Below are 541,854 nucleotides of genomic sequence, written 5' to 3' on the forward strand. Positions count from 1 at the left end.
AATATGTTGTAGAAGAAAGAGTTGTTATCTATTCTTCTGTTTGTTATCCAAAAATAGAAGGAAAGGAGAAATTTGTGGAATCATCATAAAATGAAATAATGAAGGAAAAAAACACGAGAGACGTGGAAAATATAATGGATTTGAAAAATCATTTCAAATAAAGATGTCATATACATAATATGCATACCTTCAAGGAAGATATGACAATGGTTAATAGGCATATGGAAAGATCTACATTAATAGTCATCAGTGAATGGAAGTTAAAATGCAAATCAAATCAAAATAATGTAGTAAGACTCCACTATACACTAATTAGAGTGGATTTAATAAAAAAGAAGATAATAACAGTGTTGGTCAAGGTGTGGGAGAAAGTACAATATTTACACATTGTTGGTGGAAAATAGCATCATACAGACATTTTGGAAATATTTTGGCAGTTGGTCAAAAATTTAAATATGATGTTATAATGCCAGTTACAATCCTGTCTATTTTCAAAAGGCTTAAAGTCATATGTCCACATTATGACTTAAACATTGTCTTTATACATTAATGTTAATAGAAAGGTTCATAATAGACAAAAGAAAACAAGCCAATGTTTACCAATTGCTAAGTGGATTTTTAAATTGTGGTATATTTATATCATGGAATATTTTTGTCATAAAAAGAATGAGGTTCTGGGGCCGGTGAGATAGCATGGAAGTAAGGCGTTTGCCTTCCATGCAGAAGGACAGTGGTTCGAATCCCGGTATCCCATATGGTCCCCCGTGCCTGCCAGGGGCGATTTCTGAGCATAGAGCCAGGAGTAACCCCTGAGCATGCCAGGTGTGACCCAAACCAAAAAAAAAAGAAAAAAAAAGAAAAAAGAATGAGGTTCTGAACATGCTACAACCTCAGAAACATGAACCTCAGAAACCTAGTCAAGGAAGACAGATGCAAAGGCTGCATAGTGTAGGGGGAGTAACTGTAAATTATTTGTTTATAATTCTTTTCAAATATTCTAATTCAATATTGGTGATAATTGTACTATTTTGTAATTATTCTGAGCCAGAGAGATATTACAGTAGATAAGGCACTTGCCATGCATGTATGTGATCAATGAGGGTTTTATCCCTACCCCATATCGCATCCCCTGGAAGTGACCCTGGAACACTGAGCCAGGAGGAAGCTCTATGTGATCTAAATGTGACCAGATGTGACCTAAAAAACAAAAAACAAATATATATTAATTATGTTAAAACATATTGACTTAGGCACATTAAAATAGAATTTATAATGCAGCCATTATATCTCAGCACAACTTTTACTTGAAAAGAATTTTGCAGAGTGCCCTAGCCATGCCCACAAATGCAATTGCCATGTCTATACCAGGTCATTGCCATAGATTCACTCTGTTCTTGAAAAGAATATAAACCAGGGGCCGGAGAGGTGGCGCTAGAGGTAAGGTGTCTGCCTTGCTAGCGCCAGCCAAGGAAGGACTGCGGTTCGATCCCCAGCATCCCATATGGTCCCCCCAAGCCAGAGGCAATTCCTGAGTGCTTAGCCAGGAGTAACCCTGAGCATCAAATGGGTGTGGCCCCCCCCCAAAAAAAACAAAAAACAAAAAAAAAAGAAAGAAAAGAATATAAACCAACCTGTGAAAAATATATTTCAGCCACACAATTATAAGCTGGCAATTTCAGGAGAAGGTGGGTCAAACTCCTACTATACTGAAGCCATGCCTGCTGCATCTATCACTCATAAAAGCCATTTTACTTATGGCCCTGCATCAACACTCCTCTAGGATTCTCTAAAGAGATACCAATCTGACCAAACTCCAGGTATGCCAATATTTGAGCTGATAACACCAGGACTTTTTTGAGTGGGTACAGGCACCCAACACCCTTGCCTTCTTGTACTTCTGGAAAACCTGACAACTGAAGTCACTCCCACAAAATTTATAGTATCAGCAATGATGAATTGAATTCATGGCCAAACAACTTACTTTGTTTAATACTGTCATCCAAATAAGGACACACCAGTTTAGATATCAACGTGTAGGCAAAGTCACTTAATGTTCAGAAACAAATGAAATAATGGAATGGTCAGCTAGCAACAAGAGTTTCCTAAATGTTTTGTCAATGATTTAGTGACCTCATTGAAAGCAATAATTTTCACAAATTTATCACTGGATTTTTTTTCCTTTCCTCCCTTATCTTTCTTCCTTTTTCTCTCTCTTCTTTTTAATAATTTTGTTCTCACATATCTGGAAACAAAATAAATTAAAAAGATACCTTAGACTTATTAATCTTCAGAATGAAATTTCGTATCTTATTTAGGTCATTAAATACTAAATTTATACTCAATAAAAATTTTATAAATAGAATATATATAAGTACTGGGGCCGGTGAGGTGGTGCTAGAGGTAACGTGTCTGCCTTGCAAGCGCTAGCCAAGGAAGGACTGCAGTTCAACCCCCCAGTGTCCCATATGGTCCCCCCAAGCCAGGGGCAATTTCTGAGCGCTTAGCCAGGAGTAACCCCTGAGCATCAAATGGGTGTGGCCCGAAAAACCAAAAAATGTTTTTAAAAAGAATATATATAAGTATAAAAGCACACATGTATATGTGTTTATGTGCCTTTATGCAAGCTCTACAAAAGGAGTTTAAGAATGGACTGATAGAGCTTTTTGTTATTTCTTCTTGTGTAACTGTATAATTTAATTTTTCTAGTAAGAAACTACATTGCTTGCCCTAATAAGACTTTCATATTTTCATAAAAGAACTTCACATTTTCCTGCACTACCCCATAGTCTTGCTTGACATGTGTGTATCTATCTATCCAAGTAAATGGGAGAAGACTGAGAGGAAGTAAGAAATTTTACAAATTTTATAAATTGCTGTGGACACGCAATTATCTGAAGCATAAAATATAGTAAACAATTCTAAAATTCCTATGGAAATAAAAGACCACTAATATTCAAAACTAGTCTGAGACAAAGGAAGAAAAATGCCATACTCTCTGACTTCAAATTATATAACAAAGCAATAGTAATTAACACAGTACCATACTGGAACAAAACAAACACAGAGAGCAATGGCACAGAATAGAGTTCAGAAATAAATCCACATATATGTGATAACAAATGAGCCAACACCATATAATTGAAAAAATGGACACTTCTTTCATATATATGGTACTGGAAAAACTACATTTATAATATTAGGGCACTATTTAACACCAGACACTAAAATCAACTCTAGATAGATTAAAGAGTTAAAAATTAAACCCAACACCACAAAATACTGAGAATAAAACTAAGGTGGAACACTCAACCTGTGTGTGTGTGGAGAGAGAGAGAGAGAGAGAGAGAGAGAGAGAGAGAGAGAGAGAGAGAGAGAGAGAGAGAACTCAACTCCATTGGCAAGGAAAAGGCAAAAATAAATAAGACAATATTAAATTTTCTAAACTTTTTTAGTGAGACAACAATAAGCATAAGCATAAATATATATGTTGTGGGGTTACAGTGTTAGCATTAACTTAAATATCTTGAGCACAACAAAAGAAACTACTACATAAAACAAAAAGGTAATCTAACAATAGGAATGTTTTATACAACCTATACTACCCAAGGGCTGATGTTCCATAAAGAACTCACAACAAAAATAAAGAAACCTAAAAATAAATAGGCCAAAGAGTTTATTGGATATTTTTCTTTCCAAAATAGACATAAAAATAATGCAAGGACTTAAAAAATTTTTCACTATTACATATCACAAACATGAGATATATAAGAGATTGAAGAAATTGCAAGTGCTGGTGAAGACATTAAGAAAATTGTTGTTAAGAGTGTAAATTGGAGGGCCGGGCGGTGGCGCTGGAGGTAAGGTGCCTGCCTTGCCTGCGCTAGCCTAGGACGGACCTCGGTTCGATCCCCCGGCGTCCCATATGGTCCCCCAAGAAGCCAGGAGCAACTTCTGAGCGCATAGCCAGGAGTAACCCCTGAGCGTCACAGGGTGTGGCCCAAAAACCAAAAAAAAAAAAAAAAAAAAAAGAGTGTAAATTGGTGTAGTCTCTATGAAAACTGTACAAACTGTACAAAATTCTCTTTAAACACTAAAATGGGCATATCACATGATCCAATAGTTCCTAAATAAATATTAAAATACTGATTTGATAAGTTATATGGACTTCTGTGTTCATAGCAGCATCACTCACAATAGCCAAAACATGGAGGACTGGATAAAGAAGCGGTGGGGTACCATTCTATCATTTTTTAAAAGATGACATTGTAAGGGCCTGAGCAGTGGTGCAAGGGATAAGGCGTGTGCCTTGCTCGTGCTAGCCTAGGACGGACCAGAGTTTGATACCCTGGTTTCCCATATGGTCCCCCAATCCAGGAGTGATTTCTGAGCTCATAGCCAGGAGTAACCCCTTAGCGTCACTTGGTGTGGCACAACCCCCCCCCCCCAAATGATGAATTGTACCTTTTGGGACAAGCTGGATGGAACTTGAGGTATTAAGGTGAAATAAATAAGGAAGTGAGAAAAATTGATTTGATTCATATACAAAAATATAAATAAAGCAAACAAACTGGGATTAACAGCTAGCACTTAGATGCTTAGATAAGGTGAAAACCTGGTACCAGAAAAAGGAAAAGGGTGTAGGTAGAAGAAAGGTCATTTTGATATAGATGACACTAGAACTCTGGCATTAGTTGTAATAAATTTTATACAGAAGTGTGAATTTGTTCTGCTGAAAACCTATAGTGTAGCTAATAAATGCTAAATAAGAAATCAGAAAAGGGAAATAAGTGTTTTAGAGAACAAAATATAATTTGAAGAATATTTAACTGTAACTTAGGAGTTCCAAAACTGATTTATTAACAGGCAAATGTTTAAGTAAAGTCTAAGTTAAAGAAGCTGTTCTCTTCCCAGTCACCCCAATGACAGGCTCTATCACCAAAGTATACTGATGACACAGCAGTGATCATCTATGGATTCAAATCAAGGTTGCTTGCTCATAAAACTTTCTATTTTATTATAAAAGGCAACAATTAAAAGAATTCCATGCACATGTACTGCATTGAGTATATATTGCTTCTGAGCTAAGATTTGCTACATACCCATTGTATGTCATTGGAGTGTAAAAATAATTCTGTAGAGAATCGGCCTCACCAAAGGTTGGGGACGGGCAGGAAGGTGGAAGGAACCCAGAGACAATGATGGAGGGAAACACTGGTGGAGGGTATAGTGTCAGAATGCTGAATTCGGGCCCAGAGAGATAGCACAGTGGCGTTTGTCTTGCAAGCAGCCGATCCAGGACCAAAGGTGGTTGGTTCGAATCCCGGTGTCCCATATGGTCCTTCGTGCCTGCCAGGAGCTATTTCTGAGCAGACAGCCAGGAGTAACCCCTGAGCACCGCTGGGTGTGGCCCAAAAACCAAAACCAAACCAAACAAACAAATAAAAACAGAATGCTGAATTCGTGAAACCCTATTGCTAGCAATAAGTGCTGCAAATGAAAGTATTAAAAAGTAAATAATAAACAACTTTAACAGGGAGACATGGGGTGGCCTACATTAATACTACTACAATATAAATATATATTTAAAAATTTTTAATTTTAATAACTTTTGTGATGTCAATGTCTAATATATATGTTTTCCCACAGCTTGAAAGAGAATTAAATACAACTACATAGCCAAAGCTAATGTTTGCTAGTAAAGTTATATCTCTAGAGCAGGGGTCTCAAACTCAATTTACCTGGGGGCCGCAGGAGGCAAAGTTGGGGTGAGGCAGGGCCGCATAAGGGATTTCACAAAAAAAAAAAAAAAAAGGGGGACATCGGGCAGGAGCAGCGGAAATGACGTCTGCACTAGGCGCAAAGTATTCACGATTATTCGCTTACCGAATATTCGCAATAAAAAATCGCATTAGTAAGAAAAAAAATCACAAAAAATCGCATTAAACATTTGCATACCCCGAACGCAACTGCTCGGGGTATGCGAATGTTTAATGCGATTTTTTTCTTACTAATGCGATTTTTTATTGTGAATATTCGGTAAGCGAATAATCGTGAATACTGCGATATTTGAAGGCCGGCCATGGGCCACAAAATGTTGTACGGAGGGCCGCAAATGGCCCGCAGGCCGCGAGTTTGAGACCCCTGCTCTAGAGAGTATGTTTCTGGGGACAGAATTAGTTCAATAGGCTGAGCACATGCTTTGCATACTGGAGCCCAAGTTCCACCCTGGCCTCTCAGTGTCCAGAGCACTGTCAGGAGTGATCCCCAAATACAGACCCCTGAGCACTGCCAGATGTGGCCCCAAAATAAAACAAACAAAACGGATTATGTATACAAAGCAAATACCTAGACAGCCCTTCTCCTAGAGTTCTAGATTTCAGAGATAACATGAGAATGAAGATGAGATGATATGAGAATGCAGGCACATGGGCCAGCATGAGGGATGAAAAGCTGCCCTGGAGTCTAACTGAAGGAATATATGAGCAAGTGCCTCTTTTAAAAAATAATTATTTTACTTAAAAGATGTTGGTTGCAAGGTTGTTCATAATACAGTTGTTTTTGAGGTGCTGGAGCGATAGCACAGCAGTAGGGTGTTTGTCTTGCACATGGCCAACCAGGGATGGACCTGGGTTTGGTCCCCAGCATCCCATATGGACCCCGAGCCTACCATTTATTTTTTATTAATATCTTTATTTAAATACCTTGATTACAAATAAGATTGTAGTTGGGTTTTAGTCATGTAAAGAACAGCCCCGTCACCAGTGCAACATTCCCATCACCAATGTCCCAAATCTCCCTCCTCCCCAACCCACCCCCTGCCTGTACTTGAGACAGGCTTTCTACTTCCCTCATTCATTCATATTGTTATTATAGTTGTCAGTGTAGTTATTTCTCTTTTGTGTGAGATTCATATAGTGAGCTGGATCTTCCAGCCCTCATCTCTTTTGTCTCTGAAAATTATTGCAAAAATGTCTTTTATTTTCTTAAAACCTAAGATGAGTGAGACTATTCTATGTCTATCTCTCTCCCTCTGACTTATTTCACTCAGCATAATAGATTCCACGTACATCCATGTATAGGAAAATTTCATGACTTCATCTCTCCTGATGGCTGCATAATATTCCATTGTATATATATACCACAGTTTCTTTAGCCATTCATCTGTTGAAGGGCATGTTGGTTGTTTCCAGAGTCTGGATATTGTAAGAATGAATAAGGGATTTTTGTATTATATTTTTGTGTTCCTAGGATATATTCCTAGGAGTGGTATAGCTGGATTATATGGGAGCTCAATTTCCAGTTTTGGAGGAATCTCCATATAATTTTCCATAAAGGTTGGACTAGACAGCATTCCCACCAGCAATGAATAAGAGTTCCTTTCTCTCCACATCCCCACCAGCACTGCTTGTTCTCATTCTTTGTGATGCACACCAATCTCTGTGGTGTGAGATGGTAACTCATAGTTGTTTAGAGTTGCATATCCCTGATGATTAGTGATGTGGAGCAATTTTTCATGCGTCTTTCCTTTCCTCTAAATTCTGGTACAAGACAAGGCTGTCTTCTCTCACCATTCCTATTCAACATAGTACTGGAAGTACTTGCTATAGTGATTAGGCAAGAAAAAGACATCAAAGGAATCAAGGGAAGAAGTCAAGCTCTCACTGTTTGCAAATGACATGATATTATACTTAGAAAACCCTAAAGACTCTACCAGAAAGTTTCTAGAAATAATAGATTCATATAGCAATGTGGCAGGCTACAAAACTAACACACAAAAATCACCAATAATGATAGGGAAGAAATGGACAATAAGAAAGCAACCTCATTCACATTAGTGTCACACAAACTCAAATACTTTGGAGTCAATTTGACTAAAGACTTGAATAATTTATACAAAGAAAACTATAAAACCCTGCTCTAAGATATGAGAGGACACGAGGAAATGGAAACACATACCCTGCTCATGGGTTGGCAGGATTAACATAATTAAAATGGCAATGCTCACCAAAACATTGTACAGATTTAATGTGATCCCTATAAAGATCCCCATGACATTCTTCAAAGAAGTGGATCAAATACTTCTGAAATTCATTTGGAACAATAAACACCCACTAATAGCTAAAGCAATCCTTGGGAAAAGGAATATGGGAGGCATTACTTTCCCCAACTTTAAACTGTATTACAAAGCAATAGTTATCAAAACAGCATGGTATTGGAATAAAAACAGATCCTCAGATCAGTGGAATAGACTTGAGTACTCAGAGAATGTTCCCCAGACATACAATCACCTAATTTTTGATAAAGGGGTAAAAATCCTAAATAGAGCAAGGAAAGCCTCTTCACCAAGTGGTGTTGGCACAACTTATTAGCCACTTACAAAAAAGCAAATTCAGACACCCAGCTAACACCATGTATGAAGGTAAAATTCAAATGGATTAAAAGCCTTGATATCAGACCTAAAACCATAAGGTATGTAGAACAACACATAGGTAAAACATTCTAGGACATTGAGACTAAAAGCATTTTTAAGGAGGAAACAGCACTTTCCAAGTGGAAGCAGAGATAAACAGATGGGAATACATTAAACTGAGAAGCTTCTGCACCTCAAAGGAAATAGTGCCCAGGATACAAGAGTCACCCACTCAGTGGGAGAAACTATTCACCCAAAACCCATCAGATAAGAGGCTAATACCCAAAATATACAAGGCACTGACAGAACTTTACAAGAAAAAAATCTAATCCCATCAAAAAATAGGGAGAAGAAATTAACAGACACTTTGTCAAAGAAGAAATATAAATGGCCAAGAGCAAGTGCTTTTAAACACTGAAGCACCAGGGGCTACGAAAGGGCATTTGCCTTGTATGCAGCTGACCCAGGATGAAACTGGGTTCAATTCCCAGCATTCCATATGGTCCCCCAAACCCAGAAGCGATTTCTGAGCCCATATACAGGAGTAACCCTGAGTATCACCAGATGTGGCCCAAAAACCAAAAATAATAAAAAGAAGAAACACTGATGCACCAAATATAAATAACATTTGTGTTTTTAAGGCAAAACAGGGCCATTTTAAAATAATAAAAATAATGCTGGAAGAAATTTAATAATTTATCTATATTATTTATCTAGAAACAATGACCCAGTAGTTATGATTCTCAGTTAATGCATGTTAAATGAAAGGACAGAGGAAAAAAGGCCACCCAGGTGAAGTCCATTCAAGGTGTGAAGCCTGCAGAACTATCCTGAGCATAAGTGGAGTTGTTGGTTAACTCAAATGGTTAACTGTGTGGCATGGAGGTGGGGTGTAATAGACATGCAGAATTGAAAATAAACAAACCCACTGAACACAAGTGAATTTGGTGTTTGGGGGGGGACTTCCAAAAACTTCAAAAGTGATGTATGTATAGCTATGCTCTTCAGATCTTAAGATGGAAATACAATGTATAGTATTGTTGAAAATAATTTTGCGAAAGTTAAGTGCTATGGTGTTAAACTCATTGGGTCTTCTTGCAAGGGCACAATCAGAAGCCATAAGATCCCCTTAGTACTGGGACTGGTAAGCTGTAAGCACAAGACTAATGATCCTTTAAATCTAAGTACAGCTTTGCTCATCCTGATTTTTTCGTTCCCTCCCTTATAAGGCAGCTTTTTCCCCCCTTGGGTTCTTCCCAATCCTAAGAATATGAGTTAGGATCATAAATCCTGGAACTTGCTTATTCTTCTTTAAAGTATACTGTTAAATTACAACCTGATAGTAGTGTCTTTTCACTTAAGGACCAGTTATAGTTTTCCCCTTCCATCATCATTTCACAGAGAAAACAATTATGCCAATCTATGCCAAAAAGCATTATGTGGGTCACCAGAAGCAAAGAATAAAAACAGAGCAGGGGGAAAAACAGAGAGGGAAAATTTCCATTCTCACCATCTGGTAAGTTCACTCCTTTAAAATCAAAATGAATCAGACAATGTATAAAGAGATATTGACCAACTAGTTAATTTCATTGTAAATCTAAAGCTAGAGCCATCTTTTAGAACCTTACCATATAATCATTAAACTTCACAAGCCATATAATCATTAAAAATGTTAATTAAAATTATATATATTCTACTACTCTTCTCCTTTGACTTTCTGCCTTAAAAGAATTTACTAACAATATTTACTAACGGGGCCGGAGAGATAGCATGGAGGTAAAGCGTTTGCCTTTCATGCAGGAGGTCATCGGTTCAAATCCCGGCGTCCCATATGGTCTCCCGTGCCTGCCAGGAGCAATTTCTGAGCCTGGAGCCAGGAATAACCCCTGAGCACTGCCGGGTGTGACCCAAAAACCAAAAAAAAAAAAAAAAAAAAAAAACAATATTTACTAACAATATTTTTTTTTTTTTTTGGTTTTTGGGCCACACTCGGTGGTGCTCAGGGGTTACTCCTGGCTGTCTGCTCAGAAAGAGCTCCTGGCAGGCACGGGGGACCATGTGGGACACCGGGATTCGAACCAACCACCTTTGGTCCTGGATCGGCTGCTTGCAAGGCAAACGCTGCTGTGCTATCTCTCCGGGCCCTTTCTAACAATATTTTTAATATTTCCATATTGATATGGAAGATATATAGATAACTAGCTAGTTATTTATATAAGGTTTTGATAAACATAAAATGATTAGCGAGACCACACTGAGTTCACATAAATTCAAAGAAAAGCAGTGTACTTCCATGAGCACAAGGGTCACACTCTAAATCAATGCAATGTTTCTAACTAAGAAATAATAAGTAGCCAAAAGCAACACGATATGAGAACTGGTCTCCAGAACCAAACTTATCACAAAAGAGGGATGGGAGGTGGAGGGTCACACACTAAAATAATGATGGAGAGAAGTGGATACTCTTCTGAAAGGTGAAATATCACATGCATGAAATAACACTGTGAATATTGTAAATCATGATGTTTCAAATAAAATTTTAAAATATTTTAACACAATGTTTCTGTGGTTTTTGGTTTGGGGCTTTTTTTGGACCACACCCAGCAGCTCAGAAATTACTCCTGGCTCTGTGCTCAGAAATTACTCCTGGAATGCCAGGGGTCTATATTGGAAGTCAGGTATTGAACCTGGGTCTGTCTCGTGCAAGGTAAATATCCTACCTGCTGGGCTATTGCTCCAGCACATTTATATTATTTTTAAAACTTAGACTTGCTCCTGGACTTCTGAGCATTGGAAAACATGAGTTTAATATCAACTACTTTTATTTCATGCCACAAGAATTACAACACACATCATCTTCACTGCCAGGGGTTTTGTGCCACCTTGGCCTGGCCCCTAGAGCCAAGAGCTCTTTGTAAAGAAAAATGATGCTCCTTTGGTACATATATCATATCTGATTCATCTTCTAGGTTCTCAATTGCCAGTGTTCACCAAACCAGAGTAAAATATTCTGAAATATTGTATTTGTTCACTGGAAGCAGATTTCAGCTTTGGTTGGAATCTGGACACTAGTACCTCCCATTTGGACACTCCCTGGCCATTCTGCCAAAGATCATAGAAAGAATTCACATTCCAATGGCATGAATTTCCCATCCAGCTCATGCTTCACACACTCCAGTTTGGCCTTTGTGTGAAATATGCAGTAAGGTAGAGCAGGTAATTTTATCCATTTGCTATTAAAAAGGAATCCTTTTTTACCACAGGTATGTGTATTACCACAAGCACTAGGAGAAAAGAAAATCTACACCTACATAATAGCACCTTCCTCAGAACAAAACATTGTCCTATCAACCTCGAGCTTCCCTAAGAGGTAAGTGGGTAGAAGTCATTATTCGAATGTCATTGATGAATAAAACAAAAATAAAGTCATGAGTAATTGAGTCACCATACTTAAGCATACTGGTGATGAAATGGAAACATTTATCTCTTGACATGAGGATGTCAGTGATGTAACGGGTTTTTTGTTTGTTTTGGTTTGGTTTTGGTTTTTTGGTTTTGGGCCACACCTGGAGGCGCTCGGGGGTTACTCCTGGCTCTGCACTCAGAAATCGCTCCTGGCAGGTTCAGGAGACCATATGGGATGCCTGGAATCAAACCTGGGTCAATCCCAGGTCGGCTGTGTGCCAGGAAAATGCTCTACAGCTGTGCTATCTCTCCAGCTCCTGAATGAATATTTTAAAGCAGCCGCTAAAATATCCTCTTTTCACACTAGCTTTTCACACTTTCCCCTTTTGGCCTTTCTGTTTAGGAATTTGAATCCTGCCTTACGGGTTCTAAAACTGTAAGAAGCATTATTAATGACTGGTTTAAAAATATGTCACCAGGAGGGGCTGGAGATATAGTACAGTGGATGGGGTACTTGCTTTGCATGTAGCCAACCCAGGTTTGATCTCTAACATGTCATATATCTCTCCTCACAGCCTTGCCAGAAGTGATCCTTGAGTGTAAGACCAGGAGTAAGCTCTGAACTCTGACAGATGTGGTGCCAAAACAACAAGAACAACAAATATGTCATCAGCTAATGTTCAATCACACTGAACTTTGTTTCCAGGTCCAAAGACATTATTTCAGAGACATCATTTAGCTAAGAATTGATCAATCAGTTCTGATAATGGCTTGTTTGTTTGTTTGTTTGTTTTGGGCCACATCTGGTGATACTCCTAGCTTTGTGCTCAGAAATCACTCCTGGCTTGGGGGACCATATGGGGTGCCAGATCCATACTTGGCTAGCGCGGGCAAGGCACCTTACTGCTTGTGCAATCGCTCTGGCCCTGATAATGGCTTCTTAATCATTGAAAACTGTATATTATTTGAGGTCAAAAGCTAAGGAAAAATCCTTTTATTCTTTTTATAATTTAAGATTTCTATAAAAGTGCCTATACACAGAATATTTTAAAAATGTTAAAATTCGGGCCGGGCAGTGGCGCTAAAGGTAAGGTGCCTGCCTTGCCTGCGCTAGCCTTGGACGGACCTCGGTTCGATCCCCCGGTGTCCCATATGGTCCCCCAAGCCAGGAGCAACTTCTGAGCACATAGCCAGGAGTAACCCCTGAGCGTTACCGGGTGTGGCCCAAAAACCAAAAAAAAAAAAAAAAGTTAAAATTCAGGTTGAATTATCTTCACTTGAGTTTTAAAAGATAGGGTCAATTGAAAAGTTTTCAAACATTAGAATCACTGAAACCTTTCATCACATTATGATCTTTAATTGTTATCTTAATGTTGAACAGTTCACAGAATTAAATAGGGCACTAAATCAATACTTACTTTTTAAGAAGTCAATGCTCAGTTCTATCTAGATGTAGAATGCCTGTTTGTTCCTATGGGTAGTTATCAGTATGCTTTTCATAGATGTAAATTCCAAAAAAATTTAGAGTCACTGCTTAGAGTCAGATTTATTAAACAACTGCAAAATATGATTAAACTATATGCAGAGCCCTGAGGAGGTGGGAGAATATGGAAGAAAGATGGAGTCAATGGTATGTGAAAAATATGAAGGATAAGAAAAAGAAATACCAAAGTCATCAGCAGAGCATGATAGAAATGGCTGGCTATCTGTCAAGGACTTCAGGACTCTGCTTCCAGAATGTAGAGTAGTTTTTAGATGTGGCAGCTTGTCCTGGGAAAATATTTCCTACTCTGCATGCCTCCTAGTGGGTCATAGGGCTGATTCTGAGTCCATAACTAATAAGAAGCGGTCTGAAAAAATTCTCTTGTATGGATCTTCTTTTCTCTTTATTGCCTAGAAGCGAAGGACTCCAAGGTCCTAGTGGATGATGATCCATAGGTGGAAAAAGTTCAGGTTCCATGTGAAGATTACCCCATGAGAATAGTACTGTACTGTTATGTAATGAGACATAGATTTACATTGAATTAAGTCACAGAGGCTTGGAGATTATTAGTTAGTGCCACCTTAACTCACGCATTGTAGCATTCTGACATATATGAGAGCAGAAAGAAGTACCTCATAATGAAATACTCAATATAAACAAGAAGTTAAATTTTAAGCATGGTCCCAAAACTAAGCTAGCATTGAGTCATCTTTAGTCCTGACAGACATCCAGTTTCTCATCTCAGAACCTAAGTAAGCTTATAGTTTTATTTTTAGATTATGTTGTAATATTGATTTGGGTTTACTTGGGTTGGGCTGAACCAATAACATGAAACACTTGTTTGGTTAAACTGGGGTCAACAGTTCGTACTCTTTTAAGCTTAGCGGTCTTTAAGTATTTTTCCATGGCTTTTGAGGGACAAAGTTCTTTGACCATTTATATGGATCACCAAAAAAAAAGTAGTAATAATACCAAACCTTGAAACTGTCCCTAATAAAAGAAATTTCTTAAAGTTTTCATTAACAGTCAAATGAACTATGTAAGAAGGTAAGCAAATTTTTATACAACTGCCTGTGCATCCTTAATTTGCTTTTCTGACTTCCTCAAACAGAAAAAAATCTTTCACTTGACATATAATTTGTATTCAAAATTGATGGTGGAACTCTCACTAACCAGTCCTATTTCTTAGCCAATTTATATACATTTTCAGCAACACCAATTGGTTCAATATTCTCAAGATAATATTTTTGTGCAAATACCTACCATGACACTTAATTCATAAATGCTTTACAATCATTAATTTACTTTCCCCTTTCCTTCCCTCTGTTTTTTATTTTTGGGGAGGGGGTCACACCCGGCAGCTCTCAGGGGTTCCTCCTGGCTCTACACTCAGAAATCGCTCCTGGCAGGCTCGGGCGACCAAATGGGATGCTGGGATTCCAACCACCATCCTTCTGCATGCAAGACAAATGCTTACCTCCATGCTATTTCTCCGGCCCCTCCTTCCCTCTGTTACAGTAGAACAGATGAACTTCAGAAAGCATTATCTTCCCACATTCTCCTCCATTTAAATATTAATGATTTGTCCATTTATCTACCCTATTGGTATTTCAACCCAAGTACTGATCACCCACCACCATGTCAAGAGCAGCTTCCCCACTGCTCTATGCCTTTCTTACAATATTTCTCATGAATATTATCTCATTATCATGAATAGATAAGCAGTATGAATAGACAAGCATGTGCCACACCAAGTATTAAAAAATATCCCCACTGCCTCTTAAATCAATTTCAACTTGACTGTCCCAGTCTCTGGATTTGTGTTCATTCTTCTACGTGTATCACTTGTCCCTACTTGTGAGTTCCTATCTGCTTCTCATGTTCAGGACATCCTTCTTATATCAAAGAAGAAGCCAAATCCTGTGCATTTCATTTTCTAAGTAGCTCTTATGTTTATCCTCAACTACATTCCCACAGACCAGGCTTAATCTGAAACCACATATTTCTACTTAAATTGTTACAAGTCTTCTAAGAACCCTTCAGTCTTGTGCTTCTCCAATCCGTCTTCCACATTGCTGCCAGAGGAATTTTTCTAGAGCTTAGCCATAAAATACAGTAGCCAAGAAGCTCCTGGCTCTCAAAAACTAAATTTAAAAATAAAAATCTAGTTCCTCAGCCACACTGGCTGCTTTTCAACTACTCAACATGCAGAAATGAATAGCAGTTGGGAATCCTAATGTGAACAAAGAACCAAAAGCTTAATTGGGTGTTAATAAAACATATAAATACCATATCTATTTATTTTATTATTATTTTACACCATTTATTATTCTTTATTACTTAGAACAAGCCTAAATTCCTTAATAGAGAAGTTCATAAGTTGACTCTAGCCTCCTATCTCTCCTATTCCCTTCCCTTGCCTAGATCCATCCTTAGCTAATTATTCCCTTTTCTCAGTGTGACTCCATGATATTGTATCAGGATCTTTCCTATGCCTTAGCTACCAGTCTAACTCCAATTTGCTTTTCTAAATGTTCCTTGGCATCAACTTTCTTGTCAGGCTTTCTCTTGCCTTGCTCTCATCTTCCTCAGAGTTGGTCCCTACCACTGTTCTGGCCCAGCATACTAGTCTTGGTCCTTTTGCAGCATCCAAGTCTGTAAGTTCTTTTTGGATAATCATAATTTTAATTGTTTTTACCCACAGAGTTTATAAAAGTAATGAACATACATGAATGCTACCACATAATCAATTTTTTTTCATTGCTCTTTGGGATCTATATCAGGGGAATTCTAGCTCCCAATGCCATCATATCTTCCAATATTAGAACAAGTATTCAGTTGGAATCTTTTTCAAAGTCAGCTTAATATAGCCTGATGACCCTATTTTAGTAATCTAGATATGGAGAATAGACATATGCTGGCAAACTGACTTCTAAGTAACCTGCTTTTCAAAAACAAAGACTCAGGTTTGAGAAATCCCCTTTCTCTAACTGACTGATCTCCTGGCTTCTCTTTATTCACAAAGCCAGTGTTCACTACCAAAGAAAATTAGTACAACTATTCAGGAGCATTTAAATCTACCTGCAGAGACTTGGATTACTCCTGGATTTTTTTAAATCTTCTACCAGATGAGCCTTTAAGATATATGATGAAAATTTCTTCAGAACAAGGCAAAACTAAAAGGTTGTGGGCTATACATGGGTATGCTCAGGGGTTTCTACAAGTACTGCTGGGGATTGAGGTGGGGAATGACCAAGCAATGCTGGGGATTAAACCTGGGACTGTCACATTTATAATATTTATTTCAGCCCTTTTATCTATCTCCCCAACCCCACTATTTTATGTGCTATATATTACCATTTGTCACAATTATACAGCATTAAAAGAAGTCCATCACATTCATTGAGAAAAAAATGCATTACTGTTGTCAACATTATTTTTACTAACAATATTTTCCAACCCCATTGTAGGTACCTAAATACCAGAAAATATGGCTTCTACATGAGTACAGAGTGCTGTTTCCTCTATTTAAAGAATTTTTACCTGAGCACTGCTAGAATTATTATCCTGGCAGTCCTAGCACTGCTGGTTTAGATGAGCAGCACATCTTAAGGCGCTTGCACAAAATCTTTTAACCACATTGGCAAAGAATTGTCAGGAAGGGTCCTGGATCATTTGGAAATATCCCCAAAAAGACCACAAATTTTTTTATTAATGTAGATAGTTATACTGGAGGTCTTAAGCCTTGTTCTTCTTAAATGCCTTGCCCTTGTATAACTCCTTTCCATGTAAGTTAAATTTGATCATGTGATTTTCTGTAGCATACATGACTTTAGCAAGCAGGATATAAGCAGAGATTTGTGAACTTGTTTGAGAAGAACTTAGAATTCTCTCTAGGCATTCAGATTCCATGCTATAAGAAACTCCTCTGAAGAAATCAGACATATACATACACAATAAACAAAATATTTAAAATATACATTTTATATATAGATAGCTTATATATGTATGGATATCTTGCATATATATACATATATATACCTAGAGAGAAAGAGATTATATAGGATGCAGTGCTGGTCAAACCCATAGATGCAGAAGCTACTGAAAAACCTCCAGGACTATACCCAGTAGTGCTGGAGTGACAGGAGTCAGGATATGTTGTATTAGGGATCAAACTGAGGTTATGAACATGCAAAGCAGACCTCTGTGCCATCTTTCTAGTCTCAAGAAAGAAGTTATCAAGAGTCTAACAGGCCTCCAACTACAAAACATACACAGTAGCCCTTTGAGCTGTCTCTCTGGCCCCAATCAGTTTGATCTTTACAGGTTAATAAAGGCTTGGATAAAGATAACTGCATGAGAGACCTCAGGCTAGACCAGCAAAATTGCCTCACTGATCCTAGTTCAGTTTACTCCATTACAAATAAATGGTGGCACTTTAAGTCACTGACTTTGGAGTAACCACTATGTAACTCTAGACAGCTATAGCACTCGATCTTCTCTCTTCTTATTTATCTGTATGAGCTGAGAAATGTCAAACTGCCTCTGTTTCTTTTTTTTTTTTTTTTGGTTTTTGGGCCACACCCAGTAACGCTCAGGGGTTACTCCTGGCTATGTGCTCAGAAGTTGCTCCTGGCTTGGGGGACCATATGGGACACCGGGGGATCGAACCGCGGTCCGTCCAAGGTTAGCGCAGGCAAGGCAGGCACCTTACCTTTAGCGCCACCGCCCGGCCCAAACTGCCTCTGTTTCTAAATGCCTTGAGTTATTAGCATTAAAAGTAAAATATACATATGATTTCCAAGGAAGATTAAACCATAATTACTTCTAGACACTTCTCAAATTGAGATTTTAGAATTTGACTTTAGAACTTTTTGCTGTGTACTAATGTCATTAACATAAATTAAAGTTATCTTCTTTATGTTTTCTATTTCTTTTCTGGCTTTTGCTCCTGGGTATCTAGGGAATAGAAAAAGTTCATCGCATAAGGTTTATGCCCATCCCTTTTTTTGGCTCTTGTAAATGCTCTAGTAACTTTATTTCAAGTCAAAAAAAAAAAAAAAAGAAAGGAAGAAAAGAAAATTCTTATGAACATGTTTTCTGCCAAGAGCAGTGTCAAAGGACAATTTTATAAATATAGATGTTTTTATTCTGTCTATGTGAATACCACAGTTAGAGACTTGTCTGCAGCTTTCTTGAAAGTCATAATTTTTCTATGAAAGCAGGTTTTTGACCATTTGTATTCCAACCTCTTGGCCCTGTTTTCCCCTCAGCTTGGGGTTATATTTCTTTCTTCTCTTTTTTACGAACATTTTAAGCATTGGTCTTCTAATAAAACATTCCTCTCTCATCTCTCACTTGGGAAAAGCGTGGCTTATCATGGGGTCAGGAGATAATTCAAAAGCTGAAGTTCACATCTTGCCTGAACTAGGCCCCTGAATTTGACCCCCAGCATCTCATCCTGCTCCCCAGAACCACCAGGTGTGCCTCAGGTGGCTCTCAGAACCACTGAGCTCAGGTGGTAAAATAAGATAGAATGTTGCACTACTTCATCTGGCTCAGACAGCTAGTCAAGTACTGTCAGGATGGTCCCTAGGACTCCTGAGCACTTCTTGAGAGACCTCCGCACCCCCAAAATCAAAAATCATTGGAAATTCTATCAAAATAATAAGTATAAACAAAGGGGGGAAGGAAGGGCCACACCACACCATGGTCAGGGCTTATTCTGGGATCCACACTCAAGGATCACTGCTTGTGGACCTCAGAAAAATAAAATGCCCAGGATTGAACCAAATCAGTCATACACAAAGCAAAGGTCTTAATTGCTTCTCCAGTCCAATAAATATAATTTTAAATATAACAAAAAACATTGAGTGTGGGATGGTAACTCAAAGGCTTTGAGTGCTTGCTTTACATGGGGATACCCCAGTATTGATCCCTTGCACTGTATGGTTCCCTGAGCATCACTAAGAATGACTCTCAATTCTGAACACCACCAGGCATAGACGAAAGTAAATTTATAAAATGAAAACATAAAAGAAAACTCATCATGTTGCCAGGGATTTGACTCCAAGGTAAATCACATGCCTTATACTAGTGTGGGTCAACTCCTGGCACCTCTAAACAAACAGGAAGCACACATTAGCTGCTCACTTTATTCTTTCCCACTAAATGAAAAGGAGGAGAGGAAGGAAGGAAGTAAAGAAGAAAGGAAGGGAGAAAAGAAAGAAGTAAGGGAGGGATGAAGGAAGGAAGGAAGGAAGGAAGGAAGGAAGGAAGGAAGGAAGGAAGGAAGGAAGGAAGGAAGGAAGGGAGGAAGGAAGGAAGGAAGGGAGGAAGGAGAGAAGGACGAAGGAAGGGAGAAAAGAAAGGATGGGAGGGATGAAGGAAAGTAATAAGGAAAGAAAGTAGAAAGGAGAGAAGGAAGGGAGTAAGGAAAGAAGGAGGGGAGAGATGAAGGAAGGAAGAGAGGATGGAAAGAAGTAAGAAAGAAGAGAAGGAAGGAAAAGAGGAAGGAAGGTTGGAAAGGAGGAAGGAAGGACAGATGAAGGAAGGAAAGAAGGAAGGAGAAAGGGAATGAGAGAGGGAGAAAGAAAAGGAATCAGAAAAGAAAACTGACCAGAAGCTACTTTTTCAGTTGATGAGATGGTTTTTGGTTGTTCTTTTAAATTTGAATCAGTGCTACCAAACTGTTCTGTGGCCCAGTCCATGAGCTTTTGCTCCAGTAAGAAAACAATAAAAATTCAGAGTGCTTATAAACTTTCTTAGCAACTTGATATTCCTAAGACATTTATTACATACCCCTTTAATTCATAACCTAGTTTTATTGCATATTGTACAGTATTTGTCATTAACAAGTTAGAAGGGTTTTTTTTGGTTTTTCTTCACAGTTAAAGAAGCACTGGTCTGGTCTAAATGACTTTCAGCCTCTAGACTGAGACCCAGAGTGGGCATTTGTTGATTGACTGATGCTTGATAATTTTTAATCCTACAATGCTCTAATATTACACTAATCTACACCATTCACCCAATTCTACATACAACAAATAGAATGTAAATTTGTATAACCCTTTTTTAAAAGGACATGATAGAACCTGCCTAATTCTCTTGGCTGGTATGAGTAATTATTTCCAAGTTTGGTGCATTCAAAAGAAATGACACAGATGCTGAAGTTAAAATTAGCTTTCACTCTCTCTAGAATAGCACCTATTGACTCAGCTGCCTCTGAGTAGAAATATGGGGGTAAGGTATTGAACTCAATGCAAGGACTAAATCCATGACTCACACATGCTTCCTTGGGTTGTTTCAGGTGAAAACCACTCCTTATACTTAGGGTAGGAAGTCAGACTCCTTGAAGTTGAATGTCTTCAAAGCTGCTCTCTATCCTTGAGGACCATTACTAACTCAAGTTTCAAATTATGAAGATTGAATATATATCAGGGGCCAGAGAGATAATACAGTGGGCAGGGCTTTTGACTTGCACACAACCAACCTAGGTTCAATTCCCAGCATCCCATACAGCACCCCGTAAGAGGATTCTGGGAAAAACTCCTAAACACTATTGATTGTGACCCAACTCCCTGCCCCGCAAAAATACATCCTTTTTCAGGCAGCATTGCTGATTATTTTGCTTTGATCAGCTCCAGTATTAGGTTTGTTGTCTCCTTCCTTTATGATTGTAAGAAAATCACTTAATCTCTATAAGTTTCAGATTCCTTAACTGAGGGAAAAAAAAACAGAGGTTAGAGCTTGATAGACCTTGGTGCTATCAGAATTTCCCCTGCACTTTGTCCCTACAATTAAATCAAGTTTCTTTCATACAGCATTGTATCTTGTATCTCAATGCATGTAACGTGTATAAGCCCAAAGAGAAGCTAAAGAGTTACAAATGTGAAATCAAGTACCATTCTCCCATCTTGTTAACAAGATAGCATAAACTTACTACTTCAGACAATTCCTTTAAGTCTCAGTCCCTTCACCTAAAAAACATTACCTTTGGCATTGGATTCATGATTATCAAAAAAAAAATAATAATAATCATAAAATACCTAATAAAGTGCCAGCACAGAAAATACTTCAAATTGAGAGAGAACTTTTTATTTTTATACACATATTGATAATCAGATCTTTAACCCATTACATATCTGAATCTCTTTTAAGAGGCCTACCTAGGACCTGAGTTTTTAGATTCTAGGTGCTTCCTTTCTTCCCTGTTACCAAATGTCAATTATTAGTGTCTGGATAGAAGTTACAGTACTTGCCTTGCCCATGACCAACCTATTTTAATCACCAGCACCACATATAGCCCCCCAGGTACCACCAGGAGTATTTACTGGATACAGAGTCAAGTTTAATCCCTAAGCACTCTCTGTTCATTATTATTTTTAAAAATAAAATAAAAATAAATGAAAGAATTCTGACAAAAAATAAAAATAAAATAAAAACTAACCAAATATCAGTTCTTACTGACATTTATTGACTATAGCCTACCTTTAATTTTGTCAGAACCCAGTGTTTTAGAGGAGAAGCTCTCAGTGCTCTCTGATCCTTTAGTATATGGGTCTGCTCTGTCCATTACTCACTGTTTAAAACAGGCCCTGGGATATGGCACCTTTCAGGCCTCCTCATTTATTCTGTACTGGAAACTCCATAGATTTGTCTCCCCTTCCCCACATTATAACCAGGACTGAGCTAGAGTGAATGGTCCTCAGGTATCTGCCGAACCCCAGTTCTGACCAGACTTGCCTATGGAAAAACTCTGGAACTGGTACTTCACTGTGCATCATGTTATCATAATACAGATGCCAGACTTGAAATTAGGTGTTATAAAACCCACTATATCTAGAAGCCATGATTGATGGTGGCTTTTTCTGGAAGCTCCTGTTGACATTTCTCTTTCCAACCAAATTACTTCACTTTCTCCCTCTTCTTTCATTTAGCTCCTTTCAACTTTCAGGGGAAACTAGTATCTTATCCCTACATTAATATCAATAAAGGTGAAATTCGTGGTAAAAGAACATTGGTGAAGGGATAGGTATTGGAACATTGTGTAACTGAAACTCAACCATGAACAACTAATTTTTTTCTTTTGGGGACCACACCCGGTAATGCTCAGGGATTACTCCTGGCTATGAACTCAGAAATTGCTCCTGGCTTGGGGGACCATATGGGACACCAGGGGATAGGTCCATCCTAGGTTAGCTGTGTGCAAGGCAAATGCCCTACCGCTTGCGCCACCACTCCGGCCTCACAACTTTTTTTCTGTAGCTCAAGGTGACTTAATAAAAATGTAAGTCATTCAAAAAAATTATTAATATAAAAATTTTAAGTCAATAAGGTTAGTAGTGCAAGGTGAGATGGCCAATATTTTGTTTGGGTTCCCCACCTGGGGAAGGGGGGAATCTAAGGGGTACCTCTTATAAGCAAATTTCTAGAAACCTGCCTTCCCAGTACACATGCATTCACACAAATACCAGTAGACTCAAACACACACTAAAACACAGAGAGATGGACTCACAGTCACTCAACAATAACATCCAGCCTCATCCAGGTACCAGCCAGTCTAGTCAGGACTGATATGAGAGACCTTTGGGGGATTAGGAAATGGAAAGTGTTAGTTTTTTGGTGAAACCATGATGATTTTTCTATTGGTCCTCATGGAAAGTAGGACCTCATGTTTTTCATTATTGTCTGCCCTCTAGCCACCCTTCCAAACTAATTGTCACATGAATAAGATTCCTGAATAAGATATTAGATTGCTGAATAACTCCAAATCTCTAACATCATATATTAGGTGCTCATAGATCCTCAGATAATCTGTGCACATTTATTCAAAAATATTTAGTGAGTACCTATTATGCACTAAGGGTTGGGCTTAGCATTGGATCTGGAAAAAGAATGAGGGTGGCATGATTTCTAATTCCATGGGGTTCATTGTCAAACATGGTCTCTTCTCTCTGCCTAATTTTATGCTGCTGTATAACCCATCAGCTATCAAAAACGCTACCAGGAAACCCTAAGTATTCACGCAGACCCACAGTAATGAGTTCCTTAGCTAGGAAAGTAGGGCTAACTCGGGTTTAATTCCCAATACCACATACAGTCCCCTGAACCCCACCAGCAGTTGTCCTTTAGTGCAGAGCCAAATACCACTATGTGGGGCTTCAACCCTTCCCCAGCAAAAATAGGGGGAAGGGGATGAGGCTTCTGCAATATGTAGTCTTGACAGTTTTTAAGTTATGATTTAAGTTATTTTAAGTTATGATTTACTACAACATTTCAAGCAGAACCTGAAAGCCAAACTTAACATTTTTTCAATGTTATTCTGCATTTCCAACGAAGGGAGGTGGGGTCTGTTTTCTCCACAGGACAATTAAATTTATAATCTATTCTTATTCCTTTGTAAGGCTGTGAGAGAAATGCCTTGAAAAAGCGGTCTCCTAGTTAAAAGTTCCCTAAGGACTGCACTCATTTTTTTTGCTGTTGTTTTGACTTCTCTTAAATGGTTTTGGTTCAAGTAAAGATTAAATGAAACAAGTTCCAACTTTACAAATAGTTTGGCACTGGGAAGGCCACCTAAGTCTGTGTGTATGTGTTGGCTACATTTTTGCTTCTTATGGATTTAGCAACTGGCTAATAAAATGTTGGGGCTGAGATTTTCACGTTTAGGGGCATCAGAATTTCATAAAAGCCCTTGTCTGGGTTTCCCAAAGTCTGTATTATGCTGCAGGCAGCTTCTGTCAGGATGCATCTTCTCAGGAACTATCTAGAATAGATGCCTTTATTCCCAAAGGGCACATCAGTGATAGGGTACTTTCCAATTGCTAACCCAGACTCTCCTTAAACAAATGTTGGAAGCTGAGGAAGCCAAGAGAGTTATAAAAGAATGCCAACCATGAATTAAAAATCAGATATTGTAGACAAAATCTAAGATTCTGACTAGGGGATGATGGTTCCTCAGACTGAAATTTTTACTCAGATCCTGTCCACTTTGTTACAATCTATTTTAAGGGAAGAATCCTGACCCCCAGTCTCCTTGATTGAACTCCACATGTAAGTTACCTGTGCTCCAAGTACAGTAAGACAATTATAAAACCAAAATCACATTAAGCCTACACTGTTCTAGTTGCTTCAAGCTATCTTGACATTGGCTTTTGTTTTCTAATGGTTTCCAAATTACTGTATATTTAGATTTTAGAACTACTTATAAGCTGAGTATTCTTACTTTAGGAGACAGTTATTTTGTTTTGGGTCCACACATAGCTATGCTCTATGTTCAGAGGTCACTTCTGGTAGTGCTTAGGGGATCATTTGTAGCCCTGCAATTTTTTTTTTTTTTTTGGTTTTTGGTTTTTGGGCCACACCCGGCGGTGCTCAGGGATTACTCCTGGCTGTCTCCTCAGAAATAGCTCCTGGCAGGCACGGGGGACCATATGGGACACCGGGATTCGAACCAACCACCTCTGGTCCTGGATCAGCTGCTTGCAAGGCAAACACCGCTGTGCTATCTCTCCGGGCCCGTAGCCCTGTAATTTTAACCAGAGTCAGCTGCATGTAAGGAAAGCAGTACCTTACCTTACCCACTACAGTCTGAATACATTGTTTGTGACTTACAATATTAAAAAGTTCTAAATGAAGGTCCAGAAAGGCTAGTGTCTTTCTTGACATTAGTCTTTAGTTTCTTGAACATCACCAGGATTAAGCCCTGAGCAAACCAATTGTTCCTCCCTCAAAAAAAAGTTCCTTAATGAAGGTAATTGTCCATTTTTAAAGAAGTATTGCTTTGTGGCTACCACTTAGTATAAAATAAGATCAAAGAACATATATACATGAAAGCATTCATTTTACAAGTTATTCTGAATACATAGTACATCCTCCAGATGTTCAACTTTTGGAAAACAACCTGAAACTAAACCCTGAACTGATGTAAGATAAGCCATATTTAAGAGCACCAATGGGCAAGCACTGCCCCATTCTCTTGGAAGCCAGACCAACACATGCTATCCCTAAACTGTGCTATTTTAAGTTTCCTTGAATTTTATAGATGTTAGGTTGTCCATATACATGAAGAAATGTTCTGAGGCCTGTGAAATTCACTGGTGTAGTTACATTAAGATTAGTCTAGAAATGAGAAGATGTCTGATGTGAAAGAATACATGTTTTGCATGCTTTTCATGGTCCTGCATTTGATTCATGCAACATGGCCATTATACATGAGTGTAGCCCCTACGGTGGATAAAAAGGATGTTATAGAGAAATTTTTGCATTGTTTTATACGTCAATTTTCCCTGAAATCACTGAACTTCCTTTCTTTGTTTTGTTTTGTTTCATTTTGGAGTCACATCAGGCAATGTTCAGGAGTTACTACTAGCTCTGCATTCAGCAATTACTCCTGAAAATGCTCAGGGGATCATGTAGGATACAAGGGGTTGAACCAACGTCAGCTGCATGCTAGGCAAGTGTCCTTATTTGATACTACTTGCTCTGGCCTCTCTTGTTTTTGATTTTGGACAATATCAGGCCCGCTCGGGACTTACTCCTAGCAGTGCTCAGGGAACCATACACAATTTTAGTTGTTGCTGTTGCTGTTGTTGTTATTTTATTTTGGAAGGGGGCTCCCAAGCAGTGCTTAGGAAATACTTGCTGTGATATTTGACCAAGTGAACTGGCCAACTCCTGGCCACTGAGCTATCTACTTAACCCTCCCCAAAACTTTAATACCAGAGGAGCTTTTCACATTAACTAAATGATTAGTTAATATTATTAATTATTATTATTATTAGAATAAATTAAAATCAAAATATATTCTTTTTATTCTCATCTCTATTCTGGATATATAATATGAAAAAAATTAATTAGACTAGGCTAAAATGTCCACCTTCAGAACTTTTATTAAGATGCCACTTGTACAGTACTAGAGAACTCACATGCAGTGCACAAAGCTAAACTGGGTATGATTCCTGGCACCCTATATGGTCCCTGGAGTATGCCAGAAGTAGTCCCTGAGACAGGAGTAAGCACTGAGCACTTTCAGATGTAGACCAAATAAAAGAATTTTTACTGAATCAGGCAGAGAGTCCAAAGGGGGTAGAGTACCTACTGTGCTTGTGGGAGCCAAAGGTCTGATCCTGCCTTTTGAGTCTCCTTAGAGTGACTGCCCAATCACTCAGCAGAGAGAGTTCCTCAGCACTGCCAAGTATGACTTGATTTACTAAGATTTACTAAGCAGACAGCAATGGTAGATAAATTACCTATCAAAGGTAATACAGATCCAATGGAAATATGTTCCAAGGTGCCCCAGTGAATGCCTAAAATCATGGACAGTACCAAACTATTTATACTGTTTTTTCCTATGCATACATATGATAACTTCTAACTTCTCAATCAGCCATAGTAAAAGACTGGAAATAATAACTAAGGTGTGTGTGTGTGAAAGAGAGAGAGAAAGAGAGAGAGAAAGTATAAAGATTAAATTGCATGTCTTGCATGTAGCCAACCCCAGTTAAATTCCCAGCAACACATAGTCCCTATACATGCAAAGTACCACTGGTGTAACCTGAAGGCATCGTTTCACCTCAAGGGCCAAGCAGCATTGAATCCTTGAATCACAGGGAGGTGAGGGGCCTCATGACCTCCTATTACTTGGCAGGTCAAATAATTATATTAATAATAAAATAATCATAATGATCTCAAAATAGCCTATTGTTAGAGTAGGCTATTGACTCTATACATGATTGACCTGGATTTGATTCCTGCCACCCTGTGTGGTTTCCCAAGCCCACTGGGATTGATCCCTGAGCCAAGAATAAGACGTGATTACTGCTGGATGTGTCCCCCCAATAAATAAATAAATAATAAATAAAAATGTATAAGCAAACACACACATACAAGCTTGGTCAGATGGGAATGGAGAGGGAAGTTTTAATCTCACATTTGCCTGAGTTCAAAGCTCACTCTCCTTTCAGTTCTTATGATTATAAGTCGCTTTCCCATCCATGGGAGTCTCATTCAGTTCTGTTGTCAAGAATAGCTTCCCTGAGAATATAATTTAGTCACACATTTAATTGCTAGTGCAGCATGAATATTCATTGAATGGGGTAAGTCGTCCCCCCCATTGTCTCTATCAAATAGGTTCAAATAAAACTAAAAGAAAGAACATGAAGAATGACCCTCAAGAGAGTCCAAGGATAGAATGGCACCATTTGATAGCATCTGTTTGTACTGCTGTCATTCAGGTACAGCTTTCTTCATGGTCACAAAATAATTGCAACAGTTCCAGGCAGCACATCTTTACAGGACAGTACCCAAGGAGAAAAGAGCATCTTCTCCTGTGGAAAGCAGAATGCAGAGAGTACCTGTCTTAAAAGCAAGGAAACTTTCTTCTTCTTGTGACTCACAGGTCGTAATTTGTCAAGTGCCCGCAATTGACACAGACACCAGCTTAGATCAGAGAGCCTAGAAGATACTGGACTCTCCTGAAGCACAGTCCAAAAAGGGTCATGGTAGAAGTCCCAGTCATGCTGTCTCTCTGCTAGAGGAAGAGAGAAAATGATGGGTCTTGGACCATGTCATTTGACTCTGTTCTTCTAGTCTCTGCTATATGAAGTCACATCTTGCATAAACTTTTAAAGGGATATCATGCAACCATCTCGGAGGTGTGGGCTGGGAACTAGATAGAGAATAAGCACAGCAACTTGTCAACTATTAATTGGGGCAAAGAGATCTACTGACAAATAAGAGTAGAGAGAAGGCTCAATAGACAGAATAACCTACTTTACAGTTCTGTTTAGAGCAATTTCTGTTGGAGCATAAACTGGGCCAATGCAGAACACATTAAAGTTTGTGCTTGGTGGGAAGAGAAGGTGAGGCTGAGTGAACACCTTGTCTGAGACAGTGTCTGTGGAGAAGACTAGGGAGTTAGTTGGAACCAGGTGGCCAGGAAGAACACAGTCGACTGACTCCCTGATTCATCTACTAAATCAATGGTTACATTCCATTGATCACTGACTAGGTCTCAATCCCTAAAATTTCTCCTGAAGAAAATAAAAAGCATATGTGATGATGCAGGTCTGGTTTGGGAGAACGTAAGCATTGCTGAAAAAGTGAAAAATCACAGAAGTCAAGAGCAATGCCAAACATCATGGAATGGAAGCCTGAGGAGGGGCAGAGTATAACTAAAGCCAAGTCTCAGCAAACCGGGTACTGAAGTGACTGAGGGCAGGGTACAGGCAGGGTTTGAACTGGAAGTAATTTCAAGAGGTTAGGATTTAGGTAAGGGCAGAGGGAAGCTGAGAATGAGAAGAAAGTTGGGGGGGGGGGTGCTGGGAGGGAGGCTGACATGCTCTGCTGGGCAAATGAGAACTTATTTGGACAGGGAGTCCAGTACCACAGGGATTTCACTTTATATGTGAGGTCTGGGGGTTCATTGTCACTTTATGAGTGGCCTAGACTTAATTATTACCTTTTCTTTTTTTCCTGTTTGAAGGCCTTTTTATAAAGTTAACCAAGTATAGGGTGCCACATTCTTTCTTGATACTTTAATAAGAATCCCATTAGCAGACCACTGAGAGACACAGCCAAAGACAATTTTGAAGGCAAGGATGGTATGTAGAGAAGATGCAGAAGACAGAAACTTAATGATCTAGCATGGCCATTCATTAGCATATCTCAGAAGTTTAATTGTTTCATCTAAGAAATGGGCATAAAACCTACCCTAGAGGATTTTTTGTTTTTGTTTTTGCTTTTGCTTTTGGGCCACACTCAGTAATGCTCAGGGTTTACTCCTGGCTATGCGCTCAGAAGTCACTCCTGGCTTGTGGGACCATATGGGGCGCCAGGAGATCGAACCTCGGTCTGTCCTAGGCTAGCGCTGGCAAGGCAGGCACCTTACCTCTAGCGCCACCACGCCAGCCCCTCCCTAGAGGATTTTTATAAAGAAAGCTCCTTCCTGGTTTTTGGACAAAATGTCCCAGATATCCCTTTTTTCCTTCCTTTTGCTTAGCAAAATGACTAAGGTAAATTTTCTGCTTGATCTTACATTGTAATGCAATGTGGCAACTTCAAAATGTTCGCTAACCAAAACAAGGGTTGGGTTTTTCTTGATTAAAAACTGAAATAAATAAAACAGCAACAAACTGAAATTTCTCAATCAAATTTTACAATGTTAAGTTTGTTTTGAATTTTAAAAAATTCCATTTTTTCCATGAAGTAAACTTTGGATTTTCCTCATGAGCTTTCTCTTGCTGTACCTTTTTATTTCTAAATTAAATTCGCTACTAACTCAATTAAGGCGAGGAAATGAGGCACAAACAGAGGCGGGGCACAGTGAGTACAAAGGAGTCAGAAGACCACTTGTACAAGTCAACATTTGAATTTTCTAGAAAGGCTATTTTTTTCATTCTCCTCTAAGAATGAAAAATCCTTTGTATAAAGAATGCAAACAATTTTTGTGTACTGATGTTGTAGTTGGCCACTTTGCTGTTTTAGCTTATTATTTCTAGGAGCTGTTTTGTGGACTATTTAGGGCCTCTGGTGTATATTATTATGCCATCTGCAAAAAAAGAGATAGTTTGGCTTCATCTTTCCCACTCTGGTTCCTTTGATTGCCTAATTGTTGTTGCTAGGACTTCTAATACTATGCTGAATCAGAGTGGAGACAACGGACATCCATGCCTGTGCCTAACCTCAATGGGAATACTTTCAGTTTTTCATCATTAAGAATAATAAATAGATAGTAGTTTCTATCTTGAGAAAGTTTCCTTCTACCTCTATTTTGCTGAGCATTTTAATCATGAATGGGTGTTGAATCTTGTCAAATGCTCTCTCTACATTGATTAATATGATCATATGACTTTTATCTTTCATTTACTGATTTGGTGTATATATACATGTATATGGTATGTGTATATATATACATGCATATATATGTATATATAGTTTGTGGGGTTTTGTTTTTGTTTGGGTTTTTGGGCCACACCCAGTGATACTCAGGGGTTACACTCTTGGCTATGTTCTCAGAAATCACTCCTGTTTAATGTATATATTTTTTAAACGTACTGTTGGATTCAGTTTCTTAAGATTTTGTTGAGGATTTTTGCAACAATATTCAATAGTGAGGTTGGTCTGTTATTTTCTCTTTTGGTAATATCTCTGGTGGCCTTGAGTATTATTAGCATAATGGTAGTTTTATATAAGATGTTGGAGAGAGTTCTGGCGTCTTTACTATTTTGGAAGCTATTATTACTTTCCTTAAACCAGGGGTCTCAAACTCGCGGACCTCGGGCCGTTTGCGACCCTCCGTACAACATTCTGCCTGCCCTAGAGGAATCTTTTTTTGTTTTGTTTTGTTTTAGCTGTTTGGGTAACCCTCCCCAATGTTCAAGGCTCACTACTGACTTTGCACTCAAGGATCACCCCGGCTATGCCTCCTGCGACCCTGAGCAAACAGCAGCAATGGACAGCTCCTTCAGTATCCTACATCAGAGGTGTGTAGCCAAAGCCCAGAGGTCTCCCACTTTATGTTCAACTAACGGGTGGTACCTCAGATGTTTATAGGTCAGAAGTTTGAGATGGAAAAGATGCCTACCTCGATTTGGGGGAAAGAAAAGAAAACCTAGGAAGCCAGAAAAAAACAAAAACAAATACAAACCGCCCTTTGAAGAAAGCAGAGGCTGGAGCCAGTCTTTGCTTCTTTCTCACACTGGCTCACCTGGGACGCTGGGAGGACAGAGAAGGACAAGTGTGCGGGTGCAGGCGTGGGTGTGTGCGGGGTTTGGCGTGCAAGTGTGTGTGTGTGTGTGTGTGTGTGTGTGTGTGTGTGTGTGTGTGTGTGTGTGTGTGTGTGTGTGTGTGTGTGTGTGTGTGGAGTGCAGAGAGTGGACGGGGGATGCTCCTTGGCGCGTGCGGGCGGAGCTGGGTGGATGCGCGGCGGCCTGGGTGGATGCGGGAGCCCGGCCCCGCGGTGCGGGAACCCCCAGCGGGCGGCCGCGGGCCCCGCCCCGCAGCAGCCCTCCCCCAGCAGTCTGCAGCGGCCCAGGCCCGCGCTCTGCGGCAAGCGGCGGGAGAGGCGCGGGGAGGGCCCGCAGGGAGTCCGGGCAGGAGCCCGGCCGAAGGCGCCGCTGTGCGGGGCGGCCGCGGCCATGTGCAAGATGTCCTTCAAGGTGAGCGCCTGGGTGGGCGCCGCGGCGGGGCTGGTGGAAGCGGGGGAAGCCCACGCGGTCATGGGGCTGTGGTTTGTGGCTGCTGTGGCCTTGGCTTCCAGGCGGTGCGTCAGGCGAGGCTGGCCGTCGCCGGGCAACCACGGGCGGGGACCTGGGAAGCAGGGAGCAGCGCCCGGCCACCAGCTGGGAGTCCGAGGCCCGGGGTCGCAGCTGGTCTCCCCCCTTCTGCCCCTCTGCGTCCTCCTATGGGGAATTCCTGCTGCACCTCTGTAGAGGCCGCCTCCCCGGAGCACTTTATGAACTGTGGAGTTTGAGTGTCCAAAAGGGAATGGATGACAGTGTCCAAAAGAGGATATTCAAGTCGTTATTGTCCTTGAGTGGCTAGAATTATAGTACAAGCGGTTCGGGCCTTTGCCTTGCACGTGGCCGGCCCGAGTTCGAGCCCCAATATTCTATACATTCTTTCCCCCCAGCCCTCCTGGAATGATCCCTTAGTGTTGAGCCAGGAGTGGACCACCTCTGGGTGTGGCCTGCCCCCCAAAATCAGTCCACTTGAGTCTAATGTTTTAGGAGGAAAATGAAGTTAGCCAACTTGCTCCAATTGAAAACGTTAAGAACGTCATAGTGACAATGTATTGAGCACTTCGAGGGAGCCCAACTAAGAACTGAAAGCATCATGTTTGTGGTCTGACTCATCAGCAAGACCCTGGAGTTGGCACTTACTTGATGCCTTCTTTTCCTTTTCCTCTCTAGCCTTTTTCTTTTTAGCAAGAAAACGGACACTTGCAGTGCCGCACAATGTCTTGCTAAGCTACTTTGTGAATGGTGTTGGAATAGAATGTCTCTGTGTGTGATCCCTGTCAAACGCCAGCTGATGAAGGCAGAAGTGTTGGGTGGTGTGCTTTGTGTTCTGAAGGTCCCTGGCTACCGTTTTGAGAAGGGAATAGAGTGGGAGAACTCTGAGGACGGTGCCAGGATCATCCTTTTGAGTGGGACATCTAGTGCCACAGCCTCCATGTGGCAGATGGAGGGAAGAAAGCTGACAGATCCAGTGGCTTCAAATGTTTCAAATCAGTCTCAGAACCCAGAGACTGATGTTGTCCCCTGAGTTAAGGATTACCTAGAGAGGAAATATTTTGGCCTGGGACAAGTTGAAAGATATCTGAGTCCAAATATATGTTATTAAGTGCACAGATGGGGGTCTGGTAGGGCTGTCCAGGCAGAAGAAAAAAATGAAATTCAGGGTGAGCAGTGTTACATGTCATTGAATCTCTAGGAATGGGTATGATTGCCTAGTGTGGTCACGCACAGGTGGAAAATAAGAGGATTTAAGAACAAAATCTTTTTTTTTTTTTTTGGTGTGGGTTTTTTTGGGTCACACCCGGCAATGCTGAGGAGTTATTCCTGGCTCCAGGCTCAGAAATTGCTCCTGGCAGGCACGGGGGACCATATGGGACGCTGGGATTCGACCTCCTGCATGAAAGGCAAATGCCTTACCTCCATGCTATCTCTCCGGCCCCAAGAACAAAATCTTGATCAAGACTTTGGAGTGAGCAGACTAGGAATAGCTGATGCCGCGGGACCTGGGAGAGCACCTGTCCCACCTGTCAATGTTAGTGTGAGTGAACACTGTAAAGAGCACCAAATGTTGTGTCCCTCACTGCTGCTGTGTCCCATCCCCGTATGGCTCTAAATCCACTAGATCAGAGCAACATTGCACTGCTGGCCAGAGCACTGAACTTTGAAGTCCACATCACAGCTCCTATGAAAAAGAAAAGTCTTGAGAAAGCCAGAATTGTATTTCAGAATTCAGAAGTATATGCTGCCACTCAATCCAAGACAATAAAGGGAGTAGGGCTGGAGAGTCAACTTGGGTTTCCATGGTAAAAGTAAACTGACCAAGCAGCTTGAACCAGTGGTTCTCAACCTTTTCTTGACCATGGCCTCCTCTAACCGTGTTTCCATCCTGTGGCCTCCTGTATTGATCGGCACCCCCAATCTCATGCTGTGCCACTCCCATTTGTGCAGTTTTCACCTATGGCTCCTGTTTGGGAAACACTGGCTTAATGTGTATTTCTCACAACTATGGAGTCTGGAAGTCCAAGATCAGGTGCCAGTGGATTTGGTGTCTGGTGAGGACCTTCCTGATATGCAGCCACCTCCATTTTGTACCTGGTATGGGTGAAAAGCTCTAATGTGTCTTTCTTAAAATATTTTATTTAGTAAGCATGAAGTCACAATTATTCATGATTTAGTATCAAATATATGTGCATCAAGTATCAAGTGTTTCAAAACCAGTCCCTTCACCAGTGTCCACTTTCCTCCACCAATCCTCCTAAGGGTCTCTCAAGCCCCCTATTTGCCTTCCCATTTGCTAGTCTGCCTCTATGAGAGGTGCTTTTGCACTGTGGTTTACTGTTGCTGATAGGGTTTCATGCATATCACTTTACCACCTTTCAGCACACCCTTCCAGTTGACCACTTTGTTCCATCATAAATGTAGTCCCCTCCTTGTCCTTTACCTCACCCCCCAAGTGGCATGCTTCCTATTGAAGGCCAGTTCTCTTTGGGCATTCATTATATTTTTTATACCTTGCATATGAGAGTTCATTCTGTGTCAGTCTCTCACTCTCTCTGACTAATTTCATTGAGTATGATACTGTAACACCATCCACTTAGCGACAGATTGCATGGTTTTATCTTTTCTTATGGCCAAGTAATATTCCATTGTGTCATCTATTCTTGACCTAGTGTCTCTTGCTTATCATAGCCTTAATTCCATCATAGGGGTTTTTGACCTCATTCCCACAAAGGGCCTCACCCCTGAGTCCCATTATGTTAAGAGTTAGAGCTCGAATAAAGTAGGGTGAAAGGGGGAATCTTTGGAACTGACAACATTTTCTACACCAGCACCAGGAATCAAACATCTATTGGAGAAGGCCCTAATGCTGCCCTGGCACCAACTTGCTTCAGGTGGGTTTATATGACACCCTGACCACTGGGAAATAGCAACAACTTGCTTTCCAGTGGGTTTCCCTACCTCACCACCTAATAGTAAAATGAAATCAGGAGACACTTTATGACATTCTGAGATTGACATAATATCTGTGCAAAAACCAAGATCTCTAATTACTGAAACCTGACTGCGACAACTGATTGAGGAGAACTTTTCCTGGGACCATGAAGAAAGGCTTTGGGGTTAGACTACTTAGTATGCCTGGAGTCTATAGTTGGTCTTATGGCAAGATGCTTCATGGGTAGGGATACCCTGTTTTCAGGCCAAAGGTTTTTATTTTCCCAAATTTTGCTGTGCCTATGCAAAAAACTGCCACCCCTTTTTATCTTTTAGATTGGGGATCCCATCTTTTTCATTGAACCTTGTGACATGAATTATTTTATTTTGCCTAATATTTCTGCATTTTTCCTTAAAATTAAGAAGGAAGAAAAATAAAAGAAAGGATTGGGCTAAGGGCCAAGTGGTCTGAAGTGGATGGAGATAAAAAAAAAAAAAAGGACTAAATATCCAAGCCAAAGTCAACAACAATAGAATCAAGAGACCTGAACTATAACTATCTAAACTTAAAATGGGCCTGTTACACTGGCAGGCCAGAGGTTAAAGGGATAGGTGTTGGAACATTGTGTGACTGAAACTCAACCATAAACAAGAGGTTAAAGGGTGAAAGTATAGAATATACTCTGAGAACATTGATGGAGAGATCAACACTAGTGGTGAGATTGGCCCTGATTCCTTGTATGTCTGAAATCTACCTTTGAAGGACTTTGTAAATCAAATGAGTTAAATAAAATAAAATTTAAAATTAAATATTAGAAAGCAGATAATGAGGGCCAAAGAGATAGCATGGAGGTAGAGCGTTTGCCTTGCATGCATGCATGCAGAAGGACGGTAGTTCAAATCCCGGCATCCCATATGGTCCCCTGAGCCTGCCAGGAGCGATTTCTGAGTGTAGAGACAGGAGTAACCCCTGAGTACTGCTGGGTGTGACCCAAAAACCAAAAAAAAAAAGGGCAGATAATGAAAGAGTTTTATTATATACTTTGGAAAGATATTTTTATATTGCTAAGCATTATTTTGCTTAGCCATGAATAATATTTAATTTCCATTTACTCATGATTTTTCTGCAACTGTCATCTACCATAATTCTTGTGTAGTATAAAAATCAGACTTTCAAATTATTTCTGTGTCATCAATATTTTGTGAATATAAGTTTAGCGATTAATAATGTTTACAGGATAGTATACTTAGCAGTTATTAAATATTCATTATCTGGAGCTATTAACTTGTTTATTTTCTTTGGCCCCTGAAAGGTTCCCAAGTCCTGGGCCTCCACAGCCTTGTTTTAAAGCCCATTTGTGGACTGAGTCTGTAGGAGAATAAACAGTCCAATTTCTTCTTAAGTGACTCAGGGGCTACATACAGCATGTTTGCTTTTGAGCTTCCCACACCCTGGCATGTACTTTTTTTTGCCCTTTCCTCCCTTCATTGTCAGCAATTATTTCTCACTGGTACTAATTTGTCTTCAGTAAACTTCCTCTGTCAAAATTGGCAGTTCCTAATTCATTCTCCTGGGAAAATGAAGAGCATGTACAAGTTGTTTTCAAATTAAAGCAAAATCAAGAATACGTATCTGAGCCTCTATGTAGAATAAAGTTCATGGCTTTCTCACAGCTGTTTTAGCTACTCAGGACTTGATTCCTGCAGTCATAGGGTCTCCATAATTGAAGAAGCATCTGCCCAAGGATATGGCTTAAGTGGTAAATCATATGCCTCGATTATGTGACTCCCTGAATTCAGTCCCCTGTTCCACATATTCACCCCAGTTCTGCCAGAAGTAACCCTGGTGGCCCCTAGCACTCTATTCTCTATGTGGCCCTAAAAGAATAAAGAAAACATCACTAGGTAATGCACGTGGATTTCTTGCACATGTTTTCCCTAAAAAATAAAACCTCTCCATTCCAGTTCCATTTTAGTGATAGTGATCTTGGTCAGATATAGGAAAAAATATGAGTTCTTCTTGTTTTCAAAATATGTAAATAATCACATCATTGACTCCATTTGCCAGATTATTTGGATGAGTCCCAGGAAATGAAACCAGCAGTCATCTCTATTTTAAGCAACTTTACTGAGAGGCATAATTCATGCATTTAAAGTGCTTGTTTTAATAGCGTTTAGTCTTTGTACAAGGTTATGCTACCATAGGCACAAACAGCTGCAGAAGAGAATCAATTCCAGAAAAAATCAAGCACTCGCTAGGATCCACTGTAACTTTTCATCTTTTGAGAACTAATCATTTTCTTTCTGTCTCTGTATCTGGACATAGCATTTTCAGCATTTTGAAAACAGTGCTGAGCTCTAAATTTGAAAATGCTAATACTACATGGGCCTCCTCCAAGTTACGATGATTTAGGCAAAAGTCTTGCTTTTTGTCTTCCGTTCCCTAATACTTGGGAAATGTAACAAGATTAACAATATAAGGGCTAGGCTTTGTTTAATGTGAGGGCCACTCCCAGTGGAACACAGGGCCATCAGAGCAGCTCTAGGCAGTGCTGGGGCAAGGGGCATGGGTGCTGGGAGCAAACCTCAGGCTTCACATGCTCTAGATCTTGAGCAACATGCCCTGCCCAGAGTTGCTTTAATGTTCTTTGAATGCTGTGAAAACTTCAGCTTAGCAACTTCAGGAGGGATAATGAATTTGACATAGTTATATGACCAACATTGTCTAATTAGGCCAGCAACACACCAAAAGCATCCTCTCCACAAGGCTTTGCAATATTTCAGCTCTTTATTTTAATGTGACTTTTAACATTAGAAAAATGGATTACTGAATTTTACTCAACATTCTCTTAATTAAATTGTATTGCTCCTACAATAGTAAGTTGAAGTCTGCATTTTTCTAAATCTATTTTATTTTATTTCTATTTTGGAGGGTTTGTGGTCATACTGCTGATAATCAGGAAGCTATTTCTGGCAGTGTTCAGGTACTATACAGTGCCTAGGACTAATCTGAGTCAGCTACCTTAAAGGCAAGCATCTTAGCCCCTGTACTGTCTCTCCAGACTCAATCCATTTTGAAACCACTGATTTAATTCTCTCTCTCTCTCTCTCTCTCTCTCTCTCTCTCTCTCTCTCTCTCTCTCTCTCTCTCTCTCTCTCTCTCTCTCTCTCTCTCTCTCTCTCTCTCTCTCTCTCTCTCTCTCTCTCTCTCTCTCTCTCCCCACTCATACATAATCTCTTAGGATTTCTGTGTTAGGGACTAGAGATCAATGATAGAACATGAGCTTTGCATGTCTTAAACCCTAGATTTGATTTAAAATTTTTTTTAAAAATTTCGTTTTCAAAATAACATGAATCTCGGGCCCGGAGAGATAGCACAGCGGCGTTTGCCTTGCAAGCAGCCGATCCAGGACCAAAGGTGGTTGGTTCGAATCCCGGTGTCCCATATGGTCCCCCGTGCCTGCCAGGAGCTATTTCTGAGCAGACAGCCAGGAGTAACCCCTGAGCAATGCCGGGTGTGACCAAAAAAAAAAAAAAAAACATGAATCTCAGTTCCATGCAAGTAACAGTTCTCCATTTGTGTTTCTGTTCTTGTTGCTTCCTAAACTTAAATCCTGGTGTTACATTTGAACCAAAAATTTGGCAATCAACAAAAGAAAATATGGCCTAGGCATAAATGTATAATAAGGCTCAGTCACAGGATATAATATACCTCTCACTCTGAACGTAGATATCAACTTCGGCTCTGTGACAACCCAGCACCATGACCTTGAGCCATTGACTTCTGGACCTCAGTTTTCTTGCCTTAAAAATAGAACTAAGGGGCCAGAGTGATAGCACACTGAGTAGGGTATTTGTTTTGCAAAAAGGCCGAGCCAAATTCAATCTCTGGCATCTCATATGGTCTCCTGAGCCCAACAGAGCTAACCCCTGAGCTTCTCTAGGTATAACTAAGGAGCCAGATGGTTAGTACAGGAATTAAGGCACCTTCCTTGAATGCACCTGACTTGTACCAAGACCCACCAAAAGCTGCAGATCTCTCCCTCCCTCCCTCCCTCCCTCCCTCCCTCCCTCCCTCCCTCCCTCCCTCCCTCCCTCCCTCTGTCCCTCCCTCTGTCCCTCTCTCTCTCTCTCTCTCTCTCTCTCTCTCTCTCTCTCTCTCTCTCTCTCTCTCTCTCTCTCTCTCTCAGAGCAATTGATTTGGGCCACACACAGAAGTGGCTATTTCTGACTCAGGGATCCCTTCTAGTGGTGCTTCTAGGAACTTTGTGTAGTGTTGGGGGGTGAAAAATCGAGTTGGCAGCAAGTTCCTTACCTCTTGTACTACCTCTCCAGCCATTCTTAAAGGCTTACCTGGGTGGATTTCATTCCATAATTGTGTGCATATTGTACTCAGAGGGGATCCAGGCAGTGGAACATGCTGAAACCTCAGAGTAAAGGAAGGTCATGATGGTCGCAGAGTCAGAGCTTTCAGAACAGAAGCCAACAGTCACTGTATTCTCCTCCCTCCCCTCAATACATGTATCTTCACATCACGACTGATCACTTCAGTGTCTAAAATGCTCTGTTCTATTAAATTCTTCATTCTGATATTGTTACCATAGCCCAAAAGACCTGTGTATGCAGTAGTTTCCTTGTAGATACCTACTCTAAGGGCTCCCGGGCCTCCAGATCTCAATCTTTTCTGAATTGGACCTTTCTGAAATGCAAAATGGATGTGAGGTCGCTTTCCACTTCAAGCCCCGATTCACCATCCACTCCCTCTACAATCAAGCCCAGATTCTAGAGCCCAGTACCTGCCTACCTCCCTGAAGTCTTCTCCACTGCCCCCTCCTTTCCTTCTCTCCTGATCTCAAGGTAGTAGGAGGTCCCCCTGTTTCACACACCACATCTGCCAGGAGTGCTCTTGACCTCAGACCCCACTTATCTTTTATAATCTGTCTGGGGAATACCTTCCTGGGGCTGGAGAGATAGCATGGAGGTAAGGCATTTGCCTTGCATGTAGAAGAACAGTGGTTCGAATCCCGGCATCCCTGAGCCTGCCAGGAGCGATTTCTAAGAGTAGAGCCAGGAGTAACCCCTGAGCGCTGCTGGGTATGACCCCCAAAAAACAAACAAACAAACAAACAATAAAAGAATACCATCCTGAAGTCAAAGAGAGTACAGAGGGTAAGTAAGCACATGTCCAGTTCAGATCCCTCCCTAGCACTGCATGGTTCCCCAAGCATCACTGAAGACAGCACTGGAGGTTCACTGAGCACTTCTAGTTTAGTCAGGTTATCTCCCACACTGCAGGGCTCAGGCAGCACTGCATCCTCTGGCCTTTGCATTGAACCTCCATTCCATTTGGCTAAGAATCAGCCTGGACCAACCTGCCCCACCTGACACATACCTCCTGAGCACTGCTCATGAGATTCACTTACACATACATAAACAGAGTTGTTCCTGGACTTCTTCTTGATCAAATTGGCTGCTCGCTGCTCTCATCACAAGTTTTGGGTTCCTCTAAGCAGGTGTTGCCTTTAAGGCACATAGACATGAGTGATTTTCCTTCTGGCTCATAGAGCCATTTTACAGCAAAGATCAAGGTTGATTTGTCCTTATAATCCTAGACCCTGGACATCACCACTCTCCCCAGATCATGTTAATGATCTGTGTAATGTTAATGTCTTGTGTAATTTTTTTTTTGGTTTGGGGGTAGGTGAGTGGGAAAGTTGAGGCTTACCCAGTGATGCTTGAATTTATTATTTATTCTGTGTTCAGCAGTGACTCTAGTAATGCTCAGGATCAAACAGGGATCAAATAGGGTTAGCTCAGATGAGGCAGGAGACTTAATTCCTGTACTATCTCTTTGGCCCACAGGTATTTTTTAAGACCCATACATTTACAGCCAGTAGTTCTTGAATGTTCATTCAATCCTCCCATAACTTCAGAATGAGGCACTACTGTTTTTCTACTTGTATATCTCTTGGGACAAAGAAAAGTCAAATAACCTGCTGAGGTCTGAGAATAGGATAATAAGTATTAGTTCTTGGACTCAGCCCTCTCAGTTTACACCAATCTCCTCATGCCTCCACTACCCAGTAAATCAAACTCTTGAAAAAAAATATTAAATCTTTACTTGTTCTCAGAAAAGTCCTTTTCTGGATCCTTATGGGAAGCCCGAATGTCTAACATGAGCAAGAGAGGAACTCCTGAGGCCATTTAATGGCTCTAGCAGCTCCTGTCTGAAAGCTTGTTGTGTCAATAGAAGAATATGTACTCTGCAAGTGGGTTTTGAAAGGTCTTGGGGTTAAAGCAAAACAACAAAATTACTGAAAATGAAAGATAATTTATTACACACAAGTTTTCCTCTTCCAGGAAAAACCAATAGAGCTATTCCATGGTTCCTATTAGACTCACTCTAATTTTATCCTTATATATTTATTTTTAGCCTTGTGCAATCTCTTTATTCAAAGGGCATTGTTTTGTGATTTATTGTGCATGTCAAACCTGACTGCCTTACCACTACTTTATCCAGTTATTAACAACAGAAACCGTAGGCCTAGCCTGGTAGTAAAGTCCCAGCCAAGCAGAAATCGAAATTGCCTTGTGGCCCTGAGGTGTGAAACTCCAGATACAACTGTTCCTTCATAGAGAGCAGTTGCACACTGGCATTTGAGGGGATTTTTTTTTCCTCGTCTATCTGAGCCAAAAGCTATTTAAAATATGCTTGTAATCTACTTCTCCTCAACCTCTTCGCCATCTTCTCCTCCTGGAATGCACTAGAACACTAAGACATCATTGACATAGGGAGTCCTGAAATGAAATTGTCTCAGTTTCATCAGCAAATGCAGCTACCTCTGTACTTTTATTCAGATAACTCCATGGAGAAGCAAAAGTGGTCAGCATTTTCAGTTTTGTTTGGCAGGCATCAACTTATATCTTAATTTCTTATCCATGTATTTATAAAACATACTGATAATACAACAGGCCTTTCGAGTAAGCTAGGTGTTTGGGGTGGAGTTTAAGCCCTTCTCAAAAAATTGTTTTTATTTAACAGTTGAATTCTTAGGAATTTTCTGAAGCCAGCAAAAAAATTTTATTAGGGAAAAAAAGCCTCTCTCCTCTTCTCACTTCTCTTCCCCTCTTTTCTCTCCCCTCTTCTCCCTTTTTCTCCTCTCCCCTCCTCTCCTCTTCTCCTCCCTCTGTCCTCTTTCTTCTCCCTCTCCCTTCCTCCTCCCCTCCCTCTCCACATCTCTCTCTATCTCTTTCTCTTTCTCTTTCTCTCTCTCTCTCTCTCTCTCTCTCTCTCTCTCTCTCTCTCTCTCTCTCTCTCTCTCTCTCCACCTGCCCTGGGCTCTGGCTCTGCATTCTTATAGGAGAAGAAGAAAAAAAATTTTATTAGGGCCAAATGCTTTGAACTTAATATTGCTATTGATTTTATGCTGTAAATGGTAAATAGAGGGAAGAAAAAATTGGCATATATATATATATATGTATATATATATATATATGCTGGGTATTACCAACTAACTCATGTTTGTTGCTCAACCTTAAGTTTCAAGGCAGGTAATACAATCTCCATCTAAGCAAATGGTAACTAAGAGGAGTCTAAGATAATACAGGGTTCAGATGCTTAAAAGATTTGCATGCATTCCCTGACACCAAATGGTACCCTAAGCATCACCAGAGTGGCCCAGAAAATTTCTGGCACTTCAGGGTTTACATACTCAGCATCACATCATTGAGCCCTGTTGCAAGTCAGCCCCTGAAGAGGTTGACTGATGGAGGGATGGAGGATGAGGTCTTTCCCCTCCAGCTCGGAGCACGCGTCTGCCACCCTGTTCAGCCGGTGGTTCTGAGGTGAAGTGGCGGATAAACAGCTTGCAGACAGTCAGGCTTGTGGAAATATTAGCTTTATTCAGTGGACAAGACTGAAGTCCAAAGCCTCAGCATCAGTTCCAGCCAAAAAGCCCCTCGCCTTCCACAGACCTTTGTTTTTATCCCCCAGAATCAGGTACCACCCAATGGTGGGATCAGATACCACCCAATGGTGGAAGCAAAATCAGGTACCACCATAGGGTGGGGGCAGAATGCCAGGTCACACCCTAGGGTAGGGCACAATCACCGATCAGGGTAGGGTCAGTAACATAATAATCTCATAAAATGTTTACATACACAACAGGGCCCTTGCAGTGAGCTTAATGCAACAATCACCTTTAGAGAATTGCTGCTTGGGGGTGCCCCCTCAATAAGAGTAAACAGAGACTCATGGTCTAGGACAGAGCTGAAACTGATTTCAAAGTTTGCCTCCCCTATCTCCATTCCACTCCTATCATAGGCTCTCCAAATTCAAATTTATTTATTTTAGGTGACACACATAGTATAGGAAGTAAAACACTTCCCTTGCATGCAGCTGACCCAAGTTCAATTCCCGACACTACATACAATTCTTTGACCATTGCCAGGAGTGACCCCTAATCACAGAGCCAGGTGTGAACCCTGTACACTGCTGAGTGTGACTCATACCCATCCTTCAAAATCTCTAATTGATTTCTCTTAGAACAAAAAGTTGGACTGAAATCAACTTTGCCCCTCTCAATTTGGAGACTTCCTCCAGCACTACTTTTTCCACAGTCAGGTGAGGGGGTTGTGGGGGAATACCACATTAACTTAAAGCATTAAAATAGCTCTGCAGGGGAGTGATGATGGCTAGTAGTAGATTTTCAGCAGAGTTTTGGCCTTGCCTGTAGGAGGTCCTGGATTCTATATCTGGCACCACCAAAAAAATCATCTCAGCAGTAAGAGATCAATATGGAGTTACATAGCAGCTTTCTCTCCCCCACTCCCCACCACCTCAATGATTCCTTATTGGAACCTCAGAAGCCCAGAAAATTGGGTGGCGGGAAAGGGAAGTTTTCTTTCCCAGTCTACTGGACTGGGGTAGAAAGTATTGAAGGTGTCAGATTCATGGGGGAACCTCCTTGAAGAGATCAAGAAAAAGCACTCCCTACTTAGGAGGGAAAAAAGATTGGGAATGGTTCCGAGAGGAAATAGCATTTCAGCAGCGCCTTGGCCTTGAAGGCTACGGAGAAAACTCATTTCAAGCAAAAAGGAAATGGTGAACAAAGACCCAGGCAGGCCAGTGGAACATTGGTAGGAAGTCATGTATGAATAGCACCGTGTTAGCAGCACCCTGGCTTCGCGAACAGTGCTGAGCTCGGCTCTGTCAGAACAGAAAGCACAGCCACACCAAAATTCTCATTCCTGTTTACCTCCCCACACCACTTTGCAGGTACAGCAATACCTTGGAGGTCTCCCTTTCCTGTGATTCCATAAACCTACATAGGTATGTGGGATGAACCCAGGCCCATTATAAGATACTGTTCCTTTTGCTTCTGCAGAAGGAAACGCCGCTTGCCAATGCCGCCTTCTGGGCAGCCCGGAGAGGAAACCTGGCGCTGCTCAGGCTGTTGCTGAACAGTGGCCGTGTGGACGTGGACTGCAGGGACAGTGTATGGCCCGATCTGCCCTGGTATATGCATGCCAAGAGCACGCCATGCCCCGCCCCCACAACCTTGGCCTGAGAATTCCTTCCTGAATGCACTTTTCCTTGACGCTGCATTTTGGCTTTTACATGTGTTGGCTTGCTTCATTTAAACAAAAACAAAAACTCCCAGCTCTTAAGGCAAACTTCAAAATATCTTGGCATTGGGATGGATCCAGCAAGAGGGCAGAGCAATCTGGAACCCTTTGCTCCCTTCCCCTCTGCTACCAAACCCCACTGATAGAGAGACCCTTAGTTCTCTCCTCCCCAATCCTACCTAGTACTTCATCACTTCATCGTTCCTCTGCAGCCAGGGCCCAGCTTCATCTGTATTCTCTTTATCAGCTTTCTTCTGTGCTCCTGGTCTGAGTGAATAATATGTCCCCAACAGGACCCACACCCTACAGTGATATAGAGTGTTAGGCAATTGGCAACTTGGAACTTCCTTGGATGATGGTGGAAGCAGAGCCTCACTGGTCTACGCTTGAATAGGAGTGCCAGTTTTCAAGGTGACCTTTCCTTTAACCCATGAGTCACCGTTTCTGCCCTGTTATCTTAAGTCATCCCCTTTTAAGTTTCTTTGACCTCCTGACTTCCACCTTCGCAAGGTCAACTCACACTCTATACCCTGTAGTACTTCTCTCTGTGAGTCTTTCAGCATTCCTTCCCCACCAGAAATCATCTAGCCTACACCCCTCCAAGCCTTGCAGAATTCGCATCTTCCTCTCTCTGTTTGACACATGATAAATAACTACTTGTTTTAAAATTTTCTCCAGAGATCAGGAAAAAAGCTCAAAACACCAGAATGAACTTTTTCCATATGGGAATGATTCCCACAGGTTCAATCCCCAGCATCACATGTTCCCTAAGCTCTGCTGGGAGCAATATAAAATCATGAAGTTTCAGGAGTAGCCCCTGAATGGTAGAATGAACCCCTTTAAGTACCCCTAGTTTTTGTTTTAAGAACAAAAACTTTATTTCCTTTAGGCCATGAAGATAGCTTGAGTAGTAGAGACATACACCTACCATGTTCATTGCCCTCAGCCCAACAGGCATGAAACCTTCATGCCCTCTCTATTCCATCCCTAGTACCACTGAGTCTGAACACTGAACCTTAGCCCTAGACCTAAGACAAAGCATTGCCAGGAACTACTCCCAGCCCCCTGGACATTGGATTTGGGCCTTATACAATAGTTTTTGGCTTCTATGATCAGGGTATTTGCTATTGTTTCTAAATCATGTTTATATATCAGTCCTCTTGATGAAAACAAAAAGTTATTTACATAACCTTTCTGAAGAAGATTCTGAAAGAAACAAGAGTGCATTGCATGCATCTTGTTGGTTTTAAAAAGACCTAAAAGACTTTGTGGTAAGCATAAGTTTTAGGGAGATGTCTGGGGATAACCAATGCCTCTGTTGTCCTTGCAATTTCCCTGGCTGGGTTTCTGCCTCATTCATGTGCCATCTGAACATAGAGCCTACATCCAGAAGAGTCACTTCTAATGGTGAATGACTTAAGGCTTCTGATCCTGTGAGAGCTGATGGAGGTGTCAAGGAAGATTTTCCTGAGAACTGCTTCAGTTCCGAAGCCAACTTCACATGTGACCAGCTTCAAGCTTTTCTAACAAAAATGTGGAAAAGAACAAATGCATATTCTCTCTACCACTGGCGATAGAGCAAAGCTTTGATTCACTCATATTTCTTCTCTCTCTCCTTAGTCTGATACTGTCTTTTTCCCATGTTGTGAAGCTTTTTTGCTTGCTCCTCTCTCTAACTCATATTTGTCATAGGTGTAAAATAGCAAGATTTCTTTAGCCTCTTTAGAAGCATTAATGTGTGCATTTCACTGTTTGGTTTGCTGTGGTCTACATTATATACATAATCATAATCCTCTGTTCCAAGTCAGCTAGTTCTAAAAATTATGTTTTAACATCAGGCAATAGAATGAAGTAAGCTTAATCTTTAGAGACTTAGAACTAGCAAATTAATAGGTTTTGAATGTAAAGGAACTATTGTTGCATAAGTCAACAGAAACCACTTCTTTATGCTCTTGTTTTCTTTATTCCCAACCTCTTTTTTATTTCACATGATCATTTTATGAAAAATGACTCTAAAATGAAAGCATAGCCATAAAGTATTTAAAATAAAAATAGAGGCAATAAAGAATCATTTCTGTTATGGAAGTTATAATTTTAGAAATTATAAAATGTATAATCTTTGTATATTTTACCAAAATAATTTATTTTGTTGATTTTTTTTACTTGAAAACAGATGAGCCATTTGGCTGAGTGGCAAAGTGCATGCCTTGAATGCATAGAACCATGGTTTGATCCCTGGGACTGCAAAAACAAAAACAAAAGAGCCAAAGGAGCCTAACTTATGTTCTTTTTCAAATATCTATACTAAATGTTCTGAAGTCAATGTGGCCTTGTGCAAAAATAAATTAATAATTTGCATCTAGGCCAGTGTGGTAATGATTTTTGAAAAGTTTCACCTTTTCTGTATGTTATATACATTCATAACTTGTTCATGTTGACTTTAAATAAAGAATTTTTCCATTTTCAATCTAAATGAAAATTGCTCACATTCCAGAGGAAGTAATTCTAAACTCAAAGCCATTCCTGGAAATTAAGAAGCAAGTTGACTAATGAACTTATTATAACCAGCTACGTAAGGACCTTATATTAAAATACCAAGTAAAGTCACATGAAGTGGAAGAGCTAAGGGCACTGCTATAAGGACTAGCTTTCTTAACTCTACTTGCACCTTTTATATAGAGCAAAAAAGACTTTCTCCAAGCATGCATTCACAGATAACATCTGAGGGTAGGTGCAGGGCCAGAAAATTAAAATAAAAACAAGTATGATGTTAACATTTATTAAAATTTCATGATTTCCCTTGTTACAGCCTTTGAAAAGTCAGATATACTATTCTAGACCCGATCATACTATCAGTGACCCTCAACTTTACTGTCTTCCTGAAGAATCCCACAGCTGTCCCCACAAATCACTTCCCACTCTTTTAAGAGAACCTTCCTCCTATCAGAACGATCTTTCTCCTTTGTCATCTAGACACTTCAAAGACAGGTTGCTGAATATGCAGGTTTAGGAAGTTAGCATTACAATTCAATCCTCTGCAAACACTGTACCATTTCTGTGAGGAGAGACCACTTCTGTGGCTATGCCTCAAATCCTATGTGACCTGGCAGATGATGATCACTTCATCCAGCTTTCTCCTAAAGATGAGATTAGAGAGTCCTCATGCTTGTAGGCAGTTCACCCCAGTTACACTGTTAGCAGATGACAGAGACAGACTGGAACCCCTGGCCCTTACTCCTGTAGACTCGAATTTATTCAAGGTGCCCTTAATCTTTACCTGGCTTGAAGACAGATGCTCAAACTCAGAAAAACAGCAGGGACCACTTGGCCTTTTATTTATTTTTTTTTATTATAAATAGTATTTTGGCTTAGGAATCATTTACTTTGAATCACAAGATGATGACACCCCCACAACAGCCCTAAGATGCAGTCATCCTGGTTTACTGGTTTACTTGGATTACATGTTTGAAGGCCAGTTTTTAATAATTCTATTGGCAGCATTTTGTTATTTTGCTTTTTCCTGTCTAGTCTGCATTATATGATTACTAATGAGGCACTTTAGTTACTGCTGGAAACTTGGCTATGTCATGAGCAGAGATAAAAAGCTCAGGCTGTTCTCTAGGGCCCCTGTTTGTCTGACTGTCCATCTGTGTCTCTTCCACCAGAATGGTACCACACTCCTCATGGTCGCCTCCTACGCAGGGCACTTTGGCTGTGTGAGGGAACTCGTGCTACAGGGTGCAGACATCAATCTCCAGAGGGAGGTAGGTCAGTTTGATGTTGAATCAGAATGAATGGGATATCAGGAGCACTCCAGTTTTCATGAGAGTTGGTAAGAAAGATGAGTGTCAAAAACCTAGACATTGAGCTCCTATATGACAGAGTAATACCACTTCTAGGAATATAGCCTAGGAGCCCAAAAACACAGTGCAAGAAAAGCCCTCTACATAGCTTATGTTCGTTGCAGCACTATTCATAATAGCCAGAATCTGGAAACAATCCAAGTGCCAGAGAACAGATCAGTGGATAAAGAAACTGTAGTAGATCTATACAATAGGATATTACACAGCTGTTAGGAAAAATAAAGTCATGAAATTTGCTTATATGTGGACTGATATTGAGAGTATTATGAGCAAAATGAGTCAGAGGGAGAGGGATAGAAACAGAATAATCAGACTTATTTGTGGGATATAAAATAACATAGAATGGTATTAATATTCAAAGACAATACAGAGGACCAGTAGGACTAGTCTATTTGCTACAAATAAAGAGGGAGTCAGTTAGGGCAGAGAAGGGACCACTACTTCAATGATAGTTGAAAATGATCACTCTCGACAAGAACTGGGTTCTGAAAGGAGATAAAGTGATATGCATGGTATCCTTTCAGAAACATTGTAAAGCAAAGTGTCTTAAAGGAAAAGAAGAAATAGAGAATAAAAATATCGGCCACAGGGCGGGCAGGGAAGAAGGAAGAGAGTGTAGGAGGAAAACTGGGAACATTGGTAGCAGGAATGTGTACTGGAGAAGGGTATTCTACAGTGTATGACTGAAACTCAATCATGAACAATTCAGTACTATCTGGTGTAGCTGTATCTGTAACTGGTGATTCAATTAAAGAATTTATTTACAAATGCTTAAAGGTAAGAAAGAAAGACAAAACAAAAGATAAGTGATCCTTTTCCTCTACTAACTTTTCCTCTACATAACTTTAAAGCCCTGTTGCTTTATTTTATTGCATATTTTGACTTAATTGTGTCCTAGGATCAGAACATTGGTTGCATTACAGTTGAATAAATCTGATCTGAGGTATGCAATTTTCTCTGTAACTTTATTATTAATAATAATAATAATTAATCAATTAACTTAGGGCTTGGTGTACCTTATTCCATAGTGCTTAGGGCTTACTCCTGACTCTACTCAGGAATCACTCCTGGCAGTGATCAGGGGGATCATCTGTGGTGCTGGAGCTTGAAGTGAGATCTGCCACATGCAAAGCAAGTGTCTTAACCTCTATACTGTCTCCTGGTGCCAGCCCTCAAATTATAAACTCATTCCTTAAACCAGGGGTCTCAAACTCAATTTACCTGCAGGCCGCAGGAGGCAAAGTTGGGTGATCCTTAAGTACAAAGTCAGTAGTAAGCCTTGAACATTGGGGGGTGTGACCCAAACAACTAAAACAAAACAAAACAAAAAAAGATTCCTCTAGGGCAGGGCCACAAAATGTTGTACAGAGGGCCGTTTGTGGCCCGTGGGCTGCGAGTTTGAGACCCCTGCCTTAAACACTTTACACATTTTTTTTTTGTTTTTTTTTGTTTTTTTTTGGTTTTTGGTTTTTGGGCCACACCCGTTTGACTTCAGGGGTTACTCCTGGCTATGTGCTCAGAAATCGCCCCTGGCTTGGGGGGACCATATGGGACGCCGGGGGATCGAACCACGGTCCTTCCTTGGCTAGCGCTTGTAAGGCAGACACCTTACCTCCAGCGCCACCTACCCGGCCCCGACACATTTTGTCTCACACTTAATTTTGTTCTTCCCTCTTCCCTTGGCCTGAGGCTATACGTTTTACAGGATTTTCGTGGAGATCAGAGTTTCAGAAGCCTGAAGTCAGGTCACCCACTTGCTCTGTATGTGTGTGGCTCACATGTTAGGCTGTCTGGACCATGTTCTAAAAGTCTTCTCTGACCATGTTCATCTAAGTGATTTTCTTAAGAGTAATATGTGGGCCTGGAGAGATAGCACAGTGGTGTTTGCCTTGCAAGCAGCCGATCCAGGACCAAAGGTGGTTGGTTCGAATCCCGGTGTCCCATATGGTCCCCCGTGCCTGCCAGGAGCTATTTCTGAGCAGACAGCCAGGAGTAACCCCTGAGCAACGCCGGGTATGGCCCAAAAAAACAAAAAAACAAAAATAAAGAGTCATATGTGAACTCAGGGCAGAAATGAATCTGATCCACACTTCACTTAATTGAGGACAATCTTAGCAGTCCACTGACCAGAGACTCCAAGGAGAGGAAGAGTGGGAGACAGAGACCTTTTGACACACTCAAGGTCAGATGAGGAAGGTTTTTCTATTTCTAAGCCTATCCAGGGAGTGGTAAATTAACCTGTATGGAGTCACATCCTCAGCTCATTCTGGACTGACTCACTTCCCAATCCAGCCCAAAGATGGTCATGCTGGGGCCGGGCGGTGGCGCTGGAGCTAAGGTGCCTGCCTTGCCTGCGCACGGACCGCGGTTCGATCCCCCGGCGTCCCATATGGTCCCCCAAGAAGCCAGGAGCAACTTCTGAGCGCATAGCCAGGAGTAACCCCTGAGCGTCACAGGGTGTGGCCCAAAAACCAAAAAAAAAAAAAAAAAAAAAAAAAAAAGATGGTCATGCTGGGGCAAGCTCTGAGATTAGGGCTCTTGGTTTACTGAAATCTTTTTCTGTTCCTTTCTCATCTTCTTTCTCCCTCACTCTCTTTCCCTCTTCCGTTCTCCTCTCCTTCTCTCTCTTTTCCCTCTCTCCCCTCTTTCTCTCCTCTCTTTTTGCCTCTCCCTCTCCCCTTCTCTCCCTCCCTCTCACTTCTCTCCCTTTCTCTCTATCCTACTCTCTGGCTTCCTCTTGCCCCTCCTTTCATCTTTTCCCCCCTCTTTTCCTCCTTCTCTTTCTCCCTCTCTCCCCCATCTCCCTCTCTTTGCCCCTTTCTCCCCCTCTCTTCCTATCTTTCCCCCTTTCTCTCTCCCTCTCCCTTTTTTCCCCCTCAATTTCCCCTAACTCCTCAGGGACTACTCCCACCTTTGTGTTCAGGGTTTGTCTCATGGGTTACCCACTTGCAGTGCTGGAGATCAAACTTGGACCTCACACCTACACAATATAAACCCACCCACAAATATATCTCTCCATCCCATTATTGGATTTCTCCTAAATAAAGATAGACCTTGTCATGGTGGTTTCAGAAAGAGTTGTTGATCTACCAGGCTTCCCCCAAGCGATATACCCCACTTTCCAGGCTAGCCCTCCTATCCCTGAGTGGAGCAAATGAAGCCTCATCAGGCAGGAGCTGGCCCCTGAGTTGCATGGAGTATCTCAAAGGCCCTCCCATTGCATTGCCCCTTCAGGATTTCACCTGGGCTGTGGACCATGGGGGAGTGACTTTGCACTGATAAAATCTGGAGTCTGGCTCTCTGTCACTTGAATTAGCAAACCTGATCTATTAAGAGAAGCATTGCAGAGACTATAACAAATCCAATATGTTTTCTCTTAGATCCTTCCATTTTGGATAACCTCAGATGGTTGTTTTTTATTTTCAGCACAGCAGGAAATTTTCTTCTGGGAGTAAAGTGGGCTCATTTAGAATTACAGTTCAAAATTCTCCAATCTTCACATTTTGCCCTAATCTTTTTTCTCAATGTTTGTTTAATCTACTACTTAAAGAAAAGACCTTTTTTCTAATAAAAACAATATTATCATTTACTCAAAGAAATGATCCTGAAAAGTAAAATCAACAGGCACAAATATCTCTTCGGTGCAACAGAGAATAATAGCTGGAAAAAAAAACATTTGTTTGATTTCCATCCAGTTCATGTTTTTTTATTGTTCTTTATCCATTTGAGTCCAAATTGCTCAACTAATATTCTTGGAGATGAAAGTTATTATGCATCAAATATTAGGACCCTTGAAAACTTGCCAAAGCACACCCAGTTTACAATAGTGTGGTTCAACTGAGTTTTTGGTGGGCCCTCATTTCCTGAGGTGATAGAGCTACTAAGTCAAAGAGAGACCCCAGACTCGACTCATCTCTTTTGGAAGTTGAGGGTGCTTTGCATGCTCCTATCACAGAAAAGCATTTTTTTTCTTTCTTTTTTTTTTTCTTTTTTTTGGTTTTTGGGTCACACCCGGCAGTGCTCAGGGGTTACTCCTGGCTCCATGCTCAGAAATTGCTCCTGGCAGGCTCGGGGGACCATATGGGACACCGGGATTCGAACCAATGACCTTCTGCATGAAAGGCAAACCTCTTATCTTCATGCTATCTCTCTGGCCCCAAAAGCTTTTTTTTTTCTATATGAGAATACAAATCTTCCTTAAGATCTGTATGAGAACCAACTTACCAACCATCATAGCTTAGCTTAGCCTACCTTATTCCTTTTTTAAAAATAATATTTTATTTAAACACCTTGATTACAAACATGATTGTGGTTGGGTTTCAGTCATGTAAAGAACACCCTCCCCCCCATCACCAGTGCAACATTCCCATCACCAATGTCCCAAATCTCACTCCTCCCCACCAGACCCCCGCCTGTACTCTAGACAGGCTTTCTATTTCCCTCATACATTCTCATTGTTAGGATAGTTCTCAATGTAGTTATTTCTCTAACTAAACTCATCACTCTTTGTCTGAGCTTCCTGAAGTGAGCTGTAACTTCCAGCCCTCCTCTCTTTTGTCTCTGAAAATTATTGCAAGAATGTCTTTCACTTTTCTTAAAACCCATAGATGAGTGAGACCATTCTGCATCTTTCTCTCTCTCTTTCTCTCTCTTTCTCTCTCTCTCTTATTTCACTCAGCACAATAGATTCCATGTACATCCATGTATAGGAAAATTTTATGACTTCATCTCTCCTGATGGCTGCATAATATTCTATTGTGTATATGTACCACAGTTCTTTAGCCATTCATCTGTTGAAGGGCATCTTGGTTGTTTCCAGAGCCTTGCTATGGTAAATAGTGCTGCAATTAATATAGGTGTAAGGAAGGAATTTTTGTATTGTATTTTTGTGTTCCAAGGGTATATTCCTAGGAGTGGTATAGCTGGATCATATGGAAGCTCAATTTCCAGTTTTTAGAGGAATCTCCATATCACTTTCCATAAGGGTTGTACTAGACAGCATTCCCACTAGCAGCGGATAAGAGTTCCTTTCTGTCCACATCCCCGCCAACACTGCTTGTTCTCATTCTTTGTGATGTGTGCCAATCTCTGTGGTGTGAGATGGTACCTCATAGTTGTTTTGATTTGCATCTCCCTGATAATTAGTGATGTGGAGTATTTTTATGTGCCTTTTGACCATTTATACTTCTTTGTCAAAGTGTCTGTCCATTTTTTCTCCCCATGATTATTTTTCAAATAATCGGGTTTCTATTTTCAGTAAAGAATTTGAGTCATTGGGAGCTGTGGCATTCACACAGAGATTACAGTTGACCCTGGTTTGACCCACATGCCCCCCCAAGTGTCTCTGAATATAGCAGGGGGCTGCTGAGCATCCTGGGGTGTGGGCCTGGTGGCCCCAATCACAAAGGCCTGAGAAGTATTTTCTGGGTCCTCATATGCTGGTCCAGGAACCATTGGTGTTGCCTGCAGGACTTCTGAGTACTGCTTGGGCGCATCCCATTCCCCCTAAAAGAGATTGAGCCTTTCAAAAGGAATTCCAGAGTTACAAGCAACTGGGTTTCTGAGGAACACTACACTTGTACAAAAAATAATCTAAAGCCTTACTTACTCCTAAGTGTGTTTAGAATACTTAATATATATTAGCATACAATTGGACAAAACCACAAATACATAGCCTATTTTATTCTTTGGGTTTTTGGGGGTGATATAATTTGGGCCACACAGCGGTTTTTAGGGGCTACCTGGCTCTGTGCTCAGGGGTGACCCCTGTGGGGCTCAGATATATATGGTGCTGAGCATTTGAACCAGGGTTGACCACATGCAGAGCACTAATACTCCCTTTAAAATTCTGGAGTTACTTACATATTTTGTTGTATAAAGTTATATTCATGGTTTATGGAAGTTAGGGTGTTAGAATTCATAATCCATCCCATGATAACAAGATTGAATTTTTGCATTAACTGTTTAATTTCTTTTTTGTTTTATTTTGTTTTGCTTTATGTTTTGTTTTTTGGCCATACCCAGTGATACTCAAGGTTACTCCTGGCTATGCACTCAGAAATCACTCCTGGCTTGAGGGACCTTATGGGATGTTGGGGATCAAACCACAGTTCGTCCTAGGCTAGCGTAGATGCCTTATGCCCTGTGCCACCACTCTGGCCCAATTGTTTCATTTCTAACACAATATAATCAGTTCAGATGTCAGTTGTTATCCTGGGCTAATGGCTTAAGTGAAAGAAAACTAAATTGCTTTGTTTTGTATTTGCAAATGTCAAGTGTAATATTACTAATGTATTTTAAAACCAGCCTCCTTTTTTCTCCCAGTCAGGGACAACAGCGCTGTTTTTTGCTGCCCAGCAAGGCCACAATGATGTCGTACGATTTCTCTTTGAATTTGGAGCATCTACTGAGTTTAGAACAAAAGTAAGGCAACTTTCTTGACTTCATACCTTGTTGAAAAATTTCAGGAGTCATGAGAATCCATTTATCTTCCTATGTAATATGCATTCATACTTATGTGTGTATAAGATATCAGAACTTCAAAGGTGAGTTTTATGAGACTGCTTGTCCTACCTGATTCAGAAGTTATCCTAGGGATTCCATTCAGAACAAGGCCCTTTGTTGCTGGGATTGTAGCTCAGCAGGAGAGCACTTGCCTTGCACGTATTAGGGCCCGAGTTTTATCCTGGCATTACAAAACATGATACTTTTACTCTATGCTCACACTTGGGAATTTTATGGGTAATAATAACTCAGATTCTTTCTTACTCTAGTAGTTTTCTACTCTGAGACATTACATTTTGTTCTTGGGAGGAATAGAGTAGCCGCTGCTTTTTAACTTTCCTCATTTTCATGTGATTTTTTTCTTCTGCTTTAAGCTTAATGCTAGTAGGGTGATAGGAATATAGGAAGTATTAAACTAATCCAGATGAACTGAAGAGTTTCGAAGAGAGTTGATTTAGCAGATATTTACTTTCTGAGCTCTCCTCACTGAAAAATATAATATATTATATATATATATATATATATAATCATGGGTTTTCCTTTTATGATTTTTATGCTGGAAATTAAACCCAGAATATTTTACCTATTTTTTTTTTTTACTTTACATATGCAAAGCATGAAATCTACCTACAGCCCAACCTATGATTCTTCCTTAAAGGAAATTCTAATTCTTCATTATGGCTAAGAAAACTGGAACTTAAAACAGAACGATTTTATTTTCACAATATGATTTTACATGACAGTGTGTGGTAATAGCAGAAATTGAATGGCCATAACGCTTTCTTTTTGGAGAAAAGAAAACCCTTCAATGTTTAGGGGCTACTCCTGGCTCTGCACTAAATAATTATTCCTGGCAGTGCTTGGGGAACCATATGGGACAAAGAGGTTAAACTTGGGTCAGGTGCATGCGATGCAAGCACACTGCTCTCTATACTATTGCTCCAAACCATGCCATCGCACTTTTTAGATGTCTACTTATTCCTGGCATAATAAAAAATTCCTGAAAATTTGCATCAGTTGGAAATTTTTTGCTTTTCTTAATTCATTTAGGTGATTTTTTGATAGCAAGGGAATTTCCATGTTTTTTTGTTTTTCAGTTTAAATAGTAGTAAGTAAATCTGAATTTCAGATAGGATTTTTATCTTTTCTGAAATCTGCCATTGGGCAGTATATATGTCCCTAACATGATAAATATAATTTGCAGTAATCCAAAACATATGTGTACACATACTACTCTCTTTTTATATTATATATGAAAGTTATTTAGCTACAGTAAAAAGTATAAAGTTCGACACATTAAGCTTTGAGTCAAGTCAAAATGATTGTGACCATGTGACTGCCTAAGTTTTCTCAGGTAACGTGTTAGTGCTGGTTTAAGTACTTTGTACATGAGCCAGTTAGGGCTGTTCCAGGAATCCATGGAACATGGGCCTCCAAGGGAGCAACTCCACACATTTCCATTAGGTCAGCTGCAGGTGTCCCAGAGTTTTCCATAGAAAGAAGTAGGTCTCAAGAGGCTTTGGGTTTTAGTGTGAACCTACCTTCAAGTGACTTTGTAATCAACAGTTGTTCTCCTTGTTATTATATCTCTATCTCCCCCAAACCAAATACATTTTTTAATAGGACAAGTTTTTTTCTATGACAGTTTTCATGTTTTATCTGTTCTCTTACTTCATTAGATTAAGGGTTGGATAAAATGAGAGAAAAAACTTGGCCATTTTGGTGCTCATTACCACTTTTAAACAACTTCCTGATTCCTCCCTCATCAGCTTGGACCTCTTATTCTCTTTTATTTCCCACTCTTCAGGAGGAGTTTAAGTGCCAGCCCCACCACACAGCAGGTCTCTGCTTTACTTAGCAAGGTGCTACATCCCTGCATCTTACTTGCTGTGGTCTAAGAGCTTTCATTGCAGGGGGCATCCTTTTATTTGAAATGAGGTTCAGAAAATTGCCACTGTCACCTAAGCTAATGTCACCTAAGTCAACAGGTCCATTTCTAGACTTCAGCTCTCAGACTCTGAAGAGAGGACTCCTAGGGGAGGCATTTTGAATCATTTCTATGTTCAGGCTCAAAATCACCTTAACTTATATTTATGACTTGTATTTTAGGATGAGATTACATGCCCTTCTATACAATAAACTCAGATAGCCATACACCGATTCACAGTGCCAGCCACATCACAATCTTCTGTGGGGAAAGATGCAGCACCTGAGAAAAATCATTAAAGGTTTCAGTGGACCACAAACTCAATGAGTCACAAGTATAATGTGGTTGGCACAAGGCTCATTCTAATTTAGACCGTGGAGATAAAAGCATAGTTGATGGAACAAAGGGGTGTCCTGTTCCATACCAGCCCACATCTATTTTAGAGTCCTCTGTATAGTTCCAGGATTTGCACCTTAAAAGGGATCTAGACTGGCTGGCACATGTTCAAAGGAAGTTTCAAAGTAGTTTCAAAGGAAACTACTAAGTAGTAATAGTAGTAAATAAGAGGCACGTGAATATGTTGTAGTTATCTTTTCTGTTTTGGGACCACAACTCACAGTGCTTGGTAGCTGCTCATTACTCTAGAATCACTCCTGGCAGTGCCAGAAATCAACTTAGGGCTCCCATATGCAGAGCATATACCTTTTGAGCTATCGTTTCTGCTCAGAAATCTGCTCTCTTAACGCAAGTCTTACCCCATGAAGGCAGCTTTAGAGTTACCCCATGAAAGCTCCTTCCTCTCTCTATGTGGGTGGGGCCCTGTGGAGAATGTAACCTTTGTCAAGAGGATTTCTGATTAGAAGTTACATGGGACCATTGTAGTCAATCTGAGGTAGAATTGATTAGTCCAGACTTTCTGTTTTGGACTAAAGGGAAAAGAACTGATTCTGCATTTGGGATGGTAGATGTCTAAAGGAATCATATTAACTTTAATCATTTAGCATATATATCAAGCACAAATATTACTGTTTTCAAGAATATAACAACAATGTTGGTAAAATGAACTCTATCTTGATTGAATGGAACACATAGAAAGGGGAACACAAGAGAGACATGAAACGAGTTAGTTGTTTTCTGTTATTTCTCAGAGCGCTTGCTTATGTGCTTGGTAAAGTTTGTTTGTGGCTGTGCTCTTCCTGACACATTTCCTGTTGCCTGTGTCTAGGATGGGGGCACTGCTCTGCTGGCTGCCAGTCAGTATGGGCACATGCAGGTGGTGGAGACCTTGCTGAAACATGGGGCCAACATCCACGACCAACTATATGTGAGTTCATTTCCACGGATGGTAGAGGGCCTGAAGAGGTTGTATGAGGTCAAGACCTTATCTTCCACATGGCATATGGTTCCCCCAAGCACGTCCAAGAGTGAATTCTGAACACCGAGCCAGGAGTAAGTCTGAGCACTACTGGGTATGACCCAAAATCAACAAGCAATCAGATAATGTTAGAGGAATGCTTAATCATTCCTTTCTCACACATAGTATTAGTGTCTAAATTCAGGTGCCAGAATGCCAGAAATATTCAGTCCAAACATACTTTAATCTGAGACATCAGGGGGAAAAAAATCATAGATTTCAACAAAATTTACCTATGTAGGGGCTGGAACAGCAGCAGATAGGGCCTTGTACATGACCAGACCAGGTTGGTTCTCCAGCATCTCATATGGCCCCGTGGGCCATGCCAGAAGTAATACCTAGTGCAGAGCCTGGAATAAACTCTAGGCACAGCTGGTATGACCCCCCAAAAAACCAAGCAAACTTATTTTCTTTGCAGAAATCACATAATATAATGTGTCCATCTTTATTTTATTCTTTTAAATCTTTTGCACATTAGATATCTTGTATGCCTAGGCAATTAGAATTTTCAGAAATTCAGAAATTATTTAATACATACTTGGGGTGGAGAGTGTTATGGCTCATACTGGTAATGCTCAAAGCTTATACTTGTTCTGTGCTTGGGAATCCTTTCTGACGGGACTCAGGGGATCAAGTGGGATGCCATAGATCAAACCAGGTTTAGTCTTCAGGGCAAATCTCTTTACTTCTATAATACCTTCCTGGCTCCACTTATTCAAAATATAACAATTCATAATATAACAAGTTAATAGACTTTCTAGAAACCAAAATAATTTTTATACTGGAGTTCATCTGAAAAGGGCATAAAAATGAAAAATTGGGTCTTTTGAATGTGCTGGGGCATATGCAGATCAGTAAAAATTTGTGCATGCCATTGATCTTTGCAAAACACCCACTGCTATTGTGGGTCTGTTTACAGCTAATTAGCAATTAGCTTTTTTCCCAAGGCCTCTTTTAATTGACCGTCACTATAATTCTGTATGATTTATGGCAAATATCATTCCATTTTAATAGGAAAATATAAAATCTAGAGATGAAGTGACTTGACAGAGTCACCTGATGAATAGAATTTCTACCTCCAATTATCTAGAAACCACTGTCTCAGGCAGTCCTACCGCTAGACATGAGCCCTTATGCCTCAGGCACTAGGCTCTCATAGACAGTAATGAGAGTGCAGGTGTGAACTTTTCCATTTGAATATCCTTTCTTGACTTTATAGAGTTTGACAAATCACAGAACTCTTTGAAGTACATAGCAACTAGCCTTACCCTTTGCACTACAAAATCTGGAATAACTTTGAGCCTACAGTATTATCAGTTGAATATCCAAATTACTAGGTAATGGATGGTCAAGGAGTAATGCTTGACTCTGCCCAACCATTAGAACTGATTAGGGGCTTAAAAAAAATACTGGACTTGGGCAGGAGCAGTGGCGAAAGTGGGTAAGGCAGATACCTGCCTTGCCCTCGATAACCCCTGAGCGTCACTGACTGCGGCCCAAAAACCAAATAAATAAATAAATAAATAAATAAATACAGGACTAGAGATAGTACAAGGGTAAGGTGTTGCACAACACAGCTCAGCCTTACACAATGTATGGTGCCTGAGCATCACCAGGAGCAACCTCTGAGCACAAAGCCAGGAGTAGGCTTTGACATGCCCACAAACAACCTACCCCCTCCCAAAACAAAACAAAAATGACACTTTGGGTTTGATAGATAGCTCAGCTAGAAAGGAGCCAGAGGCCCAGAGTTTTATTCCCCCAAAATTCTTCCAACTGGAGTTGGCTGGACCAAGTGGATAAATCTAAGAAACATAGGTATAAAGATCTTAGCTATGTTTTGGCTTCATATGGAGAGAAGTATACCTGAGATTACATATTAGTCTATGTCTTTATAGGTGAAACAGAAAAAGCCCAAATTTTTGAGACATTTTTAATTAAATTTTTTCTTGAGGCAATGTTGGCTTACAAGTCTATGTTTAGGAGTATGGTTTCTGAGTTGTGATTTCTTTTTTTGGGGGGGGGGTTTGGGGGGGTTTTGGGTCACACCTGGCAGTGCTCAGGGGTTATGCCTGGCTCCAGGCTCAGAAATTGCTCCTGGCAGGCACGGGGGACCATATGGGACGCGGGATTCGAACCGATGACCTCCTGCATGAAAGGCAAACACCTTACCTCCATTCTATCTCTCCGGCCCCCTGAGTTGTGATTTCAACAACCTTACTGTTAACAACCAGATGTCTGGATTCCTTGTGGAGTAGACTATGCCCTGATAGGAACACTTTTTCCTAAGGCCTGTCTGGGTAGCACATAGAAAATTAGTTTAGAGACTATGCTCTCTTCCTTTATTTCTGTTACAAAGTGTCTCAAGAAATGCCATGCACTAGGACTTCTATTTTACATTATTACATTACAAAATTACATTATTTTTCATTAAAAAAAAAGAGTTGAGATGTGGGAGATCCTGCTTAGTGATCCTAAAAACTTCCTAAAACAGAAATTTCTAATGCACAGTAAAGTAAATCCAATGCTTGAGCATCCATTTTAGAAAATCCCTGAGTTATCAGAAACTAAAACCTGGTAGACTTTCTGTGGCAATGTAGGAAGGAGTAACTAAAAGAACACATTGTCCCGATCTCAAACATCTGCTGAAAAAGCTGTATAGACTGATTAACGTTTTAATAATTGCTCTCTGGGGAGTACGACGAGCCCACACCAAATGGAAATCCAGCCTCCTCTGCCTGGTTGGACATGCAGGAACTCTACTTTGTATGTTAGGGTTAGTGTTTCTTGGTGATTAGGGTTTCTGGTGACAAGGGAGGTAATTAGCTGGGTTAGCTAAGTGTTTTCCACTATGATGTGCTCTGTGTTTTCCACTGGGAGCTAAAAGTAATGAAGCTCATGTTCTGTGAGTGCTCTCTGTGTGAAATGAGGGACTCCAACTCTTCACCAGCCAACAAGTTACCAATGATTTGTAGTTACCAATGATGTGTCTTCAAGAAAAATGAGAGACCCAGTAGACATTGCCTGATAAAAATAAGAAAAACAGGGACTAAAGCAATAGTACAGTGAGTAAGGCATTTGCTTTGTGTGCAGCTGACCTAGTTTTAATCCCTGGCATCCCATTAGTCTCCCAAGACTATCAGGAATGATCCCTGAGTACAAAACAAGTAGTATCCCCGAGCACCAACCCTTACCTAAGCAGTAACCCCTACACACCCTTCTCAAGAAAAAGAAAATAGATAATACTTGCCTTGGGCTTTTCTGTATAATTGCTTAGTTATATTTACATGTTTTTTTTTTGGTTTCTTTGGGGTTGGCAGAAGGAAATGGTGAGATAATATTACTCAGGCATTTATTCTGAAAACATCTTAGATCTTAAAACTTGAAAAAATTACTTTCTGAGAGATGTGGTTAAGGAGGCAAGAAAAAGAAAGAATGAAAGTAGATCTAATAAGTGGATAATTTTCCTCCCCTTTATAAGGATTCACAAATTAGATTTAGTTGCATTTGTTCTTTTTCATTAGTACTTATTCCTTTAACACTTAATTTTTTACTTAATAAAGGATTAAAATGGAAAAATTCTATTAAACATATATTTTTAATTCAATTGAAAGTGGGAGGGTTCAGATTATGCAACAGAAGCAGAAGGCAGCTAATGAGAAAAAAAATTGATGTGGACAGAAGAGAAAGGATGACTAGTTATATAGAAAAACTGGAGATCCTTCCAGCCAGCTGAATCCTAAATTCTGTGATGAAGATTTTGCAGCATGAACAGCCTGACTCAATCTGGTGCTTTAGAGCCATTCTTCAATGAGTAAAATATGGGCCGTTCTTGAGGTTGGGGGATAGAAAGTTATGTTAAATGCCCATGTATTTTTGGGTTTTTTGTTTGTTTGTATTTTTGGGCTACATCCAGCAGTAGTCAAGGCTTTCTCCTGGCTTTGCACTCAGAAATCACTCCTGGCAGGCTTGAAGGATGAGATGGGATACCAGGAATCAAATCCAGGTTGGCTGTATGCAAGGAAAACACCCTCTCTGCTGTGCTAGTTCTCTGTTCCTAGCCCACATATTTTTAGATTAAAAAAAGACATTAGATTAATGTCTTTGTGGAGGAGGGATGTATGGTTTGACCTACACAAGTGGTGTCCGGGACTGCTTCTGGCAATGCAGGGGTGGACTTCCTGGTTAATTAGAAGGTCTCCTTTCTTTTAGGCTCAGAGGCCTATTGCTTAAAAACCTGAATGCTTAAAAGCCTGAATTGTCATGGTTGAACTCTTGCTAACATAGATTTAAAGCAGTTTTCCAACACCACATGCCAAGTGAGCATCTTAACCCCTATACTTACTCTCAGGCCCAATCTACTATCTTTGACATCAAATATGAAATATCATTTTTAAGACTTCCAATTTATTCTCTCTCAGGATGGAGCAACTGCACTCTTTCTGGCCGCCCAAGGGGGTTACTTGGATGTTATTCGATTATTGTTGTCTTCAGGAGCTAAAGTCAATCAGCCAAGGCAGGTAATGCCCACATTTGGAGAACATGGGCGGTGGGGGTGTCCTATAGTAGCCTCTACAAAGAAGCTAAACAGCCAGCTGAGTGTTCTTTAAGCCCTGCAATGAAACGTTAATCAGTGACCAGGCTTTCTTTTATTCTTGGGGGGTAGTGGGACTCACCAGAAAGCCCTTGAAATTCAACTGACATCACCTTTCACTGCTTTTAAAAGTACATGGCGATTGAAGTCAAGTACATACTCTGCCACCTCCTGTTCAAATAGATTCTGGCTGCACTGCACCAGTAGGAGTGAGTGAGTTGGAGCCTAGGTAAATAGTGGAGTGTCAGGTTACCAGCCCTGTCTGTCCCTCCAGCCACAGGCTGCCAGATCTCTTTGCTCACTCTTCTTCCTACAAGCCAAAAAGGAGCCACTGGGATTGGGATCATTTGTAGGTCTTGCACCTTCATCTCTCACTTGTACAACAAGATCATCATTCACCAACAGCAAGAGAATCTGTCCACTGATATTTAACGGTCAGAGCTTTAGGCTAATACAGGCAACATTTACAGGTGTGGCAAGAAGCATTTTAATTCATTAGAATTTCCTTCTCTTTCTGTTTACATGCTAATTTGTTTTAAAAAAGACCTTTCAAATTAAGATAGTATAATGGGCCGGAGAGATAGCATGGAGGTAGGGCATTTGCCTTGCGAATCCCAGCATCCCATATGGTCTCCCAAGCTTGCCAGGAGTGATTTCTGAGCATAGAGCCAGAAATAACCCCCCTGAGCACTGCCGGGTGTAACCCAAAAACCAAAAAAAAAAAAAAAGATAGTATAATCGTTGGGGTTGGAGCTGCCTTGTGGGTGTCTGACCCTAATTCAGATGGGCTCACTTCTGAGCACAGTCAGAAATAGTCCCTGAGTACAGCCAGGTGTACCCAAAATAAAAAAAAAAAATTATTGCAAAGGTAGTTTTCTTTTTCTTTTTCTTTTTTTATTTTTTTTTTTTTCTTTTTAATTTTTTTTTTTTTTTTTTTTTTTTTTTTTGGTTTTTGGGCCACATCTGGCGGTGCTCAGGGGTTACTCCTGGCTGTCTGCTCAGAAATAGCTCCTGGCAGGCACGGGGAACCATATGAGACACCGGGATTCGAATCAACCACCTTAGGTCCTGAATCGGCTGCTTGCAAGGCAAACACCACTGTGCTATCTCTCCGGGCCGGCAAAGGTAGTTTTCTTAAGTCAGACTTATTTTTTTAAGTAAATGACACTTCTCACTGTGTCACACTCTGCCCTGTGAGTGCTTTTATGTTTACAAGGTGCAGAATTCTAGGAATATCAGAGTTGAAAAAAGTGTTATATTTGCGGGGGCACATTTGACAGTGTTTGTGGCCTGCTCCTAGCATCAGATTCACTCTATAATGTGCTCAGGGAGCCATGCAGTGTCAGATATGGCCTGGATTGACACCTGAATTGACAAACACATATGCAAAGCAGAAACTCCAGCAACATGCTGGAGTTGTCTCCCCAGCCAAAGGAATGGGAAAATACTTACTCTAAAAACACCATTGAGGGTGCTGGAGTGATATAGTACAGCAGGTAGAGCTCTTGTCTTGCACAAAACTGAATCTAGTTTGATCTCTGGCATCCCATATGGCCCTCAAGCATCACCAGAAGTAATTCCTGAGTGTATATCCAGGAGTAACTCCTGAGCACCACCGGGTATGGCCCAAAAGCCAAACAGTACAAAATAAAAATTAAAGTCTAGTTGCTTAAGGAACCTAAGTAAAGAAAGAATTTAGACAAAATGCCCTGGAGGTTAAGAATCCTGAGTTTTAGGCACAGCTCTGCCATCTAGCTGTACTTCTCCCTGATGACTTATTTTTCCAAAATAGTTGTGGGCACTGAGACAAATCTAGAAAAATAGGGCTTATTGTACCCATACCTAAGGTACTATCTGCCTGGAAAATAAGTTGACATAAGAAATATATTATATTTCCATTGTGGTTTGGAGTCAGAGAGATGATTTAAGGGCTATAATATAGACCCAGCATGTTTGAGGCTTGAATGTGATTCCCAAAACTGTTTGTCTCACAACCACTCCTGGGGGTGGCCTCATTATTTTAAGAAATAGGGAGACCAGAGATATAGTACAAGGGTTAAGCCACTTGCTTTCTATGCATCCAAGCCCAAGTGTATCCCCTGAGCACAAACTCAGGAATAAGCACTGAGAATGCCAGGTGTGACCCAAAAATAAAGCAAATAAATAAAATAAAACTTGCAAGAAAGGAGGAAGGAAGGAAGGGAGGGAGGGAGGAAGGGAGAGAGGAAGGAAAGGGAAGGAAGGAAGGAGGGAGGGAGGAAGGAAGAAGGAAGTAAGGAAGGGAGGGAGAGTGGAAGGAAAGAAGGAAGGAAGGAAGGACGGAAGGAAGGAAGGAAGGAAGGAAGGAAGGAAGGAAGGAAGGAAGGAAGGAAGGAAGGAAGGAAGGAAGGAAGGAAGGAAGGAAGGAAGGAGGGAGGGAGAAAAGATAGGAAGAAATGAAGAAAAGAAGGAGGGAGGGAGGGAGGAAGGAAGGAAGGAAGGAAGGAAGGAAGGAAGGAAGGAAGGAAGGAAGGAAGGAAGGAAGGAAGGAAGGAAGGAAGGAACAAAGGAAGGAAGGAACGAAGGAACGAACGAAGGAAGGAACGAAGGAAGGAACGAAGGAAGGAAGGAGGGAGAAAAGATAGGAAGAAATGAAGAAAAGAAGGAGGGAGGGAGGGAGGGAGGAAGGAAGGAAGGAAGGAAGGAAGGAAGGAAGGAAGGAAGGAAGGAAGGAAGGAAGGAAGGAAGGAAGGAAGGAAGGAAGGAAGGAAGGGAGGGAGGGAGGGAGGAAGGGAGGGAGGAAGGGAGGGAAGGAAAGAGGGAGACAAACAAATGAACAGACTAAAGAAGGAAATCAGTCAAATGACATAGGGTCTCATTTGGTGATGATGGAGCCAGGTCTTGCAGTGTAGATCAGTGTTACCATGGTAGCCGCAGCACTGCACAGTGTTTTCTCATTCTTTGGGAGTGAGAAGAATCTGGTCAAAGTGGGCAACCTTGTCTGGGGATGGGAGGGCTCAGCCTCAGGCCAGGAGCAAGTGACACTCCCTCCCAAAGACTATCTACTGTGACTGTTTGGACTGGGAAGAGGCCAGCTCAGAAGAATTTGTTGCTTGGGAAGAAAATGTGTTATAAACTAAGAATTCCTTTGGGGGCAAAAGGGCACCCATGCAATTTTCTCTTTTTTTTTCTTGTCTTGTGTTTTCATTGGCCATACCTGGCTCTGTTCTAGATGATCTCTCTCGGCAGTGCTGAGAGACCAAGTGGCCCCAGGAATGAAACCTAGATTACTCATGTGCAAAGCTTGCTGCTGAGCCCTCTCTCCCAGCCCTGATTTTTTTAATTATATTATTATTAATTATTATTATTATATTTAACCTTACTATACCCTCAAGCCACAATTATTTTTCTCCCTGATAAATAAAAGGTTATCTAGCCTGGTCAAACTACTTCACATTCTGTGTTCTCCAAGTAAACAAGACACATGGCAAACATGGCAGCTGTCATCAGTCTCTGCTGCCTTAGACACTTAGTCACAAGCATGAGGAGACTGTAAAAACCTGCTGGAAAGTTTCCATTAAAATGGAAATAGTCCAAGATTTAAGCCTCCTATTATGCATATACCAGACCCTACCTTTATCCCTGGGAACCACATGTCACCTGAGCACTGCCAGGAGGACTGAGGAATCTCTGAGCAGTACCACATCCCAAGACCTTCACATTGAACTGCTGACTGGTAAAGAATTGGACCAGTCAGTCCAATAGTCCTGGACATATGAACACCACTTGGTCCACTCCCACCTGCCTCCCAGAAAAAGATAGCCAGGACCTGGTAAAATATTACTCAGGTAGAATATTCGAAAACAAAAAAATGTGGTTCCTAAGGTATTCTTGGGGGGCAGGCCAGCTAGACATGACAGTGCAATGTTTGGGCCCAAGGGTGCTGGTGTGAGTAGCCACCTACTGGCTGGTTTGGGGGTGGGGAGGAGGTACCACTCAAGGACTACCCACAGAGGTGCTAGACTGCAGTGGATTTCAAGCTCAGGTTTCTTTGTATGCAAGGTTTACTATACCTTTGACTGCAGAGAAATCTCCCCAACCCCTGGAAACCAATGCTTCCTTCTGCAGTCTCAGCAGACACTCTTAAGTCACTGAGTTTGACACCCTGATTCAATCCCATAAGTTTCTCTGAGCATTACCAGAGTAGTCCCTGAGAACAGAGCCAAGAATAGGTCCTGAATATTACCTGATCTGACTCAAAATGGAAAATAAATTTTTCTTAGTTATTCTATATAAAAGAGGACAAAAATATGAGCTCATTTAATTCAATAGTCAATCTCAAAACTCATTTTTAAAATTTCTCCTATGTACTCATTAAGTACAGAGTGATTTTCATATCTTTTTTTTTTTTTTTTTTTTTTTTTAGCTTTTGGGCCATACCCGGCAGCGCTCAGGGTTTACTCCTGGCTCTATGCTCAGAAATCACTCCTGGCAGGCTCAGGGGACCATATGGGATGCCACGATTCGAACCACCGTCCTTCTACATGCAAGGCAAATAAATGTCTTACTTCCATGCTATCTCTCCGACTCCTCATATCTTTCTATCTTATCTTAATTTTTCGACCACACCCTGTGGTGCTTGGAAGCTACTCCTGGATGTGGATTTCTCCTGACAGTACTTGGGGGACCATGTGCAATGCCAGGGATCAAAACATGAAAGATGACAATTTAGCCCTTATGCTATCTCTGCAGCCCCTTTATTTGTTTTTCCATCCACAAAGTGCATGACTTATATTTTCTACCATGCTAAGGTTAAAACAGTGGTTTTAGAGAGTAGTTATCTAAAGTTTTCCAAAGTTCTCCAAACTTGAAGCTTCCTCTCTTCTAGTTTCCTTAGTGGTCTCATCCATAGCTTCTCTGAAGCTTGACAAAAAAAAACTGTTTCATAAAAAAACTTAATAAAAAAAAAAAAAAAACTGCTTCATGCCTGCTGTTATGGTAGCCTGGCTTCAGTTTGGTCTGCAGAGAGTAACAGTTTTCCCAGGGTGCAGACTTGGAGTGGTGCATCCAGTGGTGAGCAGTGGGAGAAAGGAGAGGCATAGGATGGTTGCAGTTTCTTGTTACCTACCATGAGGGGAACTACCAGTCCATATTCCTGTTAGAACTATGCTTTTCCTTTGCATTTTATGTGAGGCACTGTGCTTGAAATTCTGTTAATGACAGGGTTTATGCATACAGCATACCAACACCACTTTCTCCATCAGTTTTCCCTCTCACCCACTCTTACCCCTATCCTGGATGCCTAGTAAAGCTTCAACCAAGTCTCATGCTGCTGCCTTTGGCCATTTATCTCCTTACTGCCTTTTCTTGCCTGCCCTCTGCTGGAGATAATGACAAGAAACAGTCAGTCCTGAGGGGGCTCAGGAGTGGCTGGTGAGAAACTGGAGCCAGACTCCCTATCCTGCCCCACCCCTGGTCTCCTCTGCATATGCTGCCAACCGCAGGTGGCTTTCCCACCAGTGTGCCTCCTCAAGTTGAAACAACTGTAACACTCACTCACCCTTTCTCTTCCATGGTGCATTATCCTCCTCCTTTTTTTAAGACTGCTCAGATGACCACCCCTAACTGACCCCTAACCCAACAGGATAAAAGATCTCCTTTCCCCATTGGTGTTTTGCATTTCGGGGGGGGGGTCACACCCGGCAGTGCTCAGGGGTCACTCCTGGCTCTACACTCAGAAATTGCTCCTGGCAAGCTTGGGGGACCATATGGGATGCCGGGATTAGAACCACCGTCCTTCTGCATGTTAGGCAAACAAACGCCTTACCTCCGTGCTATCTCTCCAGCCCCAGTGTTTTGCATTTTCTCTGTGCAATATGCACACCGAAATGTCTGTCTCTTCTCCCCTAGACCAAGTTGCTTTGAGGTCAACCTTGTCATATTATCAGCATTCTGTTTGAGATGCACTAAAGAAATACTTTAGAAGACACTTAATAATTAACTAAAGAAATGACTAAATCCTAAAAGGGAAGACTAAAATTAAATTTAAAAAAAGTTAAAAAAAATAGAACCGGGGGCCAGAGAGATAGCATGGAGGTAAGGCGTTTGCCTTGCATGCAGAAGGACGGTGGTTCAAATCCCGGCATCCCATATGTTCCCCCGAGCCTGCCAGGAGCGATTTCTGAGCGTAGAGCCAGAAGAAACCCCTGAGCACTGCCAGGTGTGACCCCAAAACAAAAACAAACAAAAATAGAACCAACATTTACATTATTTTATTCATTTCATTCTAGTCTCCCCAGATAGAATTTTTGTTTGAGGGTCACATCCAGTGGTATTTAGAGACTACAGCTGAGGATATTTGCTACTGATGTTGCTTGGGCCACTCATGGTGGTGGGGATCAACCCTAAGCTTCCTGCATGCAAAGCATCCAGTTTATAAGTTTAATAATCTATTCCGTCAGCTAACAATTAGTAAGTACCTTCAAAGCCTGCCTAGAAAAGAATCTGCACTTAATAAACAGAGCAGCCGTGCTGATGGACGATGTTCTTTCCAGTGTGCCCTCAGCAGGATGAAGAAAAGTTGCTATAGTAATACCAATACATGGGCACCTTGCCTCTGACAGACAGGCAGGGAGAGAGCCCAGTGTTCAGGAAAATGCCCATGAGCTTAATCAGGAGATGATTAATCAGGAGATTATTGCCCTTAATCAGGAGATAAGCCAGGCCTAGTCAGAACCTGTTTATTCTTTTTTTTTTTTTTTTTTTTTTTGGTTTTTCGGCCACACCCGTTGATGCTCAGGGTTACTCCTGGCTAAGCGCTCAGAAGTTGCCCCTGGCTTGGGGGGACCATATGGGACTCCGGAGGATCCAACCGTGGTCGCGATCTTTCCTTGGCTAGCGCTTGCAAGGCAGACACCTTACCTCTAGCGCCACCTCGCCGGCCCTGTAAGAACCTGTTTATTCTTAGTCTTCCCTCCAAGGCATACTCCTGACTGGCTCTTCACTCAGGGATCTGTCCTAAACACATAGTACTAGGGATCAAACTTGGGTTGGCCATGTCCAAGGCAGGCACTCTACTCACTACTACTATCTCTCTGACTCATTCTTGACCCCATTTTTATAAAGATGGTTGCCTGTTTTTCTAGTATTCTGAAGATTCATTTTCTAAAATGCTCTGAATACCTTTTGTGTGCCAAGAAAAAAGAACAGTAACAGTACCTAGTTTAGAAATATCAAATGAATATGAAAGGCTTTGGAAATTAAAAGTGCAAGTACTCTTGCTGTACTCTTGGTATTGGTAATGACACATCGTGGCAATTAAAACATTCTCAGAGTTGAGAACATTCCTCAGAGGCTCTTGTAAAAATGTAAAGTTAAGCAAAATGACCTCAGCCTTCCTCTTTCCTGTTTCCCCAAGTTTCTTCCAAAACATGAGGTGGTCACATTTTCACAGGCCCTGATATTCTTCACCCATCACATGCTCAGACCACTTGATTGTTGTAGGGACAGCCATGGGCAGGGTCCCTGATTAGAGGATGCTGGCAAGGAAGTAAGAGTTGTTTTGTTAGAAAGTGGCAGCAGCAGCAGGTGAAACTTTACCCTCCAGAATGAAATCTCTTGCTCTTCAACCCCACTCCCCAATGAGTCATCAGTCTTATCTGACACAAACGTTCCTGTGGCTCTTATTACCTGGATCCCTGCAGAGATATGGCTTAATCTGTCCTGGATTCTTCCACTTCTCCTTCCTCATATTCATCTCTCCAAAGTGTCTTACATTTCTGGAGACCAAATGGCACCCTGGCACTGGCTTAGGGGAGGGGTATTCATGACTAGTCTTTGTTCCCAGGAGTCTGCACTGATATTCTGAGAGATGTAGCTGTCCCCAATACAGTTCCCTGCCACAAAGCCATAACTATCTGTGGCTTTACAGTCCCACTCGAAACTTGGCCACTGTTCACCCAATACTGCCAGTGTCTCAGTTATGTCGGGGGTGGGGGGGATGTGTTGGAACCATTGGCCCAGATTATTCCCATGCATCTTTTTGGACCCTGACTGATCTTGCTCAGGGACTACTCTTATTTCGGTATTTTGGGGTCATTTCCGGCAGTACTCTGGAGACCATGCAGCATCAGGATGAAAAAGGCCTATGTGCATCCACCCTTTGAGCTATCTTCTTATTCACCCCCCAATCTCTTCTCCTGTCCTAGTCCAGAGTAAAGCTTCTTTAAGGGTCTTGTAGTTCTCCCAGGAATTACTCCAGCCATGAGAAAAAAATTCTTTCCCCTCAGAATGCAATACCTTGGATTTTGTAATTATCTTTCACTTTTATTCTCAGTATTAGTAATCCTAGTGTTTTATTCTGTAGGTTACCCTAGGCTTCAAAGTGCAGAGGTTTTTATTTTCCTTGTCATCCAAAGGAAGGTGATAGTGACTTGAAGCTTCTCCTGTTTCTGGAAATTCTAGGCAGTCATTTTTCTTGGGGCTGACAGGACCTCAGTTACCATGTGAAATCTGAAGTGTCAGATTAGCTGAAGTGTTATATAACTGTCCCAGGCACCTTCTGAAACTTAGTCTAGAGGTATTTGCATGCCTAGATGGTGCCTGGGACAGGAGAAGCTTTAAGAGTCAACAGGAGATACCAAATTTCTTACAATGATGTTCTTTTTTCACAGTTTTTTATAAAAATTTCTTTATAAAAATTTAAGCACCATAGTTATATATATATATATATATGTTCATAATTGGGTTTCAGCCATAAAATGCACACTACCCTTCACCAGTGCAACTTTCCCACCACCATTGTTCCCCATTTTCTTCCTCCCCAATCTCTTTCCTGTCTTCAAAACAGACATTGTATTTCTCTGTATATCATTGTCATGGAAGTTGCTAGTGTAGTTATTTCTCTAACTGCACTTATCACTCTTTGAAATAAGCTTTTTTTTATCATGAGTTGCTCCTTCTATCCTCATCTCTATTGTCTCTGGTATTATATATTGTATTTAGTGTCACATGAGTGACACTATTCTGTGTTTATCTCTCTCCCTCTGACTTATTTCACTCAGCATAATGGTCTGCATATCCATCCATGTATAAGCAAATTTCGTGACTTCATTTTTTTCTAACAGCTGCATAGTATTCCATTTATAGATGTACTACAGTTTCTTTAGCCACTCATCTGTTGTCAATCTGGGTTGTTTCCAGATTCTAGCTATTGTAAATAGTGCTACTATGAACATAGGCATGCAGATGGCATTATTGTATTGTGTTTTTGTGGTCCTAGGGTATATCCCTATAAGTGGTATTGCTGGATTATTTGGGAGCTCAATGTTCACTACCACCCTCAACATTGCAGTCCTCCATTTCGGGGTGGGATTTACCCTTGGGGAATTTCATGGGTTTTTGACTTGGGGTTCAAGCATGTGCTATTGTGCAGGACGGGACAGCGCCACTGTGGATCGCATCGCAGATGGGCCACAGCGAGGTGGTGAGGGTGATGCTGCTACGTGGAGCTGAGCGCGATGCCACCCGGAACGTGAGTGTACAAAAGTCAGGATATGGCAGGGGCTATGCAGGCATAGTGAGAGAGTGTCATGTCTTGGGTCCCCCAACTTGCCTGGGCTCCCCACTCATCCCATCCTCGACGCTTGCAGCAAGAGAACTAGTGTCTGATGCAATGGGAACTTAGCACATGCACTCAGTTACTATAGAGGAAAAAAGAGATGAATTCTTCCATATCTTCCTCTATCAGAGCTAACCTCTAATGAACCGAGGAAGCCTAGGGGTTGGGGATAGCAGCTAGGCCTGCCCAGCCCTGGGATGTAACCCCAACTTCTTCTTGCCAGCTTGAATTGTGCTTTCTGTTGGATTAAGAACAGAAGGTGGAAGGGTTACTGTGATTTGGAAGTGATGTCCCCTAATTAACTTCCACTTAGCTTCTGCCTTTATACCCTCATTCTGCTTTAGTGACCCCACAATAGACCCTGTGCCCTGCCAGAACTAAGGGCAGCTTGGGATGATGTGCTGGATTTGTTGACTTGTTTTTGTGTCTATGCCATGCTGAGAGTGGAAGCCAGGGCCTTATCACTCTTATCACTGGTCCCTGGCTTTACTTATGTTGCTCCTACTATTACTCTGATCTTACTGTTAGTTTTGGACTTGGAAGCCCTGTTCAAGTTTGAGCCAGAAGCAGGAATGAGTGCAGTACTCCTGTCCTTGACTCTACCCCTCTAACATTCATTCTTTTCAACCCACAAAGGAAAAATCTCCTCAGTTCACTTTCTTCCTGATTGAAGCTAAGTCTATAAAGCAAAGGGTATTCCTTTACCTTGAGAGAAGTCAGAACTATATACTCCAGGGCTGGTGAGGTGGCGCTAGAGGTAAGGTGTCAGCGCTAGCCAAGGAAGGACCGAGGTTCAATCCCCCGGCGTCCCACATGGTTCCCCCGAAGCCAGGGGCAATTTTCGAGCACTTAGCCAGGAGTAACCCTTGAGTGTCAAACGGTTGTGGCCCAAAAAGAACAAAAACAAATAAAAAGAGAACTATATACTCCAAAAACATCAATTGAAATGTTAAAGCAGGAGCAAAAGAAATTTGGGAAAAAAAATCTCCTCAAGCCAAAGAAAAAAGTTCCAAAGAAGCTGAAATTCAGAATGTGAGGCTGTCTTTGCTGAGTTCACTGTCTCTGCCCTGTCCCTGCTCCTCCAGCCACAAACAGATAGAGATCAAGGCAAGCTTATATGTAAGAGAAGGCAAAGAAAAAGTATGTTCATATTTTTAAAACAGGAAATACAAGTCAACAACTTCTGCTTAATTGTGAACTGCAAAGAATTGTTCTTTGGTTCACCTTTGTCCCAAAGTTATGCTCTAGAAATTTCCTTTGTCACTTACCCAGTGCTCTCAGATACTAGAATATAAGAACATATAACAAGTCATGTGTTGTCTTATTGTTTATGAAGAATTGTTTGATATTTTTAAACTGCTTTGACATTAAAAACATTGCAAGTCTGTGCTTGAGTTTTCACATTTTGCCTGTTTCTGAGAAACATATTCTTAGTTTTCAATTAAAAACTAAAGCAAACATAAAAAATTTTTGATGTTAGTGATTGTCTTTTCTTCTTTCTCTGTTAAGGATGGTACAACAGCATTACTGAAAGCAGCCAACAAAGGGTATAATGATGTTATAGAAGAATTGTTGAAATTCTCACCGACCCTCGGTATTTTGAAGGTAAGACCAGAAGAGAATAGAGATGTTAGAAATTAAGGAATCTGGGCTGGAGAGATAGCGTGGAGGTGGGGCATTTGCATGCAGAAGGACGGTGGTTCGAATCCCGGCATCCCATATGGTCCTCCGAGCCTGCCAGGAGCCATTTCTGAGTGTAAAGCCAGGAGTAACCTCTGAATGCTGCTGGGTGTGATCCCCTTCCCAAAAAAAAGAAGTTAAGGAATCTATACTGCCACAGAATCTGTGGACACTGAGAGAGATAGGCAAGTGGTTATAAAATGCGAACCAGGGTCCAGAGCAGTAGTAACGGGCAGGGTGCTTACCTTACATGTAGCTGACTCGAGTTTGATTCCTGGCATACCATATGGGACCCTGGGAACTTGTCAGGAGTAATTCTTGAGTATAGAGCCAATAGTAATCCCTGAACAACACTGGATGTGGCTCAAAAAGAAAAAGTGTGCACTAGGAGAGACAGTATAGGGGGTAAAGCACTTGCCCTGCATATGGCAGATTCAGGTTTGGATCCTAAGTACTCACCTGTGGTTCTCTGAGTCCAGTCAGGAGTGATCAGTGAGCAATTTCTCCAGGTATAAAAAACAAAAACAAGAAAAAAAAGATAGCCAGAGTCTGTTTACTAACAGTTTAATATTCTAGTTCTCCAGAAAGTTTATTAGACAGTGGTCATCAAATCAATACATTGAAAGTCCGTGTATTGATATATCTTTGGAGAATTTGTGAAAGACACATGTAACAACAACAACAACAACAAAAACTTGAGACACTCATCTTGCTCCTTTGTTATATGTAACAAAGAGCAGATGTGTTACCTTAGTGAAATAAAAATCTTCAAGCATCTGAACGCCTCAGGGAAAAGATCATTCTGAAGAGCCAGTCTGGCAGAAAACAATCCCAAACTTTATATTTTGAGATCCTCAAAAACCCTTGAGGCCTTTCTTGTGACTCACAACTTGATGTGAAGGGCCTGAGGGTTCTTTGCTCAGTCCTCCCAGTGCTCAGGACCTGTGGATTTGGGAAGAGGTTACACTCAGCCATCCTGGAGGAGGTAAAGATCCTGCAGGTTTCAAACTCAGGGCCAAGCACATGTCAGGCTTTGTGCTACAACTTTGGGTCTTCTCAGCACCCACACCCCCACTTCCACTCCTGTTAATGTTTTCATCATTTCAGATTAAAATGACTCAAGAGTATACACCAGGACTTGACCATCTTTTTCCATAAAGGATGAAGTGGTAACCATTTTAGACTGCTGGCCATGAACCCTCTGTTGTCTGTGCTGAACTCTGCCTTTGAAACACAAAAAACAAGATACACTGTGGCTGTGTTCCAGTAAATATTTTATGGACATACATTTTCTGAACTTTGCATTTTCATGTCACAGAGTCATCTTTTTAATGTTGTAAATTTCGGCTTTCTAGAACACAGGAAAGCAGGTGCCAGGCTAGAGCTGGCCTGAAGGTTAGAGTTTGTGGCCTCCTGGCAAATAAAGGCTCTAATCTGTAATGAGATGTTCTCTGGGAGTTGGGTTGAGGTTTGGTTATCCCACAGTTCCCGAAAGGAAAAGGGATATCCCGTACCCCCTATCCAGGGAGGATAGGAGAAGCTGGTTCGTTAACAATTCTCTGCGATAAGTCATCCACATAGATATGGAGGATATAGCATGCAAGAAAACTCACACTGCAAGGTGTTCGTTCACCCACAAGACAGTTGCTCCAATACACGGAACCACAAGCCTAGATGACAGCCCCAGCTAAGCTCTCCTGCCTTCCATTTATTGAAATCCAATGGTGCTCAGGGCTTACTTCTAATTCTGCATACAGGAACCATTCCTGGCATTGCTCAGGGTACCTAGTATTACAAGATACCTAGCATTAAACACAAATTTGGTTCATGCAAGGTTAATGTCCTAAATATAGCTTATTTTTACAAAATCAAAAGTAATTTTGTTTTGTTTTGTTTTTGAGCCACACCCAGTGATGCTCAGGGGTTACTCCTGGCTATGTGCTCAGAAGTCGCTCCTGGCTTGGGGGACCATATGGGATGCCGGGGAATCGAACCGCGGTCCATCCAAGCTAGCACAGGCAAGGTGGGCACCTTACCTCTAGCGCCACCGCCCGGCCCCAAAAGTGATTATTTTTATTGTAAATTAATTTTAGAGGAAGTTTATGCTTAGGTTCTTAACAGGCTTATGTGTAGTTTCTGGAACAGTGTCATTGAATGCCCACTATTGTTACATTAAGTCTGATTTATCTCCTCCTCTTCCCTACAGAAGACAGCATACTCTCCACACATAACCTTTGTTCAGTACATATTAACTATACATTTCATTCACTGGCAGCACCAATACTCTAGAATCCTCTGTGTTTAGGAATGTTTTGGCTCAGGTCTTGCAGTGTTTCCTCACCCCCACCTGCTCTGACCTTTGTTCTTACCTGACTTTGTTCTGACCCTCTTATTTACCTGTTGCCAAAGGCCCCATGTTTTCTGATGAAACTTCTGTAGACTTCCTAGAAGTGGCTCATCCTGAGTACAGAGTACTGTTGACCTCACTGGGAAAAGGCAGTTTTAACCCTGCAACCCGTCATTTGGCTTGACTTGCCAAAGAACAGTGGCCTAAAGGCAGTGTTGGTTGCTGTGGGGACTTCGACAAAGGAACTCAAGGACGTGTCAGGCTCATGTGTCAGGACATGTCAGTCTCACTTCTTAGGTTGGTCTATGGGGAAAGATCAGCCAAGTATGCTGGCAGGAAGCCCCATTTTCTTTGTTTTTTTTGTTTGCTTTGTTTTGTTTTGAGCTACGCCCGGTGATGCTCAGGGGTTACTCCTGGCTATATGCTCAGAAGTTGCTCTTGGCTTTGGGGATCATCTGGGAAGCTGGGGTAGAACCCAGGTTGGTCCTGGGTCAGCCATGTGCAAGGTAAACAATTTACCACTGTGCTATCGCTTCAGCTCCTGGGAGCCCCCTTTTTCTTAGTGACACACACTGTCCTTCTCTCCTAGAATGGGACATCGGCACTCCACGCCGCAGTGCTCAGTGGGAACATTAAAACAGTTGCTCTTCTCCTGGAAGCTGGGGCAGACCCAGCCCTGAAAAACAAGGTACAGTTTCACTCATCACTATGCAGAGAGATGAGATCGGGGCTCCTTTTATGGATACAACATCTCTCTGGCTCTGGGCATTGTCTTTCCATACCTGGATAGTGAGGCTCTTCATCAGTTAGGAATGAGCACTACATTCAGATCCTGGAATTCTGTTGAAAACATTGTGTCAGGACAGGGAGTACTTCACTGGTCAGGAACCTCTATTCTAATCTCAGAACCACAGAAAACACTGACCACTGCCAACGGGCAACCCTTGAGGCCCCCAGCATTAACCTAAGAAGAAACTTATTGCTTGGCCCAAGCACTGAACTATCCTGCCAGGAGGCTGAGTGTTACAGGGAATAACACGTCAGCATTTCTTGGGTGCTCCCAGCTCCAACCAAAACCAAGACTACTGTTATCAGAGGTCTTATCAGAGGTTTTTCAACTGACAGTAGTGCATTTCCCAGGCATAGCAGACACAGGATAGTTGTTGGGGAGCAAGGTTTTAAGTGTTCTAATGTGAATAAAGTGTCCTATAAGTAATCAAGATGGGGTCTTTCCTGACCTCCTCCTGATATGAGATGCTTATAATTAACATGTGCTCTCCTTGGTGCTTAACGAGAAATTGTTGCTTCAACAACAGCATTAATAGGATTCATCCCACCTGTATTTTTACAAAGCCAGCCTGTGATGTTTTAGTTCAGAATTCTTTATTTGAAGTCAGAGACATAGTGTAGCAGGTAGGGCACTTGCTTGCAGAAGGCAAGCCAGATTTGATCCCTGGCACTCCATATGGTCCCCTGAGTCCTGTCAGGAGTAATGCCTCAGTACTACCAGGTGTTTTAGGTATCAAAAAAAAAAATCTCCATTTGCAACAAGGGCAGAATTAGAGGTAGAACAATGTTTATAATAATAGTCAAAATGATTGTCATTGTATTTCTCCTGTTCAATATCTGCATAAATGGACAGATTTGGAAATTAGAGATAGGAGAATAGTGGAGAATGGCCTTGAGAAAACATAAGCACTCTGTTTTGCATGAGGGAGAGGGAAAAGAATGTCATAATAGGGAGAAGTATGAGAAGACATTTTTATTTTACACATATATATCATTTGAATTCTTTGTTTGATTGATTCCCGAATATGTCCCCAACACTATTGGGAGCAATATTCTCCTTCTTTACTAAGCCAGGAATAGTCTCTAAGCACTACTGTTTGTGCCCCCCCCCACCAAAAAAAATGTTCTTTGAATAGGAAAGGAAAAGAAGGGGACATTCACGAAGCTGGTCACATGGGAAGGTGTGTCTCAGCAAGCTCAGTAACAGGTGTGTGCTTGGACCCTTTTCCTTCCTGACTTAGAGAATCCTCCAGCTGCTCACAAGCCTGTCCCCAATGATCAGTAACTGAGACAGAACATGGTTTATACACATACATAGTTAGTAGCTGCACAGCCCAAATTTTTGAGTGTTGTAAACTAATGGTAAATCAAAATAATTTTTGAAAGTTTCAGAAGATTCTGACAACAGAAAATTTTAAGACCCATATCTCATAACAACTATTGAATGAATTAGGCATATGCACATCAAATAAAGGTAAAAGAATGTCTCTTAGTCACACTAGAAAAGGAAGACTAGGACCTGGATGAAGGAAAGTGGTGACCCCCAAAGCTAGTCTTACCACAAATCTCTTATGATGTGGATGTACCTGCCCTGGGATCGGAGCAGTGGTGCAAGCAGTAGAGCGTTTGTCTTGCACGCACTAACCTAGAATGGACTCCGTTTTGATCCCCCATCGTCCCATATGGTCCCCCAAGCCAGGAATGATTTCTGAGCGCATAGCCAGGAGTAACCCCTGCATGTCACCTAGTATGGCCCAAACACCAAAAAACCAAAACAAAAAAGTACCTATACTGAATTTCAAGTGCATATGAAATAGATGATGGCCTGATACTATCAATGTAAATTATCAAAGATAATGTCAATATTTATTGAACACCTATAAGTATGGTAGGCATTATGCTGGAAATTAGCATAGACATTGGTCCATAAAACATGACAGTACAACAAGTCTGGTTGGATAAGAAAATAGTTGACAGATAAAAGCAGGTGGTCATTATAGATCTAAGAATCTCTTATTGCCTTAGTTATAAAAGATGTAGTTCAGGGGCCAAAGCAATAAATAGTACAGTAAGTAAGGCATTGAACCTTGCATGTGGCCATCCTGGGTTTAATTCCCATATTAATGAGCCCGCCAGGATTAATCCATGAGCACCCCTAGGTATGGCTCAAAACCCCCAAATAAATTTAAAAAGACAGTCTAATGAAGGTGATAGAAGGGGCTATGCATTGGAAGAAAAATAAAATTGATTTAGGGGCTCGTCTCTGTACCCACTGATGATACTTTGACTCAGGAAATCTCTAATGTTTCTCTCTTTTTCTTCCAGGCCAATGAGCTTCCAGCAGAATTAACCAAAAATGAACGCATATTGGGTCTCCTCCGAAGTAAAGAGGGTCCCAGGAAGATCTAATTGGATGTCTCACACTGGCCTGAAACCCCACCCAATTCCTGGATTCTATGGAAATGCATTTTAAACTGCATTAATACAGGCTCAGTCAAACTCTAAGATAAAGTTAAACACTCTTTTTTTTTGGGGGGGGGGTCACACCCAGCAGTGCTCAGGACTTACTCCTGACTCTGCTCTCAGAAGTCACTCCTGGCAGGCTCTGGGAACATTTTGGGATGCTGGGATTCAAACTGGAGTCAGTCTTGTGTTGGCTGTGTGCAAGGCAAATGCTTTACTGCTGTGCTATCGCTCCAGCCTCTAAGCACTCTTAAGGGTTTTCAGTACCAAGCAGGGTGACAAATAGTTTTGTTCCTTTTAGAAAAATGGAAACTTCCAGGAAACCAAAGTAATAGAACGGTAGGCATGGTGCTTGCCTTTGCAGGTAGCTAACCTGGTTTCATACTCAGCACCCCATATAGTTCCCTGAGACCTGCCAGGAGTGATTCCTGAATGCAGAGTCAGGAGTAAGCCCTGAGCACAGATATCTGTGGCTCAAAGAAAAAAGAAAAGGAAACTATGATCTTTAATGAATCATTGCACTTTAGCTTTGGTTTTCAAAATGTGTGCTAGAACATAGTTTTATTATATTTTGCATATGTATATAATTCTAGTGAAAAATGTTTTCTTTTTTTTTTTCTTTGGTTTTTGGGCCATGCCCAGTGAAGCTCGGGGGTTACTCTTGGCTCTGCACTCAGAAATTGCTCATCATATGGGATGCCAGGGGATCAAACCCAGGTTCTTCCTGGGTTAACTGCGTGCAAGGCAAACACCCTACCACTGCGCTATCATTCGGGCCCGAAAAATGTTTTCTTTTACCCAAGGAGCAAGCCATAATGTTTATGAATCAATGATGGATTAAGTTATTAAAGAATTGGGGAGATGGCTCCAAGACCTAGAGTATATGCTTTGCTTGTTAGATCCTCAGTTTGATCCCCAGTACCCTGTAGTTCCACCAGGCATGAAACAGGAGTAACCCCTGAGTACCACCAGGTGTAACTTAATAATTTAAAAGAAAAAAATAAAGGAAGCCACTACAGGTTCTCCTGAGCACCATTTGGAAGACCCCCAAATAAATTAATTAAATTATAATTTTTACGGGGCTGGAGAGATGGCACAGTGGTAGGGTGTTTGCCTTTCAAGCAGCCAACCCAGGACCTATGTTGGTTCAAATCCCAGCATCCTATATGGTCCCCTGTGCCTGCCAGGAGCGATTTCTGAACACAGAGCCAGGAATAAGCCCTGAGCACTACCAGGTGTGGTCCAACCCCCACCCCAAATTATAATTTTTATTAAGAAGCCACTGCTGACTTACTACCATATACTTTTCAAAGATGGTATATTGAACTAAAAAGAAAGACATATTATTCATTAGTTAGTCGACCTTCATTTTATTCCTTACCTGCCAAAATCTTTCCTACTTAGAGTGCATATTATAGGTGTGACAAGTTGAAAACTCAGAAAACTGCAAATTGCAAGTTTAGGTTTTCCACTTTGAGCATTTATTTTGGTTCTGTTAAGCAAGTAGATTTAAGATGCTGTAGAATCTTAAGCTTCCAATACTACATTGCTCCATGCTATGGCTTTAAGGTCACTATATAAAATGACAATATATGCAAGTCCAATGTGTTGCTATTACTAGTGGAGAAGTTTAAATAATGAAGACTGTTATTAGTATTTAATAAGTATGTATCTATTCATGTTCTTAAATTATGTCCAAGAAAGATAGGTAGATTTATGTAACTATGGCGGGGGATGGCTATCAAAAGCTATATTCAATGCACTTTATAATCAATGGTGTCTTAATGCCTTAGTCAGTGCCTAACTGCACATATAAAAATTCACTTTTATATAATCTACCATAATAAATTTCAATTGTATTTCTGTTATCTAAGCATATCTTTAATCTTACTCATGTTATGCTCTAATTTCTAGAGATATTGGGGGGGGACAATACCTGGCAGTGCTTAGGGCTTAGTCTTGACTCTTTGCTCAGGAATCAGTCTTAATGGTGTTCAGGGACCATATGTGGTGCTGAGAATCAAACCTAGGTTGGCCACATGCAAGGCAAATACCTTACCTGCAATACTATTTCTCCAACCTACCAGATAATACTTTATGTAAAAACAAGTTATAGAAATAATGGAATATTATAATCCCAAGATTTTTATCAACCTTCAGTGACATTTTAAATTATATTTAAGTCAGAAAACAATGGAATATAATTTTTGAAATTAGAAGAGGGTCACTTTAATACATAATCATTACAACAAAAAAATCAACCTATTTTGATTACAAGCCAGTAATGAGCAACTGACAGTCTCCCAGAAAGGCCTATAGCCTGCCTAGAAATTGAAAATAATCTGCAGCATTATTGCAGGATTAAAAAAACTTGGAAAGCTCTATCCTTATTGCTAAAACACTTCAATATAAACATGTTAGCAACTAAAAAGCAGTGCCAATGTTCTCATTAACTTTTCTCTCTTCAGCAAAGTTGTACAAATATACATTTACCCCAAAGGGAATTTCATAAAACTATATTCAGTTTGAAGAGGAAAATATGTAGCCTTAACTTCACTGTATTTTCCCTCTAAATAGCCATTATACCAAAAACAGTTGCTGTGACTGATGCAAATAAAACAGTATTATGTGAACTAATAATACGTTCTAGAAAATAGAATGAAGTTACAAACTTAATGTTTTTCACTAAAACATGTTTTTCTTGGTCTATTCCTTATACTGTGTTAAGTAAGTAATGTTCTTGATTATAATAAGACAAGAACAGTGAATCTAGGGCCAGAGAGACTGTACAAGAGCTCAGATGCTTGCCTTGCCTGCAGTTGGTCCCAGTTCAATTCCTGGCCCCATGTGGTCCCCCAAATAACATTAGGAGTGACTCAGAGCACTACCAGGAATGGTCAAAACACCACCCACAAAACAGTCTAGTAGCTGTAGTAATAATTAATGGAGTCCATCTTAATATAAGTAAGAGATCTCTGGCATAAGAGGATCACATCCAACCTAGGTGAGATTACAGTATTATCCCTAACATTATTATCTCTATATTTACCACTCACCAAAAACTAAAAGATCTGTTACTTGAAGTTAAATTGCAATTTTGTTATCCCACAGGTAGATGAATCTGATTTTCTATGCTCTAATTTACAGTTCAGGGAGCTCTGTATACTAAGGTTTAGAACTAGCAATTCATACAAATTGTCTCTTAACGGAACTACAAAAGTTTTTCATTACATCCATTTGTTCAAGAAAATATTCCATGTTATAGTTCAAAATAAAATCAATGCTCTACCTAATGCGTCTATGCTACCTTTCCTATTTGTTTTTGATATAAAGGTATTTGTGTGTGATTTCAAATAGCATGGGATTTTATATAATTCAGCAGGCTTGGTAAATATATTGATATGTGGGATTCTGAATAGAACTTTAATTAGCTTTAGATGACAAATGACCTAAGCTTTTATTATTTCTACATTTTTATAATGGTGCCAAATTTTTCATAATGCTACCAATTTTCATAATTGTACCAACACATTTTTATTCAGACAAAAATACCTGAAAATATGGGGTCAAGTGATAGTACAGTGAGCAAGGCACTTGCCTTGCATGTGGCTGACCTAGGTTCTATCTCCAGCATCCAATCTAGTCCCCCAAACTCAGTTATCACAGAGTCAGAAGTAACTATGAGCATTACCAGATGTGATACCCCAAAAAATAATCTCTTAAATGTCACTGGAAGACACTGAACATAGATAATGATTGCTTGCTATCTTTGTTTATTTTGGTTTTCAGGGACACACTCAGTAGTGCTCTGAGCATATTCCTGACTCTGCACTCAAGAATCACTACTGGCAGGCTCAGGTGACCATATAGAGTGCCAGGCATTGAACCCAGCTGTGTGCAAGGCAACCACTCTACCTGCTGTACTTTTGCCCTGGCCCTTATGACTATTTTTAAAGACTACTTAGAAGTGAACCATGGAGATAGCAAGGAGATTAGAACTCATGCTCAAGACCTCAGCCTGGCATTGCATTACATTGTGACACAGCTAAATGTAGCCCTGGAGGCCCTGAGTATGCTGGGCCGGTGGTAGTGTTCCTCTGCATCTTAGGGACCAGACAGCTTTGAATCTGGTCTCTAGCACTGAATTGTCAGACTTGGTTGATATTACTGGAAGCAGCTCCCAGGCTTCCTGAATACTGCTTGGATGACTTCCCCCAAATTTAGGAGTAAATCATTAGTGATTAATTTTAGTTAGAAAGTAATTAAAAGAGCTAGGGGTAGTTAGGGGTTATATAAGACTGTTCCAGGAGTCTCCAAAATCACCTGTCGATAATTTGCCAGAAAGACTTGGGACTCAACACAAAGTCATATTTGTGGCTAAGATAGCAGTGAAACAATAATCCAAATTTTCCAGCTAAAACATACAAATAAAAGAGAAATGGGCCGAAGTGATAGTTCAGTGGGTGTTGTATAGCCAACCTAGGTTCAATCCCAAGCATACCATATGGTCCCCCACCCTCCTCCGAGCCTGCCAGGAGTAAGTAAGCCCTGAGAGCTAGCTGCTGGGTATGCCCTAAAAACCAAAAGGGAAATAAAACGGGAAACGGAAAGGTTAGAGAAAAACAGGTTGTAGCTTTAAAGGATCATCTCCTGGTAGATTTTCATTGAACAAGCCTTAATTTCTTCAGTGACAGTTGTGATAAGATTACAAGGTATTTTCTACTGAGGGAGCTCATTAAGTACTCACCCAGGCCTTTTGTTTGGTTTGGTTTGGGGCCACAATTGTCAGTGCTCAAGAGCTACTTATGCCCTCTGTGCTAGGAAGACTAGAGGGTGCTGGAGACTGAGCCAGGACTCTCTCATGCAAAGTCTATATTCACTCTATTGAAAGATATCTTTTAGTCCTTGTCTAAGTTTTACATTAAGATCTACGTAGACATCAAATCTGCCTAATATTAACCAAAATTCTAAACCTTTAGAAGGAAGCAAATATTTGTTTGGACTTAACTATGACACAACCATTTGGAAATGAGTCCTTGTGATCCATAGAAATAGATTTGGGAAACCACTGATAAAATGTTCTAGAACTCTCTTATAGTTTCACAGTTATCAATATTTCTGTCTCTGCTTCATTGTCACATATTACAGGTACAAGATCTGCATGAAGCAGTGAAGTGTATCTGCATGAAAGTTTTACAACAACCACATAATAAAAGAAGAGAAAACATGTTTATCAGTGTTGAGTAACAATTGGTCTTAGATAATTATACATTTACAGATGTTAAAACATATGAGTGAACCATTTTGAGACCCAACTGTGTATAGGTCTGCTGTGGTAGAGTTTATTATCTGCTGTCCACATCAACTCACTTCTGAACTTACTTTTGCTTCCAAATATGGAGGAAAACTAAAATAAGACAAATATAAAGCAAGTTATATAGCCTCTAGGTCAGGGGTGGCGAACACCCGGCTCTCGAGCCGCATACGGCTCCCGGCCAAAATGAATGCGACTCTTTGCCTCTTATCATTATTTTGTATACTGTGGCTCTTTGCCAAGTTTGGATTTTGTTATGAGAAGAGATTTCTGAGCGCGTAGTCCCGCCCCCAGGCTGCGTCCTCCCGTCTCCCATCCCTCAGAAACAACTGCACGAGCCAGCCCGTGTGGCACATGTTGTGTTACATTTGGCCATTAGTTCTTAGTGTGGAGAACGCAGCACACCCTCACCATCACTGCAGGATGTTTACCCTCACTCAAAATGGCAAAGTGCAATATGTGTTTAATATATTATTGTTGAAATTATATGCTTCTGTGTGTGTCTGTTTTAGCAGGTCACTGCGTGGTGTGGTTCTCTGACTCTCACAGTTCAAAATTTTGGCTCTTTGTGTCGAACTTGTTCGCCACCCCTGCTCAAGGTATACAAAACTAAAACCATTCACTCTATATTCTTCTGGATGAAGTCCTGGCCTGCCTATTTACTCTACTTAACTGTGAGAGACATCAATAGGAAGTTTATATTCTTAGTCCTCTGCCAAATAATTCATGTGTTAGTGGGTCTGGAAAGCCTTGACATCTTTTCCAAGTGGCCTTACCCTTATTTTTAGTAAACTTCAAGATCATTTAAAGATATGAGTGGTCAATTTTTTTTTTGGGGGGGGGGGTTTGGGCCACACCCAGTGGCACTCAGGGGTTACTTCTAGCTTTGCATTTAGAAATTACTCCTAGCAGGCTCAGGGGACCATATGGGATGCCAGGGATTGAATCCAGGGTCAGCTGCATGCAAGGTGAATGTCCTATCGGCTGTACTATTGCTATAGCACCTGAGTGGTCATATTTTACTCATTGAAGAAGTTCATTGACGATCTTCAGTTCTTACATGCCTAAAAACTAAAGTCTTTGTAATCTATGACAATAGAAAGAAATTTCTCTCTATCTATGGCAACAGAAAGAATTACTTGTCTGGAGTGCCAGGGACAGAGCTCAATGGGTTGGAATGCATGCCTTACATTCAGGGTGTCATGGTTGAATCACCAGAACTACATGGTCCCCTGAGCACAATGAGGAGACACCCCCAAACCTTGAACTGGGAGTAGTCCCTGAATTCCAGCAGGGGGGCTTGTGGGAAGAATTCCTTCTCTAGGTCTGAGAGGAAGGGTGAGAGAGGCTAAGGGAGGTAAGTAGAAAGAGGAACTTACATAGATCCTACCAACTTGTATTCTCTGAGAAAAGAGGACCCTACCCTTCTCCAGAGCTGGGTTCCAACCAGATTTCTACCTTTGGAGAATCTGCAAGTGTCTGAGACAGCCTGGAGTGAAGCTATGTCAAACTGGTGGCATGTATAGGTAGTTGTAGAAGATTTTTAGGAATCAGTGCCTTAAAATGGAGGAACCAACAAAAATGTTTTTCTTTTATCTTTTGTAGCATGAAATAATTAACGATGGGGCTGGATGGCGATGGATGGAGGCCTTTGTGCTTAGGCCCCAGCCACGTGGCTTCATCCCCCATGCAGCCAGCGGGTCCCAGGCCCAGGTGATCGGCGTAATCAAGACTCACTCACAGGCAGGCATCAGGAACCATTAGCTTTATTCATGCCCTATCCACCACATGTGTGTGGCCTACTCATAACCTTTTAAGCGCTAGTTATTCTTGGCCCTGCATCTTAAACTCTTTTCAGCCATCTTCCCTTTGGGCTCCATGCTCGCCCAAGAACGCACAGACCCAAAAGCCCGAAAGATCAGCAGGGCCAAAAGGCAAAAACCATTAATCCCCTGGCCTCCGGGTTTATCTACCTATTCCAAGACCCCTCCCAGGAATGGGCCGGGTCTTGCAGGTAAAGTTACACCTATTATCCGGTTCCCAAGACCCCTCCCAGAAATGGGTGGGTCTCAGATAGGTACCCTACATCTTTGACTTCCTCACTTACTGGGGTTCTCCCCTTACCTGGTATTTACAAAAAAAAATGTTGTTTTTTTCTACTTCCTGCAGTTACACTTTAAGAATAACCTCAGAAAGGAAGTTTTCTAGGTTGGAGGGATAGTACAGCTTTTAGGGTATTTGCCTTACATATGACTGACCTGGGTTCAAACCCTGGCATCTCATATGATCTCCTGTGCCCACTAAGAGTAATTCCTGAGTGAAGAGCCAGAGTGTCACCGGGTGTGGCCCCAAAACAAAACAAAAAAGGCTTCTGAACCTCCAATCTCCAAATTTTGGGGACCAGAGAGCTAGCACCGTGGGTAGGGCATTTGCCTTGCATGCAGCCATCCTAGGTTCCATCTTTGGTATCTCATATGATCCCCAAGCCTGTCAGAAGTGATTTCTGAGCACAGATCCAGCAGCAACCCCTAAGCACTGCTGGGTGTGGCCCCAGAACAAAAACAAACAGAAAAAAATTTTTTTCAGGTTTAAAATGCTACTTTTATTTTTCGTTTTATTTATTTTTGCTAAGAGAAGTTTTCAACCTAACTTTCACTCTAAAAACTATTTTACACCAGAGAAATATTCTTTATTAATGATAAATTCTGGCTTGATTTAATTAAAATGTGTATGTATTTACTGCCATTGGATTTTTTTTTTATTGTAAGAATTTATTCAAGGCCCGGAGAGATAGCACAGCGGCATTTGCCTTGCAAGCAGCCGATCCAGGACCAAAGGTGGTTGGTTCGAATCCCGGTGTCCCATATGGTCCCCCGTGCCTGCCAGGAGCTATTTCTGAGCAGACAGCCAGGAGTAACCCCTGAGCACTGCCGGGTGTGGCCCAAAAAACCAAAAAAAAAAAAAAAAAAAAAGAATTTATTCAAGAGACAAAATTGATTAACATATTGAAGTGAACTAGCATAACATAATATAGTAATATAACATAACATATAATGTAATTAATATAATACATGTAAGTCAAAGAATATTTCTGATTAAAACACAATTTTTTTATTGTAATGGCTTACATATCTTCCACAGTAGTATTTTAGGTACATATTAACATTGAATCAGGGGAATACCCATCACTAAATATGTCCTCCCCCCATCCCATTTCCCTTTCTGCAACCCATATACCCCACCATCACCCCCAGGCTGCTAGAGTAGGTGGTCCCCTCTTTGTCTAACTTACTATTAGTGATCATATATCTAAACAGAAAAAGTTTTCTATTTACAAAAGTTGCAAGTTCTATTTTTAGGAAAGTAAGATAAAAACACAGCAACGGAAATGGTAACATGACTGAGTATTTCAAGAAAGAAAATGCCAGTGGAAATGCTGACTGCCACACTTCCAGTTATTTACACATCCCAGCTCAGCTCATTCCACTGCCCTTGGCTGGGCAGACACCAAATCATGTTAATTATGTTTTACCATAGTTCTACCAAGTATGCCCCTTTTCAGAGTTATCCTTAACCATTGAAACTAAAGTCATGAGATGGTTGCCTTGCACATGGCTAACTCAGGTTCAGTCTCTAGCACCCAGTGTGGTCTCTGAGTATTGCCAGGAGTGATTCCTGAGCACTTCTAGGTGTGGCCCAAAAAGAAAAATAAAACTTAATTAAAAAAATAAAATAAAGATGTCTATAACATTTTTAAAGCTTGGAGTTTTAAAATTAGAAGTCAGGGGCTGAAGTGATGGCGCAGTGATAGGGCTTCTGCCTTACACGCAGCTGAGCCAGGACGAACCTGGGTTCGATCCCCAGCATTCCATATGGTTCCCCAAGCCAAGAGCATCTTCTGAGCGCATAACTAGGAGTAATGCCTGAGCATCACTGGTTCGATCCCCTGGCATCCCATATAGTCCCCCAAGCCAGGAGCAATTTCTGAGCACATAGCCAGGAGTAACCCTTGAGTGTCATTGGGTGTGCCCCCCCAAAAAAAGTAGAAGCCAAAATAATTTAGTGTGGGGGCTGGAGAGATAGCACAGTGGTAGGGTGTTTGCCTTGCACACAGCCAACACAGGACGGACCCGGGTTTGATTCCTTGCATCCCATATGGTCTCCTAAGCCTGCCAGGGGAGATGTCTGAGCACAGAGCCAGGAGTAACCCCTGAGCGCTGCTGGGTATGACCCCAAGAAAGAAAAACAAACAAACAAAAATAATTTAATGCATAGAGGTTAGAAAGGATTTAGTGCACAGAGGTGAGAAAGGATCAATGGGCCTCACCTAGTGGTGTTTTGTGGCTAATCCCTGCTCTGTGCTCCAGGATCATACATGTTGGTCCTCAGGAATCCACTGGTGCTAGGCATCTAACCAAAGTTCACCACATGCAAGGCAAGCATCTTAACTCCTAATCTCTGAGATCAGATGAGATCAGGCGCGTTCAAGGTGGTATGGCCATAGACATTAACTCCTAATCTCTCCAGCCCTAATTTCAATTTTTAAATAAGAATATAGCTAAGACTATGGTAATAATATGTATAATAAAGAATTTGTCATATTGAAGTCAGCCTAGATAATTTTTGTCTTTATGTCAATGCAATTGTCAAATGTCATTCTACACAGCAGTTTTTTTTTTTTTGTTGTTTGTTTGTTTTTGGGCCACACCCGGCGGTGCTCAGGGGTTACTCCTGGCTGTCTGCTCAGAAATAGCTCCTGGCAGGCACGGGGGACCATATGGGACACCGGGATTCGAACCAACCACCTTTGGTCCTGGATCGGCTGCTTGCAAGGCAAACACCGTTGTGCTATCTCTCCGGGCCCTACACAGCAGTTTTTGTTTTTGTTTTAGAAAGAAGCCACTGAAGACAAAGGTGCATAGAATTCACTAAATTCAGAACACAGTCCTGAGAAAAAGAAGGGATACTACTGATGAATTAGCACCTCTCCTCTTTCTAAATTTATATGCTGAAACCCTAAATCCCATGTGACTAGAAATTGCTCCTGGTGGGCTCAGGGGATCATATGGGGTGCCAGGGATCAAACCCAGATCAGTCATGTGCAAAGCAAATGACCTACTCACTGTGCTATCACTTCAGCCCAGCTTTATTCATTTTCTACTTTTGCACTTTAACATTTAAGTTAGAAACTAGACAAGCTTGCAATAGATATACAGTGGATGGGTATTGCTTTTCCTTTGCCCAGCTGAACTACTACTGACTTTGAACTTTCCAAGACAGCAGAAAAAAGCAAGACCTTCTATATATTAAAAAAAAAAAAAAAAGTTAGGGCCTGGAGAGATAGCACAGCGGTGTTTGCCTTGCAAGCAGCCAATCCAGGACCTAAGGTGGTTGGTTCAAATCCCAGTGTCCCATATGGTCCCTCGTGCCTGCCAGGAGCTATTTCTGAGCAGACAGCCAGGAGTAACCCCTGAGCATCACCGGGTGTGGCCCAAAAACAAAAAAAAAAAAAAAAAAAAAGTTAGCTTTTTATTCTTTTTGAACTATGTATCTAATTTGTATTCAATAAAGTAAAATGCATATGTAAAAAAAATTAGCTCATTGCAGTAAAAATTTATGTGTGAATGCACTAGACAAATCACCTCTAGATCTTAATCTAATGGTTCTCAAAGCTGATTTCACAATGAAATCAACTGAACAGACTTAAAAATACTAAACCCGAGTCCCATCCTCAGAGATTATTCTGATTTACCTGTCAAAATGTGATGTAATTGTCTGACTCTCAATCAAGTAAGTAGAAATATTAGACATTAGGCATGTAAATGCTTTCCAGGTGATTCAAATGAGAAGGAAGTTGGGACTCAGAACTAGAGGGAATTTACTTAATGCTCAGCCAATGAGATAACCCAGTAGAATTTGATTTAAAGGGTATGTTTTATGGAAGAGTGTGGTCACATGACCACTGTGTTGAGTGCTTATTAAGTGGTCATGTGTGAGGAGACCAAAGAAGATGTCCTTGGATCTAGAATCACACAAATCAACTATGATCTCATAAAGATCTGGCATTTATGCGATTGCCCTAGGCTCTGGGAGGTAGAAGGAGCTGGGTCCTTTTATCATAATATACAATAAAATATTTTATATGCATCAATAGTTTCATAAAATTATTAAAAATATAGTTTTTTCAAATGGAAAGCTAGAAGAAAACTTGCAACACTTTAACTTGAAAAACTTTAAAACACTAAAAATTAGTAGTTAAATGCAATGCAAGGTAAAAGTATATGCAACATAACATACTTTTTTTAAATTGTTTTTGTTTTATTTTGGAACCACACCTGGTGGAGTTTAGATACTCTGGCTCTTTGCTTGGGATTACTCCTCATGGGGACCAGGGGACCTTATGGGGTATCAGGGATTGAATCCAACTGGGCCACAGGTAAGGCAAGTTTTGGGCCCACTGTACTATCTCTCTGATCCCTAATTTTCTTAAATAAATTTTATTTAAATTTATTTTATTTTATTTAAATTTATTTAAATAAATAATTTTCTAAATAAAATTCATTTTATTTATTTTATTTGAATTTATTTTTATTTAAATTTATTTTAAATAAATAATTTTCTAAATAAAAAGTTTTTAAAAATCAATTTGAGGGCCAGAGAGATAGCATGGAGATAAGGTGTTTGCCTTGCATGCAGAAGGATGGTGGTTTGAATCCCGGAATCCCATATGGTCCTCTGAGCCTGCCAGGAGCGATTTCTGAATGTAGAGCCAGGAGTAACCCCTAAGTGCTGCTGGGTGTGACCCAAAAACCAAAAACCAAAAAAAAAAAAAAATCAATTTATAACATCAAATGTAATAGAAAATGTAGTACACAGAAAAGGAAATAAAACAACTTAGAAGAGATAATATTTTAATCTCACTTATAATTTCAAGCATATATATATATATTAAATAAGAAATAAAATAACTGGGACTGGAGAGATAGCACAGTGGTAGTGTGTTTGCCTTGCAGGCAGCTGATACTGGACGGACTCGGGTTCAATTCCCAGCATTCCATATGGTCCCCCAGTCTTCCAGAAGCGATTTCTGAGTGCAGAGTCAGGAATAACCCCTGAGTGCAGTTGAGTGTATCCCCCCCAAAAAACAAACAAAAAATAGAATTAAAATAACATTGCAGGTTCAGTTGATCACTATCAGAATGGCAAAGATAAATGTAGACAGAAAATGGAATTAGGTACTTCCAATTGTTAGGCATTACTGCAATTTTTTTGAAGGGCAACTGAAAAGGAACAAAGTGCACATTTCCCTTTATTCAACAATATATTAATTTCCCGAACAATTCTAGGTACATATTATTGCAAAGACTTAGGCTAAGAATATTTATTGCACATTATTTCCTGCAACAAAAGATATAAACTAAATGTCTGGTAGAGAATTGATTAAATAAATTATGTAATAGATTCAGAATTATTTCTGTGGTTATTTCAAGCATTATCCATCCATCAACTAAGTAAAGAGAATTTTTGTCCTAAGTCAATGCTCTCTCTCCCTCAGGGAAATGAGGGAGATGAGAGAAGAAAAGGTCACAAAAATGCAAAGCCTCATAGAATACAGGCAAGCTCAGGAATATGAAGAAGTATATGGGAGAAGAAAGATGAACTGTGCAGAATTACTGGTGCCATGAAATGCAAACTGAAATCAATTACTCTGAAATAGTTGTTGGTTAGTGAGCTGTATTTTAGTGACTTGAGTACTGATCTGATGCAGGTGCCTTACCAGCATTTCTCAGCTGGGGGCAATGTGGCAGGAAGTCCAAAGAAGTCACAGGTGACAATCAAGTATATAGGAAGCTAGGTATAGATTGGAGGGGCCACAGGAAGTTTGCAAGATCAAAGAGGAACTAGGGACAGAAAATGGGTGAGAAGCACTAGTGAGAAACATTGCCTACAAGCCATAGACTTTTCACATATTATCATACAAAATGGAACCCCAGATTTAGTATAAGCAGCAAGGTAATTTTTTTTAATTTTTGCTAAATGAAAAATAGCATGTTACAAATAATATGCTATTTGTTCCCGAATGTATTTAAAAGGCCATTTATTCATAGGCATGTTTTCAAATGCATGAAACTTTTTCTGGAGGATGTTTCTGCACATTTATAAAGATGCACACATGAGGGTCGAAGAGATAGCACAGCAGTAGGGTGTTTGCCTTGCACGCAGCCGATCCAGGATGGATGGTAGTTCAAATCCCGGCATCCCATATGGTTCCCCCGTGAATGCCAGGAGCAATTCTTGAATACAGAGCCAGGAGTAACCCCTGAGCATTGCTGCATATGACCTCAAAACAAAAAACAAACTTACACATGTACAAACTTAATTTTCCCTTTGTTTTGTTAATATTATTCAATATTACATGGTATTTATAATATATAAAACAGATTAAAAAATATTGGGCTGGAGAGAAAATGCAGGAGTTAAAGCCCTTGCATTCCAGCTTTGCCCACCTGGTTTGAATCCTCAACACCTCATATGATACCTCAGGTACCACTAGAGCTCACACTTGAGCAATGAGTTAGATATAGGCACTGAACACTGCTAATGAGGGTTATACTATATATACATATATATACACATATGTACACACATATATACACAAATATATATATATTAGCATTGAATTTTTATTTTATTAATGTTTTGGCTTTTGTGCCACAATAGTGGTTGCTCAGGAGACTATGTCATGCTGGTTTTAATATTGAACCAAGGGCTTCAGTGTGCAAAACACATCAAGCTATCTCCCTGTTGTTTTAATATGGGCCACACTTCAGATCACTCATGTGTTAAGAGTGCCAGGACCTTACATATTTACTAGTACTTTTCTTGTTGAGCTATCTTCTCAGGTGAAAGTAGAAGTGTTGTTTTTTTTTTATTTTATAATCCAAAGCTGACTATGTCAGTAGTTTCACTGAGTCCTCAATGATCATCTTTAATTGTATGCATAGTAGAGGGGGCGTTATTCTGAGTTTTCTGAGGAAAGGGAGGGTTTTTTCCTAATAACTTTTTCCTAAAAAAAAAAAAAGGCTATATTTGTTTTTGTCTTTTGGGATTTGTTTGTTAGTTTGGTTTGGTTTTTGAGTCACACCCAGCGGTGTTCAAAGGTTACACCAGGCTCTGTGCTCAGAAATCATTTCTGGAAGGCTCTGGGGACCATATAAGATGCCAGGGTTTGAAATACCATTTGTCCTGGATAGGCTGCATGCAAGTCAAACGCCCTACTGCTGTGCTATCTCTCCGGTCCCATAAGAAAAAGTTTTATAAGACTTGCCAGGGCAATTGTGAACTGTCACAGTTCCTGTAGATGAGTCACTAAGATGCTGATACTATATTACAACTAGATTATAAGGAAATATGGGTTTTGCAGCTTGTGGTTGTCACGAAAGGCAATCTGGCATTGATGATTCTGCTGGCATTGATAGTTATGAAAATCTTATGCTGGGATTGTTGCACTGTCACCTACAGAGTGAAGAACAGATCGGAGACCACATTGTGGTTGGATCCCTGTCTCAAAACTACTTCCTCACCAGTGGAACCATCAGGACCTGGAGAGCTCACTTGGATAAAGGCCAGATCATCGTGAAAAATCTAGGATGGAAGGTACAAGGGAAATCTGTTTCAGAGTTTCAATCAATCAGGTAAACACCTCAGAATGATGGGTGTGGTGAGGTAAGGTGGTAAATGAGTCAGACACTGAACCTCAGCCAGGTTCTGCCTGGTCTGGGATTGATTATTCTACAGATAGATATTTCATCCTCTCATTGTAGAGGGGCTTCCACTCTCAGGAGATACTTACCTCCTGTAACTTCAAAATGGAAATGACTGATGCTTTTAAATTATCTTAATTTCTGAAATCTCAGGGGAAATGTAACCAGAAATGTGTATCAGTGCAAGACCAGAAAAAGATGCTTCTTCTTGATCTTTGTAGCATCACTTGACTTCAACTGTAAACTTGAAAATGGACTCAGCATTACTTGTTGTGGTTCTCCCACTCCTATTTTCTTTTTTTTCTAGTGACATAACATAATATAATTGATATAATAATAATAATACATGTAAGTCAAAGAAAGTTTCTGATTAAAAACACAATTTTTTCCATAATGGCTTACATATCTTTCACTGTAGTATTTTAGGTATATATTAACATTGAATCAGGGGAAAACCCATCACCAACTATGTCCTCCCCCCATTCCAGTTCCCTTTCTACAACCCATATACCCCACCATCACCCCCCTCCCCGGGCTGCTAGAGTAGGTGGACCCCTCTTTGACTGGCTTACTATTAGTGATCACATATCTGTTTGGTCCTGGAACCCTCCCTTGTTTCCCCCTCTATTTTAGAGGCAGAGCTAGAAAAATCGAGGTATGTGGTTTTGTTTGAAGGAAAGAAAAGCAATAGATTGGGGTACAAAATAAGAGGAAAAAGAAATCTAAAGTCAAATACTCTGAAAATGGGCAGAGTCCCTCTAGAGGCTTCCAACCTCAGTTTGAGAGAGGACGTGAAAAAGGTAATTGAGATACCACAACCATACAGAAAAAAATATCCAATTAAATAACCGGTGAGCACTACAGCAATAAAGACAGGCACCACACAATAGTCTCAGTTCTGATATCAAATCATGCTCGAGTGCAAAAAGAGAAAGACAAGACAAAATAAAATAAAAAAAATATTGGAGACATCTACCGTAGTCTCCACACCAAAACAGAGATGTCAAAAAAATCGATCAATCGATAAATAAACATGTGGAAAAATGATTGTTTTGTGCTTTTTTTTTTCTCCTTTTCTTTATCCCCCTGCATAGGCACAGTAACTACTGGGGATATTGTAGAGGGAATTCCCTTGACCTAGGAGATACAAGGTTTCTCCACCCCTGAAGTATACTGTCATGGGATTAACTCTAGACTCCTTGTATGATCATTTACTCTCCCCTTGCTGCTTTCGTGGTGTGTGGAAGACTTCTGCTTTGTCTTGGATGGTAAAATTAGACCTCTGTTTCTAGAGATCTTGGTGGCTGTGCAGCTCAGGGAATTTTCCAATCTTCTCTTTCTAACTCTTCTAATTAAGATGCGTCGGTTTGCCTTCCTAACATTGTCTTGCTTCACTTGGGCTCTACTTTTGACAATAAGAATAGCTGCAACCAGAATGTTCAGTTCGTTATTCCCGCTATTCACATAAGTTTTATACCTAATATGGTATCAATTTGGTCATGTTCTACTTAAGAATAAGACAAAAACCCGAAAAGGCCCAGGTTTCATCCGAGCTCATTTCCAAGAAGTGGGGTTGGTATTGAGGCGGATTCTCCGGCACGGGCCGTTGCCATACTGGGCTCCTCCAGCAGATGGAGCGATGCTAGCGCTTCTCCGAGGAAGCTGAGCCGATGGGCAGGAAGATCCGGCCGCCCAGGGCTCGCACAGCCCCACCCCGCGCTCCCGGATCACAACACTGTCAGGTCACTGGGCCGCACCGACTGCAAGCGTCGGTCCAAGGGCCTTCTTGAAGAGGAGGAGGAGGAGGAGGAGGAGGAGGAAAAGGAATAGGAGGAGGGAGAGGAGGAGAAAGAGGAGGAGGGAGGAGGAGGGAGAAGAGGAGGAGGAGGAAGAAGAAGAGGAGGAGAGGAGGAGGAGAAAAAGAAGAAAAGAGGAGGAAGAGGAGAGGAAGAGGAGAAGAGGAGGAGGGAAGGAGGAGGAGAGGAGGAAGAGGAGGAGGGAGGAGGAAGGAGGAGGGAGAAGAGGAGGAGGAAGAGGAAGAAGAAGAAGAAAAGGAGGAGGAGGAAAAAGAGGAGGAGAAGAGGAGGAGGAGGAGAGGAGGAGGAAGGAGAGGAGGAAGAGGAAGAGGAGGAGGTAGGAGGGAGGAGAGAAGAGGAGGAGGAGGAAGGAGAAGGAGAAAAAGAGGAGGAGGAGTAGAGGAGAAAAAGAGGAGGAGAGGAAGAGGAGGAGAAGAAAAAAGAAGAGGAGGAGAAAGGAGGGATGAGAGAAGAAGAGGAGGAGGAGGAAGAAGGAGAAAGAGGAGAAGAGTAGAGGAGGAGAAAAAGAAGAAAAGAAGAAGAGGAGGAGAGGAGAAGGAGGAGGAGGAGAAGAAAAAAGAAGAGGAGAGGAGGAGAAGAGGAGGAGGAGGAAGGAGGAGAGAAGAGGAGGAGAAGGAGGAAGAAGGAAGAAGAGAAGCAAAAAGAAGAAAATGGACTGAAGATTTATTTTTAATTTCTTTTCTTATAATAGTGTCTGTGTTGAAGCACCGTGGTTATAAACATGTTTGTTGTTGGGTTTCAGTTAAAAAATGTTTTAAAAATTAAAAAAACAAAAAGAATGCCTTTTTAGTGACTGGGTTTGGGAGAACTTACTCACACTACTAATCGGGGCTGCCATCAACACAGGCATTGGACCGTCTCCGTGTACTTACATTTGCTCACACCTATTTCTGCGACTCGCAGAGCTGAGACCAGAGGGCGTCACCCCAGGCGCTTGGCTCCTCCCGCTTCTGCCCCTTCAGTCCCGCAGGCCTCAAGAAGCCCCGTCCCTCTTCAAATAGACCCCGCCCATCACCGACAGACCACGCCCCATCTGGGGGCAGGCCCGCTCGCCTCTGGAAGTCCCCGCCCCTCCGTGTAAGCCACGCCCATCTCCCGACTACCTCCCTCCCGTGGCTCCACCCACTATCCCGACGTCAGCACCGCCCAGAAGCGGGCGGGGCTGAGACGTCAGCGGCCTCCGTAAGCTGCGCGCGCAGCCGTCTCCCAGGCTGGCGTTTGCTCCGGTCGGCTCCGGTACCTACCGATTTAGGGTGTTGCGGGAGCTGAAGCGCGGGAGCTGGGAGTCCGCGGAGGTTTGCAGCTCGGCGCCGGGACAGTATGAGTGCGTGCGGCCGGGCCGTCGGCCTGCTCCTGTTGCTGATCTCAGTGGTGCAAGTGAGTGGCCCCCCGAAACCCGGGAGGGTTGGGGGCTGCAGCAGAGCTGGATCTGGCCCCGGGGACGGGGTCCGGGGAAGTTGGCCCAGCGACGACGCCCCCAGCCCAGCCCAGCCAGCCCTGCCTCGGCGTCTTTCTCCTCCCCACGCACTCACTGGCCTGGGATCTGGGCGAGGGTGACAGCTACGGGCAGTGTGCGTGGGTGGCCGGGCTGGGTCTCAGACTCTACCAGATGTGGTCGCCTGATTGCTCGGTTTTGGATGTGAGATCAGGGTCGGAGGAAAATGGGGTGACAGGCGGATCATCCGGGGGCCCGGCTTTATCTATCTCGAGCTCGCTTACATATTAAATCTTAGCAAGGCCCGAGCACTCTGTGGCCCCCCAAGATGAAGGTGGGCGGGGAGGCGAGCAGGGAACCTGTGGGCCGCCCAAGCCTCTAATTGAGCAAGGGAGGCCTCGAGGTGACTGACCCCGCGCCCTTTGCACCTCTCAGCGGAACCCCCTGCCTACCCCGGATCGCTTTCCCGGGTCGCGTTACCTGCTCGGGTGGAACCTAGTTGGGCCTTCCCTGGGTGTGTCGAGACTGAGACCTACCAGGGGGTGTTGCTTGGGTGCGTTGGGGACCCAGTGCCTCCAATTAGACGCGATGTTTTGATAACTGTTGCTTTGTAATACAGTTTATAATTGGGGAAAGTGGGGCCGTAGAGATAGCATGGAGGCAAGGCGTTTGCATTGCATGCAGAAGGTCGGTGGTTCGGATCCCGGCATCCCATAGGGTCCCCTGAGCCTGTCAGGAGCAACTTCTGAGCATAGAGCCAGGAGGAACCCCTCAGCGCTGCCTGGTGTGACCCCAAAACCAAAAAACAAACGAACAAACAAAAATAAAATTGGGGAAAGTAATGCCTCCCATATTCCTTTTCCCAAGGATTGCTTTAGCTATTCTAGGGTGTTTATTGTTCCAAATGAATTTCAGGAGTGTTTAATCCACTTCTTTTTGAAGAATGTCATGGGTATCTTTAGAGGGATCGCATTAAATCTGTACAATGCTGGGGCCGGGCGGTGGCGCTGGAGGTAAGGTGCCTGCCTTGCCTGCGCTAGCCTAGGACGGACCGCGGTTCGATCCCCCGGCGTCCCATATGGTCCCCCAAGCCAGGAGCGACTTCTGAGCGCATAGCCAGGAGTAACCCCTGAGCGTCACCGGGTGTGGCCCAAAAACCAAAAAAAAAAAAAAATCTGTACAATGCTTTGGGGAGTATTGCCATTTTAATGATATTGATCCTGTCAATCCATGAGCAGGGTATGTGTCTCCATTTCCTTGTGTCCTCTCTTATTTCTTGAACAGGCTTTTGTAGTTTTCTTTCTATAGGTCCTTCACCTCTTTAGTTAGGTTGACCGCAAGATATTTGAGTTTGTGGGGCACTAATGTGAATGGGATTTTTTTTTTATAATGTCCATTTCTTCTCTATCATTATTGGTGTATAAGAAGGCCATTGACTTTTGCGATGTAATGAGTGGGAAGGGAGCAAGTAGGGAAGGCAGATGAAGGGGGTTTTCTGGACTGAAGTAAATTTCCCTTTCTCTGTGTGCCCCCCTCCCCGGGCACAGGGATGCCCGACAGTCAGCTTCAGGGTTGTTTGTGGCTTTCTCCTCTGGCACTTGGGGGTACGGAGTCACCCTGCTTGGAAGCGCACACACAAGAGCACCTGGTGGAAGTGTGGAAAGCAGGTTTCAGGGCGGTGCTGGCAAGTGGGCCTCTGGACTGCCTACTGCTGTGTGGTTTTGGGCATGTTTCCCTCTGGGGTCTTGAACAATGCTTTGTAGAATTATTGGGATTACCATTAAGGCACATCTTTAGTGAATTCTCAAGAATAAAAGTTAAAGAGAAGATGGTTGTTCAGTTTCTCTACTGTTAGGTTGGATCTAATAGTCTTCTGTGACTAGGTAGCTTTAACTTACTCTGTTGTCATTTTACTTCAAGGTAGTTTGTAAGGGGTGGTCAGCAAATGCCTCTCCTTGAACTTTTGGCATAGGTCAGAGGATAGATCTTCTTCGCCTCTTGCAAAACTACCAGGAAGCATTGAAGCCCATAAATTATAACTGCAAAGATTCCTATTACCTTTTCAGAAATTAACATAGCACCCTGTGCTTATGTTTTGCTGTCTGCAGACAGAGGCCTTCCTGTACCCTGGAATAGACTGAGGAGCAATTATTGGGGGCTGGGGGTGGGGAAGGAGGTACACCCAGCAATATTCAGTGCTTACTTCTCAGGGCTTATCACTCCTGGTACTGCTGGGGAACCATATACAGTGCCAGGAATAAACGTGGGTTGTGCACTGGACCAGTAGATGCTTTCATACATAATTACAGTCTTCTGTAATGGGGGTGTTGCTTTCTTCAGTTTTTCATTTTTGCAGGTGATGAAATAGCAGCATTGGTGTGCATGGATTTTACACCCTTTGGCCGTCCAAATCATGTGTGTCATTTGAAAAAGAAGATCTCTCCTGACTAACCTTTATAAGCCTTTCCATAGCTTATGTGGAACTGCCCTATAGGCCTGAATAGAAATTAAACCATTGGGGCTGGAGAGATAGCATGGAGGTAAGGTGTTTGCCTTGCATGCAGAAGGATGGTAGTTTGAATCTTGGCATCCTATATGGTCCCCTGAGCCTGCCAGTAGCGATTTCTGAGTGTAAAGCCAGGAGTAACCTCTAAGCGCTGCCATTTGTGACCCAAAAAACAAAACAACAACAAAAATGAAATTAAACCATTAAAATGCCTTTTCCTGGAGCTGGAGCAGTGGTGCAAGTGGTAAGGCGTCTGCCTTGTCCTCGCTAGCCTAGGATGGACCGCGGTTCAATCCTCCAGCATCCCATATGGTTCCCCAAGCCAGGAGCGATTTCTGAGTGCATAGCCAGGAGTAACCCCTGAGTGTCACTGGGTGTGGCTGAAAAACCAATCGATACCCAATCTACAACAGCTAGACACAGAGGGGGACCACTTATATTAGCAGTCCGAGGGGGAGGGCGCAGAAGGGGGATATGGGATGCATGCTGGGAACAGGGGTGGAGGGAGGACAACACTGGTGGTAGGAATTCCCCTGATTCAATGTCACTATGTACCTAAAATATTACCATGAAAGATTTGGGTTTTATTGTTTGTTTTGTTTTGTTTTGTTTTGTTTTTGTTTATTTGGGTCATACCCGGCAATGCTCAGGGATTGTTACTCCTGGCTCTATGCTCAGAAATCACTCCTGGCAGACTCAAGGGACCATATGGGATGCTGGGATTCGAACCACTGAGCTTCTGCATGAAAGGCAAATGCCTTACCTCCATGCTATCTCTCCAGCCCCAATTTGTTGTTTTTTTGTTTGTTTTGCTTTTGGGAACACAACCGGCAGCACTCAGGGGTTACTCCTGGCTCTATGCTCAGAAATCCGTCCTGGTAGGCAGGGGGATCATATGGGATGCCAGGATTCGAACCACTGTCCTTCTGCATGGAAGGCAAACGCCCTATCTCCATGCTATTTGTCAGGCCCCACTGTGAAAAATTTGTAATTCACTTTGGTCACAATAAAAAGTATTGAAAAAAATAATAAAAATAAATAAATAAAATGCCTTTTTCTGAGGAAATCAGGAATGTGCCATATTTCTGCTGGAGAGCATTGGGTACCTGAAATTAGAGCCTTGAATACCTGAACGTATGTAGCCTCTGCCTTTCCCACTCTTTGAAGCTATGATTAAAGGTTACTAACACAAGTCATCTTTTTTTTTTTATTCTAGTGAGTAGGCTGACAGAAAACTGCTTGCTGAATGGGTCTTTGTATTCCTTCAGTGTTTGTCATACACCCCAGAACAAAGAGACCTCTGGTCACACAGACAGTGCCATCTCTCTTTCCTGGGTTCCCCTTTCTCCTCTCCACTCTCCTGAAATGGATGCCGGAACGATGACATGTCACCTGGTGTGGAAGCCCAAGTTTGTAGGTCCTTTCTGCTTCCAGACACCCCTTCCTGCCCTTTCACTGACAGCTCAGAGACAGACACCAGCTCTTCCACCAAATTTAAACTCTTGCTATCAAAACTTCACCTTTCTCTCAAGATCCAGCTTCTGTGCTCCATCACCCACGATATCTATGGCATTATTACCCCAGCGAGAATACCTTCCTTCTGAAATGAAATCTTTTCTGATTCTGTGCTTACTGCCTGGCAGTATGTATCTTCATTTTTACTGTGACAAGAGTAATCTTGAGCAAGCCAGCTTTCCTGGAGCCTCAGTTTCTTCTTTAAAAAAAAAAAATCACTTAACTTTATTTCTCAAAGTACTTATGGAAATACAGAAATATTTGAATCATAGATTTGAATCAGGTTCCTTAAGGTTAAGAACTATCTTGCACTGTCTCCTGTATGACCAGACTCTCTTATTCTCCTAAATTCCCAAATTCCTGCTCTTTGAAATGATTTTGGGTGAGATGGGTGAGGGCTTGAGAGGCTAGTAGAGGTTGAGGTGAATGAATAGCTCAAGGGACAGGAGTATGTGTTGTACTTGTGAGAGGCCCAGGTTGGGACCCCATCACTGCCTGGTCCCTTCCCCCTAGCTTTGAGCTGGGAGTAGCCTGAGCATTTGTGGATACACTGTGCCCATCTCACCCCACAAAAGGCTGATTAAGTTCAGAATTGGATTCTCCACTAGATTCTGAGTGAAAGCAATGAGCAACCTTAGCCCGATGGGTTTTTCTTTGCTTGAACTATGCCTCTTCAGTCTTTGGAATATTTGCTTTGGCAAATATGGACTAAAATGGGGTGCAAAAGGAAGTGACTGGATAGGCAGTTTAAATTAGCCAGGGAGAAGAACACCCCTCCCTCTTTGGCTGGGGCCCCAGCCCATCTGTATTCTAGCCCTTGCTCATGAAACCATCAGAAACACAGGTCACCACAATAGTTTGCTAAGACCAGCCAAACAGCTGTTAGCTAGAATATCTTAGGGAGAGTTCTTGTCTCTTCATTTGCTTATTCTAGAACCTACAGTATCTTCCTTTTTCTGTTCAAAATGCGTTTCAGGGTTTAGGAACTGTTGAACACCCACCAAAGATAAATACTGTTACTTTAAAACTATCATTTTCAGATTTCTCTCTGTGCGTCTATAGACTGTCACAATATATATAAATCTATAAACTGGAGTTTGCAGCATGGAAACTGATAGAACTTTCTTAGCTTCTTCCTCAGGCATCCTTGAACTAAAAATCTGAAAACATCCCCATGCCCCCTTCATCCATGCAACATTTGTATTTTATTTTAGTTAGCATAAAATCTTTTTAAGTAAAATTATTCTTTTTGTTTATTTTGGGGTCATACCCAACTGTGTTCAGGGATTATTCCTGGCTCTACACTCAGGGATCACTCCTGGCTCAGAGGTCCATATGGGATTTCAGGGATCAAACCTGGCTTGGCCCTATACAAGGCAAACATCATACCTGCTGAACTGTTGCTTCAACCCAAAAATTCTCTTTGATGCAAATATACTATTGGGGGATTTGACAAAGAAGTTTTTATGTTTTTTCTCTTTTGTTTATTAGGCCATGGAGGAACTCAAACTGCTGTTATTCACTAATTTTATAAATATATGATGATTGCTTTAGGTACAATATGGGATATAGAGTAGATTAAAAGAACTAACAGAGGGGCCAGAGAGATAACATGGAGGTAAGGCATTTGCCTTGCATGCAGAAGGAAGGTGGTTCGAATCTCAGCATCCCGTATGGTTCTCTGAGTCTACCAGGAGTAATTTCTGAGCATAGAACCAGAAGTAAGCCCTGAGCGCTGTCGGGTGTGACCCAAAAATCAAAAACAAACAAACAAACAAACAAAAAAAGAACTAACAGAGGGACTGATGCAAAAGTTAAGGCATTTGTCTTGCACACAGCCAATCCCACTTTGATCCCAGCTCTGATAACAGCTTTGATAACAGCTCTGATAGCAGCCTTGAGCCACTATCTTCTGCTTTTTCTGTCCTGATTTATTTAAATGAAAAGTATTCTCTCGGGGCCGGGCGGTGGCGCAAAGAGGTAAGGTGCCTGCCTTGCCTGCGCTAGCCTTGGACGGACAGCGGTTCGATCCCCCGGCGTCCCATATGGTCCCCCAAGCCAGGAGCGACTTCTGAGCGCATAGCCAGGAGTAACCCCTGAGCGTCACCGGGTGTGGCCCAAAAACCAAAAAAAAAAAAAAAAAAAAAGAAAAGTATTCTCTCAAATTTATAGTTATCAAGTTAAAAGGAGTGGGGTTGTAGCAAATGCTTCACTTAGCCAATTAGGTCTGTTATTTAGAGCCTGTATTTGGCTCCAGTGTGGCTTTCCTAATAAACAATAATAAATCTGGGGTGATTTAGCCGACTGGCTTAAAACAGTTCACTTGCCATGCTGTGTGTTCATTCATAGGGAAAAAACCTAATGATCCATTCACTTCCATGGTTTTCAGTCTGTGGCTTTGGGGCTATTGTGGGTGCTGGGATTCAAATATTAACCAATAATAAAGCTATGATTGAATCACTTTGAAACTAGAGCTAGAGGAGTTAAATGTACAGTGTAGGCCATTTGACTAAAACTTCATGCAGAAACCCAAATATAGACAAGCCTGACACACATTCTCCTTTGCTGTATATATAAACTTGTTCGCCCCAGACTACCTGTAGAGCTGGGTCTGGAGAATTCTGTCTCAAGGAGTTAGGGTTGCCCAGTTCTGCTGTTTGGTCTACTTCATTGACTCCAAAGGAAACAGCAGTCACTATCCCACCCTGCAAGGCATTTTCTTGACTGCTAGGTTAGCCAGACCAGTGACAGGATAGGGACTGGACCTGTACCCCATGTGTGTGGGGGGTAGCTGAGTGAAAACCTAGACCTAAAGGCAGTCATTGAGATGTGACATGACCACTTCTAGACTGGAGATCACTGAAAAAGATATGAATGGTGATCATTAGTTTCACAAATGAACAGGTGTGTGTGTGTGTGTGTGTGTGTGTGTGTGTGTGTGTGTGTGTGTGTGTGTGTGTGTGTAGGGGGTGTTTGCATCATTACTTCCACAAATGAACAGCTATATTTTGATGTGGGTGTTGGAGGGGGTGTTTTGCATCATTGCAGGTGATACTGAGAAAGCTGCTCCAGGCTTTGTGCTCAAGGGTTTGCTCCTATTGGTGCGCTGGGGGCCTTTTTATGGAGATTGAACTGGGTCAGTCACATGCAAGGAAGACAAGTGCCTTAATTCCTATACTATCTCTAGAGTTCAGAAAGATGGACTTGGATAAGTTATAGTGGATACGATGTTAAAATCAGAGGATTCGCTTTCCATAGAGGTTGAATTAGACGGCATTCCCACCAGCAGTGGATAAGAGTTCCTTTCTCTTCACATCCCCACCAACAATGATTGTTCTCATTCTTTGTGATGTGCGCCAGTCTTTGTGGTGTGAGGTGGTATCTCATCATTGTTTTGATTTGCATCTCCCTGATGATTAGTGACGAGGAGCATTTTTTCATGTGCCTTTTGGCCATTTGTATTTATTTTTTATCAAAGTGTTTGTTCATTTCTTCTCCCCCCCTTTTTTTTTTAATGGGATTTGATGTTTTTTTTCTTGTAAAGTTCTGTCAGTGCCCTGTATATTTTGGATATTAGCCCCTTATCTCATGGGTGTTGGGTGAATAGTTTCTCCCACTCGGTGGGTGACTCTTGTGTCCTGGGCACTATTTCTTTTGAGGTGCAGAAGCTTCTCAGTTTAATGTATTCCCGTCTGTTGATCTCTGCTTCCACTTGTTTGGAAAGTGCAGTTTCCTTCTTGAAGATGCCTTTAGTCTCAATGTCATGGAGTGTTTTACCGACGTGTTGTTCTATATACCTTATGGTATCAGGTCTGATATCAAGGTCTTTAATCCATTTGGATTTTACCTTCGTACTTGATGTTAACTGGGGGTCTATGTTCGCTTTTTTGCAAGTGGCTAACCAGTTCTGCCAGCACCACTTGTTGAAGAGGTTTTCCCTGCTCCACTTAGGATTTCTTGCTCCTTTCTCAAAAATTAGGTAATTGTATGTCTGGGGGACAATGTCTGAGAACTCAAGCCTATTCCACTGATCTGAGGGTCTGTCTTTATTCCAATACCATGCTGTTTTAATAAGTATTGCTTTGTAGTACAATTTAAAGTTGGGGAAAGTAATGCCTTCTATTTTCCTTTTCCCTAGGAGTGTTTTAGCTATTCGAGGGTGTTTATTGTTCCAGATAAACTTCCTCCAAAATCTGGAAATTGAACTCCCATTTGACCCAGCTATTCCACTCCTAGGGATATATCCTAAGAACACAAGAATACAATACAAAAACCCCTTCCTCACACCTATATTTATTGCAGCACTATTCACAATAGCCAGGCTCTGGAAACAACCAAGATGCCCTTCAACAGACGAATGGCTAAAGAAACTGTGGCACACATACACAATGGAATATTATGCAGCCGTCAGGAGAGATGAAGTCATGAAATTTTCCTGTACATGGATGTACATGGATTTATTATGCTGAGTGAAATAAGTCAGAGGGAGAGAGAGAGATGCAGAATAGTCTCATTCATCTATGGGTTTTAAGAAAAATAAAAGTCATTTTTGCAATAATCCTCAGAGACAATGAGAAGAGGGCTGGAACTTCCAGCTCACTTCATGAAGTTCACCACAGAGAGTGGTGAGTGCAGTTATAGAAATAACTACACAGAGAACTACCATAATCATGTGAATGAATGAGGGAACTGGAAAGCCTGTCTGGAGTACAGGTGGGGGTGGGGTGAGATGGAGGGAGATTTGGGACATTGGTGGTGGAAATGTTGCACTAGTAATGGAGGTGTTCTTTACATGACCGAAACCTAATCACAATCATATATATAATCAAGATGTTTAAATAAAGAAAAAATATGTATTTGACAGAAAAAAAGAAATAAACAGACTTTAAATTATAAAAAATAATCAGAGGACTCATCCATCTGTGCATGTACTTAGTTGGAATTTTAACAGTCAATGGAGAATGCTTAATGTGGCCTTTAAAGTCTTGATGCTGTGATAGTAGTCCAGAGGGTATTTGAGGGAAAAAAAGGGAGCAGAGAAGAGAAAAAAAAATCACTTTATGTCAACCAGTCAACCAGTATAGTTGGAGTTTGGTGAGATTTGAAGGAATTCATACTTAGATGGGATTTTCTGAAGGCAGTCACGAGTGTTGAATTCTGTTGCTGATAGTTAGAGCTTTTCCATATAAGATGGGCTTGCAAGTGATCATGTCTTGGCTGCTCACATGCATAGAGCAGAAGGAGCATTGCTTCAATCTTTTCTGAACTGTTCCTGTTACTACTCAAAGAAGCTGTCATACGTTGTCAACCCAATAATTAAGCTTTGGAGCACATTGTGAAATAGTCTAATAACCTAACCTTTAAATGTAAGGCAATCTAGCCTTGTAATTTCTAAATTCTAGGTTGAAGCCAACAGTTTTCATCTTGGAATTTCCATAAAGTCCAATTAAACTTCTTCAACTCATCCTGAGTTTTGGTGGTTTCTAATTGGTGAACCAGGGATGAGGTACTTTGGAGAGAGAATTCAAAGGAAGTGTAACACAGGCTCTGTCCTAATTAAAGAACTTATGGTCTTAAAAGGGAATCCAGACAAAAGCAAGAAATACTCTTGCAATCTCCTCACTTACACAATTCAGCAGTTGTCATACATTTAAGTTCTGCTTGAGACAAGGCTAAGAACCAGAAGATTAAAGTCTGACCAGAGTATCTTTTATTAAATCCTTTCTTCATTAGGCACCCCCATTCTCCCTCCCACTTTTCTTTTGTCTGATAACATTGTTCTCCAGTAAGCAGAGTTGAGTTTTTTGCCACAGAAACCTTAAGGTCCACAAGTATATGTTATGTAATGGTGCTTCAAAGGAAGATTTCATCCACCTCAATCTGGTGGGTCCACCACTGTGAAGTGTAACTGGCAGAAGGTAGTACTCGTCTCATCCCTGGGCATAAGCACCTACGGGCTTGAGCAGTAAGGATGGCCCCTCTAAACCCATGGAACTGCTACCAGGAGAAAGGAGCTAGGTTGGATTTATTTTTGTTTATTGATTTATTTTGAGGCATCAGTTGACTTTAATGGTGGTAGCTGCAGGAGGCTTGTAAGAAAGATGGATGGTCAAAAGTGGGTTTCTCTGCAGCGGCACTCAACTGTTTCCACTCATAAGCCTTTTCCCCCAAAAATGCAACATGGCCAAACACTGCCAGAAACACCTCAGATTCGTTACAAATAGATTTTGGACTAATATTTGGTGGGTGTGCATCCAGAAACTTTTTCTTGGTACCGTATTTTTCGGTACCCTCTTCAGTTATTATTTGTTATTGTTTTTTTATTTATTTGTTACGGTTATTTGTTATTATATTAACTGAACCCTCTTCAGTTATTATGTGTTGTTTTATTTTTGTTTTTGTTTTTGTTTTGTTGGTTTTTGGGTCACACCTGGTGGCACACAGGGGGTTACTTCTTGCTCTGTGCTCAGAAATTGTTCCTGGTAGGCATGGGAAACCATATGGCATGCTAGGATTCGAACCATTGTCCGCCCTGGATAGGCTGCTTGCAAGGCAAACTCCCTACCGCTGTGCTATCTCTCCTGTCCCTTCAGTTATTATTTATGATCACAATTCAAGAAATTAAACAATAGAGCCTGGGGGAAAGTAGTAGGCCTGTTGCTTTCTCAAGGGCTGGAGACAAGGTTGAGACCAGCAGTACTTCTCAAAGTAGGTGACATTGCCCTGGCAAGACTGCCGAAAGAGGGAACAGTAGTGGCCTCAGATGTAGATTAGGGGGTGCTTTCTGTTTGTTAGCTTCAAAATAGCCTGGGGGGAGTAAATCAGTAAGTGATTTTTTTTTTCCTGGAAAGGGGGTAGTTGGGCAGTGATAGTAGGCCAGAGCCCAAAGTACACCTAATCAAAACCTGACCTTGGAGGTGAAGATTGCTCAGAAGCTCCTATATAGGATTGAAGGCAGTTTACCTTGTGCACAGCTCACCATGGTTCAATCTCCAGCATCTCATTTAGTTCCCTGAGTAGTGCCAGGAATGATTCTTGAGTGCAAGCCCAGGACTAACTAACCCCTGAGACAACTAGGTATGTGCCCCTGTCCCCAAAAAAAAGAAAGCTTCTGGACTTAACTGCCACTGAAATGCACGCTTATCAGTGAGTTCATTTTCTGAAATTCACACCACTAAACATAGGTGCAGAGGTTCTTCATTCCTTAAGGGGAAAGCTGAGGGGTGCCTGCTGCATAGAGCATGGTCTCATTGACTCTCAGGTCACAGGAAACAGAATCAAAGTTCAAACCGGATGAAAGATAGGAAGTCTGGGCCCTGGGTGACATACTGGCTGGCCGCAGCCTCAGTGGGTTTTAAGCAAGTTTTCTTGAAAGTGGCCAGTACATTTCTGCCTGGTGCTTTGCTTGTTGATGGGTTGTACGTCAGCAAGGAAAATATATGGCTGGCACTGAGAGTCCTAGAGCATCCAGTGCCCCCTTGGATTTGGCGTCATTTTGTGACTCTTTACAAAGCCAATGTCTCAGGTCCATCTGACCCCTTCCTTCATGAACTCCTAACTCCAGTCGATTCACTCTGGGGATTGGAGAAGCAGTCCAGATGAACCTGGCCTCGGTGCCATGAAAAGCAAGAAAGAGTTCCAATTTTTTAATTAGCTGGGCCACAGGTTGGGTCCAGCTTGGCCATTTCTCGGGAGTGGCTTCAGAAGAGTCCCTTTCCTGTAATGCCCTCCAGATCCTCATCTGTCCCTGGTAGGCACTGGCTGCTGGTCACACAGATCTGATAATTCAGGGACCTTACCAGGACACGCTTATCCTATGCCTTTTGGAGGGGCTGGGGGCTGATCCATTGAGGTGCAGAAGGAGGTAGAAGGTGAAGAATGGCCTTGGCAAGCTGCAAGTGATAGAGAAAGTATAGGAAAGGGAGCAACGCTGCATAGACAGTGCAGAGGCAGCCAGGTCCTCTGACGTAGGGAAGAGCATCATGGCAGCTGTGACCCGGAGACATTGCTGAGACCCACATGGAAGTCACCAGGTGGAGGATGGAATGTGGTTGGAAAGGTGGTTGTACAGGAGCAGAAAGACTTTGAACCCTGGTGAAGAGGAACTGACAATGGAGGTGTGAACAGGTGGATTCCCTCTTGAGTCCCTGGAGTTGTGGGAGAAGTAGTTGGAAGTCATTTGAGAGAAGGAGGTTTGAGCAGTTTGTGTGTGCATAGAATAGGAGAAACTAGAGAAAGGTAAGTTTGAGAAGGTAGATGAAAGGATGATTGGTAAAGTGCAGGAGGCCCCATCGGGATTCAGAGGAGAGCTGGTTCTCTTGCCAGGTGTAGATAAGAAGAGAGAGGTGAGAGAGGTCTGTGGTAGAGCAGAGACACCCCCCCCACACACACACACACATGCTTCTGCATATGATGAACATAGGTAATGGCGTTTGGACCTTGTCCAAGGTGAGAATCAGGCTAGAGTCAGAGTGAGGACCTTGGTTACACAGCTGATTAAGTCTAGAGAAACTAGGGAGACTGTGGAAGTTATAACAGTGCCCGGCATATCGTAGTGGACTTCTTAGTCTCTTTGTCCACCCTGAGTGGGACTACTGTTCAGGGCTAGGATGGCCAAAAATACCCCGAAGCATGTTGCATCAAGCCCAATTTTCCTTAAGTTAAAAATAACATCAGGTGGTTTATTTTCACTTCCACTTAACTCTTTTTTTTGGCCAATGGATAAGGGTTGGGGGTGCTTATGCCACACCTGGCTGTGCTCAGGGATCACCCTTAGAGGAACTCAGGGAACCATTTTTGGTGCTGGGAATGGAACCAGGGTCAGCCATATGCAAGGCAAGTCCCTTCCCTACTGTGCTATCACTCCATTCCTGCTCCTATATAGCTTTTCTCATTTCATTATCATCCCAAATCTGTGAGATAAGTTTTTAGCTGCAGGTCCCAAGAACAGTCCTGCTCAGCACAGCTAAGAGATCCAGATTTTATTGGCTCAACTACCCTGTGAATCCTTGTGAACCCTGGGGCTCAGAACAGTCTCTCTGCTGACTCTAAGCTTCATCTTTCTACCAAGTGGGTGGGAACAAATTTGCACCTTATGAGTATGTAGGTTGATCTTTGTAAATAGGAACAGACTGGGCTGTTTTTGTTTCCTTTTCTGTCCCCAAGAATAGAAGAAACTCAACTCCAGGTGTCCATCTTTTTAGTCTTGCCAGAGTTGTGGCTTGTGGGCTGACTTCTCCCATGTTTGTCAAGGGGGTTTCCCAAGGTCTTGAGACTGCTTGCCCTCTTGTTTGGAGAGAATTGTGTGAGGTTCATGTCACTGCCTTAAGTGACATATCAGCCTCAGCAATGATTAAAACCGCCTTTCTCAGCTTTGACTTTTTTAAACTTCAGTGGATAAACAATGAGCTTTTATTTGAGATATTGTCTCTAGAACTGCTTCGTTTGTGGACATAATTGTGATCATTCTTATATAAAAATTGTGGTAAAACTTTGTGACTTTGTGGTAGTGTAGTTCTTGTTGCTTCCTCAATTCTATGATTTCCTTCTTATATGTGACCAACACATATGCACTAGATGACTCAAGATGAAATTTACCATTTGTTTTAAAATAATATGAAGAATAAATGACCCAGCAATATCCCACTCCTGGGCATCTATTTCAAGAACACAAAAGAATTAATTCTCAAGATGATATGTACACCTATGTTCATACCAGCCTTATTATCAAGCTTAGAAAACAGGCTGGGTGACATCAAAAGGCAAATGGATAAAGAACTTGTAGCATATTTATATAATTGCAGAGGTATGTTATTCAGCGGTGAGAAAAGATGAAATAGTGTGTTCGCTCCAACTTGGAAAATGGAGGGTGTCATGTTAAGTGAATCAGAAAAAGAAAGACAAATAATGAGTGATCTCGCTTATGTGGAATCTATAGAAAGAAAGCAAAAGAATAGACAATGCTCAGTGGATAACAAGCCCTGTAGTGATGCCAGCAAAGTGGAGGTGGAGAGGAGGAGAGGAAGAAAGAGACCTTGGGACAGTGGTGGTAGATTGTAAGCATGAAACAGTAATGTCTTGTAAATCGCGATATTGCAGTAAGAAATACTGGAAGAATGAATTTAAAGAAAATAACACGACCCCCTGCAACTTCTCCACTCATATACTCCAACCTCTTACTTCTTTCCATTTAATGATTTTAGGGCTTCCTGAATTGTGGCCAGATTTGGATTTGACCCTGGGGACCACAGACTAGTTTAGCACCTTACACTTGTGTGGGTCACTGTGCCATTGTCATGGGGGAGAATTCAGGTTGTTGCTTCTTTTCCTAATGTGTGTAAGTTTTGCCACCAGGTATTGTAGGCAAATTTGTTGCCTCTGTGGATCCTGTTCCCCATGAGCAGGACAGCGCAGGCCCTCAAGTAGCACTCACTCGGTGCTGTGGTGTCACAGTGATTCACATTGCGCTCCACCCTTCTGAATCCTCTCTAGCCTTGTGACTCTCACATGGGGAATATGAGTGCCTCTTGAGAAATCTTTACTGGAGAAATTTAAACCTTTTAAGATTGCTGAGCCGATTTTCCTTACAGTCAGCACATCCCTCACTCACTGGTTCATGAAGTTGTTGTGTTTCCTTACCAAGGTCTGTTGATTGTCGTCTAGATGGAGTAATTTGGAAATTTTGCCTAAATATGTCCTTTCATTATTTGGAGCTTAAATAATTCCTCTGCAGAATGTCCTCCAATGGTGCTTTAGTAATCATAAACTCACATACTAATAGCTTGCTTGCTTTCCTCTACATCAAGTCTTACCTGGAACTAAAGCTTTCTGTTATCAACAGACTAACCAAAAGTAGAAATGATGAGTAATTTCAGTGACTGCTTCACTGACAATTTCTTTTTGGACATTTGGTCTTATTTTTTTGGTGGGGGGAGTACATACCCAGGGGTTCCTCAGGGGTTACTCCTGGCTCTGTGCTCAGAACTCGTTCCTGGCAGGCTCGGGGACCATAGGGGATGCCGGGAGTCAAACCCGAGTCTGCCGGGGTTGGCTACATGTAAGGCAAATGCCCTACCACTGTGCTAATGTTCCAGTCCCTGGTCTATTTTAATGTTAATATTTTCCCCATGTCGAACTGATTGGTGTCTTCAACTCTTCAGTTCCTTTTGCATATAACATTGGAAAGTTTTTTAAAGGGTATGCTTTGCTCTTGGAAATTGTTTTATGGCCTAGTAAACTGAGTATTTTAATGCTTTGCAGGTATATTCACAGTCCTGTGTGTGGTATGGAGAATGTGGAATTGCATCCGGAGACAAAAGATACAATTGTGAATATTCTGGACCACCAAAACCATTGCCAAAGGATGGATATGACTTGGTGCAGGCAAGTTTTGAGATTGAGTCTTTGGGAACACAAAATGCTGGTGTGAGAACCCCTATGATCATTACTTCCGAGTTCTTTGGTGGGATGGGAGTGGTGGTGAAATCTCTTTTTTTAATTTTTATTTAGTTAAGAGATATTTTTGTTTGTTTGTTTTGGGACCACACCCAGTGATGCTCAGGGTTTACTCCTGGCTATGTGCTCAGAAATCGCTTCTGGCTTGGGGGAACCATATGGGATGCCAGGGGATTGAATCAAGGTTTGTCCTAGCTTAGCGTGTATAGGCAAATGCCCTACTGCTTGCTCCACTGTTCCGGCCCCAGTTAAAAAATATTTTTAATTAAATTGCCATTACAAATTTATAAAAGTATTTATGCGTGAGTTTCAGGTATATAAAGCTACAACATTATATTTTATGTTGTACATTATACAGCCTTATACATTATAGAACATGATTTCTTTCTGAGTTGTTAAGCTTGCACATACTGAGCAGGTTTGGGGAGGCCCCCATTATGTGCAGCCAGGGGGCATATGTCAGCCTTCATGGCAAAACCCTGCTGCTCCCAAAAGTTCAAATTGATGGTGCCATGATTGTTCTTTCAATCCCTTTATCAGTGTCTGCTACTCTTGGCTAATGTCCCAGTTTTTCTACTGACCCCAAGACTGCCTCTAATAGGCCCGTTTCCCCCTCCCTCATTGTCATAGTGCTCTTTCCTAACTTACTGCTGCACCTAGACCTTTTCCCAGTGGCAAAGTTCCTGGTGAAGACCAGTTCTCCTGCTCTTTGATTGTATATCCCTTGGGCATTTGCTATTTCCCTACAAAGTTTCTTCAGATCACATATGTGAGGGAGATAATTCTGAGGGATGTAAATCCTATCTTGAAATATAAACACATAGAGAAGAAAATAGAACTCAAAGGCTTAGGTTTGTAAGAATTTTATTTCTTTCTCATAACAGATTATCTTCAGGAATTTAACTTGCTTCTGTAAATGTAGCCCTTTCAGCTTCTTCAAAATATATGGCTAAAAGTGTTCTTTTTTGGTCTAGATTTCAGAACCTGAGTAAATGAACTCAGCTACTCTTAAGTGGTTGTGTCTCCCTTGTCCTTTATTCATTTTAATAATTCCTTTGTTTTCTACTAAGAGCCTTTGAACTTCGCTACCAGGATTCTCCTTGTCATGTTTATCATCACTAATAAATAAGGTGATTAGAAAAGAACTTGTAGGGGCTGGAGCGATAGCACAGCAGTAGGGCGTTTGCCTTGCACACAGCCAACACAGGATGGACTTCGGTTTGATCCCCAGCATCCCATATCGTACCCTGAGCCTGCCAGGAATGATTTCTGAGTGCAGAGCGAGGAGTAACCCCTGAGTGCTGCCAGATGTAACACCCCCCCCCCAAAAAAAAAAACACCTAGTAAATTTTAGGTGAAAAAACTGGTTGTTAGAAGCTTATGCTGGTGTTATAGTACGTCTTCAAGACTGGCTTGCTACTTTCATCAAAATTATTAAAAATATTTGGCTTACCTTGAATTGTCTAATAAAAATTTAATAGTATTCTGCTTTAACTGAAACAGGAAAATCTAAGAAGAGGCCAGATATTTGTAAAAAAAAAAAAAAAAAAAAGAAAAAGAAAAAGAAAGATTTGAACTGTCTTTCTAAATGTACCTCCTTGCAGATTTCTATGATTTGCTTCAAAGCAAAACAAACACCAAAAAACCCCCCACAACTACAGGAACTTTACAAATAAATCTTACTCTGATGTACCTAGAAGGGGTTACATAAGTTAAGTTCTCTGAGAGATGTTTGTCCTTACTTAGACTTTCTACTTTGATATTTGTGCTTTCACACCCAATAGGAACTCTGTCCTGGATTCTTCTTTGACAATGTTAGTCTTTGTTGTGACGTTCAGCAGCTTCAGGCACTAAAAGATAACCTGCAGCTGCTTCTGCAGTTCCTGTCCAGGTAAGTTGACCACTATGCAAAGAAGAAAAAAATGGGTTTTAGGTGCCCTTTACCATTGGAACATTTTTATTTCCCTTAAAACATTGTTTTTAGTTTTTAAGAAAGCTATCTTTTAGCTGCTGCCAATAAAGAATATTATCTGATAAAGTAACAATAATCAGATTTTGCTTTCTTCTTGGAGACCTGCTTGATAGCCTATTTTGACTCTGAAATATTTGCATTGCAAAGGAGCCTACACTATGAACTAGGGTATTTCTGAGAGCCTTGGATGTCTGCCCTCTGGGAGAAAGTCTGGTGATCCTGCACTCATGAGCCTCTCTGCATTGCAGCTCTCATCATCTCTGGTTTCCTGGTTCCTCTCCTTCCACAATGTATGATGTGTTAAGAGTCCTCATCCTCAGCTGAGCTGGTCATGATTCACTGCTAATAAGCTTGTTGGCTCATTTTGTCAAAAACCTTTGTTTGCTGTTCATTCTATTCTCTGGGAGCAGGGCAGTGAGAGGAGTTGCATAATAGATGTTTTTCTTGAAGCTCCCCCAGCGATTCTCGAATTAGTGTGCTGAAGAAGTGAGTGGCCTTTGGAACAGTGCATTGTGATTTCTTTCTGAGTTGTTAAGCTTGCACATACTGAGCAGGTTTGGGGGAGGCCCCTATGATGAGCAGCCAGCAACAGGGCATATGTCAGCCTTCATAGTGAAAACTCTACTGCTCTCCAGAAGTTCAAATTGGTGGTGCCATGATTCTTCTTTCAGTACAACAGAAAGCAGAGTATAGGTTGAAAAGTTGAGATTTGACTTGAGTCAGTATATTCTATAGAAGGCCAGTGGAGTATTCATGGAGCCAGACCACAAAAGCCAGTCAACGATGCATTTTCCTTTTTTTTTTTTTTTTTTTTTTTTTGGTTTTTGGGTCTCACCCGGCAGTGCTCAGGAGTTACTCCTGGCTCCATGCTCAGAAGTCACTCCTGGCGAGCACGGGGGACCATATGGGACGTCGGGATTCGAACCGATGACCTTTTGCATGAGAGGCAAACGCCTTACCTCCATGCTATCTCTCCGGCCCCAACGATGCATTTTCTTTTTGTTGTTTGTTGGTGCAGAGCCTATTCCTGATGGTGCTCAGAGACTTTTCTCAGCTCTGTGCTCAGGACTCACTCTTGGTACTTGGGGACTCAAGTACCAGGGACTCAAACCTAGACCTCTTGCCTGAAAAATCTGCATTCTACCCATTGAACTTCCCTTTGGCCCCCAAATACAATTCTTGAGCTACTGTTCTGGGAAAGGCATTATGAACATACACATCAAAGGATCATCATGTTGTCAGAGAGACCAAAAAAACCCCCTTTATTGGCTTTTTTTTTTTTTTTTTTTTTTTTTTTTTTTTAGTTTTGTTTTGGGGCCATGCCAGGTGATGCTCAGGGATTCCTCTTTTCTCTACACTCAGGAATCACTCCTGGCTCAGGGACCATATGAGATACTGGGAATCAAACCCACATCAGCACTGTATAACACAAGTGCCTTCCTTATCCTCTATTCTGTTGCTCTAGCCCCAGCCACTGTCAAACTTTTTTTTTTTTTTTTTTTTTTGTGGTTTTCGGGTCACACCCGGCAGTGCTCAGGGTTTTTTTTCCTGGCTCCGTGCTCAGAAATTGCTCCTGGCAGGCACGGGGGACCATATGGGACGCCGGGATTCGAACCGATGACCTTCTGCATGAAAGGTAAACACCTTACCTCCATGCTATCTCTCCGGCCCGCCACTGTCAAACTTTGATGATTGAGTTGCTTGGACCTATTGCTCAAGGGCCTCCCTCATCTGCTTTTATTTCTGCAAAATTTTTGCACTTGGTCCCTGGCACTGTATAGTTACCTGAGTACCAGGAGTAACAACAAAGTACTATTAGGGGAGGGAGGGAGGGAGGAGAAGCAGGGAGGGTAGAGGGGGGACAGAGAGGAAAAAGGGAGAGAAAATACTGTGGGGATTTACAATTTATGAAAAGTGATATAAGCTGTGTTTAATCTTTTAAGAGTGTTTTTTGGTTCTGATGGTATGGTGGTTGTTCCTGTTTTTACTCAGTAAGTCATGGGACTCCTAAAAGTCCTTCTCCAGAGCAGAGGCTCTTGAAACCAAAGAAACTTCCTCCTTCCTGCTTTGTGTCCTGCAACAGAGCAGAACCCAGAGTTGTCTTGATTTGATTGTGTTGCAAGACTGTAATTCTAATGAAGGAAATTCTAATGAAATGAAGCAAATGAACAAATTTTTACAGATAACAGTGAACCAGAAAGAGGAGTTCTCTTACCCCTCAAGTATTGAATGATAACAGCTTAAACTCTGAACCCAGAAATTGGGCAATATAGTTTTGTTTGTTTGATTATTTTTGTTTGTTTATTTGTAATAAAAACTCATGTACTGCTGAAATGCACGTGGCACTACAGCTGATCTTCACAAATTATAGGGAATTCGTTTTTATATTCAGAAAAAACCTAAGGGTTATCTGGGGCTTGGAAGACCTCCCGTGAGTAGATTTTAAGACAAACTTCAGAGTATCTCTTCCTCATTTCTTTTTCTCACTATAATGCTGCTGCTCCTGAGCCATAGGCTTTAGTGCCAAGACAAAGGAAACCTCTCGGTGTTATAAAGTGCATCTTTATAGAGCACATGGTTTTCTTTTTGAAGTTAAATCTAAACACTTAGTAATGAGAGTTGTGTTTAAAGGGATGTCTCTATTTTAATATGACTTTAGATCTCAAATTGCTGGACTTATTACTATGTTCTCCTAATAAAATTCATTTATCACTTCCATAGATGTAAAAGTCTTAATTCTTTCAAGTCATTGTCTTGCTGGACCTCCCTTTCTGTGAACTCATGCAGAATATAATTAACCTTTTCTTAGATGTCCATCTTGCTTTTATAACGTCGTGAACCTGTTTTGTGAGCTGACATGTAGCCCTCGACAAAGTGAGTTTCTGAATGTGACTGAAACTGAAGATTATTTTGATCCTGTTACAAACCAAACGAAGAAGAACGTGGTAGGGCTACAATACTATATTGGAGAGAGTTTTGCCAATGGTAAGTAAACTTCAAAAGCTTCCTAAGTATGTTAATACCTCATATATGCTGCACTTGTAAATATGGGTAAGGGCTTGATGTGATAGGAATACTAATGTGCCAATCTCTGGTAACCATAACTTAGCACAGGGTTTAAAAATCATTTGAAAAATGACTTTGCAGTGCCTATTCAAAGTCATTTATACCTTTATCTTTTAAATTGCACTTAGAGATGCTTGCTTTGAAGAAATTTTTAATGTTTGTAAACAGGAAAAACCATATAAAAATTTATTGTGGAGTGGCCAGAGAGACAGCATGGAGGTAGGATGTTTGACTTGCATGTAGAAGGACGGTGATTCGAATCCCGGCATCCCATATGGTCCCCCAAGCCTGCCAGGAGCGATTTCTGAGTGTAGAGCCAGGAGTAACCCCTGAGCACTGCCGGGTCTGACCCAAAAATCAAAACCAAAAACAAAATTATTGTGATAATTTTGTGAAATATTGGAAGCCTCTGTATTATGAGAAGACAAGCACCAAATTTGAGAAAATATTGGTAAAAGACATAGCTCATAAAGGACTGTTATCCAATACATACTAAGAACACTTCAAACTAAAGAATAAGAAAATCAACAGTGCAATTTAAACAGAACAAGAAACTGAACATGACATCTTATTAAGAGAGATACACAGATGATACATTAAGTATGTGGAAAGATGCTCCACATCATAACATTTGGGATACCACCACTCCATTCTCATTAGAACGGCCAGCATTTATTTATTTGTCGCACCAGTGGTACTAGGGCTTACTCCTGGCTCTATGCTGAAGGATAACTCCTAGCAGTGCTCAGGAGATCATATAGGAAACTGGGGGTTAAACCAAGGTTGGTCACCTGCAAGGCAAATGTACTGTACTATTGCTCCTTCCCCCTAGAAAGGCCAGCATCACTGCTAACTGATAGGGATTTAGAGCTATAGCAAACCTCTGTCATAGCCAAAGGAAAATGAAATACTATGCCAATGTGTAGTAGTGAGTTTTAGGAAACTTTTATTACAGCCATAAATACTTGCTTGTTTATATACTGTAAAGAATCTAAAACCTTTGTTCAGACAAAACCTGCACACTGATGTGGATACTAGATTTACTTATAATTTCCAAAACTTGCAAGCAGCCATGTACCTTTAGTAAGTGACTAGACAAACTAGTACAAACAGACAATGGAATGCTATTCAGCATTATTGAATTATTAATTATTATTAATGAATTATCAAGCCATGGAAGTAAATGTTGCTGAATGAAAGAAGCTAATCTGAGAGAGTTCAATACGTTTGATGCCAACCATATTTCTGAAAAAGAATGATGGCAATAATCAAGAATGATAGTTGCCAGATTTGGGGGACAAGGATGGGAGCAATTAGGCAGAGCACAGATAGTTTCTCAGTCAGTGAAGTTTCTCTGGTATTAAAATGGTGAATACAGGCCATGATTTGTCAAATTTCTTAGAATATAAAAGCAAAAAGGGCAGGGGATAAGGAGCTTGCCTTGCAACCTCTCAACTATGGTTAGTTTCTGATGCCACCTATGGTTCCTTGAGCACTGTCAGGACTAGCTCCTGAGCACCACCAGGCATGGCCTGAATTTCCCCTCAATCACAGTGACAAACATTTAAATTTTAAAAAATTTTGAGACTGGAGCAGTGGTGCAAATGGTAGGGCGTTTGCCTTACACGCGCTAACCTAGGAGGGACTGCTGTTTGATCCCTCAGCATCCCATATGGTCCTCCAAGCCAGGAGCGATTTCTGAGCGCATAGCCAGGAATAATCCCTTAGTGTCACCAGGTGTGGCGCTACCCACCCCCCAAAATAAATAAAATTTAAAAAATTTTATGGAAGGGACTGAAGAGATAGCATGGAGGTAGAGCATTTGCCTTGCATGCAGAAGGACAGTTTCCCTCATTCCCTCCCTGATGCCTTTTTACCTCCCATGTACCCTCCCCAGCCTGCTTCTAGGGCAGGCATGCATATTCTCTCTCTCTCTCTCTCTCTCTCTCTCTCTCTCTCTCTCTCTCTCTCTCTCTCTCTCTCTCTTTCTCTCTCTCTCTTTCTCTCTCTCTCTTTCTCTCTCTCTCTCTTTCTCTCTCTCTCTTTCTCTCTCTCTCTGTCTCTGTCTCTGTCTCTCTCTCTCTCTCTCTCTCTTTTATTAAGTTAATGAAGGGATGCCATGCAGGTCACTTTATCCCCTTTCAGCACCCAACTCAGGAGTAAAGGTCAATAATAAATTTAGAAATTTCTCCTTAAAGTTTAGGAGAAAAATCCTGGGAAGCTTGTAGCAAGCAGAGACTAATAAATTAAAATTAATTAATACTATTGGACCAAAGTGGTGGCGCAAGTGGTAAGGTGGCTGCCTTGCCTACACTAGCTAGGATGAGCCTCGGTTTGATCTCCCGGTGTCCCATGTGGCCCCCCAAGCCAGGAGCGTTTTCTGAGCACATAGCCAGGAGTAATTCCTGAGCATCACTGGGTATGGCCCAAAAAACAAACAAAAATACTATTACTTCTGTATTTGTAAAACATTGACCACATATTTATTTAGTATGTTTTCTTTGTATTCACTAATCCACATAGGTTCCCTTCATGCATGGCTTCTGCCCTGAAACTTGCTTTCCTCTTAATTCTGTATTTTAAAGTGTTCTACCTTCTAGAACAGTTTTATTGACTAAAGAAAGGACACTGACTATCTTAGGTTCTTAGCTTTCTTTTTCTTTTCTTTTTTTTGGGGGGGGGGGCACACCGGTTTTATGCTCAGGGGTTACTCCTGGCTAAGCGCTCAGAAGTTGCCCCTGGCTTGGGGGGACCATATGGGATGCCGGGGGATCGAACCGCGGTCCTTCCTTCGTCTGCACTTCTGGACTAGGAATAATACTTCCAGGCTGTAGGAAGAAAGGCTGGGAAATGATGAAGTGTTAATTGTCGGTTTTACCTCTTCTAGTACTAGAAATCTGGTTTAGCTGTTAGTTGGAAAATGCCAGACTGGTTCAGAAGTCTCTCTTCTACTCTTGGTTATTCCGAGCCTCAGTTTCTGCCTCTCTGATAGGGTTTCTGACCCCTGTGCAGATGGATTTCAGAGTTCACCTTTCAGTGGATCTTACCCACTGAATGACAGTACTGTGGCATTTCCATCTTTCCCTGTGTTCCTTTGCTAGCCATGTACAATGCCTGCCGAGATGTGGAAGCCCCTTCAAGTAATGAGAAAGCCCTTGGACTTCTGTGTGGGAAGGAAGCTGACGCCTGCAATGCCACCAACTGGATTGAGTACATGTTCAACAAGGACAACGGGCAGGCTCCTTTCACCATCACACCCATCTTTTCAGGTAGAAATCCAGATTCTCACGTTTGATGTTTTAAAGTCCAGAAGCTTGAAACTGCAATATCAAGAACAATAAATTCAGAGAAAATGTTTCCTCTGGGACAGAGCAGCAAGCCTCTGACCAACTTAGGGTGCTGGGAGTGGGAATAGAAGGGGAGAAAGTGATTCCTCCTGGTATTATTGCCTAACTGAAAGAATGGACTTATTTCTTTCTAAAAGTCCAAAAACACTTAGGGCTGGAGAGATAGTATCGTGAGTAGTGTGCTTACCTTGCACATGGTCAGCCTGGGTTCTATCCCATATAGTCCCTCAGGCACTTCCTGGAGTGATTCCTAAGTACAGTGTCAAGAGTAATCTGAGAGCTAGCATGGAGGTAGGGCATTTAACTTGCATGCAGAAGGATGGTAGTTCGAATCTCGGCTTCCCATATGGTCCCCCGAGCCTGCCAGGAGCAATTTCTGAGCATAGAGCCAGGAGTAACCCCTGATCACAGCTAGGTGTGACCCCCCCCCAAAAAAAAAAAAGAAAAACCAAAAAAGAGTAATCTGAGCAACCCCATGTGTGGACAAAACAAATAAAAATTTAAAAAAGTTTTACTAAAAACAAAAAGCCTTTTTAGAAGTTCAATTGTAATACTGGATTAGTTTTTCAGTAGAGACTCGCTCTGATGGAAAATTTGCTTTGGAATGTGGTGTACTTGTATGTCAGTGGCAAAACCCCTGTGCCCAATTTCCTGAGGCAGCTCCAGCCTTTATAGAACCAAGCAGCAAAACATGTGAACAAACCAAAACATCTGAGTTCATCCCTCCCCACTCTCATTCCCTTTGTCTTTGGGGTCACACAAGGCTTGATAGTGGTGCTCAACTGGCAGCTTGGTACTTCACAGTGCTTATTCCCATGCTCCCCAGGGTTCATAGCCCTTTAGTTGTGTTCTTCACACACACAGGCAGTGACAGTTGCTTTCTGCTGTGGGATCACAGGTAGTAGAAGTGCTGGGATATCACCTGGCACATGTGAACAAGGACTTGAACTCATGGTCTTAATTTAAGCTTGCTTGCAAGGCAGGTGCTCTAAGCCTCAGAACTGTCCCCTGCAATTCTTTTTAATCTTCTGGTTATACCACATGTTTCATTGTGCTTATATCAGTGGGTTTAAGTATAATTTTATAAAAGCTTTTAATTAAGATACCACGATTTTCCCTGCAGACCTGCCAGTCTATGGTATGGAGCCCATGAACAATGACACCAAAGGTTGTGACCAGTCCGTGGATGAGGTCACGGCACCATGCAGCTGCCAGGACTGCTCCATAGTCTGTGGCCCTAAGCCACAGCCCCCACCCACTCCTCCTCCCTGGAGAATCCTGGGCCTGGACGCCATGTATGTCATTATGTGGATAACCTACATGGCATTTCTGCTGGTGTTTTTTGGAGCATTTTTTGCTTTATGGTGCTACAGGTGAGTCCTTTTCTTTATTCTTCAGAGCCAATTTACTCAAGTCGTACTTTCACTTTTAGTTTATTAAATAAAGTGGGGAACAAAGACAAACTTATATCCCTTGACTTTTGTGGGACAGACCTCATGTACCTACATATGATCTAGAGGTGTGGCAGGCAAAGACCTCTGGGTTTGTGCAAGTGTCCTCTGTCCGTCCCATTGATAAAAGTGCTATGTGATACGTTTCTCAAAACATACCTCTGTCTCTAAGGTAAGCATGACTATCTGTATTCATATGATTCCATGAGCTGCTTAAATCCTACACTGAGTAAGATATTTAACTATTTGAAATTGATTTAATCAATTTAGTTAAATTGATGTGTGATTTAAATTAATGTACATTAACCATTCTCTTAAGTCTCCTGAGCCAGATCTGAGATCTAGTTAAATTTATATGGATATTGAATAAAGCCTTTTAGATATTTGCCTCTTGAATTGAAATAGTACTTTGAACTCACCCTGTACCATTCTCTCCCATTCTTAGTTTTCTTTTTTTTTTTTTTTTTTTTGGTTTTTGGGTCACACCCGGCGGTGCTCAGGGGTTACTCCTGGCTGTGTGCTCAGAAACAGCTCCTGGCAGGCACGGGGGACCATATGGGATACTGGGATTCGAACCAACCACCTTTGGTCCTGGATCGGCTGCTTGCAAGGCAAACACCGCTGTGCTATCTCTCTGGGCCCCCATTCTTAGTTTTCTTTTCTGTCTTTCTTCTCTTTCTTTCTTTCTTTCTTTCTTTCTTTCTTTCTTTCTTTCTTTCTTTCTTTCTTTCTTTCTTTCTTTCTTTTTTCTTTCTTTCTTTCTTTCTTTTTTCTTTCTTTCTTTCTTTCTTTCTTTCTTTCTTTCTTTCTTTCTTTCTTTCTTTCTTTCTTTCTTTCTTTCTTTCTTTCTTTCTTTCTTTCTTTCTTTCTTTCTTTCTTTCTTTTCTTTCTTTTTCTTTCCTTAATGCTTTTTCTCTTATTTCTTTTCTTTTCTTTTCTTTTTTTTTTTTAGTTTTTGGGTCACACCCGGCGGTGCTCAGGGGTTACTCCTGGCTGTCTGCTCAGAAATAGCTCCTGGCAGGCACGGGGGACCATATGGGACACCGGGATTCGAACCAACCACCTTTGGTCCTGGATTGGCTGCTTGCAAGGCAAACGCCGCTGTGCTATCTCTCCGGGTCCTTATTTATTTTCTTTTTTGAAGGGAATCCATGGCAGGTGTCAAACTCACGTCCTCATTATACATTCTGAGCTATGTTCCTGGCTTGGCATTGATACTTCTGAACAAAGATTACATATGGGGTGTCTTTTTCCACATAGCATACCATGGAACATGGGCCCTTAATAGATCTCATTATTGATTATTAACCTAGATCATCAGGTTAAGAAGGTGCCTGCTATATCGCTCCACTATTTTTCCCCTTTGCGGAGTTGGAGTTGGTAAATATTTAAGGAAAGTTATTTTGGGACTTTTCAGAATTTTCCATTTCTCCTCAAATCATCAGCCACTAGACACACATCTCTCCATGGATCTTGTCTGCAACAACCGCTTACAGTGATGGTCTATTTGCTTGGTGATGGTTCTGTATTGTCTTTATTTCTTCCACACTTACTAATTTTACTGATTCTGCACAGAGAGTTATTTCTTCTTCCCTTCCTTCCTTCTATTTATGTCCATAGATTTTATTTTTCAGTTTCATAGGCCTCTTCTAATACCATCATTTACTTTATTGCTCATATTTTTCCAGTATTGGCTGATCTTGGGTGGGGGGCTTGAGCCACATCTGGCAGCATTTAGGATTACTCCTGGCTCTTCACTCAGAAATCACATCTGGCAGGCTTAAGGACCATATGGGATACTGGAGATTGAACCCGGGTCAGCTGCATGCAAGGCAAATGCACTACCCGCTGTGCTATTGCCCCAGCCCCTTGGCCAGTCTTTCTTTCTTAGTCTTTTTTTCTGGATTCACAAGATGTTCTAGGCTTATTATGGTTTTGCCCTATCTTGGCCTTTGAGCCAGCCCAGGAATGCAAGGGAAACATGAAGTGCTGGGATTGAACCATATATTATCTCCCTGTTCCCTGGTTTGTCATTGTTTTTAAAATTTCTTAGATGGATGAACAGAGTGACCTCAACAAAGGAATTTAGGAGAAAGCGACAGCAACTAGGGAGCCAGACATCAGGAGGAGGAAGTGAGCTATAATGAACTGATGGGGCTGTCCAGACAGCCTCCTTCCACTGAAGCATACTTAAACATCCTTTTATTTTTCAGAAAACGGTATTTTGTCTCCGAATACACCCCTATTGATAGCAATATAGCATTCTCCGTGAACGCCAGCGACAGAGGTAAGCATGCTTCCTCTACTTACTGGGCAAGGACTCTCTACTTAGAGGAATGAGCCCAAGCAGGTCCTTGTGTCTCTTGCCTTAGGCAGTGAGTCAGGCTGCAGTGAACCACGGGCAGTGAACTAGCAGTGGAGTAACTCAGGGCTGAGGGAACTACTGTGGCCCAAGGAACAGGCCAAGATAAGGCAGTGGGGAAGGTCTCTGTGGAAGCTGCTTTGGATGAGTGCAGAGATAGCATCTCTTTTGGGGGCTTCTGTGTGCGATCCTTCCACTAGGGGAGGGGATGGTGAGCACTGAGCTCTGTGGACTGGCAAGAAGTGAGCACGGAGACCTGGGTTCAGATGTGTGGTTTCTGGCCTACACTTCAGCAGCTAATGCTCTCCCTGTTCCGACTTTCAGGAATGGCTTGGCTCTTAACCTCCACCCTCCCTTCCTCTCCCATCCTTCCAGGGGAGGCATCCTGCTGTGATCCCCTGGGCGCGACCTTCGAGGGCTGGCTGAGGCGCCTCTTCACCCAGTGGGGCTCATTCTGTGTCCGCAACCCCGGTGTCGTCCTCTTCTTCTCTCTGGCCTTCATCGGGGCATGTTCTTCAGGCCTGGTGTTTGTGCGCATCACCACCAACCCAGTTGACCTCTGGTCTGCCCCCAACAGCCAGGCCCGCCTGGAGAAACAGTACTTCGACACCCATTTTGGTCCCTTCTTCCGCACGGAGCAGCTCATCATTCGAGCCCCCAACACCAGTGCACACATTTACGAGCCTTATCCATCAGGATCTGATGTGCCCTTTGGACCACCCCTGGACATAGAGATTTTGCACCAGGTAGACAATTCTTTGCAGAAATCATTCCCAGGGGACCCTGTGATTTGATACCATTGATGTTTCCCAGCTCTTTATCTACTTTTGGCTTTTGAGCCACACCCAGCAATACTCAGAGCTGACTCCTGACTCTGCACTCAGGCACCACTCCTGAGGCTCAGGGAACAATACAGGGCTCTCGGGATCAAACCCATGTCAGCCACATGAAAGAAAATGCTCTATCTGATGTACCATCTATCCAGCTTGCCCACCTTCTTTTTTTTTTTTTTCGGGTTTTTGGGCCACACCCGGCGATGCTCAGGGGTTACTCCTGGCTGTCTGCTCAGAAATAGCTCCTGGCAGGCACGGGGGACCATATGGGACACCAGGATTTGAACCAACCACCTTTGGTCCTGGATCGGCTGCTTGCAAGGCAAACACCGCTGTGCTATCTCTCTGGGCCCCAGCTTGCCCACCTTCTAACCTCTCAGGGCAACCAGAGCCAGCCAGAATCTGGCCTCCGCCTCACATGTTAATGTTTTTCTATCTTCCAGGTTCTTGAGTTACAAACAGCCATCGAGAACATTACTGCCTCTTACAATAATGAGACAGTGACTCTTCAAGATATTTGCCTGGCTCCTCTATCACCTTATAATCAGAACTGTACCATCCTGAGTGTGTTGAATTACTTCCAGAACAGTCATGCCATTCTGGACCACAAGATAGGGGATGAATTTTTTGTGTATGCGGACTACCACACTCACTTCCTGTATTGTATACGGTACGTGGCTGGTGCTAGGTTGTTTGTAGGACTCTGTGCTTCACCATTGGAGACCTAGCAGTAAGCAAACAGCAGGGCCTTGTCTGGAAAGCTGATGTCATGACAGAGGAGGTCAGACGTGAGCTGTAGATTGGGGCTTTGGCTATGAGTGCTGTAAAGGAGGCAGAGTGCATTGGGGTACAGCTGCAAATGGAGTAGGGCTTTACTCACAGGGGGAGATGTAGGGAGAGTTTGTGGAACTTGAGAGAAGTGTGTTCCAGGCACATGAGCCTGGGTGCTAAGCCAGGGAACTGCCTTTTACTCACCTGTAGTCAAGAATATTTCTTGGGGCTAGAGTGATAGCACTGTGATAGGGAGTTTGCCTTACACATGACTGACCCAAGACAGACCTGCATTCGATCCCCTGGCATCCCATATGGTCCCTCGAGCCAGGAGCAATTTCTGAGCACATAGCCAGGAAAACCCCTGAGTATTACCGGGGTGGCCCCCAAAAAACAAAAAACAAAAAGAAAAATATTACTTCCTGCTATCTACTGATTTCCAAGTCGAAAAAAAAAAAAAAAAAAAACCACTGCAGATAGAATTGTAAACTAGGATACTGAATTGCTGTCCAGCTGTGCCACCTGCCCCCCTGAGGAGTGGGGTAGAATTTCTGAGCAGTGTGGCCACAAAGCACTGAAGCTGTGTCCACTGTGCAGGGCATCCCATGTGTCATTGGGTGACCTGTGAGACATTCTGCACTATTTGTTTGTTTGTTTGATTTGGATCCTGCCCAGCTATGCTCAGAGTTCTATACTCAGGAATTACGCCTGGCAAAGCACAGATGGCCATATGGAATGCTAGCATTCGAACTTGAGTCGTTCATGTTCAGTGCAAATGCTCTAACCACTGTACTGTCACTTCAGCCCAGCAATCTGCACTATTGTCCCCTTAGCAGGAAGGGCTGTCCTTGAGTCCCTGAGCACCCTGATGTGTCTCTGGCAAGGCCAACTGAAGGTGGATAGCTGGTGTCCTGATAGAAAGCCACCAGTAGCAGCAGTAGAGAAATTGTTCCCTGTCACCTCTGAGCTTGCTGCCCAAATAGCCACATGGCAGGAGCCAGGGACTCTGCATACCAGTTTGTGCTGTGACCCTCAGCTGCTTGTTTTTATTACAGGACTATACTCTAGGTCAGGTTGTATGTATATTAGAAAGGTCACCTCTAAAATCATGAGCTCTGCCTATAAAGCAGTAAACAGGCCCATACATCCCATATCCATTTACAAAGTAGGGCACTTTGTAGTCATGGGCAATTAAGGAATCTGTATCAAATATTTTTAAAATATGATCCAGAGAGGTAGCACAGAGGGTAAAGACACTTGACTTGTATAAGGCTGACAAGGGTCCAAATATGGTCCATATGGGTCTCCTGAGCCCTACTAAGAGTGACGCCTTAGCCCAAAGCCAGGATTAAGCCCTGTGCACTGCCAGATGTGGCAAAAAATAATATAATGTTTTTATATTTAAGGGAAAAACAATTTACTTTCTTAGTTTTCCAATGTAGTTGACTAAACATTAGTAATGGGGAGATACCTGTTTTATGGTTGGCAAAAGCTACCCTCTTTCATGGTTAAATGGCTTACACACATATCTTGGCTCTCCTCTCCCTTCTCAGTCTTTCCTGATCTCTCCCCTCCACACCAGGGTGCACAGAGCTGCAGTCAGCCTCAGTTCACCCCCTTCCACTTGCCTGCTGGGTCCTATGTCTTTACCATCTACCATTCACTCAGGTTTAGTTCCCATGTTCTTCCTCGGGTGATTCTTCCACTCCCTGGTCAGCCCTCAGAGCCTGGTGTGATGGTGAATCTCGGCCCATGGCAGCAGCCCTGTGATCTGTCCACTCCTTAGATTTTAGGTTAGACCTCTGTTAGTGCCAAGCAGTGGCTTTTGATCTGTCTAGAAAGGATGGTTTCCTATTCAGTTGGTGTATCTGTCTACACTGAGTAGTCGGCTGTTCCTAGGCAGGCTTCAAACCCCAACACTCTCCCTGCTTCCCATTTCATTCCCATTTGGCACCTTCTTCCTCTTTGCCAGGTGTATTGTCTTAGTAATGGTCCCCAGTGTCTACAGGATGGACATCCAAACAGCATGGCAGGATACTAGATTCATTTTTTTCTTTGTCCTCCCTTCTCAGTCCCAGCCACTCCCATAGAAATTTCTCTGTCCATAGAAATTTCTCTGCTTTGGACATAGGACTCTTGTCCTACAAACCTACAATCATCGTCTGCTCTCCTTCCTGCCTGTTCTTTTAACTCACTCTCCCCAGTGCCCCATCATTTTTTTTCCTCCCTTAGAAACCCGGTTTTGTAGTGGTTGGCCACATTTGTTGTATTTCTTTCCTCTGACTTCAGCTGCCCAGGCAAGGGCTGGAGGACCCTAAGAATATCCATATTTCTTTTGAATCTAGTCAACCTCTTTAACTATCTGTCAGGTAGTTCAGGCCATTGCTATCCTTGGAAGCACACTCTGACTGGGAGTGTTTTCTAAACTTGGCAGGGCTCCTGCCTCTCTGAATGACACAAGTCTTCTCCACGATCCTTGTTTGGGGACATTCGGCGGACCTGTGTTCCCTTGGCTTGTCTTAGGAGGCTACGATGGTAAGTGAGATAAGCTTGCACTGGCTGTTCGATACAGCAGTCTTGCTTCTGTTGTTGACAGCCACGAGGTAATTATTGAGCTTTTAGGAATTAAGGAGTTTTCTGAATTCGCAGGTGCCAGTACACTTTCTCCTTTGGAGTTGGGCTTGATTCTGAATTTACGGGAAGTAGGAGGTGCCAGGCTTTTTAGGTTTTATTTTGGAAAACCATCGATAGCTAAGACATTTCCACAAAGTAATACCAATGGATTCGTCTGCACACAGTATTTAGTTTAAGGACATTTTAAGAAAATGCTGGAGCCCTACTGTAGAACCCCTATTGGCTCAAGGACCTGACTAAGGAATCTGTAATAGAGAAGAGATTATACGTGAGATAAGGGAGGAAAGAAACTAATAGGTGGTATTAAACTAAGTAGATAATATTTTTTCCCCAGTACCAGATGTTAAGAACTGGCACCTTTGTACCCTTCTGGACTCTCCCATGTTCCAGCCCTGAGATTGTCACAGTTCTTTCCAGCACTCTGTTCTGGGGTAGTGCTTCTCTAGTGCATGAATCCCCTCTCACCCTCCTCTTTCTCTCTCTGGAGAATCCCACATTTATCTCTGGAGAAGTTTTGACCCTGGACAATATTGTGAGTCATTGCAACATGAGTTCTTATTAATCTTGAATTGTGACCCACAGCAAACCTAGTAGAGGCAGTTCAACAGGTTTTTCTCCACCCCAGTAAAGAGGCCAAATAGATGCCCTTCCCCACGGATGGACAGGCGAAGTTGTGATCTGTATTTAAGTCATCCTCTGCCTCCTACATAAAATGGCATATGAAATTGGGGGTGGAGCAGATGATGTAACTACGAATAAGGTAACCAGAGCCAGAATTTGACTGCTTATTCTTCAACCTAAACAAGTTCCAGATGTATATAAACATCAAATTTAAGAAGTAGACTGTTATAGAACTAGAAGGAAATGCAAGAGGATTCTTGAAAAAATAGCTTTTTAAGTGGAGAATGCCTTTCTAGCAAAAACCTAGAAGCCTCAAAAGAAACCCTGATGAATTTCACTTCATGAAAATTTTAAATTCATGGGCAGGAATTAAGCATCATAAAATTAAGAGGAGGAGAAGGAGCAGGCAGCACATGAAAACACAGTGCTTCCTTAAAATATAAAGAGCCTTATGGGAAGAAGAAAAGAACAACCACACAGAAGGTGGTTGAAGTCAAGTAACAGTGGACAGAAGAATTTGAAGGACTTCATCATGTGGAGGAAATGCTTAACTCTCAGTCCTAATTAGTCAAAAAGGAAAGTCAGTCTTTCTACCAAACAGATTAGTGAAGCTCTGAGTGTTTGAGGAAACCCCATAGCAGGAATATGGTAAATCCAGGGGTTGATGTGAGTTACCAAAATGGAAGCTGTGGAAAAGCTTTGTTGTTTATTGTATCCATAATACCAGAATAATGACTGCAAACTTGGTCTCAGGAAATACTTGCCTGAATGAAGGAATAAAACTATAAATAAATATATATAAATATGTGTATATAAATGAAAATAGCATAGACTCCTTGGAGACAATTTAAAAGAACCCATCAGAATTAGAAATGTACCTTTTTTTAAAAGTCCAGTAATTCTCCTTTAAAGAATTCTATACACATGTATATATTGTACATTAAAAGTTTAGGGGCCAGAATGATCGTGTAGCAGGTAGGGTGTTTGCCTTGCTTGCAACTGACCAAGTTTCATCCCTCTCTTCCCATATGGTCTGGCCGAGCCCACTAGGAGTGGTTCTTGAATGCAGAGCCAGGAGTAACATCCCTCTCTTCCCCACACAGCTGGGTGTGGCTCAAAAACAAAACAAAAAAATCATGTTAATAATTTATTTTGTTTTTTATTTCTTTTGGGGGGCCATACCCTGCAGTGCTCAGGGGTTACTCCTGGCTTTGCACTCAGGAATCACTCCTGGCAGGCTTAGGAGACCATATGGAATGCCAGGGATTAAACCCAAACTGGCCGTATGCAAAGCAAATACTCTACTGGCTGTGCTATTGCTCTGGCCCCTTATGGGGGCAGTAATTTTGTTTATCATTGAAAGGTTGTAAATTAGTTACTTTGTATTAGAAAATATATAGAAGGGGACTAAAATGAAGATTTTTGTTTAAATGAATGCATTTTAAGATGTACATCTAAAAGCATAATATGTTATTCTTAATATAAGGAGTATAGTGGGAGATTTCATGTGTTTGGATTTTTTCAGCACAGCTGGTTACGGTTAGGGGAGAACTAAGAATAGAACAGAGACAGAGAAAGTATTTTCCATCAAAAACTTTCTGATGTTTTTACCATGCACCTGCTCTGAGTGAAGAGGAAAAAACCCTCTTCAAGAATGAAAACTGCTCTTGTCTCATTGGAGAATTTACACTCCAAACTACAGATACAGTTTCAGTGGACTGTTCTCAGAAGACAGGATAATAATTTCTTGTGGGAAATCAGTCACCTTGCAGTATTTTTAATTTCTTCTTGCCTAACTTTCTTCATGCTTATGATTTTTTTTATGTCCCACTTTTTTCTTTCTAGATCAAAACTACAATAATGCCACAGCCCTTGTGATCACTTTTCCTGTCAATAATTACTATAATGATACAAAGAAGCTCCAGAGAACACAGGCCTGGGAAAAAGAGTGAGTTACTCACAGGGTCTGACGCACCTATCCATGCTTTCTGGGATGTTAGCAGACAGCACATAAAACCTACGGAATTAACCAACATCATATCTAAATCGTGCTGGTCTTTTTCTTACCTGAAGTTAGTGGTGCAGGGGTGCGGGTGAATATTGTTTGGACAGATATCCCTGGAGGAGAACATAAAAATACATACATGGAAATGTTTCTTGCATTATTTTCTAACAGCAAAATGTATGGGACTAGTACAATGAAACATACAATCTTTAAAGATAGGTAAATATAAAGCTGTGTGAACCAACCAGGGACACCCAAATGACCAACACAAAGTAACAGAGGAATGGTACCAGCTATTAAAGTTCTTCAGGCCATTTGGAAAATAGGAGTTCCTTCTTTAGCTGCATGTGTTAGTACCTACGAGAAAAGTGATAGAAGATAGAAGATGTTCTCTAAAGAACCAAATAGCATCCTAAACCTGTGAAGTTACATGATAAGAAGGAAGGCAAGCAGAAAGTACTTAGGTTCAGCAGAGCTGCATAGTGAGAGTCTGTGGGGGAAAGGCTTGGACTGACCCCCACAGCTGCTCCCCATTCTCCAGGAATTCCTGGCATGATGGGGCTTGTTACAAACTCTCTCTGGAAAGTAACTCGCTGCAGCACTGCAGTCAGCATGTTCGAGTGATCCATGCTTCTTGAGTGCCTCTGGAAAAAGTCACGCAAATTTTCTGGGGAAATGGCCAATCCTCAAGTTTGTAACTCTAAAGAATAAGAGGAGAGACTTTTTAAAAGGAGACTTTTTAATGCTCCTCTATTGGAATGTAATTCATATTAATTCTCTCAATTGAAGTGGGCAGAACAGTCACCTTTAGCATATTCACAGATGTGTAGTTTTCCTCATAGCTAGTATGAAAACAATTTCTTGACCTCAGAAGAAGTCCAGGACCTTTAGCTAATGCCCCTCCTGGTTTTCAGCCCATCTAGTCATCACAGTCTATTTTCTATTTCCAAAGTTTTTCCTCTTCTGGGCTTCAGGAAAGAAATCATATGTGGCCTTTGTGTTTGGTTTCCTTCACTAAGCAGAATGCTTTCAAGGATTCCCCAAGTTAGAACATGTTGGCAGTACTTTATTTTATGACTGACTTGTGACTTCATATTTTCAATCATGCCACATTTAGTTTACTCATCAGTTGATGCAAATCTTGTGTTTTTTTTTTTTCCTTTGGGTTATTATGAATAATTCTGCTCTAAACATTCCCATACAAGTGTTTATGTGAACATGTGCTTTCACTTCCTGTGGGCCCATATCTGTGGAAGAGTTGCTGAGTCACATGATAAACTGTGGAACTGCCAGGCTGCCATTTTTCTAAGTGACCATCATTTTACATTCCTTCCAGAGTGTTGAAGGGCTTTAAGTTCTTCACATTTTCACCCACACTTGTTACTTAACTTTCTTATTCTAGCCTAAATGAAGTGACATTTCATTAGTTTTGATTTTCATTTCCTTGATAACTAATTTTAAGTTTTTTTTTTTTATGTATTTTGATCATCTGGTATAGTGTCATTGGAAAAATGTCTGTTCAGACCCATTGCCCATTTTTTTTGGGCGGGGGGTCACATCCAGCAGTGCTCAGGAGTTACTCCTGGCTCTACACTCAGAAATTGATCCTGGCAGACTCGGGACCATAGGGATTCGAACCACCGTCCTTCTGCATGCAAGGCAAACGCCTTACCTCCATACTATCTCTCTAGCCCCCATACTTTTATTATTAATAGTCATATAATTCAATAATAAAAAACAAATATGAGAATTTTCCAGTATTCCATTTGGGTTTTGTGTTTGTTGTGGGGTTTTGGGTTTTTTTGTTTTTTGTTTGTTTTGCCTTCTTTTGATGTATTACCCAAACATAAAATTTTCTATTTGGTTAAAGTTTAATTTATTGATATTTTTTCATTTCATTTCATTTATTTTTGCTTATATATATTTATATTATGTCTGAGAAATAATTGCATAATTCAGTAATAATTTTTATGCTATAAGATAATTTGAATAATTTTACAGTTTTTACTTTTACATATAAATATTTGATTCATTTGAGTTTTTGTTGTTATTGTTATTGTGTGGATTGTTTTGTTTTGTGTTTTTGGCTTTTGGACCATACCTGGCGGTGGCAGGGTTGGGGTCCCTATGTCGTACAACTCATGTTAGCCTCATGCAAGGCAAATACCCTACCTGTCCCACTCTCACTTTGACCCCTGTGAGTTAATTTTTTGAGTGGGATTTTGTTCTATTTTTTGGTAGTATGCTAGAATTATTCTCACTTGTGTGCTCAGGGGTCAGTTCCAGCAGTGCTTGGGGCCCTTGTAGTGCCAGGGATCATACCTGGAGCTTCTGTCTGCACGTCATGTGCTATCCCATTGGCCATCCCTTCAGTAATTCTTTATTGTTGCTGCTGCTACTGCTAGTATCCTAAATGCCAGTGCCATCAGGATTGCTCAGTATATGTGGGTGCTTTTGCCACTAAGCTGAATCCTCTGCTTTCATATGAAAGAAGGACCCAGATTCTATTTGTTGAATTTCGTTTTAGCAAGTGATTATCCAGTTGTTCCATACAGTTTGTTGAAAAGACTTTTTACTTTTTGATAGTTTTGCCACCCTAGTTGAAAATTGGGTGGTCGCAGAAACGTGATTTACTTTTGGACTCTTCTTTTTGTTTATGTTTCTGTATATCCATGGGCTGGGACCACACTGTCTTGATTTCTGTTGTTTTATCATAATTTCGAAATCAGGAAGTGTGAATTCTACTTTTCTTGCAAAAGAAAGTTCTGCAGGGGGGGTAGGGGGGGAAGTGGAGTGATAGCACAGCAGGCAGTTGCATGTGGCCAACCCGGGTTTGATTTGCTGCATCCCAGATAATCCTCTAAGTACTGCCAAGAGTAAGCCCTGAGCACTACCAGGTGTGGCCCCCCAAAAAAACAAACAAAAATAAAACAAAACAAATACATGCAACATTATAATCCCCAGTTATAGAAAATGTAGATTTAAAAGGAAAATTACTTGCGGGGGCTGGAGCTCTAGCACAGTGGGTAAGGCATTTGCTTTGCATACAGCCAACCCAGGTTTGATTTCCCGAATCCCATATAGTTCCCTGAGCACCACCAGGAATGACCCTTGAGCACAGCCAGGAGTAACCCCTGAGCACTACCAGGTATGACCCAAAAACAAAAAAGAAAGTTTTGTCTATTGCCTTTTAGTTCCATGAAATCAGTTTATCTTTCTATAAACAAGTTATCTCAAATCCTGTTAGGATTTCTTTTGAATCTGTAGAATAATGTTTAAAGTCTTATTCTGTGGGGCCGGAGAGATACCATGGCGGTACGTATTTGCCTTGCACACAGACAACCAGGACAGATGGTGGTTCAAATCCCAACATTCCATATGGTCCCCTGAGCTAGCTAGGTGCAATTTCTGAGTGCAGAGCCAGGAGTAACCCCTGAGCACTACCAGGTGTGACCCAAAAGCCAAAAGCCAAAAAATAAAAAAAAATCTTATTCTGTGATCTATCTATAATGGGATATAAAGGTGAGAAGAAGCTTATTGCTTGGTTGTCACCAGTTTCAAGTAAATAAACAAAATTTTGCATGTCTACCCTTTAGGTTTATTAATTTTGTGAAAAATTACAAGCATCCAAACCTGACCATTTCTTTCACTGCTGAACGGAGCATTGAAGATGAACTTGATCGTGAAAGCAACAGTGATATCTACACTGTTGTAATCAGCTATGCTGTCATGTTCCTGTATATATCTATAGCCCTGGGCCATATCAAAAGCTGTAGACGGCTTCTGGTGAGTGCATCTGTGCTGGGGTTGGCTGTGGCTGTATGAAGTTGAAATAGCATTACATAGTATGTTGCCATATATTTGCCTTCTATTAATTTTTTTCATTATGTTCAAAATGATTTAAATTTTTCTAATTATATACAATATGTTTCTTCTGAAATTTTTGTTCATCTTAAATTTTATTTACTTTTTATTATGTTTTACATTTTCCCATGTAAATGTAAAATGTTTTACATTTTCTATTTTGGGTGCCTCATCATCCAGAGTGTAAGTTTATAAGATACGCTGCTAGAGAACTTCTAGATAATTTTCTGTGTTTCTCTCAAACTGGGAATTATACTTTTAGAAATATAATTAACTTTGAGTTAGCTTTGCCCATGTAATGAGATCAAATGAATACCTGTAATGACAGATAAGACTAAAAGTACCCTAATTTATGGTTTTTTTTTCTTTATTACCTTCCAGGTGGATTCTAAAATCTCCCTCGGCATTGCGGGTATCCTTATCGTCCTAAGCTCCGTGGCATGTGCTCTGGGCATCTTCAGTTTCATCGGGATCCCCCTTACCCTCATTGTGATTGAAGTAATCCCCTTTCTGGTGCTGGCTGTTGGGGTGGACAACATCTTCATTCTGGTCCAGACCTACCAGGTACACTTTCATCATCTCAGAGCTTGGAGCAGGCCAAGAACTGAGCTCTGCTAATGGCATCTTGCCAAATAGTTGTGATGGTTATGAGGGCTTGGTTTTCTCTCTCCCCCATTGCTTGTGTCAGTAACTTGGTTCTGTACACTTTAGGAATAAGAACTCCATACCTGTCTTTACTTGGTAGGATAGATAGTAAGAAGTTGGTTTTTAAATATGTGTAATATGTATGCAAAAAAAAAAAAGACTAATATACCTGTGAAAAATATTTTTGCTTACTAACTAGATGTTACTAACTAGATGTTTTACTAAATGTTAAAGTGATTCTCCTCATAGCGTAGAAAATAAAAGATTTATTAAAGATGTCTCCACAAGGCCCTCTGGACAGAAAGAAATGCAGTTGGTTCTCACAAAGGTCTCATTGCCTTGTCCTTACCAACCTGGAAACTTGGTGGTAGAAAGTGTCATTTTAGTGTCCAGCTACCTCCAGCTTGTGTGTTCTATATTTTCCTTATAATCTGACTGTTTTTTTCTTGAACTTTCCACATGGTGTATTATGCTCTGAGGTTCAGAAATATGCTAAGTGACTTAATATGAGAAAGATTTATGGTCCCTTCCCAAGGTTATGTGCTGCTGATGTGTTGAGTCTCAGCAATTCTCGTGGGTCATAGTACTTCACAAGAGGAAAACGGACACAAGCGGATGAATCTGAAATAGGAAATAATCGAGACCACACAAAATGCATTGTATGGGGACCCATGTCTGCATCATAGGTGGTGCAGGCGAGAGACAAACTTTACTTTTCCAGCTGAACTTTTAAGCACATCTCTGGTATGCAAGGTATTTCCAGGGAAACAAAGGGCAGAGGATCTTTAGGAGGGACAACACAATGGTACTGGACCCTAGAATCTACATATCAAATAACTACGGGATGTAGGTGAGAAAGAGCCCTGCTAGAGTAAGGGGAAACATGAGACTGAGGTGTTCTGGTTTTGCAAGAAGCTTCTAATAACAAGAGAAGAAAAACTGGTAGCTGGGGACTGACTGGACTCAACCTTTGAGTTGCAAATATATTAGGCAGCAGGGAATTTAGCAGTCTTTGGTGCTGAAAATTTCTATAAGATTGCAGGATAACTAAGGCCGAATTTCTGTAGTTGCAAAGGAGACAAAGTCAAATAAAAGGAAAAGAGAAATATAATATCACAGCCGTGTCAGAAATATAGCCAGTAATCCACGCAGGGGTTATGACTGACTTCCACCGACGGGCCTTCTGGCTGAATTATTTCTTGAGGAAAATTAGGCACTTCACCAGGAAAGCCAAAAGACACATCTGGAGTGTGCTTTCCCTTTATAATGGAGACACGCATGCTGCATGCCTTGACAGTTACGTACAATAATTAGATGCTCCAAATTATATTTCTTTACTATGGACTTAACACCAGGCAGCGAATAAACAAAGTAGTGATATTGTTATTGAGATTTCTTAAAGAATATTGCTTGTTTGTTTGTTTTTAAGAGAGATGAACGCCTTCAAGGAGAGACCTTGGACCAGCAGCTGGGCAGGGTCCTCGGGGAGGTGGCTCCTAGCATGTTCCTGTCTTCCTTCTCAGAGACGGTTGCCTTTTTCTTAGGTAATTTATTCTCTGAATTCTACGAGTCTAGTGGTTTGCTGAGCCTGGGAATACAAAGCATTAAGATGTCTGAAAATATTTGGCAAGGGTCTTCTTACTCTCAGACTTTCAGTAATGAAGTTGGGGTCCAAGTTCCAAGGACTCCAATGACAAATTATGAGATGCTGAAACAGCATCCTGTAGAGTCGGCACAATCAACAGAGACCCGGTCTCTCACTCACTGGCCTTGCCTGCCTTACTCTTTTCTCTATTCATGCACCTTGCTGGGCAGCAGCCCCATTACAACACTAAAGTGCTCACATGTTGATGCCAGGAGCCCAAGTAAAGCAGAAACCACACAGCACTTCTCTGTTTCTTTCCTGCAGAGAAATGACTGAGGCTGAGCTTATACTGGCTGATAGAGGACACACAAGTGCATATGGCACTGATGCAGGCACCCACAGACAGATCCCCTCCATACAGCCACTGTTGGCTTCAGGAGTGCGTACAGCACAGACATAACAAACACACACAATCATCACATTGTTCACTACAACCCCACCACCTGCTGCTGGAGAACTGAAGGCCTTTAGAGTTCCTCATGGATGCAGGCACAGGAAGGTGCTTTCCTCTTTCACCTTTAAATAAGATTATGATGATAATGGCACTATACGCAAGGTTGAGGTGACTTGGGACTAGGGGAGCAGTGTGGCTGTGGGGGCTGTGGCCCATGGAGTGGGAAGGTCCCATCTTCAAAGAGGCTGTTATGTGCCCCTGTCCCATGCTACCAAGCCAACTTATCTTTTTAAGACTGGCTCTGAGTGTCAGATTTTATGTAGAATCTCATTATTAAGTGTCAGTCCTTGTTCTTTACATTTTTTTAGAATCATGGCCAAATTGTGTACTCTGGTCATAGATGCCAGTCCTCAGCCTCGTGCTTTTGATTCCAGGCCCTCATCAGGGATTGGGAATAGGCACATTGTGGAGACAGTTGCTCGTGAAGATCCTGACCCTTTAAAACACCTTTGCTCCTAAAACAGACAAGCAATAGAAGCCAGGGTGATGACTCAGAGTAGCAGCACGTAGTTTGGCACACACACCCCAACACCACTGATGGTGGCCAAAAATAACATTAACAACAACAAAATAGCTTATCATAGGGGTCTCAAGTTTACGCTTATATTTTGACTTGCCCTGTGAATGTGTTCAGTGTAGTTGAATGGGAGTCAACTTGTCTGTGGTGGTCTTTATTAAGCAGGATGTGGTTGGAGCAAAGGAATGAGCATCACTTTGGGAAACACCTGACTTAGATGCTTCTCATGATGCCCACAGGCTCGGACCACATTTGTTTGTGGTTTGCGAGGGGACAAGGGTCTTCTGTGTGTGGTCTGTTCCACGTGGGGTGCATGTGGGAGGGAGCCAGGCCGCAGTTTCCTCTCCTTGCAGGGGCTCTCTCCATGATGCCAGCTGTGCACACCTTCTCGCTGTTCGCCGGGATGGCGGTCTTCATCGACTTCCTTCTGCAGATGACCTGCTTTGTGAGTCTTCTGAGCTTGGACATTAAGCGGCAGGAGGTGAGTTATCCTCTGAGTTGGAGTCGATTTCATTTTAATTTAAAAATCTTAACTGCCACTGCGGGTGGGTGTGACCCCTGCCCCTATTTATCCACTCAGAAAAACCGACTGGACATCCTCTGTTGTGTCGATATTGCTGACGATGACAACACAAGCACCCAGGCCTCAGAGAACTACTTGTTTCAGTTCTTCAAAAAGTACTACTCACCGTTCCTGCTCAAGGACTGGATGCGGCCAATTGTGGTGAGTGCATTTCTGTTTCCCATGCCAGCTTTCTAAGAACTTGGATAGCCGGGAAGGGGAGTCTGACTGCTATTAGCCGAGTTCTAGAATGCAAATGCAGACATATCCAAGTAGAGGACATGTCTGTTTAGTCTCTTTCTAACTAGAGTTATGTAGAGTTCTGGGGCCAACCAGGCAGTGCTCAGGAGGCCCACTGGGGTGATTGTTGGCCATTGGGGCTTAGGCCTTGTGGTGGTAGGACACTCAGGCCACCTTAGCAGTGCTGGGGTCCTCCACGACTATCCTGCAATGATCATGGGTGCTGGAACTTGAAACTGGGTGGGACACATGCCAAACTGTTGTTGTCTATCTTCCTGTTCCTAGTAATCAGCCATCAAATAAGTAAGATTTTTAGTTTCTGTTCTGTAGTTTGAAATATTTTGGTGAATAGGAAGCAGCAATAGTAGTCCAAGTACTCTGTTCAACTTTCTCCTACAATCTCACACAGCTGAGTTTACCATCAGAACCTGGAGTCTGACATTGGCTCAATGCATGTGTCTGAGTTTGTGTCATATATCCCATGTTTGATTCCTGTAACAGCCACTGCAGTGGGGTTATAGAACTGTTCCCTCACCACCACACACCCCCATAGTCACCTGCTGCTTTCTCAGAGAAGCATTTTTTTTATAACTCACATTATCTATAATCAACACAGAGAATCTATTTCACTATGAAGAACAGAAATGATGTTCCAGTAGTGCCTTGCAGTTCTTGAATGCTTAACATTATTGTGAACTATTGGGTAGTATCTAAAATATGAATCATCCCTAGACACAAGAGAGAGAGTGCAGAGATTAAGGCATTTGTCTGGCATGTAGCCAATTCTGGTTTAATCGAAGAACCGTATATTGACCCTTCAGCTCCACCAGCAGTGATCCTTGAGTGCAGAGACAGAGGTAGGGCCTGAGCATAGCCAGGTGTGGCCCAAAAGCCCCCAAATAAAGTAAAATCTGATTATTCTTAGTCTTCTCAGTAAGTTCACAAAACTATCTGAAGTTAGCAATCTTTATTGTTTCCTGCTTGACTGTTACAGAAATAGACATTAAAGTTAAGTGCCGATTGGAGCAATAGTATGGTAAGTAGGACATTTGGCTTACTTGCAGCTCACCTGAGCATCACCAAGAATAATTCCTGACTATTCCAGAGCCAGGAGTAACCCCTGATCTTTGTTGGGTATAGCCCCAAAACCAAAAAAGGGAGAAAAAAGTGAAATGGCTTCCTCAAAGTTACTGAGCCGATAAAGTACCAACATCATTATTTGGATCCGGGTCCTTTGAATCTTGATACTAAAATCTTAGCCATTGCCACACACTCCCAGTTTTCTTAGCATATCACTTAAACCTGCGTTTCAGTTTAGGAAAGTACTGGGTTTTGTGCCTGTAAAGTTTTGTTAAGTTCACTGTTGAGAATGAGTAGCACTTGCTGACTGCCTCCTAAAGCAAGTTTTATTTTACTCCAGATCGCAGTATTTGTGGGCATTCTGTCATTCAGCATCGCTGTCCTGAACAAAGTAGAAATTGGACTGGATCAGTCTCTTTCAATGCCAGATGTAAGTGGCTTTCTTTTTTCTCTTTAACCATCTCGAGCCAGTGGTGAGTTGGTTCTTCTACATTTGTCTATGTAGAGGTGTCTTCTCTATGGCTCCTGGTAAATACAAGTGCTGATTGGGTTTCTGCCTGCTATGAATTGCCACAAAAAAGTTTCAAATTTTCAGGAAGATATCGTTTTTATTTTAAATTATGAAGTCAAAATGAATGCACATATCAGTAGGAGAATTATAGGAAAATAACAAGGCAGGCAGGAGAGAGCACAGTGGTAGGGCATTTGCCTTACACACAGCAGATCCAGGATGGACGGTGGTGGTTCGAATCCCGGCATCTCATCCAGTCCCCCAAGCCTGCCAGGAGTGACTTCTGAGTGCAGAGTCAGGAGTAACCACTGGTGCCACCGGGTGTGACCCAAATAATAATAATAATAATAACAATAATAACAACAACAATAAAAGGCAAATGAACAGTAGGGCAAAGTTTTAGACAAAATGTTCTAGGATGAATCGACATTAAAATAATTTTTTTGTGACTGTAACCCAACTATAATCATGTTACTTAAATATAAATATATTAAAAAGTGGGGAGGGGGGATAAAAAATATATATTAAAAAAATAAATTTGGAGTTTAAAAAAATAAAAAAATAATTTTATTGTGGGGCCGGAGTAATAGCACAGTGGTGGGGTGTTTGCTTTGCATGCGGCTGCCCAGGAAGGATCTGGGTTTGATTCCCAGTGTCCCATATGGTCCCGAGCCAGGAATGATTTCTGAGCACAGAGCCAGGAGTAACCCCTGAGTGTCACCAGGTATGGCCCCCAAACCAGAAATAAATAAATAATAATAAATGTATTATTTCCTATTAAGTGAAACCTTAATTTTAGTTTAACATGTTTAATGTTGAGATTATCACTAAACATTGAAAATTTAAAAAAAGTAAAGAATTGCCACAAAAAAGCACTGTCCTGTGGACTGAGGTGTTTTGAACTCTGCGGTAACCTCTGGGACACAGCTGTGGAATGCATACCCCTCTTTCCTTTTAGGGGACAACTCTACTATTAGTGGGAGCTGCCAGAGGAACATGCCAGGGCTGGGGCAATGGGGTGTCTGGAGCAGAGGGTATGGGACTAACTCAGCTGAGAATGGCAGGCCTGGGCTGGTGTCTTCTCCACACCTCGGTATTCAGCCTATCCTATTGTCAACTCTTTCAGGACTCCTACGTGGTGGATTATTTCAAGTCGCTCAGTCAGTACCTGCACGCAGGCCCTCCCGTCTACTTCGTTCTGCAGGAAGGGCACGACTACACCTCTCTGAAGGGGCAGAACATGGTGTGCGGGGGCATGGGCTGCAACAATGACTCCCTGGTGCAGCAGATATTCAATGCAGCGCAAATGGACAACTAGTCAGTACCCACCACACAGCAGAATTAGTGTCTTTGTCTTATAGATTTTCCTAAAAGATTGGCTTGCAAAATCTCAGATGGGGTGGGGAGCTAGCTTGGAGTACTGGGGCACATGCTTGGCCTGTGGAAGCCTCAACTTAGCTGCCTAGCGTCACTGAATCCTGCAAGCACCCCCCAGTGTGACCAATTCTGAGCAGGGAGAAGTTCCCCATCTTCATTGGGTATGGCCCTAAATCAAAAAGTCTGCCAACGGGGCCTGAGAGATAGCATGGAGGGTAAGGCATTTGCCTTTCATGCAGAAGGTCATCGGTTCGAATCCCGGCATCCCATATGGTCCCTCGAGCCTGCCAGGAGCGATTTCTGAGCATGAAGCCAGGAGTAACCCCTGGGCGCTGCCGGGTGTGACCCAAAAACCAAAAAAAAAAAAAAAAAAAGTCTGCCAAGAGGCCAGAGTGATTGTGCAGTGGGTTGTGTGTTTGTTTGCCTTGCGTGCAGACAACCCCATATAGTCCCTCAAACCTACCAGCAGTTATCCCTGAGTGCAGAGCCAGAAGTAAACCCTGAGTGCTGCCAAAAAAAAAAAGTGCCAAATAAATCCTTTTTGAGGTTTAATCTATCCTGTCCTACTTTGAAGCCTTTCTATTAATCTACTTTTGGCCAGGTAACAGTTTGAAATTTAAAAGACGAGGGGATGGCTCAGGTACATGCCTGGAACAAATAGGACCCCAGGATTGATCCCTTGCATCATGTGGTTCTCTAAGCATGGGCAGGTGCAGCCCTGGTGGTCTCCAGCTCTGCTAGGGAGGCCCCTAAAACCAAAATAGGAATCTTGAAAGGGAAGATTTTAAGAAAAAGAGCTGAAGCTAAGGATTTTGTGCAACAAGTCACCTGGTTTTCCTCCTGTCACCAGCACTCGCATAGGCTTTGCACCCTCGTCCTGGATCGATGATTATTTTGACTGGATTAAGCCACAGTCATCTTGCTGCCGGGTCTACAACAGCACGGACCAGTTCTGCAACGCCTCAGGTACTCGCATCTCCTACTGCAAGCCTTTCTCTTTTCTAGCCTTATGTTACCATGTAAAAACCCATTTAGATTTAGCTGCTAGTTCTCATCATAGCTGCTCTCCTAGGTCACTCCCTCTACACCAGAGTCAGAGCTGTGATCTGTAGCCCTCAGCTCTTATCCTCCAGAGCACCTGACTGGTACTGGACTGTAGGCTGACATAGATTTGTGTCCTTTTATTTTCTACCACATTATCCTTCATTTATCAGCCTCTGGTTATGTAAGAGTGTTGAGGTTGTCCTAGATTAAATACAAGGTATCCCCTTGATTAAATACAAGGTATCTGTAGGTGAGTTGGAGCTAGTCAGCAAACCATGGGCTTTAAAAAAATAATAAATGAATCCCAGGGGTCAGAGATAGGACAGTGGTAGGGCATTTGCCTTCCATGCGGCCGATCCAGGACAGTCGTGGGTTGGATTCCTGGCATCCCATGTGAACCTGCCAGGAACGATTTCTGAGCATAGACCCAGAAGTAACCCCTGTTCACCACCGAATGCACCCCCCCCCCCAAAAAAATGAAGTCCTGAATTCTGAACCTGACAGGATATCTGGGGCCAGAGAGATAACACAGCAGTATGGCGTTTGCCTTGCATGCAGAAGGACGGTGGTTCAAATCCCGGTATCCCATATGGTCCCCCTAGCCTACCAGGAGCAATTTCTGAGCGTAGAGCCAGGAGGAACCCCTGAGTGCTGCCAGGTGTGACTTAAAAACCAAAAAAAAAAAAAAACTAAACTAAACAAAAATCAATAGGATATCTGAGGCAAGAGTAATAGTATATAGCAGGTTGGGAATTTGCCTTGCACACAGCCAACCTAGATTTAGTTCCTGGCTTCCTATATGATTCTGTGCCCATGGGGAATAAACCCTGAGCACTGCCCTGTGTAGCCCCAAGCTAAAAATAAAACAGGACACCTGAGAGGGTGTTGAAGGGTGTGGTGTTGGAATTACGTGCTTGAGAAACCATCATTAACAATACTATAAATCACAGAACCTCAATTTTTGAGGATTTTTGGGGGGTTTATTTTGGCTTCTTTTTGTTTGTTTGTTTTATTGTTTTTGTGCCACATCCAGTGATGCTCAGAGGTTACTCCTGACTTTACACTCAGGAATCACTCTGGCAGTTTCCAGGGACCATATAGGATGCCAGGGATTGAACCTAGGTCTCCCATATGCAAGACAAGTACCCTACCTAATGTGCTTTCAGTTTTTCCCAGAATCTCAATTTTAAAGATTAAAATTAAAACAAGAAAGCTGGAGCTGGAGTGAGTTGCCTATGGAGAAGGTACTTGCCTTGCTTGTAGCTGACACAATCTCATCCCTCCAGCTATATATGGTTCCCCAATCACCATCACTCCTGTGCATAGACTGGCTTAAAATAAAATAAAAGTGGGGCCGGAGAGATAGCACAGCGGCGTTTGCCTTGCAAGTGGCCGATCCAGGACCAAAGGTGGTTGGTTCGAATCCCGGTGTCCCATATAGTCCCCTGTGCCTGCCAGGAGCTATTTCTGAGCAGGAATAACCCCTGAGCAATGCCAGGTTTGACCCAAAAACCAAAATAAATAAATAAATAAATAAATAAATAAAATAAAAGTAAAATAAAAACACTAGGCTTACTTCAGGAAAGAAAATAAATACAGATTACTAAGGCCCCCCAAAACGGTCTCTCCTGTTTAACTATGAGAAGCACATGAACATAACATTTCTTTCTTTTGTTGCTTATTTTGCTTTTTATTTTCTTTTCCTTTTTTTTGGGGGGGGTGGGGGGTTTGGGTCACACCTGGCAGTGCTCAGGGGTTATTCCTGGCTCTAGGCTCAGAAATCGCCCTTGGCAGGCACAGGGGACTATATGGGATGCCGGGATTCGAACCACCGTCCTTCTGCATGAAAGGCAAACGCCTTACCTCCATGCTATCTCTCTGGCCCCACTTTTTATTTTCTTAATTTGGGGCCATAACTGACAGTGCTTATGAGAGCGAGGCTATCCTTCTGGCTCCACACTCAGGAATCACTCGTGGCAGATGTCAGGGGACCATGTGGAATGCCAGAGCTCAAACCCAGGTCAGCTGCATTTAAGGCTATACTATCACTATAGACATGCTATCCAGACCCTGGATATAAGATTTCTTTTTTGTTGTTGGATATAAGATTTCTAATGAGGAAAAGAATTCAGGGAGATAACTCCCTCATTTCCCCATCAGTATTTTTAAATGTTGAAAACTAAAATCTCCTTTCACTGCACCCTCTGTCTCTCAGTGGTGGACCCTACCTGCCTGCGCTGCAGGCCTCTGACCACAGAAGGCAAACGACGGCCCCTAGGAGAAGACTTTATGAAGTTCCTGCCTATGTTCCTTTCTGACAACCCAAACCCCAAGTGTGGCAAAGGGTAAGTATCTCGTGCCTGCTTTAGGGGGAGATGGGGCAGTCCCTTATCTCTGCCCGGCCTGCCCCATTTTAGTAAACCTCAGATATTGGATTCTTGCTTTTCCCTCTCTGTGTCCTGAATCCACTTGCTCTTTAACAGGATTCAAGGTCCCTCTTATGGTAGGTAGCATCAGCTTTGGCTGGGGGTCGCATCTGTGAGCTCTGGCCTTCTTGTTTTCAGCCTCTCAGGCCCCACCAATCAACCCAGTCATTGCTGTTATCAATGTAAAGCCAGAGTGAAAATGGTTTTCACAGGGTAATAACCTCCACCTGCAGGAAACCACCTTACCAGCCTACACCCTCCTCAGCAGTTACTCCACTATTAGCAGAACCACCAGACCTGTCACACGTCTATGCTAACTGCCAAGGAGTCAAGACTGAGGAGGATTGCATGATTGTGATGCTGAGGCTGAGGCTTTCATTGTTTTCTTTCTTTCAGGGTGCCTTCCCTTTTACTATTTTTATGTCTGTACATACATTTTGGATAGTGTTAGAGAGATCAAGCTGCCCTGGTCTCAGTTCGTATGCACATGACCAGGCCCCCATCACTGAGATGTGTGGCTGGGTTTTGCTACTGAGTCCAAGCCCAAACAATTTCACTTAACTTTAAAGACTCAGATTCTATAGGTATTTTGCAAGAACTGGTCTTTCTGGGGTCAGAGAAATAGCTCAGAGAACTGGAGCACATGTTTTGCGTGCCAGAGACTGGCAACACATGGTTCCCTGAGCATGATGCAAGGAGTGATCCCTGGTCACTGCTGGGCATAATCCACCCAAAATAATCCCCCAAAATAATAATCTGACACTTGTGTATCTTCACTCAGGGGCCATGCGGCTTATGGTTCAGCAGTGAACATCCTTGGTAATGACACAGGTGTGGGAGCCACATACTTTATGACATACCACACTGTTCTCCAGACGTCTGCTGACTTTATCGATGCCATGACAAAGGCCCGCTTCATCGCTGATAACATCACCAAGACCATGGGCCTGCAAGAAAAGAGTTACCGTGTATTTCCATACAGGTAGGCAGGGATGAAAGGGTGAAGGGGTGACCCTGGGTGCTCCTGGGGCTCGCCTGGGTAGAAGGCAGAGTTGCAGCTTCACAGGAGACCCAGCTGACTTCTCTGGCTGGCAGTTGAGGAACATCTCAGCTGCTGGTATTTATTTGGTCATAGTATGTTCATCTGTTGTAGGTAGAAGGGATGGCCACACAAGAGCAGTGCTCATAGGAGCTAATGAGTTTAGAAGCATGGAGAAACAGGTGATAGCTTTCCCCACTTCAAAGGGGGCCCTCACCTGTTCTCTCAGGAGTTTTTTCCTATGGTGTAAATTCTCAGAGGAGGCATCCTGATTTCCTGGGAAGAGCATATTAAAAACAAAGACAAGGGTGGGAGCGGTGGCGCAAGCGGTAAGGCATCTGCCTTGTCCGCACTAGCCTAGGATGGACCACAGTTCGATCCCCCAGCATCCCATATGGTCCCCCAAGCCTAGAGCGATTTCTGAGAGCATAGCCAGGAGTAACCCCTGAGTGTCACCAGGTTTGGCCCAACCCCCCCCACCCCCCAAAAAAGACAAAAGAACAAATCAAGGTTATTTTCTCCTCAGGCCAGATCCAGACTTGGTTTTATTTATTTTTCCCAAAATATTCATGGGGTTTTCTTTATAAGTGCTTATAAAGTAGCCTAGAACAGGCTTGTGGACAAATACCACATCCCAGCCCTTCCCCTGGAGGTCAGCAGTGAAGGTGATTACAGCAAAGCTCATCTCTGAGACTCCCACAGCTTCCCTGTAGGGGAACAAGAGAGAGACAGCACCCAGAAGTAAAGAATCACTTTAACAGAGGCCTTCTTTCTTCTCCCAGCGTGTTCTATGTCTTCTACGAGCAGTACCTGACCATCGTAGACGACACCATCTTTAACCTCAGCGTGTCCCTAGGCGCCATCTTTTTGGTGACCGTGGTTCTCCTGGGCTGTGAACTGTGGGCCACAGTGATCATGTGTGGCACCATTGCCATGATCCTCATCAACATGTTTGGCGTCATGTGGCTTTGGGGTATCAGCCTGAATGCGGTGTCTTTGGTCAATCTGGTGATGGTAAGTTCTAGTCCACCCCGGGGTCCCACAAGAAAAGGTTGGGTAGAACATGGCAGACCAGGGGTGGGGGTGTTCTGAAGGGTTTGCTGCCTTTTGTGATCTAAGGGCAGCAGGATGTTTTTATTGTGGAAAAGTGTCCTTTCCCCCACATACCTGCTGACCCATGCCTGTGTCGTCCTACCCATCGATCAGGGGCTCTTTAATAGATTAAGATCTAGAATCTAGCTTCTTGTGGGTCACGACCCCACATTGAGTCATAGCTTTACGTAGCTTTAATACTTATTTCAGGGCTTGAGAGATAGTTCTGCAGTTTCGGCACGTGCTCTGCATGCAGAGGCCTGTGTTCAATCCCAGCAAATAAGCCAAGATGCTTGTTGGGTCTGACCTCACCACCACCAAAATACCGCTTTAAAATGAATGTGTGGCTTGTTATCACTGAGAATTTGGTCTCTGTACCTATTTGTACACTTAAAAATTTGACAGAAAGGTTGCAGACAGGTGAAGTTTAAGAAACTCAGGTTGAGAAAGTAGTACTAAAAGAAAACATCAATACAATACTGGGTGATGCCAGTGCATGTGGTGTGTAGTGGGAAGCATAGCATTTAGGAATAATCACGGGCCAGGTCGGGTGCAGTGAGTCAGGATCACTTTCAGAGTTCCAGTAACTTTGCCAATTCTGGGGCATCTGCTCTAGGTCCAACGGCATCAGTTACCCTGCTGAGAGGTCTCCCCAGTTTTCCCAGTGCATTGGTGTGTTACATAGAGAAGGTGCTTGGTGTCTCCATAGACACCCAAGGGACCCTGTGGCCCCGAGTCCCAGGCATATGGCACTCTCGAGCTCAACAGAGCATACTCTCTTTCAGAGCTGTGGCATTTCCGTGGAGTTCTGCAGCCACATCACGAGAGCATTCACCGTGAGTGCGAAAGGCAGCCGTGTGGCACGGGCGGAAGAGGCTCTGTCCCACATGGGCAGCTCCGTAAGTATCCCAGGCAGGAGTTCACCAACTCAAGGGCAGCCTTGCAGGAAGGGCAGCAGTCAGATGGCAAATGCCATCTTAGCAGCATTTCAAGTTACAGACAGAATCACTTTGTCTTCATGATCCCTTTGAGGACCTGGCCAAGGTGTTTGCTATCATAGGACTCAAGTAGGAAACGAAGAGAGAGGTTTGACTTGAGAGTTTTCCTACATAATTCAGAGTGGGATGGTTCATAAGGTAGAGCCTATGAGTTCAGTCCCTGGCACCTTGTAGTCTCAACAAGTACCACTGGGACTGGCCCCAAAATTTATATAAAAATAGAACAGTAGGGACCAGACCGATAGTGCAGTGGTAGAGCGTTTGCCTTGCACACGGCTGATCCAGGACGGACCTTGGTTCGAATCCCCGGCATCCCAATTGGTCCCCCAAGCCAGAAAATATTTCTGAGCTCATAGCTAGTAGTAACCCAAGTGTCATCGGGTGTGGCCCAAAAACCAAAAGCTCCAGAGTACAAGGGCAGTTTCCAGTTGAGGTTTGGAGTTTCCTTGTTTCAGCTCTTTGGTTCATCAGTTCCTTTACCACTATAGATTTTCACAACAGAATGTCTCTTTTTATGAATTTTAAGTACTTCTATTTTAGGTATTTTAAAGCTTTCATCTGAGAATGTTTATTTTCTCAGAATGTCTCACAAACACACTGCTTTTATTCTTATTCCACCTGGCTCATAAGCAGCAAATAATTTTAGGTAGAACATCATACTTCTCAGTAACCCTGAAAGCAGGGTTCATTTTGATTATTTTCATCCTAGACTATTAAAAATGCTGACATGAAGAGTGTTCTGTTTTATGATAAGAAAGTCCGTTTCTAACACCATCTCTCATTTTTTAGGTTTTCAGTGGAATCACACTAACAAAATTCGGAGGAATTGTGGTATTAGCCTTTGCCAAATCTCAAATTTTCCAGATATTTTACTTCAGGATGTATTTAGCAATGGTCTTGCTAGGAGCCACTCATGGACTAATATTCCTCCCTGTCTTACTCAGTTATATAGGTAAGTCAAGAAGGAACAATAGGATTCAGGGATACCTGTTACTAAGGAAAATTTTACCTTGAAATATTTGAATTAATGGTCATATAGTAAAATAATTGGAGGGGGAAAAGCCCTTTGTAGGGGCCTCAGGGTTGTTCACAGTAAACTGCTCACAATTTTTCTGGACTTATATACTGAGTCTCAGTGTCAGCAACCTGGGCCTCCCACCCTGCCAAGAAATGACCATGAGCTACTTTGCAGTCCAACAGAGCCCCAGATAGGCTCTTATTCCCCTTACTATTCTTGTAAAAAATGGTACTTCTGTTCAAACTTAGACTTTTCCCAATGTGGGAGATACAGCACCTCAGTTTGACCCTCGGGTGAGCTGGCAGGGGTATTTGTATATGTTCTGTGTTTAATGGCTGAAAGAAGGTAGACTTCCAGGGGCCAGGAAGATAGTACAGTGGGTAAGGCTCTTGCCTTAAAGGCCTCCCCCTTCTTTAAAAGAGGCAGTAAAGCCATAAATCTGGAAAGTTCTTACTGCTTCAGCCTCTGTAAACTACCTGTGGCTGAAGGAACAGAGATCAGTTCCTTAATGTACAATTTTGCAGCTAACTTAAAGCACTGAAAATAAATTTGGGGCAATTAGGACTTTTTTTCCTTTATCCTAGATACGTAGAAAAAGGGGAGGTTCTGACACAATACAAAATTTTTTTCTCCCTCATAGGACCATCAATAAATAAAGCCAAAAGTCTGGCCACTCAGGAGCGATACAAAGGGACAGAGCGAGAACATCTCCTGAATTTCTAGCCCTCTGAGGTTTGGGGACGTTGAACCGTGTCTGCAGGTTGGACAGAAAGTAGCTGCACTGTCAAGGTGAAGCTGAACCAACTCTGAATGTTAGTGGACAGCAGTTTTGGCTGCAGTGCTCTTTAAACTCAGGAATACAGACTTGACTTGTGAAGCAGTATTACTAGGTTTGGAAGCAACCCGGAACACTAAAGCGCCTTCCAGTTCTTCAGGACTGAAATGTGGCACAGAATGCAGTTGTGATCTGATGGCAGGCACCGTTGAAAGGCCAATCAATGCAATGTTTCTCCATTTTTAGGAGTAAGCCATCACAAGTTCAATACCATATTTTCAGTAACACTTGAGAACATTTGTAGATAAGCTTTATGATAACATTTTATAGTTTAAAGAGCTTTATTAATGCAATAAATTAACTTTGTACATTTTTTATATATCTCTATATAAACAAGCGATTTCAGAATGTTGTAGGCCTCATCAGAGCTTGATCTCCAAAAACCTGTTTGAAAAAAGCAACGTGCTCTTCACAGTGTTCGCCTATAGAGGAAAGCAAGAGAATAAATACTGTAGCTCATACAAGTGTATTCCATGATTTAACTGAATTTTCTTTGATTTCCCAAGGTTTTAAGTTATTTCTATTAATGCTACTACAGAATGGATCTGGTTACAGCCTTGAACAAACTGTCCCTCTGCAGAGAGACAGGCAGAGAATCTAATCTGGTGTGGTCATAAATGACAACTCGAACTAGATGGTGGTTAAGCAGAAAAGGTTGACAGCCCTACAATAAAAATTCTTATCATTTCTCTCCCTTACGTATGGTGCTAGACCCAGCTCATGTGTCTGTCCCTAAAGCACCTTCACTGCATGTTCTAAGCTAGGGTGTTGGTTCAACCCTGTCTGATCACTGAATTCACTATCACTAGGACCAGGCAGGCTATACTCTCACCTGGTGTAAAACTAGGGTTCCCTCGCAAACGCTGGTTTCGCTGTTCAAAAAACCGGAAGATAGTATAGAAAAGCATGTTGTCTTCAGTCTGCTTTGCAGCATCTAAAAATTTTCGTGCGGAGATATTGTCATGGCCTCCAATGCCCCGGATAAACCTTAAGGCTGCCAAGACTTGGTGTTTGGAGAGCAGAACTTCTACAATCTCATCGTTAGCCGTAGAAAGTCGCTAGGAGGAAAGAGAGAGGCTTCTGGGTAAATGCCATCAACAGGAACCACCTTCCATGTTCTTTAAGACATTAATGAATGTGTTACCTTCAACATATCCAGAGACAGCTGATGAGCAGGAGGATAAAAACTTTCAAGAGATAATAGCAGACAAGCCTGAAAAGAGAGGTTTTAGTCTAACTTCAACATAAGGTATCGGAAAGTCCAGGTTTTACATTCCTAGTCACAAGAGGAGGGGACACCTGGTGAACCTTACCAGCGGCTTTGAGTCGCTGAGGACATGGTACTGCAGAAATTGGTGCAGCATGTAGAAGAGGTTGTGCTGGACTAAGGTCTTGATCACAAGTTCGTGCAGGTAATGCTGAGGACAGAAATACAGCAGAGATGGTTTTCACATTGCTTGGGCACAGCATACAACACTCTGGAGGACTACAGCTAACAACTAAATAGGTCGTTTCCTTTTGGGGTGGGGTTGGGGGTAAAATAGAACAATGTACAGAAGAACCCAGGGCTTTCCTCACTTAGAATAATATGCCAGCATTAAGCAATCAATCACCCAGAAACCCAGTCAAGTATGTCCTTGGCGTAACAGATAAACATCTCTGACTGTTAGAATGTACCTGCACTGTGATCTGAAACTGGTTCAGAGAGCGAATATATTCCATCAGCACGGATATCACGAATTTATGAGGCATCTCCTACAGAGGGGGGAAAATGCCTAAGAATCAGCCAGAGTTGCCAAGGCAGCTCTGTGACCCCTCTACCTACCCCTCATGTTCTTTGCTCTACAGATCCACTATGATTGTGGCTCAGGCTACTCCAATTGCCTTGAGTTTGACTCACTCTCTTTGAATCTTTAGAGACAGCTTGGCCCACATTAGACCCCTGAGCAGCCACCTACCTTTTTCTCTGTGAACCCAGACAGGACATGTGTGTACATGTCAGACTGATCAATCACAGCCTGGGTCCGCACCGGCCTTCTAAGAAGTGGACTGCTCCGGCTCTGCCCTGCTTCTATTGCCTGAGCAATAAAGGACAAATGCCATCTGTCAGTGTTAAAGAATAGGGTGTTTTTGATGATTCCAAAAAAACATTGCTGGGTGCTTTGAACCTAAGGTAGGCTCAAAGAAGGACACTTCTTTCATTACTTTGACAACTGTGCCAGCTCTTCAGGAAAATTAAGGTCAGTAGTTATTTTTAAGTTATGTCAGTGTTTATGGATGGAACTAGAGCAGTATACCCAAATCACAGTTCTGTCTTTGAGATTTTTTTTTAATATTTTAAAAGGGAAAAAACTTTTCTTATGGACTTAGCCTGTGGTGTTTCCTTAACTAATAAAAATAAAAGGCTTATTTGCACCTTGGTTCTATGAAGCCCTTATTCTAAATCATGCAGATCTGGATTTTTAGGTGCATAGCAAGGTTCCCACGTGTTTGATAATAGGAAAATATGACTGTTTCTTGACTTTATAAAGCCATTCAGACAACAGCTTTCCACAGGAGCAGCCCCAGAAACTACATTTCCCAGAGGTGCACCAGGGTGGTTGGTGAGGAAACCTCACCTCTAACCAGCAGGTTCACTGAGCCTGACTCCAACATAGGAATAAGAAAAAATATTTCTTGCTGCGGAACACTGGAGCAGCAGGACTGAGGAAAGGCTCTGGAATAGAGAGGGTCCCCTTTGAGGTACAAAAGGCAAGTTCAAGAATCTGGAAACAACCCAAGTGCCCAAGAACAAGTGAGTGGATGAAGAAACTGGTACATCTACACAATGGAATACTATAGCCATTTGGTTGGGTGGGGTGGGGAGATGAGGAGCCAGAGTGATAGTACAATGGGTAGGGTGTTTGCCTTTCACACAGCTGACCCAGATTCCATCCCCACCATCCCATCTGGTCCCCCAAGTATACCAGGAGTAACCCCTGAGCACCACTGGGTGTGACCCTGAAATAAAAATGAAGTCATGGGTCGGAAAGATAGCATAGAAGTAGGGCATTTGCCTTGCATGCAGAAGGACGATGGTTTGAATCCCATATAGTCCCCCAAGCCTACCAGGGGCAATTTCTGAGCATAGAGCCAGGAGTAACCCCTGAGTGCTGCCGGGTGTGACCCAAAAACCAAAAAAAAAAAAAAAAAAAAAAAAATGAAGTCATAAAATTAGCTGACACATGGATGAACATGGAGAGCATTATCATGCTGAGTGAAATAAGTGAGAAGGACATAGAATGACTGCACACATTTGCAGGATATAAAAAACATAGTATGAAAATAATGCCCAGGGGCCGCAGAGATAGCATGGAGGTAAGGTGTTTGCCTTGCATGCGGAAGGTGGTTTGAATCCCAGCATCCCATATAGTCCCCTGAGCCTTCCAGGAGTAACCCCTGAGCGCTGCCGGGTGTGGCCCAAAAACCAAAACAAACAAAAACAAAAAGAGAAAAAAGAATGCCCAAAGAATCTAGAAATGAGGTCCAGGGGTTAGTTCACAGTAGGAAGCTTGCTACAAGGGGTAGAAGTGCACTCAGGACAGAGAAGGGACTACTATGACAATGACAGTGAGAAGTGGTCATTATACAAGAACTGGGCACTGGAAAGGAATAAAGTGATATGCATGATACCCCTTCAAAAACAATACTGAAAACTACCATGGGTCTAAAAGAAAAAAAGAAGTGTATGCCACTGAGGCAGGCGAAGGGGTAAGAGGGAAGCCACTGGTGGTACAAAGTAGACACTGACAAAGAGAGAAAGGGATGGATGCGCTCAAACATTGTACTACTAGACTTTGAACAACTTTTGTAACTATCTTGTAACTGTGATTCAGTTAAAAAAAAAAATTAACCTGGAACCAATAGCTTAAAGGGAGTACATGCTTCAAAAACATGCAATCTGGCTTCTCAGTTATGGTTTCCAGCTACTTCCACTTTCAACCTCAGAAATTCTCAGTTATTATTTCCAGTCACTTCCACTTTCAACCTCAGAAATTCGAAGATCTCTAAGTGAAATAATTTATTCACTTATCTAAACTCTTCCAGCTTCAGAAGACTGAAGGTGCTTAAAAACCATATTAATTTTTCTAGCCCTTCATAAAGGCAATCTCTGAGTAAGAAGAGTTCACTAACAGTTCACTAACCATCACTGACAGTGTTGGTCTTTGTAAACTTACTGCATCCTAAAAGGAAAGGAAGAGGACACAGCAAGATAATACATTTCTTATTTACCAAATCTAGGTCTGGCTTGGAGGAGAGATGTATAAAATAACACAGAGCTGAGGACCAAAGGAATAAGTCATGCAAGAAGCCTGGTTTGATTCCATGCATCACATGGTCCCCTAAGCATCACCAAATAAATGTAGCTCAGAAACAATAAAAAGTTTAAAGATGCATAGTTGAAACTTCCTTTTTTTTTTTTTTTTTGGTTTTTGGGCCACACCCGGTAACGCTCAGGGGTTACTCCTGGCTATGCGCTCAGAAGTTGCTCCTGGCTTGGGGGACCATATGGGACGCCGGGGGATCGAACCACGGTCCGTCCAAGTCTAGCGCAGGCAAGGCAGGCACCTTACCTGTAGCGCCACCGCCCGGCCCCGAAACTTCCTTCTTTTATCCATAAAGTAGAGGAGACCAAGGCTCAATATATGATAGATCAAATCACAAAGATGAAAGCAGTAAATAGCAGGTGGCCTTGGCACCAGTAAGATGCAAGGACTGACTGCATCCAGTTACTCTACTGTGGCCTGCACAAGTCTCTGGAAGACTTGTGTAAGACTCTGTAAGACTTTTCTGTACGACCCTGGCAGGGTAAGCATTATAGCCAAGACTGGCAGCCTTTCCACACCAGAGGGCAAGGCAGCCCCTCTCCACAGTTCCTGAACTTACCAAGGTATAGCTCTGCTCAGCATCCAAGTACTTTTTATACTCCTGGTTGAGTTTGTCAAAAACAGTGGCTATCACAGGCAATGTTGCTTTGTCTGACTCACTCAACACTGAAAAGAAAGTGCAAACAGGTCAGTGGCCTTTGATGACTTCAGAACTCAACGTGTGGCTATTACAGAGACCGCTGAGCTCATGGTTACCAATGCAGTCTGTACAGAGCTGGGGATGGTGCATGACTGTTGAGCTATATACTTGGTCCCTATGCAAATACAACTGGGAGAAAGGGGGTGTTCTGTGAAGGGACCACAAGACTTGGAATCAGGTCCAGGTTGCCTGTGTGTTCAGCAAACACAAATTGACAAGGCATTTAAAGGAATGTCAGAGATTAGAGACTTAAGGCTTAAAGTTTCCCTAGCCCTTTCTGGTCACAAGGGAGAAATAGCTCTTAGGGCTATTAGAAGATTCTTAAGATATATACAAGTCACTGTGTCCTGCAAAATGTTGGTTGTAAACTGGGAGGGGAACCCACTCTCATGTGTGCCCATGTTCAAGTTTGCTTTCCTTGAGAAACATCTATATAATGTCTGGGGCGGTGAACTATATAGTCAGAGCCTCACATACAAGGCAGTGATGTACCAATGAACCAAATCCCAGCCCATATTTAGTCTCTTCTACCCAAGTCTATGCCACCTTTTTATACCTAAAAGCCTTTGTAGTAGGTTAAACATCAATTACATGATGAGGTTAATAGGCATGAAAACCTCTCCCATAAAAACCCTCTCCCGGGGCCGGGAAGGTGGCGCTAGAGATAAGGTGTCTGCCTTGTAAGTGCTAGCCAAGGAACAGACCGCGGTTCGATCCCCCGGCGTCCCATATGGTCCCCCCAAGCCAGGGGCAATTTCTGAGCACTTAGCCAGGAGTAACCCCTGAGCATCAAACGGGTGTGGCCCAAAAACCAAAAAAAAAAAAAAAAAAAAAAAAAAAAAAAAAAAAACCCTCTCCCATAAAAAATGTGGACATTTAGGTCTGTGGCCAGAAATGGGCCCTTGACACCAACCACATACTCTGTGAGCAGACAGACAGAATGACCATCTTGCACTCCTTCCTCTGGAGGAGAAAGTCCATGAGTCTTCCTTTATCAGGCAAGAGGTTCACCACAGGCTGAAGTTTCACTTGGAGATTCCAAAGATACCCTGGATGTAGGAGGCAACACATTTAATAGTAAGATGCAAAACAAAGTGGTCCCACTAAATGCATGTGATGAAAGCCTATGAAGTGTAGTCATGATCTTTCCATAGGAAGCAAAGCATAGCCAGGATGTGGAGAACATGCCTGACAGTAGCCAGCACCCAAACACTTCTGCCTGCCTAGGGCTCACTCCACTAGTGGCAAACTCATTATCTGCACTGAAGCCTAGATTCTTACAGCAGATTTTCCTCTTTGAGAATCTCAGAAGATAAGACAGGAAAATAAACACATGGCCAGATTGATGAAGAGTGTTCTCTGCAATATGGGACCAAATGATAGTACAGGGGTATTCAGGCACTTGCCTTGCACATGGCCCAACCTAGTCTAATCTCCAACACTCACTCCTGAGTACTGAGCCAAGAGTAGTGCACAGCTAGAAATGGTCCAATATCAAAAAAGTTCTCAGAGAAAGATATAAACAGCAGATTCACTTGTGAGGTGCACTTCAAGCATGAACAACAAAATTGGGGTGGGGACTTGGGAGGCAGGCACAGGGAGATGAGTACAGAAAGGGGCTGAGCATCAGCTGTGGAACGCACATTTCTGCTTCTCAGAACAGAAATGTCAACAGGGAGAGCCAATCCCAGCAGTTTTCAACCCATGAGAAAAACCAAAGTTCAGGTTAAGGCACTTGGTAGAGTGAAGCAAAGTAGAGGAATCTTATTCTCCAGGCTGGAGGGAGATTTCTCAGATTTACCCCCAAAAACGTCATTGGCTGCTACCCATCACCACCACCTCCCAGCCCATTTTCTCTAATGCAGTGGCCTTCTGCTCACCCACCTTGGCTGGCACTGATGATAATGTCCGGCTGAAAGACAATCCAGGAGGAAGAGTCCGTGTGCTATAGGAAACTAAGCTGGGAGGAGACGAAAAACGCGGGCAAACCCCATCCAACCCGCACTCACCCCTGCCCCTGCTCCCTCTGGATGAAGCCACTTTTATGCAGGGGCCCTAGGAGGCCTCCCCCCACAGCCCAGAGCCTCCAGAGGATGAGGGTGGGGCTCAGGAACAGTGCAGGATCCAGGAAGAAGGGGGAACACTTCCCCTTCAAGCATAGCTCCAAGGTCTCTATCAAGGATACAGAGCTTACAAGGGACAGGAGACTGACTAGTCACAGGAGCAGGACCTGCAAGTGGAGAAAACACAAAGACAGTGATAGAGTGGGCAACATAGCCAATCCTCCTGCTAGGCCTCTTATACCATCAGTTCAAGCTCCTCCCATGGTGAATTGTAGCCTCTGTAATACCCACAGTCCACGCTCAAAGAGCAGGCCTTGCAAGTATGAGATTCTGAATTAAATCTCCAGCACTCCCCTCCAAAAATTAATAAAGTAAAAGAACTGAATACTACCTCAAAATCAATTATACTAGGAAGAGAGGAACCAAATGTTTCTCCCATCCCCTAAAACCCTGACTTCTATTTTCTTCTTTATGTATCTAAAAGTTGTTCATAATACAGTATTTCTGCTTTTCAATAATGTAGCACCAATCCTACCATGTAATATTCCCTCCATCCCTCTACTGTCTCCAGTTCTCATCTCCCACTCCACCCCCAGACTCCCCCCTTGGCAGGCACAAAATAATTTACTATATATTGCTTGCTAGAACTAAATGGTAATGGAATTATAAAAAAAAAAAAAAAAAAACCCTTCAATATCAGAAAATGTGTGAAAACTGTTATATCTCACAATAGTGTCATTAAAATTTTGTCAGAAGGTTTACTAAGTTTTTGATATTTGTGCATTCTGTGCTGTTGATTGTATTTATTGCACTTAGGTGGCTTCTATGCTACTTTCCTATCTAAATTACTGCATTCCTACTGAAGTGAAGAATCCTGACTTCTGACTTTCTGTACCCACATTATCAGGGAAAAAAACTGATGCAGACTAACCCAAGAACCAGACAGCCTGAAGCATGAAGTCTGCCCATCAGTCCCGAGAAAAAGCAGTCCTTTTTTTTTTTTTTTTTTTAAAGTTTTCGGGTCACACCAGCAGCACTTAGGGGTTACTCCTGGCTCTATGCTCAGAAATCGCTCCTGGCAAGCTTGGGGGGGACCATATGGGATGCCAAGATTCAAACCACCAACCTTCTGCATGCAAGGCAAACGTCTTACCTCTAGCCCCGGAAAAGCAGACTTTATCCTAACTGTGACCCCAGATGTGGCAAAGAGCAGGAAGAGTGATCCAAGGCTAAAATAACAGCCACAGGCAGTCAAATGTGCTCAAGTACAAAGAATGCTAAGGACCCATTTGAGATTACAAAATCTTCCTGCTCCGTTGGGTAATCACAATTCTCTAGTTTAAAGTTTAGCAAAGAAAAAGCATTCTCTTCTTTCCAAAAAAAGATGCATTAATCCTACAAAATGTCTATTTGCTCTATAAAACTGTTGCTTACAGAAGAAGTAGGAATTGCATTAAACACATACATACATACACACTCACAACCAACCCTCCCTTATGCACAAAGAACTGGAAAACTCTATGTACTCTCTGTTGTAACTTGGAATTTGGTTTTACCTGCCACAGGGATCTGATAGGGCTGAATCGATCGAGCTGGAAGCACTGGATGATGGAACGTCACGGTGCCATCAAACTCGCCCCTTAACTTGATATCAAATATCACAGAGGTCTAAAGCAGAGAAAGAGAGACTGAGAGGCCAAAATGACTCCAGGGTGACTGGGTCTTTATGACAAGTTTTAGTTTGAGGAGGAATGTTTTGTAACCTCGCAACTAGCTTTCACACACCTTTGCCTTCTCTCCCAAAGGTTCTTGGCTTTCATGACACATGTCTTCTGAAGAGCACAAAGTTAATGGAGTGGATCTTTTTCACTTTAACTTGCAGCATCTTCATTAGATACAGCTATTCCCACCCCGTAACAGGCATGAAAGAAAGTGGTTCATCAGATACCAGACATCTAGCCAACAGCAAAGAGAAGGCATAGCAAGTTCTATTTTTTCCCTGTCAGAGTCTTGAAACCATTATCCCCAGAGAGGGAAGTGCAGAGCTCAAGGCTCCTAGGACACAGCAGCAAACACCTGACTTAGTTGATTCTGAGAGATCCTTGCTCCAAAGTCAAATCTACTCATTATTTTTTGAAATAGTGTTGAACTATCCTTAATCAAGAGACACAGAAGCACTTTGAATGGTTTTCCTAAACTGTTTAAAATATCAAATACATTTCTATTTGGAAGATTAAAACTTTTAACATAAAAATACTTTCTAGGGGTTGGAGCGATAGCACAGTGGTAGGGCATTTGTCTCGCATGTAGCTGACCCAGGACAGACTTGGGTTCGATCCCCGGCATCCCATATGGTCCCCAAGCCAGGAGTAACCCCTGAGCGTCACTGGGTGTGGCCCAAAAACAAAAAAAAAAGAAAAAAGAAAAATGCTTTTATGTACTTCTCAAGTCAATTTCCACAGCTTATTTATCCAATGCTAACTTGGACTAGCCAAGCCAGATACCCATCCACAGCTCTTACCTCAGTATCCTGATGATGAACAACGACCAGGTTATCCACCACATTTAGGGCGAACTTTCCAGTCCGGTTCAACTTTAATATGTGTGTCTTTTTACAGGCACCTTCTCTGTAGGATCAGAGAAGGGTTAAAAAAATACAGACTGACAAGCTTTAGTCCCAATTTTTAAACCAGAGAAAAGGAAGAAGTATTAAACGTACCGTGGCAGATGGTAGAGGACGACCTCTGCTCCTGTGCTGTTAGATGTCCGAGAATGGTGCCTCAGGAAGAGAACATACAGCTGTCCGTATCTGTTCAGAGGACAGAAACACTGAGATCATACTTAGCCAGCAGTCCTCGACTCTATGTCTGAATTCTAAGGCCACACACAAGTTATGATAGTCACTGCAGTGCTTCACATCTAAAAAATACTAACAAAGGGGTAGGGCACTTGCCTTGCATGTGGGTGACCTGGATCCCATATGGTCTTCTCTGTGTGCCAGGAGTGATTCCTGAGTGCAAAGCCAGGAGTAACCCCTGAGCACTGCTAAGTATAGCCCCCAAACCAAAAAAATAAAATAGAATAGTAACAAAGAAAGCTCAGTAAGCTGATGCAAAGGATCAAAGGATGTAAGGAGGATGCAAAACTAAGTATCATCAGATCACAATATTTTATTTTTGTTTTTTGTTTTTTTTTTGTTTTTTTTTTTGGGGCCACACCCATTTGATGCTCAGGGGTTACTCCTGGCTATGCGCTCAGAAATCGGCCCTGGCTTGGGGGACCATATGGGATGCCAGGGGATCGAACCGCTGTCCGTCCTACACTAGCGCTTGCAAGGCAGACACCTTACCTCTAGTGCCACCTTCCGGCCCCTAGATCACAATATTTTAAAAGAAAAGCACAGACCTTGGAATGTCTCCAAACACTGGATACCTGATATTAATAGCTATCCTTAAGAGATTAAATTTTTCTCAGCTTTCTGTATTTTCTAAGCTTTGTATAATGCATATATTCTTTAAAATTCAGAAAAAGGGGGCCAGATTGATAGCACAGCAGCAAGCCTTGTAAGCTTCCAACCCCAACAGACCTCGGTTCCATTCCCGGCAATCCATATGGTCCCCTGAGCCTGCCAGGGGCAATTTCTGAGTGCAGAGCAAGGAATAACTCCGGAGCACTGCCAGGTATGACCAATAAATAAATAAATAAATAAATAAATTAATTAATTAATTAATTTCAGAAACAGAGGGGCTGGAGCAATAGCACAGCAGTAGGGCATTTCCCTTGCATGCAGCCAACCTAGGACGGACCCTTAGTTTGATTCCCGGCATCCCAGATGGTCCTTGAGCCTGTCAGGAGAGGTTTCTGAGAGCAGAGCCAGAAATAACCTCTGAGAGGTGCTACGTGTGACCCAAAACCCCCCCAAAAAATCAGAAACAGAATCACACTTCATTCCTAACTACTCTCATCTAACAACTGTTGCTAGGATTAGTTACTATACGCACAAGTGGAGGAGACCACTGAAGAAAGGAGGGGTCCCCACCAAGTGATTTGGTCTCATTCTATCTATTGTCAAAACCAGGATTCCACAGTGATTGATTTTGAGAAAGTGAGAATGAGAAGTGAAAAGAAAGATAGGAGATGAGAGAGAATGAGAATGGGGGTGGGAGAGTGAGAGAAAAATCAAGAGTGAGGGGGGTTTTAAGATTCTTGCCTTGCATGAAGTTGACCCTGGGATCAGATGATCCTAAGAACTACCAGATATGACTCAAAAACCCAAATAAATAAGGTTAACGGGGCCAGAGTGATAGCAAAGTTGGTATTATTATAGTACCTAGGTTTGATCCCCCAAATCCCATGTGGATTGCTGAGCACTGCCAGGAGTAATTCCTACGTACAGAGCCAAGAGTGTGACTCAAAAATCAAAATGAGATAAATAAATAATAAGATCATAATAAATAAATAAGATCTGGCAAATAGGGGCCAGAGTGATCAAGAGTTGATCCAAGAGACGTGAGTTTGATCCCCGGCATCCCATATGGTCTCCTAAGCCAGGAGTGATTTCTGAGCACATAGCCAGGAGTAACCCTTGAAAGTCACCGGCTGTGGCCCAAAAACAAAACAAACAAACAAAAAATCACTGCAAATAAGCTAGCGGAAGAAGGATGCTGAGAAGACAGAAGGGTCCTATTTTGCTAAGACCCAATTTCCAGATGGAAGGGTGGGAGTGGCGAGGGGTACACCCAGGTGTATATATTCCAGGGCATGCACAGAATGTACTGCAACTGCAAGAGCAAGCAGAGACCAACAGAGAGCCTACTCCACAGACACACATACATGGTCGCCATGGCTATGTCTCGCTCCGAAAGATTCTGTTTCGTCGACTTGGGTGCAGCTGGTAATTCAATCTCAAACTTTGGCAGTTTTGACATCGTGCCAGCCTGTTGGGGGAAAGAGAAGGTGATAGGGCAAAGCTAGATTTAATAAACCTATATAAATTTGATAAACCTATCAAAGCCCCTGATGGGTTTGCATTTCCTCTGTAATATAAAAGGTACAAACTCTGTCCAACCAACCCAATGACCCGCTCGGTCCCTATCACAGAGGGGCCTGTCAGTGCCCACGTGTTTTTTTTTTTTGGTTTTTGGGCCACACCCGGCAGTGCTCATGGGTTACTCCTGGCTGTCTAATCAGAAGTAGCTCCTGGCAGGCACGGGGGACCATATGGGATTCGAACCAACCACCTTTGGTCCTGGATTGGCTGCTTGCAAGGCATACGCTGCTGTGCTATCTCTCCGGGCCCCAGTGCCTACATGTGAACTGCACTAGAAAGGTAGGTAGAGAGCTGTGCAGGATGCTCTCTAATGGTCAGAAGTGGCCAGGTGTTTACTGGAGGCACTGGCCCTCTTAGAAGGATCTGGCACATTTACTATGTTGGGGGAGTGGAAGCCATTTAGGAAGACTTGTTCTTACTCGAAAATAAAAGGGCTGCAGCACATTCCCATGGACCGTGGTGGACAGCAGGATCACAGCACTCTCAGGGCAGTACATGTACCAGTTGACATTGATATTCTGGCTCTTCAGGAGTTTCAGATTACGCTTCTCCGGCGACACCTGAAGCCAAGGTCAAGAAACCAGACACTTTAGAGAAGAACAAAAAAAAAAACAAACAAAAAAAAAAACATTTATAAAAAGGAAAAAAAAATCCAGTGCCTAAAATCGGAAGTGGTTATTCCAGTTATCCCTTTATCAACAACTCTGGCTCCTCTGTCTGCCCAACCATGCCAAAGGGGAAGGGCATCCAGCAGGGCAGAGACAAAACAGGAGGGAGGGAGGGACCAGAGAGATAGCATGGAGGTAAGGCGTTTGCCTTGCATGCAGAAGGACAATGATTCGAATCCCGGTATCCCATATGGTCTCCAGCCTGCCAGGAGCGATTTCTGAGTGGAGAGCCAGGAGTAGCCCTTGAGCGCTGCCAGGTGTGACCCCAAAACCAAACCAAACCACACAAAACAAAACAGGAGGGAGGGAACAGGCAGAACTGGTTCTACAGTAAGAGCCAAGGCAGTCACTTCTGGCGGCTCTTTCTCTGTTTATCCAATACAGCAGACCAGCTGCCTTCTCACCCATCCTAAAAACAACCAAAACACTCCCATATGCATATGGGCCTACCCTAAGCCCCAGCCCTAGACACTCACCCAGCCACAGCCAGGCCTCTAACAACAGCAGCAGCCAGGCCTTCAGCTGTCTTTCCACATTGACTTCATTCATACTAAGTTGGGGAGAGGCTCCCTTTTAATTTGGGGCAGGATTGGAGCCATACTGATCGTGCTCGGTACCATTTAGCGCTGAGGATCAAACTAGGGCCTCTTGCTTGCAAAGCCTGTACTCAGCCCTTTGAGCTGCCGTCCCAGCACTAGGCTCCCTCTTTATAACATGAACTCTACATGCACACCAAGCCCTTTTATAATCAGGACACTTCAGTACACTCTAAAAATCCTGAGATATGTATAACTCATCTATAAAATTCAAGGTACATACACAGCAGTGGAGAACTGGAGTGAAAGTCAGACTGAGAGGGGACCAGTTTGTAGAAAATTCAAGTATAATAAAATTAATTCGAGCTCGTATTAGAATTATAACTATTTTGAAAAGAGGTGGGGCCACACCTGGCTGTGCTCAGGAACTATACCTGGCTCTGAGCTCAGGAGTCACTCATTATTAGCTTATCATCTAAAATAATAAAATTTAGAGCACTCTTTCTAACTCATTTCTCAAGGATTTCAAGACTACCTCTTCATCACGGTTTCTAATGACTCCAAAGTTGCAATAAATGTTACTTAAGCCTTAAAGCCATAGGGAATTGGCTAAATCAAGTAGTATATCATCATTTCAGACTAATGCTTAATTAGAACAGAATCAAATATGGAAATATGTGCAAGAGCTGGGGAGGCAGCTCGCAGAGCTGAAGCACTGCTTCACATGGGCTAGCCATAATTCCTAGAACTAAATATGAATAGTATAATACCTTTTCTTCAAGTTTTTGCAAAAACAGGAATATTTTCTGTAGCTTTTATTTTTCCATCAATAAAAGAGAGAGAGAGAAAGAGAGAGAGAGAGAGAGAGAGAGAGAGAGAGAGAGAGAGAGAGAGAGAGAGAGAGAGTTCATGCGTGCTGATCTCCTGATCAGTATTAAGAGGACATTTCTTTTTCTTTTTTTTTTTTTTTTTGGTTTTTGGGCCACACCCGGCATTGCTCAGGAGTTACTCCTGGCTGTCTGCTCAGAAATAGCTCCTGGCAGGCACGGGGGACCATATGGGACACCAGGATTCAAACCAACCACCTTTGGTCCTGGATCAGCTGCTTGCAAGGCAAACGCCGCTGTGCTATCTCTCCGGGCCCAAGAGGACATTTCTGATGCTCTTCTATCTTCTGGTTGTTCAGTGCAGCACGTAGCCATCCAAGCACACTCACAAATAACCCAAGCAGCCCTGACAGCACTGTTATGGCAAAAGTAAAAGCTACAGAATATATTTCTGTTTTTGCAAAAACTAAGTAGAAGAAGTATGTACACTATTCATATTTATTCCTAGGAATTATGGGTGACTTACACCTTCTATACAACTCGATGTTTTTTATGTTTAGAGACAAAAACAAGGGACTAGAGAGGTAATATATGGGTAGGATTCTTGTCTTGCACTTGGCTGACCTGAGTTCAATCCCCAGAACTCCATGTGGTCCCTTAAGACAGCCAAAGTGACCCTTGAGCGTCACTGAGTACATACAAACAAAACCCACACATTACTTATTATAAAAAAATAATTAAAGGTCTATAATTTCAATATATCTATTTATTACTAAATTCGAAAGGATGCCAACTTGCTATAATAGTGCAACAAAAAGGGATAAACGTACCTGGTAAAATTCTATTCCTTGATCTGTTATGAAGACAATTTCAGAAGAGCTGGTCCAGCAGAACCCGAGTATGTTGGCATTCTTGGTCTGAAGAGAATTATAGACTATTTCTTAAAAGAGGTTTTTGTAATTTTGAAATTCAAATAGATTTTTAAAAGAACAATTCTGCTCAAAAGCTTAACACAGTCTCTGGTTTGCGTCACTGTAATCCAAAGCTTTGGTTACAGGGGCCAAGAAGAGCCAGAACACAGGGTTTCCTGAGCATTATACTGGGAACATCTCTCAGGAACTTAGCCAGGACTATCCCCCCAGCACCAGAGAATGTGGCCAACACACATATACCCAGGCTTCCACAGAAGTAAATAAATTGGCTTTACTTGAAAAAAAGGTGCAATGTTGGGGCTGGGACATAGTAGCTTGTTAGGGAACAAGCCAGATCAAACATTGCCAAGTGCTGCCCTGAAGGCTCCTCAAACCTTGTATTCAACTACCAGCCCAATTGGTGAAGAATTGCTCTGGGACACACACACACACACACACACACACACACACACACACACACACACACACACACATACCACACACACACACACACACACACCACACACACCACACCACACACACACACACACACACACACACACACACACACACACTCCTCCAACACACAGGGAAGGTTCCAACCCTACCTTGCACTCTTGAGTATATTCCTGCTGAGAACTATCAGGGATGAAATTTGAAAAATCCTGTATGAAAAATACACAGAGAAAATACTGGATTAGGCAATATACCATCAACCTCCTTTGGTTTAAAAAAGGGGAGGGGGAGAGATAGCACAGCGGCGTTTGCCTTGCAAGCAGCCGACCCGGACCTAAGGTGGTTGGTTCGAATCCCGGTGTCCCATATGGTCCCCTGTGCCTGCCAGGAGCTATTTCTGAGTACATAGCCAGGAGTAACCCCTGAGCGCCGCTGGGTATGGCACCAAAACAAAAACAAAAACAAACAAACAAAAAAAAACCCAAACAGGTGGAAAGAAAACAGTAGATTCAAAAATCGATCAGAAAAAAAACTGACAAAGGCCCAAGACAAGCCCATACAACTTGTCTTTTTAATGCTAATTCTAATATTCAATTAGGCATTATAAATCAATTTTGAAAATTCAATCCTTAAATGAAGATTATCAAGCTTTTCAAACTCTTTAGTTAATACAATCTGATGAAAGGGGAGAGAGCTCTGCCTCTCTTCACCAAGATTTTCTCTACAATAGCATCATAAGTGATGCTGTGGAACTGCTCTAGCTGCAGATATCTGCTCCTGTTCTCTCGGGGATGAGAGAAATAACTGAAGTGCCCAGGTGAGACAAATTGACAAAGTAGCCCAAAGCATGCCTCGAATACTGCTAGGTCAGTGATCAACTAGCACAAAAGTATTCAAGAAAAGTGTCCAAAAAGTTCAAAAAGTGCCAAGTGCCCCCCCCCCTTTTTTAAGTTTAAGTCAAAGTTGAATTATGAAGATGTGGCTTAGCCCTAAAGCATTTGATGAGCCCTGGATTTGATTATCAGCAACACAAGAACAAATAAAAAAGGGAACTAGGGGGGCCGGGCGGTGGCGCTGGAGGTAAGGTGCCTGCGCTAGCCTAGGACGGACCACGGTTCGATCCCCCGGCGTCCCATATGGTCCCCCAAGAAGCCAGGTGCAACTTCTGAGCGCATAGCCAGGAGTAACCCCTGAGCATCACAGGGTGTGGCCCAAAAACCAAAAAAAAAAAAAAAAAAAGGGAACTAGGGTCATAAGACATTAGTCCTTCAATTGTTTGTCTCATCAAGAATTCCAAAAGACTAAATACAGTGAAACTACAGCTTTTGTGACATTTAAATAATAGACAGTAGGACTGGAGTGATAGTATGGCTAATAGGGTGCTTGCCTTGCCTTGCTTGCAGCAAACCAAGTTGGATCCTTGACATCCATTTGGTCCCCTACACATTTCCTAATTGCAGAGCCAGGAGTAAACCCTGAGCACCTCTGGGTGTGGCTCAAATACAAAAAATAAAATAATCATTTCTATTAAATATAGAACAGAAAATACTCCAGAATCTGTCAGTACAAGCATCAACCAGTATGAAGCAGAACACACAGCAGTGACACCATCAAAAAACAACAAATCGTCATTATCATTATTATACAGAGTTGCTTTAAATTTGAATTAGGCGGGCCCGGAGAGATAGCACAGCGGCATTTGCCTTGCAAGCAGCCGATCCAGGACCAAAGGTGGTTGGTTCGAATCCCGGTGTCCCATATGGTCCCCCGTGCCTGCCAGGAGCTATTTCTGAGCAGACAGCCAGGAGTAACCCCTGAGCACTGCCGGGTGTGGCCCAAAAACCAAAAAAAAAAAAAATTTTGAATTAGGCAATTCATCCCTCCACATTTACTTCACTGTCTTTTCTTTTTTATATAAATTGAAGATGTCTTACCACCGTCTTTGAAGTCCTCTGAACAGCCAATATTCTATTTTCTAAGGAAAACTTAATGCACTTCACTTCTCCTTTGTCTTCCATCCTTTAAGAAAGAATTAAAATTCATGCACAGGGACAAACACGTGTCTCCGTGGCTAGGACCTTGGTTCAATTCCCACTAAGAAGAACCAAAAAGTTCAATAACTGAAATTTTTTAATTTTGTGAGCAGGGGAAAGTGAAATATTCAGAAGGAGAAAATCTTAGTTAAAAATTATTTTCCTGGGCCAGAGTAGTAGCGCAGCAGTTGGGCGTTTGCCTTACACAGGGCTGATCCAGGGCAGGCCTCGGTTTGATCCCCGGTGTCCCATATGGTCCCCCAAGCCAGGAGAGATTTCTGAGCGTATAGCCAGGAGTAACCCCTGAGTATGACCAGGTGTGACCCAAAACCCGAAAAATTAAATTAGGGGTCGGGCGGTGGCACTAGAGGTAAGGTGCCTGCCTTGCCTGCGCTAGCCTAGGATGGACTGCGGTTCGATCCCCTGGCGTCCCATATGGTCCCCCAAGCCAGGAGCAACTTCTGAGCGCATAGCCAGGAGTAACCCCTGAGCATCACCAGGTGTGGCCCCAAAACCAAAAAAATATATAATAATAATTAAATTACAAAAATTATTTTCCAGGGCAAAGGAGGTGGTGCTAGAGGTAAGGTGTCTGCCTTGCAAGCGCTAGTCAAGGAAGGACCACGGTTTGATCCCCGGCGTCCCATATGGTCCCCCCAAGCCAGGGGCGATTTCTGAGCACTTAGCCAGGAGTAACCCCGAGCATCAAACGGTGTGGCCTGAAAAACCAAAAAAAAAAAAAGAATTATTTTCCTGAAGCTATCAGTTACAACTCCAGGGTCCAGAGCAATACTACAGCAGTTGGGTGCTTGCATTGCACATGGCCAATACAGTTTTTATCCCCAGCTCTATCCAGGAGTGATTTCTAGGTGCAGAGTCAGGAAGCCCTGGGCACTGCCAGGTGTGGACCAAAACAATAAACAAACAAAGATAAACTCTAAGTGGCAGCAGGTTCTGGGGAATTTGTAACCTTATGGAGAAGTGATGAGCTCTGAGACCTTCTGTACTTTTGTTCAGCCGAGCCTAGCTGTCACGGAGCAGAAACCTCCATGTTCAATTCACCCCACCTGGGTCTCACTCATCTGCCTCACAGGGCCACAAAGCCAAGAGATGGCTTACATAGGAGCATGAGGGGACTTCCAGTGTGTGAGGGGGAGCATTCTTAACGGCAACGGTTTCATGGCTGTAGGCACAGGTCCAAACTCCTCCATTGTATGTGCTGAATATGTGCTGCTACTAGTAAACATACCACAACAGCTGCACTGGGAGAGGGGGTGGGGTTGAACCACACTCAGCAACACTCTGGGAATACTCCTGACTCTGAGCTCAGGGACTTTCCTGGCAGTATTTTTTGAGGGGTCACGCCCAGCAGTGCTCAGGGGTTACTCCTAGCTCTATGCTCAGAAATCACTCCTGGCAGGCTCAGGGGACCATATGGGTTGTTGGGATTCAAACCACTGTCCTTCTGCATGCAAGGCAAATGCCCTACCTCCATGCTATCTCTCCGGCCCCCATTTCCTGGCAATATTTGGGAGACCCACACCAGGAATAGAACTGTGGTCATAAACCCACACCTATTTCCTACGTCCAATAGTCCACCAAATCTGTGTCAAGATCCCATGAAGAACCTCCTGAGTGCCTACACGAGTGCAGTCTACACTGCCATCTATCTCGTCCTCCCCAGACAGGTTCAGATTACAGTGATGGAACTACAGCTGGGATCTGAACTCTAATAGGCTCCTCACTAGTCCAGCTACAATGCTGTTAAGAGAGTAATCAGACCTGAGATCAGATCATGCCAAGTCCCAAATGTTCAATAACAAGATAAAAGCCCTGATTCTGCAAAAAGCATGTAAGGTTCAAGTTAACTTCTGCCACCGCACTTCCCCTTTCTTTGCTTGGATACTTGGCATTGGGTGACACAAATATAGAGTGCCTGTGACTTGCTTAATAGCAGCTCCATTTATGTATGTATGTATGTATGTATGTATGTATTTATTTATTTATTTATTTTGGTTTTGGGGCCACACCCGGCGGTACTCAGGGGTTACTCCTGGCTGTCTGCTCTGAAATAGCTCCTGGCAGGCACGGGGGACCATATAGGACACCGGGATTCGAACCAACCACCTTTGGTCCTGGATCGGCTGCTTGCAAAGCAAACACCGCTGTGCTATCTCTCCGGGCCTTAGCAGCTCCATTTATTGTTCTCTTCATTTTATTTGGTGGGGGGAGACATATTTGGTGGTGTTCAGAATTTCCTTCTGGCTCTATACTCAGGTGCCGAGATGTAGCTCAGGTCACTTACAAAGGCCCTGCCCGAATACAATCCATCTCTCTCACTTCCCAGTATTCTTCCCCGATTCATCTTACATTTTATAGAGGCCATAACAGACCTGACTCTGCTGGCAGTCTGTACTGGCCACTTACTACACCTCTGAGCTCTCTAAAGGACGCCAGACGACTCATTCAGAGCCTCCACAGGCTTGGTACTTAATGAAATGGAGAGGCCGCAGGGTTGGTTGAGCAAATGAGGATGAAAGGGAAGAAGTGACTCATTTTTTATTTCAGTTTCTTACTAATTCAAGCCAAACTGTGAAAAACCTTTCAGGCACTGCTGAATTGGGTTCACTGTACATTCCTCTTTAGCGATCATGGGAGTTAGTAAGGCGTCCACATCGAGATACTTCTAAAAGTGTACTAAACAAGTGAAAGCTATTCAGAAGAACACCAGTTGGAATAAATAGCATCTCTGAGGATGGCAAAAGCTGTGATTTGCTTAAAGTATATAATTACTGTATGGGAAATGTTCAACTACAAATCATCTCAATCAACCGCATACTAGCAAAATCCCTGGTCCAGCCAGAAATGGCCATCTGCATGCACTGACTTGCTCATCTCAAGTGCCAGTAAATAGGTACCCTATTTTGGAGCACTGGGTTTCTAAAATAAAGAGGAAGGGGCCATGCTGCATATTTCACACTGATAGTGCCACCAAGATTACACAACCGGTGTTTGCTTTCTCCTCCTGCACAGCTATTACATATACAATAGGCCTCCTGTAGTAGGCAAAGGACTAAATTTTAAAATAACTTCTGAGGGGCCAGAGCTATAGTACAGCATTTGCATTTCATGCAGCATACCAGGGTTTGATACCCAGCACCCGATCTGGCCCCCTGAGCAGGAGTGATCCCTGAGCACAGAGAGCCAGGAGTAAGCCACGAGCATCGCAAGGTGTGGTTCAAAACCCCCAAATAAATAAGTATTATCATCTCTGAGGGAAGAGTGAGCTCAGAGGGATGGAGCACATGTTTTGCATGCAGGAAACCAGGGAATCGTCCCATGTTATGTTAGTATGGAGTCAGACGGAGCCACTAGTATGATCCCAAAGCCAAGAATAATAATAAAAAAAATAACAAGAAATGAAAAACCTGGCTTCCTTTACATGTTGAAAGGTCGACAGTTACCTAAAGGAGATGGGATTTCTGTCATCTGGACCTTTGACTACCACCCCTGTAGCTCCACCTGATCGAACAGCAAAAACCTGAGTAGGAAGAGAAGCACAGTTAATGTCTTGACTTTGAAAGGCTCTAGATTCTGGACAAGTAAAAAAAAACAAACAAAAAAGAACCCAAGTAATCATCAACCAAAAAGGTTGCAATCTGCCATTTGTGGGTGCCCAGAGCTCGAGAGAATGAATTTGAAGCAACAAGAAGAACTGAGAACAGGAGCACTCAAAAGACTGCCCACCGTGCAAGCTTTAAAGGGGCTGCAGCTGAAACACACCCAGTTACAAACTGCACCTCCTTCCCCTTTGCAAAATGGCCAGAACTGCAAAGGCCCAAGTCTAAATCCTCCAGTGCAAGTGTGACAAGTGAGGTGGGGCTGAAAAAAAGGCTCCAAGGACAGGGAGAAGCGCTAAGAGCCAACCACACCGACCAAAGGGCATTGGGTGGGTGGCGCTGGCTTGGCACCCACATGGGCTGTCACTTTGGGGGAGGAAAACACCGGTGCAAGGGGTCCCAGAACACCCAAGAGGCAAGAGCTGGCGCTGGTCCAGGGGAGGCCGCAGGCCTGGGTGCCCCGGCCAGAGGAGAAGGATGACTCTGGGGTGCAGTGAACTGCTCCCGATCATGCAGGGGGGAGTCAAGCACCGCCGGCCCTGACCTGCTTGTTGGCTTCATCGAAGAAGACACAGTTGACCGGGTTCGCCTTCTCGAACTGCACCGGCCGCTCACACAGCTCCAGGTAGTAATCCTCCTCGCTCATGACGGCCGCCACCGGCGCACCGGCGGCGGGGAGCCCGGGGACGGCCGCCAGCGTGGAGCCCCACGAGCAGCGCCGGACAGCTCAGCGTGGGGAGACCAGAGGAGGCAGCAGCGGCGGCGGCGGCAGCGGTGGTGGTGGTGGCGACCCGGCCTGGCAGCCGGGCCACTTCCGGGTGCCACGCCCCCGGAGGGGTCACGTGATCCGACGCGCCAGGCTCTTAACTGGGCGACGGCAGGTTCGGGTGGAGCCTACTGCGGCTGCGCCGACAGCCCGGCGTTTTCCGCTTTCCCAGAGGATCCACTGTCGGAGCGGGGTGGGCGGGAATTAGCGACGTGACCCGGAAGTCCGTGAGGGGGCGGGGCCTGAGGCGGTCCCGCCCATTCCCTGAAGCTTATTAAGCCAAGGAGTGCTGCCCGGGCTGCGGATCTGCCTCTGCCTTCTTTTTGCAAGGCTTTTGCGAGGAGGAAAGAAAAAGGGTGGAGTGTTCTCAAATTGTGAGGAGTTCGTCCATTTGGAGAGTGGGGACCAGTGCAGGGATGCAGAAATGAGGCGCTAATTTTTCAGCATGAGCACTTTTTAAAGAACCGTGCCTGTGTGCAATGAAGTACAAGGGTCTGAAGGCCCAGGGTACCACGGAGGAGGAATAGGAGGAGGAAGGGGGACCAGGTTTAAGAAGAACTGGACGAGGCTTTTCTGGGTGGCGTGAGTAAAGTTTCCGGGAAAGTTGAGGTGAAAGCCGGAGGAGGCACTAATTCCAGAAGATGGGGCGGGGTCCATTATACTCGGAGCATCACTGGGTGTGGCCCTCCCAACCCTAAATATGTACCAACCAACCACAAATGCCAGCTTCTAGAAATAGCCTTTCAGTTTGCTTAACCCTTCTTTATTTATTATAATAATAATTTTTATTTTGACCAAAGTGGATTACATATCTTTCACAGTAATATTTTAGGTACTTACTAACATTAAATCAGGGGAATTCCCATCACCAAAGTTGTCCTCCCTCCACCCCAGTTCCCAGCTTGCATCCCATATCCCCCTCCCTTGCCCCTCGGGCTGCTAGTATAAGTGGTTCCCTCTGTGTCTAGCTTGTTGTAGATTGGGTATCAGATTCTGTTGTCGTTGGCTTTGAGTTTGGTGTTTAAGTCCGAACATTTTTATTACTACTTAGTGATCATACATCTGTTTGGTGGTTAGTACTCTGCGTTGTGCTTAACCCTTCTTTAAAATGGCACTGCTCAGGGGTTACTCCTGGCTATGAGCTCAGAAATCGTTCCTGACAGGGTTGGGAACCTTATGGGATGCTGGAATTCGAACCATCATCCTTCTGCATGTAAGGCAAATGCCCTACCTCCATCTATCTCTCCAGTCCCTAGAGTTAATATTTAAATTGCAAAACTTTCTGTTGTAGTGCCAGGAATTGAGCCAATGTCTCACATATGCAAAGCAAACTCTTGGTCATTGAGCTACACATCCTGACAACATTAAAATACCAGGCTGAAGTAATGGTTCACCAAGTCAGGTTCATGCTGGGCATGTTAGAGGCTTGGCTTTGACCCCCAGCACCAGAGCACCATCAGGAATGACCCCTGAGCTCAGATCTAAGCACCACCAGATGCTACCCACCAAACAGAAACAAACAAAAGTAAAATATTAGAACTAGGAGATGGCTCAGAGCTTGTCAGAGGCCTGTGTTCGATCTCCAGTACATCATGATTCCTTGAGCACTGCTGGGAGATACATCAGTCCATCAGCATCATCACACTCACTAGGTGTGACCAAAAAAAAAAAAACAAAACAGCAACACCCCAAATTAATTAGTAAAATACTGGGAGCAAGATGTGACTGAGAATTAAATTGTTTTTAACGTGTGGCAGATGGGGCTGGAGAGATAGTACAGTGTGTCAAGGGTGTTTGCCTTGAATGCGGATGATCAATGTTTGATCCTGGCATCCCATCTAGTCACCCGAGCACCACTTGGAGTAATTACTGAGAGATGAACCAGTAGTAATCTGTGAGCATTGCCAGGTGTGGCCTAAATAAAAAAATACATAAATTGCGTCAAAGCAAGATAACACCTTACCTACATGTTTATTGCTTCGAGTTAAGATGATATATTGTGTGAGGGCTGGTCCTATCCCTTCTCAATAGCAAACATAAAGATATTTGAAGAGACTTTCCTGATGATTTTTCCCATGACCTGAGTGAAAGAAATTGCTGCCCAGGGCTCTCAGAGACTGGCACACAAGCTGAGTCTCAGTCAGAAGAGGCAGAGGACAGGTAGTGCTAGGCAGAGATGCTATCCTGGGAGCAAGCACAAAGCTGGTCTGAATAGGAGTTCCCAGGTGCATAAACCACTCAAGGATTCGTCATCTGAGGGACATGGGACAAGAAGGAGTCTGTAAATGAGTATCTTGGTTTCATTCTTCTGTAAATGCAGAAGCTGGTGCTTGGCTGTAGGTGCTAGGTGCTGGGTGCTCCCGGGGCAACTGGAACCTTGGAGGCTGGCAGGAGGTGGATCTAGGTAGCCACAGAGGTCTGCTGTTTTGCAGATATGGCCTTAATGTAGGACACTGCATAGAAATGGGAAGAGAAAATGATGCTGGAAAACTGCACTATATACTTTTAGATGAGGTCAGGGCTGTGAGGAAGAGCTATGCTGTCATCTTCACTCCTAATTTGGGGGGTAAGGGGACAGAAGGGCAGCCATGATAAGAGCAGATCCAAAACAAGCTCCACCAGCTCCACCCAACACCCCTGCACTGCTTGTGATTTAGCAATCCCCTGCCCCAGTTGTTTTCTACTTGGTTTGTATCCATCATCTTTTGTTTTTGTTTGTTTTGGTCTTTGGGGCCACATCAGGCTATGCTTGGCACTTACCCCTGTTTCCTAGCTCTGTGTTCAGGGATCATTCTTGGTGAGCTCCAAGGACCATATGAGATTCCGGGGATTGAACCTTGTTTAGAGCCACGTGCAAGGCAAACATCTTACCCACTATACAATCTTTCTGGTCCCACCTTATTTTGTGGTTGCTGTAGGAATGGGGTTCAAACCCAGAACCTTGAATGCAAGGTGCTCTGCAGCCGAGCTGCATGCCTGTCAGTTTCTCATCTTTCTTATTGTTTTGTGGATGTAGTTCCCAGAGCAGCCATGCATAGCTCAGTCATGCCTGGTGAGTAAGATAAGCAGCTGGGCAAGTTTGTTTTGCTCCTGCCCATCTTAAACTCGTTCTGGAAATTTCTAAAACTGAAACAACACACAGCAATATCTAGAGTTTGTTGGGGTTTTTTGTCCTAATTTCTGGGTCTTGAGTTTCAATTTGTATTTTAAATTATATTTCAGATTATATGGCATATATCTGGCAGGAGAGCTACCAGCTTGTATTTTTAGTAGTTCTCATGATTTGGCAGGGTTCTGCCAGATTTTCTTTCTTTTTTTTTTTTTTTTTTTCAATTTCCTGAATTCATTTTTGTTTTAAAAAGGCCATGAATAATTTACAAAAGGAACTGGTTTTGTAAGTCTATATTTACAGGGAAATCTTGACTGTTTTGCAGACTGGTTAGCATAAATATTTTATGTGATTGCATATTTCCTAATATATCTGTATGTATATGGTATATTAAAAGTTAAATGAGAAAATATTTGTTATTATTGTCTTATATTGTGACTTTCTCTTTTGGCTTTGTTTTGAATTTTAAAAAAATGTGTATGTGTGTTTTTGTGTTTTGGGGGTGGGGGGTACTGGAGTACAGGAGGTAAGGTCACTGGCCTTGAACATGGCAAAGCACATTTAGTCCTCTGATCTGTCCACATCTGTCCTCAGATCCAGGAATAAGCTTTAAAATTATGTGTTTGGGTGCAAGAGATAATGCAGGGTTTTTTTTTTTTTTTTCAAGGCACTACCTTGCACCCAGTCAACCCTGGTTTAGTTCTGAAACAACTTATGGTCAGTCCCCCAAAGCCCTGCCAGGAGTGACCCCTGAACACTGCTGGGAATGGTCCCAAAAACAACAAGTGTGTGTTATCTTCAGAAATTAAAAAAAGTTTAGAGGTTAATGAAGTTATAGAAAGACCTACAAAAATATATCCGGCCAACCACCTCTGTGTAAGAAACTTCTCATGCAGTCCTCTCAACAAGTATGAACAGCTCACTCATAAACACCCACAAATACACTCTCAAATAACCTGCAACTTTCTGAGATAACTGGTAGACTTTAAATCTTACATAGTTATACATATTTGTAATAGCTTTATGGGAAGATGATACACATTCCCACTTCTGGAGCTTAAGTGATGGGCCAGAGACATAATACAATGGTAGGGTGCTTGCCTTGCACATGATAGATCCAGCTTCAATTTTGGGCATCCCATATGGTTCCCCAAACCACCAGGCGTGAACCCTGAGAGTCCTGAACACTGCCAAGTGTGATCAAAAACCAAAACAACAACAAAGTTCAACTGAATGAGTGGTTTTTAGTATATTCAAAAAGTTGTAGAGTCATAGAGTTTTTTTTAAATATATTTTTTATTTAAGTAACATGATCGTAGTTAGGTTACAGTCACAAACAGAACACCTCCCTTTACCAGTGTAACATTCCCACTTCCCCCCTTCCCATCCCCTGCCTGTATTCGAGACAGGCATTCTGCTACAGTTATTTGTTTTTAAGTTCAGTAAATTGGTTTTTTTTTCCTTAAAGGATATGAGTAAAAAAAATATAGTAAAGTTGTGATAGTGGCAATCGTTTGTTTGCATAGGTCCAGAAAAATGGGGAAAATGGAAAAAATCCTTGACTTGATTACAAAAGGGCCTCACCCCAGCAGTTTATTGGCATAAGACTGACTCTGGGTTCCAGGCATACCAGTCTGTCCAACCCAAGTCATTCTCCGTGGTCCTGGTGAAACGTTTTCACACTTTAGCTACTGTTGGTATCATATTCTTATATTTAAAGATTCTGGATTTTGTGCATTTCTTTCATCAATGTTAGGCTGATGTGGAGCATCCTCTAGTTTCAGCATACCATTAAATGCGGAGCGATCTGTCCTGCAAGCAGGCTGTTGCTGAGTCGTCTGGGTGTTGAACGCACTCTTTGGAGTAAGTCAATGCCAAAGCAGTAGTCGGTCTTCCCTGGTAGAAGCTTGGATCCTGGTAATGTCATAGACAAGTATGTGTGGGCGATGCCCATTCTTCTGAGGCCTAAGGCAAATCATTATGCCAATGTTCAGGGTATAGGGCCTAATTGCATTATCAGATTTGTGTTCCCATCTCTATTAGATAAGAACTTGTTTGCATATGTATTATTTTTCCATTTTAATGTGCCTATGCAAAAGAGAAGCAATGCCAAAAGATATTGTTGGTGCATCTGGGGGCCGACAAATAAAGTCCAACATTCCCTGTAACTTGGTTCAAACATGAAATCTATACAGAGATACTCTTCTTTTTTTTTTTTTTTTTGGTTTTTGGGTCACAACCGGCGGTGCTCAGGGGTTACTCCTGGCTGTCTGCTAAGAAATAGCTCCTGGCAGGCACAGGGGACCATATGGGACGCCGGGATTCGAACCAACCACCTTTGGTCCTGGATCGGCTGCTTGCAAGGCAAACATCGCTGTGCTATCTCTCCGGGCCCAGAGATACTCTTCTACCAGTATTGCTTATAAAACAGATCTCAAAGGGGGAAAATCAAACAATCAAATAACAAATCCAATGGGCAAAATTGTCACTATAGGAGGATGTTTGAAAAGAGTTATAGATGTTAAGGGAATACATCTGAGATATACAAAGGAGATACACGTGTCTCTTTTATGTTTTAGAAATAGTCCAGAGGGAGGGGAGTGTTTCCGAGACACCACTTTGGTCTGTGATTTGGACAACCGAAGAGCACATGGAGCCATTTCCTCCCCCATGTTGCCTGCTGAAGCTTCTGACTTCCCGAGAGGCATTTGCTTCCTAATTGCTCGAAGTTGGAAGTTCACCAGTCCCCTCAAAGCCCCTTGCAGGAACTAGGAAGCCTGGGGTCTCTTTTAAATTCTACCTCGCAGGTACCCACTTGCTGGGACCTTGAGCAGGTGTCCAGGAATAACCCTGGAGACCAGGAGGAAGGAGAGAGAAAGCTGTGGGGGGCAGCCGAGGCTGCGGCTTCCCCTTAGCTTGGCCAAAAAGCCCACAGCGTGGAGCCTTGCCATATGTGTTGCCTGCTGAAGCTTCAGACTCCACCGAAAAATTACTGTGAAAGATATATAATCCACCTTGGCCAAAACAAAAATAATTAGTACAGAAAAATGGTTAAATGTGGGGTGAGAAGAGATGGGAGTGAGGGAATAAAGGAATAAAACGAGCTTCTGGACGGCTTTCAAATTATGACTAATAGATGAAACACAATATCCCAATATTTGTCAATATGTTCCACATATTGGTTTCACATTGGACAGGTTTAATAAGGAAACTTCCCTGATAATTCCTGAAGCCAGAACCTATTGTGCTGCTATTCCCACCTCGTTGGCTTGCCCAGAGAAGCCCTGGAGTTCCGGAGGGAGGAGGTAGAGGGGTGCTGGGGTGACCCATGTCCCTCACCTCTTCCTAGGCCTGGTTAAAGAGGCCTTTGGCATGGCGGAGGGCTGCCAAACCCCATGCTGGCAGAACCTCCCGGCTCCCTGGAAGAAAAGAGATCCTCCCAGAGTTGGAAGGCCAGAAGATCAAAGCCCCCACCCCAGACCCTCCCTCTGGAGCTGGGAGGGAAATGGGGAAAGCCTAGGGAAACCAATAAGCTCCTCCAAGGGACCCACCTCACTTGCTTGCCAAGGCATGTGGCCAAGGGAAAACCTGGAGGTCATCACGTTTTTTAATGACATTAATTTTATATTTTGGGCCACACCGATGGTACTTGGAATTTGCTTCTGGTAGTATTTCTAACACCATGTGGTGCCAGGGGTTGACTCTGGCCCTCCCACATGCATAGCATGTGCTCAGCCTTTTTTTTTTCCCCTTTTCTTTTTTGCTTTTTGGGCCACACCTGGTAATACTCTGGGATTATTCCTGGCTCTGCGCTCAGAAATTACTCCTAAGGGGTTGAAGTGATAACCCGTCAGGAGTGATTTCTGAGCTCAGAACCAGGAGTAACCCCTGAGCACCACCAGGTGTGACCAGAAAAAAAAATTACTCCTGGAGGTGCTCAGGGGACTGACCACATAGGATGCCGAGGATCAAACCTGGGTTGGCTGCATACCCCCTTCTGTGCTATTTCTCTAGCCCCCCCCTTTTTTTAGCGTAGCGGGTTTTTATTTGGTGGGGGTCATGCTCTATGGTGCTCAGAGGGTTACTTCTGGCTGTGTGCTCAGAAATTGCTCCTGGCAGGCTCAGGTGATCATATGGGATGCTGGGATTGAACCTGGATCAAGTGTGTGCAAAGACCTGGCCCTGTGCTCAGCCTTTTGAGCTATCTCTTCCATCCTAGATTATACATCTTAAGCAAGTCCTCCTTGAAATACTTAGGCTTAAAGATGCATTTTCTTTACTTTGGAGGCCCCTTAGGATCAAATCTGGGCTTCCCCTTGCAAAGCTTGAGTCCTTGAGTTATGACTCCAGTCCCTGGGGTATTTTTTCCCCCTCATTTCTTTTTTCCCTGCCCTCCTGAGACTTCAATGTTCTTTAAATAATTCACCAAAATAGCAAGAATTATAAAGAAAGAGGTAGATATGGTAAAATGTAAACAAGCCAAATGTAAATAAACCACCCAGTAGTGCTCAGTCAGTGGCGGTTCTTGGCTTAATGCTTAGTGATCACTCCTGATGGTACTAGAGTGATGCATGTGTTGTCAGGGAGCAAACCTAGGCCTCTTGTAGGTGAAGCATGTATTCTGAGCTTCTCCCCAGAACTCTCAACATAAGGTTTTAAGAAAACAGTGCATTTATGCTCACTCATGCTCCTTCAGCCATCATTCAGGTGGCTATGATTTTTTTTTTAACAATTTAAATTGTAACAAATATTGGTGAGGATATAGAGGAATTAGATTAGAGGAACTGCATGTATTGCTGGAGATGTGAAATGATGTAAAATGAGCTGGTAATTCTTGTGTGTGTGTGTGTGTGTGTGTGTGTGTGTGTGTGTGTGTGTGTGTGTAATTCTACTTTGGACAGACACACAATAGGGCCTCAACACTCCACCCACTCATGGCCCTTCAAAACACACACACACAGTTTTACAATGCTGATAGTAACCATTATTCACAGTAGCCAAACTATGCATACACTGGAGTTCTCTTGTACGATATGCATATTTATTAAATAGATACACTTAAAAAGGCAGTTTAGATAGACTGAGGAGAGGAACTGGGTAGGTGACTTATGGATCCTTATTTTCTGGAACCTGGCACCACTAGGGAACACCCTCTTGATGTGCTTTCCTATAACCATTCATATCTTATACCAGAGAAGATTCCTGTGTCCAGGGACTTCTGCACCAGCTGCCAGAGCCCCCTTTGAAATGTAAAAACCTACCCTATTTAGATGTTTTTTCCTATGATTATTGTTTTATAAAATAAATATGGAATTTGTTAGAGAATGGGTTTTATAGGCGACATGACTTGAGCCTTTTCACCCCATGATTTTGTCTTGTTTTCTTATTTGGGGGCCACACCCAGCAATGTTTAGGGATTACTCCTGGCTTGGCAGGATTCATTCCTGGCAGTACTCAGGAATACTGGAATCCAACGCAGGTTGGTTACAAGCAAGGCAAGTGTCTTACCAGCTGTACTTTCTTTCCAGTTCCTAGTTTTATTTTCTTAATCCTTGGCACTGCTGCTTCGGGCCCATTCACCCAGCATCCTTTGACAGATTAACAAACAGAATGTGCTCTCTCCATGCAACAGAACCTAAAAGTGAAAACTTGACACACACTGGTCTTGAATTCTTATCTCTTATGCCTTAAAACCAAGCCCTTATTATTTAAGTTGTGCTAGTTGCGTGTATCCTATACAACTGCAGGTGTTAGGATGCTGGTTGGGACAGCTAATCTCTAAAGATTTCCACATTCCATGTGCAGGCCTTGATAGAAGGCCTGTTTCTCTGTAGAGCTGAGGCAAGAATGGAGCCCCTTGGTAAAGCACTTGCCTTGCATATGCAAGACCCTGGTTCCATTACTGGCATGGCTTCCATAGGTAATGTAGAGACAGTTCCTTTCTGGAAATAACCTCAGGAATCACACTTTCACTCACTTCTGTTTTAAATTACCAAACAAAATACCACCACAAACTGGGTGGCTTACAAAACACACCAGGCTGTGTTCAGGGGACACTCTGAGAATAATCAGGACTCTACCCTGAGGCCTCCCAAATACAAAGCAGGCTACCCACTGAGCTCTCTCAAGCCCATTTTTCTCGATTCTGTAATCTGGGCTGCACCTTGGGGTATAGTGATCTTCCCTCTTCTGTGTGAAGGGATTTCTGGTCTCTTCTTAATTCTTCTGTCCTATGGGATTTCAGAGGTACCGATGCTACCACTCAATGCCTAGTCCTAGTGCCTGCTTCGATACTCCATTTCTAAATGCTGTCTCACACCAAAGCTAGGCTTCACCACAGAGACAAAGGGCAGTTGACACTCAAGACATAGGCATTTTTTAACCATTTCCCAAGTTGATAAAACTTCAAAAGGATAAAACAGGAAGAGTACACATGTTTTTACATTTTAACATTTGATTAATCTTTCCAGAGTGCTTATTACATCTTTTTGGGTTTTTTTAGTTATCACTGTGTTGAGTATTTACTCTCACTATAAGATGGGAAAACCTACTGTATTATAAAATAGGTAAAAGTGAAATTGAAGTGATAAGAATTTGAGGGACTTCTTATTTTCATACATAAAGGGGTCACTTGGAACCAGACATAAATAGGAAGAAAACATGTGCGCACGCACGCACGCACACACACACACACACACACACACACACACACACACACACACACACACGCCAAATCTAAAATGATCTCTTCATTTTTTATGTCTTAAAAATACACAGCACATTCTAAGAATGCCACACAGCAAAGTTTTACTGTATTTTTAATCAGAGAATGCCAGAAAATGAAACAAATGTTTTAAATGGTTAATAGTTTTTAAGATATCAAATATCCATAAAGTTAAAAATCACCAGTCACCTACATATTTTTGAGTAGTAAACATTTCAGAAATGTAATAAGTCTCTAGTCAAAAGTCACACCTTTCTGAAATGCAGTTACACAACAAAAACAAAATTAAAAAATTATTAGAAAGAATTTGGTGCCTTAAAATAATGTTAAAGAGAAGTTTTCAAGTGCAAAAGATGTTTAGATTTTTATTTTATATTACCAGACAGAAAATTTGGGGTCTTTACTGGTTCCAAACTGACTACAGTTATAAGAGAATTATGTTGCCATTAATAACCTTCAGTCAGAACAGAACCAGTGCACTCTTGCAGTACAATCTAGCTTTAAAATGTGCCATACAATATTTAAAATGATTAAACTGAAGCCGCATAGTTCAAATCTGGTGGTAAATTTAGTTCCTGAGTTAGCTTTTACGTTTTTCATCACTTGACTACTTAATACCTTTAAATCGCTTGCTACATATCTCTGAATCAGTAACTATAATAATGTAAATAAAAGTAAACAACTTTTTTCACTGAATTCATTAAAATATATCAAACATGGTTAAATCTTATTTTCTGTCTATCTCGATAATTTATATTTTCATTGTAAAACAGAACAGCCTCACCACAAGTTACATTCCAATCATTTCACCTAAGTGAAGAAAAACTGAAAGTCAAAGTGTAAAAATTGGATAGTTAAGCAGCTCTTACATGTTTATCCCTTTTAGAGACCTATGATGCCCTTTCTTAATTATGAATCTGAAAGCAACACTTACAGTCCTTGTGAGCCAATAAAAAGCATTCTGCTGTCTACTCCAGGCAGTGGTTAGGGGACCTTGAGGTGCCAGGAATCAAACTAATGTCAGCCATATGCAAGGCAAGTACCGAAACCCTGTGTCATCTCTCCAGCTCACATAATTTAATTTACGGTATCTACTCAAAGAATAAGTTTTCTTTAGAATCATGGTCCATGGTCTGGAAAAAGAATTGAGATGTGTTAATTTTATTTAGACCAATAAAACATTTGGGGAAGCTGCAAGGCAAAACAGGGAGGAGAAATAGCAAAAAGGTTGTAATAAAAACCTCCCTTGTAAACATCTCTCTTTTCCTCCTAGATTTAAAAGCGTTGTCTAAGTTTTAAAAATTTCCAGCAGACTTTTTGGCCATATATCCTACAAAATCACCTCTATTTCAGCTAGAATGCTTGTTGTTAAAGAATATCCTGTTGGTCAGATGAGAGGTAGTGACATTTTATTCTCTCAGTGCTGAGCTAAAATTCCCACACATCTGGCTTATGAGTTACAAGGGGAAAAGCACAGAAGCACCATTGTACACTCTTCATGTTTGGTATTTCAAGTCACCCATAACTTCATTTGCCATTGGCAGCTGACAATCGTCGCTGTGTAAACACTGAAAGCAATGGGTATCGTTACTATTCTTTATCTAGACATGGTGGACCAACATCGTCTTTCAGAAATGAAGCAGCTTTCCTCCCGTTCTTCTGAACATGATCTTCATTCATTTTCTCCAAAGCTTCAATCTACAAAATATCACAAATTCATCTGTCAAAACCCTATTTCACAGAAACCATGCAGCCATGCTTTAGCTTGAGTCAGTACTTTTAACTCCTTTTTTTTTGGGGGGGGGGCGGGGGACAGGTGTGGGAAGGCAAACCAAGGGGCAGAATGAAGGACCAAACTCAGGATGTCACACAAGTAGGCATATACTTTATGCACATAGAAACACAAACCAAGCCTCTATATTTTTAGTTTTCCCTTTTTCTCTTTCTTTCTTTTTGAGGGGGTGGGGGTTGGGTCATAGATGGTAGTGCCGGTGGCACCTCCTTGATGCTCTGGGGATCAAACCTAAGACTACTGTATGCAAAACATTCATTCCAGCCATTTGAGTTATCTCCTTGGTTATATATATGTATGTATGTATGTATGTATATGTTTTGTGCTTAACTGTATCACCGGAACCAACTTTTAGTGCCTTTATCAAGTGGGAGATTATCAGGTATGTCTTTACTACCTGGCACAGGAAAGAGAGAAGCCCAACGTTTATTCAATACCAGTAATACATATTAATGAACAACTGCAGGTTAAATTTACCATTTTCCTATTAATTCTCTTCTGGCCTTAGGCTCTAGTATTGCTTGATCAAATCCAAGTCCTTCTGACGTCTTTAATCATTACTTAGGGGACCATGTGATATTGGGAATAGAAGCAGGGTTAGCCACATGCAACACAAGCACCTTAACTTCTCCCTGTACTCTCTCTCCAGTTTTGGTAGTTTCTTTTCTTTTTCTTTTGGTTTTTGGGTCACACCTGTCAGTGCTCAGGGTTTACTCCTGGCTCTATGCTCAGAAATCGCTCCTGGCAGGCCCGGGGGACCATATGGGATGCCAAGATTCGAACCACCATCCTTCTGCATCTAAGGCAAACGCCCTACTGCTGTGCTATCTCTCTGGCCCCCTTGGTAGTTTCTTTTAATGGTTCTATAAATTACAATTGTAAGGACTGAAATCTCTAAGAATGGCCACATCTAACTTTCTTGTTTACTTAAAAGCAGGAACTAGATATAGATGCTTTTTGTATCACTCAGTGTTTGTCAACTTCTGTATATAAGAGAAATCAGAGTATGCAACATATGTTTTACTTGTCCATGTTAAACCAAAGTGTGATCTCATTAGAAGCTGTTTTGCTACATGAATACTCAAGGATCTAAGCCTGGAAAGGACAAAAATATCTCCAGACAATCTCAAACTAATTTTTTTCTTGAGTGGATACCTACTCTCTCTAATGGTTCTCCATTAGCAGCAACGTGAAGATGGCCACAGCACACTCACCTCAGCCAAGAAATCAGCTTCATTATCTGCAGAGATGTTTAGGCCTGAAACTGCATTGAAGAGCTCTCGTTCATTCAGGGCTTCCTTTACTCCTCCTTTCTGGAAAAACTAGTCAAGAAACAACACCAATTCATGAGGTTCTCCTCAGAAACTGAAGGCAGAATAACATCCATTTAAGACACCACTAAATTGCTTCCACATTTTATTTTATGCTTTTTGGGTAACATCTCTCCTTTTCATGCCAATAACTATGTCAATGTATTCTCTCCCCTTTTAATGCCAATAACAAAGCTGAAGCATGCAGGCTTACCATATGCTAGCTTCTCTTGAAGCTCTTTGCAGGTTTTAAATATCAACTTGATTTTAGCAATAAATAAACTTATTTTAAATTGAATCACCTAAGTATGAGGCATGACATAAAAAACTAGATAAAAGCACAATCTGACCATTGAATCTCTGTATCTTTATGTTGACAGCAGCCAGTAGCCAAGTACTTCTTCAAATTTCTAAGAATATAATAATTTATCTTAGGAGAAATATAAAATTTTTTTTTTTCTTTTTTTTGGTTTTTGGGTGACACCCGGCAGCGCTCAGGAGTTCCTCCTGGCTCTATGTTCAGAGATCACTCCTGGCAGGCTCGGGACCATATGGGACACCAGGATTCAAACTACCAACCTTCTGCATGTGAGGCAAATGCCTTACCTCCATGCTATCTCTCCGGCCCTTAAAAATATTTTTTAATTTAATTTTGTTATTTGTATTTTTATTTATTTTTTGCCTTTGTTTTTTGGTCACGCCTGGTGGCACTCGGGTTACTCCTGATTCTGTGCTCAGAAATCATTCCTCAAAGGCTCAGGGGATCATATGGGATGCTGGAGATCAAACCCAGGTCAGCCACATGCAAGGCAAATGCCCTACCCCTGCTGTGCTATTGCTCTGGCCCCAACATTTCTTTTATTTATTTTTTGAAGTAAAAACAGGTTTTAATCAGCGATTTTAAGAAAGGGGAGGAAGAGAAAGAGAGTGTAACATGCTCAAAGGAGAGAAAAGGTTTCTCCAAAGGTAGAGAAAGCCCTGATAAATGTCCCAGAGTTAAAATAGAAAAGTATGAAGTACACATCTCAAGTGGGGAGCTATGGGACACATGTGCTCTGCAGCATGTGCATGGGCTAGAGGAATACATGTGCACTTAAAAATATTTCAATTTGTAATAGATAGAAAAAGAGGGCCTATTAATTCACATGCCTACCTGCGAGACATTTCTACAGTCACGAAACAAGAACTCCAGGCCATGAGGATGGGTTGGTTCTACAGACTGACTGACATCAATCAACCAAACCTGTATACAGACAGAACATACAGTCACTTCTTTACACCCAGTGATGGGCATCAAGTCATTTAATCCAAACAGTAACAAAAAAATGTTCCTCACCTTCCCTGCATGCCACAGCATGTTATACTCACTGAGGTCAGCATGTACTAGTGTGCACTCATTATATAACTGCTGCATCAACTGTAAAGAGACAAAGTATACACTTAGGAGAGAACAATTCTAATTGACCCACACAACTGAAATGTCAGTATCAATCAATCTTTTCCTGAAAAAGCAGAAGTAGGCTAAATACTTGCTTCCTCTGTGCACCTCGCATTGGGCTATTTTTTTTAAGGAGAGGGGAATAGTGAGAGAACAGAGGGTATGTAAATTCAAAGCACATTAGAAATTATTTTTATAGTTAGAAAAATTCATCTTGAAAATTTGCTTGCTGTCAAAAAAAATAAAGCATATATTTTCAAATATGTTGAGATTTTAAAAACATGTACAGTGAATAGAAAAGAATGAATTATTTAATGAACATCATAAAGCTCTTATTCATAATTATTTACATTTGGAAATTAGTTTTTCCATTTGGGGTAGTGGGGAATCATACCCAATTTACTCCTGGCTTTGCACTTAGAAGCAGGCTCAGGGACCATATGGGATGCTGAGGATTGAAGCAAGGTAAGCTGCATGAAAGTACTGCCCACTGTACTATCTCTCTAGCCCATGCATCCAATTTTATTTAATAAAGTTTTGTGATTAATGAACTCATGATTCAAAATCATGTGTTCCTTCAGCTAATGATTTTTCTAAAGTTACTCCAGGAACCCAGTTATGTACCTAAAACAATTTGTATTTGTAGTATTAACTTAAAATAGTACTTATTAAGTGTTTTTTTTTTTTTTTTGCGGTTTTTGGGTCACACCCGGCTGTGCTCAGGGGTTTTTCCTGGCTCTGTGCTCAGAAACTGCTCCTGGCAGGCACGGGGGACCATATGGGACGCCGGGATTCGAACAGATGACCTTCTGCATGAAAGGTAAATGCCTTACCTCCATGCCATCTCTCCGGCCCCAAGTGTTTTTTTTTTAAAGTTCAGAGAAAATGTCTATCAAATATTGACATCAGTGTGTGACTGCTTTGAAAGACAACTTACATGAACTGTTTGATAGTAGGCATCTGTCATTTCTTCACTACTGAGCTTTACTTCTTTTAATTTAGGGGCTGGAACTTGATCATGGCCAATAAAAGACATAACTAAAATGTGTTTCTTGAGCAATACCACTGTTGGACAAGGAATTCCAGCTCTCTGCATTCTATAATGAAATGATTAAGAATTTTAAGGTCAGAGTATTTAATTTACTCAACCAATATATCTATTAATGGCCTGCGATAAGCTAGCCTCTGTACTTCGGAGATGTGGGAACATAGAGCCAGTAAGAGAGTCTCCGTCTAATGGAGCCCACAGTCTGGCAAAGATCACAGTGAGGGAGGAGCTGATAAATGAGACTATAGAGACTCAGACTCCACATCATGAAGGACTTTAATGATCAATGTTATAATAAAGGCCTGGGAAGCATCTGAATAATTTTCAGAAAGGAGGGGGATGAGTTCTCAGTAAAGAAATGACTGAATGAAGGGTAGATACCTATATATTTATACATATATATAAGAAAATAATTTCACAATGCAGTCCTACTAAGATTTTTTCAACTAGTAAGTTTTCATAATAATTTTTTAAAATAAACGTCTCCAGAAAAAAAAATAACTTGCACCCTCGACTTTTTTTTTTAACAGAAAAGGCCCTCAGAAGTGCAAAGCTGGGTCTGAGAGGGCATTCAGCTCTAGACCTCAAACCTAGAGCTTTAAACAAGCAAGGCATAGTTTGTTTGTTTTTTTTTCAGCCACACCCATTTGATGCTCAGGAGTTACTCATGGCTAAGTGCTCAGAAATTGCCCCTGGCTTGGGGAGACCATAAGGGATGCCAGGGGATCGAACTGTGGTCTTTCCCTTGACTAGCGCTTACAAGGCAGACAACTTATCTCTAGCGCCACCTCACCAGCCCCAAGGCATAGGTTTTACTACTTGAGTCACGTCTTGGTCTTCAAATTAAGTTTTTAAAATATCAAGATAAAAATAACTCAATTATTAATAAAAAATTACAACTCTTGGATTAAAAAATAACATCTGCTTAGAGGATTAAAAAGCAAATCTAACAAATGAAAGCTAAATGCAGTTTGGTAAAACTCTCTACCCACCTCAACCAAATTAGCAAACATTGGATGTAACACTTTTTGAAACCAAAATAAAATTACTTATAAAAAACTCAACTGGAAACTGGAAGATAACACAAGCACAATGGCCCAGCAGGGCTGCATCCCTAGGCCTGAACATTGTCCTGCTGGGCTGAGATGGCCAGATGAGTGCCCAGTCCACTGAACTCTGGCGAATACATTTGCAACAAAAAAATGTGCAACCCGAATTACATTAGAGCAAAATATCTCAGGCATAAAATTAATTTACCAACTTGACTAAAATGAAAAATAAAATGGCCTTTTTATCTTAAAAGTGAGAATTCAAATTATATGCATTTTATCGGGAAGGAAGGCAGCAGTTCTCAGGGGTTTTCTGACACTGCACTCAAGATCCTGTGGGTGTGGGAGGACCATGTGGAATTAAAAATGGGCCAGCTGCCTGTAAGGCAGGCAAGCACCCTACCTGTTGTACTATCACTATATCCCAATATAAGTATGCTTTCTTATAGAAATCCTCATTAAATACAAGGCCTCATTAAATTAATTAAATTACTCATTAAATTATAAGGCCTTTTGTAATGACCATAAGTGAGTTTGAAGTAAAGCATGGATTTTCTTGCCTGGCTAAGAGAACTGATACATAAAGGTGATGACTCAACATGACTTCCACTATTAATGATTTTCTTTACCTTGTAAGATTGTGCATTTCTTTTTCTGCCCACATGCGGATGATCTTACGTGGATTTAGTTTACTGAAGCGATCTTTAAACCTGAAGTCATCTTTAATATATTTGTCACGATTCTTAAATTCATTAAGAGTTGTTTTAAAAACCTTGATGGCACATTCTGTAGGTATTACTTTATTATCTTCCTTGTCATCCTCCATGCTAAGAAGAAGGAAAAATAAGAGTCAAGAGAAGTCAGGGCACAAAAAATTCCAAAATAAAAATTCTATGACCCAAAAGTTGATCTATTTTCTCTGACAATATTAACACCATTATTTTATTATTTGTTTTTGTTTTGGGGCCATATGGGGTAGTGCTCAGGGGTTACTTTTGGCTCTGCACCCAGGAATCACTCCGGCATGTACCTGGGGGACAATATGGGATGCCAGGAATCAAACCTAGGTTGGTGTGTGAAAGGCAAATGCCCTACCTGATGTAATATCACTTCAGCCCAACACTTTTTGTTAAGGCTTCATAGGTTTGGATCTTAATAAAACTTTAGGTATGTTTTTTTATTTTCAGATTCAAAAGAAATTTTATGTAAGAAAACAGAAAGTAAGAAAAAAGGTAGTAAGTACTCCGTGGAATGAGAGGGCTGTTTCCTAAGCATGATTCCATTCTTTATTTTTTGCCTTTTTTTGTCAACCAGCTTTCAATAATCTAGAAAGCACTCTTCACTTAATGACCATGCAATCAGCTTGTGGAATAATGGCAAGATACACAACTTCAAGAAGTATACAGAGGCTAAAAATGATAGCTTAAGTGGAAGAGAGACATGCCTGGTATATGTGAGGCCTGAGAGTAATCGCTGGCACTGAGTGACTGCCATCGTCAAGAACTGCCAGGTGTGGCCCTGGTGGTTGTCAAAACCTGGTGGGCATATCCCTGGTAGCCCTCAAGCACCATGACCCAGCAGGGCTGCATCCCTAGGCCTGAGCATTGTCCTGCTGGGGTGAGATGGCCAGATGAGTGCCCAGTCCACTGAGCTCTGGTGAATACATTTGCAACAAAAAAATTGTGCAACCCGAATTGCAATTAAATAATTATCCATATATTAAAATGTTACTTTTAATCCTTCATATTTGATAATGCCAAGCATTGATGAGGATAATGGAAGCAGTCTCTTAAATAATGCTGATGGTAGTATAAATAGGTTAACCTGAGCCAGGCAGGTAGTGCAAAGGACTGGAGCACATGCTCTGCATAGAGGAACCCAGGGTTCTATACCCTGTCATGCACTGTCATACATGGTCACTAGAGCATCATAGGATAGAGTGCTGTGGGTGTGGTCTAAAACCTCCCTGTCTTCCCACTAGCCCGGGCAAAAAACAAACAAAAAAAGAGATAAACTTAGCACAGATAATTTGGTAACATTTACAGACATTTAGAATGTTCTGGGATTTCACTAGATGTAGAGAAAATTGTTTGGCTTACAATTAAAAATTAACATAAGTTTGTGCTTTGGGGTCTTTGGTGTGATATACATAGGAAAAATATTTTACACTTTCAATGAATAAAGGTTAGTGACATAGTTCAGTGGTATAAGCTTGTGTGAGGACTTGAATTTGGTTCCCTGTCTCCAACAAGAAAAAAATTAATTAAATTAAAAACTATAAAACTAAATTTTGGGCCAGAGCGATAGCACAGCAGTAGGCCGTTTGCCTTGCACGTGGCCAATCCAGGACGAACCTGGTTCAATCCCTGGTGTCCCATATGATCCACCTAACCGAGAGTGATTTCTGAGCACATAGCCAGGACTAACTCCTCAGCGTCACCTGGTGTGGCCCAAAAACCAAAACAACAACAACAACAAAAACCTATAAAATTAAATTTTGACAGAGTGTGATCCAAAAACTAAACAAAACAACAACAACAAAAATTAAATGTTGAGTAAATGAGAAATAAAGAAATATGGTTTGCCAGCAGAGGGATATAGTAACAAATTTTGGTACTCTAGTCACTGAGATCATCAACTCATTCACAAAAAGCAAGGGAAGGTGCAAATAGTCCTTGCCCCAGAAGTTCAATAAACTCAACTTAAATATATATTTGCAAAAGTAAAATAAGTACAAGAATACTCCTGCACTTCACATAATAAAACTGTACTGCTATAAAAATGGCATGGTAGAGACTAGTACTGTAGAAAGAAGTAGGGGTCAGAGTGTGTAGGCACTTGACCTACACAATCCTGCTTTAATTCCTGGTACCATATATAGTCTCCTGAGCAGGCAGGGCCAGGAAGAAGCTCTGAGCACTACCAGGAAAGGCCCCCCCAAACAAAAAAAAGCTAAGATGGATTATATAAGAAGCTAATATTCTGCATATAGTACAAATTCTTATAAAAACTAAAGCAATATTTGGGGTGGAGAAACAGCATGGAGGTAGGGCGTTTTTGTTTGCCTTGCATGTAGAAGGACAGTGGTTTGAATCCTGGCATCCCATATGGTCCCCCAAGTCTGCCAGGAGCAACTTCTGAGCATAGAGCCAGGAGGAATCCCTGAGCGCTGCCAGGTGTGACCGCCCCCCCAAAAGACATACAATCCCCCCCCCCCAAAAAAACTAAAGGAATATATGCATAAGAACTTTTGGACAACTAGACAAAAACTGTTACAAATGGCAATCTATGGTGTGACAAAATTCATAAGTGGGATAAGCTAGCAGTAATTAGTAATTAGTATCATTGAGTTATATTTGCCTGGTCTCAGGAAATCCCCAATGGAAATTGGGAAAAGGGGCAATAAAGCATAAATTAAGAAAAATATGGGGCCTGAGAAATAGCATGGAGGTAAGCGTTTGCCTTGAATGCAGAAGGTCAGTGGTTCGAATCCCCTGAGCCTGCCAGGAGTGATTTCTGAGTATAGAGCCAGGAGTAATCCCTGAGCGCGGCCGGATGTGATCCAAAAACCAAAAAAACAAAACAAAACAAATATTCTTTGGGGCCCGGAGAAATAGCACAGCAGCGTTTGCCTTGCAAGCAGCTGATTCAGGACCAAAGGTGGTTAGTTCGAATCCCGGTGTCCCATATGGTCCCCCGTGCCTGCCAGGAGCTATTTCTGAGCAGACAGCCAGGAGTAACCCCTGAGCACCGCTGGGTGTGGCCCAAACACCAAAAAAAAAAAAAAAAAAAAAAAAATTAAAAAAGAAAAATATGGGCCTGGAGAGATAGCACAGCAGTGTTTGCCTTGCAAGCAGCCGATCCAGGACCTAAGGTGGTTGGTTCGAATCCCAGTGTCCCATATGGTCCCCTGTGCCTGCCAGGAGCTATTTCTGAGCAGACAGCCAGGAGTAACCCCTGAGCACCGCTGGGTGTGGCCCAAAAACCAAAAAAAAAAAAAAAAAAAATTAAAAAAGAAAAATATGGGCCTGGAGAGATAGCACAGCAGTGTTTGCCTTGCAAGCAGCCGATCCAGGACCTAAGGTGGTTGGTTCGAATCCCGGTGTCCCATATGGTCCCCCGTGCCTGCCAGGAGCTATTTCTGAGCAGACAGCCAGGAGTAACCCCTGAGCACCGCTGGGTGTGGCCCAAAAACCAAAAAAAAAAAAAAAAAAAAAATTAAAAAAGAAAAATATGGGCCTGGAGAGATAGCACAGCAGTGTTTGCCTTGCAAGCAGCCGATCCAGGACCTAAGGTGGTTGGTTCGAATCCCGGTGTCCCATATGGTCCCCCGTGCCTGCCAGGAGCTATTTCTGAGCAGACAGCCAGGAGTAACCCCTGAGCACCGCTGGGTGTGGCCCAAAAACCAAAATTAAAAAAAATATATATATATATATAAAAGCAAAAATATAAAGGTTTATTATGATAGTTTATACCAGATTTTATCGAATATGATCACATTTATTCCTACAAAAGCCCTATGAAGATCAGTTTTAGAAACCGGTTTTGTAACTTGCTCTATTATCATGTAGCTTGAAAAATGTTGAATCCTTTTATCCTAACATTAATTTTAATCTCTTACATTTTGTCTTTATGTGTATGGTTCATTAAGAGAGACTCTGGGGCTGGAGAGATAGCATGGAGGTAGGGCATTTGCCTTGCATGTAGGATGGTAGTTCAAATCCCAGCATCCCATATGGTCCCCTGAGCCTGCCAGGAGTAATTTCTGAGCATAGAGCCAGGAGTAACCCCGGAGCGCTGCCGGGTGTGACCCCAAAAGCAAAAACCAAAACCAAAACCCTCCCCCCCCCAAAACCCCAAAAAACAACCCACAAAAATTAGAAACCCAAAGAACTAGAGTAACTGTTGCAATTAATTTAGTATTTTAACTTTTAAATGACATTAAGTGAAAAACAGATGAGGTGGCAATGACTTTGCAGGTTGTTATTTAAAAAAAAAACTTATTTATTTGTCACCTCTGGTGATTCTTGGGACCACTCCTGGCGAAGCTCAGGGGACCATATGGGATACTATGGACTGAATTTGAGTTAGATGTGTACAAGGCAAATAAATACTCTACCCGCTGTTCTATCTCTCCAGCCACTGCATTTAATAATATGCAACCAGAGTTCATATTCCAGGCTTAAACATGTTGTTTAAACAAATTCCACATTTCTTAAATGCTTCTCGGGTTGAGTAGACAGCTCATAGGTCAGGAACATATATCTGCCTAGGTCCTCCCCAGCACTATTTAGCCTGAGCACTGAACCATGAGGCCCAAACAGAGCAGCCCGGTATCACCAAGAGTCCCAGCTCCTCTGAGGACTGATTATATAGGCAAGTGTCCCCACAAAAGTCTCTTTTCTCCAGAAAAGTTTTTCTTCTTCTGTGTTTAGGAGGCAACTATCAATGCTCAGGGGTCACTGCCAGCAATGACTTTGGGGCCGTGTGGTGCCAAGAATTGCCTCCTTACAAAGTATGTCCTCCAGCCCACTGAGCTCTCTTCCAACCTGCCTCAGACACTACTCACCTAGTCCACTGGCAAAAATGCAGTGGGAAAGACCAAAATGGTTTAAGATCTTTATAAAATGCTTCCTTAAATAAGGTGAGCATAATGTAAAGCTGGTATTAAAATAATAAATCAACTGAACTGGGGGAATAGGATAGATGAGTGGCAAAGACAGTCTGAAGCCTTGCCAGATTAATCCTTGGTACTCCCCAAGCACAGGGGACTACCCCAGCAACATTGCACTGGGGCTCCCTGGCAAAGGAGTGAAATCTCTGGCTCACACAAGTGTGAGCAAGCACTGTGACTAAAATAAAGCAGGGAATACATTACATTTTTAAAAGAGAGAAAGATAAACATTTAAAAAAATTTGCCTCACGTTATTCCCATGGCAGTATACTACAAAGGTGGAGAAACTCTGTATCTCTTAGGCCAAGAGAAATAATTCCCTTTCTAATCTCCCCAGTATTTACTGTGCCTATGCAAAAAATAAATAAATAAATAAATAAATAAATAAATAAATAAATAAATAAATAAATAGGAAGAACAAATCAATTTAGGGGGTTTTGTTGTTGTTTTCTGTTTGTTTGGTTTGTTTTTCTTTTTTTTCTTTTCTTTCTTTTTTCTTTATGCTTTATTTTGTTTTTATTTCAGACTGTTTATTGTATGGTTGTTGTCTTTATTGCTGTAGTGCTTTTCAGGTTTTTTGTTTGATTTTCTTTTTTGTATTGTTATGTTTTTCTTCCTTTTTTCCTTTCTTCTCTTAAATTGATATTTATAGCCTCTAGAAGGACTCGTTTTTTGCTTGTTTTATTTTCCCCCTTTTATTTTTTTTCTTTCCTTCAAACAGAACCACATAATTTGAACCATCTTGTTCCACCTCACAAACTGAGGTGAAAATAATGGAGGGTATCAAAACCAAACAGTTGTATGAACATTAATTAGAAACAAAAAATGGTGAGACTTAAACACTAAATCCAAAGCCAATGGCAACAGAATCGATACCCAATCTACAACAAGCTAGACACAGAGGGGACCACTTATACTAGCAGCCCAGAGGGTAAAGGAGGGGGATATGGGATGCCTGCTGAGAACAGGGGTAAAGGGAGGACAACATTGGTGGTGAGAATGCCCCTGATTCAATGTCACTATGTACCTAAAATATTACTGTGAAGGATTTGTAATCCATTTTGGTCAAAAAAAATTATTATTAAAAAAATCTGCCTCATGCTTCATGTTTAGATGAAATATCTAAAAATGCCCCTTTAGTCTGACACCAAAAGGGTCATAGAGGAAATACCATGGATTTTGGAATAAAGCCCAGTTCACATTTTTCTATTTATAGCTGCCTGTAAGATATAATATAACTGCAAAGATGTGAAAAGAAATAGATGCAGAGGAACATTACACAAAATTATTAATGGTTACCCAGGTGACAGGATTATTATGGCTGTATATTTTTTATAAGTACTTACTTATCTCTTCTTTTTATAGCATGTTATTTATTTGGTGGAGGTGGGGATGGGGGTTAGGGTTATATATGATGGTGTTCAGGGCTACTCCTAGCTCCATCTTTGGGGACTGTGCAGTGACAGGAATGAACCCAGTTCTCTTGTGTACAGAGCTGGCACCTCACCCCACTGAGCTCTATTTCTTCAGTCCCTATACAATATTTTATTTATTTATTTATTTATTTATTTATTTGGTTTTTGGGCCACACCCTGTGACGCTCAGGGGTTACTCCTGGCTATGCGCTCAGAAGTCCCTCCTGGCTTGGGGGACTGTATGGGACACCGGGGGATCGAACCGCGGTCCGTCCAAGGCTAGCGCAGGCAAGGCAGGCACATTACCTCTAGCGCCACCGCCCGGTCCCCCTATACAATATTTTAAAATGATTCCACTGGAGTCAGGGCTGTAACTTAGCAGTAGAGTACTTGCCTTACAATGTGAGGCCCTGTATTTGCTCTCTCAACACACACACACACACACCATAAATAAAATTAATCTTTTTTTTTGGGGGGGGGTTCACACCCAGCACAGCTCAGGGGTTACTCCTGGCTCTATGCTCAGAAATCGCTCCTGCAGGCTCAGAGGACCATATGGGATGCCAGGATTCAAACCACTGACCTTCTGCATGCAAAACACCTTACCTCCATGCTATCTATCCAGCCCCAAAATTAATCTGTTTAACATGCAACATTAACTCTAATTTTGTATATGTTCACTAATTATGGAAAAAGAGGGTTAGACCTTTGTGGAACTTATGGTATATTTTATTTACCTCCCTCCATATGCATGAAAGACAACAGATTCCTTTCCTGTACTAATACAGCCGGTGATTGTTTCCAACATTCCAGAATTGATCATTTTATATAAAAGCAAACGTGTCTTAGGATCAACTGCTTTTTCCTGTAAAAGATAAAGTACTTTAACCATAAACCACTTTCTGAAGTATTTCTATTATATCTCAAAATCTATACCTTAAGCCTCTATTATTTACCTATATGTATGTGTACACATATAAAATAGGGTCTTCAAAAAAGAGTGCTCTCAGAATAATTAATACTTCTTTTTTTGGGGGGGGCACACCTGTTTGATGCTCAGGGGTTACTCCTGGCTAAGTGCTCAGAAATCGCCCCTGGCTTGGGGGGACCATATGGGATGCCGGGGGATCGAACCGCAGTCCTTCTTTGGCTAGCGCTTGCAAGGCAGACACCTTACCTCTAGCGCCACCTCGCCAGCCCCAATTAATCCTTCTAATGTCTCTGAACATGAATATCTAAAAGAATCATTCAAAGTCAAACACCAGCTTAGTCTGTGTTTTTCATCTCCAAAGTGTAAACAGTTCACCTGATGTAATACTGCTAAAAATGAATTTATTCTGAAGATATAAGACTTTTCATTAATATGAAACTCTCCTTCCCCAAGTGGGTGAGACCAACCTTGAGAATGTGGGTGCTTGAATAAAGCAGAGCATGGTAACAGTCTCTGGTGTAATTTGTTTGTTTCATTAAAGAAAACAGATTTGCAGTGGGATGGGGTGGGTACTAAGGGATTTTTTTCCCCTGAAAAGTGATGCTACCATCAAATTAGAAAAATTGAACTGTAAACACTGAGATTATACTATAATATGTAGATTATATTAAATTACAAATTCAGCAATAATTTATCAGCATTTATCACATTTAAAATCTTAGAAATAAGGGGCAAAATAGATGAAAAACAAAATAAGATAGTGAAACATTTACATTCAATTTAAATTATACAGTCTAAATTAACTATGACACTAATGCTGGCTTTGGATAAGTGACTAATAATGACTGCATTAAATCTAAGTCAAGCCAAATTACTTGCACTTAATTTATATCTTGACTTGAAAAGTCAATCTCTTGAGAAAGTATCAAACACAAAGTTCTATTTTTTTGTTTTGTTCTGTTTTGGAGCCACACCCGGTGACGCTCAGGGGTTACTCTTGGCTATGAGCTCAGAAATCACACCTGGCTTGGGGGACCATATGGGACGATGCCAGGGGATCGAACCGAGGTCCGTCCTAGGCTAGCACAAGCCAGGCAGGCACCTTACCTCTAGCGCCACCACACCAGCCCCACAAAGTTCTATTTTTATCTTTTTTTCCCCACATAAAGTTTTCCAATAGAAATCTTTCCATTAAAAAAAAAATTCAAGTATGCTTACAGCAGTAGAATGTTCTTTTTTCTCATGGAGGCGGGCACTTCGACGTTCTTCTGAGTAGGCATGTTGTTTTAAAGCATTGAAAACATGGTTTGACAACTTTAAATCCATTCCAATTCCATCTCCTACCTGAAACCCTGGTGCAAACTGGCAAAAGGAAAAACCAGCATGTGACTACTTTTATATGAGGCAAGTAAGAAGAAACCCAGGGCAGTGGGCCTTTACTTCTAACAGTTTCAGTAACAGATGTTGTGAAATTAGAACTCAAAGATTCTAGAGAGTCCTATGTAAGAAACTGCAACTTTGGTCTGGAGAAATAGCAGGTAGAGTGTTTGCCTTGCATGCAAATCAACTCAGCTTCAATCCCCAGCACCACATTAATTTTAGGACCACTGTATGTCAAATTAGTGTTCTACTGTATGTTTTTATTCTGTGATACTTTATATTCTCTATTATGAATCAAATTTTCATAGAATTGCTATTTTTCCATATAAAACAACTTGTTTCACTTTTTGGCCAAACCCAGGGGTACTCAGGAGGCTACTCCTGGTTCAGTGCTTGTGGGTGGAGGATCATCACCCTCATCAGTACTTGGGAGTATTTGGAGGACCATGTGCTGCCAGACATTTATCCCAAGTCTCTGGCATACAAACAAGCCTTTAAACTATCTCCCCAGTCCTTAACCCCTACACTACCTACCTGACCCAGTTTTTTGTTTGTTTGTTTGTTTGTTTGTTTTGTTTTTGGGCCTCACCCAGTAACACTCAGGGGTTACTCCTGGCTATGCGCTCAGAAGTTGCTCCTGGCTTGGGGGACTGTATGGGACGCCAGGGGATCGAACCTGAGTCCATCCTAGGTTACCATGTGCAAGGCAAATGCCCTACCACTTGTGCCACTGCTCCGGCCCCAAGCAATAATTTTAACTTAGTCCAATAAAATTCAATTCAGAGATAATACTTTCTGTAACTTACATTTTCCATTCTGGCTGTATTCTTTCTTCCACATACTACTTCATCATGTTTTGTGGTGATGTCTTTTCCTTTTCCAATAAAACCCTTTTTGGGTGTAGGAACTGGTTTTGCTAGAGGGGATTAAGACCAATCAAATGTGATATATATATGTGTGTATATGTATATGTATAAAAAAGCAAAGACTAAATTGTTACTAAATCAATGTTGTTGATGGGTTTTTTTCTTTTATTTTCCTGATTTTGGGGCCACACCCGGCAGCACTCAGGTGCTCCTGACTCTGTGCTCAGAAACTGCTCCTGGCAGGCTTGGGGACCTATGGAATCCTCTGGGATCCCAGTCCAAGGGTTGCTGTGTGTAAGGCAAATGCTCTACCACTGTGCTACCACTTCAGCCCCAACTAAATCAATGTTAATATTAAGAAGTAATTGGAGGGCCCGGAGAGATAGCACAGCTGCGTTTGCCTTGCAAGCAGCCGATCCAGGATCAAAAGGTGATTGGTTCGAATCCTGGTGTCCCATATGGTCCCCCGTGCCTGCCAGGAGCTATTTCTGAGCAGACAGCCAGGAGTAACCCCTGAGCACCACTGGGTGTGGCCCAAAAACCAAAAAAAAAAAAAAAAAAACAGTAATTGGATCTAACAATAAATTACCAAACAAGTTTCCTAAATGAAGTACAAAAATTCACCAAAAAACTCACACTTCCTGAAACCCCAACCTACCACTTCAGAAAGCAAAAGCATTAATACCTGCTCTGTAGGGATCATCGCGAGTATCCTGCCAGTCAACCTCATCTTCAGAGCTATCACTGTCTTCATAAGGATGCACTTTTCGATAATTTTCAAAGGAAATGGAGACTTAAAAGGCAAACATAATTGAAGATTTACCCAGGAGCACACTAAAAGCATTTTCTACCACCCAATGGAGTAGTCACAATAAGGTCATAGTACCTTTGCTATCTCCATTGAATTTTTTTTCTTCACGCCTAAGCTGTGCATCATATTCTCTGTCAAATTCCATCTGTAGCATCTGAGCCAGCATTAGGTCACTGGAAGTGTCATTGTTTTCTCCAGTAATAAATGGTCCTTCAGCAACACTATTCAAAATAAGGCAGTATAAACTAATATAACGGTCTTTTGTGAACAGATGCTACCAATTATGAAGGTAGGATGTTCCTATTCATTGTTCAAATTTAAAATTGTATTGAGGAAATAATGGAGAAGAACTTTACCAAACCATTCACCCTCACTTGTCTGGCTGTGTTTCTTTCTTTTTTTTTTTTTTTTTTTTTTAAGCAATGGCAGCCTTGTGAGAGCACCAACAGGAAGAGAGCAAGAGAAGAAAAGCTAATGAAAGCCACAAAAACTCAGAATGTGTGAACTGTCATCTGGCCAAAGGAGCAATGACAGATATAAAAAAAAAATCAACTACAAAGATTTGATCAAAACTATACTCTACTCAATTATCTATTAATTAGGAGATTAACCTCTTCAACGGTTGTATATTAAAACCCAAAGAAACAGGTAACACAGGAAATATTTAAAAACCAGTCACAGGACCAGGACCAAGACAAGTCTTAGTGGTCTTCAGCACAGCGCACTTTCTACCACAGTTTTCCTAAATGCATTTTCTGATCATTTATCATGATACTCACCAATCATACAGCAAAACTGTTAGAAGTAATTTGCTAGATGTAACATTATAAATTATACTTACTCCACTTCAGGGAAAGCAGCAGTTTCTTCTTCTAATTGCAATTCTTTGGCCAACTGTTCACTCATTACATCAGCTAAAGAACAAGATGTACTTTGAGAGGTAGCCCATGGACACTATTAAAAAAAAAAAAGAAGGGGAGCAGTTAAATTCAAATTTGTGATATTAAAGTATTATCCAAACTTGGAAATGAAGTTATATTTTAAATTCACCAAGCAATCTTCTACTCATAACTCTACTTCCCAAGTTGATTCTCTAATTGTGCTAGACTAAATCTAGCACAATGCAAAAGTTCACTTATAACTGAAACTTAATTCTAATTCATAAAGCAAGTCTTATAAGACCCCCTATGAAAAAGTGTGGCTCAAGATTCTTGAGACATCTTTGGATAAGCTAGAGTAAAAAGTGACAGATTCTCTGAACGTCATGAGTTGAGAAATAGATTTTTGAAACAATTTTTGAAACATTATTGCAAATAACGGAAAAACTTATTGAGTGGCCAGTGAGTTGACTTTCCTCAGTGATATCACTCTTGCAGTGCTTTTGAAACACAAAACTTAAGAATTTCTTTCACAATTTCCCTACCTGTAATTTCTTTTTTGTTGTTTGTTGTATGTTTGGGGGACACACCCAATAATGTTCAGGCTGGCTCTGTGCTCAGAAATTATTCCTGGCAGTGCTTGGGGAACCATCTGGGGTATCAGGGATAACACCTGGGTTTTTATTTCTTTTAAATTGTATTTATTTTGGTGGTGCTAGGAATTAACTTATTTATTTGGGTGGTGCAGGCTCAACTTAGCTAATTAAAAAGACAAAAACAATAATGACAGAATGGTGAAAGGAGTAAAAAAGAATAAAGTGCCTACCATTGAGGCAGGCTGGGGGTGGAAGGGAAACTGGAGACACTGGCAGGGGAAGAAGTGGTGACTATGAAGGGATTGGTGTTAGAACATTTTAAGCCTGAAACAATTATAAGTAATTTTGTAATTAAAGAAGATTCACTTAAAGCTCAGTGCTGTGGAACTCCGCTAATTTTTGGAGAGCTTTATCACTCGATAAAGCTTTACCAATAAAGCTTTATTAAAAAAAGAAAGAAAGAAAAGGAGATTCAGTTAAAAAAAAACAAACAACTTTACTTTGCCATGTTTGAAACAAACAAATGGATATGAATTCATACCAATGAGAATGTCCTATGTCACAGACAGGAAACTAACAGTATTGGTGGTGAGGCAGTGAAAATGGATGTCTCATTCACTACTGGTTGCTTGTTCAGCCTCAATGAAAAATGGTAAAATGTTGTAGAGACTCCTCAAAAAATTAATAATATAAAACTTTTAATGACCTAGAAATTATCCTCCTGGATATTTACCCCAAGAACACTAAAATATTAGTCCATAAGCCATAAATATACCATGCACACTGCAGTATTATTCACCATAGCCAAGGTCTGGAAACAACCCAAGAGCCAACATCAGATGAGAAGACAAAGAAACTGCTACAAATGCCCAAAAGAGTACTTCTTTCTCAGCTAAAAGAAATGATAAGATCCTATAGTTTACTGCAACCTGGTTGAGATTGGAGACTATTGTGCTAAGTAGTCAGCCAGAAAAAAAAAAGTGTGATAGGTAATATCACTCATATGTGGAGTATAAAGAAACAAATCAAGAGATCTGACAGTCCCCAGTGGAAACAAACCCTGAGACAGTGTCAACAGAACCACCTGGTACGGCTGCAAGGCAAGGGAGGAAGAAGACTCTCGGGACAGTGGTACAAAATCACTGACTCTCATGGAGGCATGCGAAGTAGCACTGCAAACACAGAATATCCATATTGGAATACTTTTGGAAACTTGGTTACCTCAGAAAATTTTTAAATAAACTTAAATTTTTTTTTAATTATTCCCCTCTTCCTTCCCTTGTTGGAAAGGCTGAAGATCATACACACTTGGCTATGGTGCTCACACTCAGTAGAGGGGTGCCAGGGCTCACACACTTTTTTGGGTACTGGTGACCACAAATGGCAATGCTGCTAAGACTGAGGTCTTAGTGTTGGAATTGGCAGTGCTGCAGATCAAATTCACAGCCTCATGCTTGAAAGGCAGTTTTGCCAATGAATTATCTGTAGTATCTCCTGCCTGCCCCAACACACTCACACATACACAATCCCTAATTTGGAAACAAGGGACAGCTTGATTTAGAAGCAGCAGATTATTATACTTTATAGCACAGTGATTAGAATCATTCATACTGAAGATGAGATTTCAAAACCTCCTGATCTTTCCCAGCTCTCTTTATCCTGAAATTCTGCTTCAAAGTATTATCCTCCTAACACTGGGTGAACTAAATGTTTTCCTTCCAGTTCTGCTTTTTTCCATTCTCCACAATACTACAGTTTTCCTAAAATGCAGATTTGACTGGTTCAGTTTCCAGATTTATTTGAGTTCTATTTCAGTTTACTTATAGATTTGTTTTTTGTTTTTGTTTTTGTTTTTTAGTTTTGTTAAAAAAAATGTTCTGACAAATCAGGAAAAAGAATATGGACCGCTTCACAAATTTGTGTGCCATCCTTGCGCAGGGATCACTTAAAAATGTCCCATGGGAGTGGAGTGATAGTACAGCTTGGCCAAAACTCCAGCATCCCGAGTCTCACCATGAATGATGCCTGAATATAGAACCAAGAGAAAGTCCTGAGCACTGCCAGGTGTGGTCCTCAAAACCAAACCAACTAATCAAACTAATTAATAAAAACTTCCCACTGTCATTAGAATAATCCAAGCTAATTTCTTACTGACCAGTGTCTAATTAGAACAGAACTTATAATGATACCTGTTTTGGATCCATTTAATCAAGTTTATTCAGAATAGGCCTCCAGTTGGCCTGTACTTATATGACTCAAAGTCAACTGGGTAACTGACCCTTAATCAAAGAATTGAAGTTCAAGAACCTACTTTGCTTGGTTATTAGATGGAACATCTAAGGGCAGTAAAAAGTTATTTATGCTAACATGAATCAGCATCAAGTCTTACTCAGTCAAACCCTGAGACTAATGAGATACTCAGACTCCAGCAATGCATACAAAAGTCTATTGCTGAATTACCCTGCTTAACACATCAAACCTGAAGAGAACAGAAGGCCTCTTCCTCGAGTTCCTCACTCAGATTTTATTAACACCTGAGCCCTATCCTGGGGAAAACTGTGAGGAAGGTAATTTTGTGATTTCCTGTAATCTGAAAAATATAGCTCATCTTTTGGTTACATGATTCTGATGACTTCCTTCTGGATTCTCTAAGTAGAATAATGCCTCTTGGTCCAGAATACTTGGTCTAATCAGTTTTCAAGTCCACATTCCACTTGTCCAAAAGAAAAGTGACTATATCCTCTAATTCATAAACGTCAATTTTATTTTATAATGACTAACAAACATAGTATGACACAACACTTGAATATTTGTTTTGAGTCACTTGGGGAAATAAACAAAACTTCCATAGATTAACTCACAATGTCACCCCTACTATTTATAGTTATAGACAAATTCGGTTTAATTCAGAGTAATACTGTAGATAAAAGTGCTGAGATTTGACCCCTCCCCCCAAAATAAGATTTAAGCAGCTACTTTCTAAGCTTTTTGTTAAACTCCATCCCTAATCCTGAGAGGGAAGTGAAGTAAACTGTTGTACTGCCTTTTACAATCCAAATTCTTTTTTTTTTTTTTTTTGGGTTTTTGGGCCACACCCGGTAACGCTCAGGGGTTACTCCTGGCTATGTGCTCAGAAGTTGCTCCTGGCTTGGGGGACCATATGGGACACTGGGGGATCGAACCTCGGTCCGTCCAAGGCTAGCGCAGGCAAGGCAGGCACCGCCAGAATGAATGATAGCACAGTGGATAAGGCATTTGCCTTGCACATGGCCAATCCAGTTCAATCCCTAGTATTCCATATGGTTTCTGGAGCCTGCCGGGAATGACCTGAGTACAATCAGGAGTAACCCCTGAATCCTGCCAGGTATGGCCCAAAGACAGACACACAAACAAACAAACAAAAACATCCAAATTCTTCTTGAGAAGTTGACCTAAACTATCTTCTCAATATCCCCTCTTACCTATATAAACTATCCTGTGCTTAAACTCCATTATATGTCAAAGATGGTACTCTTTAATGCCTCTACACATTCTTTCCTCTCAGTGTTGGCTTTCTCTAGATATCCTCAAATAAGTATCATCTCCTCCAAGAGGGGATACTTACTGATATTGATATTGACATTCATCAATATTAAAATTCGATCTTTTATTTTGTGCTTTATATCACTGTGCAAAAACTGTTAGTGCAAAATTTGTTCATGGTTTAGAGATACTGCATAAACACACACCATAAGAACCCCTTCAAGGGCAGGGCTTCATTATAGATGCAATCAGGTATTCACTTAGTTATAGATGCCAAAGAACTTCCAGAAAGCCTCCACTACAGTTCTAGAAAAAAACCTACAATCCTACTATTCTAAAGCACTTTTCTTCATCTTGAAATTGGCCCCTTAGCCCACCTCTGACACTATTAGCAGCAGATACATCTTTCTCACCAAGGTATTCAAGTATCAACTGACAATTCCTCAAAGAGGCAAAATGGACAGGCAGGCACTGTGCTTTACATGTCATTTGCCAGACCCATAAGCAGCTCCTTAATTTACTGAGAAATCTTTGAGGTCCATATTGTTTATCTGTCCTTTGAGAAACTGCCACTAATGAAATCTGCTCTGTAGAGGTCTTTATACTAACAGAGTCTCATCTCTACCTTTTATACTAATTCCTAAACATACTCCCAAACTTCCCATCCTACTTTTTTTTCACGAAAATATTTTACTGCAATTATGGAGCAAGAATCAAGTAAAGTTAGAAACTAATAAATATAAAAAGAGAACAATAGCAAAATTCCAGTTCTCTTTTTTTTTTTTTTTTTGTTTTTGTTTTTGGGCCATACCCAGTGATACTCAGGGGTTACTCCTGGCTGTCTGCTCAGAAATAGCTCCTGGCAGGCACGGGGGCCATATGGGACACCGGGATTCGAACCAATCACCTTTGGTCCTGGATCGGCTGCTTGCAAGGCAAACACTGCTGTGCTATCTCTCCGGGCCCAGTTCTTGGGATTTTTAATTAGTTTCACATTGAAGACAAGGGTGTATGAAAACCATGTACTGAGTTTGTATAACAATGAATCTTCTACTACTTTTTTGGTTTGTTTTTGGGTCACACCTGGCAATGCTCAACGATTACTCCTGACTCTGGACTCAGAAATCGCTCCTGGCTGGCTCGGAGGACCATAGGGGATGCCGGGATTCAAACCACCATCCATTCTGGGTCAGCTACATGCAAGGCAAATGCCCTACTATTGTGTTATCTCTCAGGTCCCAGAATCTTCTACTACTTTTAAGCTTTAAAGTTACTATACCAACTCTCAAACACTTCTAGGGTAGTTTTTATAAAAAGTAAGGCAAGTACAGTGTTCCTATACATCACATAACCAGTTTCCCATTAGTATTGCACATTAATCAAAATTACTGAATCAGGGCCGGAGTGGTGGAGCAAGCGGTAGAGTGTTTGCCTTGCACACACTAACCTAGGATGGACCACAATTCGATCCCCTGGTGTCCCATATGGTCTCCCAAGCCAGGAGCAATTTCTGAGTGCATAGCCAGGAGTAAGCCCCGAGCATCACCAGATGTGGCCCAAAAAGCAAAAGCAAAAAAAAAAAAAAAAAAATATATATATATATGTGTGTGTGTGTGTGTGTGTGTGTGTGTGTGTGTGTGTGTGTGTGTATGTATGTATGTATATATATTAATGAATCAACATTTATACATCATTGTTAACTAATGCCCACACTTACTCAGATTTTCTTGGAACCTTCCTGATGCCTCCATTCAACATATCATCATCTAATATTTTATCATGTCTCTGTAGTTTCTTCTTGGCTATGAGCATTTCAAACTTTCCTTGTATTTAACCCACTTAAGCTTCTTTCCCTTTTCCTCCCTCTCATTCTCACAAGGGTCTGGGATTTTCTAAAGTCTGTATTAGATATGATCACAGCAGTCAAATGATGTCTAGAATGTATGTTGTGTATTTTGTGGGTTTCCAAAAATCACTGAGATAGTACATTCAGAATATAAGTGTGTGTTTTAGTAACTCAGTTTGTTCTCAGTATGTTCATACATTCACTATACTTTTCTATCCATCTCTGCTATAAGCAAAAGTAGAGTAATGAGTATCAATCCCAGGGCCTAAAGTGCATGGCATGTGCTCTGTTATTTGAGTCACATTCTGTTAAGATTCTCAGAAGATTGGATTTTCTTCAGATAGTTCAACCAAAGTGCAATATATAGAAATAAAAAAAGACACAAAAGTCCAGTTGTCTTCTCTTAAGAAAATGAAAGAAATGATCAAAAATGCAATTTTCTGTTCGGGAATTTAAAAATATAAAATGCACTTGTATATGCATATGCTTAAATTACTTAATTTTAATTCCTGATGTAACAAATATCAATAGATATGAACAATATAAACAAGTTATTTGGGATCCTTAGTAATTTTGAGAATGCAAAGAGGTTTTGATAAACATTTTTGATATCACTAGTGTTTAATATACTTTCCTTTTTTTTTTTTTTTCAAAACCTTTTCAAAGCGCGTTATCTCTTCCAAATCATTCTCTTACAAAATCATTCCAGTCTTCCAAGGGGTTAGAGAAAGAATACAGGAACCAGAGAGACAGACTAGAGGTTAAGGAGCATCCTTTGCATGTGCTCAACTAGTGTTTAATACCTGGCACTCTGTGAGGTCCTGTCAGCTTCACTAGGAGTAATCCCTGAGCACAGAGCCATGAGTAAGCCCTGAGTTCATCCAGGTGTGGCTACCACTTCCACCCACACCCCACATAAAGAGGATTAAGTAACATTTGTAGCTTCTTTCTAATGCAGTTTATCTTATTTAGCAGTTTTTACAGAAGCTTAACTGAAAAAACATGGACTTGTTAGTATCTATCAACTGATTTTGTCCTTTTATTCCTTATCTTGGCCTTGTGAATAAAGCTTTTCTGGAAAAATGCACAACATGTGGATGCAACCACTTTTGTCAATGGAATATCCTGAATTCTCCCTTACAGGTACGTGAGAACTTTTATAAAATTATTATCCTTTTACTTTATCTATTTAACTTTTCTTTTTTTGTCCGTACCTACCGGGAAGAGCAAATAAAACAGACGGGTGCCTCTTCAAGTAAAACAAATGTTTTGTGTTACCTTGTAAAGAACAATTAAAAAGCTGTAAAAAAAATTGGATTCCTTCACCACCTTAATCGGAGACACACAGCCTCCCCAAAATAAACCCTCAACAAAGTGGGGAGGGGGGAAGTCTTTTTTCTTCTTCTTTCAATCGGAGAATCACGAAAAGGAGGAGAGAGGAGAGGAGAGAAGAAAGAAGAGAGAAGAGAGAAGAGAGAGAGAGAGAGAGAGAGAGCGCGAGAAAGAGCGAGGCGAGAGCGAGACAGAGAGACAGAGACAGAGAGAGAGACAGACAGAGAGAGAGACAGAGAGAGACAGAGAGAGAACATTTTGCACAGCGGGGGCCCAAACCTACGTAGGGAGCAGTAGTCTTCGGGAAGGGTGTTTGTTGTGCCTGGCTTTATCTGTCCATGCTTGGGGTAAAAACACAAGCAAATAAAAAACAAACAAAAACAGCCTTCATGGAGACAGGTTTTAAGAAATAGCACTACCAGGTTTTAAGAAATAGCTTCCAGAGCTGCCAGTCTTTCTAGCTTTCTGCTTACTCCAGGCTGACTCACTTGGGCCTGTGCAAAACAGACCTTGCCAACTTCTCCGCAAACGTCAGTCCTGCCCTGAGAGATGGACGATGCGGAGTTAAAGAGTAAGCAGGGGCGGAGTTGAAGCAAGACCCCCAAATCGCCCCCCCAAATGTCCTCCCAGAGCCCCTCAAATACCCCTGGCGTCCTTTAGATGCGTGTCAACCTCACCGGGACCCCCCGCCACGAGGCCCAAGCCCAGGAGGAGGAGTGTCAACCCATTGGCCGCCTCTCACCTTGCCGGGTCCCCAGGACGCTGCTGGCCCGGGCTCAGGCGATGACACTTCGACCAGATCCATGGGAGGAGACGGAAGCCGACGACAAAGAGGAGAGGGCAGAGGAATGGCAGTGCAGGGAAGTGGCCTCCGTCGAGGAGAGAGGTGGCAGGACGGGGCGGGGGACGAAGGCTTTGCTGGTGCCGGAGCTGGAGATGACAGATGGCGGCGGCGCCGGCCGCGTCCGGAACTAGGTCGCGTCTCTTCCGCCCTTAACTAGAGGATTGTCGTTTCCTATTGGCTGCCTGGCCCTGGCCCCGCCTTAAATCAATGTCCTAGCCCCGCCCCTAGGACCGTACTTCCGGTCTCTTGCCCTCCGTCTTGGGGCTTACTGTCAAGTGTTAGCAGGTCTGCGCCCGATCGAACGTGACTTTCTGGCCCAATTTTTGGTGGTTGTTTTGTTGTTTTGTTTTGGGATCTACGCTCAGAAATCACTCCTGGCAGGTTCGGGGACCATATGGATGCCGGGATTCGAACCACCGTCCTACCGCATGCAAGGCAAAAGCCTTACCTCCATGCTATCTCTATGGCCCTTTCTGGGCAATTTAAGCCCCGACTTTCACCCCCTGTGTCTCCTGCCTGGCTCTCTGGATCTAATAACACAGAATCACTGGGATCTGTGTGCTTTGGCTGTCAAAATAAATGAACGAGGCTCTCTCTATTCCTGGATCTATCCTGTGCTGCTTCTAAACTGGGAATAGCTTGCAAGACCCATAATATCAAGTGTAGGCCGAGGAGGGAGGCTGAAGGAAACTGCCCGGCTTTGTTATTATTGCCATGGTCTTAGGAGACGGTTGTGAGGTGAGAAATTTTGTAACGTGTGTTAGGAAACATTGAGCTTCTTAATAGGGTTACATAATTAGACTTTTAAGGTATTTTATGAGAGCCTCAAAGTGACCATATATACCTGAGGACCACTTTTTTTTTTTTTTTTTTTTTTTTGGTTTATAGATTTTGAATCACACACATAACCCACTGCTATTCTAGTCTGAGTCTGGAGGTTACTGGGGTGTCCAGAGGAGCCTGGTTCATCCTTTTTCACCTTAGCCTCTTAAGCTATCTTTCCCTGTCCTGAACATTATTTAATGTGCTGTAGCATCACAGTTAATGATGTGCTGGCACCTTATGCAGTGTCTGAAGGCCAGCAAGCATGTGGGTAGGCACCACCAAACAAATAAAGGAATGGGAAACCTCAATGAGTAATAAAGCAATCCCACTAAAAGTGTGCAAACCCCTTTCCCAGCAGACACCCCAATCATATGTGTGCAAGCAGCACAGTCAAGTAGATATGTGAACCCCGTCATCATAACAATAATAACAAAGGAAAGGGAGGAAACTAGTATTAGCTTTAACAGACGCCTAATTTCTCAGAATCTAAAAACACGCAGCCACTCCTACCCGAGGCTTTGAGGCCTGCGGTGGCAGGATTCCTTTAAGAGGCCGGCACCGGGGTGGGGACGAGAGGCGGCCCCTGCTCCCATTGGTCCAGTTCGGAGACACGTGTGTTCCCCCCCACCCCCCCGAGATTGCGGCCGTGGCACCCTGCCCTGGCTACCGCCCTGGAGCCCGCCGGCACCCCTAAGCCTGGGGAACCAGTTGACCCATGTTCTTGAGGAAGAGCCTGGTCGGCCTCACTTTTTGTACCTGCTATCTAGCTTCTTACATCACGAACAAGGTGATGGGGGGGGGGCGATCCTGGAAGGTCATGATTGCACGCAGGAGATCTGAGTCCCCTAATCCTGCGTGGAACAAATGTAGTTTCCAGATTTGGAACTGATTATTTTTTAACCGCTGATGACAGTGGAGTTGCAGCAGACTGTGTGGGCTGCACCTCCAGCAGTAGGAGTTGTAGGGTTTTACTATACCTTTGGCCCTAATAGAACTCGCGTGTACAAACAAGATTTGTAGAATTAGCATCCTTTCCTGACCTGGCAGCCTACTATTTCCTGGGAAGCTGGAGTTTCTGACTATCAAACTTCCTGAAATTATGGAATTTTGGATTATGTGTATCCTTTTTCAGGGAAAGAGAGCAATTGATTTCTGTTGTCTCCTTGACGGAAAAGTAAAATAAAGCACGATTTGCTTTCTTTTGTAAAACATCCCCTGTCCCAAAATCCTGCACGGTGCCAGAAAACTTTCAGTAGAAGAGATCATTCCATCTAATCACTGTTACACTATGAATAATCTGGTCTCAGTCATTGCCTTGTAGTCAAGGATCTTATTTCTTTTTTTTAACGGTATTTTAAAATGTATTATTATTTTTGGTTTTGGCTCCACACCTAGCAGGTGTGTGTGTGTGTGTGTGTGTGTGTGTGTGTGTGTGTGTGTGTGTGTGTGTGTGTGTGATCAATTGTTTCTAGTGATTCTTGGGGGACCATATGTGATGCCATGGTCTAATTCTGATTGGTCTCTCGCAAAGCAAGCACCTTGCACGAGGCGAACACTGTACTGTTTCTCTGGCCCTTCTGATCATATGTTATAATGACAGAATACTCTTTTATTAAAAGACCGTATTTTTGTTTTGTTCAAAGAATGAAATTTGGTTTCATACAGGGAAATATTGAACTTTTGGAGAGTACAGTAAGGCATAGCCTCCATACAGAACACTAGGACTGGACACAAAGCTGAAGTGGTGATACCAGCTGGGCTCAGGAACATCTTGCCCTCTCCTCCACTACTACTATTCCTCTTGCTTAATGGAAATAACCATAAATGCTTCTTACATTGGTTCTCTTAACTTCTCTTAACTGTTTTGAAAGGATGTGATTATCTCCTTCACTATTTTCTTTTATTTTCCAATAACTTTTATTGTGACCAAAGTGAATTACAAATCTTTCACAGTAATATTTTAGGTACATAGTGACATTGTTTTTTTTTTTTTTTTTTTTGGTTTTTGGTTTTTGGTTTTTGGTTTTTGGGTCACACCCAGCAGCATTCAGGGGCTACTCCTGGCTCTACACTCAGAAATCCCCCCCAGCAGGCTCAGGGGACCTTATGGGATGCCGGGATTCGAACCACCTTTCTTCTGCATGCAAGGCAAACGCCTTACCTCCATGCTATCTCTCCGGCCCCACATGGTGACATTAAATCAGGGGAAGTCCCACCAACAGTGTTGTCCTCCCTCCACCCCTGTTCCCAGGATGCATCTCATATTCCCCTTATTTGTCCCTCAGGCTGATAATATAAGTGGTCCCCTCTCTGTCTAGCTTGTTGTAGATTGGGTATCAATTCTGTTGTCATCGGCTTTAGATTTGGTGTTTAAGACTGATCATTTTTTTAATTTCTACTCAATGTTCATACAACTGTCTGGTCTTGATACCATCCATTTTTTCCCCCTCAATTTATGAGGCAGAGCAAGATGATTCAGGTTATGTGATTCTGTTTGAAAAGAAAAGAAAATAGAAAAAAAAAAAAAGGAAAAAGAAAAAGGAAAGGAAAAACAAAAACAAAAAAAGAAAACAAAAAGCAAATAAAAAACGGAAGGAGTCCATCTAAAGGTTATAAATATCATTGTAAAAGAAAAAAGGGATAAAAGAAGAAAAACATAACAAAAAGACAAAATAAAATAGAAACTGAAAAACAAAAAACAAAACTACGACAATAACAACAAAAACAACACAAATGGTGAAAGAAGTTGAATCTTTTTTTAGTTATTAAATAATTTATTTAAGCACTGTGTTTACAACATAATTGTTGTAAACATCACCATGAAAGAGGTTGAATCTTTAGGTGAACTGGATAATAGCAGACTTCATTCAGGAGTTTGTCCAGTAGAGTTACTATCATTAAAACATGGTACTTCCATGGGGCCGAAGCAGTGGCGCAAGTGGTAAGGCATTTGTCTGCCTTGACTGTGCTAGCCTAAAACAGACCGCAGTTCAATCTCCCAGAGTCCCATATTTCCCCTAAGCAAGGAGCGATTTCTGAGCGCATAGCCAGGAGTAACCCCTGAGCATCACCAGGTGTGGCCCAAAGACAAAACAAAACAAAAAACAAACAAACACAAACATGGTACTTCCAGTTCTGGGAAGACATTGAATTGCCAGAAGTTGACACCCGCAGACCCAGAGGCTGTGCATTCCCCTTCCTCCATGAAAATTATTTTACTCACCTTTGTCTGAGAGGTGGTGAAACTTCTGGGCTTCTAGGAGGAGCAAGAACTCTCCTTAGGATGACCTAGAAGATTATTTTCTTAGTGTGTGATTTAGGTTGGGGGGCGGGACAAATCACATTTTGAAAGCCAAGTATACTTATTTTTCTCTGATTATAGAATTAAAAATGTTCATTCATTTGTTATTTGTTTTTCAGTATGTCCTGTCAGTCTTGAAATTTACTTATCCTACAATATTCCAAGGGTGAGTATTCTTTATGCTCTTATGCTCTGTACTTACTTTTCCTACTAGCATCCTTAATTGTTTGATAAAACATAGATGGACTAAAAAAAAAAAAAAAAACAGTGGCTCTTTGTGTTTTTATACCAGACGAAAGACACAATGGAAAAACAGTTGAAATGACAGAGATTTTATGCATAGAGAAATAAGTTAGAGAGGGAGAGACAAATTTCACCCATATGTAGAAATAGAGAAGAAAACCATGAAGTAAATAAAATAAAAATAAATATTTGAGCTAAAAACTAGTTAGAAGGGAAAGGGAGTGGTGTGAGTAAATTGAGTAAATGGGAATAATATCAGGAATTTTAGCGATGAACTTAATGTAGGATATATTTGCATATTGATTTTCAGTGGTACATCCCTAAAACATAATGCTATAGCACAATGACTTCCATAAAATATGTATTATTGATTTTCATCAAAGTTACAATTTATTTAGCTTTTCCTTTTCTATTTTGTTTGTTTGTGGGTCACATATCTGGCCATGTCCAGGGGATGCTCTTAGCTCTTTGTTCTGGGGTCACTCCTAGCAAAGGTCAGGGGACCATCCAGTACTGGGGATCTAGCCTAGGTCTTCTACATAGAAACCATGGTTTAAGCCTAAAATGTTTATCTGACCCAAGTATATTTTTATTTATGGCCATGTAAGTAGTTTCCACTTAGTGTATAAAAATAATGTTAATAGCTGCCTCTCATCTTCCCCTTACCACACATGACTAGCAGCTCTCACTTCCTCTCCTCCTACTTGTGACATTCAGAAGTGCCCTCAGCCCTGCTCTTGACCAGGCTTTCTTTGCAGGCACAGCCTATATTGATTTGTTCTCTCCAGTTGGGTCAGGAAGGCTTCACAGAGGAGACATAGAAAATGAGTCTGGGGGCCGAAGAGATAGCATGGAGGTAAAGCGTTTGCCTTTTATGCAGGAGGTCATCGGTTCGAATCCCGGAGTCCCATATGGTCCCCCGTGCCTGCCAGGAGCAATTTCTGAGCCTGGAGCCAGGAATAACCCCTGAGCACTGCCGGGTGTGACCCAAAAAACAAAAAACAAAAACAAAAAAAAAGAAAATGAGTCTGGGAGGATGAGCAGATGTTTAGGACTCACAGGGAGAGGGAAGAACATTTAGGTCAAGGGGTCATCATGTTAAAACTCAGAGGAATGAAGGTCACATTCCTTAGACTGGGCCACTCAGGCTCCTCCTAAGGCTGGGTGTGACTGCAAGGACAGACTAAGCTGATCCTAGAGAGGAAAGGGTATAAGTTCCAGAGGCTTTTCTGTCACATATAGAAACTGTCATGGAGGGGCTGGGACAATAACACAGTAGGTAGGGCGCTTGCCTTGCATGCAGTGGACCAGAATTCAACCCCCACTATCTCATTACATACCCCAAGACTGCCAGGAGTGATTTCTCAGCTCAGAGCAGAAGTAGCACCACTTGAACATCACCAGGTGTGGCCTCAAAACAAAACAAATAAACAAACAAAAGAAACTGTCCTGGAGGTCAGGGTTTGTATAGGGTATATGGAATATGGGATATATTGGGGCCGGAGAGATAGCACAGCAGTGTTTGCCTTGCAAGCAGCCGATCCAGAACCCAAGGTGGTTGGTTCGAATCCCGGGGTCCCATATGGTCCCCCGTGCCTACCAGGAGCTATTTCTGAGCAGATAGCTAGGAGTAACCCCTGAGCACCACCAGGTGTGGCCCAAAAATAAAAAACAACAAACAAACAAACAAACAAACAAAAAAGGAATATGGGATATATGGTAAGCATTTCTGAGATGACATCTTAAGTCATAAAATTAAGGTTTGGGAACATATGAATGATTCACCTGAAAAATAGACTAATTAGTGCTGGAGAAATAGTGCAGGGATGTATGTAGCTGACTCAGATTTAATCCTTGATACCACAGAGGATCCCCTAAGAATCACCAGGAATGATCTGTGAGTAGAGCCAGGAAGTAGTAAGAACTGAGCATTGCTAGGTATGATCCCCAAACCAGCCAACTTAACAAGAGAGCAAAAAATAGAAAGAACAAAACGAAAAGACCAATTTGAGTCGCCTGTAGTACCCCCTATTACTCACTTGGTATTTTGCTGTGCTTCATGATGGGAAGAAGAAAGGGGTATTTTAGCTTGAACTCCTGTAATCTTGGCATCCTGAGTAAGTGGCACCAGGGACCAAATGGGTCAGCCATGTGCAAGGGCCTACCCACTGTGCTATCACTCTAGCCCTTGTGTGAATTTTATGACCCCTAACCCTAATGTTTGTGGAAGAAATTGAACATCTGTGGCACTAAGAAGAGTCAATTGTTGTTTTGTTAGTTTTGGGGAGACAGGGCTACTATACCATTGGTGGTACTCAGAGCCACCTCCAGTTCTATGCTTAGGGGTCTTGCCAATGGTACTGAGCTGACCATGCATTTTTTTTTACTTTATTTAAAGAAAATGCATCACATAATTGACATAATTGACCATAATACATTTGTTTCTAGATAAGTGAGAGAAAATTTATTAAAAAAAAAAAAGGAAAAGGAAGAGAAGAAAAAATTTTTAAAAGAAAAGGTACGATAGCAAGCACATATATGAAAATTATTGTATCTCCTATGAAGATTTAATAAGTTCTTGTTAGCTGCCCATTCTGTTAATGTGTTCCTATAGGGATGAAAGCATGAAACAAATGAAGTGGTCCAGCAATTCAAAGCACTGTCACTGATACTGCAGCTTTTCTTGGGCATATTTTCAGTTACCAAGCCTCCTGGAAAAGGAGGATGCTGGGTCAGATGCCTGTGCTTGCTTTAAAAAGTCCTGGTGATATCAGCCAAAAAATTGGTGTACCTAATGTTTGGTCATATTAGTAGGGGACCATGCAATTTTGGCCAAACCAGTCCTCATGCATACAAACCATGTGCTTAGCCCATACAACTATTTCTTTGGTTCCTCTTGTTTGTTTTAAACAATCTAGTAGAGAAGTTCTTTTCATTTAGAAGAGGACTCTGGCTGATAGGTGGAGATGGGTGGGTGGTGCAGGAAAACCTGGGGTGAGGTACATTTAGGGGACAAATGCTGTGGGCCAGGTATGAGAAGCTGTGAGCCTGGATGAGTTAGAGAGTGAAGATGAGGTTTAGGATTTTAGAGCTTCTATGGGATAGAAGAAATGAGATTTTGATAGGAGAAAAGGAGGTGAGGAAAAGGCAGGAATAGCTGTATTCAGTTTTCTAGCTTGGTTGGTTAGGAATAGGAGGATAAGTAAAGGGAAGGAAAAGTCAATTTATGCTTTAGATTTGTTGGCATTGAGGGGGGTATCAGGATAGCTTTTCAAATTGGGGTTTGAAACCATTAGTGCAGAGTAAGGGGAGACTTGTGGCATATGGGAGGTTGATGGGAAAAGTCTAGAAAATGAAGTGATTGCAGTGTCAGCACTGAGCGGGACAGCTTGACTCCAGAGGGGAAAAAGGGACTGAGAAATAGCTGAGAGTAGGAGAAAGTTATCAGGGTTGACCGTTTTCTGTCAGTGGACAGATTGTGTGGCTAGGCCATGTCTGAGATTGTTGCACTCTAATAAACTCATGTTGACCTTTAAAAAAAAATTTTTTTTTTTGTTTTTTGGGTCACACCTGGCAGCACTCAGGCATTATTCCTGGTTCTACACTCAGAAATCGCTCCTGGCAGGCTCGGGGGGACCATATGGGACACTGGGATTCAAACCACCTACCTTCTGCATGCAAGGCAAATGCCTTACCTCCATGCTATCTCTCCACCCCTGACCTTTAAATTTTTATTCATATTTTCAATTTTATTTATTCTTTTTTGATTATTTTTTTCTATTTTTCATTTTTTCACTTTTTAAAGTGTCATTTCTAAATTAAAATTTAAAAAATTTTGGCCAGAGTGATGATAGCTAAGCAGGTAGGCCCTTGCACACAGGTGACCCAGGTTCAATCCCCAGCATGCCATATGGTCACCTGAGCACTGCCAGGGGTAATTCCTGAGCTTAGAGCTAATAGTAATCCCTGAGCACCACTGGGTGGAGCCTCCAAACCAAAACCAAACAAAAAAAAGAACAATTTATTTTAATTTTAAAAATAGGTTAAATTTATGGCATTGATGTATATAGTTACTGCACATCACCACTACTAACATGTAAAATCCCTTCTATCACTGATCTGATCTTCATTCTAACCCTTCCTATAGAGCTTACTGATAAAATTCATAATCCAAGGCTTAAGCTTTGTCATTGTTCAATACTATTTACTTGCTTGACTTGTCTCTATTCCACAGCTGAATAGAGACATCTGAATAGGGATCATCTGCTATTTGTCTTTCTCCCTCTAACTTACATCATTTAACACAAAACCCTCCAGTTTTATCTGTATTGCAGTGAGCTTCAATATTTCATTGTTTCTTACAGCTGCATAGAATCCCATTGTGTGTGGGGGGGGGTATGTGGGTGAGAGTGTATGGGCGTGTGCCTCACAACTTTTTGGGGGTTAAGTGTTTGGGTCACACCTGGAGGCGCTCAGGAGATACTCCTGGCTCTGCGCTCATAAGTCACTCCTGGCAGGTTCTGGGGACCATATGGGATGCCAGGATTTGAACCAGGGTCCGTCCTGTGTTGGCCGCATGCAAGACAAACTCTTTACTGCTGTGCTATCTCTCTAGCCCTAATATCACAACTTCTTTATCCAGTTATCTGTCCATGGACATTTGGGTTGTTTGCTTATCCTGGCAATTGTACTCAGCTCAACAGTGAACAGAGGTGTCACCTACCCTTTTGAATGCTCACACTGACCTTTCTCCTTTTCCAGGTGGCAGACATTTCTAGGTGGCCTTTTGCTTCATGTGTCATGGAAGCTGGGCTGGGTGGAGATCAACAGTGCTTCATGGTAGGAAACATTCTATGCTGAATTCATGACTACTTTCAGATGACTATTTTGATGTTATATTGAGAGACATGGAAATTTGAGTTATTTGGTCTCTCAGCTCCTTCTAACCCTGAGATTCAATAATTCTATAATTAAATACTTTTGCATGTTAACAATAACTGCCACTAATAAAACATTTAAATTGAGAGATATAATTTGCAACAGCCTAGTTATTGGGCCTTGTTTTAAACCATAAGGCCATACAGAATGAGCTTTAACTCTGCGTTCACGTTGTTCCATGGGCTGGAGAGAACTGAGAGATCTGAGCACCTGCTTTGTATATGGGGTGCAAGGTTGGAGTCCTGGTACTGCCATAAGCACCAATGACAGTGACCACTGGGCACATAATCAGGTATAGTATACCCAAGTATCACCAGGTATGACCTAAAACAAAACAGTAAAATACAAATTAAGGTTTCCTTTTGGTTTGGAGATCATAACTGGTGGTATCCAGGGACATGGTGCTTGGGGGTCACTCCTGGTCATGCTAGGAGATGCATTTTTGTTAGTTTGTTTTTAAGCCATAGTCAGTGGTGCTCAGGTATTACTCCTGACTCTGCTCTAAGGAATTACTCCTGGCAGGCTTGAGGGATATGGGATACTGAGGATTGAATCCATTTGACTGCATGCTAGGCAAGTGGCAAGTGCCACTATCAATCTGGCTCCTGGAGAAGTATTTAGCCCTAGAGATCAAAGCTGCATCTCCAGCATGCAAAATAGTTGAAGGAGCCAGAGAGACAGGACATGGGTACAGTATTTATTTTTCCTACAAACCCTGGGACCTCTGTAAATTTGATAACACCAAGTTCTACTAGTCATTCCTACCCACATCAAAAAAAAAAAAAGGCAAGAAAACTATGAAGAATTCCATCAGTGATGAATGGTTAAGTACAATATGATGAGTACATACAATAAGTTTTATTCAGATTTCAAAAGAAAATTTGGGGACCAATAAGATGGCAGAGTTCTTCAGGACTCTTTCCCTGTGGGAAGTGGTCCTCTAGTAGTTGAAGTTTGAGACCCCCTAGACACCATTTTCCTTTTAGCTCTCAAAAGCTTTAAGTTCTAGATGCTAGAGATATAGTAAAACAGATAATGTGGTTGCTTTGAATGAGGCTGACCTGGGTTCAGTCTCCATATGGTCCTCTGAGCCCAGCAGGAGTGAGTGAATCCTGAGCTCACATCCAGGAATAAGTCCTGAGCACAGTTGAATGTGACCAAGATCAAGCAAATAAGCAAAACAAGAGTTATAGGTTCTAGAACTGGAGAGAAAGTACAGAGATTAAGATATGTCCAGTTTATGGGGCCCGAGCAGCAGTGCAGTGGTAGGGTGTTTGCCTTACACACAGCTGACCTAGGACAGACCACGGTTCAATTCCCGGGTGTTCCATATCGTCCTCTAAGCCAAGAGTGATTTCTGAGTGCATAGCCAGGAGTAACCCATGAGCATCATTGGGTATGGCCGAAAAAACAACAACAACAACAACAAAAAAGATATATCCAGTTTAGCCCTATGTCTAGTTGTAGCCACACAGTGGTTCAAATCCTAGTCCCCATGTACCTGTAGGTATGGCCCCTGAGTGAGCCAAATGTGGCCCTTGTACATGACTGAGTGTTCCCTCAAAAGAAGGAATTTTAGGGCCAGAGAGATAGCACATGAGGTAAGGCACTTTTCCTTGCTTATGACTGATCCTAGGAATCATATATGGTCCTCAGAGCACCAACGGGGGTCTCTCCTGATCACAGAAACAGAAGCAACCCCTGAACACTGGTGAGTGTGCCTCCCATAAAAGTTTAATAGTTTTTTTTGTTTGTTTGTTTGGGGTTTTGGGTCACACCTGGCAGTGCTCAGGGGTTATTCCTGACTCTACGATCCTGGCAGGCTTGGGAGACCATATGGGATACTAGGATTTGAACCACCATCCTGCAGGCAAGGCAAATGCCTTACCTCCATGCTATCTCACCGGCCCAAAAGTTTAATAGGTCCTATTACTCTCAGATTCTTAGTATCTCTCCTTTCACTCCTATCACTTTACTTCTTACAGATATGTCCTCCTCCCAGACCTTCTTAGGAGGCTTCACAGTCACTTGGTTGATATAAAGATCCACTGAACTTCCTATCAAAGATTCTAGTGTTTAATAATCACTGGTACAGCTCAGGATTTCCCGAATTCTGGTCATTGCAGAGGGCTGTTAATAGATGACTGGAGCAAGGATCCAGCCCAGTGTTCCTTTTTGAACTTGGACTGGCTGGCTCTTTGTTTTTTCTGGCTGCTCTTTCTTACTGGATTATATGTTCTGATGTTGCCATTAGGTATCTGAAGTAGAGCTCTGCAAAATGTGTCTTTGTGTGAAGATATCAAATCCTACACTCTACAGAATATGAGGGAGACAGTTTGGAATCTTGAGATCCTTGTGTAGTGGGCGTTTTAATGTTGGAACTGTATACAGTGAGCACAAATAGGCACTTAATAGCATATGCCACACCGAGCTCAGTTGTACTGTACTTATAACCTACAAGAGCCCCAGATTCCCTTTGAAACATATTATGTACTGGCACCACATCTCTAACTTGAATTATTCTTAAAATTTTATTGTGGGGAGGTGTTTGAATCACAACCCACAGTGTTCAGGAATGACTCCTGGCAGTACTTAGCAGACTGAGTACATAGGAAGTGCTAGAGATTGATCCAGGGTTGGCCTCACACAAGGGAGGCACTGCAACCCCTTTCCTATCTCTAGCCCCACTTTTCTTACTTTTAGCAAATTGATGTGAGTGGGTGCTACTTGTGGATTGCACTTGGCTGTGGCTTAATTAACTAAATAGCAGTGTAGCCAGATCGATCTATTGTTACAGGCAGTTTCTGGACTCACCCTTGTTGATGCCATCAAGTGACTGTGAAATCCTTCTCCTCCCATGATGTTTGCCCAGTAAGCAAAACTCAGGAGTTATTGCCCAGTGGTAGACACTTTTGGAGATCTTCTGAGAAGGATGGTGCTGTTTCTTGTGACATACCTGTCATGTATTGCAGCTACTATTGTGGCCAAATCTTTGCCAAACATGGAAGTGATTTTTCTAGCAGACATTGAGGTCCTATGCTAAATACTTTCTATAGTTCCATAATGTGCTCTAAAAAGAACTTTGACTGCTTGCAATGAGACTCTGATACTCCTCAGTAGATCTGGAACCATTGTTGAGCTTGGGATATAGCTTGGCAATAGAGCAGATGGCGCCTTTGTTTGAAACACTGCTAAGGACTGACTCAGATTGGAATTCATGGGAGAATGTAGACACTTTTCTCTGGCTCCTGTGTCACAAGGCTACTTGCTTCAATAAGTATATTTGAGAGTTGGCTCTATCTCTGACACTGAAGGGTACCCCACCACCACCACTGAACACTCCCAATGTGGATCCCGCAATTTTTTGTGTGGTTTTTGGGCCACACCCAGTGATGCTCAGGGGTTACTCCTGGCTCTGTGCTCAAACATTGCTCCTGGCTTAGGGGACCATATGAGATGCCAGGGCATCGAGCTGCAGTCTGTCCTAGGTCAGCCGCATGCAAGGCAAATGCCCTACCACTGTACCTCTCTGGCCCCTTGGCTCCCACAATTATAAAAATAAAATTTTAACACAAAGCATGCTGTTTATTTTTATTATATATTTATTCATTTAGATTTTTATCTTTAGTTTACTTATCTTTATAGGACTGACTTCCAATAATACACAGGACCTTCCTTGGCAAAATTAGCCCAGCAATGCTAGAGGGCCACTGGCAGTGCTAGGGACCATTCAGTACTGGAGATCAAGCTTAGAGCCTTGCACATGCTAGGCATGCACTATATCACTTGACCAAGTTCCTTGGCTTCTGTTTTTTATTCTCCATCTCTCTCCTCCTCTGTTTTGTGGTGGCTGCGATGAGGGAGCCATACTCACTTGACTGTGCTCACAGGAATCTTTGCCCTCAGCTGCAGTGCTGGCATACTCACACGGTTACAGTCAGAGATCACACTCATGGTGCTGGAGCTCCCAAGCAGTGGAGCAACTGAGCCCACGTTTAGATATTATGGGGTGGTGCTGAAAATTAAACCCAGCCTCACTGACCTCAGGCTTGCAAAATAGGCTCTGTTGTTACCAACTGTAGGCCATCTGAAAGTGATTTAACTTACCACTGTTTTTTCCACTGTATAAAAGAAAACATGGTTTTTTTTTTTTTGGTTTTTTTTTTTTTTAATTGTGGCTATACCTGGCAATGCTCAGGAGCAACTCCTGCCACTTTGCTTGGAGGTTACTCCTGGTGGTGCTTGTGTGACTATGCCAGAGATCAAACCTTGGCCTTCTGTATGCTTTGCCTGAGCACAGTACATTGAGTTGTCTCTCTGGTCCCAGAACAAATATTTAACTGTCAATTGTTCAAGTTTAAGAAGTTCTAAGCCAGAAATTCTGTGTGTAATAATTCTGTGACCATGGATTTCTAAAAGATGGAGAAGTCCCCGTTTCTTTTTTTTTTTTTTTTTTTTTTTTTTTTTTTTTTTTTTTTTTTTTGGGCCACACCCTGCATTGCTCAGGGGCTACTCCTGGCTGTCTGCTCAGAAATAGCTCCTGGCAGGCACGGGGGACCATATGGGACACCGGGATTCAAACCAACCACCTTTGGTTCTGGATCGGCTGCTTGCAAGGCAAATGCCGCTGTGCTATCTCTCCGGAAGTCCCTGTTTCTTCATCTTCTCTTTGAGAGTCTTTTCAAGGGAATCATAAGACTTTTTTTTTTTTTTCAACCACTAAATTAACTCAGCCCTGTCTCTAAATGAGCAAGGAGCTAGTCAGTTGGGTGCTTAGTTTTTTGTTGTTGTTCCTTGGGGCCACATTTCAATATCTGTGCTAACTTCTCTGTGCTCAGGGATCACTCCTGGTAGTGCTTCAGGGCCCACATGTGATGGGAATCAAACCTCCCAGCCAAGTGAAAATTAAGCAACTTAACATCTGTACTTAATTGTACTTTTAAAATGACCCTTTTGTTTGTTTGTTTTGGGCCCACGCTGGGGTTCTCAGAAGTTATTCCTGGCTCAAGGCACATAAATTAATCCCAGAAGGCTCGAGGGACCATATGGAATGCCTGGAATGGAACCTGTATCAGTCACATGCAAGGCAAACACCTCTCTGCTGTGCTGTTGCTCTAGTCCCCCGAAAATGATCATTTTCTAATGAGATATTCTACCTCCACTAAAGTTACTGGTGATTGTAATTTCTTAAATATATTTAAGTATTTACACTTCTTTTGATTGACTCCTATTTTGTTTGTTTGTTTTTTTTCTTTTTGGGACACACCCAGTAATGCTCAGGGGTTACTCCTGGCTATGCACTCAGAAATTGCTCCTCGCTTGGGGGACCATATAGGTTGCCAGGGGATCGAACCACGGTCCGTCCTAGGTTAGCGCATGCCTTAACTCTTGTGCCACTGCTCTGGCCCCTGACTCCTATTTTTTTTAATTTATTTTTTGTTTTTTGTTTGTTTGGGGGGCACACCCAGCAGTGCTCAGAAGTTACTATCGTCTCTGAGCTCAGGAATCCTCCTGGCAGGCTTGGGGAACCATAAGGGATTGAATCATGCTAGGGATTGAACCTGGGTCAGCCATGTGCAAAACAAACACCTCACCCATTATACTGTCACTCTATCCCTAACTCCTGTTGTTTTTTCTTTTTTCTTTTATAAATGCTATCTTTTGGGGGCTGGAGAGATAGCATGGAGGTAAGGCCTTGCATGCAGAAGGTCGGTGGTTTGAATCCCAGCATCTCATATTGTCTCCGGAACCTGCCAGGAGTGATTTCTGAGCGTAGAACCTGAGCGCTGCCAGGTATGACCCAAAAACCAAAAAAAAAAAAAAAAAAAAAATTCTATCTTTTGCTGAAAATAGAAAGCTCAATGGCTGAGCACTTACTTGCTTTGCATGCAAGTTTGAGTTTGGCCTCTGGTACCACATGGTCCCTTGAACACCACCAGAATAACCTCTGAGCTGGAAGGTTCAGCTACCCTAAAGCAGCTCCTTTAGGGCGTGGCTCCCAAGCAAACAAAAGAGCCATCTTTGCTCATGGAAGAAAGCAGGTGCTCAGATTTATGCACTTCTGTTAGTTTGCCCTGCTGTTCCCCCCCCCCCCCAGAAGAATGCTTTATGGTCATATGTAGCAGTTACTTCATTTTTTAATAATTGTTATTGATACCAATGTGAATTACAAGTCTTTCACAATTATATTTAAGGTACATAATGACAGTGAATTAGGGCAATTCCCACCATTAGTGTTGACCTCCCTCCGCCACTATTCCCAGCCTGCATTCTATACCTCCACCCCTAGCCCCCTGGACTGCTAGTGTAACAGGCCCCTTTGTATATAGCTTGCTGTTTTTTGGGTCTCTTGATTTTATTGTCAATGACTTTCAGTTGGGTATTTAGGTCTGAACATTTCTATTTCCACTCAATGCTCATGAGACTGCTTTGCCCCTGGTACCATCTACTTTTTTTTCTCAATTTGTAGGAAACCATAGAAATATGAGGCAGAACAAGATGATTCATGTTCTTTGGTTTTGTTAAAAAATAATAGAAAGAAAGCAGTAGGGGCCCCTGTCTAAAAGCTATAAATATAAATTTAAAAGAAGAAAATAGAAAAAGGACAAAAAGGAGGGCTGATGTGGCAATTTTATTTATTTATTTATTGCATATTCACAGTAAAAATTGGGGAAATTTGAAAGGAAAATCCCTTGGCCTAAGAGATAAAGGGTGTCTCCACCCTTGAAGCATACTGTCATGAGACTGACTACAGGCTCTGGACATGTTAGTTGTCAAACCCCAAGGTCTTTCTTTATGGTGCCAGGAAAAGTTCTTGTCTATCATGGTTGTCAAAGTCAGTCCTCTGTAATAAAAGATTTTGGGTTTTGTAGTAATTACTTTTAGGAGAAAAAAATCAAACTAACTTAAAACTTCCTCAGGAAAGATGCTGAGAACCATTAAAGAGGCACAATACCAAATAAAACCTAATTAGTTATGTTAGTGCTGATTATGACAGGTTCTGCTCACCCCACTTATTGAATATAATTGGCAAATACAATTATAAAATATTTGAAGTATGCATATGGCCACTTGTTATATGTACACAGTGTCAAATGGTCCTATCAGATACTTAATACATCCATTACCTCATATACTTTTGTTTTTGGGTCACACCTGGCAGCGCTGAGGGGTTACTCCTGGCTCTATGCTCAGAAATCGCTCCTGGCAAGCTCAGGGGACCATATGGGATGCTGGGATTTGAACCAACGACCTTTTGCATGAAACGCCTTACCTCCATGCTCTCTCTTCGGCCCCTCATATACTTACTGTTTTATTTTTCCAAGAGAACATTTAATTTCTATTCCCTTCTATATAGATAATAGTATGCTGTTATTCGCTATTGTCACTATGACATATTCAATGATCTCAGACCTCATCTGATCCCTGAAAGTTTATGCCCCTTCCTGACTTCTCCCTGGCTCCCCACTGTGATACTTGGCAGCTACTATCTCCTCTGTTTCTCCCAGTTTGACTTTTCTTTTATCAGATCCCACACCTAAGAGACATCCTCAGTGTTTGTCCTTCCAAAGCACAAGTAGATAGGCCACACCTCCCTCACCCAGCACATGAAGGACCTATTGATTCCCTCCTTTATAATAGAGTCTGTCTCACAGATTTCAGCCTTTTCCACCCATGGCCACTGTCTTATACATGGGTCCATGGGCCAGCACGATAACCAAGGTAAGAGGGCAGCGATTTTCAACCTTGCCTGTCTTTGGGCTGGCAGCTGAAGACCACTGTTATGACCACAGCTTCAGTCACTATCTTTTTACACTTTATGCAGCCCACTTCTGGCATCTTCTCAAGGTTCAGTCAAGAGGATTAAATGTCAAATCTGCAGACCTGAGATCAAACGAATGTGTTTAGCTTGGGCTTCCACTCTCTTGTTGGCTAGATACATGCATTGGGATTTCTCTCTCCTAAATCTTAGAAACAAGATCTTAAATTTCTTCTATCTTGCCTCACTATGATTTGAGGGGAAAGGGGCTAGGAAACCCATATTTCTATTTCTCTTCTTTAGGGTCTATTTTTGTTATTGAGGCAGTGGGAGCTCCCTAGCAGTGCTCAGAGAACCCACAGACCATAGGGTTCTATTCTTAAGCCATACTGTTTGGTGCTACTTTGTCTCAGCAGTGCTGGGGGTGACCAGGGCCACACCCCTAGGAGGAAAATGTGTTGCCTAGGATTAAGTCTGGGGCCACTTGATGATGCAGAGCATTACCCCCTGATCCCTGTGCCATTTTCCTGACCAGTGAGTATGCTTCTTACTCACATCTCCATTCTCAGTGCTTACCTATATGCAGAGCCCAGGTCTGCCTTAGGGAAAGTAAAGGAGAGGGCCAAACAGGCTGGGGGACCTGGAGATGCTTTTTGGGCAGGGTTTGGCCTGCAGGATCTTTCAGGGCCTCAGAAGAGACCTTGCTTCTGTTTCATCAGGAAAGGAAGAGCTTCATTATTGAGAATCTCTGGCCAGTAAATGAAATGGGAAGTAGTGAATGATTCCTTGTTGGAAGAGCCAGTTATGAAAGTGCCCTGAAAAATGGTACTTTGCAGTGTGCAACCTGGGCTCTGCCCTGTACAAAGCCTTGTGCTCTGTGGTGACATCCCAGCTCTACCTTTCTGTCTGGAAATCAGGGAGGGGCAAAGGAGAGAAAGATTTTGTTTTACTTATTGTTTTTAAGTAGAATAGTTGTAGGATTTTTTGTTTGTTTGTTTTGGGGGCCACACCCACTGGCACTCAGGGGTTACTCCTGGCTCTTCACTCAGAAATCGCTCCTGGCAGACTCTGGGGGCCTTATGGGATGCCGGGGATCAAACCTGGGGGGGGGGGGAAGAGAGAGAGAGAGGAGAGAGAGAGGAGAGGAGAGGAGAGGAGAGGAGAGGAGAGGAGAGGAGAGGAGAGGAGAGGAGAGGAGAGGAGAGGAGAGGAGGGAAGGGGAGGGGAGGGGAGGGGAGGGGAGGGGGGAGGGGAGAGGAGGGGAGGGGAGGGGAGGGGAAGGGAGGGGGGAGGGGAGGGGAGGGGAGGAGAAGGGAGGGGAGGAGAGGAGAGGAGAGGAGAGGGGAGGGGAGGGGAGGGGAGGGGAGGGGAGGGGAGGGGAGAGATTTGGCCTTTCTGGGAGTCATTTGCCAACTCTTACTTTAAATTATGCTCTGTGAGAGTCTTTTATCATGGGGTTCTCCTAATTGGAATGATAATACAGTGGATAAAATTGAGTTAGATCCCCAACACCCCTTATGGTCCCTTGAGCCCACTGAGAGTGATCCCTGAGTACAAAGCCAGGAGTTAGTCCTGAGCGCACCCATGTGTAAACCCACAATCAAATAAAATATCAATTAAAGAATACAGTTATGAGGTTCTTAGGCTTAGGTAACATGAGGCTGGACTTTGTCTATAGGGATGACCCTTAGAGAGTCAGCAGGAGAATAAAGAGGGAATGGGAAAGTCTGACAAAAGTAGGAAGGAGGAAGAAAAGAGTATATGGATATTTGAGTACCATATTGACCAGTTATGGATCAAAAAGAAAATATATATATTTCTCATTTCTATTTTATATAATTTACTTTTTGTCTATTTTGGGGGGTGGCCAACACCCAGAGATTCTCAGGGATTACTTCTGGCTCTGTACACAGGGTTCACTACTTATGGACTTGGGAAACCATGTGTTGCTGGGGATTGAACCAGAGATTGGCTGAGTTCAAGGAGAGCTCCTTACCCCTTCTGCTATTTCTCTGGCTCTACATATACATTTTTGTAAACTTTCAAGTATACATTGACTTTACAAAGGGATGGAATTGTTATATTAGGCAATACTGTTTTTGCCTTTGGAATATCTGTTGCTTATTTTCATGTTTGGAAACATAAGGTCCACTAGATGTCAGTATAACCTAGACAGAGTCCCAGAATTCAGCTCAAAAAGCCCATCACCAGCCCAGGAACAGATAAACTTGGTGTTTTCAGGGAGCAGATGTTCCCTCAATAATGTATGCTGTGTTTGAAAAGCAAGTGATTTAATTTAACTAGCCTTTATCTCAATAACAGCAGTTTTAGATGCATGTCAATGGTTTAGAATTAGCTTCATGTGAAATACTGTTCATCAGAGTTTATAAGGAGTGGGCACAATTAGCAAACAAACTCTCACCTCAAGTAACACATCACTTGTGCTTATAAATCATGAAAGAAAAATTATGCTTCATCACAGATTTGGAACTAAGTGTTAAGTACAAAGAGTCCTCTCTTTTATCATCTCTCTCTCTCTCTCTCTCTCTGACACACACACATACATTCTCTCTCTTTCTCTCTCTCTCTCTCATCATCAGCATGGAGATCATGCAGGGCCATCTCCGGATTGAAGTCTATCTTGTATCCTTTGTTGACATATCGAACAAGGAAAGAATAAATAACTGAGCATCGGAGGCCTAGTAGCTGTGCCTCAATGAATTTCAGGCAGGGAAAGGGTGCCTTAGAGACTTGTGTCCTCTTAGTTTCTAACATGTAGGCCATTCGCTATACTTTACATCATATGAGTAAGAGATGTCAGAGAGGGCATTGCCACCTGTTCTGATTGCTATAACTAAAATGAAATTGACTGAAATTGACTGAGTGACTTAAACACTAGATGTTTAATTATTTCTTAGTTTTTGAGACTGATGTCATGGATCAGGGGAAAGGATGATGGAGACTGAACTTCTCTGGTAATACAATTGAGAGAGAGAGATACAAAGACAGAGAGACAGAGGGAGATAAGGACAGGTAAAGATAGAGAAGTCAAAGCATTCCTGTATTACTTGAACTTTTTTGGGAGAGGAAGAGAGAGAGAGAGAGAGAGAGAGAGAGAGAGAGAGAGAGAGAGAGAGAGAGAGAGAGAGAGAGAGACAGAGAGAGAAGCACTACTGTTTTTCTTAAGCTTTTTGGGGGTGCGAGGAATCAAACCCTAATCTTCCATATTTGAGGCAGGCACTCTGCTACCGAGCCACATATTAGCTTCCCCACCCCCAGTCTCTTTATATGAAAATAAATTCTATCACAGAGTTCCCCCACCCCAAATTCATGACCTGCTTCCCTTCCGGCTACACCTTCAAATGCCTTCACGTTGAGGTTTCAATTGGAATCAATATCTAAATTTTGGGAGGAACACCAAGATGCTGTCCAGTATAGAGGGTGAATCTATATAACCTCTCCCAAGGGCAATTTTATGACAAGTTAGAGTCTGTAATGCATGTATCTTAATTATTTTTCTTTTGTCTTAGAATCATACTTGATGGTACTCAGAGGTCACTCTTGAACCCAGTGTATGTGCTGAAATCTAAATAGGAGAGATGACCAGGAAATTTTATTGGTCTTATTCATGGTGCAGTGAATGGGGTCAGGGCTCAAACCTTGATTAATGACTCGAAGACTGCAATCACATTTATCCCCTAGAACTGTGGTCCAGCATTTAGTTAAACAAAGCATTAATTAAATCATGCAAGATTAGCTGCAATTTGTAGTAAAACAGACCATTATTCATATTCCACAAGCTGTGAGGGGAACAAGATATAGTGACAGTCTTATGATCAAAAAGGGAGAAAATAGTTTCTTTAACACTGCTCCGGGGCAGGGCACACATTACTGTGACATGTCAGTGAGCCAGCCCAGATCAGCATCAGCAATTTCTAGGGTCTAGAAAGGAATTACAGTTAGCACAGAGTCACAAAGTTAACACAGATGGGAGCCCATAAATCACTGGGACAAACTTTTTTTTTAATATAATTTTTATTTTGATCATAGTGGCTTACATATTGTTGACAATAACATTTTAGGCACATATTTACATAAAATCCAGGGGGATTCCCATCACCAGATTGTCCTCCCTACACCTCCGTTTTTTGTCCTACCTCCCATTTCCTCTTCCCTCACCCCCAGGGCGGCTAGAATATGTGGTCCCCTCTGTATCCAACCCACTACTTAGTAGTCTTGCACCTGTTTGGTCTTGATGCCTCCCTTATCTCCCCCTCTAACTGTAGGCAGGACTAGCTAGTTCAAGTTGCGTGGTTTTGCCTGAAAAAGAGAAGATAAATAAACTGGGGTAAGAGTCTAATACCCCAAAAATGGGTGGAATCCTTCTAGAGGCTCTCATCATAAATTTGGGAGATGAAGGAGAAAAAGAAGGTGAAACACTCCACCAGTACCAAAAAAAGTACTGGGACAAACTTTTAATGCTCTCTTGGCCAAACCGTAAGTGAGTGAACTTTTCTTTACTAACTTAATATTATAACTGGTTTGTATATAACATTGTCAGTGCCTTTGAGGGAATCACGAGGTACCAAGAATCAAACTTGAGTCTCCAGCATACAAAGCATGCATTCAGCTGTGATAGAACTATCTTGATTTGTTTTGGCTTTGTTTTTTTGGGCCACATCCAGCGGCGTTCGGGGGTTACTCCTGTCTCTGCACTCAGAAATCACTTCTGGCAGGCTCAGGGGACCATATGGGATGCTGGAAATCAAACTACTGTTCATCTGGGGTTGGCCGCATGCAAGGCAAATGCCCTACCGCTGTGTTATCACTCCAGCCCCAAGATAGAACTATCTTTCCAGCCCCTAATGTGTGTTTCTCTTTGGGGTTTTGGGACACACCTTATAGGGCTGGTGAGGGAGCTACTCTTGGCTCTGTGCTCAGGGGTCACTCCCAGTGGTATTGGACCACTGAACCAAATTCTTCTGTACACATTTATGTATTCCAGTTAATTGAACTATGTATGTCTCTGGCCCCTGGTACTCCCTTTTAATAAGAAAAAGTGATAAATTATTATAAAATTCAAAAACACTGCCTTTATTATGGGGAGATAACTTAGCAGACTGAGTGCTCATATTGCATGCAAGAATCTTGTTCTTGATAGTCCAAATACCAAATACCAAGCATTGAGCTGGGAATAGCTACCAGCATCAACAGCATGTCTCAAGCCATTTTCCTTCCACCAAAATAAAAAAAATCTGCTTTTATTTCAGAATTTGAAGTTCATGGTATTGAAGAATAACAATACAGCAGGTTTTTTTTTTTTCATTACAGTTTTAGGTTAGAACCTGATTGTTCTAAATGTTTTTAGAATCTGGATGTTCTAATTCCTCATCAGGGGAAATCTTAGAGAGGCAGATGGCATGTATGTATGTGCACCTAAGGTGAGGATGGAATAAAAGAAAGGTAAGAAGGACTCCTGGATAAAGGTGACTTTTAAGCCTTGGAGTGTGGGCCCTGCAGGTACAGGTATGGGAGGGACATGTTCTAGGAAACAGTAGCAAGCCCAGCAGTGTCTGGCATATTTGATGATCATCAATCAGAATGAAATATAGCCTTATTCCACTTGGAATTATAGGTATCATTAGTTACCTCAAAGAGTACGTTTTAAAGGAATTTTTTTTTTTAGATTTTAGCCTTACACCTGGTGTGCTCAGGGACTATTCCTGGCTCTGTGTTTGGTAGTGGTCCTGGACACTTGTGAAGGGGGGACCACAGGTGGTACCAGAGATTAGAACCAGGTCAGGTCATGGCTGCCACAGCTGCATGCAAGGCGAGAACCTCCCTGTACTCTCAGACCCTGGCCATTTGTAATTTTTAAATACATTTCTTTGACAATTTTTTCCCCGCCACGCCGCCCCCCAACTCCGACAATTTTTTTAAGATAGCATTATTTACAACACTATTTAAAGTTTTAGATGGATAGCCCTATAGTTCTACACTCTGATCATTCCTAAATTTAGTCTCCATTAATACCTACATTTGGCCCCTTTACCAGTTCATCATTTTTATTTTTTTTTGTGTGTGGGAGAGACAGATGAGAGAGTTATTCATTTATGTCTAAAGACTTATGTCTATTTTCTTTTGAGTTGATTTTTACATACCAATATATAAACATTTAGAATGCACTAAGGATATTAAGAGCTAGCTTGATTTGTATGTGGCTTTTTCTTTTCTTTTTTTGAGAGGTGCACACCTGGTGATGCTCGGGGCATACTTCTGGCTGGAGTCAGTGGACCATATGTAGTACTGGGGATTAAACCTGGGATTGTTCTCATGCAGTGCAGTTGCTCTACCTGCTGTGATCACTTTGGCCCCTGGGTGGCTTTTCATCTTATTCATCTTTTTTCATCATTCATCTGGTTTTGGTTTTGGTTTTGGGACCACTCCCACTATGCTCATAGGTTATTCCTGACTCTTAGAAATTAGAAATTGGGCCCAGAGAGATAGCACAGTGGTGTTTGCCTTGCAAGCAGCCTATCCAGGACCTAAGGTGGTTGGTTCGAATCCCAGTGTCCCATATGGTCCCCGATGCCTGCCAGGAGCTATTTCTGAGCAGATAGCCAGGAGTAACCCCTGAGCACCGCCATGTGGCCCAAAAACCAAAAAAAAAAAAAAAAATTAGAAATTACTTAGAAATTACTCCTGCAGGCTTAGGGTACCACATGGGATGCCAGGAATCGAACCTGTGTACAAAGCAAATTGTTTCTCACCAGTCACCTTTGATTTTCTTTTTATGTAGCCAGATCAGGTTTTCCTAGTGGTGTCTACCTTTGGAATTATATATGGAAAAGCCAGCAGAACTTCATTTTTGCAGTACTGGAATTGAACTCAGTTCACTGAGAAAGCCCTCACTGTTGTGCTGTCTCCCTAGCCCCCAGAAGAACTCTTACTGAGTTCTTTATTCCATGTGCCATGCATGCACTTCCCAAGTACTGCATGTTCATTTTCTTAAACTTCTCAGTAGTCTTCCATACTTAGTAACTCCACTAAGGGTCCTATCCCAGCTCTGTGTTTGTGGGAAGGGGGTGTGTGTCATATCTAGCAGTGCTGGTACTACGGATTAAACCTGGGTTTCTTACATGGAAAGGATGTGCTGTGCTCCAGCCCATTTCTCTCTCTCTCTCTCTTTCTTTCTCTCTCTCTCTCTCTCTCTCTCTCTCTCTCTCTCTCTTTCTCTCTCTCTCTCTCTCCAATATACCATATATCCATATATCATTTTTTTTTGAGGATGGAAGGTCTTCCAGGCAATGCTTAAGAGTTCCCTAGCAATATTGAAATACTTAGCCAACTGGGCCAGGAAATTCAGTGCTAGGGTCAAGGACTCAGTTGCTCTCGCCTGTGGTGCTGGGAATCATAGAGAAGCCCAGATGGTGCTGGGAGCTCCCAGGTCACACCAGTCATGCTTAGGAATTAGCATATGACACCAGGATTTGAATTCAGATTCCTGGGCACATATACCTTTGACCACTGTGCTATCCCTCTGACTTTTCATATCCCCAATTTTTATTTAATTTTTTGTTTTGGGGGCATACCTTGTGGCACTCAGGGTTTACTCCTGGCTCTGTGCTCAGAAATGATTCTTGGCAGGCTCAGGGGGCCATATGTGATAATAGGGATCACACGTGGGTTGGTCATGTTCAAGGCAAACACCCTACCCACCGTGTTATTCTAGCCTTTTATACCCTCATTTTATAAGCAAAAAAAAAGTTTTCTTGCAGGCTAGATTTCAGGGTGGAGCACGAATCAACTAGTTTTAGTAATGAGCCATAATCTTTTAAATATGAAGGTGTGCCAACCCACAGAGGCATATTTTTTCCACTCCATGAAACCTTGTACTATGGCATATTTCTACTGTGGATACTGTGTATCCTTCCCATTTCACCCTTAGAGAACCCAAAGTTCTCCTAAATGACACCTATGCTCAATGACTATTGTCACAAAAGAAATAAGCCTGGAGTTGCACTGCTGACTTGAGATAGCACACTCTTCAGAATATCCCTTGGAAGTAAAGAAGTGAATTATAATTTCCAACAATTTGGGAAACCATTGAATGTTCTAAGGATTACACTCTCTGGTGCTCAGGACCAGATGTGATTTCTGCTTCTTTTTGCTTATATCACCCTAGGAAATAATCTTCCATTACTATGACAGATCTAAATGTGTTTTAAGATTAGTTTCATTTAGGGGCCAGAGAGCACAGCGGTAGGGTGTTTGCCTTGCAAGCAGCCAATACAGGACAGACTGTGGTTCGCATCCCAGCATCTCATATGGGCCCTGAGGAGCGATTTCTGAGAGTAGAGCCAGGAGTATAACTCCTGAGTGCCACCAAGGTGACCCAAAAAAAATTAAAAAAAATTTTTTTTAAATTTTTAAAAAAATTAAAAAAAAGAAAGATTAGTTTTGGGGGTGGAGGGATAGCACAGTGGTAGGGCATTTGCCTTGCATGCAGCTGACACAGGATAGACCTCAGTTCGATTCCCAGTGTTCCATATGGTCCTCCAAGCCAGGAACAATTTCTGAGCACATAGCCAGGAGTAATCAATATATTCAATATAACCTTAGAAGTCCTAGCAATAGCAATCCGACAAGAGAAGGGAATCAAAGGAATCCAAATTGGGAAAGAGGAACACAAACTATCTCTATTTGCAGACGATATGATGATTTACATTGAAAACCCTAAACAGTCCACAGTAAAACTCCTAGAAACAATTAACCAATACAGCAAAGTGGCTGGATACAAAGTCAACACACAAAAGACAGTAGCGTTTCTATATACAAATCACGAAGTCGAGGAGAGAGAGATTAAAAATACAATTCCATTTAAAATAGTATCAAAAAATATCAGGTACCTAGGAATCAACCTTACAAGGGAAGTGAAAGACCTATACCAGGAAAACTTCAAAACACTTCAGAAAGAAATTGAAGAAGATCTAAAGAAATGGAAGAACATCCCATGCTCATGGATAGGTAGAATTAACATAGTCAAAATGACTATCCTACCCAAACTTCTATATAGATTTAATGCAATCCCTATCCAAATCCAGACACCATTCTTTAAAGAAATAGAACAATCAATCACAAAATTCATCTGGAACCACAAAAGACCCAGGATAGCCAAACAAATACTGAAAAACAAGAAGCTGGGTGGCATCTCCTTACCTAACTTGAAACTATACTATAAAGCCATAGTAATCAAAACAGCATGGTACTGGAACAGAGACAGGACCTCAGACCAGTGGGTCAGAACAGAATTCCCTGACATAAACCCCCAGATATACAGCCAACTAATATTCGATAAAAGAGGCAAGAACCTGAAATGGAACAAAGAAAGTCTATTCAACAAATGGTGTTGGTACAACTGGAAAACCACATGTACAAAAGTGAAGATCAACCCATACCTCACCCCTTATACAAAAGTCAACTCAAAATGGATCAAAGACCTTGAAATCAGACCCGAATCTATAAAGTTTATTGAGAATAAAATAGGCAGAACACTCGAAGACCTATATATCAAAAAGGTCTTCGAGAATGGAGCACCATTGGCAAGAACTTTAGCAACAAACATAAACAAATGGGACTACATCAAACTAAAAAGCTTCTGCATGGCGAAAGAAACCCTACTTAATGCAAGAAGACAGTTAACAGAATGGGAAAAAATCTTTTCACTCGACATATCAGATAAAGGGCTGATATCTAGAACATACAAAGCACTCAGAAAGCTGAGCCCCCCAAAACCGAATAAAGCCATAAAAAAATGGGGAGATGAAATGAATAGACACTTCTCTGAGGAAGACAAAAGGATGGCCTACAAACACATGAAAACATGTTCACCTTCACTCATCATCAGAGAGATCCAAATCAAGACAACAATGAGATACCACCTGACACCAGTGAGGATGGCTCACATTAAAAATAATGGGAACAATCTCTGTTGGCGGGGATGCGGTATGAAAGGAACTCTCATACACTGCTGGTGGGAATGCCCCCTTGTCCAACACCTATGGAGAACAGTCTGGAGAGTACTCAAAGAACTCAGAATTGAGCTGCCATTTGACCCAGCAATTGCTCTCCTAGGTATATACCCCCAAGTGGGAAGGACATTCATTCCAAAATATATGTGCACCCCACTATTTATTGCAGCACTCAGTGTAATAGCCAAGTCTTGGAACCAACCTCGATGTCCAACAACAGATGAATGGATCATTAAGATGTGGTATATATACACAATGGAATATTACACGGCAGTCAGAAATGATACAATCACAGACTTTGCAGCAACATGGATGGACCTAGATCATATTATATTAAACAAAGTAAGTCAGAAGACAAAAGAGAAACACAGAATGGTAGCACTATTCTGAAGCACCCAGAACACACATCTTATACACAACTGATACTCAACAATCAAATAACACGGTTTAACAGGGTAGAAACTCTAAACACTGCAATAGTCAACATATACTCAGAAGCAGTCCCCAAAGTACTTGAAAAAGGAACAACGCAAACTCTTGACTACACATTATTCCACAAAGAAAGCAGCAACACCAAAAACTGCACCGTAGAGAGAATAGGTATGTAATCAACCTTCCACGACAAAGGCCCACAACAATCATTTAGAGAAAGTATTCAGGAACACAGGTAAAGAACACCACGGAAAATCACTGTCTGCAATGGAATCATCCCATAACACTACATTTTATTGTCTTTATCTTATAATATTTAAAATAACCTCTCAGCTTTTATATCCACAGGCATCCTTGAATACAAATGGCGGATAAACTAAGATGGCAGCGCGGAATACCACATGAGATACCATACCTAGCTTGCAATATGAGATGGCCCCGAGAAAACTCTTTAACATACATTTTATCTCTAGATTACACCTTCTTTTAGGAACTGAAGCACGTGACCAGTCAGACCACCAAAGCAGTAACCGAGACGTACAGACTTAAACTACACGCTCTATTCTGTGAACAAATTCAGGCAAACTAGCATTCCCCTGCTATTCTCTCCTCTCTTCTCACTACTTTCTTTTTTATTTTCTATCTTCTTTTTTTTTCTTCTCTTCTTTATTTTTCTTTTTCTCTTTTCTACTCTTCTCTTTACTTTTTACCATTTATCTTCTCTCTTTCCTTCTAAAGTATTTTCTCTTTTCTCCCTTCCTACCCCTTCCATATACCTTCCCCTTCTCCCCCTCTGGAAATCCAACTATCCCTTCACCCCTCAATCCCATACAGACCTCCCGCCATATTAAAACTCTCCACCCTCAGTCCTTAATCTATTAGGCATCAAGATTGACCTCCTACCCCAACGAACCATTACCCAGCACCCAGTCGAGAGGACACCCAGTCAAACCCACATCTCGTCTCCTGCATGAAAAGGCAGCCAACTCCCCTGCGGATCCATGCTGCGAGGCCCTCCCCACCAACTCCCCCTAACGTGGACTGTTACCTGAAACCGGACTTAGGTCTAAAAGTATCCTCAATGCAAGAACCCTTCCAGGACCTCCCTGCCACAAATCTTTTGCCACTCTGAAGAAGATCTGGGGATGGGATGGAAAGATGCCTGGGGACCCACACACCACAAGAAAAACCAAAAAGACAATGGGAAAACCTGTATTTCCAACATAAGCATAAGAACTGTATCACACCACCTCTTTACCCGCTTTTCCCCAAATGTAAGATAGTCATATGCATCACTTTGGCCCTTTAAATACTTTGCTACCTCATTTAAAAAAAAATCTGGCCTACATATACATATGTAAGCACATACATTTTTGATACCTATTTTTTTATTTATTATTTTTTTCATCTTTTTTTTTTTTTTTTTTGGGTATGTAACCTGTTTCTGTTTTCCCCTTTTGACCACCCCCAAATGCACCAACAATATAAGGTAGCACCATTTCCCCCTGCAAAGGCACACTAAAATAAAGGGAGATTCTTACATATATATATATATATATATATATATATATATATATATATATATATATATATATATATATATATCAAAAAAAAAAGAGAGCTCTTATCTATTAGAGATAGGAACTCATAGTTGTTTACAATAGAGGGATATCTCCTACCTTGAAAATATGTCATGTGGAATTAACCTAGACCTCAAGTGTTTAGATACCATCAATCCAGCCTTGAACCCTGGATCCCAGACACAGGAACGGCACAGTTCTCCACAACTCCTACAGGAAACAAATCCCACCCGGGACAGCCGCAATACTGCGAGGCCACCAACAAATGCCAGCACTAATATGACATCCTGACAACGAAGAAAATGGGAACAACTTGACCTAAGTGAAGGTTATCCAACCTTTCTAGCTAACAACAAGACAAAATCAGAAGACTTGTCACCCTTTGGAAGGCCCAAAAGCCAAGATTTCGAGTTACAGATGACTGCTGCTAGAACCATGACCAGACTGTATACAGCTTGGGACCAATAAAAAAGCCCTAACCTAGGGTTTCAACTACGATCTGCACAATGAACATGATCCCCAGATTCAAAGGTCTGGCAGAGACCATTGTAATGGAATGGGGCTTCTGGAAGCGCAAAGAAAGACACTGTCCTAGGTGCCATCCTAGCTTCAGTGCAAAGACCAAGATCACCAACCACAGAAGATGAATTAAAATGACAATGATGGAACAGAACTTCTAGAACCACAAAGACTGACTTCATCATAACTCCCACCGCAGGATCTGTGCAGATACTGAGATCCCTAGTCACAGAGGCCTGATGGTATCACCCAGGACAGAGCAGAGGTCTTACAAACACCACAAAAGCACCACCAGGAGAGTAAGTGATCCTGAACAGAGTCTATAGTTGATCCCATGACAATACACTCCAAGGGCGGAGAAACCCCATATCTCTTAGGCCAAGTGAATTCCTTTTCGAATGACCCCAATATTTACTGTGCCTGGGCAGGAGGGAAAAAAAAAAAAAAGCACAAATCATTATTTTTTTAATATATATATTATTTTATTTTCATTTATTATTATTATTTTTATTTACCCATCTATTTTTGGTCAATTTCTCTGTTTGGGTGTGATAATTGAAGTTGTCCCCAGTTACACTTATTCTTTCTCTTCCTTTCTGTTCTTCCTTTGTATGCTATGCCATGTTTCCTATATCAAGACCATGACATTTTTTTGTTTGTTTGTTTGATTGTTTTGTGTTTATTTTTGTGGGTTTTTATTTTTTTTTGTTTTTTTTTGTTTGTTTTGTTTTGTTTTGTTTTGTTTTTGGTGCTTGTGCTTATTGTTGGAGCCCTCACGGGATATTTGACACTTCTTTTTGTACTGGTGGAATGTTTCACCTTTTTTCTCTCCTTCATTTCTCAAACCGATGTTGAAAACCTCTGGAAGAATTCCACTTATTTTCGGCGTATTAGACTTTTACCCCAGTTTATTACTTTTCTCTCCTTTAAACAAAACCACGTAACCTGAACTAGCTAGTCCTGCCCCCCCAATTAGAGGGGGAAACAAGGGAGACACCAGGACCAAAGAGGTGCAAGACTACTGTGCAGTAGGCTAGATACAGAGGAAACCACACATCCTTGCTACCCTGGGGGGGAGGGAAGAGGATATGGGTGGTAGGACAAAAACGGAGGTGTAGGGAGGACAATTTGGTGATGGGAATTCCCCCTGATTTTATGTAAATATGTACCTAAAATATCATTGTCAACAATATGTAAGCCACTATGATCAAAAATAAATAAAAAAAAAAAATGTAAAAAAAAAAAAAAAAAAAAAAAAATTAAAAAAAAGAAAGATTAGTTTTGGGGGTGGAGGGATAGCACAGTGGTAGGGCATTTGCCTTGCATGCAGCTGACACAGGATAGACCTCAGTTCGATTCCCAGTGTTCCATATGGTCCTCCAAGCCAGGAACAATTTCTGAGCACATAGCCAGGAGTAATCTCTGAGTGTCACTGGGTATGGCCCAAAAACAACAACAACAAACAAAAAAAAAATCAGTTTAATTTCTTGTTGAGTAAGTGATGGAAACGTTTTTTGAGGTCCTGAAGAAATAGCTCAACAGGCTATTTCATGCTTTGCTTGCAGGAGGTCTGGGTTTGACCCTAGATACTGCGGGGTTACCTGAGCACCATTGGGAGTGACCTTCCCGGTACAAATCTGTGGTAGCCCTGGAGTGCTACCAGATGTGGCACAAAACAAAACTTGGGGGCTAGAGCAATAGTACAGCTAGTAGGGCACTTGTGCTGCGTGTGGCCAACCCAGGTTTGATCCCTGGCACCTCATATGGTCTCTTGAACACCTCTAGGAGTAATCCCTTAACTCAGAGACAAGAGTAAATGTGGAGTATCATTGGCTGTGGGACCTCCCAAAACAACAACATTTGAGGTGCGAGAAAGATAGTTCATTGGGTTGAGGCACAAGCTTTGTGTGCAGGAGTCTGATGGGCCCAATGAAGCCTGAGTTTGAACCCGATATGCAGGATCCTGAACACCACCAAGAGCATCTCCCAAGAATCATTGATGTGATCTAAAAACAAAAGCAAAAAAGGGGGAGACAGAATAGAAAAAGCATAAAGAAGTATCCCCTCTAGCAGCTTCTGTCTTCACCTTTATGTTTTTGGTTTTTTTTGTTTGTTTGTTTTGTTTTGTTTTGGGGCCACACCCAGTATGCTCAGGGGTTACTCCTGACTATGCGCTCAGAAATCGCTCCTGGCTTGGGTGACTATATGGGATGCCAGGGGATCGAAGTGCAGTCCGTCCTGCATCAGCCGCATGTAAGGCAAACACCTTAACCGCTGTGCTATAGCTCCGGCCCCTTGTCTTTACCTTTAACCACACTCGCTGGAAAAGTGAAAAAGCTCAGATGTCATGCAGCTAATCTGCTGCAGGAAACTGTGGTGAGGTCTGAGCTCTCCATATTGTGAAAACACCAACACTCAGGAAGACCTCAAGCCAGAGATCCAAATTCTGATTTCCAAAACGAGCCAGTGCAGGCAGCTCTTCAAATGTGTGACTGCTGCTGGCAGCCACGGCTTTCCCTGAAGCAACTTCTCTGGAAGGACCCCACTGTGCACACTCTGCTTGCTGCCCCTGAACCTGCCTGGCTCTTACTCAAGCTGACCTTGGTTACCATGGAGAAAAAGAGAAAGGAAGGAAAAATTATTTTTGCACAGTTCTCAGAACTGTGGGAGAAGGGCATGTGTTGCTGGAAACCATTTCGTGCCATTCAGTATGTAGCTTCTGTTTCTTGTTGAAGTTAAAAGCTCAGTAAGATAGACCCACATGCACAAGATGGAGTCAGTTCTACCAGATTGAACATTCCTCTTCACATGTTCAGAACTCAAGAGGGACCCAGGGAAACGGCTCAAAGGACTTTGCATATGGACTCTGTGGGTTCTGTTTCAACATTCTTGGTCCCCTGAGCAATGCTGGGGAAGCCTCTGAACAACACCAAGTGTGGCCACCCCATCTCCAGAAGAAAACTCAAGAGAGAAGATTGAGTTTGCTAAGTAGTCTTTCCAGATTCTTTTAAAAAATTTTTATTTTGTTTTATGTGCCATACCCAGGAAGGTTCAGGGATCACTCCTGAAGGACAGAGGGAGACCATATCGGGAACCAGGGAACAGACTTGGGTTGGCTACATTCAGAGCAAGTGCCCTATCCTCTATCACTCTGGTCCCAGGAACCAAATTCTTATCAAGTTCAGTATTCTGAACATACAAGTCATGTGGGCAGAGATAACAGCTCCTGTAAGAAGTCAGTTCATGATTTCCCTTACCCCTACATTCACCATCTTCCATTGGATGAGGAATTCTGGAGGAAAAAGTAGGAAATGGTAGTTAAAAATTAGTGCTTTGGGGACTACACAGATGGTACAGAAGACATGGTGCTTTCCTTATATGTGGCTGACCTGTGTTTAATTCTCAGCACCCCATATGGTGCTCTGAGCCTTGCCAAGAGTGACCTCATGAGCAGAGTCAGGAGTAAGCCCTGAACACAGCCAAGTGTGGCCCCCAAGCAAAAATAAACAAAAAGCTTGGGCTTTAGGGGCCAGGGAGATATCTCAGAGAGCTGGAGAGCACAGAATGCTGGAGCCTCAGGCTGACCCTTGGCTCCATATAGTCCCTTGAGTACCAGGATGAGCTCCTGGACAGAACTAGGTATAACCTCAAACTCCATGAAGAGAAAAATCAGGCTTTGTAGTCATAGAGATCAGTGTTCAAATTCTGGTTTTGGCATTACCAGCTCTTCTGACCACAGGCCAACTACTTAAACTTTTTGAGTTTCAGTTTTCTAACCTGCACAATGAGGACAACAACAATAACAATAAAGCCTTTCACAAGGACTTTTATGCAGCTTAAAAGTAATAATGCAAAAAAAAAAAAAAGGTAATATTGCAAACATTTGGTACAATGTCTGGTTTGTAACAAGAGCTCAATAAATGTGAGCTGTGAAGGTGATACCAATAAGAACTCTGGGCTCTAGCATGTTGTCCCAAGCAACAAGTTTTTGCTGAATGAATGTTTATAGGTCACATTGAAGACTTCACTACAACTGGAAACTTTCCAATGCCAGGTGTATAAAAGCAGGTCTGATCTGGTTTCAGTGTGTGCCCATACTAATTAAGTTAACAATACTCTTTTTGAAATGGCACTATCCTAAGAGATTATTTGGGATTATTATGTTGTCTGTGTAGATAGTCTCATTTATTTACATTTATTATTTGAATGATTCTGGGAGCTTGAGTTAGTAGCCAATAATTGGAAATGATACTTTACTGGTTGAGGAGGCAAGTGGCAACCACTGTATGAGTCTTGTATGGAGAGCTTATATTGAGCTTTTTTTTGAGCATAGCGAGACTTGACATTGATAAAAAGCAGTTCTTGGTGAGGCCACAATTAAATTGTAGAAATGTGCCTTTCAGCAGTTCTTTAAAAACTCTTGAACTGGCATCCCAGATTCCTGGATGAAGAAGTCAGCACATGATTTAAGAGATATTACATTTATTAAATACTTGCTTCGTTTGTAGCTGACTCCAATTTGATCCCTGAGCACAGAGCCAAGCATAATCCTTGTGCCCCTCCCCAAATCAGACCATAATACCCCACTTAAGTTCTAGCACTCTTTTGTTTTGATAACTCTGAGGCCATGCCTGGTTGTAGTTGTGGGGTTACTCCAGGCATTGTGCTTGGAGACCATGGCCTTTCTGGCATTCTTACTGTCCAATTCTATCTTTTGACACTAATAATCTACTTAATCTAGTTAAATAACCTTTTAAAATGCATACTAGTTTGGTGTAAAAGCCAAAGGTTCAAAACCATCGAGTGCGGGGCCGGAGAGATAGCATGAGGGTAAGGTGTTTGCCTTTCATGCAGGAGGTCATCGGTTCAAATCCCGGCGTCCCCATATGGTCCCCTGTGCCTGCCAGGAGCAATTTCTGAGCTTGGAGCCAGGTATAACCCCTGAGCACTGCCGGGTGTGACCCAAAAACCATACACACACACAAAAAAAACATCGAATGCTTCAAAGACTGTTCCCTTAAATTCCATCTTCCCTCTCTATCTGGCTGGAAGGATTTTCCAAGTTCAGCTCATTTGGGCACAAGTGTGGACCTTGTAATGCAAGGTGGTTGGCAGAGCTGGGGCTACAGTGAGAATGTTTTTTGTCAGTATCTGTCACAAGTGCCTAGAGATGTGGCCCACACCAGGGCTCATGCAGGGATAACCCGATAATTTCAGTTGCATTCAGTTTGGTGCATCTAAAGGGCAGTACCTTCCAGTGGGGTCTTGTGGGCCTAAAGCAACAGAAGTCTGTGTGTGTGTGTGTGTGTGTGTGTGTGTGTGTGTGTGTGTGTGTGTGTGTGTGTGTGTGTGTGTGTTTGAGCTATTCCCCAGTGGTGCTTGTGATTTATTCCTAATGGGGCTCATCGGATCATATTAGGTATTGAGGTCAAACATAGATTGGCTGCTTTTTGGACTATCCATCTCCAGCTCTGCAATAGGAATCTGAGGACCTCTTTCTCTTTTTTTCAGGTCTGCTGTTTCCACCTGGCTTCCTGCTTCACTACTGTTTGTGGGAATCATCTATGCTGGTTCCAGAGCCTTGTCCAGACTGGTATGTCTTAGAGGTTTGGGGTGAAGACTTATCCACTTGCCTCATCCTCCCTCTCCTGGCTTTTAACTTGTGTATCAGTAGAGGAATGCTTCATCTTAAATGTTGCTACCCCTATATTGGAGAGCAAATATTGGATTTGAGTCTCCACTTGGCTAAACTGAAGATGCATAGAGAGAAAGGAATTTATGATTTAGTTAATGAAAAGTCAGAGCACAGTGTCTGTTTCGGGTATGGCTTGATCCAGGGTTTCATTAATATAGTTAGAGTCCAGTTTCTGTTTCCTTATCTTTCACTTCTCCTATCTTGACTTCATTCCACAGTCTGAATTTCTTTTAGTGTGTACTGTTGGCACCAGGCTCATTCTTCAGTTTTAAACCTAATAGAAAAAGACTTCATTCCTCACTCTTTATGGGATTTACCATGATTATGCAAACTACATCATTTAGAGTAAATTATGTGGTTTCGCCAGCCTTGGGTCACTGCCTCCTTGAACTATTTGACTACCCTGGTCGTACAGGATCCCTGTCTAGATCCCATAACTGAGAGATGGAATATCAGATTCTCAGTATTGGTGTACTTTACCAAAAGAAGGATATTTATTCTAGGTCAGGTCAGAGGGTTAGCTCAATGAAGTGGAGCCCAGGTTTGCATGCAGGAAGCCTAGATTTGATTCTCGACACCCATGATCCTCTGAGCATTATCAGGAGTCACCCTCAAGCACAAAACTTGGAGTAGACCTGAGCAACACCAGGTATAGCTGCCCAAAACAGAGCAAACAGAAAGAATTCTAGGTGGCAAAAAACTCACCCAAACCCTAAAATTTTATTGAACTGTCAGTCCATCTTTAGCCAGTAAGTTCTATACCTGGGACATACAGTAGTGCTAGTCTGAGCACTCTGTGTAAGGCAATGGTGCCAGTAATGCTCCGAACACATGTTTAGACACCAACTCATGATTCATGGCAAGACATTTTGAAGAAGACAAATGGAAGAAGACTTTCATTCCAGCTCGAGCACCCATCTTCTGAGTTTCAACACTGAGCAGCAGAAAGAAATCACTATGAATTTGGCTCAGCAAAGGGGAAGTTGGCCCAGACCAAACATTCCTGCTCAGAGTGGGCATGGGCCAGAGCACAGACCCAAGACTCAGATGATGGCTTTTTGTAAACCCACTCAGCCCAGCAGCTTGTTTTCATTTTTTTTTTCAGTTTCAGTTTTTATATAGTTGTTTAAAAATGCTGGGAGGAATAAACATAAGGCATGTGTACAGCTTGTGTTAGACAGAAAACAGGCATCAATATGCTAGTGCCAAGCTGTCAGTTCACTGACTCCATAAGGAGTTGGTGGTGGTTGGGGAGGGGAGTGGGGAGTGCTCCGTTAAAATCCCAGGGTGTTTCATCATTCAGGCACTTTCCAGGTAGGTCTGCTTTGTAAAGGCTCCTTTATTATATGTCAAGCTTTGAGCCGTTGTTCACCTCATGGACCATTCCTGGAAGAAAGCTGGTTTCTTTCTGCAATAGTTGGACCAGAGGGAATTTGTTATTTATAGATTTTACCACCTCCAAGTCACACCTGAATGAAACTCAGAGTTTAGCCTTAACTGAATTGTGGTGCCTCATCAGAAAGTATTTACTGTGAGCTGGGGGCTTACAGACAAGCCAGCCATGTGCCTCCTGACATGGGGAATCTTTTAGGGCATCAGTGAAAGACTGGGGTGTGTGTGTGTGTGTGTGTGTGTGTGTGTGTGTGTGTGTGTGTGTGTGTGTGTGTCTCTGTGTGTGTGTCTCTGTGTGTGTATGTGTGCGTGTGTGTGTGTATACAGCCACCACAAACATTCAGTGTTAGGATCTGACAGATATTTTCTCTAAAAGCCCTTCAGGACCTAAGTCAGAGATCAGCTCTTCCTTGCTCTCAGGGTGTTGTGAAAATTCTCACTAAAAGCCAGAGAAAACCAAGCAGCCTGCCTTGAGAAGTGAGAAGACTTTTTTTTAATTATATTAGCAAACCCAGTTGATTTGTGCTCCAGAACTGGGCCCAGAACAAAGGCAAGAGCTCTGTTTTCCAAAATATCTGATGGGGGCATGGGGCATTTGCAGGCAGCTGGCAGGAGAAATTCCAAAGCATGTTATTTGGCAAATCAGGATCTGGACCACCCTCAAGGACACGAGCACCTTTGGTGTATGTTCCCAAAGCTCGCAAAGTGAGGCTCTGACCATCTCAAGGACATCATGCTTGCATGCCAGGGTTATGTTGTGTTTCCCAGACTCAGCTGCCCCTTGGCAGCTCCTGGCCTCTGGTGTTAGCCTGCATGCAGTGGGCCTGTTTGAAATGTGGGCAGGGGCTCTTTTCCTCTTCAAGGTCCTGAGTCCTCATAAAGGGCAAAGGCAGATGACTCGGTGGAACAGGTCTCTGTCATCATTTTTTTTTTTTTTTTTTTTTTTTGGTTTTTGGGCCACACCCGGTGACGCTCAGGGGTTACTCCTGGCTATGCGCTCAGAAGTCGCTCCTGGCTTGGGGGACCATATGGGACGCCGGGGGATCGAACCACGGTCCGTCTCCTAGGCTAGCGCAGGTATGGCAGGCACCTTACCTTGAGCGCCACCGCCCGGCCCCATCATCATTCTTATAATATTGTCTTTCCAGTATTCTCAGCACATTCTAGAGACTTCATGACAGCATGGTTCAGCAGACATGGTTCTCTGGGGCTAACTTACCCCTTCCAGGTGATTAGTCTCCACTTGTGACAGCGCTTGAGCAATACTTTCCACATGCAGTTTTGCTAAAAATTAGGTAACCAGGGGTCTGGGAGATGGCTCACAAGGCTGGAACACATACTTTGCATGTGTGAGCCAGGTTCCATCCCAGAACTGCTTGGCTCCCAGAGAATAGATAAGTGTGGAATCGCCCATTCTCAGTGCTGTGGCCACATATGCACACTCAATGAATGGTAACTACAACAAAAACAAAGTCGAGTGGGGAGAGAAATCCCACAAAGTTGCATTCTTATTTATTATTTATTTAGTTTATTGACTTACAACTACATGTGGAAGTCCTCAGGAGTGACTCCCAGCAGTGTTTGGAAAACTAGATATGGTACCAAGAATTAGAACCAGTTTACACTGGTGACCTTTCTATCAGGCTGCTGAACCTCTCCAGACTCTGTACATTCCTTTCACATTTATTTACTAGTGACACCTGGTAGGTTTTAGGTATCCTCAACTCTGCAACACAGAGAAGTAAATTGTGTCTTGGAGGACAGTGATCCCTGTTCCTAGAGCAGATGGTGCAACCTGGGTCCCAGAGCAGACGCGTTCATGAACCCCAGCTTGTCCTTTACCTCCTTCCACCCTTCAAGAAACTTCATCAGCATTAGTCATAGCAGGAATAATAACTGAATCCCCTGCCTCATCCTCCTTTCTCCCCTGATCTTGTGAAGACCATAGATAGGAGTAGACTCCCTTCCTCAGCAGACTTCAGTGGCAGTCATGGTGTGGGGTTTGTGGGTGGGGGATTCTGTGATCTTAGTGACCACTGGAGTGTTACAGTTTGTATCCTCTCTCCTGCACACACAATTTTGAAGTATATAATTCATCTCAGTTATTAGACTATTTACCTCTGAAATGTTTTTAGCTTCCTAAATATTTTTAAAATGTCTCCAGCTCCCTTTTCTGCCAGTAACTCCCAAGTCCAAGCCTTCCTCTCATGGTTCTGTGTTATTTCCTCTGGCTGCTGTAACACATTACTATATACTTAGGTAGCTTTAGATGACAAAAGATGGAGGTCAGAGGTCACAAATGAGCATCACTTGTCAGCATGTGGCTGCGTGGCTCAACTCTGCCTTCAAAGGGGGATTTGAGTACTTGTTAAATCTTTCATGCAGGAGCACATTCTTAGTTTCCTCTGAAAACCTTTTGTAGAGCAGAGAAACTCTTCACTGGAATATTCTCAGTCAAATCACATTTGCAAACACTTTTTTTGGTGGGGGAAGGGTACATAAAAGGCGTATTTATTAGTTTTAGGTATTAGAGAGTGGATATATTTGAACATTTTAAAAATTCTGTCCCACAGGTATATTCTTGCTGAAGTTCCTTGAAACATGCAGACTCTGCCCACTTTAACTTTAAAATTGACTTTAAAGTTGACCCCAGATGACCCTAAAGCAGCTGTTGTTATCCCCTGACCACCACCGGGAGTAAGGCCTGAGGACCATCAGGGACAGCCCCAAAAATCAAGGAAAAAAGGGAGGGGCTGGAGCAGTGTCGCAGAGCGGTAAGGCATCTGCCTTGCCAGTGCTAGCCTAGGATGGACCTTAGTTCGATCCCTGGTATCCCATATGGTCCCCAAGCCAGGAGCTATTTCTGAGAGCATAGCCAGGAATAACCCCTGAGCATCACCGGATGTGGCCCCCCAAAACCCAAAAAGTATAAAATAAAATAAAATAAAATAAAATTTATTAGTAGCTCCTGTGGCCCTGGAAGTCCTAATTCCTTAATTGGCCATGATCTCTTGCTGTCTTTCTCCCACCTCTGCCTCTTTTGTCCATCCCTTCCCAGAGGAGGACTTGCTTTCTCCTCTCGGCCTTTGCAAATTGGTCCATACACTCTCCCCCTTTTCCTTTTTGTGACTTACTCTAGTTTAGACTTCAGGTTTCTCTTCCTCCACAAAGCTATCAGGTGCCCTCCTGCTCATGGCATGGGTCTCCAATGCCTGGTGTGGTGCTGACACTCAGTAAATGCACAGTCTTCTATTTGGTGGGGCCCGGGGTGGGGGTAACTCAGGGCCTCTGAATACCTGCTTTGCAGGGTATGGTTGAGAGTTTACTTTATGCCTTTCACATGCACCAAGCATGGTCTTGCAGCTCTGTTTGAGTGAACTCTGGCAGTACCACAAGCAGCTTCTGACTGCACCCCAGGCCAGTGTGTGGGAGCCCTTCTCTAACAGGTTGTCTCCAGTGAGTTTCACTGAAAGGTGCGCCAGCCCCATGGCCACAGAGTGCAATCCATGGTCAGTGCCTGCATGAGTGACACAGGTGGAATGGGCCACCCTGCATCATCACCCAGTCGTCCAAAGGGAGGGGGCAAGTGAATGAATGAAAGAGACAAATGTTGAGAAGAGGGGGCACCTCTATTGCCACCCCAGCAAGGATGCTGCCACCACTGGGAGTGCTAAGCAGGAGGAAGTGCTCTTGCTGGTGAGGCTTATCTGTGTACATGCCAGAAGTTTCCACAGATCTTTCCTCTTTAGCAGAAATAGGGGATTATGTAATGATGAGGCCAAAGGAAACATCTTCATGCTTATTGTTTTGTTTTCTTTCAGGCCATTCCTGTATTTCTCATTTTGCATAATGTGGCTGAAGTGATCAACTACTGGCACCAGAAATGTTTTCGGAAAGAGGTAAAATAATGCCGCATGCTGGTTTCTCTCCCCTGGCTCTTCATCTCAGTGCCTCTCTTTTAAAGTGGCCCAAATTAGTATCTTTTCTGTTCTCTATCATCTCTTTGCAGTCTCAGGGATAATGGTTTGGATACCCTTTTGATTTACTAGAGCTAATTGGGAATGTGTTTTGATCCTTCTGTCCTGTAGCTCCTGCCCACCCAGGCCAGCTGAGTCAAGCCCCGGGTGCAGGAGGAGTGAGCTATGACTGCTTGAGCAGGGGACCATGCCCACAACAGCTCATGGCAGCACCAGGTGGAAACCCACTGCAGTGCCCAGCGAATGCCAGAAGGGTGCCTCCTCCACCTCCGAAACCCCTCAGTAGAAGCTCTGTCTCCCACTAGCAAACAGGTCACCACCCTGCTGTGCCTCCTGGAGAGGTTGGAGGAGACAACAGTTGGTCTCCTATAAGAAGTATATAAGTATATAAGAATATATATTTATCTATAAGAAGTTTTAGCACAGTTTGGCACATGTTAGGTGTTCTGGACTTGTGAGCCTAAATTATTCATGTTATTAGCCATAATTTTAATGTGGCTCCTCTTTGGGGAGTTACTTTTTATTTATCTTTTATCATTTTCTTTTCATTTTTGTTTTTGAGCCATATCCAGTGGCCCGTAGGGGTTACATGCAAGGTAAATGCTGTCCCCATGATTTTTGGACTATGCTTAGGGCTTACTTCTGGCAGTGCTCAAGGAGCAAAAAGCAGTGCTGGGGATTCAAACTGGGACAGTCTGGGACAGTCGCATGCAAGGATTTAACCCTGTACTATCTCTCCAGCTCAGGAGCTGCTTCTTGCCTAATACAGGCATGTTTGAAAAAAATATTTTTCAATCAATTTTGGAACTTTACTTTTTTGTGTAATGCCAGGAATGGAAAGTAGACCTCATCCGTGCTTGGAAAGTGCTCTCACTCTGAGTTGCATGCCTGGCCTGCTCTGTGGGAACTTTTTGGGGGGTAGGAAAGTCACACCTGGTGGTGCTCAGGGGTTACACCTGGTTCTGCACTCAGAAATCACTCCTGGTAGTCTCGGAGGTGGGAGGTGGGGGGGGGGGACTAAATGAGATGCCAGAGAACCAGTCCAGTTTGGCATGTGCAAGACAAATCCCCTATGTGCTATCACTCCGATCCCTAAGGGGACTTTTAAATTGCAGAGAGGCCAGTTGGAACTCATCACACTCTCCAGGGAAGATATCTAAACTAGAGGGGAAAAAAAGATTTTCTGAGAGATGTGTTTGGGCCACAACTGGCAGCGCAGGGCCTACTCCTGACACTGTGCTCCAGGGTCACTTCTGGCTATGCTCAGGGACCATGAATACTTCCACTTGTAAAGTCTGTACTCCAGCTCCTTGAGCCATCATCTGGATCACAGAAGTGATTCCAGGTGCTCAGGGATTGATCACACCTGGTTCTCCTGCATGCATAGCAAACACTCCAGCCCAGGCTGGGGAGGGTGGAGTGAGATCCTGGTGGACTTTTTCATATCAAAGGAATAGATTTAAAGGGAAGAGGAAATTGGGGTGAACTGCCTTTGTTTTGGGTTAATAGCTGGGGATTATTTTACAATGAGGTGTGGATTTCTAACTTCCACATCTTTTGGCTGCTTCTGTGCTTTCTTATCAAATGCTTCTTTGCACAATCCTAGAATTTGTAGTTCACAATCAGGAGACTTCAAGATTGCAAGGAGAGGTAGTACTGGAATTAGGCACTCTCCCTGTTGGCACATGGCCCAGCTGGATCCCCTCACCACAAGGTCGCTCCAGCACCACTTTCTATGACTCAGGTTATCCCAGCACTACTGTACAAGCCACACAACATCCTCAAGCCCTTTCATTGCCTTGCCAACGCAGTAACACAGTTGGCCAAAAATTGCCGGGAGTGGTTTCTGGATTCCCCTTGAATCATGTGGGAGATCCCCCACTCCCCTACTCCAAATAAAGAGAGGAAAAAATAATAAGAAGAGGGGAGGAAAAAACAGCTTCTCATGGTTATGAGTTTCTTCCTCAGGGCAAAAAACTAACTCCCCATAAGGACTAGTATAGAGGCAGAAAATACCTTGGTTAGAATTTCATTTCTTTATGTCAGGGAAGCTTTAAGCACCAACTTTAGATTTCTCAACCTGCTCTTTTTATATTCTTTCTAGGGGTGGAGGAATATATCTTCTCCTTTTTAGTGTTTCTTAATTTACACACCATGCCAGAGACATTTATAGCTCTGCTTAGTGTGACAGCAGGATTAATGAACAGATTTAAAGAGGCAGGCTGAAATGGTAGTTAAACACCAGCTAAATTTTGGGCCCAGGAGTAATTCAAGAGCCTTGAGTGCAGGTGTCCCTAACTGAATCCACTGTGGCCTCTGAACACCACTGGGGATGTCTTCAAAGCTCAAAAGCTCCAGTTCTTCATTCTCTTCCCCTACGCCAGTGAAGAAAGCCAAGGCCTAAAGTAGTAGAAAGTGCTCTGAACTACATCACTGGCTTTAAGAGGTTTTATTTTTCTTGCTTAAATGATTAGAGCACTGCTTTATAAGCTGGAATTCTGGTTTTGACACCAGCACCAGGCTTTGTGGCATACAGTGCAAAAATAAAGACAAATTAAAACCAAATTTCTTTCCTTATACGTGTGTTCCATGATTTCTGTCTCCTTTCATTGGTGGATGGGATTCTAAAATCTTCAGCAATCATCACTTTTCATTAGTAAACTCACCATTCTGGTGAGTGGCTAGCTAGATCATAGCCAGAGAACTTGGGCCAAGTGACTCAACTCTGGACACTGAGTCATTTTATCCCACCCAAACAGAAATGTCCCCAACAAATAACACTAAAGTGCAGCAAACTGGTAACCCTCCAGTAAATGTCTATGTAATAACATTTATCCTACTATCTAAATATTTTTGGTATAGAGGGGAAGAAAAAGTTTTAAATGTTTAACTATGTCTCTTTATTTCTTACAGAAAACTTCTCTGTCAAATATCTGTAGGTAAGTTTTAAAAGTGAGATTTTTAAAATCAATACTAATGCGAGACCATTTGGTGAGAGCAAACACAGGTTAGGCATATGCAGGATGGGTGTCCTAACCCGTGTACTATCTCCCTGGCCCTAGCCCAGTTCTTTAACTTTGATAGCGAGGTGTTTTTTTATGATTCAAACTTGAGTCTTAAAGAGGAAGTTATTACAAACATTCACATATTTTTTATTTTGTGTCTTATTCTAAAATGAGTTATTTCTCTCGCTCTTTCTTTTCTGAAATGTTTTATTTCTGCTAGGAAAAAAACCATGCTAGATTTCAGATATTGATGCCTAAAACTTCATCAAGAATTGTACAATACTGGTGGGGAATGAAAGTGGAAAACATGTACTCAACTTAAAAATTTTAAGATGCTGTTTGCAATATATAGAGTTTCTTTGGGAAGAGTCAGAGCAGGAATCTAAGAGTTGGCCACATGCAAGGCAATCACCTTAACATTCTCTCTCCTCTCTCCTCCTCTCTCTATCCCCCTCTCTTCTCTCTCTCCCCTCTCCTCTCTCCACCCCTCTCTCTCCCCCTCTTCTCTCTCCCCCTCTTCTCTCTCTCCCTCCCTCTTCTCTCTCTCTCTCCCCCCCTCTTCTCTCTCTCCCCCCTCTTCTCTCTCTCCCCCTCTCTTCTCTCTCTCCCCCTCTCTTCTCTCTCTCTCTCTCTCTCTCTCTCTCTCTCTCTCACTCTCATTCGGAACCATACCTAACAATATTCTAGGGCTATTCTCAGCTCTATGTTTGGGGATCAACCTGAGTGGTGATGGGAGTTCATGTAGTCTCTGGAACTGATTCAGAACTTCCACATGCAAACATGTACTTCTTACTTACATGTTTTTCTAAATCATTGGTGAATAAGTTGCAAAGATAATAGTCTTATCCCTAAGCATTTCAAAGTGTATCTCCTAGAAGTAGAGCTCTCAGGGGCTGGAGAGATAGTACTGGGGTGAAGGTACTTGCCTTACATGCAGCTGCCCCAGAGTTGATCCACTCCACTGTGTCCACTATGAGACAGCACAGAGCCAGGAGTAAGCCTTGAATACTACTATCTATGTATGATCTTTAAACAAAGCAAAAGTAAAAGAAAGAGGTAACTTGAAGGTTTGCACCTCTTGGTTCCCTTTACTCATTTTGCCTGCTCCAACCCTCACCCTTCTGGCAACTGCCAATGTTTTCTGTCTCTGTGATTTTTGTTTTGCTTTTTATGATGTTTTCTTTTCATAAGTGGCATAATCATTGTCTGATCATCCAGTTTTCCACTAGTGTATTTAGGGAATGTGTAGCTTAAAAGCATCTGTCTATTCTGAGCTTACATTGCTTTTGTCAAACGAACCAGCTGTGGTTTTGCCTGTCTCTGAGAAAATGATCGAGCCCCAGTGAGTTTCCAGTGGACCATAGGAACAAAAACTCTATAAGTAATGGGGTTCTCAGAGAATGAACATGGAAACTGGACTTGGTCACATGAGATTTTTTTTTTTTTTTGCCACACCCGGCAGTGCTCAGAGGTTATTCCTGACTCTCCACTAAGAAATAACTCCTGGCAAGTTGGAGAACCATATGGGATACTGGGGATTGAACCCTGCTTGGTTGCATGCAAGGCAGACACTCTCCTTGCTGTGCTCTCACTCTGACTCCATTATACAGGTTCTTTGTTTCATCAAATCTGCATCAACGTATTTCAGCTTGTTTGGGAAAATGGCTCTGTAGTAGAGCATGTATTTACCTTGCACATGTGGGGCCCTGGCTTTGGTTCCCAGTAATTCTTACCCCTCGAAAGTGTGTTTCAGCCTTTCTGTCTTTGCATTGAAAAGTGAACTTACATGTTTGATCTCTCTCTTTGCAGTGCCTTCTTTATTGTGGCTGCTGCAGGATTCCTTCCCTTCAATGATGTTCAGGTAAGTGGAGACAAAAGTCATTTTCAAGTAGCTTTTTTTCTCTGAAGCTTGGGTGTACAAAGCAGAATACTCGGACCCTTCTTTTTAGAAGCCAGCTAACTTTGGCCTCTGCAGAGGCATGTGGAAGCTTAAAGGCAGAGCACCATTCTTGTGGGCACGTGATCTTCAGAGCTCTGGGTGCTGGGGTCTGTGCATGCTGCCCTATCTGATCTGGAGAAACTTCAACACTCCTGTCTGATGCTTTGAGTTGTCACTTCTTGTCTCCCATCTTCAGGGACTTTCACTTTGTTACCTGAGTTTTTCTTTCTTAGGCATGGAGGACCCTATATACATCTCACTACTGGTCCCTTTTCTTTTCTCTACCTCAGCCAGACTCTTCCTATCAGGAAGAATTGTTCTTGTTTGGGCTGGGGTCAGAGGCTAATCAGAAACAGTCAACAGATAATTATGACCCTAGCAGGCTGGGGGGCTGTGTGAGGACTCTAGAGGATGTTGGGAGAACACCTGAGAACTCTGAGGCCTGAAGAAGTCAGAATAGCTAACCATTACAGGGTCCGAATGTGCTGGGTGCCCGGCCCTTTGCCAACACTTTCTGCTCCTTGTTTTGTTTAAAAACCCAACAGCTCCAAGGTAGCAACTATTGTTATCGCCATTTTGAGAAAAAGAGTAGAGCTGAGGAAAATCCAGTGATTCTTGGTGGTGGGAACAGCATGCCCTGAAAGTGGACTCTGGCTTTGCTTTTTGGCCCATTTCTTGGTGGGAGAAGATCAGTGAGAAGCCAGAGCAAATGAGAGCCACCAGAATCCACAATCTGCACTTGCCCATGTGTGCTGGGCTCACCACTGCTCTACAGTGTGTCTGTTTGTGGGGAACAGAAAATAGGTCACACAGTATGACAGAAGACATGCATATGGAAAGAGGAGGGAGTGCTCTTGGATAGAAAGATTTTCAAGGACTCTGGTGCCTGGAGATGCAGTTCTCTGGTTTCTGGAGAGGGGTTAGAGGAAAAGACAGGGGTTGGGGGAGTGAAGGTGGAAATCGAAGAGACCCTGGGGTTTGGATTTGATCCTGAAGTCATGGGGCTGTGTCTTGAATCCATAGAGGCCATGCATAAATTTGCCTTTGTAGAGATGGGAATGGGAAATGGGGTCTTAGAGGCAGAGTCCTGCAGGAAGGGGACAAGGCTATCAGATGAAATGTGAGGTGGGAAGGGTCTGCATCCAAGAGTCCTGCCTGGGCACCGTCAATGCCTTGTGAGTGACATTTAGGGGTCCTTGTTGGCCACTCTGGACCCATTCGTGGGGTAGTAACCCCGACCCTATTAACCTTACCTCCAAAACCCCAAAGCTTGAGACCATGAAAATTACTGAACCCTATATATACATATTATTTTTCTCTATACAGACATGCATCTGATAAAATATGACAAACTGTCCCGTAAGAGTTGAAAAACAATCTCTAAGCATCAAGTAGGAAATGGTATAATATCCTATATATTGTGAGTTTGTGAATAGGATCTCTGTCTGTTTCTGTCTCTGTCTTTCTCTCACTCATTTTAACTCCTCTCTCTTCCTTTTTCAAAAGATCTTACTGTGTGGCCAGAGAGGTAGCTCATCAGACTGTGTGTGTTTTGCATGTAGAAGGGCCGAATGCTTTGAATCCTCAACACCACATATTCTCCTGAGCACATTGGTGTGACCCCAAAACAAAATAGAAATGATTTGACTGTACCTGTGTTGTTCCCTGGTATAGCTGAAATCACTGCCCAGGAAACCATAGATCTAGGGGAATGACAGTACTTAGAGCCATTTTATTTTGGTCGGAGTATTTGGGTCACACCTGGCAGTGCTCAGGGGCTATTCCTGGCTTGGCCCTCTATGCTCAAGTGACCTCTGGTGGGGATTGAGCAGGGTGGGTTCAGGGTTCAGTGCAGACTTTCAGTGCACTATCTGGCCTTATTTTGATTTGTTTCTTTAGGGACAAAGGCTATAAACATTTAAAATATTGTTATTGAAATAACATTGTAATTATATAAGTTTAAACATTATATATATATGTTTTTAATATGCCTCATATATCATCATCTGTATATAGTAACAAAAGGAACAATTACTTTTTTTAGATTGAGAATATGTGCTCTATGGAGTCAGAGCGATAACACAGCAGTAGGGCATTTGCCTTGCACTCAGCCAACCCAGGACAGACCCAGGTTAGATCCCTGGCATCCTATACAGTCCCCTGAGCCTGCCAGGAGTGATTTCTGAGGACAGAACCAGGAGTAAACCCCTGAGTATAATCAAGTGTAGCCCAAAAAATAAAAAATAAAAGAGAGCAAGGATATCGGCTCTTGCATTAGAAGTCTCTTTTTCCCTATTTGTATTGTGATACTATGGTTTACAACATAATCAATTTTTTAAACCCTGTGTTACAGTTTGATCCAGATGGATATTTCTGGGCTATTATTCACTTATTCTGTGTAGGTAAGTTTCAAAAAAAAATGCTTGCTTCAATAGTTAAGGCTCATTATTCATCTCTTTGCATATTTACTTCTTAGTTACCTGGAATATGGACAGTTCAGTGCAGGGAGTTGTTTAAAAACCAAATGGCATTTAAAGACATTTTCTGATTTGATTATCCTATTGTGGAATTTGCCTCCATTGATTACTTTTTCAATCTTGTCTTTTTCAATCAAAATTCAATCCTAAATGTTTTCAATCTTCTTTTATTAGTGATGAAAATGAATTCATTCATTTATTATGGTTCAGGCTTTCCTCTCTCAGGTCCTAGTGAGAAATCCAGTTTTGTTTTCTCTGAAACTGATGGGACTAGATCTGGAAGTTGGTGTCCAGAACACACTCCTGCAGCAACACACACACACACACACACACACACACACACACACACACACACACTGAATGGAATCAAAGGACCACTTGCCTTTATTTTAATTCATGTGTCCACTGTCTGCTGCCTGTTGCCCTGGGCAAAGGTACACAGTGTTCTCACTTGGTCCTACATACAGACTTCAAAAATCCCGTGGCCTTCCTCTTTATCTATGTCCCTGACAGAGGAAATCAATGGCTTCCTGTTCATTGTCTCCTTCTGGTGGTCTAGAGCTTGTACTGAGCGCATATCACTGGGTATTGTTTAACAGGCTTCTGTGACCTTTCCTGAGTGTTGTTAGTCACCCTGTCAGCCATAGACAGAGTATCAGGGCAGCAGCTTCCCCTCTTTGAGCCCCTGCTTAGTCCCCTGTAGCTTCATGTGCTGTCTTTTTAGCAGGGAGCAATGACCTGTTCTTTCCTTTGCAGGGATTTATAAGATACTCCGGAAGTCCCAGAAACCGAGTGCATTAAGGTAAACTTGGAAAGTTCAGTGAGTTGGGGCTGGGGAAGTAGTTCAGAGGTCTAAAGCTCAGGTTTGACTGGAAGTTTTGGAGGTTGAAAACCACCAGAGGTTGTACACACCACACACACACACACACACACACACACACACACACACACACACACACACCACTACTGAGTATCTACCCCACCCCCTCTCCAAGGAAAAGAAGAAAATTTGTACTTTAGCACTTAGTTCAAGGAAGGGTGGAACATGTAATCTTATGAACTGCTCCCAGATCTGCAGAGGAAAGACTGGGTAGGCCAAAACTATCTGTTCTGCCATGGGGTCTCTCAGCTACATCACCACTGTGAAGAACACTAAAGTGTCTGGCCTCATTCTTCAGGGGCAGCTGTTTAGATGACATTTCTACCAAAATTATTGTGATCAGGGGCCCAGGATGTGTTTCAGTCAGTGGTAGAGCCTGTGTATCCTAGTTGTGAGGCCTGGGGTTTGATCCCTGGCAACACACACACACACACACACACACACACACACACACACGCATTTGTGTGTGCACATGTAAGTACAAAAGCAGAACTCCTTTGTCTTCCCCCCTTATTTCCGTAGTTCCTTCCTAACCTGATTTGGTTTAGACTAAATTGTTCCCAGCCATTAGCTTTCTTATTGGGTGAAATAAGGAATATGTGCCGCACAGTCAATGAACTGGCTACAGTGAATGTGGATGGAGAAGATGAGAACTACAGCTACAGAAGCTGTAGCTCAGTGAACCTAGTCTGGCCCACTGACCCCGTGACCTGCCAGGGATCCCAAGTCCTGCCTCCTGGGAGGAGGTTGTGCACTCAGGGTGTGAGACTGAGGGTTTCAGAGCATCTTTTGCCTTTTAATAAAAGGACTTTGCAGGGCTGAAAGGATGACTTAGAGTTGGAGTGTGTGCCTTACACATCAGAGGCTGGGATTCTATCTCAGGAGTGACCTGTGACCACCCATCCTTAGTCTGGCCCCAAACAAATGAAGAAGCCAGTGGAGTTGCCAGATAAAATACAGGAGCACTATGTTTTAAATTTGAATTTCAGCTTAGATGCAAATAATGTTTTAGTTTAAGTATATCCTGCCCATTATTTGGAATCTATTAATAACAGAGCTTGATTCTTTATCTGGAATTCAGATTTACTTGGACATCTTTTATTTTTATGTGGTGGCCCTAGAAGGCAGGCAAGTGGCTTGGAATAATATATATTCTTTCAAAAATAGAAATTGGACACAGAAGAAATAATTTATCACAAGTGAAAACATGTGTGATAGTATTAACCTATGAACTGTCTTTTAAAAAGCAACCAGAAAAAAAAAGCAATCAGGAGCTAATTTAGAAAATAAAGTCACCTGAAAATCCAGGGATGTAGCTCACTGGTCAAAAGATTCTCATAGAGGATGAGGCTGTGGGCTTATCCCCAGAGCTTGTATACACTCTGTATATAGAGATATGCATATATACTTACGGTGGTCTTCATACTAGTTATTGATAATTTAGAAATTATATATATACTTTACTAATGCAGATGATTATTTTGTATGTGTGTAAAGTATTTCTGTTATTTCATATGTTCTTTTTGATTTTGTCTTTTCATTTTCCAGTGACTTTGACCAGCAGTACTTCAACTATATATTCAGGTAAAGTATCCTTTATATTTTCCAAGAGTGTTCCATATCCCTGTAGGGCTAGCAGACCAGTATCATTTTCATCAGGGAGTCTCAGTTCATGTGCCTGCCAGGAAGACAAGTTAGGTTATTTAGGAGAGATCCCATTGAGGACTGCAGAGTTGTCTATAAGGGCTCCCTACCTCTGAAGACCATCCCATCCCATGAAATAGAGTCCTTGAGGCTCACATCTCTTTTCCCAGCTTTTGGTCTGAGCTCAGGATTTCCCAGCTCAAGTGGCTCTGACAATCCCCTCACCTTCTTTTTATTGTCTTCCTGACATTCTGATGTACTGTCCCACTCTAGTCCCAGTACCATTTCTTTTTAACATGAGCAGACACCAGTTCTTTTGTTTATTTAATAGAAAATTGGCAGTGTTTCCTACTCATGCACCACTTATTTTGCAGATAAAATTTTGTGTGTGTTTCAAAGGTTGATATTTTCTCTGGGGTACAAGGAACATACAAAGGAACAGAGGAACAAAATAAAATTTACCTCGAGAAGGTGTATATTCCTCACTTATCTCCATTTATTTTCCTTGGGTGTAGGATATTTTGGCTTCCTGCCATATCATCTGTTTGGAACACTAATGAGGCTTCCAGTAATGCCATAAATATTTATTTAACGAATGAGTTTTAAAATCTGTTATTTGGAAGACAGGAAGATAGTTCAAAGGGTTGGTGCGTCTATTTTGTACTCAGGAGGCCAATTTGATCCCCAGAATTGCATGGTCCTCCTGCTATAGTGAGGAGTGACCCCTGAGCATCCAACCAGGTGTGGCCTTTGAGTACCACTAGGTATGCCCCTGCCAAAAACAATAATCTGGTTGTGTTGTTTTTTTTTTTTTTTTCCTGCCTAACCCTTCTAACATCAATTAATTACAAATCAGTTGAGGCAGTTTTCAGGTAAGTGGAGGATGGGATTGTGGTGTAGGCTAGCTTGGAAATTTAACTCACCTGTAAATTTCATGACAAAAACAGATTTAACTCATAACTAGCAGCCAGCTCTTACTGTGAGACTATTTGTGACTTTTTTATTTATTGGTTTTTATGCCACATCAGTCGATGCTCATGGATTATTCTGGGCTTTGCACTTAGGGTTCACTCCTGCTTCAGCTTGGAGAACCATAGGGGGTGCTGGAGAGCCAACCTAGGAAGGCTGCATACAGGGCAAATGCTCTATGACTGTCTTCTGTACTATGTCTCCAGCCCCAGTATCTGCTCTGCTTAGCTAACAATAACCAAGATGAGGTGACTTTGCTCATTGAATGGGACCTGGATGCTCATTCTTTGCAGAGCCGATTCCACTCTTCTGCCCAAACCCAGGGGAGTGACAACATTTTCACTCTTCCACGGGAGACATGAACTGGACCAATTCTGTAACACTAGTGTATATGACTTAGTTGCTCTTAGGCTTGGTTCACTGTTTCTTGGCAGAGGGCAGAAGCCTCATTTCTCAGTGCAGGAAATCTGATGGCTTTGTGATTTCTTTGTCAGTACTGGGCTCCTGGCATTCGCTGCTCATCCTACAGGTAAGTGCTCTCTGTGTTCTATGGTGAGTTTGTTTGAATGGGAAGTGTAGCTCTTGAAAGCCAGTGCTCTGACCTCATCCTCTGAGGAACATTTTGTTAGAGAAGATAGTTACCCAATGGCCAGGATTGCCACGAAGTCGAAACTGTTGCTGATAACCAGGGTTTTGGTGGCAGAGGACTTGTTTTGCATGTGTGAAGCCTGGGGTTCCATCCTTAACACTCAAAGGGCAGGAGCATGTGCTGCCTGTAGGGACCCTTAGGATCAAACCCAGGCACAGTCTAGCCCTCCTGAGAACCACCAGGAGCCACTCCCAAGCTCAGAGCCAGGAGTAGCCTGAGAACATGGCCATGTATGGCCCCCAAACAAAACAAAACATAATTAATACCAGACTGAGCGGTGCTCAGGGCTTACTCCTGCTCTGCACACAGGTGGGGCTTGGGGGACCACATGAAGGGTCAGGGAAAGAACTTGTTCAAGGTAGGTACTTGTACTACCTGCTGTACTATCTTTCTGGCCCCTGTGGATGATTTCTTGGCCCATGAATTTTTCCTCATCCCAGCTTACGTTTTGTCACCTATCCTTTTATCTGGCATGATCCAGTCGTGTAGACTGGTTCTGAGCTGCTACATATACGAGTGGTTATATTGTCCTCTTCTAAAGTCCTTCAAGTGTGTACAATGGTTCTGCAATTCTTATGCTAAAGGCTTAGTGAAAAAAATTAAATTTATCCTATATCTGAGCAGCATTCTTTTATAAATGTCATGTTAAGTATAATTTTTGTAATTCCAGGTTAAATTAAGTTTGTGGGTTTTTTTTTTTTTGTTTTTGGGCCACACCTGGCGGTGCTCCGAAGTTACTCCTGGCTGTCTGCTCAGAAATAGCTCCTGGCAGGCACGGGGGACCATATGGGACACCAGGATTTGAACCAACCGCCTTTGGTCCTGGATTGGCTGCTTGCAAGGCAAACGCCACTGTGCTATCTCTCCGGGCCCTAAATTAAGTTTTAAAATGTATTTTTACCTTCTTGCTGCCTCCACTACTCTCTAGATACTTTGCGGGTTTAGGGATTGCCTGAAATAATCTTCTTTAGTGGTTTTATTATTTTGACAGGTTGTGAAGTTGATACCAAAGATAAAACAGTCTGACTAATAAGATGTCTGACTGAAAGATAGGTTTTATTGGCCTATCTCCTTAAATTTGTGTTTATTAACTGCTTGCTACAGATAGGCCTTAGCCAAGACCTTGCAAATCTCTGTGCGTCTGTTTTATGTAGATGAGAAAAGTGGAGCAGTCATTTCTTCAGTCCCTTTTAGTTCTCGTCTTTGTTTAAAACAGGGATCTGGGGAGATGGCTTGAAATGCTGTTGCACTTGTTCAACTGCTGTAGCCTTAGGTTTATCCCCAGTTGTATGTGGCAGGGAGGGTTTCACCAAGCCAAGACTAGACTCACTCCCTTAGCACTGTGCACCGCTAGCTGAGGCCTAAAAGCAAAAACAAAGATAGCAAAAACCAAAAAACTAAGACCCAAACATGACAACTGCTGCTTCATACTGTTTGAGCAGGTAACCTCAAGAATTAATAATGCTCTGCCTCTGCTAACATTTCTGATTACTTATATCTCATAAGCACAATCTAAATGACTGTCTTCTGTCAATGCATTTCTTGCCCACATGGAAGCATGTTCCCTGTTTCTGCCGACCCCCCCACAGCCTGGTGCTATTTCATATTCATAAAACAAATGTTTTATGTCCTCACCACTAGCATTTATTGAGGGCCTACCCCTGTCAGATACTAAATTATGGAACACCATGATACTACCCTAATAATTCTCTCTGAAGCCTACTTCTTATTGTCTCCTTTAGATCTCTTGCTTTACACAACAACATGGTTCAATCCCCAGCACTGTATATGATTCCTTAGCATGGGCAGGTACCTCTCCTAAAGCAGAGCCAGGTAGTATTAAACTATTAACCCTGTATTATTAAAGCTTCTGTGGTCCTGTTGTTGCCCCCCTTATCACACTTATCACTTATCATCTTTCCTAGTCAAGCCAGGAGGTTTCCAGCCAACAGAATATTGGTATTTTGAATCTACTAAATGCCCCACTCCCACCTTTGAAATGTTTTTTTTTTTTTGGCCAGGATTGCTGGAAAGTCACACTCACTGCTTCTTCTTGGCTCCCCATGCTTTCACTCCCTATGTGATTTCTAGTGGATTTGGATAAATAATTTTACCTAAATCAATCACTCCTGGCACTAGAGGGCATGTCTGACATGAGCAGGGCCCTGAGTGCATTCCCTGGCTCTGCATGGTCTTTGAAGCACCATCTGATATAGCTGTGGTTTCCCCCAGCACTGCTAGTGAAGCCCTCTATTCTCCAAAATAAAGAAAACTCACAATTATTTTACCTATTAAGAAAGAAGTTGTGGGGCTGGGCGGTGGCGCAAGAAGTAAGGTGCCTGCCTTGCCTGCGCTAGCCTTGGACGGACCACAGTTCGATCCCTGGCATCCCATATGGTCCCCCAAGCCAGGAGCAACTTCTGAGCTCATAGCCAGGAGTAACCCCTGAGCGTTACCGGGTGTGGCCCAAAAACCAAAAAAAAAAAAAAAAAAAAAAAAAGAAAGAAGTTGTGCTTGATTAGTCATTACACTTGTGATGGTCAGGGCAGGAAGGAATATCAGCAATAATCTAAGGTGCCACCACATTTTCCTTGGTGAAAGATGCAGAAAGCCCTTCACTCAAGTGAAGTGATGGCAATAATTCAGACAGTGGGTAGGAGGCTGGTAAGGAAGTCTGCTGTGTGCTTTCTGGATTTTTCTATTTTGTTTTTTAAAATCAAAAAATAAAAATTTTGGTTTGGGGCCACACATCAATGCACAGGTTACTTCTGGTTTCACACTGAGGAATTACTCCTAATGGTGCTCAAGGGGTTATTTGGGATTCCAGGGTTTGAACCCAGGTCAACTACAAGCAAAGCAAGTGTACTAACTTTTATTTTTATTTTTATTTTGATCATAGTGGCTTACATATCTTTCACATTAGTATTTTAGGTACATATTAACATTGAATCAGGGGAATACCCACCACCAAATTTGTCCTTCTTTCTTCCCCGTTTCCTTTCTGCAACCCATAGCCCCCACCTTCACCCCCCAGGCTGCTAGAGCAGGTGGTCCCCTCTTTGTCTAGCTTACTATCAGTGATCATACATCTGTTTGGTCCTGGTGCCCTCCCTTGTTTCTCCCTCTATTTGAGAGGCTAACCTAGATAAATCGAGTTACATGGTTTTGTTTGAGGGAAAGAAAGGCAATAGAATGGGGTAAAGATTAAGCAAAAAAAATTTTTTTAAATAAATAAAAATATGCTGAAAATGGGCGAAGTCCTTCTAGTGGCTATCAGCCTCAGTTCGAGAGAGGACATGAAAAGGTAATTGAAACACCATAACGATACAAAAATAAATGTCAAATTAAATATCCAGTGAGACCTACAGCAATAAAGATAAGCACCACACAATAGTCTCGGTTCTGAATTCAAATCATGCCGGAGTGCAAAAAGAAAGAGAAAGATAAGATAAAATAATATAAAATAAAAAAGGAGACATCAACTTCAATATCTACACCAAAATAAGGATGTCAAAAAAAAAAATCAATCAGGGCCCAGAGAGATAGCACAGCGGTGTTTGCCTTGCAATCAGCCGATCCAGGACCTAAGGTGGTTGGTTCGAATCCCGGTGTCCCATATGGTCCCCCGTGCCTGCCAGGAGCTATTTCTGAGTAGACAGCCAGGAGTAACCCCTGAGCACCGCCAGGTGTGGCCCAAAAACCAAAAAACAAAAATCAATCAATATATATGTGGAAAAATGATTATTTTGTGCTTTTTTTTTTCTTTTTTTTCTTTTTCCCCCTGCATAGGCACAGTAACTATTGGGGATATTATAGAGGGAATTCCCTTGGCCTAAGAGATACAGGGTTTCTCCATCCCTGAAGTATACTGTTATGGGATTAACTATAGACTACTTGCATGACCATTTACTCTCCCCTCAGAGCTTTTGTGGTGTATGGAAGACTTCTGCTTCGTCATGGATGGTAAAATCAGTCCTCTGTATCTAGAGATCTTGGTGACTGTGCAGCTCAAGGAATGGAGCTTATGATGAAGGCTTTTTTTGTGGTTCTAGCAATTCTGCTTCTTCAGTGTTGTTTTAATTCATCTTTTGTAGTTGGTGTTCTTGGTCATTATGTTGCTCCTGTGATGGAGCCTGGGATAGAGTCTTTCGTTATATTTCTGGAAGACCTAATATTTGTGCTATTACCCCAAGCCCTGATTTTTCTCTCTTCTATATGCTTTTGTAATAGGGCCCACATTTAGCACTGCTGTGGGACACTGTTGCTACAGATGGTGGTTCTTGGGGTCCATATGGCACCAGGGCTTGAACTCAGCACCTCATACATGCTAGGCATTTGCTACTTCCTGTTTTTAGTTTTAAAGGTTTGTGTGTTTTGTTTTGTTTCCTTTATTTTAATGAACATACACTTTTTTTTTTTAAAGTAAAGACTCCTAAGGAAGCAAATACTTCGATGTTTTACATTTCCTTCTGGAGTTTTTGTTGGTCTGATGTTTTTGTCCACCTGTTTCTGAGTACAGTCATTGCTGGTTTATGCATCTTGGCAAACATCCCCACATCCCCCACATTTCCAGCTTTTCCTGCCTATACACGAGGCCATAACTGCCGTATAAATTCTAAAAGATGTTTCCAACTTGATATAACCTCCTAAATCCTATCAAATGGAAACATTTGACTTTTGATTGCTAAATTTCAGTCAATGCATGAAGTCTGTGGGTGCTTAGTCTGGAAATACAGCATGGCCAGTAAGCATTAGGTTGCAGAATTACTTGGGTAATGAATAATTGAAATAGGCTTTATCCTTTTTGAAATGATAAAAAGCCATTAAGTACTGGTGATTATTGTGCAACCCTGAAAATATACTAAAAACCACTGAATTGTATATTTTAAAAGGGTATAATTTCACACTCAAAAGGTGTGTTTGTGGGGGCTGGAGAGATAGCATGGAGGTAAAGCGTTTGCCTTTCATGCAAGAGGTCATCGGTTCGAATCCCAGCGTCCCATATGGTCCCCTGTGCCTGCCAGGAGCAATTTCTGAGCATGGAGCCAGGAGTAACCCCTGAGCACTGCCGGGTGTGACCCAAAAACCACAAAAAAAAAAAAAAAAAAAGGTGTGTTTGTGTATGTGTGTGAGACAGAGAGAGACAGAGAGAGAGGGGGGGGGGAGAGGGAGAGAGAGTGAAATTCATAGTGAACTGTGTTGCAATTAAAAGTAGAGGAGGGGCCAAAGAGATAGCACAGTGGTAGGCCGTTTGCCTTGCATGCAGCCAACCCGGGAGGGACCCAGTTCAATTCCTGGCATCCCATGGTCCCCCAGCCTGCCGAGGGTGATTTCTGAGTGCATAGCCAAGAGCAACCCCTGAGTGCTGCCGGGTGTGATGCAAAAACCAATAAAGTTTAAAAATTTAATTAAAAAAGGAGTAGAGAGGATTATTTAAACAAAAATAAAGAAATTCTCTTTTATTCGAGAATTTGTTTGAAATTTGGTGATGTCAGAGAAGGATCTGTGCAAGGATTAATTTTCCTTGCCCTTTCCTAGAAGGCCCCTTGTTGTGACTCAGGTCTGAGGGGTTATCTTTGGACAACCTTAGAGCAGAGGCTTTCTTCAAGACTTTGCTGAGCTCCTGAGAATGGCTGCAGTCTCGCCACCCTTTCTGTGAGTAATGAAGGCCCCATAGGCCTCAATAGCCATCCTTTAAGGCTCAGGCAACATTCTTGGGAAAGGTGTTGTAATGGTTTCCATTCAGTTTGGTGGAGAGAGTGCTCAAAGGACTGAAGAACATATTTTGCTTGCAGAAGTCCTGGTTTTGATCCTAGGTACCCCCTATGGCACCTAGCACCTCCAGGAGTGATCCCTGAGCACTGCTGGGTCTGACCTAAATCTGACCCTATGAAAAGAAAAACAAAACAAATGACGTAAAGTGGGCTTTCTTTTTTATTTCTGGACCCTTTCAAGATATAGATGAGGTGAGGATTTTTATATGATTAATGCATTCCTTAGAGCTGTGATTTTTTTTTCCCTTGGTCTTCTTTCCAGTCTTCCTCATTAGGCCCCTCCCAGAGACTGGGCTGTTATAAAGCTTCCAGCATTGCTCTTGGGTCCAACTTGCCTCCCTGCAGTCTCTTTGATGCTCAGGCTTATTCCTGGCTCTGCATTCATTCCTGGTAGGACTGGATGTAGTGTTGGCGATTGAACTTGGGTCAGCGTGTGCAAGGCAAGTGCCTTATAGGCTGTACCATCTCTGTGGCCACTACCTGCAGTGTTGGAGATGATGGTTGCTGAGAAGAAGCAGAGTTTCAGAAATGTCCAGGCCCTGAATTTGTGTCTCTCCCTCTGCTACCCCTCATTATTACACCAGAGGTTCTTGCATTGAGAGGGAGGTTAAGAAAGGACCAAGCTCCAACAGCTGGCAAGAGACCAAGCAAATCCTTATGGGTGCTCCTTTGACACTCTCTGGGTCTAAGGTGTCCTCAGCTCTCACTTCTAGGTGGGGGGAAGGGACCTCACAATCAAAGGAGTCCCTAGGGCTAGGGATATCTACTTGGTGCTGTGCTTAAAATGGCAGAGAATGACAGCTTTTAATTTTCTCCAGGAAGCATCTCCTTTGAGTCATACACACACACACACACACACACACACACACACACACACACACACACACAATCATGCACACAGAATATTCTTTTCTAATTGAGGGGAGAGTTGGATAAGTTAAAATGGATTAGATCAGAGGTCCCTAACCTACACATGGGTGGTATAGAGCAGTACTCTATGTATGTGTCTAAACCACAGAGCCAACAACACTGTAAATATGAGGCCCAGACTATAATAACCAAAGTTTAAATGTGCCTGTAATGGCTGAAGAGTAGGAAGGAACTTGAGAAGAGAATACTGGAATTGGGATTTGTGGTGAATCATGGAGTACCGGAAATTCCATTATGAACAACGATATGTTAATGTGCTTCAATAAAAATAACAATAAGACAGCAGAGCCACTTTGGAAGCAAAACAACAACATTTATTTGACTTATGGCCACCTTTTCAGAAACAAAATTACTAGTGTTCCCGCTACTGTAGAAACTAACTTTTTTACTCAAACAGAAAGCACTTCCATGCCCAACCCCACGCCCAACCCCACCTGCAACCCAGGCTATACTGCCCAGTATTGTCCCAATGTCCCAATGTTGGGACTCTGTACACTTGTTGCTCCCGGCTGACTTCTTGACCTCCAGATTAAGGAGCAGACCTATGCAATGGTCCACAAGGCCCAGCCCTCCACACTCCCAGAAATTCCAGCTTTGAAAGAATTAAGCAATCTGCTGTAGATATGCTTAATTCTTTTTCTCTGGACATTTTTGGAAGGCTCTCTGCTTTTCTTAATCTCTTGACTTCTTGTTTGTGACCAATTTTGAATTCCAGAGAGGAAAGCAGCCAATATGTGTGATTATTTCCTCTCACCCCAAGTGGAACTAAAAGAATGAAACTTACTTCACTAGAAATAAATGTACCCTTTGGACCTTAAACTAAAATGAGTTATGTGTAGTCATTCTGGACAGTTATGTAATTAAAGACCAAAGAGAAAAAGGGAAAAAATGTCAGAGGTATGAGTTCACAATCTTTTTATAGACATGGGGCAGAGGAGAATAGAAAACTTTAAAAAGTCTTTGTGTCCTATCTGTAATTGGGCTGCCTAATGAGGAGGCAGATAGCTGTTTTGAAGTGCTCAAGGTCCATTCTGTCTCCATTATTAGGTTGTGTAATCTTAGCAGGAGCTCTTTGGTATCTCTGAGCCCCAGTTCAAACATCATGGTAGGCCAGGAGATGTCTCAGAGGACTGACCACAGGCTTTGCTTGAGAGAATCCTGGGTTTAAGCTCTGGAACCATGTACTACCAGCACCAAGTAGTCTCTGAGAACTGCTAGATGTAACATCTCTAAAACAAAACAGGACCAGTTGGTGAGAGAATGAAATTTCATAGAGTTGTCTTGAAAATTAAGAGAGAGTCTGTGGAGAAGGCCTGGGGGGCGGGGGAGCCCTCAGTGCAGTCATTCCAGGGCTCGGAAGAAAGCCTAGTAGAGCCAGTGGACTCAGCCTGGGAGCTCGGTGCTCAAAGGACAGCTGAGCTACTCTTGTTTTTTGTGTGTTGGAGCTGTTGGGGATGGGGATGGGGCATGGGGGCCCCATTTGACCTTTACTCTCCTTCTCAGGTGATCTCCCCAGTGTCTTGGACTTCCCGTTCTTGAATTTCTACAGATTCCATGGCAGCTGCTGTGCCAGGTAATCTTTCCCCCTTACCTTCACACCACTCCTGTCTATGATATCTCTCCTCGGTGATGTTCAGTTTGCTGCCCTTGCCCTGGATGGGGCTGCTAGGGAGGTACAGACAGCTCAGGCCTTCATAAGGTCTGGGGTTTTCCCCTCTGTCAAACAGCAGGCACCCCAGTTTCACTCTTTTGAACCTATACAATGTTGTTCGAATAACATTGAGGATGAGCCAGGATACCCCATTTAGGTTTTCTCCACCAGCAAATCTTGCATACAATTTCTATGTAGCAAGCTGATAGAGCTGATTCAATCCAAGGGAGAATTCAGTCAAGAATTCGACCTTGGCCTTCCACATGGTCCTGAAACTTCCTGAAGACCTTGAGAGAGCTCTAAAATTCCAAGAAACAGATTCTGGACAACAGAAATAAGGCACTTGCTGGTGAGAGAACTGATGATTTGTATTTGTTCTTAGGAAGCTCAGAGATGGAACTCAGCTAAATACATCTGTACAGAGACACAGACCTGCTCTCTGATCATTAATAGCCCCCACTTACACCCCGACTTTATTATGTATTACTTTATTATTCTGAGAAGTGGACACTCTGCTTTCTGCAAAGGCTCAAAGCAGACTCTACTATGATCAAAGCATCAGTTGGGTTGAGACTCCAGCTTGACTACTTACTTAATCTTTGAGCCAACTCTTTGTCAAGCCACAATTTAGTTTTCCTTATGCGTAGAAATGTAAATAAAGCCATAGGCGACTGTATTAAATAAGGTATATGAAGCCCTGAACATTTGACCTAGCCTCATTAAAGACAGCCTTCCTAACCATCTACTCTGACTGCAGCAGAGAGAGAAAACCCAGAGGGAAGTTGGATGGACTCTGCACAGGCTCGCCAGGTGCAGAGGTGTGAATGTCTAGAGCAGCCTCCTCTAGGTTCCAACCTTATATGGTGCCTCTCACTTACTCTCCCTGGCCCAAACCATGTTTCCAGGGTGATGTGTGAAGGGCCAGGGAGAACAAGGTCAAGGACCTGGTGTTCCAATTTGCTCATGAATGAAACAAGAGAGGCTTGGGTTGAGTGCCCTTTTGTTCTGGAAGTTTCTGCTTCCCATCTGTTAGGAAGAGGGTCACTCACTGTGCTTTTTCCTCCAGAGAAGGACAAAGGGATAAAGAGGTTCAGATTTGGTCCTGGTTGGCCAAATTTCAATGTCCAAGGCTTTTATGGATGAAACTGGGGTCATCCACGTGCAAGGCAAGTGCCTTACCTACTGTATGATCTTTCAGGCCCTTTGAGGTCCTTTTATTTATTATTATTATTATTATTATTATTATTATTATTATTATTTAACTGTGAAATTACAAAATTATTCATGATTGAGTTTTAGGTATACAGTGTTTCAGTACTGATCCTTTCACCAGTGTCCACTTTCTTCCATCAATGTCCTTTCCATACCCCCTATTTACCTCCTACGAGTCTGCTTCTACTAGAGGTACTCTTTTTGTTTGTTTGTTTGTTTGTTTGTTTGTTTTTTTGTTTTTGATTTTGGTTTTGGGGCTACACACAATGATATGCTCAGGAATATCTCCTGACTTGGGGGACCATATGGCACGCCAGGGATTGAACCGAGTTCTGTCCTGGGTCAGCTGCGTGTAAGGCAAAAGCCCTACCACTGTACCACCACTCCAGTCCCCCTGCTCTTCAGATTTTCACCCAAACCCTGATGCTTTGGCAATCTTGTCCCACCATTTTGTTCTATTAAAAAAAAATTGAGATTCTGCCTCAGTTAACACCAAGCCCTGAACTTTCTATAGGAGAGTATCAGAGTTCTCTCCTATGGGAATTTTTAAAAAGAAGAACAAGAGAACTTTCCTACACATTTTCCCCTCTCTCTCATGATTTTTCCAGAGGCCTCCCCAATTCCTTTTGCTGGAATGCTCTCCTCATCATTCCTGAGCTCTGCAAAACTAAATGAATTTTTAACTTGGTGGAGTTCTAGCTCAGAGATCACTAGATAGGTGAAGGCAGAGTGTTAATAAGGAACTAGTACTGTTGAACATATTAGCTCGTAGTGCCTTACTGGGACTGTTCTCTTCTTCCAGTGGAGTTCTGGGTTTCTTTGTTGTGATCAGCACTGTGAAGCTCCGAAGTCTTATGGCCCCTGTGCAATGCGCAGCCTGGATTTTCTTTGCAAAGGTGAGTGTGTGTGTGTGTGTGTGTGTGTGTGTGTGTGTGTGTGTGTGTGTGTGTGTGTGTGTGTAAGAGAGAGAGAGAGAATGAGAGAGAGAGAGAGAGAGAGAGAGAGAGAGAGAGAGAGAGAGAGAGAGAGAGAGAGAGAGAGATCTGCTTCCAGGCCTTATCCAATATTCTGTGTAGATGCTACTTTGAGCAACATGAGGTCTTTCTATTCACTGGTCCATTGAGCTGGCCCTTGACTTATCCAGGCAACAATTTCTGAGGCCTCTGCTGTTTTATCAGCACAGCTTCATCCTTCTTTCCTTACACACACACTTCTCCTATGAGGGCTCCAGCAGTGCTGTTCAGTCCCACAGTGTGGACTGTTAGTTGAGTGATATGGATTAGCATTGTGGGATTGCTAGGCCTGGATTGCTCAGCTACACCCACAGTACTGGAGGGCCATGAGATGCCAGGGATCGATCTCAGAGCCATGAACCTACTCCCCAGCATGATTACATAGCTATTCAAGTAGAATGTAAAGAGTGACTAAGACACTAGTTTTTAGTATGACTTAATGAGCTGGTTGGGAAGCTGGAAAAAGACTAGCAGAAATGTATTTTAAGGAATAGAGCTCATGGATACTCAATGGACTGGAGCTCATGGTTTGCACTCAGGAGTCTGGGGTTTAATCCCTGTCACTACTGGTCCCACCTGAGCACCACCTGACTCTGCCTTGTGTCAGGGCCCCCCAAATTCATTTAGTTTTCTAAGTATTAGCCATAACTACACAATAAGCAGAGAATTACATGTTTACAAAAAGCAACAAAACTTCATATAAGCAGAGCATGAGTTTGAGACCTTCTTGTCTAGAATTTTCCAGTTCTCTTTTCTACCTTCATCATTGAGATGTTTCAGGCAGAGCAGCTTGAAAGTCCTTTGCTGCTACTTCTAGAAGGGTCTCACACACCGTGGAGTGTAATTCTGAAAGCAGTCTTCTCAGTGACAAATGGACAGGGATTACCTTGGGTTTGTTTTCTTCCTTTGAGCAAGCAGTAAACAGATAATGCCTCAGCCCTTTGTGTAGTTCAGATTAACCCTGTCTGTGAGCATGAGCAGACAGATAGAATGTCCCCAAGATACCCACACAGACTAGGGGAACCCGGAGGCGAGTAAGCCAGCAGAAAGAAAAAGTTGAAGTTTGAATGTGCATCCCACGTGCTACACACGTCAGAAACAGAGAAAAGCAGCTTTTCTGGCTCAAAGGGTTTGGACAAAACTGTTAGCGGGTCTTTGCCAGAAAACTAAGCTTTGCAGACATGGGGTAACCCCAAGAAAACCAAATTTAAAAACAAAAATGAAGTGAAGACTAGCAACTATGTATGGGTGACAGATTTCATACTCTTAGCCCAGAAAAATTACCTCTGGGTGTGCCCCCCAATTTTTTTTAAAAAATGAAAACTTTTTGGTTTGGGGACCACACTCAGTGGTGCTGAGGGCTCCTCCCAGCAGTGGTTGGGGGAGGATGTGGTGCCAGAGATTGAATCCAGGATCCTGCATCTGAAATGTGCATTTCAGCCTTTGGAATAATCTCTCTGGCCCCACACAAGGAGATTTATACCTTTATACAGTATAATCAGACTGTCGAAAGACAAAGAAAATCTTGCAAGCAGCTAGAGAAAAGTGGCCCAGCATCTCTAGGACAAAGATATAATCGGTGACTGATTTCTCATAAAAAATAATGGAAGCCAGATGGTAGTGTAATAGTTCTTTCAACCAATTGTTCAGTGGATAGCAAAAATGTTCTTCAGATATGAATGGGAAATAAAGACATTTCCAGAGAGAGAGATTTGTTCCCAGCAGTCATGTCAATAATCAGATTAAAGGTCAAAATACTAAATGCCCTGCTCAAACAGATATAGTCAGACTAGTCACATGATGTGTATGACCCCTAATACCATGTGCGATGTTTGGTGCTGTTGCAGCAACAATAACAAAACAAGGTGCAACCAAAAACATACCTTCCCCTGTAAAACAAAATAGACTGAGAAAGGATAGAAAACTGAAATGATGCAAAAGTAGCCATAAAAGACCTAACTGGAATCACCATGTTAAAATTGACCCAAATAGATAATCACAAGAGATATAGCTAGGGAAAACTAAGAATTTAAGAAATTTAGGATTGATATGCTGAAAACTACAAAACCTTTCTGAAAGAAATTAATGAAATAGTAAGCAGAGAGACACAATTTACTTAAGGCGGGCATTTCTTCTAAAATTATTCATAGAAAAAAATTATTCATAGGACCAGAAAGGAAGCTCTGTAGATTGGTACATGTGTTTTTCACGCAGCAGATTCAGCTGATCCTCAGTTTGGTGTATTTCCCCCAACCACCACCAGGAGCCATCCCCTGAGTAAAACCTGAGCACTATTAGGTGTGTCGCCTAAAGTAGTCATAATCATAATACCAGTATTGTGAGTAGTCAGCTAGAGATGTGCTTCAGTGGTAGAGTGCATGCTTTGTATGTGTGGATTCCTAGGTTTGATGTCTGACACTGTAAGGAATAATATTTTAAAAAAATCAACAAATTGTCCATTTAGTAAAGTCCTTACCAAAATCCAAGCGGAGGAGAGAGAGAGAGAGAAAAAAATCATGAAATGATCCAAAAACTTACTTGTGACTAAAATAACCAATATTTTTTTGATAAATAAACAGTATTGAGAGACTTATACTCTGCTGTTTGAAAACTCATAAAGGTAGAATAATTTTGTCTAATGCATTATAAATAATATAGTATGCATATTTATTTATATATAGTATACATATAACATATGTAATATATAGTATCAGGATAGGCATTTGTGGTCTATTGATTTTCAGCTTAAAGGGGGGTGCTTTGTTGTATAGCTGGTATAACACTCGTCTTGCAGAAAGTAACCTATGTGGGATTATTTGGGCCAACCCAGCAGTGCTGTTCCTGACTCTGGCCTCAACAGTCATTCCTGGAGGTGTGCAGGGATTTGTTGTGATGGGGATTTAAAATGGGCCAGAAGTATGCAAGGCTAGCTCCTTAAATTCTTTTTTTTTTTGTTTGTTGTTGTTGTTTTTTGGGTCACACCCGGCAGTGCTCAGGGGTTACTCCTGGCTGTCTGCTCAGAAATAGCTCCTGGCAGGCACGAGGGACCATATGGGACACCGGGATTCGAACCAACCACCTTTGGTCCTGGATTGGCTGCTTGCAAGGCAAACGCCGCTATGCTATCTCTCCGGGCCCCTTAAATTCTGTACTATTTCTCAAATACAAAAATGTTACTAAAAAAGTGATGGCTGGTACATAAGTCCACAAGTATTAAGGAAATCAAATTAAAAGGACAATGAAATACTTATATACACTTAGCAAGATGACTCTACTAAGAAAAGATAAACAGAATCAAGTACTAGGGAGGCTGTGGAGAAGCTGAAGTATGCATAAGTTACTGGTAAGAATGTAAAATGGCATAGCCACTTTCAAAAAATGTCTGGTAGTTTCTCAAGAGATTAAACATGAATTTATATATACAGTCTGGCAATTCTATTCCAAGCGTTTGTGCCAGAGAAATGAAAACACATGTCCACAGAAAGACTTAGGGATGAATGCTCAGCAAAGCACTATTCATAATAATCCCACTGGAAATGATCCAAATGTCCATCAGTGTGAAGGTATAAATAAGACATAGTATATACATGCAATGGAATACTTCAGCAGTGAGAAGGAATGTACTGTTAATACAGTGCTGAGACACTGTAAATCTCAAAACCTGCTTAGTTGCTCAGAGCAACTGACTTGCAAGTCTGAGGCTGTGCATTTACTCTTTGGTACTGCTGCATACACTGAGCCTGGTCCTAGATAGTAGACTCTGCTCTTTGTGCCTGGTGCCTCAAGTGGGAGCACCTCAGCCAGGAAGTGTGACTCCTGTGAGCTCCACAGTCAGAAAGTACTTGAGACACCAGAATTAGCAGGAGTGAGCCATGGGATGAGTACACATAGTCAAGCATGTGGAAGTGAAGAGCACCATAGTCAGATGGAAAAGAAGTCACCAAAGAAAATACATGTGGTTCTGTTTATGTGAAAAAAAGTTCAAAAAGGTTAAATTATAGAGGTGGAAAGCATGCTAGTGATTTCTTAGAAAAGAGATTGACTACCAAAAGGCTTAAAGAGAGAGAGAGAGATGTTTTGGGTAATAAAAATATAAAACTGGATTGCAGTGATGGCTGCACCTTATTTACAGTAGTTTATTGAAATTGTTTCTATAAAAAGTTACTGAATTTTAGGTTTATAATGGGTACATTTTATGGCACTTTAAACATGTCTGAGAGCTCTGGTTATGCTGAAAATACAGTGCTTAAATCATATCCCTATGACTCATTTCTCTTGTGTATTTAGCTTTGGTTTTTAGCCACTAGTTTCACAAGTCTCCATTGTGTGTGTGTGTGTGTGTGTGTGTGTGTGTGTGTGTGTGTGTGTGTGTGTATTTCCTTCTTCTTCTTAAACTTTGAGGGAGATTGTGGTTTTCTCCTCCGTAGTTAATTCATAAGGTGGAAGGATTTTGATTTGCTATGGTCTTATTGAAAACAGATGCATATGAGTCATTAATGTCTCTTCTAGTTTTAGCACAAGGAGATCAAGGTCGGTCTATCTATCTGTCTGTCTGTCTATCTATCTACCTATCTATCTATCTCTCCCTCTTCTTCTCCCTAACCTGCCTCCCCTTTCCTATTTCACAATACTCTTATGAATAGTAAAATAGTTTCCATAATGTGTGCGGGGGCACTTACACATCAAAATGTTCTGACATTTGAAGTGCAGCATGATATTATTTAGTGACATAACATTTCTTTGAGATTATTGTGACTCTCCCAAGTGCCATCCATGTCAGGAAGTGACTCTAAAGAGTGTTCACTTGCCTCCAGAGAAAAATTTGGATTCTGTGAAATACACAAGCAGAAAGGTCATGTAGGGGACCAAGTGTACCTCCTTTGCTCCAATACTTCTCTGCCATTTTCCTAGAAGCTACATCAGTCTTCTAAGTTCTCAGAGAAGGCCCCTCGACACCTCATCTTTTCTTAGATTGAGCATTGGAGAAATAAACTTCCCTCTAAGTTACTTCATATTGTTACCACTATCATATTTTCTCTGTGGGAATTTGAGAAATATGCTAAGAAGTCAAAACTAACAGTAGCTTTTAGTTCCTTCCTTCATTTTTGTAAGTTTAGGCACACAACATCTAATTGCACCTTCATAAAAATTTCCCTCCAGGAGTTTTAAGGAAGTGGGGATCCTTTTCTACTTGTTATGGGAAAGTTACTTTAAGAGAAAATTGATGAAATATGTAGGCATAGAAATAAGAAGATGTTGTATGACATTTTTCCCTAGACGGTTTCATCAGCATAATTTAAAAAATAAAATTATTTAATTGAATCACTGTGAGATACATGTTACAAAGTTGTTCATGATTGAGTTTTAGTCATACAATGTTCAATACCCATCCCTTCATCAGTGCACATTTTCTGTCACCAATGGCTCTATTTCCTATCTGGCCTTCTCCCTTGCCCTTTTCCTACTTACCTTTATGGCAGATCTCTCTCTCTCTCTCTCTCTCTCTCTCTCTCTCTCTTCTCTCTTCGCTCTCTTCTCTTCTCTCTCTTCTCTCTCTCTCTCTCTCTCTCTCTCTCTCTCTCTCTCTCTCTCTCTCCCCACCCCGCTTTCCTCTCCCTCTGCACACCCTTTTTTCCTTTAGACACTTGGTTTGCAATATTGTTACTGAAGGGGTATCATGCATATACTATTACTTCCTTTTAGCACCTAATTCTTGTTCAGCGTGATCATTTCCAACTATCATTGTGACAGTGGTCCTTTCTCTGTCCTAACTGTACTCCCCACTATTTTTTTTGCCAAGCTTCCTACCATGGAGTAGTTCTCCTGGCCCTCATCTTTGTTGTCTTTGTGAATTATTACCATATTATCTTGTGTGTGTGTGTGGCATATATATATATTCTACAAATGAGTGATTATTCTATGTCTAACCCTCTAACTCATTTTTCTCAGCATAAAACTTTCCATATACATGTATAAGTGAATGCCATGGCTTCATTTTATTTTCTTTTTTTTTTTATTTTTTTAATTTTTATTGTGACCAAAGTGCATTACAAATCTTTCACTGCATCATTTATGGTACATAGTGACAATGAATGAGGGGCATTCCCACCACCAGTGCTGTCCTCCCTCTGCCCCTGTTCCCAGTATGCATCCCATATCTCCCTCCTCTACCCCCCCCCAGTATGCTAGTGCAACTGGTCTCCACTTTACACCTTGTTGTAAATTGAGCATCTATTCCACCGTCATTGGAGATAAAAAGGATAAGAAAAAGGGGAGAAAAAAATTTGGTGACAACTACCAAAAAAAGAAAAGAGAGAGAGAAAAAAAAAGAAAAATGGAAGAAAAAAGAAAAAATGGACCCGGCAAATAAAAATAAAAATAAATCTCTAAATAATAACCACAAGAGTGAAAAAGAATGAGAAAAGTGGAAGAAAAAAGAGAAGGAAAATAAAGTCAAAAACTAACAAATCAAAACAAAACAAGAATATGGGTGCTGGAGTGGTAGGGTTTGGCGTTCCCCCCACTTTTTTTTTTTTTTTTTTTTTTTTTGCATAGGCACAGTAAGCATTGGGGAAGAAAGGGAATTCCCATGGCCTAAGAGATTCAGGGTTTCTCCATCCTTGAAGCATACCATCATGGGATCAACCCTTGGCTCCATATATACTCATTACCCCATGCCAAAGGCTTTTTTATGATGCCAGGAAAGTTTCCTCTCGGTTGTGTGTGAGAAAATCAAGCCACTGTAGCTAGCGATCTTGGTATTTGCGCAGGTTATAGGTCAGGGTCTAGGATAGAGTCTCCAGGTTCTAGAGGTTCCTATCCTTCGTTGTTGTGGTGTTCAGTCTTCTGTAACACTTGCTCCCTGTTTTCCTTCAGTCCCTAAGCCGAAGCCTAGGATATTATGGATCCAAAGGTTCTGCTCAGTCTCTGTTGTCCAAGTTGGACCTCTGCAATAAGACATCTTGTTGTTGTTGTTGTTGTTGTTGTTTATGTGTCCTAAACTACAGCCTAGGGTAGGGTTTTCCTTATTAGTCCCAAGGTAGGCTCTGTTCAGTCATGGTTGTCAAAGTCAGTTTTGTGTTGTTGGTGCTCTTATTTTTTCACAGTTCAAATGAAGATATCTCTTATGATTTCCATTTAGTGTTAGGTGATGTGATAGGACAGCCTGGTCTTAGGTCAAGTTTTCCTTTCCTCGTTGTCATATCAAAACTGGCACAAGTTGGTGCCAGAGTAGTGTTATAAATCTAATGGAGCTTAGTTCCTGGTGGTGCTGCCCGGAGCTGTATCATTTCTACGTTGGGGATCTGGGGTTTCGGATTGGACTAACACTGTCCAATCTCCTGGGGACTGATTGTATCCACATGACACATGTTCAGGATGGGAGGCACCCTTCTACTATAAAAAGTAAGTTCTTATCCCTAGAAGATAAGATCTTGCTTCTGTGTCTATGGTTTCCCCTTTTTTTACTGTGCCCATACAAAAACGTATGGTGTAATACTGTGTTGCTGGTGCTATTCTGGGTAAGGATGATAGGCTGCATACACAGTCTCTGTTGTCTGGTTTTGATCTGAGCTTTTATCCCAGTCAAGGCTTTTTGTACCAAACAGCACCAAAAATGGTAAGGATAGAGAAAAAATGTATATATTAAAATAGAACAAATAAATAAAACTGAGTTAAAAAGAAAAGGTATTCTAATAAAACAAGTGGTGGAGGAGGCTACTTGTATATTTAGGAATACACATCTTAAGATGTATTGTTATACAGGTATTGAGCTTCCATAGGCAATATAAGACTCCCAATTGAGTCTATTGATATATTCTTGTGGGGAGTAAAAGCCAAGGTACTTTTCAATTTACAGGCCTTGGAATTGAGTTTGAGAGATGCTTTGCTGCATTACGAGACCATATAGTGTCTTTGATCTGGGAGTTTTGCTGAGGCCGATTCCTGTATCGCGCAACAGTCCACAATTTGGTGGGGGTGAGAGGGGCCATCAAGCATGAGTCAGCAGGTGTGCTAGTTGTAGTTCTTTGCCAATGCAGGCTTCATTTTATTTTCTAACAGCTGCCTAATATTCCATTGTGTAGATGTACCCACAGTTTCTTTATCTACTCACCTGTTCTCTGGCACAAGTTGTTTCCAGATTCTGACTATTGTGATTAGTGCTGCAATGAACATAGGAATACTGAGGGCTTTTCTGCACTGTGCTTTTGATCCCTGAGAGTATATTCCCAGGAGCAGAATTTCTGGGTCATATGGAAGTTCAATTTCTAGTTTTTTGAGGCATGTCTATATTGTTTTCCAAAAAAATTGGACGAGTCAGCATTCCACCAGTGATGAATGAGAGTCCTTTTCTTCCTGTATCCATACTTGTTTTTATTATTTTTCCATCAGCAGATTTAAGTTCTCATGTGAAAATTCTTCTGGAGTGAGCCGTGCCTTGTATTCTTCTGGACTGAGTTGTGTCTTGTCTCATTCTGTTAAGTTCAAAGTATCTGCGTGCTTGTTATCCATTGGGAAGGAACAACTGAGTTCAGAGTGAATATATGCTGACAATGAACCAGACACAAAGGCTTCCCCAGAGAGCAGCACTGACCCTTGAGGGTCCTGAGAATCAAGTGTTTACTCATATTTCAGTACCCTCTCTGTACAGATGCTTTCTCCTTTTAAGCTATGTCACAGTGTAGGCTGCAGTCCTTGAGATGTACCTACCAGAAAACCATAGCAATCTTTTTATGGTGAGAGAAAGCAGTTTGTTTGTTTCAGTTTACTGTCCTAAGATGTGTTTCTTGATTTAGGTTGTGATTTGAATATTAGAGCCCTACTATGATGTTTACTCAGGGCCTGTACTGTTGTGGTCAAGCAGGACCATGCAGTATGGGATAGTACCTGAGATTGAACGGGAATTTATCTCCCTAAGAGTCCCCTCCTGGGCATCTTGTTTCCCTTCCCCCGTCCCTTCCCTGACATTGTATCATAATTTACTACTGGCCTGAAATTGCTATTTGATGGGGTTTTAAAATGCTAGGTTCTTTCAGTGTGGAGAGTATTCAGAGTATCTTACATAGAAATAGCATCAACTCTCTTTTCTAATAACCTGATTTTGTTGTTATTTTTTGTTTTTGTTTTTGTTATTTGTTTTTGAGTCACAGCTAGTAGTTCTCAAGGGCTGACTCAGTGCTCAGGAGTTACTTCTGGCAAAATGGTATGTGTGTGGGGGGAAACATATGGGATGCTGGGGATCAAATCTGGGTCAGCTTCTGTAAAGCAGGTACCCTACCAATTATACCGTTGCGCTGGTCCCTTGAATGATCTGATTTTGGACTTGAATATCCCAGTCAGTGATAATGGTGATGGTGTGTGTGTATGTGTGTGTGAATCATTAATACTTGTTTATATTATGTGGATCCCTGACAAAGGCATCTTATAATTGAGAGAAGATTAGTAATCATTGTTGGGTCAAGTGGTACTGACCTCAGGAGATGGGAGAGAGAAGAGCTCTGCCTGATTAGACTCAGTCTGATTAGACTGAAGTAACAGCACTGAACTGTGCTCAAAGAGTGGTCTGCTGGGAAAGTAGAGGAATAGAATGAGAACTTTCTGGAAGGGTAGCAGGGGCCTGAATCAGGACGTGATGAGAGTGGCCCCATGAAGAATTAACTATGATGAAAGGAGGAGGAAAGAATTTGCAAAAGTAAGGGGAAAGCTGGACAGAACAGAGTGAGATTTTTAGTAATACCTAAAAGCCATGGCTGAGAGATCAATGTGAATGTTTGAATGAGACTAGCATCAAGGTATCAAGCAACTTTACGTGAAAAGAGTGCCTTAAATAAAGTATGAATAAACTGCAAACATTTTGACAAAAGTACTTCAAAATATTAATGGTAAGAATTAAAATGGAAGACCAAATATAGCAGACAAGGATGATAAAAAAAAAAAAGAAGTCAGTTATTTAATTGATGATCTGGTTGCTGTCTGCTTTGATAAGGATTTCAATAAAAGATTCAAATCTTTTGTTTCTTTGGGTCACACCCGGTGGTGATCAGGGATCCTTCCTGACAGTACTCAAGAGACTGTGGAGATAATGGGATATAACCCAGGTTCACTGTGTGCAAGGCAAGCACCCTACCCATTGTATTATTGTACCAGTCCCCATGCAGGTCACTGTAGACCAGAAAGAGATATATAACAGTAGTTGGGACCAAGGCATGATGAATAGGGAAGATGGCAAATGTCTTCAAGGTTTGTAGCTATAGAGACAGGAAATTCATGGCATCACAGCCAAAAGTGGTAAGGATTAGGAAAGAATGTCTTGAAGAAAAGGCAGTGGAAGATATTTCATACAAATGTATGTGTTGTTGTAAACAATTCAATTGAGCTGTTTTGTGTTCGAAATATAATGTGTGTGTAGGGGGGATGTTATTGAAAGCTCAAGGCTCTGGATTTCTACTTGAGTTTCACCCCTGGAGAGATGGAATTGAAATAAATTTAGTTAATAAATAGTTTTAGTTTACTCTCAAAGAGTGAAACACATTGAGGAGAGAAGAGGCCTTGGACTTAGCTAGGGAGATGATTCAATGGCAAGGACTGTTGTGAAGCAGAAGAGAAGCTTCATACGTAGGAGGACCAGGACAGTTCAAATAAGAGAAGTTTAAGGAAGAGTTCTCTAGAATTTGGATCCAGAGCATTAGTCAAGCAGGTTGTTCTCTTGTCTTCTATGCATTCAATCCCTAGCATTCCTAAGGTCTCCTGAGCCTATCAAAAGTGATCCCTGAGTGCAGAACCAGAAGCAACCCCTGAGCATCACTGGGTATGGCTCAAAAACTGGAGGGAAAAAACCCCAAATTCTCAATAAAGAGGCAAAATGCCAGTAAGGTTGAGAAAAGGGCTAGAGCACTGCTAACTTTTGAGGGCACAATTTTAAGAAACTGTTTAATAAAGGTAGGAATGAGACAGAAGAGGTTTGAGTGATAACATTGTGAGTAAGGCATTTGCCTTGCGGTCGCTTACTTGAGTCAATTCTAAGCTTGTGATTCCACAGGCACCACCAGGAAAATTACTCCTGAGTGTGAAGCCTGCAGTAACCTCTGAGCATTACTAGTTACAGCCCAAAAACCAAAACCAAAATAAAATAGGAATGAGGCAGAATGAATACTGAAGAATCCCTGAGAAATGCATAAAAGAGTGTGATTTGGTGGCAGGGGTGGATAACCACATCTAATATAACTTTTCCTCTTGGAAAAGAGGACTTGGCCTTGCTTGCAGCTGTAAAATAAGAAATCCATATACTGTAAATGAAAAGGGAAATGAAAAAGAAGTTATAGTTGGAAATGGTAGAAGGAATTGGAGATGGGAGGGGCCTAACTTTCCAGCAGAGGGCCAGTGGTAGGTGGGAGTCTTCCCTGAGGCCTTGGGTAGTGGGACTACGATTTGAGGGGGAAGGAAAAGAGCATTTGCTGTTTCCCCTTGTCACTGGAACCCTATATTCATTCCTCAAATGTTTGGTTTATACGAAGAGAAGTCTGAACTAGAGAATAGATAAAGATACAATCAACATATTTAAGATTAAATGTGGGCCACATAAATAATACAAGAGTAAGGTACTTGCCTTGCATATTCCATCCATGATTTGATTTCTGGTATTATATAAGGTTCCCTAATTTCTGCCAAAGTAATTTCTAAGCACAGTGCCAGAGCAATCCTTTAGTACAGGGCCCGGAGAGATAGCACAGTGGCGTTTGCCTTGCAAGCAGCCGATCCAGGACCTAAGGTGGTTGGTTCGAATCCCGGTGTCCCATATGGTCCCCCATGCCTGCCAGGAGCTATTTCTGAGCAGACAGCCAGGAGTAACCCCTGAGCACTGCCGGGTGTGACCCAAAAAACAAAACAAAACAAAACAAAACAAAATCCTTTAGTACAGTCAGGTGTGGCCTAGCCCCTCTCCCACAAAAAGATGAAATGTGGTAGGAGGCAGGGCAATAGCTCAAAATAGAGTTGGCTTTTTTTTTTTTTTTTTTGCTTTGGAGAGTGTTAGGTTTGATTTTGAGATTCCATAGTCCTCAGAGTATCAGTACTGCCAGGAGCAGTCCCCGAATACCTCTGGGTATGACCTCAAAGGAAAACCCAAAACAACAAAAAAATAAAACTAAATGCTGATGAAGTCCTTTATGATCATGGTGAGGCTTCACTGGGAACCTGCCATTAATTATCATTGCCTACTTAATAAAGCATTTGCCAGACTTAAAAGTCGTTAGGAGAGTTTATCAGAATAAGTCATACAACTACTCAGTACTATGACTTTTCTCCAGTCCTATTCCTCAATTCCATCTTATTTCTATAGTATATGGAAATGGCAAAATGGTGAATTGAGTATTTTCTGTTTTTACTTTGGATTTATAAAGTGGAAATTCATATTCCTAGAGGGGAATTCAAAAGGAATTGCTGCTCAGGGTAGTTCTGCTGCTCCTCCATCTGGGTAGAAAATGGGGAGGCCTTCTTAGTCCCCTGAGAGTCTCCAGACTGGAGTATGTAATTGTGCAGAAGATGGACAAGGACAAGGATCTAGGGAGAAATTCTGGCAGAATTTAAAAACCCTGCAAGTTTTTTACACTGCTCTCCACAGTGTTTTCGAAGACAAGCAGAATCAATGTATGTGAGTAGTGTATAAAGTGCTTTGCACACTCAGGGCATTGTGTGGAGTAAAAGGAACCTCAGCCAACTAGACTGTCAACCTAGCTTTGAATCTCAGATCTGCCACCTTCTCAGCATGTTCTTTCTCTTTTCACCTCTAAGTATGATGACAGTGAGAGCTTGAATAAGAGATAGCCCTGATTAGTGTATTCTTAGGCTCTGTTAACCACTAGTTTCAGTCTGTGATCAAATTAATCAGTTAGTTCCTGCGTCTGAATTTACCATTTGTATCTGCTACCTCTCGGAAATGAATGTGGTTGTGGATGTCTGTGACTCAATTCTGCAGCCCTGGACAAGACCTCATTTACACTCATATTTCATTAGATATTGTGTAACAAAAGAAGCATCAGCTATGCCCTTTATGGTGTTTTTAAACTGTATAAAGAGTCGCTAATTCTATACAGTCACCAGTGCCCGTGAAAATGCCTGTTTGATGGTTCCCATGGAGACCACCCTGCTGGCTGTTCCAGGTCCACTAGTCTTAATCATACACTCCTTCTGCCAGTGAGCTTTCAGAGGCATCTCCATAACAACACCTTTTTTGTCTGGTACCTTGATGCTGCCCCAACTGTTTGCTATGCAGAGACTTCTCATAAAAGAGGGAGAAAATTCTACTGCTAGGTTTCATCCTCCTTTCTTTTGGTTCTGATGAAGGAAGAACCCTTACCTGGTTTGAAGTTTTTCTGAATTTCAGTTTTTTAGAGGTAAAAATATCATTTTACAGTTGTTCTGCCTTTCTCTTGGTGGTTTTCCAAGGGCACTGGAGCAGGGACTAATGTCTTTCCATTTTCAGTAACTGTAAAGTCACCCAATGCGTCATAATTCCAAACCCCAGTGAATGGGTCCTAAGCAAGGTAATGCATGAAGTAATCCAAACCAGGTTGAGGTAATCTGGCAATCTTCTACCTCATATCAAGAGCAAGCTGCCTACCAGAACTGTCATTTTTATTAAATACAGAAACTACCCTTAGGTGAGGGAGTAAGGACAGATAAAGGACAGTGCCGAGGTCTTAGAATTCCAGTACCTGTTTGTCAAACTGACTCGGGTTGAGCCATCTTCAGATTCTGAGTCTGCAGAGGCAGTAGCCAGGTCATCATCTTTGGGAAATGGGGTCTCTCTGGTTTAATGCCAGTAAATGATACATTATCAACCCTAGGAAAGCCTTTAAATTGAGAATTTGTCACCACTGGGAAGGCATCCCTCCCCTATAGGGGCATGTGTAATCTCTAGGGAGCCTGGCACATACAGTTCAGAGTGAGAAATGCAGGTAGATGGACAAGAGCAACATGAAGCCACTCAGAACTGGGGCCATGTGCACCAATATTCCAGTGAAGGCATGACACATTCAGTCCATCTCTAAGGGGCTGCCTTGGTCATGATTATCCACCAGAGGGTTAAGTCACTTAACCATCATTGTTGGAGTCTTCTTGGGTCCTCCGGTCGCTGTGAAACACAAGTAGTCTGGCAGACTACTCTCTCATATTAAGAGTGAGCTGCCTCAGACGCCATTTTCAGGGAGGGACTACAGAGCATGAAAACCGGCAAAGCTTTGCAAAAGCCGGCTCCCTGTGTGTGACACCAGGCGGGGAAAATCCGGGAAAGTACACCGGCCCAGTGGGGCCCAACTGTGAAAAACTGTGAGTGTGACCTGTCTATGTCTGTCTACTGTCCTCTTGCGTGAAACTCTTGCGAGTGGGGCAAAAAGAGGCTCCAGAAACCTCGCTTGCCCAGACGCCATTTTCAGGGAGGGACTACAGAGCATGAAAACCGGCAAAGTTTTGCAAAAGCCGGCTCCCTGTGTGTGACACCAGGCGGGGAAAATCTGCGAAAGTACACCGGCCCAGTGGGGCCCAACTGTGAAAAACTGTGAGTGTGACCTGTCTATGTCTGTCTACTGTCCTCTTGCGTGAAACTCTTGCGAGTGGGGCAAAAAGAGGCTCCAGCGGAGCCCGGCCGCTCCGCTCCGCTTCGCTACGCGGCCGTGCACTCTTTCTAAGGAAAGAACTCCATTGCAACAAGAAGGAAAAATCACACTAAGAACGGCGCTATATCACAGAAGCAAACATTTCTCTCCGGACTGTCTTCTCTGTTGCATGCTTGGGCCTAAGATTTGACCCAGTGTGAGGCTTCATCCACGGAGGACTCCCCTTCCTTAGAGGCAAGTCAGCCCATCTAGAAAGGGAGGAGCCAGAGGAGTGTGCTGCCTGCATCATATAGACAATGAATACCACCACAACACGTAGAAAAACCCACAATACAAGTGTGACAATGGGGAAACAACGCAGGCCAGCATCAGACATAGAGAATGAAGATGACAATTCTGAGGACCAGATAATGACCAACCAAATAATCAACCTCTCAGATAAGGACTTTAGACTAGCAATATGGAAGATGCTCAACGGACTCCAAGAAACCATGGATCGAGTTGAACAGAACACTAATAAGAACCAAGAAAATATGAAGACAGAAATCACAAAACTCCAAACTGAAATAACATGTCAACTAACAGGACTGAAAAAGTCAGTAAACGAAGTGAATGACAAAATGGATAAGCTCTGGGACAGGGTATCAGAAGCTGAGAATAAATTTGGTGCTGTGGAAGATGAGATACATAACAATTCCATACAGCAGGAGAGATTGGACAAAAAACTTAAAGCAAATGAGCAGACAATGGAAAAATTAGTCAAAGAATGGGAACAGATGAAGATAGAAGTCTATGATAAGATCAACAGAAACAACTTAAGAATCATTGGAGTCCCAGAAACCCAGGAAGAAAATTTCCAGGAAGAATCAACGGTCAAGAACATCATTAAAGAGAAACTTCCAGAGCTAAAGAATATATGTGATCAAATCCTGCATGCCAGAAGAGTACCAACCAAAAGAGACCCCAGAAAAACCACCCCAAGACACATCCTAGTCACAATGACAAATCCCACAGATAGAGACAGAATTCTGAAAACAGCAAGATCAAAAGGGGAAATCACGTTCAAGCAAGCTTCCCTGAGATTTACAGAAGACCTGTCACCAGAAACACTCAATGCCAGAAAGCAGTGGTGAGATATTGTGACAAGACTGAATGAAATGAATGCTTCACCCAGAATACTATACCCAGCAAAACTCACTTTCCGGTTTGACGGAAGAATACATGGCTTCACAGACAAAAAACAGCTCAGAAACTTCACAGACACAAAACCAGTCTTAAGAGAAAAACTGAAAGACCTAATCTAAGACAAGACTCCCCAAAAGACACACCAAATTTTGAAATAAAGATGGCGTTAAATCCCAGGACAATTCTTTCTCTCAACGTCAATGGACTATATGCACCAGTTAAGAGACACAGAGTGGCTAAATGGATCAAAAAACTCAATCCAACCTTCTGCTGCCTACAAGAAACGCACCTGAATAGTCAGAACAAACATAGACTCAAAATAAAAGGCTGGAGAAAAATTATCCAAGCAAACAACACCCATAAAAAAGCTGGAGTGGCCATACTAATATCAGATAATGCAAACTTTATACTCAGGAAGGTTGTAAGGGACAAAGATGGACATTTTATATTAATCAAAGGGTACGTAGAGCAGGAAGAATTCACTCTCCTAAACATATATGCACCGAATGAGGGGCCAGCAAAATATTTAATACAACTGTTGACAAATCTGAAAAATAATATCAACAACAACACAATAATTGTGGGGGACCTTAACACGGCTTTGTCAACACTGGATAGGTCAACCAGACTGAAACCCAACAAGAATATACTAGACCTGAGGAGAGAAATGGAAGAAAGAGGCCTAGTGGATATATATAGGACACTCCATCCCCAGAAACCTGGATACACATTCTTCTCCAATGTACATGGGACATTCTCCAGGACAGACTACATGCTGGCACATAAAACATACCTCCATAAGATCAAGAGGATAGAAATTTTGCAGACTACCTTCGCTGACCACAAGGCTCTGAAATTATTTGTGAACTCCAAAGGGACTCAGAAGAAACACTTTAACACCTGGAAGTTAAACAGCCTCATGCTCAATAACCAGTGGGTCCGAGATGAAATCAAGGAGGAAATCAAAAGGTTCCTGGAAACAAATGACAATAAAGACACAAACTATCAGAACTTATGGGACACAGCAAAAGCAGTACTGAGAGGAAAATTATAGCTTTGCAAGCACACATCAGGAAGGAAGAAGGAGCTTACCTGAGTAGCTTAATGACACAGCTAATAGATCTAGAAAATGCTCAACAAAAGGACCCAAGAATAGGAAGACAGAAGGAAATAACAAAGCTGAGAGCAGAAATCAACGAAGTGGAAACTCAAAAAACAATCCGAAAGATCAACGAAAGCAGAAGTTGGTTCTTTGAAAAAATAAACAAGATTGATAGACCACTGGCAAACCTAACAAAGAAAGAGAGAGAGAGAAACTTGATAACTCGTATCAGGAATGAAAAAGGAGAGATCACTCCTGATATGACAGAGATTCAAAGAGTAATCAGAAACTACTTTGAAAAACTCTACGCCACTAAAAATGAGAACCTGGAAGAAGTGGATAAATTCTTGGACTCTTATAATCTTCCACGGTTGAAGGAAGAGGATGTAGCATATCTAAACACACCCATCACCATTGATGAAATTAAAACAGTAATCAAATGTCTGCCGAAAAACAAAAGCCCAGGTCCAGATGGATTCACTAATGAATTCTATCAAACTTTCCAAGAGGAACTACTGCCAATCTTGGCAAGACTCTTTCATGAAATTGAACAAACAGAAACACTTCCAAATAGCTTTTATGAAGCCAACATCACCTTGATACCTAAACCAGACAGAGACGCTACCAAAAAAGAAAATTACAGACCAATATCACTGATGAATGCAGATGCAAAGATCCTCAACAAAATCCTGGCAAATAGGATTCAATGCCTCATTAAAAAGATCATCCACTACTATCAAGTAGGTTTCATCCCAGGATGCAAGGCTGGTTTAACATCCGTAAATCTATCAACATAATACACAACATCAATAACAAGAAAAATAAAAACCACATGATCATATCAATAGATGCAGAGAAAGCATTTGATAAGGTCCAACACCCATTCTTGATCAAAACTCTCAGCAAGATTGGAATGGAGGGAACCTTTCTCAATATAGTGAAGGCCATCTACCACAAGCCAGTGGCAAATATTATCCTCAATGGAGAAAAACTGAAAGCCTTCCCTCTAAATTCTGGCACAAGACAAGGCTGTCCTCTCTCACCACTCCTATTCAACATAGCACTGGAAGTACTTGCTATAGCGATTAGGCAAGAAAAGGATATCAAGGGAATCCAGATAGGAAAGGAAGAAGTCAAGCTCTCGCTGTTTGCAGATGACATGATACTCTACTTAGAAAGCCCTAAAGACTCTATCAAAAAGCTTCTAGAAACAATAGACTCATATAGCAAGGTGGCAGGCTACAAAATTAACACACAAAAATCAATGGCCTTTCTATACACCAATATTATTACTTATTACTATAAGTAATATACTTATTATAATATAATAATAATATATATATTATTATACTTTATATATATTAATATATATATAATATATATATTAATATACTTATTACTATAAGGATGAAATGGACATTAAGAAAACAACCCCATTCACAATAGTGCCACACAAACTCAAATATTTTGGAATCAACTTGACTAAATATGTGAAGGACCTATACAAGGAAAACTATAAAACTCTGCTCCAAGAAATAAGAGAGGACACACGGAAATTGAAACGCATACCCTGCTCATGGATTGGCAGGATTAACATCATCAAAATGGCAATACTCCCCAAGGCATTATACAGATTTAATGCCATCCCTCTAAAGATACCCATGACATTCTTCAAAGAAGTGGATCAGACACTTTTGAAATTCATTTGGAACAATAAACACCCTCGAATAGCTAAAGCAATCATTGGGAAAAAGAATATGGGAGGAATTACTTTCCCCAACTTTAAACTGTACTACAAAGCAACAGTTATCAAAACAGCATGGTATTGGAATAAGGATAGGTCCTCAGATCAGTGGAATAGGCTTGAATACTCAGAAAATGTTCCCCAGACATACAACCACCTAATTTTTGATAAAGGAGCAGGAAATCTTAAATGGAGCAGGGAAAGCCTTTTCAACAAGTGGTGTTGGCACAATTGGATAGCCACTTGCAAAAAATTGAACTTAGACCCCCAGCTAACATCATGTACGAAGGTAAAATCCAAATGGATTAAAGACCTCGATATCAGCCCCAAAACCATAAGATATATAGAACAGCACATAGGCAAAACACTCCAGGACATTACAGGCATCTTCAAGGAGGAAACTGCACTCTCCAAGCAAGTGAAAGCAGAGATTAACAGATGGGAATTTATTAAGCTGAGAAGCTTCTGCACCTCAAAGGAAATAGTGCCCAGGATACAAGAGCCACCCACTGAGTGGGAGAAACTATTCACCCAATACCCATCAGATAAGGGGCTAATCTCCAAAATATACAAGGCACTGACAGAACTTTACAAGAAAAAAACATCTAACCCCATCAAAAAATGGGGAGAAGAAATGAACAGACACTTTGACAAAGAAGAAATACACATGGCCAAAAGACACATGAAAAAATGTTCCACATCACTAATCATCAGGGAGATGCAAATCAAAACAACTATGAGGTACCACCTCACACCCCAGAGAATGGCACACATCACAAAGAATGAGAATAAACAGTGTTGGCAGGGATGTGGAGAGAAAGAAACTCTTATCCACTGCTGGTGGGAATGCCGTCTAGTTCAACCTTTATGGAAAGCGATATGGAGATTCCTCCAAAAACTGGAAATCGCGCTCCCATACGATCCAGCTATACCACTCCTAGGAATATACCCTAGGAACACAAAAATACAATACAAAAACCCCTTCTTTACACCTATATTCATTGCAGCACTATTTACCATAGCAAGACTCTGGAAACAACCAAGATGCCCTTCAACAGACGAATGGCTAAAGAAACTGTGGTACATATACACAATGGAATATTATGCAGCTGTCAGGAGAGATGAAGTCATGAAATTTTCCTATACATGGATGTACATGGAATCTATTATGCTGAGTGAAATAAGTCAGAGAGAGAGAGAAAAACGCAGAATGGTCTCACTCATCTATGGGTTTTAAGAAAAATGAAAGACACCCTTGTAATAATAATTTTCAGACACAAAAGAGAAAAGAGCTGGAAGTTCCAGCTCACCTCAGGAAGCTCACCACAAAGAGTGATGAGTTTAGTTAGGGAAATAACTACATTTTGAAATGTCCTAATAATGAGAATGTATGAGGAAAATGGAGAGCCTGTCTAGAGTACAGGCGGGGGTCGGGTGGGGCGAAGGGAGACTTGGGACATTGGTGATGGGAATGTTGCACTGGTGAAGGGTGGTGTTCTTTACATGACTGAAACCCAAACACAATCATGTATGTAATTAAGGTGTTTAAATAAATTAAAAAAAAAGAGCGAGCTGCCTGCCAGAACTGTTTTTGTTTTGTTTTGTTTTTTGGGCCACACCCAGTGATACTCAAGGGTTATTCTTGGCTATGTGCTCAGAAATCGCTCCTGGTTTGGGGGACCATATGGAATGCCAGGGATCAAACCACCATCCTTCCTTGATTAGTGTCGGCAAGGCAGATGCCTTACCACTGTATGCCACTGCTCCGGCCCCAGAACTGTTATTTTTACTGAGTACAGAGACCACTTTGAGGTGGGGGAGTAAGGATAGATTAAGGACAGAGAGCTCAGGCTATCCTGAGCCAGTCCATCCCAGGTTTACATGTAAGACAATCTCTGTTTTGGGGTAAAACCAAGTTGTAAACAAATAGGAAAAAAAAAACAGGAAATATCTTTATTTTGGGTCAAATAAGGCATAATCTAACAAGTGACCTGCTGTGTTTTCTTGCCGAGATATTGAACTAAGACAAATTCTTGCTTATATCTCTTTACTGGGTAAGATTCACTCTGTCTTTGGTTTAGGATGAATATGTGCATATGTTGCCACAGATACTGTTAGAGTTCAAAGAATTCTAAGGTGTCTCTAAAACCATTAGTGAAACTCTTGCTATTTCTGGTATTATTTAAAAAAAGAAAAAGAAGAACCTTAGTATCTTTTAAAATATGGAATCATACAGATTATGTAACTTTTCTTTTTCTTTTTTCCTTTGGTTTTTGGGCCACACCCAGCAGTGCTCAGGGATTACTCCTGGCTATCTGCTCAGAAATCGCTCCTGGCAGGCACAGGAGACCATATGGGATGCCAGGATTTGAACCAACCACCTTAGGTCCTGCATCATCGGCTGCTTGCAAGGCAAACGCCGCTGTGCTATCTTTCCGGCCCCGATTTTGTAACTTCTTAATAACATAATATTTTTCCTCTTCACTCAAATTGTTTTCAGTTAGATTTAGGAAGTTTGAAGATAATGATGACCTTTCTTGGAGTGGGGGGCACATACAATTGTGCTTAAGGCTTAGTCCTGATGGAACTCAAAGGACCAAATGGAATGTTATGCTATAAACTCAGATTGGCTGCACCTCACTCACCTGCTGTACTATCCCTCTGAGCCTGAGTAGATAACTTTATGCATTGCAGGTGTATGCCTTTCTTTTTTCTTCTTTTAGCTATTAGTCAACTGTTCTTTACTAAGTTCTGGAATGACCTGGTAAAAATAAATCATCCCTTCAATGACTTGGTATTGCCAGCTAACTATAATGCTGTAAAGATTACACACACAAAATAAAAGCTCATATGGCTGCTTCCTAAATAAATCATCTCCCTTCCCTTTTAGCAGCTATGGCAGTGAGAATTGTTTTTGCTGGAAAACCAAAACCCAGGAGCAGTGGCCTCAGTTTCTCATCAGGCTCTCTCTGGGCAATGGTAACAGCATGTTACTGACTTTCCATGATATCCGAGGAGAAGCACCAGGAATATCGTAGGAAGCTGGGTGCTGCTCTGCTATGCAAACAAGTCTGTGTGTTATCTGGGAATTATTCACTTATAGACACGTTTTTCCCAGGGACACATGGGAGGAAATGCAATTTGGGGTTCAAGGGGGCAAAATTAAATTACATTTCTGATTGTCAAAATAATTCATAAGGGAGTGGATGAGACCACTGAACATTTTGCTATTTTGGCCAAGACTGTTGTTTTTCTTGTTTCTGATGATGAGCTCATCTTTTTCCTGGGCTATTTTTAGAGCCATTGATGATCACAATGTTCTGTGTTCCACAAGTATGATAACAATTCTGTTTTTCACAACTTTTGACCTGAATGGATTTGCTTTAGTTCATTGACTGAGGAAATGCCCCAAATTTCTGTAAATTTCCAGACTGTTAGGCTTTTTAGGGGTGCTTTTAGTATCCAAGATAATCTAAAAGAACACATTGTGATTTGGGCACCCTAAGACCAGGTCTTTGGGAGTCTTAACAAGGCTTCCACAAATGGATGTATTTGGTCACGGAGGAGAGAACTGAGTAAATGAGTGTGGGGAATACTTATGCGCAGCCACCTCATAGAACACACCTTTATAGGCATCACACACAATGCAGAGCTGGATGGGGACTGGGACTGGCTCAGTCAGGTTCCATTCCCAGCACCACAAAAAATTTAGAGGAAGGAGGAAGGGAGGGGAAGGGAGAGAGATGAGAGGGAAGGAGAGAAGGAAGGAGGGAAGGAAGGATGAGAAGATAGAAATCTCTGTCTCATAAAGTTCATTAAACTGCCCCCTTCCTGTGGTCTTGTGATATGTACATTCTTTGTATCATTCATTCAGTTTGAGTTTGCATTTTCTTCTGTCTCCAGAACAAAGCTCCCAAGTAGGTAGGTGATTGCACCTACCATTTTATGCCCATCAGTAACCAAATCAGAGGGCACCCCCTGAGCAGGAGGGTGTGTCCGTATCAAAAAAAGAACTTCAGCAGTCACATTAACAAAAGGGAGCCCTTCTGGGGAAACTCTGGAATTTTTTGTGTGGGTGGGATTTGGGCCACGCCTAGCTATGTGCAAGACTTGCTCCTGGATCTGTGCTCAGAGATCATTTTCTAGCTGTTCTACAGGGACCATATGTGGTTCCAGGGATCAAACCCAGGTTGGGTATGTGCAAGGCAAGCAGCTTACCAAGTGTACTGTTTCTCTGGCTCAGTCTTTCTGAAGGGTGCTGAATGAGCCAATTATTTTTTTATTTTTGAGGCCACACCCAGAAAGGTTACTCCTGGCTGTGCTCAGGGACTGAGCCTTGATCAACTGTATAAAGGGCAAGCGCTTTGCCTTCTGTATTATTGTTTTGATCCTTGAATAAGCCTATGTTGATGATGGGAGAACTAAGTTTTTAACTCATTTATTTGGGGGAAGGCTAGTTTGTCCCAAACTCAGCAGTATTCAGGGGCTTTTCCTGGCTCTAAACTGGTGATTGGGGATTGTATGTGGTGCTGGAATAAATTAGGAGCCAACGATTTGTAAAGCAGACACCTCATCTACTGTTCTCTCGTTCTCTCCCTTCCTCTCTCTCTTTACCCCTCTCTCTCTCCCTTCTTCCCTCTCTCTCTCTCTCCCCCCTCTCCCTCCCTCCCCAATCCCAAATCATAGAGATTTAAAGATTTGATCAATACTGACTTGGTGTGATTTTCTCTGAATACACTTCAGTTCCCACACGCCTTAGAATCATCTTGGCTATCATTCATTATCTGGGCTTCAGGTGGGGTTGCCAAGACCTGACTGGCTCCCTCGTCACACTGCTCTCCTATTTCATTCTCAAAGTGGCAAATAAATGCTTAAAGTAGCTATTTTTCCCCCATTGAAAATATTTCTCCTCTTGCAAAAAAAGAAAAAAGAAGTCCAAACCTGCATTTTCTCCACTTGACTCAATTGCTGCAGTTGGAACCGAACCAAGTGGTTCAAGTTTTGGTTTAAGTTGTTTTTTGTTAGTAGACTGCATCTGTCGTCTGGAGCTGACAGTTAAGTACAAGCAGGTTGTGCTTGTTTATAGGACTCCAGAAACACCCACCTCATTAGTCAGTTAGGCAAGCAAAGTGTTTACAGTCTCAGCAATAATTTGCTCTGTACTACTCGAACACAACTAACCAGTGTTGGACTACGCCTGCCACTTCACTTGATCATCTCCATGCTTTTAGCGGCCATTGCCAAAAGAGCTGTGTGGTGTATGCATGCTATATCTCCAGCTCTAGCTCCTTGTCCTGTCAAGTATAATTTTGTTTTAATTTATTATGTTGGGGACCTCAATGCCAGTCCCAGGAATGCTTGACCATCCATAGATATATATGGTTTTATATATGTATATATATATACATTATTTATGGTTTAAATATATATTCACCATATATATGTGTATATATATATACATATATATATATATACATATATATATATATGGTGAAGCAGTGTTGCTCAGGCCTAGCAATGCTGGGGACCACCAGGACCAAACCCAGTGGTACTCAGAGACCTCTAGAACTTCTCTTTTACTTCTGGGGTTAAGAGGCAAGTGCAAGGGCCAGAGCAATAGCACAGTGATAGGGCATTTGCCTTGCACACAGCCTACCTGGGATGGTTCCAGGTTCAATCCCCGACATCCCATTTGATCCCCCAAGCCTGCCAGGAGTGATTTCTGAACACAGAGCCAGGAGTAAACCCTGAGTGCTGACGGTGTGACTCCCCCCGCCTCCCCAAAAAAGAGCAAGTGCAGTGTCTGGGATTGAACTAGTTGCTTGACATCCTGTCAAGCTGTCATTGCTACCCTTTTACAATCTCTTCAACACTAAGCTATAACCTTAAAAATGTGTTGTGGGCTTAGTGTGTTAGTACAGCAGACAGGGTTCTTGCCTTGCACATACCAACTGAGATTTGATCCCCAATCCATGTGGTCTCCTGAGCACTATGATAATTCCTCAGTACAGAGCCAGGAGTAACCCTTAAATATTGATGGATATGGGATCCCAATGCCTAAATAAGAAAGTAAATAAATAAAAGGTGTTGTGGCCACTGGAATGGTGCCAGCCCATAGTACTACCTTCCACCTGTCCCCTACTTATACCCTGCCATTGTCACCCTATTTTCTGCTGAAGTTTCATTCATTGCCCAAAGGGACAGACACACAATCTATGTGTCTCTGTTCTAGGATGCAGCTCCTAATATTCTAATAGTTAACTCAATGCCAAGGTAAAGAACATGAGCTCAGGCTTCTTGGGGCTTGTAGATATTTTTTGTTCCACTGTGCGCTGCAGGTGAGGGCTTGTCCTGTCAGGTCCCATCTTCCTTTGGGTGCAGCTCATTCAGGAAGGCAGCCCTGCCAGCCATAATGAAAGGATCTGGGTTCCCAAACTTCTCCAGAGGCATTCCTAAACTTAACCTCCCAGTTCCTCTCTCTCTCTCAGTCTCCCCTGGGTTTTTGCACTATTGGTCTGGGTGGTGAGGACAGCTCACTCAAGCTAGTCAAGTGGGTGATGCTCTAGGCCCCAGCCTGATGAGTTGTACATGCATGCTAGTGGGGGAATGTATAGCAGGGGTGAGAAGAAGAGATATGGCTGTGTCAGCTCTGTATGAGTTGGGAGTTCTGAGAACCCAGGGGGTAGTGGTTAGTCAAGGATGCTGAAAACTAGCTAGTGTTTGGTGGTCTGGCAGCACTCAGGGTCTAGCAGTGAGTACCCCTTGCTTTGTGCCCTTCCATGGCATCTCATGTTCCTTGGAGTTCCCTGGTGAGAAAAGAGCTGTGTCCACTCTTGCACTACTGGCAAAAACATAATAGGCATCTGCTCCAGAGTAAGTCTGATCTTATACCAAGACCTCCTACCACACTGAGATCTCCTACCACTCCGAGTTCTGCATAAACCACGTGGTGGCAGCTCACAGCAATTGTGCCAGACCATGTGGTAAGGCCTTGGACATGCAGTTCTTGCTTAATGCTAGCCACGGTCTTGCATGCTGCAAACTCAGCACAGTCTTCCCTTTTAGATGGGAAAGCCAAAATAGTCTGTCCCCCGTCCATGGTGTAAATTAGTGCCAGGGACCCCCTCCCGGCCCTCTTTGGAAAGACTCATTCGTGGGAAACAAAGAGTGTGGGGGGTTATTGTCCTGAGCAGAAGCCCTCTGGAAGGGCTATCTTGACATTGGAGGCCCCCACAGTTTGTTGTGGCTGTCTTTCTTAATGGTGACTGTTGCAAGATAGACAAAAGACCTCCAAAGATTGGGGGGCTGATGCAGCCTAGTAGGGAGAAATGGAAAGAAGTTGATCTGGCACTCATAGAGCCAGGCTGTGGAGGTACATCTCAGATGCCTGCTGTCCCTGCCCGCCCCACCAGACATCCCCATGTGAGCTGGACATGCCACAGTCATATTGGGAGTTTCTGTTCTAGGGTACATTCTGTGTGATAAAGTAAATGATATTTTCCCTTAATTTCAGACTTTTGAACAAGATGACTCTAGAAAAATGTCCTTAGGAACCATTTAACCCAACTTCCTTCATTGAATAATTCAGAGGAATTGGTGAACATTTCAAACACTGACTTGAATGAAAAGAGTCTCTGAAGGAATTTTGGAGCATGCTTTTATAGCTTGTTGACTGGGCTATACTTCTTACAGATGTATGGTCTCTCACTACACACTGACATACTTGAACGATGCTGGGATTTTTTTTTTTCCTTTTGGGGTGGATGAGGACATTGAGGTTCAGAAAGGCAAATGATTGCTTCAAGCTGTTCTGTACCAGGTCAAGCCACAAGAAGCAACCCAGGCAGCTGCTTCATCCAGAATTTTCTGCTCCTGAAACCTGGGCATCCCAAACATCGGGATAATCAGATGCTCGGGCATTTTATATCTGACATGCTGCCAACACCTATAAAGAAGGAAAGGAAAAAAAACACAAGAGTCTGGAGAGATAGTACAGGAATTATGGCACTTGTTTTGCATGCAGCTGTCCTTTGATCCTTGGCGACAATTCACTGAGCAGTTTAGGGGTGACCTCTGAGCACAGAGTCAGGAGTGAACCCTGAGCAGAGCACTGCTGGGTGTGATCCCCCCAAAATAAAGATCTGACCTCTGTAGCTCAATCTTCTTTCCAGCCCCTCAGTCTTCATTCCCAAACTTTGACTTTAAGAATTTCAGTTCTGGGCCCGGAGAGATAGCACAGCGGCGTTTGCCTTGCAAGCAGCCGATCCAGGACCAAAGGTGGTTGGTTCGAATCCCGGTGTCCCATATGGTCCCCCGTGCCTGCCAGGAGCTATTTCTGAGCAGACAGCCAGGAGTCACCCCTGAGCACTGCCGGGTGTGGACCAAAAACCAAAAAAAAAAAAAAAAAAAAAAAAAAGAATTTCAGTTCTTTTCAAAAATCCCCCACCAAGTCTCTTTTCCTTCCCTTCGTTGTCGTAGTTATTGGAGTTCAAGTCATGGCGCCTTGGCTCTCTGTGGTCATGTACTTTGAGTTGTGGTGCTTGCACACATGCTCGCTGGGACCACAAACATTTTAGGTTCACTCAGTTCTGCACACTTTAGCGGTAATGCACACACCTAACTGGGGTCTAGAGATCATACTTTTGTTTGTTGTGCACCATGAAGAGCTTGTGGTTGGCACATGTCTAGGAACCAGGGATCTAAGTCACACCTCACACTTGCAGAGCAAGAAATTTATGCCACAAGGCCATCTGCCCACCCCAGTTTGTTGCCTTCCTACCAGCTGTACCCCAGAACTACAGGTAATGCTCAAAACCTTTGTGGTGAGGTCAGAAGTCCCAGGTTTGAGTCTGTAGAAAAGGGTGTATGTTTCCTCAGTGACTGTAAGATGACACAGTATGCAGTCTTGCCAGTGAAACTGCAGTCACATGTGATGATTTCAAAGGCCCAGGGAACTCTTACTGTCAGAGATGGGACTATGGGCTTCTCTCCTTGTCTTACATACCAATAGGAGTTCTTGGCTGAGCCAAATAGACTTACTCCATTGTGCTACTGGGGAGGGCAGGTGCTCAAAAGTCCTTTTCTTAAGAATATGGACTGTCACACCCACCTTAATATGCCAGTACCGGGGCCCGGAGAGATAGCACAGCAGTGTTTGCCTTGCAAGCAGCCGATCCAGGACCAAAGGTGGTTGGTTCGAATCCCCGTGTCCCATATGGTCCCCCGTGCCTGCCAGGAGCTATTTCTGAGCAGACAGCCAGGAGTAAGCCCTGAGCACTGCCGGGTGTGGCCCAAAAACCAAAAAAAAAAAAAAGCCAGTACCAGGGCACTAGGTTCCCACAGGTAACTCCCCCATTCTAAAGTCAGCACCTGGCACAGGTGGCCCCACCCCTTCTCAGGGATGCCCAAAGGAAGGTGCCTCTGGTATTCACATGGTATTGATATTTCTTGCTTGGAAGAAGACACAGTCAGCATCTGTGTTCAAGCACTGTTTTCAGTTTCTTCACAGAGCAGAGAAATGTGCATCCTCCTCTCTAGTCCCTCACCTCTGGCTCCACACAGGCACCAGAGAGCACTGACCTCAGGTCCTCTCATACTATCATCAACAAAACCTTCCCCCAGCATAGAGGCATCACCCTTTGGAAGGAGTCCCCTTTGGGTCTTCTACATTCTCTTTAAGGCTTCTCAAAAGCCTCCATCTGCTGGATCAGGAGATGTTGCCCTGGAGTCTGTAGAGAGGGTGTCCATTCAGTCTGCAGAGACTTTGTGAGCACTAGCTCTGCAGGGCTCTGAGGAATTGCTAGAGCAATGATAATCCTAACCTGGTGTTGCTTAGAGGAAAGAGAGAATGGGAGTAGGGGAAGGGATGGGATGGATGGATGGATGGATGGATGGATGGATGGATGGATGGATGGATGGATGGATGGATACATACATAGGGTTTGGGGCCACATCAGTGATTCTCATCGAGTACAACCACCATGAAGCCAAGTTGATGGTGGCTTAGAATCCTTTGTCGGGAAGCCAGGAGATGGAACAAAGATGAGGCAGCCTCACTAAGGAGTGAGGTCAGGGTACCAGCTTAGGTGACCACCTACTTGGAAGGTATGTGACAGATGAGACTACCTGGAAGGGGGCTATTCTCTCACATGCCTCATGGGAGCACTGGAAGGAGGTTTAAGTGTGACCTTTAGGTGATCTGGGGCATATACCTTCTCTCCCCTAAATAAGTCATGGCATCACATGGAAGATGTTTAAGGGAGGGCATGCTGAAGGGTGGTGGGAGACACATTACTGCCCCATTCCTGTATGGCAGGTAGTGACTCTTCCTGTAGCAATGAAGATGGGTCACCTAGAAATCGCGAGGTGTGCATTTGCCTTCAGAGTCTCTGCATGTACCTGAGCAATGGCTGAAGTACTTCTTCAGCAGAAAATTGTCACAGATGAGCAGTGTCTTTTTTCAAGGGGACCCTATAGGGGAAGCACTCAAAGGAAGGTGCCCTTGCCTACACCCACTATTGAGGCTTCTTGGTTCCTGTCATGGAACCTTGATTTCCACATCTCTATTGCTAATTTAGAATTTTTTGTGAAAAAAAAAAAACTTATCAACTAGAAAGTGACAAAGCATTTCTTTTCTTCTGGATTTTTTGTTTTTCCTTTATTTCACTTTTATTGAGAATGAGGAGGGAGACATGCCTAATGTTCAGGGAGCTAACTGCTCCTGGCTTTATATTTGAAAGTTGTTCCAGGCAGTGCTTAGGAAACCAGGAGGTGCCAGGAATCAAATCAGTTCAGTTGCATGCGAATGCAAGGCAACTGTACTGTCTTAGCTCCTACACTCTTTCTGACCACAGGATAAGATACTCTTTATTTTTATTTTGGGGGTGCTGCACACCCAGTGATACTCTGGTGTATTCCTGAGTCTGTTCAGGGATCACTCATGGTGGTGCTCAGAGTGATCATGTGAGGTGCTAGGAATCAAACCAGGTCTGCTGCATGCAAAGCAAGTGCCTGTACTAAGTGGCCCCAGGACAAGACATCTTTTTACTCTGATTCTTTATAATTGTTGTAATTTTATAATTTTGTGGTTCTTGGAGACCACACTTGGCAGTGCATAGGGTTACTCCTAGTTCTGTGCTCAGGAATCCCCCACAATTGACAAGTTTAATAGGTTAAATCCTTTCTGCTTTGGGGGAATATATACTTGAATAATACTTGAAACTTAGGAGTCAAGCTATAATTTATATTAAATAGCTTCTTCTAAGCAATGCTTGTCTATCTCAGAGATACCTATGTGTCACCATTCATGTTGCTTCTTGACTTTGAATCTCAGAAGGCCTGGAGCTAAGTTTATGAGTCCCCTTCCCACCTTGTATGTGACATTTGGTTTGGTTTGGGTCACAGTATCATCTCTGCCTCCCTATTGTTCCCTGTGCCTTCATCTTTCTCATCTCCTTCTAATTGTTAGGTTTTGTCTTTAATGAAAATCTGTTTAAGCTTCTTGAAAATCCTTACTTGGACAAGCCAGAGAATGAAAAAAACTTCATGTACTTTTAGAATATATACTAAGTGAGAGAACATTCAACCTCTGAAAACATGTTTATAGACAATTCCTTTGCTTTACAGAGGAGGAAGAGGAAAACCAAAGAGGAGAGTTTAAAGTCCCTCTTGAGCTTGTAACGGGAACACACAGTATAGCCAGACTCTGGCAGGGACATGGGCACAAGAACAGATGGACATGAAATTAGAAGAGGCTCCTTTGAAGTCCAAATTCACAAGTGCCTCTAGCGTGCTGATAAAATTGCATGGCCATTGTCAAGGACAAGCTGCTCATTGTTTTTAATTCTCCATGAAACATTTCAATACCTTGGTAGGAAAAGGGAGTTCCTAGCTGTTGGTTTTTGTTTTTCCTTATTTTCAGGTTTACTTCAGGGGGTGGCCACTCATATATCTTTTAATGGTTCTCATAGGGAGGGTTGTACCTCTTTATTGGATACTCATGAACACCTGGCTGCAGTGCAGCTGGAAAACCACTGGGAGTCACAGTGAACTGTCAGATGATAGTGTATGTGGAGGCATGAGTTTATGCTTGCAAGGCAGGTATTCCAACACACTGAGCTATTCCTAAAAGCCCTTCTGATTTCTTCTTATAAAGGTACTAATCCAGTCATGAGAACACTAACTTCATCACCTCTCTCCCCCCCTCAATTATCTTCCAAAATCCCTGCTCCCACACACTGTCCTAAAGCAGGGCAGGACATCAGACATACGACTTGCAAGAGGTATAGTATAGAAAGAACTCATAGCAAGAACTTCCTCCATAGAAGAGCTCAAGGAAGGTGATTCCTTACCTGTAAGAGGTGCAAGGTCTCAGATTTGTATGTCTTTCTCGGGTGGACTGAACTGGTAAAGTTTGTCTTGTGAAAGCTTGGTACTGTTGTTCTAAGGGAAGGTATACTTCTTGAGACTTCTCTAGGACTTCTTGGGATTAAGGAAAAGGCAGATCAAAAATAGCAAACTGTTTTTGCCAAATGGCACCATTTTTCTTCTCTATGAACACTGCAAGGTCTTGATATATATCTTTGGCATTCTATTTCACATACATTATTGCTAAGTATAACAATAGTGTGAATTGAAGTTATTATATGAAAAGGAGATGAAAATATCTTCACAGCCTTGGAGATAAGTATAATTATGGTGATTTTATATAAAGCTCTTGTGAACTTAAATTCATCATTTCTAAAAACAAACCTGCAGAGATTAGATCTATCCTCTGAGAGAAGCAAAACAACTTAGAAAATAAAACCACCTTTACCACATGCCCTTCCTTTTTAGAAGCACAGGCCTACTTAACTTGGGACCAGGAAAGAATTTTTTAATAAGCGGGGATGAAAGTTTTAAAAAAAAAAGCTTTGAAGGGTCTCAGCAGTGGCACAGCGGTAGGGCGTTTGCCTTGCACGCAGCTTATCTAGGACGAACCACGGTTCAATCCCCCGGCATCCCATATGGTGCCCCAAGCCAGGAGCTATTTCTGAGCAAAAAGCCAGGAGATAACCTGAGCATCATCAATGTGGTCCCAAAACAAAACAAAACTTTGAAGGTCCGAAGTGATAGTACCATGTTTAAGGTGTTTGCCTTGCACATGGTCAACCTGGGTTCAATTCACAGTACCCCATTTGATCTCCCAGGAATGATATCTGATATACAGGAATGATATCTGAGCACAGAGTCAGGATTAAGCTCAGATAATTGCTGGTTATGACCCAAAAATAAAACAATGACAACAACAAAACAAATTTTAACAGTAATCTATAATTAAGTAAGTTTGACAACAGGTACATATTTTACTGAATAAAAATGAAATCAAGAATGCTAAAAAAATAAAAAATAATTAACATAAGTATTCTATTAGTTCTATATTAGATTGTAACTGAATTGCACTTGAGGAAAAACTAGTATATATATATATACTATATATATATATATATATACTATATATATATACTCAAGGTCTGCATTTGTCTTCCACATCTAAAAGTTATATGCATGTCTCCATTATTAAACTCTCTATACTTTATACTCCTTCCCAGCAAAGAAACAATACTTGTTAAATTGATAGGCCCCTTCTTTTAAAAATTCATAGTAGAAAATAAAGGAAACCAAGCTAGTGTTTTGGAATGAGCTAAAATGGAGCACCTAAAGATAGCTGAGGGAAGAAATTCTCTATAGATTCAGGAAACACTATTTCTGCAGTATTAATATACCACTTGAGAAATCTGAGTACTAACAAGAGAAGTCTGGCATCCAGTCTGTGGAGGAGTGAATGTTTACTATACAACTTTGTCTGAAAGTTTGCAAGACCCAGAGGGAAAAGTTCACAGATTTCTGATGTTATAACCAAAGTAACCATGTCCAACAATACGAGAAGAGATAGATGTCTTTAGAAAATGCATTAAAATGATAATGAGTTTTGGTGCTTGAACTTAACTATCCCCATCTCTCCTTTCTAGTTACATACACTAAAAGAACATATGTACAGGAATAGTACAAAGTAAGAAACAATCTGAATTACAAAATTCAGCCATGTTTTGTTCGGGAGATAGAATATTTTGATGATTTTGACATAATTTTTTAAACAAAGCCTATGGAGTAATAATACAGCATATAGGGCATTTTCCTTGCACTCAGCCAACAGGGTTTAATCCCCAGCATCCCATATGGTCCTGTGAGCACTACTAAGAGTGATCCCTAAGTGCAGAGACAAGAGTAATACTTGAGCACCACCAGGTGTGACCCCAAAACAAAAAGCAAAAGTCTATATTGTAAAAGGAAAAAAGTTAACATTGTAAACCTGAGTTCCAAGGATAGCCCTGGAAGGTGATTACAGCAAAACATGCCTTGCCTCACCATGACATCCAAGATGACACTAAACGAATAGTGGTCAGCAGCTTGCTTTGAAAATCAGTGACTTGAACCATCTATTGGGACCTTAGTTTTCTCACCTGTTTAACATGGGAAAACCTTGCATCTCTGAGTAGACTAGATATATCATGACAGACTGACATTCAGCTTAAACAATTAGGACTAAAAGGATTTTCGAACATCTTATTTTTTTTTTGTGGAGGGGGCGGGTCACAACCGACAGTGCTCAGGGGTTACTCCAGGCTCTTTGCTCAGAAATCGCTCCTACAGGCTCAGGGGACCATATGGGATGCCAGGATTCGAACCACCATCCTTCTGCATGCAAGGATGCACCCTACCTCCATGCTATATCTGCAGCCCCTGAACATCTTATTTTTAAGGAAATGAAAGATCAGATATGATCTTTATCATCAGATATGATCCTAAAACAAAGCCCTTACTACTAAAAAGATGGTCTTGGCACTAAAAAAAAATATTAAATCAGTTGTGTTTCACCTAGATTTAACTTTTATACTGGAAAAAAAAATCTCAAAAATGGAAAGATAGCCCACAGTCAAAGTTTATTTGGTTTATAATTTATCTGTAGGTGATGCTAGAAAATGGTATGCTCTTCTCAAATGTTTAAATTTTTAAATTCTTTGAAATAGGTATTTATATCAGTCTGCCCCTTAAATGTTACTTTGTTTTGTTTAGGGGGTACATACCACGTTATGCTCACGGGTTACTCCCCCTCTTTTTCCTGAGAATTACTTCTGGTACTCAGGGGACCAAGAGCAGTGCAATTAATCAAAACCCAGGCCTCCCTTATGTGAAATCCACTCTCAATTCTAATCTGTCACTCTGGCCTAATGTGTTCTTTCTTATTCTCTAAAACGCAAGAAGAGTGATATTTTGTAAAATATAAGAAGAGATCAAATTGATTCCATGTTTCTCTAAGTCTGAGAGTTATCTTTGGGTTGGAGAAGTAGCTCAATGAACACATACTTGTCATGCAGGAGTTCCAGATTTGATCCCTGGCTTTGCACTTGGTTTCCCAAGCACCTCTAGTATGATCCCAGAGCTGTAAAATAGGCTTACTCCTTGAGTACCACCACTCCCCCGCAAAAAATTATTATTCTGCACATAACCTTAATCTGCTTTTTGTTTTATTTGGGAGTCACACTAGGCGATTGGGTGGTGCTGTGCTCAGTGATAAGGACTCACTCCCACCTTAATTAAGGGGACCATGAGGTGCTATGGGTCAAGCATAGAACTTGTACATGTAATGTATTTGCACCAGTCCTGTGAGCTACTTCCCTGGCCTGGCCCAGTTTTTTTTTATTTATCATCTAGCCTCTCATTTATATTATGCTTATGATATTTTTTAATAACTGACAAAACAATCAATTATATTTTTAATAAGATTATACCAATAGTCATGCCTGGATTATGAGTTCTAATTTATAATTATACTGATCTCCATACTAAATAATAAGATCAGTAATAGGAATAATTTGATTATTTTAGGCAGTGCCAAGAATTGAATCCAGGGCTTCACACAGGGATTGTGCTCTACTGCATCCCAGTCCTGAAAATGAAATGTTTTGTAAATGATCAGTTTAAACAACACAGCTGGTGTGTCTTTCCGGGCTGGAGTTGTGGATAAGACAGACTCTGCTGGGCCCCTTAAGCTCAGCAGACATTTTGGGGATTCCCCTGGCTTGCTTCAACCTGGGAACTTTGATCTTCTCTGGTATTCATCCTCTGACGGCTTGCCTCGGCTGAGGTGAGTATTTCCGGGCCGGAGTTGTGGATAAAGCTGACTCTGCTGGCCCCCTTAAGCCCACCTATAAAGGGTCGAAGCAGAGGAGCGGCCACGCACTCTACCTAGCAGCATGGGGAAACTACGCAGACATCTTCAGCCATAGAGAATGAAGATGCAAACTCTGATGACCCAACAATGGCCAACCACCTAAGCAGTCTTTCAGAAATGGAGTTTAGAGAAGAAATATGGAGGATGCTCATAGAACTCAAAGTATAGATCAGAACACTAATAAAAATCAAGAGAATATGAAAATAGAAATCAGAAAACTCCAAACTGAAGTATCAGGTCAAATAACAGGTCTGAAAAACTCAGTAGATGAATTGAAGAACATAATGGATGAGCTTTCCAACAGGTTAAAAGCAGCTGAGGATAGAATTAGTGCTCTGGAAGATGCGATGCATAACAACTTTACACAGCAGAAGAGATTGGAAAAAAGCTTTAAATCAAATGATCAGACAATGGAAAAATTACTTAAACAACACAGCTGTAGCTATGGCTTCTTTTTGAAAGACATGGAATCATTTATTTGATCCTAGGACAAAAGAGAATCTTCTTTCATATTAACTTTTTTTCCTTTTGGTTTTTGAGCCACATTCAGTAGCACTCAGGGCTTACTTCTGGCTCTGTGCTCAGAAATTACTCATGGCAGGCTCGGGGGACCATATGGGATTCTGAGGCCTGAACCTGGGTTAGCCATGTGCAAGGCAAATGCTCTACCAGCTGTGTTTTGGCCCCAGATGATTAACTTTTTAAATAAAAATTTATTATCTAACAGCTAATCTACCCATCCTTGGAGATGTGCCAGTGCCAGTGGTAACACACCAATAGGACTTCAGGTGGTGGTAGAGTAGGAGGCTATAGAGAGAACGTTTTCCCTTGTTATGTATACATACCACTTGGGGGTTTCTTCCAATGTGAATGTTGCTCAGCAGGTCTGGGCTGCAGACTGCTGTTCTTCATTTTCTTTAAGCTTTAAGGTAGGGATAAGGAAGGCATCTCTTGATCTGCCTGCCCAGAGAAGTGGGCAACCATAAAGAATATGAATTTTATATTCTTTCGTATTCAATCATATACTAAAGTATATATTCTCTCTATCTTATAGTAATATTCTGGCAAGTGACCACAGTCACTTGATCCAGGAGTCACCCATAATCTTCCCTGTCGCTTTTGGATTTGTAATCAGAGAGAGTTCATTCTCTGTGAGCAGCAGGACCAAGGACTGGAGAATGGTTCCATGATCCTCAAGTCTGCATTACAGCTTTCCTTTGTATATGTACCCTGTGGGGGATCTCTATTGCTACACCCCAAATCTACAAAGAGAAAGAGCTTGCACCCTAGCTGGGAAAGACACACATTTCAGTTGAGTTTATGTGCAATAGCAAGAATCATTTCAGTTGAATTTATGTGCAATAGCAAAAATCTCTTGGCATTGTATTGCACATGGTATTATATTGCACAGTAGCTCCAGCACTTCTTGGTAACAAATGTGGGGTTCAGGTTCAGGAAGAGTTTTCTAGAAATGGATTTTCAGAAGGTTAATAGGTCTTGTGTGGGGATGACTGTGGAAATATTCCAGGCAAAGAACAAAGGTAAGATGAAACCAGGTCAGAAGAACCACCACCAGTTTAAGTGGGAGATGATGAGGTCAATGAAGATGGTTACAGTAAAGGGTCTGGAATAGGAGCTACACTCATCACTCTCAACTTAGGAGTCTTTAAACAGAAACAACAAAACAATAATAAAATCACGACTCTCTGCTGCTTCTCCAGACTCATGACCTACTGGTTGATTTTTATGGTAACCACTCCCCTTTATTTTTCCTGAAACAGAAATTTTGTTTCAGGATGAAATGAATGTTTTGAAAACAAATCTGATCTACTTTAAATACTAAAATCTGTTTGAATAACACAAAAGTGATGACTTTGTTGACAAAGCCAGGAAGTTCAAAGCCAGGCCAGCTGCTGACACAATGGATTGAGTTGTGTTGTTGTTGGTCAGGCTCTGTAGGTGGCCCAGGCTGGCATTGACTCTCCAGGGCTGAGTGTGCAAAGGACGAACATCTTAGACCACAAGACTCTTCTTTGGAGGGTAAATCTGTATTTTCACCAAAAATGCTTCTGTAAACAAGAATGAGTGCCAAAAAAAAGTTGGGACAAATGACTACTACTACTTTAGGTCCCTTTAGCACCTTTCAAGCATAACTTGAAGTCTTTCTAATGAGTAGAGTTCTTTATCATTAAAATTTTTTTTCTGTTATGCTCATACTGACATCCATCTAGAAAATTTTTATGATGCCAAAGTGAAACTCAGTATCCATGAAATACTAACTCTATTTTTTTTTCTTTCCAATCTCTAGTAATCTCGACATGTCCTCTATTGCGAGGTTGACTATTCCAGATACCAAATAAGGGAATTGTACAATATTTGTCCTCTGAATCTGACTTACCTGTTATTGGATTGTCTTTTTTGCTGGGGACTGGGGGACTCCAAAATGGTACTCAAGTGGACCAGAATACACTCCCAGAAATGCTTTACCTACCAAGCTGATTCTAGGGCCCAACTATGTGAAGCCGATCAAGCTTTATGGTGCTGGGAACCACCAGGACCACCCTGTTCAGGGTTCATCCAGAAATACTCAGAGTCCATGTGAAGTCAGGGATCAAACCCAGATCAGGGTACCCTAACTCCTGGACAATTTCTCCAGCCCCACTCTGGCTTATTTCACTTAGAATCATGTCTTTAAGCTTCATTTCTTTTGTTTGTTTGTTTGTGTTTTTTGGGGGGGTCACACCTGGCAGCGCTCAGGGGTTATGCCTGACTCTATGCTCAGAAATCACCCTTGGCAGGCACAGGGGACCTTATGGGATGCCGGGATTCGAACCACTGTCCTTCTGCATGTAAGGCAAATGTTCTAACTCCATGCCATCTCTCTGGCCCCTTTAACTTTCATTTCTGGTGTTGAATGTAGCTGAAGTTCATTCTTTACATATTATACACAATTTAAGTCTGTACTACATTTTGCATATCCATTATCTGTCACTTACTTGCTTGGCATTCAAAACTTGGCTATTGTAAGTATAGGTTTTTAGGTATCTACAGGAGCCCTCTACTTTCAATGGATTCTCCCACCACCACCACCACCAACAACAACCACACACACATTAACAGTGTGGAATCCCTATAGCTTCTGGCTGAGAGGAAACCATCCTGTGACTCAGGGCCTGGCTCCACTCCTGGCTGCTAAAAGTTGTCAGAACATGTAACCTTGTGGGTTATAGTTTCTTCCCTCTGAACCTTTGGGGTGAGGGATGGGCCACACTCTGGAGTGCTTAGGGCTTACTCCTGGCTCTGTGTTTAGGAATCATTCCTGGTAGTGCCCAGGGGTCCTATATAGTGCCAGAGAACAAACCCAGGTTGGCTGCATACAAATCAAGTATTGCCTGCTGTACTACCTTTCTAGCCCCATAGACTTTGTTTTGAGATGGCAAATGAATGATGTTCAATAAATGAAAATGAGATTCACTATACATACTCTTTCCTCGGGTCATCTACTCCCTGCCTTGTTCCCAGCTTGAAGTCCTAGGAGGCCTCCCATTCTACGTATTGAGTTTCTTAGCATGATACTGCAGTGGACATCTCTGAGGGTCCCTTGTCTTCGTGACCCAGCCAAGACAGCATGCTTCTCTTGTCTTCTGGCCAGTCTCGGGGGGGGGGGGGGCTTCCAGATGGAATCTGTTTTGCTTATCAGAGTACATAATTTGGGAAACAATAACACATGCTTATCTGGTTGGGCCTCTGGTTCACACACACACTGTGCCAACTGGTTCGAAGCAGGTGCAAGGGTCTGGGGAAAGACTACTGTCATTTCAGCTGGGAGAGATGAGGAGGCAGCAACCTCTTTCCTCTACTTTACTGCTAGATAATTTATTAGTAAATAAATGAATACAGATTGTATTGTTCCCTTCCCCCAGAAAGCACCCAATTTCTTAAAATGTGTGACAAGAGACAGAAAGAGGGTTTAGGGCCAGTGCTAAGGGCAAGTCAGGCTGAAGACTATGTATGTATCTTGGAAAATTTGGGAACTGGTGATTGAGTACTGTAACTTTGAAGATGAACTTTGTGTAACTGAGGCAAGATGGGAATGAGTGTTCTTCCCCCAAGAAGGTAACATGAGGGAGATGTTGACTAAAGGCCTCTTCTTGTGAAGAACTCATGAGTTCAGTCCTCCTTGGAAAATTCATACCTCCAAAGCAGAAGACTTTTCACACAAAGCTCCTGGCTTGGAGGGAGGCAGCACCAAGATCCTGAGAGAGAAAGTGTGGGGGCAAAAGGGCACATGGCGAATGTTGAGGACCCTAGGACCCCAACAAAGCTTGACTAAATGTCTTGGGAGAAAACCTGCTGCTTAGGTGACCTTTTGTTGAAATTATTTCTGCAGATAATCACAGCAGCTGTATCAATATTGCTGTTTGATGTCATCCTGACCAGTGCAACCATGGGGTGGTAAGTCTTTTGCATCAAAAGATAAATGCAAATTTGTTTAAATTTCTTCCCATACTTATTTTTACTCTCAGATGTCAGGATGTGATTTTAGTGTATATTTCATTGATGTATAAGTATATACCTTCAGAAGATTGTGTCTCTCATGAGTACACAACTGGATGACTTCACATCTGAATTTATACCAGACCAGTATCCAACTCCAGAAACAGAACAATACCAATATCCCAGCCTGCTATACAGTCACACAAAAGTAAACATTTCCAGGGAACTACTATTTTAAAAATGTATGGCAGGTCACTTGCCGTCTACATGGCTGACCTGGATTTGATCCCTGTTACCACATAGGATCCCCTAAGTTTTGCAAGGAGTAATCCCTAAGCATAGAGCCAGGAGTAAGCCTTGAACAATTCCAGGTATGGCCCCAAAACAAATGAAACAATTAAATTATATATATTCTGATAGACATTTTAATTAAACTATATAACCAGATATAGCATATCTATGTGTTATATCTAGATGATATAGATATAAGTATATAGACCTACATAGATATAGGTATCCACTATATGTAATATAGATATTTTATAGCTTTATATATAGGTATATCTTCCCTATAACCTGCCACTTATCTCCTTAGAACTGATTGAGGAGATATGTATTTACTAGCAGTGTAGACATTATCTTGGTTGAAATGGCTCATAGGTAGATGTAAGAAGTGGCTTTAGTGTTCCACTTCCCACCACTGTCATCATCTATAAAGTCCACCAAAATGATCCAACAAAACAGGACAGCAGGAGCCTTACCCAGAATGAGAGCTCTATTTCTGTCAGTGACTGATGGAAGTGAATTAAGAATGTCCTGTGGTCATATTTAGGAAAAAGGTAATTGATTTTTCATGTTATAAGTTATAATTCTATCAATTCATTGGAGAAAAATATTGATAGATCTCCTAAGTAGTATTTAGAGGTCAGGAGCCTTTTCCAGTAGTATACTTGGTCAACCAGGGCAGACAGTTAAATGTTGGTGCCTGGCAAAAAGGTGCTACTTGTGCCCTTTGGGGCTACAGGCCATCAGGGCTACAATCTGCAATACTTAAGGGGCTGTGTAGTGCCTGGAGTGAAACACAGATCCTTGTACCTGCAAGGCATTGCTTTTGACCTCTGAGCAATATCCACCATCCTTAGTTGTAATATTTATTGAGTAACTACAGTATGCAGGGTTTGTAGAAACCATTAAGAAATCTAAAATGTGGGCTGGAGAGAGAGCGCAGCAGGTAGGATATTTGCCTTATATGTAGCATCTCAGGTTCAATGATATCTCATATGGTCCCCTGAGCACCACTAAAAGTGATCTGACCTCAGTGTGTGCCCTGAGCATTATCAAGTGGGACAAAAAATTTGAACAAGTAATAGCAACAAAAGAAATCTAAAATGGGAGGAGGTGGGCAGGAAAAGAACTCAGTGGGCTGAATTATGGCTTTGTGTGCAAGAGGCCTGGGTTTGATCCCCACCATAGAGCTATAAATACAGCAGAAGCAACACCTAAGCACCTCTGGGTGTATCTTTAAAAAATGCACACACACACACACACACACACACACACACACACACACACACACTAAACTATCCTCCAACTCTCAATTTTCAAGAGAATGAAAAATGAAAAAGTCTGTTTAAGGACTTGGGCCTTCTCATTCATACCCTGTGAATGACAAGACTGAGGAAAATGAGGAGGGAGTGTTTAGGGACCAAACTTGAAACTGGGCCTCACACAGAAGCGGGAGATTTAGCAATGATGAGGGTCAAAGAGTATTTGCTTTCTTGTTTCCCAAGAAGAGAAATTAGGATGAGTGGCAAGAGATGCCAAAGGTTAGATTTAACCATTGATCAATCAGAGCTGGGGCCAAGCTTATGGCCCTTTGTCCTCTGCTCCTCTTTCTAGGAAGGAAAAATACAAATTGTGAGTCAATGGACACCCCAAAATCCCAGTTGCCAAGAGAAACATCCCTGTCCTAGTAGATTCTGGAGCCCATTCCCCAGCTTTCTGTCAGCTAATGTATTTATTCATCTGGGTTTTTTTGGGAAGGAGGAAGGGTGCAGGTCAACTAGGGTTACTCCTGGCTCTGCATTTAGGAATTATTTCTGGTGGTGCGTACAGGATCATATGGGATGCTAAGTTTCGAATCTGGATTGGCTGTATCATATTATTGCTCTGAGTCAACGTATTATTTATGCTGTGTGTATGTATGTGTATGCATGTGCATGCCAGGGATGGGACCCAGACCATGCAAAGCCTGGTTTTTACCTGGAGTCTATCACAGAGCTACATCTTCTGCTCTATTTTCCCAATTTTATTAACATTCATGTCAGTAACAAACATTTCTGACAGCATATATTTTTCTCACAAATAAGCCTTCATTGACTATCTTTTGTATAGGATTTCAGAATGAACCAATCAAACAAAAGCTCTGGAATTGTGCCAAATAGAAGTTGTGTAGAAGTAGACGGAGGCAGCCCTCCTGGGGAGTGGAGAGGACTTTGGCTAGCTCTGGCTCCAGCTCTGGCTGTGGTCTGTCCAAGGCCCTGTCTGCAGGCTGTGTCACTTCCTGTGAACTCTGTGGTGTGCCCTGAACCAAGTGGGAAGAGGTGCTGTGTACTCAATTCAAGGAAACAGCATGTGTTATTACTGCAAAGGGAACCTTGGCTTTGGAATTTCCTGATGTTGGAGAACTCTTGACTTTGAGAATGGTGTGTTTCCAGACTTGAAGAATTTTCCAACCCCAAGTAAGCCAGCAGAGAAGTCATGCCAGACTGTCCTTGCAGGTTTTCTGTGTCTCGTCTAGAGCAGGTCTGTCTTGTCCTTATAGTTGAGAGGGGTGAGGAGACTGACTTTAGACTGCATGGGGTTGGCCTCTGCTATGAGAGACTGTAGTCCTATCAGAAGTCACAAAAAACAGGCCAGTTCTGTCTGGACTACTCATTTTGCCTCTATAGTTACTATTTCATAGAGTATTTGCTTCTCTGATTTTTGTTTGTTTGTTTGGGGGCCACACCTGGCAGTGTTCAGGATTACTTCTGGCTCTGCACTCAGAAATAGCTCCTGGTAGGCTAGGGGGATCATATGAGATGCTGGGGATTGAACCCATGTCCGTCCCACATTAGCTGCATGCAAGTCAAATGCCCTACCACTGTACTATTTCTCCAGTCCTTCTTCTCTTATTTTTATCTGTTTGTTTTGGGGCCATACACAGTGATATTCTAGGATTGTTCCTAGCTCTGTGCTTAGGAGTGACCCTGGTGGTGTTTGGGGGCCCATATGTGGTGTCTGGAATTTGAAATAGGGTTAGACACATGCAAGGCAAGTGCTTTCACTGCTGTATTTGCTCTCTCTGTCTCTTTCTTCTGTCTCTACTCTTCAGACTTTAAATTTATTGCCAACATTTAGAAGCTATGATTAGAATCCAGATTACTGGATTGTTATGAACGCATGGCCCCATTATTCATTAGGTTTGTGCCTTCACATAGTACAGTTGTAGAATAGTTCCAGACTGCCTTTGAAGAACACATGGGCTCCAGCACCTCAGGCTGGCAGAGTGAGATGAGCATTTTCACATCTGTGTGTGTGCACTTATGTTCATATCACAAAATGTGTTTGTTGAGCTCTGAGGCTACTATCACAGACAAGCAAGTCACTGCAGACAGTGAACACAAGAATCATCTGTTTTCTCAAGGAACAAGTCAGATATATAGAACAGGTCCTCATCCATAGAGAGGCTTACCAGAGCCCTGTTTACTTTTATCTTTTCTTTGGTGGGGTCAAATTTTGAACCACAATTCAGCAGTGTGACAGGCTATTCCTGATTCTGCTCATGAGTTCTCCCTGGCCACACACTATGGCCTATGTTTAGTGCTGGAGATCAACCAGGGTCAATCATTCACCTTTTGGGCCATAAAATCCTTCACTGTTCTTGCCTTGTACCCTGCAAGATGTTTAACAGCTATGTGACCATCCTCATTTGATTCCAGCAGCATCTCTTCATACCAGAGCCACACACTCTGGTATGCTCAGGGGTTACTCTTGATTCTGCTTGGGAATGCTGGGGGTAGATCTTGGGTTGGCGACATTTAAGATAAGCACCTTACCCACCCAGTAGCAATGCTTATTTGGAATATTCAGAAACACCCCAGATATGAATGAGTATTTCCTGGAGCAGAGTCACCACTGCTGGGAATGACTGGTCTGAAGGTTAGTGCTGGAAATGCTATTGGAAATCTCAGCACAACCTTAAGGAACTCTTTGACCTTTAAATAGAGGTTGGGATCAGCTCTTGGGCTCAGTAGTCTCCATTCTTCCTCCTGTAATACTGTCAGCATCACCAAGGGGCAGGTTTGGGGTTCAGAGCCCTGACCACTAGCCTGATCTCCCACACAGGGGCCAGAGGATAACTGAAAAAGCTTGATCCATGCCTTCTATGTGCTATGTCCATCCTTGTGTAAGAAACTCTGACCCTGAGACCAAAGGAGGGTACTAGGTTAGAGAAGGCCCTACCTGCCTGTTCCTTTAAGGGAGGGCATAGCCTCCTGTGCTCACAAGGGAGGGCACTTGGGCCACCATACCCACAAAAAAAGAGGGCATCTGGGATCTGAAAGACTTTGGTCGCCTGTCCATGAGCCACTCGGGAAGAGGGGACTTACCATAAATATTATTCAAGACATAACTTTACTAACATTCTAAGGACTTTCATTTCTGTGTGTCCCTTCCTCACAGGGAAAACGGTAAGGTAGATAGATAAAATACAAGGTTGGAAAGTTCCCTTGACTTCATCATCCTCCCGTGTTAAGATTTTTGTGCTTTTTGCCACATTATTAGCCAATCCTAAGCCTACCAAGAATGCAGATGTAGGATTAAAGGACCAAGAAGAGGGCCAGTCTTTTCCTGAAATGTAAGAAACGTCTGCTCCTGAATCCATAAGCCCCAGTATATCCTTTCCCTGAACTCTTATTGATATTAAAAGCTTTTTAGAGGCTTTATCCTCCAAATTTGTCTCTTCCAGGTCATCTATCAAATCATTATCATCAAAGAAAGTTTGTTTCCTAGAGCAGCTTTATCCAATTTTTCCCGTGTACCTTCTCATCATCTTAACTTGGTCTTCCTTTATTGAGGAGTCCCGGGCACCTTGAGGAGGTCCTGAAAAATAAAAATAAGAAGAAAAAGGGCAGAGAAAAATAGATTACCTTCCATAGTGGTGCCAGACGTGGGTCCCAATATGTTACAACTTGCTTGGCCCAGACACCAAGGGAATTCTCAGGGTCTCTGCTCAGAATGGTATCTGCATGAAGTCAGTGAAATGGGATCAGAGATTCAGACACTCAGAAGTGAAGTTTCATCTTGTCTCTTTATTCTTGTCTCTCCTCTCTGGGCTAAAACAAAATTTATTGGCAAGGTATCACAATTGCAGGCATAACCATTAGTTCTCTCACATACCTAGACAAAATGCCCAGGACAAGCTGCGTATTTATCTTTACTGACCCAGGGCAGGACACAGCCCCTAGTCTTTGTGTTCCTCCAGCAAGGTCAGTTCCCAGAGATTGGCTATTGTTTTGGCCTTGCTCCATCCAGTTCATGTATTCTAAGCTGAGGCCTGAAATATTAACCCTAATATAACTGTAAAGCTAGGTTTGAAGGTGGTTAATAATTCTTTAGGAATAAATAAAGAATACTTGAGTCTACACAACTGCTCATGACAAGGTGTATTTATAGAAATATGAGTGGTCTTTGGAGAGATAGCACAGCGGTGTTTGCCTTGCAAGCAGCCGATCCAGGACCAAAGGTGGTTGGTTTGAATCCCGGTGTCCCATAAGGTCCCCTGTGCCTGCCAGAAGCTATTTCTGAGCAGACAGCCAGGAGTAACCCCTGAGCACCGCCGGGTGTGACCCAAAAACCAAAAAAAAAAAAAAAAGAAAGAAAGAAAGAAAAAGAAATATGAGTGGTCTTTAAGAGAGGCTCAAAGAGACTGGCATGCATCACAAAAAAATAAGAACAGTCAGTGTTGGCAGGGATGTGGGGAGAAAGGAACTCTGTTCACTGCTGGTGGGGATGCTCTCTAGTCCAGTCTTTATGGAAAACAGTATGGAGATTCCTCAAAAAACTGGATATTGAGCTCCTATATGATCTAGCTATACCACTCCTAGGGATATACCCTAGGAACACAAAAACACAATACAAAAATGTCTTCTGCAACCTCTATTCATTGCAGCACTATTTACAATAGCCAGAATCTGGAAACAACCCAGATGCCTGACAACAGATGAGTGGCTAAAGAAACTGTAGTACATATACACAATGGAATACTATGCAGATATCAGGAAAAATTAAGTCATGAAATTTTTCTATACATGGATGAACAGTGAAACTATTATGCTGAGTGAAATAAGTCAGAGGAAGAGAGACACAAAACAGTATCACTCATCTGTGGAATATAAGAAAAATAAAAGACAGTTTATTAATAATACCCAGAGATAAGAGAGATGAGGGCTGGAAGGACTGGTCCATGAAAGAGTGATGAGTGCAGTTAGAGAAATAACTACACTAACAACTATCATGACAATGGTAGTGATTAAGAGAAATAGAATGCCTCTCAAATACAGGTAGGGGGGAGGGGAGGAGGGAGATGGGGGGGCATTCATTGGTGATGGAAAGGTTGCACTATGAAGGGGCTGTTCTTTTTTATAACTGAAACCCAACTACAAATATGTTTGTAATCATGGTGCTTAAATAAATATATTATAAAAAGAGAGAGGCCAAAGAAAAGTCCTTATGATGTTAGTGAAATTATGTCTCAAATAATATTTATACTATGTCCCCTCTTCCCTTAGTGCTTCATGAACAGGAGACCAAGGTCTTTTGGTTCCTTTGTGCCTTTTTTGGGCACTGGTGTTTCAAGTATGCCTTGTGGGCACAGGTGGCTATGCCCTCCCTTAAAGGTATTGGTATTCTAGGGCCTTCATAAACCTCCTTTGGTCTCAGGGTTAGAATTTCTTACACAGGGGTGGAAGTAGCAGATATAAACAGTTTGATCTGTAGCACCACATGGCTCACACAGCTGGGGAGGTCCCCAAAGCAGAACTACAAAGAAATTTGAGGGTCCTGGAGTTGGAATGTGCCTGACATATGTTCAGTCCCCAGCAACAGAGGCCCATGCATCACCATATCCTCAGACGCTTGCATTGATCTCTAGGCCCTGTTGGCTGAAAATTGATGGTGGGGCCTTGGGGCTTCCTGAGCTCCTCTAGGGAAGTTGCCCTCATCTCAGATTTCTTAAATCCATTTTTATAAGTTTATTTTTAATCAGTAGAGTTTTAGGGTCTATAGTAATTCCCTCTATTCCAAAATTTTGGTGAAGGGGATTCATTACATAGGAAAGACAGATTTTTGAATGATGAGTGGTATCTCCATTGAGTGGAATTTCTCCTATCTAGGTTATTTTATTTCTTTCTTTAAATTTTTGATCTTGGTCCAGAGATAATTAGGGCTGACTTCTGACTGTGCTCTAGGGATCATTTGGGGTGCTGAAAATTAAACCCAGGTTGGCTACTTGTAAGGCAAGCACCTTATCCACTGTCTCTCTGACTTTGAATCTTCATAAACTAGAAGAATCATTCTTTCCATGATTTAGATTCAGTGCTAAGAAAAAGTTAGATCATAATCTCTTTGTTCCGAGATGTCCTACATAGCTTCATTCATTTGCTAGTTACTTGTGGAATCTGCCATGGGTCTTTAGAAATGAACTTACATCATCCAACTATAGAGGTCTTAGTCTTTTAATTTTGTAGGACTTTATGAAGATTTCCCAAGCATAGATTTTTGGAGTAGGGTCTCCCAAAGGTGCTGTGAAGCCTGGAGTTTGCTTTCAGGGATTCTCAGACCCAGCAATGTGCTCCTTAGCCCTATTGTTGCTCAGGAGCACCAGGGTTATACCGAGTGTTATTGGGCTGGAGCACTTGGTGCCTTGAGCATGTCAGACCCACATTCTTTTTTGTTGTTTGTTTGTTTTTGGGCCACACCTGGCAGTGCTCAGGGGTTACTCCTGGCTATCTGCTCAGAAATGGCTCTTGGTGGGCACGGGGAACCATATGGGATGCTGGGATTTGACCCGACCCAACCACCTTAAGTCCTGGTTCGGCTGTTTGCAAGGCAAACATCGCTGTGCTATCTCTCTGGCCCCCAGACCCACATTCTAACTCTTTTTAGCTACTCTCCTTGGCTCTTGCCCAAGTCTATTTATTGGAGGGATGAAAAAATAATTTCCCCCAGCAGATCCCCCCCAAAGGCCTCTATGCTCATAAAGAGAAGTATCAGATTCCTATTTGAATTAAACATTTAAAACCTCAGGCCAGGAGAATAGGAGGCCAGGCATATAGGAGAGCACATGACTCGCATGCTGGTGGTTCATACTCCTCCTCTACCTTAGCATGAGTGTGGCCTTGGTGACCTCAAGCACCAAATCATAAAAAAAAAAAAATGCACTACCTGATATGGCTCTTAAAATTAAAAAAAATGCTAAGATGAGCCCCTTAAAGCACTATCTGTTGTTCATCACAACATAGAGTCATTATTTAGTGTGAATGGTCACTCAGCAATGCCCTCAAAGGCATGGCATGTGAGAACTGTATTTTGGTAAGAAAAAGAGAAAGCTACAGGGCTGGGCATATAGTACAGGGTTTAGAGCGCATGCCTTGCATTTGATTCCCAGCACCACTTGCTTCTCACCCCCCATCATTGCTGCATTGCCTGTGTAGCTGGGGAAATCCCCATCTCCAATGGGCCTGAGCAGCACTACATCCTCCTGTTCTCATATTAAACTGCCCACTCAGATGTCAGAGAATCATTGGAAGGGCCCCATGTCCCCACGCACCACTTTAGAAACCCAAAGTAAATTTAAAAAATATTTCTTAAGAGAAAACAACAAATGAGACGAGGGAAGCAAGTCTAAAAATTCTGTCCCTCATTAAATTAATATTTTGGTGGTTGTTGCATTAAGGGCTGGGCTGGTAACTGGGAGGATATAGTCTGGTTATGGGATGGTAAAATTCAAGAGGAAACCACTGACTAGCCACATCATAAATGTGAACAGAGCTGGGGTTTGTGGGAAGCGGTAAGAGGTGCTGAAGTTCCCTTGACAGAGAAGCTCAGACTGTTACCTTCTAGCTGGGTGTGTGCTGCTGCAATCGGATGTTTATGCCCTCACGATGTGCAGTGTATTCATTTCAGGAACGGGGATTATGAGATTTGCAAACTGTTCTTTACGCTCTGACTTAAAGAGTTGTAATGCTATTAAGATTCCAACTCCAGGCAGAGGCTCGGCTGGGACCAGAGCACTCCACATGCCAGGACTTCGTGGGCTTTTGACTGGTATGATGGGGGCTCTGGGCAGGACAGCTAGCCATAGGACCCTGGGCTGACCACTTTGTCCAGGAGAGCATGATTCCCCCCACACCGGGCGGGTCTTCAGGGCCACGCCTGGTTAATCCGGCCCTGGGAGGAGGGGGTGAGAGATTTCTTCCTAGGCATCCAAAAACTACAGAGGCTCAGCTGGGCCCAGAACACTCCGAATGCCAGGATTTCTTGGTGTTTGCCTGGTATGTTGGGGGCTCTGGGCAGGACAGCTAGCCATAGGACCCCTGGGCTGGCCACTTAGTCCAGGGGAACAAGATTCCCCCACATCAGGCGGGTCTTCAGGGCCACGCCTGGTTAATCGGGCCCTGGGGGGAGGGGGTGAGAAATTCCTCCCTGGGCAGCCAACAACTGCAGAGGCTCGGCTGGGACCAGAGCACTCCACATGCCAGGACTTCGTGGGCTTTTGACTGGTATGATGGGGGCTCTGGGCAGGACAGCTAGCCATAGGACCCTGGGCTGACCACTTTGTCCAGGAGAGCATGATTCCCCCCACACCGGGCGGGTCTTCAGGGCCACGCCTGGTTAATCCGGCCCTGGGAGGAGGGGGTGAGAGATTTCTTCCTAGGCATCCAAAAACTACAGAGGCTCAGCTGGGCCCAGAACACTCCGAATGCCAGGATTTCTTGGTGTGTTTGCCTGGTATGTTGGGGGCTCTGGGCAGGACAGCTAGCCATAGGACCCCTGGGCTGGCCACTTAGTCCAGGGGAACAAGATTCCCCCACATCAGGCGGGTCTTCAGGGCCACGCCTGGTTAATCGGGCCCTGGGGGGAGGGGGTGAGAAATTCGTCCCTGGGCAGCCAACAACTGCAGAGGCTCGGCTGGGACCAGAGCACTCCACATGCCAGGACTTCGTGGGCTTTTGACTGGTATGATGGGGGCTCTGGGCAGGACAGCTAGCCATAGGACCCTGGGCTGACCACTTTGTCCAGGAGAGCATGATTCCCCCCACACCGGGCGGGTCTTCAGGGCCACGCCTGGTTAATCCGGCCCTGGGAGGAGGGGGTGAGAGATTTCTTCCTAGGCATCCAAAAACTACAGAGGCTCAGCTGGGCCCAGAACACTCCGAATGCCAGGATTTCTTGGTGTGTTTGCCTGGTATGTTGGGGGCTCTGGGCAGGACAGCTAGCCATAGGACCCCTGGGCTGGCCACTTAGTCCAGGGGAACAAGATTCCCCCACATCAGGCGGGTCTTCAGGGCCACGCCTGGTTAATCGGGCCCTGGGGGGAGGGGGTGAGAAATTCCTCCCTGGGCAGCCAACAACTGCAGAGGCTCGGCTGGGACCAGAGCACTCCACATGCCAGGACTTCGTGGGCTTTTGACTGGTATGATGGGGGCTCTGGGCAGGACAGCTAGCCATAGGACCCTGGGCTGACCACTTTGTCCAGGAGAGCATGATTCCCCCCACACCGGGCGGGTCTTCAGGGCCACGCCTGGTTAATCCGGCCCTGGGAGGAGGGGGTGAGAGATTTCTTCCTAGGCATCCAAAAACTACAGAGGCTCAGCTGGGCCCAGAACACTCCGAATGCCAGGATTTCTTGGTGTGTTTGCCTGGTATGTTGGGGGCTCTGGGCAGGACAGCTAGCCATAGGACCCCTGGGCTGGCCACTTAGTCCAGGGGAACAAGATTCCCCCACATCAGGCGGGTCTTCAGGGCCACGCCTGGTTAATCGGGCCCTGGGGGGAGGGGGTGAGAAATTCCTCCCTGGGCAGCCAACAACTGCAGAGGCTCGGCTGGGACCAGAGCACTCCACATGCCAGGACTTCGTGGGCTTTTGACTGGTATGATGGGGGCTCTGGGCAGGACAGCTAGCCATAGGACCCTGGGCTGACCACTTTGTCCAGGAGAGCATGATTCCCCCCACACCGGGCGGGTCTTCAGGGCCACGCCTGGTTAATCCGGCCCTGGGAGGAGGGGGTGAGAGATTTCTTCCTAGGCATCCAAAAACTACAGAGGCTCAGCTGGGCCCAGAACACTCCGAATGCCAGGATTTCTTGGTGTGTTTGCCTGGTATGTTGGGGGCTCTGGGCAGGACAGCTAGCCATAGGACCCCTGGGCTGGCCACTTAGTCCAGGGGAACAAGATTCCCCCACATCAGGCGGGTCTTCAGGGCCACGCCTGGTTAATCGGGCCCTGGGGGGAGGGGGTGAGAAATTCCTCCCTGGGCAGCCAACAACTGCAGAGGCTCGGCTGGGACCAGAGCACTCCACATGCCAGGACTTCGTGGGCTTTTGACTGGTATGATGGGGGCTCTGGGCAGGACAGCTAGCCATAGGACCCTGGGCTGACCACTTTGTCCAGGAGAGCATGATTCCCCCCACACCGGGCGGGTCTTCAGGGCCACGCCTGGTTAATCCGGCCCTGGGAGGAGGGGGTGAGAGATTTCTTCCTAGGCATCCAAAAACTACAGAGGCTCAGCTGGGCCCAGAACACTCCGAATGCCAGGATTTCTTGGTGTGTTTGCCTGGTATGTTGGGGGCTCTGGGCAGGACAGCTAGCCATAGGACCCCTGGGCTGGCCACTTAGTCCAGGGGAACAAGATTCCCCCACATCAGGCGGGTCTTCAGGGCCACGCCTGGTTAATCGGGCCCTGGGGGGAGGGGGTGAGAAATTCCTCCCTGGGCAGCCAACAACTGCAGAGGCTCGGCTGGGACCAGAGCACTCCACATGCCAGGACTTCGTGGGCTTTTGACTGGTATGATGGGGGCTCTGGGCAGGACAGCTAGCCATAGGACCCTGGGCTGACCACTTTGTCCAGGAGAGCATGATTCCCCCCACACCGGGCGGGTCTTCAGGGCCACGCCTGGTTAATCCGGCCCTGGGAGGAGGGGGTGAGAGATTTCTTCCTAGGCATCCAAAAACTACAGAGGCTCAGCTGGGCCCAGAACACTCCGAATGCCAGGATTTCTTGGTGTGTTTGCCTGGTATGTTGGGGGCTCTGGGCAGGACAGCTAGCCATAGGACCCCTGGGCTGGCCACTTAGTCCAGGGGAACAAGATTCCCCCACATCAGGCGGGTCTTCAGGGCCACGCCTGGTTAATCCGGCCCTGGGAGGAGGGGGTGAGAGATTTCTTCCTAGGCATCCAAAAACTACAGAACCGCGCGGGGGCTTACGCCCCCGCGCGTACTTTATGTATTTCATATATTCAGAATATTCCTTATTCTTATGTTATGTTTTCCGTATACAGATTGTTTATTTTTTATTCTCCGCTTTCCCACACCCCTACAAAGCTCTTTTTTACTCCTTAACTCTCTAACCCCTTCTCAAACATCACTAACCTAGTTTACTCTTTTTAACTTCAGTAGTGTAGAATCGTAATCACAGTCCAAAGCTGTGCATTGTGTGTGACAACCCCAAACTGTTTCAAGATACATAAAATGGACACGTATTTCTTTAGAATATTTTGTGTTTTTTCTCTGACAGCTATAATTCTTACTAAATGTTGTCTTATACAGTGATGATTCTAACCACTTTTTATCTTCTCTTTTTGAGCTGTTTAACAAGGAATTTTGGTGGAAGAGTCCCCCAGTTTAATGCTTATGATTGAATCATGTTAATGGAATCATTGTAATTGTTCTTATGGCCCCCATATGCGCCAATAACACCATGTGGCATTGCTTCTTATTTGCATAGGCACATTAAAATGGGAAAATAGTATAAATACAAATAAGATCCTATCTAATAGAGATTGGAACACACAAACCTTGTAGTGCAAAGGGGCCTTACACCCTGAACATTGACATAACGACCTGGCACAGACCTCAGAAGAAAGGGCATATTCCATTCTCCCCTGAACCAGGAAAGCCATCCACGAAACATCCAGGCTGGTCTATAACATCACCTGGAAGCAATCCTCTACCACGGAAGACCTACACTGCTCAGACTTCGACCTGCTCAAAAGAGACTTCCCTTAACACTGAGAAGACTTAACAACAACAACGACCTGCTTACAGGACAGGGCTCCCTGTGTTGCCCTTTGATTGTGAGGTGAAAGGAGAGGATGCTCCACGTCCTGACTTCAATGTAAGATATGCAGATTCCAGGATCTTTAATACAGAAACATGATACCAACAACAGAGACTGTGTGAAAAATAAAAGTGTGCTGGCACTACAGACAATGTATTGGATTGGACGATCTAGCTTGCTTGGAGCCTAGACTTGGTCTTGTGCCAGGAAACTTCAGGGGTCTGGTCTCTTTGTACTTAGGCCAAGGTTATTTCTTTCCATGTCCCTCATATTTTGGTGGGCCTATGCAAACAACAATTGCCACTCTAACACCATTCTTACTGTGCTCCTTTGACTCTAATCCTTAAAAAAACTCACTTAAAATTTGAGGTTAACTTAAGCTAATATGCATGTATATGGAAATGTAAGAAAATACTATGCCTGTAATGTTTAAGGAGTTACGTAAGTTTTATGGCTTTAGATTGCCTTGTGTACTGTTAAGAAATATTATAATGTGTTACAATCTGGGGACTTGAGGGACAAAGTAATTGTACATGGATTCTGTCTTATTTATCTTAATGTTCTTTGGCTGAAATTTCAAAGTTAATATATCAGCAAGGGGACTTCTGAGAATTATGTTATGGGTGATTGTCCTTCCACTGTAACTTTACCTTGTCCTCTTACTTTGCACCCTTGTTCTCATAAATAAAAATAAAAATTAAAAAAAAAAAAAAAAAAAAAAGATTCCAACTCCACATATCAGCCCTTCCTGCTGTTTAAAAGCAGCCTGAAAATACTGGAGCCTTTCTCCCTATCCTGGGAAGTGCTGGGAGGCTTGGCAGGCCCCCAGCCATCCCCCTTTTTCTCCCTTGGACTTCAGGCCTTCCCTGGGCGCCGATCTAGGTGAACTCTATAGGGGTCAACAGGCTTTCCCCCTACTTCTCCCTACACTAATGGGAATGCACTTTGGGAGGAGGGTGGACCGTTCTAGCACTGGTTTATGTTGGGACAGTGACTGGAATTTTTTTCTCTTTGTTTTCCTATTGATAGTATTGTATGCATATATTTTATATATCCATAACATCCATCTTGTATTGTGACCTTGATACTGCCCTACAGATCTCATTTCTAATATTTTACTGCCTCAGTCCCAACCCTTATTTCCCCCCATCTTCCCATGTAGGTGCAGCTCATGACATGAAGCTCACCACATAGAGTGAGAAGTGCAGTTAGAGAAATAACTACACTGAAAACTATCATAACAATGTGAATGAATGAGGGAAAAAGAAAGCCTGTCTCAAGTACAGGTGTGGGTAGGGTGGGGAGGAGGGAGATCTGGGAAATTGGTGGTGGGAATCCTGTACTGGTGAAGGGGGATGTTCTTTACATGATTGTAATCATACAACTACAATTATATTTGTAATCACGGTGTTTAAATAAAGATAATTTATTAAAAAAATAGTATAGCAATAAAACAAATGTAGCAATTAAAAAAAAACAGCCTGAAAAAGGGGCTCTCTGAACAGTAAACTGAACTATGATTTGTTTTCATTTACCATTCTCTAAGCTTCTTTGGTCGTTCATAAACTAGCTAAATCAACTGGGATGAATTGCGAGGTTATTACACACAGGCATTGTTCTAAGGCATTGGGAGTGAAAGTGGCCCAGAGCCAGCCATAGCCCAGTTATTTTCTGGTGATTAAGGAGGATTAGTGGGAAAAGGTTAGAAATGGCTGAGTCCCCAGTGACACCCCACCTCTACACTGGCAGAAACAAAACCTGTCCAACCAAAGCTCCACAGGGCCCCTGCTTCTGCTTTTGCAACACTTTCCCTTGTGTTTAGAAGATGGTGCACTCATTTTTGGACAGCAGGCCTCTGAGAGTGGCACTTGTGTGAGAAAAGGCTCCAGAAGTAGTCAGAAGTAACCCCAGACTCTCTCGTGTTTGGGGTCTGGAACTCACCCAAGGCCCAGCACACTGGTTCATGTTAAAAATTAGGTGTTTTAGATCTTGGACAAAAGTCTTTCATAGGAACAGTAATATAAAAGATGATGAGAGAGCTTTGGACTTTATGGTTTCCCCATGCACTGAACTACAAGTAACCTAGAGAGAGAGCATAATAGGTAAGGTGCTTGCTTTGCTTGCAGCCCATTTGGGTTCAAGCTTGAGCACTGCAAGAGTGGTGAAGCACAAAGCCAGGAATAGCCCCTGAGTTAGAAGAGAATGTGAATGCTTATGTCACTGTTTGTGACAGTTCTGAAGGAAAGAACAGGGTACAACTTGGTGCTTCAGATCCAAGGCCTGCCTCACCCTCAGGCCCTCGGGTCTCTTTTCTATCCCATAAGTTTCCTGCAGGAGGAGGGGAAATGTCAGTCTCCCTGTTCACCCCAGTCTGCTTGACAAGCATCTGTCTCTGCCATATAGAAGTTGTTAGTCACCATCAACAGGGAATATCAGGTTTTGGCTGACATATTCAACTCTAAGGTGGCCTTTGGTGACTGATGCAAGAGCCTGGTCATGTTGCTCGATTTGGTGAGGTTGGAAGAAATAGTTGAACCAGTGTGATGGGGGCTGCCCTAGAAGAACAAGCCTGGGCTCCAGTGTCTCACATAGCTGGATGCCCACAGATGGTGAAAAATGCTCAGTGCCCACAGGTTTGCCTTCACAATAGCAGCTGCCCCTCATTGGAAGTGTCAACCAGACCCTGAGTTGCCCACCAGCCACGGGAGACAATGCAGAAGGGATTGCCATTCTGGTAGGATAGTCCCTGAAAAACAACATTCTGAGTGTAGTTTTAGGTCCTGCCCAGGATGGGCTACTTCAGGTGTATCCTGGTAAGCCTCCACTATGTGGGCCGTAACCGTCTCCCTTGACACTGATGAGGAACAGGCGCCAACTGTTAGGCCAGGAGAGGCATCTCTATCTGAGCTCTCAGTTTCACCTTCTCACACCTAGCTATAGCTTTGGTGACAGTCACTGGCATTGGCATCATCTTCCCCTGGGACTATAAAATATGTGGCCTGTGTGTACCCCAGAGTCACACTGCTTTTATTTCTATGAAAAATAAAAAAGCTCAGGATATTAGATGTGTCTGTGCATGAATTCAAGGATGCATGAGAAACCAAGTTAGAGACTACGAAGAAAAAGGTGTCATTGAAAGGGGAGATGGTACTTTTGAACAGAAACATTTTAGTTCCTTAATGATGGTCTACCCTGGTTCGCAGAGGTGATTTTGTGGAAGAATGACAGACACCAAATAGTCTACTGAGAAGTTGAAAATAGAAAGCGTGCAGACCTTGGCTGTATTAAGCTTAAGGAATGGTAAAATATTCAGCTCTTTCCCGCAGTCCCCATTTCTCCCTCTACTTCTCTGGTTTCCAATTCAAGGTCTTATTTATTTTCCTGCTCTGGGGGAACATTCATGATTCCCCCACTTGTGTTTTTTTCTCTGAATGCCCCATTTATCTAAATGAAATAAGAGGGTCCTTAGTAATGATAAGATTACAGGATGCCAGTGTGATTCTATGTCCATCATTCCCCTGTAGCAAATATACACCTGAAGGGCTAGAGAGATAACACATGCATTAAGATTCTTGCCTTGCATGCAGCCAGTTTGAGTTCAATTCCTGGCACCACATATGGTCCCCCCAAATTCTGCCAGAAGTGATCCCTGAGCACAGGGCCAGGAGTAAATGCTTAGAACTGCCAGGTGTGGCCCAAAGACAAGAACAGAAGAACCAGAAAGCTCTGCAAGTAGCTCCCCTCCTTTTCCTCATTAGCATTAACTAGTGTGGCACCTTCCTGCTCCGTGATCCATGTGTTCACTGACCTCTCCCTGTGTTTGCAGCCTCCTGCTTGGTGGACTTGGTGAGACCTTGCTGATCTTCTCGGAGCAGAAAATCTCCTGAAGGAACCCCCCAGGGCTGTTGGCCTGGGGTAACACAGCCCCAGGAGAAAACCAGATGTCAAGGAGTTCCTTCTGAGAATGAGCTTGTTCCTTCATACTGTGAGGGTCTCACTGTAGGGTTCTGCTGATCATCTGTGCCTCATGGTGAAGATGCAGAGATGGCTCCATACTCCTCAATCTCTGCAAATTCCTTATCCACACTATTGCCAAGCATTACTCCTGCATGGACTGGCAGACTCAGCAGGCTGGTTGATCCTTTTTTTTTTGGAGACATGTTTGGGTGAAGTATTCCTTGTTATCCTGCCATCTTGCCTAATTGCCCACTGAGGAACTCAGAGAGGGATTTCATGGGGTTTTCTACACAGAAATGAGGATTTGGGACCATATAAGAACCCACAAGGATGCAGTGCATCTGGCATGAGGGCAAAGCTTTCCTGGCAGCCTAGGCTCTGCCTCCTTCTTGCACCCTTGATTAATGTGCCTAAATGTCACCTGAAGGAATGGTGTTTCTATGCTCTCATGGTTTTATGTTCCTGGGGCTGTGTGACACAGACTTAGTGTCTGAACACATGTTTATATTGATATCTCTTAAAGCTTTTAATCCATTTAATTCTGAGATTTCTCAGGAAAGGTTCAAATTACTGAACTCTGAAGGACATTTTCAGACCAGATGAAACATCAGATGAATGCTGTAAACCTTGCCTTTATGAGAGTCAGAAAAATTGGTATAAAATGGTTATTTGGTTCTGAACTCATGAAGAAGGTTTAAGAAATTATGGGGTGGGAGATGCCAGAGAGATAGCATGAAGATAGGGCATTTGTCTTGCATGTGGAAGGACAGTGGTTCAAATCCTGGCATCCCATAAGAAATTATGGGCTGGAAGGGAGTCAGCTAGATAAGACAGGAACTATGGCTCTTGCCTTGCCTGTTGCTGACCCTGGTTTGCTCTCCAGAACACTCAAGGTCTCTCCCTTGAGTATGATTAAGGTACTCACCTGAGCACCACTGGGTATGGCCTGACCTCCTGCTCTCCTCAAAGGAATTGAGAACTGGGGTATAGGGAAGAGTGTTTAAAGATGTGGAGTGCTTATGTAGTGTGTGCAAGGCTCCAGATTCTATCCCTGAGACCACATGGTTCACTGTGGATCTGATGTTTTCTGTGTACCTCTGGGTTCAACCACTACAGACCCTCATCTCCATCCCTCACACTGCTACGGTGGCCCATAATTTTAAAAATGTCTAACTCCAGATATTGCCTCTCATCATAATTTTTTTTAGAATTTATTCCTTGTCAGGTGTTGGTTTGGCTCACTGTGAGGTGGTTAATGTAGTTCAGTAGGACTCCTCCAGCCCAGAAACCAGACTGCAGTTTTACTAAGGATGAACACTCATCCCTTCACTCTTTCCTTGCAGCCTTGTGAGGTAACTTGACCTCTGAGTCCTACTGAGAGTGAGTCGGCTCAGCCAGAGGTCATCCTTCATGTCTCCTCCCACTGTTGAACACAGACACAGAAAGTGAAATAAATGGAAATGGGCGGGAGAGATAGCATGGAGATAATGGCATTTACCTTGCATGAAGAAGCACCACGGTGATTTGAATCCCGGCATCCCATATGGTCCCCCGAGCCTGCCATGAGCGATTTCTGAGCATAGAGCCAGGAGTAATCCCTGAGCGCTGCTAGATGTGACCCAAAAACAAACAAACAAACAAACAAACAAATAAATAAATAAATGGGAATGGATCTGAGTACCTGAAAAATGAATGTTTTCATTTCTGTGACTTTTCTTGGTCTCTGCTCTTTTTTTTTGTTTGTTTTTGGGCCACACCTGGCGGTGCGCAGGGTTTACTCCTGGCTATCTGCTCAGAAATAGCTCCTCGCAGGCACGGGGGACCATATGGGATGCTGGGATTTGAACCAACCACCTTAGGTCCTGCATCGGCTGCTTGCAAGGCAAACACCGCTGTGCTATCTCTCCAGGCCCCTCTGCTCATTTTTTATGTAAAAGTGTTCAGCATGACCTTGCATCGAAATTCTTTCAGTTTGCTCATGTTCTTTATCTGAGGTGCTATAGATGGAAAAGAAAGTAACAAAAATCTGGGTTTAGAATTTTCTGTGTGCTGGTGCGCCCTCAAGACTTAGGAGGCCAGTTCCTCTCCAATTTCTGCAAGCCAGAAAGTGGCATTTATCCAAATGTCATCTCTACCCCCTTTCCAGCTTTTGGACAATACCCAGTAGTGCTCAGGGTTTATTTCTGGCTCAGTGCATGAAGGTTCATCAGTGCTGGAGATTGCATTGAGGATTCCTGCATGTTCCTTATCATATTAAGCTATCTTCCCAGCCCCAAAATGCCATCTTATGCCACTTCATAGGTATGATTTAAGCAGATGTTGTTTTCTGAAAGTGAAGAGAATGACACATAGTGAACAAGACCAGGCTCCTATTTCCTAAAGAATTCATATCCAGCTACTGCAGGAGCTGGAGTGACAGTACATCAGGTAGGGCACTTGCCTTGTTTGTTGCCAACCTGGATTTGATCCTAACCAGAAATGATCCCTAGACAGTGTAAGCTCAAAGTACTACTGTGTTGCATCATTAATAGGAATTTCTATATTTCTATGAGGGGGGTGGACAGAAGACCCTCTAGGATGTCATATTCTTAGTATAGATGACTATTCAAATTATCCCCAAAGGATTTTAAACAAAAGACCTGCTGGGAAGTTTTCACCCTTGTGCAGGGAGTTGGTGAAGTTCCATAGAGATATTTTTGAGATTCCTGTTATGGAACTGACATTATATTTCCTTCACCTTTATCTGGTCTGAAATTAATTATCCCTTCTGTTGTGAGTATTTATAGGCCAAAATTTACTTTACCAGGTTAATTTCAGCACCAAATTAAAGACAGTATTTCTCTCCCCCACCCTCAAAATTTGCATTTCTTTGGCCTGGCTCTTTCATTTACTACACAAAATCATCTATTACACAAAATCAGTCTCCCTGCAGAAATTGGGAAACCTGTCAGACAAACTTAGCTCCTTGCTACCCCCAAAAACCTTTACTTCTGAAACTAGTTGGGCAGAATCTTTGAGATGTTAAAATTAACCTTCTCCTTTATAACTCAGAACTCTTACAGCTTATTCCCTAGCCAAGTGAATTGTTATATAAATTAAACAGGACTGCTGTTAATGTTTCTGTGTACCAGAATATATTTGTTTTTTGTCAATCTAAACATTATTCTCATGCCTGTGACTGGCAATTTACCTCATATATACTTGCCACACAAATTAAAGTTTAGAACATGCTTGTTCTCTCATATATTGATTGTATGGTCTCATTTCATTTTTTTTTTTTGGTTTTGGGGCCACACCTGGTGTTGCTCAGGGGTAACTCCTGGCTGTCTGCTCAGAAATAGCTCCTGGCAGGCACGGGGGACCATATGAGACACCGGGATTCGAACAACCACCTTTGGCCCTGGATCGGCTGCTTGCAAGGCAAACACCGCTGTGCTATCTCTCCGATTTCTTCATATTTCAATGCCTATGCATTCACTCTTTTCAAGAGGACTCAAAAAAGTTCTCTAATTCAACTGGACCCCAAGAGCTAGACAGCAACATGACCGGGTATGACCCAAATTGACAAACAAACAAAAAATACAGCAACCAAAGAAACTGTTGCAGTTTCAAAAATTTGAACAAGGATTTTGTCTCTTAAAAAATTGCATTTTAGGGGCCGGGTGGTGGCGCTAGAGGTAAGGTGCCTGCCTTGCCTGCACTAGCCTTGGACGGACCACGGTTTGATCCCCCAGCGACCCATATGGTCCCCCAAGCCAGGAGCAACTTCTGAGCGCATAGCCAGGAGTGTGGCCCAAAAACAAAACAAAACAAAAAATTGCACTTTATAATCTCATTGTTTTTAAAATCTAGATTTCCCCATCTTGGATATTAGGAGAGGCAGAGGAGATAGTGTTGGGACCTGAATTCTAAACAAGGTTTTTTGTAAAAACCACATGGCAGGCTTCTTCTTAGTTTCTGAGCAGGGAGAAACACCATTTTGTAAGGACCACATGGTGTGAGCCACATGCTGGGCTTCACAAGCCTATTTCTATAGACCCCGCCCCAATCTACCTGGCCATACCAGGTAGCCTATCAGGGAACAACAAGGGAGCAGTAGGAAGATACCCCTAGACAAGAACCAATTATTTTAAGGATCATCAAAAAGCTGGAACCTCCCTATATCCCTTCCCTATATAATCTTCCTCATTACCTTGGGCAGGGCTCATCTCCTTTGAGGGATGGCCCTGGCTGGCCAGGCTGGGGAATCTTATTGGCAGATGGGTTAAATTATTAAACTTTATTTCAGTTGTGTGGTCTCGTCCTTCTACTCTGGAACCCTACAGATAGTATTTTTTCAATTTGCCATCCTGTTTCCTACAGTTTCCAGTTCTTGGGATTTTTTTTTGTTTTTGTTTTTTTGTTTTTTTTGGGCCACACCCGGTGTTGCTCAGGGGTTACTCCTGGCTGTCTGCTCAGAAATAGCTCCTGGCAGGCACGGGGGACCATATGGGACACCGGGATTCGAACCAACCACCTTTGGTCCTGGATCGGCTGCTTGCAAGGCAAACACCGCTGTGCTATCTCTCCGGGCCCAGTTCTTGGGATTTTTAATTAGTTTCAAACACACCATTTATACCCAAGTCCACATGCCCAGCTCTGCCTGCAGGCTGACCCTGGATCTCTGTGAATTGAGGAACTGTCCCCTAACTCATTTTCTATGGCTCTGGTATAGAAATAACTCATTTTCTATGGCTCTGTTATGGCTCCAGGTATTGCCTGTATTCCCTTCTACTTCAAACGATCCATTTGGTCATGTTCTATGGGAGAAAATGGTCATGTTCTTTTGGAAAGATTGGGGGTGATCTATATTCAGTGATGCTCAAAGTTTACTCTTGACTCTGTGCTCAGGAGACCATAGGTTGTGCCAGGGATTGAACCAGGGCAGCTTCCTGCAAGGATAAGTGCTTAACCCTTGTGCTATCTTTCCAGCCTGCTGTGTGGACCATGATTACCCAAACTGTTCATCCTGAGTCAAAAACCAGGGTGTTCGTTTTTCCTTTTCATGTAAATGAGGAATTTGCCTTCCTTCAAGTGAGCCAAGGTTTTGTGTATTATTACTAATCTATTATAGGTCTTAAGAAAAATAAACCATTTATTTTCCTGGTAGTTTGCCTTTTCCTTCCTTTAGCCTCTGCAGGAGAGGACAGACAACTTGGTTATCCCTATGGAAGGATTTCTTACATCTTAAACAAAGGCCTAGTCATCTGCCAACATTCCAGGCCATTTGACTTTAGACAGGGAGGGCCACTCAACTCCACTTTCTGGCCCTGCATTCCAGACCACTAGCCAACTGTAGCTATTGAACTTGGGTAAGTTCCAAATTCAAATGTGTGGTAAGTCTCAGAGGGTGTGCTGGCTTTTCTTCAAGATGCCCCATCCCAACCAAGTGGTATAAATCCCCTTTATGTCTCTTTCTTGAGTGTGGGCTGGCCCTTCTGACTTGACAGTTGCTGATGGGCTACGATGGAGGTGATGCTGCCAGGTCAGTAGCAGCCTTGAACAGTTTGGGAGCCAAACTACATTAGTAGCTCAAACGGTCATGAGTGGCACGGCTGAGGCTAGTAATATGGATCAAGTGAGGGAGAAGCTAGGCAGGTCCCTAGCAGGGCTTGGGTGTCACCAGGGTCACGCCTGATGGTGTTGGCAGGGTTGGGGGGAGATATGTGGTGTTGGCAGCAAACTCAAGACCTCATATCCATTATCTTGAGCTCAGCTCCTTGAGTTAGTTCCTATGTTTTTCCATGCATGTTCTTACAAAGGATCTGAGTACATGTTCTTTTCTCCTCCTGCCTACAACAGTCTCTTTTGAACAGGGTAATCAGAAAGGCACCCCTTTTTCCAGGCTGACCCACTTGCTGAGACTGAATGCCAGTCCACACCCAACACACTTATAGCGTGGCTGCACAGCTGAGTCATCCTAGAAATCCAAATGAGTTACTTTCCCAACACCAAGATCAGAAGGTTTTTTTGTTGTTTTTGCTGATGGGGACCAGAAAAATAGTACAGCAGTAGGGCCTTGAATGTGACTAATCCAGATATGTACCCAAAACAAAAATTTAAAAGTTTTCTTTGCTGACTCTCTTAGGTTCAGAAAAACAATACCTATTTTCATTTCTCAAGCACTGTGTTTACTGTGCCTCCTCACTGAGTTATCCACAACATCCCCATTAATTCTCATTGAAAAGTTGTCAGAGAACAGAGCATGTACATTGTATGCTGGGAGGTTTACTCCTAGCACCACATGGTGCCTGAGCAGAACCCTCTAAGGAGTGAGCCACTGACCATTGCAGGTGTGAATGCCCTCCCTCTATCCCCAGAATAAACACCCTAAAATACATTCCCTTGAGCAGGCAAGCCTCCATTAGGAGCTGGGTAAAATCCCCAGGTTGTTGGTTTAACCTCTCCTTTCTTCCTTGTCTCTGCTGCCTTTCCCACACCCCCTAGAGCCTCTTAGGTCCAATGTCAGCATTGTTCCCACTTCTGGTGACCTGCCATTCCCAAAAGAAGCTCTTTTACTAGATGCTCTCTGAAAACCACTTCTGTCACTCTCCACTATACAAGGAAGGAGAGGGGTTAAGACGTCTGTTCATATTTTCATTTAACAATTAAAAAGTTAAAACATTTTGTGAGAGAAGGCAGCTGTCTCAGGGAAAAATAAATAATAAAATTCTATTTCATTTTTAAAGGTGACAGTATTAGATTCCTTTTTATTGTACAGTAACAATAATAAATTATTTTTATTTCAATAGCTCTATTTTTCTTACTTATACTATCCCAATTTAAAGAAAATCTAAGTGTATTCCATGGTTCATCAATTCAGAGAATTTGAATACAAATAGAAGTGATTTTTAAAGCCATAAGGCTTGGGGCTAGAGAGATAGCACAGTGGCGTTTGCCTTACAAGCAGCCAATCCTGGACCTAAGGTGGTTGGTTCCAATCCTGGCGTATGGTCCCCTGTGCCTGCCAGGAGCTATTTCTGAGCAGATAGCCAGTAGTAACCCCTGAGCACTGCTGGGTGTAGCCCAAAAAACAAAAATAAATAAATAAATAAATAAAGCCATAAGGCTTTAAACAAAAGAAAAACAGTTAACAGGGGCCAAGGAATAGCACAGCGGTAGGGCGTTTGCCTTGCATGGGGCCAAACTGGGAGGAATTAGGTTCGATTCCTGGCATCCCATGTGGTCCCCTGAGCCAGCCAGGAGTGATTTCTGAGTGAAGAGCCAGGAATAACCCCTGAGTGCCACAGGTTTTGGCCCAAAAACCAATCAGTCAATCAATAAATACAGTTTAAATAAAAAGAAAAACAGTTAACAGAAATGTTCTTTTTTAAAAAAGAAATTATTTCATTGAGTCCGAGTGAGATACAGTTTTAAATGCAGCGTGAGGAGGGCAGTGGGGAAAATAAGGGAAGGACAGGAGGGAAACAGAGTGTATTGGTGACAGGAAATATGCACTGGGAAAGGGTACTAGACTGAAATATAATCAGGAGAACTTGTAAAAAAAATTTATTTGGTTTAGAATCTCCTTAAAGGAAACAGCACTCTCCAAACAAGTAGAAACCGAGATAAACTGATGGGACTATATTAAGCTGAGAAGCTTCTGCACCTCAAAGGAAATAGTGCCTAGGATACAAAAGCCACCCATAGAATGGGGGAGGGAAACTATTCACCCTATACCCATCAGATAATATCAAAAATATACAAGGTACTGACAGAACTTCACGAGAAAGAAACATCTAACCCCATCAAAAAAATGGGGAGAAGACATGAACAATTTTTCAAAGAAGAAATACAAATGGCCAAAAGGCACATGAAAAAATGCTCCACATCACTAATCATTGGGGAGATGCAAATCAAAACAACAATGAGGTACCATCTCACACCACAGATACTGGCACGCATCACAAAGAACAAGAACAATAAGTGCTGGTGGGGATGTGGAGAGAAAGGAACTCATTCACTGCTGGTGAGAATGCCATCTAGTCCAGCCTTTATGGAAAACAATATGGAGATTCCTCAAAAAACTGGAAATTGAGCTCCCATATGATCCAGCTCTACCACTCCTAGGAATAGACCCTAGGAACACAAAAACACAATTCAAAAATGCCTTCCTCACACCCATATTCATTGCTGCGCCATTTACAATAGCCAGACTCTGAAAACAACCAGATGTCCTTCAACAGATGAATGGCTAAAGAAACTGGCACATATCACATTGAATATTATGCAGCTGTCAGGAGAGATGAAGTTATGAAATTTTCTTATACATGGAATCTATTATACTGAGTGAAATAAGTCAGAGTGAGAGAGATAGACACAGAAAGTATCACTTATCTATGGATTTTAAGAAAAACAAAAGACATTATTGTAATAATTAGGGCTGAAAGGACTGGCTATTGAGTGGTGAGTTTAGTTAGAGAGATGTCTACACTATCATGACATTGTTAATAAGTGAGAGAAGTAGAATGCCTGTCTCGAATACAGGCAGGGGGTGGGGAAGGAGGGAGATGGGAGCATTGGTGGTGTGAAGGTTGGCAGGTGAAGGGGGGGTGTTCTTTTTTGAATGAAACCTAACTACAATCATGTATGTAATCATAAAGAAAAAAAATAGAATTTCCTTGAATCAGGGATTTACAGATATGCCTTAAGGGGATCTTCTACCATTTTCTTAAGCTGTAATTCAAAGTGGTTTTGGCAGGACATATGCTTCACTTTCCACCACCCCACAGAACTTTTTTTTCCTGGTATCTTATATAAGACTCTGAAGGTCCAGGGAATACCCAGAGGCTGGGAGGAAGCCTGGTATCAGGGCTAGGGTCATTGCTTATGAACTTCTTGAGCTTTCCCATTCATTCTAGATGCTTCTGTGGGGCAGTTCCTCTTGTCCTCCAGAAAGGTTAGATTTGGTTTGGTTTTGAAGCCTTCTCTGATAACATTTGGGAACTACTTCCAGCTTGGTGCTCAGGGGAACATGTAATGATGGGGATCAAATTCAGGCTTTCTGTCTGCAAAGCCTGTACCCCAGTCTTATGAGCTATTTCTCCAGTCTCATGATTTCTAGAAAGAACTTGATCATCCCGCTGTCTCATGCCAAAGAGGTGCTGCCAGACAGTCTTGACACATGCAAGATGGGGAGCTAAAAGGAACCTAGTGAAGCATGTATTTGTAGAGGTTAAGAGACCAAGGAAGGGCGGGAATTCCTCAGGACACATTACCATTAGTAGTCTGGGCTGCAGGACACATATCTGCGCCACCTGTTGCTCCCATTTCTCCTTGGCAGGAATGCCTCCCTCCTGGAGGCAGGGGATGAGGAACCTGTGCAGTGATCAGAAGGGGCAGCCCAGAGAGCTGAGTGGAGAACTGGTTCAGAGCTACAGAAAACAACCATCTGCAGGGGTTCACTGTTCGGTGATGGACAGTTTCTTAGTGATTTACTTAGTGTAAAACTTAGTGAGTTTACTTAGTGAGTTCCATGTTTTAGGCAGTAATGTCTAGGCAGCTGGTGGTGAATCCCATTCCTGTCTTTCTGATGCCAATGGTTCTCAGCATTGACTGCACAGTCACCTGTATAGACATAGACTTAAAACTAGACTTGGGGCCAGGAGTTGCTGGGGCCAGGATGAATGAACCTATGGGTTCATTCCTGGTGCCATATGGTTTCCCTGGTCTGAATACCTGGATATCTTCAGACCCACAGGACCTGAGCATCACTGAACCATCAGCCCAGTTATCTGAGAATCACTGGTGGGGTCTCCCTGGACCACCTGAGCTTTACTTGGCTGGGAGCGATGACCCAGAGTAACACATAACTGTGGTGCTTGCAGGACATAGCACAGTAAGTGGAGATGCTCAAAGAGCTTCACCCTTCTATATCTGTAAGGCCAGCAAATAGGTCTGCTCCTAGGTGCTCGATCCAGGGCCGTTGCTGTCCTGCTACAGCAGAGGATAGCCAAACAGCAGCCACTTGCAGGGCCTTGGCCACCATAACCGCCCCTCAAGTCCAGCCACCTTTTCTTTAACTTAGCCACACAATCTCAGAACTAGCCTGCATGTTTCCTGCTTTCTGCAGCTCTCCACACCCTCCCACCTGACCAGCATGATCCTTTTTCTACCCAACGCTCCTGACAGCCCCAGGAATGTGGTCACCTTCAGGAGGGTTCCCCACAGACCCCTTACTCAGGATTTTCCTCTTTGGTCAGCACAGTTGACAGGTTCACATGTAAGACCCATACCCCAGTCCTTTGAGCTCTGTCCATGGCCAGGAGATTTTGGTTGTAATTGGCTGGTAGGAAGTGAGGGCAGTGAGGAAGTCACTTCTTAGTATCACTGGACTGAGCTTAGCTGAGGTGACCAGATGCCTCACAAGCAGGCTGCACAGGGAACTTCCCATTTCCAGATTCACAAGTGCCACCAGTACATCTGCCCACTTGAACCCTGCCTCTCCTAACCACCTGCTCTTGCTAGGAGAGAGTCCAAGAACCAATATTGGAACTGCCAGCAACCTCCAGAGGACCAAGCCGCTGGGCAGTGTTTTTTCCTTACAGACTGCTACACATGGAGAGAGCAGAGAGTCTGCAGGGACAAGCCCACCTATCCCTAGTGGTGCTGATTAATAGGGCAGAGCCTTCTGGTCAACTGGAACATTCTGTTAAGTTTCTGCCTTCCTGATTCTCTGCTAAGCCCAAGGCTAGGATGGGTTTGGTGCATAGAATATGGGTGTCACTGGCCCTTCACCATCTGTCTCAGTCCTCCTGTTCTGAACAGAGCGAGAGAAACCATCTCACTCAGCCTCCTTCCCAACTTGGTGAAAACCAATAAACCAAAAGGCCAAGTTTGATTAAGATGAAATAATTCTAAAAATAAAAACCACCTGGGTCGGAGATAGCACAGCGGTAGGGTGTTTGCCTTGCTCACAGCAGATCCAGGATAGACGGTGGTTCAAATCCCAGCATCCCATATGGTTCTCCCCCCACCCCACCCCCCACCCCCCCCCCCGTGCCTGCTGGGAATAACCCAAGTGCCGCTGGTTATGATCCAACTCCCCCCAAATAAAAACCACCAGCTTCTTAATAAATCCATCTTAGGAAATTTTAATATTACCCAGAATCCAAGAATGAAGCTGATTTTAAGACCCAGGCTGCCCTCCCTTTTGGGCTGGTGATCTGAGTTTGTTCCATCAGTGGTGTCTGAACTTGGCAGACTTGAGCAGATGGAGGGAAGAGCTCTGTAGGCACCTTCTAGAAGGCAGTGGTACCATTTCTTAAGAGATATTTCTTAGAGATATTGCCCACCTGCCAGCAACTTATGGGCAGCGCAGATATGGGAGCGCCGTGTGTGGGATAGGAGGAAGGGCACAGACAATTGTCCATCAGGACATAGGACATTTTGACAGAGATATAATGGGGGTGGGCAAAGAGGTTGTGTTCAGCACATGCCCCACTTAGCACTGTTTTTTTGTTTGTTTGTTTGTTTGTTTGAGGTAACACCATTTGGTGCTCCTGGCTTCATGCTCAGGGATAACTCCTGGTGGGGGATCTATATTGGCCTCAAGAAAGGCAAGCGCCTTACCTATTGTACTGTTTCTCTGACTCCCATCTAACAATTAAATCTCACTGAGAAAATATGCCTGCATAATATTTAGGTCTTACATGTAATTATATCTAGTTAGGTCTTAAATGTAGTTAAATCTATGACTCTGGAGAAAGCTGTGGTCTGCCTAGTCTTCAACATCGAATTTCTCACACTTCCTGTGTGACTGTCACATTTAAATGTTTGTGTGGAGGCCAGAGTGATAGCACAGCTGTTGGCACAAGGCCAACACAGGACAGATTCCGGTTCAAATCCTGGCATCCCATAAGGTCCCCAGAGCCTGCTAGGAGTGACTTCTGAGCACAGAGCCAGAAGTAAGCACCGCCAGTTGTGACCTCTTCCCCCCCCAAAAAAAGTTTGTGTGGAGTGAATAAGGAGTGATGGTAGATGAATCAGCAATTCAGGGCAAGGACCAACTGAAAGGTGTCTACACATACACAGACGTGGAAATAGAAACAATAAAATATTTTAATTTATTTACACAACCACAGATTTTGTGTTTTCTTCCATCTGTTTCTGTTTTATTTTCCAGTCAGGTGAACCCCGGGGTACTGGGGCACTTCCCTGTTATGGCAAGGAGATGACAGTGTAGTGACAAGCCTCAGTTCCGGTTGGCTGGTCAGGCTATCTGGCATATTCGGAGACGTAATATGACTGAGCTTCTGTGCTCTGGGTAGAGATGAGAGCTGCACCTTGATCGACTCAGTGATCAGGTACAGTTTGTCCAAAGCCTCATTACACCCCTCCTGCGCTTGGTCCCCCACCTGGATTTGTAGAAAACACTTGGTAGAGGGATTGCACATAAATGTGCAACTGAGGCACTCTAACATAGAGCACATAGATTCACACCCTGGAACAGCCACCCGAAGTCTTCACAGCAGGAAAGGCCAAGGGTTCAGTAACACACGTACGTATGTAGGGAGGTGGCCCCACATGTCTGCCGCTCCAGCAGCCAGTTACACCCTCCACTTGGCCTTGTCCTGTTGGGGGAAAGGTCATCTTTTAAGGATGGAGGAGACAGCCAAGTGCCTTCCCTCCAGGAATAAATCAAGAAGCAATGGCTCAAGTTTGTCTAATTTGTGAGCTCAGGCTGAGGTCTGCTACACAGAGAAGATGGCCTGGCTTTGGGGCTGGTGTATTTCTCACATTCACACATATCCCATAGGAAGTGCACTTTCCAAGAGCAACTACAATATTTGATTGGCACGTTCTTTTGACATAAGGGAAGGTCTTCTGTAGAGCTGTCCTCCAACACCTGCCAATTTCCTGCTTGGCTCTGGAGAAAAGGCTCCAGACCACACTTGCAAGGTGGGTGGATGGGTGTGCACCTAGGAGGAAGGCCAGAGTGCGCCCCTGCAAAATTCTTGCTCATGGGACCAAAGGGTCCCCTTGTCCTAAATGGGTGTATTGCTTTCCCCTGCAGCTTTGTAAACAGCTTGGAACTCATCTTGATTAGTCAGATTGCAGATTCCCTGAAGTTTCCCCCAGCTGCCAGAGAGGGAGAAAGCTGGCACAGAGGGAAAAGCATGCTAGGCTGAGTACTGCTTCTGCATCATTTCCAGTAGTATGTGAGGTTCTGTCGAGAGATGCGGGATCCTGTGCTAGGAACTCTGGACCAGGCGTCTATAATGGGGCATGACTTCATGCTCGGGCAGATGAAGAGCAAATTCCAAGGCCACTAAAACTGGGAATTCAAAGGCAATGAGTTCTCGTCTGTTTAGCCGGAACTTCTCTTCCAGTTTCTGCAACAAAATGAAAGAAAAATAAAGTGTTTCAACTTTAAAAATCACAGGGGTATGAAGCCAACCATGGTTCAATCCCTGGCAACACATATGGTGCCCTCAGGGGCTGCAAAGGTAAGGTTTTTGCATTCAGCTGACTGAAGTTCCATTCCTGGCACCCGTATTGTACCCTGAGCACTGCCAGGAGTAATTCCTAAACAGAGCCAAGAGAAGCCCCCAAGCACTGCTGGGTATGGCCCCCAAACCAAAGAAAAAAATCACACAAACAAAAATGTATGGGACCCTCAACGGAGTCAGGAGAAAGTCCTGAGGTAGTGTCCCAGGACAATTTGACTACCAGTGAAAATTTCATATTATGTTTTAGCCTTTCTAGTGGTACTGAAGAGGTCTGGGGGTCCCTCCCAAGTAATTCTCTGCCAGCTGGGGCAAATGTAAAGTTTTAGGAGGGGATGTTGTGGGTGGAGCTTTCAGGCTGGGCCTGCTCACTCTGAGTCCCATGGTGAAGTGAGGCAAGGAAAGAAAATGGCCATCTGAGGGGTTGGTGAGGTGGCGCTAGAGGTAAGGTGTAGCCTTGCAAGCGCTAGCCAAGGAAGGACCGCGGTTCGATCCCCCGGCGTCCCATATGGTCCCCCCAAGCCAGGGGCAATTTCTGAGTGCTTAGCCAGGAGTAACCCCTGAGCATCAAACGGGTGTGAGCCCCCCCAAAAGAAATAAAAAGAAGAAGAAAGTGGCCATCTGCATGCTAGTGAGATAGTCCTCATTGGGCATGGGAGCAGCTGGTATCTAGCTCTGGGATAACCAGACACGGAGAACCGTAAGAAATAGAGGTCTCTTTAAGTCTCCCAGTCTTTACTGCGAAAGTCTAGGCAAGACATCATTCATCTTGGAAATGATAAAACTTACCTTTTCAGGCACCTATCTGATCTTATTTTTTTTTAATTCTTTAATTGAATCACCTTAAGATAGTTACAAACTTGTTCATGATTGAGATTCAGTCATCACATTTCTAACACCAGCCCTTCATCAGTGCACATTTCCCTCCACCAATGTCCCCCGTTTCCCCCCTACCCTCGTTCCTTTCCTCCTCTCTGTCTGCCTCTGTGACAGACATTTTTCTTCTCTTTCCCTTCCTTTAGATACTGAGGCTTGCAATATTGTTACTGAAGGGGAAGCATTCATAACACTTTATCTCCTTTCAGCACCCAGCTCTTGTCCAGAGTGACATTTCCAAATAACATTGTCACAATGGTACCTTCTTCGTCCTAATTGTACTCCTCTGCTACTTGTGGTGAGATTCTCGTCATGGGTTAGTCCTCCTGGCCCTCGTCTTTATTGTCTTTGGATATTACTACTATATTGTCTTTTTATAAAATACATATTCCACACATATGTGGGATCATACTATATCCCTCTCCATATCCATCCATGTATAAACAAATTTCATGGCATCATTTTCCCTAACAGTTGTGTAGTATTCTATTGCCATAGATTTTTTATTCTGATATTTTGACTTTATGTTATGTACTTCATATTCTGTGTGAAAACTATATTTTGAAAGAGATGCTTTATCTATATCTTTAAAAAAGAAAGGTCAGGAGTTCCTTACTTTGATAGAACTCACTGTAATACATTTTATAGTTATTATTTTGTTGTTTGGGGGCCACATGAAGCAGTATTCAGAAGTCACTCCTGGTGGTATTTAAAGGACCATGTATTGTTTTGGGAGAGTCAGAACTAGGGTTAATGAGATGCAAAACAGGCATCTTCACCCCTGTACTATCTCTTTGATCCTCAAAATTATCTCATGAGCCTAGTCATTTTGGTAGTTCCTGTCTAAGTAGCATTTAACCCTCCACAGTAACTGAAAATAGATTTTCTTGGTTCAACACAATGTGGGGATCTTTAGTCATATCAGAGGATATCATCCCTCCATTCTAAGTTAGCTTAAGAGGTGAACTGACATCAGGGCAAGAAGGTCACAATCTCACAGCCATGGGCAAAGTCTTTATCTCCGTATCCCAGGTGCAGCCCCTAGCCAAGCTCTTTGGAGAGTGCTGGGGTGGAGGCAGGTCAACTGCCTCCATCTACCAGGACTGGGACACTCACATCAATTAAATGCTTGACTTCATGCTTTTTGAGGTCACTTCCAATTTTAGCTGCCAGCAACACACAAGCTCCAGCACAAAGCTTCCGGTTCTGTTTGTTCAGCTTCCCTTTGAGAGCGAGCTTCTCAAAGTAGACAAAGGCCATGGCCACTGTGGGCTCCTCAAAGCCACAGTCTTCTTGGGCAAGTTTCCGCATGTCTCGCTTCAGGCTAGAGAAAGGCAGACAGGAAGGAAAAGTCTTGTGAGAACTTGGAGTTCAGGGGACCAGCCCCAAGGGAAAAGCCCATTCCACATTAAGGGCATTTCCCCTTTTACATTCCCATAACAGTGGTGTACAGAATGAGATTGAACTCCTGCATGTGAGAAAGTCATGCTCTTTGTGGGCAAAAGCAATCATAACTCCCTTCTGTGGGGGAAGAATGCAGACCAGACCAGGCCTACGAGGTACTCCAGACCACAGTGAAGCCATGTGGCTCTTTGAGGATGTTTGTGGGACCAGGGCAGAGTGAGAGGGGAACTGTGATGAGAAACAAGGTAATTCTGGACAGAGGAACACAGAGAACTGAAATACTTGGAGTCATCTCTCCTGATTTTTGTGATGCTTACTAGAAACAAGAAGGAAGCAAAATAAGAGCACAACCAGAAATGCTGCCCTGGCATGTGGATAGTAAGACAACTTTACACCCTGAGTCTCAGACACTATTTCCTGTGAAATTGACCTTTTCTGTTCTGTCTTCACTTAAGGAAACAGTGAACCCCATCCTTCCTATCCTGAAGTCCCCAAAACACTGAGTTGAGCACTTTACTGAAGATTGCTCCTCCCACAAGCACCTGCCTTGTTCATCGTGCTTACACTCGCGCTGTTAGCAGGATGTGCCCGAAGGCCAGTTCTCAGGACCACGGAACTGAGTGTCCTTCGGCATGTCTGTCACACATGTGCAGAGAAGGGTGTAGAGAGCAAGTCCCAGAGGGTGCTGCCCCCCACGTACCTCCTTATTTTGCTGAGAGTTAATTTAATGTGAGGAAACTTCTCCTTGAAGGTCTCGTTCATGTCCTTCTTGAGATCTGAGGGCTTCACATAATCAATGACTGTAGTCTAGAATAGAAGGGATGACATGTCACATTTTCTAATGGGAAATGACAGCTGCTCACTTTGAAGGCCATCCCCCCACAAGCACCTGCACCAGGTAGCCCTGTGGTCCAGTATTTTAGGAAGCTGGACATTAGGTCTTGTCAGAAACTCTTAGAAACCCACTTTGACAGCAGTTTTCAGTTGGTTTCTGCACTGCCCGCTCTGGACCACAAGGAGTCAGTCTGATGGGCAGTGCCTTCCTCTTGTATCCTAGTTTCTTCCAAAGTACAAGCAGGCTGGGACTGGGCTCTGTGTCCACATGGCACCATCTCCCCACTTTTGTTCTTGATTAGTTGGAAATGAGCAAAATTCAGGCCCTTGAGACAGCAGCTGACAGACACAAAGTGTCCTGGTTGGGCCTCAACCTCCACCAAGTCTTCAACTCAACCTCCCTTAAAGCCAGTACTTTAAGGATGTGATACTTTATGTATGGTGGTAGGATTGCCCAGTGTGCACCATCTCTGAGTCTCCTAGGACATGGGTCAGAGCTTGCCTCCATCATAACCTAGCCCTGACTGAGATCCACAAGTCCTGTTTCTAAAACACATGGCAGTTTGAGGCTATTGAATTTCAACCTATCTTATTTAATTTTTTTAACCACGCCAGGGATGAAACCAAGGGCTAGACAAGGCAAAGTGATTTCTTTTTTTTTTTTTTTTTTTGGTTTTTGGGCCACACACGACTGTGCTCAGGGGCTACTCCTGGCTGTCTGCTCAGAAATAGCTCCTGGCAGGCACAGGGAACCATATGGGACACAGGGATTCGAACCAACCACCTTAGGTCCTGGATCGGCTGTTTGCAAGGCAAACACCGCTGTGCTATCTCTCCGACAAAATGATTTCTTTACCACTGCTGAGTCACACTGACAGCACTTCTGTCTTTTGAAATTTTTATATATTTATGTATTTTTTTTCTTGTTGTTGTATTTTGGGCTATACTCAGTGATGTTCAAGAATACTTCTAGTGGTGTTTGGAGGACCGGATAAGATGTCCAGGACTGAACCTAGGTCAGTCACATATAATGCAAGTGCCCTACCCTCTTTACTATTATTTACAGTGGCTCTGGCCCCATTTCCACCTCTTTTGCAGGAGTCACAATTCAACCATGGGGACTGTGGCTTCTTTTAGCCCATATCCCACCATCTGTCCCTCCCAGGGGGCAGGGCCTTGTTCTATAAGAAAGTACTAAGAATGCTATTTCTTTTTTCATGTCTTTTTCTGGCTGAGACAGTTTGCTCCCCAGTCTTGCTTTTGTCTCTGCTTCTCTAGCTGCCACTGGAGAAGGAGAACTGATTTTTGAGCAAGACTCTCCCATCCCAGTGCTGTCTCTGTCTGTGCAAACCGAAAAACAGAAATGCCTAAGCCTCCAGTGACCCCCATCTCTTCCCCTAACTTTTCTGTCCAGCACATCAAGGGCCCCAGGAGATTTGGAAGGTGGGGGCTGCTGCAGGTCCTGTTTATGCTAGCAGCACAGAGTCCACAATCAGGGCCACCAAGTAGAAGCCCCAAATGAAAAGCTGCTCCCAGAAGCCACTCAGACAGAGCCTTGCGTACTCTAGATGCCCATGAACCCCTGCTCCCCACCAGCCTCAAGAGGGTTCTGCTCTGGGTATGGGATGAATTGCTCCTGGCCCAGGGTCTGACTGCCCTTAATTCTTCAGCTCAGACCCCTGAGAAACCTTGCAACACACTATCCACGAGTTCTGCTTTAGAGGGGGGATGATTTCAACTCCTCCAGAGGTGGACTCCTCTGCCCAGTGCTGGGTGAGTTGAAACCCAGAATCAGCAAACTGAGCTGCAAGAAGGGAAACACCCAGCCCTTAAGCCAGTCATTCCTTCAGACTTCAAAGAGAATGAATTAAAACTGAGGACAATGCTTTGTTCTCACCCCCTCATCAATCTAATTGTGGGTTGACATAGGCTGGTGACTTTAGAGTCTCCTGTGGGTGCTTTTATTCTTCTGAATATGAGTCCCAGTAAAGAGGGTCTGGTTCATTCCTGTGCTGGGACAAACTAAAGGGCCACTGTTCTCAGTGCCACCTAATTCCAGGTCCTGCCCTGCTGTGCTTAGGCTGGGCCTGCAATGGGTAACAGCTGGACCGGACTTGTGATAGATGAGCAGCTTGTATTGTTTTTGCAGAGCAAAGTGGTTCCTTGACAGTTCTTTTTGCAAGAAAGCTTTGTATGCATAAAGGGAAAAGGGGATGAAGGAAGGACCAGGGAGATCATCCTAAATGATGCAAAGTAGGGCTGGGCCCTTGAACCACAGTTCAATCCCCTTTGAGTCCTCACACTGATACTCAACTCCCAACAAAACAAAAAAATGTAGTTTGATCAGAGAGGCAGTTAAGAAAAAAGTCCTGCTCAGCCTGTACTGCAGAGATAGAGTGGTGGTGGTGGTGGTGGGGTGATGTGAATTAGGCCAGCATGGAGTGGACACCTGCTGTCCCCCCGACAATGGAAAGAGACAGTGAGAGCACAATGTGATCATCCGGGGAGGCAGCCATCATGTCTGCAGTAGAGACTCACATACTGTGATCATTTGGTTAAAAACAGATTCATCTGAAGGGTTAGAGAAATGGCTCAAAGGCCTAGAGCACAAGCTTTGCATGTGGGGATCTCAGATTCTGTCCCATCCCATAGCCACAAATGAAGAGACACACTCACAGAAACTGACAAAGACAATCATCTGGGAGTGGGGAGAGGCAACCCTGGTCCCCATCTCAGTTTGTACCTAGAGGATATGGAAGGAAAAGAATCCCTAAATATGCTAGAGAGCTGAGAGGCCTGTCTGATTCCAACAGAAATGATAAAGGGTACTTCCACCTGGGACCCAGAAATGTGCTCCTCCTTCCTCTACTCTCTTGTCCTGGCTGCAGTTCTGAAAAGGTTCTGAAAAGCTATTCTAAAAGGTAGTAGACACCTCTACCATAGCCCTGTGAAACAGGAACCCCTATGGCAAAAAGCAGATCTGACAACCGCAGGGCTCCCTGTGATTCAGGAGTCAACAGAACACCATGACAGACACCAGCATCTCCAAGTCTTGTTTCCTCTCCTAGCAAAGGCAGAAGGGAGATGAGTGATCTCGGCATCTCTTTACAGCACAGAAGCAACTGAATAACCAGGGCTCCAGCCTCCATGGCACCTGTATGACACCATTCTGCACTGAGGGCTCAGCAAGGTATTGGGAAAACAGATGCTCTGTGTGAGCAAAGTTAATTAAGCAGAATGTCCAACCTACAACTAACCTAACTGCCAACAGCTTGGTGTTTCTGCTGTTCTATGCATTTCATCCTTTTCCCTAAGAGTAAATCACAAGAAAACTATGGGATGTAGATGCTGATGCATTTGGCATATATCAAACAACTAGAAACTGCCAGTGCTGATGGAGATGTGGTAAAAAAAAAAAAAGAACCCTCATTTACTATATTGGTGGTAATATTTTTCGGTTCAGCATCTATGGAAAACAGTATAGAGACATCTCAAAAAATAAGAGCACAAAGGCTAGAGTAATAGTACAGCAGGTAGGGTGCTTGCCTTGTATGCCACTGACCTGCGTTTGATCCTCAGTATCCCATATGGTCCCTCCCAGCACCACCAGGAGTGATTCCTGAGTGCAAAGCCAGGAATAACTCCTAAGCATTGCTGGATGTGACTTCCAACACCTCAAAAATAAGAATAGATTTTCCATGACTGAGAAATTCCAATTCTTACCATTGATCCCCCACCAAATAAAAACAGTAATAGAACATATATGCACAGGTTTATAGGTTCACTGCAGTATTTAGTACAATAGTTGGGATATGGAAATGATCCAAATGTCCAGAGACAGATGAATGGATAAAGAAGTGTCACTGCCAGGGTCTAAGGAAGCATAAGAAGGCCCAATGAGGGGCCCACCCCCACACCCCCAGCTCAAATAGCTGACCAGAATTCAGTGAGGTGGTATTTCTCAAGCTTAGTTACAAACATTGATTTGGCCTAAATATCAATCTCCCTTCTGCTATACTAAGTATGTATATATCTGAGCATTTACTTCCAAATATAATAATACAGGTAAATATAACCTTGAATTAATTTCTCTTTACCTGGAAAACTCAGCACCAAGAGATACATAAAACAACTTTAATCCTCATAGTCTTTTAAAAAGCTCTGTAGCCTCAAGCAAACTGCTCTCTCAAATGAATGATTTGCTAGCTAAATTTTCACTTTGGATATAACATCCAAAGTTTGGCCTGGAAGTAGCAATGAGTTGTTAAGAAAATTTTTACCAGGTAAAGATTTATATCTCTTTCAAATAAGTTTGTCTTCTTTTACTACCCCTACTAATAAAAATTGTTTCTTAGTCAGATTTAGGAAGTTAGTTATCTGCAAAAGCCCTAAAATCATAAAACCAGTTCCCTCAGGTAAACCTGATAGGAAAACCTGGCTTCTTGCTAATCCTTTAATCTACATCAGAATTTATACCGAGGGCCTGGCCAGAGAGGAAAAAACTTTGAGATATTAAAATTTATATAGGGAAGCCTCTGGGCTCTTAATTGAAATGTATCTATTCATAAGGTCTGCAAACCACCTAGAAGCGTATGAATTGCTTGAAGATCTAACAGTGTATAGTGATAATGCTTTTGTTAACAAGAGATATGTTTTACTTTGTAAAGAAATAAATGTGAGCTCTTTTTTTTTTTACATGCCATAAAAAACTGCGACTGGCAAAAAATCCTGCATATATACATACCCCTGTTATAAATTGAATAAACCAGAACACTGTTCTCCCACACAACTGCATGTGGCTTTTGTCATTCATCATTCACTAACTCCTGTGTACTCATTTTCCTAAGGAAATTCCGAAAATTTTCCTGACATGTCTGGACCCAAGACAGCAGTGACAAAGGGAAGTTGTGGTATAAGTGCAGAACAGAATACTCTGTAGCCATAAAAATGAAAATCTATAGTTTTCTGAAACTTGGTTGGAACTGGAGGGCACCATGTTAAGTGAAGTGAATCAAGGAAAAAAGAAAAATAACATGATTTCACTCATCTGTGCAGTGAAACAAAACAATGGAATATTTAGTATAGAAGGACGAGATACCTTCAGTCTTGGGGTACAAAAACAATATTAGCAACCAAGAGGGTGAGGGAATGTATGGGAGGAATGAAGAAGTGGACTAGAAGCAATGAAGGACATTGCTGGGGGCCGGAGAGGTGGTGCTAGAGGTAAGGTGTCTGCCTTGCAAGCGCTAGCATAGGACGGATCGCGGTTCGATCCCTGGGTGTCCCATATGGTCCCCCCAAGCCAAGGGCGATTTCTGAGCATATAGCCAGGAGTAACCCCTGAGCGTCAAAAAACAAAAACAAAAAGAAAAAAAAAGAGAGAAGGACAATGGTGGAGGATTTGGGGGAAAATTGGTAGTAGTAAAGTTAGCTAAACATGATGTCATAAACATCAGTGCTGTGACCTAAAGAATAGCAAAACAATTGAAAAATAAAAAAAATTCTATACAGAATAATAAAAAGGAAAAATATTAAAATACATAGCTGACTGGGTAGGGTGGAGATCAGTGTTCCTCAACCAGAGGCAAGATGGCCCCCTATGATACTCCAAGATATTCTAAGGGACAAACTGGCAGAAGGGGGGTGGTATACTGTTGAAAAGAGACTGAGAAAGAGTTGTTGAGGTGATGAAAAAGTGTGGTGGTTAGGCTCATGACACATTAAGAACTTTTTAAAAAGAGGTTTAAACCAGGCCAGCTCCATAGACTCAATTATTTTCTCAAATAAAATGTAAACCGAGCCCTGAAAGATTATTGCTACAATGGCCCACCCAGCAGAAAGCTGGACATCTCAGTAGGAGAGGATGGCCAAGTCTCTACCCCGTTGTTGTCACGCTTGCTGCCTCCATCAACCATGATCATTGTTTTGCCAATGGCCTGCATCACTGACTCTCTATGATTCCCTGATCTGACCATACTCCAGGCACACCAGTTGTTGGGCTGATATCACCAGGCCTTTTTGGAGTGAGTTTGAGCATCCTCTCTCATATTTCCCTTCTTCAGGGAAATCCTGGCAGTTGTAACCACACCCACAAATGCAGTTTCCATGTTCAAACCCGGCCCTCTCCCAGAATGCTCTGCAGCTGAATATATGCTCTGAAAATTTGTAATTCGTAGCTTTGAATTTCTGGACAACTTCATTTGTTTGATGCTATCATCCCTAAAAAAACACCCCATATAACAGACTGATCATATAACAACAAGAGCTTACTTAGCCTTCTGCCATTGTATTAATGACTTCACTGATACACAGTAATTTTCAAAAAAGAGCTTGCTACTGTACTTTTTCTTTCTTTTTATTCCTTTTCTCTTCCATTTTATTTTTTTTATTTCCTTTTTTTTTCTTCAGTAACTTTGCTTTCACTTATCTGGAAACATGTATTATGATTAATTATGTCAACTATGTGATGAATTTTCTTTAAATAAAATAATTTTTTAAAAAGTACCTTGAAAATGGTCCTGAAATGTATTGTGGTGATAACTGTATAACATTATATTTAAAAAAAAAAAACATGGAACTGTATACTCAAAAGAGGTGACCTGTGTGTGAATTAGAGGGCCTTCAAATTTTGGGGGGGGGGGGTTCACACCTGGCAGTGCTCAGGGGTTGCTCCTGGCTCTACACTCAGAAATCATTCCCAGCAGGCTCGGGGGACCAAATGGGATGCAGGGATTCAAACCACAGACCTTCTGCACGCAAGACAAATGCCTTATCTCTATGCTATCTCTCTGGCCCCAGGGCCTTCAGATTTAATTAACTTTGGGCATCTCAGAAGTTGAAGGGTACCAGTCTCAAGCTGCTTTAGTTTCCCAACAATCCCTTTTTCCCTGAAAGTGAGGTAAAAGAATCGCACTGTGTTCCCCCACCTCTCCTAGGGAGATGCTGCTTCCTTGGGGGACAAGCAGCATGGCAGTGGTCTTGAGTGCAATTGGATTTCTACTTGTTTGTTTAAAGGAGATTTCTAGGAAGATGTTGAGTAATTTTTTTTTTCTGAAAAGAAGGTGGTAGGTCAATTAAGTTTGGGAGTTTCTGGCCTATGTCATAGAGACAGTTTTCAATGAAAACAAGGTTAACTCTCGAGGGTGGGGAGAAATTTAATGGGTGACTACTACAGGGGAAGGCTGAGTTAATCTTTCATTTTTTTGAGTGTTCATTTTTCCATTGCTCAACACCTTGTACTAAGATGCAGGGCAAGATGAATTTCTCTGGGGTCAGAGAGATAGTACAGTGTGTAGGGCATTTGCCTTGCGTACAACCAACCCACGTTGGATCCCTGGCACCCCATATAGTCCCCCAATCACTGACAGAAGTGATCTGTGATGTAAGCCCTGAGCACTGCCTAGTGTGACCCCTTCCCCCTAAAATGGGAGGGGAATGGGTTTCTTGATGGGCAATGATGAAGTAAATAAAAGAAGAGTCACTTTATTACAGAGATGGAGTCATTGTGATCTTTGGAGACTGTAAACCTACCATTACCACGAAGATCTGCTATCAGAGAGGGATTTCATCCCGAGAAAGGAAAAGGATCCCTAAACCCATTCAAACAACATTAATTTTGCTGGCATAATCACAGTCAGTTCTTCCACTTACTTTCTCCTCTACTTGTTCTCCACACCCATGAAGGGTGGCAAAGCAGGGAGCAAAACCACCACAGCTTTCAGCTGCCAGGTTGGAGTGATAAATAGCCACTCTCTATGAAACTTTAATTACAAGCCAGTCAACGCACAAAGCAGGCAACATTCGATTCTGACAAGAGACCTTCTACCCTCCCTTCCGGTCCCCAGAAACACCATCATTAGCTAAGGCCCCACAGAAGCCTGCAGGCACTGGGAGGAGGCTCAGCACCTCAAGGCCTGTGGTCACCTTCTGGAAACTTCAAGGCCCAAACCACAGGGACAGCTGCAATTTGTTTTCCATATCTACCCCAGAAGATTTTGTTTTTACTTCAAAATTTTGCCTTTGCAATTTCATAGCAGAAAAAAAAAAGGGTGTGTGTGTGTGTGTGTGACTTGTATGGGTCAAAGTTAAAAATAAAAGTGGAGGAGCCAGAGCTTTTAGCTCAAGAATGAAGTGTTTATCTTGCGTGTGTACAGACAAAAGCAATAGAACTAAGGATGCAAGACAATTTAAAAAGGCTATCATTTAGACTCTGTAAATAATAGGCTTCTTTCTGAGTGTCAGGGAAATGTTCACCTCTGGAATCCTCCCTATACAAGACACATCCTCACTGAAGCAGAGGATGGAGGTTTTATCTTACACTCTGAATAAACAGGAACAAAAAGATGCATCCAACTATATGTTAGCTGGTTAACAGAACCTACAATGTAATTCAGTAAATCTGTTCCTAGGTATTTACCAAATAAAAATAAAATAGACACCCACAATGAGACTTGCACAAGAATGTTTTAAGTAACAATATCCCTAAACTTAAAACAACCCAGTTGCTTCAATAAGAGCATGGATAAATAAAAGGAAGCCCACCTTTTTGTTTTTGTTTTTGTTTTTGGATCACATCCGGCAACACTCATGGGTTACTCCTGGCTCTACACTCAGAAATTGCTCCTGGCAGGCTTGGGGGACCACATGGGATGCTGAGATTTGAATCATGCCTTACCTCCATGCTATGTCTCTGGCCCCTAGCCCTGATTAATCAATTAAAAACAAACCAAATAACTGACATATGAAACATAGTGAATGTTCCTAAGTTGTTTAGAGGAATATGATAAAACCAACACCACTCTAGCACATTTTTATGATTACAATGGTGGGAAATTAGAAATCAGTGAAAACTGAAAAAAGCTCAAACATGTAGATCATATGTCATGTCTTTGACCGATGCTTGGATAAAAAAAATTTAAAGAAGTGGAAAAATTACCTGGAGAGCAGTAAAAATGAAGAGACAAACTATCAGATCCCACTGGATGCAGCAAAAATAGTATTAAAAAGAAAATTCATAGCATCAAAAAACATTGTCTTACACTAAGGAATTAGAAAAAGTACAAAAACAAAAGAATAGTAGGAAGGAAATAATATAAAATAGTGGCAAATAAAAGAGAAACTTTAAAGCTTACACTAAAGATCAAAGCCAATCAGGAGTTGGTTCTCTGAAAGAAAAAACTAAATGGATAAGCCTTTTGGTAGGTTCACTAAAGAAAAAAGCTAGCCCTAATGAAAATGAAGACTAAAAGACAAAATCACAACAGATACCACAGCAGTACAAACATGTTATAATATACCACTATGAAGAAATATATACAAGCAAATTGGACACCCTAGAAGAAATGAGCATGTTTTTAAAACCATGCAATTTTTAAAGAATAAAACAGGAAGAAAGAGCTTGAAGTTATAAAAACAGTGAACCTTCCCTACATACAAAGCATAGGATCAAATAGTTTCACTAATAAATTTTGCCAATTATTCAAAGATATGTTACTTAACTGTCTCAAAATCTTAAAATAAAGAAAAGCATACTACATATTTTACTAGGCCAATATTATACTGCTATTAAAACAAGACAGACAACACACACACAAGAACACTATCTCTGTGTTCTAAAATTCTAATTAAAGGTCAGTATCTCTGATGAGATATACATGCCAAAATACTCAATCCAATCCTCAGCAAATTGAATTCAACATTACATCAAAAGAATCATCATGACCAAATGGGATTTATTCCACAAATTCAAAGATGGTTCAATATACTCAAATCACGAAATGTAATACACATTAAAAAAAAAGGGCAAGCATCACTTGATCATATCAATAGAGGCCAAAAAGGCATTTGAGAAGATTCATCTATATATGATAAAAATTTGGGAATAAGGACTAGGGAGATAGCCTGGAGCACAAACTTTGCATGCAGGAAGTCTGGCTTCTATCCCTGGCATTGCATGGTCTCTGTGTACCATCTGGAGTGGCCCCTGGACAACAAGTGAGGAGCAGCTCCTAAGCACCCCTGGATATCTAAAGACCAAAACTCTAAGGAACTCTGGGAGCAGCCCCTAAGCACCCAGTCAAATGGTGGCCCCAGCACTGCTTGGTGTGGACCAACAAATTACAATCCAAAAAGACTTACTTCAGCATATATGCTCCCTAGTCCATGAACACAGCACCCACATGCACATATCGACCACACCTTCCCTCTCAAGATGTGGACTTTCCTACTTCCATGCTAGAGTTGGGCTCTCTTCAACATTGAAGAAGTCTGCTCTCTTTTTTGAGTGTGTTACTCTCTCCCTTTTTTATTGTCTCCCTCCCCTTCCTCAGAATTTCTAAATTAAATGTTTTTACTTCTCTCTCTCTCTCTCTCTCTCTCTCTCTCTCTCTCTCTCTCTCTCTCTCTCTCTCTCTCTCTCTCTCTCTCTCTCACACACACACACACACACACACACAAGCTTTACTTCATGTATCATGAGGGAAATTAAAAATCTAGACCACACCCTAGGTGGAAAAAGTTGGAAACAAAAATGTTGGCAAGAGGGGACCACAGAGATAACACAGCAGTAGGGTGTTTGCCTTGAACACAGCTGATCCAGGATGGACAATGGTTCTAATCCCAGCATCCCATATGGTCTCCTGAGCCTGCCAGGAGCGACTTCTGAGCGCAGAGACAGGAGGAACCCCTGAGCACCGCCGAATGTGGCCCCCAAACAAAAACAAACAAACAAAAATGTTGGCCAAAAAATGGAAAAAAGAAGCTCTTATACACTATTAGTAAAAAATATAAGTTGGTGTGATCGTAACAGAAAATGGTGTGAACATTTTTCAAAAATTTAAAATCTTGTAGCATAGTTCTCAGAGGTACTTATCTGAAAGATGTAAAAACCTAATTCAAAAGAATATAGGCACATCCATGTTCACTTCAGCATTATTAACAAGTAGACAAAACATGCACATGCACATATCGAGTCATGGAGTCAACCCAAACATCATCTCCTAATGATTAAATAAAGAAGTTGTAGTACAGGTAATTCAACTACCAATCTAAAAATAAAGAGGTTGTATCTTTTTCAACATGGATAGAACTTGAAGTAATTATGCTCAAAGAAATGTCAGGGGGGTTGAAGTGATAGCACAGTGGTAGGGCATTTGCCCTGCACACAGCCTACTCAGGATAGACCCAGTTTCTATCTCCGGCATCCCACATGGTCCCTTGAGCCTGCCAGGAGCAATTTATGAGCACAGAGGCAGGAGTAACCCCTGAGTACCACTTGATGTGTCCCAAAAACCACTAAAAAAAAAAAAAAGAGAAAGAAATGCCAGAAGTGAAAGAAAATTATTGGATGAAGCCATTCACAGGTGAATATATAAAAATGAAAACAAGCTGAAAAAAATACAGTAATATTTGAGAGTCTGGAAAAAATAGTTGTCACTAGAGAAAAGGCAGGGGGATGTAAGAAATGGACAGAGGATAACATCTGAATTGAAAGATAGCATATAACATATAAATGTGTGGGAACACAAATATAGTGAAATGAAGCTATCTCTGGCATTTTACTTATTGTAAATCAATCATAAATAATAAAATTTTATTTTAAAATTATGATTCCATATATATGAAATTCCCAAAGAGTTGGAACTCATCTATGCTGATAAAAGTGAAAAGGAAGGGGAAGCAGATTTATAGAGGTAGGAGGGAACGTTGTAAGAAGATAAAAATGTTCTAAATATGTTGGGGGGTTGGGGAAGCTATAGCCCACAGTGCTGTGGGGGCTAGTCCTGGCTCTGTGCTGGGGTTGACTCCTGGGGGGTGCTCAAGGGACTTTATAGGGGGTGGGATGGAAACTGGGTCTCCAGCATGCAAAGCAGATTGGGGCCTCTCTCTGGGCTGAAATGCTCTATACTTTGGTCAGAATAGAGGCACCCGAATCATGAAACTAGATAAGTGAACACATTTGATCTATGTGAAAGATGCCATATCATGAAGAGAGAAGGGAAAGGAGAAAGGACACTATAGGTTTTGATGGGGTAAAAGAACCAGTTCATTACTTTCAGGGTTGTTTTACTCTGTGGAAGTCACAGAGTAAATTTCAGACCCTGAAATTCCACAGGAATAGAATACCCTAAAATACAAAAACAGCCCCTAGTTCTCAGGATCTGGGCCTGTGCTGGTTTGGCCTAATTTAAGATCAGCCCAACTGTGTGGGTGTAAAGGAGGAGAGGTGTGAGATAGCACCATGTACATACATGCAGAAGGAAGAAAAATGAGTTTAGTGGCTAAAAGTACCGATTTTACACAAATCTGTTCTTCCATACATCAAGGGACAGGCCCCCTAATGAGGTCTGGCCTGGCTGCCCCTTCTCAGCCCTTTGAGTTCACTTCAATGCCATCTCCTCTGAAGTTTCCCTGATAAACACCTTCTACCTCCATCCTCATTTCTAAGATGGGTCCCTCCTCACCTCCTCAATAGAGATTTGCCCATTTGTTCATGGCCCGGCTACTCTCTCTGAGCTAAAGGAGAGCAGACTGTGATTAGTTTGTTCCTCTGTCGGAAGAAATATCATACTGGACCATAGTAACTCAGTCAATATTGCTGGAGCAGACGTATTAAAACTCTGACCCAACATATAAAATATAGCAAGCCAGCAAATAAATCCTTCACTCGTTCTTGATTCTGTAAGTCTGCTGCAAAGTTCAGAGTTCTATGACCCATGCTTGCTTCTACTGATGGTCTCCTGAGAGCTGATTTAAGCTTATTTTTAACACAATAACTCCAACTATCACTCAGAGCAGACAGGAGAAGTAGAAGTCCCACACTGGATCAAAGGTGCCAATATCCATGACTAGAATACTGGGAATATATTTCTTACGAAGCCACCTAGGCAAATATAGTTCAAAAGCATTTTTATCCTTTTAGGAAAAAATGAACTCCTATAGGAAGCACGATCAGCAGAGCCAATGTGCCAAATGAAAAATGACCCACTTGGGGATAGAAGACAAGGAGTACAGAGGCATTCTGCTGAACTGGCTCCTCATCCTGCATTCGGTCCTGGGAAGAAGAAAGACCTGTGTGCGCAGCCATCCTGAACGCACACAAGAGAAATCACTTGAGATGAAAAGGTGCTGAGTGGCTGGCTCCAGCTGTCAGCCAAGAAAGCAGAAAACACTGCTACCGCCTATGAAGGACTGCCTGTCAAACCTCACAGCAGTGAGACACAGTATACCCTCCCAGAGCAAAACTAGAGTTCTGATATTGACCCTAACAAGTATAGTGTCTCCCCTGTCTACTGAGGGGGAGGTTCAGAGGTTCTAGCCTCTGTGCCTGACCCCAGCTTCCTGTCTGTTAACTGTGACTGCTTACGCAGATTCACTCCCGGAGCCAGTTTCCTGCCCACATTACTTAGTAAAGTGAACTAAGGCAAGGAACAACCCAAAGAATCTGTACATAGGCCCCGACCTTCTGTTGTTCCTTCCTGAGCCATTACAGCCATTCATTAAAAAAAACCTATGACGAGTTAGCTGATAGGAATAAAGTCTTGTTTTATTATTATTCTTAGGCAGTGGAGGGTGTGTTTGGGTCACACCTACAATGGTTAGGGCTTACTTCTGGGTTTGTGCTCAGGGATTTCCCCTAGTAAGAAGTCAGGCAGCCACAAGCAGCATCATAGATCAAACAAGGGTCAGCTGCATACAAGCCAAAGCAACTTAACCCACTGTACTATCTCACTGCTCAAACTGATTTATTTTTTTATTTTTTTCTTGTTTGTTTATTTGGGTCCCACCCGGCAGCACTCAGGGGTTACTCCTGGCTCTGCACTCAGAAATCGCTCCTGGCAGGCTCAGGATACCATATGGGGTGCCAGGATTCGAACCACTGTCCTTCTGCATGCAAGGTAAATGCCCTAGCTCCATGCTATCTCTCCGGCCCTCAAACTGATTTTTAAAAAGAAGCAATTTATCTAAAGGGTAGGGAAGAAAAGACAATCATGCATGACTTCCCCGCCCCCGGTTAAGAATTGGGCAAGAGGATGAGAGAATTAGGGAGGAGTATGGGTTTTCCAAAAACTGCCTTTGCGAATTTACCTCGAACCTGGCAGATACAAAATATTTCTAAACAAAGGCTGGATGTAGCTGGCATCAGCCTGAGCTCTGCCCTCTGTCTCTGATGTCAGCTACTTGCCAAATGTTTAATGATGAGACAGGTGGTGCTTTAAGCATCACAGGAGTGTTCAGATTCCCTCTGGGTTCCTGGGGACTGAGCCCCCTCTGGCTAAGAACCTAAAATTAGAAAGAACCCTCTACTTGCACCAAGGACAGAAAGGCTGTCAAAGAGCCAGGGCACGAGAGGGTAGTAAATTTTGACCATGCAAGTCTTGTTAGGAGAAGGGAGTTGGGAATACTGGGGTCGGTATTCCACCTGGGAGGCTGACTCTGGAGGTTCCAGGGAGGTCCACCCTGCCCTAACCTCTCCTGCTATACCCTAATCCTTGCCTCATTAGGTCTTGAGAAGCACAGTACAGCCCACCCTTTCCACTGGGGCTACAGCAGTGGGAAATGGATTCAGCCAGAAGCAGAAGCTGAAACAACATTAAGGAGGAGATGGGAGCCCATGGAGCACATTGTTTGACCACATTGGCGTACTTTCCCTCTCAAGAAGAGAATCCTGTCCTCTATAGTCCTGTTCATGCTGCTTACAGAGCGGCCAGAGGCTAGTGCTGCCATGAATTCACAAGGGAGGGGCTAGAGATAGTATATTGGGCAGGGTGCTTGTCTGAATCCCGAATGCAGGGCTAGGAGAGACCCCCTGAGCATTGCAGGATGTCGCCCCACAAAAAGAAGTAATTCCTGAGTGCAGAGCAAGGAATTACTGCAGAATGTGGAACAAAATCAAAAACAGAAAAGAAAAAGAGGAAGGAAGGAAGGAAGGAAGGAAGGAAGGAAGGAAGGGAGGGAGGGAGGGAGGGAGGGAGGGAGGGAGGAGGGAGGGAGGGAGGAAGGAAGGAAGGGAGGGAGGGAGGGAGGGGGGAGGGAGGGAGGAAGGAAGGAAGGGAGGGAGGGAGGGAGGGAGAGGGAAAAATAAAGACAGAAAGACAAAAGAAAGAAGAAAAAGAAAGAGAAAGACAGAAAGACGAAAGAAAGAAGAAAAGAAAGAGAGAAAGAAAGAAAGAAAAAGAGAGAGAGAGAGAGAAAGAAAGAAAGAAAGAAAGAAAGAAAGAAAGAAAGAAAGAAAGAAGAAAAAAGAAGAAAGAAAGAAAGAAAGAAAGAAAGAAAGAAAGAAAGAAAGAAGAAAGAAAGAAGAAAGAAAGAAAGAAAGAAAAAGAAAAAAAAGAAAAGAAAGAAAAAAGAAAGAAAGAAGAAAAGAAAAAAAAAAAGAAAAGAAAGAAAAAGAAAGAAGAGTACTAAGTGGGAACTGGGCACTGCCAGCAGTGGGTCTGCAGATGGAGATGGAGGATAGTAGAGACCTCCTTGGAAAGGGTCCTCAAATCTGAGGCAGCAGAGACTGGGAGGGTGTCCCAATCACTACTCACCATGTATGAAGGGAAGATCAGAACTCGCTTGTGCTTGCCACAAGGCCACTGGGGGTCATCCAGGAGGTTGGGGTCGTAGTCCACGAAGTCTCCCAGCTCACTACCTGAGGGGTACACACAATGGTGATCAAAAGGGATCCCAGACCATCCTAAGCAGTTGCTGGGAGAACAAATGGCCCAGTGGTGGGTTTCAAGCCAGCCGGCATAGGCATTCACACCCTTGGATATTTAGGAGTGCTGCTGCATGTCCGTGCCCCTTGAACGGACATTCTGACACATGTGCCCTTTTACAAAATTCCACATCCTGCTTCTCACGCCTGGAAGAACACAGAGCCTCACAGAATATGCCCGAGGAGATGAAGATGACGAACATGGCACCACAAAGGCTCACAGTTCAAGACTGCAGGTCTCATTAGCCAGAAACAGAGGTGCGGTATAAAAACATTTGAGAAAAGTTTGGCATCTGTCTGGATGCAAATGTCAGCATCCAAAGGTTCAGGCTGTAAATGGCAGAGGAGGCCAGAATAGGGCAGGGTTTCCAAACTCAGTTCTTAGACAGGCCCACAGAATTTTCTGGAATTTCTTAGAAAGTAGCAGTAACACAGCACCTCTGTGTATCTCTCCTGACAAAGGCTAGGAGGCCATTTTGGAAGCTGGGTGAGCCTCTTTGAGTGGCAGCTGACCCCTAACTCCCACTATAGTCATATCTAAGGAGTTCTCCCACCAAAGTCTTGCCCATTTGGGGAAAAGGCCCACTAAAACACATTAAAAATAAAGGTCAGAAGTGAAGAGTTACTGAGATAGGAAGCTGAATGTGGAGAGAAGTCAGGAGCTCCACCAAGCTGGTGGATGTGGGGGGCAAGTAAATGTGACATTTCTCCTAGGGGAGGGGAGGAGCAGACCTAGGACACAGTCTGCACCTGAACTGACCTCACACTAAGCATGAGTTCCTGGGGCACCTGCTCCCCACTCTCAATGTACAGTCCAGCTTTTCCAACCCTGGGCTCCACCTCTACCACTCAAGTCCATGTTACCTGTATCAAGGCTCCCCTGGGTGCTGCTTGCACGACCGATGGAGAGACTACGGTGGCTGAGGTTTCTGAACTGGGAGAAGGAGGAGGTGGAGTCGATGGTATTTCTCCGGGCTCCAAAGGCATTTGTGGGTAACAGGAACTGAGTGTAGGAAACTGTCTGAAGGGTAGAGAGAAAAATGTGTGGGGACTATTCCTGAGCCAAGAAGGTTTGCATTCTGACCCACCTGATATCTATGTTCAGACCCTTAGACCCTAATTCTCAAATCCAGGGAGATGCAAAAATGCCAAATTTGATGTTTTGACACATGACCTTCATTCCCTGAATTGACTCCCTTTTCTGTTTAACTGAGCCCACTCAAAGCAGAGTCATGCGATGCAACAGGAACATTAGCAGGTCTGAGGAGCTTCTCTCTAAAGCTGCGGATGTTATGTGATACATCAGCACAGACTACTTTCATTTTTTTGTTTGTCTGTTTGGTTTTTGGGCCACACCTAGTGGTGCTCAGAGTTACTCCTGGCTTTGCACTCAGGAGTCATTCCTGGTGGATATGGGGGACCATCTGGGATCTAGAGATTGAACCCAGGTTGGCCAAGTGGAAGGCAAATGCCCTACCTTCTGTGCTATCACTCTGGCTCATTTTACTTTTTTATTTTATTTTGTTTTAGGAGCACACCAGACAGTCGGGCTCATACCTGCAAAGCACATACTCTTGTCCCCTGAACTATAACTGTGCCTCTTGCCTCTCCCAAGCTTGTAACATTTTTTTGTTAGTTTTGTTTTCTGTCACAGTGTTCTGTGTGGCAGTGTTCTGGCATTGTTGAAAAAACACTAGGTTCTGGAGATGGATCCTGGGTCTCCTGCATGCAAAGCACGTGTCCCAGCCTGTTGGATTATCTCTTCAGTTCCACCCTTTTATTTTTTATGATTCACTGAACGTAATATTCCAGAATCCCTCAGGACCTGGCAGTTTCTGGTAAAGGACAGTGGCCATTATGTCTCCATACAGATGGTCCCCAGGATATAATCCCCATGTGTATCCCCCCCCCCCCCCACCCAACCATGTGAACACTCAGCCTTTTGTAATGGAGGAAGCTTAAGTACTTTTTATTTTAACTGCTCAGGGGAAACTTGGTTTGTATACCCTAGCACCCTTTACTGCTCTGTTATTCAGGCAAACCCCAAGGAATGGCTTCCCCAATACCATGCTTGCATTTCCATACACTGGTGAAGGGGCCGTTTATGAAGACAGTCTGGACTCAGCGCCAAGAACTCAGACTCATCTTTCAGCAGCTTGGTGGTAACTAAGACTTATGGAACTAAGACTTATGGGCCCCTGGTGAGAGTCTCAGGTTCACAGCACAATGAAGCCTTCAAGTTGGGATGCTGATTGCCCAGGCCATTAGCTAACACATGTCCATGCCACCCACCCAACCCATTCCAGAACACAACGATGCTGAAGTGAGGCAGCATTGAGCAGCTCCTCTTCACCACCAGCATAACTGGAACAGTGAGGCGCAGCTCTATAATGGGGGTTCCATGCACATTTGGTTGGCCCTGGGGGATGTAGGTAGGCTGGTGTGTCTTAGGGAATGACACAGTGGTCCTACACCTCTGATCTTGGCTCTCCACACCTATAAGGGGTGAGATATATTTCATTGCCTATATTTCTGGCTCTTTTTTTTTTTTTTTTTTTTTTTTTTTTTTTTTTTTTTTCAACAAGATTACACAAATAATTTATTGTTTACATTTTAGTATACTTTATATTCTGAGAGTTATGGGTATTACTGAGGGTTAATTTTTGACAGATGGCACCGAAAGTAGCTCCCTCCTAACCTCCTCACCTATTGTGAAGAGATATTCTTGCCAAGATTTCGAAATATGAAAATTACTCCTGTTTCCTAAAGGGCAAAAATGAATCACTTTCTTTTTTTTTTTTTTTTTTTTTTTTTATCTTTATTTAAACACCGTGATTACAAACATGATTATAGTTGTATGATTACAGTCATGTAAAGAGCACCCCCCCTTCACCGGTGTAACATTCCCACCACCAATTTCCCAGATCTCCCTCCTCCCCACCCCCCACACCTGTACTCGAGACAGGCTTTCTACTTCCCTCATTCATTCACATTTTATGATAGTTTTCAGTGTAGTCATCTCTGCAACTGCACATCACTCTATGTGATGAGCTGCATGTCCTGAGCTGCACCTACCAGCCCTCATCTCTCTTGTCTCTGAGATATTGTTAAAAATGTCCTTCATTTTTCTTAAAGCCCATAGATGAGTGAAACCATTCTGCGTCTTTCTCTCTCCCTCTGACTTACTTCACTCAGCATAATAGATTCCATGTACATCCATGTATTGGAAAATTTCATGACTTCATCTCTCCTGATGGCTGCATAGTATTCCATTGTGTATATGTACCCCAGTTTCTTCAGCCACTCATCTGTTGAAGGGCATCTTGGTTGTTTCCAGAGTCTGGCTATTGTAAATAGCGCTGCAATGAATATAGGAGTAAGGAAGGGTTTTTTGTATTGTATTTTTGTGCTTCTTGGGTATATTCCTAGGAGTGGTATAGCTGGATCGTATGGAAGCTCAATTTCCAGTTTGTGAAGGAATCTCCATATCGCTTTCCATAAAGGTTGTACTAGACGGCATTCCCACCAGCAGTGAAAAAGAGTTCCTTTCTCTCCACATCCCCGCCAGCACTGCTTGTTTTCCTTTTTTGTGATGTGTGCCAATCTCAGTGGCGTGAGGTGGTACCTCATAGTAGTTTTGATTTGCATCTCCCTGACGATTAGTGATGTTGAACATCTTTTCATGTGCCTTTTGGCCATTTGCCTTTCTTCTTTTTCAAAGTGTCTGTTCATTTCTTCTCCCCATTTTTTGATGGGGTTAGTTGTTTTTTTCTTGTATAGTTCTGTCAGTACCTTGTAAATTTTGGATATTAGCCCTTTATCTGATGTGTATTGGGTGAATAATTTCTCCCACTCAGTGGGTGGCCTTTGTATTCTGGGCACTATTTCCTTTGAGATGCAGAAGCTTTTCAGCTTAATATAGTCCCATCTGTTTATCTCTGCTTCCACTTGCTTGGAAAGTGCTGTCTCCTCCTTAAAGATGCCTTTAGTCTCAATGTCCTGGAGTGTTTCACCTACATGTTGTTCTATATACCTTATAGTTTCAGTTCTGATATCAAGGTCTTTAATCCATTTGGATTTTACCTTTGTATATGGTGTTAGCTGGGGGTCTGAGTTCGCTTTTTTGCAAGTGGTTAACCAGTTGTGCCAACACCACTTGTTGAATAGGCTTTCCCTGCTCCATTTAGGATTTTTTGCTCCTTTATCAAAAACAAGGTGGTTATATGTCTGAGGAACCTTCTCTGAGTACTCAAGCCTATTCCACTGATCTGAGGGTCTGTTTTTATTCCAATACCATGCTGTTTTTATAACTGTTGCTTTGTAATACAACTTAAAATTGGGGAAAGTAATGCCTCCCATATTCCTTTTCCCAAGGAGTGCTTTAGCTATTCGAGGTTGTTTGTTGTTCCAGATGAATTTCAGAAGTATTTGATCCACTTCTTTGAAAAATGTCATGGGTATCTTTAGAGGAATCGCGTTAAATCTGTACAATGCTTTTGGAAGTATTGCCATTTTAATGATGTTGATCCTGCCAATCCATGAGCATGGTATGTGTTTCCATTTCCGCGTGTCCTCTCTTATTTCTTGGAGCAGTGTTTTGTAGTTTTCTTTGTATAGATCCTTCACATCTTTAGTCAGGTTGACTCCAAGATATTTGAGTTTGTGTGGAACTAATGTGAATGGGATTGTTCTCTTAATGTCCATTTCTTCCCTATCATTATTCGTGTATAAAAAGGCCATTGATTTTTGTGTGTTAATTTTGTATCCTGCCACTTTGCTATACCAATCTATTATTTCTAGAAGCTTTTTGGTAGAGTCTTTAGGGTTTTCTAAGTAGAGTATCATGTCATCTGCAAACAGTGAGAGCTTGACTTCTTCCTTTCCTATCTGAATTCCCTTGATATCTTTTTCTTGCCTAATCGCTATAGCAAGTACTTCCAGTGCTATGTTGAATAGGAGTGGTGAGAGAGGACAGCCTTGTCTTGTACCAGAATTTAGAGGAAAGGATTTTAGTTTTTCTCCATTGAGGATAATATTTGCCACTGGCTTCTGGTAGATGGCTTTGACTATATTGAGAAAGGTTCCTTTTATTCCTATCTTGCTGAGAGTTTTAATCAAGAATGGGTGTTGAACCTTATCAAATGCTTTTTCTGCATCTATTGATATGACCATGTGATTTTTATTTTTGTTGTTGTTTATGTTGTGTATTATATTAATAGATTTACGGATGTTAAACCATCCTTGCATTCCTGGGATGAAACCTACTTGATCAAAGTGAATGATCTTCTTGATGAGGCACTGGATCCTGTTCGCCAGGATTTTGTTGAGGATCTTTGCATCTGTGTTCATCAGGGATATTGGTCTGTAATTTTCTTTTTTGGCAGCATCTCTATCAGGTTTTGGTATTAAGGTGATGTTGGCTTCATAAAAGCTATTTGGAAGTATTCCTGTTTTTTCGATTTCATAAAAGAGCCTGGCCAGAATTGGTAGTAGTTCCTCTTGAAAGGTTTGAAAGAATTCATTCGTGAATCCATCAGGGCCTGGGCTTTTGTTTTTGGGTAAATTTTTGATTACAGTTTTAATTTCCTCAATAGTTATGGGGGTGTTTAGATATGCTACCTCTTCTTTATTCAACCGTGGAAGGTTATATGAGTTCAGAAATTTATCCATTTCTTCCAGGTTCTCATATTTAGTGGCATAGAGTTTCTCAAAGTATTCTCTGAATACCCTTTGAATCTCTGCAGTATCTGTAGTGATCTCCCCCTTCTCATTTCTAATACGCGTTATCAAGTTTCTCTCTTTCTTTTGCTTTGTGAGTTTTGCCAATGGTCTATCAATCTTGTTTATTTTTTCAAAGAACCAACTTCTGCTTTCGTTGATCTTTCGGATTGTTTTTTGGGTTTCCACTTCGTTGATTTCTGCTCTCAGCTTTGTTATTTCCTTCTGTCTCCCTATTTTTGGGTCCTTTTGTTGAGCACTTTCTAGTTCTATTAGCTGTGTCATTAAGCTACTCAGGTAAGCTCCTTCTTCCTTCCTGATGTGTGCTTGCAAAGCTATAAATTTTCCTCTCAGTACTGCTTTTGCTGTGTCCCATAAGTTCTGATAGTTTGTGTCTTTATTGTCATTTGTTTCCAGGAACCTTTTGATTTCCTCCTTGATTTCATCTCGGACCCACTGGTTATTGAGTATGAGGCTGTTTAACTTCCAGGTGTTAAATTTTTTCTTCTGTGTCCCTTTGCAGTTCACATCTAACTTCAGAGCCTTGTGGTCAGCAAAGGCAGCCTGCAAAATGTCTATCTTTTTTATTTTATGGAGGTATGTTTTATGTGCCAGCACATGATCTATCCTGGAGAATGATCCATGTACATTGGAAAAGAATGTGTATCCAGGTTTCTGAGGATAGAGTGCCCTATATATATCTACTAGGCCTCTTTCATCCATTTCTTTTTGCAGGTCTAGTATATTTTTGTTGGGTTTCCATTTGGTTGACCTATCAAGTGTTGACAAGCCTGTGTTGAGGTCTCCCACAATTATTGTGTTATTATTGATATCCTTCTTCAGATTTGTCAACAATTGTATTAAATACTTTGCTGGACCCTCATTCGGTGCGTATATGTTTAGGAGAGTGATTTCTTCTTGCTGTACAAATCCCTTGATTAGTACATAATATCCATCTTTGTCCCTTACAATTTTTCTGAGTATAAAGTTTGTGTCATCTGATATTAGTATGGCCACCCCCGCTTTTTTAAGGGTGTTGTTTGCTTGAATGATTTTCCTCCAGCCTTTGATTTTGAGTCTATGTTTATTCTGACTATTCAGGTGTGTTTCTTGTAGACAGCAGAAGGTTGGCTTCAGTTTTTTGATCCATTTCGCCACTCTGTGCCTCTTAAGTGGTGCATTTAGTCCATTGACATTGAGAGAAATAATTGTCATGGGATTTATTGCCATCTTTGTGTAGAAGTTTGGTGTGTTTTTTGTTCTGTCTTGTTTTTAGAGTAGATCTTTCAGTTTTTCTTTTAAGGCTGGTTTTGAGTCTGCAAAGATTTTGAGCTGTTGTTTATCTGTGAAGCCGTGTATACATCCGTCAAACCTGAAACTTAGTTTTGCTGGGTGCAATATTCTTGGCGAAGCATTTATTTCATTGAGTTTTGCCACTACGTCCCACCACTGCCTTCTGGCCTTGAGTGTTTCTGGTGACAGGTCTGCTGTAAATTTCAAGGATGCTCCGTGGAATGTAATTTCCCTTTTCGATCTTGCTGCTTGCAGTATTCTATCTCTATCGGTGGGTTTCATCATGGTGACTAGGATGTGTCTTGGGGTGTTTCTACTGGGGTCTTTTTTAGCTGGTACTCTTCGGGCATGCAGGATTTGGTCACATGTTTTCTTTAGCTCTGGTAGTTTCTCTGTGATGATGTTCTTAACCATTGATTCTTCCTGAAGATTTTCTTCTTGGGTCTCTGGAACTCCAATGATTCTGAAGTTGTTTCTGTTGAGCTTATCAAAGACTTCTATTTTCATCTTCTCATATTCTTTGAGTAAATTTTCCATTGTCTGATCATTTGATTTGAGGTTTTTTTCTAATCTCTTCTGCTGTGTAAAGTTGTTATGCATCTCATCTTCTAAAGCACTAATTCTATCCTCAGCTGCTGTTAACCTGTTGGAAAACTCATCCATTATGTTCTTCAATTCGTCTATTGAGTTTTTCAGACCTGTTATCTGATCTGATATTTCAGTTTGGAGTTTTCTGATTTCTGTCTTCATATTCTCTTGATTTTTATTAGTGCTCTGATTTATACTTTCTTTGATATCTGATAGCAACCTCCATATTTCGTCTCTAAACTCCATTTCTGAAAGACTGCTTAGGTAGTTGGTCGTTGTTGGGTCATCAGAGTTTCCATCTTCATTCTCTATGGTTGAAGTTGGTCTGCGTAGTCTCCCCATTGTCTCGCTTACGCTGTGGGTTTTTCTACGTGTTGTGGTGGTACTCATTGGCGAGGTGGAGTGCGCGGCCGCGAAGCGCAGCGGAGCGGCCGCGCTCCGGCCCCCAAACACTCACCTCAGCCGAGGCAAGCCGTCAGGGGATGCCTGGGGAGGCCCCCAAGTGTCTGCCAAGCAAAGAAACCAGCACAATCCACAACTCCAACAGAAAACTCACAGCCCCAGCGAGACACGCCTTGAAGAGATTAATGCTGAATCAGGTCAAAGTTCCCAGGTTGATGCAGGCTGGGGGAGGTCCCAAAATGTCTGCCGGGCCTAGGGGTCCAGCAGTCAGCCTGATCTGCAACTCCGGCCCCCAAACACTCACCTCAGCCGAGGCAAGCCGTCAGGGGATGCCTGGGGAGGCCCCCAAGTGTCTGCCAAGCAAAGAAACCAGCACAATCCACAACTCCAACAGAAAACTCACAGCCCCAGCGAGACACGCCTTGAAGAGATTAATGCTGAATCAGGTCAAAGTTCCCAGGTTGATGCAGGCTGGGGGAGGTCCCAAAATGTCTGCCGGGCCTAGGGGTCCAGCAGTCAGCCTGATCTGCAACTCCGGCCCCCAAACACTCACCTCAGCCGAGGCAAGCCGTCAGGGGATGCCTGGGGAGGCCCCCAAGTGTCTGCCAAGCAAAGAAACCAGCACAATCCACAACTCCAACAGAAAACTCACAGCCCCAGCGAGACACGCCTTGAAGAGATTAATGCTGAATCAGGTCAAAGTTCCCAGGTTGATGCAGGCTGGGGGAGGTCCCAAAATGTCTGCCGGGCCTAGGGGTCCAGCAGTCAGCCTGATCTGCAACTCCGGCCCCCAAACACTCACCTCAGCCGAGGCAAGCCGTCAGGGGATGCCTGGGGAGGCCCCCAAGTGTCTGCCAAGCAAAGAAACCAGCACAATCCACAACTCCAACAGAAAACTCACAGCCCCAGCGAGACACGCCTCAGCCGAGGCAAGCCGTCAGGGGATGCCTGGGGAGGCCCCCAAGTGTCTGCCAAGCAAAGAAACCAGCACAATCCACAACTCCAACAGAAAACTCACAGCCCCAGCGAGACACGCCTCAGCCGAGGCAAGCCGTCAGGGGATGCCTGGGGAGGCCCCCAAGTGTCTGCCAAGCAAAGAAACCAGCACAATCCACAACTCCAACAGAAAACTCACAGCCCCAGCGAGACACGCCTCAGCCGAGGCAAGCCGTCAGGGGATGCCTGGGGAGGCCCCCAAGTGTCTGCCAAGCAAAGAAACCAGCACAATCCACAACTCCAACAGAAAACTCACAGCCCCAGCGAGACACGCCTCAGCCGAGGCAAGCCGTCAGGGGATGCCTGGGGAGGCCCCCAAGTGTCTGCCAAGCAAAGAAACCAGCACAATCCACAACTCCAACAGAAAACTCACAGCCCCAGCGAGACACGCCTCAGCCGAGGCAAGCCGTCAGGGGATGCCTGGGGAGGCCCCCAAGTGTCTGCCAAGCAAAGAAACCAGCACAATCCACAACTCCAACAGAAAACTCACAGCCCCAGCGAGACACGCCTCAGCCGAGGCAAGCCGTCAGGGGATGCCTGGGGAGGCCCCCAAGTGTCTGCCAAGCAAAGAAACCAGCACAATCCACAACTCCAACAGAAAACTCACAGCCCCAGCGAGACACGCCTCAGCCGAGGCAAGCCGTCAGGGGATGCCTGGGGAGGCCCCCAAGTGTCTGCCAAGCAAAGAAACCAGCACAATCCACAACTCCAACAGAAAACTCACAGCCCCAGCGAGACACGCCTCAGCCGAGGCAAGCCGTCAGGGGATGCCTGGGGAGGCCCCCAAGTGTCTGCCAAGCAAAGAAAAGAATATTTCTGGCTCTTGTGGTATTAGCACCCACTTTTCAACAAGAAGCTAAGGATCTTACCTTCCCATCTGCACCCAGCTCCACGCCTTCCAGGCCAATGATCTCTTTCAAGCTTACAGCACCAGCTGATTGTCTCCCTCCATCCAACTTCAAATCCCTGCAGACACCAAGAACATAAATGTTTGCAGGCACCCAAAAGAGCCAGGATGAAGTTTAGTTGGCCGGGGACCCCACAGTAATACTGACAAAAAGAACCCAAAACCCTGGCTGATGGGACCACCTTGTCCCACCTTTAAACTGGTCTGCAAAGATTTGTAAATAATTCCATTCACTCTTCTATAAGATGCAGAGGGAAAGTCTCAAGGTACCCGTTGGACTTCAGAGCTCATGACCACTGCCTGTTCCTACTCATCAAGGCTACATAGAAAAAAACAGGGCTGATAAATGGTTCTTTTGGTTAATTTTATATTTTGGCAATGCTGGGGGGGGGGGGGAACCAGGGTCTTGCACATGCAAGGCAAGTGCTCTACCTTAATTCTATTTTATTATATTTATTTATTCTGGTTTGAGGTCCACACCTGGCTCTGTGTTCAGACTATATGGGATCAACTCACAACGCAAGAACACCCTATTGATCTATCTGTATGATTGCTCTAGCCCTCCCTGCTTCTATTTGAAAGCTGGAAACCCCATTCTCCTCACTGCTCCCCGTATTATGAGGGGGAAATTAATTCTTGTCCTAAGCAATTCCCTCTGATTCACTGCCAGTAATGAAGAGAACTCATACTCCAGGCACCCAACAATCTTGAAAATGAGTCTCTCCAATATTAAGCACAACAGCTTAATGGCGCTTCATGGACTTCGCCAAGTTCATCTTTCTTTCTTTAAGGTAACCCTATCACAGGTGTAATCCTAGTATACAGATGAGAAAAACAAGGCCATGGATTAGCATAGGCTACACATTGTCAAGGATTCTCCCCCACATATGTTAGTTCTCCAAACTGGCTGGATGTTAGAATAACTCAAGCATCCTTGATAAGCTGCTGCTTCCTGGCTCTCAGCCACAGATATCCAGTTCAGGTTATAACCAGGGTGGTGGAACTTTGTAAATGCTCCTCCGGTCATTCTCTTTTGCAGCCACATTGGGAAAAGCATGGTCCTCCAGCTTTCTCTCAATGCTGTGGTGCCTGCCACTATGGTTTTTCTATTTTGCTTTCTTTGTGGGCAGTTTCTGGGAATCTAACCCAGGGCCTCACACAAGTAAGACAAGTGCTCGAATGCTGAGCCACATCCCAAACCAGCCTCAGGGCAGCTCTGTTCTTACATGGAGCCGAGACAGAGGCCCCAAACCCTGGTCTACCTCCTAGAACCTAAGCAAGAATAAGTAAGTAGTAATCAAGAAGGGAGAAAGAGAGAGCAGAAGAACTCCAGGGGAAGGAGGCTGGGACTCCCCTTTCACTCCCTTTTAAGGAGAAAAAGAGAGGGAAGGAGATTTTCTGGGCCAGATAAAGGACAAGTGGGTGTACTCAAAAGAGGATCATTGGAGGCTTTGTCACACCTGACTTGAGAGGAGCTGCATTCTTGTGAATTTATTGTGGCCCCCACTCACTGCCTGCTGGCTCTTTGCCTGTGTCCTTCTATCTTCCAAATAAGCATGGCTGCTCCAGTAAGGAACTAAGATTGGAGAAGTGGGTCCACTTGAACCAGAGAAGCACTATGTGCATTAGGGGGACAGAGAGATAGCACTGTGGGTAGCTAAAGTGTTTGCCTTGCATGCAGCTGATCCAGGTTTGATCCCTGGCACACTTATGGTCCCCTGAGCACTTCCAGGAATAATCCCTGAGCACAAAGTCAGGAGCAAGCCTGAGCATAACCAGGTGTGACTCAAACGTTCATCTCCTGCCCAAACCAGAAAACAATCTGAATCATGGTGCAAGCTGAGGGCACACTTGGTCTTTTCTCTGCCAAGCCAATGACAGGTTATCATTGGATACATTATGAGATTGAACGCAGAGCATACACATACGTATGCTCAACGGTGTAGTCACAAATTGTGAGAAACGAACAGCACTCACCTCAGCTGTTTTAGTCCTGCTAATTTCTCTAAACTGTCTCTGCATTTTGACCTGTTGAGGCTTTGGGGGGGTGGGTCTTCTTATTCAGAGGCTGACATACTTCTCTAGGTCCCTTAGCTACGTTGTCTCCTTAATGATACTGAAACTGTATATTAACCTGAAACTGAAATAGCTATTACTTGTCCATTTTGATCCAAATAAGTGGTACTTTGCATTGTATCTCCTACCTCACACATGAGGTCAGTGCTCAGGCCAAACATCTGAGGGGGAAGAAAACAGAGGATGTGTCTCTGTTCTAGACCTAAGGCACTTGAATTTCCTATAGATAGGAACACTGGTGTGGTGGGTTCACCTAATTGAATCTTTATAAAACTCCAGTGAAACCAGGAAGAGAGCTTAAGGAGTAAGTCACATGCTTAGCATGTGTAAAGCTGTGAGCTTGACCCTTGGCCTGTATGGGCTCCCACCTGACACTGTTGGCTATACTCTGGGGTCCACCAGAGTGAGGATCAGGTATGTCCTCACAAACAGACCCCGTCCCTCCATTCACTGCACTCTCAGCACTGCTGAGACGTGAAACGTTCAGAGACACACACAATTGCACATTAGCAAGAGAGAGATAAGTAGAAGCTCCAGAAATCAGTGACAAAAAGCTCAATATTTTCTACAACCTGTTCCAAATACTCATGAAAATGGGGTATGAAAATAGAAGTATCTGGCTCAAATGCAGCAGTAACTCTCCACTAACAGGAGTGGGCGAACATGGGACCGCAGCTGAAAGTGATTAAAAAGCAAACTCTAGTTGGACTTTTCAATTTCTTTGAAAAATCTAGATTATTTTCCCCCAGATACATCTAGAGTTCAAATATTAATTTATGTATACCCAACCTCATTTTAAAAATGACACGGAGGCAAGCTCAAATACTAGGTGAAAGCCTGTCTGGGTCTGGAGTGATAGTACAGTAGGTAGGGTGCTTGCCTTACTGGATTAGATCCCTAGAGCCCCATATGGTCCCCAGAGCCTGCCAGGAGAATGTACTTCCAGAGTGCAGGGTTAGGAGTAAACTCTGAGCAGAGATGGGTGTGGACTCTCTACCTTCACCCAAAAAAACAAATTAGTGCACATTCAGGGTTAAATACTATAGTTCAGGCGAAGCATGTGACTCAAAGGACCAGAGAACATGCAGAACATGTGGGAGCCTCAGGTCTGATCCCCAGCTAGGCATCATAGGAGTGACCCATGCCCTCCACTCTGAAAACAAACAAACAAGAAGCAGAAGCTGTAGCTTGCATGTAGAGGCGAGCATGTTTGTTAAGTTAGAAAAATATATCTGATGTCAACAGAATCATTTGTAAAGAGCCATGGCAGAGCAGTCTAGCCTTCCTCTTGCCTCAGCTCTGACTTGGTGAGTGGTACAGCTCATTTCTCACTCAAGGTTGTTACTTCTGAAGAGGCTGGTAGCAACAGGCACACTTGGAGAACCCAGTACAGAGATATTTCAGAGTCAACGTGAATGGGGTACTTAAAGTGGGGACAGATTAGGGGCTGCCTGAAGCTGCTGGAGAAATATATTTGAGAAACCAGCAAAGCAGCATTGATACCCTTAGGCAAAGAGCAGGAATAGCTGTGGGTTCATCTGGGGTTGGGTGCAGTGTAACTCAGTCTTAAGAGAAGGCACCAGCGCTTCATGCAATGCTGAGGTTTGTGGATAGAATTCCCCAACGCCCCAGCTCTGGCTCCATTGGCACAGTGTCCATGATTTCACAGTATGGGGGATCTGGTCAGAGCAGATGGTCAATTGAGATATCCTGGGCCCAGAGAGTATTACCTAGACCACTAGAAGCCTGGTTAACTCCTGGTTTCATTTTGTGCAATAGGCAAGACCAGGCCTTTCTTTTGCAAGTCCTGATGACCCATAATGCTCAGACCTAGTCACACAAAATTCCCTATTTGATACCAAGAAGTTCAAGATCTGGCCCTTTTTCTGAGTGACTAGATGGCGAATAAGCTAATGTTCACTTTAATTAAAAAGAATCCAAGACTTGGGGGCCAGTGGGTAGGGCATTTGCCTTGCATATAACACACCTAGGTTTGATCCTTGGCATCCCATCTGGTCCTCTGAGCCCACCAGGAGTGATTCCTGAGCACAGAGCCAGAAATAAACCCTGAGCATTACTGGGTGTGCTACCCTAAAAAAAGATAAAAGAAAAATATATAATAGCATAGACTTAACACACTGGGAGTAGGTAGAAGACAAATGTAAGACCTAATTAATTCATTTCCAAACCTGAGACATCCTGACTACTGTCCTAGGTCATTCCTCTAATGGTGCTAGGAGCTAATGATTCAGGAGGCCCACGGGGAGCTCCACACACCACTTGCTCTTTAAAAGTCAATAAGTGGGACACTTTGATATGAAAATAATTTAAAAGCCAATTAAATATTAAGAGGATTTTCAGATCCTTCAAATAAAAAAATAATGGAGATCTATGGCACAGAAAGCAAATCTGGGAAGCTGGATTAGGACAGGAAATACCTCGTGTGAGCTCACTTTAATTAAGAGATTACACAGCCATTGCAATTCAACAACACAAGCCATAAACGCTAAAGACAGCCTGTGAATCCCTTTGCTGGACAGAGCACCTGCCACTGTGGATGGCACCAGTTTATTGGGACTGGAGAACCACCTCATCTCATAACAAGTCTTCTCAATCAGATGAGGCAGAGGCATGACAGGGGGAAAAGTGAAACAAAAGAAGCTTTCCCCTGTTGGAGCCCAGTCCCTCTCACATTTAGCATTTTTATGTGCAAGTCATCCCCATTCTAAGGGTAACTGCAGACTAGAAATAAAGGGCCCTTAACACAGCTAACACCAAAATCGTTCTCTCAAAGCATTTTCTATAAACAGCCAGATAACAGCATGATTCATCCATTAGAGCATGTGCAATTTCCCATAAGGCAAGGGGATGTTTAGGGGGGAAAGTGGGTGGAGAGAAAAGGGGTGGGTGGCTAGGAGCCAGGCATTTAGGCTTGTAGGCCCTAAGAATAGAAAAATCTGCTCTCTGAGTGACCAACACTTAGAAAATGGACCAAGAGACATGACCTCATCCAAATGCCCCAGTGCCAAAAACAAAGGACAGAAACACCACAGAGAAACTGCTGACAATGGGGGAGAGGGGTGTACACAGGGGGCTGGGCCACATCCTTTAATGCTCAAGGGCTATTTATCCCTGGCTCTGTGCTCAGGCATGATCCCAAGCTGTACTCCCGGTACCTGAAATGTAGTTCCGCCAGAAATCTCTTCCTGAACCTGTCTGTCCATTGCTCCCATATGTGGTGCGGAACATTTGAATCAAGGCCACAATTCAGCAGCTGCTTGCAAGGCAATTGCTTTACCTCCTCTATTATCTTTCTGACCCCAGCAATTTTTAAGTACACTTATCAGAAGGGAGAGATAGTATAGCAGGTAAGGCTAAATGGCCAACCTGAGTTCAATCTCCAACACCCTCTGTGGTACTCTGAGCACAACCAGTAATTTCCTTCTTTTTATTTTTTTATATTTTTTATTTTGTGGTTTTTGGGCCACACCCGGTGATGCTCAGGGGTTACTCCTGGCTATGCGCTCAGAAATCGCCCCTGGCTTGAGGGACCATATATAATGCTGGGGGATTGAACCGCAATCCATCCTTGCTAGCACGCACAAGGCAGGTGCCTTACACCCTGCGCCACCGCTTAGGCCCCAACCAGTGATTTCTGAGTACAGAGTCAGGAGTAACCCCTTAGCATTGCTGGATGTGGTCCCAAAACAAAACCAAAAAACTAATAATAAAAAATTATAATAATTTATTATATATATAATATATATAATATATATATAATTATATATAATTATAATAAAAACTAATAATAAAAAAATCAGAAATACCTTGGGCTTCCACTGGGAAGCCATTTTTTCCTTAAAATTTTTTTATTATAACGTTTTAATTTACCAAGTTGTTCATAATTCTTTCAGGCATTCACTGTTACAATGACAATCCCCTTCACTGGTGTATCTTTGACTCCCACCAATGTCACCAGTTTCCTACCTTGCCTGACCCCTTGCAGACACAAACAAATTTACTTTGTATATTTATTATAACACAATAGTAAATGGAATTATCACAGCATACACCAGTAAAAGCAAATTTGTGATAACTGTTCTCTCTCTCAATGGTGTTACTAAAGTCACTGACTCAGGATGTGGCTGGTGCTTATATTACTGCTCAGGTTCACTGAGCTTGTTTTTCTATGCAATTTTTTCATCATACCCTACTGGACTTGCCCTACTATGAAGTTTTGAATAGTCATTTTCTTTATTACACTGTTTCTCACATGTCTATAGTAAGATTACTAAATGAAAATTATTCAATGTATAGTCATGGGTATCTGAATCGGTTTGTCTTCCTTACACACAAACAACAGAAATTTTATTATTTTGAGGCCAAACCAATGGCTCAAGACTTCTGGTTCTGCACTCAGTGATCACTACTGGTGGGCTTCAGGGATCACTTGTAGTGTTGGGGATCAACCCAACATGCAAGGCAACTAACCTACTTGGTCTACTATCATTCTGGCCCAGAAACTTTTTTCTATTTTATAAAATTACCAGGTAGGTTAATTTTATTTGTTTTTAGCCACATGTGGCTATACTCAGGCCTATCCCGCCTCCATGCTCAGGGATCACTTCTGGCAGGGCTCAGTTCCATAAATGGTGCAAGTACCTTAAGCCTTATTCTAGTTCTGTGGCCCCTGGTTTATTTTACATAATCCATAAACACAAATTACTAGGCTCTCTCCTTCCTTTTGGTCAATCCATATTTATAGAAATATTTACTGATATCCTTGTTTCAGAAACCAGCTCAGAGCTTCACTCAGGTCCCTGAGCAAACAAGCTCAGAACTGACCTTGGGGACAATGTCTGCTGTTTCTCACTTCCCAGTATGTTGGGCTCCAAATGCTTTGAATTGGCTTTCTGGAACATGGAATGCATTTTTCCCACTGACATGATGTTAGAAATGGAGATTTAGCCCACACCATGCCCTTTTAGCCTATAATGTAACCAAACAAGCCCAATAGCATAGAAGAGAGCTTGGGTCACAGCAGCCAACTGGTCAGAGGCATAAGAGGGCAAAGACAGAATCTCATAGTTTCCTGATTTGGAAGTGGTCCTTTGAACATTTTAAAAGGCGGTCAAATTTGTATTATTTCCATCTCTCAACTGCTTCTTTCTCCCCAGGACTCCAAGATCTTTTCTTCTAAGTTGACTTGTTTTTTTGATTTTGGGGTCACACCCAGTGGTGCTCAGTAGTTACTCCTAGCTCTGTGCTCAGAAATCACTCCTGGCAGGGTCTGGGGACCATATGGAATGCTGAGGATTGAGCCCTGATCAGTTGCATGCAAGGCAAATGCACTGCCTGCTGTGCTATTGCTCCAGCCCCTCCTAAGATGTTTTGCTCTCCTGTTTTGCATAGTTTTGCATAATTTGTGAAATTAATCAAGTGGATCTGCCTACCAAGGAAACCAACTATCTCACGTGCAACCCATCTGCAGGCGGAAAGTTGCCAAGCCAAACCACTGCTCCACACTCGGAAAGAGGAGGCAGTGACTAATGGAATAAAAGGCAAAACGGCTCTGGTGGATCTTGGCAAACTGTCTGTTAAAAGAAGAGCTGGTTTAGCATTGGGACTCTTCCCAGAAAATGGTATAATTTACAAGCTTAATCTGAGAAGAGTGTTTACAGATTGGGGAAAATTTGATGTGAGTTATAGTGAAAAAGATGGACAACAGCTGTTCCTCCTCCTTATTAGCCTGTTTTCGAAAGGAGGGACTTGACAGAACTTTATCTCACCAACAAGAAAGATCAAAGCAATCGTCTGTTCATGTTCTACACCAATACAGAGCTGGGGGTGATGTGAAGGGAAAAACTGGAAGGAAACAAACCCAAACATCGATGAAGGTTCTACTGAAGAGGGGAAGAACAAGAATGTTTCTCTCCCTGTTAGTTTTGTGTACTGGGCATGCATTCTCGAATACACGTGGACCACTGAAGAAATTTAAGGACTCAAGAAATGCGAACTGGAAGATGCATCCCCTTGGTGTTTATAGAAATATACCACTGGCTAGGATCATCATGAATCAGACTGAACTTGCTATTGAAGGGATCTCTAAAAAGAGCCAGGGAAGAGTTTGATGGAACTAAAACAGAATGAAGGGCAATATTTAATATGCATTTATGCTGCCTGGCTGAGTGTTTGAATTTCCACAAACACAATTTCACTCTATACTCTCAAAACTCTCTGCAGTGGGTGTTAGAGCTCATTTTACAGCAGACTGAAGCTGGGCTGAGCAAGGTTGGTTAATGTGCTTGGATGGACAAATCTGTCTGACAGCTGGCTCTCCCTTCCTGGGCTCCCTGGCTTTAGTGCCCATTGGCACCATCCACCTACACAAGTCAGCTGCCAGAAATGAATGAGAACTGTGGCTTTCTTGATAGATCCAGAAGGGATAAGTGTAATTCTTCTACCTGCTCCCACTTTTCTGGAATATTCTCAAGTTAGCAATTCTATTTATTGAGTTCTGTGTTAAACTGGCCATAAAAGAATGTTTGGCTTAAAAAAAAGATATGAAAATACTCCATAACAGTGATGGGATGATGAAAATGGGAACACAGAGGGCCTCTGATCATAGGATCATTGGAAAGTCTATTTACCCCAACTCCTGGCTCTCCCCAATTCTACAGATCCCACTTATTATCAGAAGTCATGTTAAATGAACTGATGACGGGAGTATATTCTGTTTATGACTGAAATCCAATTATAAACATGCTTGTAATCATGGTGCTTAAATAAAGATCTATATGTATTAAAAACAGCATAATAAACCATTAAAAATGCTACATGTAAATCTCATTGTGTTGATTTGGATTTCCCTAATAATGAGGAACAATGCACTTTTTCTCATTTGCCTACTGGACATCTCCCTGGGTAGATGGGAACTTGGAAACACTGATAAAAGGAAGGTGACATACTGGTAACCAGAGATAACCAGATACACAAAAGCATGCAAACAAGAATGTATGAGGGGCTGGCATGATAGTACAGTGGGTAGGGCATTTGCTTTGCATGAGGCCAATATATGTCTAAAACTCGAATAATCTTTTTTTGAGGGAGCACATCCAGCATTGCTCAGGATTTCTTCTGGCTCTGTGCTCAGGGGTCATTCCTGCAGAATGACCAGGGGATCATATGGGGATGCCAGGGATCAAACCTGAGTTTGCTACATGCAAGGCAAATGTCCTACCTACTGTGCTATTGCTCCAGACCCTCAAATCATTCTTTAAATAAAAAATAAAAATAGATAGGTTGTACTTAACTGGAATACCACCCACTTTCCAAAGTCCTGTCCTAGTTTGTCTCCAAATTTTTCTCTGGGAGTGCCCATCCTTCAACTTGAATTCATAGCTCCCTCCAGGATACAGGAGTACAGGGGAGGAGTTTGTTTACAAGACTGTTTCTGGCTCCTGTCACTACAGGATCTACCACTGCAGTTCCACTGCCTTGAGAATAGCTGTATTCTACTGAGTTGGTGGGTGACTGAATTTCTGCCTGTATTTCTACATAGGAGGAGGACAGGGATGGCCGGATACTTATAGTGATGGCTGGGGAGAGAAACAGTAGCACACACACCCTGGTCTGTTGGAAATGTAGGAACAAAGATTTAGGCGCAACCCAAGTACTCTATTGGTTATATGTTGTCTGTTCGAATGCCTGGCTGCCTCACTTGGCACTAATCTGGCCAGCCATGTTCCTCACCCACTGCCCTTCAACAACCTCTGACAGGACCTTGTGTTCCCCGAGCAGAAGAGATAACCATATGCACAAATGTATGCAAACAAGAACCTATGAGGGGCTGGCATGATAGTACAGTGAGTAGTGCATTTGCCTTGCATTAGGCCAGCCCTGATTCAATCCTCATAACCTATATGGTAGCCTGAGTGCCCAAAGGAATGACTCCTGAGCACAGAGCAATAAAGAATCCCTGAGCATCGATGGGAGTGGCCCCAAAACATGAGAAAATATATTTGATAGTAAAACTTCAAAGATGGGCCTATCTGTTCTGATCAAGAGCTGTCAGAAGTGTAAGTTAGTGCTTATTTGCATTTCAGAATAAGAAGAAAGCTTTGGGTTCAGGTGAAGACAGGACTTGGGAAGCTCCAGGGCAGCTTGAGAAGCCAGGAAACACATCCAAGAAGAGATCAGCTGCTTGAGGGATGCTTTCCTGAGTAAAGGAGGTTCAAGTACTCAGGGACTTATACAATTTCCTGTTTTTAAAACTTTTTTGAGAGGACACTGGATGTGGATACTATTTAGTTCAGCAGAGGGCATGCCCTTGTCTGAAGTAATCTGGCTTCTGTGGTCTACATGGTCTAAGCACCACGAAAACACATGATCTAGAAACACTCAAACATGTAGTACATGGTTTAAGTACCACGAAAACACATGAGTTAGAAAGAGTCAGACATGCAGGTGGGGTGGTTGTGGTCCAGAGTTCTGGACAAGCTGATTCGTGTGTGTGTGTGTGTGTGTGTGTGTGTGTGTGTGTGTGTGTCCATCCTTTGAGCTGCAGGAAGGTTTCCAGGGTGTGTGTGTGTGTGTGTGTGTGTGTGTGTGTGTGTGTGTGTGTGTGTGTGTGTGTCCATCCTTTGAGCTGCAGGAAGGTTTCCAGGGCCTCTGAGGCCTTTCCACCCTAAGACACTGTGACCATGTTTTGGCCACTGAGAACTTTAGCATGGAAGTCAAGGAATGCTCAACAATGGAGAGATGAGAGTCAGCAAGCTGCTTAAAACAGATAACATGTATGAGATGTACTACTATATAGATTATTTTTATTTGTGACTAGTTGTTTCCTATTTAGTAAAAAATAACTGATGATGAATGGCAACTCTGCATAAACAGGATGTCCATTCATTTAAAATTAGAAAGAGCAGAACATTTCTTAATACCGCTGCTAAATAAATGACAATATTTTGAATTCTGCTCCTAATTACTTATGTGCACCTTCAGCAAAAAGTGCTGCAGAAACAGGCACACACTTTCCTTGCTTGGGTTTTTCCCAGAATCTGGTTAAGAGCTTCTGACAGCAAAGCGTGGAACTCCCTGGTCTAGAATCTCAGGAGGAGGATGAGCTGGGGGCTGATCCTATCTCAGGGAGAAGGACCCTTGCCATGATCCCCACCTATCCTCCTTTTGAGGGACCTCCTTATGAGGTCCTCCTTATGAGGGACCAATAGGTAGAATATAAGAAATTGAGAGCTTGGATGCTGGACCTCCCAACATGCACAACCCCTGTTCCCAAGTCGCTAGCTTCTATTAGTAGTTCCCCTGGGGGTTAAAAACATGGAGTTGGATATATTTCACTAGGAAGCCACACATGATTTGGGTGATACTTCCTGAAGGTGATGCTTCTATCAGCTTTTCGTATCAGGCCATGACCAATTAATGACATGGCAGCACAGTCGTGGGCTGTTTTATGCAGCTTTGTTGTCCCAAGGGCTCACTGTTATGAGGAGTCCTCACTACCTATATCATGAGGGGTGATGATGCACAGCTGGAGGGAACAGGGACCTGTCTGTGGTTGTCAGCCACTGTTGTCTGCCACTGGCTGGAGCATCAGTGATGTGTGACTATGGCCCTTGCTCCTGTGGAACAGAGTGGAAAACAAAGTTGCCAACTAAGGCTTGCAGGCTCTCTAGATGGGCTCTCACATTTCATTTGCTTCTGGAAACTTGGGGTTCCTGACTAGATGGTGCTACCTATTTCTCTGTACATCAGGGGCAGTATAGGACCTTACACCCATCTCCTGTCTGAATGAACTCAGCTAGCCTCTGGGAAGCAGCTATGAGCATCTATCAGTTAGCCCTGAGTACAATCTAGTGTGGCCCTGCATCCTCCTTCAATAAATAATAATAAATAAATGAAGAGCTTAGTAAGGGATAATTCATCACAAAAGCCAATGAGGGAAGCCAGGGAAGCCAGGCCAGTCGTGGGAGAGAGCCTCAGTGCAGGCACTTTCTGTGAGGATTCTGACCCCAATGTGTGCTTCTGGACTAGCCACTAGCACACCCCAAGGCTCTTACTTGTCTAAAATGAAGGAACAATCCTTCTGGGTTACACCAGGTCCAAGAACAAGTCAGTGTCCTTGTGGAATGGCCCTGGAGAGAATGAATCTTCAGCAGCTTTACCTGAGTTGCTCAGGAGCAACTTGTGGGCCACACCTGCACAATTTATTGTAACCTACTTTATTTCTTATTTGGGGCCTTATCTAGCAGTACTCAAGGACTATTCCTGTTTTTTTATTTTGGAGGAGGGTTTTTTTCCAGTGGCATACATGGGACCATGTGGTGCCAGCAATCCAATGGCTCTCCTCAGTTTACTATAACTTTGGGGGAGCCAATTCCACTGGTACTGAGGGGCCACCAGAGCTATACCCTCCAGTTCTTTTGTTTTGTTTTGTTTTGGGGCCACACCCAGTAATGTTCAGGGGCTACTCTAGGCTCTGCATGCAAAAATTACTCCTGTCAGTGCTTGGGAAACCATCTGAGATCTGGGGATCAAACCCAGGTTGGCCACATGCAAGACAAATACCCTCCCCACTGTGCAATAGCTCTAATCCAACCCTGCAGGTCTGGGAGGCCTGTGAACTATGATCAAACCCTAGGGTTTGCTATCCCTGCTTCACTCTTTTCTAAAATGCCTACTTTGCAAAGCAATTTTTTTTGTTGTTGTTGTTGTTGTTTTTGATGATGTTTGGTTGGTTTTAACCCACACCTGATGGGTCACTCCTGACTCGGGTAGCATGTGGTACTGGGGACTGAACTCAGGTCTCCAGCATGCTAAGTTTGTGCTACATTCCTTCAAGCCCCTTACGCTATCTCATCAGCCCTGGAAAAGCTATCTGAAGGAGCAGATAAGGAAGTTTAATCCACAAAAGATTCAACAATTAGTCAGAATAATGCTCTTTGAAATACTACACTAACAACTAACATGACAATGTTAAAGAATGAGAGAAGTAGAATGCCTGTCGCAAATACAGGTAGGGGTGGGGGAGGGAGGGCATTGGTGGTGGGAATGTTGCACTGGTGATTGGGGGTGTGTGTTCTGTTTATAACTGAGACCCAATTACAAACACGCTTATAATCATGATGCTGAAATAAAGATTTATATTTAAAAAAAGAAGAAGAATGCTCTTTAGGGCTCATGTTCAATAAATGCCCAATAAATGGATAAAGACAGAGCTAATAAGAATCACCATGAGTTAAACAGGCCATAGCTCGGCAAATTTAAAGAGAAGGGGAAGTTCATGGTGGGCATGGAGTGGGGTGAATAGAGAGGGATGACGCCAAGAATGGAGAATGAATCAGTACCAGGCATGGCCGTGCTTCAGTGTGGGAAGCAAGTCAATGCCGTGGCAGTGAGGGACATCCCAGCTTTCAGTCAGCTGAGACCACAGGCAATACCTCCCAGTGTTCCCAGCATCGATAGAATAGACCTGCCCTCGATACCAGTTCCCTTACACCAAACTCTGAATGCCGGCAAAGGAGTGAGGAGTCAGAAGGTAGCAGGGGGCAGGAAGGCCTCCCTTACCGACTCCATTCAGAGCTAAAGGAGGGGCATGTTGGTGGAAAGAGGTTGACATTTCTCAGGTCTGGAGCACATCACAGGGGTCTGGGCTGGTGCCCTGCACTTGCTTACCCGATTAGTTGGTTCCCAGCTGCCAATCTCCAAGGTTGGGAGCAGCAGGAAGATCCCTTAGTTATTCCTTGGTTTCTCACCTCCTTTTCTGACCTACCTTTCTCTGAAAGTTGCCAAGGAAAGCACAGCATTGCTCATGCCTTGCAAGCATCAGCAGAGGTGACCAAACGGCACAGTGAGCGATAGGAGGGACTGTGGGATGGATGGGAAGGCACACGCACAAACACAGAAGCTTCTGTCTGAGAAGAAAAGCTCTTCTTTTTTTTCTTTCAGACCCAAGACAGAGTCAGCAGCACCCAAGCCAGGCGAAGGGAGCCACACCAAGCACATGCGGGCAGAACTTTCCACCCGGAGAGCTACAAAGCAAGCATGCATATACATACCCAATCTGGGCACTGTCACGATACGGCAGCACTGAAAATATACTACAGAAGGATCTTCTGCCACTGATAAGGACTATTCTAAAAAATAAAAGAAAGAAAAGAAGAAAAAAAAAGAACAAACAAACTAAATGCAAAGGCTCTTAAATGAAAAAGAAGCAAACTTGATAGCAATTTAGCATTCATGGAATTCACAGTGCTTTCTGCTCATTCCCACCACCTCCTCCAAACAGATGATATTTTGCTCTCCGTGCAGAATGCAACCTTGGTGCAGAAGAAGAGAGCTGCGGCTCCACATCTGAACATGAGCACTTGTGACCCCACCAAGGGGCTGCAAGGAGCCAACAAGCCCTTTCCCCACAGGAGCCGCTGGCTTCGGGTGCACATGCAGGATGGGCAGGCAGAATCAGCAGTCAGGGTGCCCGGTGCTGAGCGAGTAGTCATGCCACACGAAAACCATCATTTCTAGTCTTCCATCAACACTGCACCAGCAGGAGTGGCCGCAACACCAGGCAGCAAAGGCACTCACATGCCGTTATGACCGTCAGGGGTTTGGGCTTGTTCTGATATGCTGGCAGGGTGTTAGGTTCTGAGAATTAATTCAGGGAACAATTATATAACCAGTCTTAGTCTCCATTCCTGCTATAAAGATATCACTGGAAACAGCACTACATGTTGCTCTTATGCAATCAAAGGCCACTTAACAATTAAAAAAATAAAGGAAAAAGAAAAGCAAACCAACCCTCAAAAGTACTTATCCGGACATCTGAGAATAACTTTTTACCAGTGAGAATTGCTGAAGAAAAAACACAATGGGGAAATGTGCAGGGATTAAAAACAACACACCAATTTTTAGCAGAATGATAATTCAAATCAGATATAGGGCCTCTGGTTTTTATAATTTTTACTTCAATGATCATGTTAAAAATTTGGGGGAAAGGGATCAAAGTGATAGTATAGTAAAGTGTTTGCCTTGCAGGCAGCCGATCCAGGTTCGATCCCCAACATCCCATATGGTCCCCTGAGCACCATCAGGAGTGATTCCTGAGTGTAGAGCCAGGAACAGTCCCCTCAGCACCACTAGGTGCAGATCCAACCAATAATACATTAAAAAAAATAGAACCTGTAGCATCCCCCACCTTAAAACAAACAACAAACAAATAGCTTTACTGTTTCATTCCTCAGTTCTCTGTGGCTATTTCTTTTGCCTGGTGCAAATTGTTTAGGCACTTGGTTAACTCATATATATTCCTCAAAATCTTAGCTCAGAAACCACCTCCCTGAGAGCCATCTTCTCCCTCTTCACTGTTACTTGTCCCATTTTTGGTGCCACCTCCACACCTTATTTCTACTTCCAGAGACTGGCACTTTATGGTGTCTGCACCGCCTACAGGGCATCAGGACTGCGCTGGCAGCTCAGTCTGCAGCCGTCCTGTCTAGGCTGCCATCCCTACTGCCACAGGCCAGCAATCCCGGCCCACAGCACAGTCCCACGCCCGACTCTTGGAGCTGAACTTCCCTCATCTACACCAGGGAATGAAATGACCTCACTGGCGTGTTCTAGAACAAAGGTGTCTGAGAGACTGCCAAGAGAACAAAATACAACCAGAGGGCACGTGTGTGTGTGTGTGTGTGTGTGTGTGTGTGTGTGTGTGTGTGAGAGAGAGAGAGAGAGAGAGAGAGAGAGAGAGAGAGAGAGAGAGAGAGAGAGAGAGAGGGAAAAAGAGAGAATTGTATACCTATTGTAAGCCTGAAACATTATTTAATACTATTCTAAATCTTCTTCCCTCGATAACATTTTCATTAAAAAATGAAGTTGGGGTTTGAGAGCTAGTACAGCAAGGAAGGAAACTTGCCTAGCATGTGACCAGGTTGAATTCAATCCCCCCACATTTCAAATGGTCCCAAGAACCTCCAGGAGTTATCCTTGAGAATTGCCAAATGTGTATGTCCAATCTTCCCCATACTACCCTGCCAAGAAAAGAGACAAGTTTGCTTGTGTGTTTGTACAAGCCTGTGTGCACTCCTTAAACACTAAGCCTGCCTTTCCCCAGGTTTCCTAGGAGCCTTCTGACTTGGCCTACAAGTCTCTAGGCTGGTCATGGAGGGTCAAAGGGGAACCAATCACAACAGCCAGAAATGAGAGCTTATGGTCTCACAAATACCGACCCCTACCCCTTCTGCAGCCTGGCTCCTTTCCAGATGGGAGGAAAAAAGGGCTTCAGGTACCCACCACCAACACCCTGCCTTCCACCCAGGAGAAAAGTCTGGAATTAGTTCTGTCACTTGGCACCCACGTTTTCTGAAACGCAGAGGGAGGAATGTATTAAACAAATGCCACTGGATTAGCACTGCACATTTTCTTCATTACTCAGTACTAACAGGGTCTTCCTTTTCCTGAACTTTATCTGTCTGACATTTGGACTGGAATGAGAAAACAAAAGCATATAATTTTATGTTAAATAAAAAGACTTTTCCAGAAGTTAAAGCCACAATGAGCCAACAGCAAAATGGGCAGCACTGTTCTGTGCTCACACTTTGGGGGGGCAGGTTTCACTATTCAGGCAGAAAGGAGGCTGACATTATGGGTCTCAGTGAGGAACACCTGCAAATCCAATGCTAAATTACGCTTACTGGCTGCAAGAATGGATTGTTGTCCACAATCCCAGTAGGGAAGGAGTATCTCTGATACTTGGTCATCCTAGTGCAGATGGAAAGGGGAGGAAGGAAGGTGCATTGCATCTTCTGGCATTTTCGGACCATTCTTGGGTCTGACCTTTTCTGAGACTCCCACTTTCCACAGGAATTTCAGGTAGAATTCCAAGCAAGACCACATGATATTCTCCAATATAGCTTACAGCTATTCATGCCCAAAGAAGCTGGGAAAATCCAAAACTATGCCAACAATCTATTCCACATGTCTCCTGAAGTTTTGCTGGAATCCATAAGGAACTTCTGGCCTTCGTCAGAGCTGGCAAATGCCAGCAGTGTGAGCAGTCAGAGCAAATCTCTGTTCCTTACATAAGCAACACTGATTGGTGAGGCCTCAAGACCAACTTCTGTGTCCAGAACTACAAAGATTCATATGGATTGGTAGCTTTGCTCTGTGTACGTGTGGGGCCACCTCCACCATGATGATGTTGCAGAAGAGTATCTGTTTGCCTTCTTTGAGTGTCTGTATTTGTGAAATAGTTCAGAGGCCCAGGACGAAGAAAAGACAGCCAAATAGCACTTCTAATGGGTGCTAGAAAAGGATCTTCTCCATCTGTTTTCTTCTCTGACCATTGCAACAAACTTCTTTCATGCCCCAAAGACCACATAATTTTTCCCATCTGTGATGGGTGACACGTGAGTTGGAGTCAAGAAGACCAGAAGCCATTCGACTAAAGATTATGGCTTCAAGAGAGGAATTAACTCCAGGGAGAAGGGTCCTTAAGGAACGAAGGATCACATTTCCATGCAAACATCTGCCAGAGAGGGACAAAGAGAAAAGTTGCCCAAAGCTGTGGTTTGCAAGGGACAAGCTCCCTCTGGAGCTTCCCAAATCCTTCTAGGAAGCACTGAGATACTCTGCCGACAGTATTGCCTGATTTTCTTCCCGTAGCTTGATTTCCATGGTCTTCTGTCCATGAGATTGTTGGGGTGCTCACAGCAGCCTGAAGATGTGAGCAGAGCATCAGGGGCCACTTTCATCCCATCTGCTTCAAACCTTTCCTCTCACTGGATAGAATATGATCAGGCAATGTCCAATGTCATTCTGGGATCCAGGTTTCTCTCCTATGCCAAAGACTGGCTGTTGGCCCTATTTTATTTGTTTATGTATATGTTTGGGGGCTATACTTGGTAGTGCTCCAGGCTACTGCTGACTCTGGATCTAGGGGACCACGTGGTACCAGGCTCTGAATCAGCCATAGGCAAGGCTTAGTGGCCTAACTCCCTGGCCTTAACCTCAGTACTGGTCTCTGGCCTGACTTCTGGCTCTATTTCCAGTACCCTGTGGTGTTGGCATAGTGGAGAAGGGGGATATTCTGAAATGACAGCATTCAATTTATTCCAGGTGGAATATTCCATTTCAGTGGAATTCTCTTAAGCAACTTGACCATAACATGAGAACAGTGACTCAGAGACAGAATAGAGAGGTATCCATAAAGCAGTGAGATCACATGTAAAATGCATTTCTAAATGCTTTAGCATTTCCTAAACACTCAGAAAACACACCTAAAAGTGCTGGTCGTGTGGCTTGAGTCACACTGGAGTCTTAGCACCTGATGCCTGTAATTGTGGCTTACTTGAAATTATGGTTTTTGCGGACACAATCAAGTTAGGATGAGGTCATACTAAATTAGAATGAGCCCTGGACCATAGAACTGATTTTTCCCCCTCTGGTGCTGGGGGCAGAATCCAGGCCTTAATCAGGTACAGCATGCACCTTGCCACTGAGCCACATTCCTGGCCCTCTAACAGATTTTTAAAGCAGGAGATTAGGACTTAAATAGACAAGCATAGAGGGAAGAAGTCATAGAAGACAAAAGCAGGGACTGGAGAGATGTGACCCAGCAGCCAAGGACTCTAAACATGACTGGTATCACCAGAAGCTAAAGGAGCACAGTACACTGTTCTCTACGGATTTCATTGGGCTCTGCTGACCCAGAACTGTGAGGAGAGACACTTGGATTGTTTTAAGCCTCCCATGGATGCTGGAGGGCAGCCCTGAAAATGGAGAGACAGGCCACTCTCTCCTGGGGTTATAAAATGGCCCTTTGGGTACTCCCTCACAAACACACACACACAGGGTACTCCCTCACAAACACACACACACACGCACACACGCACACACGCACACACGCGCGCGCTTTCTTGGTAGGAGGTAGGAGGAGTAAAGGGCCTGAGGATCAAAGGGAGCCTAAATGCCTGAGCAAAGGAGGTGAGGCCTGGCTGGGCCAGGTACTACTTTGTGGATTCCAAAGGTGAGAACTGGGACTCTAGAGCCCAGGACAAATGACAGAAAGACCAAAGCTGTGAAGAGGGAGGCAGCAAATGGTTCCTGAGGGAGGGGGGCTGGGCAACACAGAGCAAGCATGTGAAGATTTACACTGAAGAGTTGATAAATACAAGACAGTGACACAGAGGTGTCAGTCTCCTCATCATGACTGCTAGTACCATCATCTCCATGCCTCTTCCACCCTTCATCCTTAACAGTGCTACTGGCTACTGCCTGCCACGAGGTGCACCCTTTTCTATGTGGTGAAAAGTTGCTGAGTATTTCCAAGGAATAAATTATTTACATTCCTTCCATGAGTATATCCTGATTACTAGACTTTGCGAAGGTCTGGGCCAGTGATGAATGGCACATCCATTCAATGGGCATTTTACATCGAAGTCAGTTCCCTCATGGGGCTGTAGGGGTGCTATTGAGCACATCAACTGGAAAGTGACTAGCCTGAGATACAGTGGGTGTTCTGGAGGACTTGATGAGAAGTCTGAGGGAAAGTGACCAAAACTACTAGGTAGAAATAGGATGGTGGAGAAACTGGTATGTGTCATACTAGAAGGTTCAGAGAAACTGAACACACAATCATGCTTTTTCATGACTTCTACTTATAGTGAACGGATGCACTTATATCTCCATTGTCCTCTGAAAATCACTTTGACCAATAATCATGGCAAATTCAAAGCTCAGGCTGACAAGCTCCTCACTATGTAACTACCCTGAGTGATACAACCATTACCTATGATTTATAGGTACAAACAAATGCCTGTTTGTATTTGCTATTTGTCCTTGTTCAGTAGAGATGTTCAGTAGAGAATAAAATGTGAAAAAAAAGGAAATATGGTGCACCTATAAAAAACAAAAAACTAAAAAAAATTAAAAACAAATAAATAATGACAGTGTTTTTTATTATTCAAACATGGCAAGTTACTAAAAAGAAAAGTGTAGTTGAAATAGGTCTAGGCAAAACTAACAATTTAGGAAAGAAAAAATTAACTAAAAAATTGTTCAGGAGAATTTTGCATTTGGATTCTTGGGTTACTTTAAAGAAGTCCAGTGTGGGTAAAAATGCTGTAAGATAAGGTCGAGGCCAGAGAGATTCAACTGCTGGGCCCATGTTTGACTTTGCAGAGCCCAGTTCAATCTGAGCACCACTCTAAATCCTGGCAGGAGTGCTAGACAAACTGGGAGCAGGCCTGAGCAGGACCTCCAGGTATGGTCCCTCTCAAAGTAAGAAGATACATGAATAACAATAGGCAGGAGCTGCTGCAGTCACGACCAGACCCTGGGCAAGAATATTTCCAGCTCCCCAAGGCCAGTCTGTGAGTCCTGTCCCTTATTCCAAGAACTCAGCAAAGAGACTCTCTGGAGAGCAGCTGTGGGTAATTTTTTAGAAGAGAAGGTGGGCAAAGGGATTCAGCCAGATTTGGGGGCTTTTGAAGGCTTCAGCAGTCTACTTCTCACTGCTCTCCAGGAGGGAGGATTCTTTGACAACTAGCCGTGAACACTGCCCATTACAGGATGAAGGCATAGCTGTAGCAGACCTAGGGAGCATTCAACCCTTAACAGGAGAAACCGGCCTGGGTGGAGGGGCATTGCCTTCCAGAAGAGGCATCTACCAAATCACAAGTCCCTGTTAACAGTGTGAAAAGGCAACACATTCCTTCTTCCAGGCAGGCCAGAGCAGAGCTGGTAACTTGTTTTATTGCAATGTACCACTTCCACCAGCTCATTATTCCAGCAAACTCGGCAGACAGATTGGAAGTGATGAGATCATAAATAAGGTCTTAATTTAGTCATAACCCAGCCCCCACCCCTTTCCCTCTGAAATGTTCCATTATTCAAATGGAAGACTATAATTCCACTTTGGTTACTGCACTGCCACCACCTTTCTTATTTTTTTTATGTTCTCATAACCCAGATGTTTATGAATACATTTAGCATAATTTTGACATCGAAGAAACTCCTTTCTGCCATGAGCTTAGAGTTTGTTTTCTTACAGTTCCTTTTTTAAAAAATTCGTTTATTGTAGTTTTGGAAATGTGGTCACAAGTGTTGGATATACATAGTTCCTGCGTCTTCATCACCATCTGATTTTAAAAAGCAGATGAAGGGGGCTGGAGAGATAGCATGGAAGTAAGGCGTTTGCCTTGCATGCAGAAGGTTGGTGGTTCGAATCCTGGCATCCCATATGGTCCCCCGAGCCTGCCAAGAGCGACTTTTGAGCAGAGAGCCAGGAGGAACCCCTGAGCGCTGCTGGGTGTGACTCAAAAACCAAAAAAAAAAAAAAAAAAAAAAAAGCAGATGAAGGCTTTAAAGATTCTAAAATCATTTATATGTTTTGAATTTGTTTTCTTACTGGGTTCATACCTGAGACAACACATCAGCTCACTTCTCTGTTCAGCCCCTTTGCGAATCCTTTGAAATCTTGGAAATTTCCTACCCATGCACAGGAACAAGGCACAAGATGCAAAGTGCATGTTCCAACCTGTCCAGAATGAGATGATACCCAGCACAGACCCAGTAGTGGCCACTTGGGGGATGCTTGGTGGCCACCACTAGTGCAGACACCTAAGAACCAGATGATTTCATAAAGATGCCTAACCCTGCCTGCCAGATGCAGGCTTGAGGGAGAGGGATGCCCATTTCAGAGGGCAGCTCTTGCTTCCCATTACTCCTAGAGCAAAGGCTTTTTGTTGTTGTTGTTTTGGTTTGGTTTAGATTTTTGGGTCACATCCGGCAATGCTCAGGGGTTACTCCTGGCTCTTTGCTCAGAAATCTCTGGCAGACACAGGGTATGGGATGCTGGGATTCGAAACCACCATCTTTCTGCATGCAAGACAAACGCCTTACCTTCAGGCTATCTCTCCAGCCTTTTTAAGTCTCAGAAATTAGAAGCAGCAAGAAGGAAACTCTTTTCCAGTAGGCCCATGAGAGCCACCAGATAGAAATATATTGAAAAGCCACTGGCTGATCTGTGTCCAGCTCAGAATCGCTACTTTCCATCACAGGGGTCTCAAACTCAATGCACCTGGGGTAAGCAGGAGGCAAAGTCGGGGTGATCCTTGAGTGAAAAGTCAGTAGTAAGCCTTGAACGTTGGGAAGTGTGACCCAAACAACTAAAACAAAACAAAATGAAAAAAGATTCCTCTAGGGCAGGGCCACAAAATGTTGTACGGAAGGCCATAAACGGACCGCGGGCCGCAAGTTTGAGACCCCTGAAGCTTCCTTTCTACCAGGACACCAATTAGCTCTCAATTGGCACCAGCTGGCTTCATGATGTTCGTCATTCTCAAGGGTCCATTACAGGTCCCCAAAATTATTTCAGCTGCCTGCAGATCACCAGCCTCTTTTGGCCCACTCTTCCCTGTTCCATTCACTAGGGTATGCTAGAATGAGGAACATCCTACCATCTTTTCAAGTCCAGAAAGTCCACATCTGTAGCCAACCCTTAATGTGCTAACTGTCACCATTCCAGCTTAGAGATGCTGTGAGAAAAAAAAAAAAAAAAAAAAAGACGGGGAATGCAGGCTGACAGCTAGCCACAACTATGCTCTTCCATAGCACAAACAGTTGTTTAACAGTCTACTCCAGAAGCCAGAACAGTTCCAGGCTGACAGTCGGTGAGGATTAGAACTCAGCTACCACCTCTGTCTCCTTTTGGTATTTTTTTCTTTCCTCATTGAGGACTCCCAGAACATGGAGATAAAGATTAAATTCACTCTTCACACTTGCTCTGAGCACTTCCTAGGCCACAGAGACATATTCCAATCCCCAGGGACCTGAATTAACACCAGGAAGGTGTTTCATGTTAATGAGCCAAGTTCTGGGCTCCTGTTTTGGACTTTTTTTGAGGGGCGTGGGGAGTTTTTGTGCCAAGCTCAGCAAAGCTCAGGGCTTCTATTCCTGGCTCTGTGCTCATGGATTACTCCTGGTGATGCACGAGGGGTGATATGGGATGCCAAAGATTTATTCTAGGTCAGCTGCCTGCAAGGCAAATACCCTACCCATTGTATTATCTTTCCAGCCTCTCTTTTTGACTTTTGAAAAGGAAACATTTGCCTGGCATTTGACTTAAAACTTTTACATTTTTCAGGCATTTTAAAGTTCATCTGTATATCTAAATTCTTGCCATTCTCTGTTCTGTCCTGAAGCCAGGAAATGAAATAGGCATGAGCACCCAGGCCTAGTATGTGACTGACTTGTGTTTGATTCATGGAAACACAGAACTTCCTGAGCATCACAATGTACAGTCCTGGAGTCCCCCAAAGCACTTCTGGGAGGCCCTGTTGGTCCCTGAGTCTATAGAACCTGAGCAGCACCACATCCTCGACCCTTAGCATTCAACTGTGAGCCTGAATGGCTGAATATTACCTGGCATGGCCTCTAAGCCTATTGAGCATCTCTTAGAAGACCCAACCTTGCCGAAATGAATACAAACAAAAGGGCTTATCCTTTCATTTATTCCACAATCACTTCAAGTGCCTCCTACATATTGCTTTGTTTACAGCCAACATTTTGAAGTTTGACCTTTCCTGTGTTAGTTTCAGGATTAAACCTAGCTCTGTGCTTTGTGGCATTCTGGGCTGCACTCAATGATATTTGAAGGACCATGTGATATGGAGTCGGCCACATGTAGGGTATGTGCTCTAACCCCTGTACTGTCCCAACTAATGATTTTTAAAGACCATTTGACAGTGTCCTCTTCAAACCCACATCTGTGTACAGGTTCTTACCCCTGACCACCCCTTTAATTCTGGAGATGAGCTCTGGAGTCTACCCTGCCTTTTCTGCAGTGGGTTCCAGGAGATAGGAGTGTCCTAGTTTTCTATGGCAGTGTGACAAATTACCACAGAATGCCTTAATAAAAAACTCCCACAAACTTAGGGTTTTCCATTCACAGCCAGAAATCTGAAATACCCAGTTTTCAGGTGAGAATGAAATCAAAGTGCTAGAATGAATCTATCAAAGAATCTTTCTTTTTCCCCTTCTAGCTGCCAGGGCTGCCCTAGTTCTTGGCTCAGGGCCCTTTCCTCTCTTTCTCAAATCTAATCTCTTAAAAAACTGAGCCTCTGGTCTTCCTCAGCCACTTCTTGAGGACCCTTTCCAGCCCTGCCCAGGTGGGATAAACCTATTGAAGGACTGATCCACAACATTAACGCCATCTATAATATGACTCCCTTTTGCTCTCTGACTCATGACTTCCCAGGTCTGGGAAACAGAGAGTAGACATCTGGGGGTGGGGCAGGAAGGGAGGGCAATAAGCTTCTTAACCCAACTGGAGCGATACATGACTGATATCAATGTTTTGCATCTACAAATTCTTCCCAATCTTCAATTTACAGTTCTAAAGATTGAAACTCATTTAAAAGGCTTCGCCACTCATGAACTCAACAAATACCTACTGAGTTGAGCTATGCTGAGAATAGCAAAAAATCACACTTGTGAATACAAATGTATGCTGTATATATACATGTATCTACTAACCTATCAACTTCAATTACCTGCACTTGGGATAATCAAAACTAATAATAAACCATGCAGAGTCTGGCCCCTATAAAGTCACCTTATATGTGACCCATTATTACCTTAGGATACTTCTAGTTTTTAACTTCTTGTGGCAACAGCTGAGAGTCACAAGATTCCAGTTCTTTGTCTGATCTTTCTTGGATCTGTCTTCCTTAATCCCTGTAAACATTGCTCTGTGTCCAACCATCAGATTTAACATAGTTCCCCCAGAGGCTCCCTGTCTTTGAGGTAAGACAGTAGATCCACGGCATTCCCTTACCACTTGCCTCCCTGACCTGAGGAAGACCAGTCACTCTGCAGTGGTGGGAAGAACTTAACCTGTGTCCAGTTCTCAGAGAAGGTTCAAAGCTTCCACTTCCAGGTCTTGGTCCAACCTCTATCCTCCATGCTCACTCCTCCAGGTTCAATCTTTCATCCTCCTGACTCCCTCCTTCATCCTCCATCCTGTTGATTCTACCCTCCATCCTCCTGGCTTCATCCTCCATCATCTGTCCTCCTGGCTCTATCCATTCTTTAATCCTCTACCCTGGTTCCATTCTCCTTCGTTATAGCTCTATCCACACTTATTGCATTTAGGTGTGTAGCAAGATCTCTGAATGCTTTCATCATTGTCATCATCTATACTTTCTTCACTTGCCATAAGCCTTCTAGAGGTCTCCCAGCTAGCCTCATAAACTCACTGACTGTAGATGATGATGAGAGGGTTTTCTTACAGCAACCACCAACTCCCACTGCAACTCTCTCATATCTCATATGCCAAACTAATGTCACAGGTTGAAGCAGGATACATAGAACCTGTTGAGGTCCAACTATTTTCTGTGGTTCGAGGGACTAAAGCCAGGGCCTTACACAGGCGAGGCATGCACTCTACCACTGAACTATAATTCTAACCCCAACCTCTATTTCTGAGAAGTGACCCTGTTATTACAAATAATGACATCAACTTAGGTTTTTTGGTTTGGTTGATTACACAGGATTGTCTTTTTTAATTTTAGTTTTTGGACCATACCCAGTGATACTTAGGATTTACTATTAACTCTACACTCAGGAATTACTACTGGTGGGCTCAGGGACCACATGGAATACAAAGAACCGAACCCAGGTCAGCTGTGTGCAAGGCAAGAACCCTACTCTCTGGACTATAGCTGCATCCCTGAGTATTGTCTTTGCATTTGATTCTATTTTACCTCTCTCTATTTTTATTTTTATTTTTTTTTTGGTTTTTGGATCACACCCGGCACCACTTGGGGGTTACTCCTGGCTCTATGCTCAGAAATCACTCCTGGAAGGCTCAGGGGACCATCTAGGATGCCAGGATTCGAACAACTGAGCTTCTGCATGCAAGGCAAATGCCTTACCTCCATGCTATCTCTCTGGCCTCTTACCTCTCTATTTTAACTTGTGTTTAATATCTGAGTCTTCAGCTCATCACTAAGGCTCATGGAATCTAAGACTAGTTTCAATTCCCCAAATATCAAGGTAAAGGGGTGGAGTGAGAAAGGTTCTTCTGTTCCAGAAAAGCAAGTGGCTTGACCAGGCCTTGAGTCCTGGTGCTTGAGAAATCATTGGAGGGGCTGGAGCAGTGGTGCAAGCAGTAGGGAATTTGTCTTGCACACGCTAACCTAGGACAGACTGAGGTTCGAACCCCTCATGTCCCATATGGTCCCACTAGCCAGGGGCAATATTGGAGTGCATAGCCAGGAGTAACTCCCGAGTGTCACCAGGTGTGGCCCCAAAATCCCCCCGAAAAAAGAAATAACTAGAGACTAGGGAGTGGGGCCAGTTGGGACTGGGATGGGACCCAGTATTGCAGCTGAGAGGTTCCGGACCTGCTTGTTCACATCCCTGAAGGCTCCTCTGCAGATGGACAGACCCCAGGCCATCCCTGGCTCCATCTGCCAAGCTCTTGCTTGGACCTTCTCTGTAAAGCTCCATTCCTGCACTGCACTCAGGGTAGTCAGCCCTGGGCAGCGCATCCTCGCTCCAGAATTCCCCCCTTGTTGGGTGATTTATGTGTGTCTCAATGGCTCTAGGGTGGAGAAATCAGAGCCCCCAGTCATCTCACAAATCCTGCCCTCCTGAATACATGATGGGCATCTCCAGTACCTCTTGGTACTGTGCTCCCACATTCCTAATGACTCTACATGGGACACTGTTACTCCCCTCTGCCTAGAAGGGGGTGCAGTGAGCGGGACAAAGCTCCAACTCATCTGCTCCTTCAGGACTCTTAATCACAATTTCCTTCTCTCACTTAAAAAAGGAGATTTCGGGCCCGGAGAGATAGCACAGTGGCGTTTGCCTTGTAAGCAGCCGATCCAGGACCAAAGGTGGTTGGTTCGAATCCCGGTATCCCATATGGTCCCCCGTGCCTGCCAGGAGCTATTTCTGAGCAGACAGCCAGGAGTAACCCCTGAGCACTGCCGGGTGTGGCCCAAAAACAAAACAAAAACAAAACAAAAAAAAAAAAAGGAGATTTCTTTTTCCTGACAGGCCATTGGATTCTTTCAGATAGGATGGCCTATCTGAAAGTTGCAGAGAAGACCAACAAGCTCGGAAGAGTTCACAGAAAGCTCAAACAGAACCAGTAAATCCTTTGACAATGACTTGGGTAACATCATGGGGAGATATAACAATTATTTCAAATTGACCTTTTTTTAATCTAAGTTTTGATAATTTCATTTGCTTTTGTGTTGTAACAAACAATATAAAGTTGAAAGAAGGAAGGAAGGCCCGGAGAGATAGCACAGTGGCGTTTGCCTTGCAAGCAGCCGATCCAGGACCAAAGGTGGTTGGTTCGAATCCCGGTGTCCCATATGGTCCCCCGTGCCTGCCAGGAGCTATTTCTGAGCAGATAGCCAGGAATAACCCCTGAGCACCGCCGGGTGTGACCCAAAAACCAAAAACCAAAAAAAAAAAAAAAGAAGGAAGGAAGGAAGGAAGGAAGGAAGGAAGGAAGGAAGGAAGGAAGGAAGGAAGGAAGGAAGGAAGGAAGGAAGGAAGGAAGGAAGGAAGGAAGGAAGGAAGGAAGGAAGGAAGGAAGGAAGGAAGAAAGAAAGAAAGAAAGAAAGAAAGAAAGAAAGAAAGAAAGAAAGAAAGAAAGAAAGAAAGAAAGAAAGAAAGAAAGAAAGAAAGAAAGAAAGAAAGAAAGAGAAAAACATCCCATTCTGGCTAATAAGCCAGTGGGGTAGGGACATGGTTGAGCCCTTCCATCTGGCTCCAGTGCTAAAGAAGCATGTCTCACTTGGGTAGACAAAAGAGGCCTGCAACCTGGGGTTCCTGCCACAAGCTTCCAGCTTTCTTTCCAGTCCTAAATTCCATGTTCCTGATCTTCAGATAAGCTGAGGGCCTCAAGGCCTTGGAAAATTCCCCACACATACTGCCAGCAACTGCAAGCTCTTTAGACTGCTTCTGTGGCTTCTGGGTGGAGGGTGTGACTGCAATGCCCTTGGGGCCACTGTCTTTATTAGCTATAAACTCTCTCTGCAAACCATAGGACTATCTAATGCTATTACCTTGTCAGCTTCCAGAAAGAAGTGAATCCCAGAACTGGGTCCACTGCCTTGGCCTTAGCCTTCTTTTTTATTTATTCTTGTTTGTTTTTTAGGCCATACCTGGTGACACCCAGGGGTTACTTCTGGCTCTATGCTCAAAAATCACTCCTGGTAGACTTAGGGGACATATGGGATGCTGGAGATAGAACCCAGGTTGGCTGCATGCAAGGCAAATGCCTTACCTGCTGTGCTATTGCTCTAGCTCCGACATTCTTTTTTATTTGAGAACTAAAATTTCTGTTTATTAACAAACAACACAGATGCAAATGAATGAGTGATGCTAAGTGTCAAATTAATGAATGGTACCAATAGTGGCAGCACTTAGGTGCGGATTCAGGAGGAAAGGAAAGAAGGTGTGATGGAGAATGAGATGCCAGGGCAGGTGAGGGAGAGGTCCCATGTGATTCATCTAACAGACCACAGAACACTATGCTGCACGTGCCAAGGAAAGGAGTCCATGGTAACAAATAACTTGAAGAGAGAGCTCAGTTTTTCTGTTCTAAGACCAAGTCGCTCTCAGAAAGCTATTAAAAACAGCATTTTCCACTCAGGTTGTGCTGAACATGGGTCGCTCCATGAATCTAACTGAAGACTTTTGGATAGTTTTTGTTTGTTGCAGATCCTTGGGAGCATCTGTGGGGTTTATAGGGTGTTCTGGAAACCAGACAGTCATTTCCTACAACTCTTTGTGGCAGTACCAAACTGTGGGAAAGGGTATCCTGTTATTCACAGACACCTCTAACCAAGGCACAGATCAGTGTGTGGGGTGGGGGGACAGGAGCCACCCCAAAAAGTATAGAACCATCAGAGACCATAGGGGTCTCAGAATTCTGTTCCTAATACCCAAAAAGTTGCCTGCAGTTAATGTACTGAGGCACAAGCATGCTGGCAGCAAGAATTTGGTTTGTCACCAAACACTTGAACATCACAGCCACATAAAGTGCAGCCACAGTCGTTTTCATCAGTCAGTGTTTTCTGAAAGAGCAGTTTAAGATCTGAAGGGGCCCACACTCTAGCTGTGAGTAGAGCTCAGGAACTGCAATCAGGACTGGGGAAGAATGTGCTGGCAATGCTATTTTCTGCCTCCTGGAGGGGCTTGCTCAAGCCAAAGCCTAAACCAAGACAGGCAAAGACCTGGCATGAGCCGGGCTTGGTGAGAACAACAACAACAAAGAGCCAGCAAAGCCAAACACACACACACACACACACACACACACACACACACACACACACACACACACACACACCACACACACACATGGGGAAAAAAATCCCACAGAGCTCAACTTTTTCTTCTTCTTTTTTTTTGGGGGGGGGGGCCACACCCGTTTGATGCTCAGAGGTTACTCCTGGCTAAGCGCTCAGAAATTGCCCCTGGCTTGGGGGACCATATGGGATGCCAGGGGATCGAACCACGGTCCTTCCTTGGCTAGCGCTTGCCAGGCAGACACCTTACCTCTAGCGCCACCTCACCGGCCCCAGAGCTCAACTTTTATTTTCTTCAAAGTTTTCTATAAAAATATATGTGAGGGCCAGAGAGGTAGTATAGTGGTTAAAGCACTTGCCTTACACATAGCCAATCCTTGGTTCCAATCTCTGGCACCCCATCTGGCCCCCTGAACAAAGTCAGGAGTAAACTCTGATTACAGCTGGGTATGGCCCCAAAACAAACCAAAAAAATTTGAGTTATATTAAAAATTCAGCTTGATGGGGCCAGTGCGGTAGCACTAGACATAAGGTGTCTGCCTCTCCAGCGCTAGCCTAGGATGAACTGCGATTCAATCCCCCTGCGTCCCATATGGTCCCCCCACGCCAGGAGCGACTTCTGAGCACATAGCCAGGAGTAACCCCTGAGCGTTATCAGGTGTGGCCCAAAAACAAAAACAAAAACAAAACAAAACAAAAATTCAGCTTGAGTATGTTAGGGGGAAATAAGGTAGAAATGGCACAAAAGGCTGGATGGAGCTCAAGTCCAGCACAACCAGATCCTTAGGTCTGAATCCAAGCACTGTTGTAGGATATTCCAAGCATAGCACACTGTTCCTTCCATCTCCACTCCCACTGACAACAAACAAAAAGTTGAAAAAAAAAAAAAGAAATTCAGCTAGTTAGTCTAAGAACATCTCACCAAACTTCTTTGGTTATCAGAGAGCATTCTTTTCTTGACTCTTCTGGGAATTGGAGAACACTGAATATGAGAAGTGTGGGATGGTGACTTGGATCATTTCCAACTTGGCTAAGATCTGGTCACTGCCTCCCCTCTAGGGATCATGTCCCTTCTAAGCCACCCCTTGCCATACTTCCTTTCCTACAACATGGAAGTTTTGGGGACTGTGGTACCTGCCATTCCTGGTATCATGTTGTCGCATGTTCTTGATAAAATGAATCTTCTTAAAATTCTTTGGTCTGGGCGAACCTGAGAGAGTTCGGCATCTGAAAAAGTGTTGCCAAAAAAGAGTCAGATACACACATTAAACAGCTGAGACATTTCCACACAAAGACAGGAAGGAAAGACTGACAAATGGTTTGAGTCACTCCAAGGATAATGAGTGCAGTGCAATTGGAAGCAAGGAAGCTTGGGGAAAAAGCAAAGCCCCATTGATAGACAGCTTCCCTGATAACAATTTATATAGATTTCTGAAAACACTGTCCCTGTTATAATAACATGACCTAGACAGAGTCTGGCGACATTTTCATTGTGATCTTACAAAGAAGAATGCTCCTGTATCAACAAAAGTAATGGAAACAGAAAATTGCAAATTTAAAGGATGGGATGGGGAGTGGGTGGGAAGAATGGGTAGCAAGGAAACAACTCGGGAAAATTCGGTTTAAAAACAAACTCAAGGGGCCGGAGAGATAGCATGGAGGTAGGGTGTTTGCCTTGCATGCAGAAGGTCGGTGGTTCGAATCCCAGCATCCCATATGGTCCCCTGAGCCTGCCAGGGGCGATTTCTGAGCCTAGAGCCAGGAGTAACCCCTGAGCACTGTCGGGTGTGACCCAAGAAAACAAGACAAAACAAAAACCCCAAATCAATTTTTTCCATAGAAAGAAAAATGGCCTGATTTTTTTGACCAGATCCACCTGGACCTCTGCCTCAACTTTCAACTTGTCTGGGCCTGGAAGTTGTAGCTTTACTTTGAATAAGAATCAGAGACCTGATCTAAGACTGTTTATATTTAACAATTAAAAAAATAAATAATAGTTGAACAAAATGACTTGGAGTTAAACAATCCCTCCACCCCCTTAAAGCCCCAGATAATATGAACATTTGCTTGGAGGAAAAGACTAACAAAACAAAACAAAAGCTGAAGAGATTGTGTGTGTGTGTGTGTGTGTGTGTGTGTGTGTGTGTGTGTGTTCCTTCGTTAGTTCAAACTCTCCTTGACATTTTCTTTTTCTTTTTGGTATTTTGGGCCACACCCACTTGATGCTCAGGGGTTACTCCTGGTTATGCGCTCAGAAATTGCCCCTGGCTTAGGGGGACCATATGGGATGCTGGGGGATCCAACTGTGGTCCTTCTTTGGCTAGCGCTTGCAAGGCAGACACCTTACCTCTATCGCCACCTCACTGGCCCCATCTCCTTGACATTTTCAATGATGGTATCCACTACATTGCTTCCTGAAGAGGGGTGTGTGTGTGTGTGTGTGTGTGTGTGTGTGTGTGTGTGTGTGTGTGTGTGTGTGAGAGAGAGAGAGAGAGAGAGAGAGAGAGAGAGAGAGAGAGAGAGAGAGAGAGAGAGAGAGATTGTGTGTGTGTCTGTGTGTGCATTCAAACTCTTCCTGACATTTTCAATGATGGCATCCACTACATTGCTTCCCCACTCCAAGGTCCTAAATCCATAATCTGCTTGAGGTTTAACGGAACAAAAGCTCTCTGGATGCAAACCTAAGACCTGAAACTGGCCTCCAGTCTACAGGCTGCCCAAACCCCCTACCTCCCACTTTAATCAACAGAGAAGGTTCTAGAAACATGGCATCACTAAAAAGATGAGCATGCTGAGAAGCATAAAGGTATGTTTCCACTGGTCTCTCACAGGTCAAATGTTCACGAGTGTTCTCACACTTTCATCCCCTAAACAGAGCTTCCAAAGCCAGCCAAACTGAAGGCTGTGGGTACAGAATCAGCCCATGTGCATGGGGCATTGTGTCTCACTATCTACCTTGGTAAATAAACTCTGGTGCCATCCCTCTTGGGCACAAAGGTTGGAAGTGCCTTCAGATCCCACTGCAGAGAAGGAATAAGCCGAAGCTGCTCACTGCCTTTGGCTGCCTGGCTTAAGCACAAATTCCCTTGTCACCTTCTTGAATTGTACAAAGGGCCATAGGCACTGTCTACACCAGCAGAAGAGGCAGAGGCAGGTATTGCTTTAAGAGCTGATAAAGTCTGCTTATATATGGATGGACATGGAGATTATTATGCTGAGTGAAATGAGTCAACTCATTTGTGGGGTAATATAAGCATAAAAGACAATATGGTATGCCTTAAACTTATGAGTAAGGAAAATAACGACCCGGGGTGACGCCCGGGTCCTCACTGCGATGTGAGACGAACTTTTGCGCGGGTAAAGGTCGCCCGCCGGGTGACCCGCCTACTTTGCGGGATGCCTGCGGGGTGCGATCTGCCCGAGAAAAAAGAAAAAAGACAATATGGTAATAATATACAGAGACAACAGAAATGAGGGTCAGGAGGACCAATGCATGGTAGGAAGCTTGCCATAAAGAGCAGTGAGTGTAGTTAGAATAGGGAAGGGTCTACTATAACAATGATAGTTGGAACTGATCGCTCTGAATAAGAACTGGGTGCTGAAAGGGTATAAGGTGACAAGCATGGCACCCCTTCATCAACAATAGTGCAAACCACAATGTGTGTGAGAGAGAGAAAGAACGAGAGAGAGAGAGAGTGAGAGAGAGAGAGAGAGAGAGAGAGAGAGAGAAGGACAGAAGAGAGAGAGAAGGACAGAGAGAGAAAGAAAGAGTAGCAAGATGCCTGTCCCAGAAACAGGTAAGATGGAGGTTGGGAGGAAAATGGGGGACCCGGATAGCAGGAAAGTTCCATGCATCCTATGATGAAACCCAACTATAAACAATTCTGTAACCATGATGCTTAAATAAAGCAATTAAAAAATAAATAACTGCAGCATCCAGCACCACTCAGAAAGGCTGTAACCACTGCTGCATTAGCGGCAGGAATTAGCAGAAAAATTGACTTTTTTTCTGGACACCTTCTAGAAATGTCTTAATTCATTTCTTAGGATACTAAGAATACCCAGATAAATGGAAAGTTCCTCAGCTCTCTCATTGTTAATGCTCCATCCCTGGGAGTACTGGGTAAACACGAGAAACTAATCATGAAGAGCACAAGAAAAGCAGGAGTTTATAAAAAAAAAAAAAAAGAATTTATCAAGTCCTATATTTCAACATCAGCACCCAATTCTAACTGTGCAGCCACTAATCGAGTCTTTTTTTCAGTAAGCTGTTTGTTATATTGCATCTTTTAAACCATTCAACAAAACCTCCAGGGAAGCTCAGAAGAGCTTTAAGAGTACTGTGGCGTTAGCAACAATCGCCAAGGAAACTGGAAGAGTACACTCAGGTTGTGGCAGGTTAGACAAACAGCGACTTCATTTCCAGCAACAACGTGTAAATATGCACTTAGAAACATGCATTTTTAAGTGATGCGGAATTAAATTAGAATAGAATTAAATTAAAAACTAATTGAATGAAAGATTAGCTCTTTCTTGTTAGTGCTGATTATAGGATACACATAATTATGCAAAAGGTTTTTAATAGATGCCTTGGAGCCATTTGTTCAATGCTGAGTGCTAGAAGCAAGCTGGGCTACTAGCCTTCCCGCCCCCGCCCTCCCCTCAAACATCGTGCTGCTACTGGCACACTCATTTTAGAGAATCTAGGAGCTAGAGGAGCTTCAGAAATCAGCCTATCACTCCTCCTGCTTCACAGATGAGGAAACTGAGGCCCCAGAGAAGTTATGTGAATTTCCAAGATTAGGCACCCAATTCGAAGACCTTGGGCCTTGAAAGCCAATATCCCACCCACAAAGCCACTCTCCAGTCATTTCCCAGAAACAAGTTTCCACAGAGCTATCAAAACATTATTTTAATGAAAACATAGGGGCTAGAGAAACAGTAGAGTGTGCTGAGCTTAGCCTGCATGTGGCTGACCCTGGTTTGATCCTGGCATTGCATAATCTTCCCTTGAACAGGGTTAAGAGTAAGCACTGAGCATAAAAACCAAAAACAACAACAACAACAAAGCACATTTGAGAGAATAAAAATGCCTAAACCACCCACGCTCCCTTGGTTTCATGACCTATTTATAGGATCTTGTTGAAATCCTGCAGTTGAAATCCTGCAGATTCCTGTATAAGAGCCGTGGTGGATCAGCAGTCAGAACCCTATTCGCCTGCTCTATGCTGTGCTCTCTCAGCACTAAGGGGTGCAGGACAGCAGTCCCACTGGACTAAAGAGGAGGCCCCAGGGATGAGGGGATGAGGCACCAGGAAGCTCCTGCCCGCCACACTCCAGGGAGGGATCCTCATTTACACCCGTAGCTTTTCTTCACCTGCTCTCTTCCTTCAATTGCCCTGTGGCTCATGGGTTGAGATTTTTTCAGTGGGTACTGCAGGGCTATGGGCACTATTGAGTGACATCCATAGCACAGGGGACCTTAGAGGCTGAGTGCCAAGCCACCTTCAGTGCCCGCTTCTCTTCCTCTTTCCTTAATTACTTAGGACCTAAGCCAGCTTCCAAATTGACTACTCTGTCTCTGGGGATCTGACCTAGAGTCTAACAGGCAAAGTCTGTGCTCTTCCACCAGTGACTTCCCCAGTATCCAAATGTAAAAGATTTTTGCTTCATAGGGGGATTTCTCACGGAAAGTATAGGGTTGAGGGGCCACTTAAGTGTTTGGCCAGATAGTGCTGAGTGGGCAGATCAGGGCTACATCAGGCAGTGCTGAAAGGGACATGCAAGGCTGGGGTTAAACTTGGGGCCTCATGTATATCAGGCCTTCTGAGCCGCCCTCTGAGTTCTCTCCACAGGCCCTTGACTTCGAATGCAGTTTTGTGTACGGCTCTTTCAAGGAAACAGTCTTCTCCCAACATTGTCTGGAGAGCGATGATGAACTGTGTTTATGCAGCTCACATGCCCTCATCCTATGACAATTGTCACAAATGTCATTTAATCCCAGAAGGGAATTTTACATTCTGTAAGTTTTCAAAGACTTTAAAAAGTGAAAAAAAGGGCAGTCTGGTACTCTGGAGAGAGATCAGTAATGAAACACAGAGACTTGGCACTTCCGAACAGTACCCAGCCTGGCTAGGCAGTCTCCTTGGTACCAACTGTCTATGGGTGAAAGCTTCAACTGAGCATGGAGCTGGAGGCAGGGGCTCCCACATCACAGCCCCTAGGCTCAGAGAGAAGAGCTGAGCCCCTGCAAACTGAGTAGCACACAATGCACAAGGGCACAATGTGGTCTTTAAGAAGGCTGGTTTAAGTAGATGGAATCCTCCTCCAGGCCCAGCCTGATGCATTGGGCAGGCCACAGCGCATGGCCTCAGATCCTGAAGGAAGGAGCACCCCCATTCAGGTCCTCCCACACACAGGACCTTAGCTCAGCTGCCATAAGAACTAAAGAAGACTGGCGGACCTACTGCAGATGGCGCCGGTAGAGTGTGCAAGACTGGAGAAGGAGGAGAGAGCTGTAAGTGTGATAGTTTTGCCACCACTTCTCTGATTTCCAGGGGGTATAGGAGCACCCACAGCCATGCACAGACATCACGGACAGCTGGGTGTGCCTTCTCTCATAGCCAGGACAGCAGTTGCTGAGTGACTGGCCTAGGGAAAAGTGGGGGTGATAATGAGCTTTTCTTTCACCAGGCATTGGCTTTCAAGAAAAGCCGCAAACCTCCAGGGGCACTGTCCACTTTCTCACACCAACAATCTTGGGCTCAGTACTGGTATTAAGAACTTTCTAGAACTTTGAGGAGTGTGCTTTCTAACTATGAGTCTGAGAGTGGATGGTTGTTAAAAAACATTTCATTTTTACTCCAAAGGACTTTAAAGGACATTTTACTCCAAAGGTGGGGGAAGTGGGTCAAGGGTGATGGCTCAGAGGACAGTAGTTCATGTCTTACATGTGCAGGGCCCAGAGTGTGAACCCTGATGTCACATGGTCCCATGAACCACCAAATGTAGCTCTGACAGCCCCAATTCTTTCAGGTATAGTCCTGAACCATCCAGCATCACCACAAGTGACCAGGGGTTCCCTTGAGAACTATTAAACATACTCCTGCTAACTACTATTTAAAAAAAACTTTGGCTGCACTCTTACACTTTAGGCCTTCTACATGTCCTAAGTCAACAATGAACTCACCTCCGTAGAGGGGCATTTTCCTCAATATCCTCCAGGGTCTCCAAGGACGATCTTTGGGAAATCAGACGACGTCTGCAAAGAGAAGGGTAAAGATGAGCTAGAATTCCCCTAAATAAAATGGATCAGGGGCACAGAGATAGGTCAATGGGCAGAGCTCAAATTTTGGGTAATCCTAGTTAAATTCCTGGGCACTGTATGGTCCCCTGAGCACTGCCAGAAACAATCCTCAAACACAGCCCAAGAAGTCACCACTAACCACCACTGGCTGTGACTCCCAAACAAAACAGACCAACCAAATGGATCAGGTATATATGCAAATATAAAATTATCCTAAAACATGCAGCCCATTTTGAGGTTCGAGGGATAGCTCAGCATATTGGAGTATGTGATTTGCATGCAGGAAATGCAAGCACCCTGCCTGCTGTACTATTGCTCCAGACCTCCCTTTATTTTTACACCAGGGGATTTCAAACTTTTTCGGGGGGGTCACACCGAGCAGCGCTCGCTCAGGGGTTACTCCTGGCTCTACGCTCAGAAATTGCTCCTGGCAGCCTCGGGGGACCATATGGGATGCCGGGACTTGAACCACCATCCTTCTGCATGCAAGGCAAACACCCTATCTCCATGCTATCTCTCCGGCCCAAGGGATTTCAAACTTTTTACAATGGCAGACCAGTGGCTGAAAACCACAGTTCTGCATAGTGATAGGGCTGTTTTGTGTCAACCAGGCAAGTGACTGGGAAGTGACTCCTTTTAGTGTGGCAAGTGCCTCCCAAGACAAGAAAACAAAGAGCCGATTGTGATCTCTAACAGCATCATGTTTTTCCCTACAGCATTAAATAATATTGCCAAGTATTAGAATATCAGAGGTCTGAACCAGGCTGATACATATTAAATTTGAAAACCATATTACATAAAATCTCAAAGTCATTAAGACACTACAACAACAAAAAAAGTTCTGTTCTCTGAATGGCAGCAATTCTAAAAATTAACTAGAAACGAGAGAAATGATTGCTTCGGGAGACCTCAGAGAATGTAGACGGAAGCATGACCATGAGCCTTGGCAGGCTGTGGGGGAATCACAAACCACCTGCACAACTTCCTCAGGGCAGCTCCTTCTGCAGAACTGAACTGAGAACAGACCCCAGAATTCTCTGAGGGCCTGGATCAAGGCCAGGCAAGCCATTCAAACAAGGCCCTCATTTCACACTCAGTGATTTGGCAGAGCGGGGTGGAGAGATGAAATCTTGAGAAAAACGAGACAAAAATGAAAAGTATATGTCTCTTTTGCACTGCATTTGGTAAACTGTAGATTAAGAACATGCAATTATAATCAGGGGAACAGCAACTGAAATGCACGTGGTTGATTGTGTGAACCTTTCTTGATCAAAACTCCAAAACTATGTTGGACATTTCTCTCCCTTTCCTTGTTCATTTGTTCATATTTATTTATCTATTTATTTATTCCAACCTGGGTGGAGAAGTTCCCGTGCAGCATTCAGGAGGCCCAGGGTCCCCTCCTAACAATTCTCAGCCAACTGGGACAGTGGCTGAGCCAAGGGCCAAGCAATACTTGGGGGCTTCCAGGTCTATAATCTGGCAATTCTTGGGGGACTGTGGAGTTTGGGAAATAAACCTAGGTAAGCTGCCTTTGAGGCATACACCTGAACCTCTGTACCATCTCTCTATCCCCTCTTTTATTTTATTTTACAGTGATGCAGAGCAACTCAGGGCCTTCTGCATGCAAGAATACATTTACCACTGAGCTATATCTTTGGTTTGATTTCATTTTTTAATTTTAATTTTCTTTTTGGAGGGGGCACACCCTGTGGTGTTCAGGGCTTTCTGCTGGCCCTGTGCTCAGGAATTAATCCAGTATTGCTCAGAGGACCATTTAGAATGCTGGGGATGGAACTAGATCAGCTGCATGCAAGACAAGTGCTTTCCCTATTATACTAGCTTTCTAGTCTCAGAGGTTTTGTTTTGTTTTGTTTTTCCCCAAGTCTCCCAGCTGTGCTAGGGCCACCAGGACTATACCACTTCTCCCCACCAAAGTGCCTGGGAGCCATGTGGCACTGAGAACCTAACCTAGGCCCTGTCAAGCATGTGAACCAGCCCTTGGTGTCATATCTTCAGCACCAGAGAGGTGATTTTTGCAAAAATTCCAACAGCTCCATAAATTTTTGAAGCACCTTTTTCTTTCTCTTTCTCTTTATTTTTTTCTTATGGCAATACTGGATATAAAATCCAGGCTTTCCACACTCAAGGCCTGTGGTCTAATACTATGCCCATTCTCAGCCCTACAGTTTTACTAAATCTTTTGATATTCCAACATACCAATCACACATCTTTCTCTTTGATCCAATGTAAATTGGTCTCTCTTTCAGCCCTTCACTTCTCAGTGTGTGAGAACCCAAAGTTTTCTAACAGCTTCTGGAGCTGCTGGACTTTTTGCAAGAGCTGCCTGTACTGAGTGCATCTCCAGAATAGGGCCAGCCAGCTACTTGGGGAGCCTGCAGGAGGCAGAGGCTAGAGTGTGTGGCAAAGGGCCGAAGGCATAGGAGTCAGTTGTGCAGGGTTTGCATGTGCAAACAGGGTTTTCTTGTGCAGCCAGTAACTCCAGCTGGTGAGTATTAATCTGATTTTAAAGACTTTGCAGTCCTTAAAGCAGAGCCTCCATGTCTTCATCTGAGAAATGGGCAAATGACAACACTTACAAAGCATAGACCTGAATCTTTGGCACCAACATTTAAGCACCAGGAGCCAATGGTTGAGACGAACACTGCAATTTCCTGTACCCTAGAGTGCCCGTACCCCACTCCACAGACTAGGATCATTCAGACAAGCTCAAGGAGAGGCAGCATTCCTCAAACAACATGAGCCTGAGCCCACCTGAGTCCAGGGCTCTTTCAGCACTGGACCCCTGTTTGGAGAGTAACTCACTGCACATCACATTGGCTAATAAAGATTCATCAGGTCTCTATGCACATCTCTCCTTCTCATTCAGAAGTTAATGATGAAAATGCTATTTAGGGGCTGAGAGATAGCACAGCAGGTAGGGCGTTTGCCTTGCAGAGCTTTCAATCAGGTTTAAAATTTGTTAAATCAAAAGTGAAATATTAATGATCTAGAGAGATGGTACAGTGGCAAAGCACTTGTATTACATGTGGCTGACCTGAGTTTGATATCAGCACCATATATGGTCCCCTGAGCCTTGCCTAATAACAATATTGTGATCCTAATAACAAAGCCAGTAATAAACTCTGAGCATACCAGGCGTGCTCTCCCCTCAAAAGTGAAATAGTAATTAAGTATGCATATCTAAAATGTGATGAAGGAATATTTCTATCCACAGGCAGAAATCACAGAAAGGCTTCAGACCTGGAGATCTAGCCCATGCTTTCAATTACGTTTTCAAGGCACAACTAAATTGTCAATGTTTTGCACAATCTGCAACCAATGTATCTAAAGCCAACTCTGCAGAGGTCAGGGTTCCCCACTTTCAGCGATCCTGACAGGTCCACCAGACCCCTGAAAAAATACACCCCAGAGTCCCAGCAAAGGCCAAAGGCAGGAGTGTCATTTCAGTGTATTCTGGGCTCAGGCCATCCGCTCTACCACCTTCATCCCAAGCCAGGCATAAGACAGACCACAGGGAGACCCAGAGAACTGCCCCAAATACAGGAAGAGCTGGAGGGAATTCTCATGGCTCCAAAAAATTCCCATGGAACAACTGAAGAATTATCTAAAAATCCTTCCTGTGTATCCAGCGACTGGGTTTGCCTGATTCTCAGCATAAAAGCAGCTGGCCAGCACTCCAGTGGGAAGAGCTAAGTGAACCTCCTGTGAACACAGTAGGCCTCTGTCAAGACACCCTTGAGCCCCATGGCCCTAGTCTAATATTCAAACTAAGGTTCTCGCTTTAGAAAAATGGATTGAGTCACAACATCAGTCTGATTATTCTCATTGAAAAAGTTGCATCCGGGGCCGGATAGATAGCATGGAGGTAAGGCGTTTGCCTTGCATACACAAAGACAGTGGTTCCAATCCCAGCATCCCATATGGTCCCCGGCGCCTGCCAGGAGCGATTTCTGAGCGTAGAGCCAGGAGTAACCCCTGAGCACTGCCGGGTGTGACCCAAAAACAACAACAACAACAACAACAACAACAACAACAAAGTTGCATTCAGTTGTTGCCATGCTGGTAAAGAAAATTCTAATTTGGAAAAATAGCCAAATGATGTTGTGCCCTTCCACACATTTATAAAGATTTGTTTTTGAAAAGCACATTTCATACCCTTTATGATTTGAACAGATATACATATGCATATATTTAAAGGTGTGGATTCCTTAGCAGGGGTCTCAAACTGGCGCAAAAGGCCCTTAGTACAACATTTTGTGGCCCTGCCCTAGAGGAATCTTTTTTTTGTTTTGTTTTGTTTTGTTTTAGTTGTTTGGGTCACACACTCACCCCCCCCCAATGTTCAAGGCTTATTACTGACTTTGCACTCAAAGATCACCCGACTTTGCCTCCTGCAGCCCCCAGGTAAATTGAGTTTGAGATTCCTGCCTTAAAGGGATATAAATCCCAAAACCAAACACCTCCTATTCTTTTATTTATTGAATTTTGAAATGAGATTTGCTATTTTTCTTTTGTCTTGATTTGGGAGAAAGTATTTCTAGTCCTATCCAGCAGTGCTCAGGGCTTACTCCAGTCTGTATGCTCACTAATCACTCCTGGCAGACTGGGGGTGCGGGGGGGTGGGGGGTATATAAGGTACTGGGGACTAAATGGTTGTCAGTGATGTGCAAGGCAAGTGCACAATTCACTACACTATTTTCTTTTTTGTAAATTGGGGTTGGGAGCACAGAGTCATATCTAACAGTGCTCAGGGGAGCAGGGGATGCCAGGGTTCACATTGTGGGTTTTCCCATGCCAGTCTGTGCTCTGCCACCTGTGCCATCTGCCCAGCCTTTAAAAGCAGTTGTCAGCTTCCCTTCTTCATACATGGAACCAGTTGGAGTCTATTACTCCATGACATGGACAGGTAACGAGCAAAGGTTTCTGCAGGTTTTACAACAAAGAGAAACAGCCTTGCTACAAAAAGTGCGTGCACCTGAGCCATGTTGACAGGCAAGAAGAGCACAGCAGAGCTCAAAACAAAAACACCACACACTGCCTCTGTCCTTGCAGGATAAACCTCCTCTTCTGCTTTAAGGAGTTGGGGTTCCCTGCCTGGTGTCACAACCACATGCTGGACCATTACACTTGGGTCATGAACATTTTCAGGATAGCTGGGGCAGACACTTCACACCAACACCTTCTGTCGCCCTGACTCCCATAGGAACCTGAAATAGTATTCTGTGAACACTGCATTCTGACCTGACCTGGCACAGAGCCCTAATTCATGAGAGGAGCCCAGAAAGGATCAGCTCACCAGGGCCAAGTGAGTCGGCTCATCATTAGCGCTAATGGCCCTATGTACTGGCAGCAATGTGGCATGCCCTTGCATCAGAGAAAAGCCACGCAGGGAAGTGTAAGGATGGAGTGATGGGGGCCAGTCAAGGACAGACAGGGGCCAAAAAGTCTAAAGTCTAAAGTCAAAGGCTTGGAGGCCTTTGTGTGGTGGATTTTGGGGTGGAGTAACAGCAGAGGAGCACTGAGTTTGCTTTGCACACAGCCAACCCTGGCACTGCAAATGGTCCCCCAAACACTGCCAGAGTCACTCCTGAGAGCAGGACGAGAGTAGTCCCTGAGTACTTCGGAGTGTGGCTCAAAACTCCCTCTCCCCAGAAATGTGATGGATCTTATTTTCAGTTATTCACACTAACTGACCAGGAAAGTCCATAGCCAGCCAGAAAGATATCCAGACCTCTGCTGCCATTTGAGCTGTTGGAGATTCTAACAACCTCCTCAAGAGTGGGGCCAAGTTGAGCCCTGCACTCATGGTGCCTCTCTAAGCTGCTCCGTCTCTTCTTAGACTGGGGTGTGGGATCCTTGGACACAAAATAGACAGCAGGGAAAGGAGCATGTACCCCACATGTAAGGTCATATCCAAAGCCCTGCAGAGGTTAAAGGCAGTGAGAACCACTCCTAGTCTTCCAAGCACCAGCTCTGCTACATCAGCAAATAGGGAAGTGAAACAATGGCAGCCACCATCTGATAAGAAACAGTCTCCCTTCTATCCAAGTGAATCTCACCAGGCACTCTGCAGAAGCTGAGCGCTTGCTTTCCTAATGAACCCAGGCAAGAGGAAGGCGCAGAGATGCACACACAAAGAGATGGTGCTTAAGGTTCCTGTGGGCCTCCAGAAAGTGAAGAAGGGGACAGTCCCCAGCCCTGAATGGGAATAACTTGTTCCCTACATCCTCCTCAGAGAAGTGTCTGTTTACAAGAACTCCACTTTTTTTTTTTTTTTGGAGGGAAAGGGGCACAAAATCCAGTAATGTCCAAGAGTTACTCCAGGCTTTACACTCAGGGATCAATTTTGACGATCTCAGTTGACCATATGGGTTGCCATGGATTAAATCGGGCCAGCTGCAGGCAAGGCAAATGTCCTATTATTCATTATACTATTGCTCTGGCCCCATTTGCCCATTATTTTGGTGGAAACTAGAGGCGACTGTACAGCCCAGAATAAGGCAGAGGCAGAAGGACAAATACAGGATGATTTCACTGGTCTATAGAGAAACAAACCAAGGATATGGAAAATAGTGTTCGATAATAAACCTTGGATACCACCTGCAAGTGTGGGTTTGGGGGGTTGGGGTGAGGGGAATGAACAGGCTGCCTGGAAGTAACACAGAACATAGGATATGAAGCACATGGGTGGAGCTGAGGGAGGCAAGTAGGATGCACCAAAATCTTAAGTATCAACAAATAGTGGGAAGACGAGTAGGGAGGAGAGAATGAATGCCTGAAAGAGGAGTTACAGGGATGGGGAGACGGTGAGGATGGTGGGAGGATGGGCAGTTACTGTACTATAAACTTGAACACTGTGTATCATTGTTTTGCTTTTCAAAGAATGAATTCTGGGGGCTGGAGCAATAGCACAGTGGGAAGGACATTTACCTTGCACCTAGCAGACCTAGGTTCGATCCCTGGCACCCCACATGGTCTCCAGAACCTGCCAGGAGTAATCCTCAAGCTCCACTGGAATGACCCAAAACCAAAACAAAACAAAATAAATAATTTTGTTCTGTTTTTCTCCTGGGAGCAAAACAGAGGCTTTGAAAAGAACCATGTGTCCTCTGGTCAAAGCCATTCCCTTCCCTGTAATGTGAGAACCCCAGAGCCCCTTCCTAGCTGTGAGTCACAGGAGAGAAGTAGAGGTCCCAGAGCTATCTCTGTGACCAGATGAGGGGCTGGCTGAGGTTACGGCCATTTCAGACTTGTCCAGACAGCACTGACAGCTGATGGCACAAACCAGGCCAGCCCCACAGAAACTGGTTACAGGAGTCAGGCACCCATGCACGTATCATTTGTTTTGGTTATGTGGATTCTTCTCCCACTGATCATCAACATTCCCCAGACACAGCAGAAGCTTCCCAGAAGTGTATTGTGGGAGACAAAGGGATCCTCACCCAGAGGTGCCTAGCATGCTGCAGACTCCCAGTCAGCTGCCCCCCCCCTTACTGGACAGGGGTGTTCACAACTGTGCCTGGACCCTACCTGCCCACCAATGCTCTTCCAGACACCAGTTCCCAGTGGGTGTTGTCCCAACACTCAGTTGACCCAATTTGCTCAACGGAGAGTTGGGGCCTCCACTAATGCAGGAAGGGAGGTCAGAAGAGCCTCCAGAAGGGTGCAGATGGTGGGAGCTGAGACCAACACTCCAACAACAGAGCAGAGTGGTGACTGGTATGAGGCGCTGGCCAACATAGGCTTCTCTTCTATGACAAAGAAATATTCACAGCAACTGCTATGACTAGAGAAATTACAGGTCTGCAAAAAGATTTTAATCAGGCACATGTCATGTGGACAGTGTTGGTCCTTCTGGAGTTCCACATTCACGTGTATGTATATACATAGAAGTACCTGTCTGCGAGGTATCTCTTCCCCCAATGTCCTTACCTAAGATTCCTTATGAGATGTTAATCACAACCGGATGATGAGACCCACTCACACCTGGTTGTGGGGCTAGTTTGAATAAAGAACAAAGAATAAGAGAGTTCCTGGGAGAGGAACAGAGAGAGCTTCTGAAAGAAAGACATGAGTTAGGCAGACACAGCACAGAGACTCATGGCTGGGAAAAGCTGTGGGGGAATAAAGCAAGCTGACTATGATGAAATCCTTTTTTTAATTTCAATCAATTTGTTCACAGTAATATTTTAGATACATAGTGATATTGAATCAGGGGCGTTCCCACCACCAATATTGTCCTCCCTCCACCCCGACTATGATGAAACTTTAACTGACTGCTTGTGAATTTTTTCTCCGCTGTTATCCTGTGTCTTCAGACCTGGCCGAAGGGGCTAGAAGTGCTTTGTTGTGCTGAGGGGGGCCTCACATAACACATGAATTTAATACTTTATATTTTATAAATTAAATTGACACTGGTCTGTAGTGCAAACTGAGAAGATTAAGAACTTCATGATGGTGGTCAGTGAGAAAGCCTAGTCCAGTGATGAACCAAATGTAGGCAGGGTCTCAGAAACATACTAGGTCACACCCATGACCACAAACTCATCCTTCCCTTATCTTTTATCTGTGATTTTGGCATCATACCTGGTGGCATTCAGGTGCTGCTCTTGGCTGTGTGCTCCTGGTGGTACCCAGGGACCATATGGAGAGGAACAGACCTGAATTAGGTACATGCAAGCCTAGTGCAAGTGCTTCAATGCCTGTGCTATTTATTCTGCCCTGATTCATCCTTTTACTAATAAAAGTAGAATCTTGGGAGATAGCTCTATGGCTTGAAAACATACTTTGCCTGCCAGAAGCTTGGTTCAACCCCTAGTATGACATGTTCCCATTCTTCCTGTAACATTACCTACAAAAAAGACCCTCCCATTTCTGGGAAGGATCATGGGGAGGTTTCAAAAGGTTTGGCCTCAAGGTCGAAAGAGGAATTTGCATCCATGGAGGTTGGAGGAGAGATGGCTGAAAGAAGTTAGACGCAGGGCAAGCTGACAAGACCATGATTAAATAGGTTTAAGATTATAGGCCACACATGTTGGCCAGGGCAAATAAAGCTGATATTTCCTGAAGCCTGTCTGTGGATGAGTTTTCTACCCACCGCGATCACCTGAACTTGCAAACCTGCTGGCTGATGGAGAAGGTGGAGCCACGTGGTCCTGAGCTGAAGGAGAAAGGCCTCCATCACCATTCGCCACCATCCAAGCCCATCCAAAGGGCTTTCATGCAACATTCTCATAAATATACTAAAAACAGAACAGCCTGACACCAGGCTGGGAGAGCCCCAGAGCATGGCAGATGTGCTGAGCTAGCAAATAATAAAGTACTACAAAGCAAAATTATTGCTCAGTCACTCAGGAATAGCTCAGGACTTGAACTCCTGACTAGAAAGCTCAATTCTCAGAGTCACCACATGGGCTGAGTACAATTCTGACAGTTCTGCTGTTTGTTGTCACCAGTGCCCCAAAAAGATTTCTAGGTGCACTGTAGCCTGCTATGTAGCCACTCTGAGCAGTGAATTCCTCAGCAAGCATGACGGGCACAAGTATGACTTGATGAGTACCACTCACTGCAACAAAATCAACAACCACAACATTGAAGGGAAGTGGGGAATTAAAAAACAGCAACTATCAAACACTTGGTCTTACATGTTGCTGCATTGGCTTTGATCATGATTCAAATCCCTGGCACTACATATGGTCCCTGAGCACTGCCAAAGATCACTCCTGAGGACAGAACCAGGAAAAGCCTCAGAACACCTCTGGGTATGGCCCCAACCTCTCCTCCAAATAAATCTTTTTTATTTTTGTTCTATCTTGGCTTTTGGGCCACATATCCAGAGATACTCAGAGTTTACTAGTGGATCCCTCCTGGAGAAGTTGGAACACCAGGGATCAAACCCAGATTGACTGTGTCCAAGGCAAGCTTTTTACCAGCTGAATTATTATTCTGGCTCCCTAAAATAAAATCTTAAAAAAAAAAAAGCAGGCAGAAGATTGTTGCCTGGCACAAAGCTGGAACTAGCCTTTGAATCTTCAAAGCATCTATGCAGGACTTAAGAATGGGCCCAGACAGGACTCCCTTCTTCCCCACCCAGGCTCATCTTACATCAGACTAGCCCCCAACCAGAGAACAAAATGATCCCAGGTGGGACCAGAAGGCCAGTCTTTTCACCATCTTCATTTGGAAGCCCCAAATGAAGCTTTTTTCCCCACATGGACTCCTTTCTCTAGAGCAAAAGCACCTTAACTGGAGTTGGTAACCATCTTACAGCTGGAATACTGGCAAAGCATATTTGATTTTACACTTAATAACTAGGATTTTCAAATTACAGAATCTCATTTAAACCAGTTGTGAATGAAGATGCTACAACATGCTTCCTGTCTGGACAGGTTCCCACCTGAGGTGCCATATTATCTCCAGTTTCTGGTTGTGAAGGCAAGAGTCATGGTTCAGGCCAGCCTGGATTTGCAGGCAGCAGCCCAAGAGTCCTTTTCTAGACCTAAAAACTACCAGGACAGAGAGAGCCTAAAGATGGGTTCAAAGCATAGACTACCACCTCAGGGCAAGCAGGTACAGGGGCCTGGACTTGAAGCGGGACAGTCCCCCTTCAATCCAAAGACCTCATCTCAAGGCCTCCTCCTCTGACTTCCAGTGGAAGAGTTCTGCAGAGCACAATCAGGTTTCAGTTTGAAAGGTTTGGGGGGGTTGGGTCAGGGATGGGCTCACTTGGAAACAGAGTTGGCCCTTTGGGCAGTAAGAGAGACTTTGTAAAATTTCACCAAAAACTCCTCCCCTTATTTTTGTACCCTGCCTTGTTGTACCTTTTGTTCTGGGTACCCATGTGGAAAAAATGGTCTCAACAAGTGAGTGGTAGTGGCTGGGAGAGAACTTGAGTGGTAGAGCTCATGCCTTCCATGTGAGAAGCTAGAGTGCTAGGAGCTAGGTGCTCTAGGTGTTAGTGTGGAGGAGCTTATGCCTGCCTCTGGCTAGGTTCTTCAGCACTGTGTGTATGTAGCTACCTGAGCACCTGTAGAGTGGCAACAAAGGGTCTGAGCACCACTTGGGATGCCTCCCTTGCCTGCACCTAAGCACGCTGAGTGAAGACCCCACACAACAAAGAATAAAATAAACAAGATACTGGGCAAGTGATTTTAATTTTAATTTGACTATTTTCAAAATGTTCCAGAGAGAGCTCAACAGGCTGAGCATATGCTATGCATGTAGAGTCCTGGGTTCCATTCCACATAGTCACCATAGAGTCCCCCCAGTACGAGGGGAAACAACCTCTGAGCACAGAGCTGGGAGCAGGCCCCCAGCAATGCCAGGTGTGCCTCTCCCCATATGCAAACTAATAAAATCTCCAAGAGATGATTCAAATAAAAATTTCATTAAAATTTGAACAAGCTGACTGTTCAAAGATGTTTATACAACCTTATATACAGATCACAAAAGCTACTCCCAAGTTTTAAGAAATACACAAAAGGCATTTGGTACCTAAGTTGACTGTGGTTTCAAGGTTCTTATCAGACCTACCAAAAATTCTGCCAGACTAAGTGAGTGAGGTCATTGGAATTTTAGGGCTGCTCAGAGACAGGCTGTCAACAGGATTTAATAACAAGTCAGGCTTCCCACTATACCCTAATGATGCCACCCTGCAACATTACAAAACACCTTTCCATCATGTCATGCCCCAGGACAATCCACATGATTGCTCCCAAGAACAAGTTTAAAGACCTCTGATAGACAACAGACTAGACAGGTCAGGAACACCACTGACAACACCACCACCTCAAGGTACCTGCCCAGGCCTCTAGGGCAATCCAAGGGCAAAAGGAAACAGGGACTGGACTATGTCATGGAGAAACAGTGTTTCACTGTTGCATTGTACTCCCTTACCTCAGACAGAAACGAGGCTGTGTGTTTTACATTGGAATACCTTAGTTCAGCCAGATGGATTTTTAGTGTGTGCAAAACTATATATATTGATATTTTAAGGAGTACTATGTTACCATTGGACAGACTACTAAAACCAAGCCTACAGTTGGAGGTCACAAGTTGCCAAATGTCAGAACAGACATTCAAAGCAAAAAAATATATATATAATGGCAAAAAGGCAAAAAAAGAGGCTTCAGAACTGAAGAAAGAGTGCAGTGGGTAAGATACTGGCCTTGCAGACCTTTAATCCTGGTTCAATCCCTAGCACCACCAGGACTGGCCCCTAAACACAGAGTCAAGAGTAAGCCCTGGGCCCGGAGAGATAGCACAGCGGCGTTTGCCTTGCAAGCAGCCGATCCAGGACCTAAGGTGGTTGGTTCGAATCCCGGTGTCCCATATAGTCCCCCGTGCCTGCCAGGAGCTATTTCTGAGCAGACAGCCAGGAGTAACCCCTGAGCATCTCCGGGTGTGGCCCAAAAACCAAAAACAAACAAACAAACAAACAAACAAAAAAAGAGTAAGCCTTGAGCTCTGCAGGGTGAGGCCTGAAAATAAAGTTAGCTCCAGCGTGTGTGGGAAACAGGGGTGTGGGAGGGTCAAGGAGAAGTAACTTTTAACTGGGAGGAGGTGAGGAGGTGCCTCCTGCTGAAGAAACAACCAGACAGGGCAGTTAGTTCTTATTTCTACTGACCACATGAGACCCGGACCCTAGGTGCTCTGAAATGATGTGCAAGAGCCAGCCTTGTGCAAGGCACAGAGGAATCTCCTAGAACCCCACCCACAAGAACCAGCCAATGCCATCACAGCGTGAGGAGTGGTTCCAGGAGGAGCCAGGGAACATGCCTTGTTGGGTAGGGCTGGAGTTCGGATCACACAGCAATGGAATAAAACTATTATGCACCACACACATGCAAATACAGGTGTTTGTGGACACATGCTTCAACTCACAAAATTTTTTTCTGACGAAGGCACAAGGATATCTGAGAGCAGAGCATGCGGGTATGGGAGCTTGAGTGAACAAAATAAGTTGAATCGGCTGGAGTCACTTCCTTGGAGGCTGATTCAACCCATTCCTGGAACTCCTGAAGACTAGAGTACAAATGAACCCAGAGCTGCACTCACTTCTAGTTTCCTGGCCCCTTTGTTTTTGAGCCACAAAGCCTTCTTAAACTTTTCCCATTCATGACCCCTTTGCCCAAGAAACTTGGCTATATGAGGTAGGTATACAAATCAAACATTTATTAATAATAGGTCATATGTTCCTTTTAAAACAAGTTTTCAGGGGCTGGAGAGATAGCATAAAGGTAGGACGTTTGCCTTGCATGCAGAAGAATGGTGATTCGAATCCTGGCATCCCATATGGTCCCCTGAGCCTGCCAGGAGCGATTTCTGAGCTTAGAGCCAGGAGTAACCCAAGCACTGCTGGGTGTGACCTAAAACAACAACAACAACAACAAAAAAAAAACAACAAGTTTTCACAGTCCCCATATTCAGTTACAATATAAGAAAATAAAGCTTTAGAACAGGGGTGATGACAACTAGAGGGGGCAATAATGGAGGTACCAAGACCAAACAGTTATAAGCCCACTAAGTAATTAACTAGACACAGAGGGGACCATGCATTCTAGCAGCCCCTGGAGGGAAGAGTGGAAGATATGGGAGGCAGGATGGGAGCGGTTGTGGGAGGACAATTTGGTGGTGGGAATTCCCCTGATTCAATGTAAATATGTACCCGGAATATTACTGTGAACGATATGTAAGCCACTACAATTAAAATAAAAATTATGTAAAAAAAATAAAAACAACAGGGGTGGCGAATAAGTTCAACACAAAGAGCCAAAATTTTAAACTGTGAGAGTCAGAGAGCCACACCACGCAATGACCTGCCAAAACAGACAAACACTCACACAAAAGCATATAATTTTAACAATAATTTATTAAACACATATTGCATTTTGCCATTTCTAGTGAGGGTAAAAACCCTGCAGTGATGGTGAGGGTAGGTATGTTGCGTCCTCCACACTAAGAACTAAAGGCCAGATGTGACCCATGGGTGTCCCCCCAGCCCCCGCTCGCTGGCCTGTGCAGTTGTTTCCGAGGGATGGGAGACGTGAGGACACAGCCTGGGGGCGGGACTCCACACTCAGAGATCTCTCCTCAGAGGTCCCTCCCCTCCTCAGAAGCAGCAGAACAAAATCCAAACTTGGCAAAGAGCCACAGTATACAAAATAATGATAGCTCATAGACCAAGATCCTCAGAGCTCCTGACCATATAACCAGAAAACTCTATGGATCTGATTTCATTGCCTTTGGCTAGAGCAGAGGCCCCCAAATATATCTGACCTGAATCCCTTTTCAGAAAAAGAGTTACTTGGGGCCTTCTGAAAATCACCTTCTTTAAGTGAAAAAAACAGAAAACAGTTTCTCACTGTACCCAAAGCAACTCCTAAACCCCTCTTTCAAGCCCTTGGTGACACATCCCACTCTGGGACACTCCCAAGTCAGTGCCAGGTGGCAAGAGAGCCAGGATGAGGGCCCAGGTGATCTTGCCACAAAGAGTATCTGTTCTTCCTTCTCCTTCCTAATGTGCTTCAGTTGGCCTTGGTGGGTGGAGAAACACCAGAGGATTCAGCCCTCAGGCCAGCTCATCACATTCATGTGGAACTTCTATTCCCCATCATCTCCCAGGGCGACATCCCTACACCTGTCCATGGCTCTTCCTCAGTATGCAGAGCTGAAGACTGTGGACAGAGACTTCGTTTTTTTTTTGTCATGTCCCATTGCTGGGTGATGTACATTTGCCAAAGACACCCTACTTATAGCAGGCTGCTTCTATGCTCTCAGAAAGAACTCAGACACCTAGAGGCATCCATGCAGCAAAAAAAAGAAATAATATACCCTGGGTGATGCATTGTCAGCGTCTAGGGACATAGTTTAATTTTTTAACAGCTCATTTGCAGGCCTTTAAATATATATTATTGGCGTATCTGCCTCAGCAAATACATAATTAGCAATCACAATTCTAATTACACCGGTCTGTTCATGAAAGGCTTTCAGTGTGAATTTGCAGCATTAGAGCTGTGCCTAAAACTACACAAATATTCACTGAGTTGCAATGTGAATTCAACCATTTTTTGAATTCTTTGGAAAAAGCCTGTATCAGAGATATGAATGGGTTCAGTGCAATATGCAGCAATTTAGGGGGGGTTATTAATAAGGGTGGTCAAGGGAAACTGTATTCCAACCATTGTTTTCTCAAAGTCATTTATTTTCAGTGTATGGATGCAATTCATTACCATTTTAATTGTTCGCTAGTTAATTTATTGAGGGGTTCCCAAGTAGTAATCAAGGGGCCTGAAGATAAGGTGTTGCTCAGGTGCTGTGGGGCCAGCAAAGATCATCCCAATAATGTTCAGTGGACTCCTGAGCAAACCTCATGATACACAGGTGTCACATGGTCCTGTGACTCAAACTGGAGTAGCCAGGCATGCAGCATGCTTTGCATGCAGCAGACTTCCATTCTATTCCAGACACTGCATAGGATTGCCTGAGCTCTATTAGGAGTGATCCTTAAACACAGGACCAGCAGTGATCCCTGAGTACTGCTATGTGTGGACCAAGCCCCTGCCACCCCTCAAAAATTATGAACATGGAGAGTGCAATTTAGTGCTTTAGTGCACCCAAGTATTGTGGAATCATGGAGGGAAGATCCCAACCCAAGCAGGGTGGGGACCCAAGAGCAAATCCAAGAACTTTCCTAGAACCCAGGAGGAACTCTGAAGATCACCCCTCCAAGTGAGGACATGGTTAGCTCAACTAGATGGACTGCTCTCCCTCCAAAACAACAATACACACACAGTTCCTCACTACTTACCAATCTCTACACGGCAACATTTGTTGGCTAGTCGAGAGTTTAAAAGGCAACCTTGACACTGCCCAATGATGCTCATGACACTGACTCACAACTGCAGAAGGTGGAAACCAACCAAAGGTCCATCCAGGAGTGAAGGGAAGAGAGTTGGTTTGGGCACACAGTTATTGAGCCCCAAAAAGGAAGAAATCCTAGCTATGCACAGTAGGGATGAACCCCGATACATGTAGGCAAAACTGGCCGGTAATCAAAGGACAACACTGTCCAAAGAAACAGAGGCAGGGGCTTGCCTTGAATGTGACTGAACCAGGTTTGATCTGTAGCACCCCATAGGGTCCCTGAGCATCACCAAGAGTAATCCCTGAGTTCAGAACCAGGAGTAAGCCTTGAGTACATCCACCTCAAAGGCCTCAAACACAGAGGACATAAACCATGTGATTCCACATATAGGAGGGATGCAATCACTGAATTCAGACCAAAAGCGAAATGGTAGCTGGGGGGGGGGGGCGGAACTGGGGAGTTGGTTCCAGCTAGAACTGTCCTTCAGACATGTTCTCTCCATCTAGAGATGAAGAGGTGGCTGATAGTTACCATTATGTAGCATCACCATGTTATATAATCACGAACAGCAAAAGATACTTTTTGTATTATGTTTTCCACCGCCATGAAAACATCTAATAGAAAGAAATAGGAGAACCCAAATTTATGTGTCCCTGGCTAGTCTGAGTGAGGCCCAGAGAAGTTGGCACTGACTTAAATCTTCTCTGAGAGACCTCAAGCCTACTTGGCACCACAGCCCCCATGCTCCCCACAACCCATCTAGGGGCCATAGTACATGGACACCTAGGATTTGGTCTCTACAGTGTTCCTCACTGTCTGGAGTTGACAAGGAAGCACCCTGAGGGAACACATAGAGGGAGCACCTGGAGGGAGTACCCCGAGGAAGGCCCTGAGAGACTCCACTGAGGAAGGCCAATTCTGTGCCATATGTCTCACAGGGAGCCTCTCTCCCACTGTAGAGCAACACTCAAGTCCTGGGACCTGAGAGCACAGGCTGTGTTGTCTTTTTATGCCTGCCTTTCTTCCCCAATTGGGTGAAAGTTTCTTTGGCAAAATAGCTTCCACTGGGCAATACACTTTTTAGCTGTTTGAAGCCAAAAAGGCCTTCTTTCAAATGGAAAGCACTTCTCTTCTCAAAGAGTCTTGAAGAGAAAACACATCAGAATTTGAAAGGGCCTCTGGAGAGAAGTCCTGAAGCTCAGGACCAGTATGAAAGCCCTGTATGACCTTCACAGCTCCCTGAGAAGCTTTTGAAGACTCCTGGTTTCCACTAATTGGAGCCAGGGGCCTTCTGGGGGGCAGGCAACCTCGAGTAAGCTGACTCCTGCTTTGGCTTGTGGTGGCCCATGGGCAGTCCCCAGCCCTCCCTGCTCCCCACTAGTAAGAGATTCTCCACTAAGAGCGTGGTAGGTGTTTGGGGCTAGGGATACATACTCTGCATGGGAGTAGCCCCTAAGGACTACCAGGTATGGTCCCCACACAAAGATATATGGAAAGGAGGAAGGTCTGGGGACTGCCCATGGGGCCACCACAAGTGAAAGCAAGAGCCACCTCCTCGAGGTTTCCTGCACTTCAGAAGGCCCCTGTCTCCAGACACAGAGATATCTACCAAGCCCTTAGTGGGGAGTTCGGTGTATAATATCTGAGGAATGGAATAGCAAATCCTCATTGATCATCTTTGATATGTTCTGAGAAACAGTGACTTCAAGCAAAACCAGGTTCTTTTGAAACCAATATTACCCTAGGCTGATTGAGATTCACAATTCAGTTCTTTTCTATTTGATTTTGGTTTTCGAATCATACCCAGGGATGCCCAGAGCTTACTCCTGGCACTGTATTTAGGAATCTACTAAGGGGGCTCAGGACACCAAATTGGGGGGGGGGGGCGCTAGGGTTGAATGTTCACTATGTCAACTGTGTGCAAGGCAAGCACCCTACCCACTGCACTATCTTGCTAACCACCTCAATAGCTAATTCTAATAAATTCTAAAATCATTGGGGGACACACCTAGTCGTGCCAAGGGGTCACCCCTGCCTCTTTGCTCAGGAATCAATTCTGGCAGTCTCAGGGGACTATATGGGATGCTGGGGATAGAACCCAGGTCAGCTGTGTGCAAGGCAAACACCTACTCCAGGGGTCTCAAGCTCGTGGCCCACAGGCCGTTTGCGGCCCTCCATACAACATTTTGTGAAATCTATTTTTTTTTTAGTTGTTTGGGTCACACCCCCCAACGTTCAAGGCTTACTACTGACTTTGCACTCAAGGATCACCCCGACTTTGCCTCCTGCGGCCCCCAGGTAAATTGAGTTTGAGACCCCTGCCCTACTCTCTGTGCTATCACTCCAGCTAATTCTTTAAGCTGTGTTTGTTTTACCTGTAAATGGAAAACAATTTCAAGCCTTCTTTAGAATGCTGTGATTCAGCTAGCCCCTAGTATGGGTTGGTCACATGCAAGGCAAACAAACACACTACTCACTGTACTATAGCTTGGGCTCCAAAAATCCATTCATGTTGAAATCCATTTGTTATTTCAGTTTAGGGTCTTTGATAGCTGAAGCTCATCACTAAAGTCAGGGCGCAAAGAGCTTTCCAACTCTGGACAGGGCATCATTCAAGCAAGGTAACACACAAGTACAAGATACACACACATGTACAAACATAGGCATATGTACAAAGTGTATGTACCTGCACTTAATCCTATTAGGACAATTGAGATGTGTCAGTGACCTTCACAGACACATCTGTGGACTATGGGAGAAAACACCAATGTGAGAACATGGAAACTACAAAGACAGCAGCCCCAGCAGGGAAAAAGATTTTCCCACTTCATTATTGAATAAAACAATTTTATTCAAGGACCTGCTGTGTAGTTATGTGACTCAAACCTATCAGCTTTTTGGCCTGGTCCTGAAGCCTTGGTGTGGTTTGGTGTCTGATCAGAAGGAACACCGATTTCTTGCACACCTTCACTCTGACCTCAAAGCAGGCGGCAGGCAGGGAACTTCCCAATTCCACAGTATGTGTTTACAGTTCCTGAGATCACACTCCGAGACTTCTCAGGCAGTATGTGGGTGGGCCTTGCATCTTGTTTATGCCGCTCATGCTTTTTATTAGTCTTAAAGGCAGCTGCCAGACTGCTGGGCTTTTATGAACCTGGAAAAATGAGCTTTTGATGATTATGAGGCATTAAATTGTGGAACCAATTAATGGTGCCTACCATCTAGCTTCATGGGGAACCACACACATTGTGGCGCTTGGTGGGCTTCAGTTTCTAAAGACTAAGTCCCAACCAGGGACAGAAAACTCCCAGAGCTCAAGAACCAACTTTAGCTCCCTGGAGTGGTAGGTCCACTCCAGGGACCACAGGTTTGAGTCCACTTTCATCCCTCATGTTGGCTATTGTAATAGTTCTAGTAATCCTGATGATACTGAGACGGAGATATAACCTGTTATGACCCAAAGTCATAAGTCATAGAGGAAAAATAAAACAAAAAAAAATTCTAAGTGCAAACCCACTCCAGCCCCAAAAGGCATGTACAAGGGAGTTAAAGGTGGCAGAGGAGATCCCAGAAGTGCCCACTGCTGACACCCATAAGAGCTTCCACTTAACTCTCTGTGTTTTAGAGAAGTGGCCTGCAGCTCTCACTTATGGGAAGGGGCCTATGGCACAAACTCCCATAGGCTGCAGGTTCCCAGCACACCTCGATATGCCTTCTCTCCAATGAGGCAAAGGCACCCCAAAAGCCTCAAAGAATCCCCTTTTTCTCATCCCTTTCTCAGCACCAAGCCTTGGTCCCACAGTGTCTTGCCATCATTCTGGAAGAGGCGCATGCCTGGTTTCCTCAGGTCTGGACCACTGTTGCACACAGCAGGCATACAACAAACCCTCTGGAAGAAGGAAACTAACCAAATAGCTTTTCCAACCCAGCAATGATCACCAATGAACACATCAAATGACAACATTCCAATTCATGTGGTTTCCATCAAAATAGTGCCAGTACACCTTTAGTTAGGGTTGGGGCTATAGAGCCACACCCAGTGTTGCTTAGGGGCTATTCCCGCCTCTTCTCAGGGGTTGACCTCAGGAGTAAATCTTCGGGGACCATCTATGGTGCCATTGATGGGAACTGAATGGGAGTCAGAGCTGCAAGCAAGATATGCATCTTGCTCATGCACTAATTCTCCAGCCCCCTAAGAGTTTTACAAAGCACAGATTTTGAAAGATATGATGACTATTAAAAAAAAAGCATCTGGAAAAATCTGAATTTTCAACCAGCTTTTGAAAAAGTGGCTGGGCTACTCACTGCTGATGCTTTCCCAGCTGGTAATGAAAAGGGTGTGAGAAAGGCTACCTGGGCTCTGTCTCTCACAAGGCCACATGGGTTTCCAGCCATGTGAGAACAAAGATTGGAAATTTCCCAAAGAACCCTGCAAAGTTTCATTTTTTAAGTGGAGGAGGGGGAAATGATAGAATTAAATTAGCATTAAGCCAACATAAAAATATTAAATCACACTCCCATGAGATTAGGACAAATAATTTCCGCTGATAATAATCTTGAGATTAGTTTTATCAAGCAAATTCAGCACCAAGCAGGGAGTGAGTGATCTGGTTTCTATTTTCGGCTTCTCCCACGTCCTGGTTAAGTCATTCTGAGCTAACTTTGTCTCTTTGATTTCTTTTTTACTACATCAGGGGAAAGTCACACTCTCCCTCCAGGAAGACACTCAACAAGGAAATTAGATTCCATACTGACTGCCAGAAGCCAAGACTTTGGGTAAAATCTTGAATATAGGAATGAAGCCTGGGAAGCAGAGATTTACCTGTGGATCCTCTCCCTAGCCCTCTACAGGTAATAAATACGTATTACATGATCATATAATAAGTGATAGAACCTGACCCATGTTACCGTCCTCTATCCAAATGGTACTGGTCACCTCTTGGTGGCAGCTTATATGTAATTGCAAATTGTTTTCTTAAAATGTTTCACACAGGTAATTACTTTTTGTTACAGGGCTTGTTCCCCCCTCCCTTGTTTTTTTGGCTCATGCCCAGTATGCTTAGGGATCACTCCTGACAAGGGTTGAGGAAATCATACATGGTGCCAGGGATCAAACTCAAATTATTCACATGTAAGATAAGCACCCTATCCGCTGAACTATCTCTTGAGTCCCAGGAAATAGTTTTAAAAAATGATGGATCATGTGAACTAATTCACAGAACTGAGCTTGTCACAGAAAGGATCAGGGGGATGGTAGTATTAGAAGCGGGGCTAAGACTATGGTGGAGGGTGTAATGTTAGAACATTGTATGTAAGAAATACTGCAACAGTATGAATGGTACTATAAGTCACGAAGACTCAAAAAGAAAATGTTTTACTAGAAAAGAATGTTAATGATTAATTCTCATGACCCATAAAATGTATATGTATAAATGTGTATGGTATTCTCAAGAGTACTAAGGAATCAACTGGCACTGTTATTAAATAGGTAGAAGGTCAAGAAGCAGTGAGAAATGCTGATGGTTTATTACCAGCAAGTAATCTCTTTGCCAGCTGCTGCACATACATCAAAATAGCTCTAGAATTGCTTCTGTCCAAAAGACTAGGAAATCACTCATTTCCCTTGAAATACGACCTTTCAGGCATCAAGTCTGATGAGGAAGTACTGCATTCAAATCAACTTTTCCTTTATAAATCATTCCTGTAGGAAAGTTTGCTTCAAGATCACTGGAGTTGGGGTAGGGAGTTGGCACTAGAGCATGTGCAGGTCCTGCTCATAGTAGCTTGATTCACATGGGTCAGCATGGAAGCAACCAAATGTCCATCAATGAACAAGCAGAGAGACAAAATGTGGTGCATAGGAAATATAATTTAGTCCGAAGTGGGAAGGAGACTCTGACACATGGGGCTAAGGCATCCATGGACACCAGTGACTATCTGCTAAGTGGAATGAGTCAGTCACTGGACGGTAAATGCTCTTAGAGAAGATACTGAGAATGGTCACTTAAATTCAGAGGAAGTAAGCAGAGTGGCGGCTGCTAAGATCTGAGACAAAAGGAATAACTCTGTTCAGTAGTTACAGCCAGTTATTTTGCAAGATGAAAAGAATTTTTCTGGAGAACAATTGCAAGAACAGCATGAATGTGCTCACCACCACTGAACTTTGTACACTTCAATGGCTAAGACAGTGATTTCATGTTTTGTGAACTCAGGAAGAGGTCAGGGATACTCCAGGCTTGGTGCTGAGGTCTCTGCAGTGTCAGAGACCAGACCCAGGTTCCTGCATGCCAAGCTTGTCACCCAGCCTTCAACGTTTGTGCTTCTGAAGCTCTTGTTTCTTCTCGTGTAAGAAGGTCAATAATAACAAATGTTTCAGAGCCAATTGAGAGACATGCTCCTCATGCAGAGGCCCCAAGTCTTCCCATCTGCAGGATCACCTACAAAACTGTACTCTGTGTCCTGGTGCTCAGTCAGCACTGTTGAGCACCATGATGTCGTAGATGTCTCTGCCCTCCACCTTTACACAGGCTTGTTGCTTGTGTTTACTTCCCTTTTCACACTAACCCCCCCCCCCCATCTTGTGCTTTCAAGCCCTTCCTGCAGCCCCTTCTATGAGGCTTTTCCTCACCAAGCAGCCTGCAGTCAGCACCTGTGCTTGACTCTATCCTTCTATCCTGGCCAAGCAGGGTTAATGCCATATCCTCTTGGCTTCCTGCCTCCCTAGGGAAGATCCTTAAGAATGGGGCTTTTGTCACTCAGTCCCCTCCTCCCTCCTTGACTCTGAGAATACTGGACTTACTTCTCTACCTGCCTGCCCTGAGTGGTCCAAGTTTCTATATCCCCAAGAGCCCCCTTAAATCCCACACAACATCCACAAGGACAGCAGGAATCCAGCTACCATCTCGACCTCCTTCTTGTCCGTCCGCTACCACTGAAATAGACCCCACTAGTCACCCCACCTTGGTAGGTGGGTCCAATAATTTTCAGTCTAGTACCAAGTCTGTGCAGTCTATTTCTAGAGAAGACCTTTACTTTACACAGGCTTATCCTGGTTTGTTTCCATGAGTGAAGCATTTCCTCTCTCCTTCCTTCCTTCCTTCCTTCCTTCCTTCCTTCCTTCCTTCCTTCCTTCCTTCCTTCCTTCCTTCCTTCCATGAGTGAAGCATTTCCATTTCCTCCCTGCCCTCCTTCCCGCCCTCCCTCTCTCCTTCCTTCCTTCTTCCTTCCTTCCTTCCTTCCTGCCTGCCTGCCTTCCTGCCTGCCTGCCTTCCTGCCTGCCTTCCTTCTTCCTTGAATGGCATCCAGGACCTCTTATATGCAAGGCAAAGCTCTACCTCTCAGCTACATCCCCAACCTGCAAACTATCCTGCTGTTCTGAACTGCAAGCTGGGTAACCATCTCCCATTACAAGAGGAAAAAAATGCAAATCCTTCACCAAAACCCAGAGATATAATCAGCCCTGCCTACTCTGCACCATCACACTTCTTGCGTACAATGACCTTTCTTTCATTCCTTTCCAAAAATGGACTCTTCCTTGCTGTCATATGTGACCTTAGGATATGCCACTACCACTGCCAGAACTCTTTTCTACCTATGCTTGGTTTTTAAGTGGCTTCTCTTATGACAGCTGAGGACACCCATTTCTAGGAAGTGGAAACTGACTCAATCCAGTGGAAAGTCTCACAAACCATCCTCTTAACCCCACCAAGATTAACTGACAGACATACGTGCATTTATTGATTTACTTAACTGCCTTTCCACTGATAAGGCTGTAAATTTCACGATGACAAGAACTAACAGTAATTTGTTCATCCCCCATGCCCAGATTCCAGCAAATGGTTGTGAGAGGAATAAAAATCTCCTAAAATCACGCCTCCAGTATCTGCCAAATTGTACAGAAGGACATCAGGACATTAAGCAGCTGGCTGTCTAACTTAATAACGCTGGGCTTAAAAAAGAATATAACACACCCACAGTGATCATTAAAGGTGATTATCTAGATTATAGAAACTTTCTCACAAAGAATTATCAGTATTATCTCTTAAGAGTTTTCCTACATTTTACCAATGGGGTTTGCTTTTTTGCATATGTGATTAAAAAGGTAATTTAAAAGCATGTAAAGCAACATACTATTTAGAAATAAGTATTAAGTATGTGGAGCCAGAAATAGGACAGGATTTGCAGATGACTCTAGTTCAATCCCCTGGACCACATTGTCCCTTGAGTCCTGCCAGGAGTGACCCTGAAACACAGAGCTAGGAGCAGGCACTGGGCACAGCTAGATGTGGCTCCAAGACTAAACATTAAAAGTGTTCAGGGACAGGCAGGTAGCTCAGAGGTAGACCATCTGACTTGCATAGGTAAAGTCTTGTGTTTCATTCTCAGCATCACAAAATTCAAATAAAAGTGTGGAAACATGTAGATCAACTCACAAACTGTCTCCAGTGTCAGAAGCAGATTCAGAGCCCACCTCCTGTACCCCTATGTGGTGTCTGGGACCAGGAGGGGTGGAGGTGAGGAAGTGGCAGGGCCAAAGTGTAGAGTAGAGCCCCAAACAGTGAGCAGTCACAACACTGCAGATGGGCCTATTCTTTTTCTGGCTTGTCACATCTTTAACACACACATAATTTAGATACCACCTTTCTGAAAAGTAGAGTCCAATGAGGACTGGGTGAGACCTGCAGGGTATCATGGGAATGAATTGGGTTGTCTTTTCCAAGACACTCCTCAAGCCTAATTCTCAGCCCAGAACAAAAAGGGTGGCTAAAGCAATCATTGGGAAAAAGAATATGGGAGGAATTACTTTCCCCTGCTTTAAACATTACTACAAAGCAATAGTTATCAAAACAGCATGGTATTGGAATAAAGACAGGCCCTCAGACCAGTGGAATAGGCTTGAATACTCAGAGAATGTTCCCCAGACATACAATCACCTAATTTTTGACAAAGGAGCAAGAAATCCTAAATGGAGCAAAGAAAGCCTCTTCAACAAGTGGTGTTGGCACAACTGGCTAGCCACTTGCAAAAAATTGAACTTAGACCCCCAGCTAACATCATGTAAGAAGGTTAAATCCAAATGGATGAAAGACCTCAATATCAGACCCAAAACCATAAGATATATAGAACAACATGTAGGTAAAACACTCCAGGACATTGAGACTAAAGGCATCTTCAAAGAGGAAACTGCACTCTCCAAGCAAGTGAAAGCAGAGATTAACAGATGGGAATATATTAAGCTGAGAAGCTTCTGTACCTCAAAAGAAATAGTGCCCAGAATACAAGAACCCCCACTGAGTGGGAGAAACTATTCACCCAATACCCATCAGACAAGGGGCTAATCTCCAAAATATACAAGGCACTGACAGGACTTTAAAGAAAAAAACATCTAATCCCATCAAAAAATGGGGAGAAGAAATGGACAGCCACTTTGACAAAGAAGAAATACAAATGGCCAAAAGACACATGAAAAAAATACTCCACATCACTAGTCATCAGGGAGATGCAAATCAAAACAACTATGAGGTACCACCTCACACCCCAGAGATTGGCACACATCACAAAGAATGAGAACAAGCAGTGTTGGGGGGTATGTGGAGAGAAAGGAACTCTTATCCACTGCTGGTGGGAATGCCATCTAGTTCAACCTTTATGGAAAGCAATATGGAGATTCCTCCAAAAACTGGAGATCGAGCTCTCATACAACCCAGCTATACCACTCCTAGGAATATACCCTAGGAACACAAAAATACAATACAAAAATCCCTTCCTTGCACCTATATTCATTGCAGCACTATTTACCAGAGCAAGACTCTGAAAACAACCAAGAAACCCTTCAACAGATGAATGGCTAAAGAAACTGTGGTACATATACACAATGGAATATTATGCAGCCGTCAGAAGAGATGAAGTCATGAAATTTTCCTATACATGGGTGTCCATGGAATCTATTATGCTGAGTGAAATAAGTCAGAGAGAGAGAAAGATGCAGAATGGTCTCACTAATCTATGGTTTTAAGAAAAATGAAAGACATTCTTGCAATAATAACTTTCAGACACAAAAGAGAAAAGAGCTGGTAGTTACAGCTCACCTCATGAAGCTCACCACAAACAGGGATGAGTTTAGTTAGAGAAATAACTACGTTTTGAACTATCCTAATAATGAGAATGTACGAGGGAAATAGAAAGCCTGTCTAGAGTATAGGCAGGGGTGGGGTGGGGAGGAGGGAGATCTGGAACATTGGTGATGGGAATGTTGCACTGGTGATGGTGGTGTTCTTTACATGACTGAAATCCGAACACAATCATGTATGTAATAAAGTTGTTTAAATTAAAAAAAAAAAGGGTGGCTCAGGGTTAGGCCAGAAGAGAATGTGGCCCCAACTAACTGGACATGTCCACATGTCCACATGGTCCTTCTGTTAACTTCATGATTAGAAATGTCCCCAGATTCGCACCTAGAGGTTCCCTGGTCCCACGGATTGGCCCCAGCAGCCCCAGTACCTGAGGACTGCCCGCTCTGTCCATACAGCACCTGGACTGTGGTTCTCAAGAAAGAAAACTGGGATTAATCTCGTCAAGGCGTGTCTCGCTGAGGCGTGTGTTTTCTGTTGGAGTTGTGGATTGTGCTGGTTTCATTAGCTTGGCAGACATTTGGGGACTTCTCCTGGCATCCCCTGACGGCTTGCCTCGGCTGAGGTGAGTGTTTGGGGGCCGGAGTTGCGGATCAGGCTGACTGCTGGACCCCTAGGCCCGGCAGACATTTTGGGACCTCCCCCAGCCTGCATCAACCTGGGAACTTTGACCTCCTTCAGCATTAATCTCTTCAAGGCGTGTCTCGCTGAGGCGTGTGTTTTCTGTTGGAGTTGTGGATTGTGCTGGTTTCATTAGCTTGGCAGACATTTGGGGACTTCTCCTGGCATCCCCTGACGGCTTGCCTCGGCTGAGGTGAGTGTTTGGGGGCCGGAGCGCGGCCGTGAAGCGCACCTAGCCAATGAGTACCACCACAACACGTAGAAAAACCCACAGCGTAAGCGTGACAATGGGGAGACTACGCAGACCAACTTCAACCATAGAGAATGAAGATGGAAACTCTGATGACCCAACAACGACCAACTACCTAAGCAGTCTTTCAGAAATGGAGTTTAGAGACGAAATATGGAGGTTGCTAACAGATATCAAAGAAAGTATAAATCAGAACACTAATAAAAATCAAGAGAATATGAAGATAGAAATCAGAAAACTCCAAACTGAAATATCAGATCAGATAACAGGTCTGAAACACTCAGTAGACGAATTGAAGAACATAATGGATGAGCTTTCCAACAGGTTAACAGCAGCTGAGGATAGAATTAGTGCTTTAGAAGACGAGATGCATAACAACTTTACACAGCAGAAGAGATTGGAAAAAAGCCTCAAATCAAATGATCAGACAATGGAAAATTTACTCAAAGAATATGAGAAGTTGAAAATAGAAGTCTTTGATAAGCTCAACAGAAACAACTTTAGAATCATTGGAGTTCCAGAGACCCAAGAAGAAAATCTTCAGGAAGAATCAATGGTTAAGAACATCATCACAGAGAAACTACCAGAGCTAAAGAAAACATGTGACCAAATCCTGCATGCCCGAAGAGTACCAGCTAAAAAAGACCCCAGTAGAAACACCCCAAGACACATCCTAGTCACCATGATGAAACCCACCGATAGAGATAGAATACTGCAAGCAGCAAGATCGAAAAGGGAAATTACATTCCAGGGAGCATCCTTGAAATTTACAGCAGACCTGTCACCAGAAACACTCAAGGCCAGAAGGCAGTGGTGGGACGTAGTGGCAAAACTCAATGAAATAAATGCTTCGCCAAGAATATTGCACCCAGCAAAACTAAGTTTCAGGTTTGACGGATGTATACACGGCTTCACAGATAAACAACAGCTCAAAATCTTTGCAGACTCAAAACCAGCCTTAAAAGAAAAACTGAAAGATCTACTCTAAAAACAAGACAGAACAAAAAACACACCAAACTTCTACACAAAGATGGCAATAAATCCCATGACAATTATTTCTCTCAATGTCAATGGACTAAATGCACCAGTTAAGAGGCACAGAGTGGCGAAATGGATCAAAAAACTGAAGCCAACCTTCTGCTGTCTACAAGAAACACACCTGAATAGTCAGAATAAACATAGACTCAAAATCAAAGGCTGGAGGAAAATCATTCAAGCAAACAACACCCTTAAAAAAGCAGGGGTGGCCATACTAATATCAGATGACACAAACTTTATACTCAGAAAAGTTGTAAGGGACAAAGATGGATATTATGTACTAATCAAGGGATTTGTACAGCAAGAAGAAATCACTCTCCTAAACATATACGCACCGAATGAGGGTCCAGCAAAGTATTTAATACAATTGTTGACAAATCTGAAGAAGGATATCAATAATAACACAATAATTGTGGGAGACCTCAACACAGGCTTGTCAACACTTGATAGGTCAACCAAATGGAAACCCAACAAAAATATACTAGACCTGCAAAGAGAAATGGATGAAAGAGGCCTAGTAGATATATATAGGGCACTCTATCCTCAGAAACCTGGATACACATTCTTTTCCAATGTACATGGATCATTCTCCAGGATAGATCACGTGCTGGCACATAAAACATACCTCCATAAAATAAAAAAGATAGACATTTTGCAGGCTGCCTTTGCTGACCACAAGGCTCTGAAGTTAGATGTGAACTGCAAAGGGACACAGAAGAAAAAATTTAACACCTGGAAGTTAAACAGCCTCATACTCAATAACCAGTGGGTCCGAGATGAAATCAAGGAGGAAATAAAAAGGTTCCTGGAAACAAATGACAATAAAGACACAAACTATCAGAACTTATGGGACACAGCAAAAGCAGTACTGAGAGGAAAATTTATAGCTTTGCAAGCACACATCAGGAAGGAAGAAGGAGCTTACCTGAGTAGCTTAATGACACAGCTAATAGAACTAGAAAGTGCTCAACAAAAGGACCCAAAAATAGGGAGACAGAAGGAAATAACAAAGCTGAGAGCAGAAATCAACGAAGTGGAAACCCAAAAAACAATCCGAAAGATCAACGAAAGCAGAAGTTGGTTCTTTGAAAAAATAAACAAGATTGATAGACCATTGGCAAAACTCACAAAGCAAAAGAAAGAGAGAAACTTGATAACGCGTATTAGAAATGAAAAGGGGGAGATCACTACAGATACTGCAGAGATTCAAAGGGTATTCAGAGAATACTTTGAGAAACTCTATGCCACTAAATATGAGAACCTGGAAGAAATGGATAAATTTCTGAACTCATATAACCTTCCACGGTTGAATAAAGAAGAGGTAGCATATCTAAACACCCCCATCACTATTGAGGAAATTAAAACTGTAATCAAAAATTTACCCAAAAACAAAAGCCCAGGCCCTGATGGATTCACGAATGAATTCTTTCAAACCTTTCAAGAGGAACTACTACCAATTCTGGCCAGGCTCTTTTATGAAATTGAAAAAACAGGAATACTTCCAAATAGCTTTTATGAAGCCAACATCACCTTAATACCAAAACCTGATAGAGATGCTGCCAAAAAAGAAAATTACAGACCAATATCCCTGATGAACACAGATGCAAAGATCCTCAACAAAATCCTGGCGAACAGGATCCAGTGCCTCATCAAGAAGATCATTCACTTTGATCAAGTAGGTTTCATCCCAGGAATGCAAGGATGGTTTAACATCCGTAAATCTATCAATATAATACATAACATAAACAACAACAAAAATAAAAATCACATGGTCATATCAGTAGATGCAGAAAAAGCATTTGATAAGGTTCAACACCCATTCTTGATGAAAACTCTCAGCAAGATAGGAATAAAAGGAACCTTTCTCAATATAGTCAAAGCCATCTACCAGAAGCCAGTGGCAAATATTATCCTCAATGGAGAAAAACTAAAATCCTTTCCTCTAAATTCTGGTACAAGACAAGGCTGTCCTCTCTCACCACTCCTATTCAACATAGCACTGGAAGTACTTGCTATAGCGATTAGGCAAGAAAAAGATATCAAGGGAATCCAGATAGGAAAGGAAGAAGTCAAGCTCTCACTGTTTGCAGATGACATGATACTCTACTTAGAAAACCCTAAAGACTCTACCAAAAAGCTTCTAGAAATAATAGATTTGTATAGCAAAGTGGCAGGATACAAAATTAACACACAAAAATCAATGGCCTTTTTATACACTAATAATGATAGGGAAGAAATGGACATTAAGAGAACAATCCCATTCACATTAGTTCCACACAAACTCAAATATCTTGGAGTCAACCTGACTAAAGATGTGAAGGATCTATACAAAGAAAACTACAAAACACTGCTCCAAGAAATAAGAGAGGACACGCGGAAATGGAAACACATACCATGCTCATGGATTGGCAGGATCAACATCATTAAAATGGCAATACTTCCAAAAGCATTGTACAGATTTAACGCGATTCCTCTAAAGATACCCATGACATTTTTCAAAGAAGTGGATCAAATACTTCTGAAATTCATCTGGAACAACAAACAACCTCGAATAGCTAAAGCACTCCTTGGGAAAAGGAATATGGGAGGCATTACTTTCCCCAATTTTAAGTTGTATTACAAAGCAACAGTTATAAAAACAGCATGGTATTGGAATAAAAACAGACCCTCAGATCAGTGGACTAGGCTTGAGTACTCAGAGAAGGTTCCTCAGACATATAACCACCTTGTTTTTGATAAAGGAGCAAGAAATCCTAAATGGAGCAGGGAAAGCCTATTCAACAAGTGGTGTTGGCACAACTGGTTAGCCACTTGCAAAAAAGCGAACTCAGACCCACAGCTAACACCATGTACAAAGGTAAAATCCAAATGGATTAAAGACCTTGATATCAGAACTGAAACTATAAGGTATATAGAACAACATGTAGGTGAAACACTCCAAGACATTGAGACTAAAGGCATCTTTAAGGAGGAGACAGCACTTTCCAAGCAAGTGGAAGCAGAGATAAACAGATGGGACTATATTAAGCTGAGAAGCTTCTGCATCTCAAAGGAAATAGTGCCCAGAATACAAAGGCCACCCACTGAGTGGGAGAAATTATTCACCCAATACACATCAGATAAAGGGCTAATATCCAAAATTTACAAGGTACTGACAGAACTATACAAGAAAAAAACAACTAACCCCATCAAAAAATGGGGAGAAGAAATGAACAGACACTTTGAAAAAGAAGAAAGGCAAATGGCCAAAAGGCACATGAAAAGATGTTCAACATCACTAATCGTCAGGGAGATGCAAATCAAAACTACTATGAGGTACCACCTCATGCCACTGAGATTGACACACATCACAAAAAAGGAAAACAAGCAGTGCTGGTGGGGATGTGGAGAGAAAGGAACTCTTTTTCACTGCTGGTGGGAATGCCGTCTAGTACAACCTTTATGGAAAGCGATATGGAGATTCCTTCACAAACTGGAAATTGAGCTTCCATACGATCCAGCTATACCACTCCTAGGAATATACCCAAGAAACACAAAAATACAATACAAAAATCCCTTCCTTACTCCTATATTCATTGCAGCGCTATTTACAATAGCCAGACTCTGGAAACAACCAAGATGCCCTTCAACAGATGAGTGGCTGAAGAAACTGTGGTACATATACACAATGGAATACTATGCAGCCATCAGGAGAGATGAAGTCATGAAATTTTCCAATACATGGATGTACATGGAATCTATTATGCTGAGTGAAGTAAGTCAGAGGGAGAGAGAAAGACGCAGAATGGTTTCACTCATCTATGGGCTTTAAGAAAAATGAAGGACATTTTTAACAGTATCTCAGAGACAAGAGAGATGAGGGCTGGTAGGTGCAGCTCAGGACATGCAGCTCATCACATAGAGTGATGAGTGCAGTTGCAGAGATGACTACACTGAAAACTATCATAAAATGTGAATGAATGAGGGAAGTAGAAAGCCTGTCTCGAGTACAGGTGTAGGGGGGGTGGGGAGGAGGGAGATCTGGGAAATTGGTGGTGGGAATGTTGCACCGGTGAAGGGGGGTGCTCTTTACATGACTGTAATCATACAACTATAATCATGTTTGTAATCACGGTGTTTAAATAAAGATTAAAAAAAAAAAGAAAGAAAGAAAACTGGAAGATGACCTCATGCTGTTCCTTCTCCATTTCCCTATTCCATTCTCTGTGCTCCGTCATCTGACCAAAGAGCCCTTTGCTAGCAACACACTCTCTGGAAAGACTTTTAGGCAGTTTGGAGCCACCTTGAACAAAAATTTCTTCATCACTACCCAGGAATGTCTCAAAGCCCGTGGCCACAGAATAAGATGAACATGGTGCCATTTGATAGGATGCAAAGAAAAAGCAAAAAATACAAACCTTTCTCCCTTTATCTGGAGACCGAAGATAGGGGAGTCATAAACTTTTCCAAGGAATAACAGAATGAGGCTCTGTAACAGTGAGCTCATGCTAATCTTACTAGAAGCAATGGTCTTTTCTCTGTGTGTATTTTAATTATTCATCTTTAAACTTAAACAGATGTCTTTTATAAGCGTACAGAGCCAAGCATCATCTGACCAGAATCTATTTAGCAGTGTATCTTGCACTGTTGCCTTAGGCTGAATAAACACAGGCGCAGATGAAAGAATCCCTTGTTCACTGATAAAGTGCACACAGCAGAAAAAATAATCGTGGGTAAAGGGTCTACTTAAAACGTGTCACAAAGTACTTGCTCATGGGAGCGTTTCCGAAGGAAACAGGAATTTTCTAGCAAGAAATTCTTACAAACATCTATCATCCCCAGGAGCACATCGGGCAAGTTGAATACTGAACCAGGGACCCACAGTGCATGGAAGCTAGCAGTTTTCCTTCTTTCTTAGCAAGCGAGTAACAGAAAGCCTTCCCCAGGGCTGTAAAGTGCAGAATCTATCTACAGGACTTGCCTACGTGGCTCCATCAGCTGTTCTGTTTCCTTGTTCCTAAGGGAAGCAGCGCCTTCAAAAGATTAATTCTGTGTCACTCACGGTGAGACCAGGGTTGAGAAAGGTGGGGTAACTTCAGAGCCTAAGAGTGAGGCTCCTAGACTGAAAAATAATTGATTTCCCAACTGAGATCTTATCACTGTTCCTCAGCTCCCCAAATAACTTGGTCTTGCATCATCATCTTCTGCAGGGGACACAGTCAGCTGGGGTCTGCTCAGAAAGGCATATGATGACAGACCGAGAAGGGCTTCATTTGGGGAACTGAGAACACAGTGGGGTTCACAGATTCTGAATGGCAGGAGGCTGCTTTTAACGAACATCTCCAACCAGATGCTGATTTGCAGAAAAAGTAAAATTTATTCAATTTAAAAAATACTTGAAAAGATGTAAGGATGGACCATGGAGGGTGAGGGGACAACATGGCCATTTGCTTTTCATATGGATGAGTTAGGTTCTGCCTTAGATATTTTGTCGTCTTATCTTCTAATACTGCAATTTTCAGAGGCAGGGACTATGAAAACTCATGGGTAACCTCTAATACTTCTAATTGCTTCTCTGATTAGCTGTCCACTCATCAAAAATGCCACTGACATGACAAAAGTCTTTATGTAATCTGCTGACCATCCAACCGGAGCTTTGTCTAAAGCTCTAAAACATTTTGCAGGTCTGAATCGTGTAACCCAAACGGATCAAAGTGACTGGGAAATTGCAAAATCCTCTCTTGGCTCAGGGCAATGCAATTACAACCAAGCTTTTCCATTTGACTAATTTCTGGAGTCACCACGGACTGACTCAACACATGTTTTCTGAGTACCTATGATGCTACGTGAGAAGCACAGCTCCACACACCGCTGGACTGCAGTGTGCCAGACCCAGAACTAGCACTGAACAGGAATGGATCCCTTAATTGTCACATTAGCCCTACACATTGGGTGTTAATACTAAAATGCTAAACCAAGCATTATTTGATAAGCAGCACCTACACCGAGCAACCAACTCAGCATCCAGATCCTAAAATGCTAAACCAATAAATACTAAATGCAAAATACAAAATACTAAATACAAAAATACTAAAATGCTAAGCCAAGCATTGTTTTATAAGCAGCACCTACACCTAGCAACCAACCCAGCATCCATATCCAAAGTTTGACTTTGGAAATTATTCCCTTGCAGGACTATGCATTTTTTTTTTTTTTGTAATCTGAGGGTAACTTTTTTTTGGGGGGTTGGGCCATACCCAGCAGTTCTCACAGATTACTTTTAATTCTGTACTCAGAAATTATTTCTTGCAAATTTGGGGGACTATTCGATATGCTGGGTATTGAACCCAGGTTCGCTGTGTGCAAGGCAAAGCCCTACCCACCGTGCTATATAGCTACAGCCCCTACCTTAGGGTAACTTTTTAAAATCTAACACGAGGGGCTTGCACACTCTCTGTCAACCTAGATTCAATCCCCAGCACCACATTTGGTTTCCCAAGCCTTGCCAGAAGTTATTCCTGAACACTTAGCCAGGAATAAGAATCAGCACTGCTGGGTTTGTCTTCCCCAAATGAAGAACCAAAAGTAAGATCTTATTGTTGAGAGCACGCAGCCAACCTGCTACCTCTCCAGCCTGCACAGTGGGAAGGAAGAGGTTCATAATGTCAGAAGTGCGATCCACCTTCCCCCAGCCCGAGTTTCAGCACCCCTTTGATTCATGGACTGCCCATCACGAAGGGGAATATGATGAAGCAGGCTCTTTCCCACTCCAGGCGGCACCAGGGATACATCAGAGCAAAGGAGACCGAACTTTGCCAAAAGAAGGCCCCTCCCAGCCCTGAAAGCTCTAGCATGTGGCACGTTCATAATATAAATATGTGAAAGTGCAGATTTCATAACTGGGAAATTTTACCTGTCTCCTACATTTGCTTTGCACAACCTCATTCCTACTCCAGGACCTGCCTGCTCATTTGCAGATATAAGTGCTCCCAAAGCAGGGCAGGGGTGGTTGAGGCACCAATAACTAGCTATGGGGACAGGGCCAGCAACTGCCTTTCTGCTTCAGCTCACCTGAAGCAGACAAGGATCCTTTCTGGTAGTACCGAGAGTGCCGCTATTTTGCATTCTGTACTTTGGGGGAGGTGTATCTCTTTAAAAAAAAACAAAAACAAAAACAAACAAACAAAAAAAACAGACCCATGGCAAAGCACTAAAGTGCTGCACATGTAAGAAGGCAGCAGCAGAAAAACAGCCCAGTTCCTCCACCAAGCACCAAGCATGAAGCAAATAAAGGCCTCAGATACTTCCCAGGTATCCTGGTCCCGACAGTGGCATTCTCAGAATGTGTGGTTAGATTCCCCTTTCTTCGTGAACCATTGAAGTCTATCAACATCCCTTATACTCTCTGAAAAAATTGGCCCAGCTCCACAGTTTAACCTTATCAAACTTCCAAGCCACCAACTTTGTTTCATATCTATCGAACCTGGATACTTCAGTATTTTATAGTGATTTCAGCCCATTCATAGCACTTTGTTTCATATCTATCGAACCTGGATACTTCAGTATTTTATAGTGATTTCAGCCCATTCATAGCACAAGAAATCTGATGGACTGGGTCAGAGAGATATCACAGTGGTAGGGCGTTGGCCTTGCAAGCAGCAGGTCCAGGATGGACAGTGGTTTGAATCCTGGCATCCCATATGGTCCCTTGTGCCTGCCAGGAGCAGACAGCCAGGAGTAACTCTGAGCACGGCTGACCCAAACGCAAAAGCAAAAACAAAACAAAAAAGAAATCTGATGGGAAAGTTATGGAATAATTAACCAAGCTCAATGAGCCTAAACAGTAACACAGAAGGCTCACCTAAAACCAACCACAACCCAGTAATTCCTTAGGCACAAACTTTGGTAACATCATAGAGAGATATAGCAATCATTTAAAAATCTGTTGATTTCAAACTATGTTGATTTGGGTTTTGTTAGTTTCACTTGCCTTTACAATATGAAGTAAATTTGTACCTGCAAGGGGGCAGGCTATGGTGGTGAGTGGGAGACTGGGAACACTGGTGAAGGGAGGTCATACTGGTGGTTGGATTGGTGTTTGAATATTTCATGCCTGTAATGACTGTATTATGAGTAACTTGGTAAATCACTGTGTCATAATAAAAATTAGAAAAAGAAAAAAAGGCAGCATCCTGCAGAGCAGATATCTGTGAGCACCTCACTGTAAGTGCAAGAAACTACAGATCCTGAATTCAAAGTCACAGAAAAAGTGAAAATAAAATAAACTATTTTCATACAGGAGCACCTAGAACAAAGTTATAGATTGATGGGATGATGAGAATGTCACCATCGCCCTGCATGTCACACAACTTGGTCTGCAGCTAAGTCTGTTCTGGGACTTGATTTTACATACCACTGTGAAGGCTGAGAATTAAGATGTGTAACTACAGTCCTTCGATTGAAAATCAGAGTCCAGGCAGCTACCTTTGGAGGGCAAAGTCCAAATGTGGAATTTCAGGAGGAACCACTAAGTACTTGGCAAACAGTGTCTAAAAAATTTTAGGGGGAGGATGTTTTCACACCCGATAGTGGTTAGGGGTGGGTTACTCCTAGTTCTGCATTCAAAAAAATCTCTCCTGTAGGGACTGGAGAGAGAGCACAGCAGTAGGGCATTTACCTTGCATGCGGCTGACCCGGGAGGACTAGATTCAATTCCCGGCACCCATATGGTCCCTCAGCCTGCCAGGGATGATTTCTGAGTGCAGAGCCAGGAGTAATTCCTGAGCACTGCTGGATGTGGCCCAACAACCAATCAATCAATTAATCAATAAATAAAGTTTTAAAAAAATCACTTCTGGCGGTGTGGGGGGATCATATGGGATGCTGGGAATCGAACCCACGTCGGCCATGCAAGACAAACACCCTATTCGTTATGCTATTGCTTCAGTTTTTGAAAATTTCTTTAAAATATTTAAAAATTTTACCAGTTTTACCAGGTAGAGCTGGTGCTAGGGTCAACATGGCTAAACAAGCTTGAACAAGAGGACACATAGGCTGTGGGAGTTCAACTTAGGGTCTTGCACATGCCAGGCATGTATATATATATATATATATATATATATATATATATATATATATATATATATACACACACACACACATATATATAAAGTGCCTCTTGTAGAAGCAAACTGATGGGGGGCAAATGGGAATAGAGGAGACTTTGGTGGAGGAAAGTGGACCGAAGTGGTGAAAAGATTGGTGTTGAAGCTTTGTATGTCTAAATTACTTTGTGATTTTATGCGTTGGTTGCACGGAAGTTATCTCTTGTAAGTGGTTGCAAGTGCTATACTTGTACTATCCCTCTGGTTCTCCAAGCACTTTTTTAAACTACTAGAAGCAATGTGCCAGCCACCCCACAATCCTGAAGAGGAGCCACTTGGCAACACATATCAGAGATGCTCTTGTGTATCTCCCTTGAACTGAATTGAAAAGAAATATTATCCTGCTATTCCTACTTCTGAACAGGCCTGTGCTTGACAGAGGAATCACCTAATACAAGTAGGAGAGGCTGAGGATAGTAAAAATTCACCTAGATGATCTTCGCCAGAGTCAGAAAGAAAGCAGAGACTTCCTTCCATGGGCTGGGTCTCCTGTTAATTGCTATGTAAAAGACTGGGGCAATACAGTACAGCACATAGTACACTTGCATGTGGCCAACAAGGCTCCATCCCTGACATCCATATCATCATTTCTCAAGCACCACCAGATAGCTCTGATAGCTCTGAACACAGGGCTAGAAGCAATCCTTGAGTACTGCTGGGTGTGGCCCCACAAAAAAAATATTTCTACATACTAAAGTTCTGTAGGTTTCCAGGGTATTCCAAGGAAACTATAGTGAAAATTGGCATTGATGGGTACCAGAGAGATAGCACTGAGGGTAAGGCATTCATTTGTCTTACATACAGTTAACTCAGGTTCCATCCCCAACATTCCATAGGTTCCTTAGTTTGCCAGGAGTGATTTCTGAGTGCAGAGGCTGTAATTCCTGGGCACCATTGGGTGTGGTCCAAAAACAAACAGAAAAAGAATGGCATTGATGGGGGAAGAGCAGGGCCACAGAATGAGAATAGGGGTCCAATGAGTAGGACAGGACCACAGGAAGTTCTCAAAGTCAGAAGGGGTCCCTCGCTTTAAAAGGTGAGAAACCTCACTCTATCTGAAAGGCAGGTATCTAGTATCAATTTGTACTGTAAAAAAAATCAAAGGTCAAATCCCATGTAAATATATATATATTTTATATTTTAAATTTTGCCAATCAACACACATATCTTATCCATTTCCTTCCATATTAGCTTCGATTTTAATTTTCTTGGCTTCTGAAAAACTAAAGTTCTGAATAAATGTTGCACCTCTTAAGCTCTGTAGCTTAATTCCTCTCCAGCTCTTTCCTGCATACACACTGTATAGGGAGCAGGTATTTAGATAGGATGAAGAGACTGAAATATATTCCCATATCTTTCAGTCGGCTTGGCCTCAATTATTCACTAGCCCTGAGAACAAATAGGGTCAAAACATGGTCAGGGGTCCAGAGAGATGGCACGGAGGTGGAGCATTTGCCTTGCATGCAGAAGGACGGTGGTTCAAATCCCGGGATCCCATATGGTCCCCTGAGTCTGCCAGGAGCGATTTCTGAGCATAGAGCCAGGAGTGACCCCTGAGGTCTGCTGGGTGTGACCCAAAAAAAACAAAAACAAAAAACAAAAAAACAAAACATGGTCAAGTTTTGTTACACACACAGCCTTCCCCACTGACTGGAGCACTATTCACCATGGGCAGACAAGTAAGTAACACACCTAAGGATATGCTCAGTGAAGGCGCCGAAGATGCCATGGGTCAAGAAATAATGCCTGGATCTTACAAGAAAACCTACTTGGCTCAGGAAGGTCACAAAACTTGTTTGGATAAAACATTATACTTGATTAAAAGCAAAGGGGCAGAGGAAGCAGGATTACAGACTGCAGGGTTTGACAAGAACCCAGCTCTGTGAGTTCTATGTGACTTGGCGAGGAAAGTCAACTCCTAAGAGTTCAAGTCCCTGATTTACATGGCTGTCAGCTTCTGAAAAATATGCAGAACATCAACAGAGTACCTTGGATATACCATCACGTCAGACACTTACTGATAATAATAAGTGTACTGAAGTGTACTAAAGGTTTGGCAGACATTTTATCCTAGCAGAACTAGTAGGAGGTATCTGATTGTGAACTGTCCCCTCCCCACTTTGTAGATGAGAATTCCAGTGCACAGAAATTATAGAATTTGCCCAAAGTTACACTCAAGAAATGGCAGTTGTGGGACGCAAAGGGATTTTCTTTCCTTCCTTCCTTCCTTCCTTCCTTCCTTCCTTCCTTCCTTCCTTCCTTCCTTCCTTCCTTCCTTCCTTTTTTTTTTTTTTTTTTTGGTTTTTGGGTCAAACCCAGCAGCACTCAGGGGTTACTCCTGGCTCCAGTCTTAGAAATTGCTCCTGGCAGGCTCGGGGGACCCTATGAGATGCTGGGATTTGAACCCATGACCTTTTGCATGAAAGGCAAATGCCTTACTTCCATGCTATCTCTCCAGCCCCGCAAAGGGATTTTCAAAATGTACTATAACTTAGCTCATAGTAAGTGTTTAAGAAATACATCTTTGTTACAAAAAAAGGGGAAGAGTAGAGAGAGTATATATGGGTTGAAGTATTTGCCTCAAACACATTTTATTCTCTAGCACCCATCACGATCCCCTGAGCACTACCAGGAATGATCCCTAAGCAGAGAGTTAGGAATAAATATCAAGCGCAGTTGGGTATGCCTCCCCTCCAAACAAAACAAAGCAAAAACCCAAGGGGGAATAAAACAGTATCGTTATTGCACAACAAGTGGGGTCTCATCCTGGCCTTCTTTTGAATCACAAAGCAAGGAAACAGCAGTCTTCCAGAACTCTGTGTACAACATGAAGCCATGCAAAGGCATTTTTCCCTTTCTTGGAGAATCTATCTTTATTCTCCACACTGGAGAGCACATGGCTGCAGCACCTGGTAATTAGCTGCAAATCAGCGCAGGCTGAACTTGGAACTGTTTGAAAAATTCATGACTGCACGCAAGGATACTTTTCCTTAAATACAGTGAAATCAAGGGCAGGAGAGATAGTATGGTGCCTTGTGAATGGCCAACCAGGATTCAGACCCTGGCACTTCATATGATCCCCTGAGCCTTGCCAGAACCGACTCCTGAACCAAGAGCCAGAACTGAGCCCTGGTGAGTGTGGCACACTCCTCCCCTAACCACCCCCCTAACCAAAACAAAACAAAAAAAATCCTCCTACAAAAAAAGTAACAAAATCGAATGCCTTTGACTGCAATTAAAGAAATAAAACTGTTTTTGGCGTGCTCTCCAAAACCCAACATGCTCCCATTTGCTTTAAATACTTATATAAGAGACGCAGGAGAGCTAATACTACCTGGCACCAACTGATCCTCTGAGCACTGCCAGCGGAGTAGCCCAAGCACAGAGCCAGAAGTGTTACACAGTTGGTGAGATGGAGACAGCTCAAAGACTAGAGCTCAGGCTTTGCATGAAGTATATGGACACAAGCCCCAACACCATGTGTTTCCCCCTCACTCCCAACACTGCCAGCACTGCTAAGAGTGAGCCAAGAATACTGAGGTGGGAATATCCCTTAGGCATTGCTAGAATGTTCCCAGTACCACTGGGTGTGCCCAGCACCCCCCCCAAAAAAAAACCCTAATATTAGTATATTTTAGTCCACAAGAATTGGAAGTGAGCAAAGATCTCTCTTTAAGCATCCTCATCATTCTCCCCCTTGGGAGAAAATGGAAAATGTTAGTTTTTACCTTATAGCTAGAAACTTGGAGCTACTACTGCTGTTAAAGCACGGATGATGAGCAAAGGCCTATGAAGCCTTGGGGCTGGAGCGATAGCACAGTGGTAGAGTGTTTGCCTTGTATGTGGCTGATCCAGGATGGACATCGGTTTGATCTCCGGTGTCCCATATGGTCTCCCAAGCCAGGAGCGATTTCTGAATGCATAGCCAGGGGTAACCCCTAAATGTCACAGGGTGTGGCTCCAAAACAAAACAAAACAAAACAAAACAAAAAAAAGCCCATGAAGTCTTCTGAGCAGGACTTCCTCTTGCTCTTCAATGAGTGGACAAGAAATCAGGAAAATACATTTCCAAGCCAAAGACATGATGACAATGATGATGGAGAAATGTAGAGAGCAAAAAATACTCGTGCTTCCCTCGCACATTTAGTACAGTAAGTAATCTAACAAATTATAGGATCTATATAAAATTTATCAAAACAACATGTTCTCAGTCAAACTTCAAAATCAATCTATAAAAGTCAACATCATGGAAAACCAGATGCTGGCAGGCATTCTTCCACATGTGGACTGAATTTAAGTGAGAGCTAGGCTACTGGATTTCTGCATGTGGACAGGCATTCTCGCGCCTGTATGTACAAATGGGGTGTGGCGTGAGCTGGTTGAGGAGGCTTGGTGTTAAATAGAAGACATTCTTGTAAAGAAACTTGTCACGTAGTTCTCTGGTTTTGAGTATAAGCAAGTTTCTGTTCCATGATTAAAATCTGGCCATTAAGGGAGCCAGTGAGATATCAAAGGGTGAGGTGTTTGTCCTTTACAGTTCCCAACACCCCAAATAGTACCCCCCAAGCACTGCCAGGAGAAAGGCCTGAACAACACTGGTGTGGCCTCAAAACAAAGCAAAGCAAAACAAATGAAGGCTCCATAGAAGTAGGTGTGAAATGTGGCCCTATAGGGGGGTTGCTGTTTTCCTTACACTCTACTGTTTATACAATGAACACAGTAGCACCTCATCTGTTGTATATTCCATGGTGTGTGTTCCCCTGAAGCAAGCAGCTCTGTTCTCTCTCCAGCTCAATAGCCTGTCAACTGTCTCAACTACTTTCAACAGATGGTGAAAGGCACAGGGTGACTAAGAGCAAACTTGACAGCTGATTTTCCCCATTTTTGCAGTGCCAGGATCAATCCCATGGGCTCACAAGAGGTGCACCCTGAACCAAATCCCTGGCCCCAGCAATTACATTTATTTTTTCTAGTTTGGGGGCCACCCCCAGTAAAGCTCAGGGGCTATTTCTGATCTGTGCTCAGGGACCATATGTGGTATCTGGGAGAAAAATGAGATAGGCCGTATGCAAAGAAAGTGTCTTCCCCTATACTATCTCTCTGGTCTATACCACTACAGTTTTACTAGTCACCTTGCTAGAGGCTTCCTATTTCATCATTTTTGAGGGGGCTTTGAAGGTAGTGTTTAGAGTCCAGGGGTCACTCTAGTGATACCTGGCCTGGCTGTGTGCACCTGACAGTGCTTCTTTACGGCAATGTGTCCTATTTAGGTCTAGCAGTATCAGGTGCCACCAGGTCATTCTCAACAGTAGAGTGTACATGCGCATATGTGGTGCATTATTTTAATCTGAGCAACTCCCAAAGGTAGAATTCTTTTTTTATTGTTTTGTTTTGTTTTGTTTTGCTTTGGGCCACACCCTCAGCGCTCAGGGGTTACTCCTGGCTCTACACTCAGAAATCCCTCCTGGCAGGCATGGGGGACCATATGGGATGCTGGGACTCAAACCACCATCCTTCTGCATGCAAGGCAAATGCCCTACCTTCATGCTATTTGCCTGCCTGCCCCCAAGGTAGAATTCTTATCCCTAGTTGATAGATGAGAAACAAGGCTCAGTGGAGTCAAATGAGGTGCCGATAAGGTAATCCTAAATGGCTGACCTGCCAACTCCATAGCTGGTATTTTGGCTCATGAATCTGTACCCACAATGGCTGGGAAGGAGGCTCAGCAAAACACAGACTGACCTTTCATGTGTGAGGTCCTGGAGCCCATCCCTGACACCGTGAAACAAATAAATATAAAACAAAAACCCTTGAATCTGTGCACCCATTTTTTGAGAAGGAGGAGAGTGGCAAGTGTGCGGAAGAGAAGGAAACTATGATCTGGAAACATACTTGATTATTAGAAAAGTTTCCATAACACAGGCCCCAAACCAGAACTCCACTGGTCGGACTTTGAGGGGAGCACATGACTATCAGCATCCCCAGGGAGAAGCACAGGCCAGCCACCACACTAGCACAGTACTTCTTTGTGATTTAACACACTGACCTTGATCGACTCATAGGTTGGAAATAAATGAGACCCAATCTAGCATTTGTGCTCTTTTGAGGTTAATTGATACAGAAGCGGAAGCTCTGGGGCACAAAGAAGAATAGAATCCTAGAGCACTTAATAAGAGTTCTTTGTCTCAATTGATAAAGCTATGGTAGAGCTTTCCTTTGAAGGTTGCTTGCCTTTTAAAATAGCTTTTTGTTATCATGTAATTTATAGAACCTTCAAATGGTTCATTTAAATCCAAAGATTATTACACTATTAACTTATTTTTAATTTACTTATCTGATAAGGGAGCCCGCCTCACGATGCTGGGAGCCTATGAGGTGTTGGAAACCAAGCTTGAGTCCTCAGACATACAGTAGATTTAATTTGCTCTACCATTTGTGCTGCACCTCTAGCCCCCTTTTAAGTTTATATTCTTAGAGGACACAAATTTCAAAGGCGTAGCTCTGCTGGCCCTAGGACACCAGGAGTAGGGACCACACTGCCTTTTGGAACTGACCTTATAAAATCATATACTTTCCTGAGATCATTTTGTGAACTGTGATGCCCAATCAAATCAGCCCAAGAGATTTTAAAGCTTGATCATTTCCTGATAGAGAAACGGAATTCCCATAGCTGCATACACCTCTGCCTTAGATGTTTGTGTTTTCTTCTTCCTTCTCACTTTTGCCCCTCCAAAAGCAAATCTGCATCAAGTCAATAGAAATACTGCTTCAAAAGCTACTTTTCTACAAGACTTCAACCATGTCCCTAACAGCTAATTGGGGGGATGGGAGGGAAGTTCAGGGCTTACTCCTGTCTCTCTCTGAGTTTAGGGATCACAGTTGGCAATGCCTGAAGACCCAGTGTGGTGTTGGGGATTGAACTAGGGTAATTATCCCACTTCTGTGCTACCTCTTTGGCCATCCAATTTTAATACATAAGAGAGAATGAGATTTCTTGACTGTGTTCCTGTCCTGGGTATCTTCTCCTCTTCCTCTTTTTCTACATAACTAAAGTAAACATTTTGCCTTACAATTCACTAGATCAATTGGTTAAATATTTTAAAAGAAAATCTGATATGCACAGCACACAGACATTTCTATCATTCAAAATTGTTTTAATGTCTAGAATGGCTTGTCATCTATTTATTACAGAAATTTTAAAAATTGAAGCAATATTATATATTATGGAGTTTAACTCAGACTGAAATACTCCTGTCCTGGAAATGAGAAACAAATCTGGACTCCTATTATCATATTCCAAGTCTGAAACTGCTGGCATTTCCATGTTCTGCTTCACATGCTTTTGTCTTTATAACTAAATGTGCAGCAATAAACCTCAAACCACATTAATGATAACCCTGTTAAATATAACTAGTGTGCAATTATTCAAAATGCTAACACAAATTAAAAAAAAGGGGTGTGTGGGAGGGGAGAAGGAAACACTGACTGATTATATGTTCTTGGAGGCTTTTAAAAACCAAACAAAAAAAGAAAACAAAGTTCCACAGTCCATAAAAGAACCCTAGATAATGAGTTAATGGTTCCTGACCACCAAACTACATTTATATTTGTGTCCCATGGTGTCTGCAATGTCTGGATTTTCAACCACATGTTGACCCAAACTTGGGGGCAGATATTTCTCTCAAAATGATGACCACTGGTAAATTCACAAAACTATGACATGTAATTGACTCTTATAAAAGTTCTAGTTGGGGGTTGCGGCCAATCCTGGTTCAATCTGTAGCCTTGGATAAGTTCCCTGTAGCACTGCGAGACTGGACATGACCCCTGAGCATAGAGTCAGGAGTAGACCCTGAACACCACTGGGTGTGACCCAGAAACAAAACAAACTTTCCAGTTTGTGACCCTCTTCCCCTGGAGGTGACACCTTTCACAGTCCCTCAAAGTAGGAAAAGTGTGGGGATATGGAAGTATTTGTAAACTGCTGATAAATCCATATTTTGCAAAGAGAAAAAGTCCTGATTTTCAGAGCTTATGGTGTAAGTATTCCATACTCCTACCCAGATAGGATTCAGATCACAGATACCTCCCTCATTTCTTTTTTGTTTTGTTTTGTTTTTGTTTTGGGGCCATACCAGGCAGCACTAGAGGATTACTCCTGGCTCTGCACTCAGAAATCGCTCCTGGCAGGATCAGGGACCATATGGGATGCTGGGAAGGAACCCAGTCCCGAGCCAGCTGTAGGCAAGGCAAATACCCTATCTACCACAGCAAATGCTGTATTATCGCTCTGGGACGGCAAGATTCCCCCATCATTTCTACCAGGACCTGGGAGCCAGCCATGGCACTTGACTGGGTTGAACTGAACCATCTGACCAAAAGAATTCCTGGGAAGGGGATAGTAGGTCCAACAGAATCCCCCAGAGGGGCAGAAAATCAGGGTGTTGGGGACAGCAAAGAGCAGAGGGTAGACAGGGGTTCTATGTTTTTTTCTCCCAGGAGCTGAGGAATAAGCAGAGCAAGCTTGGTGGTCATCTGTTCTCTCTTGCAATCACTTCCTATCTTTTCAGTTGGAAGTTGCGAAGCTAATTCAGAAATGAACAGGCATGGCTGGTTCTCAGAAATGTTCTGGATAAACAGGCAGTGAGCACAGTCAGCAGAGCCCTGGGCCAGGGGAAAGGAGAATGCTGAGATGCTTGGAGCCTAGATCAGTCTTTCCCAATTTGGGTGATAAACCCACCCAGGGCACCCATCTGATCCACACAGTAGCTCTCAGCAACCTCAGGAACAATACAGCATGGAGGAAAGTTTTGTCTGTTGGACACCTTGACACTGGGACATGACTTAATTAACAGAAAGCACAATGACATCATCAGTGTGTTAAAGAAGGGTGATTTTGTGATTTTTCAGAGAGGAAATTTGTGTTTTTCTAAGTTTTTTTTTCCTGAAAAGGGAGCAAGGGATCAAAAATTTGGGAGATTCTAAATAAAGCAAGAGTCTATCTGTAGCTTCCTTCCATCATGGATGAGACAGACCTGTGGAGAGTTGGTTTCCAGCCCAAACCATCTTTGGCCCTGCCACCTCATGCTGTGGCCAGAAGTAGGACTCATAAAAGCTGGCAGACAGGGTGAAAAGTGCCTGGAGGACCTGGGCGGGGACTGCCCACTTGTGAATATCTCACTCAGGTAACTGAGGATTTAATGGACTCCAGCCCTCAACTCTTTAGTAAGTGGTTTCCCAAAGAGCCAGAGGCCCCTCCTGGAGACTCTTGGCTAAGCAGGTCAGACATGAGGAAACTGCTGTGAGGTGATATACAGTGCTGGAGTTCTCTGGGCTACTATAGTGGTACAGAGGACTCCAGGGATTGAACCACAGTCAGCCACATGCAAGTAAGTACCCAAATGTCATACTGTCTCTCAGGCCCCCGCAGCCATTTTTTATGCTCTGCCATCTCCCAGATAGCTGCACTCTCCTCTCGCTGCTGCCCTATTCTCAGGGCAAAGTGGAGTGAGAAAGAAGCAGTACCCTGAGACTGGAAGAGTGGCTAAATTCACCTGCCCAGCCCTTTAACTTCTAAAGGAAACAAAAGCCAGAAGTGGGAGTTGGCTTGTCCAGGTAACCCATCTTTGCAGGGGAGGCCCCAATTTCAGGATTCATAAGTTATACGTTGGCATTCCCCAGCCCACAGCAATCCCCATCGCCAGCTTCATGTACCTGTCCCTCTCATGGTGCTCTAAAGGCCACTGACTTTGCTCTCCCCTCACCCCACAACTCTCTTTGCACAGTGGCTTAGGGACAGCTGCTCCCTCCCATCCCCCCTGTCCCAGAAAGTCACTCTTGAAATCCTGCCTCCCAGAAACTCCTGCTAGACAGCCTTAAGTGTGTTTTGGGCTTACCCTCCAATTTCTTTTAGTGTTGGTCCCACACCCAAATAAAGATGCTCAGGGGTTACTCCTGACTCTGCATTAAGGAATTATTCCTGGAGAGTTTGGAGGACCATATGGGATGCCAAGGATCAAATCCAGGTCAGATGCATGCAAGGTAAACACCTTACCTGCTGTTCTATCAATCTGGCCCTGATTCCGCTTGCTAAATTGGCCACATTACAGGTTGAGAGGTCATGGTGCAACTACCAAGGGACACTCTCTCTGATCCCTGAAGGGCTGGCTTCACCAAGCTTTAGGGAACTACCCTGCGCAGGGCCTGGCCATGCAAATGCCTGCAGCCATGTCCTCTACACTTTCTGTGGATGGCAAGAACATGAGTTTATTCACTGGTCAGCAGATCCGAGGCCTTGGTGGGACTTCTGAAGCCAAGACCTGTGCTGAGAGCTGACTGCTGGAGCACACACCATGGGGACTTGCCTGGCCCAAACACAGGGGAAAAACAATACTCCATATTTCTCCCCCTCACTCCTGATATAGATCCAGGTCAGCCACACTGTCTGCTTCCAAATCCAGCACTAGCCCAGGCTTCAAAGCAGGACAAAGAAGTAAAGTGGATGGGAGGTTCCTAAAGGGGAAGGAGCCTGCACTTTGACTGGGAGACTGTGTGTCCTGGTCCAGGTGACAGTGCCTCTGAGCCTGGCTTCCTCACTCCAGAAACAATGGCAGGTGACAGGAAAGCCTCCTTCCTAAATGTTCCTGTCCTTCGCTCCAGGAAGCTGGTTAAAATGCAGAATGCAGGGTCTTTAGCAAGGTCCCCAGGAGACTCTGCACACATTTAAATTCAGTTCTTAGACTATTCAAGTCAGCTTATAGACTCATTTTATTCTCTTAAAGATGTACAAGCCAAGCTCTGAAAATTCATGGGCACACAGGTCTCAAATATGAAAACTCTGGGGTGCTGTGGGGGTGGGAAGCGAGACAAGTCCCTGCCTTGCCCAAGCCTCAGCAGCTACTTCCACAATCCACAATCATTGCCATACCAATGGACCAGCTTCACTGCTCTTCCACTGCAGACTCCTAACAGACAAAAACTCCAGGTATGTCAGCATGGGAACTGGGAACGCCAAGGACTTCTTAGAGTGAGGGTGAGTATCCTTCCCCAACCCCTCTGTACTTCTGGAAGTCTCAGCTGCCAGACAGGTCCTACAGACACTGCCTGCCAACTCATCAGCTCCACAGAACCTAAAATTCCTGGAGTACACAGTGCAGTTCAGTCACGTGAAATTTCCAAATTTTTTAATACTTAAACCCCAGAAGGAACGCACAAAATTCAATGTGAAATTATCACAGAAACCACCTAAGTTCTACAAATGCAAACCAACAACAGAAGGCTAAATAGCAACCTTTTAGTAAACTCTCAGACAATGACTTAATGACCCTGTTGTGAGATATAACAATTTGAACACATTTTCTTTCTTTCTTTATGTTGTTGTTGTTTTTGTGTCACACCCAGCAGTACACAGGGGTTACTCCTGGCTCTACACTCAAAAATCGCTCCTGGCAGGCTCAGGGGACCATATGGGATGCCGGGATTTGAACCAACATCCTTCTGCATGCAAATGCCCTACCTCCATGCTACCTCTCTGGCCCCATGCACACATTTTCTTTTACTGAAGTTTTTTTCAACAATTCCATTATCATTCAGTTGTAATATACAATATAAAGTAAATTTTTTTCTTGTTTTTTTTGGACCACACTCGTTTGATGCTCAGGGGTTACTCCTGGCTAAGCACTCAGAAATTGCCCCTGGCTTGGGGGGACCATGTGGGATGCCGGGGGATCGAACCGCGGTCCTTCCTTGACTAGCACTTGCAAGGCAGACACCTTACCTCTAGCGCCAACTCACTGGCCCCTATAAAGTAAATTATTTCATGCCTGCTAAGATGGTAGGCTTGGGTGTGGGTGGGAAACTGGGGTCAAACGAGGGTGGAGGGAATTTACACTGCTGGTGGGAGTGATGTAGAAGCATGGAATGTCAAAAGAAATTGTACTATAACAACTTTGTAAACCAGTGTTTACAAGTTTGTTTGTTTGTTTGTTTAAAGAAAAAAAAAGAAAGCAAAAAAAGCCTGGCAAGTTTTTCAAGAGAAAACAGACCCCAGAATTCAACCCTGGGCACTACTTACCCTCTCTCTTCAAGAGTTGTGCTAACAAAGGTGCTCTAAGAAGCAAAGCTCTCACCCACAGCATTCTAGAATGTAGGGCCTACCAGGCTCCTTGTGTGCACTGGGGTGGCTGCCTGCCTGCCATTCAGAAGCTCTAGGAAGTAGAAAGCTAGGACTGCTGCCAGCTGAGGCCTGAGACGAAATGTTAAGGAAGCCTTAAAACACACCTTATAAATTTACACTTCCTTTCACCTATTAACACCTTGCTTCAGCAGCACTCACAGCACTAGCACAGAAACACAACAGGTTTGCCAAGGCAGGAGACATCTCTGCCTCCCAACCAGAGAGCAAATTTCAGGGAGCTGCTTTCTCTTTAGTGAGCAGTCCTAACTCTGGATCTGGCTTCCCTAGAAACTAATGGAAATTGGGCTTTATTTTGTGTGGTTGGTTTTTTTTCAGGCCACACCCTGTGGTGCTCAGGAATTACTCATGGCTCTGCCTTCAGGAATCATTACTGGTGGATTTGGGGGGCTCTCGGAAATGCTAGGGAATAGGACCTGGGTTGCCATATGCAAGGGAAACACCCTAACCACTATACTATCATTCTGGCCCCTAAGAAACTAACTGGAAAAAGTCAGAAAAAAAATGGGCGCCTCATTGAGGCTAAATAAAGAGTGATAAGGGGAAAGGGTGTCTGGAACCATGCCAGTTTGATGGGCCTTCGGTACCTAGAATATTTACAGCCCACAGCTCTATCGTATGTTCCACTGCTATATGTAAGACAGAGTGACACAGGCAACTTTCCATTTTCCTGTCCTAGCAGCATAGATTTGTGAAAGCATCCACACAGTGAAAGGATAAAAGCTTAAATGTGAACACATCTGGTAACTTTATAAAAACAGATCTGTACCTGGGCAAAGAAATTCTCTTCCAGGGCTGGACTGATAACACAGTGGTAGGGCGTTTGCCTTGCAAGTGGCTGCCCAGTATGAACCTAGGTTCAATCCCTGGCGTCCCATATGGTTCCCTGAGCCAGGAGCAATTTCTGAGCACAAAGCCAGAAGTAACCTCTAAGTATTATCGGGTGTGGCCCGAAAAACAAAAAGCAAAAAAATGAAAAAGAAGTCTCTTCCTTGCCAGATCTCAAAGTTTGAAAGTACAAGTAACATTTGTAACTGCATTATAGGAGTCCAGATAGAGGTAACAATAAAGGTTTTAAAATTTTCCCATCAACAGGGGCTTGAGACAGCACAGTGAGTATGGCATTTGCTTTGCATTGGGTTGAACCGAGTTTGATTCCTAGCATCCCATATAGTCCCCTGATCTTGCCAGGAGTGATTTCTGAGTGCAGAGCCAGGAGTATTATCTGAGTGTTGCCGGACATGGCCTAAATAACAAACAAAATTTTCCATCAACAGATTCAGAGTTTTATCTCCCTCAGGAAGCTCTGAAATTGAAATCTTATTGTCAAAGGGCATATGTTTAGATTTGACTATAACTGTGCTTCCCGAATTTGCACCTGTAAACATGAATCATCTATGACACCCCTTACAAATCCAGGTTTAGAATGGTGTCATCTAGAATAGGAAGAAAGTTCATATCTCTCAGTCCCCTGGGCCAACAGGTTAGTGCTCCTAAGAGCATTTGCTTTTCTCAAAGTCACAGGGGAGCTGAAGAGGCCGTTTCCTTTCTTCTTTCCCTTCTTTATAATTTTTATTATAACACCCTTATTTATCAAGTTGTTCAAAATACTTTCAGGCATTAAATTTTCAAACACTAATCACATAATACTTTCAGGTATTAAATGTTCAACACCAGTACAAGAATCCCGTCAATAATATCCCCCAGTCTATCAGCCGACTACCATAGCTTGCCCCCTTGCAGACACAAATTTTTAATTTTGTTGTTGTTGTTGTTGTTGTTGTTTTGGGGTCATGCCCAGCAGTGTTCAGGGGTTACTCCTGGCTCTAGTCTCAGAAGTCGCTCTGGCAGGCTCAGGGGACCATATAGGATGCCAGGATTTGAACCAGAGTCCATCCTGTGTTGACCACATGCAAGGCAAACGCCCTACCACTGTGCTATCACTCCGGCCCCAAAACAAACAAATTTACTTCACAGTGCTTGTTACAACACAAAGGCTACTGAAATGATCAGATCTTTGATCAGCATAGGTCAATATGAAATCATTGTTCTATCTCTACATGGTAGTACTGAAATCATTGTCTAATGGTTTATTGGGCTATGGTTTGGTGCTAGTTGAGCCTTCTGTGTTACTGATTCAGCTAACTGAGGTGGGTATATTACTATGCAACTTTCCATAAATTTTCTGTGATACTGCAAGATATTGAGGTGTCACATAGCCACATAAATCTAAAGCAAACTAGAATGTTGGAAGGCCCTATTTTTTTGTTTTTGTTTTTGTTTTTGGGCCACACCTGGTGACGCTCAGGGGTTACACCTCGCTACGCGCTCAGAAATTGCTCCTAGCTTGGGGGACCATACGGGACTCCAGGGATCAAATCGAGATCAGTCCTAGGCTAGCGTGTGCAAGATGTTACCTACCGCTGTGCCATTGAACAACAATTTCTTATAGAATTTCTTGCATTAGAAACAAAGCCAAGGAAAACATTACCAATTTTAAACCAACAATGAATGCAATTCCTGGCAAGTTAAGCTTTCTGCAGGAGGGCACAGCAACAAAACAGTGGCACTGAAGAGCTGGCCTTACATTAGTCTGTAGCCTACTGCAATAATTATCAGCCACTGGCTTGCTGCTTGGTATAAAAAGATTGAAAAACACAATTTTGCATCACACTAGGCAAACAAAAATACCTGTTGATATTATTTTTATTGGGGGTGAGGGGACTCCCAAATGCTCAAGAGGAGAGAAGGTAAGGGGCTCACTCCTCATCTTCCCCTAAGTGGGCAGGTGGCTCAATGTAAGGACATGAGAATTACTACAACTCAAGCTGGGGGCTACCTCAGGCAGTGGTGCTCAGAAATCAACCTCGAGTAAGCACATGACAGGATGCACTTTAAGCTGAACTATTGAGAAATCTTATTATTTTTTGTTCGTTTTGAGGGACCACATCTAGCACTACTCAGGGGTTACTCCTGGCTCAACACTCTGGAATCACTCCTGGTAATGCTTGGGAACCATAAGGGATGCTGAGGATTGAAACCCCAGTAAACGGTGTGCAAAGCAAGTATCCTACCTGCTGAACTATCTCTCCAGCCTCTCTTTAGCAATTTTAAAAGTGGCACTTAGCAGTGCTCTGGAGACCATGTAGTGCTGAGGAGCAAACCTGGAGTGCCTGCATGTAGAACATGAACTCTGGTCCTTTTACCCCTCTCGGTCCCCTAATAAAACTCTTGAAAGTAACCGTGTAGGAAACACAGCATCCCAGGAGATTTCATGTACATCATTATCTTATTCATTTACCTCCTCTCTATACTTAACATTTGATGCCGTTTCTTTTGTTTATGGGCAGACATGCCCAGGGTTGCTTAGGGCTTTCTCCTGGCTGTGTCCAGCTCTCAGGTGGGCTATGTCCAAGGCAAGCACCTTAATCACTGTACTAGCTCTCTGGCCTTTTTATCTGATTTTGTTTCTGTAGCCAGCTCTGAGTTTGCTCTTAAGCTAAGTTTTTGGTGAAGGGGGGGTGTTCTGTTATTAAAATTATTAAAAGTAAAGAAAAAAAGAAAAGTCAAAAATAAAAGTTTTTTTCCTACCAAGTTGCTAAACACAGTCAATTCCCAAGTGAGTGGAATGAATATGACTGTCAGATTGGGTAACTTCTTACATGGTCCAATTCATTTTAATATGTGTTGGGGGCAGATCAACAAAGCACGTAAGAGGTTCACGGTGTTTGATCAGAGGTTGAATTCTAGTTTCTCTGGGGGTAGAAACACACAGAGCCAGATCCTTCCTATTTCTTGAATATAGATTTTCAGAGGAAGGCGGGAGAACCTAAGTGGGAAACACTTTCCTAAGAAGACAGCCTTCTTCGAAAAGAAGTGATCAAAAGCTGAACCAAACTACTTGTAGATTCAGCTCCTTAAACCGTACTTGGAGAGAGGCTTTACCACTTCTGTCCCCTATGACTATGAAACTTAGGTCACTTATTCCTAATACTAAATTCCATTGAAACTCTTACTGAAATTAGTAGGGAAACACAATTTCCTGTGAACGCATAGCACAGGCATTAGTCCAATCCTGCATACTGGCTTAGTGTATGTTTATGATAATCTCCGCTGTGATCCTTTGCTCTAACTGGGCTTCTGTTCAAACCATAGGACCTAATGTATCAAGTGGCAACACTGAGATGTCCAGAATCTGCTGAGTATGCACCACTCTCCCCAAAGGAAGGGGTTCCCCTCCCATGTACTTCCTGCAAAGGAGAGGTTAGTGGTCCAGCAAGATATGGCAGTGCCTGGCTATATCTGTCACCTGTGCTCAGCCATAGCAACTCCTTCACATCAGGGGGAGGAGGCTACTTCCTCTGTTCTGGGTGTCTGAAGCCTCAGGACACAAACACACCCTCAAATGTTATATCCCCACGGGGGTGGGGGTGGGGTGAGTCTCAGAACAAACTCCTGCATGAAGCCAACTAGTTCTTCCCTATTTACTCATGAGAAAGAAAGTTATGTTTTTCAATAAGCTACTTTCTTTCTTTCTTTGGTCAGAGTGAACCTACCTGTGTTTCCAGAGGAGCAGCACAGAAGAGGTTATAACTTTTCCAGGCTCAACTCCAGGCCTGCAAAATGTTGGCAAGGCCCATCCCAGAAGGCGAAACTGAGGCCTGGTAGGTGAAAGGACTGTACAGGTGGAGCCTAACTTTAGAGGGAGGCTGGTCCCAGATAAGAGCGGCAGTTCCCACTCACTCCAGTGCCTCGGCCTGGGTCTGCCAAGGGACTTTGAGCTGATTCCGAAAGATCCCTTGAACGTATGGCAGGCTCCAGTTTATCTCCTGCACGACCAGCAAATGTCTAACATCTCCTATTTCTGCTACCATGTGCAATTTCTGCAGATAAGCTAACAAGTGCCGCAAGCTTTGAACTAATTCTAGCAACTGTCCCGTCTTGGAATAGAAAACTAAAATCCTAAAGTCCTAGTTCCTCCTCACTGCCCCCGAACCCTCATCCCATAAACTCCCACTCCTGGAGCTGACTCTAGAAAACTGAAGTTGTTGTTGTTGCCTCCCACCCTCCAACCCCGAAATTCAGGAATACTTCAGGCGCTGGCAGAAACTTTGCTGATGGGATTCGGGGCGCGCTGGTGAGTGACGGCTCACACGTGCCGCCTGGACCCAGGGCTCGGCTCTGCACCCAGCTAAGTCTAAGCGCGCCCCGGGGTCTTGGGCACCTCGTGGAGACCAGAGGGTTGGCGTCTCTTTTTCAGGTTCTCTAAACTTCCAAGCGCGGCCCCACCGCAGGAGCGCGGTGCTTCCAGCTCTGCTATGCGGGGCTCGTGCGGACGCACGATGGATGGACACCCGTGTGGACACACACAGACGTACACTCCCCGATTCTCCGATGCGCACACGTGTGGACACACACACACACACACACACACACACACACACACATTGTCTGATTCTCCGTCTGCAGCCTGACCGCTTGCTTTGGGGAGAGCCAGAAGCTCGGGGACCACACCGGGCGCGGGTAGGGAAGGGAAGGGAAGGGAAGGGAAGGGAAGGGAAGGGAAGGGAAGGGAAGGGAAGGGAAGGGAAGGGGGCCGCCGGCCAGCGTGCTGGGCAGCGAGGAGCCGAGGGCTTCAGCGCGCGTACTCACCGCGACCTCTGCAGCTGCTCGAAGGCGCCGGCGCTGCCCCCGGGGCCGGGCTGCTCCAGGGCGCAGTAGTTCTGCGAGCCGGGCCTGGAGAAGCCCATGGGCAGGATTCCCTGAGTGAACGAGTTGAGGCGGCCCCGACTGCCGCCGGCGCTCCCGGGGGTCGCCGAGCCCGAGAAGGCGGCGGCGGGCACCTGCACGCTGGCGAAGGCGTCGTCCTCCTCCGACTCCTCCGGCCCGAAGACCCCGAGCCCGTCGGACAGCCGGGCGGGCTGCCAGGGCTCCCCCGGCGCCCGGCCCGCGCCCGGGGGGCCGGAGACGCCGCCGGGGAGCAGCGCGGGCAGCGGCGAGGGCTGCGGGAAGCCGGGGGCCGAGGCTGCCAGCGCCGCCGTGCCCACCGCGGAGAGCGCGCTGCAGCCGCCGCCCCGCTCGGCCGCCGCCAGCAGGCTGTGCCGAGTCCTGGAGCCGCAGGCGCAGCCCGCCGCGGGCTTGTCGTCGCCGCCGCCCCACTCGGCGCCCTGCGGCCGGGGCGGCCGTCCGTCCAGCGAGATGTTGGTGAGGAAGGACAGGGCAGCCTGGCGGCGCCGCGGGTCCACGCGCGGCTTCCTGGGGGGCTCCGGCGGGGCGGCCGCGGGCTGCGACTGCGGCGGCGGCGGCGGCGGCTGCGATCCGCCGGTGCCCGCGGCGTCGCTCCTGCCGCCGCCGCTGCTGCTGCTACTGCGGGCGGCGGTGCCCGCGGTGGCGGCCGCCGCCATTGTGTCCGTGTGCGGCGCGAGTTCCTGCTCGCGATGCCCCCGGCCCCGGCCAAGCGAGCCCCTGCCGGCCGAGCGCGAGCGGCGCCCCACGCGAGTGTGCAGCGCTCAGCGTTCGGCGCGCGCGAGTGCTGGCGACCCGGGCTGGGCAGGGCGCGGGACGCGGTTGGCGTGCGCAACGGCCCGGCCCCTCCGAAGGCGGGCCATGCTCGCCCCTGAGTGCTCGGGCCGGGGGGTCCCCCCGCGTGGCCGCCTCGGACCCGGACTCTCCCTCTCTTCCTCCCTCCCTCCCTGCCTGCCTGTCTACCCCCCGGCTCCCCGCCTGCGTGTCCGTCTTTCTTAGGTGCGCGCGCCCCGCGCTCGCGCTCCTTGCAATAATAACACGGCTGTCACGTGCGGGCCACGGAACCCCGGAGCAAAACAAAGCTGCTGCGGGCGAAGGCTGGGCGCGGGAGGAGGAAGAAGAGGAGGAAGGGAAGGATGCATGCATGCATGCATGGAGACCCGAGAGGTTGGGTCTCGGGTGAGATCAGCCCCGGCGATCTCTCGGACCCCGAGCTATCCTGCCCGGGGTTGGCGGAACCCCGCCGTTGCGGAGCCAGATGCAAGCGAGAAGCGCGCACGTTGCTAACCCAGTCGCGCGCTCTCTGGGAACTCGCTGTGGGAGCCCCGAGTCGCCACGTGAGGGGGTGAGGGGGTGAGGGGGTGGACCCAGAAGAGTTATGGATCGGATCGTAGAAGTAGGGGCTCCTAGCTTGTAAGATGCACCCCTCGCTGCCGTTGCAATTCCCCCTCTCCCCCAGAGAACTAGCCCTTCTGGAGAGTTAGCCACCTGGCCAGGTCCTTGCCCCATCATAATAAAGTCGTGATCGCTAAGACAAGTGATTTAAATCTCATTCATTCGCAGGCGAAGGAGGATCGTGACAAATGCACGCTCGCTTGCTGGGAACCGGAGGACGAAGACTAATTTACACACACACACACACACACACACACACACACACACACACACACACACACACACACACACACACGTTCACTTTGACTCTGAAATGTGCATGAAGGTAGAAGCAGGCTACGATGGCCTGACGCCCTTATCTCTTGATCCCCTTGCTTATTTTTGTGGATGGTGGTCTCTTTATCTCCATATAAAATGGAGCCAATACGGTCAGGAACTTGGTGCATGCAGAGGACCTAGGACCCTTCCAGAGCTGAGGCATTCAAGAATCTGGCATTCAAGAATGTTGGGGGTTGGGGGACGCCCTAGTCCAATCCCTTGTGAGAGCCTGTCCCAGTCCCGGAGGGCCAGTTAGTTCCTCTGAGAGCTGTGCGGCTTTCCCAAAGCTCTTTGGGTGACTTAAGAAATGCAATAAAGAACAGTAGTCACACTGAATTATGCTCTGCAACATCTACAAAAACCCCTGTGCACTTTTCAGAAGGAGAAGCAATGCGTTTTAAATCAACAGATTAATTTAATTAAAAGTTTAAATTTAGCTCTGAAGCTAATGGGTAATCTACATTGAAATTCCACTCCATTTCAAGTTCAGGAAAGTAAATTGAGTACTGGAGAGGCCTGACACCGGTTCGGAGATGAGCTGCCAATTTGGAGGACGAGATATGGGTGCGTTTCAGGTTACCTTTGCTCAGGATGAACGTGGCACATGGCCCTTTACGAGATCAATTGTTGTTCATATTTCGTTTTTTTTCCGGCTGTTTTTAGGCCTTTTGAAACAGTTGCCCGGATATCTGTTTATTTCAAAGCTAAGTCAATGCTGGGTAACCAGCTCTGAAATTTCATTAGGAGTTTAATTGCTTTACCGTGAGTCTTCCAAGTTTATTCATTTACCTGACCACTGGCCTGGTTGTGCTGTGGGCAGAATTAAATGAAAGGCTAACTCTGATATATATAGAAAAAATATTTTTAATAGAAAGACTATATATATAAAGAAAATTTATTTTTAATGTGAGTTATAAAATGTTAACTACTGGACATTTAGAGAAGTTAGAAGAAACAACTCAAAATTTTGATTTCTGTCCTTTATAGATATCTTTCCTTGTGTGCATTTTTAAATTAAGGTAACTCCAAACTCTTTGTGTCTTGTAATTTTTACTGGCTCTATTACAATTATCTCCACTCTTCTATAGCATCACCTTAATGACTGCATAGTATTCACTTTAATGGAGACAAAAATGCTTAAACTTGGAGCTACATTTTAATATTTTTTTTTACCATTTTCTGCCTTTGCTGTTATAAAAATGTTTATTGCATCATTTGTTTTCCTCAATTTTTCTACTATTCAATATTATTTTATCATGTCAAAAACATGCAGCAACTGGCATATTAATGTTTTAATTCTCTTCTGAAAAATTGTTCTATTCAACTTTCTTTTTTTTTTTTTTTTTTTGTGGTTTTTGGGTCACACCCGGCAGTGCTCAGGGGTTATTCCTGGCTCCAGGCTCAGAAATTGCTCCTGGCAGGCACGGGGGACCATATGGGGCGCCGGGATTCGAACCGATGACCTCCTGCATGAAAGGCAAATGCCTTACCTCCATGCTATCTCTCCGGCCCCTCTATTCAACTTTCTTACCATATTTCTAGTACTGGGTATTACCTTATGTTCATCACTATTCATTTCTTTACTTTTATAACTGTCTTAGATGTGATATATGCAAATTAATTTCCAATATTTGTGAAAGCATCTAACAAGAGTTATCCATTTAACCTCCAAACTTCCTATAATCCTGGAGATTGTGAGAGAATTTATTGTTTGTTTGCAGTTCAAGTCACATAGATATTTCTAATCCTTATAAACAAACCCTGGAATGAGAAGAGATGTGTTATATCAATATTTAACAGATAAAACTCAGAAAAAATAATTTGTCCAAGTTTATCTTGCTTTTAAAAGTGACTGGGCTAATAGGCAAACACGCCCTACTCCAAGACTCTCCTTGTGTTGCGCCCTCTGCTGGTAAGGATGCTTATGGGCGGACACAGTCCGGAGTTAATGTTATTTTGATTCTTGAAGAGTCAGTTAACAGGAAGGAAACCATTCAAGCTTTAGGAAAGGGACTCTGGGCTTCCAGACTAGTTCTCCAAGCCAGTTTTCCTGTAGCTAATTCCAAGGTACAAATGGAGCTTAATAAATATTTTATAAATTCATAAATGTTTAATAAATTTTTATAAATTTATTTTAAAATGTCAGTTGCTATTTATACCATCCTATTCTGACTTCCTCAATTTTTCCCAATTTATCTATTTATTCATTAGATAACCCTGAACAACCTGAACATGCACAGCATCATCTAGATACAGAGATTTTTTTCTTCTTAAAAAAGTGACCTTTGGTGGGCCCGGAGAGATAGCACAGCGGTTTTTGCCTTGCAAGCAGCCGATCCAGGACCAAAGGTGGTTGGTCCGAATCCCGGTGTCCCATATGGTCCCCGTGCCTGCCAGGAGCTATTTCTGAGCAGACAGCCAGGAGTAACTCCTGAGCACCTCCGGGTGTGGCCCAAAAAAAAAAAAAAAAAGTGACCTGTAGGGGCTGGAGCAGTGGCGGGAGCAGTAGCCTAGGATGGACCTCGATTCGATCCCCCCGGGTCCCATATGGTCTCCCAAGCCAGGAGCAATTTCTGAGCACATAGCCAGAAGTAACCCCTGAGCGCACCGGGTGTGGTTTCCCCCCCCCCAAAAAAAAGTGACCTATGGGCATATTATAAGGAAAATAGAGAAATACAAAAGCTCCACTTATTTTCCTGTTATCTCTTCCAAGCACCCATTCTGAATATTTTTTGCATATTCTATTTGTAGTGACACATACTGGGGCCAATTTTTAAAATGGAAGTAAAAAAGAGAACCTACAAGTGACCCCTTTTTTAAAAAATCATTCTGCAGACTCAGTAGTCTGAAAACCCACTTAGACATGACAATGGCCATTACTCAACAAGAGAAACAATTTGATTTCATGGAAAACATCCAGGTTTCCAAAGCCAGTTTAGGCTTTTACAAGCCTGTGATCTTTTGTAGCACCAGCCTGGGAAAATGATAAACTTTCTGCATTGCCTTTCTTATAAAGGTCGACTTGACAATATTTCATTTTCCAAATGGTAAGAACTGGTTATGATAGAATAATAAATAGAACATTGTTAGTAGTAATTATTAATATAAGCATACAAAATGAAGAAGGTACACATAGCAAAGAACCAAACATTTTCAGTTCTAAGTACTTGTAGTTTTCACTTGTACCAGTCAGGAAGAAGGACCTTAAGAAAGCAGTGTTTAGGGGCCAGAACAATAGCACAGTGGTAGGGTGTTTGCCTTGCACAGGGCTGACCCAGGATAAACTTCGGTTCTATCCCCAGTGTCCCATATGGTCCCCCAAGGCAGGTGTGATTTCTGAGCACATAGCCAGAAGTAACCCCTGAATGTCACCAGGTATGGCCCAAAAAAAAAAAAAAAAAAAAAAAAGGCAGTGTTCAAATCCAGTTCAGATCAGATCATTGAACAGCTGCTACCCGCTGTTCAGACACACATCACACTAGTTGATATCAAATTAAGGCCAGAGCTGGTGAGAAACATTTTGCTGTCTTTAACCCAATAAAAAATTGATAGTCCACATCGAGAGATGAACAGTAGCTAAGAGTTGGTCCTCAGTTCCCTGTAGGGTCCTCCAGAGACTAACTTTTCCTGTGGGATTCTAGATTGCTAAATTTACTAGGAGAAGGGAAGCTGGGTTAAGGGTAAGGGTAAGGAATGGGTCTTGGAAACACTTTATGTCTGAAACTCAACTTCCAACAACATTTTTTTTTAAGGTTTTATTCTTTTTTTTTTTCCATTAACACCGTGATTACAAACATGATTATAGTTGTATGATTACAGTCATGTAAAGAGCATCCCCCTTCACCGGTGCAACATTCCCACCACCAATTTCCCAGATCTCCCTCCTCCCCACCCCCCTACACCTGTACTCGAGACAGGCTTTCCACTTCCCTCATTCATTCACATTGTTATGATAGTTTTCAGTGTAGTCATCTCTGCAACTGCACTCATCACTCTATGTGATGAGCTGCATGTCCTGAGCTGCACCTACCAGCCCTCATCTCTCTTGTCTCTGAGATACTGTTAAAAATGTCCTTCATTTTTCTTAAAGCCCATAGATGAGTGAAACCATTCTGCGTCTTTCTCTCTCCCTCTGACTTACTTCACTCAGCATAATAGATTCCATGTACATCCATGTATAGGAAAATTTCATGACTTCATCTCTCCTGATGGCTGCATAGTATTTCATTGTGTATATGTACCACAGTTTCTTCAGCCACTCATCTGTCGAAGGGCATCTTGGTTGTTTCCAGAGTCTGGCTATTGTAAATAGCGCTGCAATGAATATAGGAGTAAGGAATGGATTTTTGTATTGTATTTTTGTGTTTCTTGGGTATATTCCTAGGAGTGGTATAGCTGGATCGTATGGAAGCTCAATTTCCAGTTTGTGAAGGAATCTCCATATCGCTATCCATAAAGGTTGTACTAGACGGCATTCCCACCAGCAGTGAAAAAGAGTTCCTGGGCCCGGAGAGATAGCACAGCGGCGTTTGCCTTGCAAGCAGCCGATCCAGGACCAAAGGTGGTTGGTTCGAATCCCGGTGTCCCATAAGGTCCCCCGTGCCTGCCAGGAGCTATTTCTGAGCAGACAGCCAGGAGTAACCCCTGAGCATCGCCGGGTGTGGCCCAAAAAAAAAAAAAAAAAAAAAAAGAGTTCCTTTCTCTCCACATCCCCGCCAGCACTGCTTGTTTTCCTTTTTTGTGATGTGTGCCAATCTCAGTGGCGTGAGGTGGTACCTCATAGTAGTTTTGATTTGCATCTCCCTGACGATTAGTGATGTTGAACATCTTTTCATGTGCCTTTTGGCCATTTGCCTTTCTTCTTTTTCAAAGTGTCTGTTCATTTCTTCTTCCCATTTTTTGATGGGGTTAGTTGTTTTTTTCTTGTATAGTTCTGTCAGTACCTTGTAAATTTTGGATATTAGCCCTTTATCTGATGAGTATTGGGTGAATAATTTCTCCCACTCAGTGGGTGGCCTTTGTATTCTGGGCACTATTTCCTTTGAGATGCAGAAGCTTCTCAGCTTAATATAGTCCCATCTGTTTATTTCTGCTTCCACTTGCAACTTCCAACAACATTTTAACTCTGCATCTCATGGTGATTTTTAAGTGTCCCTTTTGTAATTTGGCATAGATGCCTTTATTTCCCCAGAACCTCTGAAACCAGATACAGTTCAGTAAAACTTGACTAAACTATCAGGGATATTTAAGGAGAAGAAATAAACTCAGTGACTAATATAAGCCACAATCAGCAGTTTACTCATAGGGCTCGTCCTAGTAGTTCCAGTCTCATTCTGTTAGGTTCTCGGAGACCAGGGGAAAAAGTACAAAGTACTCCTTTCCTAGAGCAGAGAAAAATCTTATTAATAATACCGCTAAGTATTATTATGTATGTTTAAGAGCAAGAGAGAAGGCTCTAGACACAAAATTCTAACAAACTCAGTCCCCTTCCTAGTGTAGAGGTTCTTTCATCTGGCCCCAGGAGCAAGAGTTCCTCCTTTACCTATACAGAAAGTGTCAGGGGGCATGGTCACATTGCTGCTACTTCTTGCCATAATACCATCCTCTAAGTCTCCTCTTTCTACCTGATGAGCCATCTCTCCTTCTATGATTGACACCAATAGCTACTGACATTGTCCAGCCACAGTTTCAAAGAGAATCATCTCTGGCCCAGAGATAGCACAGGGGTAAAGCAGCTGTCTCATATGTTGCTGAGCCTAGTTCACTCCCTAGAACCTCATATAATTCCCTGAGCATCGCCACAAGTGACCCCTCAGCACAGAGCAAGGAGTAATCCCTGAATACAGCCAGTTTGGCCAAATCCCTTGCCCCTCTCAAAAATAAAATAAAGATAACCCCATATCCAGGCCCCTAACACTACGTGAAACAAAGATAAAAACAGATACTTCACTTGGTGGTCCTTAAGGGCTAATCCCAGATCTCTGCTTGGAATCACTCCCAGCCATAGTTAAGGACCCATTCCGTGCTGGGGATCCAGCCCAGGGTTTCCACATACAAGCATGCCCTCTGTCCCTGACACTATCTCTCCTTTCAGAGAATAAAGAATGATATTTTACTGCAATACTTACCTAGAATGCAATAGGACATGTCTATTGAATTGAACAAACTTCCACATAAGTGTGCATTACTAACTTAGTGAGGTTAATGGCACAAACCACTCATGGAAACTTTGGCTCTGGGAGATGGACTCCAGTAACCCCTACTCATCTTCCCACAATTTGACGAGTAAACAGTGCTATAGATAAAGACTTCAAATTTTCTTGGATCCACCAAAATGTGCCCTTGAATGCTTCACAGTCAACTGTGAAGGAGGAAGTCCAGTCCTTTAAGAGATGGTTTCTAAGAAGGTGACAAACTTGGGATTGCATACCACACTCTGCCAGACCAGGACTTCTGTACTAGACCCTAAATCCTTTGCATGGTTAATGTGTAGATGAGACCAGAGGTGTAAAATACCAGCTCAGTGGCTAGAATAGAGCATGAGCTTGTGACGGGAGGGTGTTATATTAGACAATGAGACCTAGAGAAGCCCACTGCCAGGCACTGAGCAGTTGGTATCCTATTTCTTTGACTGAAGGTATCACCACCATGGACACAAATTGGCATCGACTGGAATATGAAAACACATTTCTGATGCTTTCAGGGGATTTGCTCAGTCTTCCAAAGGAAGATTGTTAATGCTCTCATAATCCAACTGCAGAATTTGACATTTTAAAGAAAATCAATACATTGTCATTGTTGTGTTATTTTGGTGGTAGGCTGACTCCTGGATCTGGGCCCAGTCCTAGTGGAGTTCAGAGGTATATATATGGGGTGCCAGTGGTCAACTGCATGCAAGACAAGCCTCTTCCCTGTTGGACTGTCTCTTTGTCACCTCTTCTGCTCTTTTATACTTACAGGAAATTCTTATAGGGGCTCCCAGATGAAAGATCCTGAAGACTCCATAAATAAATTTTCTGCCTCCCAAAAAAATCCATGTTATTTTATAATGTTGAAGTGTGTCAGGTACTTCTCATCAGAGTGAGATGGATGTGACCAGATTCTGGGACCACAATTCATAAAGCATATTCATAAAGGCAATTCATAGAGCATAAACTGCATAGACCTTGCATCTCAGGAAAGGAGGATGACAAGGAACCCACACACTCATCTTCTAGAAGACTGAAAGGCATGTTATTGGCAATCAACTCTTTTTATTTATTTATTTTAGTGAGATGCACACCAATGGTGCTCAGGGCTTACTTCTGTCTCAGGGATCACTCCTGGCAGAGTTTAGGCAACCTGAGGTGCCATTGATCAACCAGGGTCATCAACATTGCAAGGTAAATTGAAAAAAGCTTCCCCACTGAGAAAAATGGGGAAAGATCTTAGAGTTGACTCCCTTTTATGTGCAAACCCTGACCTGGTCATTTCAATGACACAGTTTACAATCTTGCCACAGTCCTACTATTTATCTCCTCAGACAGTTCCAGGAACAATTCCTGGGTCTGGAGCAGATCCCTAAATTATTGCCTTCTGCAAGAGCTTAGAGAGAAGGTTGCTTCAGCAAGGAATGGCCAGATGCTGAGGTCAGAAGCCCCAATGAGGGTGATATTTGAAGGCGGAGAATGGTGGAAAACCTCCTCAGTAGTTCTACATCTGGTATACTTTTGATCTCTCTCCTTTATCTGAGAAAGTGAGGTTGAACCTGGGCTATTATTTCCATGGAATACAGGGCATTATACCATGGCTTTAAAGAAGGGTTGAGTGTGAGAGACATAAAGTAGAAACTGGTTTCCAGGTTTCCAACTTGGAGAGCAACTCAAAGTGCTTCTCAGAGGAAAGAACAAATGTCCTGGGGAAAGCTGACTGTCTGCTTATAAGTTCCTGCCTAGACCATCACATAAGTTCCTCATCTTTAACCCTTCTATGTCACAGCCTCACTCATCTTCATCTGAGTGAAGGAGACGATGACTGAGTTGAATCACTGCTATCATTGGGTGGGCAGATATCTCACCCCAGAGATGGCAGAGGATAAGGCCTCCAGCTCCCAAACTCTCTGTTCTCCCATTCAGACGTAACTCAGAGCATAACCAGCACCTGTCACTTTGGGAGATGGACCTGCAAAAGGTTATGTGGATTTCATGACCATAGTACACACTATCACTGCCACCCAAACGATAGACACAGTTCTTCTGGGAAGCCATGGCTTCAGAATAACAACCCTACTATCATTGGCAACACCCAGGGTACAGGCAAGGTCATCTCAGAGCTGAGCAGGGAGCTGCCCAGTATGGCCTTTTGACCCCACTCCTGAATTGTCAGCCATGGTGAATCTGTCCTGCTATGGGAGAAAGATGTTATGTATGATTCCATAAAGAAGGTTGGGACACAAGCTTCTTAGGGTCCCCTCTAGGGTGTCCTGAGTTGCATGAAGACAAGGTTATCTCCTGAAATATTAGCATTGAACCTCACCTTCAAGGCTGGGGCTGACATGACCCTCAATGATCTCTTTCTCCAGCTCATTTTCTGGTATGACAGTGAGTGTGGGGACAGTCACAGGGAGTGGATCTGTAGGGCCTCAGAACCCTGAGGACCAGCAGCCCTATCTGGAATCTTACAAGAAAATACCTCAACTGATGGGATCAATCATATACAGAGTTGCTTGACCAATATTTTCAGCCCAAACCCCCTAAAGAAAGGGAAGGGGTTTGGGGACCCACACTCAGTCGTGAGCCATCATAAAGTACACTGTACACCACCAAATATCTTGTTTAAAGAAAGGTGAGAGCAGAGATAATACAGTGGGTAAGGCACTTGCCTTGAATGCAGGCAACCTGGGTTTGATTCCTACACAGCATACGGTCCCCGGAGTCCCACTAGGAATAGCCACTAGGTACAGAGCCAGGAGTAAGCAACCCAAAACTACTGGGTGTGGCCCAAAATCAAATGAAATCAAATGAAACTAAACCAAGCATGAAACCAAACCAACATGGGAGGGGGAAAACACATGAAATCAAAACACATTTAATACAAATATACTGGGCCCGGAGAGATAGCACAGCGGTGTTTGCCTTGCAATCAGCCGATCCAGGACCTAAGGTGGTTGGTTCGAATCCCTGTGTCCCATATGGTCCCCCGTGCCTGCCAGGAGCTATTTCTGAGCAGACAGCCAGGAGTAACCCCTGAGCACTGCCGGGTGTGACCCCCCCCCAAAAAAAAAAACCAAAAAATAAATAAATAAATAAATAAATAAAAATAATACAAACATACTGTAGAGAAATAGTTACGATGCATATCACAGAGGCACTTTTCCTTAATATTTAAGAAGATCCTAAATATTAATAAGAAAAACGCCAACTGTTCAATAGAATACTATGGGCAAACGATAGGAAAAAAACAATTCCTGGAATAAGAATTCAAAGGGTTTTGAACATTAAAAATAGATATTCAACCTCTTTCATAATTAAGGGAAAGCAAATACAAATTCTAATAAGATACAACTCTGCACTTGTATTGCTCAAGGTCACCTAGTTTAAGTGTACACTATTATCTATTATGTATTGGCTCAGAGGTGAGGAAATAGATACTCTGAAGGGGGCAGCTTGGAAGAGCCCAGCAGGATGCAGTAGGTTCATGCCATATCGTGGCATGACCTATGGCATGACCTGTGGAATTAGTCTTGCAAAAATATATTTTACAAAGGAGCACATGAATAAATGAAAGATTATAGGGTTGTATTTATTCTAGTACTATTTGTAATACAAAAATATTAGAAATAACCATCATAGGTTTGATTAACAGATTCTTGCCACCCATATAATGAAATGTTCTGCAGCTGTTAAAGGAGTTAAATAACTCACTTTGAATATATTAAAAGGCTTTCCAGATACAATATCAGTAAAAAAAAAAAAAAAAAAAAAGCAAGAAGCAGAACAATGTGTATTGTGTGCTATAATGTATATCAAAAAATTAAACAGGGGCCGGGAAGGTGGCGCTAGAGGTAAGGTGTCTGCCTTACAAGCGCTAGCCAAGGAACGGACCACGGTTCGATCCCCCGGTGTCCCATATGGTCCCCCCAAGCCAGGAGCGATTTCTGAGCACATAGCCAGGAGTAACCCCTGAGCGTCAAATGGGTGTGGCCCAAAAAAAAAAATTAAACAGGAGCTAAAAATTAACCAGGAGGACAAAGAGAAGCTCACAAGGCCTGAGCATATGCCCTGTACCTCAGAGTCTCAGACTTGATCTATGAACAGCTAGAAGTAGCATTACTGGATGTGCCCCCTTTAAAGGCCCAAACACAAGGGTAATCTAAGATTATCAATTGGAAAATCACCTCTATGCTCCATCCACAAGCTGCTCCCCAAATATGAGCTCCTGTCTTCATGAATTGGGCTTTGCTCTAAGGCAGGCAGGGGTGTCTAGAAAGGAGCCCCTGTTCCATTGGCCAGGCCAGGAGCTGGCGGGGGTTTGGGAGTTTCTGTTGGAAGCAAAGATGGTTTAACTGACACCTCCCACATCCCCATCATGACACCAACAGCCCTTCGAGTACTTGACCCTGCTCCCTTCCTGGATTCGCCTCAAAGCCTGTAGACTACACTATTCTCTCCAGCTTATGTTTGTTCTCACGACCCTTGCAAGCATGGGGCTTCTTCATTTACTTTTGAGAGGGGGGCTTGGGGGTCACACCTAGCTCTATGCTCAGGGCTTACTCCTGGAGATGCACAGAGGCCTAAATACAATGTGGTACTATCTCTCTGGCCCCAAACTCAGTTTAAACATCGCTTCTTTAAACATCAGTTCCATGATTCAGTCCTCAAGGATCTTCCTCACAGTCACTGTGCTACATTCCTTAACAATCTTCTGTCTACCCTGAGGATTCCGGGAGGACACAGAAGGCCTTGAATTCTTATCTGGGCACATTTCAACACCCAAAAAACTTATTTCTAGGTCAGGAACATAGGTCAAATGGTGGAATATATATACATACATATAACAAATGCAAAGCCCCAAATTCATTTATGCCTTCTCGTGGCCCCCCTGGTATTCCTGAGTAGTCCTTGTCCCTCCCACACTGGCCCCACTCTCAGCACAGCTGAGTGTGACCCTTTATGTATTTGGGTTGATATGTGTATGTTATATATGGAAGCATTTCTTTCATTTATAGCATGTGTATATTATGGATTTTACCTCCCAGAGTAATAAGTGATACTTGCATGATTTGGGGAAGTCTCATAAATAAGTGACTTTTAATCTGGAGCTTAGGGCAAGAGAGATAGTATAAGATTTATGGTGCTCTCCTGGCCCATCAGTTTGATACTCTGTACTAAACAGAAAGAGCCTCTAAGCATCACTGTGTATGGCCTAACTCCCACCCCAACTGCCAGCTCCCAGTAATAACCCAACATTTAAAGAACTTTGGTGCTGCCCCAACCCAGTGCTCAGAGGCTATTCCTGACTCTTTGCTCAGGAGTGATCCCTCCCAAGTGTTGGAGACAATCATCTGTTGAAGGGAGAGAAAAAGAGGAATATGTGTTTAAGAGAGAACTTCTCTAGAATGGGGAAAAAGGTAGAGAGAATATGGGCTGGGAAAACAAACCCTGTTTTCTTTGCAAGGGAGAGTGTGGGGAGTCAGGGAAGGCAAAGGGGTCTGAGCCCAGCTAGGGGCTGTGAGTGACATGCTATCAGGCAGTTACTTTCCTGGCGAGGTTCATTTTTAAGGGTTCAGAAGGATCCTTTTAAGGTTGGGAGGCTTTGTGGAAGAGACAACCTTAGGTGTGAGGACAACCGGAGGGTGGGCGAAGCTGTGCTCTCAATTCAGACCCTTGAGTCAGGCCCCTCTTTGTCAGAGAGGGGACCTCAATCCCTTAATTTAAGTCTTAAAAACTTCACTAAAGTGGTTCTTTCAGTTTTGGTCGTTAGCAAAATTTGCCCTCAGTTGATTTGCAGCTACAAAGAGATGGTAAATATGTGCCTATTAGATCTGTAGCTATAGAAATACAAGTAATGGTGATTTATAGGATGCTGCTTAGACCCTCTGGGAGTTATATATCATACATTATGTGCAGATTACATTACATTTCTTAAAATCTGCAGAGCCCAGGATTTACTCCTGGCTCTGCTCTCAGGGATCATGCGGGTGTGTCTTGGGGGATAACATGTGGTGCTGCTGATTGGACCCAGGTCTCCTCCACAGCTGTGCTATCTCTCTGACACTTGTTTGATTTTGTAACAAATGAACTGGATGCTTGCCTTTCAACATCAGTTCTCCTGAATGCAGTCATTCACATGCATCTGATAAATTGTATATATTTTCTTTGCAACCCAAATACTGTGAATGACTGCAATATTTTTCCAAAATTAAGCAAATCTAGGTAAACTATTAGTTATTAAACAAACAATCAAACCAAACAATGTCCCACATGTTTCTTTGCATTTCTGGGAAATCTGATATATGTTAAAATTGCCAGAGCCAACTGCCAGAGAGAGATCCATGTTGCCAGGGTCCTGAGGGGGCGGGCCTGGCAAGCAAGATTGACAAGATATTCTTGTCAAGCCTTTTTGACAACCCCCTAGGCCAGGAGAGGGAGAGGAGAAAGGGGGTGGGGGTTGGGACTAGGGTAAGGTGAGGAAAAAGGAACAGGTATACAAATAAATAAATAGTGCAAAAAGATAAAGCTGAAGGTCTGTTGAAATCAGGGAGAAAAGCCATAACCAGGAGTAGAAACAATTCAGTCAGATTGCTGCTCCCATTGCCTCTTCACACTGTCAGATTCTACACATTGACTCTTCAATCTAAGCCTCCTTGAGGGAGTGGGGGGCTCTTATAGCCCCAGCCAGTCAATAATAGTTGAGTAAGGTCTTTTTTAAAGGGGCAGATCCCTTTTATGGCTCGTACTGGACTGCTGCTGAATAATACAGTAATGTAGGACAAGACCAACCATGCAAAATCACTTTGCATTCATAAATAAAATATGGGTGTTTTGAACATATTATTTTATTTAAATACCATGGTTTACAAAGTTGTTCAAATATAGTTGTTTCTGGCATTCAATGTTCCAGCTAATCCCATCACCTGTGTGACCTTCCCTTTACTATTGTACCCAGTTTTCCACTCATCCCCAAGCTTGCCTCCTTGACAGGAACAAAAAAAAATTACTTTATTTTGCTTGTCATAATTAAATGGCAGTGGAATTACTGAGAAACACTTCAGTAAAATTTTTTGCATAAATTATTATGTCTCACAATAGGGTCATTAAGTCATTATCTAAAGGCTTACTAAGCTGTTTGTTCCCAGTTGAGCCTCCCGTGCTACTAGTTTTGTTTGTTGAGCTTTGGTGGCTTCTTGCTTGCTACTTTCACATCTAATTTGGTGTGTACCTCCTGGGTTGTCAGTATTGTGGAATTTGAAGGTCAAACTATTGAATGAAGTCCTCGAGTTCCAATCCCGGGACACTGGTGACACATGGGTGTGGAATCAGAAGGCGGTCTGGAAAATAACTCACACACACACACACACACACACACACACACACACACACACACACACACGCGTAAAGAGAACAGACTTTTAAGAAATTCCCCACGTTACCCTTCATTCCAATCACGGCTCCAAGCCACTTCCAGGAGATCCAGAAAACAAAAGTTTTTTTTTCCTTTTCAAACAAGCATTTTATCTGAGGGAAAACATCACACTCGGAAGGTGAGACCATTCAGTTTCACCATCAATCAAAGAGGCTACATTCAAAGAATTCCATTTATGAGTAGCAATGTGTATACTGGTTGAGGTAGAAACAGAGGAATCCTGTAATCCCACATCAAACGACTGCATATAGTGCCACATGCTCCAAGCACTCCAGGGTCTATGGAGCTGGCTTATGAGCTAAAGTGGCAGGGGCTGGGAAATGAGGGTGTGGCTACTGGGGCTTCCAGAAGTATAGGGGGAGGTCGGAAGCTACCTGCCCCACTCTTAGAAGACCCTGAGTTTTCAGTTCCAAAACATGTGTTTTTGCCAGTTTATAATCTCTGCAAAGATTAGTCATGCAGCAGTGAAGTTGGGCCATTGTCACTGAGGTGATTGTGGGGTGTGGGTGCAGCTGCCCAGGTACTAGACAAAACAGGTACCAGGCCTATCAACCTCCACAAGGTGGCCCAGAGTTAAAGACTTGGGTTTTAAGCTCGGCTAGTTATTACAGGTGAATGCTTAGGAGATACATTTACATGAGATATAGGAAAGTGAGTTGGAACACAGAACATTGTTGGTGGCAGTTTCTCACATGCAGAGTCCCTGGTTCTACTTGTTAAATATCAGCAGTGCCCCCTAACCATTGTGGCAACCTAAGATGCAAGATGCCCTCTTTCCCCATTTCCACTAAGCTCTGTGCTGGCATTCTTAGGAGGCACACCCATATCTCTAACCCCACTGGAGCTAATGAGCTCATGGGTTCCCAGGGCAGGCTCCAGCCTACAGGAAGAATTCTGAAGTCAAGTTCAGACTCAGTAGTTTAGACTTGAAGAACGTTGTTTTCTCCAGAGCCTATTGCTCATGAAAATAGACTGGAATTGATGTACCATGGTGCAGTGCTCTGTCTGGCCAGTTTGCAGGACTTTTAATATCAGATAGCTCTGTCTCCTGCCAGCCTTCAGTGTGGCATCTTCTTGGGTGGATTGATGGTCGTAGGGTGCTCTGCTGAGGTTAGGGCATGTCAGGCAGCCTGGAGACAGGGTCCCCTCTTCTTTTCAAAGATACATGCCACCAGTGGTTAGGAATTAGACACAACAGCATTATTCACAATAGTCAAAGGGCTTTTTGTTCATCAGATAGATTTTATTGTTAGTTTTGGGAATGTGGGGGGGGGGACAGGGGACACATCCAGTGTTCCTTGAGGGCTACTCCAGGCTCTGTGCTCTGACCCCTAGGAGGTGCTCAGAGGATTATAAGTAATGGCAGGAATCAAATCAGGTTTGCTGATCTGCTTTCATATGCTAAGCAAGTGCCTTACCTCCTACACTATCTCCTGGCCCCAGAGACATTTACATGAGATGTTTGAAAACAATTGGGGCCACAGATCAATATCTGTTGTGATTGACAACTTCTCAAGGTAGAAATTGCACTATAGCCTGGGATAAGCCAGACTATATATGTTTACAGGTGTAGTGCCCATCTGGCATGCTTCTGGCACCTGAGAGCTAGGTCAGTATTGAAGCAGCAGGTTTCACTCAGGGCTGACCTGAAACCATCTTCACTTTAGATTAGCATGTAGTAGTGTTTGAGGTCATTGAGTCGACAGTAAACACAGAAGGACCCTAACAGGGGAAAATGACTGAGGGTCCTGCAGGGACACTTATATGCTTCCTGGGTCTCTTGTCTTGCAGCTGAATCCCCCACACTGCATAGAACAGTCCTTAGGGGCACACCAAAAGGGACCCCAAGACCCTGCTGTACCTAAAGAAGGCTGTTCTTGATGATCCCCATTGGGACACTTCCCCTTCAATGTCAGAGCCTCCATCCTTCCCATTTAGACTCACAGGGGGGCTTGATCACTGTTGACAGCAATAAGCGCTCATTTTCTTTTATTTTGATTAAACAATCATTTGATTGGAAAATGCTCCCCGGTGTAGTAATTAATGACTTGAAGGAGCTACTTATGATGGAAAGGAAATCTCCGGGCACTTAACCCAGTGAGGTACCTACACCCAGGAAATGTTCGCATGAGAGGTTAGTCACTGCTGGCACACTCTCTAAAACAGAGAGGAAGCAAGAGAAAGAAAAAAAAAAAAAGAAACCTAAGCAATTTCTTTGTAGGAGATGAAAAGTTTTTAAATGGAGTGCAACGTTGCCATAGAGACCGTCTCTGGCTCCCTGTGGCTTTGGCTGCCCTCCTGCCTGCAGCCAGCCACAGGGTGATTAGACATGGTTTTCAGCAGGGTGGCTGCGCCTCCCAACTGCCTCTAATGAATATCTGGCTCCCTGGGCAAATCTCAAGTCCTCACTTGTCACCATAATTTCCTTGGGAAGTACTTCTAATTACATATCTCTTGCTCCCAGCTCTAGGTCAAGGTTTCTTGTATACATACAATCTAGGAACGGCATAAAAACCACAGAATAGTGAGGGGGCCCAAGACAGAAACAAAGTGCTCTGTGGTGGTTTCTAAGATGGTAATTAAGCTTCACAGAAGTCATTTGCCTGAGCAAAAACAACACTTAAAAACTAGCACGTGCCTCCTTCTCTTGAAGAAGGTGGTGGAGCCTCTTCATCAAGGAAGCTAGAGAATAAGAGAAGGATAACCTTATTCTACAGCACTGAGTGTTTGCAATGGGAGGGTCTTCATGAAGAGGGATTTCATTTTCTTGTGTCATCCCCTGAGACCTGCCACTTAGGCACTTTCTGGACATTTTGTTTCTGGGAGGCAAAAACACTGTTATCTTGGGATTCTATTAGTTCAGGAGATTCTCTAAGATGGAAGTGTCCATTAACTAGTTTTTGTTTTGTCTCCAAGTAGGGCTTATAGGACCCAAACATGAGCACTAGCTCTTTGAGTTCTCTCCCTGCCCATTGACTATTCTCTAAGAAAACTGAAGTCAAGTTGAATCGAAGTCCAGGTGCTGCTTGGATGTCAAGAATTCTTTATGGTTGAGTAAATGAGAAGATTCTTTGCTATTGAAGGCAGGAGCAGACATTATTTTCTAGTAAGATGGTTTTGACTAGATTCATGGGAAGGGTCTGACTGGTTTTATGGGAAACTGAACGTCTGTGGGACAGAGGTCTCCAATTGCTCATCTAACATACCCTGGGGCTCATTGGAGCCTTCAAGCAGTGCTCACTTGCGTCTCTGATTCTCATCTTCACTTGTATTTAATGTGAATGAAAAAACTTATTCTGGGGGCCCGAGTGATAGCACAGTGGTAAGGCATTTGCCTTGCACATGGCCAATCTGGGACAGACCCGGATTTGACTCCCAGCATCCCATATGGTCCCCCGAGCCTGCCAGGAGCAATTTCTGAGTGCAGAACTAGGAGTAACCCCTGAGCGCCACTGGGTGTGGCCCAAAAAAACAAAACAAAACAAACAAAAAGCAACCAACCAACCAACCAACCATATTCTGCTCTCTCTCCCTTAGGGATTTCAAGGGGAAGTGGCAGCCCCTGCAGGAAACTATTTCCACCAGGCTTTCTTCTTTCACATTGGCTCCTCCTCCTCCAACTCTCAAAAGATTGAGGGCCTCAGACAGTTTGGGACCTCTTCTTTGTGTACATTCAATTCCTTAGTGATGTCCTCCAGTGACAAGCTCCTAATACATCCCTTCACCAGCAGATTGCATTTTCTAAAATTGGTCACAGCAGTTTCTCAAGCTTACATGTGTTTCTACATGCAATCATTACACTCCTTCCACCAAGAAAGGGTCTGTATCCACCACATTCCCTCTGCACTTTGAATCTAGACTCTGTAGCACAGAGAGTGAAGGAATGAGGGAATGAGGTACTGCTTGGCCCCAAGGCTCAATTTGGAAGAATTTCACTTTTGTTTTGTTTGGGGTGGAACTTACCAGGTTGTACTCAGAGCTTATTCCTGGCTTTGTTCAGGGATCACTCTAGTAGCACTTAGGGGACTGTATGTGGTATTGGGATCAAATCAGTGTCAGCTACATGCAAGAAAAGCACATTACCCAATGTACTATCTCTCTAGCCCAGAGCATCATTTTTGGAGTCTAAGCTTCCCTTAAGTCCTACTGCCCAAGAACACCATACTGTATAGAAGCCCAAGCCACTTGAGAAAGACTTAGTAAGTACCTTTTAAACAGTCTCTGCTGAGATCTCAGGGAATGGCCAGCTCTACCACCAGGTATTTGAAAGAATATGCTCCACATGTTTCTAGCCCTAGTTGCCATCTTGCCTTCAGTCCTTGAGATTTCTAAGAGAAGGCCCTAGGAATTGTGGGGTGGAAACAAAACATTCCTGTTGTATCCTGCCCTGAATTCCTAACTCATAGAATTGATGAGTAAAAGAAATAGCTACTGGGGTCGGAGAGATAGCACAGCGGCGTTAGCCTTGCAAAGCAGCCGACCCAGGACCTAAGGTGGTTGGTTCGAATCCCGGCATCCTTTATGGTTCCCTGTGCCTGCCAGGAGCTGTTTCTGAGCAGATAGCCAGGAGTAACCCCTGAGTGCCGCCAGGTGTGACCAAAAAAAACAAAACAAATAAACAAAAAAGAAATAGCTACTATAAGCTAGCTACACTAAGGGGATCATTTTTATACATATAGCATCTATAAACATGCTATATGCTATATATAATATATATTTTATATATTTTATATATATTTATATATTATATATTATATATATACATATAGTATCTAGAATATCATAAAGATGCCAGTGACTGTTCTACTCATTTATCTAGCCCAGATCTCTCCCTTAGCTCTAGTTTCACATTTTCTTTTTCTTATTTTTTTGGGGGGGTCACACCAGGCAGTGCTCAGGGGTTACTCCTGGCTCTATGCTCAGAAATTGCTCCTGGCAGGCTTGGGGGACCAAATGGGATGCCGGGATTCGAACCATCATCCTTCTGCGTGCGAGACAAACGCCTTACCTCCATGCTATCTCTCCGGCTCCTTTTCTAAAACATTTTTTATTTTAATTTTTAACTTTTTAATTTTTTGTTTTTTGGGTCACACCCGGCAGCGCTCAGGGGTTACTCTTGGCTCTATGCTCAGAAATCACTCCTGGCAAACTTGGGGGACCATATGGGATGCCGAGATTCGAACCACTGTCTTTCTGCGTCTAAGGCAATTGCCTTACCGTTGTGCTATCTCTCCAGCCCCTAGTTGCACATTTTCTTTGTAGATGTTGTTTTTCCACTTGTATATCCAATGGTTTTCTTATAGAAAATGCCCAAATCCAACTATTGGCCTGCTCTACACTAAAAAACTGTTCTTTCCCTAGGGGTTTTCACATCAATAAATGATATTTTAAGTCACTTATGTCAAATCCCTATCACTGCCTTCTTCCCCATTGAAGATTCCTTTCTTATTGAATCCTTTCCCTTACTTCAGCACATTTTCTGGACAGGACAGCTTTCTTAACTCAACAAGTTAACCCTAACCCAAACCAGGTTATCTCTCTCCTTGATCATAGAGTGATCCTCCAATCTGCTCGCCTGCTTTCATGGTTGATCTATATTCCTCTCCTCTCACCCCAGGTATTCTCTCAAGGTAGGGTGTTTGCCTTGCATGCAGTCAATCCGGGTTTGAAACCTGGCATTCCTGAGCCTGCCAGGAGCGATTTCTGAGCGTAGAGCCAGGAGTAAAACCCTGAGCACTGCAAGGTGTGACCCCCCCCCAAAAAAAAAAGAGTGGTTCTAAAAGACCATTGTTACTCCTTCCTCTTTCTTTAAAGGTGAAATAGAGTGAAGGTTCCCTTCTTTGTCTCTAATGCTACTTCCTCCACAGATCCTCCTTGATATCCCCCCAGATAAGGAAGTTTTTATCTGTATTGCAAAGTACCTGCCTTTTAATCTTTTATTTATTTATTTTTTGTTTTTGTTTTTGGGTCACACCCGGCAGCACTCAGGGGTTACTCCTGGCTCTACGCTCAGAAATCGCTCCTGGCAGGCTCGGAGGACCATATGGGATGCAGGGATTCGAACCACTGTCCCTTTGCATGCAAGGCAAACACACTACCCCCATGCTATCTCTCCAGCCCCTCTTTTAATTTATTTTTATTTGGAGAAGAGCCTTAGCTATACCCAACTGTTCTCAGGGCTTACTCATGGCTCTGTGCTCAGGGATCATTCTGGTGCTGTCCAGGTAACCAATGTGGAGCCAGGAATTGAACGACTAGGGTTGGCTTTGTATCTTAATCCTGTACTCTGGTTTCTTACCTGCCTCTTAAAAATCTCACCTTGTCTTTTTTTCTTTTTCTTTTTTTTTTTTTTTATTTTTGGCCCACATATGGCTGGTTTAAGATTTACTTTTGACTCTGTGCTCACTGATCACTCTTGGCAGTACTTGGGGGACCATATAGGATGCCAGGGATTGAACCTGGGTCAATTATAAACATGGCAAGTGCCCTATCTGCTGTACATATATCTTTATGGCCACCAAAAACCCTAACCTTAATTTAATGCCACCAGTGTATAGAACAGTATATTTCTTAAGGGGCAGAACCTTTTTTTTTTTTTTTTTTTTTTTGATTTTTGGGTCACACCCGGCGGTGCTCAGGGGTTACTCCTGGCTGTCTGCTCAGAAATCGCTCCTGGCAGGCACAGGGGACCATATGGGACACCGGGATTCGAACCAACCACCTTTGGTCCTGGATCGGCTGCTTGCAAGGCAAACACCGCTGTGCTATCTCTCCGGGCCCTTTTTTTTTTTTTTTTTTCTTTTTTGGACCATGCCCAACAATGCTTAGGGGTTACTTCGGACTCTGCACTCAGGAATCACACATGGCAGATTTAAGGGACCATATGGGATGCCAGGGATCAAACCCAGGTCAGCCACATGCAAAGCAAATGCCTTACCCACTGTTCTATCACTTCAACCCAGGACAGAGACTTTTTGATTCCTTACTCTACTCTGTCCACCTTGGTCTCTGTACTGTTGACATGTGTTCATTATTCAATGTATGCTAGTGGAATTCACAGAACCCAACTATTAGTAGAGTGTATGACTATCTTATCTATCTTATCTGTATGACTTATCTGTGTGGTTAATAATTCTGAAACAGTAGATGCCCAGTTAAAGTATGTCTTAATGGAGGCCAGAGGGATAGCACAGAAGTAGGGCATTTGCCTTGCACATGGCTGGCCCAGGACAGACTTGGGTTTGATTCCCGGCATCCCGTATGGTCTCCTGAGCCTGCTAGGAGTGATTTCTGAGTGCAGAGTCAGGAATAAGCCCTGAACGCCGCTGGGTACGCCGCAACCAAAACAGCATGTCTTTTTTTTTTTTTTTTTTTTTTTGGTTTTTGGGTCACACCTGGCAGTGCTCAGGGGTTATTCCTGGCTCCAGGCTCAGAAATTGCTCCTGGCAGGCACAGGGGACCATATGGGGCGCCGGGATTCGAACCGATGACCTCCTGCATGAAAGGCAAACGCCTTACCTCCATGCTATCTCTCCGGCCCCAAAACAGCATGTCTTAATGAACAAACTACCAAATACTAACAAACTACTAAATACAGAACATGTAGAAGAAAGTAAGAAACAGACCCTGAGTACCACTGAGTGTATGTAGATCAACAACCTACCCCATACCTCAATTAGCAAAGTATATAAACAAAATAAGAAATTTGATTTAATAAACAGATTTTAAAAATCAATCTCATTATTAATCACAGAAATTCAAAGTTTAAAACTATGAATTACACTGAAGTAGCATTTTTTGTTCTGCAAACTTAGAAAGCTATTTTTTTTGGGGGGGGCACACCAGTTTGATGCTCAGGGGTTACTCTTGGCTAAGCGCTCAGAAATTGCCCCTGGCTTGGGGGACCATATGGGATGCCGGGGGATCAAACTGCAGTCCTTCCTTGGCTAGCGCTTACCTTTAGCGCCACCTCACCGGCCCCTAGAAAGATATTTTTAAGTCAATATTCAAAACTGGTAGGACAAGGGAGGCTGACAATAGTTCAATACTACATGTCAAATGGTCATACTCCAAGACCCAGGATTTCAACAGCCCCAAACTTATGCCATATAGTGCTGAGGTATGCCAAAATCTGTACACAAAGACAACCACTATGAAATATATTTTAATAGCAGAAATTAAGAATCAATGTCAAACAATAATTTAATAAATTAAATTATATTTAATTTAGGTTAAATCATACACAATTATATAGCCACTTCAATGCTGGCATTAAATCATATTTAACAAAATGGTCATATATTCATGTTTGTTTGTTTGTTTTTTGGATTTTGGGTCACACCTGGCAGCATTCAGGGGTTACTCCTGGCTCTCCGCTCAGAAATCACTCCTGGCAGGCTCGGGGGAACATATGGGATGCCGGGATTCGAACTACCATCCTTCGGCATGCAAGACAAACACCTTACTTCCATTCTATCTCTCCGGCTCACATATTCATGTTTTTTTTTTTTTTTGTTTTTTTTGTTTTTTGTTTTTTGGGCCACACCCATTTGACACTCAGGGGTTACTCCTGGCTATGAGCTCAGAAATCGCCCCTGGCTTGGGGAGACCATATGGGACGCCGGGGGATCGAACCGCGGTCCGTCCTACGCTAGCGCTTGTAAGGCAGACACCTTACCTCTAGCTCCACCTTCCCGGCCCCAGCATATTCATGTTTTATAGTTAAGTTTAAAATCAATTTTTCAAGCAAATATGTTTCTTTTTATCATTTTTTGTCAGAAATGGAGTATAATACATAAATGTGCACAGAAGCCTGGAAATATTAGCCCTCAAATTTTAGGATATTATGATTCTATGATCTGACTTACCTTATTTCTTCTCTTGTGTGTGTGTGTGTGTGTGTGTGTGTGTGTTACAAAAATGTTCCATGCTACTATTCTTTATTGAGGAAGAATGTCCCATTTGTCTTTAGTGGGTCTAAAGTTTAGCCCCCCTAAACTATAGATAGGAACTCCACTTTTTACTTTTTCTTTTAAAAAGGCTTTAAATGTGTGCCCAAAGCCCTTTGAGCACACATTTACAACTGCCTACCCTTTGGAATATAGACTGGAAGATGGAAGAGGTCTGCTGTAAATGTGCCAGTTTATGGAACTAGGGGCTTTGTTTCTGTAGACCTGTCAAATGATGGTCTGTGTTCTTGTCCTGTCTGAGTGTGACCTGGTGTGCACTTGAATCCCAGTAACACTCTAACCCTGCTGAGAATATTTATTTCATGGGCACATGTTCAACTGAGTGACTTTATTTCACCCCAATGAAATAAAGGGGTGATACAAGTAGTTCTGGACATTGCTTATGGGAATAGAGATCAATATTCTGCAGTTAAGTAGAAATAGTGTGGGTAATAGGAGAGAAACAAAAGTGACTCATCTTCTTTAATTAGCTCTCTGTTTTATAGTAATACACAATAATCCGATGAGAATAGTTCCTAAAATTAAAAAAGAACATGAACTCATGGTTTGACTTTTCTGAATTCCGTGGACTCTCTTTCCCCAAATATCCTCCTTACACAAATATATTTCTCTTTCACTTTGGAGACAACTAGCACAAATAAATGTTAGGAAAAGGGGGAAACTTTTCAAAGAAGTTTTAAAAATAGGTTTTCCAGATACTTGTATCAAATATTGAAACCATTCACTTCTAACTGCAGGATATTCACTACCCAGGAGTATAAACATTTTCATGGATTCCAAGTCCTTTTTTTAAATTTTATTTTATTATTGTTAGTATCCAAAAATCAGGAAACTTGTTGAAATCCACCAGAGGGTTAGCTAACTTTTTTGTTTGTTTGTTCTTGGGTCACATCGGTGGTGCTTAGGGGTTACTCCTGGCTCTGTGCTCAGAAATCCCTCCTGGCAGGCACAGGTGACCATGTGGGATTCCAGGATTCGAACCACCATTTGTCCTGGATTGTCTGCGTGCAAGGCAAATGCCCTACCACTGTGCTGTCTCTTTGTTCCCTAACTAACTTTTTTTGTTTTGTTTTGTTTTTGGGCCACACCCAGCAGTGCTCAGGGGTTACACCTGGCTGTCTGCTCAGAAACAGCTCCTGGCAGGCACGGGGGACCCTATGGGACACCGGGATTCGAACCAACCACCTTTGGTCCTGGATCGGCTGCTTGCAAGGCAAACACCGCTGTGCTATCTCTCCAGGCCCTCCCCTAACTTTTTTTAATGAAGTTTTTTTCTCTTTGATTCCGTGAACTTTGAATGACATAACTGAGCTCCATACAGGAGCTTCTAGAATATGTAAGGCTTATCTTAGATGTTCCAATAGAACAGGGATGTCCTCATCACACCTCTGAGGACTCAGGATCCATGATGATGAAGTCTTAGGAGACTAGAATTCACCTGAAACGTCTTCAGGCTTGAAAGCTGGACGCGCCATCATAAACTATACATCCAGTAGCATATTTGGTGTTTTCCCTGCATCAACAGCAGTTACATCTGTGATGGGCTGAGCTTCTAGGCAGTCTTAGTATTGCACCCACTATCTAGGAATGAGAATGGAACCAATCAGACAATATTTGATGATTTAATAGTGCTCCTATTCATATGTATTAGGGTGTTCCTGCTCATATAAAAGAAATTATGTTAAACAACACATTTGAAAAGGACTCTGACTTGTTTAATCTATAATTCATAATCAGAGTTTCCCCCAATTCTCTTTCACTGTATTCATATGTTCCACATTGATTTTGTTCTTTCCCTCTACATTTTCCCAAAGTTTCTCCCATTTTAGCCCCTTTTCCATTCTTTCTCTCATTCTTGCTTCTCTGTAACTTTCTGTCCTCCAGTCGTATAAATCAAATCTGAGGCTAGAGAAATGGTACAGAAGATAAAAAGCATTTGTTTTGCATGTAGCTGTAACTGAACAAGATTCAATCTCTAACATTCATGGACTTCCTGAGTACCTACAAACATAGAGCCAGGAGTAGCCACTGCCCCAGCACTCACAAGAATGCCCCCCCCCAATAAATCAAATTATCCTTTCTTCATCCTTTTCATTTTCTCCCTTCCCATACCCTAGTGAAAGGATAAGAATTTGTAAGGAAAGAATTTTCCTTCATGGGTATAATAACTGACTATCAAATACAATTACCTCATTCTTCAAAGAAACTAGAGACTTCGAGAAGGCAAGTAATTTATTAAGGCCTCACCAACCAGAGGTAGTAGAACCAGTCTTCAAACTTCCTCATTCCAAAGCTTGAGTTGTTTCCAACACACAGGACGGCTCAGGGATGGATGAGAAACAGAATTTAAGTCACAGTAACCAAAAGCTGCAAAAAGCTCAAGTTCACGGATGGAAGCAGGATCTGCTTCAGGTTGCCAACAGGAAGCAGCTCTTCTCCTAGGAGCTTCCCGGGATGTGGGTCTCTGGAGAATCAGACACATAGTAGGAAAAAATAACTTCTGTTTCCTGGGCCCTATGTTTGCACAATACAGGGAGCCAACCTCACGATTTTCCTGTGAAAGGTGCCCCTGGAGTTGTTCAAGACAGTGGTGTTGACAATATTAGGGTGTTTTTCTGGGAGTCTCCAGGCAAGACCAGTGGCACCTGGTTCTGGCATATTTCTCAACCCTGCTATGGTTCAAAACCCACATGTGTTCTCTGGTCTTTAGTTTCTTTTGATTCCTCCTCCCACTTCTCACTGACACTTAAGGAAGAAACCAAGAAACTGAAGCTGAAAATGTAGCTTGTCTGTTACCAATTTCCAAGTGTCAAGTCTTCTCAGACTTGAAGGTATTTCAAAGACTTGGAGAAAGGGTATCCCAGTAAGTTAGCAGATGAGCCTACTTTTCAGGGGTTCTTTTAGATAAAAGTCAAAGGCAGCCACCTTTAAGAGGCCTTTTGGTGAGTGTGGGAGAGTAGGGGGAGGAGCAGGAAGCGGATACTGCAGAAACAATGGGAGAGGCTGGATAGTAAGTACATAAAGTGGGTAAAACGCTTGCCTTGCAGAACAGACATCCCGCCTCCACCCCCAGCATTCCTGAGTACAGAGCCAACCAAAAGTAGCCCCTGAGCACTGAAGAGTACAGACTAAAAACAAAAACAATTTGGGGGTGCATCTTTCTCTTTTCCTCTGGAGTAGGACTTTCTGATTTTGCTGGGTCCACCAGAGTCAGACCCAAAGCTCACACTAGTTTTCTAGTTTTACCTCCAGGGGTGCTGCTGATCAAAGTGAAGAGCACCTTGTATGTATGAGGAACTTAATCCTGGTCTGTGGATCAGGGGGGACTGTGAAGGAGAGAGACCCCAAGTGCTTGGGGTGTGAAGACATCTGAGTCTCAAAATTCAGTTTCAGCACTGTCTTTGCTGCCCTCCTTGCAGTGACCAATCAACAGGCAATCAATCGGTGCCAGCACTGAAGGTGGCTCCTTAGACCAAAATCATTTATCATGACTGCAAAAGCTATTGACTGCCAGCAAACTTCTCAAGTGAGATGGGGATTATGGAAACAAGAAGGAAGTTTATGTCCTTATGAAAGAACTTCGATAAAAGAAAAACAAACAAAAATAAAGCAATGACAAGCTTCAGCAAGCTGCTGGGCTAGGTAGATGTGGAGAGAACTGCACTGAGGGCTGGAAGTGCTTTTCATGCCTCTGGCTCTGCCTCTGAGAGCTTCAGAATAAACTGGCAAGGAAAAGTGAAGTGTTTCCTGCATTCTGTGAATGATCAACACAGGGGAGAGAAGTGGAGACCCCCTGAGTTGACCAGTGGGTCAAAGATTCCAGAGACAACAGGGACCAGTGCCTGGGTGGGGGGGGAATGAGGTGTCCTGTGGGTCAGAGCCCCTAGGCTGAGGACCCTCATTCACTCTCAGCAGTTTGCTAGGACTGAGGTGAATGGTGGGACCCCAGTGGTGGCTGAAGTGTGGGAGAATTAGTCAGTGTGGGGAAAGGATTGTCATTCGGTGCTGAGTGGGAACAATCTTGGGGCCATTGCTCTTTTGTGAAGATTTTGAAACAATAAAATGAGTGAAACTACTCTTGCAGGATAGGGTTGGGATTCCCAAGTGATAGTCAACCTTTACCAGTGACTCCCAAACTGTGGGGTAGGAGGATGTGGTGCTGCTGGGCCCTGTAGTACTGGGGATACCTGGGCCATCCTGATAGTGCTGGGGCCCTTCTTGGCTGCACCCAACAATGTTCAGAGGACCATGTGGTGCTGGGAATCTAAGCCAGGTCATGCGCCCTGACCACTATAGCATCTTCAGGCCCCACTTCTGTTTTTATTTCACTGATGGGCAAGCTGATAAAGGAAGATGGATTTTAATGGGTAAGGTTCCCTCTTTGTTTACAGGAAGTTTTTTTTTTCCTTTTTTTAAAGTTAAATGGAAGCTAATTGATGGCAGTATTGCTGGGAGCATTGCTGACAGCTTTGTGCCTGGCTCTGTCAGCCGCAGAGAATCAGCAGCTGGGCTCCAGAAGCCACCAGCTGGCTATGTGGACAAACAGCTGGGCTGTAGACAACACACTTAGGAATGCTTCCCACCAGCAGGTGGGGGGAGGGGGGCTGTGCATCTGTCCAGCTGTGGAACCTGTTTTCTGCAGCCAACACCAGGAACATGCCCTACCGGGGCTGATGGCACAAACCTATGTGTACATAACAGTGAATATTTATGCTCTATAAAATGAATGTACATTTATAATTTATACTTCTTAAAATTAAAGTGTGTTCACTATGCAAGGATGAGGTAACAACACATTCTCTTAACAGCCTGTAGAAATTTAGGATATCAAAATGTGCTCCTAGGCAAAATAAGATCCTTGTTTTCTGTTATTTGTTGATCTCTTTTTTTTGTTTCCTTCCCTTTTCTGAGATTGTTGTTACTGCTATGATAGCTGAGGTTGTGCATACTTGGTAGCAGTGCACAGAGGAGGGGTCTCCCTTTATCACAGCCCTAGGGCCCCAGATGTCTGTGCTACTAAAACAGAACAAGGTGCGTGGGGCTAGTACTGGGGGCTGAACTCTCAGCTGGTGCAGGCTCAACAGCTCTTTGTCACTGAGCTATCCCTGGATCAGTTATTTCAACAGGTATATTTCTGTGTGCTTAGGGCTACAACATGCCTGAACTTTATAATTCCTTCTTTTAAGGGGAGGGGTACTCCAAGCATTGTTCATAGGGCTAGAACCCCTCTCCCAGCAACACTCAGGACCCAATGATGTAAAGCTGCTTGGGTCCTGTGGTGACAGGGACCAACCAGAGCCACTCCTGCCGTGCTTGGGGTCACCAAATATGCATGGAGATCTCTTGTACTATATTTAGCAGTAGTCATGGGCCATGCAATGTTGTGGATCAAACCGGAATCCTGAGTGTACAAACATGTGCCATTAAGGCCTATGCTTCTTCCCTACCTCCTAGTTCCTTTGATTTTAAGTTTTGGCTCACATTCAGGGGTACTCGGGAGACTTTTGGGGGTACTTGGGAACTTGGTGGTTCCAGGGATTGAACAGGATCACTTGCATGCAAAGCCAGAGCTTTAACCTTTGTCTGGTCTCTCTGAACCCTGTGCACGCTGTTTCTAAGTGTGTAACTCATCCTTAGAATGGGAAATTCTATAAGCATGTCTCGATTTCCCAATTTTTCTAAGTATGTGACAACATACTTTTTCTAAGTATGTAATACACTGCAGTGAGGGCTGTGTACTGCCTAGAGACTCTCCGGTATTTCCTGCCCCAAATGAACAGCAGCATAAGGAGAGCATTCACTGCTTTGGGTCTTCAGTTGCTTTTCCCAGAAAACATGCTGCAATTCTGAGGGACATGTAGCTTGTGACCTTTTAATATTTTTTTTCAACAGTGGAAACATGCTCCTAGCAAGCACAGCAACGATAGTCTCACGTACACTCACTTCCAGAGACACACCCCCTTCGGAACACTCAAGCCTGTGTCAACACGATTTTAGATTAGCACAAATCTAAGAACCTTTGTGTTGGCAAAGCCAGTCAATGAAAGAAAACAGTACAGTGTTTGCTTGCCATCATCTCATCTACCTTTGTGGGCACAATATTTTAATACATCTATATATTTTATTGGTGCTGGAGAGACAGTACAGGTAAGGGGCTTGCCTGCTTTGCCTATCTTGCATGTGGCTCACCCTGGTTCTACTTTCAGTCCCATGTTTAATACCCTGACTACAAATAAGAGTGACCTTTGAGCACAGAGCCAGGAAACAGCACTACTGGTGTGACTCAAAAGGAAATATGCATTTGAAAAAAATGGAATAGAATTGCTTTATAACATACTATAGATTTCAGATTGCCTGTAGAGTAGGTCAAAATCATATATGATGTTACAGGCCACCCAAAGTCTAGTTTTCATCTTTTCATAAGCAATTGACTCTTTTCCTGGCTTACTTGCTTTCTTCTCCATCCCATCTGGTAACTTTTTGGGCTTTGTTTTGGAGTCTTACTCAGTGCTGGTCAAGGTTATTTCTGGCTCTTAGGAGTCATTCCTGGCAGTGCTCAGGAAACCATGCATGGTGCTGGGGATTGAACCAAGATTAACTGACTTGGCCCCATCAATTTTGCTTTTCTTTCTTTCTTTTTTTTTTTTTTTTTTTTTGTATTTTGATTGTTTTGGTTTTGACCACATCTTACCATCTTATCATGCTCAGAGTTTATCCTTGCTGGTTCTGTGTTCATGTTCAAGGAACCATTTGAAGTGCTAGGGCTTGAACTGGTGCCGACAGTATTCAAGGCCAGTGCCTGACCTTATCCTGTACTATCTCTTTACCCCACTGTTTTATTTTTAACATCTAAGAATTTCTGTTCTGTCCATCAATTTTTTTTGTTTCTTTACGAAGTCCTCTGGTGTTTATCTTTTTTTGTCTGATTTGTTTTAATAAGTATAACACTCTCTGAATCCGAGGCCGGAGAGATAGCTTGGAGGTAAAGCATTTGCCTTTCATGCAGAAGATCATCGGTTTGAATCCCGGCGTCCCATATGGTCCCCTGAGCCTGCCAGGAGCAATTTCTGAGTATGGAGCCAGGAGTAACCCCTGAACAATGCCGGGTGTGACCCCAAAACCAAAAAAAAAAGAAAGAAATAACAGTCTCTGAATCCATTTATATTGCACCAATGGCAGGATTGTATCTTTCCTATTGCTGAAAAGTATTAAATATCATATAAGAGGACATTATATACTCAGAGTATATATACCCTATATATAATATACAGAATATATTATATTATTAAATATATGTGCATATTTGTGTCACAACTTCTCTTTCCAATCACCCATGAATGAACACCCACCCAGCTTATCTCCAGGTCTTGGCTATTGTGACTATTTTGATGGATATGGGAGTGCATAGCTCTTAGAATTAGGGCTTTTGTTTTTTTTTATTTTTTTCCTTTGAAAATAGACACAATTTTCCTGCATGTAGTGTTAGCATACAGAAAATAAAAAAAATTAAAGCATGTTACTGAGGTTTAGTTGAGATGGATACAATCATGTTAACATTTATGATTTCTGTTACACAGTTGTTGTAACTTCACCAACAACCACATATTATGCTTTTGGTTTTTTTATTTAGAATACCCAGAAGCAGGAAAATTAGGTCTCACAGAATTTCTATTTAGTCCCCTCCATACTGCCTGCACTGATTTAATTTCTACCAACAGTTTTAGGAGTTTCCATTTACCTACTAACTGCTTTTTGATAATAATCATTTTGACAGGGGAAGGTAATATCTCACTGTTCTTGAAATTTATTTTTATTATATAAGTAGCCATTGTGTTGGTTTGTATTTACTTGGGCATTTTACTTGGGAATACAATTTCTTTTAAAAGGAAAAAAAATAACCTCATGGATTGTGATGGCCACACCTTAATTATGATTTAAATATTTTAACAAGTAATCCTTTTTTAAAAACCACATTTTGGGGGCCAGAGCAGTGGCACAAGCAGTAAGGTGTTTGCCTTGCTCGAGCTAACCTAGGACAGACCTCAGTTCGATCACCAGGTATTCCATATGGTCCCCCAAGCCAGGAGATGTTTCTGAGTACATAGTCAGAAGTAACCCTTGAGTGTCACCAGGTGTGGCCCAAAAACCAAAAGAAAAAAAATCACATTTTTAAGGAATATAATGAATAGAGAAGAACATAAGATACATTTTATGTTTCCTAACAGATGCATGAATTACACTGTAGGTTTATTTTGGTCACATTTTGTATCATAACTCATATTGATTTATCAACGCTTGTGGAGATGATAAATCAATGGTTTCATTTTATTTTATTTGGTCAGGGTTTGTGCTACACTTGGTGATTGAGAACTACTCCTAGCTGTGTGCTTGGGGCTACTCCCAATGTCTGAGGGACTTTATAAAGCTGGGGAGCAAAACAGGTTTGACCTTCTGCTAGTTAAGTGCCTTAATTCCTACTGGCTTAGAAGAATGGTTTTTGTGTGTTTGGTTTGGGGGAAGGTTGTCTGAGCCACACCTGGCAGTTCTCAGGGGCTACTTCTGGCTCTGTGCTCATGGGACATACTGATGATTCTTGAGGGACCAAAGTGGTTTAGGGATTGAGCCATGCTGCTTCTATTGTTTCCAAAATTTAAAGAAATATTTTTTCTCTCTTGATAAATTTCCTATTTTCTTTTATTTTTTAAAAATATTTATTTTACTTTATTTTATTTATTTATTTATTTATTTTACTTTTTGATTGATTGATTGATTGGTTTTTGGGCCAAGCTCTTGTTGCTAGTTGATCCTTCAGTTACTTGTTTTGTTGTTGAAATTAGGTGACTTCACATACACGTTGGCATTTAAATTGATGTCATCCTACTGGGGTGACAGTATTAAAAATTTTGTGGTTGATTATATGGCCATCTGTCATATATGACATCACAGAAAATAATAAGAAATCCAAGAAATAAGTAAGTTTAGAGAGTTGATAGTCTGAGGAGAGGGGCATAAAGATGTGATTTAAGGACTCTTAATTTAAATTATTGGACCTCCAGCACCTTAAAATGCTTTGCTGGTGGGGATCCTATATTCACTCTTTTGTTTGCCACCTCTCCCAGAGGAAGACATAAAAGACCTTGCATTAGTTTCATCTTCCCTTCATACACCCCTTTTTGAGATGTAAAGACCCACTTGGGCTTTATTAGCATTATATAGGTATTTTGTTTGTTAGCATCTGCCCTTCCTCCCATGTTGATGGACACTAGACAATAAATACTGTACAATAAATACTGTACATGGTGTGCTCAGTTCAAGAGGCTGGGAGTCCCTGACCTCATGCTTTTCTATATTATGTCTATCTTTTTTCTTTTTAAAAATTGTAATAATTTATTTATTTGGGGGGGTCACACTGGAGGTGTTCAGGATGTTCAACTCTGCGCTCAGAAATTGCTCCTGGCAGGAATCGGAGGACTATATGATGCTGGGGATCGAATCTGTGTCTATCCCTTTCGACCCTGTGCAAGGCAAACACCCTACCACTGTGCATCCCTGCGGCCCCCTATTTACTTTTCTTAATCTTTGTGGCACACCTGCTTCAGGCCTCTTTATCTGGGGTTGAACTCCTGCAAGTTGTGTGGTTCAGGAATTCCAAGCACTATGGCAAAATTTTGTGGGAGGTATTTTTGGCTGCCAATGTCTTCTGGAAGTACGAAAAGGTGGGAGAAGGGAACACTCACACAAAAAAGTCCTGGTGATGGCTGCCCAAATCTCGGCATACCCCAAGTATTGGTCGACTTGGTATCTCTGTAATTGTGTAGTGAAGCTGGGGCCTTGGTGAAGTGGCCAGAAAATATTTGAAAACATTTTGATCTTTTTCTTGTTTTTAATTTTTGGGCCACACTTAGAAATGTTCAGGGGTCACTCCTGGCTCTTCACTCAGGAATCACTCCTAGTTTGTTCAGGGGACAATATGAGATGCCAGAAATTGAACTACTATCTCTTCTAGCCTTTCATTTTCATCCTTCACTATCTGTCCTCATTCCTGGCTCTCAGGCTCTTCAAATCTGGCTAGAAGAGAGGCACTATCAGTACTTTGGTACTTTGGCTTCCTTTCCTCAGTGTTGTTGAGTGAAATGGCTGTTGGCCCTATGGGCTCAGCTCTGTGGTTCTTGAATTAGAGAACTGTTCACATTCATGATTCTTTACCTGTTCAGAACCAGTTTTCCACCAGAAGTTACTTGAAAAAGTGCCTCTCCCATTTCCCAATGACCCCTGACTGCTACCTCCCCATTCAAACTCTCAAAATTAGATTTTTTTATGCCTCTAGTTAGGCACTTTTCCTCAATTGAATTGTTTATGTCTCTATTGCTAGACTATTTTTTTTGAAAGTTATCAGATCTCCTCCCAAATACATACACAAACCACCTCTACCCCAGTGCTAGGGGACTGACCTCAGAGCTCTGTTTACAAACATTTACAAAGGTAAATGCTCTATTCCTGGGTTACACCCCATCCTAAAGGTTATCCTATCTTAAAATCAGTTATTTTACACATGGATGATAGTTTTTGCTTTGGATTCAGTTATATACTTACTTTGTTTTACTTATTATTATGCAAACCACCAAGCATATCCACAAATAGACCACAATAAAGACCAGTCCCTTAGATTCAGCAATTCTTTTTTTATTTGTTTGTTTGTTTTTTGGGTCACACCTGGCAGCGCTCAGGGGTCACTCCTGGCTCCACGCTCAGAAATCTCTTCTGGCATTCACGGGGACCATATGGGATGCCGGGATTCGAACCAATGACCTTCTGCATGAAAGGCCTCCATCCTATCTCTCTGGCCCCAGATTCAGCAATTCTTTTTTTTTTTTTTTTTTTTGTTTTTGGGCCACACCCGTTTGACGCTCAGGGATTACTCCTGGCTATGCGCTCAGAAATCGCCCCTGGCTTGGGGGACCATATGGGACACTGGGGGATCGAACCGCGGTCCGTCCTACGCTAGCGCTTGCAAGGTAGACACCTTACCTCTAGCGCCACCTTCCCAGCCCCTAGATTCAGCAATTCTTAACTTAGAAAAGCTGGTTTTCTACTAAACTCTACCCACCTCTTCTGTGGATCAATCATTTTAATTGCAGCTATCTTTAAGGTGCCTGTTAGATATCTTCCCACCCCCTTTTTATTAAGTCAACAAGGATGAAGGTGAAAAAGTATTTAATTAAAGTACTTAATTTTCCAGGGCCTCACCCTTGCATATCACCAACACATTTTTTTGCCTCACCAGACTGGAATCCAGTCTTAGAGCAACTTTCCTTACTCACTCTACTTTCTGGGACAAATATACCAAGCAAAGAATTTATCAACTGGGTTTTAGCTCAAAAAAACTGTAAGCAATTGTTTAGACCATGCAAGTTTTGTAGCTGTAGACTCCACAAATGCTGGTCTACTCTTCTATAAGAGTCAATAGGCTCCCTAGCATTTCTTGGGTGAAATAGATTAGCAGGCTTCACCAAAGCCTGGGAACAAATGAGGAAATAGCCTTGATAGAGTGTAACTGCCTGCCTGCCTGGCCCATTTCTGTTTCCAATGAAATTCTTGTCCTGAGGACTGGCTTAAGTGTGTCATGAGCACCTGCCTGTGGTCATTTAGAATATATGAGGAGGGAGAAAGAGAAGGGGTAACTCTTTTTTTTGTTTGTTTGTTTTTGTTTTTGGGCCACACCCGGTAATGCTCAGGGGTTACTCCTGGCTATGCGCTCAGAAGTTGCTCCTGGCTTGGGGGACCATATGGGACACGGGGGGAGGGGGGATTGAACGGTGGTCCTTCCTAGGCTAGCGCTGGCAAGGCAGACACCTTACCTCTAGTGCCACCACGCTGGCCCCAGAAGGGGTAACTCTTTCAATTAAAAATGAAAATGCATTCAAGTTTCCTCTAGCAAGGAGAGCGCCCTAAACAGTTTTGGGGTAGGAGAAATAATTTGCTTTGGTCTAAGCTCTATGAAGATGAACATTTTTACCAGGGTGTAGGGAAGAGCTTTGAAATTCTGGCCTTCTTTCATGTTATTTTTCGTTGTGGGTGGGGTGGGCACACCAGGCGGTGCTTAGGGACCACTCCTTGAAGTGCCTGGCAGGCCATACTAATGCCAGGGATCAAAGCAGAATGCAAGGAAAGTATCTACACTATCTCTTTGATCCCTACTTTCATGTTCTAATCATGGTTTTTTATTCCTGTTGAAGGATCTCTCCTGAAGGCTCCAGCCTTCTCTGTGTAGGACACTTGTGACAATCTTATCCTGGTCTCAGTTCCTGCATTTCTAATGGAGTTGGTCCACCCTTCATGCTTTGAGGGCTGCTTTTGGACAGGTTAGATCACATTTTGGGTTTATTCTTTCCTAAAACTTATTGCCAGAGGCCCCTATCTACACATCTGATTCAATAGCACCCAAACAAACATTACTTCCAATTCTGTCTCTTTCGAAAAAGGTCTTCCGTCTTCCATAAATTCATGGTTTAATCCACTTTCTTTTTTTGTTCTTGATACTTCAGAAGAGATACATCCTTCTGATGTTACAATTCCTATCCAGTATCAAATGAAACTAAATAGATTGCTTTTTAGTTGTGTCTCTTAAAAGTATTTTCACAATGAAGGTAACACATGATGAGTTGATTAGTGGTTGAACGCTAATATGTAACAAAAAATGAGAATGACTGCTTCTGTTAGGGATAGTTTTTTTAAATGATTGGGTCAGTGGCCTGGCAGTGTAGCTCAGTGGTAGACTGCCTTCCTTTGCAGGCATGAGATCTCTAGTTCAATCCCTAGTACATGCTGATCTCAAGTATCACAACACAAAATAGTGTAATTTCTAGCACTCTGCAACCAAGTGTGTGTGAGCACTCAAATGTGAGACCCCCCTCCACCATGAGTACTATAACTAAGTCTGTGCACCTCTGAGTAATAACAACAACAGCAGCAGCAAAGGAAGGAGTGGTGTGTCGTTGATGTGTGGCAGTTGGACTTGGACAAGCCCTTGGATAACCCCACTTTAATGACAGTTGAACCTGGACATGTTGCCTTGTCAAGTCAGGTATAAAAGAAAAAACTTGGGACAATTGCAGAGGGACCCAGGATAGTGACCTGAGCAGTGCCTACTGGTCTGCCTGGGGAGAGGGAAGGGAGGGGGGCAGAGATAAAGCATCAGAGAGATGCTGCCTGCTTTGTATCTATTCCTTTCTCTTTCTTTCTTGAACCCAGCCTTCTCCAATCCCCACCTCTGGCCTGTGCACTTCCATCTAATATCTCTCCCTCTTCTCAGAAACCTCAGGGAGGCAGCAGCAGGCCTTAGACTCCAGGAGGAATGAACAAGATACTTGGTTTCTCTATCTCTCCTCTCTCTCTCTCTCTCGATTGGGGGAAAGAAGGGGTCACTACATGTTGGGTCACTGGGTGGACATGGTGGGCATGAGACCCCATCAGGCAGCCAGGCTCCACCGACCCCTGTGGGCCTCTGCAGCCTTGCAGCAGAGAAGTAGAGGAATTTGCAGTAGACTGCAGTAATCTGCTGGATAATGACAAATTTCTATCCTGTGTCCTCCCTTTTTCTTTTCTTCTTTTCTTTTTTTTTGGGGGGGGGGCGTGGTTTGGGTGATGCTCAGGGGTTACTCCTGGCTTTGCACTCAGAAATTGCTCCTGGCTTGGAGGACCATATGGGATGCTGGGGATGGAACCGAGGTCCATCCTGGGTCAGCCGCATGCAAGGCAAACGCCCTACTGCTGCGCTATTACTCCTTCTTCCATCTCCTTGCAGGGAAGCCTTTGCCAGCTTTTTAATGGCTTGGGGGTCGTAATTGATTAAGCCTGCTGACTTGGGACAGCTCTTTGAAACAAATCAATGAACCACTTAAATACCATCCTTGACCTGCAGCCATCAGAGGTGCCAAGTCATTGAATCTGAGCCCCTGGGCTCTTCAGTTTATGCCGTGAGCCATGACCCTGACTGGGAATGCATCTTTGGAGCCAGTTTTTGTGCAATATCATGTTCACCAGATTCTTTTCTTCCTCAAGTAGAATGCTTCTTGAACTTCATGTTTTTAGGTTGGGGTGGGGGAAAATCTGACCCATATAAAAAGCCCATAAAATCATGTGGCTGGCCCTGTTTGTGAGGGGACCGACAAGGATGGCTGCCTGCGAGCCCTTCTTGTGCTGTGTGGCCTGAAAATCAAGTTATCACTAGGTGCTGAAAGGAGGCAAAGTGTCTTGCATAATCCTCATCAGTAACAGTAGGGTAAACCACAGTGCTTAATAAACGGGGCAGGGAAGAAAAAGAAAAGGAAACCAGTGCCTGGCCACAGAGGTAGGATTGGGGCAGGAGGGTAACTGAGGTCATTGGTGGAGGGAAGTGGACACTGGGGAAGGGATTGGTGTTGGAACATTGTGTGCCTGAAACTCAGTCCTGAATAACTTTCTAACTCTGTAATTCAAGCAAGTGCTTTGCCTGCTGAACTATTTATTGCTCTGGCCCCTAAACATTCTTACTACATGCTCCAAACAATTGCTCCAAGAGAATACCTTTTAATCTATATTCCACTTCACAAAAGAGGTATTTTATTGTCCTTTGTAATTGAACTGTAAATCCAGATTAGAGGGGACAGTAGTATTATGATGATAGTTGACATTGATTCAAGTAACATGTCTAAAATCAAACAGCTCACTAGCAGGCAGGCTGTAGCCTGTGTCTGCAAGAATCGGTTGTTTGCACAGTCTAGCCCACAACTTGGGTCTGCTTTTGCCAGCGGCATAGTTTCTAATAATTCAGCCCAGTATGATCACCAGAAAAGTGGCAGGTCACTGTTGGAACTTGGATTGTGCAAGCACCTTGAGGCCAACAAGCACCTCAAGCTTGTCTGCCTCTAGTTCTGGTGACTGAAAGTGCCAAATCTGTGGAATTTCTTTCCAAATCTGTGGACAGGGAGACAATCTCAGATTCTCAGAGCACATGATACCAGAGGTGTGTCTCAACTTAGCCAGCCAGTCACTGAGCTGAAGTTTTCATCACCTCATTTAATCCTCACCACAATCATGTTTTTGTTATAAGAACTATTCTTATAGACATAGGTGTGTATATGATATAATATAAAGAGCTATAGTATAAATGTGTCACAAAGAAGATAGTGTATATCTCCCACACCAAATCTCTGATGCCTCTAAGAAAATACATAAAAGGAGGGCTGGGCCTCCTTCCTTCCTTCCTTCCTTCCTTCCTTCCTTCCTTCCTTCCTTCCTTCCTTCCTTCCTTCCTTCCTTCCTTCCTTCCTTCCTTCCTTCCTTCCTTCCTTCCTTCCTTCCTTCCTTCCTTTCTTTCTTTTCTTTCTTTCTTTTTCTCTTTTCTTTCTTTCTTTTCTTTCTTTCTTTTTCTCTTTCTTTTGGTCTCATGGTTATTGTTTGGTTTTTGTATTTGTTGCTGTGGTGCTTTTTTGTAGTTGCTGGTTTTGGTCTTTTGTCTGATTTTTGCTTCTTTTTGTGTTTTATCAATTTGGTTGTTGTTATTGTTGATTTTGTGTTTTTTTTTTGGTTTATTTTATTTTATTTTTTGGGGGTTATGATTTTCTTCCTTTTTTTCCCCTCCTTTCTTCATTTTAAATCGATATTTATAACCCTCAAACCAACTCCTCCTAGTTTTTTGTCTGTTGGCTTTTTTTTTTATATTTTGGTTTTTTCTTTTTTTTTTAATCTTCTTTTACTTTTTGTTTTTCTTTTCACACAGAACCACATAATTTGAATCATCTTGTTCTACCTCATAAAATGAGGGGAAAAAATGGATGGTACCAGAATCAAATAGTTGCATGAACATTGAGTAGAAATAAAAAATGATCAGACTTAACACCAATCCCAAAGTCAACGACAATAGAATCTATACCCAATCTTCAACAAGCTATACACAGAGGGGACCAGTTATACTAACAGCTGGGAGGCCAAGGAGGGGGGACTGCTGTGAACAGGGTTGGAGGGAGAACAACACTGATGGTGGGAATACCCCTGATTTTGATGTCCTTATGTGTTGGTGTACCTAGCTGAGACCCTGGATCTGGGTGTAGCTACCTGAGACCCACCCATCTCTGGGAGGTGTCTTGGGAACTGAATATTAGGTGTTACCTTACCTGCAAGACCCCGCCCATTCCTGGGAGGGGTCTTGGAAAAATTAGATAAGCCTTGGACCGAGGGGATTCGGGCCCTTTCTGCGCTGCTGGGCGCTCTGGCTTTTGGGCCTCTGTGTTCTGGTCTTTGACCAGCATGGAGCCCAAAGGGAAGATGGCTAACAGGAGATAAGACGCAGGGCTAGCAAAGTATTGCTGTGCTTGAAAGGTTATGAGTAGACCACACACATGTGGTGGATAGGGCATGAATAAAGTTGTTGCTTCCTGATGCCTGCCTGTGAGTCTGATTCCGCCGTTCGCCTAACTTGGGACCCGCCGGCTGAATGGGGAATGCGAAGCCACGTGGCCTGGGGTGGCAGAGAGAAAAATCTCTCCATCCATTGCCATCCAGCACCATCGTTATTTATTTAATGCAAGACTTATGTACTTTAAATTTTACTGCGAAAGACTTGTAATTCAAGTTGATCACAATAAAAATTATTTTTAAAAAAAGGAGGGCTGGGGATGAGGCTCAGCAGTAGAATATGCTCTTGCATCCATGGGAGGCCCTGAGTTTGATCCCAGCTCTGAAACAAAACAAAATTAAAAAAAAAAAAGAAGAAAGAGAATTCAATGGAAAACCAAATAAATCAAATCAGACATCATAGTTATCTCTGACATTCACTTACTTCACAGGAGGAAATATCTGTATTTCTAAGAGATATATATATATATATATGTATATATGCACATATATGTATTTTAAAATTATGCTAATGACTTGGGATGATGTAGTTTCAGGGCCTTTTGCCAGGAATGGATGAGGCAGAAAGTTTGAGCCCAGTGCCTCTGACATGCACTGTCAGAGCCTTGATGTGAACTTAGTGAGCAAGTGTCTGAACAACACAAAAAGGCATATATGGTCCCAGAAGTCACAACATAGAAAAGAGAAAAAAAAACTATGTTAGCGATAACTTGAACAGTTGTGAAGAACTAAAATAAGCCTCAGCTTTTGAAAATCCTGATTTAATAACTACCCATTGCTACTCCTATGGTCTTTGCTCCAGGGGGTGGCCCCCTGTCTTCCTCCTTCTCTGTGGTAGAGAAGAAATAAGGCACTCATATTCCTTTTCCCAAAGGTTGCTCTAGCTATTCTTGGGTATTTATTGTTCCAGATGGATTTCAGGAGTGTTTGAATAGAGACAAGAGCATCTTAACATTATAATTTTCAAAAATGAATATGGGGCAGAGTGATAGAACATGCAGTGGGTAGGTCATTTGCCTCATACATGGTCAACCCAGGTTCGATTTCTGGCATCTCCCAATGGCCCTGTTAGCCTACCAAGAGTGATTTTTGAGCACAGAACCAGGAGTAAGCCCTGACCACTGCTATGTGCTCCTAAACAAAACAAATTAAAAAAAAAGGATGTGGCTTTCTTCTTTTAGTACTAATACTTAATTATAATAAAATATGCTCTTTATGTTACTTTGCTTTATTCTAGGTGCTTCTTAGCACAATCCTATAGCACTACATGATTTAAGACTTTCCAGCAATAGGAAGATTATTTGATATATATGAGGGTATATGTAAGAACATGATTATATGTTCTTAGGAAGAATATATGCTAAATATTATGAGCAAATGAGTTTCAGATAACGAGAGTGCAGCCTGGCAAAGAAATCTTGAAGTATAGTGAGAGTGTTCTCTAATTTAAAGATTACTTAAATTTGCCTAAAGCTCTTTTAATATATTACTTGGAAGTTTTGCTAAACATAGAACTAAATCAAGAAAAACTTAGGGAATGAATATGCCAAAAGGAGGACAAGGGGCTGGTGAGATGGCATGGAGGTAGGGCTTTTGCCTTGCATGCAGAAGGACAGTGGTTCGAATCCCGGCATCCCATATGGTACCCCGAGCCTGCCAGAAGTGATTTCTGAGCATAGAGCCAGGAGTAAACCCCCTGAGTGCTGCCGGATGTGACCCAAAAACCAAAAAGAAAACAAGAGTAGGACAAGATACATTTTTATGAGCAAGTATTTAAATATTAAATGTTACAAATGTTTTGTTAATTGGCAATAATCCCCTGAAATGTAAATATGGTCAAACTAGAGAGTATTAAATTTATCACTTAGAAAAGTTTAACATATCTTTGTTTTTTTTTTTTTTTTTTGTCCACACTGAGTGAGGCTTATGGGTTATTCCTGACTATGTACATAGGAATTACTTCTGGCTATACTTGGGGTATCATATAGGATACCAGGGATCAAACCTGGGTTGACTATATGCAAGGCAAATGTCCTATCTATCGTACTATCTCTCTAAACCCAAGGAAAGTTTGTTTTAAAAAATATTTAAAATTTGGGGGGGGGGGGGCAGAGAGATGGCACAGCGGTAGGGCATTTGCATTGCATGTAGCCTACCCAGAACCAACGGTGGTTTGAATCCCATCATTCTATATGGTCCCCCTGAGCCTGTCTGGAGTGATTTCTGAGCATAGAGCCAAGAGTAATCCCTGAGCACTGCCATGTGTGACTCAAAAACCAAAAAAATTGGGGGGGAATGGGGTCACACCTGGCTATGCTCAGAGCTTATACTGGACTTTGTGCTGAGGGATCATTTCTAATGGTAATCAGGAGACTATATTTTGTGTTGAAGATTGAACTGGGGTCAACTGCATGCAAGGCAAGTACCTTAAACATGTTACTATTTCTCTGGCCTGAAAAATAATTTTATTTTTTAATTAAAAATTTTTTATTGAGATCATTGTGAATTACAAGTCCTTCATAGTTGTACTTCTGACATACCGTGACAGTGAATTTGGGCCATTCACATTACTTCTATCCACCCAAGTTTCCAGCATGCATCCCATACCTCCACCCTTAGCCCCCTGGCCTGCCAGTGTATCAGGTTCCTTTTAAGTTTAGATTGTTACAGTTTGGGTTTCTTGATTCTATTGTCCTTCATTTTGACTTGAGTATTTAGTTCTGACCATTCTGTTTTTTCTCCACCACTGCACCTGAGACCAGTTGGCCCGGGGGGCCCCATCCACTTTTTTGAAAAGTAAACCTGTACTTAGAGGCTCAGAAATATAGCTTAGTGGTCCCTCACCCTTTACACCCTTTATATATAGAACTTGGATTCTATTCTGGCACCACCCCACATCACTACATATGGCCCTCTGAACTAAGACAATCCCCCCAAAAGAAAGAAAACAGAACATAGAGTACCCCATTGTTAAAGAACAAACAAACATTAACTAGAGGGGTCAAGAGAGATAGTACAGGGTGTGGTTCAACATTGTCCCAATATAATTATCAGAAAATAAACATTAATTCAATGGATATTTTTCCCAAAACTGAGCAGTCTCTTCAAGGAGAAAACCAGACCCATTTTAGTGCATTGTTGGCTGAGTCTGGAACTCAGATCTGTGAGGCCATAGCTTCGTCTCTGGGCTTGGAAATGAGCAAGAACTGTGCTTCTGTCTGAGGTCAGATGGTTTCCTTAGGAATGAAAGTCATGTACCCAGACTGAGATTGTCTTTGTCAATAGTTTATTTAACACAGGTTCATTGAAGGACTTATAACGCTAAACAATAGCATGAGATAATGTCTCTTAACAAAACAATAACAGACTCCAAACCCATGATAGATAAGTTTCTCTATTGTTCTAGGGAAAGGGGAGATGAAAGAAATAATGTCCAGTTTTAGCTGATGTGAAGGTGCCAGGTTATGAGTTCATTCTCCAAAGTGTTGGCCTAGCCAAGCAGGAGCTGATAGCAGCTGTGGGTACAAAAGGGAAGTTCCTGTTGCTTGAATTTGATGCTGCCACTGCGAGGCTGCTGGTCTTGGCAGGAAAAATAATCTCCTTCACAGGGCTGGTGCAAAATTTTCATCCCTGAGGGCAAAAGTTAGCTTTGCTTTGCCAGGAACCAAAGTCACAAGGTCTCTGAGGAAATATTTAGATTAACAAAGAGTCACCCTCCAAAACCTCCAGGATTTAAAGTTTGATGTATATCATTGTTGTTACTAGGGTTATATACTGTAGGTCATTACTTCTACTTTTGTATTGATAACCACTCTATAGCATAATACCTGCTAGCTTTATTCCATCTACATTCACATTGATAAGAAAGTCCTAATATTCAGCTTGCAAACAAGTTCTTCCAAACAAATTCAAATCATCCAAAACAGCTTTTTTTTTTTCCTGACTCACTGCTTTTCCCTTGAGTGGAGCTACACAGAGTCAGAAATCTGCACTTCAATAAGGACTTTTAAAGATACTGGAAACAGGGGAGATAGCATGGAGGTAGGGCGTTTACCCTGCATACAGAAGGACGGTAGTTCAAATCCCGGCATCCCAGATGGTCCCCCGAGCCTGCCAGGAGCGATTTCTGAGCGTAGAGCCAGGAGTAACCCCTGGGCACTGCCCGGTGAGACCCTCCCCCCCCCCAAAAAAAAGATACTGGAATTACAACTGTGTAATTGGAGGTGGCAATTCACTGAATTAAGATGACACTGGCAATTGTGGTGTGAAATCTTTGGAGAAGGATGTGCTGGTTTGATCAGAAAGGCCAAGAAGAATCTGGCAGAAAAGGGCTTGTTCAAAAGTCTAAGACTTTGAGAATGACAACTAGGAAAACCCCATCTGGAAGACTCATGATTGCTGCCAAATTGGAATCCACAAACTACTCAGTGTCCTGTAAAACCTCTTTGAGATTAAGCATACTATTAAGCACATGAAGTCACCATCATGGATGCTTAAGTTGACCTTTCAAAAAAACCAGTCACCAGTTATTAAAAAAAAAGACAAAACCCACCAAGATTTTAAGGTATGAATTAGAACTTTTTGCTTGTTTATTTTGTTTTTGGGCCATACCTGGTGGTGCTCAAGGTTTATTCTGGCTCTATGCTTAGGGCTCGGTCTCAAATTTCATTGCATTTCCCATTTGGCTAAATAGAAGCTACTGGAAAATTGATTTGTAGAGAAAGGAAGAAACTATGGTATTCTTCTCCCTCTCTGCCTTGTGGGTGGTATCTTTGGCTCTGAATAGTTTTTCTCCTTTTTTGGCACCAGTGTCTGCTAAGAGATGCCAACTGGGCTCTATGACCACCTTCCCCTTCCCCTACCCTTCAGCTTCATGGCTCCCAGCTGTTGCTAATCTCAGTTTGGCTTCTCCTTCCTTTCATCGCCTACATAATGAATTCTGTCTATTCCTTCCCAAACATTCAAATTGTTTCTGCTTTTCTCACTAGACTCTGGCAATAAACCTAGTTGTCATTTAGGATCCAGCTGGGAAATATAGCCAAACCCAAGGGAGCATGTAGAAGGGAGACAAAATGAAGAGGCACCAAAGCTCTCCTGTGCCATCAAATACTTTTGTTGCTGAAGCACCAGACAGAGACTATAAAATCTGGGGCTCTGTAGATATAGATACTTAAAAAGTATTTTAAGGTGGTATCAAAAGAAAAAAAAAGGAAATCAGAGATTTTAATTATCTAAGTTTGCTGGTCAATAGTTTGCAAGTTGCTTATATATCATGTGGAAAAGTGATTATTTTTTCCTGTAGGAATGGGCTGTTTTGATTCTGTGAGGTATCAAATCTATTTATTCTCTCCTGTGGGGAGTATTCAAATTTAATAAAACCAAGACAAAGCCTGAATATAAGAGAATGCCTCTCATTGTAGTTCATGATTGGGTAACAAAGCGTATATAATTTAAAAAAAAAAAAAAACAAAAACCTCAGGACAATTAGTAAGTGCTTAGGTTTATTTTCCTAATACTTGACTCTAAGTTCGGACAGTAATCTGTGAAATAAAAGAATTACTAATTGTTATATTGTTTGTCTCCAGTGAAAAAATCCTGTCGAAGAGGCAGGTATAGAACCATTATCCCATACTGGTGACACCTGAGCACATCTGGGAGGAACCTCCACAACAATAGAGACAAAACACTGCAATATTGTAACAGCTGGGGGTGTATTCTATAAAGAACGAAGCAAATGTGATGTGTTATAGTAGACAAAGTCATTATTCAATGAAGGATTTAGACCTGAGTTCATCATTTTTTTTTTTTTTGTGGTTTTTGGGTCACACCCGGCAGTGCTCAGGGGTTATTCCTGGCTCCAGGCTCAGAAATTGCTCCTGGCAGGCACGGGGGACCATATGGGACGCCGGGATTCGAACCGATGACCTCCTGCATGAAAAGCAAACGCCTTACCTCCATGCTATCTCTCCGGCCCCGAGTTCATCATTTCATCAAACCACTCACTTCTGCCTTACAGGGGTCTCAAAATCGCGGCCCACGAGCCATTTGCGGCCCTCCATACAACATTTTGTGGCCCTGCCCTAGAGGAAACTTTTTTGTTTTGTTTTAGTTGTTTGGGTCACACCCCCCAATGTTCAAGGCTTACTACTGACTTTGCATTCAAGGATCACCCTGACTTTGCCTCCTGCGGCCCCCAGATAAATTGAGTTTGAGACCCCTGGTAGACTTAATTTTTAAAGATACATTTTGAAGAATGGCAAGGCATTGTGCAGGAAGGGGTTTTAAGAAAACCCAAGAGCATTCAGCTCCTTAGGGAGGGTCTGGGTGGGGCCCTGAACTTCTGGCCTCCCAGCTTCTTGAAGGATCTCTCCTTCCTGGGAGCCGGGAGTCTAGCAGGAGGGGATTTTGCAGGTCACTGCCATGCCGGAGGCCTTCTTAACCAGGCCTAGTGGGGGTGCGGGACTTGGGTAACCCCAGCACCCCTCTACCACCTTGCTCCAGATCTCCAGGGCTTCCCCGGGCCACATGCCTGGGCAAGCCTGTGAGTTGGGCCCCTTGGTGGAGCTCGAAGGTACCCTAGGCTTTTCCCCATTATCCATTCAACTCCTTATGGAGGGTCTGGGTAGGGCCCTGAACTTCTGGCCTCCCAGCTTCTTGAAGTCACTGGTAATCTCTGTCCAGTCTATATTTTCAAAATATATGAAGAAACAGTAATAGTACTCACTATCATTGAATTATGTTTTTATGTATGCAGAATGTCCATTTTGTACTCTGCCCTTTTGCATACCCCTTCATAAGATCATATTTCTCTTTAACTTCCTTAACTCCTATCATCATTACTCCTCATTTACCCTTTCTAACTTAAGTACTGTAGAGTCCTAAGTTACAGATCAAAGTGGTGCCCTGGAGTTAACACCCACCCAACTATTTTAAAAGGCATAAAAAGGACACTTATGTCTCTTCATCATTTTATGGGTGTTTTCTTTGACGACTATAACTTTTGCTGAATATTCTCTTATACAGTGACGATCCCACCCCCCCTTTGTTTTTTATCTTCTCTTTGTGAACTGTTCAATATGAAATTTGGTGCGAAAAAATCCCTCAGTTTAATGCCTATGTTTGAACCAAGTCATGGGTATTGTTGGAAATGTTCTTATGCCCCCATATATCTGATAGCACCACGTGGCTTTATTTCTTGTTTGCTTAGGCACACTAAAATGGGAAAATACTATACATACCAATAAGTTCTTATCTAATAGAGATGGGAACACACAAATCTTGTAGTGCAATGAGACCTTACACCCTGAACATTGACATAAAGACCTGGTACAGGTCACCCCTGATCTAGAGAAGATATCTACAAAACATCCAAGGTTGTATATAACATCACCTGGAGGCATTCCTCTACCAGGGAAGACCCTACAGCTGCTCTGACATCGATCTACTCAAAAAAGACTTCCCTTAACACTAAGAAGACTTAACAAAAACAATGACCTGCTTACTGGACAGGGCTTGCTGGATTGCCCCTTAATTGTGAGGTTTGTCTATAACATCACCCGGAAGCAATCCTCTACCACAGAAGACCCTACCACTGCTCAGACATCGTCCTGCTGAAAAGAGACTTCCCTTAACAATGAGGAGACTTAACAACGACCTGCTTACAGGACAGGGCTTCCTGCATTGCCCTTTCATGGTGAGGTGAAACGAGAAGACACTCCACATCATGACCAATTAAGGATATGCAGATTCCAGAATCCTTAATACAGAAACATGATAACAACAACAGAGACTCTGTGAAAAGTGTGTTGGCACTACGGACAATGTCTTGGATCGGACGATAACTTGCCTGAAGCCTAGAGTTGGTCTTATGCCAGGAAACTTCAGGGGTAGGATCTCTTTGTATTTAGGCCAAGGTTATTCCTTTCCATGCCTCTCATATTTTGGTGGGCATATGCAAACAACAATTGCCACTTTAACACCGTTTTTACTGTGCTCCTTTGACTCTAATCCTTAAAATGCACCCACTTAAAATTTGAGGTTAAATGCACCCACTTAAAATTTGAGGTTAACTTAAGCTAATATGCATGTACATGGAAATGTAAAAAATACTATGCCTCTAATGTTTAAGGAGTTACGTAAGTTTTATGGCTTTAGATTGCCTTGTGTGCTGTTAAGAAATATTATAATGTGTTACAATCTGGGGACTTGAGGGACAAAGTAATTGTACATGAATTCTTTTTTTTTTTTTTTTTGGTTTTTTGGGTCACACCCGGCGGTGCTCAGGGGTTACTCCTGGCTCTATGCTCAGAAATAGCTCCTGGCAGGCTCAGGGGACCATATGGGACACCGGGATTCGAACCAACCACCTTTGGTCCTGGATCGGCTGCTTGCAAGGCAAACACCGCTGTGCTATCTCTCCGGGCCCTGTACATGAATTCTTAATGTTCTTTGGCTGAAAGTTCAAAGTTAAGATATCAGCAAGGGGACTTCTGAGAATTATGTTATGGCTGATTGTCCTTCCACTGTAACTTTACCTTGTCCTCTTTCTTTGCATCTTTTGTTCTCATAATTCAAAATAAAAAAATTAAAAAAAAAAAAAGAAAAGAAAAGAAAACCCAAGAGCGAGCAGTGGCCAAGTCAGTTGAGGTAGGGAAATATAATAGGAGGACACTGGCTTTGGGAACCAGGACCAGGGCTTTGGACTTCATCTGTGCTCTTCTGTAGGGTTCTGGTGCCAGGCCTCCTGATGAGGCCGATGCAAAGATGGGTAAGGGTCTCTTCCAGCCTGTGGCCTCGAGGCTGGACTTGGGAAAGAGAAGTCTATGAGCCACAGACCACTCACAGGGAAGCATTGTCAGAGCAATGAACTTCGTTCCTTGAAGGTAGGGACAAGGCTTTTAAGGATAAACTTTAGGCAGGAAACAGATTGTGTGTAATACAGTTTAGACATTACAGCAACAAGATGGTATGCAGAGACAACAGTCACAAGGTACATGGCATCATTGATTTGGATGATATGCAAAGACAGCGGTTACAATACCCACGGCATCATTAAATCAGGAAGCATGTAAAGATAGCGGTTGCAATGCTTATGGCACTATTAGCCTAGACAGGTTGTTTGACCTGGATGACTTTCTCCTGCACTCATAACAGCAGGGACACAAGTCTCTAAACAGAGTCTTTCTTTTATATTTAAAGCCAGCTTGCAGAAATTTCCTTATTACCCAGCCCCTCTCCTCATGCTCTTCTCTTGCAGATAAGAGGACACAGAGGCTTCTGACTTGATGTATGACGTGGTCAGACCTGAGATTTCTAAGTTCTTCGCATATAAAAGTTCAATAAAATTAAATAAAAAATTGAAAGATGGAACTACAGCTGAAATTTTATGAATTTTATGATTTATGATGCATTTTATGAATTTATGCTTTGGTCTGGGAGAAAATTCCTGCTCGATATGGTTAACACCTATTTTGTTTCTTAGCAACCATGCATCCTTTTAGTGTGGAAAGCAGAAGGTCACTTGAATGTATCCCCTTCAAAATTTCATCAGAAAGAATATGTCTTAAAGGAGACATGGGCCTCATTTGTTCCCTTCACTCCTGGGGACTATATGCCTTGGCCAAAAGATATTTTTGAGGTTCACAGAGGGTAGGGTTACAATACTGCTCCATGGCCCCACTATAAGGGGTTAGGGAGGACTGGAAAGGAACCTGCAAGCCATGTGGCATTCTTCTATTATGCATGTTTGCACTATAAAAATATCTTATGTTAGAGATCAACAAGTGGGTTCATTCATTATACCCCTCAAGTGGAAAGTGGGAAGGAAATGAGTGTAAACACATTGACTCACATAACACTTTATTCTCTGTTCTGGCATAAAGGGAGAAAGTTATGAAATTTTGTTTTGAGAAGCTCATCTTGCCAGCTGTTAGCAGCAGCAGCAAGCACTAAGGTCCCAACTCATAGGACCCTCCAAGCTTTAAGAGGTAATAACTTCCTAGGCCCATGCTCTGAGTGCATTCACACCCTGGCCTGGTAGGCCCACATGCTTCATTGACATGCTTAGTATCCACACTTGGTACCATTTTTTTTAGTATTAAAATTAGGTGGAAAGTGAATGAAGGATTGCCTTATAGGCAGGGGTCTCTCTTGATTAGGGAGCTTTAATATGATTTCCTCTCTGAGCTCCTGGCTCTGGGAAAACCCTCACTTCCTCTGCATTCCTAAAAGACTTTCTTTTGGAGGTGGTTGGCACACCACTGCAGGCAGAAGTGAGATTCTGAGCAGACTGTCCTAGTAATTTTTCAGCTCACAAGCAAGATTGGGGTTAAGAGCTCCTCTGGTTTCCTAGCTGGCTTAGCATATGTAAGCCAGGTTAGCACAATAAAAGTCAGAGGCAGCTTGTTTCTAAAGTCTGTGTTCTTTCTTAAACATGTACCTGCGGGACCAGAGAAATAGCACAGTGGTAAGGCATTTGCCTTGCATGCGGCCGGCTCAGGATGTACCCAGTTCAATTCCTGGCATTCCCATATAGTCCCCCGAGCTTACCAGGAGTGACTTCTGAGCAAAAAGCCAGGAGTAACGCCTGAGCATCGCTGTGTGTGGCCCCCAAACCAATAAACAAACAAACAAATCTTTAAAAATAAAATTCTTAAAAATAACAAAGCATGTACCTTATTCATTTGTTTCTTTGTCTCTTTGCCTTTTCCACTCTGAAGAAACCCCTGCTCTCTCTCTTAAATGCATATTCCTCTCTCTATGCATCTTTCTCAGAAAATTTCAATAAAAAGGTATTTTGCTTCATCATTTCTTCCTCAGAAATTCTTTCCTGTGACAGAGCTAGAGCACCTGTGCCAAGGGTAGGACTGACTTCCTTTCCTGCAAAGACTGATTTCTCCAGCCTGAGTCCATGGGTCTCTGATAAATCAGGTGGCAAGGAGGATCAACCACAGCCAGTCAGAAAAAAATATGCTCTGGGCATAGCTTGACCACTGCCTCACGGGACAAAGAAGACTTGAGTGTCTGTGTCCTGTAGTTATTAACAGCACACCTTACCTACTAGTACTGACTTAAGTTAGGGACTTTCCCAAGTACTGGTGACTGAGGTGAATAAAGTAAAAGTGGAAGCACTCATTCCCCACTTTACTCAGCTATGAGCAACACTGAAGACATGAATCTGCCATATTCTAACTTGCTCTCTGGCTGGTGATTGGTTGCCAAGAAAACTCTCCCTCAAAAAATAAAGAAAATAAAAGTTAGAGGCAAAGAAATGTAGTGAGAGAAGAGCAGGTGAACTCGAAAGGTAACATGGGGTGAGGGAAGACCAAGACAGAAGGCAGTGAAAGAGTGGTGTCAAAACACAGCTTTGTTCAGAAATCCTTAGAATGTTTCTCAAGGAAGCTGTCATGTCCAAGAGAAGAGCAAAGGTCTATAGCAATGAAGGGGTTCAGGCACAGTAATCAGACCAGGACTACACATATATAGAAGGCATGTACAGGGGTTGCAGAGAGTACAGGGGGTGAAGGTATTTGTCTTGCATGGCACTCACCCTAGTTTGACACAAAGTACCATATGATTTTTTGAGCCTCATTGCTGGGTATAACCAAGGTCCCCCAAGTAGCACTGGGTGCATTGGGAATACCTTGTCTTCAAGTTCAGGCATTGAACTACAGACTGGGATTAATGTGAATCAACATTAACACCCCCAGATCACTTCTTGGGAGGCTGACACCCCAGCCCCTCTACAACATTCATCATTCATTATTCCTTTCTTAGCAGCTTTCCCACCTCTCCAGTTGGGACTTTAGGAAGTTCCTTAGAATTGTGTGCTGGAACTCTTTGCAAACTACAAAGAGTTTTCATGACTCATTTATCACCAGGCTTCAACTTTCTTTTTGTTTGTTTGTTTGTTTGTTTTGGGCACACTCGGCAGTGCTCAGGGGATATTCCTGGCTCTATGCTCAGAAATGACTCCTGGCAAGCTCGGGGGACCATATCTGATGCCAGAATTTGAATCACCATCCTTCTGCATGCAAGGCAAACATCCTGCCTCCATGCTATCTCTCCGGCCCACAGGCTTTAACTTTCACTGCACTCAGAGATCATTCCTGGTGGCTCTCATGGTACTATATGCAGTGCCAGGAATCAAACTAGGCTGAAACTAATGATTTGGAAATCTAGATCTTCTCATAGTTCAATGGCCTTCTAAACCTACACTTTTCAATACTACAATCTTTACAAATTCCAACACAAACACCAATACCCATCATTCCTACCCTTCAGACTTATTCAGATTCAAAATTCTGTTATAGCTTTCTCATCAGGAGGTAATTAGTTTCAGAAATATGACGGCAATGTTTCTGGGGTCCCTTTCAGATCTCTTCAAATTCATATCTGAGAAATGGTCATCAGAAGCAGACTAAACTGAATACTAGGAGAGTCTTCTCCAAAGAGAAAAAGAAACACCCATGTTGAAGTAAGAAGACAGACTGATGAGCACGGTGGAGTCCAGACTTAATTTTCTAGCACTCTTCCAGCACTGATCCTAAATACCAACACAGGAGTAGTCCCTGAACACCTCTGGGTGTGATCCCCAAACAAACAAATAAAACCTAAAACAAGAGTAACAATGAAAAAAGATATCTCTATATGTAATCTGGGCTGGAGAGAAAACTCAATGGACTGGAGCACATGTTTTGCCTGGAGGGGGATTGTATTTAAGCAAGCACTGACAGGAGCAAACCCCTGAGCACAAAGCTGAGGTGGCCCCCAAACCCAAATCCTCCTCCTCCAGCTCCCAATCCCTAGATTGAATCATATTTTTGTCCCAAACAGGATATTTACTCAATATCTGGCTCTTTTGAATGTTTATTAATTTATCAGTTAAGAGAAAGAGGAGGGAGGGAAAGAGATCCTTATAGAACTGAGTCAGCTGGACCCGGAGAGATAGCACAGCCGGGTTTGCCTTGCAAGCAGCCAATCTAGGACCAAAGGTGGTTGGTTCGAATCCCGGTGTCCCATATGGTCCCCCGTGCCTGCCAGGAGCTATTTCTGAGTAGACAGCCAGGAGTAACCCCTGAGCACTGCCGGGTGTGGCCCAAAAACCAAAAAAAAAAAAAAAAAAAAAAAAAGAACTGAGTCAGTATCTCTAGAAATGAAGTGGACTCTTAGACATCAAGTTATCATATTCTATTCCTTCCTCTTTTCTACAGAGCTGCTTTCACATTTATTTTGCTTAGATTAATGCAAAGACTGCATAAATCACAGGCTTCTTCTTACATGGCTGAGTATAGATTTGTAGCTCAGCAATAACAGCATAATTCTTCAAACAGAGTTCCTTTTGCTGTTACTTATTTAACAAATATTTATTGCATGTCCCTGCAGTTTACCTGCCCTTCTAAAAATGGGTCTGGCCCTCTGAAAAGTATTGAGTTAAAAAATCTTTCACAGGCAGTTTGCAAACAGAAATAAATCTCTTGTGTCTTAGAGGGATTTAAGAACTGGCTGAAGGATTACTCATTAAAATTTTAACTTTAAGAACACATGTGGTAGCTGGACATAACATCAATATATAGAAATAACTATTGCATTACTTTCACTAGTAATTAATACCAGAATTTTTCATTTATAGTAATAAATTTATAGGCACTTTAAAATAAAACTAAGCATTGCTATCTGAAGCAGTGTGAAAAAATGACACCATTCTATGAAAAGTATTTTACAAAATTTATATAAGGACTGGGAATTGATACAAGATTAAGTGTATGCCTTGCTGTAAGGCTAAGTATGTACTTTTCATGAATGCCTAAGTCCTAGGTTTGGTCCCCTAAAATCTAGACAAATGAAGATAACTGACATATCTGTGAATGGGAAGACATCAACTCTTAAAGAATAAATGATTCCCTCTCAAGCAATCTATGAATCAAGTAGATGAAAATCCCAGTGTGCATTTATGTAAATCTTGGCAAGCTTATTTAAAATTTAAATATAAAGCCAGAACCTGTAATAATCATGATGGCTTTAACTATATGGAGGTTTGTCTTACCAGACATTATAGGATTTCCTCTAAATCTACAGGCGTGGCAGTGAGCAGGAATGGAAAAAATAGACCAATATAAACATAATTGTAAAGACTCCTAAAACAGACTCATGCATAAAGTACAAGCTTTTGCTACAGCAGAGACAGAAGTACAAATCAGTGTGGAAAGGGGCGTTGGGAAAATAGATTTCCCAGGGGAAAATTACATAATCTCACCTCATAAACAAAATATATTTCAGAGAGATTAAATAATAAAAGAAACATTTGAGTAAATCCAGAACATTTTATAGGAAGTTATCTTTGTAAGTTTGGGAGATAGAATAGCTTTTAAAAACTCAAAACCATTTTTTTTTTCAGGGAGATAGTATAGGGATTAACAAACTTGCCTTGCATGTAGCCAACCCAGTTCTATTCTCAGCACCAGATGGACCCCTGAGCACTCCTAGGAATATCAAAAACCCTCCGTGGCTTCACATATTTCCTAGTCAATGAATCCCAGCACAACATGTAGAAAAAAACGCATTGCCAGCATGACAATGGGGAAATAATGCATGAGAATGAAGATGGCATCTCTGATGACTTGAAAACTGCTGACTGCTTATTTAGTCTCTCAGATAAAACTTCTTAAAGAAGAAATATGGAGGATCCTCAAAGAACTCAAAGAAAGCATAGAATGAATTGAATAAACCACAAATAATAATCAAGAGGATATAAAAATATAAATGAGAAAACTCCATACTGAAATAACAGGAATGAAAAACTTGGTAGGTGAAATGAAAACTTCAATGGAAAGCCTCTCCAACAGAGTAACAGCAACTGAGGACTGAATTAGTGAGCTGGAGGATGATATGCATAGCAACTTCACACAACAGAAGAGATTAGGAAAGAGCCTTAGGCAAATGATCAGACAATGGAAAAAATACTCAAAGAATGTGAAGAGATGAAAGTAGAAGTTTTTGATAAACTCAACAGAAACAATTTAAGAATCATTGAAGTCCCAGACATTCAGGAAGAAAATACCCAGGGAGAATCAACAGTCATGAACATCATTGCAAATAAACGCTCAGAGCTAAAGACTGCATGCATTAAATACTGCATGTCCAAAGAGTACCAGCTAAAAAAGACCCAAAAAAAAAGTAACCCAAGAAACATCGTAGTCACAATGATGAATAAAACAGATAGGGATAGAATACTGAAAGCAGCAAGATAAAAAAAGGGGAAATTACATTCAAAGAAGCATCTTTAAGATTTATAGCAGACCTGTCACAAAAATACTTCCAGACCAGAAACCCTAAAGACCAGAAGGCAGTGTTTGAATAAAGTGCCAAAAATCAATGAAATGAATGCTTCACCTAGAGCAGGGGTCTCAAACTCAATTTACCTGGGGGCCGCAGGAGGCAAAGTCGGGGCGAGGCAGGGCCACATAAGGGATTTCGCTTACCGAATATTCGCAATAAAAAATCGCATTAGTAAGAAAAAATTCTCAAAAAATTGCATTAGGGGGCCGGGCGGTGGCACTAGAGGTAAGGTGCCTGCCTGCGCTAGCCTAGGACGGACTGCGGTTCGATCCCCCGGCATCCCATATGGTCCCCCAAGCCAGGAGCGACTTCTGAGCGCATAGCCAGGAGTAACCCCTGAGCATCACCGGGTGTGGCCCAAAAACCAAAAAAAAAAAAAAAATTGCATTAAACATTCGCATACCCTGAATGGAACTGCTCAGGGTATGCGAATGTTTTTTTGTTTTTTGTTTTTTTTTATTATTATTTTAATTATGACAACAAAGATGCAAAGAAAGAGGACAGGGTAAAGTTACAGTGGAAGCCCAATCACCCATAAACAGAATTCTCGGTAGTCCCATCGATGATATCCCAGCCTTGAACTTTCAGCCAAAGAACATTAAGAAAAACAAAACTGAACCCATGTACAATACAATTACTTTGTCCCTCAAATCCCCAGTTGTAGTACATACTATTTCTTAGCAGCACACAATATAATCTAAAGACATTATACTTATGTAACTCCTTAAACATTGAGGGCAAAGTACATTTCTCTAGTTCCATGCACATGCTTACTAGTTTAAGTTAGCCTCAAAAGTTTTAGTGGGTTGTTTTTCTTAAGGATTGGAGTCAAGGGAACATAGTAAAAAACGGTATTAAAGTGGCATTTGTTTGCATAGGCCCACCAAAACATAAGGGATATGGAAAGGCAAATTATGGTCTAAATACAAGGAGACCCTACCCCTGAAGTTTCCTGGCACAGGACTGACTCTAGGCTCCAGGCACACTAGTTTGTCCAATTCAAGTCATCCTCTGTAGTGGCAATACACCTCCATTCCTCACTTAGTCTCTGTTGTTGTTGGTATCATGCTTCTGTATTAAAGATCCTGGAGGGGCCGTGCGGTGGCGCTAGAGGTAAGGTGCCTGACTTGCCTGCGCTAGCCTAGGACGGATCGCGGTTCAATCCCCGGCGTCCCATATGGTCCCCCAAGCCAGGAGCGACTTCTGAGCGCATAGCCAGGAGTAACCCCTGAGCGTCAAATGGGTGTGGCCCAAAAACCAAAAAAAAAGATCCTGGAGTCTGCATATCCCATATTGTAGTCAGGATGGTGCGGAGCATCCTCTCATTTCACTTCACACTTATGGGGCAATAGAGAGAACCATGTCCTGTAGAGCAGGTCATTGTTGTTGTCCAGTCTTCTCAGTGTAAACGGAAGTCTCTTTTTAGGAGGTCGATGTCAGACCCTTGGTAGAGTCTTTCCTGGTAGAGGACTGCTTCCAGCTGTTGCTATAAAAGACCTTGGATGTTTCGTAGATAGCTTGCCTGGTTCCGGCGTGAATGGAGGATGCCCATTCTTCTGAGGCCTGTGCCAGGTCATTATATCAATGTTCAGGGTGTAAGGTACATTGTACTGAGATTTATTAGATAAGAACTTATCTGTATGTATGGTGTTTTCCCATTTTAATGTGTCTATGCAAACAAGGATCAATGCCATGAAGCGTTATTGGTGCATCTGGAGGCAATGGGAACAAGACCAGCAATTTCCATGACATAGTTCAATCATAGGCATCAAACTGAGGGACAGTTCCACCAACAATCCTTACTGAACAGCTTACAAAGAAAAGACAAGATGAAAAGTGGATAGAAACATCATAGTAGAAGAATATATAGAGAGTTACATCAGTTAAAGAAAATACCCATAAAATATTCAAAAGATATATGTGTTCAATATGTGTTCAATTTCTGTCCTTCTAAGTAGTTCTGGGATTTGTTAGATCTACTGTATGTCTTTGGTCAGAGAATAGAACTGTGTGTTACTGAAGTTAAGAAGAGTAAATCTGGGGTACTAATGGTTGGGAGGAGCATATGTTCGCCCGGGGGCACTAGACCCAGCGCGGTTTGCAAAATGTAGACTGGTATGAAATTGCCAGTGACAGCCTGAGTATAGCTGAGCAGCTAACTGCCACCCTCCAGATCAATCTCCACCCCCTTAGCCAACCTCTGTAGCCAGCCTAGGAGTGGGGAAAACCCAGGGTGCCCCATCAGCTCCTTCCAGAAACCCACCTGGAGATCCGGAGGAAAGGAGGAGAGGGGGGTCGGGTGACCCATGTCCAAGCCCCCCTACCCTAGGCCGGGCCAAGGGGCCGCTGGCACATGCGGAGGCCTGCCAGCTGCCCGCCCGTGCTGGCTAAAAATCCTGCTCCAGGAAGGGAGAGAGACCCTCCCAAGCCCGAAGGACAGGGATTTAAGCCCCACCCTAGGCCAGGGTCCGAACCCGGCCAGGGAGTGGGGAAAACCCAGGGTGCCCCATCAGCTCCTTCCAGAAACCCACCTGGAGATCCGGAGGAAAGGGGGAGAGGGGGGTCGGGTGACCCATGTCCGAGCCCCCCTACCCTAGGCCAGGCCAAGAGGCCGCTGGTACATGCGGAGGCCTACCAGCTGCCCGCCCGTGCTGGCTAAAAATCCAGGGTATGTGAATGTTTAATGCAATTTTTTTCTTACTAACGCGATTTTTATTGTGATTATTTGGTAAGCGAATAATCGCGAATACTGCAATATTTGAAGGCCAGCCGCAGGCCACAAAATGTACAGAAGGCCACAAACGGCTCGCGGGCCGCGAGTTTGAGACCCCTGACCTAGAGTATTTCACTCAGGCAGACTCACATTTATGTTTGAAGGAAGTATACATACCTTCATGGGTAAACAAGAGCTCAGAAACTTTACAGGCTCAAAACCAGCCTTAAAAAATAAACTGAGGGCCCGGAGAGATAGCACAGCGGCGTTTGCCTTGCAAGCAGCCAATCCAGGACCAAAGGTGGTTGGTTCGAATCCCGGTGTCCCATATGGTCCCCTGTGCCTGCCAGGAGCTATTTCTGAGCATAGAGCCAGGAATAACCCCTGAATGCTGCCAGGTGTGGCCCAAAAACAAACAAACAAACAAACAAAAAAACAAACAAACTGAAAAGTCTTCTTTAAGACAAGACAAACCAACAAACACATCAAACTTCTACACAAAGATAAAATTAAATCCCATGACAATTATCTCTCTCAAAGTCATTGGATTAAATGCAACAGTTAAAAGACACAGAATGGCAAAATGGATCAAAAAGCTGAATCCAGGGGCCAGAGTGACAGCACAGCAGTAGGACATTTTCCTTTTTATGCAGATGATCCAGGATGGATGGTGGTTCAAATCCTGGAGTTCCATATGGTCCCCCAAGCCCAGAGCGATTTCTGAGCATATAGCCAGGAATAACCCCTGAGCATCACCGGGTGTGGCCCCAAACCAAAAACAAACAAAAAGTTGAATCCAACATTCTGTTGCCTACAAGAAACACATCATAGATTCAACACAACAAGAAAAAATCAAAATCAAAGGTTGGAGGACAATCATCCAAGCAAAGAACTTTTAAAAAAGGAGATGCCAAGGGCCAGAGAGATAACATGGATGTAGGGAGTTTGCCTTACATGCAGAAGGACAGTGGTTTGAAGCTCGGCATCCCATATGGTCTCCCGAGCCTGCCAGGAGTGATTTCTGAGCATAGAGCCAGGAGTAATCCCTGAGTGCTGCAGGGTGTGACCCCAATCCCCCCAAAAAGAGATGCCATATTAATGTCAGATGACATAAACTTTAGACAGAAAAGTTATAAGGGAAAAAATTGGGTATTTCTTAATAATAAATAGATATATACAATAGGAAGATATCTCACTCCTAAACATATATGCACCAAATAAGGGAAGAGCAAAATATCTAATACAATTGTTGACATATATGAAAGAAGGCATCAATAGCAATACACTAATACAGGGAAATCTCAACACTGCCCTGTCACCCTTGGTATGTCAACCAGGCTGAAATCCAATAAGAATATGCTAGCTATAGAAAGAGAAATGGAAGAAAGTGGCCTAGTACACTCCACCCACCAGAAAACTGGATACACATTCTTCTCTAATGCACATAGGTCATTTTCCAGGATAGAGCACATGCTGGCCTACAAGACATACCTCCATAAAATCAAGGACCTTCTCAGATCATAATGCACTGAAATTAGAAGTGAATTACAAAGGAATACAGAAGAAATCCTTTAACACCTGGAAATTAAACAGCTCATTACTGAACAACCAGTGGGTCAGAGATAAAATCAAAGAGTAAATCAAAAGATTCTGGAAACAAATGCAAATGAAGACACAAATTATCAGAATTTTTGGGACGCAGCAAAAGCAGTACTAAGAGGAAATTTTATAGCTTTGCAAACACACATCAAGAAGGAAGAAGGGGGGTCAGAGCAGTGGTGCAAGCGGTAAGGTGTCTGTCTTGCACACGCTAGCCTAGGACGGACCATGGTTCTATACCCCTGCATCCCATATGGTCTCCCAAGCCAGGAGCAATTCTGAGCACATAGCCAGGAGCAACCCCTGAGCATCACCAGTGTGGCCAAAAACAAAACAAAACAAAAAAGAAGGAAGAAGGGGCCTACATAAATAACTTAATGACACAGCTTATAAAAATAGAAAATGATCAACATAAGGAATCAAAAATAGGTAGGCAGAAGGAAATAACAAAGCTTAGAGCAAAAATCAATGAAGTGGAAATCCATAAAACAATATGAAACAACAAAAGCAAAACTTGGTTCTTTAAAAAATAAATAAGAGTAATAAACCACTAGCAAAACTCACAAAGAAAGGGAGAGAGTGAAAATTAATAAACCAGATTAGAAATGAAAAGGGGATACCACTACAGATAATACAGAGATTCAAAGGGTAATCCAAGACTACTTTGAGAAACTCTATGCCAGGAAAGATGAGAGACTGGAAGAAATGGATAAATTCTTAGACTCTTATAATCTTCAATGGTTGAATAGTTTGATCTAGAATATCTAAACACTATTGAGGAAATTAAAATGTTCATTAAAATTTTTCCCCAAAATAAAAGCCCAGGCCCAGATGGATTCAATAATGACTTCTTTCAAACTTTTATTTTATTTTATTTTATTTTATTTATTTATATATTTTTTGTGGTTTTTGGGGTCACACCCAGCAGTGCTCAGGGGTTATTCCTGGCTCCAGGCTCAGAAATTGCTCCTGGCAGGCACGGGGGACCATATGGGGTGTCGGGATTCGAACCGATGACCTCCTGCATGAAAGGCAAACGGCTTACTTCCATGCTATCTCTCCGGCCCCCCTCTTTCAAACTTTTTAAGAGGAACTACTACCATTCCTTTTCAGGCTGTTTCAAGATATTGAAGAAACAGAAACACTCCCAAATAGTATTTATGAAGATAACATCACCCTGATACCAAAACCAGACAGAGATGCTGCAATAAGAGAAAACTACAAACCAATATCCCTGATGAACACAGATGTAAAGATAGTCAAAAAATCCTGGCAAATAGGATCCAATGCTTCATCAAGAAGATCATATACTCAGTAGGTATATAGAAGAACATATATACAACATACTTCATGACATTGAGACTAACAGCATCTTCAGGGAGGAAACACCACTGTCCAAGCAAGTGGAGGTTCCATTGGAACAAATGGGACTACATTAAACTTAGAAGCTTCTTCACTTCAAAGGAAACAGTGACAAGGATAAAAGGCCACCCACAGAATGGGATAAACTGTTCACCCAATACCCATCAGATAAGGACCTAATATCTAAGAATTACAAGATACTGACAGAACACATAACAAAAAAAAATACATCTAACCCCATCTCAAAAAATGGGAAGAAGAAATGAACAGACACTTACTCAGAGAAGAAATATAGATGGCCAAAAGGCATATGAAAAAAAAAATGCTCCATGTCACTAATCATCAGGGATATGCAAATCTAAATAACAGTTACTTACCAGCTCATGCCACAGAGACTGGCACACATCACAAAAATACAAGAACAATCAGTCCTGGTGAAGATGTGGGTGTCACAGACACATTAATCCTGACACTTTGGAATCTTCTGGGGTCCCTTGGAAAGGTAAGTGCACAGAGTTGGCTGTGGGAGACAGAGGCCTTAGAGTCAAGTTGGATTCAAGCTCTGCTACATTTACTCAAAGCAAAAGGTAGAATATTTATACTCAATTTATTGACAAATCATAAATCTTAGACAAAACTAATTTACCAAAAAGGCACAGGAGCAAATTGTTCAAGGTATATTCTCACTCAGGGCAGTTTCACTTTTGAGCTACTTTTGTTATCTGAGGTCCCTAGCCAGGAAGGTCAGTTAGTGTTGTTTTGGTCTTATTCCAGTTTATGTATTCTGAACTGGGGCCTGAAATGTTAACCCTTGATATGTCTGCATGTAGGCTAACAGCAAAAGTAGATTTGAAAGTGAGTAATTATTCTGTAAAACTAAATAAAAAATACTTGAATCTATGCAAATGCTCCTCATAAAGTGTGTTAATAAATCTAAGTCAACTTTAATATTTGAATCCACGCAAATGTTAAATCTGATTAATCTTTAAAATATCAGCTGAAGTTATGTCTGAGATAATATTTATGCTACATCCGCCTTTTTCCTGAATTCCTCATGGACAGGCAACGATGGATTTTCAGGCCCATAATGCTTGTGAGTACAGATTATTCTCCAAGCTTTTTTTCTTACAGGTGTCACTTTTTATATGCCCTTTCTGAGTACAGGCAATCTTGAGAAGTTCCTGTAATAGTAGACAGCTTTTGAAAAACCCTCCCTCAGGTACTTAGGGCCTTTTCAAACTTTGTGCCTTCCTAGGTCTCAAGGTCTGTTTATATGGGGGGATGATAAAACATGCCAGGAGAGAGGAACTCTAATTCACTGCTGGTGGGAATGCTGTCTAGTTCAGTCTTTTGGAAAACAATATGGATATTCCTCAAAACACTGGAAATTGAACTACCATATGATTCAGCAATACCACTACTAGGTTTTACTCTAGAATACAAAAATTTTCTCTGCATTCCTATGTTCATTGCACAACTATTTATGATAGTCAGAATCTGGAAACAACCTAGATGCCTGACAATAGATGATTGGCTAAAGAAACTGGTACATATACATAATAGAATACTATGCAGCCTTCAGAAAAAATGAAGTCATAATATTTTCCTATACATGGATGAACAGGGAAATCATTTTGCTGAGTGAAATAAGTCAGAGAGAAAGAGATAAACACAGAATAGTCTCTTTTATCTGTGGGATTTAATTAAAATAATGGTAGGGTCAGAATGATAGCATAGTGCCTTGCATGCAGCCAACACAGGATGTACCCCGGTTCAAATCCTGGCATCCCATAATGTCCCCTGAGCCTGCCAGGAGTGACTTCTGAGCTCAGAGCCAGGAGTAACTCCTGGACACAGCCAGGTATAACCCCCACCCCCCAAAAAAAACCCTAAACAAACAAACAAAAGACAGTATGGTAATAATACCCAGAAACAATAGAGATGAGGGCTGAAAGGACCTTGATATGAGGCTTACCTCAAAGAGTGGCGAGTCAGTTAGAAAAATAACTGGCGGGGGGGGGGGAGAAAAAAAAAAGAAAAATAACTACACTAACAACTATTATGACAATGGTAGTGACAGTAATAGAATGCTTTTTTCGAAGACAGGCCAGAGATGAGAGGGAAAGAGATGGGGGCATGGTGGCAGAAAGGTTGCATTGGTGAAGGAGGTTGTACTTTTTATGACTGAAACCCAACTACAAACATTTTTGTAACTATGATGCTTATATAAAATATTTTCAAAGAGTTAATTTTCATGTTTAGAGGCAAGAATCATATTGCAGTACTCTCTGTATCCTTTATTTAAAAGTTGTAAAGTAGCTTAAAACAATGAATGGCTGGAATCCAGGAATCTGGAATGATGTGCTCTAACTATTCAAGATTTTCACTGGATACACTCAGTAATCATTGTGTTTATCCCATCTTCTTGTACATTGAAGTGTGTAAACATTTTTTTTGTCTAGTAAAAGACACTATAAAGTGAAATTGTAAGCTACAGACTCAGAAGAGCTCTTTGTAATGCCTACAATTAAGTAAGGATAAGTATCCAAATAGACAAAGAATTTCTACAAATTAATTACATAACATAAAATGGAAGATAGGAAATGAAAAAAAAATGATTGTCAAGACAAATTGGAAAAAAGAAACAGAATAACAAATAAATGCAAAGATTATCAACATTGCCAGTAATCAGGGAAAAGCATGAAAATCAGGAAAATCACGACGCGATTACACTTTACATTCTTTAGGTTGCAGTTATGAAAAATAAACAAAAGCAGATTGGCAGTGACAAGTGTTGGCAACCATATGACACTATAAGAAAAAACATTAATTGGTGTAACCATTTAAACAACCATACAGTAAATGATTTAGGGCTACATTTTTCAACAGATATACTTTTTCCCATAAATATAATTGGGGCTGGAGAGATAGTATGAAGGTAGGGCATTTGCCTTGCATGCAGAAAGATGGTGATTAGATCCCGGGATCCCATATGGTCCCCATGCTTGCCAGGTGTGATTTCTGAGTGTAGAGCCAGGATTAACCTCTGAGTGCTGCCGGGTGTGACCCAAAAACCAAAAATAAAAAAATATAATAAAGTAAGCAACAGAACAATGCATATGAAATTGTCATGAAAGGCTTATTTCGTATATCATTCATGGACTTGCTGAAATGTGTGTGTATGTTGTTACCTACTTTGTGAGGAGGGTAGGAAAAAAGTGGATTAGAAAATAATCTCCAGGCATTGGTTGATGCTTTATTTCTTGGCCCAAGAGACTAAACATCAGTGTTTGCTGTATTTTTATACAATTACCCCCTCCCTTATACGTAGATGACTCTACTTGAAAGCCTATGCACCTTACTATATATGGGAAGAGGTTTTACCCCTAAAGTCAGCTAGATCATAGTCTGTGTTCCCATCTCTCTCTTTCTATCCCACCTCCTTAGTGTGTGTGTGTGTGTGTGTGTGTGTGTGTCTGTGTGTCTGTGTGTTTAGGATTTACTCCTGCTCTATACCCATGGATCACTCCTGGTGGTGCTTAAAGGACCATATGAGTTGCTGATGATTGAATCCGGTTTAATTTTGAGCGTGGCAATGACTGCTGTTTTATTGTTCTGGCTCCATATATTTTTTAATTACATTTTTTATTTTTCTGTGTTTCGGGGAAACTTCTTGGGAGGGAATTGCAGGGACCATGCAGTGCACGGACAAATCCAGGCTTTCACATTGCAAAGGCTATGTATTAACCCTTTGAGATGACTCCTTGCTTGCATATTTTTTATTTTTTTTTTAAATTTTTTTATTTAAACATCTTGTTTACATAAATGATTGTGATTAGGTTTCAGTCATGTAAAGAACACCCCCTTCACCAGTGCAACATTCCCACCACCAATGTCCCAAATCTCCCTCCTCCCACCCCACCCCCACCTGTACTCCAGACAGGCTTTCCAGTTCCCTCATTCATTCACTTGATTATGGTAGTTCTCTGTGTAGTTATTTCTATAGCTGCACTCACCACTCTTTGTTGTGAGCTTCATAAAGTGAGGTGGAAGTTCCAGCCCTCCTCTCATTGTCTCTGAGGATTGTTGCAAAAATGACTTTTATTTTTCTTAAAATCCATAGATGAGTGAGACTATTCTGCATCTCTCTCTCTCCCTCTGACTTATTTCACTCAGCATGATAGATTCCATGTACATCCATGTATAGGAAAATTTCATGACTTCATCTCTCCTGACAGCTGCATAATATTCCATTGTGTATATGTACCACAGTTTCTTTAGCCATTCGTCTATTGAAGGGCATCTTAGTTGTTTCCAGAGCCTGGCTATTGTGAATAGTGCTGCAATAAATATAGGTGTGAGAAAGTTTTTTGTATTGTATTCTTGTGTTCTTAGGGTATATCCCTAGCAGTGGAATAGGGTCGAATGGGAGCTCAATTTCCAGATTTTGGAGGACTCTCCATATCGCTTTCCATAGAGGTTGGACTAGACAGCATTCTCACCCGCAGTAGATAAGAGTTCCTTTCTCTCCACGTCCCCGCCAGCACTGATTGTTCTCATTCTTTGTGATGTGTGCCAATCTCTGTGGTGTGAGGTGGTATCGTATCATTGCTTTGATTTGCATCTTCCTGATTATTAGTGACAAGGAACATTTTTTTCATGTGCCTTTTGGCCATTTATATTTCTTTTTTATCAAAGTGTCTGTTCATTTCTTCTCCCCATTTTTTGATGGGATTAGATGTTTTTTTCTTGTAAAGTTCTGTCATTTTGGATATTAGCCCCTTATTTGATGGGTGTTGGGTGAATAGTTTCTTCCACTCAGTGGGTGACTCCTGTATCCTGGGCACTATTTCTTTTGAGGTGCAGAAGCTTCTCAGCTTAATGTATTCCCATCTGTTGATCTCTGCTTCCACTTGTTTGGAAAGTGCAGTTTCCTCCTTGAAGATGCCTTTAGTCTCAATGTCATGGAGTGTTTTACCGACGTGTTGTTCTATATACCTTATGGTATCAGGTCTGATATCAAGGTCTTTAATCCATTTGAATTTTACCTTTGTACATGCTGTTAACTGGGGATCTATGTTTGCTTTTTTGCAAGTGGCTAACCAGTTCTGCCAGCACCACTTGTTGAAGAGGTTTTCCCTGCTCCACTTAGGATTTCTTGCTCCTTTATCAAAAATATGGTAATCATATGTCTGGGGGACAATGTCTGAGAACTCATCCTATTCCACTGATCTGAGGGGTCTGTCTTTATTCCAATACCATGCTGTTTTGATAACTATTGCTTTGTAGTACAGTTTAAAGTTGGGGAAAGTAATGCCTCCCATTTTCCTTTTCCCTAGGAGTGCTTTAGCTATTCGAGGGTATTTATTGTTCCAGATGAACTTCGTAAGTGTTTGATCCACTTCTTTGAAGAATGTTATGGGTATTTTTAAGGGGATCATATTAAATCTGTATAATGCTTTGGGGAGTATTGCCATTTTAATAATGTTAATCCTGCCAATCCATGAGCAGGGTATATGTTTCCATTTCCGTGTGTCCTCTCTTATTTCTTGGAGCAGGGCTTTATAGTTTTCTTTGTATAGGTCCTTCACATCTTTGGTCAAGATTCAGAAACACAGGCAGACAGGCACAGGAGAAGTTTCCCTTGAAAAAAATACAACTATAAACAAATTTATGAAATTAAGTTAACTTGGAATGAACAACTTAATCAAAATTAGTTAAGAAAACAGAAAATTTAAATATTCACAAAATAACTAAATAAATTGCAATAGTAGCTTAAGATCTAGCCTTCAAACCCAAGACCCAGATGTTTAAAAGCAAAATAATTCCATCTTATATGAATAGTCTTCCAAATGATTTAGCATAGTAGACTTCTGCAACTTGTTTCAACAAAAAACAAGAGACCAAAAAGAAAGAAGAAAAAAACAAAACAAAACAGAGCTGTACAAGAAAGGAAAATTCTTGAAAAAAATCTTAAAAGAATATATTAACAAATTTATTCTTGGATATATAAAAATATTCATCATGAATAAGTTGGACTTCCAGAAACTTTGCTATAGTTTCAACATAAGAAACTATAAATATTATTCACTATATTAAGAGCTTGATTATCTAAAATAGATACAGAAAAAGCAAATTTTAAACCCATTCATAGCTTTTTACTATGTTAACTAGCTCTGCGCTCAGAAATCACTCCTGGTGTGCTCTGGGGACCATATGGGATGCTGGATTCGAAACACTATCCTGGGTCGGCTGCGTGCAAGGCAAACGCCTTATCGCTGTGCTATCTCTTTGGCCCCTCATCTATGGGTTTTAAGAAAAAAAACTGCTGTTTTGGTAAAGTTAGAACTTTCTTGGGGACTTAGGACTTCCTCCACAAATGTTTTTGGGATTTTTGTTTTGTAAATCAATAATCATTACAAATAATTTTGTAAATCAATAAGTAAATCAATAATCTGTCTCTTCCAAGCTCCTGAGGGCGTTTTTGTTTTGTTTTGTTTTGTTTTGGAGTCACACCCAGCAGCGCTCAGGGGTTCCTCCTGGCTCTATGCTCAGAAATCACTCCTGGCAGGCTCGGGGGACCATATGGGATGCAGGGATTCGAACCACTGACCTTCTGCATGCAAGGCAAACGCTTTACCTCCATGCTATCTCTCTGGCCCCTGCTCCTGAGGGTTTTAGAGTCACATTTGTCACATTTATTCTTCAAGGTTCTAGAGATTCTCAATTCTGCATGGGACAACCACACCCTGTGTCTTTCTTTGTGCAGAGGGATATTAACAGATGTTTTTTTGGAAGTGAATTTCAAAGAAGCTCCAACGGAAACCTCAGGAGCCTGGATGCTTCAGAGAGGAGGGCTCTTGGGTTTGACTTTTGCACACTGGAGCATATTCTAGTCTCACTTCCTGTTTGATTCTGTTTGGAAACATGAAAATTGGCTGAGTTTTCATTTCAAAAGACCAGATTAACTTGGTGATAAAAGGTTACAAAGGAGAAGAAAGGAGAACAAAAACAGCCCTTGAACAGTTTTGTGGGGAGTGGAAAGTAGCTTCCCTGTGAGCCAGTACTGTTCCCCCTTAACCTCCCACTCCCCCAACCCTAGCCTGGATGCCTCTTGCATGGAATTTCAGATAGGAGCCCAGGTCTTCTGGGTGGCAGCCCTGGAAGGAAGCTCTAAATAGTGGGTATGGAAAGCTGGATGGGGAGCCCTACAGCTAGTAAAGCTGAAAGGAGTGGGATCTGTAACAAGTCATCCAGATCAAGCCCAACAAACAAGGGCCTGGAGCAATAATATAGCAGGTAAGGCACTTGCCTTGCACATGGCCAACCCAAATATGATCCCCAGCATCCCATGTGGCCCCCTGAGCCCTCCAGTAAAATTTCTGAATGCAGAACCAGCCGTAATCCCTGAGCATCAAAATGTGACCCCCAAACAAAAAAATTATCCTAAAGATTAAAAAAACTATTATTTGCTTTTGGACTTTCACCTGGCTCTGCACTCAGAGCTGTCTCCTGGAAGTGCTCAGGGGATGATATTGAGTGCTGGGAATCAAGCCCAGGTTGGCTGCTTGCTAGACTGTATCTCTAGCCCCAAAGATCAAAATCTTAAGAGGCCCTTATGGGTTAGGGCAGGGGTCTCAAACTCAATTTACCTGGGGCCACAGGAGGCAAAGTCGGGGTGAGGCAGGGCTGCATAAGGGATTTCACACACAAAAAAAGCCCCCAAACGTCATTATTAACAGTTTTAATTATTTCTTCTGAACATGAATAGAACATTGAGTAAAGATCATGAACAGTTCTTCTGAACATGACATCTTTTGCCTATTCCTTGCTGCCAGAGATTTGACAGCGCTTCTCACAAATCTGAATCACATTTGGTTTTAGAGAGGAAGCAGTTGAGACCCTCAGTATGGCTTGAAGATGATCATCATTAAGTCTAGACCTGCACTTTGACTTATTGAAGTTCAATGTGGAGAATAACTTTTCACACAAATATGTGCTCCCAAAAAGGCACATTGGTGCGCTTGAACATCCGGGAAAGCTCAGGGAAGCTGGGGGGCAATTCTCTCAAAAATTGCCCATGCATGTCTGCTTTTCCACTAATCCCTGAACTTAGCATTGAGATCAGAGTTGCATTGCAGGTCAATAAGCTCCATTTGAAGGACAGTAGGGGCATCTTGCACATCAAAGGAAAAGGGGTCCACAAAAATTTGGAAAGTGGCTCTGTGCTTTTGAAGTCTACAAATCTGTGATCAAATTCCTTCTCTAGCTTAAAAATAGCATCAACATATTTCTCACCACTGAATGGTATGCCTGCATGCCATTCATGCAGTTCCTTGCATGCTGGGAAATGGCAAAGGTTTGTGTGAGAGAGCTGGGATTTCCATAACACAAGTTTTGTAGAGAATGCTCTCACATTGTCATAGGCAGCACTGATAAGCTGCCCCAGGCCTTGTAACATCTTGTTTAGTACATTCAGCTTATGTGTGATGTCAACAAGAAAAAGCTAAGTTCATGAGCCATTTGTGATCACTCAACTCAGAAATAGCATTCCCATCCTTCTCCATGAAGGCTTTCACTTCTCTCAACTCAAAAAATCTTTTCAGGATATTTCTCCTGCTGAGCCAACATACCTCGGTGAAATAGAGCACATCTCCATATTCTGACTCCATTTCCTCTAAAAAAGCATGGAACCTCCTGTGCTTTAAGCCCCTGGATCGGATTTGGTTGATGCATTTCACAACAACAGACATTACATTGTCACATGGCAGGCATTTACTGCAAAGGGCCTGCTGATGGATAATGCAGTGAAGAGCAATGGCCTTCTCTACACCCTCCTCTTCAAGTTTTTTTTTGAACAAGTGCCACCAGTCCATTTTTCCTCCCTGTCATCGATAGCACTCCATCGGTTATTATTCCAACAAACCTCTTCCATGGCAAACCTGCATTCTCAATAGCATCACACAGATGCTGAAATATCTCATTAGTGGTGTCTGGCCATGCATTGGAATTATTGTGAGCAGCTCCTCTGTCAATTCAAAATTGTAATCAACACCACGGACATAAATTGTGAGCTGTGCAGTGTCTGTTATATCTGTGCCCTTGTCAAGAGCAACTGAGTATGCATCAAAACATTTGGCTTTCTCACACAGTTGATGATAAATGTCACTTGACATGTCAGAAATGCGCTCTGCCACAGTGTTGGCAGAAAGGCTGATTTTGCTAAACTGACATTTCTTTTCCGGACAGATAATACTTGAAGCCTGTAACATGCATTTTTTTTTAACAAACTCTCCTTCTGTGAATGATTTCCCTGCCTTAGCAATCATCTCACTAACCATGTAACTAGCTTCGACTGATGCAACATTATTTTTGGTTGCTTTCTTGAAGAAATCTTGTTGCTTCATTAGACATGCTTTAAGACTGGCAACCCGCTTGGCTCTCTGATTTCCTTGATATTTTGCACATTCCTCAGCATGTTTAGTCGAATAATAGCACTTCAAGTTGTATTCCTTGTGCACTGCAACTTTCTCTGAGCAAATAAGACATGTGGGATGCCCCTGTTCTCAACAAAGAAATACTGCATCTCCCACTTTTTCTGAAATTGTCTGTGCTTGTCATCAATCTTTCTCTTCACTGCAGGCTTTGATGAAGTCATGATGAAGGTATGACAAAATCTAATTCTGTAATAAACTTCTCTCCCTTCTCTCCCTTGGGCCTCCAATAATGCAAGGGACAGCGGGCAGGAGCAGCGGAAATGACGTCTGCACTAGGCGCAAAGTATTTGCTTACAGAATATTCACAATAAAAAATCGCATTAGTAAGAAAAAAAATCACAAAATACCGCATTAAATATTTGCATACACTGAACAGAACTGCTCGGGTATGTGAATGTTTAATGTGATTTATTTTATATATTTTATTTAAACACCTTGATTACATACATGACTGTGTTTGGGTTTCAGTCATGTAAAGAACACTACCCATCACCAGTGCAACATTCCCATCACCAATGTCCAAAATCTCCCTCTTCCCCACCCACCCCCCGCCTGTACTCTAGACAGGCTTTCTCTAACCCCCGCATACATTTATTATTAGGATAGTTTAAAATGTAGTTTTTTCTCTAACTAAACTCATCCCTATTTGTGGTGAGCTTCATGAGGTGAGCTGTAACTTCCAGCCCTTCTCTCTTTTGTGTCTGAAAATTATTATTGCAAGAATATCTTTCATTTTTCTTAAAACCCATAGATGAGTGAGACTATTCTGTGTTTCTCTCTCTCTCTGATTTATTTTACTCAGCATAATAGATTCCATGTACATCCACGTACAGGAAAATTTCATGACTTCATCTCTCCTGACAGCTGCATAATATTCCATTGTGTATATGTACCACAGTTTCTTTAGCCATTCGTCTGTTGAAGGGCATCTTCGTTGTTTCTAGAGTCTTGCTATGGTAAGTAGTGCTGCAATGAATATAGGTGCAAGGAAGGGGTTTTTGTATTATATTTTTGTGTTCCTAGGGTATATTCCTAGGAGTGGTATAGCTGGATCATATGGGAGCTCGATTTCCAGTTTTGGGAGGAATCTCCATATCGTTTTTCATAGAGGTTGAACTAAACGGCATTCCCACCAGCAGTGGATAAGAGTTCCTTTCTTTCCACATCTCTGCCAGCACTGCTTGTTCTCATTCTTTGTGATGTGTGCCAATTTCTGTGGTGTGAGGTGGTACCTCATAGTTGTTTTGATTTGCATCTCCCTGATGATTCGTGATGTGGAGCATTTTTTCATGTGTCTTTTGGCCATTTGTATTTCTTCTTTGTCAAAGTGTCTGTCCATTTCTTCTTCCCATTTTTTGATGGGATTAGATGTTTTTTTCTTGTAAAGTTCTGTCAGTGCCTTGTATATTTTGGAGATTAGCCCCTTATCTGATGGGTACTGGTTGAATAGTTCCTCCCACTCAGTGGTGGCTCTTGTATCCTGGACGCTATTTCCTTTGAGGTGCAGAAGCTTCTCAGCTTAATATATTCCCATTTGTTAATCTCTGCTTTCACTTCCTTGGAGAGTGCAGTTTCCTCCCATATTCTTTTCCCCAATGATTGCTTTAGCTATTCTAGGGTGTTTATTATTCCAAATGAATTTCAAAAGTTCCTGATCCACTTCTTTGAAGAATGTCACAGGATCTTTAGAGGTATCACATTAAATCTGTACAATGCTTTGGGGAGTATTGCCATTTTGATTATGTTAATCCTGCCAATCCATGAGCAGGGTATGTGTTTCCATTTCCGCATGTCCTCTCTTATTTCTTGTAGCAGAGTTTTATAGTTTTCTTTTTATATGTCCTTCACATTTTTAGTCAAGTTGACTCCAAGATATTTGAGTTTGTGTGACACTATTGTAAATGGGGTTGTTTTCTTAATGTCCATTTATTCCTTATTACTATTGGTGTATAAAAAGGCCATTGATTTTTGTGTGTTAATTTTGTAGCCTGCCACCTTGCTTTATGAGTCTATTGTTTCTAGAAGCTTTTTAGGGTTTTCTAAGTAGAGTATCATGTCATCTGCAAACTGCGAGAGCTTGACTTCTTCCTTTCCTATCTGGATTCCTTGATATCTTTTTCTTGCTTAATTGCTATACTGAGTACTTCCAGTGCTATATTGAATAGGAGTGGTGAGAGAGGACAGCCTTGTCTTGTGCCCAAATTTAGAGGGAAGGCTCTTAATTTTTCTCCATTGAGGAGAATATTTGCCACTGGCTTGTGGTAGATGGCCTGAACTATATTGAGAAAGGTTCCTTCCATTCCTATCTTGCTGAGAGTTTTGATCAAGAATGGGTGTTGGACCTTATCAAATGCTTTCTCTGCATCTATTGATATAATTATGTAATTTTTATTTTTCTTGTTGTTCATGTTGTGTATGATGTTGATAGATTTACGGATGTTAAACCATCCTTGCATTCCTGGGATGAAGCCTACTTGATCGTAGTGGATGATCTTAATGAGGCATTGAATCCTATTTGCCAGGATTTTATTGAGGACCTTTGCATCTGTATTCATCAGTGATAATGGTCTTTTTTCTTTTTTGGTAGCATCTCTGTCTGGTTTAGGTATCAAAGTGATGTTGGCTTCATTCCCTTTTTGATCTTGCTGCTTTCAGAATTCTGTCTCTATCTGTGGGATTTGCCATCATGAGTAGGATGTGTCTTGGGGTATTTTTTCTGGGGTCTCTTTTGGTTAGTACTCTTCAGGCATGCAGGATTTGATCACATATATTCTTTTTTTTTTGTGGTTTTTTTGGGTCACACCCGGCAGTGCTCAGGGGTTATTCCTGGCTCCAGGCTCAGAAATTGCTCCTGGCAGGCACGGGGGACCATATGGGACACTGGGATTCGAACCGATGACCTTCTGCATGAAAGGCAAATGCCTTACCTCCATGCTATCTCTCCGGCCCCTGATCGCATATATTCTTTAGCTCTGGAAGTTTCTCTTTAATGATGTTCTTTTTTTTTTTTTCTTTCAGGCCACACCCGTTTGACGCTCAAGTGGTTACTCCTGGCTATGCGCTCAGAAATTGCTCCTGGCTTGGGGGGACCATATGGGATGCCGGGGGATAGAACCACAGTCCTTCCTTGGCTAGTGCTTGCAAGGCAGACACCTTACCTCTAGTGCCACCTTCCCGATTCCTTTAATGATGTTCTTGACCATTGATTCTTCCTGGAAATTTTCTTGGTTCTTATTAGTGTTCTGTTCAACTTGATCCATGGTTTCTTTGAGTTCTTTGAGCATTTTCCATATTTCTTGTCTAAACTCCTTATCTCAGAGATTGATTAGTTGGTTGGCCATTTTCTGGTCATCAGAATTGTCATCTTCATTCTCTATGTCTGATGCTGGCCTGTGTTTTTTCCCCATTTTCACACTTGTATTGTGGGTTTTTCTATGTGTTGTGGTGGTATTCATTGGCTAAATGACGTGCTTGGCCATGCTCCTCTGGCTCTGCTCTTCTTGGTTGGTTGACTTGCCTCCAAGGAAGGGGAGCCCTCTGTGTATGAAGCTTCACACAGGATCAAATCTTGGGCATGAGCATGCATGCAGCAGAGAAGACAGTCTGGGGAGAGATGCTGGGCTTCAGTAATCCAGCTCAGTTTTTAGTGTGATTTTTTTTCTTCTTGTTGCAGTGGCATTCTTTCCTTAGAAAGATCACAGAGCACACGGCCGCATAGCGAAGCAGAGTGATGGTGCTCTTCTGGAGCCTCTGGGAGAGCGAATTTTCTGGGCCCTTTTTCGGCCCACTCCCAAGAGGTTTAGTAGACAGGCCAGGAGACAAACACACAAAGGCAGCACTCACAGTTTTTCATGGGGCGGCGTAGATTTTCCCAGCCTGACATCACAAACAGGGGACTTGCCTTCTGTGAAGTACTGCTTATAGCCAGTTTTCACTGTAGGAAGCAGTCCCTTGGCGTTCCGGCCCCTTGAATGAGCCTTTGGGAGAGCCAATTTTCTGGACCCTTTTTGGCCCACTCCCAGGAGGTTTAGGAGACAGGACAGGAGACAAACACACACCATGATTTTTTTCTTACTAATGTGATTTTTATTGCAATTATTCGGTAAGCAAATAATCGCGAATACTGCGATATTTGAAGGCCGGCTGGGGGCCACAAAATGTTGTACAGAGGGCCGCAAATGGCCCGCGGGCGAGTTTCAGACCCCTGGGTTAGGGAGAACCTCAAAGAGCCCCAGTTTGAATTCCTAATCCCCCCTCCCATCACCCTCCTAGACAAGAAATACCAATTTAACTCTATAAACCAGAGGAAAATGGTTGGGTTTCACTTCAGGAAGAAATGATGAACTTCTCTCTCCCCCAAAATTTCTCTGCATGGAAAATGGAAGCAACTGCTAGGATTGAGCAGGGAAGAATGAGCAGGGGGAAAGGCCAAAGCTACCTCAGCCCAAGATCCCCCTCCCCCAGGACCTCTTCATATTTCTTCACTGCTGGTAAAAAAATGGTATCGCAAGCACCATATTTTGTCTTATGTTTTTTATTTTTCATTTATTGGACCTTCCCTGCAGCTCTTCAGGAGCTACTCCTAGATGATAAGGGATCACTATGGCACTACTCAGAGGACTAGGTGCTGCCAATGATCGAATCCAGGGCCTCACACATGTGAGTGCTCATCCACTAAGTCATACCTCTGCTCACTTACCTTATTTTTTTTAATCTGAAAGGTCAGAAATATAGTACAGCATGTAGGATGCTTGTCTTATACCAAATATGGTCTGTAGCATCACAAATGGTCCCCTGAGATCTGCCAGGAGTATTCCCTGAGTTAGGAGAAAGTCCTATACAGCTGGGTATGAACACAAAACAAAACCAAGAAAAAAATATTCAAGGACTAGAGAGAGAGAGAATATAAAGGTTAAAGCACTTGCTTTGGGGGCCGGGCGGTGGCGCTGGAGGTAAGGTGCCTGCCTTGCCTGCGCTAGCCTAGGAGACGGACCGCGGTTCGATCCCCCGGCGTCCCATATGGTCCCCCAAGCCAGGAGCGACTTCTGAGCGCATAGCCAGGAGTAACCCCTGAGCGTCACCGGGTGTGGCCCAAAAACCAAAAAAAAAAAAAAAAAAAAAAAAGCACTTGCTTTGTATGCAGTGACCATGGTTTGATTCTTGTCCCTGCATGTTTTCCTCTAAGCATTACCAAGAAAGAGTAACCTCTGAGCTCAGAATCAGAAGTAGCCCCTAAGCACCACTCCCTGTACATGTAATGCAAATGTTTTTATTCATAAAATGAAGGCTCCAGAAAGCAAGGGTGACCTGGGGAGCCTTCTGTCCCTCTAGGGTCACTTATATGCCAAATTAAATGGGGCTGCAATCCTCTCTATTGAATCCCCTTTGCAAACCAGTCAAGCAAGGACGCCAAGTTCATTGGAGCACAGTTAGCACATTTTCAGGGTGCTGCCTTTTGGCCTTCTGTTCACAGACAATGGCTTTACTTGTCTAAGCTGAATGAGTTTACCGAACTGAATTTCTGAAGTAAAATTTGTGGCTATTTTTTTCAAATGTATTTCTCTCCCCTCATTCTAAAATACTCTATTAATTAACTTATTATTAATTTCAGGTCAATTAATAGTGGTTTTAGAGTACAGGGTTGATTCAGCAACAAAAGTAGCTAGAATCAAAGGGCAGAGTGTTGGATATCTTACATTAGATTTTTCTGAGAAGAATAGTGTCGCTGATACTAACCTGGACTTACACTGATTTGTGCTACTTTGCTTCTTCCTTATACCCAATTTCAGGTAGATGTTGTTGCTGCTGCTATTATTATTATTATTACTACTATTATTATTATTTCTATTTTATAGGAATACTGGAATTTGAGATTTAAAAAAATTTTATTTAAGCACTGTGGTTACAAAGTTATTTATATTACCGTTTCTTTTTTTCACAGACAAAGTTGTTTATGATTGAATTACAGTCATACACTGTATAACAACCTTCACCAGAGCCCATTTAGAATTTGGAGATTTTACAAGTTTTCTTAGAATATGATATTAGGTGGTTAAAATCCAACAAGTAAATTAGAACCTTTCTACAATAGGAAGTGAAAAGTTCTGTTGGGAATTTGTTCAGGTCTTACTCTTGGATGGTGCTTGGGTAACATCTACAATATTAGGGATCAAATCAGAATCATCTGGTGCAAGGCAAGTGCCTTACTCTATACTAGCTCTCTGGCCCTTTTGGTTGACTGTTAGACCAGTGATCAGTGTTAGAATCTTTTGCGATCTTGACACCTGATGGCTTTGTGAACTCTCAAAAGAACCGATTGATTTTTATACCTGTTGATGGTCATACTATGGACAAATTTTACTTTTATTCTAGGTTATCATGTTACCATAGAAGAGTACCCAATAATATCTTTTCATTGAAAATGTGTGTGATTGTGTGAGGAGGCATTGGGGGTAGTGATAAGGGGCCACCAGGTGTTATGTATAGGCCATGTACGGTGCTAAAATTTGAACCATTGTCCAAGCTGCAAATGTAAACAAGGTAGGTGCCTTAAATCTCTGTTCTATCTCTCTGGTCATGCAATTATGTTTTAAATTATGTTTAATTATGTTTTTTCATTTGCTCCATGATAAATGTTGCAGAGTTTAATATATTTTAAAGAAAACCTAATTTTTTCTTTTACTTTTCTTTTATTTATTTTTGTTTTAAGGTTACACCTGATGGTGCTTCAGGGCTAGTCTGATGTAGCTCATGGTTCGTTTCCAGTGGTGCTCAGGTGACCATGTGACCCCAAGCATCCAATTTAGGTCTCTTGCATGCAAAACATGTTCTCACCTTTTGAACTATCTCTCTGCGTCCCATATTCTTCCTTCACTTCTGTGAAGTTGTTTCAATGACTGGGTGCCACATACACTTGGCTGCTGTGCAGATATGTACACCTTGGTTGTAGAGTTCACTGGGAATCACACAATTCAGATATATTGTTTAGTTGTTGAGTACACTTGGTATGTGAGACATACTGGGAGATTAAGCTTAGATCAAATGTCTAAAGGGATGATGCCCTACCAT

The 541,854-nt window shown here is 42.8% G+C and overlaps 6 protein-coding genes and 1 non-coding gene across 8 annotated transcripts; 4 read left to right on the plus strand and 3 right to left on the minus strand.

The window, feature by feature from the left end:
* Positions 1-31,335: 31,335 nt before the first annotated feature.
* ANKRD29 (ankyrin repeat domain 29) lies at positions 31,336-79,322 on the plus strand. Its single transcript, XM_049770123.1, has 10 exons — positions 31,336-31,456; positions 43,855-43,965; positions 47,761-47,859; positions 54,283-54,381; positions 57,615-57,713; positions 62,225-62,323; positions 71,810-71,908; positions 73,505-73,600; positions 76,612-76,710; positions 79,137-79,322. Exons 1-10 carry the CDS (start codon positions 31,436-31,438, stop codon positions 79,218-79,220), a joined length of 906 nt encoding a protein of 301 aa, XP_049626080.1. The 5' UTR covers positions 31,336-31,435; the 3' UTR covers positions 79,221-79,322.
* An 18,052-nt stretch (positions 79,323-97,374) lies between these two features.
* Positions 97,375-151,952, plus strand: NPC1 (NPC intracellular cholesterol transporter 1). The gene is made up of 25 exons (XM_049770190.1): positions 97,375-97,546; positions 112,885-113,007; positions 114,864-114,970; positions 117,861-118,036; positions 121,219-121,386; positions 122,588-122,837; positions 125,129-125,202; positions 125,653-126,023; positions 126,554-126,780; positions 129,316-129,416; positions 131,982-132,084; positions 135,738-135,927; positions 136,387-136,569; positions 138,080-138,194; positions 139,620-139,747; positions 139,847-139,990; positions 141,489-141,578; positions 142,786-142,976; positions 143,887-144,002; positions 146,296-146,425; positions 147,288-147,488; positions 148,328-148,559; positions 149,423-149,536; positions 150,425-150,587; positions 151,294-151,952. The coding sequence occupies exons 1-25, from the start codon at positions 97,490-97,492 to the stop codon at positions 151,374-151,376; spliced, it is 3,837 nt and encodes a 1,278-aa protein (XP_049626147.1). The 5' UTR covers positions 97,375-97,489; the 3' UTR covers positions 151,377-151,952.
* RMC1 (regulator of MON1-CCZ1) lies at positions 151,751-173,535 on the minus strand. Its single transcript, XM_049770064.1, has 20 exons — positions 173,264-173,535; positions 172,564-172,640; positions 169,001-169,085; positions 167,219-167,275; positions 166,530-166,616; positions 164,088-164,228; positions 163,452-163,555; positions 161,338-161,427; positions 161,140-161,245; positions 160,175-160,286; positions 158,743-158,785; positions 158,440-158,495; positions 157,476-157,604; positions 156,415-156,521; positions 153,447-153,566; positions 153,166-153,243; positions 152,802-152,906; positions 152,633-152,701; positions 152,321-152,546; positions 151,751-151,910 (listed from the first exon to the last, which is right to left on the minus strand). Exons 1-20 carry the CDS (start codon positions 173,363-173,365, stop codon positions 151,831-151,833), a joined length of 1,974 nt encoding a protein of 657 aa, XP_049626021.1. The 5' UTR covers positions 173,366-173,535; the 3' UTR covers positions 151,751-151,830.
* A 10,120-nt stretch (positions 173,536-183,655) lies between these two features.
* On the minus strand, positions 183,656-210,163 carry RIOK3 (RIO kinase 3). 2 transcript variants are annotated; one of them, XM_049770069.1, is made up of 13 exons: positions 209,949-210,163; positions 201,874-201,986; positions 201,108-201,253; positions 200,907-201,014; positions 200,162-200,271; positions 199,194-199,337; positions 197,782-197,909; positions 190,585-190,782; positions 188,796-188,955; positions 187,757-187,837; positions 187,574-187,663; positions 186,325-186,432; positions 183,656-185,016 (listed from the first exon to the last, which is right to left on the minus strand). In XM_049770069.1, the coding sequence occupies exons 1-13, from the start codon at positions 210,009-210,011 to the stop codon at positions 184,909-184,911; spliced, it is 1,557 nt and encodes a 518-aa protein (XP_049626026.1). In that variant the 5' UTR covers positions 210,012-210,163; the 3' UTR covers positions 183,656-184,908. The 2 variants fall into 2 exon arrangements, with proteins under 2 accessions (XP_049626026.1, XP_049626025.1); XM_049770068.1 differs by having other exon boundaries at positions 187,574-187,837.
* A 1,376-nt stretch (positions 210,164-211,539) lies between these two features.
* TMEM241 (transmembrane protein 241) lies at positions 211,540-329,576 on the plus strand. Its single transcript, XM_049770198.1, has 15 exons — positions 211,540-211,662; positions 214,296-214,342; positions 219,181-219,258; positions 245,190-245,271; positions 250,587-250,664; positions 253,656-253,681; positions 255,557-255,608; positions 258,040-258,088; positions 258,920-258,965; positions 260,592-260,627; positions 262,151-262,185; positions 270,513-270,582; positions 272,675-272,768; positions 312,192-312,256; positions 329,506-329,576. Exons 1-15 carry the CDS (start codon positions 211,591-211,593, stop codon positions 329,564-329,566), a joined length of 891 nt encoding a protein of 296 aa, XP_049626155.1. The 5' UTR covers positions 211,540-211,590; the 3' UTR covers positions 329,567-329,576.
* Positions 329,577-342,616: 13,040 nt separating this feature from the next.
* On the minus strand, positions 342,617-464,238 carry CABLES1 (Cdk5 and Abl enzyme substrate 1). The gene is made up of 10 exons (XM_049770054.1): positions 463,487-464,238; positions 408,454-408,525; positions 402,399-402,491; positions 385,992-386,069; positions 371,804-371,900; positions 362,802-362,958; positions 361,768-361,871; positions 346,104-346,210; positions 345,116-345,323; positions 342,617-343,009 (listed from the first exon to the last, which is right to left on the minus strand). The coding sequence occupies exons 1-10, from the start codon at positions 464,236-464,238 to the stop codon at positions 342,869-342,871; spliced, it is 1,809 nt and encodes a 602-aa protein (XP_049626011.1). The 3' UTR covers positions 342,617-342,868.
* Positions 404,537-404,685, plus strand: LOC126005442 (U12 minor spliceosomal RNA). The gene has a single exon (XR_007494522.1). It is a non-coding gene; the product is annotated as a U12 minor spliceosomal RNA (small nuclear RNA).
* Positions 464,239-541,854: the final 77,616 nt, after the last annotated feature.

The sequence above is a fragment of the Suncus etruscus genome, chromosome 3, assembly GCF_024139225.1.
Source record: "Suncus etruscus isolate mSunEtr1 chromosome 3, mSunEtr1.pri.cur, whole genome shotgun sequence".
Classification (NCBI taxonomy): Eukaryota; Metazoa; Chordata; class Mammalia; order Eulipotyphla; family Soricidae; genus Suncus; species Suncus etruscus.

Coding starts and splice junctions, on each gene's coding strand:
- RMC1 (XM_049770064.1), bottom strand. CDS start 173,365: ATGAGCGAGGAGGATTACTACCTGGAGCTGTGTGAGCGGCCGGTGCAG. Junction 163,556..164,087: donor TGCAGCCCTTTTATTTTCGA/GTAAGAACAAGT, acceptor TTCCCCCAACAG/GCTGGCACGATGTCAAAACT. Junction 158,496..158,742: donor TCTCCTGTCCCTTGTAAGCT/CTGTATCCTTGA, acceptor CCTATAGCACAC/GGACTCTTCCTCCTGGATTG.
- ANKRD29 (XM_049770123.1), top strand. CDS start 31,436: ATGTGCAAGATGTCCTTCAAG. Junction 43,966..47,760: donor ACGTGGACTGCAGGGACAGT/GTATGGCCCGAT, acceptor CTCTTCCACCAG/AATGGTACCACACTCCTCAT. Junction 76,711..79,136: donor ACCCAGCCCTGAAAAACAAG/GTACAGTTTCAC, acceptor TTTTTCTTCCAG/GCCAATGAGCTTCCAGCAGA.
- TMEM241 (XM_049770198.1), top strand. CDS start 211,591: ATGTTCTTGAGGAAGAGCCTGGTCGGCCTCACTTTTTGTACCTGCTAT. Junction 219,259..245,189: donor GAGATCAACAGTGCTTCATG/GTAGGAAACATT, acceptor TCTTTTTTTCAG/GTCTGCTGTTTCCACCTGGC. Junction 253,682..255,556: donor TCTCTGTCAAATATCTGTAG/GTAAGTTTTAAA, acceptor CTCTCTTTGCAG/TGCCTTCTTTATTGTGGCTG.
- CABLES1 (XM_049770054.1), bottom strand. CDS start 464,238: ATGGCGGCGGCCGCCACCGCGGGCACCGCCGCCCGCAGTAGCAGCAGC. Junction 362,959..371,803: donor AGCTGGGTGCAGATGGGAAG/GTAAGATCCTTA, acceptor TCTACCCTTCAG/ACAGTTTCCTACACTCAGTT. Junction 345,324..346,103: donor ACTCTCAGCAAAATAAGGAG/GTACGTGGGGGG, acceptor GCCTTTCTCTAG/CCTGAAGCGAGACATGCGGA.
- NPC1 (XM_049770190.1), top strand. CDS start 97,490: ATGAGTGCGTGCGGCCGGGCCGTCGGCCTGCTCCTGTTGCTGATCTCA. Junction 144,003..146,295: donor CCAGTTCTGCAACGCCTCAG/GTACTCGCATCT, acceptor TCTGTCTCTCAG/TGGTGGACCCTACCTGCCTG. Junction 147,489..148,327: donor TACCGTGTATTTCCATACAG/GTAGGCAGGGAT, acceptor TTCTTCTCCCAG/CGTGTTCTATGTCTTCTACG.
- RIOK3 (XM_049770068.1), bottom strand. CDS start 210,011: ATGGATCTGGTCGAAGTGTCATCGCCTGAGCCCGGGCCAGCAGCGTCC. Junction 197,910..199,193: donor AAAAAGAACATTCTACTGCT/GTAAGCATACTT, acceptor TATCTTTTACAG/GAAAAAGCAGTTGATCCTAA. Junction 186,433..187,573: donor ACTGTAGAAATGTCTCGCAG/GTAGGCATGTGA, acceptor TTTCTTGACTAG/TTTTTCCAGAAAGGAGGAGT.